This window comes from Triturus cristatus, chromosome 12 (genome assembly GCF_964204655.1).
Source record: "Triturus cristatus chromosome 12, aTriCri1.1, whole genome shotgun sequence".
Classification (NCBI taxonomy): Eukaryota; Metazoa; Chordata; class Amphibia; order Caudata; family Salamandridae; genus Triturus; species Triturus cristatus.
The window spans coordinates 39,604,561-40,181,276 of NC_140595.1; the positions used below are offsets into that span (position 1 = coordinate 39,604,561).

At 45.6% G+C, this 576,716-nt stretch overlaps 5 protein-coding genes and 1 long non-coding RNA gene across 13 annotated transcripts; 1 reads left to right on the forward strand and 5 right to left on the reverse strand.

Annotated features, from left to right (window-relative positions):
* Positions 1–1,897: 1,897 nt before the first annotated feature.
* ISYNA1 (inositol-3-phosphate synthase 1) lies at positions 1,898–44,032 on the reverse strand. 4 transcript variants are annotated; one of them, XM_085639502.1, is made up of 11 exons: positions 44,011–44,032; positions 31,093–31,231; positions 28,961–29,122; positions 27,952–28,081; positions 26,350–26,543; positions 15,568–15,717; positions 13,754–13,969; positions 10,761–10,925; positions 9,478–9,591; positions 4,623–4,840; positions 1,898–2,682 (listed from the first exon to the last, which is right to left on the reverse strand). In XM_085639502.1, the coding sequence occupies exons 2-11, from the start codon at positions 31,204–31,206 to the stop codon at positions 2,481–2,483; spliced, it is 1,665 nt and encodes a 554-aa protein (XP_085495628.1). In that variant the 5' UTR covers positions 31,207–31,231; positions 44,011–44,032; the 3' UTR covers positions 1,898–2,480. The 4 variants fall into 4 exon arrangements, with proteins under 4 accessions (XP_085495628.1, XP_085495626.1, XP_085495627.1 ...); XM_085639500.1 differs by lacking the exon at positions 44,011–44,032 and adding an exon at positions 33,325–33,598; XM_085639501.1 differs by lacking the exon at positions 44,011–44,032 and adding an exon at positions 33,404–33,574.
* A 1,919-nt stretch (positions 44,033–45,951) lies between these two features.
* On the reverse strand, positions 45,952–271,821 carry ELL (elongation factor for RNA polymerase II). Of its 2 annotated transcripts, XR_014972352.1 has the most exons (13): positions 271,545–271,821; positions 220,274–220,321; positions 199,140–199,261; positions 197,879–198,042; positions 180,637–180,890; positions 171,862–171,986; positions 156,888–156,981; positions 135,547–136,036; positions 124,182–124,248; positions 104,702–104,873; positions 97,285–97,329; positions 94,258–95,394; positions 45,952–48,006 (listed from the first exon to the last, which is right to left on the reverse strand). XR_014972352.1 is itself a non-coding variant. In XM_085639498.1 (12 exons), exons 1-12 carry the CDS (start codon positions 271,677–271,679, stop codon positions 95,278–95,280), a joined length of 1,833 nt encoding a protein of 610 aa, XP_085495624.1. In that variant the 5' UTR covers positions 271,680–271,821; the 3' UTR covers positions 89,846–95,277. The 2 variants fall into 2 exon arrangements, 1 of the variants encoding a protein (XP_085495624.1); XM_085639498.1 differs by lacking the exon at positions 45,952–48,006 and having other exon boundaries at positions 89,846–95,394.
* Positions 271,822–281,869: 10,048 nt separating this feature from the next.
* On the reverse strand, positions 281,870–292,305 carry LOC146772352 (uncharacterized). 3 transcript variants are annotated; one of them, XR_014972237.1, is made up of 4 exons: positions 292,225–292,305; positions 283,387–283,456; positions 282,870–282,957; positions 281,870–281,972 (listed from the first exon to the last, which is right to left on the reverse strand). It is a non-coding gene; the product is annotated as an uncharacterized LOC146772352 (long non-coding RNA). The 3 variants fall into 3 exon arrangements; XR_014972236.1 differs by having other exon boundaries at positions 292,208–292,305; XR_014972235.1 differs by lacking the exon at positions 292,225–292,305 and having other exon boundaries at positions 283,387–283,685.
* Positions 292,306–329,335: 37,030 nt separating this feature from the next.
* Positions 329,336–381,417, reverse strand: FKBP8 (FKBP prolyl isomerase 8). Of its 2 annotated transcripts, none has more exons than XM_085638958.1 (9): positions 381,154–381,417; positions 365,220–365,571; positions 364,441–364,610; positions 363,449–363,537; positions 361,575–361,795; positions 356,664–356,836; positions 355,557–355,634; positions 343,485–343,616; positions 329,336–331,486 (listed from the first exon to the last, which is right to left on the reverse strand). In XM_085638958.1, exons 2-9 carry the CDS (start codon positions 365,536–365,538, stop codon positions 331,400–331,402), a joined length of 1,269 nt encoding a protein of 422 aa, XP_085495084.1. In that variant the 5' UTR covers positions 365,539–365,571; positions 381,154–381,417; the 3' UTR covers positions 329,336–331,399. The 2 variants fall into 2 exon arrangements, with proteins under 2 accessions (XP_085495084.1, XP_085495086.1); XM_085638960.1 differs by having other exon boundaries at positions 361,575–361,792; positions 381,154–381,395.
* A 25,097-nt stretch (positions 381,418–406,514) lies between these two features.
* KXD1 (KxDL motif containing 1) lies at positions 406,515–430,252 on the reverse strand. Its single transcript, XM_085639391.1, has 5 exons — positions 430,037–430,252; positions 421,737–421,849; positions 419,192–419,344; positions 417,847–417,893; positions 406,515–408,037 (listed from the first exon to the last, which is right to left on the reverse strand). Exons 2-5 carry the CDS (start codon positions 421,829–421,831, stop codon positions 407,811–407,813), a joined length of 522 nt encoding a protein of 173 aa, XP_085495517.1. The 5' UTR covers positions 421,832–421,849; positions 430,037–430,252; the 3' UTR covers positions 406,515–407,810.
* A 419-nt stretch (positions 430,253–430,671) lies between these two features.
* Positions 430,672–482,101, forward strand: REX1BD (required for excision 1-B domain containing). Its single transcript, XM_085639947.1, has 6 exons — positions 430,672–430,887; positions 439,936–439,980; positions 440,649–440,731; positions 474,449–474,653; positions 480,100–480,188; positions 481,664–482,101. Exons 2-6 carry the CDS (start codon positions 439,978–439,980, stop codon positions 481,734–481,736), a joined length of 453 nt encoding a protein of 150 aa, XP_085496073.1. The 5' UTR covers positions 430,672–430,887; positions 439,936–439,977; the 3' UTR covers positions 481,737–482,101.
* Positions 482,102–576,716: the final 94,615 nt, after the last annotated feature.

Consider the following 576,716-nt stretch of genomic DNA (forward strand, 5'->3'; position numbering starts at 1 on the left):
AGGAGGAGTGTGAGGAGGAGGAGGGGTATGAAGAGGAGTGTGAGGAGCAGTGTGAGAAGAGGAGTGGGAGGAGGAGGAGTGGGAGGAGGAGTGTGAGGAGGAGGATTAGGAGGAGTAGTGGGAGGAGGAGTGTGAGGAGGCGGAGGAGGAAGAGTGCGAGGAAGAGGAGGAGGAAGAGTGTGAGGAGGAGTGAGTGTGAGGATGAGGAGTGTGAGGATGAGGAGTGTGAGGATGAGGAGTGTGAGGATTGAGGAGTGTGAGGAGGAGTGTGGATGAGAAGAGTGTGAGGAGGAGGAATGTGAGGAGGAGGAGTGTGAGGAGGAGGAGGAGAGTAAGGAGGAGGAGGAGTGTGAGGAGGAGTGTGAGGAGGAGGAGGAGTGTGAGGAGAAGGAGTGTGAGGAGTGATGATGATGAGGAGTGATGATGAGTAGGAGTGTGAGGAGGAGGAGGAGTGTGAGGAGGATGAGGAGTGATGATGAGGAGAGATGATGAGTGATGATGAGGAGTGGGTAGTAGTGAGGAGGAGTAGTGAGTAGGAGGAGTAGTGGGAGGAGGAGTGTGAGGAGGAGGACCAGTGTGAGGAGGAGTGGGAGGAGGAGGGGGAGGAGGGGGAGTGTGAGGAGGAGGAGTGAGGGGGAGGAGGAGGAGTGTGAGGAGGAGTAGGAGGAGGAGTAGTGGGAGGAGTGTGAGGAGGCAGAGGAGGAGGAAGAGTGTGAGGAGGAAGAGTGTGAGGAGGAGGAGTGTGAGGAGGAGTGAGTGTGAGGAGGAGGAGGAGTGTGAGGGGAGTGTGGATGAGGAGTGTGAGGAATGTATGTGTCCCTAGTAGTTCCTGATGCGTGGGGTGTGCAGGCCCGAGTTTGGTATGTGCGGACTCGTGTGATTGAATGCTGCGCGATGATGTGTGCGGCGTGCATGTACCTAGTATGGAAGTGCCACTTCTAGAAGTGGGCACTTCGGTGTGCAGTGTAAAATGTGTGCCTTGTCGCATGATTGGCTGGTTGAGGTCATGTGACGGGCTAGGGATTCCCCAGAGTCAGGATGAGTCACCCAGTGGTGAATGGGGAGATCAGCAGCTAGATGGGTGGGAGGAGTACACCTGGGTCCTGAATAGGGCAGGGTTTTCCCCACACAATGCTGGCTCCGCCCCCTGTGGTGCGACTGACGACCCTAGCCCTGCCAGTGAATAGAGTGAGGGGCTGAGCACATCAAGGGTGCTCCCCAACCAGCTGCGACTGGTTTTCCCCCTCACCCTGAACCAAGAACAAAGGGATTTGGTGTATAAAAAGGGGCTGTGTCCCCTTACAAAATGTTCTTGCGCGGACTCGAATCTACCAGGGGTGTGCTGCTGCTGGGGCCCAGGGGAAGGCTTGCTGCCAAGGGATTCCCGACGTAGGGATTCCCCCGTAATGCTGGTCTCGCGGGTGCCCACCCCGCTGCCTTTGCGTTCATTTTATGCAGGTGCCCACCCTGCGTCTTCGTTTCCGTATTATAACTAAGCGGGTGCCCACCCCGCGTCATGGTCGCCTATTTTGATATTTGAATAGGCGGGTGCCCACCCCGCTGTACGATGTCCTAACCGAGGGAGCCTACCCCTCTGTGCTGCCAAAGTTTGCCGCGGGACGGAAGCGGAAGTGCCGCCATTTTCCCCGGAGCCTCGCAGGCTCCACCAGTGAAGTCCCGGTCCCGAGATGGGGGGAGCTGGCTTGAGAAGTAGTTAAAAAGTGTGTTAGGATAAAGTGGTCATGGTTCAGGTGTGCTAAAAAACAAAGTCAGTTAAAGAGGTCTATGACGTGCAACAGGATGGTCCAGCAACTTCAGAAAAAATAGATGTGCATAATGAAAATTCAAACTGCTGATAAGTCTGTCACAACTAACTGTATAAAACCACAAAGAAAAAAATATTTGAAGATTCTTTATTAAGATATATAACAGGTAACCATTTCACACTAATACAAAATATCAGTAATTAAAGGGATCAAACAATCAGCATTTTCTAAACATAAGAAGAAAATCTGTAAACAAAAGTCTTGTTAACATCCTTTTCCAAGTCTTTAGTCTGAAAAATGGTGTGAGGTCTGCCCATAAATAGGTGCACGGCAACTACTCACTGCCGATGTAGTAGTGGCAAGGTTCGGTAGTAGCTTAAAGTCATTTTAATTACTTGTATTTCAAGATCTATCAATTATAGCAAAATTCAGAGCTTTCAAAGTTTTTCCCCCAAAAAAAGAGCATTTTAGTTTCCAGCAACATCTCTCGACGTAGTTGTTTAAATCATATGGAAGACAAGTTTCCTCAAGCTCCATGTGTAGCAATTTTAGAACAAAAGAAGGTTTTTTGATATTGGTTCTTTAGAAACTCTTTATTGAAATTAGAATGCCTTTGTTGCTTCTTTCTGAACAGTGCAATATTTGCAAAGGGTACTGAAGACTGAGGTATTATAACATTGTGTTTTGCAGAGTTCGTTCCTTAAAACCATCTGCTTAAATATCAATTTCCAAGTGTCCATTGGTGCAGCCGTTTACAATAGCCTTGGAATGGTATCCATTGGAAACAGCAGTGGCCCTCTTTTTAGCTATTGGCGCATGCAAGTAGACGGCATTTGGCCTTTTCAGACTGACAAAGCTTCTCTGCATCTTGTGCTCCAGTAACATGTGGTTCTGAGGTGCAAGTCCAATGCAAGCCCTGTTAAGTAGAAGAAAGGATTTTATAAATTACATGGGTCATGTAGGACTGGCATAGAATCATCAAACTATTGGCTCTACGAAGTACATAAAGGTAGACAAGTGCCATATGGTCATCAGCAGGAAAAGTATTTTTTTTAAAGCAGAATTGCAGCTACTAACAAATGCTTTAAAAAGGAGCATGCATTTAACATAGTTGATTTCTTGTATTCCTATTTTGAATTTAACACTAAAGAGGACTTCAATGCCCATAGATTTCCCAATGGTCTGTGCCAAAGTAGAACTAATACATTTCTTTTCCTCAAAATGTTTAACAGGTTAATTTAACGCACAGTAGCATGAACAAAATTCCTACACCATTTTGTTAAATCAACATGTATAGAAATAGCAAGCCTTTAATTCAGCAACCCACACAAATGTCTTATAATTTCAATAGCAATAGAGGAACTTTTATCAATTGGTTTTAAATGTAAGGAAAACTGCACGTTTATGATTTGAGTGAGAGTAAGCTATACATCCCACTTTTTCCTAACATGACCTGATAAACAGAGACAAAATAATTCTAGATGTAATGGTTTTAAAAATTCCTATTAATTGAATTCTGACAGAAGAAGAGTGCCAGGTGGAGACTTAACTACTCAGATTTAGGCTGCCCAGGATCACCAATACAAATTAAGCAGTGTTCTATCCATCCCAAGGGGTAGATCTTGGGCAAAGAAATGGTGCACAAGTGAGAAAACCTGAGGTACAAGTTGGGCGCAGCCACAAGCCTAGTAGGGTCTTCAAACAAATGTATGAAGCCCATGGACTGCAGAGCTTCAATGAGCATAGCATATTTAGTGTGAGAATTGGCTTTAGCATGGAAATTGAAGTCACCCAGCCTCGTTAACTTTAAGGAGAGAGTAACTAGCTCTCACACCAAGTCAATAAGTTTATCCAGCTAGTCTGGGTCAGCATCAGACAAGCACCAGGTCAGAGTAAAGGTCCAGGTGGCATAGATATAGCATAACACTGTAGCACAGTATAAGACAGAGCGTGTTTAAAAATAATGGCTATCCTGCCTCCTGTTTGCCTATTCGGAACTCTCTAATTGTCCCAAATCCTGAGGAAATAGCTACCTTGATACCCTGCCTCAGCAATAAAGAGTAGGTCTAATTGTTAGTCATTTTCACACACAATACAAGGCTCATAGACGGCCTAAAAGCACTTGCAGTTAGAGCTAAAGTTGGTTGTGCAATACTAATTCAGACTCCTTGCTGAAGTCTGTAGTTGGCATGGAATGGACTAGGGTAAATCTATTTTTAGCGTTGACAAGTAAACTTCATGGGTGAGGCAGGGATTCTCCACAGGGGAAAAAAAATGTTCTCTGTGGAGAAGACAAATGTGCTATGGCACAGCATGGATACCTTTGTGGAATTGTGTTGTACTGTGTGTAGAATTCTGCAATAGGCAAGTAAAGCCAGAACTATACCAGAGTTTACCTGTGACTGGCACAGCTTTCCATATGTACCCTGGTTAATTTTTTTGTGGATTAAAAAAAAAACTGAAATAAGTTCAGCTAAGCGAAGAAATCTTAAAACGTACGTTGACATTTTTTTTTGCTACTTGGGCACACTGCATTTAAAAATTAGATTTTGAATTATTAGTATCCAAGAATAATTACTTTAACCACCCACAGAGTTGCCTCATTACTAAAGTCAGGGGGTGTCAATGACAGTGCACAGCTTCCGTTCCAACTTAAGGACTAATATGCTAGAAAATATTAATTGACTATCCAGACTGCAGTTACCCATTCTGTGCTAATTTTTAATCTACATTTAAAGTTGTATTTGCTCCCAAGGAAATTAATGTTTGCATTTTGAGAATATTTTCAACTTGCAAACATCTGAAGTCATTCCACCATCACAGCATTCAAATCGAAGGTCAGCCCTACAAACGTACCTTAGTATGTTCTCAATGCAACTTCTTTGCCTGAAGAGGGCGTTCACTACTGGGGTCCCTTCAGGAACCAGGGGCGCCTTGCAGAGGAAGCTAAGTATCGAGAGAGCGCTGTGGAATGTCTGAAACTCTGGATCCTCTTCTGTGCGGAATGTTATCCTCTGGCAGAGTTCCGTGAGGATCACCAAGTCCAAGATGAGAGGGCTTGCAAGCAAGGAATCCTACAGAAGCAAAAGAAAATAGGTCAGTGTGTGAGAGAATGTGGTGGCTTGAATTGTGTAACAAGTGATAGTATTATAGAGTTCCCTGATTGAAAGACCTGGTCCTGTAGTTTACTCTCACAACTGTTGCAGCACAAAAGCGCACCAATGTTCCCCTAACCTACCTTTGGAGAGCTCACCACAGAAAAAGTTTAAATTCCAGGACCACTCATTGCCTGACCTTTGCCATGACTATTACTCAAGATTTGCTTTTTTGACAGTTTTAAATTGTGTTGACATCTAAGGTTGGTAGTTACCTGATAAGTGTGACTAGATGAAAAATGTACGTTTATGACAGACTCTGGAAAAATTATTTTAAGACATGTTCAGCCTACTCTATAGATAAACAGGTTACCCCAGAGGTAACAGAATCAAACTAAGCTCACTATACCAAAAATAAATAAACCTCTTTACCCTCTCTAAAGATAAATGCACCATTTTTGTTAACTGTTGCATCATCTGTTCCTGTGGATACATTATCCCCCAAACATGGAAATGACTTCCTAAGTCCGGTATTACAGAGCATGGTGCAGCCGATACTTGCCATGTGAGTGTACATATACATACCCACTCCTCAGTTCCCTATTTTATAGGTGGTGTGTGTCTTAGATGTAAGCTATTGCTGAGGGATAGGCAGAGGAGTAACTTTTTCCTGCACATACTTTATGGCTCTAACCTGCAAATGAAGTGAACTGGAGAAAGGCAGCACTGGCTGGTCAGTCATACAGAAAAACGTGTTTCACTTCACGAGGAAGCACTGAGATTCGTTGCTGTGCCTGAGTAATAGAATAACACTAACATTTGGTTGAATGTGCAAGGATGTTCCTTGTACGTAAAAAGAAGGCTTTCCATCTGTCAATAGTTCATCTAAAGCTAGACCCAAGAACGAAGATGCTTGCCCAGACAAACAAGAATGAGCACCCCCTTCGTTTATGTCTGTCCAGCTGGAGTTTTAGTGAATCAAGCCCTTACTGATCACATTTCTCGTGGAAAGCCTCAAGTAAGGTACTAACCACCCTTATTCATGATAGTGTCTCAACAGCAGAATGTGGAGCTCTAGCTGTCTTTTAAAGCATTGACACTGCTAGGAGGAGTAGTCGTTCCTAGGCCTCCTGGCTAAAACTCGCAACTGGCCCCTTTTCTCCTCACATGGCTGTCTCCACTATGTCTAAAGCACGATGAAATCTTGGTGATCAGCGATTTGAACTTGCACTTTGAAAATACAAAGAATTCTCTCTGCACAAGCTTAAAAAAAAATGAAATGCTAACTCTTAACCTAAAACAATGGATTTTAGGACTACACCGGCGCAGGTAATCTGTTAGATTTGCTATTCTCAAACATTGAAATTACCACAATCCCACTAATATGGTCAGATCTCTCACACACACTACCATTGGTTAGGAGCCTATCCTCCAACCATTCCTCTATCCAAGGAAAGACCGGAGTAAAATCAACACTGCTTCCTTTTCAAACCATTTTCCTGCACCAAAAACTAGCTCAGACATGTCCCTTGAGTGCTTCTTAGATAATTTAATTTATGCCATTGCCAACTCTCTGGACAAGTGCAGCCCCTGCAAAGCAAATAAACCATCTAGATGCTTACCATTGGCAAAATGGCACTCTGCGGAGTTAAGAATAGAGAAAAGAAAATGCAAAATACTAGAGTACATATGGAGGAATTAGAAGAGTATAGATGACTGATTGGCCAACAAATTTGAATTTAATAAATATCACGGCGCACACAAAAAAATATGTCATGAAAAGATTAGAACAAAACCGTGACTCCCAAAGAACTTTTACTATTTTAAAAAAAAATTGTACCAGTCAGTCTACTATTTCAATCCATCAACTCCTCTGTCAGCCTTTGAGAAAAAGGGACTAACTTATTCACAGGCAAACTAGATCAGATCTATTCTCCCTCTGCTTTACAACCATCTCTAGATGAGGTCCCTGAGGGGAGCTAGGCACACATACCAAAGCAAGCACACAATTTCGCTAGTTTATCTGTGCATCAGGTAGAAGGAAATAAAGTGATGCTAAAGGTCAAATCAGATTCCCCACATGATCCCGTTCCACAATTTATTTTCTCATGCCTTCTCATACTCAGTCCTTATCTAACACATATCTTTAATCTCTCCCTATTTAATGCAGACTATCCTGATATCTGGAAACAAGCCCCAATACTTCCTTTGGCCAAGAGGACAGGGACACATCCATCCTATCAAACTATCACCCCATTTCCTTGCTCCCCTACATGGCAAAAGTCTTGTAAATACTAGTCAATAACCAACTAATCTCTTCCCTTGAGAACAACTTACTTGATCCATCACAAGCTGGTTTCTGAGCGAAGAATAGCACTGAATCCACCCATCTAGTCTGATGTTATCCAAGGCAGCAAGTAGTAGATTAGGGCAAGGTCATGATTCTAATTCCACTTTACATTTCCGTGACAATTGATACCATCTTTCACAGCCTACGGATTAAGAAACTTCAGGAGACAGGGCTTCTCTCAAATGCCCTTTTTTTAAGCAAAATACCTTCAGATCATCCCCCTCCCCAATGCATTTAAATGTGGTGTCCCTTAGGAGTCATCACTAAGCCGGACATTTTTTTAACATCTATGTCTCCTCCATGGCAAACGTTGTCAGAAAATTGAGTTTGAAGATATGTTTATATGCTGATGACACCAAACTGATTATTTCCATCGGGGATAGACATCATGAGACTAGGACTAACCTCAATGGCTGTAGCAAATTTGATGACAGAACACTGCCTAAATCTATACGCCCAAAAAAAACAGAGGTGCTACTCTTCAGCAGGGCACCCGAGATCTGAGACTCCATCTGGTGGTCGTCTGCACTAGGATCAGCCCCTGAGCATAAGAAAGTGGCAAAAAACCTTAGTGTCTTAATTGATGACTACCTTTCCATGCAGGAGTAGGTCAACACCACATGTGGCTAAAGATTGGCCTACTCAAGCTCCAATGGATCTCCATTGAATGGCATAGAACCGTAATCCAACCACTAATTACAAGTCAATTGGACTATGGCAATTCCCTCTATGTGGGCATGGCAGATCACCTGTTTACAAGTCTTCAGGTAATGCAGCTGCCTAACTCCTCTGAAATGAAGATAGGTTTAGCTTGACCTCGGTATTTCGTGTGACTCTGCATTGGCTCCCATTATTCAAAAGGGCTCAATTTAAACTTTTGAACCATGTCTATAAAGCACTTTATGAAAGTGGACCTGCAATCCTACGCTGAAAGGTGGAATTCTATAAACCTATACAAAATATGAGATGCACCAATTTTGCTCTAGTCAAGGCCAAACGTTTCAACAAAGACAGAACGGGCGGTTGCTCCTCACCCATCTGGCAGCCACCCACTGGAACCTTCTACTCTGGGACATTCGTCTCACCTATGACCATGCCAGGTTCAGAAAGAACCTAAAAACCTGGTTCTTCCCAGATGAAAAGAGTAGTCTAGCACTGTGATATCCTTATGGGGGATGAGTGTTGCACTCTACAAGTAACATAAATAAAAACAAACGCCATAAGTTCTGGGGTCTCACTTGCCTCAAACCGCTCTACAGCCTCAACCACAGGTCTGCAGAAGTCAGTCTATCCCGTTTAGTTCTCAATCTCATTTCTTTACCACTCATACAGACAAAATGTAGTGCTTTGATTTCTCTGTATGCATTTCAGGGATGGCAATCAATAATCTAATCCTAACCTGCCTAAGGCTTTGCTTTTATGGGAGCCACCATGAGCCACATTGGTCGACTACCCGCAGCATTCCCTCTACTGCAATGGCAGGTGTCTTGACTACCCAACACTCAGGGTATATCCCTCACAAATGTAATGCCTGGCATCTCATACCCTATGCCCGTTTCTTCCACATGTCACACACGAAGCAACACATAGTAATTAGACCATAGCGGAGGCTCTACCTGTCACCCAAGGTTGATCAGGCAAGAAAGTTTGAGTTTTTCAGGAAGATCTACCTGTACGGTACAGACTACTTCAGCTCTTGGATACACAGCCTCAAAACTGACATGAACATTCATAATACCATCCACACCAAGTTTGCATCCCTCTGGTCTTTGAAAGCAAGGCGTTCCAATAAGCACCCTAGTGGCCACAAAAAAGATAGCCTACTAACAGTATGTCCATTCACAAACTTGCCGGCATCCCCAGCCAAAAGTTTTTTTTTTTTGTAAGTCTACCATACAGATTGCAACAAAGTCCAGATTCAATAGGTAGCTCAAAATTTCCCAAGGTCTGCAAATGGAAGTTACCCTAATGTAAGATGAATTGTATCTCCGCACAAACGGTTGCAATCACAAAACTCTTTACAATGTACACTTTGCCCTGTCACTCTGCATGGAATGTTGCGTGTTACTGTATACATTTATCCTTATACAATATAAAACAGATCTAGGTTATGTTACTTGTAATGTAAAGAGCATTAAGACTACTAGCTGCACTCTAGAAAATGTTAACTAAAACAAGATAATTGAGATATTAACATAAAGTGTTACTTCAAGCTATGTCCTAACATTAACCTTAGACACAACAGACAGGAGAACAGGTGACCTACCTCACAGGTGTTGTGAAGGACTATGGTGTTGGTGCCGCCCATCATGATTTCTGAAGTATATTCATCCATAGCTCGTTTACTGTCGCCCACATATGGGACATACTTTATAACCACCTGCAAAGCAAGAGTATATTACCAGAAGACCTTTCCAACAACAAGTGCTTGCAAATTATTGTAGCTCATGGGACTTTTGGTGCGCATATACCGCTGGGTAAGCAAGCTAATAGGACTGGGTCTGTTGAAGACATTTGGTTACACCAGTCATTGACTTATACTAGCACGTCTGCATGAGCAGCAACACTAAAATAGATAATACACGCCATGACCCTTCATTTATTAGGATACAAAAAGAACGAAGAAGGGGATCTGTTAAACAGTCTTGCAAAACTTTGTAAAAACAGAAACACTTCAGGGTCCTACCACTAGAAGACAGACTAATACACTGCATGTGAGTGAGAAAGATTCACGTTGCAAAACCTGACCTTTGTTGAATTAATATTAGAACTGCTACTTTCTTCAGAATAATCAGGTGTTTCTTATCCATGCAATATTACAGTGAATAGCAAGAAGCCAGTTTAAGGTTGAGGGCAGAGAAACGTAAACCCATTTTCCAGTACGAACAAAAATTAATCTTACAATTTTCTGGGTGCTTTCAGATTCCCAGGGAAACTCGTAGCTGAATCCAAAACCACTGCCAACCAATCCAAGAATCTTTCTGCTCACCCCTAAAATCATCCCAACTTTATTTTTTATTAACTAAGTGTAATCATACAACCTGCTGCACAAGAACTTAAGGTAAACGCAACTGGCAGCTATTTGCAAATGAATCAGTTGTATGGTTCTAAGGACCATCTGAGTAAGACTGTTGGTCTATTTAAAAATCAACAGGGTGCTAACTTTATAGGATCTCACCGTAATCATTGTGAGAGTAAATATCTTGCCCCCCAATGATATCCATGGCATGAGTATAGGTTCCTACAAATTAGCCTCTGCTCATTGAACTGACTAGTATCTACACAGTGAAGGCACAAATTAATGCATACTCACAAGACACTTCACTAAACATCTGCCCACGTTTGTGGCAGCGTCAAGAGAAAACTTGCCGACCCACCTAGCCTAATTCCCCAAAGTGGAGCTAAACAGTCATATCACTAACCCATGCAGGAGTCAAGCATATGTCTAAGCAGACTTTCTTCATGCACAAGTAGATGCTAATGGTCTGCCCATCCTGGCACATGCACAACACTAATATTTTAAGGAACAATTTCATCAAGCTTGCTTACACAGTGGTCAGGTTTCTCCTCCGGACCATACAGGATCGGATTGGACTGAACCATGTCATCCACCACATTGCTCTTGGATATCTCCTTGGACCGGAACTGCTGAGGTGCGGAGAGGTTCTTCCCATCATTATTTCCCAGATGATTGTAGCTCACAATGGACACAGTCTGTGGAACATCGGACAACGAGCGTTAGTGCAGTTCTAAAGAGAAGCCAAGCACCATACACACCAGCACAGTAGTTAAGGACCCAGAGCAATTTGTTTACATTCTGTAACATTCTTTAGGAGGTTATGGGTCTTTTTTAGAGTTTGGTGTACGGGATACATCGTCAGCAGCATGGTGGATGTCCAGTCCGTGCATTATAGCCTTTTGCACTTGTAATATCCTTGAGTCTGAGCCCTTCTTAGACTATATTATTTTGCCAGACAATTGTATCTTAAAATGTGCAATGGCAAGCTTTCTCTTTTATCCTTATGCTCCAAATGGAAATCTATGCGCGATTTGTGCACTGTCTGCCCAGCATTCCCATAGGCAGAAGAAACGTTGCCACACATTTTATTTTCTTCTGCCATGCCCAAGAAAAAGCTGGATCATTCCGGTCTGCAGACAGTTTCATGTAGCACTTAAGCACCAGTGCACTGGGACACTAGAACCGATTGTTGCGCTGTCACCAAATAGCTCCACTAGAGCATCAGAACCAAAGTGCAGCGGTAATTTTGATTGTCTGGCACCTCAGGGGCTGCCTTTCGATATCTCTTGTTTTTATGGGGAGCCACACACAACCTTTGTATACTCCTATTACACCATGCCAGTTACATTTTCTGCCATAATCTCATGCCGATACATGCTACCTGCTTGTCGTACTGGCATCTTGTGTGGCCAACTGCCTACAGACCTTTTAGGGTATGCCTATTACCCGATCTCAGCCGTGAGAGCTGCTATGATATTTTTTGAAAAATTGTATGAAATGTCTTATATGGTAGGGGCTATCATGACCCTACTTTTTTTTTTTAACCAGTGACTTATTTTCAACTGAATTATTTTGCTGTCTGTTCTGTGTACTTTTATGGTCTTAAAAACTGATTAAAGTATTGTGATAAGAGTCTAGTAAACCAGTCACATCTTGATGGAATATCCTATCCGCCAAACTCTAAATAAGGCAAGATGTTTGAAAAGTCATAGTTCTATCTGATCAAAGGGGACGAACAGGTGCGTCTAAAGTGCTAGAATGTAGAGATCTATGTCATTACCGAGAAGACAATTTCTTGAAATCCCTAACAAACGTCTCCTCAGTCCAGCACAAAACCATATTTTAATCCCTTTCTTAACCGGAAACCCAACTCTGATCTCCAACTCTTTACTTTCTACCATCTCAAAATTAATATTTTCCTCAATATTTATGCGTCGCAACTAGACTGTTAGTTTCATTGTGAAATAATTGACATGGCATAATCTAAGTCTGCACAAGTCACGGGTTGGTGGAAAGGCCATGAACCGATTGGAGTGGTCAGGAGACAAGGTGTATTAGAACATTGGAATGTTGGGAGCTCCATTGAAAACAATGGAGTGCTCCGGGCTTATAATGGCTGGTAGAAGCCCGGAGCGCCAACATTCCAATGTGTCTTTGTTCACAGCTCTGGCTGTGAACAAAGGCTTCAGGGAGCCTGAGGGGATTTCAATCCCCTCGCACTCCTTGAAGGCGTCCATTCTGCCCTCTAGTGGCAGAATGTTCTAATAGCCTTATAGCCCTTAGTAGCAGGGCTATACCGGCTTTTAAAGTCCCTTTGCTTTGTTAAAGTCCCTCGCCTTCGGCTCGGGCCTTTAACGATGCAGCGGGCCTTTAATAGCCGGTATAGCCCACTACGGCGGGCTATAAGGCTATATTAACATGTAGAGACAATTTATTAAAGGATAGATTTGTTCCAAATGAAGCAATCTCCTGCATTAAAGACTGTGCTTCCCTGGTTTGACATTTACATGAATAGAGTGCTGTAATTTAAGGTTTGCATCGTGTGAAAACTTCTCCATCTATTTTGCTTAATGTAGATCTTCTTGTGTTCCCTTTGTTATGAAACAGCCTTGAGCAAAGAAAATCTGCACATAGCAGTCACTGATTAGAACATCACTGCCAAATAGTAAAGGATATAAGAGTATTAAAATGCATGCCTTTTTCTCAGGCACGAACAAATACAATATTTTGCATTTTATCAGACTTTTGCCTAGTAATGTTTTTTTAAATCCTAGTATCTGTGATGTTTGACTATTTCGCAAAAATAAAAATGGAATGGCTGCACTGTCAACGTTTTTGTAGAGTACATTAATGGGGACAAATTTCTCTAGCAATGACTACCTAAAGACATACTTTATTCATATTTTCCAATTAACTGGTCTTTATAGATACACTTATTGGGGGGTGGTGATAATCCTTAAAGTGGGATTAGCCTCTACGAGATGTATAGTTTTACAAGAGTGAAAAGCCAAGGAATTAAGCTGAAATAATCTTAAAATAAAAGTACTTTATCAGCAGTTCACACCTTTTAGGAATAGTACTACTACCACCACCACCTAGTATATCAGAGAACAGAGCTTGAAGCCGAGTATTTCTAACTCAAACAGAAAGTTATGTTGTACAACTAGCAGATACACGGAAAGGCTGGCCAGTGAAAAGAACCCAAATGAATGACCATAGGAAAAATATTGCTTTATGTAGTCAATGGAGGACCAAGAGAATAAATAAGACAAGTTTTGCTCAAGAGACATATGGAAAATTTAAATGATAGCTGTAAATTGTTGGTGAATAAGACAAACGAAACGAATTATTACAATAGTGCAATAACACCACATAATAAGCCTTAAAAATCTTGATGGATGTGCACTTCAAAGATAATTATTTTTAAATGTATTTCCCTCTAGCCTAAATGTTCTGTACATCGGCATACATAAGTGAATCACTGGGAACTACAAGTCTAATGATGAGATAAGCATTGTGTTACCTTGAGGCCGGAGCTGATGAGGAAGTCAACCAGAACGGATTTTATCTTGGTCTGCCCAGACTTAAAATCATCTCCTCCAATGAAAACGTTGTTCTTAATGGCAAGTTCTACAGCTCCAGGGACAAATGTATTTTGCGGCGATCCGTTGATGTATGCACAACCCTCCAGGATGCTGGCCACAGCAAACAGAGTTGAAGGCGACACCTCCCGATCACACTGTAACAGATTATTGTAATAAAACAAATGAATTTACAAGTTGTACTGGAGTCTTTCGAAGAGAAAACTACTGGAATAGGAATATTATTAACTGAATATTTAATAAAAATGTCTGAGTTTTCTGTAATACCTAATTGCTTTTGCTGTCTGTAACTTGAGACTCTGTAATGGTCATTTACATCCTACAATATTAAAGGTTTATTCCTACACTGACATTTCTAATTCACATAGGTAACTCAAAACAAGACTTGTCCTCACTTTCCTGGAACCGTTTCTCCCATCTGTCCCTTGCAAGTGCTCCTTTCAATTTGTCTCTTCTGTTACTTACCTGCTAATCCAAAGTTTTAAAGGCAATGAGCTGGGATTCCCTGCACATGAACTAAGTCTATACCTTGGGACTCTGTCTACAGTTTCTAAATATCAGATTCATAAACTGCAAGTAGATACACTGCCTGTTACCTTCTAAGGAAGGAGAACACCTTAACGGGGAAAAGCCAAATGTGGAATTCAAAATCGGTTTTCAAAGAAAATGTATTTGGATTTAAAAAACGATGTTCTGAAGTGCAGAACATCTCCCTCCCCCTCTTTACATGTGTATAATGTCGTGCAAGGAGTCTTGGACAACACTGCTTCTATTTGGTGTTACACACCATTCACATGTAATTTTGAAAAATATCGATTTACACATTTTCAGAAGTAGCAGCTGCTTGTTGCAAACACCATCCGTGAACTAGGTTTCTGCACTTATATGCTTCATGTTTTGACATAAAGAGAAAATTCTCCCTTGACATTTCTCATAAACTTTTCCATTTACTGGAAAAACATGAAAAGGGGAGAATGGGGCTAACTCAAAAGTATGCATTAGTTATAGTCAGAAAGGAACAAAAGTACGTAAAAAAAGGTATAACGTGGTTTTAAACATATTACACTTTTGAGGGCTTCGATAACTCGCATGTTTATTTGTAGAAATCTCAACATGTTTGGATGCGTAAAAATTCCCAAATATAATCAAACACATACCTATTAAATAAAAGACCATGATTAAGACATGAATATATACCATCTGATGGCAGTTTCATTCCAAAGTCACGTCTAGTTGTCTCTCAAAATGGAGGGAGCCAGATCCTCCTTTCCCCTGATGAAGGCCCATCAACAAACTAAGAGTGTGGGCCAAAAAGTAAACACCTGCAAGGCAGTGGCTAGAATTTTTACATGTGCCTGACTATTTAAAAACATAGGACTAACACTACATTGAAATTCTGTGTTAACTTTATTAGCGCTTACTGTTTCACACTAACGAAGACTACCCTTTTGCCTGCCACAACGCCATTTAAAATTTCCCATTATTATATATTATGGCACATGTCTTGTATTTAGAAAAACATGAGCATTTAACATCCACAATGTAATCATCAATTTATTCGGGGATTAAATTACAATGGGAGTGTTTTATTGTCTACTATTGAAGATATGCAATTAGCTATTTTGTTTACCTGTACCAATAAAAAAAAACTTTGAAAATCTTTCTCTAAAAAGTATATTCTTTTAATAAAACTGTTGTTAATGTGTCTTGCATGACATGGTAAAAGGTTCCTCACCTCAATGGCTTTCAGAAGATTGTATGCAGTGTCATTTACACCTGGAATCAGCTCACAAAAGCGCTCTGTATTGGCTGTCCACAACACAATGACTTTGTCCACCCCAGTCTTCATCTTAAAGTCCTGAATATCTTGGCGTATTCGCTGAACCTGAAAAACAAAACAAAATTGCAGTAAATCATGCCACAGTTATAAAGGATGAATTTTGGGAAAATAGTGATCAAACTATAAAGATATACCTGGCGGGTTATCGACTAAGGGTTCCATAGGCGTTTGTGCGCTACGACAACAGGCTTTCATAATGGTTATAAAAGATTTGGGTCACACGAGGGGCTTATGGTAAACCTTTGTAAAAAACAACTTTTATTTTTGGTCTGACTCAGACAAAGGAAAATAAGAACAAATGTATTTTCATTCTGCTCTTTTGATCTTCGATTTTTACTGTATGTCCTGACATAATTATGAATGCAGTAGTTTTGTATTTTGCCTCCATTCATTGGAACTCATTCAAGATTACCATTTTAATCACAAAGATTACTAGTAAAGTGTTGCCATTTGTAAGGTGCCTTTTTGCAGTTGCGCATCCCAAGGGTAGCGAGATTCTCTTATAATGTTACATCACTAAATTGAAATGTTGTAAATTATCAATCATAAAATCAAAAGTCCCTTTAAAAGATCATCAGATTAAGCAATTGTATTGCACTGTTGAACCCATAGCTTAACACACATCAAGACAATCCAACTGTTGCAAATAGAGCAGCGCCACTCTGCCCCTCCGAAAATTGTGCTTGCGAAAAAAAGGCAATAAAGAACGATGTGCACAGGAAAAGGAAAATGCTACTTACCAGTATGCATCTGTTCTTGGCATGTAGAGCTGCAGATCTACACACTTTTGCATAGATCGCCATCTGGTGTTGGGCCCGGATGTTTGCACTTTGTTTTTCCTCTTGGAAAGTCTTTGGAAGTCACGAGGTCGGTGACTCCTCCCTTGGATCGTATTGCGCATGGGCTTCGGCTCCATCCTCAGATTGTTTTTCACCAACAGGGAAAGATGGAGCGTAGTAATAACAGTAAAGAAACCCATGTGTGTTGTATCTAAATAGGATAGACTGGAACAGATACAGGTAGCCGGGGAGGCGGGTGGGCGTGTGTAGATCTGCAGATCTACATGCCAAGAACAGATGCATACTGGTAAGTAGCATATTCCGTTCGAGGCATATGAGCTGCAGATTACACACTTTTGCATAGACTATATAGCAGTTCCCAACCTTAGCGGCGACCACCGGTATCTGTTGCAGTGGTTTGAAATAGTGTTTTTAGTACAGCCTGGCCCACACTAGCTTGTTGCTTGGTTTGCACATCTACACAGTAATGTTTAGTGAAAGTGTGCGGTGTTGACCATGTAGCTGCTTTGCAGATATCATCTAATGGGATGTTCCCTAGAAAAGCCATAGAAGCCCCTATCTTCCGTGTAGAATGGGCTTTAGGGGGAACGGATAGCGTTCGTTTTGCTTTGTGGTAGCAAATCTGTATGCATTTTACAATCCACCTGGCTATCCCTGATTTTGAGATGGGGTTGCCCTTGTGTGGTGGAGAGAAAGAGACAAACAGTTGTTTGGTCTTTCTGAAAGGTTGTGTTCTTTGGATATAGTTAAGTAAGGCTCGTTTGACATCTAGCGTGTGTAGAGCCCTTTCTGCAACAGATTGAGGTTGCGAGAAAAATACTGGTTATTCTACAGATTGGTTTAGGTGAAAAGGGGAAATGACTTTAGTTAGGAATTTTGGGTTGGTACGGAGAACAACCTTGTTCTGGTGCATTTGAAGAAAAGGTTCATGTATGGTAAGTGCTTGTATCTCACTGACCCTTTTAAGGGAAGTGATGGCTACAAGAAAAGCTGTTTTCCATGTGAGAAATTGCAGTTCGCATTTATGCAAAGGTTCGAAGGGCGGCCCCATTAGCCTTGTGAGAACGATATTTAAGTTGAACACAGGTGAGGGTGGTACTCTGGGGGGAATTATTCTTTTTAGGCCTTCCATGAAGGCTTTAATGGCAGGTACCCTGAAAAGTGATAGGTGCTGCCTGTTTTGTAGGTAAGCTGCAATTGCTGCAAGGTGTAGCCGAATGGAGGTATGCTAGATTACACCTTTGTAGATGGAGTAAGTAGCATATGATGTGTTGAATAGACACGTCTAGAGGATTGATTGTGTTGTTATGGCAATAAACAACAAATCTTTTCCACTTGGCAGCGTAGCAGGCTCTAGTGGTAGGGCGTCTAACTTCTCTGATGACGTTCATACAGTCAGGGGGAAGGTTTAGGTATCCGAATTCTAGGATTTCAGGAGCCAGATCGCAAGGTTGAGCTGAGCTGGGTCCGGGTGTCTGATCTCTCCATGGCTCTGGGTTAGGAGGCATGGTGAGAGGTGTAGCTTTTGGTGAGGTACTACAGAGAGTTCCAGCAACGTGGTGTACCACGGTTGTCTGGCCCATGTTGGAGCTACTAGGATCAGTGTGAGGGAACGCAAATTTGTCTGACCAGCTCATCCATATCGCATTGCCTTTGTACAATGGGTGTGGATATCTGGCGGCGAAGCTTGGGCATTTTTTGTTTTTGTGGGTGGCGAAGATATCTATCTACGGATGCCCCCACATTTGAAAGACCGGGTGAAGAACCTGCGGGTGAAGTTCCCACTCGTGGATCTGTTGCGTCTGTCTGCTGAGCAGGTCTGCCATGGTGTTTTGGACTCCTGGGACATGTTGGGCTAGGAGAAAAATTATGTGTGGAATTGCCCATCTCCATATGCTCTGTGCTAGTTGAGGGAGCTGTGGAGAGTGTGTACCGCCTTGTTTTTTAATGTAATACATGGCCGTCATGTTGTCTGTGCGAATGAGGACTGCCTTGCCTAAAATCTGTCTCTGAAAGGATTTTAGGGCTAGAGAGATTGCTAGTAACTCCAGATGGTTGATATGGAGTAACTTTTGTTGCGGCGTCCATGTGCCCTGCACTGTGAGGTGTAATAGATGAGCTCCCCAGCCGGAGATCGATGCGTCTGTCGTTAGTATTATTTGCGGAACCGGGTCCAGGAACGGTCGACCTTTGGAAAGGTTTGTGGTGTTCCACCACTGCAGAGAGCGATGGGTGCGACCGTCTACCAACACCAGATCTGTCAGTTGCCCCTGGGCCTGGTTCCATTGGCGCGCTAAGCACTCTTGGAGTGGACGCATCTGGAGTCTTGCGTGGGGCACTATGAAAATGTAAGAGGCCATCATCCCTATCAGTTTCATAAACACTCTTGCTGGAAGGGAGTGTTGAAGTATGAATCTTTGAGGCAAAGCCTGAATGCTTGCAATCCTGGCTGGATTGGGGTACGCTATGGCTTTTGAGGTGTCTATTGTGGCACCGAGGTATTGCTTTATGTGGGATGGTGTTAGCTGGGACTTTTGGTGGTTCACTGTGAAGCCTAGTTGGTGAAGTAGTTGGATTGTAGTGGCGGTGTGGTGTACACATTGGTTGTAGGACGTGGCTTTTATGAGCCAGTCGTCCAAATATGGGAAGACGTGAATGTGCTGTCTTCTGAGATGTGCCGCCACTACCGCTAGGCACTTGGTGAATACCCTTGGTGCTGTTGTGACTCCGAATGGGAGCACCTTGAACTGGTAGTGTTGCCCGTCCACTACAAATCTGAGGTACTTTCTGTGAGCATGGTGTACCGGTATGTGAAAGTATGCGTCTTTCAAGTCCAGTGTGGTGAGGAAGTCGTTCTGGGAGAGGAGCGGAAGCACCTGCTGAAGCGTTACCATGTGAAAATGGTCTGAATGTATGTATGTGTTTAGGGGCCGGAGATCTAGAATAGGTCGTAGAGGCTCGTCTCTTTTTGGTATTAGAAAATACAGGGAGTAGACCCCTAAATTTTGCTGATTGGCGGGAACTTGTTCTATTGCCTGTTTTTGTAGGAGGGAGATTACCTCCTGTTTTAGTAATGTGGAATGTTCTTGTGACATTGGGAGTTGCCTGGGTGGAATGTTTGGGGGGGGTAGATGTTAATTCCAGGCAGTATCCTGACCGAATAATTTGGGTCACCCATTTGTCTGAGGTGATGGTCTCCCAGACCTGAAGGAAATTTTGTAGTCTGCCCCCCGACCGGAGTGGTATGGTCTGGAGGGAGTGGGAGAAAGTCATTGGGTAGGCGGTGTGGCAGCGGGCGGTATTTGTTTTGCCTCTGCCTTTATTGTTATTGCCCCTATAGCCGCCTCTTTGATAACCCCTTGTGAAGGTGGACTGAGTGGGGGATTTGTAGGAAGTGGACGCGCTATCTGAGGAGTAGCCTCTAGATGTACTCCGAAAGGAAGAGCGGCGAAAGGAGCGCCTAGGACGGTGTGACTGCAGGGCTCCCATAGATTTCGCCGTATCAGTGTCCTTCTTCATTTTTTCGAGGGCCTCGTCTACCTTTGGGCCGAATAGGTGTTCTTGGTCAAAGGGATGATTTAGGATGGAGGCCTGTACCTCTGGTTTGAAACCAGATATTCTCAGCCAAACATGGCGACGGAGGAGGACGCTAGTATTAATGGCCCTGGAGGCTGTGTCTGCTGCATCTAGGGCACAGCGTATGGAGGTGTTAGTTATTGTCTTACCCTCTTGAATTAATTCATTGGCCCTATTTTTGTATCTTTCCGGGAGGTGGTGCATTATGGTTTCTAATTCATCATAATGCGCCCTATCGTATCTGGCCAATAGCGCTTGGGTGTTGGCGATACGCCATATATTGGCTGCCTGTGACGCAGTGCGCTTTCCTGACGTGTCCAGTAGCTTCGACTCTTTGTCAGGTGGTGGTGCTTCGCCTGACGCCTGGGAATTTGACCTCTTTCGTGCAGTGGAAACCACTAGGGAATCTAGTGGCGCTGGCCCTTTGATATAGGCAGGATCTGTGGGGGCAGCTTTGTACTTTTTCTCTATGCGTGGGTTAATGACCCTGGCCCTGACTGGCTCCTTAAAAACCTCTGGCGCATGTTTTACCACCCCCTTGAGCATAGGTAGTATGGAGGTAGACCTATGTGCGGTATCAAATGTGTTGAGGAGGAAATCCTCCTCTACTGGGTCAGTGTGTAACTCTACCCTGGGATAATGTGCCGCCCTCTGAAGTAGGTGGTGGAAACCTAATGAGTCTTCCGGTGGAGATGGTCTGGAAGGGAAATGTCATCTTGTGGGACGTCTGGAATATCTGGGTTATTGTAGTTGTCCAATGGGTCTGGGGATCCTGTAGGTGTGGGGTCTTGGGGCACATCCCCTGAATCCCGATATGGGTCCCCCTGATCATCATCGTCTGGAGACGGGGTCGGAGAGCGATGAGGTGGGGGTGGAGAAGGTGGAGGGGGTGGAGAGGGTGGAGGAGGTGGGGAAGGTATTCTGAAAGGGGAGGTAGCAGAGTCCTTCCTCTTTGGGGGTGGAGGCGGAGCCGGTTTGTCCAAATGTCTCTTTTTAGAAGAGAGTGCCAAATGTTCAGTTTTTGGATCCTTGGTAAGAGTTTTTTGCAAAGGATCCGGTGTAAACAGTTCCTGTGACAATGTTTGTTCCGTCGGCGGCAAAGTTTTCGGGGCCGATGACTTTTTAGGCTTGTCCGTGCCGTGTTTAGCACTGGGCTTGGGAACCTCCGATTTCTTTGTCGGCGCCAAGGTGGGCTTCGGCGTGGAAGTGTCGGTGCCGAGGGCCTTATGGGGTTTGGTCGGTACCGAAGATGGCGTTGGTACAGAAGCGCTGGGTTTCGACACCGAGGACTTCGGTGCGGAGCTCGGTGTCGAGGTAGAGGCCGGTTTCTTTTTCGGTGCCAAAGTGTGTTTCTCGGCACCGCTGGAAGGCTGGCTCAAGCCCGAGCCACCGGAAGGCTTATTTGGCTTCTTCACCAGGCCCGAAGGTGGGGTGTGTGAAGCAGTGTCTCTGGTCTTGCCTAGGCCCGGAGGCGAAGGCGTGACCGAAGCCTTTTTGGGTGTCAGCGCGGGTGTGGGACGGGGTATACTACTCACGACCCTCTGCGCCGGGGTGATGTCCTCCACTTCTGAGTCGTCGGCTTCGGAAGCACTGACAAGGTCCTCTTCGTTGTGCTGCTGTCCCAGATCTTCGACGTCGTCTCCGAAGAAGTCGACTGGAACGGAGGTCGAGGAGTGCGCCATGTTTCATCTGGCTCTTCGATCCCGAATAGTCTTTTTCGATCTGAAAGACTTACAGGCCAGACAGTCTCGAGCCTCGTGTTCAGGGGAGAGGCAGAGGTTGCACACCTCATGAAGAGATCGGTGTGGGGGAATTTGGACCCACATCGAGGGCACTTCTTGAATGAAGTTCTTTCCATCAGCCGGGACCGGAGCCTGGATAGGCCCGAAGGCCGTCGTCGACGACTGGAACCGAAGATTTGTCGATGAGAAGGTGATTGAGGAGATCGCGATCTGAACAATACTGCGGTGAGTGAGGATTTCGCTTCGATCGTCGAACTGGAAATGTTCGGAACCGGAGCGCGAAGATTACATCCGAGCCCGATGGCGGAAAAAAACAATCTGAGGATGGAGCCGAAGCCCATGCGCAATTCGATCCAAGGGAGGAGTCACCGACCTCGTGACTTCCAAAGACTTTCCAAGAGGAAAAACAAACTGCAAACATCCGGGCCCAACACCAGATGGCGATCTATGCAAAAGTGTGTAATCTGCAGCTCATATGCCTCAAACATATAATTTACAAAAAAAGAGAGAGTGCAACATACTCTGAGTGGACACCTCGTTGCATGGGCAGAAGAATGTACCTTGTGGGAAACATAATAACCATCTGATAGAGCCCAATCTATACCGGGACAACATACGCTCCCAAGATCCTAGTACCAGGTCCAAATTGGGCGCTGCCCGCAGCGTGGTTTATACTAGACAGTATTCCTTTAGCGGGAGGCTTCAGTAATTCACTGCCCTTCCATCAGAAAAGAAACAATCCCAAATCCACCTGTTGTCCTCCTTGCAAATGTCAATAGAATTTTTGAAAATAAACGAGCAACCAAGAGCAATAGTTGTACCGCTAATATATTTGAGCCAGGAGATTCTAACCCCATACGGCACAGGAGAAGCAGTTTAAGATTATCTCTCTGTTTAGACTAGGCTGCTCGTCACACCAAATTGAGCAACGTATCAGCAGGGGGAGCAGGTTTGATTGAATTCTCAATATAGTCCATGCCCAATTTTTGGTGGGTGACAAAGTGGGAAGTTGTCAAGGGAACCCCCCAGTACACCCCGGTAAACTATTTTCTTCACTTTGCATACAACCCACATCCCTATAACGCCATACCCCGCCCCAAAGACCGGGATACATTTCTTAGATCTCAATTATGGGGTGTATGGGCTTTTACCCTATGGAGCAAGTGGGGGAATCATGCAGACTGCTTGTACAAAAAGAAAAAAGTAACTTTTCCTTTGGTAACACATGGTGCCCAGATACAAAAACTATAAAACATTAAACCACGATATGGGGACTGGCTCACTTTCTCAAAAGTCCCATCATTACCGCAACAGATTTTTACATTTTTCGGACCACAGACCATACTAAATGTTTTTGACAAATTTGTTTCCCGGTCTAATTGTTTCATAAAAGAGACAAAGGTAAGTAGCAATGAGTGAAAACTGTTGGCTGTACTGGCAAGCAACACAGCATCATCTAATGCAGAAGCGCTGGAATGTTTTTTTTTTTGTTTTATTTACCGCCGGGACATCTGACCCAAGGTTCACAAGGGCGGATTCTAGTCTATTTATATAGAGCAAGAACAAGTTAGGTGCCAGCACACAACTCTGACAACCCCCACCTTACAGAGAAGGAAGCAGTGCATTCCACTCCCTTCCCAGATCTCACAGAGGCAGCTAAGTCCAGGTGTAAAGATCTCAAGAAGGCCACTACGACCCCATGACAGTCAGAATATCCCACAGCTTTGATCTATTTACACAATCAAAAGCACTGGCTAGGTCCATAAATGCTAGGGGGAGAGAGTTACGTCTGGCAAACTTATATATTGCACACTAAAATGTGCGGATTTAAGCACTGTTCTATTGTTCCAAGCCTTTTCCTGAACCCATACTGGACCTGGGGGGAAAATGTATTCACCGTGGCCCAAACAATAAATCTATCCAGAACAATTCTCCCACTGATCTTGACCGTATTTGGATCCTGCACATCTCCCTTTTTTAAAACAGGCACAATTATAGATGACCGCCTGGAGGTTGGCATGCCAACCTTACACGATGAGTTAACAACATTTGTGAGCAGGGGGGCCCAAAACCCAGGGTTTTCATTACATAGATCCACAGGGATCCCATTGGGCCCAGGGAGATTTCTGGAAGGACTATTAAGAATGGCTTCAAATACCTACTCGGAAGAAAATGAAGTATCAAGGAGCAGGACAAGCCCACATGATATCCTTACATACTCCAAGATCGATTATGCTAACGTAATTCTAGGTCGACCCCCAATAGGATAGACACTCATGGGACACAGAGGTGCCTTACCCCTACGACGCTACATACCCTCGCTGATGTCATTGGTTGTGCCTGTTCATGCCTCCCCCCCCCCATAGTTTAGGCCTTCGTTTTACCCTAGTTTCTGTGCCATATCTGGAACCTGAGACACCGGGGTATACACCTCATATCAAGTTTGCACGTGGGTCATGCTCTCCGATGACGTATCACGGATATATGCAGATGATGTGTACCACTATGGAATGTACAATCTGTTATAACTATTTGAATGATCTATACGATGTACAATGTGTCTAATGTAAAAATGGCAATAAAAAAAAAGTTTAAAAAAAAAATCAAGGAGCAGGACAAAGCCATCACCATTCTCTCTCACCTGGTTACAGTTGTTGGGGCCACTCCTCGAGGCCAATGTGCACGTGGACTTTATTAGAAGCACTACATGAGGGAAGGCCAACAAATACTGCCTCCCAGAAGGCTCGGGAATATTTTGCTTGGCAAGCATACATTAATTTTTTTTCCAATGTTCAGTCTTCAGATCCACCTTTCTCTTTTTTAGTGACAGCGCGTACTCCTTCCTACCAGGTCTTATTTTTTCCCTAGCTCTGGGGGTACGCTTTAATTCCCTACTGAGGCTATTATTTGCTTCTATGCATGCCTTGTCGAACCATGAATTATTGTGATCAGAACTGTTACCTACAGGCCTGATAAGCAGGGAACTGATCTTTGAGTTTAGCTACCCAAGACTACAGCCGGGCCATTTTCCTCCGAGAGTTCACAGGAGACTCCATGCAGGTAAAGATCCCTAGGACATTTTTCAAGTCTCAGATCACCAATCTGACATTTGCTGCAGCATGCACCAGTTATGTGAATCTCTTACTGCAACTGTTGCTATGCTAAGTACATACAAAGAGTTGGAATGTGGAAAGAAGGTCGGAGTCTCTTCAGTTTTACAGTGTTCGGAATGAGGGCGATCATTACTATTTGGTGCCAGCATACTAATCAAGATGGTGGGCCAAAGACACTGCTTACCATCGCTCTTCAAAAATTGATGAGAATATCCTACAACACTCCACAGATGACTTGTTCAACCATGCATCAGAGTTTACAGATAATGCAATAAATGCTTATGGAAAAGAAAGAACAAAAGTGTGCCTGGATCTAGAAAACTAACCTATCACATTATGGTCATGTGTCAACAGAAAGTATGGCAAGTACTGCTGAATACCATAATAGAAGGGAAACAGCTGATTAGCATTTTCCAACATATTTAAACACCCTTTTGCAAAGCCTGTCTAACTGGTATTTAACACACCGGATGATGTATAAGGCGTTATTGCTTCTGCAAATCGTAAAATTCACAAAATCACTGGTTTTAGGTTTGCAAAAATACATGTCGCAAAGTACAAAATGAGTCAGAAATATCTTTCATACTTGCTACCTGGACTTTAAGACCCATAATAAATTGCAAAGGAAAATGGCTTGTGATGGGAGCCCTCCCCACCAAAATGCCTTGCCTTTCATTATATGAATTAATACTTTGCAACAACAACTGGAATTGAGAACCACTGATCTGTTACAAACTCCGAAATAATGGGGCTAAAGTATTTGTAAAGTGGAAACGGTTCCACAGGGAGAGCTTTCACCTTGTGAATGCTGTCTGTTGGTATTGTGGGGTGCTCCCATCAAGGGATAGCCTGCCCTAACAAAAAACAGAAAATGCTGGCATTTCATTTTGTGAATGCTCAAGCAGGTATAAAGGCCTGCTGTCCCTTGCAGTTGCAAGAGGGCTCCGTACATAAATATTAATGAGGTAGGAGTGTTTGTGTCTCCGTGCATATTTAAACATGAGGCTGCAAAGCAAACACTGCACAACAAACACAAACTGCTTATCAAACCAGTCTTACTACGTACGGCCGTCAGTTTTAGGTCTAGGGTTTGTGGAGGTATTTCAGCAAACAGCAACCTTTGCCACTGAACTTTAATCAAAAAAGAGACAAACTGCTACCTCAAGAGGTCTTTTTTGTTGTTTGCATTTTGACAGTGTTATATACTTTACTTTACAAGCGTAAATACAGCAATCAATATTTACACTGCACCGTAACAGTTTCAGCTTACATCAAGACTGAAAGGTACGTTAAAGGTATAGTTGACAGAACTGGCTGTAGGCGCAACTGCCGATTGGAATGGTCCGATGCCTGCTAGTTCAAGAGGTCTTTTTGAAATTGTAAAGCAGCAATGACCAAACTAGCACATTAAACTGTTTTTAATGCAGTTCTTGTTCTATGAATTACCTGTTCCGCTTTAGTCCCATGGATTACATGGTCGGCGCGATCTTCTTGGTTGGCTGCAATGAACTCTGGGATGTAAATAGAAGGCCTTGGCTTCATTTTCTCCATGTGAGGTTTCAGCTGCTCCTGCAGCTGCCAGTCCAGGACTTCTGCCCTCTTCATGGCATCTGCCAAGTTCATACTAGAGATGTCCCAGCCTAGAAAACAGAGCACTTGGGTAAGAAAAAACAACAGTAATACAAGAGCAGGGTTTTAGAAATTACGGTATGCGATGGCGCCCACAGTGTCTACGTCAAAGTTTGGAGCTAAAGATTAGAACGGTGCAAATAGGACGAGGGGAAAACAAACCCTGAACCCCTCCAGTAGACCGGAGTCTAAAATAGGAAATAACATAGAATGCCTATGCACACGTTAAGAATAAGTACTGTATCCATACAGAAAGTAATGGTAAGAGCAGCAGTGAAAACACAAAGTACAGACATCCAGAACGTTTCTTATTTTTTCTCTTGGTTTAATGTGATTCCGTTGCCCAGCCAACACGTGTTTCGTCCGGGTGTAAGACCCACGACTTCTTCAGGGCATCAGGCACAAAATGACTGGTTATTGGATCTCTCCGCCGGTTATACTTCCGTCCCGGCTGCGCGGGAAAGTACAGTACAAGGATTCACTGATTTGTAAGATTCCGGTTTGTAAGCTTACAAACCGGAAACCCACTATACTCTTTGACGCACTCGTCTTGCAAGTCCAGATTCACTTGGGTTACTCACCCTTGTGTAACTAATTTTAATCAGTGAATCCTTGTACTGTACTTTCCCGCGCAGCCGGGACGGAAGTATAACCGGCGGAGAGATCCAATAACCAGTCATTTTGTGCCTGATGCCCTGAAGAAGTCGTGGGTCTTACACCCGGACGAAACACGTGTTGGCTGGGCAACGGAATCACATTAAACCAAGAGAAAAAATAAGAAACGTTCTGGATGTCTGTACTTTGTGTTTTCACTGCTGCTCTTACCATTACTTTCTGTATGGATACAGTACTTATTCTTAACGTGTGCATAGGCATTCTATGTTATAAGAAAAAACAACATATGACACTTTTCCAAAGCAATGCGTGGTAACAAAGGGAACTTAGATGTTTGGTAAGTTGTGGGGTGTAGGTCGCACTTACTACCCCGATGAGGCGCTGAATGGCTTTGCTGATGGTTGGCGTGCAACCCAGCGTACTTCTAAGCTTCACTGTTCATTTCATTTTTTTTAAAAAATTTTATATCAGTTGTTTGCACTGGTTGTATCCAATGCAAGCTTAAGAGAGAGGGAGGGGGAGTAACCATATTGTAGAGAAAAAAAATCTTCTGTAAACTTACATCGATCAAGGCTGTTACCCCTTTACGCCCACGACTGTCTTCCTTTACCCCCAAATATGGATTTGAGGAACTTACCATAGTAGAAAGTGGCACATTTTTAAGCCCTACCCCTCAAATGGCTTCAAAAACACAACTGAAACACGAAATGTTTATTTTAGATAACATTTTCCACGAGAAGTCTAGTCTATTAAAATCAGACCAACACACTTGTGGAGCAAATATAAGATCAAGTGTCCACCTACCATCAAAGACTATGTCGTTTGGATTGACCATGGGAAGAAGGTTACAGAACGGCATATACACGTCCCCACTGGCATTGGTGCCCAGACACACGGTAGACGACTGCAGCATTGATCCATAGTAATTTGCGAACTGGAAAGATAAAGGAGCTGGTTACTGGCAGCTGGAACACTTGGCACTGATACAAAGCCTAACTGCGGCTGGCTCAATAATGCCCAGACCTTGGCACAGTCACTGGTCACACATTAAACTTACTGTGGAGTTGGGTTCACAGACTTTACAGGAGGCCTACTTCCTCCCCAGTGACCTTTTACCCAGTTTTAGGGTTATGCAATAGAAATGGACAGGAGTGTGTGGAAAAAGTATCTACACAGTAAGGGGAACTACATACTTTCTTTAATGAGTTAATCACGTTTCTTTACTGAGTTAATCACGTATTTACTTTTTTTCCACATTTCTTGAGCAAAACTGTGCTGCCTAATTGGCGATTGCTACTGCGGCATGAAAATAAAAATTCTTGGAAATATAGCTATTTTGTATTTAAGTGGTGAAACGATTGTACCAGCCATATCAGAAGCAGTCTCAACGAATGTCTTCACTTCGACTGGAAACAGATTTGTTAAATCCATAGGTTACTTGGACCCTCAACAATTGTCGTTAAGGTAGAAATGATTTCTGTGCAAACTACTACAGTGAATCTGTTTATTAAACAGTGAATGTATTAACATTTTCAAGCACCGATATTAAATGTACAGGGGTAGTGGGAGAGTGCAAGGTTGCGTGGGAAGGTAAAGACTTATTGCATTATATGCTAGTATAAACCCTTTAATTACCCTCACCTCTAATTGTGAACCTTTGTCTTAACATTTAACCCTTAGGTGCAGGGCAGGCAATTAAAAGTAGTGAATGCCCTCAGGGGAGGGCTAGATCAAACACAGTTGCATAACAGCATCACTTTGGTTTAATATCTGCCTCTTGGCTCGGTGTATGTAAACCAGGAAGCAGGCTTACCTTTGGCCCACTTTTTGTCATCCAGGAAAGGCCAAGTTTGTTTGCCAGGACAGCTGCCGTCACTGTGGTGCCGTTGTTGCCTCCCCATCCTACTAACATCACTCCAAGTTTTGGGACTCGCCGCTCCGTGCGGAAAGTAAACTTGGTGGAACACGGTTTGACCTTAAAAAAAGACAAGGCATCAAAATAAATGTTTACAATTTATAAAGGTGCATCAGTAAAAAACAAACGAGTCACAAACCACAGTTCTACCACTCTTCCTTAAACATATTATTAAAGAAATATTTTGTAGGACAGATTACACTTTATAAAATAAACAAATCAAGGACAACCAGATGAAAATGTGCAATTCAACTGCCGGAAAATAAAACTGATACATAAAAACACACATGCTTTTATTGAAAATATATCAAGACATTTCATCAGACTACTACAAATCGTGTAATAAGTATTTCAATAACATCTGAAGGTAAAAGTAAGAGAATATATAGTAAGTCATACATAGGTTAAAATCTTTTAGTGAAATACGTTAGTCATAGAAAGACAAGATAGATTTGTTTTTTAGTTAAAAATACAAGTAATACTTATGGACGATATCCCTTCAAATCTCTAATGGGCAACCAAGCGTGAGGTTAGCTAAATCCTCCCTACCCAGCTCTCAGATTTTTTTCAGCGTACTGCATCTGTGATCCTTTTGTAAATCTGCCAGTTCCAACCTACAAAGAAAAATAATTGCTGCCATCAGGACAGAGAATCCTGGACCTTGTTCGGAGGCCAGAGCATGTGAGCTGTGGCACATGGACCCAGAGTGGGTTAGACTGATCAGTGAGCTTTCAGAAGCAGCACGGCTCTGTCCTGCGAGGGTGTCCCGTGCAGTGCGCGTGCTTACCCAAGGGTTTCCCCTAGCAGAGAACCAGTAGTAATGTTTCAAGGTGCACAGCTTTTTGTATGCAGAGGGTGGGCTGGACTAATCACAGCTTTATAATATTATATAGAGTTATATTAATGCAGAAACTTTGTAACAAGTCAGACTTTATTAGTACACGTCCAGTATGTACACATTATAATTCATGCCCTTATAATGTGTACTCACTTTACATGCACACATAAAGTAGATATTCTGCTACAAAGCTTGAGGGTAAAAAAGACTGTTTAATAGATTGTGATTACTACAGCCGGCCATTGACATCTAAAATACCTAGAGACAAACTTCACTTCCAGCTGTGTGCGATTTATGTGGATCTTTGACCCTATAGCTCGAAGGGATCGCTCTGCAGCATGCCTGAGAAAGTAAGAAACACGTACACTCATTGGTAAGAGAATCTGAGGGGGCATCATGATCTATAAAGCATGGTATACTGTTTCTAGAGGCGGGTCTTGAGGACACCTTGGCACTACCTACTGAACTGGTCTGGAAAGCAAGAGCTATGATTTAACTAGACTTAATTAAGTCAATACTTCGGCCCCTGGCCTCTATTTGGTACTAGCACTAGCAATGCTGGACGTCAAAGGGCACCGGGGAGCTTGCCACACTAAACGTGATGTGGCACACCTTGGATGCACTTTATACCACTGCTTGGCAACAGGACACACCATGCAGGTTCTCCTGGGAAGATTTTAGCGGCTGAAATTTTGTTCAGAAAACAGTTCACTGGTGGCTGGGAGGGACCATCCCCCCAAAAATATTATATATCTGTTTTGGAGATCTGAAGAATTGATAACACGTCTGAGACTGTTGACCTCTTACTGCAACAAATCCCTTGTGGATCCATGGGGTGTCAAAGTCTAATATGGTCAGTCGCCGTAGGAGCAGGTTGGTTAACTGCATACATGCCATGAGGGGTTCTTGTGCTCATGGCACATACTGTGAAGGCCACTCTTAGTGAATTAACCAGGCAGGCTTAGGCTGCTGCCAGGTGAGCAGGACATTTCCTCACGCTCCGGTAGGAAGCATGCCAAAATCATTAAAGAGCACAAAGTAGCAAACTCTTTCTCAAATGTATTATAAATGCACAGTTAATAAAAACCATTACATAATTTATCATACTAAAAATAATCCTGAAAAACTACAATTTCTATAAAATCCAGGGACCATTACATAAACGCTAACTCTTACTCAAGAGCATTCTTACCTTGGTGATTCCATTGTCGGTGAAGACTCGTGTGGTTTGGTAGGGATAGTCTGCTTCGATGTACTCCTTGGAGTACTTCACAGCTGGGCTGTCCACAATGAACCTTTCTGCCATCTTCGGAGGTCTTGGAGCTGTAGTCCTGCTTACAGGAAACAACACAGGGTTAAAAGTGCACAGGACCGGTCACCTCTGGCAGGAAAAATATGTAACATACTTGGCTCGCAAAAGAAGTCCGCGTCGGTAACCTGCCTCCTCGTGGCTCGTCATCATTGCCTCACCTCTTTGCCTCGTCATGGCCGTGCACCAACCCCCTCCCCGGCCCTGTGCAACCAGCCATCCGCTCCTGTAGTCATCTGTGCCACGCCTCCTCCCTCATTCATGCCCAAGTCTCTGCCACGCCCCGCTCCCACCCACCTCGTGTTCCACGAAGCTTCGAAGGGGATCCCTACCATTGGGGACAGGGACATCCCATCATCCGAAATGTTTCACTATGCCCGACATCAACAAAAAGGCATCCGCTTGCACACTCCCTGTGCAGTTTTTGTATCTAAAAATAGAACTTTTTATACTGCAACGGCTGAAAGATGTGCATGTTCAGAAACTTTGAAATGACTGCCCTCCCATCTGTGTATGTGGGCGGAGCCGCGCTGTCAGGGCAGACCATACAAAGTGCTAATTAGCAATAACATTCAGCCTACGGGTAGAAGATGCTATGTTTTCTCTCTCAAGTATTTTTACCCATATTAAAAGATAATCCACATCTGTTAAAATGCCATTTATCAAGGCCCACACTCTTTACTCTTGAGGCGGTCTTCCTTTACCCATATATGCATCTGAAGCACATTCCTGAACTTGGATGCATTTCACCCACGCCCCTTTTCACCTTTAAGATGCCACTTTCACTGGAGTGTGCACACTCTGGTTCAATCACGGGCACGGCCAGGGTGGTGCACACGCCTGCCACGCTGTGTCTGCAGCATGGAGCACAGACAACTGGGGGTGCACATGGTCAGGCTGTGCACAGCACATGGCCATCTTCCACGCACCTGTATCCTGACACCCAAATGACCTCTCTACCCAGGGTAAAGGTAATATCACCAAGAGGCGCCACCATGCAAGGGTTTTCAGAGCTCCAAGCAAAATGACGTTTTGCCTTTTGGGCACTCCCTTTCCTCCAGCAAAAGACCATTGCAGGCCATTCTTTTTTTGCAGTATCTTGTCTTCCTGTTGCAATGTGCTGTGTCAGCTTACGGGCCCTGTCGAGGCTGGCCTCAACACGACATCACAACTGGCCCTCAATTTGTATCTGAAATGTGTTAACAAAGCTGCCAAGTGCATTGGTGTCCAGTGATAAGATTAGTAAGATACAAGATATTAAACAGGTGCTAACAGCCTACCAGACGGTATCCCAGTACCACGTTGATATTTGATTTCAGCATAATAATGGCTTAGAAATGTGCATTTGGCTGGAAAGTCTGGACAGACATACCTATCAGCTCACCCTCTTTGGGAGCAGTCAACATCTTTTGGATAACACTTACCCTTTCTTAAAAGGCAAATGTCTCAGAAAACTTTATTAGAGAACCACCCAAAACCTGTAACACCCTCCAAAATGAGTATTTTCTCCTTTCAACCTAAATCAGAGTAAGCACTGAATCATCTGACTTCACCCTCTTCGAGGGGGGGGGGGGGGGGGGTGGTTCACCGATTGGCAGGTCATCTGCCACTGTCCACACGGGCTCCTACAGCCAACGCTGCATTTATGGGAGCTGCGGTTTTCCCTCTGTGGGGGTCCTAAAGATGAAAAGCTACTGCTGGCTAACAGAGGCATCACACTTCCTATCAGCAACATAGAACATACTTATTAAGTAGATAAACTGTTAAGGATACCCTTTCTTTGCCAATTGAATTCATTTGCATTAACACTCACACATCATACTGTGGGCACAAAATCGCGCTATTACTGAAGTAGGAGCGGTTTTCTCGTGTGGGCGGCTCCAAGTATGCTAACCCTGACGAGTAAGAAGGCTGCACCCATACATGCTGACAGGAAGCCTGCCCGGCATGAGAGAAACACCGCCTAACCGTCACCGAATGAATGAACCGGCCTGCGCAAAGACACATGACACAGTACAAAATAGTCCCCTCTATCAAGAGCAAATACACAGCCTGACGACCGTCGTCGCTACGTCAATCTATGTAGGTCTACACTGCTGGTGTTCCTGAACTTACCCTGGCAACTATTTATGAAATACAAGGGTTCACTTGACTTGACCGGGAGGTCCGGGCACAGCCGCGGAAGGATACGCACTTTAGTGGTCAGACGTTATTTCCGTGTCGTGCAGTCGCGGGGCTTCTCGAAGCTTCGGGGCTGCTGACGCACTTGGTCGCGAGGAAACTGCGGCGGTTAAGACTGACACCCGGGCTTGGTTCGCGGCTCGGTACCGGGAGGAGCTCGCGCCGCTCGCTCTTTATAGAATCCGCGGCGGCTCCTCCCCGCCCGGGCAGGGCCACGCCTGACCCGCACCCTCCCCGCCGCCGCCGGCCGCCTGATAGGGAGACTGCGGCTGGTGAATTTCCACAGCCGCGCTGCGCAGCACCCGCCCTCGTTTGGGGGTACACATTGTTCCCGGAGTCTGCCAGCACCGTTCTGTAAATATCCCGGCCGTGGATGCAAACACACCCCCTTTCTGTAACAAAGCAACCACAATATTACCGAGACAGTCGAAACTGGAGCATCGTATTCTAGTGTTACCTTAATGCAATATTTATTTTAGCGTTTGAGTTTCTCAAACGTGAACAGGCAACACCTACCAGAGAAGCTAGCGCCCCTTCCAAACAGGGGCAGATTTACAAGCCCCTTGCGCCACTTTAGCGTCTCTTTTCCTATGTTAAAAGTGACGCGCAAGGGGCTTGTAAATCTGCCCAATAGTGTGTAGAAGTGGCACTGTGCACAGTCACGGAAAGATCCGAAGCTGGATTGCCCCTAAGAAGGCACAAACTACCCAATTTAAAAAGCTGGCATGTAATTTACACGTCACGGAAAAATATAAAGGATTTTTTAAATTAAGAAAGTCATAAGTCATTAAGAGGTCATATTTACGAGCCCCTTAGCGTTGCTTTCAAGAGCGACGCCAATTAAAAATGTGATTTATTAAGACACAGGAGGCCACTTTGCGTGGCTAATTTTGGCTTCATAGATCTCAAGTAATGCAATCCGGCGCAAATCACTGCGTTGCATAACTGCGCTAGGGAGGCATTTCCATGGGCGTTGCATGGGAGTTCCCACACAACATCCATGAATTTTGACACATTCCCACATTTATCAGAAATGGTAGACCTGAGAATGCACCAAAAACTCGCGCTTCCTAGGTGAGGCATAAAAGAAGGAGAAATTGGTTCATTTCTCCTCCTCCTCTCCCCCCCCCCCCCCCCCCCTTTCTATGTTTGCTGCATTCTTGCAGCACACACAAACGAAAAAGCCTCGGGATTGTTTTTGTGCAGGAAGAGGCTCCTTCCTGCACAAAAACAATCCTTACAACGCCTGCACCATGGTGCAAGGGTGCCTGCACTGGCGCTAAGCAGCCAAAACGCTGCCAACGAAGGGGAACTGGCATGAATGCACTTTATTGCATTGAACACTCCTGCCCTGGCTGCGCGACTTGGCTATAAATATGGCCCTATGTATTTTGCTGAAATCTCTCCTGTTCTGCACACACCAGGCGTGGGGTACATGCTGGGCAAAAAAACAAACACAGATTTGTTAATACAAGGGGAAGCAGTGTCACGTTAAGGATTTTGGGGGCCACAAGCAAGACATACTTTGGGGATCCCCGTTTGGAACAACTTTAAATTGTACAATTTATTTACTGCTAGTTCAAGCCCCATGATGCCAAGCAATATTGAACTGTGTGTTAAAGGTTGTGATGGGGAAACAGACAAAAGTGACAGAGAATATCCCTTTACAGGGGGCCCTAGGAATATGGGAGCCCTTGGCAATGGCCAATTATCCCAGGACTTGTAAAACATATCTATTCAGAAGCCTGCACAAACTACAGCTACTCCATGCCTTTAACTAACACTGACGTAATCATTCGGCCAACCCAAGTAACAAGAACTAAATTGTGTGCTCACCAGAACATCCCCATTACAGGGTAAACCGATGGGCAGGTAATGGGTACAAAGGTCCACCAAAAACTGGGGACAAAAGAAAGTCTACTAACCAAAGAGTATCCCCTCTGGAGTTCAAGCATCTCCACAGGAAGAGATGGGGAGGGCGGATCTTTAATGTGCCACATCTGTGCACCACTCTTACTGAAGTGGGAAAGGGGAACACCCCTCTTTTATTTAACCCTCACCCACTCATGATAGAGGCATGTTTCATCACCAGGTTCACGCTGACTCCTAAAGGTCAGGCTGGGCTCGACCATATTCCAGGAAGCACTTATGAAGATGGTTGTATAGGGGCCGTAACTTTAAAGAAAAAAATCTTCACCCACTCCCAAGGTTACCCTTTATTAGTGGGGTTGGTAGGAAGGTTAAAAATAAACACCATGTAGGGCTATTGGGATGCAATGGTCCGATGACCATAAAATAGCAATATGTTTCAGCCCTATACTCGCGGCCTGAAAAGGTCCTGGGCTTTGGTCAGGGATGGTTCATAAATATGTCCCTCCCCCAATGACGTGTCTTACGTTTTTTTTTGTGTGCATGGCATGAAAAATACTCAGAACATGCACATAGCGAGTAATACTTGCCACTCGGTTATTTTATACCTTCAAATAAACAAACCATCTTCATAAGTGATTCCTGGAATATGGCAGAGCCCACCCTGACCTTTAGGAGTCAGTGTGAACCCGATGATGAAGCATGTCTCGATTAGAGAGGGTGAGGGTTGTTTTTAAACAAAACAAAAAAAGGGGGGGGTTCCCTTCCCTTTCCAGTAAGAGTGTGGCACACTACAGATCCCCAACCCAACCCCTTTTCTCTTCCTTGTGGAGACACTTGAACTCCAGAAGGGATACTCTTTGGTTGGTAGTATTTACACAGTGAGGGTATATAACTTCATCTTCAATCAAGAGGACCTCTCTACCCTTCAGGGGTCTTGAAGTTTTCTGAACCTCTAGGCCCCCTATGTTTTAAGAAGACTAAAGAAAGTCAACAATGAGAGCTCGAACAAGCAATCGGGAAAAGTTTACCAAGAGTTAAAATATACACAATCAGGTGGTATTGTCTCTGGGAAGGTGGTATGGAGGGAGGTGGGTAGGCCATAATATGTACCTGGACTGAGTATTTCGACAACTGTTGAGTTGTTCGGAGGAAACATTGGGTGCATGAATCTGTAAATGAGGATTAGTCCCAATTTCAGGTCTAGCCATAGAGGTCAAGAACCTTATGGGGCTGACCAAGAGTGTGGATTTCGACGATGTGTCCTATACAGAGACATCCATGTCACCAGGTTTTAGTCCAATGCTAGGAGCGGCAAGTATACAAAACGCACATAGCTTGAGATACATGCCCATCTTTATAACTAGCGGAGACTAGTGTGCCTTTGCACTCTGTCAAGTTCCTAACTGGGTGTTCGCAACCAGTGGAGCCACCCCTTCGCCCTCTTGTTCTCTTGAAAAGGCCGTCGCCGCTCATTGAGATCAATCACAGAGGCGAAACACCTGGCGGGATTTCTTGATGACACGTACAACTGTAATGATCCCCCAACCTGAGACCCATCCCGAAAAGATCTGACCGGTGTGGACCACGGTCAAACCGCAACACCCCGACAGACGACAGGCAGAGGCATCCACGCAGGAAACCAAACGGAATATGATCCATCATCTCCGTAGCCTGGGGGGGTGAGGGGGAGACCCCTCCCACAGGCTCCCTTTGAACACAAACACTCCTCTCCTTGGCCATCATGCCTATACTGACGCTGTCCCGTGAACTCACTTGCATTGCTTGGCTGCGGGGCCCAGGAAACACCCGGAAGTCACTGTTGGGCCCTGTTGGTCCATTGTTAATTTGTTTTTCTTTCCAAGTCGACTCATACTACGGGCAGGCTCTGCCATGATTGGCAAGGGTCCTGCCCAATATCAGGAGAGGCAGGAGGCACTCGTTCACGCGATACTGTCTACGCCCCACACTGCCATTTCCAATGGTTTCCCAATGCTGGGGGCTAAGTATGGGTTCTCTTTGGGCTGCTCTCCTCTAGGGAAGAGTTGGGTGGCAACGCCTTCCATTTACTTATAGGTGCAGCGCGCCCCTTAGAGCTACTCATCTTCCTGCTGTAGTGTGCCCCACACACATCATTTGCAATTATGTCAATGGCGGGAGGCAATAAGCTGATATCTCTGAATGCGCGGGGCCTAAACTCCCCAAACAAGCGCAAGCAAATCTAGCGATACACACTGCAATATGACCCTGATGTCAACCTCCTGCAGGAGATCCACCTGCTGATGGCTGCTTGTCCCTGCATGGAGCACCCAAGATACCCCAGGCGTCATTGGGTGTACATGAATACGAAGACCGTCGGGGTGGGCATCCTTTGTAAGGCAGGCTCATACACTTCAGTCAGTAGGGAGGTCCCGGATGGGGAGGGACGCTACCTCACATTTCATCTCCTTAGGGGTCAGCGGAAACTTGCATTGCTTAATATTTATGCATCAAACACCTAACAAGACACCTACCTCAGACGAATTTTGCAAGAATAACTAGAGGGGGTGGAAGGTGACATTTTAGTATGTGGGGATTTTAATCTGGTGTGGCACCCCATCCTTGACCGCAGCAAAGCCACATAACAGCATGCGGCGGCTATGTCATTGCATCTCAAGGGTGATATTGAAAATCTGGGCTTAGTCGACACGTGGCGCTACAAACACCCAAACATGCAGGATTACTTCTTTTACTCATATGTACACGCCTCCTACTCCCGCATTGGCTATGCCGTTATTAGCCACTCTCTCCTTCACCGCCTAGACACCATAGAGCTGTCGGACATCCCTATTTTTGACCATGCACACTTAGAGCGGACACGGAAAGGTGGTAGCTACTCCACAAGGGACCCAGGCACCTTCCCCCACACCTCTTGCGAGACTCAGTAGATGTGGCTGAAATCGGAAAAGGCAGCACTACATACTTCTCCCTTAACATCCTCCTTGAAACCTCACTGCATACTCTCTGGGATTGCTTTAAAGCTACCATCTAGGGCACAATCACATCCGTCGCAATTGCTTGAGGGCGGGAGTCCAGGCTAGTGGAATGCAACTTCAAGACTGAAATCAAACAATTGGAGCAACTGAAAAAAGCTAAACCCTGACGCTGCACTAAACGACAGCTTGCAGTGCTGCGGGGCCAACTTCGCACACATTGGATGTGAAGGGCTGAGCGAGCACTCCTGGCATCCAAACGGCGTTACTACAAGGGGGGTGACAAGGTAGGCAGACTCTTAGCCCGTAGGCTCCACCAAGCGCGTGCTAAGACCCATATTGCCAAACTGCAATCAGATGACGGGGTTGGGCGACAACAGAACGAGACAAACTTCAGACTTCCCACGATTGCTATCAAATGCTATACTCTCGGGAAGAGTCACCAGCTGGGGATGATCAAATCCTACCTTGATGCCTGTGACTGGGAGCCTTTGCATCCACGTCAAGCAGATCTCCTTGATGAGCTGATTGCACTGGAAGAGCTTCAGGCGGCAGTTAGAGCTCTTCCCCCCCCTGGGTAAAAATCCGGGACCTGATGGCCTCCCAGTTTCCTTTTCTCAGCTTTTTTTTGCCCGATCTGCAAGATCACCTAGCACGGCTATTTAATTCCTTCTCTCATAAAACAGGACTCACGCCTATGATGGCTTCTGCCAAAATCTCCCTCATCCACAAGGCAGATAAAGACCCGGCCTTGTGCTCCTCCTACAGTCCTATCGCCCTGCTCAACATAGACTCAAAACTGTTTACTAAAATACTGGCCCTACCTTCTGGGCCTCATTGACGCAGATCAAGTTGGCTTTATACACCACAGACAGGGTGCAGACAACGTTCGCCACATTGCTCGCCTAGTGGAAAAGACACACCGCCACAACATACCTCCTTTCATTGGACGTGGAGAAGGCCTTTGATGGGTAAATTGGTCCTTCCTACGCGCTGTGCTGATAAGGATTGGGCTGGGACCATGTTTGCTCTCCAAGATAATGGCCTTGTATGTAGCACTGGTGGCCAAGGTGCGGGTCAATGGGCAGCTCACAAGACCGGTTACCATCCTGCGTGGTACGCAGCAGGGGGGGCCGCTATTGCCCCTATCGCTTGCCTTGGCAGTCAAACCTCTCGCCATTACGATTCGCAACACGGGCGCGGTGAAAGATATCTCCTTTGGGGGCCAACACCACAAGATTAGCCTCTTTGCCAACGATCTACTCCTTACACTCTCTCAGCCCGAGATCTCCCTCCCAGGAGTTGTGAATTACCTTCAGACTTATGAGGTAGTATTGGGCTTTCAGATCAATATGACCAAGTCATCCGGGATCAACTTGAACATCCCTGGTCAGGACCTCCCGGCCCTGCAACGCCTAGCACCATTTCAGTGGTCCCAGGCTGCTATTAAATACTGGGGTCTCAATATCACCCTTACACTCTCCTGGTCTCAAGCCAACTGGCCCCCACCTATGACACTCCATCTTGGTCACCTTTCAGAGACAGAAACCCATACACATCTCCTGGATGGGGTGTGTTAATGTGAAAATGAACGTAATTCTGCGGGTCCTATATCCTTTTCAGACTCTGCCTAGACCAATCCCGCAGGACGACATCCTGTGCTTACAACGAGATATCCGAACCTTAATCTGGAACAGAAAGCTCCCCCGGATAGCAAACACGCTCTTGGTGCTCCCGCGGGATAGGGGAGTTCTGGCGTGCTCCAATCTTCTAAAGTATTACTGGGCTGACCACTTGCGTTATATCTCCAAGTGGGTGGTCAGAGAGAGTGAGAAGCACTGGTTCTACATGGACCGAGCGTTAGTGTGTCGACACCTGTGGGACCTGGCATGGCTGCCCAAACACACCCGCCCGCCTAGTGCGTACATCGCCACCCGGACGGTACTCGATATCTGGGACAAAGTGGCTCTTAAAAAAACTAAGGGTCTGACTACCTTCCCCTCTCCAAAGACACTGATCACACGCAACTCTGACTCCCCCTCCTCCCCCCCAGTGCTCTCTCCTCTTTCATTCTGCCACTGGAGCGATAGGGAATGTTGGACACTCCATGACTTTTTCACGGGGGACGGCATGAAATCCTTCAATCAATGCAGAGTGGACTATCAGCTCACGGATGCAGTATTGCCAACTGCAGCATTGGGCCTTACACCCATAGGTATATCCAGCGGCTATTCGGCCCTTCACCCTCTTCGAGAAGCATGTCTGCACTTATACTGGCTCGAAAGGCCTCATATCCAACACTGACCAGGTGCTTCAACACTCTATACCAGTGCTTACCCATACCTACCAGTCAGTCAACATGGCAGGTCAGGACACAGGTAGACATATCACCCAAACAATGGGAGACTGTCGCAAGATATATCCAAAACTTACCCCAGTCTCTCCATCAGTGAAACAGCCTACAAATTGATGTTTCAATGGCACCACACATCAACCTGAGTCTCCGTAATTTACTCGGGAACATCCTCTCTTTGCTGGCGCTGTGGGGAGGGAGAGGGAGAATTCCAACATATTTAGTGGTCATGTAAAGTCATAACGTATTGGAAAGAGATACTGGGCCACATTAAGGATGCCATAGGCTACCCGCTCCTGTCTTCATACCTCATGGTCATTTTGGGTATTAGGCCCCCGGATCTACAGGCATGACTGATGCAGACTGGAAGCTTATCAGCTACTAGCTCCTGGTGGTGTGGCAGCTTATAGCGCTCATGTGGAAACAGACAGGCCCCCCCGCTTCCTTAGCGTAATGGTTCGCCCGAGTTTGGCATATTTTAGCCATGGAATGGCTATCACACAATTTGGAGAAAACAGTTGTGGAGGCCTTTAATTTAATACCCTACGCACATAGAGTTCACCTGCTTTAGTCCAGTAACGCTCCGGATGCTACAGGTTTTTGATTAAGATTACCACTCATACCCCACTTCACTGCGATGGCCGAGAACAGGTAGAGGGGGGGGGGGTGGGGGGGGGGTGGGTGGGTGGGTGACCAATCCCATGCCTCGTGGGTGAAATCATCTCCCCCTCCCTACCGGGAACCTCGACCTCTTACTCTAATGTTTGTTATGGTTTTTTCAAAGTTACAAGAGAATGCTTAATCTTGTCTTTTTCGTTTTTATTTGTGTACACAGCCATGCGATGCTGCTCACAAATTATTATGCATTCATCAGATGCTATATCATTACAGCCTGCTATGTTTCATGCATGATGTAACATTACTCCAAAGCAAATGCCAGAGCGGAAATTTTCGATGTTATTCTGAAATCCAGTCAGGCCTGACAATTGCTCATCCGCACTATAGTTGGCATTGCTCATCCGCACTATAGTTGGCAATGTGCTATGTATGTACTGATGTCTGGATATACAATAAACAGAAGAGGAGTTAAAAAAAGAAAAGCCAAACTCCTTAAATGAGTCCTGCAGGTACAATAAATACTGCAGCGACAACTCAGAGTGCATAATAAAGTGTGAACTGGATAGTGGAACTGAAAGGAGTTGTCTACAAGCAAGGCATTCCTCGTGCTTGAGCGATGAGTTAGAATAACCCCAGACACCTGCCTCATACAATGCAAACGGAAAGCACAGGGATTAGTAGATTGTAAGTAATGGCAGCATTGTTGTGCAACTTTGAGACTGCAGTAGATTGCATATGGCAACAGCAGATTTGGACAATCAAAGGCAAGCATTTCTGATCTAGATATGCCAAGTACCTGAGGAGGCAAACTCCTATGTAAGGAAAGCTGTTGATGCGGATTAAGATGTTACTTCCGATATGTAGATTTGGAATGTTGTTTTTACCAGGGCCACAGGCCATAATATGTGACTTGCTAAAATTGATTACTACATCCAATTTGCTTATAAAAGATACGAAGGAACTCACTTGCGGAGAGCATTAGGCGTATGAGCCACAAGTACGGTGTCATAAGCATCTAACAGCTGAGGCACGGTTTGTCTCCATCTCCGAGGTATCACCAGAGGCGTTGGCTAGACAGGGGATAAGATTGTTAATATAGAGAATGAATAATACCAGGGAATGGATGAATCCTTGGCGGACTGCATGGGAAAAAGCAAACGGTTCCGTCAGTTCTCCCGAAGGACCACAGCGGACTCTGGCAGCCAAATTAACACTAAGGGTGTGTAAAAATTGAACAATGATACCTCTATGCTCAGATCCAACAAAAGCAACCACAGCCTGCTATGATTGGCACAATCAAAAGCTGTGGACAGGTCCATTAAGGCTAGGTACAGAGACCAGCACCCAGCATTGTACTTGCCCATGATGAGATACAGGTTCAAACACTGCTCCACTGTACCCAGCCCTGACCTGAAACGTTACTGACAGGGTTTTTTGATGTTATTTTGTATGGAAAAAAAATTAAGACGCGAGAACACGACCTTGCCTATGATCATCACGGTGCTCTCAATTAAATAAATGGGTATATATCACCTAGGGGTGTTTGGGTCTCCCTTTTTAAAAATCAGGTTGATCACCCATAAGGCCCAAGAGCTGGGTAACCTGTACACAGGAAGATGTTGAACACATTGGTAAGCAAGGGACCCCAGATCTCAGGTTTACACTTGATCAAATCAATAGGCATACCATCCGGCCCTGGAGCCATACCCCCGGGCTTTGTTTAATAGCCGTTGTGACTTCAACTAATGTGAGAGACGTACACGAGGCCCCCTTCAGCCTACTCTTTGTTAGATGAGTTGGGTACCCTTCCTCGAAAGATTGCTAGATGGACTGGAAATAAGTAACCCACTCACTACCGGTAATACTACAGCACAGTGTGTTTAGCGGGACATCCCTCTGCCCAAGTCTATTGACTGGATCCCAGAACATTTTACTATTCTTATTAGCCGCTGCATTCTTCAACTCTTCCCAGTATGCCTTGGACAATTCATTTCTCCTTTTGTTTGTGTGTTTTTATGACAGCAGCCTGGATCCAAGGCTTGGCCATCAGACCTTCCGACGGTAACAATTAGCAAGAGAACATTCGGTGTTGAACCATCTAGGACAATCAAGTAATCTTCAAAAGCATCATTAGGCTCTCTTTAAGGCAATTACTAAGATTCCCTAAATGAACGGGCATGGCTTCCCACCCAGTGATGTCTGAAATGCAGACGAGGAAAATCTCACAATATTTAACAAGGAGGGAAGCAAGAAAGGACTCTGGTGCACGCAGAAACCAACATTGCCTGAGTCCAGAAGGAGACGGAAGGTGTAACTGCCCTTTGGGGGCACGGGGGGAGGAGAGTATCACTTTTTGTACTGGGAACAGTCCTACGGTCACCAGGGCATTGTGGGCACCACAATTGGTTTCTAACATGTAGCCCTCAGTAAAAATTGAGGACTAATTACACGTTGAAAATATTTAGTCTGGAGTGGAGAGACAATCTCCTGGATTCAAAGCATGGATAATATTTAGTCCAGGCTGCATTATAATCCGGTGCTACATTATATTCTTCTTTGGGGCCAATGTTTGGAAGGGTCAGAATAATTTGGGACGGATATGCCAAAGAAGACTGAGCTCTTAACTTCTGCAGGGACAAATGGCTGTCCTCAAATTTTGTTACCCACATGATCCAACGTGGAACAATGGATGATGATGCTGAGAAAAAGCTGCAGCGGTAACATTGGAATGGACATTAATAGAGTGCTAATAACTACCAAGCTCCTAGATGCTGGTTGCGCTGAATTTGAAGATCTTGTTCAGCTTACCGGTTGATGCACAGCACCTTCTATGCCGTCGCCTTCCCGCTCTGCCATCTGTTCTTGCCGCATGCGTAGAGGCCCGGTACACTAATCTCTTCAAGGTTTTCCCAGTAGAAATCCCATCACCCATCACTGATGTTCTCTTCTGTGCTCAGCGAGTACTTGGACATGTACCGGGTATGTGCTGCAAAATAAAGACAGAAAGATCGATAGTGCAGTATGGGAGGCTTTTACACTGCACCCGCTTGACTCTGTCAAACTCTATAAGGGGCATGTAGGGTTTGCTAATCAGAACACCCCTCCTCCGGGCAAACCAAAGGGCGCGTCATGGATAGCAACAGCTTAAATGTTTCAGTTTAGTACTTTAGATGATGTTGCTACATTGAGTGACATTTGTTAGACTGTATACTTTCTTAGCTTGAAATTAGATTCAAGGAAGTAAAAAAAAATAAAAGAAAATCCCTGGCGACCTAGCCTTGAAAGGGCACAATAGCATTACAGTTTGTGAGATGCTCTATATATGGGAAATATTGTTGCTATTCATGACATATCATCAAAGTCCCAAACCATTATGAATGATTTATTTTGAACAGCGCTCACATTGGACTGTATGACATAGGTGCAGCCCCATTTGGCAAAAAACGGAGCTGCAAATAAGCAGCTCCATTTGCTCAAAAACATATTGTTGGACCTAACGTCCTAGGGTAGCCTGGCTCAGGCAGGAAGGCCACTCTTTGGCTACGGGGGCCCAGTCACTGGTTTTCCAGAGTCTCAGGTAACAACAGGGATTCTGACTAACAGGAGCCCTTAAGTCAGAGATGAGTCCCCCAATCAGTGGCTGGAGTCAGGGTCCGGTCAAGAGGTCAAGGGTGGTATCAGCAGACGGGGAAGCCACGCAGATCCTAAGACCTGTCAATTCCCTCTCCAGTGCAACCACCTCCCCACTCAGGTGCCTTACTCCTGTCTACCTCACAGCTCTCTCCGTCCTAAAATGGCCGCCCTGCCCTCACCTCTATTTATCACCTGGGGCCTGACTGGCCAGAGTGGCCCAGAAGGTTCCGAAACCTCTCATGGCAATCTATGGCCCAGGTGCTGAGGTGACAGTTGGAACCACCATTTTGTGAGTCTAACCTCCCTCTTCCTATTTCCTCATTGAAGCACCTTGCGCCTCTCCCTCAGGTAGTAAGGATGAGGCGCCCAGAGCCTCTACATCAACACCCAAAAGGTAGTTAGTGGACGGGAAAAATAAAAATGAGAAGGGAAGGGAAAAAAAATAAAATGAGGATGGAACTGCCAAAGGGCTGACAGGTCTAACACATATAATTTGATAAGTTGAGATTTGCACAAATGGAGATCTCTCCGGTTTAACTCGGAATAGCAATGCATTGGTGTATAATTGTCTTTCAAATATTTATATTTGTTCTATACAGCTGACTTGCAAATTATACACAGTATTTGGTAAATCATTTGATTATATGAACGAGAACTTCCTGGGACAGAAGCTGGACAAACTAAATATCAGGGGCATACCTTGGTTAGTAAGATTGGGGTGCTCTGCGCTTCACATTTTTTAACAATCATGCTGGCATATAATGTTAAAACATTATACGACAAGCAGGTCGGGTGAAGGCAGTGGAAATGGAAAGGAATGCACATTAGTAGGAGTACTGAGTGAGAGAGAGAAAACACAATATTTTGCAAAATAACCAACATTTTTTAGCACTTTCAAAATGGAGGGAGAGTATGTGTGAGCTTTTTTATCTGTGTATGTAAAAATTCCTGGTGAAATGCAACACATAGCTCACCATACCCGACTGAAAGCACCTGTACCCAACTATTTATCAGAAAATGAATTTATTAGGATGCAACACCTAAAATACCCCCCCCCCCCGCACTTCCCCCAAGCTACGCGCCTGCTAGGTATGATAAATTCTCAAAAGGGCACAATTGGGCATATACAAGGCAATCCTGCAAACTACATGGATTAAAATGTCCACATGGCATTCTCCATGGTTCACAGTTAAATCTAAGCTTTCCTAGATAACTTCGTTGGACCACATCTGCTTGAGCTGGCAACTTGGGCTCTTTTGCAGGAGGCCACTGAGGTCCACGTTTTAAGAGCCAAGATCAATCCCCACCTTCAGAAATGATACATGAATACTGCTACTCCTGCATGATGGAGAAAAGGTAGAATGCTGAACCCCCACACTGGGTCACAACTAACTCAACCAGCCCCCTTCCCCCCCTTGTAAAAATAAATAAGCCTTCTTAAACAACAATGGGCATTATTCAGGGGCGCTACAGGACGCTTACTTTCACGTACAGCAAATACCCCTGGCTTCATTGTGGGAAATCAACAGTATGCATACAGGATTCTGCCTTGCTTGACATGTTCCCCAAGTCTTCTTAAAGATCTTAGCACCTTGTAATGTTTGTTTGTGGTTTCAAGTGAGACAGCAGAAATGCAAAAAACACTTAGGTCTGTACACAAAGGACATCATATGATCTTGGGTTCTGGAACTACCCAACATGCGGTCTGATGTCCTTAGAAAGGAATCCGTCAATCTGGGCTACTCAGGACTTGCATTTGATCCCCTGGAGAGCAGCCAGACCATGTTTTCTTTATTAGTTCTAGAAGAACCGTGCAATGTCACCATGGGGTCACGCAAGCTTTTGGCATTGTCAGACTGGAACTCGCCCACGTCAAGCTACATATGTGTGTTCTGCCTCTGGACCCGCTGAGCATTGGCATCAAATGCTGGAGACTCAGTCCAACCCTATCCAGTCTACCAGTCTCTTATAGCTGGGACATGCCCCCCAACCTCATTATTGCACCTTGCAGCCAAATGTGGCCAGCGTGTGTGGTCATGTACGACTAATCTTACTCCAGTTCAGGAGTGTGGCTCACTTGGATTTGGGAACAGATTGTTATGTCCATATTAACCTGCTAGATCTTAAAGAAATGTATCTGTTTTTTAAAGTTTTTTTATACCAGTGACCATATCTGAGGTAACAGAAGTTTAAGTTGGCAACACCACAGGCTTCTTCCAGCTAAAGCAGCAAGGGGAAAGTCACTTCTCACAAATGTCCCACCTCACTGTAGAATAGAGATAAAGGTCACGTGCTCAAAACATATTTCTTCTGATTTCCCGTACTGCATCGCAAGAAACAGCTTGAGCGGGCATCTTCACTCTCTCATCCCTGGACACTTCCATCTTTGAGGATAGCGTGCCCATTCATCAGTGACAAGGCTCGAAAAATCCACTTGCCACGGCGAGCCCGATTTAATCAGGAGGATCTTTTTGAGCTGACGACAGGTGTTCTGCTTGCTCACATAGAGTGAATGAGCAATAAATATGCCTTTAAAGCTTGTTACATTTGCTTCTTTCAGGGGCAGAGGTCAAAAGTCAGTTTGTCTTCCTACATTTACTTGTCTTTCTGTTACTGAAGTTAGAGAACTGTTTGACAACGGCGCTGTGCAAAGCATGTGAAATAAAAGGCTGTAAGATTTCAGGCTTTTTTTCTAACACATCACTGAAATAGCTAATAAGTGAAGTGTTAAATATATTTAACTAGTTATTAAGATATTTTTGTTATTTAATGGTAAAAAAGATTATTCTGGGATCATATTTGCCTAGGATCAGACAATTTGAGACCAGTTCACAGGTCAAGTGCATTACAGTTAAGTCGAGTAGATTATTCAAGTTACTAGACCTGCAGGTTTAGTAACATTTTTATGAATTTGAGCCGAGTGACTTTGTGACCCACCAGAACTCCAGATTAGAACACTTTTCCTCTTGGATGGGCCATGGGCCCAACTCCGTGGGAAACAACCTGATAATAAATTGGCTAGAGATATTCTGTATAATATCAAATACATCATTTGATGCACTGTTTTCATGGCATCTCCAGTTTGGCTTTCGTAAATTTGTTCCTCAGACAAATCTCTCCTATCATGTGAGAGAAAGGGAGTAGGGCATCTTCTCTTTCAGACTCCAACACCTGCAAGAATAAATATCAAGCATTAACAATGTGCTTATAAAATCCAGCAAATTCAGCCTTTTATTTTCCTACTTTATCTTATTTCACAAGTTTCTATGGCGTAGGAGCAAATTGTAATCTCAGTGGTTCCTATAATGTACCTGACCTGCAAGATCAGTTTTCTTGTACATTTCTTTACCTACCATTAACCAAACTATATCCTTTGGAGAGCTTTGGGGGCTAACAAGCTCTCAAACACTGAGGTTTTACTCAATGAAATTTGGGGCCATTTTTAAATGCTTTAGGCATAACTTGGACTCTTAAACTAGTCAAATCTACCAGCAGTTTCTGCAGTTTTGAATTGCCTTTTCATCCGTTTTTTGCAAACTAGCATGTTTCTGTTTTCATCTCTGCAGCCCTCCCTCTGTAAAACAGTAAATAATTCTCTCAAACTGCTCAAATAAATAGCCTACAAAGCATTAAACGGTATTCCCAGTTCAGATTCACCCTATAACTCAGTATTCTGCATTGTTAGAAAATGTAATCCAATGAATAGCAGCAACCTGCTTCCTACTGCTTTCTGCAAATGACTTAAATATTCCTGAACAGTCTGCAAGTGGGTCTCTAGACATCAAACAGGGGTAACGTTCAACTGAAAGACTGGACATGCACCTTCTGGAAGAGTAAAAAGTTCCACTTACCTTAGGGTGGTCCTATCTGAGAATCTTTGGTGCCAGCTAACCTGAAACATCTATTAGGAAACGCCATATTTCATTGTGCAGGGTGAGATCCTGTTATTTTGATACATGGAAGAAACACTTCGATGCAACCTTTAAAGTGCAACGCACTAAAATACCCCCTGGCCATTTAAATGGAATCAGAGGCTTGACAGTTCATAGACTGGTGTTTTTAAATAGACTACAAGGGAAGATGTTTAGACTAAGAAGCATTAAGATTAGAATTTTTCATGATGAGGTCCAATGCTCTAGTTTTTAGCGCCTTCATATATGTGAGTGTCCAAATAAATTAGACAGCCACAAGTACCAGCAGACATCTGGCAAAATTCAAACTCTGCATTACTCAGCTAATTCTACTATTCAACATAATTTGGAATTTGCTTTGAGAAGCTTAAACTTGGATCATGTTATTTTTTTTTTAAGTGGCCTAATACTAATCAGATAAAAATAGTTATTGAGTGTTTGAGCTAAGTTTTCCTACTGGATATGAACTACTGTTCATTGATGAGACACATTCAATTAGCTATTAACATGGTCGTTTGGAAGTTTTCTTAATGAAATGCACCCTTACCGTACAATTTTAATCAAGCATTCAGCAAGCAAAGTTTACTCAATAGCCACAGCAGTGGTTTACCCTTACTATTCAATATGTCGAAACTAAGAAGAACCTTATTGCTCAAACTGTGCCTCTTATGTGCATGATCTTAGTCACCAACAATGTTTAAAGGGTATGTTTCTATGGAATGGCATATGTAGTGCACAGGAACATTTAGTTTTTCTATTATCTCCTACACAATAACGGTTTGCTAAAGAGCATTTACATATTTCAACCAATTTTTAGATTATTATAGTGAATTTTAAACATTTTGATGAAATGGATATAAATGTGACTTGTGTTTATACTCTGAAGCCAGCACCTATTAAGGCACCAAGCCTCAAAAAACAGGTCCACCCCTGAGTGGCCCAGAGGGTGACGGAGCGCTCCTAAAAATGTCCATCTTGGCACCGCAGAAGGCCCCAACCTTTTTGGTATTGGAAGAGGGGATGGTAATTTCAAATGAGTCATCTGCTGCTTCAGAATCGGCTCAGAGGATGAGGAATACAGAGCCCAGCATTTGGGAATGGTGCTCTGACTCTGAAAGGAGGATTATTCCTCATGGCAGGAATTGGGCTTGTCCTTCCTATGTCGCATTTTAGCAGTGGGCTCTTGGGTTCAGTGTTCTTTCGCTGAATGTTAAGAGACTGAACTCCCCAACCGTCTAAAATTCAATCTTTACTTAAGAAGGATACTGATATATTGGCTCTGCAAGAGATCAATCGAAGAATTATATGAGCTGATTAGCCATATGAAAGTGGCAAATCCATGCCTCAGTTAGGGCAAAGTTTGTGGGGTAGCCTTACTGGACCACAGGCAGGAGCTGGCCCCCATCGGATTACCTGGGTGAAAAGGAACACCTCTACATCCTGGTCAAAGAGAAGAGCGGGGAAGGAAATTCTGATGTGGGTTGTGGCTTATGCCCCCAAACAAGTATACTTGGAAAAGCTACGACGCACCATAGTGGGCTTTGCTGTGGCAAGCGATCTCAAAGTCATTGACTCCAAGTTAGACACCGCTGAGTAGGGCGGGAGAGGGAGCTCCTTGATGGTGGTATCTTGGAATTTTCAGGAGAGACTTCTCAATCTGGGAAGGACTGATGAGAAAGTGGATTATAAGATTCTTCTCCCATGCACACCACCCCTTCTCTAGGACAAATCACATATTTCCCACAAGGCTGGGTAGAGAGGTCAGGAAAGCCGGTAGAAGAACAAACAGAACAATATCTGACAACTCTCCATTTCAAACGCAGTGCGCCTCGGGCCAATGGCACCTAGAAATAGGAGAATGAAAGATACATTTAACAGGGTGGAGATTAGGAAATACGATCAAGGAATATATGGACAGAAATTTGACTCTTGAATTCAGGGTGGTCACAGTGTTTCATGCCATAAAGGAGGGGTTAATGGGAAACTCTGTTTCATGGCCTTGGCCTCCAGGTGGGAAAGATCTCAGGTAAAAGTTCTATTTGAATTTTAAAGCCACAGGAACTTGTAAAGCCTTTAGGACTATGACAACATTTGGGAACAACTAAATGTATTACTAGTGGAAGATCTGAGAAATTACAGTTTTTATTTGTTTTACTTTTTATTGATTTGATTTCAAATATTAGAACAGAAAGGTGGCATGATATTGCAAGTGGTGTAGATTGTGTACAGCTCAGCTAGATTTGTCATGGTACTTCCTACACATTCCAGACCCTCAGATTATTGCCCTCTCTTATACAGGGGTTTTATTTTATGACACGTGAAATAAGGCCAGAGCATCCTCACTTGGATTTATTAAGACATGCATGGGAAGCCTTTGTCGGCACAACGGCAGCCCAGTCACGGGTGAGAGGGAAAAGGCCTGCTTGTTAGATCCTTCCACCTGGAGCTACACAACTCTGCGAGGAAGTGGCTAGAGATATCTAGACGCTACAAGGATCCCAAAGTTATTGCCAGAAAAGTAGGCGGTTTGGTTGTTCATGGTTTCCTATGGTGACACGCGAAGAGTATTTGGTTAGATGCAAGTAAATAAGGGCTTCAACCCTAATGGTTTCTCAGTTGTCTTTTAATGGATGTTTGCATTCGAGATGAAGCCCTTGATGATGGATTTAATTCTTAGTGTTCTGCTGGCAGGGTTACCCCAAAAACGTCTGAGGCAATATTACAGTAATTCACAAGCAATTTAAAGACAATGCAACATCTACATCACTCTCTTCAACGCTAACATGAAGTTCTATGAAGTATCTGGCCAAAAGGCTAGAATAACTGCTACGGACATCACGTCACCCACACTAACCAGGATGTTAAGGGTCGAAAGATCTAATCGTTTAAGGAATATTGTCTAGAAAGGTCTCTTGATTCGGGGAGACCGGCGATTGTCTCCTTAGCTGCGAAGAAGGCCTTCAACAGAGTGAACAGGATCTTATTGTGATGCGTCCTGGAAAGATTGGACATGGTGATTAATTTACTAATAGTGTTTTGATATTCCTACCATTAACCTATCAGCCAGGGTTGTGGTAAGTTTATGTTTTTGACCCCAGTTGAATTTTAGAGATTACGGTATGACTGTCCAAGAATTTGTGTGACAGTAGGGTCAAGTTCTTATGGATATGCTTGCCAGTGCTCTAATATAGTACAAGAGAGAACAGGGAACTGACATACCCACCGACTGTTGCACACTTTTTGACTGGTCATCATCATGTTGGTTAGTATGAAAGTTGGGGGGGTGGGGGGGTGGGGGGTGGGCAGGTATAGTGTACCATCCGGATATGTTGCAATGGGAAAAGGATTGAACAGCACCCGAGGGCACTAGGGTGGATGGTTGATCCATGCTACAATGTACTTTTATCAACCATTGTTTCTTCCTCTTTTCAGTGGTGTGTGTGTCCTTGATTCGTCTTGGTTTCTCTGCTGCTGTAGACAAGTGCTGGGATGTTTTAGAGAGGTTTCTGTGTGACACTGTTGAATCAGGGTTCTTAAACTCAATCCATCACTAACAGGTTTTGTTTACAACAAGTTTCTTCTTTGTCGCTCCATATTTAATACGGCTTCAGCGTACTTTTTTTTTTTTAATATTCCAGTAAATACCCTACTTCTACTTTTCTTCTGAGTGTTAATTCCAGTTGTTCCTTTTTACCTTACTTATGGTACTCAATGTCCTAGTCTTTGAAAGGCTGATACTGCCTTGCAGGTATGTGAACTCATGACTACCGGCGTCCAGTATGCTGCAATGTCGATCGTTCAGTTCACTGAGTCATCTTCCAGGTGAGCTATGCTACACTGAACCGACACGTGAATGCAGAAACCCTGCACGGAAGAAAGCTCGTGAGCGGTAGAAGCCAACGTAAGCTTTTACTAGCGAGCACCTTGCTGAAACTGCTCTGTGGCCTTTGAATTATGCAAAATGTTTTTGACCCATGTGCTCCTTTCCCTGATGCTGCATTAAATAACATAGAACAAATCCTTCGAAAGGTAGTAAAGGTTCATCGAGTTTAGTTGTACAACCAGCCTTATCAGCAGACTAAAGCGGTGATGCAAGGCAGGCCCATTGTTCCATAACTCGTGGCCTTTGAACTTTCAAGGCAAAGCGTGTGCCACAGATGCAAAAAGCATGGCATTTAGAGGACATGTCCTACCTCACCACAGAGAGTATAGTTCTTACAAACCCTGCATTCAAAATGAATACCAATCGCCGTTTATTTTTTTTTGTGTCTCAGATAATGCATTTGGTCCCTGCCTGCCTTTCTAACAATAACCTGTGGTTTTATACAGTTTCCAGCGAAAGATTGCTGCTATTGAAAATCACTGAACAGATCAGGTTTTTATGGTCTGGCTTGAAAGTGTATCTGTCGCCAGACAATTATGTGAGCATCACCACAGAGGGGCTTTGGCTCCACCCACATTTGGAGAGCCTAGGGTACATGTTTTGATCGGCCAGAAGTTGTGCGCTGCCACAATAAAAGGGCTTGCCCTCCAGGCAGCTGTGAACATTTTATTTATCCAGGTGCCCGAGCTTGGACTTTCAGGGGCACACAACATTGTAATGCTATTAAAGTGTCTTAGATAATTTACAGTGCTCTCAGGCAGTAGCACAGATAAGAGGTGGGCAGTCATTCACCCACATGGATGTTTAGGTCTGGCTTGATGGTGTTACCGTCACCTCACCTTTTGACCTTAACCAACCTTATTCTACAATTCTTTGTTTCAACACAAATACATGTCCACTTCATGCTATTTGTTTGTAATGCTTCACATTACCATCCAACACTCCCTTAAAGCCAGACCTACAGTGGCAACAAGTGGAATAAACACGCTTTTTTTGAAGCAGAAAACAGTTATTGGAGGAATGGGCAGAGCTGTGGTACGCAATTATAGACAACTCCTACTGTGAGCACGCTCTACTTATGTCACACTTATGTCACAACCTCAGGGTGTCGGGCACAAATTTGCCCTATTGGACTGCAAAAGCTGCGGAGTCATAAATCATTCACACATGGAGTAAAAAAAAAAAAAACGTCTACTCTATGTCTGCAACTGCACAGAGTTAAATATTAGCAGATTAAGTAACGTATATACACATTTAAAAGTCAAAATTTAAAATAGAATTTTTTTTATGCTGTGTAAACGTGAAGGAGTTCAAAATGAGAGGCTAAAAGTTGGGGTCCATAGCTTGACTGGCGGAAGTAGCATCATTTCAGCAAACAGTAGTGCTGGAGACTGGTGGCCTCAGTTGGCAAAAATAGACACTGCTTTCGGCACACAAAAAAAGAGTGATAGACCAAACTCTAGAATATCGCTTTGTCTTTTAGGAATAAATGTAAAAGCTTCAACTTCCTCATTAAAATTAAAATAATATTTTTTTTAGGTTTTGTTGTTGGGAATTTAAGAAATCTTATAAGTAGTGTATTTCTTTAATTTATGAGTTTTTAATGTTATATTTTTTTTTTTGTAGGTTCACATGGGGGATTTGCTTGGACCTGGGTCCCCGGCTTCCAATATTGATTGATGGTGGGTGGGTGGGTGGGTGGGGGGGTCCTGTAAAGCGCTTAATTCAGCACCGTGGTCTCATCATCGCAGTTGGGGGGAGGTAGCAAGGTAAAGGGACTGGAGGCGTGGGACCCTTGTGCATGGAAGGGTCATCCCAAAAAGTTCCCACCACACTAGGTGGCCGGGCAGCGGTGTTCATTGGTAGCCAGCCTTGGATGCCTGCTTTGACTGGACAGGAAAGTGAGAGCAGAAGGGGGGGGGGGGTGGAACCGGAGCCACCTCGAAAGGGCTGGGAAGGGTACAGACTGTCCCCATCATCGGAATGACCCAATTCTTTACGAATAAAGGACAGAAGGGGGCGTGGCTGGGGTTTCCAACCTATTTTTTAATTGCACAATTCGGTGCAATGCAGCACCTAGAGGATGAATTTCCAGCCCAGCCCAGGCAGGAGTTTAAGCTGTCGTTTCCTGTGGCAGGTACTTCAGTGCGCTGCGACATTAACATTTCATCATCCCCCCCCACGGCCCCCCCCGAGGCCCCGACAATGGCTCACAGCTCGGATGACGAGGCCGCTCTGCACCAAGCAGGCAGCGGTAAATTTCCACCGGCGGAGGCGGAGGCATCGGCTTAGTCCGGGGGTGCTGTCTTGAGAACACGCTGTACATTTCCACAGGCAAATCTGGCCAGTCGCAGCGCTTCGAAAGATGCTGGCAGCCTCACTGTGTCACGAGAGGCAGAAAAAAAACACAAAAGCAAAAAATGGCACAAAACTCAGCCTCTCCCCCCTCCTCCCCCTCCAGGATGTGACTTGTCTAGGATGCTGCGATGGGAAAAAAACAAAGTCTCCGAACGGTTTTGAAATTCAACGAGAACGTTCTAGCAGAAAATGCACTGTCATAATAATAATTTAAAAACAAAAGTGTGGGTGTGTTCAGGGTGGGGAAGGCAGGACAGCTCGTGGTAACTGGGAACCATCCGCTGTGGAAACGGCCAACTATCACACAGCTTAGAACATCAGACACAGCAAAACATGACAAATAACAATGTCCACGAACGAGGGCTGCCTGCTCAAACAAGCACAGGAAAGAAATAACACAGCAGCTATAATTAGAACACAGAAAGGGACCTGGAAGGTGCAGGCACCTTCTGGTGCCAAGTTAAAAACCTCCAGCATTTATTTTTGTATTATTTACATGCAGAATCTCGCATAACAATGGCCATAGGGTCAGTACCATCTTTTGTGATTACAGTGCAGGTGAATTTGGTAATTGCCCGTTAACAGCCAACAGAACAGAGGTGGCAGATAAAGGAATACAACGCACTAAGTTTGCTATGGTCATCCTGGCCCCGTTTCAATGGTCTTCTCGCTTGATTCAACCCTGGACAACGCAGTGGTCATGCGCAAAGTTCAGACAATAGCTGGTCGTGGTAAAGATTTCAAGAAAAATGCATCGCTTGCAGGGGGCGCTCCCTGGCTTCTCTGTTCTAACTGGGATCTGCACCTCCAAAGTAGGAACCAACCTGGAAATGCAACCAGATTAAAGCGTAGGAAGGTTGTTTTACAGGTCAAGAAATGACAACAAAAGTGCTGGTTTTGCGAAGGTCCAAGACCGCTAGGTCCCTATGGATCTGGGAAAGGGCAGCCATGGACATCTTCAGCCACGTAGGCGCCGCAGTGACGCCACGAGCATAGGACCGCTGCATTGTCTATGGTCTACTGTCGTTGCCTTGATTCCAAGGTCAGGGGCATGCAGCAAACACCCAGCTCCTAGCTCTGAATTCTGGAGGAGTCCTTTGAGAAGGTCCATGAGGCGGCCAAGACCTCTGCAGAAAATTAAAACGTTCAGAGGTCAGCTCTCCTCGAAGGCTGTTGTCCCGCTCTACTCTAACACTCAGACCGAGGCACCAACAAGGTCTGAGAACCCAGGCGTGGCGGCAGCCTGTGGGAGGACAGTGTCTAGCAACGATTTTGACCCCAAGCAATGCATGTGTGTGGGGAATCTCTCCAAACACCCATATGATGAACTGGCTACTAGACAAGGGTGTTTTTATACTTATTGAGTGTCCAATAAGGAAAGCCTCTTCCACCAAATTCAATATTACTGCACCTTTTGAATGCCTTCTTCTATTTGTTTTTTTAATGGTGGGATGAGTGCATTTTTCTTCTTTGTCAGTAGACTGCACCGGGTCCTGAGTAAGTTAGGTCCACGCCTGGCGAGCAGGTCAAGGTGTGTGTGAGTACTGGTTCCAAGCTGAGCCAAGCCCAAGATCACCGCTGCCAGGTGACAGCGAGTAAGACAGGAAATTGGGAGGAAAACCTATGAGAAGTGATGGGGAAACCTCTCCTCTGGCCCCACCGGCAGGCCAGGCATCTGTGAGAATGTTTTGTGGCCTGAGAAGTGCAGGATGTCGCACCCACCATGGATAGTGAGCAGCCTGCAGAGAGATCAGCGCCTTATTTAGGGTCCCAAGTGACAGCCGCCTCCAGTCATTCTTAAGGTGAACCCCCCCCCCCCCCCCCACAAAACACACACAATAAGTAAGGAACGCCGATCTTGGGGAACCCAAGGGAGGGCAGGTGGAAAGTTCTCCTACCAGGGATGCATACCAGAGTGTGTACCCAAGAGCTGTAAATGGGGCCACCGCCTAGTTACCTCATACAGGGTAAGACTCCACAAGCCTCGAAATAGGCTGGGAGTGCACCACCTCCCTTGAGGACAGTTTATAAAAGGAAATCCCTGCAGCGATTCTGAAGATCTTTGACTTGACTGGACATAAAGCACAGGGCAGGCCATAAAAAATGTGAGTTGTACCTTGTTGGCAGGAGCTGCTAAAATCGGATTGTGTTTTTAACATGGCGGAGTAGGAGGGTTAATGAATCTTTAAATCTTATCTGCATACATAAATATGTTATCTTCTTTCTAACACTGACAACCAACCAGAACTTCACTTCCTCTTTTCAAAAAATGTCCCATTTCATGATCACTGCCCCAAAATAAACATGCGATGTAAAAATGGATAACATATAATAAGCTAGTATTTTTTTTCCGCAACTTCCGTGGTGACACACTACTCAGGGGTGTCTGCACACGGTACAGAAAAACAAAACCAATGGGACAAGTCTTGAAGTACCATGGAACAGAGAGGTAAAGTGAGAGCCATTGTGGCAAGTGGATGGGAGCGAGAAAGAGTTGAGTAAGAGGATGAAGCGAGGGGAAGGAGGTGGTACCGAAAGCAGGAGGTCCCTGGAGGTGGTCTACATAGAGATGAGGCGGTTGGGAAGGGAGAAGGAGTAAAGAGGAGTGAGGTAGATGGACAGGTTGAGTAGGTCTTGGAGGAAAGGCAGAATTGTGGGGGTGACAAACGGTGGTTAGATGTAGGATAGGAATGAATGATATCTATAAACGCATGACGTTACACCAACATGGGGGTGTCCTGGCGCTAAGCTCATCAAAAAGGGCGCATTACAACGGTTGAAACAACCACGTTTGCAGAGACTTTCTGAACGGAGAACAGTCAGATGTCAGCCTCAAGGAGGCAGGCAGGCAGGAGAGTTCCACATCTTATCGCTGTGGTAGAACAAAAAAAAACACCCACCCCTTGCGACAATGTTGAAATTTGGTGACCTGCAAAAGCCTGGCTCTTAAAGAACAAAGGATCCAGACAGCCAAATACTGACAGATCTTTCTGAACAGATATGTGGGGCTAGTGCCCACTATGCTTTAAAAGCCAGGTAGCAATCTTTGAAGTCACATCAGTGCCGGGTAGGTAGCCAGTGAAGCGTGGGAAGAAGAGAATTGACCGAAGACAGGGTGAGAAGGCAGGGTAGAGTTCATCTTGGAGCTGCGATAGAGTTGCAAAGTAGAAGTTCAGTTCGTTGCAAGATTCAATTTGGGTGAAAATCCAATAGAAAAGAGGTTTACTTTCTTGTAGAAGTTTACAGGTCTTCTTGCCAAAGCATTTCATCAAGGAGGAAGTTCTATAAGATTGTAAATATTCCAGAGGAGGATTGCGACTGGGCTGATTGGTTTTCAGAATTTTGGATTCAAGTCTTGGGGTGGCTTTGCATTTTGATGGTGGAGCATAGGTAAAAAAAAAAAACATTTTGGGGGGGGGGGCAGGGGAGAGAATGGCTTTGAAAGTCATACATGCTAGTTTCAATGTAACCATGGCCTTGACGGAGAGCACCGAGCAGGTCTTTCAGTACCGGTGTGATGAGTTCATATTTGAGTGCCAGACAGCAAGCAAGTAGCGGAGTGGAAAACTGACTCGATAGGTCAGTGTAGGGCCATATTACATGTTTACCAGTTATGTTTCTTCTATATAACTATGCATGCATGTACACACACATATATTTTTTTATTTTTCTTCAAACCAACTAAGTCCTCGCGACTAGTCCTACCGATGCCGGTGAGCAGGTAGGCCGTGAGGAGTCCTAGTACGAACAAAAGAAAACCAGAATTCAATCCAATGGAAAGCACACTGCACCCCAGAGCTCCTCAGTCTGAGTATTTTATAGTAAATTAGCAACACTGAGTAAGGCTGTGTTTTGGGCGACACGCGGAGGATCTTTCTATCACTGACTCAACGTTCAGTGTTTTCATTTAGTGTCTCTAAAGTGCGTCTGCCTTGCATTAGATCCTGCTGAAGAGCTGTAAGGAAGAGTACTGCCCCTTTGATGTGTGTTGCTTTGCTGGGTTGCCCTGCAGTTGCTGCTTCTGCCAAGGAGAGGACAAAGACTGGACTTTGCTGTGAAACCTGTCTGAGAAGAATCTCCAAGGGCTTGTGTGTGCTTGCCTCCTGTTCTGAAGTGTCAGTGACACAAAGACTTCACCGACAACCTTCTTGAACTCCACTGCTGGGAGATTTGACCTGCCTGGGGGTGCTTATTTTAGTTCTGGAGGTTGTTCCTGCTACAGAAAGCTGTTAAGAACTGAAGTAGTCTACAAAACTGACGCTACGCTCTTCTCTCGGCTAAATCTTACGACGCAGCACCGTCTCCACAAAACTTCACCGATAAAGGTGCAGTTTATTCATACAAAAAAAAACCACCATGCAAGTGTTTCACATCTACGAGTTTCAGCTGGATAACAGCCTTGGTCACGCTGGTCAAGTTCTGTGGACCAATAGGCATTGGAGCAGTGATGCCAGATTACGGAACCGCCGGTGATCAGGTTGCGCTTCTTATTTGGTACACACATCAAACATTTATCAAAGGAAACCATTTTTAGAAAGATGGATACAAAATTCAGGGTAATATGTGTTCTTTGCAACAGCAAACACTACAGGACAGATTTAACCAGGCTTGGCTTGGAGACAGAGGTGGCCGATTTGCTGCATAGCCCTTCAGCACCTTTTCCCAGATATATGGGGTTATAAATTAACTGTACAGCCCTGACAGTGTTAATCTTTTGTGCATCTGTATGGTTCGACTCGTCAACTCATTTGCAAGCTTTGCTTTGGAAGGGAAAAAAAGTTAATATTTGATAGGCGGAGAGGACTACTGCTTCACAAACCACGTGGCCCATGAATATGGATCTGCGGTTCACACACCGCAAACATTTAAGAGTCCATGTAGGGGAAGGTGGTTACAGAACAACACCGGGGGTGAACGCGTGACCCGAAACAATGACATCCATCAAAAGCAACCTTCCAAACAGGTAAAGGACTAGAATATGATGGTTAACAAACGAAATTATGATTCCATAAGGTTCAAGCTCTGGATGACTAACTAGCAACATACGGGCTGTAGTTATCAGTTGCAAAGCCGGTACAAGGGGCCCACAGGCTGGTAGAGGCTAATCTGCCCTACACTGTCCTCAGTTATTTTAGAGTCCGCCTTCTCAGATAGTGCCTGGTGTCTGGCCCCACGTTTACTCTTTGGGAAAGTTGGGTTGTGTATGAAATTGTAAAGGATAAGAAAAAATAAGGAGAGTGAGGAATGGAGAAGGTGAAAGATAAAAAGGAGATGAGAAGTTGTCATAATGGAGAAGAGAATACTTAGGCGAAGAAAGCAAGGGAAAGGAAAAAAAAGGGGTCACAATTAGGGATTTCAGGGAGAGAAGGACTAAGATATGGACATGCGAGACTGAAGAGGAAAAGAGCGAGAAACAAGAGTAGAGAACTGAGCAGAAAGAGGGAAGGAAAGAGAGAAGAGAAATAAAAACAGTAGGGGTAAAGCAATCTATATTGCAGCAGGTGCAGCTACACTAAAGTCCCTGGTGTGGTCAGCCCACTGCATCCCAATTATGTCTGCACTGTAATTCTATTCCAGGTGGTGGATGTACTAAAAGGCCTAATGTCCTTGCTTGCATTAGGGCCCATGACATCCAGTTTATGTTACAAGCACCATAGCAATGTGTTTCATGAACTAAAAACATAATTAATCACTTGGAGTTGACGCACCGCTAGACTCTGCTAGGTAACTGTAAAAGTAATTTTAGTTAACATTTACCAAAAACAATATTTATCGACACCATCAGGGCCACCACACACCCGCTCCTCAGCTATAATGAAAAGTCAAACAACTCTGTGCTTTGGGTGGAGGTAGTAACCACAGCACGTCAATTTCATAACTAGCGTCTGTGTATTTTACCTCTTTATGTTAGTTAACAAACATCACTGAACGTGTTTTATGTTGGCTTCCCAAGCACCAGAGCCAGTAGCCGACAGGTTAAATCTACAATCGATCTCCAACATACCACTTACCTACCCTCACTATTTGTAACACAGAATGTGCGCTCCACCAATCAGAATCTACTCAACCCCCCCCTCCCCATATATGTGCATGTGTTGCACTTGTTGCAGACCCATCACCCCAGCCTCTGCATGTTTGACAGAGCCAGCACTCAACCTCTGCAGGACATCCCACCGTTCGGCCACAGGCTGCAGACTCCATCTATGTATCATGGATGTTTTTCACATTTGCCAACCCTTGACCTATGGACATGACCCGTAGCACTAAAACCACTGATGTATGTACATGCTGCAGGCACACCCTGAGATCTGAACATGAGGTACACAACCAGCACTCTGATCTTTGCACGTAGGCCAGACTCAACCATTGGACAGGCGCAGCAGACCCAACGACTAACCTGTGTACAAGCTGTATGATGCACAGGCAAAACCCCTCCGGTCTGTAGACATGTAGCGGAATTCTAACTCCCGCCCCAATATTTCAGGTAGTGCAACAACTGCAGAACCAGACCAGCCCCCCCACGCACATTTTATCTTGGATAACGGCCAAATTAGCAGCAAATAAAACAGCAAGCAGGATCTGCAGTGCCGGAAGCTGGCCTTTGATTTCACAACATGCCTCTGAGAAAGCTGCTTTATATTGTCACTTGCTATTTGCCTAAATGCAAATTGTTTGTAGCCCTCTATCTTCTTTGATACCCCGCTTACATTTTCGTTGCTTTTTGAGTAACTTCATTTATACTGTAGGTTTTTACTGTACTGCAAGGAAGCATGCCTGAGGAAACCCTGCACTGCTGCCTGAGCTGTAATGGTATGTGCATGCAAGGGAAGATGCACGAGGGAAGCCTGTACTGCTGCCCGAGCTTTAATTGTCTGTGCATGCAAGGAAGCTTGTGTAAGGGAAGCTTACACGGCTGCCTGAGCTGTAACCGACTGTGCATGCAAGGAAGCATGCGTGAGGGAAGCCTGCACTTCTGCAGGAGCTTTAACCAACTGTGCATGCAAGGAAGCATGCGTGAGGAAAGCCTGCACTGCTGCAGGAGCTGTAACCAACTGTGCATGCAAGGAAGCATGCGTGAGGGAAGCCTGCACTGCCGCCAGAGCTGTAATAGTCCTATGCATGCAAGGAAGCATGCTGGGGGAAGCTTACACTGCTGCCTGAGCTGTAACCATCGGTACATGCAAGGAAGCATGCTGAGGGAAGCCTGCAATGCTGCGGGAGGTGTAACTGTCTGTGCATGCAAAAAAGCATACTGAGGGAAGCTTGCACTGCTGCCTGAGCTGCAACCGTATATGCATGGAAAGAAGCATGCATGAGGGAAGACTGCACTACTGCCTGAGCCGTAACCATCTGTACATACCAGTAAGCATGCGTGAGGGAAGCTTACACTGCTGCCTCAGCTGTAACCATTTGTACATTCACGAAAGCATGCTGAGGGAAGCCTGCACTGCCGCGGGAACTGTAAATGTCTGTGAGTGCAAGGAAGCATGCTGAGGGACGCCTGCACTGCTACGGGAGCTGTAACTGTCTGTGCATGGAAGGAAGCATGCATGAGGAAAGCCTGCACTGCTGCCTGAGCTGTAAATGTCTGTGAGTGCAACGAAGCATGTTGAGGGAAGACTGCAATGCTGCGGGAGTTGTAACTGTCTGTGTATGCAAGGAAGCATGCATGAGGAAAGATTGCACAGCTGCCTGAGCTGTAACAGACTGTGCATGCAAGGAAGCATGCTGAGGGAAGCTTACACTGCTGCCTGTGCCGCAACTGTCCTGTGCATGCAAGGAAGCATGCTGAGGGAAGCCTGCACTGCTGCAGAAGCTGTAACCATCTGTACATGCAAGGAAGCATGCGTGAGGGAAGCCTGCACTGCTGCCTGAGCTGTACCATCTGCAAATGCAAGAAGCATGCGTATGGGAAGCCTGCACTGCTGCCTGAGCGCTGTCTGTGCATGCAAGTAAGCATGCTGAGGGAGCCCTGCACTGCTGCTGTAACTGTGGATGAAAGGAAGCATACAGGAGGGAAGCCTGCATTGCTGCCTGAGCTGTAACCGTCTGTGCAAGGAAGCATGCATGAGGGAAGCTTGCACTGCTGCCTGTGTATGCGAAGGAAGCATGCTTGTGATAAACCGCTTGTTTGCTTGAGGGATGCTTGAACTGTTTGTGATGTATCACTTGTTACTAAATAAGTCTTCCCATGTCGCCTCCTCTAGCATTGACCGGCCAAATATCTGGTTAGCTTACACTACCATGACCAATGTTATGTACCCGTCCTGCAACAACGATGCATGTACTTACTATTCAAATTAAACCTTTGATCAAAAAGCAGCACCCTTCGAAACCATGCAACATTAAACTCAAACACTACAGCAATAAAGAAACAATTTGCCATTCAACGACAAGCATGGCAAGCTGGACTCGCATCTCCAGAATGAGATGCACAATTGTTATACAGATTTCATTCACAAGCAAGCACGCTACGCCATTCTCATTCTTTTCAGATCCTCTTCTTCAGTCCTGATATGGTGTGAAACACAGCGAGCAATTGAATGAGAATACAGTCACTAGAGGAAGAAAGTAGGACAAGAAAACAAGCCATCATTCATCCTACGGGTGACGCATCATAGATTAGAAGGATTTGAATTCTAACTCCTAAGTGGGTTAATCTGGCAGCCCGTACTAGTGCATAGTGAGGCACAGTGATGACATGCAGTGTCCTTGAAACATTATAAGTACGCGGTCACCAAGAAATCAAAGTCAACTCCAGGTTAGTTTGTGAGAGATTCACCTTTTCAAACCTTGATCTTATCTACTTCTGACCAATGTTTTTTATGACCGTACGCAGTATTAAGAAACAAAGCTGTAACACATATCTATATCTTGCATTAACGTTTTCAGTCGTTCTGCATCATATCTAGAAACAACGGAATTTGGTTAATCGTCTATTAACTGCTTTCAGAAGGTGCAAAGCTCAACCGAATAGAGGGGCGCTAGCGAAAAATCAAGAACTTGTAACAAATAAACGTGCACGGCAGAAAAGTATTTCACATACTTATTGTTTCAAATACTATAGTACTTGTAACATTATATATAACAAGCTCCAGGGGGACGATTAATGCAAGACCAGAGCGTCCGCAATGAAGCATGTATTTGTTAAAGTTTTTGAAGCAATATCTCCAGAGATCAACCACTGGATTAGTATTCCAGGAAGTACAATACAGCACAGGATAACCTAAAGCACAGGCGGATCAGACTAGGTTTTACCTCTAGAATATTGATGCAGGCCCCAAGAAAAAGGTCATCATATCATCTAAAAAATAAAAACCAACATTCTTCTGAGAGAAGGTGCAAGACCCATCGAATTACACTACTGGATCTCAAAGTTGCTCAATAGGCCAAAGATTGAAACATCTCAACTTTACGTGAGACTCAAAGGCATCTTTGAACTACGGACAAGAAGTCTTCCGCATCAGCACATTCCTTTCAACTTAAAAAAAAAAAACAAAAAAAAACCAATCCATTAGAGAGCACTTTTTTTAACCGCATGCTCTCTCGCTTCGCATTAAATCAGGGCCACACAACCTCCTAGCCCAAGAGATCATTCTCCACCTCCCCCACAGCAGTCTCTACTCTTGGTGAGGCAGATGTGTTTCTTCTAAAGTAAATGGAGCAGGACGAAAAACCAAACTTAGTGACGGCCAGCAGGAGCGACTACTAGGATTACAGATCTCCCTGGGTGGTTCCTTACCCTTGTGATCAGAGGAGTTTAAGCATATATAAAAGCATCACTCACATATCAGGGTGTGCCACAGTGTCCAGGTCCTCTGCACTTCCAAGAGGCAAACTATTTACATCAGATATTCGGGTGGCTTGCAACGGCTTGCGTGCCTAAACACCCCCAGGAAGCGAACATAGGAGTGTAAAGGACTTTAACGGCAAAGTTGATCCCCGCGATGTTAGAGACCAGACGGAACATGTCACGTTTTATGGCCGATTCCAACAACAAAAAAACGGAACTGGAGTTGATGCACATAACCACGCGGAGGCGTACCGCATAGCATCTATGCGTGCACGTGCAGCGCAGGTAGGATAAAGTCCAGCGTTAACAGCTTTAAAAGACGCCTCCAATCCAGAAACATGAAGTAAGCTCGCCACAGAGTTGAGAATTGGCAAGAATCATGACATGAAAGTAATAGGTCACCCTGTACAATTTATTGATTATAAGATGGCTGCAGAAAGAGATCCAACATTTGCCTTGATTGAAGTGTGAAAAGGTTCCATAAGTTTAAATAACACCTTTGATGGCTTGTATGGCAAAGTTGATTTTGAGGCAGAACCTGATTACAGATGCAAACGTTTTTAGCAGACTCCATTCTTCTTGGCTCTGTAATTAGAGGTAGATGTACTGACTGCTTAAAAGGATAATTATCAAATGTGGGAGTTTATTTGCAGTAGATATGGGGAGGCACTTACATAGACACTGTTATACCCAAGTTCCTCAATTCACCCCTTTTCTTGTTCTTGCTTATATCTGGAAGGCTCCCAGGAGCCAAAAAAGTTCCTTAAATGTGATTACTTCACTTCATTGTACACTGTTCCCTCAACAATATAGATAGCAGAAGAGGCATATTGCAGACAATGTGGGGTACCTCAGTGCAGACTTTAGGCACTATCGACTTCACCTTCTTCAGCCAAGGTCATCTTTGGTCGAAAAGCTTGTTTGTGAGGCACTCCAGGAAACAATTGGAACTAGATGGTCCTTAATTTCAAGTAGAAAATGGGCACGGACTTCTCCTTCCATCCTCCAGATAGGTGATCTGGTTGCCAATGTGAACACATAAAAAGGCTACTTGGAGATGATCCAAAGCTGGATGGCAGGACATTGGCGCCAGCTCAACATTTTCTATGGTCCTTTAAAATCCGGAGACAATCTCTCCCTTTGTCAGCAGCAGGTGTCGGGCTGTATGGAATGTGAACGCAATTATGATACAGCGATCTGCAGCAGTGCACCCGCCTCTGGGCAGGCGGGAGGGTGCATGCGAATCTACAGCACTACACTTAGATGCTTAATAGGGTTAAGAAGCATTTTCTGAACATAGCATGTGCGGATGCAGATACACATGCTTGGCGTAGACTGCAAAGCAGTACCATTCAAGCCATGGTGGCTAGCGTGTGTATGATGCAGATGTGTCCAATAATGTTCTTAGTACTGTTTGGGAAGGGCTTGTTGCCAGCCAAGATGTCTGCACAATGTTTTATAAAAATGTATATGGAGTTGGCCATGGGACTGCTTTGCAAGTATGAGATGTTGCCAAGGAAGGCAAAAGTGCCCCCTTTTTAAAATTTTATTTTTACAAGCAGAGGGTGCGCTAGGGCTAATGTCAAATACCCTTCTGGTCTTGAGATACGTTTTAATACATTTGACCATCCACCTGGCTTTGCCAGTTCTGGAAATTGCCTGCCCCGTATGAGAGGCAGGCCATTTGTAATGAGACAAATAGTTGGTTTAATCTGCTGAATGGTTTGGTCTTGTCTATATAGTACACTAGGGACCTTTCGATATCCAAGGTATGTAATGCTCTTTCTGCTACAGAGTCTTACTGTTTTAAGACCACTGGGAGCTCTATGATTTGATTAAGATGGAAAGGTGATAATACCTTGAAAATTAACTTAGCATTAGTCCTGAGAACCACCCTATCCTTGTGTACTTGTACTAAAGGTTCTTGGATAAAGGTTTACAGGTCACTATTGCACACGAGGGAGGTTACGGTGACTATGAAGGTTACTTTCCACAAACCAATCTAAGGAGGCATAAGTGCATAGATTCAAATAGTGCAAATGGTGGCCCCCGTAAGTCTAGCAAGGACTATGTTGAAGTTCTAGACCGGGGCTGGAGTTGTTTGGAAGGGGATTATGACCCTCTCGAGTCCTTCCATAAATGCGTAGACCACTGGTATCCAGAAAAAAGACGTACTCTGTCTGTTTTGCAAATAAGCTGCCATTGCAGTGAGCTGGAGGCAGATGGATGTGTAGGCTAAAGGATCAGATTTAGTGGCAATGCAGTAATGGGCAAATCTCTTCTACATTTCTTCTTAGCTGATAATTGGCAAGGGTTGTAGGCCATCAGGCCGCTTTAAGGATGGACAGACGTTCTTGGGCCAGGAGGAGGAATGCAGGTGCTAAATTGCAAGATTGAGTTGTGCTGGGTCCGGTGCCTCACCTGGCCGCGTAAATGCATGAGCAGGTCTGGTCTGGAAGCCTCTTTTGGAGGTTGACTGGTAGCTCAGAAGAGTGGAGAACAAGGGCTGCCTGGTCCAGGCTGGAGCGATGAGCATAAGGGTGAGAGATGTTTACTTGAGTTTCCTGATCATGAAGGTAAGCAGAGGGTGAGGTGAAAAAACATAGGCAAATATCCCTGACCAGCTCATCCATGGTGCATTTCCAATGGACTGTATCTTGCAGCAAAGCTTGGGCACTTTGCGTTTTCAGCAGTGGTGAAAAGGTCCATCTGCTGAATACCCCACCTACGGAAATATGGATGAAGGACATGAAGGTGGAGTTCCCATTCATGGACTTGTCGATGCGTCCTGCTGAGTGGGTCTGCAAAATTGTTGGCTGCCCTGCTACATGCTCCGCAAGCAGATGAACGTTGTGACCGATTGCCCAATGCCATATGCCCTGAGCTAGATCAGAATGCTGAGGTGAACATGTGCCGCCCTTTCTGTATGAAATAAATAGCTGTGATGTTGTATTTTCTGATTCAGATTACTGTCACTTGAATGGCTAGGAGAAAGGCTTTTATGGCTATTTGTATTGCTAAGAGGTCTAAGAAGTTGAAGCGGTGATCCTGGTATTGAGAAGACCAGTGTAGCTGAAATGCAAGGTGAGAAATGGGCACCCCAGTCCATATGAGCGGCGTTCATGGTGATGCTCTCAGGCAGAACTTGGTCTGTGAAAGGACTGCCTTGTAGCTCGTTGGCGGGTGACCTCCACTGAAGAGAGTGGCTCACCTTTGCTTGAATCAACACTAGATCGTCCCACTGGCCCATGGCTTGAGACCATTAGACTGCCGACCCTCCTGCAAGGCCGCATGTATAGCTTGCATATGGGACTTTTGCGATGCAAGATGCCATCATTCGAAAAAGGCACATGATTTTGTGCATTAGTATATGATGGATCGGATGAGGAGGGTGCGGACCCTTTTTTAGTATACTTTTTGGCAAAGAGGGTGTTGAGTATGGTGCAGAGGAATAGCAACATCTTGGGAGTCCAGGAGATGGGATTTTTACAGTAAATCCCAATGCATGAAGCAAGGACACAGTCATTTGTGTGTCTGTTAGGCACTGCAGCTCGCTACTGCTCTTGAACAGTCAATTGCCCAATAATGGGAATCTGAGAATGCCCTCGCAGTGAAGATGCACAACCACCACTGCCAGTTTATGAATACTCTTGGTACTGTGGCATTCCCAAAAGGGAGTACTTTGGATTGGTAGAGACGACCACTTATCACAAAACGAAGGTACTTCTGGTGGACAGAAATATGAAAGCAGACACCGGAGGTTGAAAAATGACCACCTGGACTGTAGTCAGATGACATTTTCTGAAGATGTAACAGCTGACGGGCCTGGGAGGAAGGGCCTGAGGGAGCTATCCTTCTAGGTAATGAAGCAGAGGGGGTATACTCCTGTCTACAGAATTTGTGGGGGTACAACCAGCATGGTCCCCTTTTGCAGAAGTGCACACATCTCTTCTTTGAGATGTGTCCCGTACAGAGTTTGTGTGTGCGTTGTGGGATTTTTGGAGGGGTGGACTATAATTGGAGGCAGTAGCTGTGCTGTATGGTAGCCAGCACCCATTTATCTGAGGTGATCTTGCCAATCGGCGGTGTTGGATGTCACAACACTGTTTGGTAGGTCCAGGTCCCTTGGTGGAGCCTCTCTTACATCTACCTCTATGATTGTCCTGGTAGGCTCCCGTACCATATCACCTGCTGGAATGATGGTGATAAGTATGCTGCTGTCTGACAGGAATTGGATTGCTCACCGGAAGTGTTTTTTACCCCTGCTCTGGGTTGCTTGCTGTGAAAATAGCCCCTGAATGTTGTGTCTTGGAGAGCACCCTTGGCTTTGTTTCTCTCCCTATCCTTTATGTACAACAGCATCTCATCAACCTATGGCCCAAATAGGTGCTCCCCATCAAACGAGAGGTTGATGAGATGCTATAGAACATCAGATTTAAACTCAAAGATAAGGAACCAGGCATGGCGTTACAGTAGGACGCTGGTGTTTACTCCCCCTAGAGGCTGTGTCAGCGACCTCCAACTATCCCCCATCTTGTTCAATTGTACCCTCTCAAAATGGGATTGGAAAGTAACCAAATTGACTATTCACCAGTGGGTAGATGCGCCTCCCGCCACCCTCATGTCTGCCTATCTATTTTCTTTCTCTACTTATCTACAGGAGCACTGCGAGAGGATTGTGCAGAGGCACGCTTGCAGACAGTGTGTACCACTAGAGAGTCTGATAGTACCTGCCCTAATGAACATAGGATCAGTGGGGAGGGTGTACATTTCTTTTCCACCCTGGGGGTAACTCTGGCCTTAATGGGCCCTTGAATTTTTTTCTAGGGCAGATTTTAACAACCCCTTCAGCATGAGGAGTAATAGCTCCGATTTGGAGGGTGTCTCCATTCCGCCTGAATAAGGTGCATATCAACCTTGTGGAGGTGACTGTACACTGAAGTGTCGTCTGGAGTGGAAGTCTTGACAAAATAGTGGTCCTGGTTAGGGTCCTCTTGGGGGTACGGCAGGGATGTGGAGGGTGTATATTGTAGTCATCCAATGGATTGACAGTAAGTTTCACTTCCATTGGTTGCCCATAAGGATCAAAGGGCCTGTAGAATCTGCCCAGTTAAGAGGATGACCATGGCGACCCCTATGGCGAGTTTGACAGAGGAATGGGAGAAGGGGTGGATGGTGAAGGCGTTGTGCATGGGAGGGTGGGGGGGAGTGCGTGAGTGAGGACCAGGGGTAATGGCCACATCTGTGTCTTTTTGGTGAAAGCTCTTGTGAGGAAGACTTAGGACTGGTCTTCTACTCAAATGCGAGTTTCCTCTTGTGAGGGATGGAGTTTTAATTCACGAGATCTTCCTGGTGAGCGGCTCAATAAAGAAGCACCATTGCCTATCAATCTGTTTCTGTTGAAGCTGCTTTGGTATTGGTGACTCAATGTGCTATTCTGAGGGAGGAGTTATTGGAGATGTGTGTGCTTCTTTTGCCCTTTTGAGTTTTTAAGTTAGCTTTGGTGCCGAATCAGGTTTCAGCATGGAGCGTGGCTTCAATTAAGAGGGCCGCTTGGGTGTCGATGAAGGCCTTGGGTCAGCATAGCCTTTAGAGCTGAAGGGTCAGCGGATGGCCCAGAACATTTATGAGCCGATGGAGGTATCGGTGCACAACTTAAAGCGTAGGACTCGTGACCACTAAAGGAACTTTTAGAGCAATAAAAGTAATCCAACATTAAGTGCCTTGCATCTATAAAAAAAAAATCCCACACACCCTGCCAGAGCTAATAAAAGTCCTCCTCCCTTTTTAAGTTACACTAAAGTGTTAACTAGCTGGCACTGCTTTGTCAAATTTAGAAATTAAAATGGAGGTAAACATATGCATATGGGAAAGAAAATGGGGGACCGTGCAAAAACCACGTCCACTCTACCTGCAGCACCTACTTCATAAATGTTGATCTCATCTCTATACCTTCTGAAGAAACACCAAGAATCAAGCAGAAGTAATGCCAGAGACATGAGTGGTCTTCATATTGGGCTCCGTATTTAACCCAAGGACCACTCCTTCATATATGGAATCAAAAATGATTCTACTAGCTACTCAGGTTCATCAAAAACACTTTCCACTACAGAAGGAATATGCTACTTACCAGTGTGCATCTGTTCTTGGCATGTAGAGCTGCAGATCTACACAATGTGCATAGATCGCCATCTGGTGTTGGGCCCGGATGTTGCAGTTCTTTTTCTCTTGGAAAGTCTTTGGAAGTCACGAGGTATGGGACTCCTCCTTTGGATCATATTGCGCATGGGCTTCGGCTCCATCCTCAGATTGTTTTTCGCCAGCAGGGAAATGATGGAGCTTTGTAAGAAACAGGAAAGATGCCCATGTGTGCTGTGTCTAAATAAGATAAAACTGGAACAGATAAAGGTAGCCGGGGAGGCGGGTGGGCGTGTGTAGATCTGCAGCTCTACATGCCAAGAACAGATGCATACTGGTAAATAGCATATTCCGTTCAAGGCATATGAGCTGCAGATTACACACTGTGCATAGATTGTGTAGCAGTACCCCCTCTTAGCGGCGACCACCGGTATCTGTTGCAGTTGTTTGAAACAGTGTTTGAGGACAGCCTGGCCCACACTAGCTTGTTGTTTAGTTTGCGCATCTACACAATAGTGTTTAGTGAAAGTGTGCGGTGTAGACCATGTAGCTGCTTTGCAAATATCATCTAAGGGGATGTTCCCTAAAAATGCCATGGAAGCCCCTATCTTAAGTTTACAGTGGGCTTTAGGCGGTACAGTTTGCGTTCGTTTTGCTTTGAAGTAGCAAATCTGTATGCATTTAACAATCCACCTAGCTATCCCAGATTTGGAGATGGGGGTTGCCTTTGTGTGGTGGTGAGAAAGACACAAATAATTGTTTGGTCTTGCGAAAAGGTTGTGTTCTCTCAATGTAGTAGAGTAAAGCTCTTTTGACGTCTAGGGTGTGCAGAGCTCGTTCTACAATGGTTTGTGGCTGCAAGAAGAATACGGGCAGTTCCACAGATTGATTGAGGTGAAAGGGAGAAATGACTTTAGGAAGGAATTTTGGATTAGTGCGGAGAACAACCTTATTATGATGCATTTGCAGAAAAGGTTCTTGAATGGCGAGTGCTTGTATCTCACTGACCCTTCTGAGGGAAGTAATGGATACAAGGAAAGCTGTTTTCCATGTTAAAAATTGAAGCTCGCATTTATGTAGAGGTTCGAATGGAGGTCCCATTAGTCTTGTGAGAACGATGTTTAGGTTCCACACTGGTGAGGGTGGCACTCTAGGGGGAATTATTCTTTTGAGGCCTTCCATGAAGGCTTTTATGGCAGGTACTCTAATGAGGGATAGATGCTGTCTATTTTGTAGATACGCTGCTATGGCAGCAAGGTGTAGTCTAATAGACGTGTAGGCTAGGTTGCAGCTTTGTAGGTGTAGTAAGTAGCCTATGATGTGTTGGATAGACACATCCAAGGGATTGATATTATTGTTGTGACAAGACATCACAAATCGTTTCCACTTGGCTGCATAGCAAGCTCTAGTGGTGGGATGTCTAGCTTCTTTAATGACGTTCATACAGTCAGGGGGAAGATTAAGGTAGCCAAATTCTAGGATTTCAGGAGCCAGATCACAAGCTGAGCTGGGTCCGGGTGTCTGATCTCTCCATGGTTCTGGGTTGAGGCTTGGAGAGAGGTGTAATTTTGGTGCGTCACTACGGAGAGTTCCAGCAATGTGGTGTACCACGGTTGTCTGGCCCAAGTTGGAGCAACTAGGATAAGAGTTAGGGAGTGTTGCTGTACTTTGCGCACCACTAATGGAAAGAGTGGGAGAGGCGGAAAAGCGTACACAAATTTGCTTGACCAGTTCATCCATATCGCATTGCCTATGGACAATGAGTGTGGATATCTGGTGGCGAAGATTGGGCATTTGGCGTTTGTGGGTGGCGAAGAGGTCTATTTGTGGTTGCCCCCACGTTTGAAGGAATGGTTGAAGAACTTGTGGATGAAGTTCCCACTCGTGGATTTGTTGAGTTTGACGGCTCAACAGATCTGCAATAGTGTTTTGGACTCCTGGGACATGTTGAGCTAGGAGAAAAATGTTTTGAGGTATGGCCCACCTCTATATGTTCTGTGCTAGCTGAGAGAGCTGCAGAGAGTGTGTGCCGCCCTGTTTTTGGACGTAGTACATTGCTGTCATGTTGTCTGTGCGGACTAAGACAGCCTTGCCTGAGACGTGTGTTTGAAAGGCTTTCAGGGCTGGAAATATGGCCAGTAACTCCAGATGGTTGATGTGGAGTAACTTTTGTTGAGGTGTCCACCTGCCCTGCATGGTGTGATGTAGTAGATGAGCTCCCCAGCCGGAGAGCAATGCGTCCGCTGTTAGAACTATTTGAGGAACCAGCTCTAGGAACGGTCGCCCTTTGGAAAGAATTTTGGTGGTCCACCACTGCAGAGAGCGATGGGCACGACCGTCTACCAACACCAGATCTGTTAGCTGACCTTGAGCCTGGTTCCATTGGCATGCTAGGCACTCTTGGAGAGGACGCATCTGGAGTCTTGCATGAGGTACTATGAATATGCAAGAGGCCATCATCCCTATAAGTTGCATAAACACTCAGGCTGGAAGTGAGTGTTGAGGTTGAAATTTGGCGCGAAGAGCTTGTATGCTTTCTATCCGAGCAGGGCTGGGGTAGGCTAATGTTTATGTTAATGTGGCACTGAGGTATTGTTGTACGTGGGAGGGTTGCAGATGGGACTTGGCGTAGTTTACTGTGAAGCCCAGGTTGTGAAGTAGTTGGATCGTGGCGCGAGTGTGTTGTACACACTGGCTGTATGAGCCGGCTTTTATAAGCCAGTCGTCTAGATATGGGAAGACGTGGATGTGTTGTCTTCTCAGGTGTGCTGCCACTACTGCTAGGCACTTGGTAAACCCTCTTGGGGCTGTGGTGACTCCGAAGGGGAGTACTTTGAATTTGTAGTGGTGACCGTCCACTACGAATTTGAGAAACTTCCTGTGAGCGGTGTGAACGGGAATGTGGAAATCGGCGTCCTTGAGGTCTATGGTGGTTAGGAAGTCATTTTGGGAGAGCAGAGGAAGCACCTGCTGGAAGGTGACCATGTGAAAATGGTCTGAGTGTATGTATTGGTTTAGGGGTCAGAGGTCCAGAATGGGCCTGAGAGAGCCGTCCTTTTTTGGTATGAGAAAATATAGGGAGTAAACTCACTTGTCTTGTTGGTGGGCAGGAACTAGTTCTATTGCATCTTTTTGTAGGAGGGAGATTACCTCCTGCTTTAGAAGTGACAAATGTTGGTGTGACATTGGGCGCTGTTTGGGTGGAATGGTTGGGGGGGTAGATGTTAGCTCTAGACACTAGCCTGATTGGATTATTTGTTGTACCCATCTGTCTGAGGTGATGGTAGCCCAGACAGGAAGGAAATTGTGGAGTCTGCCCCCGACTGGAGTGGAATAGTCTGGGGGAAGTGGAGGGAAGTCACTGGGTGGGGGTGGAGCCAGAGCGGGAGGTGTTAGTTTTGCCTCTGCCTTTGTTATTGTTACCTCTGTAACTGCCTTTGATAACCCCTAGTGAAGGTGGATTGGGTAGGGGTTTTGAAGGAAGTGGAGGCGCTGTCGGAGGAGTAGCCTCTGGTGTTGCTTCTAAAGGAGGAATGGCGAAAGGAGCGCCTGGGAGCTTGCGACTGCAAGGCTCCCATAGATTTTGCTGTGTCTGTGTCCTTCTTCATTTTTTCCAGGGCTATATCAACATTAGGACCAAACAGATGTTTCTCATCAAAGGGGTAGTTGAGGATGGTACTTTGAACCTCAGGTTTGAAACCGGAGATGCGTAGCCAAGCATGCCTACGCAGAAGGGTGCTGGTATTAATTGCCCTGGAGGCGGTGTCAGCTGCATCGAGGGCACAACGAATGGAAGTATTGTAATGTTTTTGCCCTCTTGAATCAATTTGTTGGCCTTCTGTTTATATTTTTCAGGGAGGTGTTGCATGAGTGTCTCCAGCTCATCATAATGTACCCTGTCATATCTGGCTAGGAGCGCTAGTGGCCGCCTGGGTTGCCATTCGTTTGCCTGAGGCGTCTAGGAGTTTAGATTCCTTATCTGGCGGTGGTGCTTCACCTGATGCCTGGGAAGGAGTAGTTTCTTTTCTGTAACTCCAGTTCTGTAGTAGGGGTATCTCTGTTATAGTCATAATCTAGTGAATAGTCCCGCCCATGTGCGTGGACCCCGGAGCAATAAAAATAATCTCTTAAGTTGTCAACCCATGCAGACCTGCATCTACACTTAAGAGAGGATTCAAAGACAGATAATGCAGCCTATATCCACAGGCTACACTGTCCAGTACTTCAACTAGAACATTCCACCAACATCCACCAACAGCACTGCCTGCCCAGCTTTTTCCACAGAGAAAAACCTGCCTCTACCAGCAAAAGCCTCTGAAATGATAGAGAGGGAGGAATGGACAGACAAGCCCCATAGGCTGCCATTATGTGGCTCAGAACAGGATACTGTGCCTTTAAGAAAACTTTCCAGAACTTTTCCAGTATCCCAGAATGCACAGCAGGTCCCTTTTACTTTCAGTTCTTTTTGAAGGCGTAACACGCCAGACCTGTAGCATTCCTGACATTAACATTTATCTCTCCACCGGGGAGGAGGGCGGGCGCTTATGACTATAACAGAGATACCCCTACTACAGAACTGGAGTTACAGAAAAGAAACCACTCCTTCTGTAGTAGGGGATCTCTGTGTATAGTCATAATCTAGTGAATAGAATGGCAAGCCCATCCCCACACCAAAACGGCGGTGGAGAAGACTACAAAATAATACCACTACTGTGCGAACAAATTTCGCAGCGAAGCCTGCCCAACCTGAGCATCTGCCCTGGCATCCGTGTCCAGACAGTAATGCGCAGCAAAGGTATGGACCGACCTCCAAGTGTCCGCCTTGCAGATTTCTGCAATCGGAAATTTACGCAGCAAAGCAGTCGTGGCAGCTTTGCCCCTGGTGGAATGAGCCTTAGGTTTACCCCCTAAGCAGACCCTCCAGCATTTCGCGATTCGCCAAAAAATCGCGAAATCGGCTGATGAGCGCGATGACCGCGATATTGACCTTTATGGCCGCGAAAAAGGACTCCAACAGGCTGCAAAAATTATGGTAACATCTTATTGGCTGTACGCGCACACGTCACTACGTGGTGCCGTACAGCCTTAATAGCTGCTGTTTACTCTTGCTGCGGCATTGAGGGATGTGTCCGTGCGCTTTGGAAGAAGAAGCGAGTCTCTTAAAAAGCTAGGCAGTGTGAGTGCACGGCTCGGTACAAATATTCCTCCTCCAGGAAGCTGAAATACTTCAAAGTTTTGCGGAGGTGCGGGGCTTCACCCACCCACCCGCCATTGAGCTCCCTGACACACTTACCTCTCCCCTCGTCCAAGCTTGCTGAAAGAAAACAGTTACTTCAGCAAGCGGTTCTTACCTTCTCTTTCCTCTCCTTCATTCGTACCCACATTAAATGGATTCGAAATAGGAAAGGAACATTTTGTTGGAGCGGTCATCTTTCTCGGGCATTTTCTGTTCCAACAGCAGCCTCGTGACGGAAGGGAGGGGGGGGGGGGGGGATTGGGAGAGGGTCAGCCCCGTGTGTTTCCTCGCCCAAGCGTGCTGAAGGAAAACCGTGACTTCAGCAAGCAGTGCTTGCCTCTCTTTCCTTTCTTTCATTCGTTCTCATGTGAAATGGATCCAAAAAAGAAAGAAACATTTTGTTGGAAATGTTGTCTTTCTGTGGCATTTTATGTTCGAGCTGCAGCCTCAGGACGAAAGGGGTAAATACATAAAAAAAACATTATATGTAAAGTAACTACATGCAACTAGACATAGTGGTTGCAAAGTGAGCAGAGTGTTTTCTGTCACACGCAAACACATTAGTGCCACTTTACAGAGTGGGCCAGTTAATAGTGCTTTCAACTCTTTCTTTGAACAGCATTGTTGTTGGAAGAGAGGGTGAGGAGATGACGTCTCCATGACCAGGGGTGTCTCCGACATCACCAATGTCTGGGGTGTTGACATCTTCATGGTCAGTGAGGTCTCCGACGTCTCCAGGGTCAGGGGTGTCTCTGGGGTCTCCCTGTACTACTTTGCTTGACTGAGCCTATGCTCCAGAATGTTACCACAAAGGAGGATATAGCAAAAAAACTCCCTTGGACAGTTTATAATGCCTATTTCAAAGTTAAATACTCTACTAAGTCACTTTACAATGATTTAAGGCTGAAAAGGAATGATTACGAGTAAAATAAAGTGCCGCAAAAATGCCGCTAAATTTCCATATTTGTGCCGCTAAATTTCCATATTTGTGCCGCTAAATTTGCTTATCCATGCCGCTATATCCTGGGGGGTCTGCTAAGGCAGTGGTTCCCAAACATTTTCGACCTGCGGCTCCCTTGATCTAATTGCCCATTGGCAGTGGCTCCCCATCATATCACTTTTTTTTTTACAGGTGCGGGGATGTAAGCCCTACCTTGGGAGTACTTCTAGTTCTCTCCCTGACATTAATTGTGATGAAGCTGATCAAGGTATTATAATCATATTTATAACAAAATAAAAATATAACTGTAATTTAATAAAAAACTTTAATTGGTTGAGTATGTATATGTGCGTGTCTGTGTGTGCGCGCACACATATATGCATTTGTGTGTGTGTGTGTGCATGAACATTTGATGTCATTTCTCTTTCATTCTCTTCTGGGGATGACATAACCTCAGTGTCTCAAAGGTTGAACTAATATGGCAGAACCCCTGCAAATTTGTGATTTAGTTTAGAAACTGAAGGGCCCCACATTGAAAGAGGAGAGCCAGTGCCAAGCAAATTAGTGACTCATCATCATTGTTAATGGCATACTATTTTACACAGTCGGAGGGTCACTGCATGGGTCAAATGGACATCATAAGTCAAGATAACTTTCGCCTTTTTTTCCGTGCCACGTGCAAGGCAGAGACTGCTTACATTTACCACTGCAAGAAAAGCTAATATTGAATATCACTTTCTCCAGTATTGCTAAATGCAATGTTATCATAAATCTGTCCAAAACCTGTAATTAACAGTTGGTCCTTTAAATAAAAAAAAAAGTTGCTTTACTACCACAATTAGACGTGGGGCCTACAAATCTTTACAGAACTAGCACAATTATTTTATTTATTATATTGACGTCATTGGTTCCAGCAAAATAAAGTAACGTAACCAATTTCTTTTTAAAAGTTGGTGTGTAAACGTTAGACCAGTGCAAAGAACTAAAGTTTCCAGCACAAACAGCGAACAATTCTTAAAGTCTGAGGGCGAGCAGCGGGGCCGGGCCTGTGCAACGATGCCAGTAAGTGCCAAAGAAAGGCAAGCCATGTGCTGCACCCTGCATTTTAATTTACATGTCATTGAGGAAGCAGCAGTGATTAGGACCGGCTGCTCGACTCTGACAGATGACAGCTCTAAGAAGAGGGGGTTAGGGTCTAACCCTCTTCTTAGAGCTGTCATCTGTCAGAACCGAGCAGCCGGCCCTAATCACTACCTACCGCAGTCTTCCTCAAACACATGTAAATTAAAATGCGGGCTGCAACACTTGACTTTCCTGGCTTTGGCACTTACTGGTCTTGCTGCACAGGTCAGGCCCGCTGCTCGCACTAACACAGTTATGCAACAAGGCCAGCAAGTGCCAAAGCCAGAAAAGTCAAGTGTTGCAGCCCGCATTTTAATTACACGTCATTCATTTATTATTATATTTTTCATTTCTACCGCCGATGAAGCGCATGGGTGAACCTACTTGTAGGTAAAGCAGAGGGTCTCTAGAGTTGCGGAGGAACCCAGGCAGCAATAACGCTCGGCATCTCTGAATGCGAGTCGTATGCCTGGCCCGCCTAAACTACGTGAAGCACGTACGTGGGTATGGCGGTTGTACGCTTTGGGCAAAACCATGATTCCTGATTTTATAGGTGGCACTTTCAACTCCCCCATGTGTTGCACTGCAGCTGGGCCAAACCACGATTACCGATGCCGACTGACAGATACCATTTTTACGTCCCCGGTATTTATGCGCTGCGGCTGGGCCAAATCAAACTGCCTGCCGCTATCGGTAGAGCTTTTAATTCCCCCGTAAACATTACATACTCGGGGCGAAAAAAGACTTGTGATTTTTTTAATTGTTCACATTACAACACTAGATATTTTCCCTACATTTCAAAGACGTGCGCGGCGCCCCTCGCAAGTCCTAATGGCTCACAGGGGTGCCGCGGCGCACAGTTTGGGAACCACCGCCCTAAGGTCTTATTAGCCTTTTGGTAACACAATTGTATACAGGACACAATCCACCGAGAGATGGACTGTTTGGAGGTAGCAAGACCGGTCCTGACTGATCCATAATGGATAAACAATTGGTCTGACCTACGAATATCTTTGGTCTTATCAAGATAAAACTTCAACACCCTCCTAACGTCCAGGGAATGTAGAGACCTTTCCGCTGGAGAAGAAGGATTCTGAAAAAACGTAGGTAAAGTTATGGTCTGGTTGACATGAAAATCAGATATAACCTTAGGAAGAAATTTAGGGCGAGTACGCATAACAACCTTAGCAGCATGAAATACCGTATAAGGTTCTAGGCAACACAACGCCTGAAGTTCACTCACCCTGCGGGCCGACGTAATGGCCACTAGGAACGCTGCCTTCCGAGACAGGTGCTGCAACGAAGCCTTGTGAATAGGTTTAAAAGGCTCCTTCATCAATCCGGACAGCACCACATTCAATTCCCATGAAGGCGAGGGAAGTCTGACAGGAGGGAGCACTTTCTTCAAGCCTTCCAAAAAATCCTTGATCACAGGGATCTGAAAGAAGGAAGTCTGTGAAGGGCATTTCCTGTAAGCAGTCAAAGCAGCGAGATGGACCTTAATGGAATGGAAATTAAGGCCAGACTGCGCCAAATGCAAAAGGTACGGAAGGATGACATCCTCCTTACATGTCGTCGGGTCAAAGTGCTTGGACTTGCACCAGATGCAGAACCTCTTCCACTTGTAAGCATAGGACGTTCTAGTGGAAGGTCGCTTAGCCTCCTTCAGTATATCCATACAATCTGCTGGTAGATTCAAATGGCCATATTGCACTATCTCAGGAGCCATGCCGCCAATCTCAAAGACGAGAGGTTGGGGTGCACCAACTGCGCCCCGAACTTCGTGAGAAGGTCCGGCCTGCACGGCAGCCGTATGTGAGGAAGGAGAGACCGGTGAAGCAGGTCCGTGAACCACCACTGTCTGGGCCATTCCGGGGCAATCAGGATCATCCGCGCCCCGGACTGGGACAGCTTGATGAGCACCGCCGGAATCAGGGGAATGGGTGGAAAAGCGTACAGAAAGCTGTTCGACCAGTCGATCCATAGCGCATTCCCCAGCGTCCCCCGCTGGTAGTACCTGGATGCGAAGTCTCGGCATTTGCTGTTTTCGGTGGTGGCAAACAGATCTACGTCTGGAGTCCCCCACCTTGCGAAGACGTCTCCTAGTACTTTGTCGTTTATGACCCATTCGTGGTTTTCCTGAATCAGTCTGCTCAGTGCGTCCGCCTGAACATTCTGCACACCTGGCAGATGCGTGGCCGTAATCGTCAGTCCTCGGGCCAGAAGCCAGTGCCAGATCGACTGCGCCTCCTGCGACAAAGTGCGTGATCTCGATCCCCCCTGCTTGTTGAGGTAATACATCGTGGTTGTATTGTCCGTCTGTACAAGCTGCGAGTTGGTCTGGAAGGACGGATGGAAGGCCTTCAATGCCAAGTAAACGGCTCTGAGTTCCAGAAAATTGATGTGGTACGTCGACTCCAACGGGGACCACTTTCCTTGTATCTGTAAGTCTCCGGAATGCGCTCCCCAGCCGTGGAGAGACGCATCCGTCACGATACTCTGCGTGGGAATGTCCTTGTGGAAGGGAACCCCCCCTGAGGAGATTTTCCGCCGAACACCACCACCTCAGCGACTAAAGAGCATGCAGAGATAGCCGTATCTTGTCGTCCCAAGAACCTGTCCTCTGATCCCACTGATCCTCCAAGCACTCCTGCAGTGGTCTCATGTGCAGCCGTGTGTGAGGAAGATACATGAGGCCATCGATCCCAGCAGCGAAGACACCTTCCTCACTGTCGTTGATGGAGCGGTCAGAAGAGCCTGAGCCTTTCGAAGGAGTGATAACCGTCTCTCCTCCGAAGGAGACACGCTTGCTGACAGCGTATTGATGGAGGCCCCCAAGTACTGTATGCACTGGACCGGCGTCGGGACAGACTTGGACATGTTGACGTGCAACCCCAGCTTGTTCAAGAGAACGCACGTCTTCTGGAAGTGCGCTTGTGCTTCCGAGAAGGAGAAGGCCTTGATCAACCAATCGTCCAGGTACGGGTAGACAAACACCTTGTTCCTCCGCAGGTGTGCAGCTACCACTGCCATGCACTTCGAGAAGGTCCTGGGCGCAGACTTTAGCCCAAATGGCAGTAGTGTGTATTGATAATGATTGGCGCCGACTTGGAATCGCAGGAACTTCCTGTGCTTCTGTGCAATGGGCACATGCAAGTACACATCCTGTAGGTCTATGGCACAGAGCCAGTCTTCTCGTTGCAGCTGAGTGTAAATCTGGTGCAACGATAGCATGCGGAATTTCTCTCTGCGAATCCATTTGTTTGCTTGCCGCAAATCCAGAATGGGCCTGAACTCGTTCTTGTCCTTCTTGTGAACCAGGAAGAACCGAGAGTACAGGCCTCTTCCCCTTTGAGAGAGAGGTACGTCTTCCACCGCCTTTTTCCTCAACAGGATGTCTGCCTCCGCCTGGAGCTCTCGCAGTTGACACTGTGAGCTTACCAGCGGAATCGCTGGAGGCGGGCTGATGAACCGAAGACTGTATCCATTGCAAACAATATTCAGCACCCACTTGTCCTGAGAAATTTTTCTCCACTCTGCCAGAAAAGATTGAACGCTTCCCCCCACTGGAGTGGGTAACGGTTGCAGGGGAAGTAACCGCTCAGGGCCGAGACCCAGCCGGGCCCTTGGTCGCTGTAGCAGACTGCTGGCCTCCTCTACCCTTCTGGTGCTTCTGGAAGGGTTTCCGGAACTGCTGTTGCTGTTGTTGCTGCTGTCCCGAGGCCTGCCCACGCCCTCTGCCTGCAGCCCCGAACCGTCTCTGGAACGGGCGCTTTTTCTTCTCAAGCTTCTCTAACCCGACAGCCGTCAGGGTCTCTGCCTCAGTCTTCATGCGGGCCATTTCGTCGTCCGCATGCTGGTCGATCAGGGTTTCCCCCGAGAAAGGCAGGTTGGCCCCTGTTTGTTGTGCCTCCGGTTTGAGTGAGGTAAGGCGAAGCCAAGCGTGACGCCGTTGGTTGATGCCATGACAATATCCATGTGCCGCTAACAGAGACACATCCGCCGCCGTGCTGATAATCTGATTTGACACCAGCATCCCCTCACGCAAAGTCTCTAGAAAGTCCTCCTTGTCGCGAGGCAGCAGCTCCGCGTACTGCAGGAGAGACTCCCATAGGGCACGGTCGTAGCGCCCCAACAGAGCCCCGGCACTTGCCGCCTTCATGGTGGTAGAAGCCGTCCCAGAGACCTTTCTGCCCGCCGAGTCTAGCCAACGGCTATCCTTATCAGGCGGCAGTGTCGAGGAAGGAGTGGTAGCATGCTGCTTCCTTGCCGCCGTCACAATGACCGAGTCCGGTTTCGGGTCAATCCTCAGAAAGGTCGGGTCTGATTCCGGCGCACGATACTTCTTCAGGAGCCTTGAGGGGGCTGGCTTCGTCACCGCCGGAGTGAGGAACAACTCCGTAGCGGGCTCCACCAATCCCGGCACTAGTGGCAGCAGGGGGCGAGGCAGGTGCTTCTTGTGCAGCGTCTCGAAGATCACGGACGTCGTAGGTGTTGGCACCGTCACCGTGATCCCTAGCTTGGCCGCACCCCTCAGTAGCACCTCCTGGAAGGAGACTACATCGTCGACATGCGATACTCCCGTCCCTGGCGAGTCCGACAGCGTCGGCGAGTAGTCCCTGGCAGACGATTGGGTGCGGGATCTGGCTCCGCGCCTCCTGCGGCGTCGCCCAGATGTCGATGACGACCGTCCACGGCTCCGTGATCTTCCTCTCCGTCCGGAGCGGGAGCGCGATCTGGTTGGCTTCGGTCGCTCAGCCGACCTTGCAGGCGCAGGCGACGGTGGCGTAACCTGGTGCCGCGGCCTCGGAGTTCTCTTCGGCGGCGTCGAATACCTAGGCAACCACACAGACCGTGGCGGGGCCACAGGTGGGCCCGACGGTGTGTGAGGCGGAATGGGAGGAGGAGAAGGAGGCATAGGAGGTGTATACATCACTGAGTACACCGAGCCCGGTGACTCCGTTCTCTTCCTTTGTGACCCAGAGGGACTCCCGGCGTCAGGACTCCTCCTGCACTGCCTCGGTGTCGATGAACGCCTCCTCGACGGCGAAGGCCTCCTCGACGGTGAAGGCCTCCTCGACGTCGGGGATCCCCTCGACGGTGACCTCCTCTTTGCCGACGGCGACCACGCCTCAACGGCGAGCGCCTACGCCGGGACTAGTTTAGACGCCGATGACTCGACGGAGAAGTCGGCGGCGTCGACGACGATGATGATGATGATGATGATGTCGTCGACGGCGGACTGCTCAGCTCCCTCGACGGCGAGCGTCGACGCCGTTTCTCCCCAGAGCCCTGGGGAGACGGTGAACAGACTGCAGCCATCCCCCTCGACGCCGTAGTCGACGCAGACGGAGAATGGGGACGTTTGCTGGGCTTCCTGCCCCTGGGGAGCCCCCCAGGGGCCTCAGCATGGGCAGAACCAGCCCGTCCTGACCCACCTTGTTCCCTCAGCCTTCTGTCCTCCAGGCCTTGGAGCCTGATCTTCATCCTTTCTCTCAGGGTACTGGCTGAGAAAGATTGGCAAATGTCACACTCCGCTGGAACATGGGACTGGGGAAGGCAGACGATGCACACCCTGTGTGGGTCCAACTTGGCCTTCTTTCTCTCGCACTCTGGGCACTTGTCAAACAAGCCAGGCATGCGGACAACACAGAGCACACACAAGAAGGAAGGCAACAAGGTACGTAATAAGCACTTGAAAAGTTAACAAATCCAAATAAACCCTTGAAAAGGGAGAGCTCAATGCTCCAGGGTCCTGCTAGCAGGAGCCGGAAAAAAGAACTGAAAGTAAAAGGGACCTGCTGTGCATTCTGGGATACTGGAAAAGTTCTGGAAAGTTTTCTTAAAGGCACAGTATCCTGTTCTGAGCCACATAATGGCAGCCTATGGGGCTTGTCTGTCCATTCCTCCCTCTCTATCATTTCAGAGGCTTTTGATGGTAGAGGCAGGTTTTTCTCTGTGGAAAAAGCTGGGCAGGGAGTGCTGTTGGTGGAATTTTCTAGTTGAAGTACTGGACAGTGTAGCCTGTGGATATAGGCTGCATTATCTGTCTCTGAATCCTCTCTTAAGTGTAGATGCAGGTCTGCATGGCTTGACAATTTAAGAGATTATTTTTATTGCTCCGGGGTCCACGCACATGGGCGGGACTATTCACTAGATTATGACTGTAGGAGAGGGTCTGCTTTCTATGTTCACCCCCACTTTTTGCTTTTGCTTTACTGGTTTTCGACTTAGATGTGGCTGTGGGCCTGCTAATCAGACCCACAGCCCTGCTGTTCTCTCTCTAAATTAATACTATGTACTTTAGGTGCATAAAAAAATTGGATAGGATCACCGTATTGGCCCCTGTACAGTGTACCTTAGGTACCCAGGGCATAGGTGTACCCTAGGCCTACCAGGGGCTGCAGCATGTATTATGCCACCCCTAGCCTGGCCTTCCATTATGACACAACTGGCTGATCACTCAGCTGGGAAAAGGTTGTGTAATCACGCCTTGCTTAGGTGTAGTATTCCTATACCTACCTTATATATAGACACATGTGTACCTATCAGCCACTCCTATGGCAGGCCTTAACAATCCTGGATGCAGAGTGCTTGGTAACATGTGAGATAGTGCTCTAGCATGAGCTGAGCCTGTCTGCAGCTTTCGGAACCATGTCCTTATAGCTGTTCTATGATATAGCCTTCCATATACTCTTAAAGTGCCTTATAATCTTAAACGGTTATGGTAACTATGGTTTGGCTTTATCAAAACAAGTCGTTTAAGGTGTCTAACACTTTGGAATAATACCCCCATCCCATTTCTGGTGATGAGGATATTATCCCTCCCTTCTAGAGGGAGAAGACATGTTGAGACCTACTTACCCGGTTAAAGTTAACCAGAGCCCCAGCATCACAAAATGGATGCTGCTGCCACGACACAAGTCTGACCTCCTGCTGCTGGGAGTGATCCCGGCACGGGAGGCTTGGACAATAGGTTTTCTGCCTTGGGAGGTGCGAGCACCACCCCAGACAGGCCTTAGTGTATTGGGGCAGGGAGGGATGAAAGAAACTAGACACTGCCTGGGGCACACAAGGTGTCCCATGCATAGTCCAGTTCAAACCGGTGCTGGGGCCCTCCAGCCCCAGTCCTGGCGCGAAACTGGACAAAGGGAAGGGGGTGTAACCACCCCCCTCCCAGGACCCACCCATAAGGCGTGACCTAGCAGGCAACCCAGCCCCCCAGATTAGTTTAAGTGTGGTAGCTGGGCCCCAGCAGATTAGATTATCCTGAACCTGCAACTTGAACAGAAACTCTGGACCTTCGACATTCGACGAAAGAAGAAGACTGAAGAATCTCCGTTGTGGCCAAGGAGTGGTCACCCTGTGCGAACAGGCACCATCAAGAGACTTACCCTTTGCTTTGCTGAAGTTCTACGAGGGACCGACTGCAGAGCCTGACCAGAGAATGACTTCCAGACTTCTCCGACCCTGATCCACATCCTCAGCCGAGCTGAGATCCGTGGAGGCGACGAGAGACGTGGGACCGGCTACCTGGGAAAAGTGGCGAGTATCTTCCAGCGCAGCTTCTGAGGCACCCTCGAAGATGTGCACCGGGGATTGAGAAGCCCCAACTCCAAGCACCATCTGCGCCGAAGATCAGCCCCCCACACTCCACGAGTCCTGCGTGGGGCCCTTCTGCATTTTCCTGCTTGCCGCGTCTGTCCGGTTGCTTGCCTGTTGGCTAGCAACCTTTGCGACGACACACCTTTGATTTTCCACTGCTGGTTTGGCTCCTCCAGACTGGCTCCTGCTCCTCTGCAAAAGAGAAGCACCCCAGACCTTCCTGGTCTGCACCAGAAGCAAGTCCTCCATTCTTCGTGGGTTCCGCTTGCCAAGGCTTGGTGAGTCCTAGTTCGACGCCGCCAACAGCACGAGCCTTCGTGGGACAGCTCGCCTCCTGGTCCTGGTCGTCCTCGACGTCTCCTGGTACCCGTGGCTGCTGCGACAAGCTTCACCTCTTCACCTGCAATCTCCCGACATCGCCTGGTTCCTTCCTGGTTCCACGTGGTCACTGGCTAGTGACCCAGACTCTGTCCCCTCTGCTTGCAGGTATCCTTCCTTCTTGATCCCGGCCTTGGGATCCACCGGACACTCTTCACTGACTGCCTGTCAGCAACTTTCCTTCAGGCATCCATAGAAGTCCACGACGAAACCCGACGCAAGTTCACACCTATGCACCCGCAGCCCGTGGGCTAGGTAACTTGGGTACTCCGGTGCTCACAAGGGTATTGACTATCCTAGGGTCTAGTTTCCGAGTCTCGACTTTCTAGCTATACCAGAAGTGTCCTAAAACTGCTTAATTCTGAACTGTACTATTTCTATTGATTATACGCATTACGCGTGAGTGTTTCCACTCTGCACCTGAATCCCGTGGGCCTCCCACTTCCTAACCTTGGGTAGTATAGTGTAGCCCCAGCGATTCCCTAGGCCTAGGCCTATCCTATTTCCGTGACAGTGGTCCTTATACCACTTACTTAGTATATGGTTTGCGTGTACTTACCTCGAATCTCATAAAGAGTGCTGAGGGTTTGACTAGAATTAATACACTTTATTTTATATATATATCTGTTGTGGTGTCCTTTCATTTGGTATTCAAGGGGTTACAAATGGTATAACAGCTGGCTTCACATGCCATTCAGAGTTTAGCCTAAGACTGCTCTTGTCCATGCTACCACTAGGATAGCTGGTCTATAAGGTTGACTTTACAACCAATCACCATAAGGGTTGTTTGGACTGATACAAGGTGTACACTAGAATTAGTGACATAATATATCAGGCCAACTTCTCACAATGACTATACACAGAGATCCCCTACTACAGAAATGGCACGTTTCCTCGCATTGGAGACTACCAGGGAGTCCAGTGGTGCGGGGCCTTTAATGTAGGGTGGGTCTGTTGGGGCGGCTTTATATTTTTTTCTCAATGCGTGGGTTAATGACCCTGGCCCTAACTGGGTCTTTAAAAACCTCTGGTGCGTGCTTAACAACTCCCTTAAGCATCGGCAGGATTGAGGTAGACCTGTGTGCAGTGTCGAATGTATCTAAGAGGAAGTCCTCCTCTGCGGGGTCTGTGTGGAGATCAACCCCGTGGTAGCAGGCAGCCCTATGGAGTAGTTGGTTAAAGCCCATGGTGTTCTCTGGGAGGGGGGGGGGGGTGTCTAGAAGGGTAAAGCTCGTCCTGCGGGACGTTTGAGATGTTGTAGTCGACCCATGGGTCTGGGGAGCCTGTAGGAGTAGGGTCCCCTGTTGGTTGGTTGTCCGCCCCAACCCCTGTGTCGTAGGTAATGTCATCATCATCATCCTCCTCATCTGGAGATGGTGTAGGAGAATGGTGAGGTGGGGGAGGAGGAGAAGGAGGAGGAGGAGGTGGAGGAGGAGGAGGAGGAGGTGGAGGAGGAGGTGAAGGAATCCTCAAAGGGGAGGTGGCAAAGTCTCTCCTTTTTGGTGGTGCAGCTGGTGCAGGCTTGTCCAGTGGTCTTTTTCTGGTGCTAAGCTACAAATGACCAGTCTTTGGATCTTTAACAAGGGTTTTTTGGTAAGGATCGGGTCGAAACAGTCTGTAAGCGGCAGATCCTTCGGTGCCGATGGTGTCAGAGCCTTGGGTTTTTTCGGCGTCGATTCGGCACTGGTTCTTGGTTTTGAGCCGTGAAGTTTAGCAGTGTCTTTTGACTTCCTCGGTGGCTTTCGGCTTCGAGGTTTGGGAGTCGAGGCTTTTCGGCTTCTTGCTCGACTTCGAGGGTGGTATCGGTGCCGAGGAACCGGTGCCAGTCTTTGGCGCCGAGAGCTTCGGTGACGAGCCTGGCGCGGAAGAGGAAACGGGCGTTTTCTATTTCGGTGACGAGGAGGGTTTTTCGGCGCCGAGGATAGGCTAGCTCGAGCCCAAGCTGCCTGAAGGCTTGATGGGCTTCTTAACCGGGCCCGAAAGCGAGGTATGGGAAGCAGTCTTTTGGTGCATACATAGGCCCGAAGGCGTGACCGAAGCCTTTTTCAATGGTGTGAAGGGGGGTTTAGGGTCGGGGTCGACGTCTGTACTCACGCCCCTCTGTGCCGGAGTAATGTCCTCGACGTCGGAGTCGTCAGTTTCGGAGGTGCTGAAGAGGCCCTCTTCGGTGTGCTGTTGTTCCGGGACATCGACGCCTTCTTCGAAGATGTCGTCGGGGATCGAAGTCGACGAGTGTGCCATTGTTCTCCTTGCTCGTCAGTCCCGGATCGTCTTCGATCGGAAGGAGGCACAAGCTGGACAGTCCCGTGGCTCGTGTTCTGGGGGAGAGGCAGAGGTTGCACACCTCGTGGAGATCGGTGTGGGGAAACTTCGACCCACATCGAGGACACTTCTTAAATGGAGTCCTTTCCATCAGCCAGGACCGGAGCCCAGGTAGGCCCGAAGGCCTTCGTCGACGACCGGAATCGAAGACTTAGATTGTTGAGAGTTGCGTCGAGTGTGGAGAACGCGATCGAGACAATACCGTCGAAGGGGGAGGATTGCGCGCCGAACTGGAAAACTGGAACGGTTCCGAACTGGAGCACGAAGAACACATCCGAGCCCGATGGCGGAAAAAAAAAATCTGAGGATGGAGCCGAAGCCCATGCGCAATATGATCCAAAGGAGGAGTCACATAGCTTGTGACTTCCAAAGACTTTCCAAGAGAAAAACAACTGCAACATCCGGGCCCAACACCAGATGGCGATCTATGCACAGTGTGAAATCTGCAGCTCATATGCCTCGAACATGATAATTTAGTGGACTCCTTAATGAGGAAAAGGGTGACACCTAAAATAAGCGGTCTGCTTTTGGAGGGCAAGAATGATCAAAGACTTAGGCAACGCTGACAGAGCTTTGGTTCCTAGTTTCGAGGTAGAAGCATTTGTTTACCAACAGTGGGAGATTGGTGAAAGAACCCAGCTTTAAAACGAGGTCAGCAAACACATTGTGTGCAAGGTCGTTTTAGTAGAGGCACCAAAACACTGATTAATATCCAGAGATGGTGCAAATCAAGATCAAGGGCAGAAAAATCTCAATTGGGCCAGTAGGTATTATTTAAGGCATGCCCCATAATCTGGATCAGCTAACGGCATGGAATAGCCAAGGTTCGTACCAATATATACTTTGGATTTAATGGAACGTGGCAGAGGTAAAGTGCAAGAATAATTATGTAATCAATCACATAAAGGGAGAATGACAGACCTCACTTCCGTAAAAGCTAGGTGGAAATAAGTAAGAGACTGATTTTTGTTCATTTTCCAATACAATGAACTTTATTATATGTTGCAAAATCAACAGTCTGCTTTTCAGTGTACAAACGACACTTGCTCTTTAAGAAAACGTTAGGAAACTTGAAGACTATTATGCCCTGAAATTGTAACATTTTGGCAAAGTTAAAAGCTCTTGTAAACTCCAACTCCATGGCTCAACAGAAGTTCATCCACAGTACAATACCAAAGTAAAACACAGTATCACATAAATGATTCACCTAGAACTGATAATCTAATAATCAATAAGCAAACCATTTGGTTGTTTGCTTAATCCCCCCCAAAAAGAATAATACATTACTAAATTCTTTCAACTTAATTTAAACAACAGAAGCAGATTTACTTTCCATTTTTTAATTTTTTGAATTGCTTTGGGAGTCTCAGAACATGGATATTCATTAAATATCTTTATTTTCAGGTTTTGTATCTCAAGTCTACAAGTTCCAGAAAATACATGTAAATGTATACAATACTTCTTTCTGTACAACTCTGTTTTTCAAAAATAGGATATACTGATAGCAGATGTAGAAAGTTGGCAACATATATTGTTTTTCATCAGCGCAGACAGAACTTATTCTGAAAGGTTAACAAAAATGTTTTCATGGAGGTGATAACAATAATCATTTTCCACCTGTTGCTTCCAGTGTCAAGTAAAAGCACAGTCACTGCCCCATAGATAAAGCTTCAATGTACTATCATTTAGCAAACAGCCAACAAATTAAGACGCAGGCGTTTAATCACAATCTGATTGAAAACAAGGATACAGTTGAGACAGTAGACTTAAGGATTTGGAACCAACAAGACAAGTTTGAATGAAAATCCCCTCTAAACATTTCGCATGGAATGCATGCTTGGCCATAATGTCTAGCACCTTAAATAACATCACTATTAAGGGTTAACTTTGCAATAAATAAAAATAAAAAAGGAACAATGCATCATTAGATTATTTCTCAACGTACACAACGGTTTTTCATTTCTATCACTTTTTGTCCTGGGTCAGTTTTTAGTGTATATCATTTTAGCTTATTTTACAGACAAATGACTAAGTAAATATATTTAAATATATGCCTCTGAACATTGTTTATTTTGTCCAAGATCACACTATTTTACCTAAGCAATACTGGCTCTTAGCTAAGGTTTCAGATCAAAGTCTATTTCTTTCTAAGTGGTATAAGTTTGGGGTCTGCAACACTAATGGGCCACCGAACAGCAAATAACACAATAATTACTTTAATTCTAGAATAAGTTTGATTTTGTCAGCCACCTGCATTACTGGATTCAAGCTCATCAACACTGTAAAACCTAATGTTGAATACATTTGATCTTTTCGGTTTGGTATGCATGCAATGTCACCTCTCCCGAATGGTGGAAATTCCATAAATCATATGGCCTTATATCAGTTAACGTTTGTAAAGAGAATGTGACTAGTCATGTGAACCACAGAGCAATTTCCATGACAAATACTTTAGAACTGAAAATGAGACAGAAGCCAAAACAAGGTATTGATATTTTGCTTACTCCTGTTAAATCACACTTGCCCCTATGTGTACAGAAGCTTTAAGCAGAAACCAACTGATTGTGTTTAACCTACTCACAGCCTGGGTTAATGTTCCACAACACAAGCCTCTAGAGTGTGCTAGAAATGGCCTCTGATAATTTGGTGACTAGCAATGTCCCTTAAGACAAATCATGCTCTTCTGCACATCTCGCACTTAGCCAGAATTCACTTTGGTTCACTTGTATTTGTACTGACATACCTACACTCTCCTTTTCAACTGACAAATCAAAAAAAAAAACAATCCCTAACAAACCAAAAAAATACAATCCTTGCAAGTGAGAATACTCATTCATACAGAGGACGGTGTATTAATTCAACAAAATCATCTATGGAGAACACAAACATGTGACTGGCACACTGATAGCGTGAGCTGCATTAGACCATACAGATAATCTTCCAACTTTAGATTTATAGGGTAAAGTGAGAACTATATAGTAGTCTTTAGTAATGTCACACATGATTTTACCAACGTAGGTAAAATAGATTTTCTGTGCATACACACATTGGAGGGTTGATGCAGGTGCGTTATTTTAATAAGCAACATCGTAGGAATATGAAGGATCAGAAAACAGGAAGACCCAATAACCCACAGGTAACCGTGTATGAATACATGAAAAGAAACAATATTCCGTGTGGGAGAAATTCTAATGATGACTGAAGTTACTTGTACAGTAGTCAATAAATTGTGGATGAGCCCCGTGTTATTCCCTAACTCTATTTATTCAATTGTTCCTATCAATAATGTATAGAAATGTCAACATGAATAGTGGCAAATCAGGAGTAACCATGCACATGGCACCATGCACATGGCACAATGTACAGGTGCTGAATACATAAGCAATTAAAAAAAACTGAGCAATGTATATGTAGAACTGAACCAAATGCTCTTACTGCATACACAGATTTTTCTTTCGCATGGTCAGAAGAGTTAGTCAAGTTAATGAGGTTGTTGATGTTTCAATCTCAATTGTCTAGAACTGGACAAGATCATCTTAAGGACAGTATATTAAAACAGTAGCAACCATTTGTAATGCTGCAGTAGTAGTGTGCACGAGCCATCAAGCAGCAGCCACATTGTAAAAGGACATGTTCAATATGATTGATACACGCAGAAAAGAGTGGCTGTCGATATACTACCCCGATAACCTCGTCCAATTTCAGACAGCTGAGGAAGAAACGTCAATTACCTTATTAACCAGTTTGATACTTCTGAGTATGTGAAAGAACCATGAACCCTTGGATGTACTAAGAGCAGCCAGTTGCTTGTACATATATCATTGTACTAAAAAAGAAATGGATTTTGTATTCCACATCTATTCACTGTTCATCAGGCAGAATGCACTGTGTGTAAATCATGATGTTCACCTTTCATGTTGGAATTTCTACACAGTTTTGATACGAAAAATTGAATAAACAATTTAAGAATAATACAGATCTAACTCACCATTTATTGATTACTATACAGAGGTACTTTAACAGTAAGTATCAGAAACCTTCCTCTAGAAAGCATGGTTTCCTTTGGACGTAGTTTGCAAAAACATCAACATCTTAATTTTCCAAACACATATTACATTGTATAGAGTCTTTAAATAATACATTTGGTATGAAGATAAGCTGAATTTGGTGTAGAGAATAAACAGTTCTTTCTCCTTTTGCCAGAACTTTTCTAACGAGGGCATTAACCATACAGCACCCTTAAATCCTGATCAACATTTTGAGTCTGACTCACTTTTGCTTGCACTGATCATAAGCATGGTAAAGCGCAAGTTAATATTCTGTAAGCTCATAAGTGGAAATTATCCTTGGACAAGTCTTGGTATTTATACAATAGTACGAGAGGCCATCCTAAACACTGGGAAAAATGAATTTGAATTATTTTAAGCAAAATACTTTCCTCAAAGATAAAACAGTTTACTTCTGTACATCTCAGGAGATCCTATACACAGTAAATAATAAAATACTACACTTCCTACATATCCATGGAAATAAGGAGGGTATGGACATGTGCTCTAAATATCAGCAAATTGCTTCGGGCAAACACAAAAGCATTAACGTGGGAAGATTTGAAAAAGCAAAGTTAAAAAAAGGACACTAGAAAAATTGAACTTGCAACCCACACTGAGCGAGCAGGTCTGACCTCTTGGTGACTATCCATACACAAGATATTTGCTCAAATACATGTCCAAAGGACACATGGTTCTCTGCATGTACTATTTCATTGAGAAGGAGGGAGCCGTTGGACAGCAACTGTTTGACTGTATTGAAAAGACAACCTTACAGCCAATTGTAGTTTCCAGTACACCAATTAGAATCCTATTTTATGCCTACAAAGTAAGCAAATCATTCAACAGCAGCTATAAGGCAAGGCAAAATATAGGAGATTCACTGCAGCCCATCCTTTCAAACTGCAAAGGAGACTTGGCCTCCAATCCCCAACAGTGTCAATGAGGAATATCCAGTGATCAGGATGTAGAAATACCTCCATTTGTGCTATGGTCACATATGATGCTCTTTTATGCATGCACCTTTTCACATTGGGAGCAGGAGGTGGCCATATCTTGGTTTGCAAGCAGATGAGCACTCTAGAAAAGCTGGAGACAAAACTCCCACAAGAGCATGGAGTCACCAGAGAGGGGGCCGGCATGGCTATGTTAAAGTCACCCAAAACTAAAACAAAAGGAGAAATGCATTGCTAATAAATAAGTATTTTAACTAGACGGGCCACTTCAATTGAAGCTTCCAAAATATATCTATAGCATTGACTGGAACATCCTCCATTTAAGCATCCCCATAAGAATGCGGCTGGAAGCCACTGCACTGCAAACCAAGGTCTGAGCGCAACCAAGAACAAGTCTTTGACCCAGAGTGATTTCAAAATACTAAAATGCTTCCCCCCCCCCACGGCCCCCCCCCCCCCACCTTTCACTTTTCCAATGCACAGCAACAAACAAGAAAAAGATGTCAGCCTGGTAAATAAAATAGGGCTACAACATTATCTAAGAATATTTCTGGCTTAAGGAATTTTTTGGTTAAATCTATCAAAAGCAAACAAAGGTTATGAAACAGAACTGCAGAGCGAGCACATAGGAAAACATTTCAGTTCTGCTGCAACTTTCTTACATGTCTGCAAATGGCTAAAATGTCACTATTAATACTACTGTTAAAAGATGACTCCCATTAGAATAAACCCACCTTTATGTGGTGCTGATGTCAATGCTTCATTTTTGTTAACTTCACATTCCAGAATTATTTGCTGGTCACGCCGACTTGACGGTATTAACATCGCCTTTTTACAAAGCACGCCCTTTTTAGGTCGTATTAAATGTCTCTAGATAATAACTTTTTTTAATACTGAGCATTTCATGAGAAAAATGCAGAAACTCTGGTCTGGAGGCACGCATATAGAAAGATGCTTTTCTATTTATATTAATATAAAAATAGACCACAGTCTCATCAATGAATAAAATTGGCCATCATAGTATAAAATTATAAAAGTCAAAAGATAGGAGAGAGTCTTGGAAATGCTCACACTGTTTGATGGAAAGGGTAATCTAATACAGGACGACACAACGCGCACATCCGACACTCAGCTGATGTCAAAGGTTCCTGTGACTGCTCAAAAGTATAAAGATGACAAAACGGAGCTTGGATGTATTTCCCCAGAAAGGAATCCATATTAATGAACAAAGCCCTTCCAGGGAGGCTTTCATGCTTAATCAACTCTTCCAATTGAAAAGGGTAGACACTACAGAGACCGTTTTCTGTAGCACAGTTGAAAGAACAAACCTCTGTAATATCGTCGATCCCGAAAGAATAGTTAAGGTAGGAGCATTCCAGGTCATAAAGTTGTGCGGTAACAAAACAAAAGCCATCCGAGTCAAGAAGCCAGTGTCCATCAAAACAATTGACTCCATTTTTGAGAGTTTCTTCCGCCTTTTACGTTTCCCCTTGCATTTGGCTTTAACTACCAAATGAAGGTTTTGTTTTTATAATCTTCCAACACCTAGAAAGGTGAAACAGCTGCAGAAATTGAACCAAGTGCTGATTTCACTACATGGTTCAACCATCTGCAAAAATAAGATGGCATCCTTTTGAAGTAGTAACTCCACATTCTAATGTCAAGTACTTAGTGCTGATCTGTGAATGGGGATTACACTTGCCGTAAAACGATGAACTACCACCAGATTCTTTCCCCATCTTTTGGTCCCAGGGCTAGTGCCAGGACTGAAAGTGCTGTTGATCATACTCTGCTATTAGTTTCTTTATATGGGCTAATTTGTTGTGAAGGTACTCACAGCGATTCTTCTCATGGCTGTAGAGTGGATTTGTCTGAAAAGCAATAACAATGAAAGTTATGTTTCCCTTCTGGAGTAAGACGTAAAAAACACAGCTTCTTTGAGATACCGGTCAACAGTTTGTAAGCTCGAATCACATGATATTCACCTTAAATATGCCAAATAAGAACCTTTCCAGCTTTGCATGAAAGGCTGGCAACAACATGGTTGTCTTATGACCAATAAACATATCGAATATATTTGTTTGATGGAACAACCCAATATACATGAAGAGTGGAACATGCTAAATATGGAAATGATTTTCCTTATAATCCTTAGAGCTGTGCGTCTGCTGAAGTAGGCTTACGCACAATCATCTGGAAGAGCGAAACAAGTAAGTGGCTATGGCAAAGCAGCAAGCTGCAGCAGTCCCATGCTACGCATTGCAAAAGATGGGGACGGAAACCGGCTGTTACAGAGTGAGTCAAAATGCTGCTCTCAGCGCGGAGTTCATAAACTAAGACTAACTCATCTGTACAGAAATCAAATGGAAGACTAGGAAGAGGAATAAGGTGCTGTTCAAGTGGTAAGCAAGAAAGTGGCTGAGCCAGTGAATTATAGATACAAGTGATCTATATTTAAACTAAACTGGTGTGTAACTAATTACGTACTACAATTATTATCCGGTTCATTCAAAAAAAGGACCTTCACCTAGTGGAACCCCCAACAGTTCATGTAAAGTGCTACAATTTCAGCAATTCAGTTTCATGATTCAGCCCAGAAAGACTGGCAGCACAATTTCTAACACTATTTTTCAGCTCTAACCTATGCTGAATTCCTTCTTTCACTTTCCCAGGCTCTCCTCCATCCAGTTTCCATTAACATGGACAATCAGACAATATTTGTTGTAGATCATATGGGGGAGGAAGCTCAGTTTTCATGGTGTGAATTAATAGTATTTTGAACTGACATGACATTTTGCGTACAAGTAGTAAGAGGTTTCACATTTGTCTGCATCTTTTCAGTTTTATAAAATGCAGCAGCAGAAACAAACTATTTAATAAATAATTCCAGGAATTAATGAAAACGTTCAAGTTTCAATCTTAATGCCAATGATAAAGTGAACTGGCACAGGCACGAAACAAAAGCCTTCAGGGTGAAGCAACATAAAATCTGTGCTGGAGTCTTGTGATCAATAATAAAAATAAAAACAATACCAGCTTGGCTATGAATAACAACTTGCTGCAGAAAAAAAGATACTAACTTAAACACTAGTGGTACTGCCCATCATTTTACAGAAACGACTAGATTGGAATTGAAGCTGAATCAATTTTTTTACATGGTGATATAGTTAAACTTAGCACAAGTGACCAAGGTTTGTATTTGGGGACATTGTTACACTGATACGGTGTGAAATAGGAAAATGAGCTACCACACAAGAAAACTGTGATGTTTTCATATTAAATCAAGTGTGTCTGTATAAGATCATATGAAGAACTGTTTTCCCATTGAATGATTAAGTTATATAGGGATGCTTGGACAAAAGCCTTTCAGGTTACTTTCAAACAGGATCAATAAGTTGGAAAACTAATTTACTAGGTATACTCGAATATCAAAATTGCACAGGGCTAGTTCCTCACGCATCTCTAGAGCAGACGTGTGCTATTCCGTTGTAGTGAAGGGTTTCCTTAGACAAGTGGGGGTGAGGGGCTGAAGTGAATACTGGAAGTAACCACATCCAAGGACTCTGTATTAAGCAGACATGTACGTCAGCCTCAACACACACTTGATACTTTACTTAGGCTCAACTAAAATGAACACACTATTAAGTAAACAATCTTGGCTGTTTGCTACCCTTCCCTACAGAGACTACATCATTCACAAAGTAATTTCATAAAAATGTGTGGAAAACTATAAAATGCCTTTGTAAATCTTTACTACTCACCTTTTTAATTTTGCGATATTCTTGTAAAATTTGATCATGGATAGTCTGTGGAAAAAAATGTGAAAGCTTTTTTCAGCATAAACATGATGGGCCACATTCTTTGATATTTATGCTAATGCAAAATGTGCCGCGTTGGTGGAAAATATGGAACAAATATGGTTAAAAAAACATGCTTCCTGAATAGATCTATAGGCATTAAAAAGTTGGTGGAATATAGATTATAATAAAGGCAGTTCAATCACAAACATCACTGCTCTTGGTGGAGAAGTAGAGACCTTTTTAGAAGCTGAGGAATGCAAGAAGAATCCAGGGTCTAATAGCCATTAGAAGTAGTGCTAGTGAGGATTGATATCAGAAGCAACGAGTGAAGGTTGAGAGCTTCCACATCACATCTAATGATGGTGTTTCACTGTCAAGTCAAATGGCCACTGGGACTAGAATCCCAAAGATGATGCAAACACCATATTGGGCATGCAGTCAAGTTTTTGTTTTTTGTTTTTAGTCCTCTCTGCCATCCCACATCTGCTCTACACATCTATAGGCTGCTGCCACTGCTTCAGTTTCCTGCATAACAGCCACCAAGACCACTCCAGTGCATGGTACTCACACTTAATAAAAACTGCGCATCAGGATGTGAAAACATCACTGCTCTGGTATAAAGGATACTTGCTTGCAATTGGAAGCTAGAGCTTCATTTAGTCCGACAAACCAGTAGAAAGCCTCACTGAAGATGAAACGGTTTCACTTTTCTAGACATAAAAATGATGGATACAAATACACTGTCATTTATGGTATTTGTCCGTAATGCATATTTATACATTCATTGGTGTGCTTTTAAGTCTTGCAAAGTAAAGTTGTCTCCACTTTTGTGTGGGATTGTTTCCACTACAAGCACAAGACTACTTTTTTTTTTTTTTTTTAACGTGATGCTGCTGTGGCTCTGTGTTATGTTGGGAAAGTTTAACTCCTGAATCCCCCATCTGTGTACTGGTCTTATTTATATACAGAAACAAGGAATATGCTACTTAGCAGTATGCATCTGTTCTTGGCATGTAGAGCTGCAGAGCCACACACTTAAGATAGTAGATCGCCATCTGGTTTTGGGCTCGGATGCTTGCAGGTTGTTGTCGTCTTCGGAAGAAGTCTTTGGTCACGAGATAGGTGACTCCTCCCTTGGACGACAGTGCGCATGGGCATCAACTCCATCGTTAGATTGTTTTTCGCCATGATGGGAAATGATGGAGTTTGTAGAAAAGAGAGAGATGTCCATGTGTGATGTCTAAGTAAGACAATGCTGGAACAGATACAGGTCCCGGGGAGGCGGGTGGGCGTGTGTGGCTCTGCAGCTCTACATGCCAAGAACAGATGCATACTGGTAAGTAGCATATTCCGTTTGAGGCATATGAGCTTCAGATCACACACTTAGGATAGACTATATAGCAGTATCTCCCCTAGCGGTGGTCACCTGTATTGGTTGCAGCAGTTTAAAATAAAGTCTTAAGGACAGCCTGACGCACAGAAGTTTGTTGCTTTGCTTGCACGTCAACACAATAGTGTTTAGTGAAGGTGTGTGTTGTAGACCATGTGGCTGCCTTAAAAATATCTTCCAAGGGAATGTTTCCTAAGAATGCCATGGAAGCCCCTATTTTGCGTGTGGAATGCGCTCGAGGGGGAACCGTTAGTGTGCGTTTAGCCGTGTGGTAGAATATTTGGATACACATTTAATTATCCACCTAGCTATCCCAGATTTGGAAATGGGGTTGCCTTTATGTGGTGGAGAGAAAGCAACAAACAATTGTTTTGCGGAATGATTTGGTTCTGTCAATGTAGTAGAGATGGGCTCTTTTAACGTCTACGGTATGAAGAGCTCTTTCAGCTACCGAGTCTGGATTTGGGAAGAACACTGGTAACTCTACTGATTGGTTAAGATGGAACGGAGATATGACTTTTGGAAGGAATTTCAGATTTGTTCTAAGAACCACTTTGTTACGGTGTAATTGTAAGAATGATTCTTGTATGGTTAAAGCCTGGATCTCACTTACCCTTCTGAGGGATGTGATGGCGATAAGGAAAGCCACTTTCCATGTAAGGAACTGTAGTTCGCATTTATGCAGAGGTTCAAATGGGGGTCCCATGAGCCTTGTAAGAACAATGTTTAGATTCCACACTGGAGAGGGTGGTAATGTGGGAGGAATAATCCTTGTTAGTCCTTCCATGAAGGCTTTGATCGCAGGTACTCTAAAGAGTGACAAGTGTTGTCTATTTTGTAAGTAGGCTGCTAATGCTGCTAGGTGGAGACGTATGGATGAGTATGCCAAATTACATCTTTGCAAGTGCAGTAAGTAGCAAATGATGTCCTGGATGGATGCATCCAGTGGGTTTATATGATTGTTAGTGCAGTAAATGGCAAATCTTTTCCATTTTGCAGCGTAGCAGGCTCTTGTGGTAGGTCTTCTGGCCTGTCTTATAATATTTATGCAGTCTGGTGGCAGGTTGAGGTAACCGAACTCTAGGACTTCAGGAGCCAGATCGCCAGGTTCAGTTGAGCTGGATCTGGGTGTCTGATTTCTCCATGGTTCTGGGTTAATAAGGACGGGGAGAGATGCAGTTTTTGGTGTGGAACTAGCGAGAATTCCAGTAGTGTTGGGAGCCATGGCTGGCGTGCCCATGTGGGAGCTACTAGGATCAGTTTGAGAGACTGTTGCCTGAGCTTGCGTACCACTAATGGAATGAGTGGGAGAGGCGGAACAGCGTACGCAAATCTGCCTGACCAGTTCATCCATATCGCATTGCCCTTTGACTCCGGATGGGGAAACCTTGCGGCAAAGGTTGGGCATTTTGCATTTTCGTGTGTGGCGAACAGATCTATGTCTGGTTGGCCCCATTGTTGGAAAAAGGGCAGTAGGACTTGGGAATGTAGTTCCCATTCGTGGATCTGTTGATCGGCAATTTGATTGTGAACCCCTGGAAGGTGTTCTGCAAGTAGGTATATTTTCTGAGGGATGGCCCATCATCAAATGTTCTGTGCGAGCTGGGACAGCTGGAGAGAATGTGTGCCTCCTCGTTTCTGTATGTAATACATGGCTGTCATGTTGTCTGTCCGGATGAGGACAGTTTTGTTCTGGAGATGTAGTTGGAATGATTTTAGTGCTAGGAACACTGCTAGCAGTTCTAGGTAATTGATATGGAGCACTTTCTGTTGAGTGGTCCATTTGCCCTGAGTGGTGTGGCCGAGGAGATGGGCTCCCCATCCTGTGAGCGATGCATCCGTTGTCAGCACTATGTGTGGAAGAGGCTCTAGGAACGGCCGCCCTTTCGAGAGGTTCGTTATGTTCCACCATTTCAGAGAGCGATGTGTGCGGCTGTCCACCAACACCAGATCTGTAAGTTGTCAGTGAGCCTGGTTCCACTGACTTGCTAGACATTCTTGCAAGGGACGCATTTGAAGTCTTGCATAAGGCACAATGAAGATGCATGACGCCATCATGCCTATGAGTTGCATGAACACTCTTGCTGGAAGAGTGTGTTGGATTTGGAATTTTGTGATAAGAGCTTGTATATTGGCTATCCTGGCGGGGCTGGGATATGCTAGTGCTGTGGAGGTGTTTATGGTGGCTCCTAGATACTGATGTATGTGAGAGGGTTGGAGATGAGATTTGGGATAGTTTATTGTGAATCCCAAGTTGTGTAAGATTTGGATGGATTGGTGAGTGTGTAGAACACATTTGTTGAATGGATACGGGAAGACATGAATTTGTTGCCTTCTGAGATGTGCTGCTACTACTGCCAGGCATTTTGTGAATACTCTGGGTGCGGTTGTTACCCCGAATGGAAGGACTGTAAACTGGTAGTGTTGTCCGTCCACCACAAACCTTAAATACTTCCTGTGGGCAGAATGTATGGGAATGTGGCAGTAGGCGTCCTTGAGATCTAGTGTGGCAAGGAAATCGCCTTGTTGCAGTAGTGGGAGCACTTGTTGAAGAGTGATCATATGGAAATGATCTGAGTTGATATACAGATTTAGGGGTCTGAGGTCGAGTATTGGCCTTAGAGTCCAGTCCTTTTTGGAGATTAGGAAGCAGAGTGAGTATACCCCTGTACCCTGATGTTCTAAGGGAACTGGTTCCATTGTGTGTTTTTGAAGCAATGAGAGAATCTCTTGTTTGAGGAGCGTAAGATGGTCTGGTGACATGGAAGGCTGTTTGGGTGGTATGTGAGGGGGGGGGGAGGGGGGGGGGGATATGTTGTGAGTTCCAGGCAGTAACCATACTGGATAATTTATCTTACCCACTTGTCTGTTGTGATGGAGTTCCAGACAGGTAGGAACTGTTTTAGTCTTCCCCCGACCGGAGTGGAATGGTCTGGGGGGAGTGGAGTAAAGTCACTGTTTTGTGGCAGGGGAGGTACGAGTGTTGTTATTACCTCGACCTCGCCCCTTGTTGTTGTTTCCTCTGTATCCGCCTCTAAAATATCCTCTACTGGGGGATGTTTGTGTAGCGGGTTTGAATGTAGAGGAGGTGTCCGCTCCCATATTTTTGGAGGCTCCTCTATAGAAAGAGTGCCGAAAGGAGCCACGTGGTTGGGGAGACTGTAATGCTCCCATGGACTTAGCCGTCTCTGTGTCCTTCATTTTTTCAAGGGCAGTGTCTACTGCTGGCCCAAAGAGCTGTTCCTGATTGAATGGCTGACTAAGTATGGTAGGTTGTACCTCTGGCTTAAAGCCTGAAATGCGTAGCCACGCATGTCGTCGAAGGAGCACACTTGTGTTAATTGCTCTAGAGGCGGTGTCTGCGGCGTCAAGCGCACATTTAATTGCTGCATTTGAAGTAAGTTTTCCCTCCTGGATAAGGTCATTTGCCTGGGTCTTATATTGGTCTGGCAGATGTTGTAAGAGTCTCTAATTGATCGTAGTGGGCCCTGTCATAGCGTGCTAGTAGGACTTGGGTGTTGGCAATACGCCAATGATTAGCGGCTTGTGCTGCTACTCTTTTGCCAGAGGCTTCTAACAGTTTGGATTCTTTGTCTGGGGGTGGTGTATCTCCTGTGGTTTGGGAGTTGGCGCGTTTCCTAGCATTGGAAATGACCAAAGAATCCTTTGATGTAATTAGGATCTTCAGGGGCAGGCCTATATTTCTTTTCTATCCTTGGGTTGAGAACCCTGGCACGAACGGGGTCTTTAAACACTTTAATCATGGGTAGAATTTGTACAGACTTTTGAGATTGTTCGAAAGTGTCTAATAGGAAGTCTTCCTCGGGTGCGTCTGAGTGCATTGTGACGCCGTGGTAAAGTGCCGCTCTATTTAATAATTGGCCAAACCCCAGGTGATCGTCAGGAGGCGATGGTTTTGAGGGATATGGCTGAGGGTCAGGCATGTCTGGTAGAGTGAATCATCCAGTGGTGAGCTGTCTGGATCCGTGAACGGATCATTAGGGTCACCCCCACCCCCTAGGTCATCATCATCATCCTGTGGAAGTGGTGTATGTGATGGACAGGGTATAGGTAAGGGTGGTGTAGGCAGAGGGGGTGGGATAGGAGGCAGGATAGGAGAGGAAGGAGGCATAGGGGATGTTGCAGAGTCCTTCCCGTTTACAGGAACTGGGGCAGGTGGTGTGTCCAGTTTCCGTTTTTTACAGGGCACCGCGGTGACATGTCCAGTCTTGGGGTTGATATAAATCTTTTTCTGCCTTGGGTCGATGGGATCTGGATGAAAAAGTTCTTGTTCTTCAGGAACAGTCTTTGGTACCGATTTTTTCGGTTTCGATCGAGGTTTTGGTTGATCGGTGGATTTTGGCTTTAGGAGGCGTATGAGAGTCCTTAGCCGTTGGTTTCGGTACCGATGATGGTTTCGGTGCCGATGTCGGTTTCGGAGCCGAAGGTGTATCTGTGGGCTTGGGAACCTTCGGTGCCGGTTTATCTATTGGCCTTGGTGTTTTCGGGGCCGAAGGCGCTGGAGCCGATTTCGGTGCCGAGTGGTCTTTTGTCTGCGGTGCAGAGGGTGCCGGTTGGACAATGACATGCGGTTTGCTCGGTCCCGAGCTACCAGAAGGCTTATGTTTCTTCGGAGCTGAGCCCGGAGGTGGGGCTTCTGAAGGGTGTTTTCGGTCTCGACTGGAGCCAGCAGGCGAAGTCTTGACCAATGCCTTTGGTTTTGGTGGGGTTGGGGCAGGGGCAGTAGTAATCACACGTTGCCCAGGAGTGATGGGGTCGTCTGAGTCATCTACTTCGGAAATTATTTGTAAATCTTCGGAATCTTCTTCCGGGACATCGGGGCCTTCATCAAAGATGTCCTCTGGTTCCGGAGCTGTTCTCTGTGCCATGATGTGTCGTCGAGCCCTTCGATCTCGGATGGTCTTTTTGGATCGAAAGGATGCGCAGATTGGACAGCTGGACTTGTCGTGTTCAGGTGATAGGAACAGGTTGCAGACTTTGTGGTGGTCATGTGCGGAAATTTTGCTCCACACTGGGGGCATTTTTTGAAAGGCGTCCTTTCCATGAGCCGTAGGCCTCACGCCGTGGATAGGCCCAGCGGCCCGCGTTGACGTCCGGAATCGAGCCGATTAAATCGATGTCAAGAATGAAGGTGCTTCGATGTTTTGTGTGAAGTTTTGCGCTTGGAATTGATATTTACAACCGGAGCGGAAAAGTTGCATCCGAACCCAATGGCGGAAAAAAACAATCTAACGATGGAGTTGATGCCCATGCGCACTGTCGTCCAAGGGAGGAGTCACCTATCTCGTGACCAAAGACTTCTTCCGAAGACAACAACAACCTGCAAGCATCCGAGCCCAACACCAGATGGCGATCTACTATCCTAAGTGTGTGATCTGCAGCTCATATGCCTCAAACATATTGTTTTTTCTTATGTATCAGTGCATCTTTTACAGATTTGGATGTATTCATAATATTTTTGTTACATTTCTTTCAAGGTTATGTTCTATCTTGTATTATCCAAATCAAATTTAAATTGCTCACTCTGCCAGGGTCAAACAATAATGGCCATAATTTAATCCGATTACCAGTTTATACATCTCAAGAACTTTTAATTAGGCTATTTTAATGAGACTACCAACACAGATTGGCTTAGAGGTATTTCCCATTAGTAAATGAAGGGTTAATGCAACACATTAATAAGACACTACATCTGTGAAAGTTGCAAATGACAAAAAGCCACATTTTAAATAAATCCTAAAGGGTTACACATTTTTCTGTTCTACTTTTAATAGTTTTATTGCGACATCCACACCAGACAGCGAATTCGAGTTTTGAAAATTTACATTTGTTCTCTTACAAAAACAGCATTCCTTGGAATGCACAATGTTCAAGTGAGAACGGATTTAGAACAGAAACCTGAATCTACGCAGCAAGCACTCTGAGAATTGCTTGCTAATCACATCCATCATAATCCTAGGGTCATACCTTGTATTGTTCTGTGCCCTGGGAAAGCTGTTTCAGCTGAGAGTCTAACTGTGTAAACCGATGGGTTATCCGTTCTATTCTGGAGTGCAAATCTCTGTATTCGTTATATTCAGCATTGAAGTCATTTTTATAGCCCTGCCGCTGCTCTTGGGATGCAATAGCTTTGTATTTCCTAAATGAAAAGAAAGATTAATACAGTCACTGTAAAAAAACACAAAAAACATATGCTTTATGTTAAAATTTGTTTAATGCATCCTTCCTACCCTTCTCGCCCCAGGACTTATTCACCCTCCCTTCCTCAACACCACACCCCCCTCCCCAGGCAATCCCTCACCGGCCGTTAAATGTAGGTGAGATCTGATATTCCTGATGAATTTCTTATGCATCATAAAATTAGGCTGTGATATCATTAATTCCCTGTTGCTCAACACAGATCTCATGCGATTTTTGGTGACCACCTCTATAACCAACACTCTGCCACCAGAATACACTATTTAGACTCAGTCACATTACAAAATCTGAAGCAGCGTGTAAAGTATACATACAATATTCATGTGGTTAAAGATTTTTTCTAGTGAGAGTACGTTACACAGGGAATAGATGCTTAGAGTGACTTCACTGTACACAGAAACACTACCGTTACATTCCAAGGGTGGACATGGCACAGTGCAGCAGACAGAATAAAACTATATTGTAATAAAAAGGATTAGCGTGGCATGACTCGTCACTAGAAGCACCGTCACATGGAATATGCAATGATAAACCAAGAATTGAAAGAAAATGCAACCCTTCGGTACCATCTGCATCTGTATATATATTTTTCAGTGAGTACGTAAAAGTGGGATTACAACTGCTGCATCTTTTAATAAAAAAAGACAATAGCAATCCTCGATTGCATCTACTGAAACGACAGTGCAAACATTTATCACATTATTCACAGCACTAAACCACAAGCCAAACTAGTAGTAGGACGCTCAGTATTTTGGCGTTGCCTATAATAAAAATACTTACCTGTAAATGCTGTTTTCAAGGGTTGATATCTGTACTGCGGCACAAACTGTTAGCAAAGCCAAAAGGTAGTATTGCTATTGAAAGGCTAGGATGAACGGCTGTGCCAATGCTTGTTTTTTCATATTGTCAGGGAAGCAGAAAGGAGTTTAGAAGAGATTACTCAACTGTATTCAGTTTTTGAATCAGACACAGCAGAAACATAGCTGTGACCCGAGGCTCAGGCTCGGGCTCACACCTAGAGTCACTTTCTTTGCAGGGTGAAATGAAAATGGAGGTAATGATGGTTCCAACAGGTTTATCATTGGGGAAAAATGTTTATATTAAAATAGGGTTAGAAAAAATACTGGCGGGGAGATGCCTTAAAAAGTAACGTATAGAGAGCGCTAGGTGGCGCTAGCCAAGATGGCCGCAACGGTGTGAGGCTCCTGGCTGCCGGACCCCTCGTAGTCGGCCCACATCCGCAGATGCTGTCCTAGGTCGGACCCAATGCCTGGCGAGTGCGGAGACACCGATGCCCGACCCTCAGAGCGAGTTTGGCCTGCTTTGGCACCTTCGAGGCTGAGGTAGGCGGCCCGTAGCCCGCGCCTGCGCTGAATCCCTCCGGTTCTCTGTGCGGCTCCATCCGCTAAGGGAGGCCCCGGCGCACCACGAGGGGCGAAGGCCGCGCGCTCCCCATCGGCTGCCGCGGGAACAGAGGGCGGACGATCTGCCCGTGCTGCTACCTACTGGCGCCTGCCTGGCGGCAGAGAGACTCCGTTCGGCGGGTAGATCGACCCGCTTTAGCCTCGACGGCCCGGGGCCGCCTGGGGGCCTGTGTCGCTGCCTGTCCCCACTCTACCCGGACGCTTGGCCCGGCGCTGTCTCCCGGGGGATGGGTCGCCCTGGCCGCCCCGTCGTGCTCTCCTGGTGAGTCCCTGGCTGGCTGAATCTGGAGGTGGTGTAGGCGAGGAACTCCTGACGGCTGCCCCGTGACCGGAGGAGCTGTGGTCCGGGCCCTCGTTGGACCTGCTTCCGAGGTGAGCTGGGGGAGGCGAAGCTTGAAGGGCGCTGCCCGGGGGTGGTGAAGCCCTCGTCGGCGGGCAGATCGGCCCGGAGCGGGAGCCGCCACTTCGCCGCTGCCTGCGTGATACGACTCCTCCTGGCCCCCCCCCGCTGCTCACCCCTGGTGAGGAGGCCTGGGGAGGGTGCGGGCGGTTGCTGCGCTTGGGACAGTACCGTGCCCTTGGCGTAGACCTGTGCGGACTGCTGTGGTGGCTGTCGGCCCTGGACCTTCCTGCTGCCTTGATCGCACCGGCGTCCCGGTGGCCCCCCCACAGTTCACCGTTGGGCACCAGTGCGGGTGGACATTCTGGCTTGAGGCTCCCGCTGTGGCGACGACTACCTGGTCCGGATCCAGCGGAGTGGCCGGGCGGCGCCCTTGCCCTCTCTTTCCCATCGTTCTCTCTCCCCCCTCTTCGGCCTGGTGCGGGGGGCTGCCCCGTTTGTTGAGCGGGAGCCGTCTGCTGGCCCTCCGGGCCTACCCTCGGGCCCGGCCTGTGCTCCATCGGTCCGCCATGGGCAAGGAGAGGGGCCCCAAGCTGCCGGGCACGTCTCATCAGACAAGGATTGATCAGTTCGCCAGCTCGGACCCTCCGGGCGGGGGGGGGGGGCTCCGGCCCCGAACAAGGACCTGGCCGTCATCCTCCAGGCCATTGATGCCTCCCGCACCTCCCTGGAGGGGATGGTTGGGGAGGTGAAGGTTGATGTTGCGCTTTTACGGCAGGATCTCCGCAATGCCACAGCTCGCATTACGGAGGCGGAATCCCGGATCTCCACGGCGGAGGACGATATTCACTTGCTGCAGGATCAGGTCAGGGAGCTCACAACCCACTCCAAGGAACTGCACAGGCGGGCAGAGGATGCCGAAAATCGCGCCCGTCGCAACAACCTTCGCCTGGTGGGTTTTCCGGAGGGAGTGGAGTCTGGCCGTGCCGATGATTTCCTTGAGCAGTGGTTCAAGTCCTGGATGCCGGAGACCGGGCTGTCGACCTGGTTCGTGGTGGAGAGGGCGCATCGGTCGCTGGCGGCCAAACCTCCCGTGGGGGCTCCCCCGCGCCAGTTTATCCTGCGGATCCTCAACTTTAGGGACAGAGACGCTATCCTGCGGGAGGCGCGAGTGCGTGGTCCTTTGACTTTCAACAACCACAACATTATGGTCTTTCCGGACTACACCCGGGAGGTCCAGGAGCAGCGCCGCTCCTACACGGAGGTGAAGCAAAAGCTGCGCTCCCTGGGTCTTCAGTACCAGCTCCAATTCCCGGCCCGCCTTCGTGTTGTATTCCAGGACAAGACGCTGTTCTTTGATACCCCTCGGGCAGCCTGGACTTGGCTCACTGAGGAACGGCCTCTGCGCCCACCCGCGGGGGTGTCATCCACTGCGGGGCCCCGAGGCCGAGAAGTGCCTGTAACCCGGCGACCACGGCGCAGGAAACGCACGCAGTCCCGGCTGCGCCAAGGAGTGGTGACGGCCCGGACCCGGTCTGCCAACGCTTCTGAGAAACGTGTGAGGGACTCATCGGCCTCCTCTGGCGCATCGTCTCAGGCGGCTGGGGGACCCCGGCGCTGCTTGTCACCCAGGCCGGGGGGATCCCCTGCCCATCTCACCGTACAGTCTGACTTGTCTGACCTCTCCCGTAGTCCTGCCCTGTAATGTGTGGTCTGCCCCGGGTATCCACGGGGGGGGGGGGGGGAGATGGCCCTGTTCGAGGGCGGGGAGAAGGTGACTCTGCACTCTTGCTACTACCTAGGACGTATCACTGAAATCCGTACTTCCGGAAGGGTCCACTACGCTCTTTACACCCGAGCATCTAAGCTTGGGGTCTTGTAACTGTTGGGTTTGTTCGGGCGACAGATGTTTCCGTTTTTGAAGTGTAGGGTGGGGGGTGGGGGCCTGGGGTTGGGGGTCTGATGGTTGTTTCTTTTTGGGGGACTGTTTTGTTTGGGTTGGATTTGTTTTTCTTTGAGCGTCTTCTACTACATAACACTCAGTGCATCGCCGTGCCTCTCCACACACTCACCCGCGCGGGCCCCACTGCCGCTCGCCCTCATGCGCGGTCCAATGCTCCTCCCTGGTGTGGGACCCGTGGTCCTGGCTTCTTATGGCCACCCCATCATTAGCGTGCTCTGCTCTTACCATTCCCATTGGTGATCTCACCTCCAAGGCTCATGTGCGCATTCTGTCATGGAATGTGAATGGCTTATTGGACAGACTCAAGCGCACTGCAGTTCTTAAATATGCCCAGCGCACCGAGGTCGACGTCCTCCTTCTCCAGGAGACCCACCTGCTGGGTGAGAGGTGTCCCTTCTTGGCCAGGTACGGGTACGACTGGGTGTGGCACTCGGGATTCTCTCGCGGATCTCGGGGAGTCGCCATCCTGCTGCGCCGTTCCGTCCCCTTTGTCTTTACCCGGGTGATCCGAGACCCCCAGGGGATGGGGATCGCTGTCAGCGGTACGCTGGAGGGTCGGCCGCTCAATTTCCTGTCACTCTACGCGCCGCCCATCGGGTTGTCCCAGGCACTATCCCATGCCACGTCTATGTTGGCTGCTCTCCCACCGGGTGCAGTTGTTTTGGGTGGGGATTTTAACGCTGTCTCTGCCCCGCAATTGGACTCCTCAGGTCTGGTATCGACGCCCCGCGCTGCGCGGGCTAGGCAGCTGGTGGGGTGGGCAGAAGCTCAGGGCTTATGCGACGCTTGGCGTATCTGGCACCCGCACGCACGGCAATACACCCACACCTCAGCCGTCCATCACACTCACACACGGATCGACGCAATCTTTGTCCCTTCCACCGAATGTGCGGGCATCCAAGATGTCCAAATCTTTCCCAGAGGGATATCCGATCACTCCCCTGTCCTCCTGGGTCTGGGTCTCCCGCCCCAAGGGGCCCGTCAGATGTGGCGCTTCAACGCCTGGTTTCTCCGGGATAAACCAGGGTGGTGGGATCCGCGTTGGCGCAGTACTTTGGCGACAACGATGGGTCAGTCTCATCGGCGGGGACCCTCTGGGAGGCGGGTAAGGCCACCATCAGGGGGGCCGCCAAGGCGCTGGTGGTGCGGCACCGTCAGACGCAGCTCCAGCAACTCACTGCCTGCGAGGCCCGGGCGTTACGTCTGGAACAATCGCTACCCTGCGGAGGGAGATCCGGCTGTAGATAAACAGCTGCGGCTTTTGCAGGAGGAGATTCGCCAGCGGTCGCTGGATGCGGCTAAGCTCCTCTGGCAGTCCTCGGTGGCACGGGTCTACGGGTGGGGTGATAAGAATGGTGCTCTGCTACACCGGCTGGTTACATACTCGGGGGCGTCGTGCATTATCCCGGCGGTCACCGATTCGGAGGGCCAGCTTCAGTCCTCCTCCGTGGCCATGGCAAACGCCTTTGCTCAATACTACGCACAGTTGTACCGAGCCCGGGCGCCGGAATTATCCCTAGCTTCGTTACTTGCAGCTCATAATTTAAAGCTTCCTTGTCTTCGGTCCAGTGACTGGCAGAGTCTGGAGGTACCCATCTCTCTAGAGGAGATTGGGGAGGCGATAGGGCGGGGAAGACCCCGGGACCGGATGGATTCCCTCAGGAATTTTATGCCACCTACAAAGACCTTCTGACCCCTCGGTTGAGTGCCCTGTATGCTGAGGCGGTAAAACGTGGCTCCTTCCGTCCAGAGGCCGACATGGCCACGATTGTGGTTTTGCCCAAGTCCACGCCACCCTCTTGTGATAGGTCGGCCTACGGGCCGATCTCCCTCATTAATACGGATATCAAAATCTACGCGGCGGTCCTGGCACAGAGGCTTCGGCCCTTCTTGTCACGCCTGGCGCATCCAGACCAATGTGGCTTCATGCCGGATCGGGGTACTCGCCACTGCCTCCGTCGACTTCACGTGGCTCTGGCTCACCGCCACCGCATATCCCCATATCTCACGCTCCTACTCGCCGACTTCGAGAAGGCTTTTGACTCGGTTGGGTGGCCCTATCTATTTGAAGTCCTGACTCATATGGGTTTCGGCCCCAAGTTTGTCGGAATGGTGCGGGTCCTTTACGCGCGCCCTCGTGCTAGAGTGCTAGTTAATGGGGCGTTGTCGCGGCCGTTTCGGATCGGCCGGGGGACACGGCAGGGGTGCCCACTGTCGCCCCTCCTCTTTGCCCTTGCTATGGAACCCCTTGCCGCCCTGGTCCGCGTGGATCCTCTTCTTCGGGGCTGGGAGTGGCCGGATCTTGCGCCCGACAAAATAGCCCTTTATGCGGACGACGTTTTTTTGTACCTTAGCGATCCGGCACAATCTGGTCCCCGTGCGCTCCATCTCCTGGGCCTTTTTGGCCGTGCGTCTGGCCTCTATTTGAACCCGCACAAGTCGGTCCTAGTGCCTCTGCACCCCTCCCGGGAATGCTTTGACTGGCAGGACAGGATTCCCCTCCGCCGGCTGTCTTTAAAATACCTGGGTATTTGGGTCTCCCTTCTCCCAGAGCTGAGTTGGGCCCTTAACGTGGCCCCCCTGGCCAAGAAGGCCAAGGCGGATCTGGCGCGCTGGCACTCGCTCCCGCTCAACCCGCTGGGGAGGGTGGCACTCTACAAAATGATGATTCTCCCCCGGTTCCTTTATGTACTACAAAACACCCCCGCGTCCTTTCAGAGGCCTTGGTTCCGCGAGATGGACGGGCTGGCGACTCGATTTCTCTGGGGTGGTGGGAGACCACGGCTGGCCCTGTCTACGTGTCGCCTGCCCACCTTCGATGGAGGGCTCGGCATGGAGGGCTCGGCATGACCAATCTCTACCTCTACTATTTGGCCACTCGCCTCCTCGTCATTCATGATTGGTTCGGAGGGGGATGGTCCGACCCGGCCTACAGGGTGGAACTAACTGCCTTGGGTTTCCCCTGCATTTTGGATCGCCTGTATGGTGCTCCCATCCCCGCTTCCTGCCCCGGCATCACTAGAGCGATCTTTTTGGCCTGGCGAGCGGCGCTTCGTCACACCCGGTGGACCGGGCGGCTGACTCGCGCCACTCCCCTTTGGCATGGGACGTGGTTACGGGACGTTGCTGCCCTGGAGGGTTTTCGATCATGGGACCTGCTCGGCATCTCCCAGATGGGGGACGTCTGGCGGGGGGGGGCGCATGTGCTCCTACGCGGAGCTGCAGGCGCGCTTCTCCCTTCACTCATCGCAATTTTACAAGTACCTCCAGCTGCGCCACACCATACGCACCTATACTCCTCTGGATGTTCGGTTGCTGGACCATAGTCCCCCGGAAGCTCAGGTCCTGCTGGGTAACCTAGGGAGGGGGGGTATTTCCCGTATACACCGTTCTCTTATTAACAATACCCCCGCGGTTCAGGACGGCTTGAGGGGCAGATGGGAGGGGTGGGTGGGACCCCTGGACGAGGTGGACTGGCGGGACGCCCTTATGGCACCCCGGCTGGTGACGGCCTCAGCCAAGCTACGGCTGGATTCAAATATACTATCTCCACACGGCATACCTCACACCGGCGCGTCTACGCCGTGCGGGCCTCTCAGCTGACGCATCTTGCCCCCGCTGTGGTTTTGACCCGGCCGACTTCATCCATATGGTGTGGTCCTGTCCGGATCTTGGGGATTACTGGAGGGACATAGAGGCTGATCTCACGGAGGTCTTGGGTTGGGAAGTGCCACATAATCCTAGACACGCCCTGCTGGGCATCACTGACGGTCTACAGGGTACCCGCGCAGAGAAGCTGTTCCTTATGACAGCGTTAATGGTGGCAAAACGGGATATTGCAGCGGCATGGAAACACCCACAACCGCCTACCTTGGCCAAATGGAGTGCTGGTGTGGACTGGTGCGCGGCCCAGGAACGGACTCTCTACCAGGCGAGGGGCTGCCCCAAGAAATATCGTAGAGTATGGGGGAAATGGTTGGGCAATGTATTCTGATTGGGTGTTTTGGGGGGTAGGGGCGGGGGGTGGGGCTTTGGGTGGGGACGGGTGGGGAGTGATCTCAATCCGTGCGTTTGTACAGTGGTGGCTTGTCAGGCTCAACGTTTCTTATTGTGTTTTTACAAAACCTAATAAAACTTGTTTATCAAAAAAAAGTAACGTATAGTTTCTTACCTGTCGTTGTAGTTTTGCAGCTTGAAGACTTTCTGGATTCACTATGCTGTGCATTATTCCGCCATCTTGTGATTGGGTCTGGAATCGTAGTATTTTCGCTCTCTCTTTTTTTTTCATGGCCCAGGTGGGCAGCGACGTCCCACCATTTGCTGTCCTTCGTGACGTCGGCGTACTTCCTGCGGAAGCTCCCACCTTTGCTGCAAAACTACACCGACAGGGAAGAAACTATACGTTTTGCAGCGTGAATCTTTCTGGATTCACTATGCTGTGCATAGACTTAGTAGCGGTTTGTCCTTATTGCGGTGGCTGGGTCGAAGATGAGCATTGGTTACTGAAAATGTGTCGTAAGACCTTCTGTCCCACTTGCGCCTCCTTGTTCATTTTTATATCTACACAGTAGTGCTTAGTGAACGTATGCACTGAAGACCATGTTGCTGCTTGGCAAATATCTTGGATAGGTGGGTTCGCTAGAAACGCAATTGTTGCTCCTTTCTTCCTTGTTGAGTGAGCTTGAGCTGCTCCTTGCAACTGTTGTCCTGCCTGCTTGTGGCAGAGTTTAATTGTCTGCGCAATCCATCGTGCAATGGTATTCTTGGTGACTGGTCGTCCCAGAAAACTGCTGCTAAAGAAGACAAAGAACGGTTTTGTTTTCCTGCACTCCTTTGTCCTCTCTATATAGTGCATTACAGTCCTTCTGGCGTCTAGTGTGTGTAGAGCCCTTTCTGTTCTTGTGATCGGTTATGGGAAAAAACTTGGTATTTGGATTGTTTGGTTAATATGGAACCAGGACACCACCTTTGGCATGAAGTGTGGGTCCGTCCTCATTACAATCCTGTCCTTGTGTATTTGTAAGTAGGGCTCTTGGAGTGTCAGCGCTTGCAACTCACTTACTCTTCGTAGTGACGTGATAGCCACTAAGAATGCTTGCTGTCTTTAGCGTGAGCATGTGCAGTGTAGCCTTGTGAATAGGTTTAAAGGGTGCCTTCATCAATTAAGTTAGCACTATGTTGAGGTTCCATGCTGGTGCTTGCATTCTCTTTGGGGGTGCGATACTCTTCGCCACTTCCAAGAATCTCTTCACCACTTGAGGTGAAGAAACCTTTCCCCATTTCTCCTCTTGTGTAGGCCACTACTGCAGCCAAGTGAACCCTCAGAGATGTGTAGCTTAATCCGCTTTGTAGAAGGTGCGTCAAGTACTTTAGTAAGGTGGATTCCCTTGTGACCTTCCATTGTAGTTTCTCCTTGATGCACCATTGGGAGAACCTTTTCCATTTTGCTATGTAGCACTTTCTTGTGGTAGGTCTCCTTGCCTCCCTGACTACTTCCATAGTACTTGCTGGTAGTTTTAGGTGCGCACAAATTCTAGGTCTTCAGGAGCCATGCTGCTAGGCTGAGACCCTCTGGTTCTGGGTGAAGCACCCTTCCGTTCTGCATTGTTAACAGGTCCCTTCTTCTTGGGAACCTGTGTGCTGGTTCTTATGCCATTTCCACTAACTGTGAGAACAAGGATTGCCTGGCCCACTGCGGTGCTATCAGTATTAATATCATGTTGCTGATTCTGCATTTGCGGAGTACCCTGTGTATCAGTGATATCGGGGGGAAAAGCGTATGCAAATTTCTTTGACCAACTTATCCATAGCGCGTGCCCTTGGGACCTGTGGTCTGGTTGTCTGGATGCGAAGTGTTGGCATTTTGCATGCTGGTGTTGCAAATAGGTCTATTTGTGGAGTACCCCATTTCTGAAAAAGCTTCTTTATTTCCTGCTGGTTGAGCTCCCATCCATGGTCTACTTCCACATTGTCCTTCCCCAGGAGATGTATTGCTAGTAGGTCTATTTTTAGTGGGATGGCCCATCTCCATATTTCTTGTGCTAGCCCTGATAGTGCCACTGATTGTGTTCCTCCTTGTTTGTTGATGTAGAACATGGTGGTTGTGTTGTCTGTTTGGACCAACACCCGGTTTCAGTACAGCTCTTTCTGAAAGGCATTTAAAGCTTGGAACACAGGTAGATGATGTGTCTGACCGCATCTTGCTGCGACCATAGACCCCTCACCTTGAGCTTGTTCATGTGTGCGCCCCACCCCAGCTGGGAGGCGTCCGTTGTGATGGTCACTGTTGGAGTTAGTTGTGTGAATGGTTTCCCCTGTGATCTGTTTTACTTGTTCCACCACGCTATTTCCTGCTGCACTGCGTGTGTGACAACCACAAGATCTTCCCAACTCCCTGTAGCCTGTGGCCATTGCTGCTAGATCCATTCCTGAAATGGTCTCATGTGTAGTCGGATATTTGGGACTAGGTGCATGCATGAAGCCATCATCCCCATTAGCTTGCTCACCTTCCTCACTGTCAGAACTTGCCCCTTGTGGTAAGGACGTGTTTCCTTCAGTATTGCCAATGTTCTCTTCCTGCTGGGGAACACTTTGGCCTGTATGGTGTTGATCTCGGCCCCTAAAAATATCTTGATCTGCTCCGGTTGACTATTTTTCCCAATGAATTGAGTGTTTATACGACCTGCTGGATGTGCTCTTTGCAGAGGTTGTACGAGCTTGCCTTTACGAGCCAGTCGTCGAGGTAGGGGTATACCTGTATTCCTCGCCTTCGTAGGTGTGCTGCGATAGCTGCTAGGCATTTTGTAAACACTCTTGGTGCGGATTTCAGGCCGAATGCTAGTACTGTGAGTGGATTTGGTTGATCACAAACCTTAGCAGGTGCTTGTGTCTGTGGTTGATGGGGATGTGTAAGTATGCGCCCATTAAATCTATAGTAGCCATGAAGTCCCCTTGCTGTATTTGTGGTATTACCTCTTGTAGGGAAGTCTTCTTGAACCTTTGAGTTCTTATGAATTTGTTCAGGAACTTTAGATCTAGGATAGGTCTTAGTGTTCCGTCCACCTTTGTCACCAGGAAGTAAGTTGAGTAAACCCCTTTGTTCCTTTGGTTTTGCGGTACCACCTCTATTGCCTCCTTGCTGATCAGTTCTTGCACCTCTAGGTGCGAGAGCTCCTTTGCTGAGTGTGCCTTGCTTCTTGGTTTTCTAACTCTATACAGTATCCGTATTGGATGATGTTTAGTATCCATTTGTCCAATGTGACCTTCCTCCATTCCTGGATAAAGTCTCTTTTTCTTCTCCCTACCGGTGTTGAGTGTTCGAGGTACTGCTTGTCGTTGAATGTTCGGCTGCAGTTCTTTATGTCTTTCCGCCCATCCCGAGGTGTTGCTAGGGTGGGGGCCTGTTCCATGGTGGAGTCACTTGGTTGAGGGCTGCTGGCCTCCTCTTTGTGTTTGTCTTCTTCCGTTTCCGCGCCCTCGAAAGGACTGTACCCGGGGCTGGTACTGCCAGTTCTGCTGCTGCTGTCCCTGCTGCTGCTGGCCTTGGTTGTTACCTTGGTAGCCTTGCTGGAACGTTTGGTGCGACGTGGTAGGCACGTTGCCTCCTCTACCACCCGGCCTTCTCGTAGGTGAGCCTCTTCTCATTCCTCTGAACTGCAACGCTCCCATGGACGTTGCTGTTTCGTTGTCCTTCTTGAGCTGCGTCAACTTGTCATCAACTGGCGTGCCGAACAGTTGCTCTCCATTATTTAGAATGTTGCTTTGCACCTCTGGCTTGAATCCTGAAATTCTGAGCCATGCGTGCCTTCTCTCGGTCACTCCTATCATCATTAGCCTGCTCGATATTTCTGCAGCATCCAATGCCGATTTTAGGCATGTGTTCGCCATGTTCTTCCCTTCTTCTACCATGTGTGCTGCTCTTTGTTGTTACTGGTCTGGTAGATGCTTTAGGAGCTGCCCCACTTCTTCCCACTGTTATGCATGCCTGTTGATCAGGGCGTTGGAGTTTGCGATGGCCCTCTTCCTAGCTGTACCTGCAATTATGAAGTCGGCTGGCACTGACCCTTGGATGTATGCAGGGTCCTTTCAAGAATGTTTGTACTTCTTCTCAGTGTCACAGCTTTGCATACTGCTGGCTCCTTAAAGGCCTCTCTTTCTTGATCCAGCACACTAGGGAGCATGGGCAGGAATTGGCTCCTAGTTTGAGGCAGTAGAGTCTCCAAGAGGAAACATGCCTTGGGCTTCTCCTCCTCCATTTTCACTCCATAAGTCTGTGCAGCCTTCTGTACGACCATGTTGTAGACCCCTATTTCGTCTGGCGGCGTGGGCCTTGAAGTGTAAGTGTCTACCCCTTCTTCCGGCAATTCGGTGGCGAGATCTTGCCATTCCATGTCTTGTGCCTCCGAGGATGTCGCGTCCCGGTAGGATTGCAGATCTTAGCCGCCTTCTCCCTCGAAATAGTAGTCTTCGTCTCCCATTTCCTCGACTGGTTGGGGCGTTTTCAGCGGTTCTGCGTCCTCGTCGTCCCTTTCGGCTTCGAGCGCGAGTTTCGGCGGGATGGTGTATTGGCTCATCTACTCGAAGTCCTTTTTCCTCTGCAGGATGCTCGCCATTTCGGCCTCAAGCCTCCTCTTCTTCTTCCCCCTCTCCATCTCGGCGGAATGTTCGGCGTCGAGAGTTGGAGCGCTTCTTTTCGGGGCTGTCGACGATGCGGGCTTTTCTTTCTTTGGCGCCGAGGTGTCCTTTTCGAGAGCAACCTTCGACAATCTTTGCTTTTCGAGGACTTTCTCCGATTGGGAGTCCTTTTCGAAGGATCCGCTCCCTGGTAGCTATTGCTTTCGCCGAGTGTTTCGGCGGCAGAGCTCCCTTCGAGGACTTCGCTTCACTTCTACGAGTGTCGCTCGGGGCTTTAGCTTCACCCTTTCGAGGGTCGCTCGAGTGTTTAGGGGTCGACGACTCCCTTACCTCCTTCGACGTCTTCTTTTGGACCCAGACGACCGTGCAGTCCTCCGGTCCTTCGGCGATGTTGTCCTCCTTTCCACTGGAGAGGCCCAAGTCTCGGAGCGATGGTGGTGGCCCCTGCCCCTGCATACTGTGGTTCGCACTTCTCTGCTTCTCCTTTACTCTGAGGGTCTTGGGTGTTAACGCCGAGCACGCGTTGCAGTCTTCGCTGCTGTGGTCGAGCGGCAGGCAGAGGTTGCAGACTGGATGTTGATCCTTCTGGGCGTGCTTGTGGTGGCAATTGGTGCAAAATTTGAACTGTGTCTTGTCCATCCCTGCGCTCAGGAAGCCCCCTGCGAGCGCATTGTCTGTCGAACGTCGAGGTTTTGGTCTTAAGCCTTCTTCCTCGTCGCTCCGGTTACCTGACCTGTAATCCGGTGTAACTGAAAAGTTGATTTTCTGTGATTTTCCTTTATTCCTCTTCCAAAACTCTGGAACTCTTCAGCAACGATCCAGACCCAACGACAGAAAAAAGAATCTGAAGATGGCAACCAAAGGTGGGAGCTTCTGCAGGAAGCTCGCCGACGTCACAAAGGACACCAAATGGTGGTACGTCACCGGCCACCTGGGCCACGAAAAAAATAAAATAAAAGAGAAAATACTATGGTTCCGGACCCAACCACAAGATGGCCGAATAATGCGCAGCATAGTGAATCCAGAAAGATTCACGCTGAAAAACTATTAAGCCCAAAAGGTTATTCTTCTGCTAACCCTGAAAGCTGAAGCAGGTTTCCAAGTGACCATAAACCCCAAATTAAGAAAAAGGTCATGACGATTTTTGTTGGCTGTCTAGTGTAGATCTGCATCACTTGCCATAGTCTAAATCAATTTGACTCATCTTTTCTATGTGCAACTGGTTGCTCTGCCCCAATAGCCTTTAATCTACTTCATGTTGCCACTACACAAAATAAAAGGCAACACTTTTGAGGTTAGGTTAACAAAAGCACAATTGCTAATTTAAAATATATATACAAGTCAGCAATTTCAGCAGACTTTGTTTTATCATTCATAGATTCACTTGCGACAACCTCCTGTTGAGGCGGTTTCAACCGTGATTTACACACTCTTAAAAGGCAACAGTTGACAGAGCCCTCGTCGACAAGAAACTTGTGTGGACTATGTGGTCATGGAGGGTGCATATCACAAACCTGAACATTTCATACGCATGACACTAGACATTGGAGTGTCTTCTCTATACCACTGTTAACAAGGGTGTCAAAGAGGATTCTACATGACAAACCAAAGAGCTTAGAAAGGCTCAACGCTTATTTGTAAACTATGGGCCCATTCGAACAGTTTTTCCACATTAAAGCAATATGGATAAGCATCCTGCGTTAACCTTTATTAAAAGAAATCTCAAACTACTGCTTTGCTATGAAACTTCCCAAAGGAAGGGAAGCAACCGCCTACAAATCTATCTACACATTTTCAATATATTCTATCTTGACTGAGACCCCAGGGTTGAACCCCTGGAAGTGAGAACATGATGAGGGATGTCTTTGGGTAATGTTTAATCTCTGTTCTTTCGTCGAGCAGGCCCTCTCAATGGATGGGTCTACTACTCTACTTACAGTGTATTAGCTGAGATCCCCTGAAAAAGAAAGGAAAATGCTACTTACCAGTATGTATCTGTTCTTGGCATGTAGAACTGTAGAGTCATATGCTTGTGCATAGATCGCCATCTAGTGTTGGGTCCGGATGTTTACACTTTGTTTTTCTTCGAATAAATCTTTCCAGTCACGAGGTCCTCATTTAGGTAACAGTGCGCATGGACATCGACTCCATTATTAGATTGTTTTCCCACAGAAGGTGATAATGGAGCCAGTAAGAATAGTTAGAAGGAGATGTCCATGAATGTATGTACCTAAGTAAGATGTAGCTGCAACAGGTATAGGTACCCGGGTGGGCGCGTACGACTACAGCTCTACATGCCAAGAACGGATGCATACTGGTAAGTAGCATTTTCCGTTCAAGGCATCTGAACTGTAGATCATATGCTTGTACATAGACTATACAGCAGTTATCTCCCAAAGCGATGGTTAACCTGTAGCTGTTGCAGTAGTCTGAAATAGTGTACGTAAAACTGTCTGGCCTACTCTAGCTTGTTGTGCTGCTAACACACCCACTGAATAGTGTGTTGTGAATGTGTGAGGAGTAGACCATGTTGCAGCATTGCATATGTCTATGGGTATATGCCCTAGGAATGCCATATAAGCCCCCAGTTTACGTGTAGAGTGCGCTCTAGGGGAAACTGGTAATGTTCGTTTAGCCTTTGCATAACATATCTGAATATACTTAACAATCCATCGTGCAATACCTGATTTTGATATGGCATTGCCCTTGTGTGATGGAGCAAAGGCTACAAAACGTTGATTGGTGTTACGGAAAGATTTTGTCATTTGAATGTAATACAGCAATGCTCGTTTGACATCTAGTGTGTGCAGAGCACCTTCTGTCACTGAATCTGGCTGAGGGAAGAAAGCCGGTAACTCAACTGATTGACGTGAAAGGCAGAAATTACTTTAGGAAGGAATTTAGGGTTGGTTCGAAGAACTACTTTGTTTTGGTGCATCTGCAAAAAAGGTTCTTCTATGGTTAATGCTTGTATCTCACTGACTCTTCTGAGTGATGTGATACAACTAGAAAAGCCACTTTCCAAGTAAGAAATTGAAGTTCACATCTGTGCAATGGTTGAAAGGGTGGACCCATCAGTCTGGTGAGAACAATATTGAGATTCCACACTGGGGCAGGTAGACGTCTTGGAGGAATGACTCTTTTGAGTCCCTCCATAAATGCTTTAATGACAGGTACTCGAAAAAGAGACAGATGCTGTCTATTCTGGAGTCATGCCAGCATTGCAGCAAGATGTAAGCGGATAGATGTGTATGCTAAATTGGAACATTGTAGATGTAACAAATAGCATACAATGTTTAGCAGCGAAGCATGAAGTGGGCCAAACTGCTTCCACTTGGCTGCATAGCGGGCTCTTGTGGTACGACGCCTAGCTTCCTTGATGATATTGATACAGTTTGGCGGTAGATTTAGATAGCCAAACTCTAGGACTCCATGTGCCAGATCGCTAGATTGAGTTGACTGGGATCTGGGTGTCTTATCTCGCCATGGCTCTGGGTGAGGAGACAGGGAGAGGAGACAGGGTGAAAGACGTAGTTTTTTATGAGGAACTACTGAGAGTTCCAATAGCGTTGTGAACCATGGTTGACGTGCCCATGTGGGAGCAACTAGGATTAGCGTCAGGGACGTTTGAGTTTCCGAACCACTAATGGAATGAGTGGGAGAGGCGGAAAAGCGTAAGCAAATATCCCTTACCAATTCATCCATAGTGCATTGCCTTTGGACAATGGGTGTGGATACCTGGACGCGAAGTTTGGGCATTTTGCATTTAGATGCATGGCGGACAGGTCTATGTTTGGGAAGCCCCACATCTGGAAGAATGGGAGGAGGACTTGAGGATGTAGTTCCCATTCGTGGATCTGTTGTGTCTGGCGACTTAATAGATCTGCCATCTGACTGTCCACTCCTAGGAGGTGTTCTGCCAGGAGATAGATTTTGTGATGAATGGTCCACCACAGATTTCCTGTGCTAGCTGGGACAGTTGGAGGGAGTGTGACCCCCAGTTTTTGAATGTAGTATATGGCTGTCTTGTTGCGGTACAAATTAGTACGGCTTTGTGTACTAACTGAACTTGAAATGCTTTGAGAGCCAAAAAAATCGCTAGGAGCTCTAGGTGACTGATGTGAAGCTGTTTCTGTTGGGGGCTCCATATGACTTGAATTGTGTGGTTTTGGAGATGTGCTCCCCAACCTGTTAGTGATGCATCTGTTGTCAGTACTATCTGTGGAACCAGGTCGCTGAAGGGTCGCCCTTTTAACAGGTTTTGTGTGTTCCACCACTGCAGAGAGCGATGGGTGCGGACATCTACCAACACTAGATCTGATAACTGACCCGGAGCCTGGTTCCACTGACGTGCTAAGCATTCCTGCAGGGGACGCATCTGAAGTCTTGCGTAGGGATCTATGGAAATGCAAGACGCCATCATTCCTAGTGATTGCATGAACACTCGAGCTGGTAAGGAGATTTGAGGCTTAAACTTAGTCAGTACGTTCTGAAACGTCCTGAGTCTGGCTGGAGTTGGATATGCTACAGCTTTGCGTGTGTCTATGGTAGCCCCTAGATAGTCTTGAGACATGGAGGGTTGGAGATGGGATTTGGCCTGGTTTATTGTGAACCCTAGTTGGTGAAGGAGGTGCACAGTTTTCTCTGTGTGTCGTAGGCAACTGTTGTGTGAACTGGTCTTCATAAGCCAGTCGTCTAAGTAGGAGAAGACGTGAACATGTCTCCTCAGGTGGGCTGCGACTAGTGCCAAGCATTTTGTGAAAACCCTGTTAGCAGTTGTCACTCCGAAGGGTAGGACTTTGAATTGATAATGTTGGCCTGCTACCAAAAACCAGAGGTATTTGCGGTGGGCAGGGTGTATTGGTATATGAAAATAAGAGTCCTTTAGATCCAGAGTGGATAGAAAGTCGTCGTGTTGAAGGAGAGGAAGCACTTGTTGTAGTGTCACCATGTGAAAATGGTCTGATTGAATGTAGAGATTAAGTTCACTGAGGTCCATTATGGGCCAGAGTGAGCTGTCCATTTTGGGAATTAGAGAGTAGAGGGAGTACACTTCTGTTCCTTGACATTGGAAAGGGACTGGTTCTATCACACCCTTTTGCGATAACGAAAGAACTTCTTGGTTTAGAAGCGTAAGATGTTCTTGTGACAGGAGGTGTGACCTTAGAGGAACATTGGGTGGAGTGCTTGTAAGTTACAGGCAATAACCAGATTGGATAATTTGTACAACCATTTGTCGGATGTAATGGTATTCCAAATTGGTAGAAATTGTGAGAGATGTCCACCGACAGAAGTGGAATGGTCGGGGGTATGGAAAATAAGTCATTGTTTGTTGTTGTTGGTGGGGGAGGTGCGTGTTGAATAACCTCGACCTCTTCCCCTGCCGTTATTTCCCCTATATCCTCCTCGAAAATAACCTCTTTAAGAGGCCGACGGATTGTTGCCCTTGTAAGAGGAGGAGGCATTGTCTGTAGAGATGTTTATGGAGCCACCCCTGTGGAATGAGAGGCGAAATGAATGGAGAACTCTTGTCATATTAAATGAACTTGTAGCGTGCCAGCTCACTCCCAAAGGAGTAGCCAGGCGCAATTATATAAATGGTGTTCAGATGGCACCCTGAAAGAGACCGCAGGCAGGGCATGCTGCAAACTAATCTAAACCGACCAGGTTTTCAGCATCATCTTAAAATTCCCAAATTAGAATTGATTCACATATTAACAGGAAGTTTATTCCAGGCCAGGCTGCTAAGCAGGTAAAGACTGATATCCTGTTCTGGCTTGAAGTATGTCGGGGTCTAAGATATAAGCAAGAGTAGCAAGGTGGGTGGGTGGGGAGGTAGTGGAATGGGTCTTCCATGTTAGGGTGGTGCTCTAGGGAACCATGAATTCAAGTCCTTATATGGCTCATGCCTTGATGCTCCATTCACATTGGGAATGCCTGTGATGTCAAGGATGTTTGGAACAAAACTGGTACAAGTGACACAGCCTCTAGGTTTAACCTGATAGGCAGCTTGCCCTCTGTAGTTTGTCAGGGCAAGAGGGCATTTTTATGTTGAATGAGTTTGTAGTAAGATGAAGTACTTTGAGGTTTTCCTTCAAAACCACAGCACTTTTTGCACCAAAATGTTTAAAAGAGCAAACATTTGTTGTTTCACTTTGTATATTTAATTTTCTTCACCTAATCTCTTTTTAAAGGATTATATATGAAAGGCACCTGGAGGAACTGGGTTGTTCTAATGACCATTCAATGCACTTCAAATTAGCTAGTCAAACACAGCAACAAAAAGCACCATAAATTACAGCGAGTGGAGCAGAAAACGATCAGCCAATAGACCAGTATTGAAGTCGAAGAGCACTAACACTGGAACCTTTAAAAAGATACCTAGTAGAGGTCGTTATTTCTTTCATGGAGCACGATGCAGCAGACAATGCTAATCTAACATAAAGGGAACAGAGCCAGACTTCTACTTGGAACGATCATCACTCCCATTGGTACTCCAATTTCAGAGCTGGAGTCAACAAGCCACTTGCTATCATAGAAAAGGACATATGGCCATGTATGGGCCAAGGAACTCGTGCTGAAGAACTTCTATAATGCTGGTTTTACATTTGACATACGTACAATAGATCTCTGGTGTGCCTAGATAAGCCGCGCAATCTCATGATTGTTCTCCAAAGGCATGTACTGAAGAGAAACTGTTTAGAACTGGCAACATCATGTTCCATCACGATACCTGAACAAACAGCATGCATAACTGCAAACATGTTTTATACGCACAATGTTTCAGAGGAAATCAAACAGAAAATATAAAAAAGGGTCTATGCGTTATAAACGTTAATCACCTTATGTTTGTTCAATGCACAAATAAAATATTCTACATATACTCACAACAAATAATCCGGCAATTCCGAAGTTGAAGTGGGTACACTGGAGCTATTACACAATCCATTTACGCCTGGAAAAAAAACATCAAGTAAACAAACGGTTATCACTGAATGCTGCTCTATGCACTTTATGCAATACTTGTTAGCAGAATGTAGCAGTGTTGTATGACATGATATATATCTGCTTGATGTGCACAGTTTCTGTAGATAAAGTGCTATTATTTACTTTGCAGCAGCTAAACATTTCAACTTCAGACACCTCCATATGACAAAACACACCAGCAGTCAACAAGAACCACTGTCTTGAAGCAGAAGACTGCAAAATCCTTTAGATAATTGTTTATTGTGGGAGGCAAATCAATGTCCTACCTTCACGGAACCACCAGCTCGACTCAATGGTTATCATTAAATAGACATATACCTTCTAGATCAAAAAATACAAATATTGTGCCAAGATTCATAACTAACCTTAATGCTTGGTTTTCAAGCCCTGGCGATTCGTATCTTAGGAGGGATACTAGATTTACCACCTGGCAACAGACTATGATGCTCTATTTATTGATACGCTATTTTACCTAATTCAGTTAAATAAACCAAGTCAGACTGAATCCTTGACCTTGTTCTTAACTTATGTAAAAGGAGTATATTCAAGGAAACAGAGTAAAAATGCACTCCTGTTTCTATCGTGCCTGCCTTCACATGGTCTCCACCTGACTTTAGGAATCTCACCCAGAGTGCAAAAATAACCTTATTCCTTTAAGCAGGATTTTCAACTTGCAATGTCCTACAAATGATTAATTCAAGTTGCTGCTTTTTCTAAACTGAAGGGAAAGCATTTAAACAAAGTTTTTATAGTTGCTTGTAATTCACTATATGGCATAAGATGTTTTTAGGAGTTTGCAACTATATTTTCTAGCATAAAACACTATGTGACATACTTCATGTATAAGAGAAATCTGCGTTGTGGTCCTCTATATTGTTGGGCATTTTAAACATAACTACTGATAAAACTGACCCAAAATGCTCGATATACATCTTTTTGGTAGTTACTCTATCTACCTGCAGATTCTTCCCCTCCCAACTCTCCCGGGGCACCAGACTGGATCCCAAATCTTGAAAGAGCTTTCCATCACCAACAGGTGGCAACTTGTCCTTTTTTTCCATACCATCAGAGGAGAAGAGGCTGAGGTATATTAGACTAACTCTGGACATTGTTAAGGAATCTTCGATAGAAAGATCGGTAGATAGAGCAGTTAACCTGTTCTTCTGAAGGCTGCTTCTACCTGCTTACTTCTCTCTTCTTGAATAAACATCCAAGCTGTACCCCTTCCCCGCAACCCCCGATCCCATAAAGACATTGGGTCAGAGGAGTCCAGCAACAGAAGACCGACCATCCCTGCAGAAGTTAGACTCTAGGCAGTGAGGCCTGGCGAAGTTGTAGACTGAAGCCCACATAGGAACTCAGCAGATTTCCTTGAACACTCCTGGACGGTGCCGAATAAGAGCCTACGCTCTGGTAGAAAGGGCTCCGATTCCCCCAGGGTGCACCTTCTTGGCAAAAGCATAGCAAATGGAGAAAAAAATGTGTTTAAACCCCTTTAAAAAACATCCCTAGAATCAGGGTCACTGGAATTAAGCACCAAGATTGGGCAAAATTATGTGGCAGGGTTGAGAAAATTACGTGGCAGGAAAAGGCAAATTATGCAACCTAATGTGGCACATTTTGTAATAGTATTAGTTTAGTTCTGCATTTTAAAACTTGGTACCACTGTCAGGGCATTGGTTGCACCTCATTAGTACCAGTTTAACACCCAAATATAGAAATAGGCAATAAAAAGGTGACCAGTCCAGCTTCACATAGGGCCTTCCACTGCACATCAAGACGTGTTGCTGCATCTTCAATAACTTTTTAACCATTTGAGCTAGAAACAAAACTGTGTTTTGTTAAAATCTGCAAATGATGGACGAAGTGGCAAATGCGTCAAAAACTAGACTTACTAAGAGAAGGAAAGAACAACGCACAACACATCAGAATAAGTCGCTTTGTGACGGTCAACTTCCATCTCAGCACACCAAAAGAAACAATGGGACCAACACCCAAAATAAACTCATTTTCGTAGAAGGGCGACTAGCAGACAAAAATCACATCCACTAGCTAAAGGAGTAGATCAAAAGAGTTCAGTCTACCCCACTGAATCTGCAGGCATGAAGGCGTAGACTTTGGAGGCCCGCAAGCAGGACCAGCTCCAGCCACAGAGAGCAGTCTGTTTTGTTGGGAGGAGGTGGGCAAGGGGACAAATGGATGTGATCAGAGTACCACAGTTTCTGTAGCAAGTCAGGCACATTTAATATCAATGCATGGTTCCGATGCAGCATTCCCAGAACTCAAGGACTCAGAGGGATGGGAGGATATGCGTAGTGGAGATGCAAGCCCTACCTCATTCACATCTCCTAGGGCTCCCTGCAGCACAAACTCAGCATAAACTGCACGCATTCAGGAAGAGCCTCAAGACCTGGCTTTTCGGATGACTCGGAGCTGCCCGATATGCTCTCCCCCATCGCGAGACCCTCACATGCGAGTAGTGCGCTTCACAAATCCCTGATTGACAACTACTGTCAGTGTCTAATGAGTGGCAAAGGGAGGCACCAGAGAACTGCATCAAAGGATTTAATCACCCCTGGGTAAACAAGCAATTTGTGACTGGAAGATGGTTCAACCTGAGCTAGCCAGCCAGATGGTTAATGACCAGTCAGACAATCAGCCTGGGCCCAAGACCACAGCTTGAATTTCCAGGTACAGGAGACATGAATCCACACCCCTCTGCTTGTTGGGGTACCACATTGTAGACAAATGTATGAGGACTCAAAACTATGGACCGTAGCCAATATTGCTTCCAGGCGAACATTCAACAGGTGAGGAATCAGTACGCAGAAGTATCTATCAAAATTGTATATATGTTCATATCTACATGCGCCCCTCCTGCTCATCGTCCTTTGTTGTTTTTTGTGTTAGTCTTTCTGCTGCAGTTTAAGCAAGTCATGCCTCAGATTCTCAACCTTCATTATGTGCCCTTCACAGCTTAATAATTCAGAGATTTAACAGCTTTGTAATGAGTTGAATCTATGGGCCACCTGTTTTCAAAAGTGCTACTCTGCTACTAGTGAAAGGTTCCAGCCATGCGCGGTAGTTTGTACAGAGCTACGACATCTTTTGATGAGTAGCACTCTATACCAAGCATTGAAAATGCAATAGGTCTCGCCTTTGATTAAGTTAAAGCCATTTGCTATGCTAATGGTATTGTATAGCAAAGCAAATGGTTTTTAACTTAATGTAAGGCGTGACCTATTGCTTTTTTAATGCTTGTTTCGTATGGTAACACTGTCTGGGCAAAGTCCTCACCTCATTAATACAAGTTTAACAACAAAATACATCAATAAACAACAGAAAGATGACCAGCCAACCTTAAAGAAGGGCCTTTCACTGTGCTGAAAGCCACGTACTAGCCGCGTGTATAGAAACTTTTGATCAAACTGAGCTAGAATCAACATTTGTTTTTATTAAAATCTAAAGATTATGCAGCAGATTATTATATGAATAGGCGCCAATGTGGCAAATCCATAATTATGCGGAAAATGTACCATCCGCAGAATAGCATATTTACAGTGGCCCCTGGCTATTTTCACTGACTAACCTTCAACTGCACATCGTTTTGTAAGTTAACCGCTCTGTGACAGTTTGTCACCCCCTCCAGAAGGTGGAGGAAGTTCACACAAATTAACTAAATGTGTCTACCTCATCCAAGGACAAAAAAACACTTGAAAATGCGCCAGCTCAGGGGTGTAAATTACCCGTCATCTGGTAGAGTGCAACGAACACGGCATTAAATAGGCGATTAAACCTCTCCCTGACAACGGAGCCACAGATAGCTGGCGATAAACCCGCATCGCCAGAGGGAGACACGGCAGAAGCACGGAATATGTGCAGATCCCGCCTAATCCGAGAGTATCTGAATGCAATTCAATAATTTCAACTATCGAGACTGATAAAGCAGGCCTTTAACAGCACAATAAAGAGCTGGCAGTGGTACAATACATAATTAGAAACAAGCTAAGCAACGCCAATGTCACGCGCTCCGCAGCCCGCCCTTATCTGAGAATGAATGAGCGCGGCAATGGGGTGTCTGCGCACCTTTGTCTCGTGCTGCGATGTGCTGCTCCTTCCTCCGTCACGCGCGCAACCTCCTTTGTTAACAAAAAAAAAAAAAGGCTTCATCTGTTCCTCTGAAAGAAGCACATGTACTGCCTCTCTGTGAGATCACAAAAGTATAGCCGCTAGGCTCCTGCTGCCAGACATGCCCCTCCAATGTTCACTCTCCCACGGTATTTAAAGTGTCCATCTTGTACCGTCAGTCTTCCTCCCAGCAAGATGTGTTTATTTTTTTCTGTTTAGTATAGCGCAAACTTGGCTAAGGGCACTGTAGCGCTGTAAATGAGAATATAATACGCAAAGTTAGATTCATCTCTTGTGTGTTAAGGCTGGGGGAGATTGAATTGAGCAGAATCACAGTATGTTTGATGAGCCGGCGCCGTGACGCTAGCATGGTTCACTAGTTCCAAAGATAGCAGTTCTGGCCGTTAGACCACAGCTCCTCTCCATTACCAAATGGATACTGCAATGTGTGCTTTTCCACATATGAAAAAATATAGCAATAGGCAAGTGATGTAGCATTGTGAATGTTGTTGATGTGGGGCCGAGGAAGGTGGAGGACAAAGCAGTTACTTCCAATGCGCACTCGTGAGGCGACAATTCAGTAACAACCCGACTGCCAATCACGTCGCTTTTACGAAGCTATTAAAGCCCAAATGAACAATAGAAGCAATCTGCAGTAAAATTAACCAAGTAACTGCTGGCTGCCCACTCTGCAAGTCACCCTATCCCTGGGGATGCACAAGCGCCCCTGAAACCCAACCCTCCTCTTTTCCTCGCATCCTGATGCTCTACTGATAACATTCTTTTTGTGCTGCCATCAAGCGCTTAAAAAATAAGCGCTCGCCATTCCCGCTGTTTATTTTTGCATTGCGCTTTCACTTTAAAGTGAAAGCGAGATGCATAAATAAACACGCAGCGCCATGTCTCCTTTTTTGTCCGGCCCATTTGGACTGGATCGCACAGCTTGTTTACATAACACGCCTCCTTGCGATAAGAAAATGCTTCACGACAGCCGTGAAGCGGGCGATCCAGTCCGGATGATCCGGAAAAAAAAGCCAAAAGGAGGCACCCCAGAAAACTTATTTCCAATGGCAGGCCACCGTTTAGCATAAACGGAGACACCAGCAAATGGAAATAAGGGGCGGGGCTTCAAGCCCTTTTCTAAAACTCCTCATTAGCAATAAATCTCGCCGAGCGAGCTACGCATGTGCGCAGCAACTCTAGGTGAGACCTAAAAATGAAGAACAACATTTCCGACCACCCACAACTATTCTTTAAATCGTACCAAAGTGTGGTTGTGGCTCAACTGCGCAATATGGTGGACACCACTACCTGAGGCTCCTGAACCAATCACCTGGCACGTTCCTCAATGTCCCGCCATTCAAATGCAAAAAGTGCAAACAGACTTGAGGAGGCAAGCACCCAAGCTCTGATTGATTAAATTCAACAAGAATTTTTGATTTGGGGAATCCAATACAGCAATTATCCAAGTCCTGGCCTAGTGAGCAGCGGAGTAGCAATACCTGGTGGTGTGGTAGCAGTGTTTCCGGAGCGCAGAACAAGACCAGCACATTAGTTATCTCTGTTTTTCTACGAATCCCTTCAAAAAGTAGCAGAGCTGCAGCACTAGGTGGCCCTGTGGCAGCCATAAGGGATCCGACATGCTTGGTGTGGTGCCGCAGGGCTGTGCTGCGTCCTGGCCCAGCCTAGCCCAGCTGACGATCAGCAGGCTGCGGCCATTAGAACATGGGTTCATCGCCCCCCCTGTCACAACAGACTACCGGGGAGTAGGATATCAGTCCTCACCCTAGATGCATCTCTGATCTTTTCTTGCGACCGGGCCCCTATACACCGAGCCTGCCTCAAGAAAGAGGCGCTTTACCAAATCCAGTCACAGCCACCTGAAAATGAGGAATTGTTCGGGAGGCCCATATCCATGGTGTGTGCAGACTAAATAAGCACCTAGTGACTGTTTGCCCTCAGGCCAGTGGGGTTTCACAGGGGCACTGCACCTCTGATAGTTAGCGTGCATCTACTAGGTCTAAGTCACTGAGGACATGACCCATGCATGATGTATGTTGGAGACGCACATCAGATTGCACCACATCAGCTGATAGTAAACAATCTCTCTTACTGAATTTGTAAATGAGGCAGATCTGAGCCCGTGGTGGTATTGCATGTGCCTGTGTCTCCTCTTCTGCTACAGTTCTGTGACTGCTTGTGCCTCCCCAGAGACCCTAGGGCTGGCCAGTTGGCAAAGAATGCCTCTGGTCTCCTGGTACATGCTACTGCCAAGAGGTCTAATTGACACATTGGGTGTGAACCTTTCCCCAGCTCTGAATTTCAATCACAGTCTCTACTTTGCCTGTTTTATGATGAAGCACTGAACGGAATTATGATAAAGTAACAGAACCAAGTGGCCCTCAGGCAAGGAAAATTAGATAAATCCTTGAAGCCCCGAACTGCTCACCTGGACTCTACAGGCCTAGCTACGGAACAAGAAGTAAACCTAACTGGCTTTTTTCTAGACCCCTAAAAAGGGGCTGTCATTATCTTGTAGGCAATTAATGAGAATAGGCAGGATCTTAAATCTAAGATAGGAACAGTGGCCAAAGATGTTGCAATCCGTAGGCAGGACATGTGCAATGTTGAGAGTAACTGAGGCAGAGGGGGCGAAAATCCCAACTGGAAAATACAATCAGAGGGCTTAGAGACACTGTTTGAAAGAAAAAAAAAAATGAAGGCTACAGATCATGAGTTATGCAATCATGAGTTATGAACCTGTGTCAAAGATGCCGAAGGGAAGATTGAGGGGCAGTAATGTCACATCTGAGGGCTTCCCGAAAACAGAGGAAGGAGATAACCCAGCAACAATTCTTGAAGAGAAGCTGAAAACACAAATGCGAGAAACCCGGTTCGTTAATGAAGTGCGTGCATCATGTGCTGGGACCATGGCTCCGTTTATTACCATAATTGCATTGTTCCATAATTATAGAGACTTGGTCCTGTGAGCCACTGGAGCTTTCATAAAACATTCATAATCTGGGACTAAACAAAAATAATTCAAAAACAGAGCAGGGCGTTTGAACAGGTTTTACTGAAAATGCAAGCTATAGCCTTACGTTATATTTGATGTCCCCAACCAAATTAAAGGTCCTTTTCTACAACTAAACACCATTTTTGAGTCTCCAGAGCAAGATTGATCCTGGTCTGCAGAATACTATGGTCAGCCGAGACAACCAAGGAAGAAGACTGTTGGCTAGGGTACTCCCCAGAAGTCATCACCCTCAAATAGCCCGATCAGAAAGACTGCAGAAAGAGGTTAAAACAGAGTGAAGACAATCAGCACTCCAGAAGGGATTTCTCAGACAGAGAGAAGCAGACACAGAGGTTGAACATAGATCCTCACAGAACCATTCTACTGAACTTTTATTCCCACATTGCTGCTCAGCAACAAAACTGAAATGAGCCCCATCCAGTTAACAACGTGGCAATACTGGAGAGATCCCTTGCAGACCGTACTGGGGAAACTGAAACACACTTACAGTACTGGAGATGCTTGAGTTAGCTGCTCTAAAAAGAACTACATTTATTTGGCTATCTGATAGCACTTTCAGAGAGTACACAAGTACATAGGAGGGGAGGGAACCTTAGTAACCCACCCAAGTGCCCTCCCTACAATCCTTTAGATGAACCGACAAACTAAACGCTACAACTTCAACTTGTAGGGAGGGCACTTGGGTGGGTTACTAAGGTTCCCTCCCCTCCTATGTACTTGTGTACTCTCTGAAAGTGCTATCAGATAGCCAAATAAATGTAGTTCTTTTTATGGGCTGGGACACTGACAATTGTCTCATGACTAGCCATTGACTGTTTTTCCTCCCCCTTTTCTTTTTTCACGGTCCCACTCCCCCATCTCCTTTACTAAATGGTTATACTTGTTCCGGGCGAAGCATGCTTCTGGGTTAGAAGTGCAGGGTGAGGAGTGGCTGGGGGTATAGGTATTGTTTTTCTATTTTAACTACGGGTCACAGAAAATAAAACACCTTCAATATGACTATATTCACAATGGAGACAATGACGGACAATTCACAGAGAGAATAGATCATTACTGAGTGATGTCGTGGAATGCCAATGGGGTCAATAAATCAATTGAAAGAGAAGAGGTCATGTTATATGTTAAGCTGCATAGGCCTGCAGTCCTGACCAAGCAACATCTGCTGGCCACAAACTGTAACATACTTGGCAGACACAGTTGCAACAGGGTCCCCCCTCTCAGGTTTTACCCAGGGTGCCAGAAGAGTGATTATCTTCCTGCTTTCCAGTGGTGGTTAACTTTGTAGACAAAAATGTATTAGGTAGATATGAGTTTACATGGGTGCCTGCCTAGCGTGACAAAGTATGTATGTCCCTCCAATCCTGCAGCAGCGAACAATCCAACTATTGATGCAACAGCTGGCAGACTCACTGATCGGGACGACGGTCAATTGAGGGGCTACTTTAATCCAGCTATGGATGTCATAAATTGGACCAGAATCCACTGGCCACAAGCCTTCCGGAATTGGCAAATGCCAAGTCTCACTGATGCATGGAGTAGCAATGTCCAGCAGACACATTATTTACCAACTATTTACTCTGTCCCCCTAGTCCCACCTCACCCCCATGGCTTATCCTCTACAACAGATTTTTTGTTGTTGTCCTTGCAGAGTCTCCACCAACGTTGAAAAGTACCTGTATCCCACCCAGTGGATTGTCTGAGCTCTCTTCTATAGAGCTAATACTACATCATACATGGAGAGGGATGAAAGGAATATGGCGGCTAAATGTCTGATGGCTCAGACAAATCCTTCACATTTCGCCTCAGGGAAAAGATTGCTGAAGGACAAGTAACTTACTTCAGTAACGCCTTATCTGGTAGAGACATGATCTAGCCGCAGGCTGGATCCTGAAGATTTTTGCTAGCAGTACCCCTGCATGCCAACAGGTGGCGTTGGTCGACTCTGCATTACGTCGTAGGCGTCAGGTACGTCGTGCTGTCCACGTCGTCTATATAGGCACCACCCCGGCTCGCTGAAGTCAGTACTTTACATGCCAGAAGTGCGGAACTATGAAGTGACTGACCGTGGTGTGCCAAAAACAACTAGGACCCTTAAGGGGAAACAGCCCTGACACGATCATGTCTCTACCAGATAAGGCATTACTGAAGGTAAGTAACTTGTGTATCTGACAGACATATAGCCGTAGATTCTTTACTTTAGAACAGATGCCCAAGCAATACCATACCCGGAGGGGCTGCGGAAATGTTTCAGACCAAGAGGTCCTGCAAGACAGAGCGGCCAAAGAGGCGCTCCCTGCGGACCTCCAGGCAGTAGTGTCTGGCAAACGTGTGCCGAGATGCCCACGTGCCAGACTTCAGAAGCCGGAACACCAAGCTGGAGAGCCGTGGTGGTTGCTTTTTGCCTGGTATAATGGGGTCTAAGTCCTTCAGGAAGTTGTTTCTACGCCACGGCTTCGAATATTTTTATGCAGAAGATGACCCAGCGTGTATGGTCCTCTTCTGAAGCGCTTGCCCCTTCTTTGCTCCAACTTACCCTTTGAAGAGTTGGTCGTCCACCCGGACCCTTTTTGTACGATCACGGTAGAATGACAACGCTCTTTTTGGGTCCAGACGGTGGAGATGCTCTTCTTTCTTAGAATGATGCAGAGGAGCATAGAAAGTGGGCAGAGTAACAGATTGGGCCAGATGGAAAGGTGTTACTACTTTTGGCAGAAAAGATGTCCTAGTGTGCAGCACTACTATGTCCAGAAAGGTGGTCAGGTAAGGAGGCTGAGATGACAGTGCTTGTAGTTTACTCACCCTCCTGGCAGAAGTTACTACTATTAAAAAGGCTTATTTTAATAGTGAGCAGCCAGAGGGGACAATTGTGCAGAGGTTCGAATGGTGCACACATAAAAAAGTAAGGACCAAATTGAGGTCTCATTGGAGCATAATAAAAGGCAAAGGAGGAAACATATAGGTAACCTCACAGACTTCGGCAGGAAGGTCAAAAGCTGTCAACTGTCGCCGCTCAATCTCCACGCAAGGAGGCGGCGAGTGGGCAGGTTCGGGTGGAGGACCCTCCTCTGCTGCTGCAACAGGAAATCCTCCGGGTCAGTAGGAAGACTATCATGGTCAGTTAATCCCCAGAAGCCCCCACGAGTTGGTCACCTTTGGTGTATCAAAGCAGTCTTCAAATCCAGGATAGAAATCACAACAAGAGAAAGGAGCTCAGCAGATACGTTTACCCAGTGTTTAAATACACACTGCATCAACACCATCTGCTGCCCTCACAATGGTAGCAGATGCTCCTGTGTGACAACTGGTCTCTGTAATTTAAAAGATGAGGCCAGAAGAGCCACATCTCACCCTTTCAGCACATCTGCAGCCTGACCAGCTCTGCCATCTGTCATTTTTTAATCCTTTAGCTTTTCTTCTTATGACTAGCGGCAGTTTCTATTTTAACCACATTGGTGTCATGCCTATTTTTCTTACATTTTCTATGCTCGTGGGAACAAAGTGCTTCTTGCAGTAGCTCTCTCAAAATTATTTTACAGTCGATTAGAAACACAAAAGCTTAGCATTCAAATTTCGAGTGGGTAATGAGAAGCTACCGGAGCACATGTTGTCTCAGACCATTTACAAACCTTTGTTCACTGGCTGCCAGTGATGCGAAGACCGTGTCCTTCTCACATAGTTAGCAACTTCCTGATGAACTGAGCTCTGAAAATAAGATCGTTTTAAAAGTGTACCACAGTGACTCCAGCCTTTGCTTAAAACAGCTGGAAATCAGCTGATGGTTCTGCACCTAAACACAGGACAGACTTCTGTGAAGTCCAGCGGAGAAGGTCAGAATATGTTATAGATTTCTGACTATGCCATGGATACTTACAGAAGAACCCCAATCCTCGTTAAAGACTTGAATCCACTCCTTCGACACCTGGAGACTTCACCCAGATACTCTTCCAAGTTCACCAAATTGGGTTGGAAAATTAGTATTTGTAGGATATGTTACTTACAAGAAACCACTATCCAAAAAAAGTGTGGTTTTGGCATAATTGATCATATACTGTTTACCAATTAAAAGAAAACAATGATAATTCTTAAAATGTACATGCATACCTAAGGTATCCTCTGGTCCACTACCAATTTTTAAGACAGAATTTTTTGTTAATTCACAGTTCTGTTTTTCTTTATGCTTCTCGTCACTTTTCTTGTCTTTGTGTTTCTCCTTTTCTTTGTGCTTTTTAGATTTTCTCTTGGTCTTCCCGTGTGTTGAGCTACAGTTCAGGTCGCTTGCTGGAGGGCAGGTTGCTGTCACAGGATGGCTTAGCCGTTCCGTGACTTCCTGACTTTCACAGTCTCTGCCATTGTGGTTGGAGTCATTGCTAACATCGGACAATGGGTCCTGCGACCGCAGCATCTCTAATACTGGCAAGTGAGAGCTGGAGCTGACGGAATCAGAAGGCAGCGCCGTCGATGAGGGGACCTCCTTCACATTTGAAGAGTTCAGTTTCCCATTAAGAGCAGGTTGAGCTCTTGGAGTGAAGTGAGATATCCTTGGCTTTTTGTGGATAACGGGGTCTGTGGGTTCTAAAGGCTGGTTTCGTTTCTGATTGGAAAAAATAAAGATACAATTACCAGAAGCCAATAAAAATCCTGAATACACTTTGTCATAATGCAAGACTTGAATTTCATCCAAGAAATGTACCAATTTCTAACAGATGAAGAACTAGAATCTCATTAACTTTGTAAGAGAAAAACAAGTGGTCTCTCCAACATTCACCGAAATACTACATGTCTCTATGGTTTTTATTTTATGAACTTCTAGAACAGTCTTTTCTTCAAAAGTCCTAAATGGAATGGGCACACATACTGCCACATGTCGTAACCCAACCCCCATATCCCCAAAAAAGAAATGAGAAAAAAACCCACTTATAGTCTGCACTATTAGATTTGTCTGATTCCGCAACAAAAGGTATCACATTTAATACATCTGCCTTCTGTGATCACCCCGCACCCTCCTTTTAAGTGTATACGCAGAGGACACTGTGGCCACTCTGACTAGGATGGCGCATTATAGCTGCATATATGTTTCAGTTCATTCAGCGCCCCACAGGCCAGCACAACACCAACACCTCCTCCCAGCCCGCCCCCAGTCCAAAGTAGAAAACGTACGCCCTGGTTGCTTCACAATGCCAAAGTGGGTGTCTGTTTCTGGATGGGTACCATATGATGTACATACTTTGGGTGTGCCAAAAGTACCTCCAGAGTATGAGTCCATGTTTAAATTGTGCACATTCTCTCTCTTACACAAGGTGAGAGCATCTCTCTGGTTATTCGCGCACACCACCAGAAAACGTCCAACACTATCATCACTCGTCCTAGCACACGCTTGTACTCCTATGGTATAGCTTGTTGTCCTGTGTGGACAAGCGCTTCAGCACCCCACATGGGGCACTGAGCGCTAGCTATATAAATGCCACAAAACAAGATTATTACCACGCAGTTTTCCTCTACACCAACACTCACTGAAATATCTCCGTTGAACACAAGTTAATATGTTCTCCTTTTATATATACAGCTGTAAACGATAGCAATTATTGAATATTTTACTTGACAACGGCATCAGAGGGAACAAGGAGCTGAGAAACACCAATAAGACCTTAACTGCTCATTACATCATCACGGAGTAAACTGAGCAGTATAGCAAAGATTGGACAAATGACACGGAAAGACAACTCATTTCATCCAGGTTGGTCGCAGTATAATAAACACTTCAAGCTGAAACATACACCATCTGCCTACCAAACACCGGAAGTAAGCACAGAAACACGACTATTAAAGTTGAATACACTTATATGCCACGAGATGGCGCTACACTCCAACACATGAGCAAAAAGCAAGTCACTTGCACAATACAAGAAAACAAGTACTGATAAAAAAAAAAACAGGTTTTTAGGTCTGGCATATAGTGCAACTTTCTTCCCTATCTATCTATTGTTACTAATTCTTTAACAAATATAGACAGTGAGCTGTGAGTCAGTCCCAGCAGTATTACTACCCTCAACTCATGCTCTTGGCTCTACCTCCTATGGAGAACCTAAATTGCAAAGCAGGGGGATCATTTTGCAACTCAAAAGCAGAATGAACCATCACAGATTAAATCATTAACTCAGATCCGTTGCATGCAGATGGCAATCGTTCCGTTTATTTTTTTTACTGCAGCAACCGTTTCTCAATTATTTAAGTCAGGGCTCAGAATGTGAGTCAGATGTGTTGCCTCTGGAAATGCTTGTATTTTTGTAAAGACACAACATGCAGTGGGGGCAAAGGAAGCTTAACAGCTGTAGAGGAAGTTTCGTCAGCACACAAAGCGATGCATACATTCTTTTAAATCTCACCCATTGGTATCCTGTCAGAATTGTATAACCTATGCAAGTACCTTAAGAGCTTGATAGAAGGCGAGTGAAAAAACAACGATCGGAAAGAGTTGTGCTAGGAGTGACATTCGGAAAGGCAGATGGGTTCATTCAATCCAGAGGGTAATTGGAAGGTTCTTCCACCTCTGGGCCGTAATGACCGAGAAGCATCAGCCCCCCCCAATGCTTTTTCTGCAAAACCTAGGACATTAGCAGCAAGGCACGAGAGGACTGAAGTTGCCTGGATGGGAACTACTTCAAAAATAAGTCGGTCATGTAATATGTTGGGGCTGCTTTGTGAATCAATGCTGGCCAGTGAGGATATTCTGGCTGATCCGTGGAGTCCTAGTACTAGCCTTGCTGGTGCGTATTGCAAACGTTGCATCTGGTATGCTGAAATGCCAGTGTGACAATAGTCCAGACGACTAGTGATCGTTGGCTTTCACACAGACACAAAAAGGAGCATATTACTTAACCTTGTTAGCACCTATTTGTAGCGTGTAGTGCTGCATATTCAAATGCTATGCATACTCCTGCCATCTAGTGTTGGAGCCGGACTCTGCAAGTTGTTTTGACTTGAGTAAGTTTTATTATTGGCTTGTTGCGTCATTTCTCCTCCTTGTGGACAAGAACAAGTTCTATTACACAAGTCTTCCCAAAATAGCAGAATTTACACTAGGCCACTGGGTGATACGAGAGGTGGAGCCAATGCTGATGTGCTTCTAGTTGGTCTTTGTCTGGGAAGGTGTAGGCGAGGTTGAATAAACGGATCAGTTAACCTCTCCATTATCGTTCAATCTCCCTTCTGCTAGCTATGGCTAATGAAAGCCATGTGAATTCGCATCTGTCGCGCTGTAGAGCGATGGGTCATACTTAACAAATCCCAATGAAGATTTCGTTGAGCTGGTTCGATTAATTCTTGTGAGCAAGATTGAGGTGTTCATCTGATGCCTTTTCAGGCTCGCAGTCGCACATTGTGCTATGAGGTCACCCAGGGCTCCTCGTGAAGTCTTGCCTTGTTTAAAATACATCTGGCCCCCTGGAGGATCTTGTTGCCTCCTTTGGACTTCAATTCTGTTCTTATGGCGATGACACCCAGCTTATTCTTCAGTCAGAGGATGCGCGTATATCGAGTCAAAATCAGTTCAAACCTTGCCTTACTACGGTGTCCCACTACATGAATACCAATTCTGGGAGGCTTAATACGGCTAAGACAGATGTCTGAGTCTTTGAGAACACTTCCATGTTGTAGTCCGCTTGGTGGTCGCTTTGTTTAGACGCTGGTACTACGCCCAAAGACAATGTATGTAATATGGGTGTGATCTTGGACTCGAAGCTGTGTTCGAGACCAATACTAATAAACTGGCCTCCTCAAAAAACTCAGAAAGATGTATTCGTATCATGTGCTGGCTGCAGATACACATGCTAGGCATACTCTTGTCATCTAGTGTTGGTCTTGGACTCTGCAAGCTGTTTTTCCTTGAAGTCTTATGATTGGCGTCGTTTCTATTTCCCCTTGAGGTATTGTGCATGTTCAACAGCTCCTTTGTTAGAAAGTTTTGTTTCTGTCATCATGCTCGGACGGACGGCATCTGAACTCAGCAGCATTTAAAACCCACGCTGCCTACGGTCAAGAAAGAACGCAACCATAGATCCAGTGGCCAACAACCACGGATTCTAGGAGCCGGGGACTGATTACCTGGCGCCCAGTACACACACCCCCCGTCGAGAATGACCTTCAACGGGTGATGGAGAGACCAAAAAAAGGACCTCTTTCAACGATGCCCATGGTGCGGGGTCAAATACGCACACTCTGACACACACGAGGTGTGTAATTTATTCCTCTCTCCAGAGCATAAAGAGGCCAGCGCGCAGCTTGTGCATTTTTCAAAAACATGCTCTTCTGTTGCGTAGTAATCGAAAATACACCGCGTAACTGGCGGCTGAGGCAGAGTTCTTGTACGACAGCGATATGGAAATCAAAGTAGGTGCTCCAGTAGGAGGTGGAAATGTCATCGTCAGTCCCCTATACGTCAATTCCGATTCCTGAATCTGGGCAGAGGACCAAGACACCACTGACTGCGAGTACAGTCTACCCCCATGTAAACAAATCTTACACTCACCTCCACTACCCCTGCCACGCCATAGTGCGCCACAGCTCAGGCTGACACTGTGAACATGCTTCAGAGCCGAGAACCTTCTCGATTCGAATTGGGCTTACAGGCAACAGCATGGGGACGGTTCCGGCACTTCACAGGTACCGAAGCATACGTTTATGTCGAGTGAGCCCCCAGCACCGAAGCATAAGTAGGCATCAACTGAGACACTGGCACCAAAGCATAAGTCGGCAACGGCACACACATAGGCACCAAAGCAACCCCAAGAAAATCACTTGATCCGAAGAAATGCTCGAGCGCATCAGAATCAAAACAGACCTCTGTTCCGAGGAATAAAAAGCAACACAGACACTCTTCTGGCCAAAAGAAAAGTCTCATATACGGGATTCCCAAGCCACAGAAAGTTTCTGAGGACACACCACCGGCTCCAAATAAACAAACGACTGGTACGCAGAAAGTGAGTGTCGAACACAGCATTGTCTTTGAGGGATTGCAGCAATTTAAGCAGGAACAGCGTAAAGAAAATACCAAGAGGCAGGCTCAGGAACAATCCATGCCACAGCCTCTACCACAAAAAGTGTCACAAAGCCACAAGTCCAATGTCTTTCAGTCTCCCAGTCACCACAAACACAAGTACCCTCTTCACACGAGGAGGAGAGCAGGACACAGATTCCCAAGGATCACAGGATACCTAACATACCCCTGACCCATGGGATGAATTTGATGTAGTCCTGCCTGACCCAGATATGGAGCCGCCAATACCTACTAAAGCGTCACCTCCGGATGACACATCCTCCAACCTCAATGTCCTCCTGAGAGGGGCAGAGTACCACAAGGTCCCCATGCACACTATAGAGGATCCAACTGACTTCCTAATGGAAACACTTTCACATGAAGAGTGCACAATTCAATATCTCCCAATGATTGGCTCAGTGCTCAACTTATCCAAAGACATCTTCAAGGACCCAGTCAAATCCAGGGTCCTAACTCCTTGCATAGAAAAGAAATACAGGCCATCTTCAACTGGCCCCATTTACATACGATGACATGCTCCAGCCAGAAAAACAGCTGCAACACAAGATACTGGATAGGTGCCTCCTCCAGACAAAGAAAGAAGAATAATTGATGCAGCAGGTAAAAGAGTAACAGCAGGACATGCAAACCACTAGAAGATTGCCAGTTCAGTTGGCCTACTCTCCAGATACAATAGGGCAACCTGCGATGAGATATAAGATGCAATACATCTATCTCCCAGAAGAATACAAAAAATGAGGAGAAGACCTAGTAAATGAGGGGAGACATATCAAATGTGCATTAGACGTAGTTGACACTGCTGCACGGGCCATCAATACATCAATCATGCTCCATAGACATACGTGGCTACACATATGCGGGCTCAAACCCGAGGTGTAGCTGCATATTCTTAATGTCCCATTCCAAGGAGAAGGAAAACCTCTTTGGGACTGCTGTAGACACACATTTAGAGAAATTAAAAAACAATAATGAAATGAGACCGATACAGCCAAATCCATGGATGCCTTACAAAAAACACCTCAAAAGCGACAGCCCTTTCGGCGTTACAGTGGGGGGAAAGGTAGGATGCAAAAGCCTCTACCCCAGAAAATACCACATATCAGCACCAGCAATATCACCAGCAAGGGAGTGGATACTATCCTGGAGGATATAAAAAACCATGGCCAAGGTAGAGGTACCTCAAACAGGGGCACCTCTTCACCACCAGCTGAATGACTTGCCCACACTACCCAAGACCACAAAACACCAGTCAGGAGAAGGCTACCAATTCCACCAGCTACGGCCTAACATCACATCAGATCAATGGGTACTACAAACAGGCAGGGATATTGCCTAGAATTAACTCAACCACCACCAAATATCCCGCCAAAATGGCAGACGTTAAATCCATAACTTGTACTAAAAGACGAAGTAAAGCAGTTACTACAAAAAGAGGCCATAGAACCAGTCCCACTCAGACATCGAAACAAAGGAGTCTACTCTTTATTTCCTTATACCTAAGAAAGACAGATCACTATGGACCTGCGACCCCTCAGTCGCTACAAACTATCCGAACACTTCCATATAAGTCACATTGCAAGATGTAATACCAGTTCTTCATGACTGCATTAGACCTCAAGGACGCTTACTTCTACTTTCCAATCCACCAGCACACCACAAATACCTACGGTTTGTGATGAGTGAACTTCATTATCAATTCAAAGATGCTAACTTTTGGGGTGACATCAGCCCCAAGGTTGTTCATAAGATGCTTATCGGTAGTAGCAGCAAAATTCCAAAGAGAAAACATATTACATATCTCGACGAATGGCTGATCAAGAGTCCAACCAAAGCCAAATGTCTAATAGACACTCAGAACACAATAGACCTACTTCACCAATTGGGTTTCACTATCAATGCAACAAAATTGCATGTCCAACCACTTTAGCTACAACCATACCTAGGGACAATACTCAATTCAGTATCAGGAAAAGCTTACCCCAATCCTCAAATGGTTCTCCATTGCCAGAACTAACTGGGTATTTTGCAGCTACATCTTCACCTGCCAATCAAAACAGTGATGTGCCTACTGGGAATGATGGAATCAAGCATAGCAAAAATCAGTACAGTTTCAAAACTGTATTTGGTATGTCTGAAACAACCATAACAAGCAATAATCAATAAATCAAGGGTTTAATGTGCATCCTTGAACTACTCACACTTGAGGGTCACAGATGCCACATGCAAGACTACACTTGAGACCTCTCCAGGCGTGTTTAGCATCGCAATGGTCACAATTGGGGGGGGGGGGGGGGGGGGGGGGGGGAAGGCATGGAAGATCTAGTGTTGGTTTCACCCAAGGTCCATGGTGGAACACCTCAAGGATACTGAAGGGAAACGCCTTCAAGGAACCAATCCCGCAAGTGACAATCACAACCGATGCATCACACATGGTGTGGGGTGCCCATATGAAGAACATTGTGGTTCAGACACACTGGACCTCACAACAGATAATGCACATCAGCAAGCTGGAGCCTCTAGCCGTCTACATGGCTCTCAAATCATTCCTAACAAACATTACAGGGAAAACTGTCCTTCTGTGAACAGACAATATGACTGCAATGTATTAAATCCAGAAACAAGGGAGGAGGGGGGGGCATTCCATACAAATGTCACAACTAGCTCATACTATATGGAAATGGGCAAACAAACACTGAATGTTCCTCCTGGCACAATACATATCAGGGCAGGAAAACTCCTCACTCACAGCAGGGGCAGGGTGAGACATCCCAATGCACAATAAGCTCAATCTTGCGATCTGGCTCCTGAGGTCATGGAATTTGGATACTTAAGTCTTCCTCCAGAATGTATGTCTATTTTAAAGGAGGCCAGAAGACCATTCACAAGGGTGTGTACGAAGCAAAATGGAAACTTTTTTTCACTAATGTGCATCCTTATACATCAACCCTTCTCCACCAACAGAACAACAACTAGTACAAAATGTACATTTGGTATAAACCTCAATATACTTATACCTACAAAAGAGGAAGCACCAATTGCTTTTTCGTATTCCTGTCATCAAAGCCCTCATGAAAGGATTAAAAAGAGTCATTCCACCACATACACCTCCTGTGCCGGCGTGGAACCTAAACATTGTCCTAACACGCCTTATGGGGCCAACATTTGAACCACTTCATAATGGTCAAAGGCAATTTGCAGGATAACCCATTGAACATAGCAGTAAAAAAACATGGTCAACACTGCTCCTACAAGCAAACCTTTCGGGATAGAATACACAGTATACAGATCTACGTAAGAAATGAGTGATTCAGTCAAAAAACACCTTTTAAATAAAGTTCCTACCAACAGGCTACCACCACCTAAAAAGAGTCAAAAGTAACAGCCCTGACACCTGTAGTAGAAACTCTCATGCCTCTACCAGCACCCTGTCTCATGGTGGATGCCAGGGCAGATGTCAGCTTTCCCAGTCCTCGTTGGCATGCGAAGTTTGGCGGCCAGATGAGGCTGAACAGGTGACAGTTGACAACTACACCACCACACACCCTCATCCTTCAACACACAGGAGGATGAAGAAGGCCAGGGACAAGTGACTTCTACTTGCTTACAACTCTGTGGACATTAGATAACAGGACACTGGGAGATCATGTCATCTGCCCAGTTTCTCCGTGGCTTGCATCAAACTGCAGCCTAAAGAGGCCTGAGTGCCAGATTTTTACAATAACAGGGTATAGTCCCTATTAATCTCACTCGCATTCAAATGGTAATTAATAATGATAGCCTGTAAAACATCTAACACAATACAAAAATAAATATGAATATATACATATATGCTAATGCTCATGTTTATTAAATGGTAGTAGAGCCCACTGCCATGATACAAGAACCTCCCTCACCGGATAAGAATTGTGAACCTGGTGTACTCAGCATAATGATGTCAGCACAAACTCGTTCTGAATGTTTTAGGCTCTTGTTCATTTGCAATCTTAATTTTCTTAATTTACAAGACTTCATTTTTAAAGCATAAACCATGCCACAGTGGAATGACCTCCTCCATGCCTCCCAGTTCCCTTCTTCTCTTTGGTGAGAGCAAGAACTGAGGCTCTAGCTGACCTCCTGTGACCTTGTGTAATATAACTGGTGCTCATGTAAAGCGCTCAAATACCTTCGGTCAAGTTCAACAAATAACACTGCAAACAAAACCAAGCATTAGCATCGTCAATAGGTCTTGCCTGTGGGATCCTATAAGTATTTAGCCATGCAGCACATTATCCTGGGTGCTTAACATTTACTGTTCTTTAACGTGGAAACATTGGCACTAATAGGCACATTATAGCAACTAATTAAAGGACCCTCCTGCTCACCGTTACACTCAGCAGCAGCCTCCGAAGTGCGACACCTGCTTTTTTGTTGCCTCCTAACCCTCAATTCATAAACATTTTCAAAAACATTTTTTGTTACATTTTTAGGGGGACCAGCAGCTGCCATTTGCTGCAGGACTGCTCTGTTTTCTTTAAAAAAAATAAAGGGCTCTTGCGCAAATTATTTTTAAAGAAATTGCTGCTACAAGTGGCTCACAATTGAAAATAAAAAAATAAATAAAATGCCTGTGTTAATCTATGAGTGCACATTCATCATCAGGAATGCACGTGCATAAGGAATGGCAGCCTTCAGCAGCACCATGATGTGTGTGTGCATAGGCTCAAGTTTGCATCATCACACCTTTTTCTTTTCTTTTTTTGCAGATCCTGCACAGCATCGGCAAAAAGCATTGGCAAAGTCAATTAGCTTATTGGCTTTGTCAATGTGTGTTTTGATTTACAGTGGGGTTTGGAGGAGAAGCAGTCTTTTAAAGTTGATGGTTCTGTAGCTGATGTCACCCCAATCAAAGGTCTACTTCGTACCGAGAGTTTTCAAAGGACCTTTGTTACACAACATCTTTCAATCCCCTGCTCCTCTCACTATAAAGTTTGTGGGTTGCGAGTGACGATACGATTGAAGCGGACACTTGAGGTGGAATCAGTAACGTGTCATAATTGTCCACCCGTACTCTTCACAAAATCTGGCAATCAATGTGTTCTTCTGAAGCTCCCAGACAGAAAGGGCCTTCAGTAGGGCCTGATAGTGCCGATATGTAGCCAATGGTCCCTTCTCCTCCCCAAGATCAAAGAAATTATTATTAAAGAAAGGTGCCCCCCGGGAGGTCAGACAGAGAACTGATTGATTAAAAAAATATAACATGAGATTACCCCAGCTTTTGCAGTTAACACCCAGTTTTAACAGCTGTGGTAGATGAGAGCTGGGACCTTGGCAAATATGAGAAGCTTCTCAGGTGAATGAATTTATTGAAGTGCCTTTTTTCAAACCATGCAAATTTTAAAGAGGCTGTATGTACACTGAACTGTTGTTCCTTCGTTGTCAGATAACACCATTCCCACATTCGGCAATACCTGTCAACAGAGATATATATTTTGGAGAATATTATTTTTTTTATAGAAATTACCAGACGATAATTCCCTGGAGGAGAATGGAAATGTACTTTGTGTTATGTCCTGGGCGTGCCGATAACCTTCAAGTGAGGCATCTTGCGATGGGTTATTAATAATGTACGGTCGCTGATGGCGAGAAAGGGCAGCTTAATGTTTTCCAGCATGCAAACACTGTTGATCTGTAAAATAGAGTTTCCACTTTGGTGTGCTATCAAATAGAACTGATTTTGTCCGTCTATTTCGAATCAGACAACTGCGTTAAGAAATCCAGTGTATTCATTGATTTAATAAAAAAGTAAGCAATCGGGGAAAAATGGAGGGTGTTCATAAGGCTTGAAAAAATGATTTATTCCTAAATGTCGTTCTGCTTTGCAATACTAGGACAATACACTATGTATGCCACATTTCTCAAACACCACTGGCTGTCCCTTCTCCCAGCCGCTTGCATCCAACCCCCCCCCCCCCCCCTTGGCATCTGATTGCACGCCCATCGCACCCCTGCTCGCCCCCCGCCCCTTACCCAGCAGCTTGGCCTCCGGCGGCGCCTTCTCACAGAGGGGAGATCCGCTGAGCCAGACCTTTTCCAGAGTGTGCGACGCAGACGTCCTAATGCACAAGAATGTACGTACGTCTCACATACGTCTTATCAAGTATGTACGTCTGTCTTAAAGATTTAAGACAGACTTACATGCTTGATTAGAGAGCACCATCACGCGACACACCCACACATGTCCGCGACACATCCTTTGGAAAGCTCTGCTTTAAGGTGACTATCAGGGGAGTGTGTATCAGTACCAGTTGGGTTTCATACCTGACCGCTCTACCTCGCACAATTTGCGAACTATTTTTTCCATGCAACATGTACTGGAGCCGAGCTAGCACGCTGCGGCGGTCCTACTAGACGCAGCCAAGGCCTTCGACTCCATAGAGTGCAAATATATGTTTTTTGTGTTACGGCGCATGGGCTCTGAATTTTAATTATCGCCCGGTAGCCATTTCATTATATGCGGATGACATGGTACTGTTTGTACGAGAGCCGTCGCGATATCTAGCACAGTTACTACGAGAATATGTTCGATTCGGCCGGATGTAGGGGCTGGCGGTGAATTGGGAAAAGTCCATTGTCATACCTCTGACAGAGATTACACATCCACCCGACATGGACTACCCACTTGAATGGTCTGTCGATCCGGTTAAATATCTTGGGGTCTGGGTTCATCATGATCCGAACGTAGTCATAAGTGAAAACTATGGTCGGGCATCCGCTAGATTGGATCAGCAGGTGGATACCTGGGTGGCCTTGCCATTATCGCTAGCGGATCGTGTTGCCTTAATAAAGATGGTGGTACTTCCGCGTTTTCTATATCTATTTTTGAACATCCTGATTGTTCTAACAAAGGTATTCTTCCATAATCTTCGCAAGGCCCTTCTTCGACTGGTCTGGGAGGGAAGCACGCCAGGGTGAGCTGGTCAGTCCTTACTAGCGAGTATTAGCGGGGAGGATTTGGGGCCCCAGAATTGTATGTGTACTATTTAAGCGCACTGGCTCAATAGCTATACTATTGGGTGAGACCGCATGCCCACACGCCACATGTTGCAGTGGAGGAGGGAGACGTCAGTCCGATACCGCTGCATAGTATTGCTACACACGCGAGTCGTGGAACTCCGAAAAATGAAATTAATGCGATAGACGCGACGATTGCGGCATGGCAAGAGATTGGACGGTTAGCACGTAAATTGCCCCTCTATGCACCGGCTCTGCATATAGAATACCATGCTGCGCTATCAGTAACACATGAGGCGCCTTCAATGAGGCTTCTTAAAGAAGCAGGTCTTCAGCTCATGCAGGACTTGTATCCGGAGGGATCGTTCCACACACCAGATACTTTGCAGTATATAAGCAATCCCACCTTGCTGTTTCGATTCGCGATACATAGACTTAAGCATGCAATTAGAGCGCATTATGTAACTTACCCCCTTGAGCCTCCTACATTGCTATCGTTACAGTTTGCACTAACGGTTCCCACCAACAAGAAATTAGTCTCCAGATTATATAGAATGATAAAGTCAGAATGTGGGGATATACCTATTGGGAGCTGGGAGAGATAGAATGCCTGCTTACCCGCCCCGATATTAGAAAAAGACTGGAGGTACATATGCGGACTGACGGGCACTTTGGTCATGAATGGGAACCTGCGGATCATTCACTTTAAATTTGAACACCAAACTTATTATACACCATCGAGGTTGCATAGATATGGCTTGCATGACTCAGATTGCTGAGAGAGATGTGGGCAATGTGGCGCAGACTTTATCCATCACGCTTGGGGATGTCGCAAAGTGGCTGAATATTGGGTACTAGTATTACGAGATCTTGGGGAAATGACTGGGTTAGAACTGCAGTATATCCCGACTGTCTGTTTGCTGTGTTGTGTTCCGCAGTTAAAAGGGGTGTGTGGCCGATTTGTGAGGCTGGCACGGCTTCTGGCGAAACGTAGGGTGGCTATCACGTGGGGTAGCAGACGACCGTCGAAGGTTGATCACTGGCTCAAAGATCTTATATATTGCAAAGATAATATTGAAACTTATGCAGAGGAACTGCTGGCAGTTTCACGTCCAAGAGATATATGGAAGCCTCTGCGACAGTTCCTCCAGGAGAGCTGCTGAGGCTGAGAGGTGTGACTCGGACTGGACGGTGGATTGAGCACAAGCTGGCCTGCGAGTACGGTACAGGTGTAACGATATGTGTCAATACTTGAGATTTGATTAGACTCCATACTATCGATTAGGCACTTTAGGGATATGTTCTTTTTTGGTTATTCATTGCTAAATTTGTTTTCTATTATTGTCACTTATGTAATCGCTGCACTATGGACTCCTATATCCGTTTATATGCGATGGAATTGTATAAAAGTATGAAGGCTGCAACCAAATGCAATCCTTGATTTAAGCAGCCGTAATAACAATCAGATATCAATCAATTTAGCATGTGGAATTCATTCATGGTCCCCCAAATTTATCTTAGGAAGGGCCATGCTGCATGGGCACTGTGCTTTCAAGGGTTTAGCAGCCAAGACAAAGAGGTCCGAATGGTATGGTGGCACAATAGGGGAGGTGGGTGGAGGCAAATTAACCCTCGTAGTGGATATAAAGCACAGCTTTGCTGGTAATCTCACAGAACAGGCAGAGGCAAATTAGCCCTCCGCAGGCCAGTGACTAGGACTATTACTTGAGTAGAGTCCCTCTAATGACCGATACAGCTCACAACAAACCGAACCAACTAGTGGGGAAAAAAGTATTAAGAGGCTTACACACCTGGGTATTGTAGGATTACAGTCTACATCACAGGGCCTCATACTGATTTACCCCCAAAGTTAAATTCTGCTTATTTCAAGCCTGGAAACGCCCAGATAGAGGACCAATGAGCATTTTAAATCCAGGATCGGTTCATGGTGTGAAAATGTAGCTTCCCTACTTCATCTGCCGTCACCTTATTTTTTACCTCACTTTTCTCCCAAACCCCATAACTTCCTCTAATACAGCCAGACATCTAGGTATACCTTGATTCCTTTATAGCAGTGTTTCATAAACATTTTACAACAGCGACCAACTTTTTAGTACTACAAACTTTCACGATCCACACACCATTAATGGATATATGGCGGGCGATTTTTAATATAACTATAGCATTGTGTGGTAGCACAATCATTTATTTACAGACAACACATTTTCCTTTCAAATGATCACTTAATTTGCACAGGCCTACAGTTTTACTTATCAAACTATACCGCACACAAATGTGTGAAAACCATTGTTCAGAGAATATTTATGTGTGTATATCACCAAGTAAAGAATCTTGATTTATTCTGATCCTATTAAAAACTTTGTTTCCTTCACACTTCAGAGTTACAAAAGGTGCTTCATTTGTGTTTTCCTAATAATGTTTAAGGTTGACATTACATTTTGTTGACTTGTGAAAAACATGACAGCCTTTCCTTTCACAACTGCAGAGTGAGGAGTTTGTAAACACCAGTTCCCAAGTTAAGAAGAAAAAAAAAAACAACCAGCAAAAGACATTTGACCTATCTTTAAAGCGCAGCAAACGTGACAAGATTAATACAAAATTTAAAGGCATCTCTATTTATTACTTTGGTTTTTGTGACCCACCAAAAATCGTCTAGCGACCCATAGTTCAGGATACACTGCTTTATAGGAAGTACTACTTCTGCAGCCCTGTATCGGGAGGAAAGATCCAACATCTCATTTCAAAAGGCCAAGATCCTTATCAATTCATTGCAATGAGAGAATTGCGCTACTAAACCGCTTACTTGTGGGACTCCTACTCAATGCCTTTTTACACTAAAACAAAACCATTAACCGCTACCTGCTCACTAGGTAGCCTATCCAGCACCATATTTACTACCATCCTTCAGTGAGCCGCTCCCGCCCTCCCCATAAAAACACAGATTGGACATAAACGCACAAGTTATTACTTGTGTAACGATATATCTGTAAGAGACATTAGTTAGTGATAGATTCCTTACCTTAGAATAATCCCCAGGCGTCAGTCTGGATCCGGAAAGTTTTCTGCTTAGCAATACCCCTGCGCGCCAGTAGGTGGTGACGTGCGGCTCCGCGCCCGTCACTGGCGTCGTGCGCGCCGGGATGACGTAACGGAGGCTACTAAGGCGCCACCCATGCGCGCCGACGTCAGTTCTGTACACAACATTCCGTGCCGAAGCGCAGAGTCATGCGAGAAACTGACCTTTGGTGCATACATCTAGGGCCCTAAAAGGGGATGACCTCAACCCTAGTAATCAGTTCGCAGATCGGGGAGGATGGGTGCGGCGGTAAGGAATCTATCACTAACTAATGTCTCTTACAGATATATAGTTCCACAAGTAGTAACTTGTGCATCTGAAAGAGACACGTTAGTGATAGATTCCTTACCTTAGAATAGATACCTCAGCAATTCCAACCCCGGTGGTGGGTCTGCGAACAAGATTACACCAGAAAGTCACGGAAGCACAGAACAGCCAAAGAAGCAGTCTCTCCAGACCGGACTGTCAAGGCAGTAGTGCTTGATAAACGTGTGCAGCGAGGCCCACGTAGCTGCCTGACAAATATCCTGCAAGGGGACACGGCGTCCCAAGGCAGTAGTGGCTGCAGTTGCCCTGGTCAAGTGGGCACGCAGTCCCACAGGAGGGTCCTTCTTGGCCAAGGAGCAACAGGCTTTGATGCACAGAACGACGCACCGGGAGATGGTCCGTTTGTGCACCGCCCGACCTCTTTTGGCGCCCACGTAGCCAACAAAGAGCTGATCATCCCCCCGGAACTGCTGTGTACGCTGCAGATAAAATGCGAGTGCACGTTTTGGGTCCAGACGGTGGAGCCGCTCCTCTTCCCTTGAAGGAGGCGGAAAAAAGGTGGGCAAAGTGATGGTCTGTCCGATGTGGAAGGGCGTGACAACCTTTGGCAAGAAAGAAGGACGTGTCCACAGAACCACCTTGTCCGGATGAACAGAAAGGAAAGGAGGTTTGGAAGAAAGAGCCTGGAGCTCACTCACTCTCCTGGCAGAGGTGATAGCTACCAGGAAAGCAGTCTTGAGAGTAAGAAGACGTAAGGGACAGTTATGAAGGGGCTAAATGTAAAATGTAAATTGATACTTGTATAGCGCACTACTCACCCGCAAGGGTCTCAAGGCGCTTGTACGAATACCGCTGTGGAACCCATCCTGGCTTTCCCTGTGAGGTGTCCACTCCTGGGAACCCCCAAGGTGGAGGCCAGGCATCCTTAGCGTTGTGGGGGCCGTTGTGGAGATTAAGCAAGCTATTGCCCAGAGTTGCAGAGTGGGACTCCATGATTGGAATAGGCACCGAGGCGAGAATTGTCAGGTCCGTGGAATTTTAAGCCCAAGACCCGCCAAGGCGGGGAATTGAACCCTGGTCCCGGGCCAGACCTCTGCATCAGGGTCTGCCGCTCCAACCATTGAGCCACACTTCTCTACAAGGGAGCGCACATGAGAAAAGTCAAAACAAGATTCCAGTCCCACTGAGGCATTGTGAAGGGCACAGGTGGGAACGTATGCGTAATGCCCTTAAAAAGAGAAGACTGATCTGGAAGCCGTAGAAAGGTAGAGATGGCCGAAAGCTAACCTTTAACAGTGCCCAGAGCAGAGCCCTGCTGGGCCAAAGAGAGAAGGAACAGAAGAACCTCAGAAAGAGGGGCAGAAAGGGAATCCACAGTCTTAGCTGTGCACCATGCCACAAATCTGTTCCACCTAAAGGCGTACACCGTTTTAGTGGAGGGACGCCTGGCTGCCAGGATGACATCACAGACTTCGGGAGGAAGATCGAAAGATGTCGACTGTCGCCGCTCAATCTCCAAGCATGGAGGTAGAGGTTCGGGTGGAGGACCGTCCCCTGCTGCTGCAACAGAAGATCCTCCCGAAGAGGCAGATGGGTCGGGTATCGATGCTCATACTGAGTAGCTCGGGATACCATACTCTTCGTGTCCAGTCCGGAGCCACAAGAATAACTTGGGCCCGGTCGCGCCTGATCTTCTTCAGCACTCTGGGCAGAAGTAGTATAGGCGGAAAGGCGTACAACAGACCGTAGCTCCATTCGAGGCGAAAAGCAGGTGCCGCCTTGGAAATTCCGACGCGCAGAACTGATAACATTGCACGTTCTCTTCGGTGGTAAATAGATCTAACCAAGGCTCTCCCCATCGCTGAAAGATCTTGCCCCACGTCCAAGTTCAGACGCCACTCGTGATCCACCATGCACCGGCGGCTGAGTTTGTCTGCCCTGTCGTTTAGAGAACCTGCCAGGTGTTGAACCACCAAGGTAATGCCTTGATGTCCCAGCCACGTCCAGAGGACGCAGAACCTCCTGACATGGGTCCAGTACCCCACCCCGCCCTGTTTGTTGCAATACCACATGGCGGTGATGTTGTCCATGAACACCTGCACTACACTTCTCCGGACAGAGGGAAGGAATGCCTTCAGTGCAAGCCGGATCGCCCGCAGCTCCAAAAGGTTGATATGGAGCAGGGACTCCGCCGGAAACCAGAGGCCGCTGATCTCCGCCTCTCCCATGCGGCCTCCCCAACCCAGGAGGGACGCATCCGTCACTACTGTGTGCTCCGGTAGGGGAAGGGAGAGGATCTGCCATTGACCCAATCGTGATTCGCCAGCCACCACTGCAATTGCCGTGCAGTGCCCTCCAAGAGTTGGACATGATCGGACAGGTTGCCCTGATGCTGCGCCCACTGGAACTTCAGGTCCCACTGCAGAGTCCGCATATGCCATCTGGCATGCGGCACCAGCAGGATGCAGGAGGCCATGAGGCCCAGGAGCCGGAGGGTCATCTTGACTGAAACCCGGGATAGAGGCTGAAAGATCAGAATCATAGCCTGAATATCCCGGACTCGCTGTTCGGGAGGATAAACCCGAAACAGCATCGAATCCAGAACCACTCCGATGAAAGGGAGCTTCTGAGAAGGACTCAGGTGCAACTTCGGCACACTGATGGAGAACCCCAGCAGATGCAGGAGGTCGGCCGTAGCCTGGAGGTGGGAGACAACTGACTGGGGCGAACCCGCCTTCAACAGCCAGTCGTCGAGGTAGGGGAAGACTGACACCCCGGACCTGCGCAGATGAGCTGCGACCACCGCCATCACTTTCGTGAACACCCGAGGGGCGCTGGTAATGCCGAAGGGGAGCACGGCAAACTGAAAATGCCCACCATGAACTGCAGGTAACACTGGTGGGCCGGCAGGACAGGGAAGTGAAAATAAGCGTCCTGCAAGTCCAACGCTACCATCCAGTCTCCCTAGGGTCCAGGGCAGTCAGGACCTGAGCCAGAGTGAGCATCTTGAACCTCTCCTTCCGGAGGAAGCGATTGAGGTCCCGGAGGTATTCTTTGTCCTTCTTGGGGACCAGAAAGTAGTGGGAATAACAACCACGTCCTACTTCTGGCCCAGGAACGCGCTCGATGGCCCCCTTGGCCAGGAGGACCGAGACTTCCTAACGGAGAAGAGCCAAATGATCCCGACATGCTGCGGTACCGAGGTGGCATGGCTGGAGGGGGGCGGGGGTGGGGGGGACAGAAAGGGAAGCGAGTAACCTTGGCAGATTATCTGCAGCACCCACTTATCCGACGTGATCTTGCGCCAGTGGTGGAGGTGAAAGTGAAGCCTGCCACCCACTGGTGTGGAGTGTCCCCTGAAGCCCGGATTAGGAAGGTTTCGAGGCAGAAGCAGCAGGGGTGGAAGTGGACTGACCCCACGCGGGTTACCAGACCCGCCCCTGCGGAACCCACGTCCGCGGCCTCGCTGAGGCTGGTTCTGCACAGGTTTGCTGGAAGAGCAGGCCTGGGTACCCCTGCCCTGGCCACGAATGGAACGAAACCCCATTATCGCAGGGTTTTTCGAGGAAAGACCCAAAGAATTGGCCGTGGCACAAGAGTCTTTAACGCGCTCCAGCGCATTGTCAGCCTTATCACCAAACATGCGGGAGCCATCGAAGGGCATGTCCATGAGCAAGCTCTGGACATAGTCGTGGAAATTGCCCTGCCCAACGAATCAGCAGTGTCCAAACCACACCAAATGGCAAACTTCGTCGCATCCTTGCCCTCCGCAATCGCTTGGGAAAGGACAGCCTGGACCTCCTCAGAGCACTGAGGCAGAACCTCCGCCACGGAATCCCACACTGCGTGGGAGTTAACGGCCCAATAAGCAGGCGGTATTAACCCACCTCAACCCCAAACTGGCTGAGAACAACCTCTTGCCATATTGTTCCAGCCTCTTAGAGTCCTTATCCGGCGGAGCCGAGGGAAAGGCACTCTGCGATGTCGAGGCCTGAATAACCAGGCTCTCAGGCGTGGGGTGAGTGGTCAAGAAGGCGCTATTAACAGGCGCCGGGCGATGACGCTTAGCGACGTTCTTATCCACCGGCACACCCGAGGCCGGCCGCAACCAAGTACCCAAGAGGACTTTGGTAAGGGCCTCATTGAAAGGGAGCAGCGGCTGACGACATAGACGCCGTCTGGAGCACCTCCGTAAGGAGGTTGGTCTCAAGGGCCACCTTAGGTAGGTCGAGATGGAGAGTCTCCGCGGCTCGACGCAGCACCATAGTGTAGGAAGCGCCCTCCTCCATCGTAGGCGGAGGCGAGGCAAACCCCGGGTCAGAAGACCCATCAAGTTCACCCGCATCTTGAAGGTCATCCACCCAATCCTGCTCGGAGTCACACTGCCGCGCAAGGGGGTCCTCGGAGCCGTCCTAGTCCTCATCCGGCTCCGGGGTAGAAGGAGCCAGCCGCGGCATAGGACCGGAGCCGGAGAGGGGGCCAGCAGTGACGAGATCCCAATGAGGATCCCAGGTCGGAACGAAATGGTCCGAGAACCGGGGCAGGGGCGGGATAAGCGGTGCCTGTGGCGGCGCTGGCGCCGGAGCCAAGGGCAGCGCCGGAGCTAGCGGCGTCGCACCTTGTGGCGCCGGGGCCAGAGCCGCGGGCGTTGGTTCCAGTGGCTCCAGGGCTGGCGCCGGAGGTGTGCCACTGGGTCAACAGGATCTGGACGCGGGGCCCGCAGGCGCACCGGCGGGAGACCGAGGCCTAAACAGGCGGTCCAAGGCACCAAGAAACTCTTGCCTTTGTTCGGGAGTCGCCGACAGACCTGGGTATAGCGGGTAGGCCGCGGGTCTCCCGCGGGTCTCCCAGGCTCCAGAGGAGCCACAGGGGCGGAGCCCCTGTACCCCTCATCCGCCTCCGGGGAGCGACGGAGGGACGTCGGAGAGCGAACACGGTTCTTCGACTTCTTCTTATGGCGTCACTTACCGGAATCTGAAGGTGAAGACCTAGAGTCCGAGGAGCGACGGCTACAGTTGCGCGAACGGCCCCTAGACCCGGAGCGGCGGTGAGAGGAGTGCTGGACCTCCAGCAACTTCCGGCGCCGCTCCCGTAATGCCTTCGGGGCCATGGCATGGCAGTCCCGCAAAGCCCGGGAATCATGGTTGTTGTCCAGGCAGTAGAGGCAGACAACATGGGGGTCCGCCACCGACATATTAGGGTGGCACGACCCACAAGACTTAAAGCCGGGCATCCCTACGTGTACCAGGAGACAAGAGAAGGAGACAAAAAGTCTAAAAATAAAAAAGTGGTCAAAAAATGACAGAGGAACGTGCTCAATCCATATCTGCCCTTTCGGCGCGGAAAAAGAAAGAACTGACGTCCGTGCGCATGGGTGGCGTGCAGGGGGTACTGCTAAGCAGAAAACTTTCCGGATCCAGACTGACGCCTGGGGATTATTTTAAGGTAAGGAATCTATCACTAACGTGTCTCTTTCGGATATAACAGCAAAATACATTTACCTCAGGTCATATTCCATCATGCTCACATCACTCTACCAATCTTCCTTTCTGGAAGTAGTAAATCCCACTGACGCCCTCACAGGTCAGATCAATCAAACCTAATTTCCTTCAGTCCAAACTTTGCATCATATCTTTTCACAGAACGAAAGCTTGAATAAAACTATCCCAGTAAGTCCAGTTCTCCTACTATAGTACTCCATGCAGTCTGACTGTAAATAATGTGAGCTTATGCATACTAGCTTATCAAATTCTCAAATGCATTGCATATTAGCTCATATTTTCTGGGGATGTCTTCCAAAACCAGATTTTTGAAGCCCATAGTGTGCTGAAAATTACAGCACTTGTTGGAAGGGCTGGAAATCCTCAAATAAAAATACATAAGACAATTTGCTTTAGTTGAATATACTTTACAAAACTTCTGTTCCCTGACAGGAAGTGTTTTTATATCCAACACCTGTATTTTGTTAAAACTTATACATATCTTGTTTGGAATACTAGAGTATGATCTAAATTTAAAAAACGATTATCCACATACCTGCTGCGGAGACGAGTTCACATTCTCCTTCGGTGGACTAGCTGGAGGAACATCTCCAAGGAAACCGCCCGAGATGTGTGGCTGACACAGTTTTCTGCAAAACAAAATGAGAAGTGACTAAACGACTGAATACTTATATAAATGAAAAAATAAATACAGTAGAATAAAATGTCATACTACTAAATTGAAGAAACGTAAGGATGCTAAAAAATATGTTAATTCTATTAAGAATGGAAAACAGAACCAGACTTGGCACAATACTCTATGAAATCCGTTTTACACAGCATCAAAAACAAACTTGGCAGAAATCTTATGCCACTGTTTTCATGGTAGCCCAAATAGATGTCAAATTCAGATTAGTAAATCCAATTCCCCATGTTACAATTTCTAGACTCAACAATTTTGAGAAACATGTTTTAAATCAGTGAGTCCAGGCTTTTGAAAGATTAGTCCTGGTTTACCCACAGATTCATGACGTCTGGCAAAACATCATCTTTGGGGAATGAAATAGCTGCGTGAGGATCTTTTGTCTCACCAGCTTAAAATGAAGGCTACGCCTAGTTTTGAATACAATATAAACAAAAAAAGACGGCAAAGTCGTGTTCCGTTCATCTTCCCGATACAAATGTAGAACGGATCAGCCACCTATCAAACTTATGGTTGCTCCAGTCTTCTTCCTTACGTCCCTTTAGAGGTTTCTAGGGACCCAGGGACCCGCAGCATGTTTTAAAAGAACCCTTACTCACCTACCTAGTAGGTGACATGCTTCATCATGGGGTTCCCACCCTGGTTGCGGAATGCTTCCAGGGTGGGCTGCGACATCAGCATTACTGCAGAGCTGGTTTGTTTTTGTGCCAGTGACTTTGTGAATGTTAAAACTGGCTCTGGAACCTATTGACGTCTATTGAAACAGAGGCAAATTCAGGTAGGGGACAACTATAATAGTCGGTTCTGGTGGTATGTATGCGCGTATGCATCTCATGTTTAAGGGCATTCTGGAGTGGTGCGAATAGAGTTTACAACGCATACATTTCATATTGCAAAGAAACTTTTTTGTAACTCTGAAAAAATAAAAAGCCTCCAAGTGTTCTTAATATTGACCGGGAACCCTCTAACTTTCATTAAAATACATTAATTTCAGGTAGATGAGTGAGGGTTCTTTTAAAACACCCAGAGGGTTCCAGGGTTCCTAGAAACATCTAAAGGGACGTAAGGAAGATATCAGGAGCAACCATAATTTTGATATACGACTAGTATTGGCCATTTCTTCATACATCTCGTACATGCTATAAATGGATATGTAAACCTACATTCCTCTCTTAGTCTATGCAATTTTTTTCTTCTTTTAAAAAAACTTCTTTGATTAATTGCTGCTACAACAGTACATTTAACAACTTAAGTTTTTGTCAATAGTTTCTGGCTCTATTATTCAGTTCACTGACATAAGGCAAACCAGAGGCTTGGCAGTATTCAGTGGAAGTGTGCTGCACATCACTGCGGCCTCAGGTCCTCTCATGCTTTTTAGGGTATCCCTCAACATTATCAACAGCTCCTTCTTCTTTAACACAATGATTCATACCTCTGAGCTATTTATGGAGGCGTAGATGGAAGGGGGGACTTGTCTGCTCTCCGGTATCGAGCAAATTCTACTTTAGCAGGAAGTATACCTATTGCCATCAGTGCGCAGGCATTCCTCACCCCTCAGCTCATCCATGATTTAGGACCAAAAATGGTCACTCGACTGACCCGATGGTTACAGTGTGAAGAAGTGAATATGTAAGTAACCGTGTCCAAGGTTGCTGTGCTTAAGTTAGCATTTGTGTTTGCAGGTGCTGGTCCTACAGGTATGATGATTTAACTGCTTCCCCTCAGGTTTTCTAATGTGGTCTGGCAACCCTTAGTCTGTAGGCTGCATCTCAATCATCCATAGAGAGCTACATCCATTTTAGCAACAAGCTTAGTCCAGGCAAAGCCTAAAAGTTACAAAAAACCTATAATTAGTTTGAAGCAGGAAACACTGATCGCCTCAGCAGCCTCTAATCAAGACCGAGCTTACAGTGGAGGTAGATACATGCAGGTACATGCTATCCAAATGTGTTCTTTCAGACCTTAATCGTAGCAGGATAACCACACAAACACCCTACCTCCCACCAAGAAAGATCCTGAAATAAAACATTTAACAGTTTCCAGGTTTAGAAAGCTTGCATTGGTGAGGATGCCTTAGCAGTACAGACTCTGTAACGGTGTACCAGCAAGAATAAGAAACATTTACAAATGTCAGGAGTTTCAAAAGATGTAAAAAAATTGGCTGTACCCAAACACTCAAGAAACCTTCCAACCTACAGTGTTAACAACACAGGCTGATCCCATAAAATGACAGCAAGGGACCAACTGTCCGGACACAAGGAGATGGTATGCAACATCAAGTGCTGTTTGAACCCAACTCATGCTTTTGCATGACTGGCCTGTGTGTGTTATCCAACTCTACAGCAACACCACTGAAGTTTTCCTCCAAACCTCACATGCCTCAAAACATCACCAAAGTCCCAATATAAATACATCACACAGAAGAAGTTGGGTGGCCTCTTACATGAACGCACTCACTTTTAGGTAACCCCACAAGTATTAAGCACAATACAAGTGCTACAATATAATTACATTTATTGTCTACTTTTCCCTTCATGTTCATCACACTTGTATGAAGGAGCCCTGTCCTGGTTGTAGGAAATAGTGCACAGTTATCCAATCTGACATGGAGAAGGTCTGCAAGTCAGCTGTTAAAAATGTCCAGGGGTACCATTTGCATGACTTGAAAGCAGCGTGTGGAAATATAATCCACCTGCGGGTTAGAAAAGCAGTATAAACTAAAACAAAAAAAAAGGGTTGTGGACCCACACAGAAACTTGCTTGGGGAAGAAGCACGTTTCATTGCAGGACAATAGTTTGCAAATGTAATTGAAGGAAAGCAACCATGTAGGAAAACCGAGCTTGCCTATATATCAAACGATCGTGGGAAATTAAGCATGCAAGAATAATCATCCAATTTCAGCACTAGGTGTTACTCAACCGTCAAAATAGAGGGAAAAAAACGGATTTAGAAAGACAGAAAGCATTCCCCTATTGTCCAAATTAAATTTCCGTAATACAGAGGGACGGAGTCATGGCGATAGGAAGAGAAAGTCGTGTAAATGGCTTTTAAAATCAACAAGGCCTGTGCACCAGAGCAGAATTCAAATTCAACTTGCACCAGGAGGACTTGCTGTTGGGCTAACAATGCTGACAGGCCCAAAAGACTGTGCACACACTTAAGTAGATGATTAAAAAATAATTAATAATAAAAAACGAGGGCAGACAGAGCAGACTGGAATCAAGTCCAGTCAGTGTTTCCGGTCTGAAGACTCATTACCTACGCTCAATTGTAAGCTTTGATTCGCACAGCATCAGGCACCCTTCTCATCTGCTATTTTTAGAGCATGAATCACGCATGGCGAAACAAAACACCATGAGTGGCTTTTATCAAGAGGAAAATAACATTTTAATGTTGACCCCTGCAGGCTAATACAGTGGTCGGTTTTCCATTCAGGTCAGAAGGTACTGTGAGGAATATGCTTCCTGGGCATAAGCAGGTGGTGCACTGGACCATTCACAAGGGGCACCGAGTAAATTTTTATTTTACTACATGTTGGTGTGTTGAGTGAGGCCAATTTATTTAACCAACCGATTTTTGCCTTGATAATCATATGCACATTGGTTTTTAACCAATCCTTGGTTTGCAATGCAATGTCAACTGGAGCCCGACCATGGCAATGGGTATTTTATCTTGCAGGAATCGGATTACTTTCTTGTTAACTATATATTCAACCCCACCATTAAAGGCAGATTCTACACACCGCTGCTGAGCTAGTACTATTGACAGCACCACAGTAACATCAGATTGAAATACTCGATGTGCAGACACATGCTTTACATGACTGGGGAATTACTGTAGATGTGAACCTCGTGCAGAGAAAGTTCAGTCTAATGCCATCTAATGCATACATTCAAATGGTCAAAAACTAATGTTTTCTGGGGGAGACAGAGGTTACTCAACTTTGCATTATGCGCTCACCTCCCTTAGCCAACATTTTTTAAGCTCTGTTTAAATATTTTAAGCTTCCACAACAATATTTCCTTGATGCATTGCACATGTCAACTGCTGTTTTCAGTTTGACATTGTTAGATCTGAGTTTTTCCGGCCTACCTGCAGCTAGAAATATTCCATTTTTTTCAATTTATTGTATTATATTTGGTTTTGAACTTTTTTCATGGAGCCAAAGAACAAAGTTTGGAACCCTAGAGAAATTGGTGCACGATGAACTCAACGGTTGCCCTTATGCAGCCACTCAAATGTCAAAAGTGAAAATATTAATGCAAAAAAAAAAGAAAAACAACGAGCACAAGTGGATGCACAAGCAAGGCTGGATATTAATGTATAACACTATACAGGTCTCCGTAAGAGGAAGCGAAGGCCTTTAACAATGGTGCATTACTCAGTTAATAACCGGGGCTCATAGTGCCAGGAAGATAGAACTTGATTGCATATAGTTAAGTTTTGCGACCATCTTCACCCAAGAAACAGAGTGGTTAGGCAGTCGTTTATGCTTTCATATGTGATGCAGGTGGCCTCTATAATCATGGAAGGAGACTTAAGTTGGGATCACCAATGAGAAGCATCGACTCATGGAGAGAACATTCTAAGTCATTTCTATTCAGGTAAACTTGCACTGGCAACGACAGTCTTACTGGATCAATCAGTGCACTTTGATTTGCAGTATTACTACTGATTTTTTATGCAATTTGGTGCATGGAAAAGCATCACAGCTTTAGGCACATGCATACAGCTTTTACTCGTCCACTCACTGTTAGCAAAGAATGCATGTGCACCAGTGTAGGCAATTCCTACCAGAGGCACCATATGAGAAATCATCATGGAGCCCAAGACATGACAGCAGAGTAAGAGCAAATACAGCACAAGACACATGTTCAAACACAAAGAGCGAACTAACCACACACATTCTTGTCAAAATCTCTTACACATTTACAAAACGCTTCAACCTCCAAATATTATTGCCTGATAAATGTCATTGCATGTAGGAAAATGAAGAAAACCATAAATGACATAAAATCTGGAGTCAGGCATTATTAAACTTAACTCTAGGTGGCTTGGTTTGCATTTTGGATAAAAATTCTATAAAGCCAGAAGAGCATTCAGGCTTGTAACAGATGATAATGAATATAAACATATTACATGGGAGCTAAAGCATCTCAAGCTATTCAAGTGCTGAGTATATGCTATCCTGATGATCCTCACCTGCAAATACATCACATGAAGCAAACTTTAATTTGAAACATGACTTCAGACTAAAACAATGTGCAGTCATTTAGCTTTCTGTGAGTCCTGCTGTCCATAATCATGTCTTTTGGAACTGGGGTCCACTGGGGACTACCACAAGGGACCTGTGAGAATCTCAAGGAAACAGCTAATTTCTTTAGACAACATGGGGCAAAGAAGGCCTTTTTCTGCATTCAAGACCAGCGACAGAGCAGGGAAAGTGGTGTTCAGAAGTAAGAGTATGATGTGGAAAGTCTACTGGAGAGAGAAAACAAAGTCAGCAGTGGTTGAGTGAGACAGACTGTGGTGGAAGAGGACACACTAGTATTGGCACTGCCAGTGGGTGTAACTTAGACCTATTTGTTTTCTCTGTGTTTTTTCTATTTGTCGTGGTACTGGAGATTAGTACATTTATAGACAGATCAATTCCATTAAAAGGCTAGGTAACAATTCCCTTTGTAGGAAGCCTGGTGCCAGTATAACAAGGAAATCTCTGCCACCACAGCAGTAATAAGAAAGTTCCCAATCTCTGCAAGGTGGCAACCCAGAAACCTTTTCATTAGACATTATTAGCTGCAATTGGAATCCAATGTAGATAATGAAATGGGTCAAATCTTGTGACAACATTTTTGGGCAATTTGTCCTACCATCTATGATTGCTACAATTCTGAGTCTTAATAACACATCCGTTGCATTGTCTTCGTTTGTGTCCTGGCACACCATTATCTAAGTGCTGGGTTCACCATGCAAAATAGGATAGTTAGAGCCTGCACACCAAGGAGGGTGCATTAGAGAACGCTGGGAGCTATTGTTAAAACCATAGCTCCCATTTTCATTGGCAGGAAACTGGCCTCACTTTGGTGAAGAGCAGGGAACTACCCGCAGGCAGATGCTGTATGCAACTGTACCCCTCATCCACAGCAGTCTCCTTAGACCACCCTTCTACTATCCACCCATGGTGGGGGTGCAGCACTGTAAACGCTACCTTTACATGGACACTCATTACACCTCACAAAGGCTTCTTTGCCAAAGCACCAACATCTTTAAGACAGCATGTTTTTAATGGCGAAGGATTCCCATATTTGAATGGGCTATGCCTCAATGCAAATGAGGGACAGCCCCTTATGATAGCACAATCCACAGGGCAGAAGGGTCTGCATAAAAATCTGCACACGCTTTTCTAATACCAACGTGCAAGAACCAGGTGCAAACACAAATTGCTTCCCGGTGGCACTTTCAGTAATATAGCCCCCGGTGTTTTATCTGTTGTCCTTTCATGGGGACAGGCTTGCTACTTTAGTCAACTAATTTGCTACCAAGGAGCATTTCCCTAATTTTGTTCCCTATTAAAAAAGCTCTTGAAAGGGGCACCCTACAACATATATATATATATATATATATATATATATATATCTATATATATTATCTACTGGCGGTCGCCAGTAGATAGTTATAGTTAGGACCGTGTTTCCATAGGAAATCCGCAACATTCTATTTGGAATAACTTTTGCGTCGATTGACGAATCCTCGCAAAATTTTCAAAATAGGTGGGGCGCTCCGCTCCTTCCCTGAAAGTCTCGGGGGGATTCGTCAAGCGGGGGCTGAGAAAAAGGGGAGGTCCCAAAACACGTTTTCCCCATGCATTTTCCCATAGGACCTTTAGTCCGCGCTACAGCCCGAACGGCTGAACAGAAAACCTTGAAATTTGGCAGAGAGGTAGTCCTCAGGTCAGGGATGTGCCTTTTGCAGGTCTGGTGTAAATCTGTTCAGTATTTTCTGAGAAAATAGCATTTAAAAGCATATATATATCTATAGGCGCGCACCGTGCGCGTACGGTAAGTGCACCCTGCCGTGCACAAGCGCAATTCTGATTGGTTGTTAGATCTTAGTAAACAATCGAATCGATCGAAACCAGGAAGTGTCGGCCGCCATTTTGTCTCTCGCAGTCCGAGGGGGGTGAAAAATAAAGGTGGAGAACATGAAAAGGGGGCAGGGTGGACAGTTCCTGACCCCCTAGCCATTGTCAGGGGGTCCCCAAAGGACCCCCAAGGGCCATAAATGTTTTTAATATTTTTACGAAAAATCGCGGAGTGCGCTTACCGTGCGCGCACGGTAGAACCGTGAAAATTACGCGAACGGCGTAACGTGGGCGCGCAGTGCATGAAGCGCACCGCGCGCCCACAGAGCGCGCACGGTGCGCGCACGGTGAAAAACCTTTAAAAAAATTAATAAAAATTAAATAATAAATACATAACTTAGCATTTAAAAAATCGTACAAATTCACTGAAAAAACCATAGGTTTCACACACGTTATAGTTAGGAATTAGCATTTAAAAAACCTTGCAAATCCACTTAAAAAACCATAGGTTTCACACATGTTATAGTTAGCTGGACATTTCCCTCGTAAAAAACCAATGAAATTCCCCCGTTATAGTTAGTAAAGGGAACTATAACTCACGCGACCGCAATCCACTGCTGATGACGTCAGATATTACATCACTGATGACATATGTGTCTTTCTGTAAAATAAATATTTATTAAATATGTATAGCTAAAGGTTAAAGGAAAGAAAAATGGGTAAATAAGTGAATAAATACAGTGATGTAATATCTGACGTCATCAGCAGTGGATTGCGGTCGCTTGAGTTATAGTTCCCTTTACTAACTATAACGGGGGAATTTCATTGGTTTTTTACGAGGGAAATGTCCAGCTAACTATAACATGTATGAAACCTATGGTTTTTTAAGTGAATATATATATATATATATATATATATATATATATATATATATATATATATATATAACATACACACACACACACATATATATATATACATCAAAATTCCATTAAAGTAGTCTGCAAGTAGGTACATATATATAAGGGCGTCGGCCCGAAACGCGTCAGGATTGCTGAGACGTGCTTCATCACAGTGGCCTCTCTGCTCGCTACGGTTCCTCTGCATGTGCGTCCTATCTGGTGGGCAAACCCTTTCTTCTCATTAATGGCGGCCGTGCCCGGTCGCGGGATGCACTACCGCTTCTAAGCGGGTCTGTTACAGCTGAATGGCAGGCTGTGTTGTGCAGAGCAGAGGTGAGGGTGTCAGCACTGGGGAGAACTACTGTTGGTGAGTGACACATTGAACACTTGGAGAACTTTTGTTTTGGAAATGACTGCAGCCCACATGGGCTTGATGTATAAGGACTTCCAATCCCATAATGCTGTGCGTGAATGCTCACCTGAGCTGAATCTGCAAAATAAAAAGAGGAAAAATATTGGAGGTCCCTTGCTATCATTTCCCAGCAGCTTACCTTTGACAAAGGGCGTCGGCCCGAAACGCGTCAGGATTGCTGAGACGTGCTTCATCACAGTGGCCTCTCTGCTCGCTACGGTTCCTCTGCATGTGCGTCCTATCTGGTGGGCAAACCCTTTCTTCTCATTAATGGCGGCCGTGCCCGGTCGCGGGATGCACTACCGCTTCTAAGCGGGTCTGTTACAGCTGAATGGCAGGCTGTGTTGTGCAGAGCAGAGGTGAGGGTGTCAGCACTGGGGAGAACTACTGTTGGTGAGTGACACATTGAACACTTGGAGAACTTTTGTTTTGGAAATGACTGCAGCCCACATGGGCTTGATGTATAAGGACTTCCAATCCCATAATGCTGTGCGTGAATGCTCACCTGAGCTGAATCTGCAAAATAAAAAGAGGAAAAATATTGGAGGTCCCTTGCTATCATTTCCCAGCAGCTTACCTTTGACAAAGGGCGTCGGCCCGAAACGCGTCAGGATTGCTGAGACGTGCTTCATCACAGTGGCCTCTCTGCTCGCTACGGTTCCTCTGCATGTGCGTCCTATCTGGTGGGCAAACCCTTTCTTCTCATATATATATATATGTTTTTTCCTAACATAACTACAGACTATTGTTTGTGAAAGTGCTTCGGGATCCTGCACCTGAGCAGGACTCTTCAACCTTCATTGCTTAGTGTTACTAACTCACTATACTGGAAACACCACTGTCTAGCTTTAAGAGGATCTCTGGTATTATAGTGATGTTGGAAAAGGAAGATTGCTGTATTGGGAAATTAGCAGTATTTCACTAACAAAAACTCATCTCCAGGGAGCGTGGCCACGATGGTGCTGTGAGTGGACGTGCTTCGCCAGAACTCCGTCCCCGCCTGGCTTACAGAATCTTTCGTAGCACTCCCAGGCCGGTGAAAGCCACTCGTTCTGAGGCCCACGGGCGGAGCGCTCGGTGGGATGTGAGATGCACGCGGACCCAAGGCCTACCCCCTACATGGGCCACATCATCCCTGGGAACCAGAAACGGTGTGCCAAGAAGAGTACATGACCGGGGGTTCATCGGCCCCCACTAAAGAAGATCCGACATCCCGCCTGGGCTGCTCCAGCCTGATATACCCCTCAGACCTTGCACCACTAGAGCGGCTGCGGATTGGGCCCGGATGTACCTCCTTAAGCGTTTGAAGTAACCTCAAGGCCCGGCGACCGGCCTGAGAGTGGTGCCTGACAGTAAAGCACTACTACCCCAGCTCGGTGACAGGCAGAAGAATCCTAATACAGAGCCGTCTGGGATGCCTGGAAAGCACAGGAGCAGTGCCCGCCGGAGGGGACCACGGATCGGTCCTCGCTCTCGCTGCAACCGGAGTCTACTGCCCCTCAACTCTTGCCTAGTGGCTCCCTGATCCCACACTAACAGAGTGATGGCCACATCAAAAGCGAAGAAAGACAGCACAGTTTGCGACTTGCTGCTAAAAGGCAAGGGGATGCCCAACAAGAGAGGATGGCGGCAAACGAATCGAAGCACCCCTGCGGAGGAGATTGTGCTGCGGGCTCAGTTACCCATGAGTTTCTGTAATCAAGTGCGCTACGCTGCGGAAGGACCTGCAGACAGTAAAAAAGGACCTGGCACTGGTGCTAAGAGAAGCGCGCAGAGACATCGACGAAGTAGGGGAGAGAGTAGTGGCCCTTGAGGAGGGAGCTACAATAAATGCCCTCCAGCAGGAAATCATCCGCCTCCGGGGTCAACAACTTGATCTGTAGGCCCATGCAGAGGACCTAAAAAATAGGTCCAGACGAAACAACGTCCGCATTCGGGGCAGCCCTTCTGAGCACGGAGGGCAAGGACCTCGAGGGCTATGTTCAGGCCCTCTTCAGTACTATCTTGAGCGACGACGCGCCAGACAACATCAAGATAGACGGGTGCCACCGGGTGGGTCCATCCCTGGCACCTCCCTGTCCACCAGCTGACATCCTGGTCTGTGTCCACAACTTCAGAGAGAAAGAAGCAATACTCAGGGCCGCTAAAACGAAGCAGAAACCACAATTCCGCGGTCATTCGCCGCAGCTGTTCCAGTATCTCGCAGCCTCCATGCTGCAGAAACTAAAGGAGTTTCAACTCTTCACTAACCACCTACGGTCTAAAGGAACTGCTTACTCTTGGGACCATCCCTTTTGTCTTATTTTTAAAGTAGATGGCAAGACATATCAGCTACACTCCCTGATGGAGGTGTGCAAGATTCTCGGCTTGGACCCTGAGGTCCAGGACTCCAGATGGCCCCCAACGGAAAACAACCCCCCCCCTCCTGCCACTCCCCCCCAGCAAAGAGCGCCACAGAGCTGTCCGTGGTCTACAGCTAGATAGACACCTGGCCGCCATGGCCAAAGAAAGATCTAAGGTACTGTGCTCCCTCACTGGCGACAGCAAGGCGCCCCCCCCCCCCAATCCGGTGAGCTACTGTGCCAATCCGGTGAGCTACTGTGCCAATTCTTGAAAAAAATGGTCACGTTTAGCGGGGCGTGGGCGGAGTTGCAGTGCATTGCCTGTCTCTGATATCCTGTTCAGCCTTGGCTAGTTTCTTCCTCTTATGATGGACTCTACTGTCTCTATATTTGTTGTTGTTATTTGTTTGGGTTGATGTGGGGGGTTTGCCCCTTTCGAAAGGCCGCACCAGGGTATCGCAGAACACATATATATATATGTAACTGTTGCGCCAGGCTGGCCACTGTCTCTCTCCAAGTCTGCCAAATGAATCACTAACCCATCCCCCCACCTCGACCAGCTGGAGTTTAAATTAATGAGCCTCACTGTTTGAGGCCTTAACAAACCAGTTAAGAGAGCTGCGTTCCTCTCTTTATTAGAACACTTGCAAGGGGGACATATGCCTGATCCAGGGGAGACACTTACTTCCCAAAGACACACACAGAATGCAAACCAAGAGGTTTCCTGCAGCACTTTTGGTCATCAGGGAAAGGGAAAAAAAAGGTGGGGTATCTATTCTTCTCTCTAAGCGCTTCTCTTGTGAGGTCCTAGGCCCATTCTGTGAGGTCAGGGGTTGCTTACTAGCCCTCCGACTGCAACTTGGAGCACTCCATCTCACTATCACCTTGCTCTACTCCCCAAATAAGCGACAAGAAGACTTTATAATTGATGCCATAGCAAAGGTGCTCCATTCCCCAGACCCAGCGATAATGGTGCGTGGGGACTTTCGCATTCATCACAATGTTGAATAGGACCGCTTGGGTCAGAGAACAGGGAACACTGTGTCCCCATCTCCGGCCGGGTTGACTTGGCTCATCGAATGCAGGCTACACAATGTTTGACGCTCGCTACACCCCGAACGCGACTACACTTTTTATTCTGCAGCCCACAAGACTTACGCACGTCTGGACCACTTCCTGGCCTCCCCCTCAGTATGGGAACGAGTAACGGCCTCCAACATTGAGCCCCGCTCCTTATCTGACCACGCCCCTCTCACTCTCACCTTGCACACCCCCACACTCAGACCCCACCTTGGCGATTGTGCGAGACCCTACTACATTCACCAGACACAGTAGCAGAACTCAAGAAGACAATAGTGGACTATCTAGCCCACAATGACACGGATACGGTTGTCCTCGTCTCAGTGTGGGCGGCCCTAAAACTGGTCGCACACAGGGCTCTTAAAGCAAAGGTTGGGTGTAGGAAGCTGGCTCTGTATATACTATACCAAAATTAGGTCTAGTGTGCACAGTCCAGTGGCACCCCAAAGAAAGGCAGAGGTAAAAGTAGATAGCACCTTTTTAAAAAAATATATATTTTGAATGGCATTTTTTGTATTCACGTACATCACAGTAGTATTAATGGCATTGATAGACACGAAAAATTTCACATTCATTATACATTTTGTCATGAGAGTAGGTAACATCGTGGTCTATAATCCTCCCATAGCCTCAGCGTCAATGATGGGTCTAAAGGACGAGCGGTGGAGTGGTGTCAGCATCAAAGCGAGGCAGCCTTCGGTGTATGCTGGGGTGTAAGGCGTGCTCTCTGTGTTAGCACTATATCGTGGGGATGGTGATATGCCATTCTTAATATAAACTTAAACTCGGGGTGTAGAACTGGGGTACACTGTGTCGCACACTGCTGCAGATGGGGGGTGATCGCCTGATCGGTACATTGTGGCAGGCAGCTAGGCAGGCTTGCGCAGGGGAAAAGGAGGGGAAGGGATAGTGCCGGAGGCATCTCCATGGAGACATAGTTATGACTCGCTAGCGGCCGCCAACCACAACCCGTCGGGCGACCCATCCCTCCGCGAGTCGCCCCAGGCAGCTGCAGGAACCACGAGCGCTCCCGGAGAGCCAGTAGACTGAGATCCAGGTGTCGGTAGTGTTTCTTGTGTGAAGGAGTTGAGTAGTATGGCCCAAGGCATAGAAATGGGATGTTTACAAATATTTTTAACCTCTTCCGTGCGGAGTTGTCCCTCTTCGGCTGCGCCCCATTTCTTAACAGCACCCACCCATGCCGCAAGGGGAGGGCCTCCCGGGGCTTTTCAATGCATAGTGATGCACTGTTTTGCCAGGAGGAGCACCAAGGACGCAAAGCGCGTTTCTACTTTCATGTTTTTGCGGCGTTTGCAGATTCCAAGGGCACTAGCCTCCCATGTGTATAGGTCTGGGAGTCCCGTGACTGTCCTAAGTGTGGTATGGACTTTGTCCCAGTAGCTGTGGAGTGTCGGGCAATCCCATAGCATGTGCTGAAAGGAGGCATTAGGCTCCGGGCACCTGGGACAGGTGAAGGAATTGCCAGGGAAGTACTTCTGTAATTTCCCGATGTAAGGTACGCTTGGTGCAGTATATGCAGTTGTATGTTTTTAAAGCGATAATTACGGGACACTTTTTTAGTGAATTCCAATGCAGGTGTCCATTCCCTATCGTGTAATGGCCTACGAAAATCCATCTCCCACTGCTCCCGAAGGGGTATTAGGGCAGCTTGCTGAAGGGTCCGTATGGCTATATATATCCATGTAACTAAGTGGCGCCCGGGGCCCATCTGCAGTACTGCATGAATCACAGGGTGCGTAGGGGGTTCAGTATCTATCGTTTGCCATAGTTTATGGCAGTCTTCCATGAGCTGCCTGTGTAGGAGAAACTGCCCCCCAGGGAGGCCGAAGGCTTCCTTGAACGCCTCAAAGGTTTACAGTTGCTCGTCAAGATATAGGGAACCTACATCCATAAGTGAACATTCAGACCAGACGTGCATCATCCGCTCCGTGTAGTACGCTCGACCCATGGGAAACCCCACCAGCGGCAGGAGGGGGGGAGGGGAAGGGGGGGGGGGGGGGAGTATGGGGTAGTCGCGCTGTCCATTCTGTGGACGCGCGACAGAGGCATGCGCTGTCATCGCCTGGAGTGGCTTGATCTGAGGCGGCACCGCCCGCGGTAATAGCATGCGGTAAATGGTTGGAGTTTGAATGCGCCCGGCGTGTGGCGCGCCACCGGCTGGTGGCAATACTTCTGTTACTAGCAAAGCGCAAAGTAGCAATGCATTGGGGCCGGCGCCCAGCAGCTGCCCACGCTGCATGTATACAGATCGCCACGTATTGTCAGGAACAGCTTAATACATACTGGGAACTCATGCCTGAGCACGCTAGACCAGTGGACATATAGGAACCTTTCACCGCACGCCTTAGAACTGAAGCTGTGGGCACGCAGGAAGCCCTGGAGTAAAGTATGTTTGAAAGTACGTATTTGAGGGCTGGAGGCAGGGGATTCGTGTTAATTGATGTATCACAGTGATGCTTGGACTCTCTTGACTATTCTGGTGTTTGCAAAGTGGGGCAGGGGGAGAAGTAATATCATTCTTTAATTCTGTATAAATGTCTCTGGTAATGTGTATCCAACGCTACAGGAACAATCCTATGCCTAACAGCAAGCCTTGTTGTAATACTGCAAAGACGTTAATAAATGAAAAAGTTAGTACCAAAGGAATATGAACTTAAAAGGGCCAAGCCCTGTTGCCTGTCAAGTGAACTCCATTCACTAGATCAGGACTCCATCTAAAAAGTAGTAGAGTTACAAATTGTCAACCTATCACCATGCTTGTTAACTAGGGGGTCCAGTGACCTCCTGACCACATTGTTATCCTGAGGAACTCAGTGAGGGAGCCTCCAGATAAAGATCTCTTCAAATGTGAGGGATGTAATGCAGAGAGAAGAATCATCAGAAATTGTTTTGTAGAAACTGATCTCAGCAAAGCTTTCTGCACTGGTTCTGCACACAGGAGGAAAGGGGTCAGTGGTGAAAATCAGCGAAGCACAACAATATAATTACCTTACGAGTATCCGTTTAAGTAACTGTTGGTCCCCTTCGGAGTATCCAGGCCAGTCCTTCTGCACATCTTTATAAAAGCAATCTTTCAAAGTATAGGTGCTGTCTTTGGCACTGAGGTTGGCCACCTGTGACGAAATAAAAACCATGCTGAACATTAAAATAATGGAGGTAGATTTAACATTCAGGTAAATCTCAGGACAACATAGGTGGCAAAATATGAAGCGGCCATGCAACTGTACATAAACAAGTACTAAATCCATGTCAGACAGGTTTGATTATTCACTGAATAGGATTTGAAAATCATTGTAAGACAGAAATTTGCCTGATCTGATGCACTATAAACTAAGCAGATGTTTTGCGTTAACTTTTGTGACTGGTGCATGCTCTAAACACCTTCAGAGCAATTCAAGCAAATTGTACTACACAGAAAAAGATAATTACCCATCAAAACAATATGAATGGTCAAACTAGAACCAACTTTAATTTTGTCACCTGTGTAGTGAAAACTGAAAAAAAAATCTTACCCAAGCTCAGGAGCAAACTAGTGACACCATGATGCTGACAAATGCACTTTTACAGTGTCCAATGCTAGGCCTTGCTGGGCTAAAGAAAGATCAAATAAAAGAATGTCTGAAGCTTAGCTTGTAAGGGGGGGCAGTGATTCAAGCATTGCACCACACCACAAAACAAATTTGGCCCAGTGCACAGATTTGATGGATTTCGTGAAATGGCACCTCAAGTGCAACCAACTGCTGCCACTCAATCTTCAAGCATGTAGGTGCAAGCTGTGAATTTCGGATGAAGGACCCTACCAAGGTGCCGGGACAGGAGATATTCTAACTGGCAGTTTGATGAAAGCACCGCTGCTCATGCTCAGGAGTTCTGAGTACCACAATCTCCTGAGAGATGAGATATTTTGGGTTCATTAGGATGTCTTGGGCCCACCATTCATGATCTTCAGAGAAGGTAAAGTAGGGGCGGAATGGCATACAGAAGTCCCTTGTTCCATTCCTGCACAAGTGAGTCTCCTAAAGAGTGCCTCACAGACAATTCAATCCGCAAAATTGTGGACACACTGGTGGCAAATATATCTAGCCTGGGGTCTCTACACTGATCGAACACGCCCATGCCACCTAGGGCTGCAGTCACCACTTGTGATCTGCCAGATGTCTGCTCTTGTATTCAGGAGCTCTAAGAGGTCGGGCTCTAGAAAGTTGTTCGGCTGCTCCGGTCCCCTCCAAAAACTGATGGTGGTTGGCACATGGCCTAGGACCAAACCTCATCCTGCTTGTGCAGTACCACATGGCTGCAGAATTATTAATGAGACCTACAACAGCCTCCACATAGTCAGCAGGAAAGCCTTCAGAGCAAAAAGAATGGCCAGAAACTTCTCAAGCTTGATGGAGCCAACTTCCGAGGAGGTTGAGGATTGGCTTGACAGGTATGCTCCATCAGGTACTATGCCCCTGCCCGGTCCAGCAAGCAACAAGACAGCTGGTGAAGGGTCGCGTCGTCGCCGGCCCAGGGGGAAGAAACTGACGCGCCTTCCACTCTCTCTGCAGATAAGCCCCGATCAGGACCAAGTACTACAGGGGCAGCAGGGAGCTCTTCAAGCAGTGGCAAGCATCAGTGGAACACAGATGGAGGACAATGCATCCGTCTCCAGTCAGTAAGATCAGGCTAGCGATGCTGATACTTGAGACCTGTCGGATGACTCTCTTGTCACGCAAGACGCATATGAACTATCGGACGTTACTCTCCAGACGGCCGATATTGTCTGATGCATACTGCTGTCTCAAGCTATTTGAATTTCTCCAACTCTCATGCCCGTACACGCAAGTATCTAGTTGTCTGTTGTGCATTGCTGCGCATCATTGGATGTGTGAGGAACGTATTATGGTACAATTTATTTCACTATCGTTCATTATGATGTTGATTCCCCCACTGTCTAGCGTAGTGGCATTCCTCATATAGCATGCAGCGCCCAGGAGCCTTTTTTTGCTGTTCTGTCTTATTGGGTGTCATATTTCAATTGTAGCGCACAGCGCACCCCCCCCCCCCCCCCCCCCTGATTTAGACTGTTAGATGCTTTTGCATAGTTTTTGGACGATTGCCTGTTGCACACTTGCTCTTTTTTAATTTGGGCATTTGCATACTATACACTAGTTTGTGTGGGAAGTTCACTGTATCTTTTATTTGTTACTTTATGACCTGTAATGTCATATTCCACGGAAGGAGTTGGGACAGTTGTGATGATATTGTATGCTGGGGGATGTACTTTAGGGTTGCATGCGGCTACACAGTTCTTCCCCCTCTCACGACTGGGGTAGACCAGGTCGCACTTATGACTAGATCACAAACGATATGGCACCTATCAAGATAATGACCTGGAATGGGAGGGGCATCCATAGTCTGTCACGCCGATACCTTATTTATTCCTCTTTGAAGCGTCATCATGTCCAAATATTACAGGAGACCCACTTGCATAAGTCAGAAATATAACGTCTATAAGGGCCATGGAGGGGGTCAATTGTACGCAACGTGCTACCTCTGCGTATGCATGTGGGGTGCTCATATGGGTCAGGCCAGGGACCCCCTTCCGGGTGGAAGATTTCCACGTAGACACAGAGGGTAGGTATGTTATAGTTAAGGGTATTTTGGACGGAAGATTCTGCTAGCTTCACTGTATGCGCCTAACACAGAACAGGCAGCTTTCCTGGACCGGATCTCCCTTAAACTGGCCGGATGGCAAGATGTACCTTCAGTATTGGGGGCGACTACAACTGGGTATTGGATGTGTCACTGGACCGGTCTTTCCCCCCCTCTACAAGGCACGACTACACACACTGCTGCGAAGGCGCTAAACCGATGGGCCGGGCATTGGAACTTGTCCGACGCTTGGCGTCACCACAACCCCCATGACAAGGTTTATTCCTACTATTCGGGGCGCACGGACTCCATGTACGCTTAGACCGCTTTATGGTATCCACTGATCTTATCTCGAGCGTTTTAGGGTCCTCCTAAATGAGACGGACGCACTCTGATCATAATCCGCATATAATAGAGTTGGGTTGGGAGGACGTGACACCGCCAATCCCTATGTGGCATCTTCAGCCAGTTGCCCTCCTGGATGCACCATTTCGGGACTCCCTGGCTACCAGCGTGGCTCAGTACTTTGACAATAATGCGGGCACCGCATCGTCACTACTGGTGGAGTGGGATGCTCTAAAGGTGGTAGTTAGGGGCCATTGCTTGGGTACGCAAGCGAGCATCAGAGTGCAGTTAGGGAAAGACCTTCCCGCCTTGGAGAAGCAATTGGCAGCTCGGGAGAAAGAAGCGATAGAAGGGTCCCTGAGGCAGTTAGATCACTGTAGAGAAGAGCATGCGCGATTGCTGGAGAGACTGCGATGCCTTAACTATGCTGCACACTCGGCGCGGACGCACCACCTGGGGGACAAAGCTGGAAAGCTGTTAACATGGCTCATCCGACAGGAAGAGACATCGACCCCTTTCACGTCCGTGCGGACGGCGTCAGGTAACATAGCATACACACAGCGCGAGATTCATACTGCGTTCGTGACTCACTATCAGGGTCTATACAACTCTAAGGCGCAGGCCACGCCATTGGAGTTACATCTTTACCTGGAGCAGATGGAATTACCACAGCCTACGCGTGCACAGACGGAAGATTTGAATGCTTCACTCTCTGGGGAGGAAAAACGAGATGCCATATTCTCATAATCTAATGGGAAGTCGCCAGGGCCGGACGGTCCGCCGACCGAATTCTATAAAGCCTATGCGTACATATTAGTACCGCAACTGCTGAAGGTGTTTGAGACTGCTCTAGATATGTCCCCATTCACTGACACGCAAAATGAGGCTCTGTTGGTATCTCTCCTGAAGCCGGACAAAAGTCCGGAATCCCTAGGGTCCTATCGTCCGCTGGCGCTTCTCAATACGGATTACAAAATCTTTGCATCACTGCTTGCAAGGAGGCTATATCCTCTAGTGAAAACGTTGGCACATCCAGACCAAAACGGGTATGTTCCCACCAGGAATACCTCCCTAAATCTCCACCGGTTTATTCGGGTACAACAATACGCACTACATAGGTGGCCTCGCTCTGGTTGCCTGGTACTGGATCTGGAAAAAGGCTTTGATTCTTTGGAATGGCCCTACCTGGCAGCAGTGCTTTACAAATATGAACTCTGAGATCATTACCTGAGTATGGTCCAGTTGCTATATCAACGCCCTTCTGTCCGGGTTCGTATTGGTAGGTTCATATCAGAGTGAGGCGGGGGATGCGCCAGGGTTGCCCGCTGTCCCCGCTGCTCTTCTCTCTGGCCATGGAACCACTAGCGATGCTACTCCGCGGTGGTGGAGAGGAATGGGGCATACCGCTGGGAGATGGACTCACACTGTGTCCCTGTATGCTGATGATTTATTGTTGTATGTTTGAGATATCGCTGACATCCCCGCATCCATAGCGGACGTGTTGAAGTCCTTTGAGGTGATGTCGGGTCTCCATGTTAACTGGACCAAGTCCGGAGTGTACACCTTTGATGCGCACTTGGAGGAAACTGATGTGCTCATCAACGGCTCACGACTCCCGTGGTACTCCAACACCTTCTGCTATCTAGGGTTATTTATTTATCGGACGCCTGAAGATTTACTAGAAGGCAACTTAATGAGGGCAATAATCGGCGGTGCGGGCCCAGGTGCAGTTTTGGAAAACACTCCCATTGAATGTTATGAGACGTATCGCCCTGCTGAAGAGGATAGTCCTTCCCAAGCTGCTATATTACTTACTTCTCGAACCCCCCGGTCTATGTCCCAACCAAAATCTTCCGCGACCTGGAGAGCATGTCCCGAGACCTCATATGGAATAAAGGCAGGCCCCGTGTCGCGTTGTGGAAGCTGCATGCACCTACCAGCCAGGGGGGTTAGCTGTTCCCAACATGGAATTGTATTATATAGCTGCCCAGCTGCAATGGGTAACGAAATGGCTAGGTGGCAACAAACTAGAGGGCACAGCGACCTTGCAGCAGCCGTGGACTCATACCCAAGTCGGTCACCTGTTTCATCCTACGGCCAAGACCCCGCGCCCAGCTACATTTAGGGTTAGCGTACAGATGTTATAGGAGAAGCTTGTATCTCACCCGTGCGACTATTCCATATGCCCCAGCGTTACCACTTTTGGGGAAACCAAGAGGGAGGGCTGGCACTTCTGAGGAGGCCCTTACACACTGGTGCGCGGCAGGCGTAGACACCCTGGGCGATCTCTATAGAGACGGTGTGCTATTACCATTCTAGGATCTGGCAGATGACACTAACTTACCAGTAGGGCAGTTCTTGCTACACGCCTCTCACAAGAGCTCTATCTGCTCTTTGGGGAGATCTAGCGACTTAACCCCCAATACATTTATGATAGAGTATCTACATGTTATGGGGGTGGGGTCGCATATAGTACATTGGCTGGTGACGGCCTTGCTTGCAGCGGATCACGGCCAACCCTGGGCTGATAAGGAATGGGACAATGTTTTGGCCAGCCCCACTTACATACCAAGAAGCTCCAAATTTAAATTAATACAAACCTACATCTTACACAGAGCGTATCTATCTCCCGATAAAATTAACAGGTATTTCAAAATTACTACTTCCGAGTGCCCGCGCTGTAAGCATCTTGATGCGACCTTCTGCACATGCTATGGTTCTGTGTTTCCCTCCAAAGCTACTGGCGCGGAGTCACTGAGTCCCTAGCGCTCTGCACTAACATATCCCGGCCGGAAACATGGAAGGTTTGCATATTGGGGGTTTATGTGAGGACCAAGAAAAACAAAGTCACCTCACGGTTTAGGGACTTGGGTTGATAGTTGTGAAACGTTTAATTACGAAGAGGTGGAAACATGCAGACCCCCCCTGAATTGATTAGCTGGAAAAGATCACTTGCAATCTGGGCTCAGGCGGAAAGTACAGCACTGCACAGGGAGGAAACCGCGGGGCTTCGCAAGTTCCCCATTGTGCAAAACTGGGACACTATACTCTCGGCCTTCAACAGCGTGGGCAATGGGGATGAAGGCGATACCCATCCGGTTGACGCATGAGAAATGCAGTGGTAGCCTCAGGTCACGGGGGACACGTTATCGTGAAATTGTGATCATCAGCTGCTAGAAACTGCTACGCAGGTGTAGCCCGAAATAGAAGGCCCCTCATCCCTCTGTACTGGACTGTTCAGTGGCGCACAGCTGCCTCTCAGTCTTCTTGTAAATTCAAGCTTCACCCTGGAGAGCCCCCCTTTACTACAAGGGTAGAGATAATCCGCTCATCACACAGTCCAGCAAAGACCTTCGTGTTTATTCATCAATGGCAGCCCCTTCTATACATTTTTATTTTTAGTAGTTTGTTAGTAAATGTTTAATAATTAGTATATGTTTTATTGGTATATTTCCGTTTCCCCTTTTCTTTTTCCTCTGCGAAGCCCCTCTGCTAGGGTATTGAAGCGATAACAGTCCGATCTCAACTACATCTGTAGGTGACGTATATACTGTGTCCCATCGTAATGTCTAGAATATCTTTTATTACTATACAGTACCAGCGTTTTTCCTTGCAAGTGGGCAACAATGATCCGGAAATGTGGGCAGGCAATCATAACGTGACATAGTTAACTGCTTGCTAATGGTATCTGTGTACACAATGACTTAACCAGATTGCCCTTCAGTACCTTATAGTGCGGACTTGTATAATGATCTATTGGAGTTGTACTATGCAGACTAATGTGTTACTTTTGAAAATTATGTATTGTCATGCAAAGTGTAAGTAAAAGCAAAAGGTGGAAATTCAAGAAAAAAACAAAGATATTTAAAAAAAAAAAAAAAAAAAAAATCAGAAGACTTTGATCCCCTACACTCTAGATGGACCCCTCCCCCCCCACCAAGAAAAACCAGTAGCAATTAATCAGTCTGCCTCAGGACAAATTGGGATTGGCCAATCCATTCGGCGGATTTCAAATTCTTAACATGGAAAGTGGCCCCTTCTCCTTGCACTGACTTCCTCCCACAGAGTAAGTGACATTCACGCCTTTACAATACAACCTCAGTTTCTTCAATTTAGATCGGACTGTGTAATTCTCCGCACTAATCCTGCTTTCATGCCTAAAGTGCCATCCGATTTCCATCTCAATGAACCAGTAATCTTGAAGACCTTTTTCCCGCATCCGCAGTCTCCAGCGGAACAGAGTCTAAACTCTTTGGACTTAAAGAGGTGCCTTTAATTCTACATCAGCAGAACACAATCCTTTCGCAAGTCGGATCAGCTGTTTGTGGCCTACGGACGCACTTGTAAAGGACAGTTGCACGTTGGGTTTCTTCAGCAATCTCCTTTTGCCATCAAAAGGCTGGCAAGCCTCTTTCTTCTGGAGTAAGGGCTCATTCTACGAGAGCAATGTCATCTTCCACTGCCCTGTTCGCTGGTGTACCCATCCATCAGATTTGCCGGGCAGCTACGTGGTCCAGCAGGCACACGTTCACGAAGCACTACTGCCTGGAGTCGATTAATGAAGCGGACACGGCTGTGGGACAAGCAGTTCTGCGGAATCTGTTTAAATAAGGTGAGCCTCTGCTACTTCCCTCCTCCTTGGGTATTGTCAATTGCATATTAAATACATTGTCACTGTATTTCATGCAATATTAATACGGCCTTGTCAGCCGGTTGCTGCTTACTGCTCACTATTCTATTCAAGCATGTGAATCTATGAAAGACACCCCAATACTGGAGAAGAACAAATGTTACTTACCTGTAAACTGTGGTTCTCCAGTGTTGGTGTCTTTCATAGATTCACATGCGACCCACCCTCCTCCCCTCAGAGGCTCTCTTCTCCTCATCAGACTCTTGGTCACTCTTGTGCTACGAAAATCTGAGGGCCTGAGCCTCTGAGGAGAAGATTCTAGAGGGTGCTTGCGCCTGATTGGCTAGAGTTTGGACTATAAAACGACAGGGATATGTCAGTAAAGTGATTCTTTTTTCTCAATGCTTTCCTATGTGTCAATGCTATCCTATGGTATTTTCACTTGATATGTTATTTTGAAATATATATAAAGTTTATTTGGATATGTATATGCTCTTATGTGGTTTATGTATGTATATATATACACATGACACTTATTGCTTTTTATATACCGTGGGACTCCCACTTCGACGACGGGGAATATTCAAGCATGTGAATCTATGAAAGACACCCCAATACTGGAGAATGCCAGTTGCTGAGATTACTTCAAGCATTCTTTCCACAACCTTGCTTTTTGCAGTACACACAGTATCATTCACTCTATAATCAGGTCTATTTAGAGGTAGGTAATGTTCAGATGGGAAGACTTATGTCAGAGTTCCAATGTTGCCACAAGCAATGCATTGTCATGCTATTAAAACAGTAATTTGAGTTAGCTGGTGGACACACTAGAAAACCAACGTTGGACATCGAATTGTTAGATAAAGCAAACACAATACTTTATTTAGGAACCATGCCTCTGGCAATAGGCAACAAGATCTTTCACATGGAGAACCTTTTAGAGCATAAAGCTTTTTCTTTTGATGGAACTTTTACTTTTTTGCCTTTAATTTAATGGGATATCAGTCTGCACAAACAATAGGAAAACAAGGACAGCAAAAGAATGTCTCAGGGGGTGGTAGGCCAGGGAGGATTCTACCCTTAAACGCAATATTTTTTTCACTACGTCGAAATTGCCCATGAACAGGTGAAACATCTTCACAAGCACTAACCTGTTGCAGGAGGCTGTCCAACATATCTTTGTCTTGAGGAGGAAGCTGATCTTTTTGTAATCGCAATATCAGCTCCGCTTTCTTGTAGGGCTTTAGTGCCAACAAATGCATTACTCGGTCTTTGATGGGTCGCAGAGAAATGGCACTACCACTTTTTCTTACGGCACAGGCAGGATTGACTGGCGCTGCCCGCTTCCGAGAAGGTACTGGGTCAGGATTTACTGGCGCTGGCTTTCGCACCTGAACCTTTTTACCTGGAAACAGATTAACAGTATACCATTTGAAAAGCCATGCCAATTTTCTGTTGTTGAGAGTAAAAACTAAATATGTAATAGGGGATAAGAAATTACACCACAAATGGTATACGAAGCTGAAGCACAAAAATGTTTAATAGTTTAAATGAAAAAGCTTCCGCTATAATGACAGACATTTGAATGCTCCAATCCAAAGATTATACCAAGTAAACTATGTACAATACGTTACACCACATACATATCATAACTGAAATCTATGGAATGTTGACATTTAGCTATAATCTTGAATACACAATCTCAGCTCGTCAGTTTAAAACATCTTTGCACGCTTGTCTAACACCTGTTTTTGCACTGGATTTCCAGTTCCTTATATTGACGCAGCATTCTGACGATGGGGGAGAAGCTCACATGACTGATGAGCAAATTCTGTGTGTAGGACTTGGCCCTTTTTCCCTCAGTTGTTTTCATTATTCATATTGATGCAGATTCAGGGAGCCATTTTAATTACCCCTGAAAACTTCTGTCTGAGGGCCTGAAGCACAAAATGGTGGCCACCTGTGACATCACCAGCATCCACTGGAACCTACCAGCACCTTCCAGAACATTCCAGGAGCTTCCAGAACTCTGTGACAGTTGGAGACCGTTTAGAATGTTGGGAGGATAAGAGAGGCAGTTGGCAGTTGGAGCTGGCAGTTGGCACCTGACTGGTGAAGAGAGAGGAGCACAACAGTGAAGGAGGAAGGAGTGAAGCAGCAGGGGTGGAAACTTGTGCCTGGAGTGGGGTCCATAAACCCACCCTTGATACTTGTCCCTACTGATGGATCCCAGCCTATAGCCCTGTGTGGGAAGAAGACAGAAGAACACCATCCTAAGGACCTGGACAGCAGGAACAGGCCTTAGAACCAAGAAAGCAGCAAGATTCTGACCTGAGAACTGGTTTCCCTGGAGCCTGGCGTCGAGTAGCCGAAGACCTGGAGCCCGAGGTGGAGAAGCGGCGCTGACTGAGGTAGCAGACGTCGTACCCGGAGCCGCCTGAGGTCGTAAGAGGGCGCCGGCGGAGGTCGAGAGGAATACCAAGGGTCGAGAAGGAGGTGAACCGAGGTCGAGTGAGCGGCGTCATCGGAAGGGTGAAGTCCGCCCTCCGGAGTCGTCGGAGACCGAGGTAGAGGAGCACCGGAGGTCGGGAGTGAGGATCGCACTCCGGAGTCGCCCGGAGCCTGTGAGGAGGAGCACCGGAGGTCGGGGGTGAGGATCGCACCCCGGAGTCGCCGGAAGTCGACATCGAGGCCAGGCCGGCCGACGTCATCGGAGCCGAGAGCGCCATCGGACCGGAGCCGCCCGAAGTCGACATCGTGAAGAGACTGCCCGACGCCGTCGAATCGGAGGTCGAGATCGAACCGAGGCCACCGACATCGGACCGGAACCGCCTGCCGGCGTCGTCAAAGAACTGACATTGTGCCGAGGCCGCCGAGACCGAACCGGAACCGCCTCACGGCGTCGACACGACTCCAGCGGCGTCGGAACATCAGAAAAGGGCAGTAAGTGGAGTAGAGGGCGCCTAAGGCCCTGTGGAGACCTGAGAGACTACTCTAAGGGGCTAGGGAGGTGCTGAAACCCATCTGACTGTGCCTGGGGTGAACTGGGACTAACCTAGAGAGGTTGTGTGGAGAGGAAAGCCAGGGTATTGGAATTCCCCCCTTTGATCTACCTCAGTTTAGGCCTCAGCCTTTGCCTCAGCCAGGGAGTAGGACCCCCCAAGCCTTCAACACCCTACAAGCTGTGCCTGGGCCAAATCAGCCCTTAAGTATTGGAGTGTCATCTGATTCATGAGTGTTATTGTATACTTCTAATTATTTATTGGGGAAACTGTATTTATTAAATTCTTATCTATTTAATGCTGCACTGTATTTATAGGTCCACAGGACTTGTTGGTGTACAGTATTTATTGGTACAGTATTTATTGGTACAGTATTTATTACCTCAAAGTATTTAATTGTCTGTATATATTGCACTTGTATTTATGCCCTGTTATTTATGATCACCCCTATTTATTTCAGCAAACAGCAAATATTTATTTGACCTGCTCTATTTAAGAATTTGTATATTGTGATTGTTATTTATTTTCCCAATCAGCAACTAAGAGAAAAAGATAAAGAAGAATATTTTCATAATTTTTACGGTGTAGAGTCGTTTTTGGAACGGATGCACGCATGGTTATTGTATGGGTATATTGTATGCTTAGCACTGCGCCTGTTTCCTGACCACTCGAGCCAAGCTACCCCATTGTGTCGGGAAGGCCCTCCACCACCCTGCGGAGTGGGAGTGGGGCTGTTTCCAACATAAATTGGCGTTCAGCGGTGGGATAGAGCTGTGCCTACATATACTCAACAATAACTGTGGGTAGTCCATAGGCCTACACCGGGAGTTTTCTCACAGCGGCCTTCCTAATTGTGGGTTTTTGTTTTTTCCAAATTTACTCTGGGGGTGGGAGGAGGTATTATTAAAGGTACCCCCCTGCATTGTTACTGCACAAAACCTGTCCTCTAACCTGAGTGGGCAAGATGGAGTTTGTACTGGAAGATTTAGAAACGTACACTGTGGCCCAAGTCAGGAAGTTAACAGACCGGAGGGAGAAAAGACAGCTCGCATGGGACTTAGCAAGGCTGGAGAAAGAGATGGAGGAGAAAAGGATGGCGCACCAGCTTTGGATGAAGGAGATGAAGCTGCGTGCCCTCCAGATGAGTGTGTCCAGCGAGGACACTGGTGGCAGCATACCAGAAGCTTCACAGGAGCTAGAAGTTTATTTACCCCAGGAAGACATCACCAGGGTGTCTGAGGAGGCATTGGGGTGTGAACCTGAAGGGGGTAGTGCAGGGATCTTCCAACCCAGCGAGGTGAGAGAAGTGGCAGATAGCCCAGCTAGGTCCCAGGGAGAGAGGGTTGTAGGGCCTCACGACCTATCTGTAGGAAGGCGTGAGACGGGGAGGTGTCCCGAGGTGCCCCAACCGAAGTCTCAGGGCCTGGAGAGTTCCGCAAGGGAGCCCCAGGTTGGGAGCCTAGGCTGTCCCGAAGTGCCATCCAGTGCAGGGGAGCCCCTAGTGTCAGGAGGACCCAGGGCGACTGTAACCAGCGCGCCTGAGGTTCTGGGGTTGGCTCAGTTTCAGGGTTTAGGTCCTGGGCTGGGATGCCAGGCTCAGGGGTTGCCTGACCTGGCGGGTGGGGCCTCGGTTAACCGGGTCCCCCCGAAATTGACTTCCAGGGGTACTTTTCCCGTTAGGAGGGTGCTGAAATCTGGAAGGGGGTGCAGAGGGAGGAAGGTCTCGCCTCGGGCACCGACTCAGCCTAAGGGTTTAGACCCTAGGTTGAAGGATCAGTTGAGGGGTCAAGGCCCTAGACTGAGGAGGAAGTGTTGGTCTGAGGGTGCCTCGCAGGGTAGGATGAGGAACCCCAGAAGGAGAGTTAGGGGGAGGAGAGCCTCGCCCCGGAAGGCTGGTCAGCCTAAGGGTGTGAACCCCAGGAGGAAGGACCAGAGGCAGTTTAGGACTGCAAGGAGGAGGACCGGAGTGGTCAACGGGCACTACAGGCCTGGGGCTACTGCCCCCCACTCCGCGAGATCACCCGGGCCAGAGACATCTGGATGGCCCAGGGGCCGGTCCTGGCCACAACTAGCTAGGGAGCCCCCGTGGGGTGGTTTTGTTGGTCCAGGGAGGTTTGTTAGGGAACCATTGGGTTCCAGAGCGGAGGAGAACTTGCGGGTGCTCCTGCCGTTGCGGGCCTGCGTCCACCTTTTCTCGCCCCAAGCAGGGAAGACCATCAAGGCATTGATCGGTCTACCCTGGCTTTTGGCTGGAAGGGGGTTGTGTAGGACTTGGCCCTTTTTCCCTCAGTTGTTTTCATTATTCATATTGATGCAGATTCAGGGAGCCATTTTAATTACCCCTGAAAACTTCTGTCTGAGGGCCTGAAGCACAAAATGGTGGCCACCTGTGACATCACCAGCATCCACTGGAACCTACCAGCACCTTCCAGAACATTCCAGGAGCTTCCAGAACTCTGTGACAGTTGGAGACCGTTTAGAATGTTGGGAGGATAAGAGAGGCAGTTGGCAGTTGGAGCTGGCAGTTGGCACCTGACTGGTGAAGAGAGAGGAGCACAACAGTGAAGGAGGAAGGAGTGAAGCAGCAGGGGTGGAAACTTGTGCCTGGAGTGGGGTCCATAAACCCACCCTTGATACTTGTCCCTACTGATGGATCCCAGCCTATAGCCCTGTGTGGGAAGAAGACAGAAGAACACCATCCTAAGGACCTGGACAGCAGGAACAGGCCTTAGAACCAAGAAAGCAGCAAGATTCTGACCTGAGAACTGGTTTCCCTGGAGCCTGGCGTCGAGTAGCCGAAGACCTGGAGCCCGAGGTGGAGAAGCGGCGCTGACTGAGGTAGCAGACGTCGTACCCGGAGCCGCCTGAGGTCGTAAGAGGGCGCCGGCGGAGGTCGAGAGGAATACCAAGGGTCGAGAAGGAGGTGAACCGAGGTCGAGTGAGCGGCGTCATCGGAAGGGTGAAGTCCGCCCTCCGGAGTCGTCGGAGACCGAGGTAGAGGAGCACCGGAGGTCGGGAGTGAGGATCGCACTCCGGAGTCGCCCGGAGCCTGTGAGGAGGAGCACCGGAGGTCGGGGGTGAGGATCGCACCCCGGAGTCGCCGGAAGTCGACATCGAGGCCAGGCCGGCCGACGTCATCGGAGCCGAGAGCGCCATCGGACCGGAGCCGCCCGAAGTCGACATCGTGAAGAGACTGCCCGACGCCGTCGAATCGGAGGTCGAGATCGAACCGAGGCCACCGACATCGGACCGGAACCGCCTGCCGGCGTCGTCAAAGAACTGACATTGTGCCGAGGCCGCCGAGACCGAACCGGAACCGCCTCACGGCGTCGACACGACTCCAGCGGCGTCGGAACATCAGAAAAGGGCAGTAAGTGGAGTAGAGGGCGCCTAAGGCCCTGTGGAGACCTGAGAGACTACTCTAAGGGGCTAGGGAGGTGCTGAAACCCATCTGACTGTGCCTGGGGTGAACTGGGACTAACCTAGAGAGGTTGTGTGGAGAGGAAAGCCAGGGTATTGGAATTCCCCCCTTTGATCTACCTCAGTTTAGGCCTCAGCCTTTGCCTCAGCCAGGGAGTAGGACCCCCCAAGCCTTCAACACCCTACAAGCTGTGCCTGGGCCAAATCAGCCCTTAAGTATTGGAGTGTCATCTGATTCATGAGTGTTATTGTATACTTCTAATTATTTATTGGGGAAACTGTATTTATTAAATTCTTATCTATTTAATGCTGCACTGTATTTATAGGTCCACAGGACTTGTTGGTGTACAGTATTTATTGGTACAGTATTTATTGGTACAGTATTTATTACCTCAAAGTATTTAATTGTCTGTATATATTGCACTTGTATTTATGCCCTGTTATTTATGATCACCCCTATTTATTTCAGCAAACAGCAAATATTTATTTGACCTGCTCTATTTAAGAATTTGTATATTGTGATTGTTATTTATTTTCCCAATCAGCAACTAAGAGAAAAAGATAAAGAAGAATATTTTCATAATTTTTACGGTGTAGAGTCGTTTTTGGAACGGATGCACGCATGGTTATTGTATGGGTATATTGTATGCTTAGCACTGCGCCTGTTTCCTGACCACTCGAGCCAAGCTACCCCATTGTGTCGGGAAGGCCCTCCACCACCCTGCGGAGTGGGAGTGGGGCTGTTTCCAACACTGTGGCAGTGATTGAAATCTAAGGAAAAACACTGATGGAAGGCTCTGAAACCTGGATTCAGGAAAAGGCCACATTTCATTAAGAGTGCAAAATAGAATTTATGTTTGCAATAATGTATTTAGATACCTGCAAGATGTTTTTGAATTTGAAGGGAATGAAAACACTTTACGTGATATGTGGAAAAAGGTGGTAGTGTAGGCTGACAAATAAGGAATGCTTCATTGTACACCAAACTAATAAATGTTTAGCGAGCCTAACACGCTCCAACCTAAAGAGCACAATTAAGTTATTCCATCATTTCCCTTTACCCACATTTTTCTACTTTGGACAGCTATCGAAAAAAAATGCATTTTATATTAATAAAAACAAGATAAGTCTGACAATATAACGCAGCGGAGGAGTCCGAAAGCTTTTACCTTTCAAAGCCCAGCTTACCATCACAATAAAACATACTCTGCCAAAAGACCAGTACAAAGAGAATGCCATAAACTATATTTGCATTCATAGAAATCCTTGCAATAGCTCATCTCATGACGGTATTGGAAGTCAGTGTAAAAACAGACAGCTTCACACTACAAAAATGTTCCATTTTGATTGGCTCCAAGCCAGTCTATAGCTATCCAGGAGTTTCATATATATAAGACAAAAAAAAAAGACACCATGACTGTGTTAACCCACATATGACTATGCCTTCTACTCTTCAGAGTACATTTATTGGCTCAAAACGTACCTACACTACAAAGACATGGTGCTGGAGAGGAACACCTTAATCAACTCGCATTCATGTGAAGGTTGAATGCGTACAAGAAAATGGTTCACGTCTCTTCTGATGCACGTTCCTGGAAAAAAATGAGTTCCTGAAAATAATCCTTTCAATGCAGTTGTTTTGATAGTCTCTGAATGCAAGAACTGTTTTGTATGATAAAAACATTAGTCTTGTTACATTCTTTTCCTGCAACATCTCAATGCGTAATGCTATTTCTCACCCACCTTTAAAGTTCTTCGTAGAAAGGCTTCACAAGCTTTACAGTCATTGGACTCATGAGCCTTAGAAAAGCACATCAAATACAAACGTAATGTGCATCTTCCTGTGCCAATTTATGAAGGCAAAAATTGGGAATAATCTAGAGGGGTTATTTCCTTAACACTAGACCGAGAAATTCTGGGGAGCCCAAGGGACAGTGGATCTCCCCATCCCATCCTAGGTAAACATCTCCAGACTGTCAGAATGCAAACGAGAACTGGTGAGGAAACAACTTTTTTACACCATTTACCTTTGCATACAAAACCACCTTTTGGTTTCTATGTGATACTGGCAGGCCGCTCAGCTCTCACTTTGTTTCCGTCTGACACAAAATATGGGTTTTAAATCATACAAGGGAGCGAGCAGCAGTGCGCCACAAGCATGAGTGCAGTGCTTGAAAGTGAAGACTGCTCTCCCAAGCACGCGCGCACCACTCGCGTGCTCACCTCCTCCTCCCCCTCTCTCTCACAAGCGTGGTTTTGAATTAGCGTGGTCGCTTTCACCACCCTAATTTGAAACAGATGTTAATTAGCGCGTTTGCCGCACTCGGCGTGCTGGAAGCGGCGTGTGACCAGCGCTTGTTTTACCAGCCACCGCTCTCCCTTGCCTTTGATCTTCCTCTTTATATTCCTTCCATTCTCTTCTTTCTTCCCTGTCGATCTTTCCCCTCTATTCCTTCTACCCTCCATTCTTGGCTCTACTGCTTCCTTCATTTTTGCTCGCTTTCATGCTTTATTTCCTTAGTGCTTATTCTGTCACTACTTTTCTATTCTCACTCTAAACCCTTTCCTCCTTTTATCCCTCTCTTCTCTCGTCGCCCCTCCTTTCTTCTCATCTTTTCTTCCTCCTCTCCTTTCTTCCCTCGTCTTCCCCTCTATTCCTTGCTTCCTTGGTTCCCCAGTTCCTCTCCGTGTCCAGCCCCCTCTCCCTGGCACCTCCGACCTTTCCTGCTGTCTCCCGACTGCCCTGACAGTTGGGAGCCGGCGCCTGCAGGCGCAGAGTCAGGCTCGCCGTGAGTTATGCCGTCGGATATCTGACGTGCAGCATTAAAGTATTCGGACTGCAAAACTTTAAAGGGGTGAATGTGACACTTTTCTGTTGCCCACGTTGTTAACACATTTGAGCGATTAATATTGCTGTAGATGGTGGACTCCTAATTGGCGTGCCAGCAATTAGTGCTAATTTAGCCAAATTGTACTTCTCAGGGAGGCGGAGATTTTTAATAGCCAAGCAGGCAGGCTTTGAGTACACAAATTAATCCCTTAATTTGAACGTGGGCTTGCTTGCTTCAACCGCTTAGGCAGTCTCTGGAAAGCCCTGCTGAGCGCGGCCTGTTCCAGTGCTTCACTCGCTGTGCTATATAAATGAAGCGCAGGAGCCGAGCTCACTACTTGGAACTCGTTTATCTGTGGCTCCGATCATCCTTTCTTTGTTCACAGATATTTAAAAGCATTGGCATAGCCAATAGGTCTCACCTTTGGGACCTTATAAGTGTTTAGTTATCCAGCACAAATAAGGTCCCAAAGGAGAGACCTATTGGCTATTGGCTATGCCAATGCTTGTTGTACCGGTGCCTACAAAGGCCATGAGGGTGACTAAGACAACACCCAGAATCTCCAAGAAAGCACTACTATATTTAATTTGTTTATGTGCTAATACTGAAGACGATTCCATGTTTAAATTGAGATGTAAGGTATTTAAATGCATCATTTTAGCAGCAAGGCCATATTGCATTAAACTGTCCCACAAACACAAGTTAGCATTCTGTGATTTTTCACTGAAGGACCTGGAGGTAGTGTGACTAGTTGTTGCTTTTGTGGGGCTCATAGTCTTCTATAAATGCATAGTAACAAAAATTGTGATTCTTCAACCCTGTTCCTTATTACAACAATGTGGTCTGCAGATTTCTAGTGACAGACCCATTAAATGAAGTTTTAAATCACAACATTCCAGACCTGCTGGATACTAAGACTATACTCCTGCAGAATGGGAAAGCTAATCTTGAAGCAGGGGTTATTGCCATGTGACATTTTAGACAGGCTATAGGAGATGTCTCAATTACTTAGCGGACTAGTATGCAAAACTCCTCAGTACACCCATCCTTCATCACTGACAAGAATACAAACTCAGGATAAAAAGGAACAAGTACTACCTTACTGCTTCAGCCGCTTCGCCCCACATTCTAACTAAGGGTTAATTTAGGCCATTGATAATATTAGGAGGACTACAAATTCGAGCGATGAAGCAGTGTACTGGACCATCTCCCAACGACTGCAATCATTTGCTAGCAGTCCACTGTACTATTTCTTAATTTCAATATTTTACAATTCTAGCAGTTCAGTTTAACAACAAAATACATTTAATTCTTTACATGAAAATTTATCCATGGATCAGACAGGCCCTACTCATTGGAAAAGTGCATTTTTCAGAAGCATAAACACCACACACGAAAAACAACTGCACCAAGATTAGATTTGCAAAGAGAAATAGTATCTATAGAAATGGGATCTGAACAGCTCTGAACCTGAAACAAGTGACATTAAGGAAAGAATATATCCCAGTAGTCACCGGACAGGAGTCTAAATTGGTTAGGATGGCCCCACAGTAGAAAGTTTAGGAAGACAAGTTAAGGGAAACATCTGTACTTGCTCCCAATTCCACATAGAAGTAAATGCTGAAATTTTTTAGACACAGGTGGGGGTTAAAGTTAAGGATATGCAGGTGGTAGTGAAAGTGTTCCACTACTGTTACAGGCAACTTTGTATTTCTCATACTACAGAGCAGGGTGAAGACCTAGAAGAATTCATCTGAAGCATTCATACATTACATTTATAACCAATTCAAAGAGAGGAAATGGGAGCTTTACGGCCAGCGAAGACAGGGGAAATACAAGAAGGTTTCATCACACTTGACAAACATAGCCAACAGGAGGCCACCATATGGTACACCCATTTCAGGAAAGAATGAAACAAGCCAGGTTAACCCGGGATTTTTTGTGTGTGGGGAGTAGAGTTCTGCCCTACTGGGAGGTGTATTGTCATTAACAACATGTTCCATATGTCCTGTGCTTGTTTCGATAGTAGGAATGACTTTGTTCCTCTCAGTTTTAGGTAGAACAAGGTCGTTGTGTTGTGTGGTTGGGTCAGCACTGTATGTCGATTAACGTGTGCTTGGAAGGCCTTCAGACAGCGGCGGCTCCTCAGCAAAGGTTGAGGAACACCACCCCACTGCATTTTGAGCAGTGGAAAAAGGAAAAAAATGTTTTTATTAACACTACGTTATTTCATTTTTCCGTTGTCTGGCAGGTTTGCGGGCAGGGCTTGGCTGTGTCACAGACAGCAAGTGGAGGAGTGGTGGGCACTTAAGTGCTCATGACGGTTTGGCCAGCTGTCTTGAGTCGGCCAAACAGTCATGCACACTTTGCATGTTCCCCATCAGGCTGCAATAGACAGCCTGGTGAGGAACATGCACAGGCTCCCACTGTCTGTCTGAGCGCCGAACCACGGTGCTCAGACCAATCATAACATTGCATTACATCGTTATGTTTGGCTTAGGGGAGCCTGAGTGTGCTTCCTACTTCAGGCAGGAACAGAAGAGGACAGTGTGAAGCAGTGGCAGACGCAACTTCCTTCAGGGCTAGGAAGACAGTCTTGAGTTCCATTAGGTTTCCAGTAGGTTTATGTATTTCACTGCAACTGATAGACTCTAGAGGACCCTGATCTTTGGGCTGTCCATGTGCGCTCCCCAATCCTTGTGGGATGCGTCAGTCGTTATGGTCAGAGTAGAGTTGGTTGTTTGAAAGGCCACCTCATGGTCACATTCGTTGCTTTTCGAATCCTTGCAGTGTCAACCACTAGATCTTTCCAGCTCCCCGTGGCTTGTGACTATCTGTTGCAAAGCCATTGCTGTATGGGTCGCATGTGCTCTTTGCAATGCAGAATGACCAGAATGCACAATGCTATCATGGCCATCAATTTCATTATTGTCCTCACGGTCAGACACTGACCCTTCTGGTAGAGGCAAGTTTGTTCTGTTATTGCCTTCGATCTTTTGGGCACTGGGTATCTGAGTGCTATCCTTGAGTTCAGTGTCGGCCCCAGAATACCATCTCCTGCTCTGAGTGCAGAAATGATTTCTCGTGGCTTAAAGTGAACGCCCAGATGTTGCAGTGTGAAAATGACTGTTTGTATGTCTTGTTGGCACCTTTGTCTTGAGCTTGATTTCACCAGCCAGACGTCCAAGTAAGGGTAGACATGTATACCATGTCTTCGCAGGTGTGCCGCTACTGTCGCTCTGCATTTTGATAACGTAGGTGCAACACTCTGAACTGGTAGTGTACTTTGTCTAATTAGAATCTGAGGTATCATCTGTCTTTGTTTTATTGGAAAGTGCTGGTAGAAATCTTTTAGCTCTATAGTGACCATGAAGTCTCCCCTCATTCGGGGTAGGATTACTTCCTGTAGTGCGTCATCTTGAAGTGTTGTGTTCATATGAACTTTTTAGATATCTGAGGTCTAGTATTGGTCTCAGCGTTAGGTCTAGTTTGGGTACTAGGAAATTCATCAAGTAGATACCTCTTACTGTCTCCTTTGGGGAGATTCTTTCTATGGCTTGTTTTTGATGAGCTCTTTGATGTCCTGCCACAGCTGTACGAATTCTTTTTCCCTTAATGGTCTTCTCTTTGGAAGAACTGGCAACGGTGTCTTGATGAATTCTATGCAATAGCCTTGATTTATTATATTTAGTAACTGGCTGTCTGATGTGATTGACATCCACTCCTGGAGGGATCCTCCTATTCTTCTCCCTGGTGTTATGTGGTGGGGTTGCGAGTACGGAGAGTCACTTGTTTAGCTATTGCCACAATTATGGAATCCACGTTCACATTTCCCTTGATGAACTGCGGATCTTGTGTGGAGTGTTTGCACTTCTCCACTCAAGGGGTTATGGCTCTTGTTGTGGCTAGCTCTCGAAACACATTCTTGCCTTGGTGCAAGCTGCAGGGGAGCATAAGAAGATAAAGTTTTGTCTTCTGCGATGGCATGACTGTCAAGTGGAAGCACGGATCTTCCCTCTCATACTCGAGCTCAACCCTATATGTGTGTGCCGTCCCATTGGTGAATCCATTCTACATGGACAGATCATCCGTTGGTGGGGACCTTGAGGGGTTGTTGTCGACATCCACTTTGAGGGGATTCTGCATCAAGATCCTGCCACGTCGTCGAGCTGCCCCAGGATGACCTTCAAGCGTGGCGGATTCCTCCTCCTCGTTGTGGAAGAATTCCTACTGCTCTGCCTCATGAAGCTCCGGCTTCGAGGATGTCTTGTTGTCCGGTTGGTGTCTCCCTTCTCTTTCAAGGAATGCAGAATCCCTTTAAGGAGTCAAACTCCTTCTGTTGCAGGAGAGTTGCCATTTCCATTTCGAGCCATCCTTTCTTCTGCTCGGTCATGAGCAGTCGACCTCGGCAGCCGAAGAAGCCTTACTCTTCAAGGTTGGTGGTTCTCTTGACTTCAACTACTTGTCCTTATCCTTCGCCGCCTTCTCTTGCGCCTGTTGGCCGCAAGGGTTGGCCCAGACGTTTGTTCCCATCTGTGTTTTTCGATCAGGACACATGAAGCTGTTTATGCTATTGCCAACCTTCGGTCGTGGAGTGCTTAGATGTCAACTAGGCCTTTAAGAATCTAGAGTCTTTGCCCTACAGCACCTTGTTTATCATTTGCAGCTAGCTCTTCTCTGTATCTCTTGCAGCTCTCTTCGCAGCCTCAACCCTTCTGATGCTGATGTTCTCTTTGGCTTCCAACTCTTTGCCCTCTGGTGGCTCAGCCTACTTTACGTTCCCTTCCTAATCGTCAGGGGAGAGGCTTAAGTATTTTAGGGACTTGTGTCATCTGGGCGTCAGTCATGGTGTGGTATGCCAGTCACTGAGTCTTGCCTTCAACGTTTTTGGAAGAACTATTCTGCATAGGCCTCGCAGTCCTTGGTACCGTGGTACTGGCTGTAGGGCCCTAACTAGGGCAAAGCCGGTCCTAGATAGCTTGTGTTCCGGTCCAAGGAGTACCTGGACTGGCAGTTCGGGATGGACTGTTCCCATAAAGAGAAGGGTTAATACTGAACTGCGTAGGGTACAAACTGAGGTGGCATGGAGGGCAAAAACGAAGGACTGGGATGCAGCTTCTAGTGATTGCCAGTGTGCGAGATTAATTCTAGCATTCCATCCATCACTTTGATCTTTTGCATTTGTTCATCAGGAGGAATAAGTTGCACACCTTGTGGGGCGGTCTCTATGTGTGAACTTGTGATGGCAGTTAAGGCAAAATGTAAAGAAGGGGGGTTAGGGGTCCATGTGTCTGCCTTTTCCTGACCACATGGTGTTCACCAGACTTATTATTTTGGGCGGACAAAGCAAAGAAGAGCCAGATTTTATATGTGAAATAAGAGATACAACTTGAGATGATGAAAGAGGAGAGTAGGAAGATCGTGTCCAAGAATCATTGCCTTAATTTAACAGTAACCCGTTGGGAGTGGGTGCAGGGGAGTTCAATTGATCAGCTGAGGCTGCTGCATCTATGAAACAAACACAATGATATGATGGACGGGGCGCTGGGCACCCCAAGAGTACGAGGAGGGAGCCTGATTAGCGGAGAAGAGATTGAAAAATCCATTAACTTTTTTCAGAGAAGAAAATCACAAAGGTTCTGACTGATATGATTGTTCTTATCAGGAGGTTTGGTTTGCTTTTTAAATGTGGCGAAGAGCTCTTTGGATGAGTTCTTTGCGGAATCTATCATTCGTATAGTATTTTGATTTCTCCTTAATTATCAGATCTTTGTAGAGGGCTAGGGAGGAATTATAACATTCCCTATCTAAGGGGTCATATTTGACCCTCCATTTCCTTTCAAGCCTGAGACATAATTGTTTCTGAAGTCACAGAATTTCAGAGAACCAGGCTTTCGATGCAGAAGATCTGCTGCTATTTATAGTCTTAAGTGGGGCAATAAAGTCTATGGTGAGATGAGGCTGCATCAGGAGGCTGCGAAGTCGCTAAAGTCAGATTTAGTTGTTAGGTGTCAATGCTGTGCCAAGTGCAAGAAGGCCTAGGTGGCCGTTGCTTGGTGAGGTCAGGGGTGTTGGCAGTAAGAATAAGATTAAACTTAACTGCCTAGTGGTCTGACCAGACCAAAGGAAGGGAAGAAAGAATCTGTAAAAAAGGATTGTCTGGAAAAAAAACTTCAAGTTGGTGGCTGACAATGCGTGTCGGACCCTGTACCAGTGGAATAGGTTGGGCCGCTATTAGGAAGGTCATCAAAGTGAAGGGTGAGATCCCCGAGCAAGGTCAAATCAGCAGAATCAGTTTGTGTGTCCACTAACTGGAAAAGACAAGAAATGGAAGCTACCTTGGAGCCTGGGCGATGATAGGCCAAGATGCCGTTAGAGGATTAGGTCTTAGAGAGCTCAATTTAAAAAAAACAGGAGGTTCAGGTTGCGAAGAGTCATCGAGTTCAACGAATAAGGAACTGCAATAGATAATATCTAATCCCCCTCCTCTTTTTCCTCCACATGATCCCTTCTGAAAGAGGAGTAGCCAGTTGGAACTGCTGTAGCAAACAGGCCCTGAGCCTGCATCGGCCTAGGTCTCAGTTATAAAAACCACATCTATCGATTGTGACTCCAGGAAGTCTGAGCATTCTAATGCATGTTTGATTAAGGAACGAGCGTTAATGAGAGTGCAGCGGTACGCAAGGTTAGGACTGAGGGAGCAAGATTGAGCATTTTTAGAAGGCCTGCAGTCTTCTATGGGCAGGCCAGATAATGACAGACATTTAGGACAAGCGGAGACTTCGGATGACTTCAGGGGGGAGAGAATCGGACCTGTGCAGTGCTTACCCATTGTACCGAACTTCAAAAGCTGATTTCTAGTGTAGAGCCAGGAAACTATTTGGTGAGAGGCTGAACCGGCATAGTGGCTGGCGCGATCCGAGCGCAGACCGGTTTGCCTTTGGCGCGTCCGCTGTGCGTGGCCGTGACCAAATTTAAGTAGCCCTTCATCCAAGAGAGCGATTCCAAATGCCAACGCGGTGCTTGAGTGGGGAAATTAAAAGGGGCTTACGAACTGAGGTCCAACAAACGCACCAGGTTCCACATGCTCCCCTGTGAGTAACTGCTTACTGGTAATGGAAATCAAACCAACAAAATCATGAAAATTTTCAAATGCATAAAATTATTAAAACAGGAGGAAAGACTTCCTCCAATATGGCGCCCATGCGTTAAGAAAGGAGCCAGGCACCTCCACCAGCACAAAGTGCTTACAAGGAAAGAAAACTGCGGGGCTGTGTGCCCACAGGTTGAACCAGTGGGCACTGCAGATAGCCCTTATTAATGATTAGCTCAAGCACAATAGGAAAGATGACAAGCAATGGAGAGAATCTTTGAGTCACATCGATTATGGGGAGAGAAACTCAAATCAGTGGCTTCTATGGCAAGTGACATATGGCAACATGGACCAATATAGACATTTACACAGCTGCAGTAAGAATATGACACATGATATCCAATTTATTATTTTGTAAAGCTAACGCATACTTGGAGGGAAGACAGAAAGAGACATGCATGGCTCCGAGTTCCCCAGAAATCAGAGTACTGAGGGGGGCTATGTTAAATAAGCAAATCTCTTTCATTTACAAGAAGATGGTCGTACTTAATCTTCAAATGTTACACAAATGATGGGTGGCAGATATGGGATCCATCAGGGTAAGAATTCGGAAAAGGATGCCAAGGTGCCCAGATAAGGCCCTTATAAGCACAAACTTTAAATTAATGCAGCTTACATATAGTCAGAGTATTTCACCTAGGAAAGTCTAGACAATGGGATAGTGTGATTAGCTGGAGTGTGAAAGATGGAGAGCAGGAAAGGATGACTTAATGCACACAAACTGGCACTGCCCAAAAGTGGCTCAGTTCAGAAGAGCAATTGTGTAAACGTGGTTCCTGATGTTGGCTGGTCTTCGCGTTGGGGAGAGGGTGGGGCAAAATAAGCTTTATTCTGTGCACATATGAAGAACGGGAATAAAACCTATACCACACATTTTGCATCACCATTGTGTTAGGTACAGCCAAGAGAGAATCCTCAAAATGGAAAGCTCATATCTTAACTGCATTTGCACTTTGGCATCAAGGAGTGGACAGAAATATGATGATGATTAAAAAATTAAAATAGCTATAGAGTTCTCGGGAATGTGAACAATGATGGAAACGTATCACTGTTTAAATGGATAAGCATGTTTGTGCCTAGATTTAGCCAAGGAGTGATGATATATCTAATGAATGTGGCTTTTGGTATGTGTGTTTTTGCCTATTTCACAGAGAATACATAAATATATTTTGACCCCATTTGATTATGCATCAGCTAGGTGTGCAATCAGTTCCATAAAACATTTATTTAAAAAAACATAAAAATATTCACAACTTTTAATTGTCCGCCAATTCAACCGACCCATAATTAAGTCACAGTTAAGCACGTGCTTGGTAACCATCGCACTTTGAGCCGGTCTCAGACATCATAAAATCATGCGATAGGAGATAAATGTGCTTGGAGAATATCGGATTTGTCTGGGATAAATTCCCAGGAAAAAGGGATGGTAAGGGGGTCTCAAGTACATTATTACATAAGCAAATTCACAGGAGTCTTTGAAAAATAATTTTAAAAGGCATGATAAACATATAATACCCAAAGGAAAGCGTACCAGACCTAAGGGGATTTTATTAGCAGGTACAGCAAGCATTTACAAATGAAGAAAGAAATATTAGGTTATGCCCTAATTTACTGCTGCAAGAATTACTTGAATGATCTCCAAAGACTATGCCTCCATCAGATACACTAATGCCACTGGAAGTATAAGATGAGAATTCAAAGGGTGTCTTTGCCAGGTCTAGAGATTCTATGGTGTTAGGGGCCTTGTGTAGTGCAGTTTCACTAACTGCAAGCCTTGGAAATGCTTACAACATAGTTGGATACAAAAACTACAATGTGTGAGTATTCCACACATTTTTGGTATAACACAACATTGTTCCTTCATGGTAGTTAACTTAACCAGGGTATGCAATGTTAATCATAATAAAAGGAAATGTGCTCTATTGCATGCAACAAAGAATTTACATGACAGATCAACTTGCATTGTGTAGATCGGACCGATTCTTACCCAAATATCTACCTCCTGGTTTGATTACTATTGCACTGCGACTTCGTGTCTCCTCCTCAGCTTGTGCCATGCTTTGCCTCGCTTTCTGGTAGGAATCATCAGTCGCACATATCGTGATTTTATCTTGTATGCTTCCAAGACAATCCAACAGAACAGTTCCATTGCTGGGGAAAATGATAAGAACGTTAACCTAAAACCTACATCGCTGCTAAAATATTAAAAACTCAGAATGTGAAAAAGTCACATTTGTGTTCTGCTACATTCGGCAATGGTTTCACGTTCATTTGACCTCTTCATACTTTAACTCGAGGTGTGGTATTCGATCACTACATATCCTGATTGTAAGATATTTTTATAACAAGTCATCCCATCCTTGAAGACAAAAAATTATTAACGTACTGCCCTAAGATCTGGTTGGGGCAAAAATTCTTCCAGGTATTATTTGAAAAAGAACTATTATCATGATGGACATTGACCAGAGAGTATCTGCTATGAGACTACTGTAAGAGGCACAGCTCTAACATGCCTAATATATTAAAAAAATAAACAAACACGTAGTAACTCACAAGTGGCAATATGGAATAAAGGTCTTTTAGTCATTGACTTGAATAATAAAAATAAAAAAATATGCACATAATCAAACCAACCCATGAGTAAGGAAATAATGGCTAGCCCAAAGAACAATAGCGTAATAAAATTAAAAGCACCCATTGTGTGGAAACAGTCCTTGTGATTTGTCACACTTAAGTTCCTCCTTTGTAGGCCAACAACAGTGGATCAATTAAAAACATTGATGCAGGTTTCAATTAACTTTGTCAGGTATGGATTCTCTGAAAACTAGAATAATGCGACGTTTTTAACCCGTCCACTGTTGCCAGCATACGAAGGAAGTGTTAGTTCACCAAACATGGCATACGTACTGTGGAAATTAGAATGTTCTTTCTGCAGAATCTTCAGTCAAGGATGACTTATGTCGAGCGCGCAGCTTGCAGATTTACATTAGGCATACAGTGAGGTGACTACACATTTTCAAAGTAGAAAAAAAAAGCTTACTCCTAAAGTAAATGAAAAAACCCACTTGTCATTTATGACAGAGCATTTCAAAGCTTTACGAGCTGCACATCCAACACTAAAAGGGAGCCTGAAGGCTAGGACTGCACCCATACACATTAACCTGAAAAACTCACTCGCCTGAGATAAAAAACACTTCCTTCAAAACTGACATTATTGGTAAACTAGACATAGAATATGCAACACTCACCTAGAAATGTATTGCTGAATACAGTCAAAGCTCCCTTGGGGACCCTCTCTGCCAACATTTGAAAGATAAAAAGTGAACGTTCGCAATTCTGTTGGATTTTCACACCGGGGTATTGTGATTTGCTGTTTGAGAAAATGTAAAGGGAAACACATTGGTCAATTTGGCATTTAAATTTCAAATAAACTCTTTGAACAGGAGCACCAGATCCACAATCAATACAAATACAGCTCAGAACTACAATTGTGCGCTTATAATGATCTCACTAGTAATGCTGCCAGGACTAATTATATCAATCTAAAACTGTCCTATTTACCTACAGCTTTTGGCTCTCATTTCCCCGGATTTACCAAATACTTTACATGAACACAGTTTGCTTCTGTGTGAATGTTTTAACGTTGGTATCCTTGATGCTCCAGCAGACAAAGTGAAGAAATAGTTTGCCATTTAAAGGAAATATTGAAGCAACATAAAAAATGTTTCCTCACATGTTGGTGCTAGAAAGCATGCACAAATAAGTCGAAAGGCACTGCTCTTTAAGAGCACTGAGGGTTCCTCAAGATTGAAGTGGGTGCTAAACAAATGCCCCATTTACTTAATCTCTTCAAGAAATACCTTTATGTGCCATCCCAAATTTGGTTAACTCCTGATGATAACTCTGAAGGATTCCTTTAATCGCAAACTTTTTTAGACCTGGTAGAGACATAATCCAGCCACAGATGACTTACCTTTGAAATTCCCATGCGTCAGACTGGATCCAGAAGATGTTTCTGTTGCACGTCGGTAGGTGGCGTCTGTCGGCTCCGCGTGACGTCATTGCCGTCGTCCGTGTTGGAAGTGACGTCCACGTCACCTGTAAAGGCAGTTACTTTTCACGAATTTCCATGCCAGAAAAGCAGAGCCATTTAGAGTACTGACATTGGTGTGCTTATAAGAAAATAGGGCCCTGAAAGGGAACAACCCTGACCCTAGAAACTTGTCCGCAGAGGGGGGGGGGGAGGGGGGAGGATGGGTGGGGTAGTAAGAAATGTGCGGCTAGATCATGTCTCTACCAGATAAGGCGATACCGAAGGTAAGTAACTTGTCCATCTGATAAGAGATATCTAGCCGCAGATTCCTTACCTTTGAATAGCTAGCCAAGCGATGCCCTGCCCGTAGGAGGAACTGCGGAGAAATCTACACTAGGAAATCTTGCAGGACTGAGCGGACAAAATGTCCGTCCCTGTGGACTTGACTATAAAAGCAGTAATGCCTGGTGAATTTGTGCAGGGATTGCCACGCTGCTCTCTGACAGATGTCAAGTACTGATGCTCTGCTTTGCAAAGTAGTGGTAGACGTCTTATCTGTGGTGGCATGAGCCCATATGCCTTCAGGAGGCTGATTCTTGGCAAGACCATAGCAAATTTTGATGCAGAAGACAACCCATGGGAAATGGTCCTCTTCTGCACCGCACAACCTTTCTTCACCCCAACATACCCCACAAAGAGTTGGTCATCTAATCAAACTCTTTTGTGTGATTAAGGTAGACCGACAACGCTCTTTTTGGATCTAAGTGGTGCAGTCGCTCCTCTTCGTTAGAGGGGTGCATTAGAGTGTAGAAAGTGGGCAAGGTGACCGACATGAAATGGAGTTACCACTTTCGGAAGGAAAGGAGCCCTAGTGCAAAACACCAATTTGTCAAGGAATATCGCTAGAAAGGGGGGCTTTCAAGATAAAGCCTGCAGCTCGCTCACCCTCCTGGAAGATGTAATTGCCACTAAGAAGGATGATTCGATGGCGACCAGCCGGAGGGTGGCAATAATGCAGGGAACAAAAGGAGCGTACAGTGAGAACCAAGTTAAGGTCCCACAGAGGCATAAGGAAAGGGGCAGAAGCGAAAATATGTACATGGCTTTTCAAAAATCTATGTACAAATGGTGATTTAAACAGGGAGAGTCTGGCAGCCTCAGGAAGGAGGGCAAATCCAAAATATACCCTTTTTCAAGGTGACGAGAGCAGAGCCCTGCTGGGCAAGGACAAAAAAAGCTAAATATCAGAAAGGGAAGCAAAAAGAGGGTCAATAGACTTTTGTTCCACCAGCAGGTGTACACCGTCTTAGTGAAGGGATGCCTGGATACCAGACTAACATTGAAGACTTGGGGAGAAAGGTCAAAAGCTGTCGCTGCTCGATCTCCATGCAAGAAGGCGCAGAGTTGACAAGTTTGGGTGGAGGACTCTCCTCTTCCGCTGCAACAGAAGATCCTCTCAAAGGGGCAGGAAATCGGAGGATCAATACTCATCTGTAGAAACTCGGGATACCAGACCCTCCATGCCCAGTTCAGAGCGACAAGGATAACTTGACCCCAGTCATTCCTAATCCCATTGAGAACTCTGGACAGGACGGGTATGGGCAGAAGGGGTACAGAAGGCCTGAGCTCCACTCAAGACCAAAAGAGTCTCCGAGCAAGAGCCCCCTTGAAAATTCAAGCTTGCAAAACTGCTGACATTGAACGCTCTCTGCGGAGGTGAACAGATCTAACCAAGGCTCTCCCCACTGCTGAAAGACCTTACATCACCTCTGGATGGAGACGCCACTCGTGATCCGCTGGGCATCGACAGCTGAGTTTGTCTGCCTTGGTGTTCAGGGAACACGCAGATTTTGAACCACCAGGAATATGCCCTTCTGTTCCAGCCATGTCCAGAAGGACAGAGCCTCTTGATAAAGGGTCCACAACCCCACTCCGTTCAATCCGTTGCAGTACCAGATGGCGGTGGGGTGGTCTGTGAACACCTGAACGAGCCTTTCTTTGATGAAGGGTAGAAAGGCTTTCAATGCCAATCGGATCACAATGAGCTCCAGCACGTTGATGTGGAGTCCAGATTCCGCCGCAGGCTAGAGTCCTCTGCTCTACACCTCTGTCCCAGATGGCTGCGCCATTCCATGAGTGAAGCATCTGTCTCTACCGTGAGATCTGGTTGAGGAAGGGAGAGGGGTCTGACACTAACCCAATTGTGGTTTGTTAGCCACCACTTCAGGTCTCATGCAGTTCCCTCTGAGATCTGGGCTAAGTCGGGGAGATTTCTCTGATGCTGCGCCCACTGGAACTTCAGGTCCCACTGCAGAGCATGCATATGCCATCTGGCATGTGTCGCTAGCAGGAGGCCATGCGGCCCAGCAGCTGAAATATCTCAATCTAAGCCTGAATACCCAGAACTCGCAGTTTGGGAGGATACACCAGAAACTATACAGTATCCAGAACAGCTGCAATGAAACGGAGCGTCTGAGAGGAAGTCATGTATGACTTCGGCACATCAATAATGAATCCTAGCGAAAGCAGACGGTTCACCGAGGTCTGGAGGTGGGAGACGACAGCCTGGGGCGAGCTCGCCTTTAACAGCCAGTTGTCAAGAGGGGGAAGCCTGTACCCCTGAGCTGCGACCACTGCCATCACCTTGGGGGACACACGAGGGGCGCTGCCGAGGCCAAAAGGGTCCACAGTGAACTGAAAATCCTTGTGGCCTACCGTAAACCGCAGGTAGCGCTGATGGACAGTCAGGGTGGGAATATGGAAATAGGCATCCTACAAGTCCAGCTCTACCATCCAGTCTTCTGGGTCCAGGGAAGGCAGGACCTGAGCTCGCGTGAGCATGTTGAATTGTTCTTTTTTTGAGGAAGTAGTTTAGGGCTCATAGGTGTAGGCTAGGTTGACGGGCCTTGGCTTTTATCGGGACCAGAAAGTAGGGGGAATAGCAACCACAGTCTACTTCTAGCTGCGGAACCCTCTCTATGACTCTCATGGCCAAGTGAATCATGACTTCATCCCGGAGGAAAAATCAAATGATCCTCTATCAGCCGGTCGTAGGGTGAAAGCATGGAAGTAGGGGTGGACTCTAAAGGTGAGTAGGGGGTAGCCCTGGAGGCACCCTGGAGGAGTCAGGCCGCCCAATAAGGAGTTGCATAGCCTCATTCAATTCTCAGTTGGGCGGGGTTCACTCTGGCACCCGGAAAATCGGGGAGGAGCGGAGGTGACCCAGGCGCAGTTTCTGTAGAATGAGGCCCTAAATGCTGAGGCTCCTCAGTAACATCAGCCGATGGATGGAGATAAGTTGAAGCACGCTTCAATTTCTTTTGCCTCTTACTCAAATGTCCTGATGATTTCGAATGTGACGAAGAGGACTAGGGACTCCTGGAGCTGCGCCCGGATCATGACCTCCGAGGATTCGAGCGACAGGGTTTCGCCTTCCAGGCCACAAGGAGCTTTAGGGACCACGCCTTAAAGCCTTCGGAGTCATGGGCTGGCAGTCGGAGCACGAATTAGTCATGGTCGCATTCCAGACACCATAGGCAAAGCAAATGCGAGTCCGCCACAGACAGACGCCACACGGTTTGAACCCTTAAGTCTTCCTCGACATGACTTCCAATACACCAACAAGCATTTGCATAGCCAATAGGTCTCAACTTTGGGGCGTTACAAGTGTTTAGACAGAGCTATTGGCTTTGTTAACGTTTTTCATAAGTGTTGTAGAGCATTGTGAATGTTGTGCAGCATGTTGAAAATGTATAATTTATAGTGTTTAACTATTTCTGTCACCTTATATCTAACCGAAAAAACATTATATATAACTGAAATATTGTACTGAAAAACAAAATTAATACAAAAAATGTGTTCTAGTTTATTTGTTTATGCAATGCTGTCAATTTTCCCTTGCTTGTTGTAATTAATTTTTGTTATAGTTTTTATTGTTAGGTGTGGGATATAAACAACGGGAGGGTGGATGTTGTTAAATAGTATTTTATTTAGATAGGAGTAGTGGATAGTTATTTGTGGAGAACTAAAAGATGTCACATTTTTATGCCAAACTGAAGTGGTGTGGAGTGATGCTGAGGTGGTTGTGAGTAGTGGCGGAGGTGATCCAGAATGATATTGAGGTGATGCTGAAGTGGTGGTGCACTGATTCCGAGCTGATGCTTATGTGATGCTGAATGATACATAGGTGGTACTGAGTGATGCTGAGGTGGTGCTGAGTGATGTTGTGGTGATGAGTTATGCTGATGTTGTGTAGCTGAACTGGTGCTTATGTGGTGCCAAGTGATGTTGTTTTTGTTCTGTGTGGAGGTGTTGCTGTATTGATGCTAAAGTGGTGCTTTGGTTGGTTCTGAATTACTGCTGGTGTGGGGCTGTGCAGGTGCTGAGCTGGTGTTGCACTGGTTGTGCCGCACTGATGTGGAGGTGGTGCTGTGCTAATGCTGAGATGGTGCTGTGTTGATAATGAGGTATTGCTGCAGTGCATCTGAGGTAGTACTGGGCTGATGGTGACATGTTGCTGCACTGGTGGTGCACTGATGAGGAGGTGTTACTGTGTTGATGCTAATATTGTTATGTGGGGGTGGGTAACGAGAAAGTGAAGGGAGATAAATTGCAGCAATAAGAAACAATACACAGACTGTTTACTGTAGCGCCGTCTGTTTGAAGTGTGGGAGGGGTGGTGGGTATGCCTCCTGTTACAGTGGCAGTACTGGTGTGCTTCCTGTCTGGGCAGCACAGGGGCACAAATCTTGCTGCTGATGACGATTTTAAAACTAACAAATAGTGTAATAAAGGGAAATAATGTCAATGCCCAAGTTGCAAGGAATAATAAAAATTAATAACATCATACTATCACAGCAGCTTGTGGCGGAGGAGTTTGTCCCTCGGCCAGGGTGGAGAGGACGCACCTTGTAAGGAAAGCTGCAAGGTCCAGCGCCTTGGTGCTTCTGTCAGGGCACTTTATAATCCAGCTTATGACGGTGGGGTCTGTACCTCGACCGGAGTGGAGGGGACGCACCTTGTAAGAAAAGCTGCGAGGTCCAGTGAGTTCATAAATGCTAACATCGGAAACCTGGGCATCTGTGTGTGAAATTTGTTTATTAAACCGAAAACGAGAGAACCACGCGGGTGTGATGGAGGGGGCATGTGCAGTGGGGTGAAGAAAACACGCACCTCAGCTGTGCACTGTGCAATAAGGTGAAAGGAAGCACGCACCACAGCTGTGCGCTGGGGTGAAAGGAGGCACACACCACATATCTGCACTGTGCAGTGTTGTGAAAGGAAGCACGCGCCACTACTGTGCAGTGGGGTGAAAGGAAGCACGCACCACAGCTGCGCAGAGATGTGAAAGGAAGCACATACCACGGTGATGAAAAAACACGAATGTTAAAAGGTGCGGTCCATTTTGAAGCTGTGTACTGTGCAATGGGGGGAAAGGAAGCACACACCACAGCTGTGCACTGTGCAGAGATATATAATGTAGCACGCACCACAGCTGCGCAGAGGCATTATTTAGCAGCCGGTGCCAGCAAGCACGCACAAAAAGCAAGTGCTAATAATTAAGTGCCCATGTGCGCACCGGCAGACACTGGCTCAAATTAAGCCCCCAGCAAGGGCCTGCGTTACATCCCTGGATCGAGCGAGCACCAAAAGCATTGTGGGGAAAGGAAACACGCACCACAGCTGTGCACTGTGCAGAAAAGTCAAAGGTAGTGCACAACACAGCTGCGCAGATGTGTAAAAGGAAGCACGCACCACGGCGATGAAAAAACGCTAATGTTAAAAGGTGTGGTTAATTTTTAAGATGGTACCGACTATAGAGGCTAACTACAGAGTACAGCAAATGTCTTGACAATAACCTACTAATACAAAGATAACGGTGCAGGAAGAGAGTGCTGACACAGCTGAAATGTGAGTGCTGGAAAAAGAAGCGCGCACTCTTGTGGCGGTGGGGTCTGTCCCTTGGGCGGGGTGGAGGGGACATTCCTTGTTAGTATCTTATTGTCATGAATGCGAGTGCTGGAAAAGAAGCGCGCACTTCTGTGGCGGTGGGGTCTGTCCCTTGGCCGGAGTGGAGGGGACGCGCCTTGTAGGTAAAGCTGCATAGTCTTGAAATTAAACATGATCCACAACAGATGGCACGCTGCGCGCCGCTGCTCGCTCCCGACAGCTAAACGCAGTGGGAGTAAACATTCTCAGAAAAGGTGGGACATGCACCCACCTTTGGCCAATTGAGTGCTTTCATTTTTGAAAGCCACACGCAAAGGCCAATAGCATGTGTGGAATATCGAACACCACACGCACGAGTTTGTAGAAAGTCGGAAGTGATTCCAAGAGGCCTTCTCCTAGAGCAGCACATGTGCGCTGCGTTATGCTCTACCTAAAAATTGGTCGGCAAAAAATCCTATCAAAAAGTGACACAGGTTAGCTCTCTTCATGGATCAGCGCTTGACTGATGCGGACAGAAAAAAACTGAGGTCAGAGTGCCATAGTGGCACCTACATAGGTGGCGCGGACGTCACTTCCAGCGCGGATGACGCCAACTATGTCACACGGAGCCAAGTAACACCACCTTCTGGTGCACAGGGTTATTGTTCTCGGAAAAATCTTCTGGATCCAGTCTGACGCCAGGGATATTCAAGGGTAAGTAATCTGTGGCCAGATGTCTCTATCATATAAAAACCTCTTGTCCACCACTCCCCCTTATTACCCACACATCCACTTTACTTCTCTTTTAGCCCTATGCCCATCCCATCACATTACAAAGCACATGAAAGGTAACCCCTATACCTAGTAGTCCACTGCTTTAGAGTTAGCGTATGCTATATAAATCCACTCTGAAATGGATCTGTTCAGTAGGCTTTCCATTCGGTAAAATGAACTATGTAACAAATAATGGACTGTTGTTCAATGCAAGGCTCTCCAAACAGTTGGTCTAGTTTTCAGTTCACCACTGGCCTTCAATAAGGAAATTGTACTGCATAAACTGTCTTAAACCACAATACTTTTTCTGCAATGGAAAATAACCACCTAGGAGAGCACATCTTTAGCCCATGACAAGACAACCACAGAGTGGGTTATTCGGTCATTATGGTCTCATGGCAAAAAGTCATCTTACGGCTAACTAACCTCAATACCCTAAACTTATTGCAACTCCGAAAGCAATAATGTCTTTCCCAGGTAACTACATAAGATAGGAGGGGGGCGTGGGTTCGCCGTGCAGCGAAATGGCCACTTACTAGCGCAGCTCCGCCGGCCGAGATAAGCAAATTCATTAAATATCCGACATAGCTGCCTGGAGTTGGTGTCCCACCAAGCTCAATCGCAACCGGAGTTGCTCGCCAAAGCGGAGGAGCGCTGACGGCTGCTGGCTTGCCCGCAGGGGAGAGATACAGCTGCGGGAAGCGCGGGCCTGCTTGCGCGAGAGCCTAGCTAGAGCCGGGGTCTCGGGTGACTGCCTGGCCCGCTGACGAGGCCGGGGCCGATGGGCTGTGTGGGGCGGACCTGCCCTTGATGCTTGAGGCTTCCGGCTGAAAGATACGTCGGTGAGTGCTGGCGTGTGCGGGCTGGGTCTGCCCTCTGTCGGATCCCTGAGGACGACATGCGCTGAAGTCTGACGATTGCTCCTCCCTTTTTAAACAAAACCTACAAAAAAATGGTAGCTACCTTTGAGCTGCCTGGAAATCGCGCACACCTGTGTGCGTGCTGGGATGGGCCGCTGCGGAGACGGTAACCCAAGCGCTGGATTGGCGACGGGGGACTGTGGACGGGTCTCGCGCGACGCTAAGTCCCACGCCGGAGACCGCTTCTGATTCATTATCGCTGGCTCCCATTCCGTTTACCTGAAGACAGGGAGGACGGAGGCAGGCGAGGGGAACGTGATTGGCGGCCGGAGTCTTCCGCGTTGGTTTGGCGCCGCGTGGGCCTATTTCATAGCAGCGGGGGGGGGGGGGGTCGATCCTCGGTGGTGGCTGCAGCGGACGCAGGCTCATGCTCTACACAGGGGCTGATGTGGTCGTATGCCAGAAGAACCCATCCTGCGAGTCTCCATGGTGTGTCCTTGTGCTGCTTTCCCCTATGAAGCCAACAGGGGTGAACTGAAAGTGAGAGGTGCAGCTTTCGGCTGACGGAGGTGGCCCCCGTACATCTGCAATACTGGTGGTGTGTGGATTGCTGCTGCGATCTCTGGCCTCAGGGGTGGCATGGCTGTCGGGAGTCCCTGGCTGTGGGTGTGCGGTGGTGGCGGCCGGTGGCACTGCTGTGGGCCTGCTTGTTGGGGCCGGCCCTGGACGTCGCCGGGCGAGGGTTCCTGGCGGCTCCGACGCTCACACTCCCAAAGCGGAGAGCACGCAGGCGGTGGAGTCGGTGCCGGTGGGGGGCCCTTGGCCTGCGGCAGAACACTGGGGGGCGCCCGAGGGGGGACGACGCTTGCGTATGCGCAGTGTGCCGCGGGCCGTGATCTGCTGCTCCCTCGCTGGTGGAGACTCTGTGGTCAGCGACGGACACACGCCAAACCCGGATAACGTTTGACAAACAGACCGCTAAAACAGCGGATACCGACGCTGGACAGCAGGAGTCTGCTGGGAACAGGGCGGCTGCCCATCCGCCTGCAGAGGATATCCGGGAGATGTTTCAAGACCTAAAAACGAGCCTCCAAGGGTTAGACTCTAAAATGGATTCGTTTGCGGAGAGAATGGACAGGATCACACAACGTATATACAAACAGGAAGGTCGAACTAGTGTCCTGGAAACAAGAGTGACTGAGACGGAGGAGGGTCATACGGAGTTGGACAAGAAAATGCGGGAAATGGATGGTGTACTCCGTGTGATATGACAAAAGAACGAGGATTTGGTGGCCCGGTCGCGGAGGAACAATATCAGAATCACGGGGGTTGCGGAATGCACAGACATTCAGAACATGGAGAAATACATAGAGACGATGATGTCTGAGCTTTTTGGTTCTGACCTATCCGCGATGTTCTTAATCGAACGAGCGCACCAGACACTGGGGCCCAGGCCGCGACCGGGAGTACCGGCAAGACCTATAGTGTTAAGGGGCTTAAATAAAAGAGATCGGGACACAATATTACGGCTGGCGAGAGAAAAAGGAGCTATCCAATACAAAGGGAATGACATCGCACTATATCCAGGTACAGGCGGCAAGACGAGAATTTTTACCTGCAAAGAAAATCTTCCAGCAAATAGGCACCAAATACGCCCTGATCTATCCTGCCAAGCTGCGCATCCAGGGCAATGGCAGACCTACATTTTTCACGGACGCCAAAGCAGCCCTATCATACGCTAAGCAGTTGGCTAAGGAGCATAAACAGCGCCCACTGCCTGGAGATGCCTCAGCCGAAGGTAACCTGAGCGACAATGACTGACGGCCCGAAACCAGAGCTCTAACTACTCAGCTAAGTGTCCTAGATAGGCTCCCGTACTTCCATTGCTAAATCATAGCACGGGAACATTAATGTTGAATGTTTAGAGATTTGATGCCATATCTTCATGCAATATAATTACAATGTCATGCTGGTGGGGGATCCACAGCTCCAGGTTGGTGGGCTATTATCTCGGCCACCCTGCCAAGAGTGCAGGGGTGTCTTGCTGGCGGACCCACGGGCCTCCTTGGGATGGATCCCTCATGTTTGCAACTGTGGGCAGTTGGTTTACAGTTAGTTAGGGAGGGGGGGGTAATGTCACAACCTAATTGGCGGGGTTGGTGTGGGAGGGGGGATGAGGGAGTTAATGTTTTCTTGTTTACACCTGTCAGGACCTACACTGCTTCATACAACCACACTGGCCGACATGACCTCTTGGAGTGAGGTGTTTGCTTTTGTGCTTAGGTCGGCTCAAGACCCTGCGTTTGACATTGTATTGTGTCATTGCATAATGCTGATGCACCACATGTACGTAACACAGCTCAGCTTTGGTCCCAAGACATGCACTTATCGCTATGCCAACCCACAGTCATGACTGCCCTTACATGCATTTCATGGAATGTTAGAGGCCTAAATGATCGCAGAAAGACCAGATTAATTCACTCCTACCTGTCCAGGCATGAGGTTGACATTTGTTTGCTTCAAGAAACACACTTAACATGTGCAGCGGCGGGTTTTCTCCGTCATAACAGATGGGGTGAGGTGGTGGAAGCGGGATACTCAAACTATTCCAGGGGTGTTGCTGTCCTTATACGCAAAGGCCTACATTGGAAAACGCATCGTACCATAGCAGATAAGGAGGGGCGGTTCCTTATATTGCAGGGCACCTTATACAATACCCCGACGGTGCTAGTTAACACGTATGGCCCCAATACAGACTGTCCTGAATTCTTCCACCTACTGTGGCAGAAACTACAGACAATGGGCGGGGGGGGGGGGGGGGGCAGTGCTCTGGTGGGTGTTTTCAACGTTGTGCTTTCAACGGCATTGGACAGGCAGGGGACGTCCCGAGACCATCACCCAAAAGCTGCGGGAATGTTGTCCGATACTATAACGGACCTTCAATTAGTGGATACATGGAGGGTGCTATATCCAACGGCTAGAGTCGGTACATGCGTGGGCTCGTGTCCAAAGACATACATACAAGGGTATTGGATACCGGGCACCACCCGCGCACATTCTCTGATCACGCACCCACCTATATAAAGCTGCACATACCAGAGCCATATAAACAACCGTTCACATGGAGATTCCCTTCCGGCGCCCTCTTAAATCAGGTTTTTCGGGAGGAGCTGCGGGGCAAGCTAGTGGATTACTTTACACTAAATGAGGGCACTGTGGACTCCCAAGGAGTACTATGGGAAGCATTCAAAGTGGTCACAAGGGGGAATTGTATAGCACTAAAAACAGGGGTTCTCAAAGACATTCGGAATACCCTCCGCAGAGTGGAGTGTGAACTTAGAGAACTAGAAAGTGCGCTGTTGATAAATCCTGCCCCAGACGTTGTGGCGTGGCCCAGTTCCGCTCTAAATTAACGGAATTCCAGCAAGAGGCGGAAAGGGAAACGAAATGTTTGCATAAATACACTCAGGCTAGGCGTTATGGTGAGGGCGAGCGTGCGGGGAAAACACTGGTGGGCCTCCTCGGATCCCCTAGGGGTACTGAATATCTTATTGAACTCCACACAGACGGGGGGGGGGGGGGCGGTGGCTAGATCACCGGACATATTGCAAACAATGACTGATTTTTACCGACGCCTCTATACTTCTAAATTTAACCCCTCACAGACGGACATCTCAGATTACTTGAATACTGTTGCAATGGCATGGTTCAATGATGGGCCAGAGAAAATATGGAATTGCCAATATCGGTGGAGGACATACGACAAGTGATCAATAGCATGCCGGCTGATAAGGCACCTGGTGCAGATGGCTTGACAGCAGCCTTCTATAAAGAATACGTTGATATTATAGCACCCCGGCTACTACAGGTATACTTGGAGGCCATGGAAACAGGTACGCTACCTCCCACATTGCGTGAGGCAATTATCATCACTATACTTAAACCTGATAAAGACCCTACCCGGCCAGAGTCATATCGTCCCTTGTCGCTAATTAATTTAGATGCCAAAATTTATGCCAAATTGATAGCGAATAGGCTGCAGCCGATGCTCCCGCAAATAGCCTTGCCAGATCAATCTGGGTTTATACCCGGGCGCTCAACGGCTCACAATTTAAGAACTCTCTTCGGGCTCTTGCACTACCTGGCCCACCATGTCAAGGCAGTTGCTGCACTGCTGGATGCGACTAAAGCTTTTGACTCCCTAGAGTGGAAATTCCTTTTTTACGCTATTGCCCAAAATGGGCCAAAGCCCCTTGTTCATCAAACAGATGCAGATAATATACACACAGCCAATGGCGAGGATCAGGATGAACGGGCAGGTGTCAGACTCTTTTGAAATCATGAGAGGGACAAGGCAGGGTTGCCCTCTGTTGCCCCTGTTATTTGCTATAGCCACTGGCGGCTCGATTACGCCAACATCACACGCATTGGAGTATAGGATTCACCTCTAGGGGCCTCTTGATTTCTATGTATGCCGATGACATGGCTATCTATTTGGTCAATCCCAGCGATAATTTTGATACAGTCATGAGAGAGCTGGTTAGATATGGGGGATTGACTGGTATTCAAATAAACTGGACTAAATCCGTGCTGTTCCCACTAACTGATTCCACTGGCCCATTTGACATGGAATTTCCGATACATTGGGCTGAGGAGCCAATGAGATATTTGGGGATCAAGGTGAGCAGATCCCTGCAAGAAATTTGGTTGGCCAATTACGGTGGTGTAATAGATTGGATGGAAAGCAAAATTCAATGATGGAAATCACTACCGCTCTCCCTGACAGGGCGCATTGCGATAACTAAGATGGTTCTCTTACCCAAATTATTATATTTGTTTGCAAATATCCCCATGCCATTGAACTCTCACTTTTTTAAACGACTTCGCTCCCTTATTCTAGAATTGGTATGGGCGGGCAAACAACCTAGGGTTTCATGGAAACTATTGACACTGCCGTTGGCACAGGGAGGTTTGGGCGCCCCAGATTTTGAGCTCTATGCCTATAGTGCACAGGCACAGTATCTGCACTTCTGGCATCATCCGACCCAGTTTCAGCCCTATGTGGCGATAGAAATAGATCGGGTTGCTCCTATACCTCTGAACGCGGCTGTTTATCAGCCATATAAACAACCTCATCTAGAAATAGACACAGTGGAGGCGACACGCTGGGCATGGAGAGGTATTGCAAGGAGGGTGGGATTGCAGGAACTGTACGCACCATCAATGCCACTGGGGGGCAATCCACTACTAACACCGCTGATGGATAGAGCCGCGACCAAGAGGGCTATGGCACATGACTTGGTGAAAGGGGGTGACCTCTATCCTGAATCTACGTTCCTATCGCTTCAGCAGATGTGCGGGGCCCAGGAGCCAACAGCGATGGACAGATTGTTGTATTATCAAATGAGAGCTGCCTGTAGGGCCAGGTATGCGGATTTCCCAAGGGAACCACCTGCTTTGCAGGCATTGGACAACCTGTTGTCAAACCCGTCACCCGCAAATTGATCACACAAATCTACAGTATAACACAAAAGCACTCTCCCATTATTGTCCCAGCTGCCAAGGCAGATTGGGAAACAGAGGCTGGTATAACTATCACGGATTGACAATGGCAGTTCTGCTGCTCCCAGCTGGAGCAATTGTCGCCTAATTATAGATTGAGGCTGGTACATTTTAATTTCATATATAGGGTTTATCGCACACCACCGCAGCTATTCCGTATGGGCTTACATCCTGACACGAACTGCTGGAGATGCGGTACACCCACAGCCACATTTCCACACCTGGCATGGCAATGCGGGGTAATAGCACAATATTGGGAATTGATCTTTTTACATGTAGGGCAAATTACCGGATTTCACATTCCAGTCACACCATTGACAGCGTTGCTGGGCTTCGTAATGGAGGTCCCAAAGTGCTCTTGGAAACTCACCGCCATGCTGCTGATATTGGCCAAACGCCAGGTGGCCATGCATTGGAAAAAGCAACATCCTCCTACAATTGCAGAGTGGCTGAAGGCTGCCATTTACTGTAAAGACCAACTAACATGCTACTGGGAATTGATGCCAAGCAGATCTAGGCCTAAAGATATATGGACTCCATTTGTGAACTGGTAAGCGATGGGCGGGGCAGACCTTTTGAGAACTAATGCTGCCTGAAGGTCGCTGCGGCTAACGGGATTATTAGACCGCACTGTGCTACTGGACTGGGGGGACAGGCCCAACGCTATGGGACGTTATCCTGTGAAGTGGGTCGCAGGGCATATCTAACAGTGGTGCACTTAAAGACACTGGGGGAGTCGACAGATGGGCGGGGTCTTGGTTGGTGGGTTGAGGTTCTGACAGGTGGGGGGGAGGGGTGTTTGTTCTAATTGTCAAGAATGGGTTAGTATATTTTGTATCCTTTGGTAGTCTTTTGTGCAACCTATGCCATTGTATCGCGTGCTGTTTAAATCGCTGCCGGACCTCTGGGTTGTCGGTGTAACAGCTGTGTCAGCTCACCTCTATTCCTTCTCTATGGTTTTAAATTCATCCTTGGTTGCCGGCCTCTGGGATGTAGGGATATGGTTGTGCATGTTAATTGTTGCTTTAATGTTTATAAAATTAAAATAATAAAAAAAAAAAACTACATAAGATAGGAAACTGTACGTTTTAAAATCATGGGTTCGGAAAATATAGTTTGGCATTCATATGAAGCTGTAAGTAGGACAAGGGGAAATACACTGCAACATTTACGAGGTATTACATAAAGAGGCAGGTTGGAGGGCATTTTTTTTTTACGTTGACATTCACTGGCTGCAAATCTTCAAGTGGCTAACAAAGTCATACATGTGAGTAGATGCTACAGACAAACTGCTGACAAACATTAGTTTAAAGTGTGCAATGCTTTACAGGAATCAAACTGTTAAACAATGTGGATAAGGTACTTTATTATGAATGGAATTTGTACAAAGTACAAAATAGGAAATAAGTTCACAATACATTATTGTATGTCAGGTTTAGAATGGGTACCTTTAGGTGGCTTTTCTTGTTAGCAGAAAATACTATTATTAACTATTCATTTCTATATTTGAGCACCTCAGCAAGAGACTTTAAAGAACACTGATCAAAAGCAAACATATGTAATGTCATTAACTAAGTCTGGAAATCTAGATACCACTGCCAAACAACCTAAAACATGACATGTTCTACTGCATGATGCTCGGACACCTTGAGTTTTGGCTCTGACACTGCCCATGAAACATTGTTTAAACCCAGTTAACACGAAGGCTGAGGGTGCATGGCCTGGAGAATGGCCGCAGGGGCGTTGCTTCTTGAGCTCCGCCCTGTGAGAACTCTCCATTATTCGTGCTTCCTGCTGCCCGATGAGGGGGCCTATTGACTGGATCGCCTTTGCACTGGGGGCCATGGAGGAGTATACGTTTACCGTGGATGACGGGAGGGGTGCCCAGAATTAGCATTGGAGTCCCGGGTGCGGCCCACTGGAGATTGGTGGCGGGGATGACATGCAATGCCCTAGAAACTGAGGGCACTCTTTTCAAGCAACTGAGGGCAACGAGGAACCTGCTCCCGTGGGCTTTGGAGGGCTCGATTCGCTGTGGAGGTGAGCATGCAGGGAGACGCAATACCAATATAGTGCCTCGGGCGGGGTTGGTTGCATGGTCCCTGGTCAGGTAACGTAGCTGCCTTGTGCTGTGGAGGAGTGAGAACGTAGTGTGCACCAGTAGGTGGTGCCCGTCATTTCCCACATATTCGCTGGCCTGGGGCTTGGTGGAGAGGAGGTCAGGGTTTGGACCTGTACTGCCGCACTGATGATGCAGTACCCCTCAGGCCTAGTGAGGAGGGAGAGAACTGCGACAAGACTGCCATGCACACAGCAGCCGGAGGTGAGCCAGAAAGCCCTCGGGGCTGGCGCGGCCCATTTCTGGAGCAGAGCTTCGGACTGGGATAAGCTGGGGTAGTAATTCCATGACGTGAGAGTCTGCCGAGGAGTTTGGACGTCGGTACCATAGGCGAGGTTGGTTGTGCAGTCCCCAGGCTGGGGAGCGTGGCAGCCTTGCACAGAGGAGGTGGGCATGGAAAGTGGCAGGAGGCCGCTTGCCATTATTGACAAGCCTGTGGCAAGACTATCTCTGAGAGACCGGGAGCGGACAGTTGGTGTCGGAGACGCCGGAGGCAATTGCGCAGTCTACATTTCGGGAGCGGCAACTCGTCCGTACTTGAGGCAGTGTGGTGCAACGATGGGTGCTCGAGCGGATCCTAGGCCATGTGATTGGTGCTGAGGTGCGACTGTGGCCCGATGATTTGGATGACGGTTGCTGGCACCAATGGACATGGCAGTCGGAAGGTCGGTGGTGTAGTGCCTTGATCTGCTGTTGCCTGGGAGGTTGAAGGTCTCTCACCATCCAGCAGGGAACACAGAGGAGTTGTGCTGGCTGGGGTGCATAGCGCTGCTAAGAAAGCCACCATGGTTAGGACTGCGGCTGCTCTGCCATGTGGCTGCACAGTCTCTGTATCAAAAGTCGCAGCCGGCTATTACCCAGAGGCGGGGCTGGGGAGGCCACAGCGACAAGAATGAGCCGGACCTGTGTTCTAAGCGGCGGCCAGTAACAGCTGCAGCAGGTGAGCACTATGGTCAGCCATTGTTCCGCTGGGGGTGCAGCTGGTTGCTTATGGTGGTTGGGGAGCCTATGTCGCTTATTTGGGGTTCTCTGCATTACAGCCTCTAGCGGGTGGGACGATGTGCCCCTCCCACCCCTCGAGTACTGGCAGCCTACTGAATACTGCAGGACGTACCTGCAGTTGTGGTGCTAGGGTGAGACAGCACAATCTTCATACTGGGAGACGCTGCTGCCCTTGGACACTGTATTGGCTGCGATGCGCCCCTCGGTGCACTGAGGACTTGGGCCCTATGGGTCAGTAGGCTGAAGCTAGGGAAGGAGGCTGCCTAGGGGAAATAAACAAGATGCTTGGGATCAGCTGGCGGCCCAAAGGCTATCAACCTGTACAACTGAGGTGTTGGGGTGACGTGGGTGTAGCAACTGTTCTGCAGATTCTTGCACCCTGCATTCATTTGGGCAATTATTCTGGCCTCTATAACTTGCCGCTCCCTGACACGAGGAGGATCACACTCAGAGGTTGAAAGGCCTTTGGAGCCTAACACGAGAAAAGATCGACCACAAAGAGGTGCCCAGAAAACTAAGATGGACCAATTCACAGCCCCATGGTCCAGTGCAATGGCAAAACCGCCCTCCCCCTTTCAGTTGCGGGACATAGTGAAATCCCCATGGGACCCCTCAACAGGAGCCTAAATACTTGCCACCATCGAGTCCTCAAGTGCGGCAGTCCAAGCAAAGATAGAGACGGTCTTCCAAGCCATTAGCTAGCTGAGGGCGGATCTCCACAAGGTGGAGGAGCGATCCTTAACCACGGAGGGTGACTTCTCCCAACTTAAGGAGGAGATGACCTCCCTTCGTGCTGAATTGAGAGCTCCGTCAACCAAAACAGACACACTGGAACTTAGGGCGAAGGATGCAGAGGGACATTCTTGCCACTGTATTCTGTGCTCTGTGAGTTTCCCCGAAGACGCTGAGGGTCGGATCCCAGAACATTTCCTTGAAGAATGGAGAAACAAAATGTTTTTAACAAGACTATTCCTTTGGCCCAGTTATCTCAATACTTTGTGGTGGAAAGGGCTCATCACACCCTGCTGCCGAGACCGCCTGCTGGGGTACCCCCGCAATGCGATAGCGAAAATACTTAATTACAGGGAATCTATACTACAGGCGGTCAGACAGACAGGAGATCCACAGTTCGAGAACCATGTGATCCAGACTTTCCCAGATTATGCAAGACAGGTTCAGCAGCTATGACTTAAGCACACATTGAGAGGCATGGGACTGCAATATATGCTTATATACTCAGAAAAATTCAAGGTGATTCATGCATTCCGGTCACACTTCTTTACCACCCCTGAATTGGTGTGGGATTGGCTGGAGGTCTGTGGTGATCGTTGGATTCCAGCGCATACCCCGCCCTGTGGTTCCGGACAACAGGCGGGGAGCTCCCACCACTCGCGTCCGGCAACTGGGAGACGGTGACAAGATGGTGGATCTTCTAGATCCTCTTCTCTGGTTGTAGTCCGGCATGGAGCAATGTAGGTCAGCGAGGGAGGCGGCAAAGGCATTGGTAGAGGCAGTGACGGTCTCCAAATCAGACAACAGTACCGGGAATTAGGTTGAAGAGACCTCGGAGCTGGGAAAGAACTGATTTGATGCCTGGCTTTCCTGACTACTGGATATATGTATTGTTCGCTAGAGGCACGCTCTCCCCCCTGTGGGCGACTGTCGGAGACCTTCATGGCGACATGTGAGATGAGGTGAGGTCTGCTTGGGCCTCATTGTCGTAGAAGGCACTCTCTGGCTCCAGAGACTGGTAGCCAAGTATATGACTGAATGACCAAGTGGCCTGTGCTGCGTATCACAGATGGGGCCATGTCCCACCCTATTTGTTTTCCTCTTGTTGCTGGTATTGAGAGTTTTTTTCTGTTAGTCTGGTTAGTGGAGAATATGCTTGATTAGAAGCGTCTGGTGGCACGCGGAGTTATGTATGATTTGTGAGAGCGCGTGAGGAAAAGTAAAGTGGCGAAAGTGGGTGCATGGGGCTGGGTTGTGTCCAGCGTCAACGACTGTGGTTGAGGCACTGGGTTCAGCTTCTCCCCATGATATTGCTGATTTTGAGAGTTGACAGCAGATTGCGAGGGTTGTAGGTGATCGAGCGTATAGGGGGATTGAGAGGTATTATCGGGTGGGGTTCAATGAGACTATGTTATTTGAGGAGACGTATGTTGTTAGACTGTTTACCCAGTGGGAAGGTTATGATGTTTGGGATTAGTTTTGCTGCAGCAGCGGTGTGGTGGGTGGGTAACGAATGGGGGCGAGGGGAGGTTGAGCATATGTGATTATGGCTGCCCGCTTTAAGGTGGTGAAATGGAACATGAGGGGGCTCAACTCCTATGTTAAGAGGTATAGGGTCCAGACCTATCTCTGGCGGCAGGGAACATAGATACGACTGCTGCAGGAGACACATCTGATGGACGGAACGTTATCAATCTAAAAGTCTTTGAGGATATTGCACATGGATATAGATATACTGATGTCTAAGAATTTTAATACAATACCAATTAAGGAGTCTCTGACAAATGAGAGTTGGAAAATTGGCATGCTTAGTCTTGTACACATGACAAGATATGGGACTGTCCTACAAATCAAGGTGTTTATTCCTTTAGACTTGGATACACTTTTCATTAAAAATGTGTTCCTGGCTGATATCCACATAGGGATTCACCGAAAGACCATTTATTAAGGATTGAAAAAAACATAAGAGATTTTCAGTGTGGGAGAGTAAGCATATTTTGTTACTTTTCAGAGTGTTTAGAATCATCACAACTGTAACATTCTTGTCACAACCCTCTGTAGTGACTACTGGCAGTTACCCAACATCTAACCAGCCTTCTGCCGTACAACAGAAGCACAGAAAGGTAAAGTTCATGATCAACTTTAATGCCTAGTTTTAGATTGAGTAGAGACATTACTCTCCAAGGCTCAACGTGCTGTTCCAGAGATTTTATCAGACCTCTTCAGTATGCAAATGTTTCCCTAAACTTATTAGCAGTCCTTAAAAAATCAACTAAAGGGAAAATCAGATTCCCATTAGGTTAAATAAAAGACTCACAAACAAAGTTATGAAACAGATATGTGCACTCTCCAATTTCCCATCCAGGATAGAATATTTAAAAATAGCAACCTGGTAGGCTGCTATCATTTTACATGTCTTCGGACCATTACTATAGCAACCAGCTTGTTGATGCATATCAAAGAAAGAACACCAGCCATGCACAAAGTGAAAGTCCACAAACTAAAAACCTGACAAAATAATCCACTTAAACCTGTAAGGTGTCCGACTTTCATTATAGTGCTTTATTAATTCCAAGTTGAGGTAATTCTGTAGAAGCACAATTCACATTAGTGTTCCACTGCAAACTTAGCTTATAAACAACACTTACAAAGAGTCACTGCATTGAAGAAAGCTCAATTGTGTGTTGTTTCAGAGTGGAATATTTCATTTTGTGCTTTAGCAGCAATGTTTGCACTGCCAACTACAAACATACTCTCACACGGCTTCCTTCAACTAATACATGGTCGAGAATATCTCAGATACAAGTATTCAATAAAGAGGACCTCTAATTAGCAGTATAATAAATTATTAGAGCCTGTGGTCATGAAGTATTGTGGAGAGATTTCTTTCACAGAGGTTCCATATAGCTCAAGTTGTGGCTTTCAGGTCAGTTTCTCAACCAAGCTAAAACATTTTTTAACATAAAAATGAAACAATCAATATTTACAGAAGCCATATTACCCAGGAGAGGCCACTCACTGCTGCACCTCCAATAATTCTAAAGGGGTCTCTCCATTCAAATCCTATTGTGCTAACATCCACTAACTTCCAGCATTATTGGCAGATGACTAACTTTTAATTGCACACAAACCTGCTGCAGAAGCAGAATTACTCACACAGAAAATGTCCCATATTCCACATTGTTGCAGTGAAGAGTTTCACGACTGCAGTGCACATCTATCTAGGACTTAAAAGTGATGAGAGAAAAAACCTGCCAATTTCAGAATCTTCTAAATGTTAACAGCACCAGCCTACAGATGTTCAATCTCAATGACTGAAAGGCAGACAACATGCATTTGTACCCTTTATGGCTAAAAAGAAAAAAACCTTACCCCTTGTGTTCCTTGAAAACGGATCGCTGGCTTTGGAACCAGGGGAGCCTAAAAAACAGAAAAAAGCAGACGGACATATTTACAGTTGATTTCACAAACCAAGATTCAATTAGACATTTAAAAAAGCATTTTTTGTAAGACAGTGTGGGAGCATAAAGCCACTGCCTCTGTCGGGAGCAAAGTTATAGTAAAGCAAGAAAGAATACAAGTCACTTTTCTGTTAGGATCTTCAAGCCGGTTTAAACAATGCCCATTTTTCTCCTTTTTGACCTAAGCAATTTTTATGAATTAAATCTCAAAACATTGCACAAAAATACATAAGTAGATATACAAATTATGAAATATTTCATTTGCAAACAAAAAATCAAAATCTGAAAATTTAATGCAAAGGTTGAAGCTTTTAAAAATTTATTTTTATCTGTAAAAGTTGCAGAAAGGTCACATTGTTTTTTTTTGTTCCTATTGCTTGCTCTTTGTCCGTGCAGCTAATGCTTCAATTAAGGCACTCGGTCATCTATCTAACTAGATTTAGTTTCCTTTATTTAAACTACTTCCTGAAATTAAATTTGCAGGGTATTTAAAAAAATTACTTTTTTAAAGTAATTTATTTTTATTATTAATCACCTAATACTGTTTAAGTATTTATAAGTAACAAACGTTTGGTTTGAAGTGGAAGGATTGGAGAATCTTACCTTTAACTCGATTCCTTTGTTTATTACTAGTACGAAGAAGGATTAGGCACTGCTGCCAGGATATTTGAGAGTATGGAAGAGGGGAAGGAAGGAAGGAAAAGGAAATGGGTGAAACAACGAGACTACAAAGGGGAAGACTTTGCGTAGACTTGATCAGAAATGCAGAAGAGAAGGTAGGTATGAGAGGTTAAGTTAGATGGTGTCTAATGACTGGCATGAAGAGGCTATTTTCCCTACTTGCTAGGGCCATGACAATATTGTTGCACAAATAAACATTTCACTGAGCAGTGTGGCCGAGTAAAGACAGAGCTGCACACACTACAAATAGTATGCTTTTGCGTTTCAATGAACTCCAAAATCAGGACAACACAAGAGGAGCACGCCGAGAGACAGCCACACAGAGGATGGCAGAGAGGGAATGGGGGGGAGCAGTTCACGAGCTAGACAGATGGGAAACAAATGCACTCTCATGGCGTGCTTAACCAAAAGGGGGACAAATCAGTGCTTCAAAAGTGAGCAGTGAAAGACATAGTACTTTGTCCATGCTACGGAGGGAGAGAAACACAAGAAGAGGACGCAAAGCCCACATTTAAGCTGACAAAAAGCAAGCTAATAGTGACAATTAAATCAAACATTAGGCAGACTTCAAGAGCATTGTAAATGGACAATAGATCTTTTCACAACATACAGCTTTTGCTGTCTGGTGAGGAGACCTAAAAATGGCTCCTCAAAAAAACACATTTACAGAGTGCCATATCCCGACTAGCCAGATTTACGTACACCCACTATCCAATGGTGGTTTGAAACTGCATCACATGAACACCTTACCACACGCATGAGAAAGAAAACAGTTTCTGGCCTGCCAGGGCAATAAAGGCGGCCCTTCTACATTAATGTTACTACACTTCTGATCTTGGTGCACCATGCATCTGATGAGGTTACACTCGGTATATAAATAGCACTGAGACAGCAGTAGGAATGTGTATTTGCAAAGAACGCATTCTTTCTTGAACAATCAGAAAACTGTACAATTTCCCAGAATTTCCTTGGAACGATTTCAAGACGAGCACCAGGTCTTTCAGAATAATTTCCACTACATATCAGGCCAGAAGAACGGTTTTGTTCTTGAGCATATGTACACAAACAAGGTATGAACTCTACAAGATTTCACCATTCGGCCTTAATTCGAAGTAGCAGACTCGAACTAAAGCCTATCAAAGGAAAAAAAAAACATTGTCTAACTACTTAGATTAAATTAATGTGGCAATGAATCCTCTGATTGATCAAAGCAGTCATTGCCACTTCACAGATCTGTGAAGAATTTTGACTATAGAGTCTCAAATACCAAAAATACAAATCGTTCTTCAATTTTTTTTTTTTTCAATGAAAATACATTTTACTTGCCTTAGGACAGGTCCACACACATTAATGAACTTGATCAACGGCAAAGCCTTCATCCGAATAACTATTTAGATCACACAAATTGTCTAGTGCTAAGCTCAAAAAGAAACCGGAGACATCCATGAGACCAAATGCTGAACAGTAAATACCGAATTCAATCAACTGTAAATTAGAGAACAGTTAATGTGAAAATAGCAAATGCCCCATTGCCTACACTTTTCAGTTTATTTCGTCTTGAGCAACGACAGATCACAGCAGCTGAGCAAGAGAACCAATAAGGAACTGAATGTGGAATGCATACACTAAACGGAAGCATTGAGAAGGAATGAGTTACAGAAAATAGGCAGTGATTTTCTTCCGTTTCAAAAGGTTCCACACAACCACCATAGAAATGCCACCTTGCAATCCTTGCAGAAAGATTTCATGCTCTTGAGGTGGTATGGGACTATTATTAACCCCAAATACTCAACCAGGAAAGAGGGGGCTTAATTCAACACCACAAAATTAGGAAAACCCACATCAATGTCCAAAGAAATGACCACAGCAGTAGTAGTGGGTGCACTTGTAATTTTGTTACCAGACTTTGTACTTCCTGCAAATAGCCAAAAAAGGAAACAGTAAGGCCAAGAGCAGATTGAATAAGAAATATCCAAGTCTGTAAACTACTCCCTTGCATTAGCTGCCCTTTAAGGCATAGATCAGATACGAACTCTGATGTTCTAGCTAGAGAATACACTTCTGGGACTTGTGAGCTTACTTTATCTTTAAAGTCCAGAGCTATATCCTCAAAAACGTAAGGTTCAGCAGTATACATGATATTGCATACCTTTGGAAATAAAAGCCCCTATTGCAGGAATGATTTTCCCATTAATTAGGGAGTCACAGTTAGTGGTGTGGAATTCCTATAGCCAGGCGCACCACAAAGAACATATTGTTTGAGTTAAAGGGGAAATAAGCTTTCATCTTTATTTTGTCATTTGTATAAAAGGTCCAATAACGTAAGTCAGTCAAATGCGCTAAAGAAATCTTGGGAGCTGTAAGCTTGGCTTGCATTACAGATAGTGGTTATAAATCAAAATATGTAATAAGGTTTGGAAAATTTACCTATTTGGGGCTAGTTTCAGTGCTCCCAGAATGTTCTCGATTATATGCAGTTGTGGTTAGATTGTTCCCAGTGGAGCAGGGTCAAGACTAATTTGCAGATGGCTGGGTCCAAACAGAGTTCGCATAGTGAGCACAATAATGATGACTCGGTTGCGGCCCCACTTACTTACCAGAAGCCAAGATTAATTCAAGAATCCCATCCATCACTTTTTTGTATGCTTCAGTGAGATGCCCTAAGTGGGATGGATATGCCCAGATGTAGGTCCCATGCACACTATGCCACAGGAACCAAGTTATAGATGGATGATGAGCCATAATAAAGAGCAAAACCGGGCCTGGGTTGCTTCTCTTCCAGTTCGGGGAGGACCTGGCCTGGCAGTTCGCGCTGGACAATTCCCATTGGAGCATGGTCAAGACTGATATGCGTCTGGCTGGGTCCAAACAGAGGTGGCATGGTGTGCAACATAATGCTGGCCTGGGTTGGCTGAGAGCTTGAAGCATTCGATCGATCACTTTTTTGGTGTGATTGTGTTCAATAACAAGATTTCATGTGTATTTTGACATTTGGACGAGTATTTTGTAAATAAGGTCCAATAGCATAAAGCCTTTATTTAGTGGGTCAAGATCGCACTAAAGAAAAATATTGTGAGCTACATGCTCAGCCTCCAATAGTGGTTATAAATAAAAAGCTGTATATAAGTTTGAAAAATGTAACAATTTGAGGCTAGTTGCAGTGCCCCCAAATGTTCTTTGTTTATATGCAAATGCATGCATAAGAATGAAAGTAAGAGTGGTGTTTATTTTTTAAATAAAATGCACCCAAATAATTGCAGTTTGAAAAACGGCTAGGGTTATGAGCGTTTAAGGACATTTATCTAAGGCATCACTTGATAAATAATAAGTGTTTGATGCATGGAACGAATGTGACCATGAATTAGTGCAGATTTAGGACGTTCAAGATCATACAAAGTTACAGAGCTAGTCCTTAAAAAACACTCCTAATAAACTCTTTTCAATTCCACTTTTGCAACGGCAACTACACAGATGTATAAGCTCATGCAAAAATATACATATCCGGTGCAAATATTTTCCCACATGGAAAAAACTCCTTTTCCTACTCTAGCCTTCTTATATTTATTTCTTAAAAGAGAGGGGCAGAAGGCACTTCACAATGAGAAAAACCTATTAAATCTGCCTTTGTCGTTAGTAAAATTTCAACTTTTGTCAGAGCAGGGTGGGGCTGTAGTGAAGTCGGTGAATACACTTGAACATGTACATTTATATGTGGCCACAAACTGATATGACATTCCAGCCATGAAACTATCATTTTCCACCTGCTACCAGTACCTGTAAGATTTGATCTCAGAAAAATCTACATGTGCTAAACCTTTCATGAGTGTAAACCCAAATTGTACACGGGTAAGCCATACTTTTGGCATTAAGAGTTTGCCAATCAAGCTTATAGCATTTTGACTTTGACAAGATCTCGTTTAACTATGAAGTGTAAAGCCATTGATCTAGGGCTTGGTACATGCTCACAATGATGGCAAAATCTATAAGTTAAGCACCGTGAGGCAGCACAATGGTCCCAAGAATTATATGATGTGGGCAATGGAGAAACGAAAGAGCGGCCTAGGCATGGAGTACAAATATACTACTCATTTATGTGCAGTAACAATTTGTAAAATCGGCCCACGTGATAAAGAGTTCATAGATTTTCAAAGAGCTGAAAAAAACAAAGCTATGGTATGTCCGGTAGAAATGTTGGATAAACAGAGTCTGGCTATAATCCACACCCTGACATATGACCCCTGACATAACAAGTGAATGGATCATCAGTACTGTGATAAGACGATGTTGAAATAATTTGTTACCAACTGTGAAGTACCAAACGGGACAAACTTATTAATATGTAGGACCAGAAGACTTCTGAATCAAGCAGTCCCTTTTACAAGTAGATGTTTTATAATATTTCAAAGACCTGTACAACACTTGACACACAATCCAATGCAGCACAAATTACAGATTTCAACAAAAACTATTTTCGTTCCTAGCTCAAAAAGGATCAGAAGAGCAGTGAGCTGTCGGGGCCTTTGCGACGGTTATCTGTGCACCTTTAGTTATTGGTAGGTGTATTCATGTATTAAACTAGTACAAATGATGGCAACATTTACTAAGATAGTAGGTGGGTTAAAAAAAAAACAGAACAAGTCACACAAAACTGCCACAGCATGAGCCACAATAAACTGAATAATTTCTTGCTGCATAAAGTAGTCGACCCTGTCTCAATCTAGTACCTAGCCTCTGCTTAAACCCTTTAGCCTCGAAAGCCCAATAAACCACGGGCGTCAAAGCAAAAGTTAAATAGAGTAGAAAACCCAACTTCTCGAGAAAGCCTAGCAAAAGATCTTAAGACTAAGGAATACACAGAATAGCAAGGACAGGATTCCAGATGTATTAAGGTACTTTCAATAGGGCAAAATTACACATTTCAACCACTTGCCATACTGGTATGTCGTGTCAGCAGCCACAAGGTGTTCATTGGTAGAATTTAGTTCTTGCATTCTACAGGTGGACTTCAAGATGTGACGCAGTGGTTGAGGGGTGCTTTCGGGGGGTTAGTTGATGTCACGATTTGAATTCAAACTACAGCTTACTACATTAGAATTTGGATTTCCTGCTTTTTAAAGATTTTGCTTTTGGCATAGAAATAGTCAGGCATCTTTTGGGTGCAGTCTTCACGTCTCTCCTAAACAACCCTTCTTTGGTGCGATCATGGCAGCTATCGAGAAAAGCGCACACACCAAGAGGGGATCTCTGCATTAGCTCGAAGTCCGACTTGGCTATTGTTCACGTCATTTCCCTCTGCCCATTAGAATCCTAGATAACTGCTCGACAGTACCATTAAAAAAAAACAGCTCCGTCTAATGAGGTCAATTATGTGCCTAGATTTTGGTAAGAAAATATCTGCCTAATTGGCTAGACAGATAAGATAGCCAGCATAAGGTCCTGCTACGAGGAAGATCTTGGGGAAAAAATACTCGCTTTAAACACCAGTATACAAATCACTTTCATGTTTGAATCACACTGAACCGTTAATTTCACCAATTAACAGTTTTATTTTGCAAATGAAATGCCTGCTCTCAATACACAGCTGTCTAATTTTCCAATTATAAATTCATGATGCTTGGAAAACCGTTTTCAATTCAAAACTGTTGGATTGTGACATATGGAGTTGATTATGTGTTTTAGGATCCAATGCTCCTAACTTGTTTCAGCTGCAGTCACAGATATCTGGTGTGCAGTTTGTGGGTCAATGGCTAGGGAAATAGGGATAAATTAAAGTTCCTGATCCAAAAAATTTAGTTAAAACGTCTTAGTCAAACGAGAATGACCAGAAAAACCAGCACAGACATAGCAAACAACTCAGGCACCCAGATACAACTACCAAGCAACAAATGCATTTATTTAGGGTGTCACAACCCCACTGAATCGCTAAAAGCACCAGCAGGCATTCTGTATCACAGTGGCAGGTAGACAGACGACATTTGGCACCGTGATGCACATTTTCTCTGGACACAGTATTTATTTATTTATTTTTTATTTTGTGTATTTTATATAGCGCGCAGCTACCCCAACGGGGTGTCCCGGCGCTTCTGAGTGAAAGCAGAGTAATAGTCCTGGGGGGGTTAGCAAAAGAGAAAAGTTTTTAGTGCCTTACGGAAGGGTAATTCTTCCTGGATCATCCTAATTGCGATCGGGAGTTCGTTCCAGAGAGTTGTGGCACAGACCTGGAAGGTTTTACCTCCAGAACGTGCTTTCCTGAATCTTGGTATGGAAAGCAGATGTTGGGAGTTGGAACGAATGTTCCGAGAGTTACAGTAAGGACGGATACTAACAGAGAGGTAGGCCGATCCCCTACCCCTAGTTGCTCGATGGGCTAAGGTCATGGCTTTGAATGCAACTCTTTGATGGATTGGTAGCCAATGTAATGCTCTGCGATGAGGCGAAATATGGGTGCGTAGGGAAACCCCGCAGACCGGCCGAACAGCCGCATTCTGGACTGTCTGGAGCCGATGTAGGAGGCCCGCGGGCAACCCTAAATACAGGCCGTTCGCATAGTCCAGGTGAGATGTAAGCAATGCCTGGACTATGGTTTTCCTGGTGTCACTAGGGAGATAGGTGATGAATTTCCTAATCATCCTGATCTTGGAAAAACAAGCGGCTGAAACGGTCTGTATTTGGTTGCTAAAAGAAAGATTTGAGTCCCACTTGACCCCGAGATTTTTTACAGAGTCCTTAGGGACAGGGGGAAGGCTAAGTTCCTGTGGCCACCAGAGAGTTGCATCAAGAGGGGAGGGTTGATGGTAAAAGAGAACCTCCGTTTTCGCCGCATTCATGCGGAGGCAGTTATGGTCCATCCATTTTGAAATGTCCCGCAGACAATCCTTCAGAAGATCAAAAGTAGTCTGCGTGGCACTCTCATAGGAGAAAAGCAGCTGAATATCATCTGCATAGGAAGTAGCTATGATGCCCGACCTAGCAATGAGTTCAGCCAGAGGAGAAAAATAGACATTGAACAATAGTGGGCTCAAAGCTGAGCCTTGAGGGACACCCCGTTTCAGGGTACGGCTAACAGAGGTAAAAGGGTGAGTATAGACTGCCTGGGTGCGATTAGACAAAAAAGAGGTCAGCCACTCCAGGGCCTTCCCCTGAATGCCCTTCGACCGAAGACGGTCAATCAGGATGGGTTGAGAGACGGTGTCGAATGCTGCCGACAAGTCGAGCAGCACCAGCACCACTCTGGAACCCCCATCCAGTTTCCACCGCACAGAGTCGGCCATTTCTATAAGGGCAGACTCAGTGCTATGGCACTTTCTAAAACCATGTTGGGATTCATGAAGCAGGCCGTGGGATTCAAGAAAACCTGCCAGTTGTTGCTGCGCTAGCTTTTCTAGGACCTTGGCAGGGGCTGGGAGCAGAGAAATGGGTCGATAGCTCACCGGCTCATTAGGATCTGTATTAGCTTTCTTTAAAATCGGGACCAGTTGGGCATGTTTCCAAGACTCCGGGAAAATTCAGGTTTTGAGCGAGTCATTCCAGATGTAGTAAAGGAAGGGATTAAGAAAAGAGGCCAATAATTTATATTGCTTGGCTGGCCAAGGGTCAAGTGGTGAGCCGGAGCGGCATCTAGACAGTTCCATCAGTGAGTGTTCCAGTGAGATTGCCTCAAAGTCTGAAAAGGTGGAAGAAGACTCGATGCGGTCAGGTAAAGGCGTATCACTCCCTAGATCATTATTCTTGGGGAAGGTGTCATAGATCTTCGCGATCTTGTCTTCAAAGAAGTCAGAGAGGCGGGATCAAAGGGCCTGAGAGACTGGAAGACACTGTTTAAGAGCCAAGGGATCTGTGAAAGTCTTCACTGTGTTAAAAATTTCCCTGGCCGAGCCATGCGCTCTATTAATTTTCTCCTTCAGGTAACGTTTTTTATGCTCAATTATTTTCCTACGGTATTCTTTGAGGGCCAGTTTATATTTAAGTTTTCTGTCAATAGAATAGGATGACCTCCACCGGCGCTCCAACAGCTTACAAGAAGATTTATATTTCCGAAGCTCGTCTGAGTACCATGGGGCGGAGGGAGCTGCTCGAAAGGTTTTAATCGGTCGCATAGGAGCGAGCGAGTCAATAGCAGAGGTGACCCAGCAGTTGAGGTTGGTCAGACGTGAATCTAAATCAGGGGCGTCTTTAAAGGGCAGTAAAAAGGGCTGAATCCTACTTTTATCATTATCCCATATTCCTCATCATGCCACCTCTGTTTTCTTAGGACGGTGACAGTAATGGATAGGTTGGTCGCATTCTATGGAATTGACAGTCTGATGAATGGCAGTGACAAATCTAGTGGGCATGCACATATTACCCACAACAGAATCTAAAAGTGGATGCCATTTCATCTGGCATATGAACTAGTCAGGCCAACGTTTGCAGTGTGGCTACTTAACATGGAATAGTGAAGGGGTTCTGCTATTCCTTGAACTGCATGTGACATTTCATAAAGGAATAGGCTAAACTAAATCAGCTGTTTATAGGGAGTAAAAACTCAAGAAGCATATTGTCTTTGACAATAGGGCAGATTATATGTTAAGGCATTTCTCAATGGGGTTACTCTCGACTCAAACCCCAATCCACTACAAAGCAGCCTATACGCCCACTCTGACACTCTGCCTGCTTTGACAAAGTGAGACAAGAAAACTGTCTCACAATATCAGACTTATGACACCGCAATTTTGTTTACGGATGCTAAACGTATGCTCCACCTACACTTGTGGCCCAACATGAATGCCCTCCAAAGGGCATGGTTAGACATGAAAGCATTTGGTGCAGTTTTGCCCCAAACGTGCTTCCATTCTCCTCTCCTGTTTGTTGAAATTCGTTTTTGTTGTCCTTAGAACTGCTTCAGCTCACTCTTTAAAACGTGATAAAATTTGCTTACACACAATTAACAATTTTAGTTTACTTGTAAGTCCCTAGTAAAGTAATACTTCATGTACCCAGGTCTTGAAAATTAAACTGTACTAGTGGGACTGAAGCACTTAATTAATTAACCCTTTAAAACTTCGCAGGCCTGCTATTGCAACTTATATACAGTTCTAAACTGCCAATTCGACCTGACAATTTTTTTTTGCCTGGGCTAAACCTCTCTTTTTAATACATATAAATCACTCCTAAAATAGGCCCTAAACATCCCACAGAGCAGGGTGTATTGTACTTCAAAGGTAGGACATGTGTTTATGTTTTACATGTCCTAGAGATGAAAAACAACCACATTCATTTTTCACTACTGGGAGGCTTACCTCTCTCAAAGGATAACATTGGGTTAACTTATTACATTTATTAAATCATAACTTTCGGCAGGGGCGTGGCCAAGATGGCTGCCGAGTGATTTGGGTCTCTCCGGCGCCATTGCCTTTTTGCTACGTAATTGCTGCCCGGTGCCTGACCATGGGGAAGGCGCTGCAACAGACCGGTGATCTGCCCCTGCCCACAGTGTTGGATCGATAAGACCGTGAGGGCTAATCTGGAGGCAGATGAGAACAGATCGAGGTTGGGCCGGCCACACGAAGCTGGGGCCTACGGCCCCTGTCAGAGAGGCAGTGAGCCGCTGTTGAGGGAGGCCAGGTTGGACCCGCTGGCCTCACTGACTGTTTACAAGGGTGCGCCCCGAGGCCTGGGCTAAAGTATTAAGTGAGCCTGGCCTCGGCGATGTCCGAGGCCTGCGGAAGCTGAAACCACCCAGCACGGCAGCAAGCGGAGAGGGGCCTGTAGGGGGGACCTGCACACGAGGGACGGAGCACCCGAGGATTCACGGAACGCTTCGGAGGCTCGCACATGTCGGAAACCACAGGTGCCAGCTTCTGGAGGCAGCAGCTGACGACATGTTCCTCAGATGTGTATGCAGACCAGTGGGTCCAGCAGCTGAGTGTGGGGCACAGTGGAGACAAGCAAAGGTACGTAGGCGCCGGGCCTCCCACTATAGCCCCAGTGCGAGAAGTGCTACTGCCGGGGGCCCCCGCGAATAGTACACGAGTCCAAGGAGGGCACACAGGGATGTGGAATTCCTATAGCTCGACGCCCGGGACATAATGTTTGGGGTCAAGGACAACAAGTTTTCATGTGTATTTTGTCCTTGGGACAAGTTGGCACAACCCCCTGCAGCACTTGCCTGCCAGTTTACAGTACCTCATTATGGATCAGGGAAAGGTACTGCCTGCAGTTAAGACAATATTTGTGTCCATGTGTTAATGCTGTTCAAACTTGCATTCATGGTTCATTAATGCAAGGGGAGGGGAGAGGAGTTGACATAACGGCTAGGGTGGTCGACCTCGAATCTGGGGAACCAGGTTCGAGTATCAGCAATGACGCTGAACATTCTGTGATTCTGGGCAAATCACTAAAGCTCCCTATGCCTAACAAAAATGAATGTGTCCTCATGTAACGCAACTGGTGCTATGTAAAGCGCTCTGATACCCGATACCTTTGGGTTAAGTTTGCGCTATATAAAATTCAGTATAAATGCAAAGCCTTTATTAATTAGGGTGAGCACTCTAAGTATATGTTGTAAGCTCAGACTGCACTATTGACAGTAGTTCCAGTATAAAAATGTGTACACACGTTTTCAGTGTTTAGCAATATGAGGATATGTATGATGCTCCCAGAATGCTCTCTGATTAGATGCAAATATTTGCAGAAGCTTCAAAGCAAGATTGATGATTCTTTGCTTTCAAAATAAAATGTCTGCAAAAACATTTAGCTAAACTACTGTAGAATTTAAGGTACCATTTTTTTGCAGCATCATTTAGTTCAATGTATGATAGTATTTCCCAAAAATATTCATAATGGGAAGTCAGTGTAACCAGTTTTAATAGGATTACGGGAAACATAATAATAAATAGGCTTTGTTAAAGCCAGTAGGTCTGAAATTGTTGGTCAGCCTTTTGGTTTTGTCAATGCTTGACTTGTTTTGGCAAAACCTTATTGGTGTGGGAGCTGCTGGGCCCACACCGTTGTAACAAACTTTGTCAAAATCAAAAATTGTTTTGGTCTCAAAAAGCACACATTGCCACAGGAGTTCCTGGCACCAAACAAAACAACAGCATGTCGATATGCTTCTTGTGAAAAAACAGAATGCTGCCACTCACAGTGAAGCTAGCCCATCGACAGAGAGAGAGAGACAGAATTTTAATAAACACAAAAGGTCATGGTTAACGCTAGACCTAATTAGGGTCCCAATTATTAAATACAATCTCAAAAGTGCACCCATGTCCTTACATTAAATGCAAATATACAGCTTTCGTGAATTCACAAGACTTTACAGAAGTAGGCCAAGAAATGGTAATCCTAAGAAAATATTTGTGAGCTGTTTTTTTAGCATGAGCAAATATGCAGGTATAGATTTGCTCATGTGACAATCTGAGTGTTTGCAAGTTCATTTTCCCTCTAACAACTTTTTCCAAACCTGGAATATGTTTTATGTCTGCCATTCTCAGGTGTAAATGCCCAACCTTTCTCAGTATGGGAAAAGATTAGAGAAGAGTTGGTGAAACCCCTTAAAAACATGCAAGTTAGTAGGTTTGCACAAACTCAAAAGGCTATTTCAACCCTGGAACTGTTGCTTACCATTACCTTGAGCCCCAGTATGTAGATCTGTGGAAAAGTGTCAACGTAAGGGAATTGCTAGTATTAAAACCCCACTTTGGAAGGAGCCCTGGCATAATCAGAGAGGCTATTTCAGAGCTTCTATATATAATGAGATTGCTGCCATAATTTGTCACTGCATTACATGGCACAAAAGGGACAAGTGGATTTTGTTACAGAACAAGTAGATTTATGAAGCAACCTGCCCCACGGACAAGTAGATATTTTATTAAATTCCACAACCCTGGCACAGACCTAGGGCTCCACTTCGGGAGGGAGCTGAGAAAACGAGACAGACTCGGTGGCCATGGGGCACTGTATAAAGCATGCACTGACGGCGGAGTTGAGAGCGCTGGAGTGAGGCCTACACGGACCGCGGAGCACATAGAGGCGCGAGAGCGTTCAACCCAGCGGTGGGGACTACACACGTGCGCGCTTGGTCTGCTCCGGACCGTTATTGAGACACAGTCCAGTGAGGCCAGGGTACTACTTGCGAGAGGGGGACCATTATGCTGCCTCCTTCGGGTAGAGAATGGGGAGACCCAGCTTATAGCGTGCAGCTGCAGGACTTCCTATCGTGCTCCCTGTGCGCCGTAACGCTATTTCCTACAGGCCAACGGCCTACTGCTATAAACATTTGTACTAAGCTAGTCTGGAATAGGCCGTTTGGAGGCGGCCTCTCAAAAGCGGACCTTCGGGATCAGGAGGAGTCCCCCTACAGACCACAAAACGTAGCACCAATGGCTGTCACCAGGGTTAAAAAGGATAGGTCAGTAAAGGACATGCTGGTGAAGCAGACACTGATGAGCGCTGAGGCGACCGCGCCTGCGGGGGATGAAGATCTAAAAGAAGAGCTGGCGGCTTCGAAAGCCCCAGCGATCAAGGCCTCCATGACCACGCTCTTTAACTCCGTGATGACCTGCTCTCAATGCGAACACAACTCTGCAGATCTGAAAGATGTGAGAAAAGACCTGGACGAGGTGGGGAGAGGGCCGTGTCGCTTCTCTAGAGGAGCGAGAGACTAGCAGATATGAAGAACTGGAAATGATGCAGCAGGAACTTTTGCGACTACGTGAGCAACATTGTGAATTCCAAGAAATCATGGAGGATCTAGAAAACCGCTCACGAAGGAATAATGTGCACATCAGAGGAGAGTCATCCTGGGCGGAAGGCGAAGACATCCGCGAATATGTTCTTGCTCTCTTCAGGCAGATACTTGGGGACGACTACACTGCAGACATCCAGATTGATAGGGTGCACAGCGTGGGTCTGCCTAAAGGTAACAAAGCTCCTCCTCCGGAACATCCAGGTGTGCGTACATGACTTCCAGGTTAAAGAAAACATTATTTGCCTAGCCAGGAATGCCCATTCGGTACAGTTTAGGGGCCATACATTGTCGTTCTTCCAAGATCTCTCCCTAACTACGCTCTTCAAGAGGAAGGGGTTCCGGCCCTTACATCGCATGTTCGAAAGGGATCTCCTACTCCTCGGGTCACCCTCTTCGCATCATCTTCCGATACGAGAGCAAGCTATGACAGATTAAATCCTTAAAGGAAGCGCAAGAGGCCCTTGGGCTTTCAGCTGAGTCACCCTAGGATGGCAGCGACACATACATGAACATTTCGAACCCGAAAGGCTCCCACTGGCATCAAATTGGAGGGCCTTCGCCAGCCACAAGCCTGACCTAGAGACTATAGCTACTGAGAAATAAGTAGCGATCAACGAATTGGCCAACACATCAGAGCGTAAAGCCTCTCCCTGATGTGCTGGCTTTGGGCACCGGACTTCGCAGAGGCAGATGGCACCGGGGGACTCCTATCCGTCGAATAGCCCCTTCTAGAGTCAACAGAAAGACCCACGAGTGTTCTCCATTCCGGAGGCGGCAGAAGGCAGCCCCCCCCCCGCCCCCCGAGCCCTCAAACTTTGTCAAACTGATGTCACCAACTGAGATAATGTTGATTAGTTTCTTTTTTCCTTTGGGGAAATCCTTGGGACTTGCTTTGGAATTGTTGTTGCCTCTATGTTTTTTCTTTCTATCCTCTCCTCCACACCACTGTAGGGCGGGGCTCCTAACGGGCCACGCATAGAGATTACCGGCTTGCTGGGGTACCATGCCAATCCAAGACATAGCTCTCTCCCACTTGAATGCACACATGTTGGGTAAAACCTTAAAAATTGTAAGCCTCAGTGTTTGAGGCCCTAATAACCCACTGAAGTGCTCTGCGATCCTGTCACAAGGAGATGTTCATTGCATGCGCCCCCGGCGATTTCCCCTTCAATTGTGGTCCTCCAGCACATCCCAGAAGATCAATGGGGTAGCAATCCTCTTTAGTGCGAAATTCAGCGGAAAATCTATTTCTACAATAGCAGAAATTAAAGGGTGTCTACTAGCTGTCAGGATTCAGTGGGAGGCGTAACACTTCACGTTCGCTAATATATACACCCCAAACACACACCAGGAGCACTTAATTCTCAAACCCCTTGGAGAAATTATGGCAGTCGGAGAGATTTTGGTGGGTGGGGATCTTAACCTGGTTATGGACACACACACGCACAGTCTAAGAGATAGCATCTTGCAATCCAAAATTGTGGAAGAGAAGATACGCGCCCGAATCTTAGATTATCTGAAAATAAATGACACAGGGGCTGCGTCCCTAGCGGGAGTATGGGAAGCCCTAACGTTAGTAATTAGAGGAGAATTCACAGTAATCTCGGCGGCAGAAAACAAACTACTAAAAGGGAGTGTGTGGAGCAGGCGGTGAGGGAGCCAGAAACGATTCACAAGCTCACCGGAGCACCTAGAATATAGAGAGAACTTGAGAGGAAGCAGCTTCTGCTGAGGCGTCTGGACATAAAGCCGAATACGCACTTCTAAGGCTTTGTCACAAATTCTTTCTAAGCGGCGACAAATGTGGGAAAACACTGGCACCAAGGCTCCGAGCTAAGACGATAGCGGCATCAATTCAGTCCGTTAAAACTCCCTCAGGGGACATGGTGCATGTAGACTGAGAGATAGCGGGCGTATTTCAACACTTTTACCAGACCTTATACTCTGAGGGAGACGCAACTCAAGCATCCTCCGGCTACTTTCTGAGGCACATACCAGTCACCAGACTGCCGGAAACCATAGCAGAACAGCTGGACTGACCAATTCGCGTTGCGAAGGTGATCGCTGTAATCGCACGCCTTCAAACGCACAAAGCCCCGGTTTGCGACGCAATTTTACAAGATGTTCTGCCCGGAATTGGCACTCTTATTGACGCGAGTATTCAATTCCTGCCAAGAGACAGGCTCAATCACGGATTTGATGTTGGAAGCCTGGATATCAGTTATTTTAAAACCAACAAAAGACCCGACAGAATGCGGTTCTTACCGTCCCATCTCCCTGTTAAATACTGAAGCCAAAGTATTTGCCGGAACATTGGCAGCGCGGTTGAGCCCAATGATGGCGGGTCTGATAGACCCTGACGAGTCGGGCTTTATTCCCACCCGGCAAAGGGGAGACAACACAAAAAGGTTTCTACGCCTCATGGATGTCATACACAGATCGCATAAAGAAGTGGTGTTTAGCTTCATCAACGCCGAGAAGACATTTGATCGGGTGAGATGGTCTTATCCTTTTGATACGCTGGGGCATTTCGGCTTTGGGGAAGGTTCTATCAAATGAGTTAGCTGTATATATCGTGCCCCGAGAGCCCTTGTCCGAGTTAATGGAGCGTCCTCGAACCCCTTCCCAATAGCACGGGGTACACAACAGGGTGGCCCCCTGTCTTTGCTCCTGTTTGCAATGTATATGGAGCCGTTCGCACAGAAGATCCGTGACAACCCTTGGATCAAGTTTGGAGCGGACACCCATACTATTAGTTTATATGCTGATGATGTGATCCTCTCTCTTGCTATTCCGGCACTTCGGGGAAGTGTCGGGATTCAAAGTGAATCTAAATAAATCCCAGATTTTAAATCTCTCTGTGGCCCCGACCAGAAAGACCAACTGAAAAGAACGTTCCCACTGACATGGGCTGAGCAATCTATAACATGTCCGGGCATTTTGCTGGCCCTAACCATTCCCCAGAGCCTGACTATGAACTACTCGAACCTTGTGGTGCAGACGACGCAGGCTCTCAGCAGCTGGAGCTGGCTGGAGCTGACTAGGGCTGGCATGGTTTGGACAGGTGGCGGTGGTCAAAATGACGGTCTTGCCACGCATCTTATATATTTTTCAAACCCTCCTTTTGGCTTGGGGGGGGGGGGGGGGGTTATTTGATCCCTGTAGCTGGCCATTAACAAATTTGTCTGGGGAGGTAAGAAGGTACGAATAGCGCTCGCCCCAAGCGGGAGTAGGATTCCCGCGGATACATAGATATCTCCAGGCAGCCCCCCATCGCTACATAATTGAATGGAAGTGACCTCTATCAGATAAATATTGGTCCTTTATGGATCAGACAGTTGCGGGGGTCAACATATGGAGGGAGGTTTGGCTCTCGCGTAAACACAGGGCGTGGGGCTTGTACTCCTCTCCTGTAACGTCGCACACGATGAAAACGTGGGATAGGGTGGCTAGCGCCAAGGCCCTGACTTCTTTTCCCTCCCCAATGACCCCGATTTATAAACTACCCCAGTTTGATATGTCCATTACCTTCAGTTGCGCCACTGGGTCCACCGACCCACATATCAAGCAGATGCTTCAAGAAACCTGATGGTCTTTGAAAGGTGGCTGGTGCGCAAGCAAGATGATAAACACCTTATATCAGAGCTCTATGTGATGCTGACAAAACACACAGGAAGTGGCCGCACCATAGGACAGCAGCGGTGGGAGGAGGAACTGGGGCGGGTGCTCTCAGAGAAGGAATGGGAAGGCATATTTTAGAGCCCACCATACAGCACATAATACAGCAGGAGCAGAATCAACATATAAAGTACTTTCCTATTGGTATCTTATCCCGGAGCGTATTCACTGCTGGGACAAAAAACGCTGAGAAATGTTGGAGGGGGTGCGGTCAGACAGGTTTGCTAGTCCACTTGCTCTGGCACTGCCCCAAATTTGAATGCTTCTGGGGACATTTCTGGATGACAAAGATGGGGCATTTGTGTGCCAAAGTGGCTCTGTATATACTGTTCCTTAATAGGAACAGGGTGTATGGACAGAGTCCACAGTCCCCAAGGGTTTGACAGAGGCTAAAGTTAGATATAACCTTGCTCTCTAAAGTGGTAGCTTGGTTGAGCAGTAAGGCAGTATCAGAGGACAGTGTAAAGCATTTGTTGTACACACTCAGTCAGCAAATGGGCTCACACACTCAATAACTGAACTCTAGGCCAATGGTTTATTTATAAAAAATATATGCTTGTTTTATTTTAGAACCAACAATTGGATCTAAAATATACTTTCTCAGAATGAGATGCTTTATATAAATAGTTTTGCAATATGCAATTGACTTTTGTAAACAGTTACAAGTGGTTGCAATAGGCAACTCTATTTTAAATACAACAATGCATTGAGCTCAATGGAAATTTCAAGTTATTTGCAACAGATTACTTTTAGGATTACTTTTGGAATTCCAGGACTAGATCCTATATTCAGTCCTGGGTCAGTACTTAGAATCAAGTGATTAAAGTCAACTTAATTACTGTGATCATTTTTAAACAATATTTAGCTATTTTAAAAGTTGACACTTTGAAATATTTTCTAAGAAAACAGTCAATGATTCCCTATGGAAGAAAATTCCAGTTGCAGGTACAGTATGTTCTCGTTACTTTTGTAATCCAGTACTGGGTGCCTAGACTGAACTGGCACCTTTATCCAAAGCAGGTAAGTAATTACGTTTTCAGATATTATACGATTTTTAAAGAATATTTAAAGATTGCAGAAATTGACACTTAGGAAATCATTGACTGTTTTTCTGTGAAATTTTTTCTATGGGAGAAAATTGGGTTACTGGTAAGTACAGTTGTAATTATTTTTCAGAGTCAGTGCTGGGCACCAAGATCCAGCACTGGGAGCTCACCTAAGAGCAGGTGAGTATTTTCGTTACTCGGCTGATTTTTGGTGAATATTTTAAGATTTGAAAAGTCCACAGAAGAAATTTCAGGAAAAAGCCAGTCAATGTTACCCTATGAAGAAAATAGAGTTATCGGTTTAAAGGTAAGTACTCGACTGGCAGAGTTGAGGTTCTGGGCATAGACTCAGGGGTCCCCTAGGGTCAGGTAGGTACAGTTGGTTCACCCTCAGCGACTCTAGGGCGGCCGGGTGCAGAGAGAGTTAGGCCCAATGTTATCCTATGAGGGATAGGGGGGCCTTGGTTGGTGGCTGCTGACTAGCAAGCCACGCAGCTGTGGGAGCTGGGCTCCTGGTCACTTACTCAGGGCAAGTGGGGAAGTAGGTAGGTGTAGAGGTTGCACTGCCAGGGCCACTCGGGCAGCTGGGTGCAGGGTGCTTTTGAGCCTTCGGGCGCTCAATTGATTTCAATGGGAAATCTCCGGTTTAGTAAAAGACTGCAAGCTCGGGGACGAGGATTCTTCAGGTGCCACCACCACTTCGAGAGGTAAGTTGGGTAGTTGGAGGATAGGTAGGTACCCCGGGATTGGGCACGGGGGCCGCGTGCAGGGGTGCCTTTTGGTGTCGGGAAATCTTAACCTCTGTTGATCGCGGTAAGGGGGCACCTTGTTCTGAGGCTGCAGGCTTCTTCAGGAGGGCCGAGAGAGGTCCTTGGGTGCCGGACTCGGGGTCACAGTCGCCGTAGGGTCGTCCTCGTGGTCTTTATTCACTCCCGCACTGGCCAGGCTTGGCTGGTGCAGAGTGTGCTCGGTTCGCGGTTCCGGGCTGCTGCCAGGGATTAGAGGTAGGTTTTGAGAAGAGCCTCTACTCATGGGAGTCCCAGGGGCTTAGAGCCAAAAGGTAGCCAGGTCCTCCGGGGTTTGTGAGGTTGCTGGCCACAAGAGATGCCGGGTTGGAGCAGGAGCAGGTTCGAGGGTCGACAGGCCGGTAGGGCTGGGGCCAAAGCAGTTGGTGTCTTCCTCTTCTTAGCAGCTGCAGGGCAGGTCTTCTTTCTTCTTGCTCTTCTTTGTATTTCGGAATCTGGGGAAGGAAGGTTCAGGGTGCCCCTAAATACTAGATTTAGGGGCGTTACAGATAGGTGAAGGGCAGGGACCAATGGGTCCCTGTCCTGGAGTGGGTACACCCCCTATCCTGCCTCTCTCCTGTGGGAGGGGGGCAGTAGCCTAGTCCTGATAGGGTAGGGCTTCCCATCTTCAAGATGGCGAGAGCCCGGAGAGGTGCTTCACCTCACCTCGCCTCCCCCACCTGAGGGGTGGGGCTGGCAGGCTGGCACATTCGCTGTCCTTATTTGGGGTTTCCAGCCAAGCTTCCTGCCAGAGTGGGGGGTTGCAGTGGCCTGGGGAAGCTCACAGAGGCGGCATGCCTTTGAAGCTTCCCCCTGCTCATCCTGGGGGAGGAGATTTAGCACCTCGCCCAGGATGTGCATTTTTGCAGGCCCAGGAGAACAGGGGCTCTCCCACCCGGGGGTCCAGCAACATGGCTGCTGTGTGGCAGCCTAGGCAGCCTCAGAGGTAAGTTGGGTAGTTGTAGGTTAGGTGGGTACCCCGGGATTGGGCACAGGGGGCCGCAGGGCGCCGCGTGCAGGGGTGCCTTTTGGTGTCGGGAAATCTTACCCTCGGATGATCGCGGTTGGGGGGGGGGGGGCACCTTGTTCCGAGGCTGCAGGCTTCTTCCGGAATGTCGAGGGGGGTCCTTGGGTGCCGGACTCTGGGTCACAGTCGCCGTGGGGTTGTCCTCAGGGTCTTTGTCCACTCCGGCACTGGCCAGGCTTGGCTGGTGCAGAGTGTGCTGGGTTCGCGGTTCCGGGCTGCTGCCAGGGGTAGAAATAGGTTTCTGAGTAGAGCCTCTACTCATGGGAGTCCCAGGGGCTTAGAGCCAAAAGGTAGCCAGGTCCTCCGGGGTTGGTGAGGTTGCTAGCCACGAGAGATGCCGCGCTGGTGCAGGTTCGGGAGTCGACAGGCCGTTAGGGCTGGGGCCAAAGCAGTTGGTGTCTTCTTCCCTTTTTAGCAGCTGCAGGGCAGGTCTTTGTTCTTCTTGCTCTTCTTGTAGTCTTTTGAATCTGGAATCTCGGGAGGGAAGGTTCAGGGTGCCCCTAAATACTAGATTTAGGGGCGTTACAGGTAGGTGAAGGTCAGGGACCAATGGGTCCTTGTCCTGGGGTGGGTACACCCCCTATCCTGCCCGTCTCCTGTGGGAGGGGAGCAGTAGCCTAATCCTGATAGGGTAGGGCCTCCCATCTTCAAGATGGCGAGAGCCCGGAGATGTGCTTCACCTCGCCTCCCCCACCTGAGGGGTGGGGTGGGCAGGCTGGCACATCCCCTGTCCTTGTATGGGGTTTCCGGCCAAGCTTCCCGCCAGAGTGGGGGGTTGCAGTGGCCTGGGGAAACTCCTAGAGGAGGCAGGCCTTTGAAGCTTCCCTTGCTCATCTGGGGGAGGAGATTTATCACCTCACCCAGGATGTGCATTGTTGCAGGCCCGGGAGAGCAGGGGCTCTCCCACCCAGGGGTCCAGCAACGTGTCTGCTGTGTGGCAGCCTGGGCAGCCTCAGAGCAGACGTGGATTGTAGGTTAGTTGTAAGGGGGCATCTCTAAGATGCCCTCTGGGGTGCTTGGTACATTAAATCTCACACTGGCATCAGTGTGGGTTTAATGTGCTGAGAAGTTTGATACCAAACTTCCCAGTCTTTAGTGTTGCCATTATGGTGCTGTGGAGCTCGTGTTTCACGAGCTCTCAGCACCATGTACTCTTAAATGGCAGCACTGCACTTACACTGCCCGGGAATGGACCTGGGTACTGTAGGGGCACAGGGCTCCTGCTCCTGTGCCCACACCATGGGCATAAGGCACCCAGCCAGAGGGGTGACTGACATATGCCTTGGCAGTGTGGGTGTTGGGCATGGCACACAGAGATGTGTGCCATGTCGACTCTTCATTTTGTCCTGCACCCAGACACTCAGCCTGCAAAGGCAGTGTGTGTGTGTAAGGGTATAGGGCCTCTAAGGGTGGCACAATGAGTGCTGCAGCCCTTAGAGGCCTTCCCTGGTCACAAGGCCCTGGGTACCTAGGGTACCATTTACCAGGGGCTGACATGTGGCCAGGGTTTGCCAATTTGGGTTTTGTGTGTTTTCGGGAAGGAACATAGGCCCTGGGCACCTGATTGGCAGGAGTCCAGGGCACACTCAGTCAAAGTACATTCAGCAAAAAGTGGGGGCATACCATGCAAGAATGATGGCATTTTCTCACAATTTGACACTGCAATTCCACGCTTTCCAGCATACATGCTCTTGAGTCTCCCGAATCCACAGACGTTTCCCGCACATTCCTTAAGGGGTCGACAAATAGCTCTTGTGATGCTGGCAGGAAGACAAGTAATCCTGGCTAGGTGGGGCACACCGACCATCCCGGACCATGTTACGTGGTTGCATAAGCTGTGGCTAACCTTGGCAATAGAGCGCATGTCACTGGTGGATCATAAAGACGACAATTATAGGGACCTTTGGTCTCCATTCATTCAGCTGCTCTCCACCGAACTCCAGGAGGTCACTTGCCCCCAGTATTTACATATCCTGCGACTCCTCCCTTGTGGAGAAGGTAACATAGAAAACTCTACGGGAGGCTCCTAAGCACACACCGTTCACAGGCTGAATAGGAAGGACTTATTTACCCATTAACTTGAGTTGTTATGGCTAGGCTGGGGAGGGTATCATCTTTTCGTTCCTTGTTAATATTTATTTCTTGTTATTTCTATGTTATTATTCGTTATACGAGATCCATGTACGCTGTCTGCCCTCTGAGTGGATGGCATTTAGCAGTTTAATCCACTTATTGTTGATACGCTGCCGGCCCCAGGGTTGTATGCAAATAGCTGTGTTTTGAATTGAGGATCTTTCAATAAACAGAGCGGCGGGGGTCACCCGACAGAGAACACATTAGGAGTGGCGGCGAGTCTGGTTGTGCCTGCGCAGGGGCTCCTGTGTTGCCGTGTGGTCACTCCCACCGGCCCGCTGCGGGGCTTAAGCTGGACATCGAGTGGGCCAGAGTCCAACCCGAAGAGACCTGGCGTGTACTGGGGGGGCTCCCCAGTAGTGGTGCAGCTGAAGGTGGGCTGGCTGCCTGAGCTTAGGGCCCCTATCATCCTACACAAAGCGGTGAGGCTTAATGAAGTGCCCTACTTGGCGCAGGAGAGTGCTTCTCACGGATCCTCTGTAGACCGGCACTGGAGTGTGCGCCTGCAGATACTGTCCTCGCATCTCTTCCTGTGCACATTACCCTCGGACCCATCTGTGGCCCGGGGGTCTTGCTCCTCCCACGATCCATGTTACAGAGGGGGTCACATGCTTTTGAAGGTCGTGGAGGCCTCTCCCACTTCCTGGTGTCCCTGGGACCCTATCTGAACTAACTACAAACTGTGTTTGAACCCCATCCCTGCTGGTGCCCATTGGATCTGTGGGCTGGCGGCTGCCGAACAATTGGCAGGGGTCAGCCGGAGGGCTGATTGCTGGGGACGCCAGGGTGGCCCTGGGAGCTGGGCTTGGACTGCTGTCGCATCTCCCCTCTACCCATTGTTACCGTGCTGTTAGCCTCCCTGGCTCCTAGACCATCGGCTTTGGGAAGTTGACTGCGAAGGCGCCCGCCCAAACTGAAATGAATCAATACACAGTCCCCATGCATGATCCTCTGGATAATGCCGAGGCTACAGCGGCTGCCCTCACACAGCAGGCCGCCAATGATCAAGGAACGATTCTCTGGGCCATTCGGGACACCAGGGAGGCAAAGGTCGATGGCCTCGGGAAGGGGGGATATTCTCTCTTTGCTGCTTCAAGATCGGCACAATGTTGTAGACAAGAAGGTGGAGAGGCGGGTCTCCTCAGCCGAAGTCAAAATTACTTTCCTCAAACGCCAGGTGTCCAAGCTCACAAATTCTGTACAGACTATGACTGAGAGGGCAGAAGATGGCAAAAATAAAATCAAGGAGTAACAACCTCCAGCGTATCAGCCTGCCTGAATCCTTGGAGCCTCAGAGCCTGGCAGGGGCACTGGAAGACTGGTTTAAATCTTGTGTCTCGAAGGTAAGCTATCTGCTTTGTCATTGAAGAGGTCCACCACTCTCTGGCACCGAAGCCCCCTTCCCCCAGAGTCCGTCCCCCAGCCTGTGATCCTGCGCTATTAAATTTCAAAGACCGAGACACGATTCTGCATGAGGTACACGCTCAACCTGGCCTAGACTTTTCCAACTTGAATGTCCTCATTTTCCCTGACTATACGAGAGCGGTGCAGCAACGCCACTCCTTTAATGAGGTAAACTAAAACCTCTGCGCTTTAATTCTTCATTATATGCTCAACCTTTTTCTTCAGAAGTCCTGAGCGGACATGGGCTTGCGCAACGAATGTTGAGGCGGCCATCATCTGTACTGCATCGATCTGGGGACACGTAGGGGAACTCCCAGATGCCTTTACGTCAAATGCAAAGTGGCAGCCGGTCCAGGAGGTGGCTGGGGGGCCGAACAAAGCTTGAGACAATGATTTAGCTTCTATAACACGGTCTCCAGATCAGACCAGGCTGAACACTTCCTTGATTTTCCACTCGCTTACCACTGACCTGGGCCCCTCCTCGTGGCGGTCTACACCTCCTCGACTGTGATGCTGTCCTCTTTCTTGCTTGCAGTGCTCCCTGACGTGGTCCAGGGTCGGAGGTTGCTGTACTATTGACAAGTGTCTTCAAATCCATTCCAATGGGCCATATTGATGCTCGTCACTGGCTGTTCTACCTAAAGGCTGCACCTCATACTGGAATAGTTACTAATCAGGGGAACCCTTCTCCTCTCCCCATTCTCTCTCTTCTCCCCCATGTCCTACACTTTGCAGGTCTAACCTCCTTTTTGTAATGGTGTCAGGAACATTTTCCATGCTCATCAGGTGCCTACCTGCCACTGATGTTCACCCTCATGTTCCTTGTTGAGGGTAGTTTGGTGACAGATGCTTCCTGGAATAAAGTGTGGGGTTGATGTGTTGGGGGGGGGGGGGGGGGGGTTCGGGAGATTTGGTTGGCCCCTTGTGCCTGGTTTTTTTTCCCCCAACGTATTTTTATTGGCATTTAAGGGGAAAAAATAATACAGGTGTAAAAGGTATCACAGGAGTTAGCTTGAATGGAAGCCATTTCCAATCATCTGTCTCATAAGCATTATTACATTAACATGGTATCGGTACTTCGTCAAACAATTATCTAAGTGTTGCTATAATTGGATAGGCATTTCCGACAAGCTAGCTGCAGTGATGCGTGTAGCTTTAAGATGTACCAAGTTATTCTCCAGTATATCCAGTACCCCTACACCTTCTCTTATTTATGCGACCAACTATGCAACATGGTTTGATGCTCTAGAAGTTATGGTCGTGGAGACCGACATGGTTACCATCATTCTATGTAACAGAAGATAACTATTCCAGTTCTAGTGCCATTAGAAGAAGTGATCATAGGAAAAAACCAAGAAATAGAACAATAAAATAATCATAATGTCACCCAATAAGGGTGTGTGCAGGCCGGCCTCCAGGGGAGCCCTCTACGTATTTGAGCAATGATGTGTGAGTGTCGAGCTTGGGGCGGAGTGGTCCATACACAGGCAGGGCCTAGTGTGTCGCTTTGAGTCACTACCACTATCATAAACTAGTTATTTATAGGGAGTATTCCTCAGGAATCCTTGTTGGCAGTGCATCTATCTGGGTTTTATCGGCCCCGGAAGTATGGGGTGTACTCCATGATAGGAGCACTTCTGTCCATTGCTCCGCTATTGGGCAGCGTCTGAGTCCTCGGACGTCCTCCCTTTTTAATGCCCTCTTCTCCGCCCTAGCCCATGTTTCTACGTCTCGCTCCCAGGTTGTTGCAGAAGAACAAGGCCTCGACTTTGGGGCTATGCGACGTCTCGCTAGTATCAGCACTAAATCTATAAATCTAGTGTCGTCCTTACGGGCTTTGGACCTGGGGAAGAGTCCAAGCAGACAGACTTCTGCCGTGCATATGAGGGTGCGTTCCAAAACCCCACTTCCCAATATCTCCTCCCTTGCTGAATTGCGTCGACATGACTCAGACGATACCCTAGCAATGGCTAGAACTGAACTGCAGCAGATATCTCTGGACGAGGCAAAGCAGTGTTGAATGGCCTCCACAGAGAGAGTATACTTGTCAGACACTAAGTAGGGCAACATTTTATTTTGGCTGGCAATTCCTGGCATTTCAGACAAAGTGGTACTGTCAGTCAGGGATTCCTCTTGGCTTCTTTGGGAGGGGCGGACTGATTTAGCCCAAGTTTTTGCGGAATTCTACAAGAAGCTGTATTCATGGCGCCCCGCGCCCATTGGAGATTGCCAATCCTATTCTAGATACCATACAAATGCCGTCCACCCTGGTTTCCTTGACTAGGGAGCTTGACCAACCACTCACTGTGCCACCATTGTGGCCCTCCGAGGCAGATCTCCCTGTCGCATCACCTTATTTCTTGTATCAACACTGATATTAAGGTATATGCAAAGGTATTGGCAATCTGACTGTGGATTTTTACAAGGTCACAGTCCACGCCACTGCATCCGGAGGGTTCACTCGCCTTGATCATGGATGCAGACCTGGAAGGCACACAGTTTCTCCTGCTTGTCGATTTCACCAACAATTTTGATATGGTCTCCTAGGACGTCCTGGACAGGGCCAGAGCCGGGTTGGGAGGTACTTTCTGCGTATGGTCAGTCTTCTTTACCGTGCTTCTACTGCTCAGGCCCGGGGGGAATGGGGACCTCTCCCCTCCCTATCAGACGAGGCATGTGCCAGGGCTGCCCACTCTCCCCCACTATTTGCTATACCGATAGAGCCCCTAGCGTGGCTTCTGAGGTGTGATGCTCAGATTTGGGGCTGGTGATGGGGTAATGGCTTTGAGGATCTAATGGCCTCATATACAGATGATATTCTTCTGTTCTTGAGGGACCCACCACCTTCGTGGCCTAAGCGTCTGACACTCCTTCGCATGTACGGTGACGCATCGGTCTGCAGGTTAAAGCAGCTGAGTCCTGCCTGGTGGAGGTAAGGGGAGAGCAAAGGAGACTCTTGTGTCCTGATATTACCGTCCGTCTGACTCTTTCAAGTACCTGGGTATTCATTCCCCCCACCCCTCTTGGGCCTTTAATTTTCAGGGACTTATGCGGACCCGTGACCTAGGTCGTTGGTCCATCCTCCCACTGAACCCCCTGGGACATATTGACCGGTTCAAAATGATGTGCCTACCGTGCTATTTATATGTCTTAGGGAATAACGCCCATCTAATTCCCCGCAAATGGTTTTGTTACCCGACTGCTTTTATATGAGCGGGAAGTAGGCACATGGTAGCTTTATTGTGCAGCACAGATCCCCTTTTGATTGTGACGTAGGTTCTCCGGATATTTATCTTTATTATCTAGCAAACCACCTGGTTCCCATTATTGACTGGTTCCCCTAGTGTTGGGATTACCCTGCTTATCGGGGCCGGATCAGGATCTCCTACCTGGGGGATGTATACAAGGGATGTACCTTGATTTTCTTTTTAAGACCTGAAGGACTGCTATGCCCTGTTCAATACACAGTGCTTCTTTCAGTCTAGTCATGCTCTGCAGGCTCTCTCAGATGACACTTCCTAAAAACAATCCCCTCAAACCAAGATTTTCCTTGGATGCCTGGGGAAAGGCACCATCTCCTTAATCAACCGCTCGTTGGTTATTCACGTTCCAGGCGGCATCAAACGCACTAGACAAAGGTGGAGCTCCTGTCAATGAGGACTGTGCATGGTCCAAATCAACTATCTCCACGCAACCTACCTTACCCCTCGGTGACTGCAGCACTTGCCGCTCACTGCTCACGCCGCCTTTGTTGTTTGCTCCCAGCTGCAGATTTCTTTCATGTGGCATGGGAATGCCTAGCGCTGCACCCCTTCTGGGAGTGAGCGGCTTGGGTACTCTCCAACGCCCTCTAGAGCTGACCCATCGTAATGTATTGTTGGGCTGGTGGAGGTCTGAGGGCAGACCATTTCTAGGGGTAGCCTGCCTCGTGGCCAAAAGAGATGTGGCGCGCAACTGGAGGCAACATGCACCACCCACAATTCAGTGCTGGCGTCTGAGTTGGACACACCAAGAGAAACCTATCTTTATGGCCCATGGCTGTCATGAGCGGGCGTGGGGGATATGGTGTCGCTATTATGGTTTGTCAATATGATGCATTCTCACTATTTCAGAATGCTACCATGTCTCAATGAATTGCTGTACGCAGGACTTCCATGTTTTGTAACGCTGTGTCTTGCTGTAAAACTTTTAATGAAGTTAGTTATGAAAAAAAAAACGTCTTCGATAGTATAGTCAAAATTTAAGTCACAATTCTGAAAATGCCACTTGTAAAAATACAACTCATGGACGGAGTGCTGATCAATGTCAAACACTCTGGAGCTAAAGCCACTGTTTTTTTAGGCTTGCCACTCCATTACAGTTTGGACCCAGCCATATGCAAAGCAATCTTGGCCCTGCTCCACTTGGGAACAGTCCAGCCTGAAGTGCCAGGTCGGGTCCTCCCTGAACCGGAAACAAGCATTCTAGGACCAATTTCGGGGTATCACCCCTCAGCAGCCAGGTCAGCTTGAATTCAGTGGTAAGGCAAGCACGGGACCCACGTCTGGGCATACCCGTTCTACCGGGGGTGACACATTCAAAAAGAGAAACTGATGTACAGAACGCTGAACAATGTCAAGCACTCAGCCCAGTCATGAGAGAAAAAGTAACAGAGTGCAGCGCATATGAGAGCTAGAGCATGCGGTGGGGGTGCGGGCTAATGTTTTTGGGATGAAGCAGCAGACAAAGGAGAGAACTAGAAACCATATGCACTCATACAGTGATGCAAGAAAAATGCACTTCCAAAAACGTGAGCAATGGAACTATACCTCAAAATGTGTGTCAGTGAGGTCACTGATTGTTAACTTACAGTGGGGTCTCAAGCCCACCATAGGTTTTTGTTAAGAATACAATACGCCTTTCACAACTAGACAGCTTCTGTTGTCAGGTAGGCACGACCTAAAATAAGAAATGAAAGACAGATCTATCAGAATAAAAAACCTAACCAACTTGTCAGAAAACATGAAGGGAAGGCATGGATAAGTGTGCTTTCCAAAAGATAAACTACACTCATGTCAGGCTCTGCATTCCTTTCCTAGCTAATGAGGACTTAGTCATAGAGGTACAGCTCCTTTAACAGGCTGGCCCAGACTTTCAACAGGATATGCACATTATCTTCTTCAGGCTGTACTCCAGAGTTAAATGCCTGAAAAAGCAGAGTGGGTCGGTGTGGTGTGCCAATTGCCTGGAAAAATCATTTGCAGTGCGCAGAAGCCTCTAATGCACCCCAACCCCACGGTATTCAGTCAACAGTGCATTATGGTTGTATTGGATACTTTATAATAATAAAAAAAAAAGTTGTATTAATCATATCAAAAATACAGAAATGCAGTTGTCCAAGTAAACCCACAATCAAATGCAAAGTTTGCATATGGTATTGAGTGTGCATCATCCCTCCCTAATACATCAGTCAGGTGCTTCAATAGCATTAAATAAATCATGCAATCCAGATTAGCTATGGCGCAATTCTACCGTAGGAGATAAGAAAATGTCAACCCGGTAAGCATTCCAAGCTGTCCACTTGCGGTGTCACTTCTGGGGGCATCCTCTGTTTAAAAACATCTTCCTCTGCAATCATGGCTCTGATCATATCAGGGGCCCAGTTTCCAACATGCAGCACATCCCCCAACCCAAATTTTTCTGCAACGTTTCTTTTTGCAATGGCCCATCCCAGCGACACCCATGATTTCTCGGCCTGAGTGAGGTCAGTAGCATCCCAAATATTCATTAAACAGAGCTTCGGGGACATTGTCAGGTTTTTACCCACAGCGATCTGTAATTGTGTGGTAATAGCTTTCCAGTATATTTGGGCGGCTGGACATTCCCAAATTATGTGAAAGGTGGTCCCCTCCTGGAGGCACTGCCTGCAACAAGGATCTGTCCTCCTTCCCATCCTCACAAACACCCTCACAGCAAGATAGGCGCAGTCTCATGGGAATGTGCAACTTCTCTAGGTGAAACCAAGGCATCTCGCAATCATCCTCTTCCAACTCCCCCAGATCCGCCTCCCAATACTGACGCAAGCGCTAGGGATTCAGGGCAGTTGTTAATCAGTTTTTTGTAGGTGATGGAGATAGCCTTCCTGTCCAAGGGGATTGAGTATTAACCTATCTTCTAGAGGGGAGGCCTCAGGAGGTAAATCGCCCCCAGGCATTGCTGCTTTGACTGCATGGCTGATCTGTAGATATTTAAATGTTTCGGCCAGTGTCAGGTCATATTCTTTCTGCAATGTGGCAAAAGTGATCAATCCCCTAGAGTTCCACATGTCACCCATTTATTTATTTATAAAGTTTTAAAAAGCGCTAACTTGATCCCGAGGGATATCAGAGCGCTCAGTGCAGGTCGTAAGTTTGTAAAATCAGAGCCTTAGAACAGAAGATCCAGAGCTAATTACGGTAAGAACTTGTTCATAAAGAATCTTTTAGCTTCCAATTTAAAAGCAACCGTGGAGGGGATTCTGCGTACTTCCGGTGGAAGACAGTTCCAGATTTAGGGCAGCCCCGTAGAATGCTCGGTGGCATGTTCTCGTTTTGCGAAATATCTGTGGTTTCAGGAGGAAAGAGTTAGCACTTCTTGAGGGTCTACCCCCTCCGGATAGTTCTAGCTTTTGCGCTATCCGTGAGATACCTATAAGATCCCACTTGTCTAACCTTGGGCAGGTAACCAAGTGTCTCAGTTGTTCAGGTTCCCAAAGAGGCGTTGCGCGTGTGATTTTATTGTGCCAGCCTAGTATTTTTTTTACCCTATGCCAGGTTTCAACTGTGCTTGCTGTCGCCCGGTGAAGCACAGTTTAGCGGGATTCGTGTAGAGTAGTTTGTTAAAACCGCCCGACCCATGAACCACCAGTCAGTACGGAAACTCGGGTCCCCCTCTGTTCCCGTGAGCCCAGCAATTAATCACCACCAATTGAGACGCCTGGTAATATAACCGGAGGTCAGGTAACACAAATACCCCGTCATACCATCCCGCCGACAGATTGTGCATCGCTATTTGTGGGGCCCGTCCATCTCCTAACAGGGTGCGCAGAGCACCATCAATACTGGATAAGTAAGAGTCTGGGATCCTGTCAGGGGCATTTTGCAGCACATAGAGAAAATGGGGCAGCGCGTCCCAGTAGGGTAAGAGGAAGGGAACGCCAGTGTTTGACGCAGCACGGAAACGTGTCAGGGGGCCTTGCAGACTTGTATCATAGAAACGGGAGGAGACAGTCTTAATATAAATGCCCAAGTAGCGAAAGCCCTCCAGTGTTATAGGGATAGTGGTAGTCTCTCCGTATGCACGGCGACGGACCATATAGTGCGTATAATTGTGATTTGGACCAATTTGTGATGTAACCCAAATGGTTGCCAAATATGAGGAAAATATGGAGGACGCGATGTAGGGTGGATGTAGGAGAAGCCATGTATAGCAGTATATCATCCGCATATAATGATACTCTATCTTCGTGTCCATTGGTTCATTTGAGCCCACGAATCAGAGGGTCACCCGTACCCAAACCGCCAGGGGCCCAAGTACCAAGGCAAATATAAGAGGCGACAGGGGGCATCCCTGCCGGGTTCCCCTTCCCAATTGAAACTTTCTAGAGGTGTGCTGGTTCACCGCAACTGGAGTGGCTGGGCAAATAAACAACAACATCTTAACCCATTTCATGAAATTGGGTCCAAATCCCATTCTTTCTAGGAACACAAACAGATAGTTCCATTCAATGGTGTCAACGGAGATTTGGGCATGTAGGGAAAGCAAGGCCACGTCTTCTCTGATCGTTTGCTGTCTGCCCAACAAGCCGTGCAGGCGACGTAAGTTCAGGGCTGTATTTTGGCCTGGCATAAAGTCTGATTGATCCAGGTGGATCAACCCAGCAAATAGGTGGATGAGTCTATTAGCAAGTATTTTGGCTAGTATCTTAGCTTCCGCGTTAAGTAGAGAAACAGACCTATATGCCTTGCAGTCAGTAGATGGTTTGTCCTGTTTGTGGATGACCACAATCGTGGCTTATCGGATCTCCTCTGACAGAGCTCCTTTCTCATAGCTCTCCATATACATTTGACAGAGATGGGGAGATAGTTTTAAAGCCGTTGATTTAAAAAACTCAATTGGAAGTCCACTGGGTCCCATAGCCCTACCTGAGCAGATGTCCCGAATGGCCAGTTGGATCTCTTCTTCAGTGGGATCTCCCTCAAGAGAATCCCTGTCTTCCCAAGACAAACTGGGAACTCTGATGGTCGAGCGAAACTCCCGAGCCTCAGACGTGGAGACTGTTACAGTTGAGGTGTAAACTGAGTCGAAATAAGTGGGGAATGTTTCTGCAATCAGTTGAGGATTTGTGATTTCCTCCCCCTTGGGCCCCTGTATTTGATGCACTCATCTCGATAATATCCCTCTTTTTTTTCTAACCATTCTCTCTCTGTGTTTATTAATCTTGTGACAGATTGATTTTTGTTTTGCCGTTGCCGCTTCTGTAAGGGGCTGTTTATAGTCCAGTACTTTGGCCGCCAACAGCTGTTGTGCGGCTATATCGTGGGACTGTGCCAGTGCCGTTTCGCTCAGAAGGATCTCTCTCTCTCCAGTTGGACTATACGCTTCGTCAATTTCCTCTTGTGGCCTACCATCCCCGCGAGGGCTCTCTCCTTAATGACAACCCCGAAGGCACCCCACAAGAACTGGGCCGAGGCAACCAGACATTTTCTTTGAAATACAATTTGGTATTTGTCATCAGTGCTGCTTTGACAGATGATATCTTAAGCGCCTATGGATTTATGGTCAAGGTTGTACATCGAGCCTGCAGGCCTATGATTATCTTAATGAGTATAGGGGAATGGTCCTAAATTTCCTGTGCCAAGCAGCGTGCCTCGCCAAATTAGTGGAGGTCCTGTGCATGTGTTAGTATATAGTCTATTCGTGACTGACTATTGTGGGCCCCGGAGAGGAAAGTGAACTGCGACTTCGTGGGGTTAAGGTGCCGCCAGACATCAACAAGGCCGAGGGCCAATAGAAATTCAGGTCGTTTAGACCCAAAGACCGGGTCTCTGAGGGGGGGGGCAAACGGTCCAGCGAACCATCTACTACCAAGTTGAAGTCTCCCCCAATCACTAGCGTGCCAATTGGGAGATTGAGAATACATTTACTGAGACCTCGCAGAGTGGATTGGTGCAACACAGGGGGGACATAGACTGAGAGTACATTGAGTGTCTTACCCTCCCAAGAACCGGACACCGCTACATCTGGCCATCAGTCCACGTTGTCGTCACCATGTAGGGGCAGTTTTTATGTAAAAGAACTCCAGCCTCACGGGAACCCGAGGTGAACCCCGAATGTGCGATCAGTTGATACCCCCCATCTACTGAGGGCCTTACACGTATTACCAATCAAGTGGGTTTCCTGCAAGAGGGCTAGATCAGGAGCCTGCCTCTTTAGATACTGGAGAACAATGCCCTGTTTCAGTTTATCCCCCCCCAACCTGTTTATGTTCCACGTCAGGAACTTAAGTTCTACCACTGGTCTCATTGATAGAGGGACGATAGCAAACCACGATACTGTGATAGTGATGTGGGTTGCGAGTGTTCATGTAGCACGTTAGCCAATGTTATCCACGACAGACCGTTAATTGAAATCAGAAAGGAGAAACAGTCCCAAGACCACATTGCATGACCATAAATTTCAGTGTGCCTCATTCAAGCAGCCATCGTAGCGCTATCTGAATGTTGTCTTGCTGTGTTAAACTAAGACAACCAACTAATGTACAACCCCACCCACCCAGAACTCCCCCCCTCTCTGCATGAGGAAATCAAGTGACCCGCTTCCCCAACAGTGCAGAGTGCCAGTCGCCCTCTTACCGCTGCAACAAGTGAGCCGTGAGCTCAACCCATCCTTCCTATCCCTACAAAACAGGTGTAAAGATATAAGGCACAGGAGCTCCTACAGTGAGCTATACTCATCACAGCCCCATACAATGTCTCATCAGGACCATAGATCAGTTCTGTCCCTTCTCAACCGGCGGCGAGGCCATATCAAACGTTGATACATGCACTGGGTGTAGGAAGCTGGCTCTGTATATACTACACCAAAGTGAGGTATAGTGTGCAGAGTCCAGTAGAACCCCAAAGAGAGGCAGAGGTAAAGTTCGATAGCACCTCACTCTCTATTTGTGGTAGTGTGGTCGAGCAGTAAGGCAGGATCGGAGGACAGTGTTAAGCATTTGTTGTACACACTCAGTCAGCAAATGAATTCACACACAAGACTGAACTTCAGACCAATTGCTTTTGTATAAAAATATTCTGTAAGTTATTTTATTTCCTAGAACCAAGCAAATTGGACTATACGCTTCGTCAATTTCCTCTTGGGCCTACCATCCCGGCGAGGGATTTCTCCTTAATGCCAAACCCGAAGGCACCCCACAAGAACTGGGCCGAGGCAACCGGACATTTTCTTTGAAATACAATTTGGTATTTGTCATCCGTGCCGCATTGACATATAATATCTTATGCGCCTATGGATTTATGGTCAAGGTTGAACATCAAGCCTGCAGGCCTATGATTATCTTAATGAGTATAGGGGAATGGGCCTAAATTCCCTGAGCCAAGCAGCGTGCCTCGCCAAATTAGTGGAGGTCCTGTGCATGTGTTAGTATATAGTCTATTTGTGACTGACTATTGTGGGCCCCGGAGTGGAAAGTGAACTGCGACTTCGTGGTGTTAAGGTGTCGCCAGACATCAACAAGGCAGAGGGCCAATAGAAATTCAGGTCGTTTAGACCCACGACCGGGTGTCTGAGGGCGGGGGGGGGGGGGGGGGGGGCAAATGGTCCAGCAAATCATCTACTACCAAGTTGAAGTCTCCCTCAATCACTAGCGTGCCAATTGGGAGATTGAGAAAACGTTTACTGAGACCTCGCAGAGTGGATTGGTGCAACACAGGGGAGGCATAGACAGAGTACATTGAGTGTCTTACTCTCCCAAGAACCGGACACCGCTACATCTGGTCATCAACCCACGTTTTCGTCACCATGTAGGGGCAGTTTTTACGTAAAAGCACTCCAGCCCCACGGGAACCAGAGGTCAGCAAATGAATTCACACACAAGACTGAACTTCAGACCAATTGCTTTTGTATAAAAATATTCTTTAAGTTATTTTATTTCCTAGAACCAAGCAAGCCTGGCACAGGTAAGTGATAAATATTTTGCAGTAAATATACAGTTGTAATACAGTTTGGATTGGTAATTGTATATGCACTTTGTTTTGATTTACAGTATTGTTTCAGAGAAATGCAATGCTTTGTAAATACAGTACATAGACTTGAGTGGGCTTTTCAGTAAAATACCAGGTAAGTTTCTTTTTTAGATTAATTTTCTTACTCAGAGAAGTATACCTGGACACTACTCTGGGACATTTCCTGCAAACGGGTAAGTAAAATCGTTTTTGTTAAATTGAACAATTTTAAAGAATTTCTTTAGGTTTTCAAACTCCACACTGAAACATAGTCAATGTTATCCTATGGAGGAAAATAGTGTTATCTGTTTAAAGGTAAGTATGTGGGAGTTGAGGTTCTGGGGGTAGAGTCAGGGGTCCACCAGGGTCAGTGATGTACTCTTGCTACACCCTCAGCAGCATTAGGGTGGCCGGGTGCAGAGTGTTGAGGCCCAATGTTATCCAAAGGGGGATAGGAGGCCTCTGGTTGGTGGCTGCTGATGAGCAGGCCACTTGGTTGTGGGAGCCAAGCTCCTGGTGTTAGGCTCAGGGCAAAGGGGGGGTCCGGTTTAGCACACAAAGTGCACACGCAGCGGCGGCTGGGTGCAGGTTGCTGTTTTGGCATTGAGTGCCCTGTGGTTTTCAATGGGGATTTTCGATTTTTGTTTTTAGCTGCAGGCTCGGTCTAGGAAGACTTCCGGGACGAACTAACAGCTGGGCAGGTAAGATGGAGGGCTCAGGGATGTAGGTGCACTTCGGGTTCTTTACTCTAGGGCGCAGGACGGCTGGATTCAGGGGTGTCTTTTAAGGTCCGATTTAATCTTACCGGGCCACTCGCGGTTGGAGGGGGGGGGGTCTCCGTGCAGAGGCTGCAGGCGACGTCGGGGAGTCCTGGAGGGATCAACCCATGGTGGACTCAGACTCTGGAGCACTGGAGGACCTTGCTGGGTCCGGTAGGCCACTCGAACTCTGGCCGAAGGCGATGGGTGCAGCGGTAGTTCCAGGCGTCGGGATTCTTTGTACTCAGCAGGCTCGGAGTCTGTTTTCGGAGTTTCTTTTGAACAGGGCTGCTGTTCACAGAAGATCCGGTCTTCGTTGAAGGCAGTAAGTGCCCCTAGTCCTCCATCCTCTGGAGGTCACTGGCTGCAGGACAAGACGATTCTTGGCATAGGATCTCCAGAAACTGCAGACAGGCCGGTAGAGCTGGGGCCAAGTCAGTTGGTCTCTGAAGTCTCCTCTGCTAGGCGTCTTCTTTCATCCTTTTTCTTCTTAGGTTGTAGAAATCTGCTTTCTTGGTTCAGGGCTGCCCCCTAAATACTGTATTTATAGGGCGTTTTAGGGTCTCGAGATCAGTAGCCAATGGGCTACTGACCTTAGGGTGACTACACCCTTGATATGCTCACCCCACGTGAGGAAGGGAGCACCATCCCTAATCCTGATTGAGAAGTGCCTGCATCTGCACGATGGTGGGCACTGAAGAGTGGGCTTCACCTCACCTCCCCCACCTGATTGGTGGAGTTGGCAGAGGTAGGCACACCTTCTGGGCTGGCTAGTTTTTCCCACCTGTCTTCCCGCAGAAAAGGAGGGGAGACAGGAAGGGGACCTGCTCCTGATAGAGGCTGGGGGGGGGGGGGGGGTCGCATTACAAAGGCTGCCAGGCCTTTGAAGCTCCCCTGCCACAGATGGCTCTTCTTGGCCTGGAGGAGGTGTGAACACATCCGTCCAGGTGTCGTGTTTCACGGCGCTTGCCGTTCCCCCCGCTAACGCACACACAGAAACGGTCGGGAAACTCACTTCCGGGTGGAGGTTGAGTCCCGGTCTAGTCTTCTGCCTGTCGACGGAAGCACTTCCGGGGGAAACGCTTAAACATCGCGTTTCCCGCCGGCTCCGTGCTTCGTATTCTATTGGATTTCCCCCGAGACGCGAGGTGTTGTTCCTGGAGCCGAGAAACGTCAGAAGCGAGCTGGTGCATTCTATGCTGGAGCGCTGCTGGTTGGCCGTCTTCCTCACGCTGGAGAACACGTCTAGGTACTACCCCTTCACAAACCTTTGAGCCCTGGGGTTCTTCCGCGCAGGAGCGCCTAAGGGTTATTTTGGTTTTTCCGCGCAGGAGCACCTAAGGGTTATTTTGCTTTTTCCGCGCAGGAGCGCTTAAGGGTTATTTTGGTTCTACCGCGCAGGAGCGCTTGGGGGTTCACTCGAGTTTCATAGAGCTTGAGCGCTTGTTCATTCTCCTTGGTTTCTCAGCGCTGGAGCGCGATCCAGGGCAGTTGTGACTTCCGTTTACGGTAACCTGTGCCACGTAGGCACGCCTAAAAAGGGGGGTACCGGGTTTCTAGCACAGGAGTGCTTTACTTTGGGTTTGCCGCCTAGTATTTCTACTTCCCATCGCACTGGTGCGCTGAATTGGGAAAGAGCTCCACAGAGTTGGAGCAGTGCTCAACATTACATTTGTTTTCCAGGGATGCCACTGTTTAATTGTGTCTTATTGGTTCTACAATACGCGCAGGAGCGCTTTCCTTTGGTTTGCTGAGGAGCTTGCACAGGCGCACCTCACCTGGATTAAACTTCGTTGGAGCTGCACTCATTTCGGTATCCCGTGGTCTGCCGAGCACTGGTGAGTCTCCAGAATTGGGGACAGGGATATTTTGTGTGTTTTGCGGATCTTGTATAAAGTGGGAGTTGGGGTCCTTCACTGATCTGGGTCTTTCCTGTTTTCCAGTTAGCTCCGAGATACCCTGCACACCAACCCACTACCTTATTTCTGGCTCCCTTCCCTGCGTCCATCTCATCCCTGCTGGGTCCTACTGTCCACAAGGGTCAGGTGGGTACAGGGGCGGGCGCTCTTGTCTCTGCGGAATTGCTTCACAAGCAGAGGTAAGTCTTGTGGGGCACTTGACACCAGGAAAGGCTTAGTTTCTGGGCTCCAGAAACATGTCTTGTGGTGGCAGGCTGGTGTGTACCAGTCAGGGAACCCACCAGAGGCTGGTCGTTTTTCAGGGGGCATCTCTAAGATGCCCTCTGTGTGCATTTTTCATTAAATCCCACACTGGCATCAGTGTGGGTTTAATGTGCTGAGAAGTTTGATACCAAACTTCTCAGTTTTCAGTGTAGCTATTATGGTGCTGTGGAGGAGTTCGTAATGACAAGCTCCCAGCACCACATACTCTCAATGGCAGCACTGCACTTACAATGTCTAAGAATGGACTTAGACACTGTAAGGGTATAGGGCTCATGCACCTGTACCCTGACCACTGGCATAGGGCACCCAGCTAGAGGGGTGACTGATCTATGACAGGGCAGTGAGTTGTAGGCATGGTAAACAGGGATGTGTGCCATGTCGACTCTTCACTTTGTTCTGCACCAAAACACGCAGCCTGCAAAGGCAGTGTGTGTAAAGGTACAGTGCCTCTAAGGGTGGCACAATAAGTGCTGCAGCCCTTAGAGGTCTTCCCTGGTCACAGTACCCTGGGTACCTGTTGTACCATTTACCAGGTGCTGACCTGTGGCCAGATATGCCAATTGGGTTGGTTTTGGGGAAAGAACACAGGCCCTGGGAACCTGATTGGCAGGGACCCAGGGCACAGCAAGTGAAAGTGGATCAGTAGTCTGGCAAAAAGTGTGGGGGGGGGGGTTACTGCAAGAGAAACCCACTTTCCTACACTGGGCCGTTTTAAATTCCCATTTCGGCAACCCCATTACAATTAATACTGTCCTGTGTGAGTTTCTAGTCGATCGTCATCAGGGCAGGCCTGGGTGCAGGCCTCCTGGATATGTTCCAAGTTCTCCCACCCTCACCTCAGTATATGGGCTACTACTGCTAATGCAACATTAATACTCATCGGCCTTTTATGTCAGAACGTCATTTCTCTCTGACCCTTTGCCAGCCATTGAGCCACTCCATGGCCTTCTCGGGGTCTGTAAAGAACCAGCTTTTACCCTCTGCTTCGACTCGCAGCTTCGCGGGAAACAGCATGGCGTACTTGATTTCTCTCTCCTTGAGAGCTTTTTTAACTTCCAAAAAGGAACGTCTTTGTTTCTGGACTTTAGTGGTGAATTCTGGGGAAAAGGTAATAGTTCTGTTTTCAAATTTAAGAGGAGGGGCACTTTGAGCCGTATGGAGGATATGGTCTCAGTCCCGAAAGTGAAACACTCTCACAAGGATAGGCTGCGGGGGCGCCCCCGGCTTGGGTCTACCGCCAGGGATGCGGTGAGCCCTCCCGATGGAGAAGTAATTAGAAAGACACTTAGGCTGCAGATGTTTAGTCATGTGGTCTTCCACAAAGAGGTTGACTGCTGGCCCCTCTGCCCTCTCCGGGACCCCTAGAATGCAGACCTTCCTTCATAATCGTCGAGTTCAATCACCAATGACTTGGTTTTTTGTTGTAGAACAGAGACTTTCTTTTTCGGTGTGGACACCTCCACTACCATTTCTTGTGTGACATCCTCCACCTCTTTCATCCGAGAGTCCATTCTGCGGAGCTCTGAGGAAGGAAATGTCAGTGGAAACCGAGTCAATGCGACCTTCAAGTGATGTGCAGACACTGTTGATAGCTGCCAATACGTCCTGAAGCGTGGGTGGTTCGTGTTCAGTCACCTTCTGCTGGGCATCATGCTCCGAGCCAAGGGCCGCTGCCCCGTGTGTGACTTCTGTAGGGCAAACGTGTCTATTTTCTGCTGATGCATCGTTCGACTACACTTGTTTGTTGCCATTTCTGGAGTAAGACCGTAGAGCCCACGACCGGGGGTACTCGCTGCCGCCAACCGATGTAACTACCACGTGGCCTGTCGGGTCCCCCCCCCCCCCCGTCTTAGGGCCACAGCCTTTCACAGGGCGAACTGGCTGAGGCACAGGCTCGGGTTGCCAATACCCCTCTGCAACACAGCAGCAAAGGTACAATGCCACCGGTCAGCCAGGGACGCCAGCTCTAGTTAACAGGCTCCACAGGTACTGTCTCCCCTGGAGAGCACGAATGCGTTGCCGGTCCGTTTCAGGTCTAATAACAGATCGCCAGGTTAAGGCCTAATGATGTCCTCGCTCTCGGACAGCGCTGCAAAGGGCTTAGTGTCACCAGTCCAGCGTCTGTTCACTACTCCAGGCAATCATGAGACGATCCGCCAACCCAGCGTAGCAGGCAGAGCAGGAAAGGCTCCAAACGGGGCGCCAGTCCACAGAATACAGCAGGGGGGGTGGCCCCCAGTGCGACTTTGTTATACATGGGCCGTGTGCTCAGGGCCTCTCGTTCCCGTACAAGGTGGGGGTGCAGTACGCACAGCAAGGCAGCAGCCCCCAAGGGTGTTGACCAGTCGATTTATGCCTTACGCGGGTGGCCCGGCACGCTCCGAGGTGCCCGAGTTCAATAACTCGGCCCAAAGAGAAGAAAGTTTATCAAGAGACACCGGTCTCACCGAGTCAGTCACTCATCAAAGGCCACGAGAAAGAAAGCATACTTCAATGCGACGACGCCAGACCTCCTCCGTTTCACCAGCTGTGCACTTTAGTCACTATCTCCCCACCCCGCATCTTCAGATCCAGGCACTGGATCGACACAAGCCCGTGGAGGACTCGCAGCGCCAGGCCGCAGCATTGGTGGTCGTTCTCACCGCTGTCAGATCCGTTCGGGAGGGGCAATACGCTTTACGGCTGCCTCCAGGAACAAGTTTACAGGAATGGAGCTCCAGTAGCCGAATAAATGTCAGGATTGATGCGGGGCGAAAGTCATCGGAGCCGCACTAGCAAGCGGCCATCATCTCTGTATTGGATACTTTTGAAGAAAAGACAAGTGCAAACTTCTCCCTCTTAAAACCGTACTGAGCCTCCAATGATAAATATCTAAGTGGGCCTTTTCCTACAAGGAACCTTTTTTCAATAGAGTTGTTTTTTATAGTTGGCTGTTGGGGATTTTTGTTACGTGGTTTTGTTTTTGAGCGGAGGTGCAGTTACGGATCCAGTGGGAGAATATTGGTCTCCTCGTTTGTACATTTATAAAATATTAAGGAAACCGTCTTAAAAGCAGACACCCTCAAACAAATGTTTCCTTCTTTAAATAACTGTGTGAGGAGAAAAAAAAAGTCTGCAAACACACTATACAGGCAAAGACATTTGGGCACAGTGGCAGATCCATGGCGGTGAATGCGTGGCACTACAATTGCACAGCTATGGGTAAACTGATGTGCTGTGGAAAAATGCCCACTAGAATTATACATGATTGGAGCACTAAGCAAACTAAAACATTACAAAGCCACTATGAATGATAGAGAACATGAAGAATTGTTATGCTTTACTGCCTGCCCAAGATTACGTCAGCAAAACCAAAAGCATAGAGGTGAGCTTGGGACAGTCCCCTGAAGAAACTTATTTCTTACTGTCCCCTGAAGAAAATTATTACTTATGGTCAGCGCTGTACAGCCATTCCTTTGAAACTCATATTCCAGGGAGCTGAAAAGGTTCCATCCATTGCCCCATATTCAACAAGCATTGGCATAGCCAATAGGTCTCGCTTTTGGGACCTTATAAGTATTTAGTTATGCAGCACAATATCCTTGGTGCAACAACATCAACAACTGTTGCATGGCTAAACACTTTTAAGGTCCCAAAAGCGAGACCTATTGGCTATGCCAATGCCTGTTATTATACCAATAGCCGAACAAACCTGGAGCATCAGAAGCTGGGACGGGACATTGGTTGGCAGCGGAGGGAGGTAAAATACAGCGAATATTGTGCACACACTGGTGGGTGGGAGAGCACCTGAATGCGTGAACAGGACTTCATGTGCGAGCATTTGTGTATGAGAGAATGAACAAGCAAGGAGTGAGACTGAGGGAGACTAAGTGTTCGTGAGCTTGATTTAATGAAAGAGCAGCTGCAAGTGTGAGAAGGCATTTGAAGGAGTGCGAGGGAGTGTTCCGCAGTGCAGGTGGTGTGGCTGAGACGGAGTGCGTGACAGTGAGCGTAATGGAATGAGATCGAGTGGATCAGTGAGTAGGAATAAGTGAGAACGAGTGAGTTTAACATCGAATGCAAGTCACTGTGCGAGAAAGTATAGGAGAGTGAGGCTAGGTAAATATAAGTGAGTGCGAATAAAGGAGTGGCAATGAGAGAGTCAGATTGAGACGGTGACCGTGAGAGGGAGTGGACGCGAGTGAGAAAGTATGACGAGTCAGAGTGTCAATAAGTGAGTGCACAAAAAAAGTGAAAGTGAATCACAAATAATACATGAGTTCAAGTAAATACGAATGAGTGAGTTCACGTAAGGGAGTGAGAAAGTAGTAATCCTTGCAGGTCGGTCACTGGACCCGGAACACACTGGCGCACTAGAGGTAGTAAGTACTTGGCAAAGAGGCATCTGTGGGAAATGCTCGTGTTCACATACTGGGGCAAGTTCTTCGTATGGGGCACCCGTGGCATAATGCTGGATGAAATTCGTGGCATACGGGATGACAGCCATGAGTAACTGGTGGCCCTCCAAGACTAGGGGTATGTTATAACATAAGGGTCACCTATAGTATCGAGAAGATGCCGGTGAGTCCGGAGGCACCCCACGGCTGAGCCATGGTCGCAGGGAGCACAGGTGTGGGGGTGGGGGGGCGTGGACACAGATCCTGAAGAAAGTGCCCTGGATGAACAGGACAGAGAGGAGGGAGGGGGGAGGTGATGGGGAGCCACACCAAAGGGAATAGGAGATTAGATGACGGAGCCGACAGCCGTACCGTATACCATACACCATAAAAGCGCACAACTGGGGTGACATGGGACACACACGTCACCTCCCCCACAGACGGATGTAATAGGTGCCAAAACTGCACACAATGCATTGTCGACAGCCAGGGGAGACGAGTGGGACTAAGGGCTAGGGCGGTCATCCTCAAAACTGGGGAACCGGGTTCGAGTCTCGGCAGGGACGCACCATCCTGTGATTCTGGGCAAATCACGTAATCTCCCCGTGGCTAAAAAAAAAAATGAATGTTCCTTCATGTAACGCAACTGGTGCTCGTGTAAAGCGCTCTGATACCCTATACCATCCGGTCAAGTTTACGCTATATCAAACTCAGTAACAAACAAACAAAAACAAAAAAACACAAGAGCCACACTTGTGGTACTCAGGTTTTTCTTTTATACACCTCTTTTATTTACTCGCTGTTTCCCTACTCCCTTGGCATTGACTAGGAGTCCTAAGGGGCTAGTGATACGAGACAAGCTCAGAGAGAGCCCAGAGTTCCGACTGTCCCAGCCCGAATGAAGTTGGGAATCTTTGATAGGCAGAGACACCAAACGGAAAGTCATCATATGATGCGCTGTGACTGGAGAATGATATTACACGAACGCATGACAACATACTCGACACCTTACGTCAAATGTTTGCATGAAAGCCTTACACCCACAGCGACTCGAGATGGGGCAGACGAGCTGGCCTGAGATGGAACCTGTTTGAATGAATATATTTGAAAAACAAGACTGAAGCGCAAAAGTGAAAGCAGGCTGGCTGGCGAGTGGTGTGCGATGTGCGCGCACCATGACGAGAGAGGAAAGCCATACGGCGCCTCTGCTCATCATTGTGTGTGTAACCGCATGCCCGTCGCCAGTGGGCTGAAGCGCTTCCCCAAAAGTGGATTGCATGGCGGCACGATGCACGCGATTGTGCGCGTGCTCGCCATGCAATCCACTTTTGGGAGCACTTTTGGGAACCCCTTACTAGAGTCTCGCATAGCGATTGCTACGCAATAGCGATTGCTACGCAATAGCTAGGCGAGACCTAAAAACGGAGATCGGTTGCTAGCCGCAAATTACAGATTGGTTGCCTTATTGGATATTGGGGCAAAAGCTTATCATCGAATCCTTCTAGAACATCTTGATGGTTGGGTAGCGGAGAAGGACATTCTGCCTTTTTACCCAGTCAAGCTTTGGGGTCGGATCATCTACCAAGACAATATTCAAGCATTATCGATCCTTAAGCATCATGTGCTACAAAAGAACAGTTCACCCCTACTGTGCTGTTTTATAGATTACGGCGCAGCCTTCAACGGGTGGACAGAGCCACCCCTTTGAAGGCATCTGGATGCATGGAGTATGCCTTCTGAGCGCAATAATTTCCTTACATACAGAAAAGTGGGTTCAGGTGAAAACAGGTCCTTATACGGTCACACGGAAAGCTGAAACCAACCAGGGGCTAAAACAAGGCTGCGTACTTACTCTTCAATCTGTACACAGCAGATTTGGGGAAGACCCTAGATGGCAGTTGCTTGAATCCCCCAACTTGCGTTCAGCCACTTTGCAAATTATCCAATATGCCGATGACATAGCAGTCACGGACCATACCAAAAACTTGCTTACAAAGGGCTTTGGATGCACTGAGCAGATTCAATAAGGAAAATTCCCTATCGGTGAATCAGGCCAAAACCAAAGTGTTAATATTCAGCAGCTACAGGCGTAAGAAGACGGTGGCGTGGCATCTGGGTGGAAAGGTCATCTCTACTGCTAGGCCTTACAAGTACTTAGGGTATAGTTCGGCTTAGTCAACTAAACCAAGCACTACGCATTGCTTCTTGCAGCTCCAGTTTTGAGAGTAATGAAGGCAACTCTATCTCTAGCCTTACAATACGGCCACCTTGCCTATCCAGGGTCACTTGACGCCTCTCTGGAACTAGGTTGCAGTAGAGCATACAAGAAAATGTTACAGCAACCATGACACACCAGTCGTTCCAGATTGAGTTGGGTCTAGCAGTTCACTCCCTTGATTGTGTGGGATCGTTGCTTAAATACTAGATCAAGTGCAGAATGGCACCCAAGATCTCAATAAAAAGACTTTTACAAACATTTGTTAAAGTCCTCTGAAGCCATAGTCCTGGCAACTAATCGAGGTGATCGTAGCACTTAACACTGAGGAAGCTGATGTAGGTAAGGATGATAGTACATTCTCTACCTGGAAGACCGCAATCAACAGACAAGTGAGACTCACACCATGGGAGCATAATGCACAAGCGGTTGAAAGTTGTGTGGTGGAGCATCCTCTACAGGTCACTTATCAAGTGGGCAAACCACAACTCTACCTTTTGGACTCAATTAACGCAGTGACCCGGGCTCAGATACTTCACATGAGACTACCTGAGCTCCCCATTCTGGACTTTAACCCAAGGTGGTCTGGACTGGGTACCATCAGTGTCTCCAGTTTATGCCAAGAAACATGGGCTCATTTATTGTGCTGTTGCCCCGTTCTAGATTTGCAATGGAGACGTTTAATTAAACTGTTTTTTGGCTGAGGGAGCACGGATTTGCACACAGGCTTCCTTTATTTGCTTTAATAGCAGGTCAGGTAGGGTTCTGGGGAGATGTACCAAATACGCGAGTGTATTAAAGTACCAGCTTTATCAAGCAAAAGCGACAGACCTTAATTACATCTTTTGGCCTGCCCAAATGTAAGAACTACTTGGGCCCAAGGTCTAGTACTGTTAATTCTTTGCTGCCTGATTAGCCCAAGTGTCTTGAAAATGTTCAACTGAGTAAATAGGGCTTGATTACTGACTGAGTATTTTAAAAGGTTTTGTAAGGGCTAGAAAGTACTCATCCAAGAACATTGGAACAGCAAGATGAGTTATTTAACCCACATATGCACTTTAGCATGTCAGATTTCAATTGCATCCCAAGCCTTGCTCCTATGCAATATTAACATTGTCGAAATGTCTCGTATTGCAAATAATTTTGAGTCCTGCGCAGAAGAAAGCTTCATATTGTTTTCAGGTTTGATAGGTCCTACAATAGATTGTGAAGTGTTATTAGGTGTTGCTAAGGATTAGCAACTAACTATTTATATAATGTACAATGGCACTTCAGTTATGTAGGAATGCAAAGTCAAGAACAGACGGTCTTATTATATTGTCTTGTGGCCAGTCAGGATTATGCACCTTACAATTACTGCATCCTTTCATACAACTCAATTTTATCTTTTGTATACTGATTACAAGTCTGATATGGAAGATGCTATAGGTACAAACAAGGATCGAAGTTTGCAATTTTAGCTTTGTTAGCTTCATGAGAGCATTTTACCAATATAATGTGTATTGGTCTAATTTGCTCTGAAGGGATTACTGCATAATGTGAATTCAAAGTAATATGTTCTATCTGATAAATTTTAGTTGCTATCGGTTTTATCTTTGCCAAAATTGTTACGGTTTTAATTAACTAGACAGTAAACTTAAACTTCAAAATTATAGTCAGCCAATCTCAACCAAGTGCCAGAAGAAAGTGCCTTTTGGATGAGGCCCACAGAGCATTTACGGCTCATATTAGACACTCGCTATTATGTTTTTTTAATCCATCTACCTTGAGATTGCCTCACACACTGAAGTGCATGTACAGTGAAGCGAAGCATCTATTTGCTGCGATGGTTGAGTGTTTGTAGTCTTTAACAAATTCCTGTTAATGTACCACGGGTGATTTTGCACTAACAACTCACTATCGCTCTCTCATTACTTACACCCCATGACAGTGCATTGAGGTTTATTCATCATGAAGCTGCTTCTTAACCTCTTCAATGCCCGTGACGAGCTGGTCTCGTCATGGGCCGCGGTTGCGCTGTGCCCATGACGAGACCAGCTCGTCACAAACCCCGCCCGCTAATGAAACGGCCGGCACAGGGCAGGGAAAGGGGCGGGCACTGAAGGGGTTAAGATTAACAGCCTACACGTTTGTTGTGGGATCTTTTTACCACAAAACCTAAAACAAGCAGACTAGATTACATTCCAAGATGAATGTAACCCCACTATTAACACCAGCCTACTCAAAACAACCTTTATACATTTTTTTTTACAAAAAACACCAGGACCATGCTGCCAACCCCAAACCCTTGTTTAATTACAAGTATGACTGGGCTCTAGTAAAGCTGGCCTATTTTCATACACAGACCATACCCTCCAAAGCGGAAAAACTGTGCTTTTCCTTTAACACATATTTGGAAATCAAGAAGGTCAAGATGACTGGGAAGAGTCAACTAACTCCTACGCCTATTGCAGCTATACCACAGGTACTCACAAACGTTTTCTGCATGAGCTAAAAAGTATGGTTTGCCCGAAGGCACATTTATGTCAGCAGAGTGGGGCGCTGGAGGGAGGGCATGTACAGTGGGCATAGAGGACGAGACATGTGTATATGGTGTGGCCGTCTAAACTAAGCCTATATTCTCTAAAAGAAACACAGATTTGACAATATTGTGTTGTGATGTATCTGAATCTCTAACCCTTTACCACACTTTAGAGTAAGCATTCTCTGCTGGCTATTGGCACATTAGAAAAGTCAAGTGTACAAATGAGGCAACTTGGTTATTGAATTGGAATGAAATACAATTGCACTATGTAAATCCAGAAAATCTGGGATCAAAACCAGTTTCCCCCACGTATTCAGATCGTGTAATCCTAAGCAAATGTTTTATTTCTCTTTCCATCTTTCTTATCACGTATACGAGCACCTTTCAATGCATGAGTTCAGGGAGTGTGCTCTAGAATACATTGTCATGTTTTATTTAATTAACTGTAATATAGTCAATGTATAACAAAAGTCCAGGGTACTCAGAGGTGTTCCTTACCACAAGTAATTTACCTCTTATTTTGCTATTGGCAATGTTGTCAGGGTGAGAAGAGGTATGAACATTTCTACATTTATTTTTTAATCCTACCACTTAAATAAATACTACTCAATGCACTAATTTAATCTGATCTAGTAAGGTAAAACGCTCAGCGTGTTAATTCAAAACTTTTTTTTTAATTTTCAAAAGACTATCCTATTTTTACACATTTATTGCAAGAGGTCTTTAAAAATGAAGCTGTTCCTAAAGTTAAGTAGTGCAGGACACATTTGTTTCTCTTACTTTAGTGAGCCTGTAAATAAGCAATTTCCCGTTTTATTTAAAATCTTTCTCAAAGTTGGTGCTCTGTCAAGTAAACAGAAGCCCAGGGCTGCTCTTCACCGGAAGGCTACATGTGAAGGTCAAAACATTAAGTGCTTAACATTAAACTGAAGACAAATCATCTGCATGATATTTAGTCTGCAAACATGCACTCTCCATCTCGAACAAACATTCTCTTGCATGGAATGTACCCAGCTCTCTCCCTCTATTACTCTCACTCGGAACGTCTACTCCCGAAGAGCCTAAGAAAGGGTCACACCGACCTCCAATACTCCACCCCTTAATTGCCAATGCACTAAACACATTGGTCAGTGTTAATGGGATGTGTTCGCCATTTGTTACAAGCCGTAAACAATGTCAGACGTGCCACCACTAGCAACCTCATAAGAACCAACGTCTCAACCCAGTGACCATGCTCCTATACATTACATTGAAGATGCCTTCCAGGAGTGTAGGCCTTGGGTCGTTAATGCACCATAAGCACTACTACCATGGTGCAACTTCTCTACCCACAAACCTCTGCAAAGAACCCGATTTTCAAAAAGACTCAAATACAAATTGGTAACACTTAAATTGGATTTAGCAGGCCAGGCACCCCTTACTAAAACAGATATGGAAATAACATCAAAAATACAGGCATGAAGCACTGGCAAAGCAAACAGATATGGTTTTAATGTGTTAAAGCATGGAGACATGCATGTACAGATGCACTGCCTATTTGTGGCTGTGTGCTTGAGCAATCTGTCTTTTTCAGAAAACGCTGGAATAAAAAGTAAGGCACAGATGTAGAACCTGTTAGAAAGAAGGTTTGGTCCATCCAGTGGGCAGAATCATCAGGGCACGGTGTGCCCCTACTTTCTCAATTTAATGGAATCCGTTCCCCCTACTTTTTTTTTAACTTTAAAAATGTATTGCAGGATGGCAGAAATAGCCACGGCCTATCGATAAGACTTGCCCATTCTGGGGCAGGCGGTGTAGGCAGAGGAGGAAAATGACTCTTTCCCTTCTTGCCCAGAGAAGGCAATAACAGCATCCACTTCTCCCACTTTCCGGTTGTCAGCTGCCCCCTCGCTCTATCCTCATCACTTGCTGAATGAAAATTGTGAAATCAAGAAAAGGCTCTTACCCTCTCTTTCCTCTCATTTAATACCCTGTGATATGGATACAAGAAAGAAAAACACGTTTGCTCTAAATGGTATCTTATTGTGACATTTTTCTCTTCTAAAGTGCAGCCTTGGGAAGGAGAGAAAAAAGGATCAAAATACGAAAAATAACTAAATAAAGCAATTTCTATTGGCCGTAGCATATTTTCCTGCATTTACCAATGCTGGCTCCTTGTCTGCTTCTCTTATCAGTTTCCCGAGACCAAAATACTGTTTACACCAGCTTAGGTGGAACTATATTTTGGTAAAGTTTTGCCATTAACTCTTGCAGCATATTTATATAACAAGGTAATCACCCGGAGAGATTACGTGATTTGTATAGAAACACAGGATGTTGCACACGCCACAGAGACTCAAACCAGTACCCCCAGCTCTTGAGTCAGCAGCTCTGGTCGCTGCGCCACATCCTTTCCACTCCAATGTTATCAGTCCAGGGGCTCTTTCCTTCTGATGATCGATGAGAACAACTCTTTATTCACTACATGAGCTAAACCGATGCATTACGGTGACTTAAATTCATACAGTAGTTCCTGAGAATTTTACAGGCTAAATTGATTAACAGGGGGGGGGGGGGGGCATTCAAGATAATCTGTGCAGTTAGGTTTAAGTATAAATTTGAGGGTGGCATTTTCAATTATTAGTTACAATTAGACAGATCGAGAGATTTGGTTTATTTTCCAAACCCACACTGCTAATGTGAGAAGCGCAAATTATCTTAAAAACTGAACAATAAAGTTGCTCTGGTGCAGCAATTATGTTGTAAACGATCTCCAAGACAGCTTTAAGAAAATAATCCCGCAAAAATATATGTGTATATTTCATGATTAATATATCCACAAGCTAACTGCACTACACGGAGAGATAAGAACATGTCCCAATAAAACAGTAAAATAATGCCAGGGCAGAAAATGTATCTGACAGAAAAAGATGGATAGAAACATCAATGTTTACAAATATAAAAAGTAAATACGGAGAAAATCACACTAAAAAGCAGACAGCCAACTCTTCTACAAAGAAATATTACACGTATAAAGTGTAATAAGCGTTTCTATCTCTTCAACGAACAAGATTTCTAAAAAAACAGTGCAGCACATTGCGATTTAGATCTATGACAACTTGTGGGGAAACAACACTGTAATTGCTGGGAAAAACAAGCCTTCCAGTAAACCAGACAGCTTGTGAGTCAACTAACCAACCACGTCTGAAAACAGGTCTCTCCTTGTGAAGTGAATGAGCTTCCTTTCCGGAGTTACGGTATGTTTTTTGTCGCCAGCATTTCCCTGCGATATTTATCGAACATTCTGAAAGCATAGCTCTGTCTTATTCACAATAATTTCTAACAAAATGATTTACTACTTTAACTGATCCATTATAAGTATCGTTAATATATCGCTAACTTGATGTGGACTGTACTGTCATGCACGATCCTTTCATTTTAATTTTCTGCCATGATTAACGTGTACGTATTGATTGGGAATACATGACCGCAACTAAGTGATCTATGTTATCGAAACATAAAACCGTACATTTTCAAGCAATCCGACCCGGGTTTAAATCACGTACTCATCGGGTTTGTTACTTAACAAAAAGATTCACCTTAAGACACAGTGTGCTGGTCGAGTATTGTACTTTTATATAGTCTAGCAAACAATTCTTAATCTAGATTCGTCCATGGTAAATTCGACGCTTAGAGACTAAAAGGCATTCTACGATTGGTTTAAAATTGCAGATGCTCAACAAGTACCAGGAGGTGGTAAACAAGTTTAGAGACAAAAATGTTTATCTTAAATCAAGACAAGGGATCGGGTTCGGTATGTAGTCACAACTAAATCATATTATTTAATAAGTTATTTTATGAGATAAGCGATCAACACAGAAGACCACTAGGAAATACGTATTTGCAAGATGGCGCAGGAGTATCCCAATCAGCACCCGTAACAAATGGTAGCGAATCGAACACCATAGTACTATCCTGATGGTACTGAGACACAACACTCCTTTCCAAAATGGATCCTGCGTTTCCGACAATCAAAGCATCACGTCTGACTGGCGGCCATCTTGGAAAGGAGTAGACGGTCAACCGGTTCAACAGAGTCAAACAAGAAACAGCAAAGTCTGCATGTAAATATGTGAAAAATAACAACCACATTCAAAGCACATACTAATCTGGGCCACCGATTAACTATTTCGAAGAAATAATATAAGCTTCGGTTTCTCTCCCAAAAATATTACTTCACTCTCACATTGTCCCAACAAGTAAATATTTAATAGTAACAGATTCCACAGACAATTTCAGATTCAAAATTATTGTCAAGAAGAGAAGTCCAATTTTCATGCCCATACAGTCGTTCTGAGTTGGTATTGCGTTCCCGAATAACAACCCACTGGTCCCTGAGGGGCACAAACCCAGCCCACCTTACCTTGGTGGTCTGGTAGCTCTCGAAGGCCCTCAGGGCGCTGTCGGTTAGTTTAACGTGGAAGACGGACACCTTACTGCCGTCGCTCACCCTCCCGCAGGACAGTCCATAGCTCTGCTCTTCTTTCAACGTCGCCATCTTGCAACCATTTCCCTCACCGCAGCCGCCGCCGCGGCGCTACCACCCGCTCCCCGTCTGATTAACTATTCATGAGACGCGGTGACGCAGACGGAACGAGCGGTCGGTACGGCGGTGGGAAGCTAGCGGAAAACGCATTGGTGGCAAAGTCCCTCTTCGGATGGGAATAGTCCGGGCTGCTTGATTGGTGCGCGAGGAGGTGGTTCGTTTGCATAACCGGGCCCCCTTTTGGCCAATAGGGGCGTATGTAAACGAGCTTGGCGTGTGACGCGCGCGGTGACAGTAAACGGTCAGTCAGCTGTGAGGTGAAGGTCCGGCGCCGCTGACAGACCGTGCCCATCCCCCTCGAGCCTGCCTGCTTCAGGGGTTCCCAGACAGCTAGGAGGGGTACAACAATATACAAAGGAGCGACGTGAACGCTCGCACTAGCTATCTGCAATAGTTGAGTTTTTTACGCATTTCTTTAATTGTGCAACCCAGAACATGCGACGTCGTTTAGCTACAAACTCTCTATATATAATTAAAAAAAAATCAATTTCACTGCTGTGCCCTTCCAAAAATGTTTTTTAAACAAAACTTAAAGACAGACCAGTATCTGCCTGTCAGAGGACTCACTTTTACAACTTACGAGTGCGGATTTTAACTGAAAAGGACTCTATTTTTGTAGATTGTATGTTTCTCCCCTCCCAAAAAAAAAAATATTGTTTTTTTTGTTCAAGACATTTTTTTTTAACTTAATTTCCAGTGGATGAAACAATGTATTAGTACCTCCCTCTGATTTTTTTTTCATTGGATGCACGTGAAACTGAAAACAAATGTACCTTTTACTTGGCTTGTGCGCAGGACTCGTGCTGCTTGAGACAAATTACTGTTGACATTTTGAGTTTTTTGGGTGGAGTCTGTAAAATAAGATAGGCGAGATTGGAGATGACGTGTCATATAGGTAGAACACAAAAACATTGTGTATATTCTTTAAAAATATCCTTTCCTTGTGATGCCATGCTGCTTTTAAGAATGCATCTGGCCTAGTGCTTTTCAGTGAACAGCTGGCCTGTTACTCATGTCGATAAACAAGGTCACACGTTTGCTGTCCCTGAACTAAAGAACTTGGCAGCTGAGAGGGGGCTCATGTGAACCAGTTATGTATGTGTGACACTGCATTGCGCGGGGGAAGTCACACAACCCTAGTTGTCATGTTTTTTTACTCCTTGGTTGTCGAACTGGTATTCTGTAAACAGGGCCATTTTAAGGATTTTTTTAGCCCTGAGCGAGACATATTTTAGGGGCCCCTGTTGGACCAACTCAGAACTTATTACCCATTTCACCCAAGGCATTAGGATTCCAATCAATATTGAATTATATGTTACACTTTCAAAGACGGGATGAAGCAAATCCATCCAAAAGCTACAATACAAAAATTGCTCAAACATTGATAAAGGCGCCATCTCTTTTTGCACCTGGAAGTTGAATTTTTGTTTTGCATCAACAATAGTTTATGTAAAATTCAGTAACTAGCTAGCCTGGAACTAGCTAGAGGGGATGGCCTGATTCTCAGTGCTACACCACCATTAGAGCAGCAGGTGGAGTTCATTGGGTCCCACTACATTTAGTGTGGATGAGCTACAGAAAAGCACCCCAAAATTGATCTCATGATCCTACCCCCTATTTTCATCCCAGAACCACTCCCCAAATCCTTGCCATATAGTTTTGGAGTGGTGCCCAACTTAAAAACATATGCCGGCTGCTGCTCAGAGCAAATAAGCTTGAGGGCCTCTGTACTTTAGATAGCATATACACCTGTAAACATTACACTGCACAAATTACAGTACAAGCATAAAAGATTGAAAGTTTATTTATAAATATGTATATTGTTAATTAAGCACCCACCACTCGTCTCATACTACTCTACAGACTAAACAGCACATTTACGCACAACTTAAGTTCCTGTTTATGTCTTGAAGCAAGGGAAAGATAGTGTCCAGGCTATGTGCTATTTTATGTGCCTGCAAGAATGATGTTCATAAAGTGTGTATTTACCTTCGTTGATGCCAGTTTCCCTGTTCTTTTCAATTTGTAGTTCTGCATTGGATAGGCGGAGATTGTTTATGACTGTGGGGACACCAATTCCTACTACTAGACGCAAATCTTCACCCGGAGTTTCTGTATTATATTTAGGTGGAGATTTACTCAGCATAAATCTGTGCATGTGGAAATTTTCGTCTGTAAACTTACCTTTGTGAATTGGCACTGTGATTTTGATTGTGTTAAGAAACCACTGAAGTTTCTGGTCATCATGGGGCACAAGAGATCATCTTTATAAAAGATGCTGCTGGAGTAAAAACTATGAAAGCTGAGGTATATGGTGAAGTTGGATTATCGTAAGAACGACATCAACGGGACTTGACGGCTAGAAACCCCTCAAGTCAGAAAAAATAGGCATGGAAGATCACCAAAGATGTCTTATCCAGATAGTCTGCATACACAGAAGAAACTAAATCTTGCAGCAGCAAAATTTAATCCATATGAGTAGAGTCAAAGAAAGGTAACACCACAAGCTATTTCTCAACCTTTTTGCAGAGCGCATGGAGGAGCCCTCCATCATCAATGCCACAACCGGTGTTGAACTTTAAAACATTCAACATCTACCAACAAGTGACAGAGGAGATCACAGTGTACTAAAAATTAAGACATTATAGATTCTTGGATGGTACCTGCACCCTGGCTATACTCAATCACCCACTTTGTCAAATGTGTGGACGTGCACCAACCACAATCTGGCTATTCAGAAAGAGCGTCCTTTAAAATCTTAATACTGGTCGAATTGTCTAGGTACTGACCCCCCGCCTCCCTTTTGCCATACTTCCAGACTTGTTCTATCAAATGTTTTGTGTGGTCATCGAGACAGTCTTTCAAAATGAAATAGAGATCAATCACGTATTTGGCAAGACCAAGAAAGAACTTGACAAAACCATCAGTTGGCATTGAAGATCTATGGATATATCTTTCCTCAGGAAGACAAAAGCCCGATCTCAAGAAGGTTGGCGCTTTCGTGTCATCGTCTCCTCCTCCTGCAAATATCTCAGGTCTTAAATCTTTCTTGGGCATGGCAAGCTACTGTGCCAGATACAAAGAATTTCACCTCTTACGCCTCCTTTGAGAGAACTTGGTGCCATCAAAGGACGCTAGACAGCCTTCTGACCACTTATTCTTGCCCCTTTCTTCATATTGTAGAGGCAGATTACACGGCCTACTCAGTGCTTTAAATTTTGAGGCTGTTAATAGCAGCATTGCAGGCCTAGGTGCTTTCCAAACAGAGCATGAATCTATTCCAATGCCATCACATTGCATCACTGTATATGCCAGTCCAAGTCTACCCACAAATGAAAGGGTTTACCCACAAGCTACAAAAGAAAGTCTTACCACTGGGTGAGCGGTTAGCATTTTCAAACATGCCTGCATTTTAAAGCATTCACAATAGGGATAATTACTAGACTCCCGAGACCATATTCTTCAATCTCTAGTCCACAATGTCGCTGCAAATAAAAATATGGGGCTTTCAACTTTGAGACTATTGTTTTCAGTTAGTACATTGGTCTGGTAAAGGCCATAACCTAGGTGACGTATTCCTGATTTCCCCCCCCCCCCTGCAGTCTGAATCCTTAACTGCTGACCAATGTCTGAAACATGCCATTCCTCTGAAGAATGGCAATTTGTGTCTCTGAGGAACATCACACCTTGAAGTCTGTTTCAGCTCTCATTTGTAATTACCTTCGGAGAGACTTGGAAAGAGTGAGGAAAACTCACCCAAAAAGTGACATCTGAAGCCAAGGGCATTCTGCCATCTAAAATATTTACTAGCACACCACAGAAAATGACTTAAGTGGAGGATGTTTTGTCATTATGCAGACTCTCCAAAGAAACACCATCGACCTTGCACAAAGAGGTAAATATGGCATAATTCCCGAAAAAAACATTGTTGCAACCCAGTCCTTAGTTCAGTTTGTGGAGGAGGTGCTCAGTTCTTGTCATGTGCCAGAGCTTGAGAAAAATGACTTGAGGTCTCTTGCTGCAAAACCTTTGGAATGGAGAAGCTATGGACTTCTTTGGACCCATAAATCCAGTACAAGTGTCACGTGATTATCTGCTGAGGTGTACATTAGATAATGGCATTAAACATGAATAAGTTACATTATGGGGTAGAGTTACTAAGATAATGGGCTGTGTTTGGGTCACAGAAATGACACAAAATTCCCCCCTTGTACTGGAAGAGTATCCTTCTAGTGCAAGACCTAGACTCACACAGAAACCTTTGCAGTAGGGGGCAAAGGTGTGTGCATGGCGCTGGGCAGCCTAATTGTGCACCAGCACTAGGGAGGAGAGTGCCATATCTCTCTCCTCCCAATATTGCAGAACATTTTTGGCCACGGCATTTCATGAGAATTTGGGAAATTGACTCCACCAAGTTTTGTGTGAACACATTAGGTCACTAGGCTGTCTGGTTAGCAAAAGACATCTTGGGGACATTCAGAAATTTGACCAATGAATGCATTCCACCTGTTGCTTACCATAGGTTTTGTGGTTTGTAACTGACATTTTCTTGATTTCCATTAGCTGGCTTTATTTGCTTTAGGCTGTCCAGCTAGAGTTAGTCCCTTCCATTGCCCAAACCTTGTTTACTGTAGTCTTCCACAAACTTTCTGTAAGCAGGCCTTTAGTGTTCTTATCTTGTCACATTTGCTGTGCAGTCAAAGATAGGTCCAATGTCAGGCGTTGTCTTCCAGGGAGCTTGGGGTTGATTTTTCTCCCTCGCTTTAAAGTGAGATGATTTATGCGACAATCACACTGGATTCTACAGGTCTGTTTGAGGAAGGCTGTAAGAGGTTATATTTCTAGCACAGTTTAAGTGTCTGTAATTGAACTGTACTAATGATCAAATCAATACATCGAGTGAGGACATTCACACATTGTTGTGCGTTGTATACATTTATCAGTAAAACTGCACGCAAGGGCAAATATAATGGTAATTTCAAGTGAAGTTAAATTGGTAATGGCAGTACACTACCATACGATAGATACTCCACACCACTGTATTTTATGCCACTCTGCAACACGGATGCTCTGCTCCACAGTACCAAAAAACTACAAAACACTGCTAATCTAGGAGTCTCTTCTCCATTTTACTTCACTCTCCTGTACCCCACTAACGTTTAGCCATGCTGAACAGCAGCCACGCTGGTGTACAAAATTGCTAAACATAATGGCAAGTCCAACAGCTCTTACATAGGGAAGACCTATTAGATTTGTCAATGCAAAGGTTTCACCTCATTAGTTTAAGTCCAACACCCAAATACAGCAATACGTAACAAAGAGGAGCTTTCCACTGTGCAGCAACACATTGCAGGATTTAGTAACCCCATCACTGAGTGCTGAGTTTCTGCTGGGAGCTGCGAGGGCTGAGTTTCTGCTGGGAGCTGCGAGGGCTGAGTTTCTGCTGGGGGCTGCGAGTGGTGAGCGCTTACGCACATTTCTAAGGGTTGCAACTGATTTCTCATCGTCAGACTTTGACCTAGAGCATAAAGAAAAGGAAGGGTGGAGGAGAAAAGGAATGGTATGAAAAAGTGAACACTGAAAGCAAATAGACAGGACGTGTAAGAATTGAAGAAAGAGGCACGAGGTAGAATCAATATTAAGCTGCCAGGGGATTCAGCAAAGCCTGCATTCTGTAGCCGGCTCCTGATGAGAAACTTTGTGCCCCGTTTTTTTTTTTTAACACAAAGTACTGAATTAAACAGTAAGTTTGGGCCAAACCATGCCAAAATCCCAGCATTGGCTCAGTCGGACAGGGCAGTGTGGAGAGCAGTTTGTGTGGACGCCCTGTGGTCACAGCCCCAGAGCAATCGCCCGGCTCCTGGTGAGGGAAAACCGGTATCACATGGAAGACTCTGCAGGATGACCCCCAGCGCCGGCTAAAGTATCTATATCGCCAATCAACAGGAAGAGAACTCTTGGTGTTTAGATAAGACTCAGGGATCGTCCTGGAGTGACTGCCACTTTTTGCTGTATTTAACCAAAGAAACTCTACAAACGCGTATTTACAAAGAAAATATGGTGCGGTGACAATACAAATGTGTCCTTGCTGCAGCCTTTCAGGCTTCTTTAAATTGCCTGCTCGTTCTGGAGCGGCTGAGAAGTCTCATATGAGGGAGCGAAGGTAAATATCGTGTTGGTCCATGACGTACACAGACGGTAAATGCAGCAGAAAAAAAGAAAAGCAGCCCTTTTCATATTCTCTGCTCTTTTTTATGCGTTACCTGGAGGAGTTTTAAAAATTGTCTTTTTCTGGGGTGTGGCACGGCCGCGCAAGAGCAGGCAAATGCGCTTGTGCTGGCATCCGCCTTGCGGGAGCAAGAAGCCGTGGCACGAGAGCCATATGTTTACAATTACCACACGCACTGCTGCTCGCTCCCGCAAGGTGGATGCCAGCACAAGCGTGCTTGAAAAGGAGCAGACAGATGGTGCTCGCTCCCGCAAGGTGGATGCCAGTACAAGCGTGCTTGAAAAGGAGCAGACAGATGGCTAAAAGCCCTCCTAGAGCAGTGCATGCGCGCTGCCTAGGCGAGACCTAAAAACCGCATAAGCTGACAGTCCTTACAAGAACTACAGAGGTAATGCTCAATCAAATCCCCCAAAAAGGAGAACCTATGCCTGGGAACCAGCACCCTGTGAGGTGTGACCCTCCACCCCATCCAATTCCAGCATTCCCAGAACACATTAGGAGTATATTCCAAGCAGAGGTAGATTAAATACCTACTGTATCACCTACATATATAGAAGTAACGAGAGTCCTCGCCTGGTCTACAGATCAGGCTGTCAGTACAGGAACTGGAATTCTACACTTCGAGGAACAACTAAAAGTATGGGTAACAAACTCTCCCACCAAGCCTCTGCAAGTACTGAGTGATGGGAATTAAGTCATAGTTTGTAAAGATAGTTGAGAAGTTGGCCTGGTATATGGTGTCCACTAATTAAAGGGAGCACCTTGCACTAGTCCAAACCACCCTTATGGGGATTTAAGAGGTCAAACAACCTGAGAAAGCCAGCCAAGGGGTAGCTGTGGGGAGCAGCCTTCAGGCCTAGTCTTGAAGGAATGTGAATCGGCTTGTTTTTACCCAAATGTAACCTTATTGTATACGTTAAATGAAAGGAGAACCACACAGTAGTTAATGTCTTTTGACACCTTAAAAACCTCACAGTATCTGCTACCCACAGATAAGCACACAATACTGTAACAAACAATCGTAAGTAGCACTAATACACAGTGGGCTCTCGAGGAGACCAAACCATATACTCAAATAGTGGTATAAGAACCACAACGCTAGTCAAGACAGTGTCTAGAGGTTGTAGAATCGCTGGGACCCCAAGGAACCACCCAAGGTGAGTAAGGAGGAACCCCACGGAGGACAGGCGCAGTGTGAGAACACGACTACGTGCAATTCAATGGGAGTCGCAGAGTTTAAGAACCCTTCCCAGTGGGTTACGAGGAAACCCTTTGGAACCTAAAAGGTTGGAGAGCCAGCCAACCCGTGGATACCGAAGTACCAGAGTTACCCAACCCAGGGAAGTCGCGTGCATAGGGCTGAGGTGGCGTCAGAAACAGTTGACGTTCACAATGGGAGTCTTGAAAGAAATGCCACTGAAGAAACCTGAAAGCAGGAGGGGGACAGAGTCTGGGTCACTCAGGAGTGACCAGGGGCTCAGTAGACGAATGCCCACTGATATTGGGTGCTTCAGGTGTGAAGATTGTTACCGACTACAGCCACGGAGACCAGGAGATGTCAAAGATGACCAGGACCTGGATACGAGCTATCCCACTAAGGATGTTGAGTGCTGAGGGGCCGGTGTCCAGCAGGAGAACCAACAAGCCTTGGCAGCGGCAACCCACGAAGTAGAATAAGGTTATGGTCTGGCCCAGCAAGGACCAGGAGACTCACCACAGCAAGAGGAGTCAGGGTGGGCTTGGAGCAACCAGGAGAGCCCAAGCAAAGCAGTGTTGTCCCTCAAATGGACCCACAGGCCTGAGGGGACCTGTAGCAGTTCAAAAAGTCATAGCTTGCAGGGCACAGGGTGCGAGGCGGCCAGAGTCCTTTGTACGAAATGTGCGCAGAGGTTGGGGCTATCAATATGCCAATACACTTAGTTGGGGGAACACCAACAAGCATATGCATTTGCAAAAGTACGCAGTGCACAGGGGTTTGGGTTAGGCGGTCCAAACGAGGGATACTGGCCTCAAACTTGGTGAGAGGGCAGATCAACTTCAAGAAATGTCAGAACCCACCTCCTGTGTTGCAGGAGCCTTCAGAGTACACAGGAGCTCAGGATCAGCAGACCTGTCAGTTGCATTTCAGTGCTTGCGAATGCAGGGGAATGACTCCTTCACCCCAAAGGAGATAATTCAGTTGTCCTTGATGCTCCACAGAGCCTGTATGGTGCACAGGTACAGGCAATGCTTTGGACAGACCAGGTCAGGCTCTGTCGAAGTCCAGAGTGTCCAGATGGTTGAAGAAAAGTGTTATGTCCAGGTCAAATCTAGGGTCCTATAGCCAGGCAAGCCCTTTTGTACCCACAGGAGAGTGTTGGACAGATACAGGGGATCCACCCAGGGGAGGGTCTGGACAATGGGAGAATTTTTCCCCTGTCCTTTGTCCAGTTTCGCACCAAAGCGAGAGCCAACAGCTCCCATAACTGGTTTGAACTGGACTATGCACAGGGACACCAAGTGTGCTCCAGATACAGACTTCCAGGCACTTTGGAAGTGCACCCAGCCAGCCCCAATACACTAAATCCTGTCAGGTGGTAAACCTTCCTGTGACAGGATGTCTATTGTCCTGCCTTCCCCCTGCTCAAGCTTAGCTCAGCAGCTGGAGGGCAGAAATGTGTCTCTGGTTGGCAGCAACCATTTTGTCCGGTCTGGGTCGAGAAGGCTGGTACCAGGGACCCCAGGCAGCTAGCTTCAGAAAGGTGGAATCGTACCTCTCACCTTTACACAAGCCATATAATGCACCTCTACCTATGTCTGGCTGCGTCACAGACAACCCAGTAGAATGGTCTCCGAAGGCGGCAGGGGTGCTCTGCTCATGCAGGGGCACCCTCTCACATAAAACCCAGCACCCTGCCTTCAAGATTGTAAAGGCCTGCTATAGGGGTGACCAATAGGTTTTAAGTGTAGTGACCTATAGGTAACCCTCTATCTATTGCAAGTGGTGCAAGCACCAGCTTACACAGGCTGCAATGGCAGACCTGTAGTTCCATTTTGCATGGCCTCATGGGTGGTATAATATAGGCTTCAGCCTATGGGAGGTCCCTGTAACGATGCCCTGGGTACATGTGTACCATATATTAGGGACTGTCAGGGTACCCCAGTATCCAATCTGGAGTGTACCTAGTGTATACCAGTTTAGGGAGAAAACAGACTGGGGTCCTGATTAGCAGGATCCCAGTCAGACTAGTCAAAAAACAGCACCAAGCAAAAAGTGGGGGTACACATGCAGAAAGATCCTACCTTCCTACAATAGTGCTCTGTAGGCTCCTACCAGTGACACTGCTGGACACGAGCTTGGGGGCTTAATAGCAGCATCACACATCACCTAGAGCATAAGGTCTCTTTGAAGAGGTTCAGACCTCCAACATGCCTTGTGAAATACTGCCTGGCCAGGTGTTGAAGGAACTAAAGCCAGAATAGTTCAGAAAGCTGGGTTCAATGCAGTTGGCCAAGCCCCATAGCACTCATTCCATCCCTTGTCACCAACCCATAAAAGCCACTTCCTAGCAGCCTTCTCCAAGTTTCCAAGTGCTGCGGGGAATGCAGTCTTGATATAGCAGGTGAAACTAGTGAACAAGGAACAATTCAGAGGGGGAACACCAGGGCACTGTACACCTACTAAAATTGAATATACAGAGCACTAACTCGCTCCCCTTCTCCCACAAAAACCCCTTTAATTGCCAGCTTGCATTGGAAGAAACTTATGGGAGAAGCAATTTTACAAAATTAGGTAGCTACCCATCACAAGAAAGTGCTTTATTCCATCTAATGATGAGCCTGAATACCATTTGCAATCAACCCACAGGAGAGCCCCTCTGAGGAAACTTTGATCACTCTATACCATTCTCAAAATTAGCACAGGACACAAGAATTCAGTTCAACACTTTATTTTTTCAATAATGAGAAGCTGTGAAGCGAGACAGTCTGGCCACCAAAGAATTCTTCCAAGAGGCTTCCTGTGGGAGGAGAGTCACCTACAAGAAAACAAGAGGAAGAACATGAGTGAGGACAGTTACGGTCACCAGAGATGAAGCATCCAAAGTCAACTAGGACTAAAAATTGTACAGGTTAATTCCACTCACTGCTATAAGCCAAACCCGTAAGATTGCTCCACTTAGTGGCAAAGGCTCTCCCAAGCACACCAGTACATTTGAGTAAGCACAGATAACGGTTGCAGACCTAATTTTAAATTGGTGTTCTTGAAAGAATGTACACACCACCCTCCCCTTGGTCATATTCACTCCTTTAAGTTGCGGGCCCACACTTTGCAGAGATTACAGCATTTAGGAGCAGCATCATTCTTATGAATCCTACAACTCAGTATGCAGACAGATACACCAATTAAGATTCATGGGAGTCTTCTGTTATGGAAGACATTTATCTGCATGGGACCAGGTTTAAAGTTTCCTTTCCCTCCTCTAAATTGAGGTTGCAAGATGCTTTATATGCACCCTCTGATCTTTACATATTACCAGTTCTCATTTTCCTGCAGACCCCAGTTAAACAGTTAAATATCCCAACCCCTCCAGGGTGATTTCCAACAAGGTGAACCTTCAGTCTTGAACAGCTTCATAACCCCCCTAGATTTACCTTCCAAACCACACCCTACTGCAAAACAGTAGGATCTGCCAGTCACAGACCTGATGCAGCACATCCATTCTCAGATGTGCTCATGGCACAGTAAGCTACTCATGTCCCTTGATGCACCTTTGATTCTCCAAGTCACCTCCACTCCTCACCGCAATCTTAACTTACACATGCCATTCTGCCACCACCTTGAAGGCAGTGATCCAAATTACTAGAACTAAGTTTGATCACATGCATAACACTTATTTAGTGCAGGTTGCACACTTTATAAACCCATAACTCACCTTTCATTGTGCAGGCAAAGTCGGATTCAAAAAAAGGCTTCACAAAGTGGACAACTGAGCAGGTCAGATGCAGAAGGCTGCTCCAAGGCTGTGGAAAACATCAACATTAGGATTGGAAACAACTATGTACCTCAGTTCAGTTTGCAATAATTTTCTGCCCAAGTCAAGAGCGTGATTGTATCACAAGAAAACAGCAAGAGCCAAAGACTGTTCTATCTTGAAGGCTCCTGCATTTGCCCCACTCTAAGGGTGTTACTTTGAGTTATATGGAGCAAATTTCACTGGTCAGTCTCAAGATTGGCACTCTGGGGTGCTCTTGGATGCCAGAACTCAAGGTGAGACGAGACCAACCTCACTTCTCAGTTGATCATGTGCTACAGCCAATTCACCCCTTGAGACATCCCAATCAAAACAGGTGGTCATGTGTGGCCCCAGAAGTCAGGCTCAAACAATTACTTTTAATTTAGTCATTAAAACAAATGACAGTAAGAAAGCAGAATCTAATAAGAGGACTTACCCTTAATATTGAGTTTGATATGTTTCAAGCAGCACTGACACAGAAGACTGCTTCTAAAGCTGCTGGAAATCTGTGATGGATAACAAGGACAAATTAGAACAAAGCTCAAGTAGAGAATACAATAGTGTACCAGCAATAGGGCCTTCCAATGTCAAAGGTGGTAGCATCTTTCTCAACCATAAGGGTTTCTCCTCCAGTGACTGGAGTAGATTTCACTGCGAGATGCCTGAATAGAGGCATTCTATGCAGCCCTTGGGTGCCAGAATTCAGGCTATCTCGAGAGAGGTGACAGACCAGAGCCAATCTCTGCCTCCTCTCAGTTGACGTCAGCACTGCAGCCGGGTTACCCACATGGACACCGCCCCAAAACAAAACTGGTGCCCACATGGGGCCCGGCTGCAGTGCTGAGGTCTGGCTTAAAAAAAAGCCACTTTTTTTAAATTTAGTCATCACATAATAGAAGTAAGAAATAAGAAAGTAGAGAAAGTGGGAATACGAAGGACAATAAAAAAAAAAAAAATTTAAAATAAAGACAAGAGGCTGGATAATTGCTGAAACTAAATGTGAACTTTTTTGGGGGTACTCAGAGGATATCACTGCTACCCATTTTAGTGGTACTCAACCACATTGTGTCTACAGACTGATGCAGACTAGACCTCCACTCGCCATCCATCAGGGGAGGCTAGCAGCTCAAAGACACCATGCACCCTTAATTGGCATGTGCAAGTAATAGTCACGATGTTGCTGCAAGAATTAATAACCACTGCAATTATAAGCACTAGACATGTCTAAGCTCCATATATGAAGACAAACTGACTCCTGACCTTGTCCTTTTTAGAGCGCCGCCCCTGAAGGGCTAAAATAGCCCGAAATGCATTGGGCAGTTGGATTAATGATTTTTGAATAAGAATGAAAATAATTCTACCACATTACTTTGAACAAATGGTTCAATAAATTGAATTGACTTTTGGATTCAACTTTAGTTTACTTTGCTTCATTTACCCAGGGAACTCGTCTCTCAAACTGAGTGCAACACGAATGACACTTTCCTACTCAGGAGCGTGCTGACTTTTTAAGCTCCATATATGGTCATTCACAGGGAGCCCAGGCAACTGCCATTTCCAACAAATGTGGACATAGCCACCACATTGGAATCATAATTTATAAAGCACACAAATGCCCTTGGGCATCTTGGTGCCAACATTTACTAACTTCTTGAAATGAAACCGCAGGGGGAAATGAAGACTAGAGTACAGGCAGGATTTCAGATGCTTACGAGAGCGTGTCAAATTTAATTGACATTTAAGGTGCTTAAGCAGTCAATTCCTAAGTTGACAGGTGGAATGACCAAAGTTTGTCACCCCAAAAGACAGATTGGAACAAGAACCGTTTTTGAAGTTGCAGATTGCAACAGTCTATTATGGAGCATACAATACCTTTTTTCCCCCAGGTACTACGATCGAGTCAAAGTGCTTTATGCACCAAACAGAGCACCTTAAAGGCCACTAACTGCAAACCACAAGGTACGATAAAGCAACCGAAACAGATTTGAACTTCAATAATTTGTTAAAGCTGCGATTGGCTGCAGGGCCTGAAGTTTTAGAGAGTGTTTTATACCCATATAAAGGGCATTGTAGTAATCTAATCTTGATAACGCAATGACAACTAATTTCCGGAAAACAGAATAAAATGTAGAACTTCTTAAAATACTTAGCAGGAAAAACAGGACACGATCAATTTATAAATCTAATCCCCGAATGATAGATGAGAATTAAAAAGTAACCCCAAGTTCCTAACTTTGGGTACTGGCACAGGGAGGATCCAGGGTCACCAAGATTGATTCCAAGAGAGCAGTGTCCTTCCGAAACAGGAGAACCTTTGTGTCTTTTTACAGAATTCAACTTGAGGCAATTGCAGTTCATCCAGATAATTGCACACAAGTGTCACCTAAAAGAGTCAGCGATCTAGTCAACATTGCTGGAGATCTACACTACAATGAGTGTCGTCAGCATAAGACACTGTATCAAAGCTGAAGGATTGGATCAACCTAGCTAAGGGGGCCACATTCATGTTAAAAAGCGTAGGGCTCAGGGATGACCTCCTATGGATACCACAAGACAAACCGAAAAACTGAAACTCTCCAAGGGACACACTGCTCTCTTATTAAAAATGAATAGAAAAGATCAAGGGCCAAGCAAATGATCCCAATTCTGCTAGGCACTCCAGCAGGACTGCATGGCTCTGTGTTGAAGGCTGTAGAAAGGTCCAAAAAGACCATGCAAGAAATTGCCTCTTTTACACAATTAGCCCCCACTTCCAGCCTGGTTTTGATGTGGCTTCAAATGTAGTACACAGGGTCTATGTCATCCATGTCCCCTATACCAGAGCTTGTTCCCTCAAAACATATCGCCCAATTGGAACTCCTGCCCCTTCCCGGTGAGAAGAAAGAAATTCAACATAGCACCCTGCCTGGGTGCCATGCCAGCTTGCACTTTCTGTAGTTCTAAGTAAGTGACCCCTCAAACAAGCCTCAGCACTCTAAGGCAGGGTACAATATACCACCGGTGAGGGCATATCTGCAGGGTAAGATATGTCCCTACAATAGTGGGGTCCATTCGTTAGTGCAAGAGCCAATGAAGCCATAGAGTACTTGGGCTGGAAACTAGACAACCCTAGTTCCACAGCACCATGATGGCTTCACTGAACAAAAGAGTATTTGGTACCAAACTACTCAAATCCACACCGATGCCAGTGTGAGATTTATTGTACCATATACTCAGGGCATCTCAAATGTGCCCCCTGAAAACCTACCAACCCTGGTGTGGTCTGACCAGCTGTAGGCAGCCAGCCACCAGATGTGTTTCTGGATGCCTGGGTGGAGCGCCCCTGTTCTCTGGGACCAGAAATAATGCACATCCTTGGCAGAGGTGTCACACCTCCTACCCCAGGATGGGCCAGTGCTTGAAGAGGAAGCCTCAAAGGCCTGCCGCCTTTGAAATGTGAAAAATCAGGCTCTGCTGCTAGCAGCAGATGGCAGCTCCTGGTTTACACCCCCACTTTGGGTGGGAAAACTTAGAACAAGGTGTTTCCACCTCTGCCAACTGGACCCCTAAGGTGGGGCAAGTGAGGTAAAGCACATCTTTCAGTCCTTGCCTTGAAGATGAGGGGACCCTCCGATCAGGGCTAGGTCTATGCCCCCCCCCCCCCCACAGGAAGGTGGCATAAGAGGGTGTTGTCACCAGGTAAGGTACCCATAGACCCTACCTGCTACTCCCCTAAATCTAGTAGTTGGGTGGCTCCCCCAGACCTAGGAACAAGATCCGAGACAACCAAAAGAAAAAAAGACAACATTCCCGGTGGGTGAGAAGACTGCCTTGGGTCCAGCCAGTCTCCAGCTTCTGCGAAACTGCAACCAGTTTTTCAGCCAGCAACCTCTGAAACCCTGGGAGGACTGCTGCCTTTGAAATACTCATCTCCCGTGGACAGCGGAGCAGTCCTGAAGAAACCAACTCCTAGGACTCTGGATCCAGACGGATATGCAATTCCTGCCCACTCTGCACAGGTGAGCAGCTCTGGGCTTCTGGTGCAGTGATGTCTCCCCAGCGATTCAGACCTAAAGTCCAGCGTTGACTGGTCTCCACAGTGGCACCTGCAATGTGAATCCAGAGGCTCCCCTGACCGACCGTCTCTGGTAAGATGATCGAAAGACACCTGCACCAGAAACCCCTGGGCCTTGGTGAGCTGAACCAGTGGTGCCCGACACCTTACATCTTTAATTACCTCTGCTGCTGTTGGTCTCCCTTCTGCAACCTCCAGTGACATGCCTGCAGCCCGTTTGTCAAAAGAAGAATCTCCATTGAAAAGCATTGGGCACCCATTACGGAATTCGCCGCCTGCACCCAGCTGTCCTTGTGCTGCTGGCGTTTTATGCTTTGTCCTAGTTAGTGGCCCCTCTGTGCTCTCCCTAACCCACCCCCAAAGCCTGCCCCCCTGCAACCAATTTACCTACCTGCAAACTGTGTGGCTCTAGGGACCCCAGTCTACATTGAAAAGCATTAGGCTGAACTCAGATTTTAACCTCTTCACCAGGCGGTCTAGTTTTGGTACTTACCTGAGCCTTGCGAACCTTTGGTCCAGAAGACTGGAATTGTAAGTGTGTTACCCTTTTAACTGACATATTTTTCCCTGTAGTTTTACATTGTCCTTAAAAATATTTTCCAAACTGAAAATTGACACTTTTATTTAGAAATGTACCTACCCGATTGCGTAGATCTTGGTCTCATAATACTAAGTATTTATCTAAGATTGGTCTGGATCTCCTTCTTGAGTCATGCGTTCATTGGTAAATGTGCAATAAATGTCTTACACTGCTATTAGACCTAATGCTGCTTGCCCACACTACCACTAAGAGCACTTTGTGTTTTACATTGGAGCCCTGTACACTTTTGGGGAACCCCAGGACTGTGCACGGTATTTCCACCTAGTGGAACAATACCATATACAAAGCAAAATTACTACAGACCAGATCATAGTTAATATCCAGAAACATCCACCGCTTGGTTAGTCTCTCCATCCACAACTCGAGCATCTTACTACCCAGGATGAAATTAAAAAGTGCAATAGTTCCCTTCTAACGTAGCTTGCCAACTGGCTTCTCAAAGGCAGGGCAGTATTTCATAGAAACAAATGTAGTAAAAAGGCACCAACCTACCTTAAGTGTACTAGGAAAAAACTATTTTTAATATCATCCTAAAACATCCAAGTCAGCCTTTCAGCACTTCCATCTCCCTTATACAATCACTGAAAAATTTGCTGCATGTTGAAGTTTACTCCATTCACACTCATTGAAAGAATGAAAACTACTCACCTAGCGTATAAAGGCTTATTGGAAAGGCCTAGCATGAATATGCCACTTACAGGTCCCATTACAAACAAGTTGAAACAATACCTGCACCCTCCCCGAAATCCCCCTACCACCAAGTGTCTCACCCCGACACCACATGCTTAGATCAGGAGAAGTAGGTGAAAAGTGAAAGACCATGGTTTCAGATTGTTGAATGCCCTTTAACAGTTCTCACTGGGCACGGAGACTACCAGGGAACTGCATTGTACAGTCCAGAATAAAGATTAAAGAATGATGGGCACGTTTGTCAGAGCAGACTCCATACAATATTACACATTGAGTGGGTCTGGCAGGGTCATCAGAAGTATCGCGTTGCTAATAATTACGTAGAAGCTATTGCTAGAAGCCCTAAAAGAGCATGGTACGGCAGGATGCTGGGGTCATGCACCCCTATAAAATGTATCACCAAAACAACTGCAGCCACATTTGTTCAAGCTCACTAGACCAGACTGGTAGGATGCCTGCTTTTGGTACTTTCACAGCCTGCATTCCTAATCAACCCCACTCTGAAAGCAGAATGCACAGGGGCGTAGCTTAGGGAAAATGCATTTATTTTTGGGTAATTAGTTGGATACAGGTGCTTCTATGATGATATGGAGAGGTGTTGCATTTCACCAGGACCCTTAGCAGACATAAATGCACACCCACTTGTTTTGAAAGTCTTTAAAAACTGGCTTAGATTTTTTATACGTTTCAAATGTATGCAAGGGTTTTAATTAATAAAGCATAATAAATAAGTTACTTATCTACCAACGTACATTACTCTACATTGCCACTGCCTCTAATGGCCCTCTTGCACCCTACCCTTGTATAGTGTACTTCACTGAAAAAAAATCCTTTCCATGGTTTGTTCGTTCCAAAACCCGCTAGAGAACGGCGGCAGACAAATATTCATTCTACAACTGGCTGTGGCTTTCACAGAGAAAAGCACAGGACCAACTCCAGCCTTAAAACCAGCGGACAGCCTGCTAAGAGATTATAGTAGTTCCTCACAAACTGTAGGTGAGCACTACAAACAAGCGGGCAACTGTTATAGCAGGACCTAAACCAGAACCAAAAAAAGTATGGTCTACAAAGTGTAATCTTGGCAGTAGCATTCCTTCACTTGAAGAAAAAAAAAAAATCCAAGTCAGAGCAGCCATCTGCTCACCCAGTGACACTGCCCATCACCAAGATTATTAAATCAAGCTATAACGTGTGGATTTAAGCCACACAGCAATTTAGGGATTAGATAATAGAATCCATACTACGAACTGTGACACATAGGAGCAGTGAGAAGTATTTGAGGAGGGGACTGACTTGCTCACATGGGTGGTATTTTAGCTTGGATCAGATTCTCTGGTGAAAGCAGGAGCACGATGAAAGGTAGATCGAATGGTTTCCTTTTTGTGTGGGCAAATTCATCCTTAAGCCAGTAGTAGAATGAATCATCCCCCCCCCCCCCCACAAAATCTGTTCATTCAAGGGTCTGCTTTTCCATCCTCAAGAAAAGTAGGGCTAAAAGTGCTTTTTTGTTGGCCAAAACAGCTTTGAAGTCTGTGGGATACAGAGACTTACAATGTTAGAGTAAGATTTGGCTTAAGCACCCTTAACGCACAGTAAGTTCGGAGATAGCCAGGTTCTTCTGGGAAGGGCAAGAACAGACTAGAAGAGCCAAGGTTACATGACTCAGGGCACTAACATACAGATCACGAGATGACGGCAGAAACACCTTTCCTGGAAATTTAGAGGAGTTTAAGACTTCACACTACTCTGGTAAATTTCACTAAGGACCAGGCAGTGTTTCTGCGTATAAGGATTTTGTTCGGTTTTAAGGCCTCCAACTCCCCTTGCCTCCCTGGGTGTGCAGTTGCTGTAGTAGATTCTCTGCATGGGTCCTCCCCATCAACGTTCATGGAGTCTGGTTACAAAGCCACATTGTAGTCTGTAGCAGAAGCCTTCTTGAGCATCACAGTAAGGTTTTGAACACATGCATCAGTACCAGTTTTGCGAGATTGCTCACTACACTATGTAGTAATGCAGTCACCTTGTGCTGTCATCAAAAATTTCTGCAAAGACTGCCAACTAGAGAAATTCAACAAGGCTGGCTTAAACCCTGAGAATACAAATACCAAGACTGGAGAAATTCTCAGTGGCACCAGGTTTTGAATGAACACACCAATTGTGTTCAGTCCAAAAAGGAAAAAAAAAAAAAAAAAAACTTGCAAAAAGGAAGCAGCTTTCCGATTTATCAGTAGCTGCCGAGGAGAGATCATGCGAAGAGTAATGTTGGCAGATGAGACCTGCTAAAGAACCAGCTAAGTACTCCATGGCCAGGACTTCCATCAAAACGCTGGCAGCCATTGAAACTGAAAGTGTGGGAATTGCCAAGGCAAGCAATACCACGGTGTACCAACAGGTTACTCTGCAAAAACCTGAAAACAGGAAAAAAAGTTAACGTAATAGCCATAAAAACAGCACTTGAAAGAAAAACATTCAAGGGGGGGGGGGGGGGAGAGAAAGAAGAGAGGGCACAAGCAAATCAAGAAAGTAATTTCATGTCTGGTTAGGTCTGAAAACCTTCAACTGTCCCACCAGACGGTTAAAGCCACAGCTGCGCCCACCGCACTGAAGACCACCTTCCAGCGTCACATAGGCTAGCGGGCAAAATACCATCTGATACATCCCCACCGCTTGCAAAGTGATGAGTTCTGAAAAGTTATAGGAAACAAAGAACTAGCTACAAACCTGTATGGAAAGAAAAAACAAATTACAATGCACGCCATGTTTAAAGGAAATCAGAAACATTCACAGCACTCCCAGGAAAACCCAAAACCACCCTCTCAGAGAGAAGTGTGCCACCTACACAAACAACCTACCAACTCTGGTCCCTTGTACTGGTACAAAGAACAGAACCCAGAAACAAGGAATGTTTCTTATCAACAGCTCCTAAAATACAAGAGAAATAAGGAACAGCACTGATCTTGCAGCGGCTTCCCCAGGAGACAGAGGTAATATCAACAGCGACCGAAAACTGTTCTGAGTCACCTGCTTTCCAAATTCATAATAAGCGGTGCTGATCCTTTAAGCGCCTCACCCACAAACAAAAACACGTGCTCTGACTGAACACCTAGAGCTCCAAGCAGTCAGGACCCTCTGGTAAATAACCTTGCAAGAAACATTGGAGCCTCACCTTGGAGCCAGGCTCCTGGGCTTCAAGAATCACCTGCGAACAGACAGCGTTAATGTGGATTAATCATGAAACTGATTTAAGCGGTCAGCAACCCACACTAAATGCCCCCTTCCCCCACCTTAAAGCCAAAGGTGTACAGAAAGGTTACCTTTAAAAGTTCCAACAGCAAACATTACAAATACAAAGAAAGCATTTCTAACTGCCTCAGAGTTGGACTTCTCCCTGCGAGACGCTGCACTATAGTCATAAATCAATAGTTTAACTTACTAAAGTGCTTACTTGAAGAGAACTCCAGTTCTCTCAGATGGGTGCGTTCCTTGCAGAGAGCTTTTTTTATGGGAATGATAAAGGAAATAAAGTTGCCATGACTAGTCAGCTTACAGTAACCACACTAAAAGTATATTTTTCGTGTGGGGGAGGAAGCAAGCATCTACCTATAGAGAAATACGCTTAAATAATAAATGCCACAATACAAAGTTTAACATTTTACCTCAAAACGACCAAGATTGGAAAGCAGAACTAAACAGCATTTTAAACGATTTGTTCAGAAGTTAACGTTCACTTCAACTACTAATAAAAGAAGAAAAACAAAATCATTTTAAAACATCAAATTGAATAATGACAACCTCTCAAAAACAAATATTACCTGGTCAAAAAAAATCTATATTCAAAGTACGTTATATGAAATTAATCAACAAAAACGACTAAATAAATGAAAGTGTACCAAGGACATAAAATAAATTTACCACCAACGCTCACCCACCGGCCTCCGAAAAACCGTTCCATCTTCTGCCTTCATCAACGTTTTTCTGCGCTAGCAAAATGAACATCGAAGTCCTAAAACTACAAAACCAGAAAATTACAGACACAAAACCAACTGTGAAAGTTCAATAAACAATAGAACTAAAAAATACTGCTAAAAACGTAAACTACACCATCACATAAATAATACTTACACAGGAGAAACACAACCACTAACGACAAGCTAAACAAGAGAGTAAAACAAAGTTCCCTATACTAACACACTTACCCGAATGAAACTAAAGCAATACAGGCATCTTCTGCCCATTTTTAAATCAATAGTGCAGGTGCGGCATTTGGTCACGTGGTCACCTTTGGACAAATCAGAGGCTTTCCCATAATTAAAAGCCACGCCTATTGCGGGCACGTGACGGTCTTATGGCCAATTCAAGACTTCCCTGAGATCTTAGCGGGAGCGAGGATGAGGCAGGTAGCTCGAGGGGATGAAGCCAGGTGGACAATCCAGGTGTCATTCATTGGCTCCTCAGTGAGAGCGGGGACTGTGATTGGCCACGTGGTATTCGGGTGATCGAGCAGCTGTGTCTTTTTCTCCCTGAGGCTTCTGGGTACCTGAGGGTGGGCAGGGAACAGCCCCGGAAGTGGAATCCTCGCTGCGTGGAGTAGGCCCAGATAGTTCATTTAAAAGGGGGGCCTGTCTCGTGCACAGTTTATTGACCGGGGCTCTAGGGAAAGTAGCCCTGGTCCTGGGGTGGGGCGAGAATAAAGGAAAGTGGGGGAACGGGTTAGGGTTGTCACCTGCCGCTATTTCACCAGGCCATGCTCGCTCACCCTGGACTTTTCTTTGACAATCTAATGCATTCTGGGAGTTGTAGTCTTGGTTCACCTGCATTGCACAGCACTGAACATGTTGGATTAACCAGCTTTGAAAAAGGAAAGCTAGGCGTGCATTATTGGTTGGCTGACACGGAAGGAGATGTCAGGTTTATAAATCTCTGTTATTGGCTGGGGGTTTTCGTTTGTAACGGGCGCTCCAATCCCCAGACCTGAAGTGTTCACTTCCCAAAACAAGTTTCAAGGTTGACACAATACAGACACTTGCAACAATGTGCTCTCGGTGATGCAGTCCCATCACAAAGCAGGAACACCACTAAGTAAGGGGCAGCACTTTTATTGCGGCTAGTCCATGTCCCAGACAGTGCTTTAAATGGGTAGGTACTGAGTACCTGCACTTTATTTATGTGAAAGGGAGAGTACCAGCACTGGCGCATTACTTGTAATCGGAGAGTACCAGCTCTGGTTCATTACTTGTAATGGGAGAGCACCAGCACTAGTGCATTACTTGTAAGGGGAGAGTACCAGCTCTGGTTCATTACTTATAATGGGAGAGTACCAGCTCTGGCCATTACTTGTAATGGGAGAGTACCAGCTCTGGTTCATTACTTATAATGGGAGAGTACCAGCTCTGGTCATTACTTGTAATGGGAGAGCACCAGCACTGGTGCATTACTTGTTATGGGAGAGTACCAGCACTGGTGCTTTACTTGTAATGGGAGAGTACCAGCACTGGTGCATTACTTGTAATGGGAGAGTACCAGCTCTGGTTCATTACTTATAATGGGAGAGTACCAGCACTGGTGCATTACTTGTAATGGGAGAGTACCAGCACTGGTGCATTACTTGTAATGGGAGAGTACCAGCACTGGTGCTTTACTTGTAATGGGAGAGTACCAGCACTGGTGCATTACTTGTAATGGGAGAGTACCAGCTCTGGTTCATTACTTGTAATGGGAGAGTACCAGCACTGGTGCATTACTTGTAATGGGGGAGTACAGGCCTTTTTAGTAGTGAGTACATGAATTTCTACTTGTTTTTCTATATTTCCATTTTCAGCCCTGGTCCTAGAGCACCCTAATTCCAGTACTGTGATTCCCCAGCTGATCTGCTAGTGATTGTTCTACAGCACCTCACACCCTTTCAATATTCACTCTGGTCTCACACACAGCTCTACTAAACTTCCCCAGTCCCGAGGTGGTATCCCTAACCCATCAGCTGTACCTGTACGGGGACCGACATACCTGTAAGTCCAGTGCTAGAACCCCACCCTCATTCATCATCACTACTACCCATGCACCTCGACGCTAGTCTGCGTTACCCTCATCTGCGCCAGTATTGAAACCAGTCAACGGGATGCTGCCGACACCCACTGCAGTACTGACCTGCAGTACCTGGTGCTATTCTGCAATTGGCACCATCAACACAGAGATCCGTACTTAAGAGGACATCAACTAAGGTGAATGTATGCCTGAAAAAACTAAATAGGAAACTAACTCCCCCCGATGCCCCCTCCCAAATGGAACTCGATACAACACTTTATTTTCTTGACATATATAGTGCTAAGAATCACTGGACGAATCATCTTTCTGCCTAGGTCCAAGGCTTGTTGAATTCAAGGTGGGCTCAGTATGTGACCGCAGGCCCAAGATTTGTTTCATGATGCAAAATGAATATTTTTAAAAATTGACATTGCATTTCACGTAACCATACCACCATCCCCTTCAAACGATTCCTTCATCCAGACTTCTTTGTTGATTCTGTCCCTGCACCTTTTGGTGCACACCCACCGCTGCCAGGTTCTCCTGTAAATATAACTCACCAGATGATGAGGACAGTTCTTTCACCACAGTGGAAATGTTGCTTTGTTATTTGTGCTGTAGTCCTTCCTCTTCGTGTGTTTGTCCCTCCCCCGAAACATGGGTGCATTACTTATGGCCTTCCACTGTTCACTTTTTCAGGCTCCATGTTTTTTTCTGTGTGTTTAAGCACTCTACTAGAGTGTGTCTTTTTCAGCATTCTCCCTTGTGTACTTCTACCTCCTCTGTGTTCCTCCTGCCCACAGACCCTATACTGTCCCCAACCGCAATTCCTCCGTTGTTCCTGTTGCCCCTTCCTGCCATTGATCGTGTCGTCACCTCCCTCACAGCTTTGTCTCCCTCTCACATCCACCCTCTTGCCGTTCTCCTTGTTCCCAGTGCTGACTTCATAATACCCATGTGAAGAAATTACTATTTTTTTGCATGTTCACCCCCATATTTTTGGACCGATGCTGCTGGTTTTTCCACTCTAAGAGTGCACTGAGGCCTGCTAACCAGACCTCAGTGCCACTGTCCAAACCCTGTACCAAAGTTATGTTAAATTGGATACACCTAATTGGCAAGTACTCACCTACTTATAAGTCCCTTGTATATGGTACCCCAGGTACCCAGAGCATGTAAGGCAGAGTGTTCACCCAGGGCTGCAGCATTGTTTGTGGCACCCTGCATGTGACAGAGACAAAATGGACCGCAGACTGAAAGGGCAGTGTTTCACACTGCTAGTTCAACTCTGCCATTACACCTAATGGCAAAGCCACCACTTCCCTTAAGGATATATGAAAGTCTCCACTATGGAAGGTCTATGGAGCCCTATGGTAGGCAGCTATATATTCTTAAGTAGGACATATGATTTTTAATATGTTTTATCAGCAACACTTCCAAATTGTTGTTTTGCTGTGGAAAGATTAGGAGCCCCATTGGCTAACACATGGTTACCGACTGGCATTCCAGCCCAGTTAATCTCTGATAAGGACTACCTGACAAGGTTGAGTAAGGTATCAAATTAATTGTGACATTAAAATCCAAACTAATGCCCATGCCACATTTAAAGTCACTATTAAAGTGTGCAACTTTTAGAAAGTTGCTCCTCTGCAATCCAGCTAGTACAGTGGCCTTACAAAGGCTCTTACAAATTTCTGACCGCCTGGGGAGATATGCAAATGGCAGTCAGGAAAAAAAGCAGTTGCCACAGAGCAAGGTGTTTCCTCCTCTCCCAGGAAGGCCACTCAGGGTATTAGCCAAAAGGCAACCTTCAGAGGTGAAGCCACCTTGTAAGGGGTGTTTGTGACAATATTCCTGAGCAGGATGCCTTTTGTGCCTGTAGACAATTAGGAGACAGAGCCAAGGATGGGAAACCTGTGCCCAAACTGGTTTTCTCGGGGTGTGTAAGTCACTAGTAGACCTCTAGCGTAGGCTACCCTGATCCTGACGATCGAGAAAGAGTCGTGCCATCTTGAAAGGGGCAAGCATGGGGCACTCTGGGATAGCTAGATGCTTGTTGGCATTAGACGCACATCACAGAAAATCATTTGCCCAGCTATTGCTATAAGAGTTCTTAATATTAGAGAACAGTGATGCTGCAGAGAATTTCTCTGTGGTGCCTTGAAAGGAACATCTTCATGCTCAGTTCCAGGAATCTTGATTAGTAACAACCACAATGTGCTTTTAACTGTATTGTCTAACCTCAAAGATCTTCTAAATATTCTAGCATCTCAGAAGGACAACAATGAGAATAAAAAAAATTAAAAAAAGAAGAAAACACACAGCCAATAGTTCTCATTGTCATGAGTGTGCTGCTACGGCAAGGAAGTTGTATCTGCATGAAGTAATAGTGAAGACTTGCAAAAACATTAAAAGAAGGTCACAAACTTTCGCATTTTGTGTCAATAAGTCTTTGACTCTGAACTTGGAACATGATCAAAAAGTGTACAATAGTTACTGACAAAGAGGCATTCATTGTCATTTTAAAATGCATTTTCTGTCATTTTTCAGATATGATTCATGATTTGACCTGATGAGAACTACAGGGAATTCATTATTATGTGTTTTGTCCCCTTGGGAATACAGGCAGGTCCACGAAACACAATCAAGTGGTCTGCAAGCAAGATGGCCACTAAACAAAATGTCCTCTCAACAATATGATTTCCACTACCCAGTGGAGGCACATACGTCTTGAGAAGTAATTCAGGCAGCTCCATATTCAATGGGTTGGTGTCAACGCTGAGAACAGGAATAAAGGTTGAAACCTTGAAAAAGAATGGACTCTGAAAAAATAAAATACGCTCAAACTGGAGACATGCTAAACACACTTTGGTTAATAGATTTGTAATTAGCCATTTTAAACTTTTTATTGAAGTTTTTTTTAGTTATTACCCTATTACAACACAATGTCTCAATAAAAAAAAAACAGTGCACCAAGTCCCCTCTCCCCTCCCAATCAGAACAATCCCAGTAGTTATGTGGTGTGCTCATCACACTTTGTCCTGTAGCTTACTGCTTTCAGGGGTTACATTCTCCAGGTCTGTGGCATTTTGGCCTCCACCAGGTAGCACTTAAATGGTGCCGAAAGGTCCTTGGGGCGTGTGGCCCAGAGTAACAGTTCCTCACAGAGTTCAAGTTGCTCAATTCAATATGTGAGGTCATTCACCCATTCTCTGAGCGCAGGGACGTGGTCCCTCCCCCATCACTAGGTAACCGGCCTCTTGGCTATCAGCAGAGCCAAGGCAGTGGACCTACTAACGTTGATTTAGTGCCACTACTGAGGACATCTGAGTGGGGGTCTCCACTATGGTTTGTAAGGTGTTCCATTTCTGCTACCAATATGTTTGTATTCCCGCACATTCCCATGCCACATGGAGAAACCCTGCTTTCTTCTGTGTTACATCGCTCACATTGGGAATCTGACCTTAATTTCCATTTGTGCAGAGCATCTGGGTGATAATATATTCTGTGTAGGATTCGATAATGTATAAGCCTGTCCACTGTTAGGCAGTGGCTCTCCAGTTTGGCGGCAACACTATTCCTAAATTTCATTAGTGACTAGTACCTCCAAGTCCATGTCCCAACCAGAGAGCCCAGGAAGGTTGCGCACAGAACTGTTGTTTTGTGTTTTGCGGTGGAAGGCATAGTTATCACTATTTTGGGGATTTTAGCCTCCAGGACCCTTGTCAAAGGTCTTTGGTTCCAGTGGGAACTTGGTGATATCTTTCTGCTTGCAGCTCTAAGTCTGTGATACAGAAGACTGTCTAATGAGTTAACGGCTACTCTAGAGTTCACACTTTCCAGAGCTATGAATTCCCTTTTTTGATATATGTCTGCCCATGGAAGAAGTTTTAATTTTTGTAGCTGGGGATTAGTTCCCTTTGCAGCTTTTGGTAACAATAGATGTAAGTCACTTGAATTCCAGGGGGCATAGATTGCGTTCTTTCTTCTAACCAAGTTGTGATATTACAGTGACCTGAATCTATTTAATCTCTTTTTTTCATATGCCTGGACTGAAGTGCAGTGTCTAACAGTATGGGGGATGCAATATCCCATTCTACCGCCAGTTGCGCCATTTAACATCAGGGGTGGAATCAATAGTGTGCAAATTACGCTTGTGCGCAGGTATACTATAGTTCCAAGTCAGGAACTGTAAATCCTCCTAACTTATATGATAGTGTCAGTGTTTCTCAGGCTATTCTGGATTTTGTTTCAGCTCATGCTACTTTAATCAGCAGGGAGTGCAGTGTGTGGAGAAAGCTGGTGCTTCGCAGGGCAGGTATGTTAATAAATAAATATAGACATTGAGGGAAGACATCAATTTTGATTCATCATAGCCTGCCCGTCATTGAAAGCGGGTGCTTAATCCACCTGCTCACTTCTTCCACCAGGGCGCTAATCGCTTGGTCATAATTTCATTTTATGATCTCATCTTTATTGTGTGTTAACCATACATATAGGTATTTAACAGGCTCTGTGCGCCACACCAGCGAGAGATCCACATCTGCTCTTCTCATGGATTCAGTTAGTAGAGATGGCCGATTGCTCATAATTTACTTCGAGTCCTGACAGGTTTCTGAACCTAATAAATTCCCTCAATATTGGGTTAAAGTTTCCTTTGGGATGCGGAAAGGTGGCAAAGTAAGGCAATAGCTAGAATTCAAACCCTGCTATATTATGAGCCCTGGCATAACCAGAAAGGCTAATATCAGAGCTTTTATATAATGAGATTGCTGCCTTAATTTGTTACTGCACTACGTGGCACCAAAGGGACAATTTTTTTTTTTTTTTTTACAGAACAAGAAGATTTATGAAGCAACCTGTCCCATGGACAAGTAGATATTGTATTATATTTCACACCCCTGAACAGATGACTATAATTACACCTTTCATTTTGACTGGCACAGCAATATATTACCTACTGGCGGTCGCCAGTAGGTAGTTATAGTTAGGACCCGGTTTCCATAGGAAAACCGCAACATTCTATTTGGAATAACTTTGGCGCCGGTCGACGAATCCTCGCGAAATTTTCAAAACTAATGGGGCGCTACGCTCCGCTCCTACCCTGAAAGTCTCGGGGGGATTCGTCAAGCGGGGGCTGAGATAAAAGGGGGGTCCCAAAACGCGTTTTTCCCATGCATTTTTCCATAGGACCTTTAGACACAGCTACAGCCCGAACGGCTGAACAGAGTTCCTTGAAATTTGGCAGAGAGGTCAAGGAAGTGCCTTTTGTAGGTTTGGTGTAAATCTGTTCAGTAGATTCTGAGAAAATAGCCTTTAAATCAATATATATATCTGAGCCAGCTTACGGTGCGCTTACCGTACGCGCACGCCGCCGTGCGCGAGCGCGATTCTGATTGGCTGTTAGATCTTAGTAAACATTCGAATCTGTCGAAACCAGGAAGCGGCGGCCGCCATTTTCTCTCTCGCAGTCTGAGAGGGGGTTAAAAAACAAAGGCCAAAAACATGTAAAGGGGCTGTTTAGACAGCTCCTAAGCACCCAGCCATGTTCAGGGAGTCCTCAAAGACCCCCCAAGGCCAAAAACGGAATTTAAATTTTTTCGATAATTTTCGCCGATTACGCTTACCGTACGCGTACGATAAAAATTAATAAAAAATTATCCATACCATCCCCACCCCATGTGCAAAAGGTCCCCGAAGGGCACCATTTGTGCATGGCATGTAACATCAATGTGAAAAATTAAAATATTACCTTTCACAACGAAGCGCATCATATGTCCTTCATGTGCGCATGGTGCGCGAAGCGCATCGTGCATACATGGCCCATCTACCGTAATGTGGGCACGCGGTGCGCGTAGCGCACCGCGTGCCCACCGTGCGTGCACGGCACTAACTGCGTAAAGTGGGCGCGCGGTACCGCGTGCTCACTGTGCGCGCACGGAACGAACTGCGTTAAGTGGGCGCGCACGCCACGAATGGCGTAAAGTAACTTAGCATTTAAAAAAACGTACAAATTCACTGAAAAAACCATAGGTTTCACACACGTTATAGTTAGGAATTAGCATTTAAAAAACCTTGCAAATTCAGTGAAAAAACCATAGGTTTCACACATGTTATAGTTAGCTGGAAATTTTACTGATAAAAAACCAATGAAATTCCCCCGTTATAGTTAGTGCAGGCAACTATAACTCACGCGACTGCAATCTTCTGCTGATGCTAATACTGTATTTAGACACTTATTTGCCCATGTCTTCTTCCATTAAATTTTAGCTATACATATATTACAAATATTTTTTTTTCATAAAGACACATATGTCATGAGCAGAGGATTGCGGTCGCGTGAGTTATAGTTGCCTGCACTAACTATAACGGGGGAATTTCATTGGTTTTTTATCAGTAAAATTTCCAGCTAACTATAACATGTGTGAAACCTATGGTTTTTTCACTGAATTTGCAAGGTTTTTTAAATGCTAATTCCTAACTATAACGTGTGTGAAACCTATGGTTTTTTCAGTGAATATATATATATATATATATATATATATATATATATATAGTTATCCAACAGAAATATAGAAATCAAAGGTAGGTAACTTTCTTCTGATGGATATCTCTTCCCAAAGATTTCTCCGTGTATGAATGAATACCAAGGCAAAACTCTGTGGGAGGTAGGATTGAGTAGTGCCAGTTAACCAAGAAAGTAATTCAACACAGCCCTGGCCTGGCACAGCACTCAGGGTGTGATGAGCAGTGAGACTGTGATGATTTTCAAAAGTACGCAATGAAGACCAAGTGGCTACCTGGGAAATACAGCCACCAGGATGAACCAAGTAAGGGCAGTAGAAGCTAAGATGACCCTCGCAAAATGAGCATGAATGACAGATCTTAATACACATGGTAACCCAACTAATGTGGTGACCTCTTGCCTTTTTTGTGTAAAGCAAAGCGCACAAATTGTTAATTGCCACTTCAAGTGGTATCTCATGCACTTAATGTAATAATATATAGTGCCTGTGGTCTCGTCTACATCATCTTTTGACTTCATTGCTGAGGGGGAAGAATGAAAGAACAGTGACGTACTGGCCAATGTGAAGTCATACACAACCTTCAGCAAGAAGGAAGGACAAGGGCAAAGTATTAGCTTACCTGGATAGAAAACAATCAAGGGTGGCTGGAGTGAAAATACAAGCAATTCACAGTTCCTATGGGCCGAAGTTATTGCCACCAAGAATACAGTCTTCAGAGTTAAGTAAATGGCATGAACAACTGTGCTTCTGTTCGAATGACAAAGACATTTGGAAAGTTAACACTACATTTTAAGTCCCATGGGGGAAATGTATTAGGCGAGGGAGGAAACAAGTATTTCCGATTTTTCAGAAAACATACTACTAGCGGCGACTTAAACACAGAGAGGGTTGATCCGAAAAACACATTAAGGCCAATAAGGCAATTAGCTATTCCTTCTTATAGTGGCTAGTGCCAAGCCCTCCTGGGCAAGCGCGAAGGACAGACCATCTCAAAGGCACGACTGGTAGGGATTCAAATCTTCCAACTCGCACTAGACCATAATATTAGTCTAGTGGCCTGTATAAAACAATTTTGTAGGAGGTTTCCCAGCAGCCAAGATGTTGTCTGCAATATCCATTGATAAAGAGATTGCTAGTTGTCATTGCTAAATCACTATGCATGCACCCGCAGTATAAAGACTGTAGGATCCCCCCCCCATCCCTATGCAAAAGCTGGTGCAGTCTAAGAGAAAGGGAGGGCCAAAAGCGGAGTTACATCATATTGGCATACCAAATCCTCCCCACCCAAACTGGGTTGATCTGGATCAGTTGTACTCAGCGCTCCCATACCTTCTGCAGGACTCTCCACAGAAGTGGGCTCGGCCGGCATGCATAAGACAGGGCCATGAGCAGCTGAGCCTGAAGGCATGCCAAGGGAATCATTCTGAATAAAGAGAAAGGCCCAAAACTAAGGAAACTTCCTGTTCAGGGCAGTGGTCCATGGATATGCACAAATGGCATCCCATTCTGCATAATATTGGTCACCATCGCTGCCCTGGTCAGAGAATGGCTTCTTAATGTGGTAGGCAAAACTGACACAGCAATTCTATCCTATTTCTAACAGGCTTGGATGTACTGACGCCATGTAGCGTTTGTAGTATGAATAGCTAGGCTGCCAGAAAAAAAGATAATTCTAATATTTGAGTTATGTTTTTTTAACTCCGATACCTAGGACCAATAAGGAATGCGTTGGGAGTAGACTTTGTAGAAGAGGGTTGTATTATCAAACTTCCCAGCAAAGGGCGTGTGGATAAAAACGTTGGACCGAATAGCACATCGATGGCATCATATGGTTTGTCCCTGGTCTGCCAGAGACATGGGCTTCTCATAGGCAGCCAAAAAGGCACCTAGAGCACTTAATAAATGGTAGAGAATGGATACAGGATTACAGTCAAGAGTTTTATGATGTTTTCCGTACCTTAGAGGTAAATGAACAGATTTCATTTGAAGGAGGGCCTGGATGTTAAGGAGTACCCCTTGCCAGTAACCTATGAACGCTACTTGCAGTTTGTAGGACTAAGTAAAAGGCTAGCCTCTGTATTTTAAGGCGAGAATTGCCTGCCAGCTTACGAGTCACCTTCCTCTGTTCCTCCCATAATTCCTATTAGGCATATACAAGACATTGTAATCCGATTACAATGCTTCCTTGATTTGAGCTAAATTTTTGGGCCCTTGTGGGCTGTTGCGACAGGTTCATCATCAAAACCAGCACAAACATTTTCTTCTGCCACTAAGGAAATGTCAGCCAACTTTGAGGGAGGAAGTGGCGTTGAAATCTGCTCAGATGGAGGCATTGGCGTTAAAGGTGACAGTGAAGGTATAAAGGCTGATACCATAGTAGACTTCTTTAGAAGTATCAAGGTGGTCAGGGTCTATGGAATCGCCAACCCTGCGGCATTGGCCCCACCCTTGGGGGAGAGGGTTGGCAGATGGACTCCTGCTTCATCTGCTCCAGGATCAGAATCAGCTCAGAAAATGAAAAAGAGACAGGAACTGGGGAATTTCGCATCTGGGTCGCTAAACGTTCCTGTGAGCAGGACTAGTTTCTTGAGAAAGAAATTTCTTCTGCCTCTGGTGTTTTTTCTGCTTTTCATGGGAAGATATCTTGGGGTAAACTGTTCCCTGTCTAGGGACTTGCCTTAAGGAGAGGATAGAGACCACTTGGGAGTATGCTTGTGTGGCCTAACCAAAAACAGGGTGCCTTCCCTTTCCCTCGTGGCCTTCGAGTGCATCAAAACACAACAGTCACAGGATGGTGGGTCATGTCTGATCCTAGACACTACATATAGATGTCATGTGGACCCATTAAGCACATCTTATTGAGACATAGTTCAATAGAGCCTTTAGAGGAGACATTTGACCAAGCTACTGTCATAATCACCGAGGACATTTGTTATAAACCACCACCAAGGAAAGCTCTAGGCCTAGGTTGGAGCGGCATTGAAAATAGGAGCTGATGCAAGTGCACCAGTTAGTGCCATATAGAGATGGGTGCGGTCACAGCGAGGGGGCATGGAGCTGCAATCACGGTCATGTGGATCCACCTGGTGGCACTGGAGAGCTGTTGCAAAGGAAACACTTTCTGGATTCAGTCTGGTGCCCAGATGATAGTCATAAGGGGAGGAATCTGTAGGAAGTATCCATCAGAAACCCTTATCACTGTGAGTACTCACATTTATTTATTACAGTATCTCTCTTTTTATAGCTCACTTGCCAGTACTAAAGCGCAAAATTTGACTCTCTTAGTATCTCCCCTAAAACTCATACATATTGTAAACGCCAAAGCTTCTGTGGGTTCTCACGTATAGCTGTCATTTTGGATTGGCCATCCTGCCTTTCATTTCTATCACCTCGGATGCTGCCATTCTATGTGTTATAGCCTGCCAGTCCAATAGTGCACCCAGGGCTTTCCAAATTCAGATCCTTTACAACACTCCAACTCAAACTCGGTTAATCAGCTTCAGGATAACAGATTCAAATATCTATAATTCTGAGAGCGAGAACTTCCACTTTTCCCAGCACCATAAAGGAAAATGCTACTTACCACAGTATGCATCTGTTCTTGGCATATAGAGCTGTAGATTCATATGCTTTAGCATAGATTGCCATCTGGTGTTGGGTCAGGATGTTTACACTTTGTTTTTCTTCAAAGAAGTCTTTCCAATCACAAGGTAGGTGACTCCTCCTTTTGGTGATAGTGTACATGGGCATTGACCCCATCCCCAGATTGTTTTGCCATAAGGGTGATGATGGAGTTAGTAAGAGTAGTAAAGAGGTGTCCATGTATAACGTATATAAGTAAGATCATACTGCAACAGATAAAGGTTCCCGGGGAGGCGGGTGGGCGCATATGAATCTACAGCTCTATATGCCAGAACAGATGCATACTGTGGTAAGTAGCATTTTCCGTTCAAGGCATATACGCTGTAGATCATATGCTTTAGCATAGACTATACAGCAGTTATCTACCAAGTGGTGGCTAACCTGTAGCTGTTGCAGTGGTTTGGAATAGTGTTAGTAAAACTGCCTGGCCCACACTAGCTTGTTGTCTTGCTAACACATTTACACAATAGTGCTTTGTGAATGCGTGTGGTGTAGACCATGCTGCAGCCCTGCAGATGTCATCTAACGGTATATTCTCTAAGAATGCCATAGAACCCCCCAGCTTGCATGTAGAATGTGCTCTGGGGGGATTGTTAATGTGCGTTTAGCTTTAATGTAGCATATTTGAATGCACTTAACTATTCACTGTGCAATACCTGCTTATGATATGGGATTGCCTTTATGCGGTGGTGCAAAAACAACAAAAAATTGTTTTGTTTTTCTAAAGGGTTTAGTTCTTTCAATGTAATATAGTATGGCTCTTTTGACATCTAATGTGTGAAGAGCATGTTCTGCCACTGAGTCTGGTTGAGGGAAGAACACGGGTAACTCAATGGACTGATTGATATGAAAGGCAGAGACCACCTTTGGTAGAAATTTTGGATTAGTCCTAAGAACCACTTTGTTTTGGTGTATTTGCAAAAATGGTTCTTGTATGGTTAATGCCTTAAGCTCACCAACTCTTCTAAGAGATGTGAAGGCTATAAGGAAGGCTACCTTTCAGGTGAGAAATTGTAGGTCACATTTGTGTATAAATTCAAATGGCAGACCCATTAGTCTTGTAAGAGTCCTTCCATAAAAGCTTTGATAGCAGGTACTCGAAACAAAGACGAGTGCTGTCTGTTTTGTAGGTAAGCAGCTATTGCAGCCAGATGTAAGCATATGGATGTATACGCTGAATTAGAATGCTGTAGGTGTATTAGATAGCAAATAATATTTTGGATAGAACCATCTAGTGGATTGATTTGGTTGTTTGTACAGTACATTACAAACCGTTTCCACTTAGCTGCATAGCATGCCCTTGTGGTAGGACATCTAGCCTCTTTAATGACGTTCATACAGTCAGTTGGAAGATTGAGGTAACCAAACTCTGGGATTTCAGGTGCCAGAACGCAAGGTTGAGATGACTGGGATCTTGATGTCTTATCTCTCCATGGTTCTGAGTGAGAAGCTTGGGGGAGAGGTGTAATTTTTGGTGAGGAACTACTGATAGTTCCAGAAGGGTTGTGAACCAGGGTTGTCGAGCCCATGTGAGAGCAACTAGGATCATTGTCACGGAATGTTGTTTGAGTTTCCGAACCCCTAATGGAATTAGCGGGAGAGGCGGAAAAGCGTAAGCAAATTTTCCTGACCACTTCATCCATAGCGCATTGCCTTTGGACAATGGGTGAGGATACCTGGACGCGAAATTTGGGCATTTTGTGTTGAGGTGTGTGGCGAAGAGATCTATTTCGGGGTAGCCCCACATTTGGAAGAATGGGAGAACCTCCGGATGTAGTTCCCATTCGTGGGTCTGTTGTCTTTGACGACTGAGCAGATCTGCAATCTGGTTGTTTACTCCAGGGAGGTGTTCTGCAAGGAGATATATCTTTTGAGGAATGGCGCACCTCCATATGCTTTGAGCTAGTTGTGAAAGCTGTAGAGAGTGGGTCCCCCCCCTGTTTTTGTATGTAGTACATTGCTGTCATGTTGTCTGTACGAACTAGGACAGCTTTGCCTACTAGAAAGGCTTTATAGCTAGAAAAATTGCTAGAAGCTCCAAATGGTTTATGTGGAGCTGTTTTTGTTTTAGGGTCCACATGCCCTGAATGGTATGTTTTTGAAGATGAGCCCCCCCAACCAGTGAGTGATGCGTCTGCTGTTAGCACTGTTTGTGGAACTGGGTCGACGAATGTCCGCCCCTTTGAAAGGTTTTGTGTATTCCACCACTGCAGAGAGCGATGTGTGCAGCCGTCTACCAACACCAGATCGGTTAGCTTACCTTGTGCCTGGTTCCACTGACGTGCTAAGCATTCCTATAGGGGACGCATTTGGAGTCTTGCATATGGAACAATTAGAATACAAGAAACCATCATTCCGATCAATTGCATGAACACTCGGGCTGGTAATGAGTGTTGGGGCTGAAATTGTGATATCAGGGTTTGCATGTTGCGTATCCTGATTGGTTTGGGGTATGCTAGAGCTTTGCAAGTGTCTATTGTGGCTCCCAGGTACTCTTGCACATTGGAGGGTTGGAGATGAGACTTGGTGAGGTTCACAGTGAATTCTAAGGCGTGACGCAGCTGAACTGTTTTGTGAGTGTGGTGTATGAAGCTGTGTTGTGACTTGGCTTTTATTAGCCAGTCATCCAAATAAGGGAAGACATGAATGTGTTGTCTTCGTAATTGAGCTGCGACTACTGCCAGACACTTGGTGAAGACTCTGGGTGCTGTAGTTACCCCGAACAGGAGAACCTTGAATTGGTAATGTTGCCCGTCCACCACAAACCTGAGAGATTTCCTGTGAGCTGGGTGAATGGGAATATGGAAGTATGCGTCCTTTAAATCCAGAGTGGAAAAAAAGTCGCATTGCTAAAGCAATGGGAGCACCTGTTGTAATGTGACCATGTGGAAGTGGTCTGATTGAACTTAGAGGTTTAGCTGTCTGAGATCTAGTATTGGTCTGAGAGATCCGTCCTTTTTTGAAATCAAAAAGTATAGGGAGTATACTCCTGTCCCTTGATGATGTAATGGGACAGAGAGAGAACCTCTTGTTTTAAGAGGGTGAGATGTTCTGGTGACATTGCACGTTCCCTTGAAAGGATTGGTGGGGGAGTGCAGGTAAGTTCCAGGCAATAACCATACTGGTTAATTTGTAATACTCAGTTGTCTGAGGTGATTGAATTCCAGACTGGTAGGAACTGTGAGAGACGACCCCCGACAGGTGTGGGATGATCGAGGGTAGCGGAGGGAAGTTACTGTTTATTAGCATGGGAAGAGCGGGTGGAGTTACCTCTGCCTCTTCCTATTTCCTCTGTAGATTCCTCAAAAATATACTCTGGAGGAGGTAGAGTGGTAATTTTTTATAACAGGAGGAGGGATTTTCTGATGACACTGTTTTCAAGCCACCCCTGTAAAAGGAGCGGCAAAAGGAACCCCTGTTACAAGGCAATTGTAAGGCCCCCATGGACTTAGCGGTTTCGGTGTCTTTCTTCATTTTTCCAAGTGACGTATCGACTGTTGGTCCGAAAAGATGCTCCTTATCAAAGGGCTGATTAAGTATGGAGGATTGGACCTCCTGCTTGAATCCAGAGATTCGAAGCTAAGTGTGCCTGCACAGCAGTATGCTAGTGTTGATGGCACGAGATGCTGTGTCTGCTGCGTCTAGTGCACATTTTATGGAAGTGTTGGTGAGAAGCTTACCTTCCTGAATGAGGTCGTTAGCTTTTGTTTTATACTCCTCAGGCAAGTGTTGCATGAGTTTTTCCAAATCATCATAGTGAGCCCTATCGTAGCGTGCTAACAGGGCCTGAGCGTTGGCAATACGCCAATGGTTAGCAGCCTGCGAAGCAACTCATTTGCCTGAGGCATTGATGAGTTTAGACTCCTTGTCAGGAGGAGGAGCATCGCCTGTAGTTTGAGAGTTAGCTCTCTTGCGGGCGTTAGACACAACAAGAGAGTCTAAGAGCAATTGACCTTTTATATATACAGGGTCCGTAGGAGCGGGTTTGTATTTTTCATCCACTGTAGGTGCGATTATTCTGGCTCTAACCGGGTCTTTGAATACCTCGTCTTTGAATACCTTGTCTGTGTGTTTTAACAGGCCCTTGAGCATTGTCAAAGTATTAATAGATCTTTGCGAGTGCGTAAATGTTTCCACAAGGAAATACTCTTCTAGAGGGTCTGTATGGAGCTCCACCCCATGGTATTGAGCAGCTCTGTTGATAAGCTGTACAAAGCCAATGTTGTCATCAGGTGGGGAGGGTCTGGAGGGATACAGGTCAGGATCATTATTTTGATCTGGATCATTATTATAATCTTCCCAGGGATCAGTGTCTTGTGGTATGTTTTGGTCGTCTGGGATATTTTGATCTTCATCCCCATAATCTTCATCCTGTGGGTCAGGTGAAAGTGGAGCTGGTGGTGAATTTGATAGTGTAATCAGTAGATTGGGATTAACAGGAGGAGAGGGAGGTATGTAAGGGGGAGAAGGGTTAGTACCCATGTCCTTCTTCTTCAGAGGTGTAGGAGAATCCTCCGAGAGATCTAGTTTCTGTCTTTTAGAAGAGTGACCCGAAGGCATCCAGTTTCAGGGTCAATAGTAAGTCTCTTTTGTTTTGGATCCAAAACTGTGTCTTCAGATGAAAGCTCCTTGGAAGGAGTATCTTTCTCTTTAGGAGTGGATTTCAGCATGGAAGATTTGTGCTGAGAGTCTTTGTGCGTCGAATGTTTAGAATCGGAGTGTTTCGTTTTAGCCTGTTTAGGGTCAGAAGGTTTCACAGGGGCATGTTTCGACTCCGAACTTTTCGGCGCAGAGGGTATCGGCTTCGAGCTTTTAGGTTTGGAGGATTTTGGTTTGGACGATTTCGGTTCCGGAACTTTTGCTTTGGAGGATTTGAGATCTGAGGCCTTCAGTGTGGAAGGTGTTTTCGGTGCCGACGTTGTAGGGAGTGGCACATGTTTTGTCTTATGTTTCGGTGCCGAAGGTGTTGGGTCGAGCCCGAGCCGGAAGGCTTGTCTTTATATTTCATAGCCGGGCTGGAGGGCGGGGCATCTGAAACGTTTTTTCGGTGTCGACCCGAGCCTGAGGGCGGGGGTGATACAGGAGCCTTAGATTTTGATTGCATGGGCACATGGGGAGTTGTACTCACGGTACGTTGACCCAGATTGACGTTCAGGTCTTCCTCCATGTCGGAGTCGGCTTCGGACACAAGACTAGTTCATCTTCCTCGGATTCTGCGGCTGGACGGTGGATTTCTAAATCTTCGCCGAAGATTTCTGGTACAGAGCCGCTGCTGCGTTGCATCTCGTGGCATCGAGCCAGACGATTACGAATTGTCTTTTTCGATCAGAATGATTGACATGCTTCACAGTCCTCCTTGTTGTGCTCCGGGGAAAAGCAGAGGTTGCAGACCTCATGCAAGTCTGTGTGTGGAAACTTAGCACGACACCTGGGACATAGCTTGAATGGAGTCCGTTCCATAGACTGCTGGCATGTTCGGTACAGGTTAGCCAGATGGCCCGCCTCGAAGTTCCCGATCGAAGGTTTCTCAATTTACACGATGCGCATTGAATGGGAAATCGCAATCGATAGACAATACCATCGAGGGTAGAGGATTGCGCGTCGAAGGGGTTCGAAAACTATACCGAACTGTAGTGCAGCAATACACATCCGAACCCGATGGCGGAAAAAAACAATCTGAGGATGGAGTCGATGCCCATGCGCACTATCCCCGAAAGAAGGAGTCACCTACCTCGTGACTGGAATGACTTCTTCGAAGAAAAACAAAGTGCAAACATCCGGACCCAACACCAGATGGCGATCTATGCGAAAGCATATGATCTACAGCTCATATGCCTCGAACAGTTATTTTTTTAATCTCCATTTGACCCGATGGTGGGCCTCTCGTGCAGTTGTCTGTGAAGGAGTGAATGCTGGTTTGCTTAGTACATATTCACTATAGCAGCCTCTTTTGAGGAGTACAAAACTTCTAATCTGCTTCAGCCATGTTTGTTAGCCACTACACTACTACTTCCTCTTTTTTGTTACTCGCATCTCAGCATGTGGGTATCATGGTCCTCAAACCTCTCTAATTGTCAGTTTCTCCAACTTATCTAAATAAACCCCCTCCGCCTTCTTTGCCATCCTTGTTCCATCAGTGGTTGTTGAGCTGTTGGTGCCGGCAGACGGCAGCATTCTTGCGCTATCCAGATTCCTCCTTTCAGTTACACTTTTGCACTCGTAGTACCAGCAGACTAGCTTGCATGTTGAAGCCATCCTTCTCCACCTTCTGAAGCAATGCAGCTGACATCTTAGGAATACACCTTATGGGTCAGGTGAGACAGTCCCAAGGGTCTCGGTCTCTTCGAGCTCTACTATAATAGATGAGTCAAGAGTCAACAGCAAACAATTCTTTCCGTGCTGCAGTCAACTGATCAAGATTAAAAGTAGTATGCATGGCCACCTAACCAGTTGCTGGGAACATGTTGATATACTGAATATTTCAGGAATAGGAAAACTCCAGACACCTTCACTCAACGGATTAGGCCAGGCTACGTGGTTGAGTTAAATGTTTGCTGCTTTTTAAACCACTGCTGTGTGGGTCTCAGAGAGGTTGCAAGCTTTCAGGTTTCAGAGTTTGTTGTAAGTGCACAGATGGCTGGCTGTGTGATCATTTTTCTTCATTATTTTTAAAACACAAAAGAGGTTTGGGAGTTACAACTGGAAAGAACGGAATATCCTCCAGACATTTGGGGGAAAAGGTTTGCCTTCAACGTGTGAAAGCACAGAGTTAGGACATCAGTTAGTTTATATAGACAGGCAACTATATTGTGGAGAACATAAATCTGATGCTAATCTAACTCCTATGTGGTTAAGTAATTTCAATCAGGTTGAGGGAAAAGGGTGGTCTTTATCTCTCTCTCACACAATAATATTAATCAAATCAAATGATAAATTCAGGAAAATGAAAAATGGCAGACCAGAAATCAGGGTTCTTTAAGACAATGCTAACAAACATTCAAAAAGGGGTTGACGCATTGTGAAAGATTCGGTCTGGATTATCGGAAAAGGTTTTACCAATAGAGGTGACTGGTGTATACAGAGAAAGGGATCCTGGAAAATAGCCGATTGATGGAAACTTGAGGGAGACCCTGTACAACATCAGTGTTTCTTGTGTTTGCTGCTCTAATACAGGGGCTATCCTCCAGAGCCTGGCGGCTTCTCCATTGGCAATTAAAATTTCTGAGACACTACTTCCATACCTACTTGCTTCTCCGGTAAGCCACCTTCCTCCATTACAAGGGTCTTGGAATCTTTCCTCTGCAATTGGGCTCAACTCTGGACTAGTCACAGTCTTTCCTTGCCTAGAGAGAGTTAAGTCTCATGAGGCCACCAGAGTTGCATATACTAGCGATTGATTTAAATTGCTTCACCTACAGTGTATTTTGTGTGTCTTCTATTTAAGATATCGAAGCAGTTGTTCTGAGACTACTTTTGTGGTTGTGGGAGCAATTTGGACTAGTGTTTTTCCCTTTCTCCCTCTTTACCAGATTCCTGACTTACAAATTACCATCGAGAAAATTAGATGAAACAGGTGAAGATTTGGGAATGTTGGCTACTCTTGAGAATGACATAATACTTCTAACTCCTGAAAGGTCTTCCAGCTATAGCTTCCCTTCTAAAGCTCACACGAAATCTAAATTTCTGATCTCCATGTTTATATAATACCCAACTCACAGTATCAATGATAATTATTATTAGTCTGTGTGCACTTACCACAATCATTGGCTATGAGTATTATGACGGAGGATTGTCATTTACGAATTAGACTCTTCCTCTTCCATAAATACCTATTGAAACTTATTGATGGGGGGGGGGTTGCAAAACTTAATATACACCTGTTGACACATTTTAAACTCAAATCTGTCCAAAGACTGATTTTATCCATCAGGTCTTGATAAGGATCTAGCTGTTAGCTCTAGATATAGATAGAATATAGAAATTAAACATTGAAACATTACATTGTATTCATTTATTGCAAGTGGGAAAGCAAGGGAAGGCGGGAGTTAAAGGGAGCAATAGATCAACTTACATACAAAACTAGCAAATAGGTACTGTCATTAGGTCTCGCGACCTGCGTTGCACTGCGTAGCAGTGCTCCTGCAGGTGAGAGTCCTTTTGTCCGGAGTTCAGAAATGGACCCTGGAATCGCACACGCTCGTGCGTGTGCGATTCCTTTTGTGCTACCCCATTGGCCTTTGCGTGTGTCTTTTTATAAAAGGCTGTACGCAATTAGCCAAAGGCTGGCGCGTTGCTCCGCCCACGGCCTATTGGTGTCTATTACGCGCTTGGTGCGCATAATAGACACCAATAGGCCATGTGGTTTCAATTATCGTGCCCAGACACGGGCGGGATAATTGAAAGCACGTCTCGCTGTGGCTCGCGCACACCACTCGCGGGATTGTTCATTTTTAATTCTTGAAAGAATTTTATTTTGGAAAAAGGAGCAAGGCCAGAACTAAAAATATTGAAGATAACCGTGAGTAATCAGGACAATGTTTTTATACCAATAACCAGCACCATGCTAGCTGGGCCACATTCAGTAAATGAACAAACCATATTCGCTTCCAGGAACTGCAGAAATCTGCTTTGATGGTGAACGCGTGGAAGTGCAGAGGCTTAACGCCATCTTAGTCTTGTTCTGCTATTGTCACAGCCTTGCATCCAAATATGTGCCCTATACGTTCAAGTCTCTTTCATTTATAAACCGACCCGCTCAGGAAGGGGATTATGCAATGCCATCAGTGTAAACAAAAAAATAACATTAAAACCGATAATTTAAACAGATCACGCGCTTCTCTCTTTGATGGTTCAAGGGTTTTATTTGTCGCAGCCTGAATTCTATTTATTTATTGCCCACATTCTATAGCTCGAACATGGACCGAAGTCATAAACAAATAAAGCTAATAGTAGCACGTCACGTGACATTTTCAATTGTTTTTATCATGTCTGACTCCTAGCCTGCTCACACACCAAGTAGATCTGGCATGGCCGCGTCCTTTCTTTGTTTTACTGGTTGCGTAGTGTTGTAGCTGGTGCCGTTGTGCCTGCCTCATAGAATTCCGCATTGCCGACGGCCACACTTCCTGTTCACGTGTGTCAGCGTAGCAAGGCACACACAGGGAAGCATGTGTCATGTGTATCGTACTGCCGTGTTTATGCGTACCTCCTGCTTAAAGACATTCATAATGTGGATCTGTGTCTGTCACTAAGTGGTTATTTCTTAATTGTGGTTTACCTCAGGTGCTCGACTCGAGGCACAAACTTCTCCTTTCGTTACGTGTATCATTTACGAGATATCGCCTTCGAAGTTGCAGCCTGGAAGTGGAAAGATTATGGGGAGTCATTTCACTGTATTTTGCCCTACGCTTTTAACTGTCTCAGGTTTCCTATATCCATTCATGAGCAGCTCTTCCAGGCCAGGTTTTTTGGCGTTCTGAGACTTGGAGGCCTGTCTTTTGATGTTATAAACCGGATTACAAAACCTGTTTTAAAAAAAAAAAGCTGGAATTGATAAGATTGCTCGCAAATTGAACTTGAAAACTGAAGGGCTCCATAGAAGAGATTTTAAGGTAATGAAATCTGAAACAACCCTTTGCAATGCAATAGGTCTCAAGAACCCGAAGGACCTGCCCTGCCTTCCAAACACAAGACTATGTCAATTATGAGCACCGGATTTGCTCACCAGCAGACTCTGGCCCCAGCCAAAACCCTCGAGTCTGCACCCGATTCCTATGGCCCGAGTTCGCGTGGCCCAACACCACGAGGAGGTCTCCCCGGCGATCCTGACCCGAGATCTGGTGATCTCTGGCCTGCCTCGACTTTCCAAACAATGTCTGCAGTGTCTTCTTGGAGTACCCCCACGTCTGCGACTGGAGCTGTTATGAAAACCGGACGCCTAAAGACACCCATGCACCCGACGTCCCACGGCCTTGGGTGGCCGAACCGATGGTGTCCCAGCATCCCCAAGCATTCCAACTTACCTCTCCAACCGGTGGTCACCTACAGAAGATCTTCGTCCCGAGCCTGCAGTCTTTGTTGCAACCGGAGAATCCCCATTGAAAACAGGGCACCCAATGCCAAAACAGCACCCTGCTCCCAGCCGCCTCTGCGCCGCAGTGGGTGTACTTTGAGTGCAAACTCTGATTCTCCTTTGCCCTGGGCCTAACACCAGAAGCTTTGCTCCCACAACCATGTGGCCTGCTTGTGAGCAGCCACCAACCGGAGGTCCCCTACCCCCCTTGGATAACATTGGTCCAGCACTCTGCACCTGGCCATCCTAGTGCCGATGAGGGCGTTTCAAGACTGCATCCTTGACCATGGGGGAACCGTGGTTCTAACCCCAGAATACCAACTCCCACAAACGTGTACATACCTTCAAACCGTTTACTTCATTTTTCTCCATAGGAATACATTGGCTGTTTTTCCTTGAAAATTGTTTGAAATGTGGAGTTGGTTTGTATGAAACACTGAAAAACTGCCAATGTACAAAAACTGATTTACTTACCTTTTCTCTAGGAAATGTTCCAGTGTGATATCTAGGTATATCACAATGAGTAGAGAAAATAACTTAAAAAGTAATCTGAAAAGCAAAGTAATCTGTAAAGTAACTGAAACGGAATTTGAAACATTGACTTACCTGCAATTCAATCAACTGCATTTGAACCTGCATTCAACAGTAAAGCAAGATTTTGCAAAGCATTTATTTTACTTACCTGCACCAGGCTTGTCTTGGTTCTAGAAATAAAAGATCTAAATAATATTTTTTATACAAACAAATTGGTCTGAGTTCAGTCTTTGAAAGTGTGACATTATTTGCTGCTGAGTAACACTAACCTCTAATAAAGCCTTACTACTCGCCCACACTACCACAAATAGAGAGTAAGGTGTTGTCTAATTGTACCTCTGCCTACCTTTGGGGTTCAACTGGACTCTGTGCACACTATACCTCATTTTGGTATAGTATATACAGAGCCAGCTTCCTACACTTGTTTTATCGTATTACTAGTGTGGCATCTATGCCCTGGACTTGTAACAGGTAGTTTGTAGATATCCTGTTATTACACTTGTCTTTGAATCATGTTACATACATTTATTGTATTTCAGGGAGTCTCCGGAGGGTGCTAATGTGCATGCTCAGTGGGCATGCCCAGACGTAGGTCCCTTGCTCACTTTGCTACTGGATTCAAGCTAGCTTGGCTGATGAGGGCGGTTAGCCCAAAACCGGTCCCAGGATGCTTGTTTCCGGTCCAGGGAAGACATGGCTTGGCAGTTCGGTCTGGACTGTTCCCATGAGGCACAGGGTCAAGACCGATTTGCATATAGCTGTGTCTTAAGTGGGATGGCAGAGTGAGTTAAGGAATGATGATGGATTAAACCCAGATCTGTGACTGGGTGTGAGTGTTTGAAAAGTTTCAGCACTCCGTCCTTCATCTCCTTGTGTTCGCTAAGTTACCTTAACAACAAAAAATATACAAAACTTCACAGTTGTGTTCACGAAGGTTAACAATAAGAATGTAATATAGATTTTAAACTAGATCTGCAATGTTGAAAAGTTAACAAATTTGATAATGTCATTCTTTTGAGGAGGTTTCTTGTTAGAAATAAATGTCAACAAGTGAATTGTTGAGTTAACTATAAGTTCTCCAGTATTTGGGGTGTCTTTCATAGATTCACATGCTTGAATATTCCCCGTCGTCGAAGTGGGAGTCCCACGGTATATATAAAAAGCAATAAGTATCATGTATATATACATATACACATACCTAACCACATAAGAGTATATACATACCCAAATAAACATATATATATAGTTCAAATAACATATCAAGTTAAAAATACCATAGGATAGCATTGAGACATAGGAAAGCATTGAGAAAAAGAATCACTTTGCTAACATATCACTGTCACTTTATAGTCCAAACTCCAGCCAATCAGGCGCTAGCACCCTCTAGAACCTTCTCCTCAGAGGCTCAGGCCCTCAGATTTTCTACCGCACGTCGTGTGAAGGGAGTCTCCCTGAGCTCTGCTCAGTTCTTCATCTGGTTTGAGGTTTTTTATCTCTCATCATGTCTGCAAGTAAGAAATCTCTTTTCCGTCCTTGTTCATCTTGCGGAAAGTCAAGACTTTTCTCTGAGGATCCCCATGAGAAATGTATTTATTGTCTGTATCCTGATCATAAGGTGGCCAACTGTAAGATCTGCAGAACTTTCTCTCAAAAAACATTGAAAGATAGAGAAGGTCGCCTTTTGATATGGCTTCAAAAACTAAAGGACACAGACAACCCCCTTTCTGAGGTGGAAAGTGTAGCCTCTGTCAAAACAGGAGTCTCCTCAAAGCGTGGAAGTGTCCAGGACTTGCCATCCCCTTTTCTGAAAAAGAAGAGACTTCACCTTGAGGAAGTGTCTACAGGCAAAGTCTCTGTCTCCACGTCTGCGCCCCCGAGACGTAGCTCTCAGGCGTCTTTGACTCCGTCAGCACATGTTTCCAGTCAGAAACTTTCAAAACCGTCGACGGGCCCGTCGACGGCCCCTCCGTCGACGAGATCGGCTACTTCATCAGCCTCGTCGACGACGGTGACGACGGTATCGAGCAGATATCCTTCGTCGACGACAATGACTTCGTCGACGTCTTCTCCGTCGACGGTGGTATGTGTGTCTCTTAGAACCGTCTCGTCGACGATACCACTCACTTCTTCGTCGACGACTGGGAAGCTGGCGCTTCCGTCGACGTCTACAACTCCGTCGACGACGGATAAGAAGAAGAAGAGGAAATCTTCCTCGTCGACGACAGCCCCGTCGACGACAGCCCCGTCGACGACAGCCCCGTCGACGACAGCCTCGTCGACGAAATCCTAGTCGACGAAATCCTCGTCGACGACAGCCACACCGTCGACGAAAGTCACCCCGTCGACGGCAGTCACCCCGGCGACGACAGTCCCGTCGACGGTAGTTCCGTCGACGATTGCTTCGTCGACGGTCGCCTCGACGACGGTAGAGTCAAATTTTGTGACAATGCCATTGGTGCCAATGTCAACCCCAGCAACGGGGTCTGAGGACAGCTGCTTGATGGTACGTCGTAAGGCCATGATAGACCCAGTTATGTTACCACCTGGACCACGGCCACCTCGTCAACTATTTCCCTCAGGGGATGAGGACGATTCGGATGAGGGCGATCAGTCTCTTTTTCGGGATGCTCATAGTCCTTCGGAGCTCCATATAAAGTGCCAAGAGTCTGAGGAGGATGATTATTATGAACAGGAAGAAGAACAAGATCCCTCTGCTCCGGTTCCTATGATGCAGCTTCCTGTGCAGCTTGTTTCCAACCTTCAATATATGTTGGAAGACTATAATCGTCGTTTTCCAGCGTCCCCTCAAAATACTCCACGTGATGCGCCATCTGAGGTTCCACCTCATCCTATCTTGCCAACAATACCCATGCCCACAACACCTGCACTGCCTTCCAATGCAGAAGATGATAATATGGACAATCCGGATACGGAAGAGGGCGAACTCCCAGAGGACGATTCTATGGCGGACTGGGATGATTACCAAATCAATTCGCCCGCATCACCGCCAAGGTCACCAGTCAACTCGCCACCTGTCGACATAACAGGGTTCCATCAGCTGATGGAGAGAGCAGCACAACGCTTTCACCTTCCCATGGTGGTTAGGGAAGAGGACTGTTTCTTATATGACTTCAAATCCCAGCCTCAGAAACAAGTACGAGCGGTGCCAATCATAGACTTCATATGGAATGAAGGCTTAAAATTAATGAAGACACCTAATTCTATCCCGGCGGTGCTCCCACGCCTGGAGAAAAAATATAAAGCTCCGGATTCTTCCCCAGCCTGCTTGGTGTCTCAACCTAAGCCGGACTCAGTGATCACACAAGCGGCACAGCGCCGCTCCAAGAACCCATCATCTCCAATGTCGGCGCCTCCGGACCGCGACGGCCGCCGCCTGGATGCCATAGGCAAGAAGTTTTCAACCATGGCGTCAACAACGGTACGAGCTGCAAATTCCTTGGCTATCCTCGGCCGTTATGATAGACAGATGTGGTCGGACATGGCTGCATTGGTCAAGCTTATACCGGAGGATTCAAGAGCGGAAGCTCAGAAGATCCTACAAGAGGGAGAGAGGGCGTCATCCGAGATCATTGACTGCTCTGTTGACATCGCATCCACCGGTTTTCGCCAATTGGCGGGAGCAGCCGTCCTAAGAAGACAGGGCTGGCTTCGATCAACCTCTTTTCGGCAAGAGGTCCAGGCTAAGATTTTGGACATGCCATATGACGGGGAGTCATTATTCGGCCAGCATGTAGAAGATGCCTTGCAGACCATTAAAAAGGATACGGATACGGCTCGTTCCCTCGGCACTCTACAGTTTAAGAAGCAGCCCTTTCGAGGTGCGCGCGGCCGCGGCACCTCCTCATCATCATCCTTTCGTGGCTCCTCGTCCCAATACCGCTCGTACAATCAAGGGCAACAGCGGTACTATTCACAACCGCAGCAGTCCTACAGACAGCAAACTAACAAGTCATACAGAGGAAAGTCGAATTATAGAGGAAATTCAACCAAGAAGCAGTGACTCTGTACGGAAAGAACTTCCTTTTCCCAGTTGTCCTCAAGTTCTTGTTGGAGGAAAAATCTCCCAGTTCTTTTCAACCTGGTCATTAATCACTTCGGACCGCTGGGTCCTGGATATTATTTCAAGGGGCCACGCCCTAGAGTTTGTGAAGGTTCCTCCACGCACACCTCCATCCGGGCCACCACCCGCCCATCTAAGAGAGCTTTTCAAACAAATCCAAATAATGTTGAACAAGGGTGCCATCGAAGTGGTTGCGAAATATCAGAGAGGGTTGGGATTCTATTCCCGTTTTTTCCTCATACTAAAGAAATCAGGGGAATGGCGTCCCATCCTCGATCTCAGATTGCTCAACAAATTTCTCAAGACTCAGTCCTTTCGGATGCTCACATTGAAGGACATCCTCCAATTCTTTGCTCAACAGGACTACATGACAACGATCGATCTGCAGGACGCATATTTCCATGTGCCCATTCTGCCACGTCACAGGAAATACCTGCGGTTTCGAGTGGGCCACAGGGACTACCAATTCAAAGTCCTACCCTTCGGACTCTGCTCAGCCCCGCGGGTCTTTACAAAATTCCTGGCCCCGGTGGTGGCTCACTTACGACAAGAGGGTATTCAGATATACCCCTACCTGGACGATTGCCTCATCAAAGCTCAATCCTCCCACCAGGCGGCCCTCGATACCCAGCGCTGTCTCGATCTGTTCCAGTCCCTGGGGTTGTCGGTCAATGTACAGAAATCTCAACTCGCACCGACTACGTGCAAGACTTTTCTCGGCGCTTGTATCAATACGAGCACAGCCATGGCCTTCGCTTCAGCAGAGCGTCAAGAACGGATTCTACAGCTTGCGAGCTCCATCGCAGCAAAGCAGTCAGTTTCAGTCCGCATATTAAAATCCTTTCTGGGAATGGCGTCCTCATGCATCGCTTTGATCCCTCTCTGCAGACTAAAAAGTCGCATCATCCAAGAGGAGTTAGACAACCAGTGGCGCCAGGTTTCAGGCTCCTTCAACGATCAGGTCGTGGTGTCGCCCCGCATGGCTCAAGCGCTGCATTGGTGGACTCGTCCTGCCAACATCGCAGCAGGAACATCCTTTCTGTCGTCAACCCCAGATCTCGTCCTTACCACGGACGCATCCATGGAGGGTTGGGGCGCACACTTTCAAGATCTATCCGTCAAGGGCCTATGGACAGCGGCTCAACGTTGCTGGCACATCAACAGACTGGAACTGATGGCCATTTTCTTGGCGTTGAAATCCTTCCGCCTACAATTCCAAGGGAGGTCAGTCCTCATTCAGACGGACAACACCACGTGCATGCACTACCTGAACAAACAGGGCGGGACAAGATCTCCCCTGCTCTCCCGTCTGGCGCAGAGGATTTGGAGTTGGGCCATACTCCATCAGATGACGTTACAAGCAATTCATCTGCCCGGCATTTCCAATACTCTGGCGGATGCACTCAGTCGGTCAGCATCATCAACCCACGAGTGGGAGTTACATCAACCGACGCTGGAATTTGTCTTCAACCTTTGGGGTCACCCGACAATCGACCTCTTCGCAACCCCGCAGAATGCAAAATGCCAGACCTACGCAAGCTGGTTTCCCCACCAAGGGTCGTGCGGAAATGCCCTTTCGATCAATTGGTACGGGATATTTGCGTACGCTTTTCCGCCGATTCCGTTGATCCCGCGAGTGCTGCGGAAGATGAGACAACAACCGTGCCATGTTCTTCTAATAGCTCCACGCTGGCCTCGGCAAGCATGGTTTTCGGAGTTGCTTCTCCTATCCCAAAGCGAGCCCATCCTTCTCCACCTGAAGCCGGATCTCTTGACAATGAACGATGGTCGGATATGCCATCCGAATCCCAGATCTCTCAGCTTGTCGGCTTGGAACCTGAGCACCTTGAATTTGCTCATTTGAACATTCCTCCAGCCTGCAGGGAGGTGTTAGCGAAGGCAAGAGCTCCATCCACAGTGAAAACGTATAAACTCAAATGGAAGCGATTTTGTCTTTGGTGTGCTTCCGCCCACATTCATCCTGTGCACGCTCCCCCAGAACACATTCTGCCGTTCTTCCTACAACTAGCGCAGTCTGGATTATCGCACTCTACCTTAAAGGTTTTTCTAGCGGCAATATCTCGCTTCCGACAAGACGGATCGTCCTCTCTCTATTCATCCAGAGTCATGCAACAATTTTTCAAGGGTCTCTTCCGCATGTTCCCGCCCATTCGGCGTCCTCCACCCACGTGGCGCCTGAACATCGTGCTGGCTCAACTCATGAAGGCGCCCTTCGAACCCATCCACTCTGCGGATGTCAAATTTCTAACTTGGAAGGTGGCCCTCCTCCTTGCTCTGACCTCTTCCCGCAGAGTCAGTGACATTCACGCCTTTACTATAAAGCCACCGTTCCTTCAATTCAGATCGGATTGTGTCATCCTCCGCACTAATCCGGTTTTTATACCTAAAGTGCCATCCGATTTCCATCTTAACGAACCAGTGCTCTTAAAGACTTTTTTCCCGCATCCACAAACCCCGGCGGAGCAAAGCTTACACTCTCTGGACTTGAAGAGATGTCTAAAATTCTACATTAGCAGGACTCAGTCCTTTCGCAAATCTGACCAGCTGTTTGTGGCCTACGGGCATGCTTGCAAAGGACAATCTGTCACCAAACCTACTATTGCCCGTTGGGTTTCATCAGCAATCTCTTTTTGCCATCAAAAGGCTGGTAAGCCTCTGTCTTCGGGAGTGAGAGCCCATTCAACGAGGGCTATGTCATCTTCCACTGCCCTGTTCGCTGGTGTGCCCATCCATCAAATATGCCGGGCAGCTACATGGTCCAGCAGGCACACGTTTACGAAGCACTACTGTCTGGAATCCATTAACGAAGCAGACACGGCTGTGGGACAGGCAGTTCTACGAAATCTGTTTAAATAAGGTGAGCCTCTGCTACTTCCCTCCTCCTGGGGTATTATTATTATTATTGCGCTTTAAATACATTGTTTGTATTACATGCAATATCAATACGGCTTGGTCAGCCGAATACTGTTTACTGCTTACTATTCTATTCAAGCATGTGAATCTATGAAAGACACCCCAAATACTGGAGAAGAACAAATGTTACTTACCTGTAAACTGTGGTTCTCCAGTATTGGTGTCTTTCATAGATTCACATGCGACCCACCCTCCTCCCCTCAGAGGCTCTCTTCTCCTCTTTCGGCTCTATGGTCACTCTCGTGCTCGAAAATCTGAGGGCCTGAGCCTCTGAGGAGAAGGTTCTAGAGGGTGCTAGCGCCTGATTGGCTGGAGTTTGGACTATAAAGTGACAGTGATATGTTAGCAAAGTGATTCTTTTTCTCAATGCTTTCCTATGTCTCAATGCTATCCTATGGTATTTTTAACTTGATATGTTATTTGAACTATATATATATGTTTATTTGGGTATGTATATACTCTTATGTGGTTAGGTATGTGTATATGTATATATACATGATACTTATTGCTTTTTATATATACCGTGGGACTCCCACTTCGACGACGGGGAATATTCAAGCATGTGAATCTATGAAAGACACCAATACTGGAGAACCACAGTTTACAGGTAAGTAACATTTGTTCTTCTGATACACAAAAAGTACAATTCATGCTTGTGGAACCATTAGTTATTCTTGTTCATACCAAAGTTGGATAACCGTAAATATATGTAGTTGAAATGAAAAATTGGTAGTCGTGTTTATTTTTTATAAATATCTTTAATAGAAGAATTACTTTAGATTTGTGAATAGAGAAATGCAAAAGAAACAAAAATATCATTGGACTCAAACATACTCTCCATATCTGTTCTGGGAATAAGCCATTAGTGTCCCCGTATAACATATTTGAAGAAAAACAAAATTATAACAAGAATCCATTTACATGCTTCAACATGTTTACATAGGAATGTAAGACATTTTGCTTTTATGAATCAAACATGAAAACCCAGGAGCAGAATCCAGTTATTAGGTACTCTAGAAAAGAATGGCTTATCTTGAAGTTGCATAAAATAAATATATTTAAATGTATACAACAGAGACCATGGGCAGCTATGATGCCCAAGATTGGTTTCAAAGAACCTTTGGCAAACTTATACCAATTGACAGTAAATGAGTCTTGGAGAGGCTGGTGCGGAAGAAGCAGATAGGCTAAGTGTATCAGTGTCTTAACCATCTCCCTCTTTAGCTTGCCAATGGGGCTCTTCTGCAACATTTGAGACATGACTCCTATGTAGTATGAACCAAAATTGAACGTAAGAAATCTCAAGTGCATATATTGGGACCACCAATGTAAGTATCCCTACAGCATTTCTAATCAATACTGCTATACACCTTAAAATCTAATGTAGCTGTGAAAGAGTATAATCCCCCCAAATTAAGAGTGTTAATACATATATGCATGTGAAATGACAAATGTTATGGACCAACTATAGCGCCGTCCTTCCAATTCATACGTTCTCTTATACTTCACCACTGCTTTACAGATTCATTGCTGCTACCCAATAATTCACATATTGCAGACATACAGCAGTGTTGCCAATTTTAAGACCGAACGCTTAATAGTGCTGAATCATGCTTTCAAAGTTGTTCACATTTCAACGCAACTGCAATGATGTTGGGAACATCCCGGTAATCAATTTATCGGCCAAATGTGAAAATGCCCTGCACTAAATGGTTAAAAGATACAACATCTTCAATAATGCGTTCAGAATTCTAATCCTCTCTGTTGAACTGGAACACTTCCAAGTAACAAAGTAGTCCTGTTTTTTTTTTTTTTTTTTAAATATGAACAAAAATACAGGCTATAGTTAAATGTCTTTAGAATTTTTTCATAACAAATCCACTCCTAAAGCTCTGAAAAAAACACTGGTTAAACAGAACATGTGAAGATTTAATCCAAGTTCACTTTCCAATTTCGAACTAAACTGGACACTTTTACTACAATGGTTAATAATCCTAATTAGTCCAGGTTCTGTAAAAAAAATCCTCATCAGCATGAATACTCCAGGTGATCAGAAGGACATAGGTAGGAAAATTCTCACCTCGACTTGTAGCAGGCTGTGTCAAAATGTTCCTCATACTGTTTTAATGTTATTTCAAAGTTAAGACCAATTTCAGAAAATGAGTTAATATTGAAACTTCACTTAGTTGATGCTTAAGGGTTTTTTTTGTAAAGAAAGCTTAATATGATTCAGCTTCATTTTCTCATTGGAATATTTTGTAGTTCTAGTGGTTTAAGGAAGCAGGTTAAAGGGATTCCAAGACACTAAACATGGATTAAACTATAGTAGAAAATAAGATTTTCTCTGGGGCGTAACAATCAAAACTTTTGAAAGCAGATCCTGCCATTGGGACATATGTGTAGACATTTAGCATGGCTTTGATTTTTTCTAAACACTATGAAAAGCAGTGTTTCAACAATAGAACATAAACAAAGCCCTTCAGTAAATTCACAAAATAACATTTTCAAGCAACAGACTTCGAAAATTGATTTCAAATATTGTGCTACAAGGAAAGACATTTATATAAATTTACAAACTGAAATTCCTGCACACATTTCCAAATTAGAGTCTTGCTTCCTTGTTTTGGGAGCCAACACACAATTCTTATTAGATTACATGTTTCTCCTTTGTTTTCCCTACATGTTTTGGTTGGGGCATTTTTGTTTGCAATTGTGAATAGTTTCTAGAAATTGTGAATATATACTTTGGCATGCTGTTGGTTGGCCATTTTAAAAGTACTTTAATCAGAACATGGTACTGAACCTAAACACGCATTTGTGCACACATTGCATTATAAATACATGTCATTTTATTTTTCTCAAACAGAGTGGTTTGGGAGACATTTCATTCTAACACTAATGTTTTTGGCAAGTGTTAATCACAGCACAGGATTTCTCACAGACTAATTAAATAACTATATACCTGGAAACTTTGAGATGCCGGAATTCCAAACTCTGACTTGAAACCATCACACAAATTCATCCTGGCCAGGAGTTTAAATATAGAACAAGGAAGTCAATTACTGGTTTAAGGTGTGGTTCAACTGCAAGAAGTAAGACTTTTAAAAATGTGGTGCAATTATTGGTTGGAGAGTGTCAGGCTTCTTACTGATAACATGAACAGCATACTGCTGGAAATGTCTAGGTACAGTCTTAAACGCCTTCCTGTCTTGTGTCAGCAGCCTAATCTGTGCCACTGAGAGTTAAAAAATTATTTTGTTTACTTTTATAAATGACCGAACAATCACAAATAAGTACGCAAAATAAACACTCCAACAATTAAGTTGCTGGACTGGTATGCTTTGAACATAAAAACCGGTTTTGAAGATCATAAAGAGTTATAGGCCTCCATGTAATACGGCGCCTGATACCATGAAGATGGCTGCCGCCAATGCTCCTGGGGAAGGGACCACTGACACACCAGTTGCTCAGGCAGGAGCTGGGCTTCTTCCTGAAACTGGCGGCGACATAAAAGAATGGCCATCTGAGCCCTGTGCGGTCGGCTGGAGCATGGTAAATGCGGACCTGGCGAGAAAAGGAAGCAGGACGACTGAGGCAGCGGAGAACCGAGTGGCGTTGGCTAAAAAAAAATAAGATGGGGGGGGAGGGAGTGTTGATCAAGCGGGAGAGCAAAAGAGGAGTGATGGTGCTGAACCCCAGGGAGGAGACAACCACTCCAAGAGCACTGCCCTCCAGTCTAGTGACCCCTGAGGAATGGCGGATGCTCTGACCTCCGAGACAATTACCCAGGACGGCCGTAGTACCAGGTAAGTCTCAACGCCACATATTTCAGAGATGGTGGGCTTGTGTGCAAGCACAACAGAGAGGCTATTGGGGAAAAGAAAAGTGCACAGGCACCTGGGAGCACGGTGGAAGGCACAGCCGAAAGATCACATTCAGGATCTATTATTCTATTTATAGATGACTCATTACTGTATACTTTTGGTCAAGGGTCACCCTATGCCAGGCCCAGGAACAGAAAGACAGAAGGAGGGGAGAGAACCGGGGACTATTTACTGAAAAGAAAAGAAGAAGAAGACCGCTACACTATTATCTTAAAACTGATATCTATATATACACAATAAAGAGCAAACGCCCCAAAATACCTGCCTAAGCGTATCCTTCCGACTAGTAAGCCTCAGAAACCACACTCACACAAACAGTAATGGGCACCTCTGGGAAACAGCATGAAAAGAAGGTGAGATGGGTTACAAGATAAAAACAATACTTGGAGTTATTGGAATATTTCTTGCTTCAGATATTAAACCATAAACGTCTACATCTAAATGTTCTCTGCTGACGTGGCTCCAAACATTACGTGCCAGGAAAATCAAACACAACAACTGTGAGAAGAAACATTTAAAGAACCAACAAAATTCAGATTAGGGGTGCATGAGTTCCTAAGTGCTCTATGGTAATCACGGTTTACACACTCCTAACAGCATTTACCAAAGCACTCTAAAGGACACATCTTTTAACGGACTGTTAATCTTGTGGCAACTACTAGCTTTCTTTGTGAGGACTTGAATTACTGTCACAAATACTTCACCCCTTAGTCAAGAGTCCTGAGCATTAAGCATCTACATCTAAAAAATAAAAGAGACAGGCGGGAAACCACTGTTATGATTACTGAAAACCAATCTTGATCCATGATTTATATTCAGGATTTTCAAATATGATATCATTGATTATTCAAGATCAGTCATATGCATATAAGAGTAGTTTATATTAAAATGTTAACCCACCATGTTGCCATTCCAATGTTATAATAAAATGTTTTTTTAACCTGTGAATGATTCTCTTATACGACAAAGATACCTTCATAATGATGGCCGAGTTGTGAACGTACAGGGCACAGATGCATTTTTATACTTGCTGTAAAAACACCTCGAGGAAATATTTTTGTGATGTTTCTGAGGATTTACTAAGATCTTGTGGAATTATTATAATGAGAAGGAATGAAAGAGACATAGGACCTATCCCAGAGTTATGTAAATTTATTTACATTATCAGTTGCAGCTCTGCATTTTCCTTTCAAAACATTAGTAAAGGAGATTCAGACTCTCTTCCAATTGACTTCGGTAAAAAATATATATATATATATATTTCTTGACTTCAGAGGGATACACAGCTAAACATATTTTTTAAATGGATATGACGAAACATTTACTATAATTATGAGAAGCTCCGCATCTGTAGAATTGTCTTGCTTATATTAAGTCTTCATTGAGTCAGATCAAGCAGTGTTCTATTTGAACATGATTATTATTGCATACAGGTATGTAGCTCCTCTATTACATGCAATTTGGGTCATATCTATCGTAATGTTTGGGGAACAGCAAAGATATCACTTTCTGGAAATAGGATTCAAGTATGTATGAACAGTGGAAAGTATCCAGGTTACGCTGCTCTATTCACATTTTCTAGAACTCCATTAAGCACCATTTTCTCATTGATTTCTTAATAGAATTCTGCACAGCTGAAACTTTAAGCCTTTCTCTGATGCCACAAATATATAGACATAATTCTGTATTATCTTAGTCTAAGTGTTGATTTTGAGCAACAGAAGTGACTGAAAAAAAGGGGGCTTTTCTTTTGGGAAATCATACCTTTGGCAAGAAAGAGGTCACTCATTTGGTCGGTTTTAGTTTTTTATTCCTACACTAATGCAAAAGCAGGGATGACTGGAATTAATTGAACAAATGGAAACACAGGATAAGTTAAGTTATACAAGAGGAAAATGCCCACCCATTGGCTCCAGTTCTCACTATGAACAATAGGAATTAGTTAAGAACTTGCTTCATAAGGGTATTTTAAGAGAACATTGAAAGAAATAGCAATTGTAATAATGTTAAGACCCTTTGTTTTTTCTCTGGAATTGCTTTGATTGCAATGATTTGCAAACAACCAAGTAACCAGGAAAAACAATGAACTTAAAAAAACAGAAAGCACACTGCCACGTAAAGGTTGATATACCTTTTATCCATCTCTTTGGACAAAGCATTGAATTCAACGTTGTATTTAATTTAGCAAACAGAAAATCTATATGTTTGTTTTGGAGAAGAGGCTTATTGCAGAACTTTCGCTTTTTTGGTCTAATAAATGTCAAAAGTAAATCCAAAAACAGGTTATATAAATAAGTTAGTGACCGAAGTCATGTAATTAAACCAAAATTCAATTTGACCCAAGAGGTGCAGGCAAAGCGGACAGCAAACTGAAAGTTGGCTATGAACTTGTTTCCAGAAATAAATCTTCTGAAATTGTTGTGGAGTGCAGGAGCCTTATTTCATAGAAACATGTTTTAAAAGAAAGAAAACCTGCTACAAGTCTATATCACTGAAAAGAAACACTGAAGGTACAGGCCCGATAACCTGTCCCATTTTCAGTGTTGGGCAAACTAGTATGGAAGTAGGCCTCTCTACAAGCATTTAGGCCAGAAATACTCAATTAGTGTAGGAAGAACGGGGGAGATGAAGGAAGAAGAGAGGATAGTTCTACAAAAAAAGCAGTCATATAACCGTCACAAGCACCCCCAAAGAATTCACTCTCTACAACTACACTACTCTTTCAGTCATTTGTATGAGATTGTAAAACTTTCCAGACAGAGCAAGCAGGTATATTTCACATACCATAGCATACTTTCAGGGATAAAGTGTACGTATGAATGAACAGTATTATTCATTACCATGTGAAATTTGCTCTTTCAATGTAATGTGCTTTATTAAGCTTTCAGCACTCTGCTCACTAGATTTGTGGCATCTCTTTTTTATTGTAAAATATTTGCCAACTATTAAAGAAGGCAAAGGTTCAATTTACGCACAAGGCTTCCAAGGAGAGGTGTATAAATATACCAAGGATTACAACTCACCATTGACTAGCATTCCACTAATGACATGGCAGACATAATGAGGGCAAATGCAGCGGAAAGAATATTTGAAGAATTAGAAGGGAGTCTACAGTCTTGTTAAATGTGTGCTAGTATAGGCAAGTACCATTAGAAATCAAGTTTGAAAAGAACACCTACTATATGGTCAGGATAGTGAATATTACAGCATAGGGTATTTCGAAGATATATATCAGCAAACATGAATGCACGTAGATAACCTGTTGTACAAATCACAAGATGCAACTACACAAACAAAAAGAAATGCTCTTTCCGAGATCACATAAGTAGACCTTTAGTTCAAGACTATAAGTACATAAGTATTTATTTCAGATTGACAAGAATATAAATTCAACTAAATTGCAGAAAAGTTTTAATACCATTTTTACAATTTGGTCGAATTTATGAGATAATTGGGGTTATTTCAATGATAAATTAGCAACTGAGTAAGAGAATGGACTACTCAACTTACTTGCAATTACACCACACACCAGACATTACGCTTACCTCACTGTATAACAAAATACAAGTGAAATTAACAATCTAATGGTGCCTTTATTGTACTAGTGTTATATTGGTGAGAATACTTGTTGTTATTGTGATATGGATTTAGAATCAATACCCCCTCTACTGCCAAGAAATTTTTGCCATTTGGAACAATCTGTAATTGGTAATATTTGACCATGTAGCAGAAGGTGCAACCATGTGTACCTATCAAAGATCCAAGGTGGAGGATAATAACAGGAAAATTAATATCAAAATATATTTCACCAAGTAGTTTGCTGAACATAAACTGCAATATTCTATTTGCTGAATGTTATAGAGTCAAAATAACTATAAATTAAAATATATTACATCTAATTATAAAGTACGCACTACATGGTTGACTGGGAAATTTTTTAAAGGTTTCCTGCAATATGTTCTTTTTCCATCTCTTCCTTTTAACTATGATAATTATTTTAGATTATGCGATTTTTAGAACACTCTTATACCTAAGGCTTCTTATTTTGTGGCCACCTCTAGAGGTTATTAGCAGAGCCGATTATTTTTTAACTTCTTTCTAAAGAATATAGGCCTAATGGGAAGAGGTAAAGCATTCTAGAACGGCTGACCAAGTATGGAGATGGACCATGGCCTCAGCCCATGCACAAAGGCAACTACAATGTATAGATTAACATTTATTTATTACTAAAGGTGTACTATGGTTACTGACGAAAGCCTTGCTTTATTTTTTACGGATATATATATATATATAATAAGTGGGAAAAACAGCAGCAAAACATACTGAAGAATGCGGCAGCTTGAGTAGGGAGAATAATTAGTGACACAGCCACATACTACTTTGAAATAACCAACAATGTTTAGGTCACCTTTCCGCAAAAATAAAATTAAGCTCAATGCTTGTCAACTTAGGATGCTTTGCACTCGACAATGCAATCCCTGGGCAGACAAAGTACGTTGCAGAAGAATACTGCACTGTCCTTGGGTTTACATATAAAGATCATTTATGAGTCGAAATAGGTCTTGGACATAAAAAGTTTGTTTTGGTCCTCAAAATTATTTGTTGTGGTCACATTGCCTAAGGCATCACTGTCCGCAACAAATGTATGTCCAGACAAAAAGAGGCAGGAAATAGGTTTGCTGCATACAATTATGTGGGTGGAAAGACCAAGAAACAGCACATAACTGTACCACAAGAGACACCTTCAAAGAGCGAAACATACATCAATTAGAATAATCCATCTTTTTATACACTTGGTATTTCCCATTGCCTGTAGACATAATTAGCAGATAACATTACATCCAGTCATTATATACGGGCTGGTCCTCGAGAAAAACAGAATCATTTTGAAAAATCAGAATACCCAACTGTCTTGGGGGCGCACTTTAAAGTTTGTTTTATTGCAGTAAATTCTTGTCTTCCTATACATGTGACTAAACTGCAAGAAACTCACGGTGCTCATTTGGCCAGATAGGCTTAACATTTTACAGTTAACCAAATAAATACAAATTTAAAACACATTCTACCATCCATTGGTTACCAACTCTCCTCTTTACAAGCCCCACCTAAAGGCATTTACCTTCAGATGAAACAATGTGTTTACTATAGATTACACTTAAAGTACCAATTAATTCACAGTTGTGTTCATTGAGACTTATTCTTCTACAGATTGTTTCAAAAGGAGGCAACTTTGGAAATGTTTCCCCAACTCAATCAGTGTTCTCACCTATTTGCACACCTAGCCAAACAAGAGTCTCAACACCAAGAGCATACGCTGAAGAATCTACTATGGACTGCAAGCTTTGCTGAGTTGGTCACGCTGTAGTCCCAAACAATGGCTTTGGTCCGTTCGGCAACCCTCCTAAGGAGCTAATTTCTTGCAGCGATAATTACGGACAAAGCCACACCTCCAATTGCCACAGCAGTTGCTCCAAACAGCCACTTCCAGGAAATACTCTGTTACAAGAAAGCAGAAGTAATTAAAGTACACTGAAACACAAACATGTAAGAATGCAAAACAAGGTTTGCAAACGTTGCATGAAAATCAAGACCACCAGATATTAAATGAGAATTGGAGCTACAATATAGGAGTAGTATGCAAGTGGATATTACCAGGTCTATCCAACAGAGCCTGTCTAAGCCTACAAATAATACAACTAGGATTGTAGATAGACTTTAGCAACATCTTGAAAACATCAAGAAAACTATGATCATTAATTTATATACCTAGAAAAAGTCAAGTAATATTCCGTGAATGAACAGCAAGTAAGTACACGTAGAAGAGGTCTAGATATTTTGTAGAGTCTCAAAGATATTTTTAACTGTCCTATAAAATAAGGAGCAAGTCACATAACGCGAATATATCAGTAAGTGGATCTAAGCTTAAGGAATAAAAGACTGCTGTCCCCACTGAGTGTAAATTGTAAAAAATATCGGTTCTTTCCCTCTTCATGAATCTACCAATGCTATGATGCATTCATTTCCCCCCTTCTCCTGTGTAGCCTTTTGCTCTCAATAGGTTTACCCCTATCACCAAAGGTAAGATTTAGAAATGCTATTGAAATCTTGAAACACATTCTCACAAAGAACTCCCATCGTCCTAGAAAGTGACCCTATAAAGAAGTCAGAAAAAATTCCTAAGAGCTCAAGGTACACTTCAGTGCAATATGAATACAGTTCCTGTTATTGATTCTTTCTCTCCAGGCTGGTACCTGGCTCTGTGTCAACTGGCTTAATCTTTATTTAAGCAAAATGCTTATTATTTTATTCTTGCGCTATAAAAAAATATATATATATGGGTTTCAGACCCTGAAAAGGCCCTACTAACTATTTTAGACATGCTTTATGTCAATTGAACAAAATTTACATTAGAATAACAATAATGAGCCATTGAAATATTGCAGAAACAAGGATTACTTCCTTATTTCCGATGCTACACACACACACACACACACACACCTTTCTTGAGGGCAGGAACTCATCATAGTCTTCTCACATGTTTAACAGCTTTGGTGTCACACAAAATGTATGACTCGCTTCAAGCACAATTTACGCCCAGTTTTACACATGGTCTCTACTATAGGTTTTGTGCCAAGTGAGTTTAGACTAGGGTTTTTGAACGGGCTATTTCCTCCTGGTCCAAAGAAAAATAAATAACATGTAAAACAAAATAAAACAGTATGGCGCAGGGAAGTATTGTGCACAATAAACAATGTTTCCTGTTATTTTCCACTCCAAAGGGACAAACCTGTAATTGAAGGCAAAATACCAGGTACTATGTACTCAGGGTATTTCTCCTGGTGCTTTTTGCACCAGATTTTTGTATGGGATATAGTATGTGCTACTAGTGCCATCGCCATGCAGTGCAAAGCTAAAACATAACAAATGAACCTACTGCAGCGAACGCACACAGAGACAATAAATAAAACAAAGAGGGAGGAGTTATACGTGCTACATATTTTGACGATTCTGGGAAAGAAAGAAATCATGTTATGAAGGTCCACATATATGAAGGTGGTCCTTAACGTATAACACACAAATGCATATTCCCTTCACATTCTCTGGCCATAATACTATACTCATTCTCAAGTCATTATTGGTTCAATTTCATACTCAAACACCCCCTCGAGTGATCCCATGTTAGATTTCAAGCATCTTCTGGGATCTGAGATTTATGATTCCTGTGACTTTAATAGAAACAAATCAAGATTCTAAAGAGAGTGGTCAGCCTTACATTATCTTGATGGAAGTTTGTGTCTTCTGCAGAGGCTAAGCATATCAAAGCTATATTTTTGTTTAAAATATCCCCTCAGCATCATCACAGAGGATGACTAAAGTGTTAGACCAATTTCAAACACAAATAGGCAGTGTCGTTTTTCCTCACATATCCCAGAGAAAGTCCCTCATTGAACACAGCTGGAATAAATTTGTGGACAAAAGCTGCGACAATGGCGGCAGAAACAAACCACCAAATGTTGCCGTCGTAACCCGGGTGCCTGTCTATCTTTAAAATATGAAAGCAGCAAAAAAACCAAAAATCACGATTTGGCTACTTAAAACACCTTCAACAGCATATCTGAACTGAAGGAAAATATATCATCCCTGCAGTAACTGCTGAGAAATAAGAGGTTTAAGGGAAATGGTGGTACTAACCTCGATTAGCTGTCTAAAAGAAAATATTTAAGAAATAATACCCTTACCCATGGTCAGACATAACTCCCTAGACACTAATACGTTCACCGCTGTAGGCATGCATCTATCTACAGGTATGTGTACAGTGTCAACTTAGCTTTAGAGCACTAACGAGTTGGAGCTCTCAAATATCAACGACAATGAATAGGGATGTTCGAGGGTGCAAAGTCCTAACAAATCTGATGTTAGTAATAGGTACATACATTTAATATCCATGCCCTGCGCTTTACCTCCTGGCTTAAAAACAAAGCCAGGCACTTATTTTAGAGTTTGACTTCGCTTGTGCTTTTTTTTTTTTAACACATTGCCTGAAACTTGCAAACCAAAAGTGAAAGGAGACAGGCACAAAATGACAGTCAAGTCCTGTGAATGCCATATGCCATTTATGGCGGTTTTTAGGTCTCGCAGACCTAGCGCTGGAGCGTGCATGCGCTCCTCGCTCTGCTAGGCTTATTGTTATCGATACAGTTTTTCAGAAGGGGACTTGAAGCCACACCCCTTCTTCCCATTGGCTTGCGTCATTGCTCAGGCTAAATGCTGGCTTTCTATTGTAAAGGAGGCTTCTTAGTCCCTCCTTGTTACCGCCCTGTCCACTTTTGGCCCCGCCCACCCGGACTGGATTCTTTACTTGCGGCGTGATACTGTCTCCTTTAAATAAAGGGTGAGCACTATATTTTTGTCATTACGGATGCGAAGTGCGATCATACTCCATTGTCCATGCATTTTCGCACCCCCCTCCACTCGCCCGCACTCCGTTGTTTTTCCTCACTCTCTGCATCCGCTGGCAGGTGATCTCTTGATGCTCGAAGCCCTTTTTCAAAAATCAGCAAGGCGTGTTTGGTATTGGTTAAACATTCACTAGGGTATTCTGTTAAGCATTCAACCTCGGTTGAACTGAAATGCCTTACTAAAACCCCACAGTAAGACCGTGTAAGATGCGGGTCGTTCTGAAACATGTGCACCCTTTACCACAGACACACAATGGGAGTTTAATTCAAAAGTAGTCACAATAACGACTTTTTCCCCCTCCTTCAGCCTTCGTTTATTTGACAGCAAAAAATTCCAATTTGTGAATAATGCGTTGTGAACGTGTGTGAACCTGCACCAGCCGTGGCTTGATTGTGGTTCAGTCTAGCAGAGTGCCTGTGTATGTCCAGTGAAGGGAGGGGGGGCTATAGGGGTGTTTTAGGAGTCAAGTGGCACGTTGGTGAGTCAAGTGGCCTGTCTGGTGCTCTGTTGAAGACACAGCCCAACACCCAACAACCATCTACACAACCCTGGATGTGCAGTCCGGTCTCAGGCGGGCCCCACGCCCTTCTTCTGCAGCGCTGTGTGTTTGAGACGTCCTTGCTACAACAAAAATGTTTTAGTTGCTCGTTAGAGCCTGGACTAACTGTCCGGCGGGCTTTACGTGTCCGGGAATGACCGACGTACAGGCTTGCACATTGATTAAAGAACTGTCATCTTATTACAGACATAAACATACTTTAAAACGCATCCCATTGTTTTAACAACAGTGAGATAGCTCAGTGTGTTGAGCGTCTGCGGTAGGAATTTTCTGCGTTACCTACGGATTTCCTACAAGGCCGGCCTTCATTCGCTCTAAATGAGCCCCACTGAGTTGTCCAACTGTCTGTAACACCCATGATTTCTATTTGCGGGCGCCCGTGTTTGTGGCCTGTATCATTATAAAACCTGGGGTTCCCCTTGTGTATTCTCTGATGTACTAGTGACTCGACAGAGACTGGCCGGCTAATCCGAACACAGCTTGAAACAAAATAATTTTAAATAATGCATGGCCCGTCGTGGAGGTAGCAACCGTCGTGCACGGGCCGGGGGATGTGTGTGTGCGCATGTTACCAGGGACTGAACTGTTCCATGTTTGAAGTTCTTCCCTGGTTTAAAATGGCTAAAATGGACAGCTAATATAAACAAGCATTTGCAATGAAATAGGTCTCGTATTTGCGAGATTTTGAGCTATTGGCATTGTGAATGACAGTGCCTTTTATTTATGTGTTTAAAAAATCTGCAATAATAAAAGGCATTGTCATGTACAATATCAATAGGTCAAAGTTTCGAAAATGCAAAACCTATTGCATTGCAAATGCTTGTTGCTCTGTGTTTGTTTTATTTGTTTATTTTTCAACATGTCTGGATACTCCAGAACGCTGGGGTTGGTCACCTTTGAGGTAGCCCACCTGCCCCCAATAGCTTTTTATTTTCACAGCATGAAACGTGTCAGTTGGTGTAGACTTTCGACTTTTAAGATGGGAGAAAATAATTTTTAAGCCCTATCCAGCCAATCACATTTTGTAAAAAATAATTCAAAGTGGGGATCACAGGATTCTCAAGTCAGTGCTCGCAGGTTGAAATAGCAGACATATACAAGAGTGTTAATCCTTTAAAGCCCGCTTTGGAACTTTTTAAAATGCCTATCTGAAAAACAAATAAACAAATTTACATCGGACAGGCATTCTAAGGTATCAACGAAGTTCTCGTTTACGTCCAGTGTCCCCACCACTCCAAATGTATAATCTTCAAGCCCTCAGGGCAACTTTATGTGGAGGTGAACTTTGAGGATACAAGGATCTAAGAAGTTTTTTGCAACTCCTCACTAATCTTCCTGTTGACACCGGCTTAGGCCAATTTTGCACTGGCGTAGGATCTGGGCGACCCCAAAACTATTTACATACCTGCAAGGCCTGGAGGATGTCATGAGAATTCCCCTGGCTTAGGTCTGTCCAATGCCGACTGACATCTCTGGTCCACCCCTGCGGAAGCCACTGGGATTTCAAAAGAATTACTTAAGAGGTTCACATTGGTGATACATAGACAATATGACTTTAGGTCATGCTAGGGTGGACACCCTCACTGCTGCCTTCCTTGAGTTTAAAGATGATTATGTTACAGAAGGATATTTAGACGAGATTGAGCCTCACTTAGCCAAAACTCTACATATAAAATTTCAGTTTAGGATCCTGCCTCTTTGCTCAATCACGGCCAAGTGGCAGTGTGTAACCAAAAAGACAGATGGGAATTGCCGCGTTTGTCCTCAGGTGCTTACGATCATTGATCATGTTGTAATTTTTTGTCTGACCTATGCTGGGTTCAGAAGGAACTGGATCCTACCACTATGCCCCAATTAGGGGATCACAGACTGTAGACCAGCAATTAGAATCCGTATAAGTGATGTCAGACAATTTACTGTATTTGCCGTCTCACGTTTTCTGCTGAATACGTGGAGGTTCAGGCAAAAAAGGCTAGCCTCTCAATGGTTGTTGCGGTTGATTACCTTTGTTTTTAGGACTAAGACAGATGTGACGGGGTAGTAATCATTTTAAAGGGGTCTCAACGTTTTATCCAGGAATATGGCTGGATTGTGCTTATTGCATTATTACTGATAGTATTTTATTTATCATACCACTTGGTTTTTATTGTTTTATACTATTCTAATATCTTTTTTATGTGCTTTAATGGCGGTTATGCAGAATAAAGCTTTATGATAATGATTTACATCAAACAAAGAAAAGAATCGTCTTCTGAGTGACGTTCTACTTTCATGACAAGTTTGGTGTTAATCTGTTCAGCTATTAGGGCTGCAGATGCAAGCAAAATTGCCTATTGGAGCTAAATGTGACATAATTCGCCTTTTCACCCGGCCCTCTTTAATTTTTTTACCAGGCGGATGGATTTTCACCAAACTTGGCAGGACAAAACACTGCTTAGTGAGTAAGAAAACTGCAAACGTTTGTGCAACACCACCACCCATAGAGATCAAACATAAACAAATAAAAAATGTATTTTCAATGCAAACACCATCTGAACAATAACCATGTAGTTATATTACTTCAATGGATAAAGTGACTAGTATAAAGTATTTGAAGAGTATACAGTATTCAAAAAAATTCACAATCTCTGTTGATGCACTGGAAAATGATATGCCAAGCCAGTTTTACTGTGTTTTTTTTAACGCTTTACCTCTTACCCCTTTGCCTCAAATAAATGACAGTCACTAAATTCTGCTTTGTGCTTTCTTTCTCAGGAAATCTCTGACCCTCCGCAGCCCACGCCCTCTCTGTCACCAAGATAAACTGATATCTGCCTTCTGTTATGGGATTGAGGCGTTCCCGGGTAAATTTCCGATAGGAATGAACTTTGCTCAATGCAGCTTGTTCAGACTGCTGTTTGGGCTAGCCAGTTCAATAGCTCAAGCATACATTTCACATGAATTTGGTCTTACAGTGCAAGCCCTTGCCCTTGAAGCTAGCTAGATTAGTGAGTGTTTTAGTACACCCAATTCAACTGTTCAGGCACAAGTCAGGCCGGAATGTGGTCTTATTATGCAAGCCCAGATTGTAAGAAAACCGAACAAGATTTACAATAAAAGTTAACAATCTGTTCAAGTTAAAAACAATCCAGGATGATCTTTTTTTTTTAATTCACAGGCAAACGTGTGTAACGAGTACATACCTTTCTATCAAGCTTAGGCTTTCTTTTATAGGTTCTTTTCCTGGGTCATAAAACGCAAAATGTATAAGCCCGAAATTCAGAGTGATCCGCATTTGTCAATTCAATTTAGGCTGGAAACAAGCTACTGTCAGGCTGTGATCAGCACTGTATCTATAAAACTAAATATATGGCAGACGTTCATAGCCTTTGATAATGGCCTGTGTTTAAGAAGTCTGGCATAGGCACATGTGCCAAGGTTGTTCAATAAGTAAGAAGGATAAGTGCCCCAAATGGTTTGTTAAATTAATGAATGCAGCTTCAAAACTGCTTATATGACCAATCCGCAGCTTAAGTAAATAGGCAATAACTGATTTCATTGCTTGTTATTTTACATGTTTCTTCTGCTATTAATTGATTTTATGTAATCAAGCTTAAGCCACTTTCCCAGCCATTTAGTTCCCCTTTTTGTTTTTTTCCTTTTTTAACTTTCTATTTCTAGGGGCAGATTGATGTCACATTTGTGAAACATCTGATTATTTGCCTTGTAATGTTCTGTAACAATTTTATAAACAAATGCTATTGACATATAAATGAAATTTTTACAATATTTGACCTTATTGGTTGCACAATTAAGGTCGAAGCCAATGAGTCTCAGAAAAGGTGGGACTCCAGCTCCTCTCTCAATTGCAGACAGATTCAGGTAGTTCTGTTGTTGTGGGGGACTTTGTTGCAGACCATTGAACTGAACATACACAGGGTCTGTCTTTTAGATTTCTCTACTTTTTCAGTTTTTTGTTTCTAGTCTAGTGATGTTCCGGCTTCTGGTGTGTTGCGGTCTGCATGTGATGGTTCATTTCTCAGCCGGTTTTGGAGGGGTGCTGGTTCTGGTTGCCTTGTAAATAATGCACCTGTCTTGAAGAGATGATGCAGTCTTGGAGGGGGATCCAAATTAGTTAAACCAGGTTTGGGATTATTTGGTTTAACTTCTTTAGGCCTTCAATTACAACTGCAGCAGCATGTTTAATGCCGTTTAGGCTTCCAACATGCTGCTAAGCTGAACAATTTTTGCTTCAAAATTTATGAATTATTCCATACAACACAGGAAAATCAAAATGCTGCATAACAGTACTGTAGCCATTCCTTTTAATGCCTTTTAAGGCTTTTCCTTTTAACTTTCAACATCTCCAACTACCATCTCACTCACTCACCCACATATCAAAATATCTGTCTCAATATCGCACATTGCAAATTTATTGGTATAAGCTCCATTAAAACAAAAATAGTTCAAAAGCATACTTTCTCCTTTTCGTTCAATAGTTCTCTAGGCAAAGGTGTCCACTTTCCAATTTTATCATGTGGTCTGCCTATAGGTAGCATGGCAACCTGCCTTGAAGGTCCATGAAAGCCCAAATATTTCCAAACAATATCCTCCAGACTTGTAATCCTTTGTATCCTTGAAAATATGTTGTCGTGCTCCTTTACAAGTGTGTTGACACGTTTCAACCTACGTTTCAAAGGCCTTCTGAGGACACAACAAGGTCAAGTGCCCACAGACTCCCTGACAGCGGTTTTCCTGGACCTCCAAATAGAGAGCCCAGTGCTTAACCGTGTGTGGGACTATACAGCCTAGACACAGGACAATTCACATGTCAATGGAGCGCTTCCAGCAGGTCACTCATGGGAATCCTCGCGGTGTCATGGCCAGGCGCCGAACACCATAGCCAGACAAGGAGAAATTGTGCTTGCACGGTTTTTGTTTTTACGAAACTTTGACCAATAAATGTGTTATATATGCCACATTGAGACAGACATTTTGATATATGGGTGAGTGAGTATGTGTGCAAAGCATTGTGAAATAACTGCTTTTGACGAATATTATGGCCTGTCCAATAAGAGAAGATATTATTGCTGATGAAGCAGTATTTGAATATATCCCTGCGGCGATACCATATTGTAATATTACTAGAGAAGGAGCTGGCATATTGTGCACGGTTGTGTAACAGCAGAGCTCTAAAGTAGTTGTTCTGCTGTTGCAAGAGAGAGACTGGTATAGTTGCACTGCAGCGATAAGGGCAGGTCTAGACTGGTTGCATGGCTGCTGCAAAAGCAGGACTAGTACTGGATGAACTACTGCTGTCAGATCAGGACAGCTGTTCTGGTTGCATTGCTGATGACAGAGCATGAGTGGTACTGATGGTGCTGCTGCTGTGAAAGCAAGAGTGGTGCTGGGTGCTCAACTGCTGTAAAAGCAAAAACTGGTATGAAAACTGAAAGGACAACTGCTACAGCCCATCACACCGCATGGTGTAAGCAAGGTTCCCTGGTCCAGTAGGGTGATGCTGAGGCGCATGTGTGTAGGGAAGCAGTTTCAATATTTTGGCATGAAGGCTTAATAGGTAGTCGCATTTTCATATTGAAACAGTGTAGTAGGGATATGAGCTGCTACTTGGTACTGAATAACAAACAATAGGATGACTATAGTGCAGACAATCTTTTTTCAAATCTTTATTACTTTAAAGTAGCCCTAATGACAGCCATTTCCTGCATTACAGATAATGTGCAGCAGCTGGTCCTCAATGCAGAACTCAAAGTTCACATTCAAGAGCAAATCACTCACCTCCAATAGAGAGAACAGCCAATGAAAATAATGGAGCAATTCAGAGCATTATTTTCTGGGGCCCCATCGGAGCTGTTCAACAGTACTATTACAAAGTCGGAGGTCCTCAAGTTATTACACCGTGTTGGATGATTTACGGGAACCAACAGGCTAAAACTACCAATCTCTCATTTTTTTCTTTCGCTGCTTTCTTTTTAGTGACCTATATCTTCCTTCACATTTGTTCATAAAGAGTCAGCTAGATACCAGTGAGAGTGCATCTATGCCATTTTCCTCTGTACCGAACCGTCAACTTTTTTTATTCCGTTAACGGTTCTCAGTCATTTTGGTCCAATGATTAAGCTAAACCTAATATAAAGAGTATAATTGTGGTGTAGTAGTCGTTGCATTTTTACTATGCATAATAAGGGCTTGAAAGAAAAACAAAACTATTTGACTAACCTTATCAATTTTAAGTTATTTCATCATGGGTGATATGGATGGACATTGCGAAGGAAGACTTCAGAAAATTTGAAGATACTGACATACTGCTTTCAATTGAATTAGCATGATTTGTGGGTGTACTTTTGATAGCTAGAACAACTGGAGGCGTAATTCTATGTAAAGGATGTAATGTCGGCATGGTGAAAAGTTGTAATAAAAAACTGATTCACATTTTCTGTAACAGCCTAGACACAAAATGAGGGCTTGTGAGCCCGGATAAAATATTGTTAGGCTCTGACCTCCCTTTGCACACCTGCAGTAGCAGAACAGATGTCAAACACCAAGAAAACTATGAACCTCAAATGACAATGTGAATACATTTATCTATTCTTTAGTATATTTGTATCTTTTCTACATTGCAAATAATAGGATTAACATGTACAGCTTGCATAGAATCTTTTAACATCCAAACGTTCAACCTGGACAGAACAATCAAGGCTAAAACCTGAAAGGCCTCCGTTTTGGTAGGTATTACTCCTGTGCATGTCACACACTGTCAAAACCAGTGGCGGCTAGCTTAAAATAAAATGGTGAGCCTCGAAGGCACACAACTCGCCATAAATTCGGGAACAGGACCGGTGCAACACTTCTCTTTCCTGTCCACGAGCAGGAAAGGAAAGTACTTCATTCCTGCTTGTGGAATGCAATTCCAACCAATACTGAAGCTACTCTCATGATGTGAAAGCAGGTCCAGGATTGGTGGGAGCAGGCTCATCCAGCGTTCATTTTGAGGCAAAGGGCATGGGCCAGCAATCCCTAGGCTGTTTTACAGCCTTTGGATTGCTGGGTCTACAGTGCTCGACAGGCTGGTCGTTGCAAGATGGCCGGCCAATCCTACATGCGCACTGTAGACCAGTGCTGTCATCCTGCATTTGCAGGATTCAGCCCCGCCCCACCCTCGCGCTGTACACAGCGCGAGCCAGTGCGATGACATGCCATTTTATTTATTTGTGTTTGCCGGCTGCGCTCGCAGCAGGCAGGGCGACACGCCTTCGCTCCGGAGGAGGAGCCGCAACCTGGTCAAGACATAGTCTATCACTCCTCACTGATGTTTAATATGTGGTAATCCTCAACTGTTAGTCAGCTGGTGACTTCTGAATAGGATGGCTCATGACTGCAGCTGTACTAGCAACTTTGCGGTCTAACCAGGCTAAACACGCAGGCCAGTATCTCCAAAGCATCTCCAGTATGCAGATGCATGGCCATTGAAGCTTAGTGTGCGTTTCTGAAAGTAAGATTATTTTGCAAGGCAGACCAAAAATAAAGTATTCCTTAGAAGTATATGATGATCCGCTTGCCTAGGCAAAGTGTTTCACATCTGCAGATTCTTTTTTTCGGATAGGTGTTCCTGCTAATGGTTATCTAGCCCCTCTTTGTTCTGGAGCTGGTCCTACACCCTATCCTATGGAACTCTCAAAATTGTTTACGTAGACGCAACCCCTCTCAAGTATCGATGCCCATCTCATCTTCAATCTGGTCCTCCTCTACCGTTCTCAATCATACAGGTTGAGGTCATGCACGGCAATCGAATATACAGTGTCTAGTATTTCAGAGTGGTAATGGTTAATGGCCTGGAGTAGACTCTGGTCTGTGCCCAAACTGACCTGTTGTCCAGAGTGCCTTAATTTGCTTTGTTCGGAAGCACAAAGAGGTGCAGTGACCAACAAGCACCAGCAACATGAACTTCCCCATGTTGGTACCTAAAAAGCCTAATACACAACTTTATGGGGAAGAGGTTTCATTCTCTTCATCCACAAGTAGACCATAGTGCGAGGGGTAATTCACAAATATATACATGTTTTGCATCGTAGTTCAGTTTTGTCAAAACATGAATACCATTTCAAGGAATTAGACTTCCATTTCAGGGGCTGAGCAAACTGGGGCCATATTTCACAGTCTGCTTGATCTTTGAATAAGTAGATGCAGCTTTGTGAAATGTAGATTGTCACAAGTATTTGCAGTTTTTATTCTTCTTCCATTGGGTGGCTTAGAGGCTTTAACTACTTTCGCCCAAACTGGACCTAAACCGGCTTCTATATAGAGTATAACACAAGATATCCGTAACTACAAAGGCAAACCAAAGGTGAAGGATACCAGAGCGTGAACATTTTCATCTAATTGGACTTGGAAAAAACTTTCAAATACTTCTAAGATGGCTATCAACAATACTAGTGGTGGCACACAAAACAAGATATGTAAATAAGTGCTCCGTACCCATGACTTGGCTTTGGAACTTGAAGGAGGGTCGTTACCGGTGTTACCAAGCATCTTCTTGTACATGGCCGACTCCACATTCTTCTGTTCAGTGTGTTTCTTCACCAGTTTAGAGAGCTCTGCGTGTATAGTCTTAAAACATAAAAAACAAAGAGGTCAACTATGAAAATCATACAAAAAGCAATCAAATGTGAAAGTAATACATCAGTTACTTGGTGAACGGCATCCTAACGCAAGAAAAAAATCAAACAAGTGTGACTTGCACAAAATAGGGTATTGAGTTGCAGGGTCTGGCACCTTACTGACGTTGGTTTAAGAATTGGTCCTTGTTAGAAAGGGAAGACACCCTTGTGTCACAGTATTTGCCCTCTTTTACCAAAAGTGTAATTCTACTTCTAAAAGTTTGCAGAGGATGACTGGTACTGAAATGTATTTCCTGTGAGCAGGGTGAAGCATGCGTGGTGCTGGAGTGGAAAAAGGGTGGTATTTATGCAAGGTAGGTGAAAGGCACAAGCTCTTTGATTGCCCTGCTGCATAACTGCCCCAAGCAAAATAGTGGCTTTGGTTTCATCACCAGTATGCTGACACAAAGCATAGTCAGGCCATATATTGCACATGCAGCACACTGTGATGCAAACATGCCTCCCACTCATCAGTGGGATGCAAGTGCCCTGGTCTTTGGAGGGCATACTAGGACCCACTGACCACCTTTGAGGCTCACAAAGCTTAACTACACAACTAGGAGAGTCATTGGTGCCAGTCTGTCACCCGGATGCACGAGTGGACATTGGGAGGGAGCCAGTTTCTGTTGACGCCTGCAGGCTAAGCTGGAGGCCTCATGTTCAGCGGGGAGGAGGGGGAACATCTCATATAGAAATAGTTGGGTTCTCTTCAATAGGTGGAGTGGGCTTTAACTAGCACTAATACAAGTGATACAATCTACAGACGGTTCAGTTCATATGGGAAGGACGCACTTCTCTTGGGACAGGATGTGGCGTTACAGCCAGATCTGCTGACTTTGAAATAGGAGAAACCAGGTTTGAGTCTTAGCGTTGGCTCATCATCCTGTGATTCTGGGCAAATCACTTAATCTCCCAGTTCATTAAAAAACAAATTATGGGAAAGTTTGTAATATAACTAGTGTTTGTGTAAAGCACTTCAATACCTTCAGGTCGGGTTCACCCTATATAATAATAATAATAATAAAATAAAAAACTAAAAATAATTTGACAATTATCAGCAGTGTCTTTTGGCTCCATAGTCCTACATTCTAAAGCATTTTTTAAAATAAAACAATGGTTGCAGCCTTTAACAATCAGTATATTAGTGGTGTGGTCAGGCAGCAAAGGTGCCGGTGGAAGCCCAGGTATCGCTAGTTCATTTAATCCCATCTCAAGCACAATATTACTGGCGAATATCAAATCTGTCGTCCTCTCCAAGCAACGGAGCGACTATTCTCTGGCAGAGGCTTTACTTTTCTTGGGACATATAAGCAATATGTTGTGCAATGCCATGCTAAAAGACAATGCAAAAGACACAATTGATGGACGGAATGCTGGACAGTGCAAACATTCACCCTCAGTCACAAGGATCTGGATTAAATCCATCATTCTTTTGCTCACCACACCACCCCAGTTTGGACCCAGCCATATGCAAATCAGTCTTGACCCTGTTCCTTGTGGGAACAGTCCAGCCCGAACTGCCAAGCCAAGTGCTCCCTGGACCGGAAACAAGCATCCTGGGACTGGTTTCAGGGCATCACCCTTCATCAGCCAGGCTAGCTTGAATCCAGTGTTGTAGGAGGCACAGGACCCACGTCTGGGCATACCCTTCCCACTTAGGGCGACATATGCAAAAGAAACAATTGATGGACAGAATGCTGGACAATGCAAACATTCACCCCCAGTCACAAGGACCTGGGTTAAATCTGCAAACATTCACCCCCAGTCACAAGGATCTGGGTTTATTCGGTTCAATCCATCCATCATTTGTTTGCTTATGCTAAAAGACAATGGCAGATGCTTGTGGTGGTTTGTTATTGCATAAAGATGTGGCTGTCTTTGGCATAATTCTAGTGCCCAGTAGATACTGCAGACCTTTTAATGATATGTTCTTAATTTTCATATAAATTACATAACAACCGCTCTCCCTGACTGTGAGGACCATAACCTTTTTGTGTTTTAAATTGGCATTTGCTTTATACACGCTAAAATCATATTAGTACAAAAATATTAAATGATAGTAAAATGTAAGATCAGAATGGGCTCCTAGGTCCTGATTCCCAAAGTTAAGTGGCACTTAGGTGCTCATATGCCAATATTTAGTATTGTAAATACACTTTGAGTCACAGAATGTGAATTTGCTCCCCTAAACAGAGTTGCTCAAACAATTCTGCCTACACTGTGAACTTTCCTAATCACAGGACAGGTTTGTGGGCGTTTCATGGTGTAGACATCAGCAAACCACACATATGCATGATTGTAGATATTGACAACCCCTTTGCAGGGAGTTTCCAACCTGAACGATTTTGATGAGTTACTCATTTTCCGGGTGACATTAAGGAGGAAACACCCCCAAAATTGTGAAAAGGGAAAAGCTTTCCTCGTTGGAAAAAAAAAAAAAGAGTGAAAGCAAGAAACTAGTTAAAAGTATAAATGATGTTTAATGTGACATTTCTGCAAGCGCATCTGTACAAATGTATATTTCCTACATGAAAATATTAGATTAGGTTTCCTCATACAAAAATAGATAACTCGGCGCATGCTTCTCAGATTCAGAGTCCCAGTGCTAGCCCTGAAATGCATATACAAATTTTCCTTCTTATGTGCAGAAATTGTACGGGTTTTGGTGTACACACGACGCACCACAAAATAAACTCAACATTATCAATTTGCTGGGTAAAACTGCACAAATGGAAGGATAATAAAACCAATTCTCATAATTATCATTACTATCCTTCGTAGTTAATAATAGAAAATCATATTTTAAAATCTTTTTTGGGGGGGGGGGGGGGGGGGGGGAAGTATTAAAGTCAGCCAGGACTGGCAATCAAAACATATTGTTAACATGACCTTTAGGCATTTTGATATTTACCCACCGACGATCTATTAACAGAGCCACACCGCATTAAAACATTTCCCCTACATAAATATCACAGACGTTTTACAATGCATGTCAAAGACAATGCAAAAACAAGGCATGCCTACAGCTAATCTAGTATCTGGCATTGAAAGCACTTATCAAACATCACAGCACTTTGTGCATTTACGTGTTGTTTGAAATGCAATGCTCAAGGCAAAGCCATAGTGTTAGGGCTACAAATGGTAGTCATCCATACATTCCGAGACCAGCCATAGTACAGGTGGTAGTACGACAAGCTCCTTGCATTAGCCTATTCATAATGTACCTCACAGAAGCCTCTTTGAGGATGTGACAAGTAGCCATGAATCCACATGTGCAAGGTTCCGTACACTAGAATTTTACTCATGGCTTCACCAATCAATTTTATGGTGCAGCCGTAGTTTCTCAGTGCATACATCTGCTACAATAGGGGGAGTGGTTAGAAACCGCATAAACATTTTTTTGCTATATGAACAACTGAATATTTAACTATTATAAAGGAACTAGATAGTGTTAGACCTATCTGAACCCATGTTTGTATGAAGTGTATTTACCTCTCAAAGCTTAAATTAAGATGCCAACATTGCATTCTTAGATAGTTAGTTCAGGCAACATTGTATGTCCTGTTCTCAGCAGACAGACACAGGGTAACTCAGGCTTTTTTCAGCTCTGGACATATTCAAGGAGACGACAAATGGTACACGCCTATTCACTGAGCAATGTAAACATATCATGGATACCGTTTGCACCAGGAAGACTAAGGATTCCGTTTTCATATGAAGATTGTACAACAGAAAATACCACCCTTCGTGTTTTGGAAACCACCAATTAGGAGAACTGGAAAAAGTAATGACAGACCCATGACATGCAATCTGAGACAGCTCAATGTTGAAAAAGCCTGATTTGTTTAAAAAAAAAAAAAAAAAAAAAAAAAAAAAAAAAAAACTACAATCCCACTACACCAGCATTACAAATTACACAATGGATAAATTAGGAATAAGGTTAAAACACAAATATTTTTTCAAGATCGCAATAGCAATAAAACGAGGCTTATTAAAAAACGGAGGTAGAACAGAGGTATAATTTCCCGTCCCTACAAAACCTAAAAATAGAACTGAGGGACTATTCGTAGGCAAAAGACACTGATGCAAAGAATACTGGAGGAAGTGGTTAACCACTGCTAGCACTTACTGAAACAATGAAATGAGATGATGTGGCGCGATTAACCGAGGTCGCTCCTCGTTCAGCAGCTTGATCTAAATTTGAAAAAACTCCCGTAAAAAGCACCTATTTTTAATAGAGTCAAAAGGAAATCTAATCTTTTTCTGAACGGTCTCATTTTTACGAGAACTCTGAGAACTTATGATGTTGTACAACATGCTATGATCGTCCTTAAAGACGTTCCTAGGATAATCCTAGATCGTTTGCCCCAATCTTGGAATTGTAGGTCGTTTCTAAATCAACTATTTCTGCTAGAGCCCAAACGAACTCTCACCTTGGCCAGTCCAATGTTTTCTAAGAATACGCTGCTATAATTGTGGTTGCATCCTTAAAATTTCTCTACAAATTCAAGCTCTGGTACAGTTTGCTAATACGCACATTAACCATACTAATGCAAGATAAAAACCTATTGCAAAATTTGGATATTGGTTTTCAATTAAAGCAATACTGGGTGATGCCACCCTCAATCTTTTCTTTTGGTATAACCAAAGTAGTTATAGATTTCTTCCATGACTCCAGTATTCGTATTCCATCCATCTTGGCCTGAAAGGGATGAGCCATTATTGGAGCTAAGTGTTTAAGAATGTATAGATCTCAGTTTCCACGCCACATACCGAGATACTACTAGCGGAACTTTAGTATGTATATAACATCTCCTTACTTCCTGCTACAGCTTTTGGATTACTCCATTGTGCTGCAAATTCCAAGTGTACCCTTGCCCTTTTGATTTCCGAATCATACTTTGTAAGGTCCTTTCCCACGTGCTGCAATTAATATTTGTATAGGAATAAAGAGGTGCTGTTTAATGTCTAGTATTGTCGCTTGCAGAAAAGCTCTGAATTGGAGGAGGTTTGCCGACCTTGCAACTGACGCCTGCTAATACCACACTCTGATGTAATGAGCAGACTGGTGTTACTCCATGGAGGTGAGCGGACTCCCATCTGTTTGATCGCCAGGAACTTCATGATAATCTCTCCTCCTCAACTCGTCCTAAAGTTTCCATCAAATATTAGTTTCTATATTGCCTTATTCCTTTCAAATCTTCTTCTGTACGTAGATGAAAACGTGATTGCCTTATAGGGAAAAAACAATATTCTTCAGGGAGTAGCACCTAGTCTATAACCTCTCCTTAAAGGCCTGTCAGTCTCAATTGTGAAATGAAACTACTCAAATGCAGTAGCCACATCCACCATGATGAAGCTCTAACGCATGCCAACTGGAGGAACACATAAGAGCTCTGCAGAGCCTTTGTATCAAGCATGCTTGGAAGAGAACCCTGATCTAAGCTGCAGAGGTGGCGTCTCCATAGATCTAGGCAAGCGACCTTGGGGAGCAAGAAAAGAATCCTTGAATGCAAAAACAAAGGGACAATTTCCAAAGCATTCAATGTCACTGCTATTTTGAGTTCTGAAAAGGTTTGAGGGCTTTTTGAAAGAAGAAACTATTTACTCAATTATTTTCACACAGGACTATTTATTGAGGGAGGACGCCAGAAACATGCAGATCTTCTGAAGAGCTGGTCTCTCCCACTGGATTATTTGTTGGTAGGGTGCCCCACAAATGTACAAATCTAATTGCCTAGATATGTGCACATGGCTTAGGTGGCCAGGTAAAGATTATTCTGCCTGCATTGAAGGTGGAATCCTGCTTCCTTTCTGGCCATGCTGAGGTACTGATGGGCTTTTGGCAATGTAAGGAACAGCAGAAAAAATCAAAAGGCTTTAATGATTCAGGTCTCCAACCTTGTCTGTATTAAGAGCTACTTATGTTCAATGAAAATCATCCCGAGCTACTAATATGATTAAAGTTTTAATAATAACCACGTCAAGTTTACATTAGTAGCTGCCATATGCAAGATTACCTGCAGTGTGAGTGCATCAATCACAGTTCAATCTAGAAATGTAAAAAGGCTTTGTAAATGTGGAATGCCCCAACATGGGTAAAACATAACAGCCATAGCATTGGCACAAGGGTCTAGCCAGTCCATCAATCAATCAGGGGTTTTTAAAGCGCGCCACTCACCCTTGAGGGTTCCAAGGTGCGGGGGGGGGAGTGCAGCTCCAGACCAGCCTGGTGAGATGGATTCAAGGAAGATAAGTAGATAGGGAGGCTATAATAAAATACAAAGTTTTGCTTTCTCTGTGGGTGGATGTTTTGATCTTATGAGATTACGCACAGGAGGAAGGTTCCCTTCACCAACTTGGTAAAAGGGAATTCCTAATGTTTGTTGCCTTTTTTCTGTACACCAAAAATAACTATAGCTGGTGGTTGCAATTAATACTCTGATTAATACTCTGATGCCCCAGGTGACATGAGTGAATGGAATTTTATTAAACTCTTTTCACCCTTGAAGTGACTGAAAAGATTTGGTGCCCCCACCCGCCCTAAAAGGCCATATTTTTGGCCATTTGTGAAAAGTGGAATCTTGTCTGAAAATGTACACTCTGAGTCACTGAATTGGTAAACCCACCATCTCATTAATCTTTACCTTAACACATCCTCTAAATCTACAAGAGAATGTGTTCAGAGCAGTTGCTAGTGTGGAATAGACATAAATCGGTTTGGAAGCATGCTGGAACTTAAGGCGCCAATGAAATTGAGATTATTCAGTCAATACTAAATGGACATAGCTGCAGCAAACAAATGCACTTTTTCCAAATCTAGACGAATCCATAGGCATAAGAATCCTGGCCTTTGATTCAATGACAAAGTCTCAAATAGCAAAACCGTAGTGCACCAAGAAGGCACCAGTGACCGCAGTCACATGACTAGTCTCCATGGAGGCTTTAAAAAAGGCGAAAGAGGTTATAAATTAGTGATCAAATCACAAAAGCTATTTTTTTTATTATCAGATTACTTCTGCTATTACTCAAAATGGCACTTCGGAACATATAAGAATGTACTTATTTCTCAGTCAATTCCTCTGAAGTTGTTCTCAAACTTCTCCAACTAGCATTTTGTGTAGGAAATAAAGTCTAAACTGCTGGATATTGAGTCTGGTAATTACCACCGTGCATCAAGTAGTCAAACACCACGGACGCAAAGTATATTCATTTGCTATGTACACTCTGAAAGACTTTCACTCTGCTTGGTCTTACGTCTGGGTTCCCCCCCTCGGAACCCTGGCCAGCTACCATCCTTAAACAACTGTAGGCTAGAATTCTGATCCGATCTGGCAAATATTGAACAATTTGGTGGAAATCACTGAGGTTCTGGGGCTATATATGCCCGCTGTAGTCACTCCAATTTTTAAAGAAATCAGACATGGACCCTAGAATTTTGATTTTGTTTTTCCAGCCCATTTCCCTTCGTCCTGCAGCATCTAAACTCCTTGAGGACTAAGATGCCACTCACCAGACGGCAACAGTTCTAACATACTGATCCTTTTAGATCTCTCATAGGCGTTTGACAGTGTAGACCATGGCATTCTATTTTATCTCCTGAAGGCCGTGGAGTTACTGAGGTTTCCCAGGAATGGTGTACATCTTCCCTGATGAAAGATGTCCAATCTGTCAGAGTACAGTCTTTCTCACCATTAGAGGCTCCATCATGACTCTGCACTCTTCCACACCTCTTGAATCGCTACGTTGTACCACTCATGAGATTCATCCCATCCAGAGCGGTCAACTGTATATGTACACCGACGACAATACAGAGTCATTGATACGGCTTAGGGGAGACAGCTTGCCTGGCGTTAAATTCCATTAATGTATGCACACTATCTGGGAGTAACTGGTCTACTCGTTGAGAAGACACAGGTTAAGAGAGAAAGGCCCTGTACTTTAAATGACACCAGCTGCTCTAAATTCATCTTGTATTATCCAGCTTAAGTTTATTTTAGAACATCTTTCTGTTTTTAAATGACAAGGTGGGCAATGCCAGGAGGCTCGGCTGCTGGTGACAGGAGCCCTTAGATTTAGGCCTGCACACCCACATTCCATTGGTTCACAAATTAAGAACAAATCACATTAAAAGTCCAGTGTGGTCTAGAATGTGGTCTATGGTCCCTCATCCAGATTTATTTGGAAATCTTTTACACATTACCCGATTTCAAGGGTATTGAATTTTCCTACTTCTAATCTCCAGGTTTAACCTAAACTCACCTAGTCTAGGATGTGAAGTCGTACGTAGCCTTAGAGTAATTGCTGTTTGAACATGGAACTGGCTTCTGGTTTAAGATACTTTTAAAGAAAATTCAGGTGATCTTTTTTATATTTCTTTTCCTAAGTCCCATCATTGTTCTATGGTAGCGCCAGGTAATCATTGGTATATGCTGCCTATAGAAATGTTATGAACATAACATACATATTACAAATTATTTACCCATACTGTGCTTACCTTTTAAAAGACTGAGACCCTTATCCAAAATTTTAAACAATGTGTGTAGTAAATCATTGCTGCTTATGGTATGGTTTAAGAAAAGACACTAAAGTGGCTGTCAGACACAACAGAGGCTCTATGGTCTGATATTTTTAAATGAAATGGCGCACTCTGCTGTTGACTGCAGGGAACACACCGTACTATCTACAAATTACATTCAACTTTTGATACTTAAATAAAACAAGAATTAACTAATCTAAGGCAAGTAATAAGAAACCTTGCTCAACATTTACTGGTCTGTCTCTTCACTTTCCCAAACACAAAATCCAAGGAGATTGAGATAGTTTGGGTAACTTGAAAGCAGTTCTGGGTCCACATAGAACACATTTCCCTGTAATACTTCTACAGCCAGATTGCGACTGGTACCCTTACACTAAGTATACTGTTGTACTTGCAAGTTAATTTGAATAAGGCGCCCCAATATGGATCACAAATATTAAGAATTACCTAGAGGCATGCTGTAAGAAGTGTATTTCAAATCCCTTCTAAGCTTGTCCCAGAATAGCACAACAGCAAACCCAACGTTCAACGGGCTAAGCCACTTGCACCAACTATTTAACCAAAGCACATAAGGTCCTTTTCTTTCCTTCGTACAATGTAAGACAAAGTGGCTCTGTGTAGGAAGGAGTATCGAAACCAGCATGAAGGCCAGTTTTGATGCTGCGCCATGGCTATTAAATCTACTACTGTGTTCTAGATGCGATGCACTGAGGATGAACTTATGAGCCTAACAGGCGATGGCTATGCCAGCCCGTAACACACCATCCATGTGTTGTTTGGAAAGTTAAGTTACGTGCTTGGGGCTCCATTTGTACACCTTAAGTCCATCCTGAGGCATTCATTAGATGCCTCAAAGTGTTCAGGATTCACCACTGCAGGTACTCCTCAACAATTCATGAAATGCAGCTTTAAGTATCAGGCAGGTGCATGCACAGATATCATGCTCGAACACAGTATTCAGACAATCTTTGCAGGGTTAAAAAGACCTACAGATATCCTTTTCAAGAAGTGTAATATCGAGCAATGAGACAGAGATACAACGATGTCTATGAGCTAGAAATGGAGATCAATTTATTTTATCAACAATATTTACAAACCATAGAAGTAGGACATTATGTTAACAGAAAAAAGAGGAAGTCATGAGACTTCCAGAACTCAGGCATTATACAACATGTGGCTGAAATATAAACAATGAATGAGACACAATTAGAGTACCTTTGCTAGTGTCTCTTGCCTGCGCTGCTGGCCTTCCCCTTGGTGGTTGGCTGGAGTAGGCTGCAACTGATGGTCTCCTATATGGTTGGTATTGCTGGTAAACTGGCCTAAAGGGCTGCTGAGAGGGCTGATAAGACTGATACCTCTGGTACTCTCCTCATTACGGGTAAGGGCCTCCACGGGCCGCTCTAAACTGTTTTCTTAGAAATTGTAATATGCCCAAAGATTCTGTGGTGTCAGTGTCTGTCCTGACTCTTTGCAAGGCGTCACCAACGTGCTTTTCCAAACAGTGTCACCATGGTATGGCACAACTAATATTTTAAATTGCACCTCAGGTCTAAATATTATGGCTTGCAACCAACGACCGTCGTAGGCGAAGTGTTCGTAGACGACAGTCGTAGACTAGGTGATTGTAGACGACCGTCGTAGATGAGGTGATCGTACACAACCGTCGTAGGCAAGGTGATCGTAGACTACCGTCGTAGGCGAGGTGATCGTAGACTACTGTCGTAGGCGAGAGGATCGTAGACAACCGTCGTAAGCGAGAGGATCGTAGACAACCGTCGTAAGCGAGAGGATCGTAGACAACCGTCGTAAGCGAGAGGATCGTAGACAACCGTCGTAAGCGAGAGGATCGTAGACGACCGTTGTAAGCGAGAGGATCGTAGGCGACCGCCGTAAGCGAGAGGATCGTAGGCGAACGTCGTAGGCGAGGGGATCGTAGGCGACCGTCGTAGGCGAGGGGATCGTAGGCGACCGTCGTAGGCGAGGGGATCGTAGGCGACCATCGTAGGCGAGGGGATCGTAGGCGACCGTCGTAGGCGAGGGGATCATAGACGACCGTCGTAGGCGAGGGGATCGTAGACGACAGATGTAGACGAGGCCATCATAGATGACCGCCGTAGACGAGGCAGTCAAAGAAAACTGTCATAGACTAGGCCAGCGTAGACTAGATAGTTGAAGCCATCGTTGACTAGTTAAAGGAGGCTGGGGTAGATGAGGCCTAGTCGACACGGTCATTGTAATTGCGGTCAACAATAATTTTCACTGTAGTTTTGCTGTAGGTGCCTCATTGTCAGGTTATGAGGATTTCAGGGCTGAAGAGGGAGTTGTAGGGTCTGATATTGTCTCTGAGAAAGTTGTTTTCCCATTTTCTCTACCTCAGAGAAGTGCCTTATGAAGACTCATGGTAAGTCTTTTTTATGGTTTTCCTGCGCATCTTTGGAGATGCATTCATGACCTCTCCCTATGACCTCTCCTGTGAGGTAAAGGAATCCTAACTGTTCTTCTCATCAGAAGTGACAGAGTTAAGTTTGTGTAGCCACAATAATAACCTCATCTCTCCACATGTGAGAGTTTTTGAGGAAAACGTTAGACCTATTTTGTAGTCATTTGCCTTGTTTGCTGCTACTCTGACATATGCGTGCCAGGGTCAAAGAATGAAACAGAAAATATAATCTTGGAAGATTAAAAAAGAAGTAATAGCTGAAGAAACAGTAGAGCTCAGAGAGACTCTCTTCACACGACGTGCAGCAGAAAATTTAGGGACTCTGCCTCTCTTGGGAGTGTTCTACAGGGTGCATCGCCTGATTGGCTAAAGTTTGTTCCTTTTTTTTTTTTTTAAAGGATATAGATAGGCTATTAAAATGATTGTTCACTGCCATTATAGCCTATGATAATGATACATACTGCTTTACTATGGTACTGTGGGACTTCCACTTAGACGACGGGGAATGATTCAAGCTTGTGAATCTATGAAAGATCCAAAACTGGAGAAAACAAGCCACTGACCACAACAGAGAAGGAGGAGAAACACAAGAGGAAAAAAAAGAAGGAAAACCTCTCCCTTCTCATGACAAAAAGCAGAACAAATCCATGTATAGAGCAATTCTAACTTCAAAATTTAGAGTAAAGTTATGAGCAAGTGATTTTTCTCACAGTTACATACATTTGATTTTTAAATGAAAGTAGAGAGGAAAGGATCAAAGTGGTACAAAATGATATGCACCATAGCCATGAAAGAACAACACGCAAATAAAAGAGCAGTAGCTGCCACTCAGTGCTTACACTTGGTCTGGTCTTAAGGCAGCAAAAAGCTGCATAAATGGGAGCATCATAGCACAGTGCACAGCATACCTTGTTTGTAGGCTCCATCTTCAAAGCACTCTTTAAAATTGGGATAGCATCACTGTAATCGCCTTGTTGCGCCAAAACCTGTGAAACCAAATAATGAAACAGTAAAAAAAAAATGTTTTATACAAAAATGGGATGAAGAGTCTATCTGGAGACCGCTAGGTAGACAGCATGGCCATCGCCAATTTAATTCAGACATCTTTTACTGTGTTAACAGTGCCCGACATTAGCTTGCTGTGAAGTTCTATTTCAGATACTGTTGTATCAGGTTTAAATTTGTTCACGTTCTACCAACTATCAGGTTCTGCACTTGTTCCTCTATTCCCGCCATTCCATTTAATCTATTCTGGCCTTCTACACTCTTCCTTTCCACCCTTAATTTATTTTGACAGATTCAGACCAATTTCCCCAAGACTAAGAACATTTTTCTGCCACGTTCCCTTACCTCGCTATCCAAATATTAAAAAGTCATTCCAGTCCTTTTCTATACTTTTAAACCAAAACAAACAAGCTAAATATGGTCATTTGTATTCCGGGTGTTATTTTTAACAGAGTTAGTTATGGACGTGGAGAGGTGTGGCTCACTGGTTAGAGGAAGCAGACCCAGAAGCAGAGGACGGCCCAGGACCAGGGTTCAATCCCCGACGCGGCAGGGTCGTGGACCAGGGCCAGCGGACTCGATAATTCTCGCTTCGGTGCCTACTCTAACCAGGGATCACACTCGGCGACTCTGGGCATTAGCTTGCCTCATCTCCACAACGGCCCCCCACATTCGCCGGGGATGCCTGGTTTCACCTTGGAGATACCCTGGAGGGACCATCTCACAGGGATAGCCAGGACGGGTTCCCCAGCGGTCTACAGCACCAGGACGCCTCAGGGCAGCAGTGCGCTTTACAAGACACATACATTTACATTAAATTGGTTGTGTTTTCGAATTATAAATATAGCACAAATAGAATTCTCTAGACCTCGAAGCATTAAGTTATGAAGTACCATTGATGGTTTTGCACAGATTTTTAAATAGAGGGCTTGTGTGGACAAGAGATTTCTTAAACAAACTGCAGCTGTGAAGCGCACTACTAGTGCCAAGACTTTGAAGCATGAACATACCTTTCCTTTCCTGAAGAGAGCTTTGACATTGTCGGGCTGCTGCTCCAGCACCAAGTTACACGACTTCAAGGCTGCCTCAAAGTGGTCCAGTTTCAGCTGGGATGCTGCCAGATTATTCAGACATTTCACCTTCACATCCAACAACTCTGCTTCTTCCTCAGGGGTGAAATCAACTGCGAATAACAGAGAACACAGTGATCATTTTACTAAATCACTTCTTCTACAGGGCATACTGGTGAAGCACAGACATCTCTCTATCCTGCCTTTTCTTTCACTCAAGTGAATTCTGAAGATCTGACATCTAAGGCAGTGTATGCAAAATCTTCACATTTTATCCATAAGCAAATCATGGATCTGAAGAATAGGCTTGTGCATTAGCCGGATGTGAACAACAGGCTTCAGTATTTGGAGGATGCACGGACACTGACCGGGCACTACACATCAGTGCTTTAATGCTGCTCCAAAAGGTCTCATTTTTTTGCATCTACATCTCCTGTATGTCTTTCTCTCCATGATGGATTTTTAAGTATGGGAATTTTTATCAGCTGTTGCCATATTTCACCAACGATTAAAACCTAAATATGATATTGGCCAAAAAAGGCATAACCCTGTCCGAGGTTTATGATTTCATTTCTGTTTTACTCACTGAAGTCGTTCCTCCTCCCACTTCGCTGAAATATAGATACCGTTGAGCTACAATAATGGGTACAATATTTAAATACATGTGAAAGAATGGGATTCTGTTGCAGTACTCCGCCACCTTTTGCCTGGCTTTTGATGCAACTTTGACTGTAGAGTCCTGGGTCCCTGCTGTCCAGGTTCCCAGTGCAAGTGTTTTTTCCCTAAAAACATCTCTACAATTGGTACTTCTACCCCCGTAAGTTTCCAGTAAGTGGTACACTGGAAACATGCCACTGCCCCTGCAGCTGGAATGCCACTGTGAGGTGATAGAATGAACAAGTCTACATGGCACACCATCTGTGTGCCATGCCAGCTAGTAATGCCTAAGATATAGGTCACCCGTCTAGCAGGCCTTACCAGTCATGAGGCAAGGTGCACTGTATACCAGGTGTGGGCATATCTGCATGAGCACGTATGGCCCTACAGTAGTAGGGTCTATTCCTTAATATTGTAAGTGCCAGGGAGAGTACATGGGCTGGGAACTTGAGTTCCCTAGCACCATGATGGTTTCACTGACCCCAGTAGTGTTTGGTACCAAACAGCTCCTTGTAATAACTCCGCACTGATGCCAGTGTGAGATTAAAACATGTACTCAGAGGGCACCTCAGAGGTGCCCCCTGAATCCCTATTGACCCTGGTGTGGTCACTGACTGGCTTTAGGCAGCCTGCCACACAAAGACATGTTTCAGGACTCCTGGGTGGAGAGCCTCTGCTCTCTGGCTCAGAAACAATGCACACCCTGGGTAGAGGTGTCAAATCTCCTCACGCAGGGTAGGCCAGTGTTCCAGAGGTTAGCCTCAAAGGCCTACCGCCTTTGTAAGGCTACAACCAGCCTCTGCTGCCAGCAGCAGATGGCACCCCTTGGTTTACACCCCAAGTTTGGACAGGAAAACAGATGGGAAAACTCAAAAGAATAGGAGGTGTGCCCACCTCTGCCAACCCTAACCTTAAGGTTGGGGAGGCGAGGTGAAGCACAACTTTCAGTCCCCGCCTTCTTGAAGATGGGGAGACCCCTCCAATCAGGGATAGGTCTATCCCCCTCCCACAGGAGGGTGGCATAATAGAGGGTGTTGTCACCCTTGGTAAGGTGCCCATTGGCTCTACCTGCTCCTACCCTAAAACACAGCCTAAATTTAATATTTAGGTGACGCCCCAGACCTAGAAAGCAGATCTGCGACCACATAAGAAAGAAGACACCCTGCAGCAGAAGCCATAAGACGACAACTGCCTTGGCCCAGCCCTACAAGCCTGTCTCCAGCTTCAACGATCCTGCGACCTATCTTGCAACAACGACCTTCAAAACCCCTGGGAGGACTGTTGCCTTCAATAAAGCCTCCAATCTCCCAAGGACAGCAGACCAGTCCAGAAGATCAGACTCAAAGGACTCTGGATCCCGGCGGATCTGCATCTCTTGTCCACTCTGCACCCGACGAACACAAGCCGAGTCTGAGTGGCTCGCCTTGGCACTGAAGTCTCCCTCGCGATCTTGACCTACTGTCCAGCGTTGGCTGACCTTTCCTGCCCTCCACGATGGCACCTGCAGTGTGAATCTAGAGGCTCCCCCAACCGGCTCCGGTAAGAAGATTGACGTCCAAAGCCACCCCTGCACCGAAGCCCCTGGGCCTTGGTAAGCTCAACAGACTGGTGCCTCTGCAACCCTCTACATCCCAACTTACCTCTGCCATCATTGGTCTTCCTCCCGCAACCTCCGGTGCCACACCTGCAGCCCCTTTGCCGACCAAAGAATCCTCATTGAAAAGCATTGGGTGCCCAATGTCGAATTTGCACCCTGCTCCAGGCTGCCCCTCTGCCGCTGGTGGTGTATGCTTGGTGCTGCTTTGTGGCCCCCACTGTGCTTAACCTAACCTCCAAAGCTTGGTCCCTGCAACCGCTTTACTTACATGCTAGCAGTGTGACTCCAGGCACCCCCAGCCTCCATTGGAAAGCATTGGGTCGAACTCTGATTTTGACCTCTGCACCCGGCCGCCCCTGTGCCGCAGTTTTGGTGCTCACCTGACCCTTGCTGACTTTTGGCTCTGTAGACTGAAATTGTAAGTTCGATTCTCACCTGTTTACACGTGATATTGTTTTCTCCATAGAGTAATATTTGACAGTGTGAAAACGTTTTCAAGTGTCGATTTTGTAAGTGAAAACTGGGTCTTAAAATAAAAAACGAACAAAGTATCATTTTATAAAATTGGTGTGAATCTCTTTGAGTCGTGTGTCCATTATTGATCACGGTTGTGCTATTAATGTCTTACATTCCTCAGTGCCAGGCCTAAAGCTGCTCGTCTACACTACAATTAATAGAGCACTTTAGGTTTCACATTAAGCCCCATACACTTTTGGGGAACCTCTGGACTCGGTATTACCACCTAGTGATAATATCATATACAGAGCCAGCTTCCTACAATAAATATTCATTGACTCTCTAACATCCATGACCCATTAGGTAAACATATGTTGATACAATGTACTGATACAATCACTTATGTCAATTAATATAGCCCTTCAAATGCCTGATTCAGATCCTATCATTCCAAGCTCATTATAGGGAACAGCCCTGTACTTCTTGGGAGCCTATATAGATTTCAGATATCAAAAAAATTGTTCCCACTGGAAAAGTCTTATACTACAAACACAAATGCTTAATTCCTGCAAGAAGGGTAATTGCAATCGGATAATCTGTATAGAATGAATTTATAGTTTGAGCCTGTATTATGTTATATGACGCTCATTTAGTCACTCACTAACTCTTAACTATTCGCACATTGAAATGTTCCTGTGCCCCTCCTACAGGGATGCCTACAATCCTACCCCCACCTTCTCCCTTCCATGGACACACTACACTGTACAGCACTCACTTTGTCAACCACTGTAACACAACATAACATCCTTCTCCCCAAGCAGCCAAAGAACCTGAACTCACAGTGCCAAGTTAGCAGGGGTTTGTGTCTTGAATCTTCCCCACCACAGTGTCAATGCAGTGAACTGCACACATTCCCTTCCCCAATATAACATAATTTTCCCATGGCAGCACAAGAATCTGAAACCCCAGCGCCACATGGGCAGGGGTCTTGGTGCTACACCATTTCTTCCTCACAGACGGCACACTGCACTACCCTGCTCCCACTCTGCATTATTCGCCTCCACAGCTAAATACCATAAAATCTTAGTGCCAGACAGACATGGACGTTTACCCAAGTCACCGTCCATATGTCTCATAAACTTACACAGTTCCTGGTCAGGCCTAGAACACAGGCCACAGGAAATCATTATAGACAGCCCTTACTACACACAATCAGCACTCCCCGTAACCCAAATGTAGTCCTTCTTCACACACCAAACAGCAATCTGTAACAAACAGAACAACCCATGTTTATCCTAGTCACACATATCACTACTTAAATGACAAGCAAGACAGAACCCCTTCTCCATTTGTTGCTCTCCTCCGTTCCAGATGACATGGATTGATGTACCTGCACTTCTTATCATAACTTGCGTAGACTGTCCAACATGTTGGCCACACTGAATCACCTTTTGTCTTTCAACTTCTTCCCAATAGTGACTGTAGAACTGGACACAATCCTCCAGCCCTTCCTTAATCAATTATTAATAAACTCCTAATGGAACCTAATTTTATCTAATTGGGAATCCTCTCCCAGCAATTCCATGTCCTCTGCTCCTTCTAAACGATTCCATTTCCTTTCTGGGGATCAAAGGTTTGTCTCCCTAAAATTGCCGAGCGCAAACAAATTATATAGGCACAGTGATTAGTTCCCATGAGATGCTTCATGTTTCTGTTCATCGGTTCCAAAAGAGGCTACTTTCTGCAGATGAGGACAGTTGAAAAAAGGTTGAGGATGAAACATTTGCAGTGGGCTGCCACAACCACGGTCTCATGCTCTTTGAAACAATTTCAGTATTTATCTCAACTAAGAACAGGGAAGAGTTGGGTCAATAACTAGTTCACAGTACACTCTAACCTGGGCACTGGATCCATAACCAACTGCTTAGGTCAGCGGAAGCCACATTCAACAGAGTGAGAGGATGAAAGGACAAATGAACGGACAAACCACTAGTTTGCCTTGTTTGTTTTGAGAACAGTATCAATGGTGCACACATTTGGGATCTTTCAAATTCATCTGCTGAGCGCCTCAAACTGAGTAGTAGTCACTAAGCATCGATCAAATCAACATATGCAAATTAACCTTAATGAGCTTTGCTGACCTTTCGAGCTTGAGCGAATAATCCGTAGCGCTATATCGTACGAGTTGATTGCAAGAACATAATCTCCTTGTTGGTAGTAGAAGTTTCCCCGCTCTCGTTTCCGATTGGCCAATTCGATCTTGTCTTTTCCAACCAGAGTCTCCAGATCAGGGCCCTCCTTTACATCCATTAACTTGACTTCAAGGTGCAGGCTTGCATCTGGAGGAATGAGAGGGCTACTGCTAAAAAACACACACAAAAGCAACACATACGGTTAAGAAGGCAAAAATGAATAGCAGCTGAACAGAGCAGAACGCGTCACCGTCCATTAACAGGGCCCACCCGGACCATGACAAGAAGAAATAAGCATACAATCCGGACTCCGTCGCGCCTAAAGGATTTCTACATCACAATCAACACAGAAGTAGGAAGAATGCTCTTGAACTTTTTCATTTATTGAAAAAAAAAAAACTTTTTCCAACAATAATTCCTTGCAGATTAAACTTAATATTACACACCATGTTTCAGTACTTGAAACTTCCACAACATGTACATATGGTTAAGTACCTCAAAATGTACTAAAGGGTCCAAAAGGTAAAATGGAAAGAACCAATAAAAACACCACAAATAAATAAATAGGTCACTCCTCTAAGGCAGCACCACTTTAAAAGCTCCTTAGTCATTCTAAGGCAGACATCTCTCAATGACATTCTAGAATTCCATTAAAAGAGTGATATTGCCATGTTTAAATACTGATTTACATTGACAAAACATGTTTTACCTTAGGACCTTGTTCAAAACATTTCTCACTGAACACGGCCATACCGTACTGCTTTTGCCTTGGTTCTGGAGTAAAGCACCTTGATGAATAACTCCAAAAAGTAGGGCGGTATAAATGATTACCAAGAATAGTGTTTCTATTGTCCACAAAACAGAAGTTTTAATCATTTATTTTTCTTGACATAGCATTGAAATGGATGCACAAAACTAGAGCAGAGAGAGCAAGTGTGAAAGCAGGAAAAGAGGGAGAAAGAAAGAGGGAGAATGAAGGGTAGTAAAAGAAAAACCGTGCAAGGAATGCCGATTAGGGGTAGATAATTTAAGATATCAAGGAACAGATGGAGAAACTGATCTTGTGTCACAGTGACTAATGCATTCACTCTCTGGATCTGTGTTTGACCTCAAGGTCGCAGTTTTCAATCCTGGTAGGTCCACTCAGCCTTTCATCCTTCCAAAGAAAACAAAATGAGTACCACTGATTAAGGCAAGAAAAATATCTTACACCTGCCAAGAGACACCTCAGTGGTGAACGCACTCTCTACAAATACGCCTGCTACATTATGTTTACCCAAAAATGTATTTTGAAAAAGCCTGTTGCATTCATGTTATATATGTCTAACCAAATAAAAATGGTGCCCAAACGCATAGATATAAACCCAGTAACCATTCTTTCCGCATTTTCTCCACCTCAGTGAAAATGCATTTTTAAAATGGTTGGAAAAAGAACTGAAAACGTTTTCTTCCCTGTTTGAACACTCAAATGACCCAGCACTAATCCAGACTTTAACGCGTGTGAACAGGAGCGAGAGGACCAGCAAGGCACAAGGCTTGGGGCCTGCATCTGTCAACTCCAATATATTTAAAAACCACAGTCAAATGCATTGGGAAAATAGAGAACTACATTAAAAACAAAAATCACCTTATTTTCCTACAGGAATTACAAGGCTAAGAAATAAAATTTGTTGAGGTATTAATCCAAGAAACATACAGAACTGACTGCTTGTATAAAGCAGACCCGATCATTTGTCGCGGTTTGGATTGCTTATTGCCGGAAACAAAACGGATACATTTGTACAATTAAAACACAAACGTATGCAATGTAAAACTGCCATTACCTTCCGTGTTTCCCATATGCATATTTTGCATCAGTCACAATTAAGGATTTTTCATCCAACTGCATAAGCTGCACGCTGAGGTCAAGGGCCTGTAGAGGATAAAACGAGGACATTCATCAGACGTGACAACATAATGTGTTAAGAGTCAAAACTGTCCAAATATCAATTCCCCCACATCCCACTTCATGCCCACTCAGATATGCATGGACAGTACTGGTGAGGTGCGAATACTCTTGCTGAGGTCTGAATACTCCTGGTGAGACCAGGACACTCTTGGTAAGACCCGGACACTCTAGAAGGTAGTGACCATATAGAAGTAAGATCATTAGGCTATGGGTGCGATTTCACTTAATAAATTGAGTCTTTTATGATGCTGAAGAGACTGATGCCTCCATAAGAGTGTGACAACAAAGTGTGCAAGGATGGACAAAAACCGAGGCTCACCCAAGGCAAGCAGGATGAAGAGGCAGCTGGCCCAACTGTTCATGTTGGTGCATCCCCTACTAGGTCTCATGGACTAAATGCAATCCTTGGAGGGCTGCCTCAGAAACAGTCTGCGCAAAGAAGATGCCTTTCACATCGCCTTCTATGGACTCCTTGCTGGACAAGGCACGTGCTCTGCGCATAACCTAAAGAATTGTAATTGGTGCTGGATACAGAAGTCTGTAACCTGCGCTGGATAGGTGGGTATAGGACAAATCTTGAATGGAGAATCATTCTGTTTTCTTCAGCCAGAGATTAAAATCATAAGAGGAGCAAGAACTCTTTAAAAACGTATGTGAAGGAAATTTCGATTTATAAAAGCATTATCAGGGAGTGCATTTAAGGAACCATGTGTGTATTAAACACAAATTTGCAGAAAAGAGAAGGTAAATTCTGAAAAAAAAGAGCTATGTTATTGGCAATTAAAATGAATGACGCACAGTGTGTTTGGTGGACAATAAACATTTACAAGGTGACAGGTGCTATCAATCACAATCTGATGTACCGACCTGCATGACATCACCATCGCCCAAAGTGAACGTGAGGCTTGGCCGCTCCTCCACCAACGTCCCATCTTCAAGCTGTGTCTTGAGCTGTATTGTGACATCCTGGCCGCTCCTGGGCCTGCTGTCCACCCCTTTTCCGACCTCCAAGACCTTCTTCTTAAGCAAGCCACTTCCTGAGGATAGACACAAAAACTATCTTTAGAGCTGAAAGGCCACGCTTTGACAAAACGATAGACCGTGGATGTCCACAGACTACACAAACGTGGGAGTTCTGCGATGACTGTGCCTATGCCACCGTCGGGAGACTCCTACCAAGGTAAAAACAGCATTTACTGTTGAATGACATTAAACTGTAGTAGTAGACCACCGACCATTTTTACCCAATATGTGTCATTAAAATATAAGTTGATAATTAAAATCCAGCAGGTATTCCTCGTGGCAGACTTTCATACGTTCTTGATTTTGCATTAGGAGTATAAAATTAATTTACATACTTTAGGAGATATTTCATTTCTGCTACACATTAACTTTAAATATAGACAAAAACAACCAATAAATTGATCTAATGGAGGCAGAATGGCTTAAAAGAAAACCCACATTTCCCAGAAGACCTGTAGGAAATAGGCCGAACACGGTAAACATATGAAATTACATGAGATGATGTGGTCCCTGCTCCAGTCCTAATAGTCACATGAATGAGGTGGCCAGTTATCAATAAACATATTTTCCAAAAGGCTAGCCCCATTAACTTTCTCAGAATAAATATTTTGAAGCTAACCTACCCAAGATATCCAACCACTCCTCAGGGGCAGGTTTAACCTCTGGGGCCTCTTCCTCAACATTCTCAGAGTTCAGCGATTGTGGCTCCTCGTCAGAAGCAACTGGCTTCTTTGTGGTCCCTATGTCTTCCAGCAGAGGCAGATCACTCAAATCGTCATCTTCGCTGTCAATGATCTCAAAGTCCTCAGCGCTGTTGTCCAGCAGCGATGATCTCCTTGGCTGTTTGTTTTGGCTGTCTGAAGACTCCGGAGGGCTGCCGCCACTCCCTTCCGAGTCGCATGCATCAGAGACATCTGGCTGGTTCTCCTCAAGGGAAGCCATTGACTGAATTTGGGAAAATAATCCAATTGGATTCTGAAAATACCAACAAGAGAAAGAGAGTCAGAACTTATGTTTGAGGTGAGCTGAAAATAAGTCTTGTTTGAAGCAAAAGGAATTGAATGGCAAAGGTGCAAGTTCTGATCAAAATAATAGCAACTTGAATGGATGTTGGTGGTTTTGGACTTCGCGGACAATAAGATTTTAACAGGTTTTCAGTCTTTTGTTTTTCACATATACTTGATTGGCCAGCTTGTTTAGAGCACTGGCTACTGTTATTTGTTTAGGTGCCTCAATAAAAGTGCCTTTCAGCTCTTTTGACAGTTTTGTGCTACTGTTGTTAAAGTGTTTTTCACACCATGCTTATACTTCTCTTTGTTAGGTACATGAAAAGTACTTAAATGTACAAAACATATTTTGTTAAACTTGCTCAACAACATAAAACCTTTAAGATTCAAAAATTTAGAAGTGAGTGACTTTCAATCAATTGTGCTGTAGGTGAAGTTCATGGACAACTTTACAGCTTTATCTAGCAAACGTTCTCAGATTTCTGTTACTGTACAATTGATTTAAGATGCTACTTAAAACATCTAGATCTTGTTACATGTCATAGTTAAACAACACCAAAGTGGGAAGAATCAGGAAGCAGAGCTAATCAGTGAATAATACAGAGTGCCTAATTTGAGCTGATGGATGCTGGTGGAGCCCAATGATATTCATGTTTTGAGCACAGGCACCTATCTTTCCTCATCAAACATTGAAACAGAGCAAGAAAGTGAAAACACACACAGAAGAGGGATGGATGGAGGAAGAGAAAGACAGGAAAACCGTGACAAAAGGAGAAAAGTGGGGTTGAAAATTAACCTGCAAAAGTGAGCTAAAGGGAAGAGAGTGTCAGGCTGTCGATTAGAGGCTTGAGGTGTAATCAGCTCTACGCAGCCTCAGTTTTTGACACACCAACACAAAATCATAACAACTGCAGACTTCTGATTCAAACTGTGCGCCACGGACTTTATTCTATTACAAATTAAGCACTAACTATACCAAGGGTGTCTGTTCTGTAGCATTCTAATCTCCCAAATGGCACAAAGTCTGCTTTTACACCTATAGATGAAAGTGACGGCAGAGGTGTCTTCAATTTAACAGAAATGTAACCTTTGTTGATCTAAGACCATGTTATACTTGGTGTGAAGCTCTAAATAACCACACCAGAGCTGGGACAGAGCTCACGAGGGATTAATTCAGACTCTCAAACATAATATCAGAAGACAGAAAAAAAGGACACAAAAAATAAATTTGCGTAAACACTACTCGTAGAGCGTGAATGGGCTAGGTGTGTAATGGAGGTTACATTTTGGGCGTGGATGTGGAAACTAGTTTACGCTATGACCAGACAAAATATTCAAAAGCTAGTTGTAACTTGTGCTCAAATACACTACTTAAAGCTTAAATATCTTAAGTACTTAGTTAACATGAGGCTCTCAACATAAACCACCACCTCGACAAACACACCCAAAAGAAGATGCCAGGCAAACAAGTCATATACACCCAGGAGATGTCCTACATGGCTTATTAAAAATGACAGATCTGTAGATTGCAGATACTTTTTTACAGGTGAATCCATTGATTAACCTCTGTCCATGCAAGTCATATCACTAAGCATACACCAGAACAGTCAAACATATCATATGAGGAGATTTCAGACTCCTAAGATTAAAACATGGAATGGCACGGAGAGCACACCACACACCCAGCAGTGCTACACAGCTCTAATGACAGCTGGTAACCTAAATAAATGACAATAATATAATGCTGACATCAACGTATGTGATTTTTATTTAAGATACGTGTATAGAGTGGACCTCGCAACAGGGGCAACATAGCACTTCGTATAAAACTGTATTAGTAAAACAAGGCAAGCAGCTTGAAAGGGGCAAGGGAAGGATAGAATGAAGACAGGTTACATTATAAGTTACAATCTGAACATGTGTGTGTTTAGTCTTCTATGGTAGCAAGGTGGTGCAGAGTCGTAGATTCTCAGAAGGAGTGCTGAAGAGGTAAAACATCAAGGTACATTTTGAACAAGAGTATCTCAGGTCTTCTGAGCGATGACACTGGTGTGCTACCGTCCGATTTACTAGGACCACTAACCAGAAAGGCAGCTGTGTGAAGTACGTTCTTGAGAGGGGGTGTTTCTGACATGGGAAGGGCAGAAAGTACTGCATCACTGCCATCTAAGTGGGAAAGATCCACTGCCTGAACCGAAGCAAGTTGATAGGCGAGATATGGTGACCTGTTTTGTGAGTTATATAACCAGAGGATTTAGAGAATGGGATTGCGGCTAAAGGGATATCACGTTCTGCAGGTGCAGAATGTTTGAAAAGCTACTGAGCAAGTTCAAGTAACCAAGGTATTAAGGACAGGTTTTCCGCCAGCTGCCATGTCCAGAGCACAGCGGCATTACTAACATGCATTGAATAATGCTATTTGCCAATTGTATAAAAAGCTCCATGATGAATTTTCTTTGATGCTTATTAAGATGCTATTATTAAACCAACTGACGGGCACTCCTTTCAATGAACTCTGGTTTATAAAGGGCATTTGTGAATTACAACTTGTGACCTGTAGGTTATGCTCAGATTTCTGCAATAAAGAATACAAAAAAAATGATGGATGGAAAACTTGAATTACTCTCAGCCACCGGTAATTAATCGGGCCAGATCCCAGTCCATTGTTATTGCACCCACCATGCCACCTCAAACTGGATCCAGCCATATGCAAATCAGTCTTAACCCTGTTCCAATGGGAACAGTCCAGCCCTGACTGCCAGGTCAGGGCAATAGAAGCTCAAACCATGGAGCGAGCTTACTGGCTTATATAGATTCGAGGATTATATGCATCAGAACTCAATTGGCAACGTTTTAAAGCATAAACCTAATCACTAGGCCACACTGACTGAACTGAATTAACTGTTAATAGCTTTACAAATAATTAGAAAAAAAAAAACACCTTGTGTTTTACGTGAAGAGAAGTAAATAAGTAACATGGTGGTCCAGTTCTGAATACTTTTAGGATGTGGTATATTCCTTAACAACTTAAAAACAGATCAATTTTCGTAGACTTATTTTATCATCCATGATTTGCACCGTGACAAGTGTTTTTGATAGCAAAAAGATTAGCCACATGGTCTCTGAAATAGACATAACCCTTTTCACTGCCCCACAGGTTTATTAATCCACCCCAACAAAGAGGGACATTTGCCACAAAACATACAAATGTGGCCCTCATACAGGATTAAATCGACTTGCTGGGTGAAGCTCAAGTCTGGATCAGCACAGAGTACATTTATAAGGGCGAGGGTGTGTGCAGACATCTCAATTCTAAACGCCATAAATATTTTCAAAATCCGTTGAAACTGTGGACACTACATCTGTCTGAAATACACATATATAAGGAACGACTGATGCAATCTAGAATGAATACGTTTGCACAAATAATTATTTTTGTTGTAGTGAAGCAAAAGCGTTCAAGTGAGTACGAACCAGACCGGGAAGAATAATTCAACAGGCCCCCCCCACAGGGTAAAAATGGTGAGCAGTTTCAATTCCCAAACAGGAATGGATTGAAAACATTACCAATGATCTGGATAATATGGTCTTCTTATCCGCCCACCCGACTGCTAAGGCAAGCCACTATCGCCAGGTACACCATTCACTTGAGTGTACCTTGCAGGTAAATGTAAAGACACTTCCAACAGCTCAAACATGCTTTGGCAGCCATAAAAGTTAAAGTATTCCAAAACAAGAAAAGTAAAAAAGATTTATGAATCAACAAGGTCAACACAACTTCTGCTGCGTAGCAGTTGGCAATAAAGGTTGACGAGGATAATGAGCAAATTGGTAAAACTGTATCGCATCCAACATCTGACATCCAAGGAGAACTTATGATGCACTCAATGTTTTTTTTTTTTTTTAAAGACAGACACTGCAGCTTGTCAAAACAATTTTTAACATTAAACCAAATGTGGCTTTTTCCTCCCCAGCAGCTCCAAACCTATAGTCAAAACAAAGGTCAATCCAGTGCTCCACAAAGAACTTCAGGATGTTAGTTTCTGATCACTTTTGATTGACGGCTTGGGGAATCCATGTTCCTCAGATACAACTTTACGTGAGACAAAAACAGAATGCCTTTTCTGTGATTATGCTGGAAAATGCTGTGGGGTATTTTCTAGACAGACTTCTGACCCAGTCAGCCTCAAGCAGTCAAATTAACACCATTTTGGATTTGTTATGTTAAAGTTTTCTAAAGCGCTCGTACACCAGTTGGCTTCATGGCGCTGGTTCTAGGAGGGGCTGTTGCTGAGTCGGTCACAGTTTATTCGTAGGCCTGGGTGTACAGCCAAGTTTTAAGGGATTTCCTGAATTTCAGTAGGTTGGGACTGGACCGGATTTCCAAGAAGATGGAGTTCCATAATCTAGGAGCCAAAGTAGCAAACCTACTCCCCCCTTGTCGCTTCAGTTTAAAGGTGGGGATTGCCAGAAGTTGAAGATGGGCTAAGCGGAGGTTGCGTGGTGGGGAGTAGCGAGATTTAAACAGCAGACAACCAACTTTAAAAGCACAGCGTTGAGAGATGGGGAGCCAGTGCAACTTCCTTAGGAGAGGGGAGGCCGGATGCCACCTAGGTTGATGGTGAATCAGGCTAGCTGCCTGGTTCTGAACCATCTGCAGCCGCTTTGTGAGACCGAGAGGAAGGCCAAGGTAGATTGCGTTGGAATAATCTAGGTGGGATAGGACCATGGCTATCACAACTTGAATTAGCGCTGCTTGGGTAAGTAGCCTACTTATCTTTCTAATCCTGCGCAGCTGGAAAAAGCAGGAGGAAATCACTGAGCCTACCTGTGTCTTCAAAGATAGGTCATTGGATATAGTGACACCAAGGCTCTTGGCAGAGGGAGAGGGGATTGGAGGGGAACCTAATTTGTTTGGCCAATAAAGTGGGCCCCATAAATTCTGGCTGCCACCCGTCAAAACCAGTTCGGTCTTTCCTGGGTTTAATTTCAACTGATTACAGTCCATCCAATGGCAGATATGCCGCATGGTGGACTGAAAGTCGGAAACTGATTGGGGCGAGTTATCGATCGTGAAAAGCCGTTGTAGGTCATCAGCGTAATTAAAGGGGACCACCTTCCTTTCCTTTAAAGACTTAATCAATGGAAGGAGGTAGATGTTGAACAAGTGGGGGGAGAGCGAAGAGCCCTGTGGCACCCCACACGTAGTTTTCACCTTGGAAGCCATGAACTGGCCCACACGGACTGCCTGGGAGCGGTTTTCTAAGAGAGAACAAATCCAGCTGAGGGCTGCGCCCTGTATGCCAGCATCCTTGACACGGTTCACCAAGATCCCATGGTCGACCGTGTCAAAGGCGGCCGATAGATCCAATAGCACCAGGGCCCGAGGAATGCCCTTATCAGCCTTCTCCCGTAGGGAATCCAGTACAGCTGTGATTACTGTTTCCGTGGAGTGGGCGGGACGGAAACCCGCTTGGTGTGGATCAAGGAAGCTGGTTTGTTCCATAAAGTTGGACAGACATTTAGCCACATGGGCCTCTAGGTACAGGAGCAATGAGATTGGGCGGTAGTTTGACAATGTCTGGGGTCAGCCCCAGGTTTCTTTAAAAGGGTGACACAAATAACGATGGGTGGAGGGCAGGGGTGGCAGCAGCAGAATAATACAGGCAGGCTTTTGGGAGGCAAGTCAGAAGCAACGACAGCCAAAGCCTAGAAGATCATGGAATGCCTCAGATGTCAGATTTCCATCAAAACATACTTTTCTTAAGTTCAGGAGGGCGGGGGATGCTCAACACCTTCAGTCATGGTCTCCAGACACAACAAGATAAAGTAAAGACTTAACAAAGATGATAGTGGAGTCTGATACATGCTCGCCACTGAGGTATGCTTTGCCTGGGGGTCACATGTCTGAATCTCAGCAAAGCTGATTCTATCTACCATCCTTCAGAATTTGGTAAACTGAGCCACCCTAAATTGGCAAATTGGCAACCCTGTTATTTATAGCCTTTTAAAATGGTTAAGTTTAGCATAAAGCACAACATATGTATTAATAGAATTATTATTGTCATCAGTATACTGAAGAATAAAGCAAATCTCGCTATTCTGGAGATCTTGTCTTACATCACTCACGCAGTGTTTTAACTTACACCTGCAACATTACAACCTTGTTCCTTCAGACAAGCACAGTGACACCCAGCGCCATCCTCTCTTCAGGATCATAGACGTGGACGTAGACATCCCTAGTCACCATCATCTTCCATTCAGAAAAAACATCATCTCAGCATACTCTGCAGGCTCACTAATAACTCTCACAAACGGGATCTAAGATGTATACATCTCCCTCAGATCACGGAGGAAACATGACCCACCTCAAATCTGTCACATTTGTCTCTGAAAACAAGGATACGTCTTTGTAGAAAGTCCTGGCTCATCGTTGTGCCTACACAATAACTTCGCCAGCCCTAAGTGGCACTGCAAAATAGGACTCACAAGTACTTCCTTCTCAGAGGACATTTTCCAGTTCCTAGGGTATGAGAATGAGGGCTTCAATGCCTTCATTCTATTGCATAATACTCAGTTCAGCATTCTATTTTCAGTCTTTGACTGAACTCCTGTGAATAATGAAGTGTTAAAGGCAGCCAGTATGGAAGACATATTTTAATTTGACAGCGAGGTTCTGGATCTGTTACTGGGCCTTGTCCGAAACAGCTTTTTTATTTAATTTATTTTGATATGTATATAGTAATGACCTCACCTCATTAATAGCAGAATGCATCACATCAAACAGGTCACACAGAACTAGCAGCAATATAGAGCGGTACAATCTATATGTATGGCAATGAGTACCCCAACTAAGATAAAAATTAAGTAAACCAATGATGTAGTGGACGCAAAAGTAAAGAAGAGGCCATGAATTCTCTAGTCTCAGGTAGTGTTTGAAAAGGTAAGGTTGCTAAGCTTTATGGAAGGTTAGGACGTTTCGATTGCATGGAGATGTTCAGGGAGGCTGATCAAAGTTCTGGGAGCTTGCAAGGGGAAAGCTTGGTTGACAGCTTTAGATTTTTTGTCATAGGGATTAACAGCAGCAAGATGAATTTGCCTCTGGTGTTTCTCTGACCTCCTTAAAAGTTACGTTTATTTCTCTGTTACCATGGCAGACCGAGATAATTGACCTTGTGTGTGTGGAGGGGGCTATTCTGAAGTTTATTCTGGATTCAAGTGGCAGCCAGTGGACGTCTCTTTAAATCAGAGTAATGTTTTTTGCTCCTCAGCAAGAGGTGCCACCAAGGATTTGAACAAATTAACAGCGGATCAATCCCATCAGTCTTTGCTTCAACCATGCTCGATCCGTTTCTCTACTACGGATTGCTACAACTATTAAAGTTTAGGTCCCGATTTCAATAAATAATCTCTCGGCCTAACACTCGGACCTGAAGTCCCAGTCCAAGACCCATTTAGTATTGACTGAGCGATGGTCACAACTCCAATGAAGCCTTAAGTTCCAGAATCTTTTCAAACATATTTATGTCCATTCCACGCCAGCTACAGCGTGACAACATTCTCTTTTTGATTTAGAGCATGCGTTCAACTAAAAATAAATAAGATGGCAGGATGACCAAATTACAAGCTAAGTGTGTAGATTTTCAATACAACATTCCAGTGTTCACAGAGGGGCCTAAGTATGGACTTTAGGGCGGGTGGGTACCTTAATTATTTTCTGTCACTGCAAAGACAAAAAGGGTTTGATACAATTCCATGCACTCTTGCCATTCGGGGCATCATCCCATTAATTGAAATCACCAACCATAATTATTTTAGCTGTGGAGCAAAAAACGGAACAACCATTAGGCATTCCCTTTACCAAGTTGTTGAAGGGGACCATACTCCTGTCCTTCATCTAATTATATCGTAACATCCACCAAACTATCCCATCCACACAAAAAGCACAACCTTATATTATAGTGTCACTATCTACTAGACTGCTGTGAATCCACCTCACCAGGCTGGGTAGTCCCTCATGCCAAACCAATCTACATCAGTCAGTCAAGACGTTACACTCCCCACTGGACATGAGAAACCCACAAAAGTACTACCCAGAGGAGAGGTTCACAGGTCAATTCCTGGGTCTAGGACCCTCGTTTTTTAGATCCCACGTTACCATGTTGTTCGCCAGTATTCAAGCCTATCTGCCATGCAGCTGCAGAAGGAAAACCTCTAGGTCCACCAGGATCACTTTCAATTCCAATATGTTAATAAGAATTGTACTCTCCGGTAGAGACAATAACACATTGGATGTCAGGTCTGGAAATCGATTGCCACGCTTGAGATGAGAAAAAGTGGGCTGATTGGCGATGCTGTACATTGCGAGGCGCTGCTTGATTAACCGCGAGAGGATCTTGAATGAAGGATATTCGGTTTAGACTGCTTTCTGCCGACCCAGCATGCAACATGGAGGTTTACATTTATGCAGTTTATCTAGACGTTCTTGGTCAGTTCATCTAAATTCTTAATATTCATGGCTGCTTAGAGCAAGGGCACACGTTTAAGTAAACACTTATTGAAAAGAAACAAAGTGTAACAAAAGTAAGATGTAAAACTTAGTGAGCAAGCATTGTTTGCACTCCATTCCACCAACCATGTGTCCTCTTTGACAGTTTGTGTGCTAATATTGTACATTTGTCCAGAGGATCAGAAAAGGAAAACACCACCAACACAGGATTCAAAGGCATTTCAAGTTAAGGGTACATTAAACAGGTGAAAGTTGCTGCAATAACAAGTTTCAGACAAAAAGAAAACAAATAACATGAGATCGAAAATAAAATTTAGTAAACAAAGATAAATCAAGAAAAATGCAATATGCACGGTATCATCTCCCACTTCTCTCCATTATTGTTCCGTGTTCAGTTACCCTCCAGCAGTGTTTGCGTATTATAATTACTAATGAACATATATGTACCTCATATGACCTTCACAATTATACTACTGTTCTGAGGCGGTAAAGAGGTACAATCATAAAAACAATATAAAAAACAGGCATTTGCAAAGTCAGCTGGTCTCGGTTTAACATACCAATGCGTGCAATGTTAGCACATTACAGAGAAACACATTGAAAGGAGGCAGCGGGAGGGGAGAGAGGGTAATAGCTGTAAAGTAGTCCCTCATCCAGTTCATTACATGCAATCAAGTGATGGTGGAACGATACAACTAAAGAGGGTATAGCTTTAGGTAACAGATGAATACACAAATGGGTTGAGCCCCGATGTTAGTGACAATGTAGCAAGCCAAAGCTGGTTAAAAAATTAAAATGGTTAAAAAGGGCAGGTCCAAAGCCCACTCGAAATATTGTTAGCACCAGGTCTGTTTGACAGCTGGTCTATCAAAACCCAAGACTAATTTTTCAAAATTTCCATCAAAATTTGATCACCAGAGGACATGCATCTGGAACCCTTCCTCAAACGACTTAGAATATTATGTAAATGTGTGTGTTACAAGTATCAAATCAATCAATCGTTTCACCCCAAAAAACACAAAAATTATAACCCATAATTCCAGGTTCCTGCGAAGCACTAAAAAACCTTTCCTTGGTCCAGAGATCCCCAAGTCTGTGTTAGCAATGTATTGATGAATCATACAGGTTTATGTTGTGTCGACATGTAGAACTCTCCCCCTCGCCCTTGGGAGAGTCAAAGAGGGCAGGGGCATATTCATCCAACCCTCATGCTCAAAGAATGAATGCTTAAGGCACTAATGGCTCCTACTGGTAGGAAAGACGGAGGGGAGGTGGGCAAGATCTGCGTATTTTTTCATTAGACAAGGAAAACTATGTATACACACACATATACAAAAGTTGTGTCAAAGTCCATTCAGGAACAAAACACACCACGGCACAAATGCGATCGCATTTGTGCGGCGGTGTGGTTTGTTCCCGAATGGACTTTGACACGACTTTTGGATGTATTGGTGGGAGGGGGGGGGGGGGGAGGTTGCCCGCCGCGGAGCAGCGTAGTTAAGAGGCATGGAACAGTGACACCTTTGATCGGTGGATATATATATACACACACACACACACACATATATATATATATATACACACACACATTATATATATATATATATATATTCACTGAAAAAACCATAGGTTTCACACATGTTATAGTTAGCTGTACATTTCACTCGTAAAAAACCAATGAAATTCCACGTTATAGTTAGTGCAGGCAACTATAACTCACGCGACCGCAATCCTCTGCTGATGATGTCAGATATTACATCACTGATGACATATGTGTCTTTATGAAAAATAAATATTTGTAATATATGTATAGCTAAAGATACAGTATTAGCATCAACAGAGGATTGCGGCCGCGTGAGTTATAGTTGCCTGCACTAACTATAACGTGGAATTTCATTGGTTTTTTACGAGTGAAATGTACAGCTAACTATAACATGTGTGAAACCTATGGTTTTTTCAGTGAATTTGCAAGGTTTTTTAAATGCTAATTCCTAACTATAACGTGTGTGAAACCTATGGTTTTTTCAGTGAATTTGTACGGTTTTTTAAATGCTAAGTTATGTATTTATTTTTAATTTTTGCGCACACGGTGCGCTTCGCGCACCGTGCGCGCGCTGTGGGCGCACGGTGCGCTTCGCGCACCGAGCACCCACATTGCGCATTTCGTACCGTGCACGCCTCGCCTTTTTTTTCAAAATATCAATTGTTTTTTTCTCCCTTGGGGGTCCTTAGATTTATATATTAAATGTGATTGTTAATTTTTTTTATTTATTTTTTATTTTTTTTTACCGTACGCGTACGGTAAGCTTACCGTATGCGCACCCCGCGATTTTTTAAAAAAATTATTAAATTCATTTTTCATACTTTTTGGCCCTTTGTGAACCCCCTGACGAACGCTAGGGGGTCTGCAACTCTCTTCGTTGCCCCCTTTTCATGTTTTCTACCTTTTTTTTCAGTGCGACAGACAGAAAATGGCGGCCGATACTTCCTGGTTTCGACCGATTCGAATGTTTACTTTGATCTAACAACCAATCAGAAACGAGCTCGCGCACGGCACCGTACGCGTACGGTAAGCTTACCGTAAGCGCACGGTAAGCGCACGGAGCGCTGCCACAGATATATATATTGATTTAAATGCTATTTTCTCAGGAACTACTGAACAGATTTACACCAGACCTACAAAAGGCACTTCCTTGACCTTATGGCTACCTCTCTGCCAAATTACAAGTAATTCTGTTCAGCCGTTCGGGCTGTAGCTGTGTCTAAAGGTCCTATGGAAAAATGCATGGGGAAAACGCGTTTTGGGACCCCCCTTTTTTCTCAGCCCCCGCAATGACGAATCACCCCGAGACTTTCAGGGTAGGAGCGGAGCGTAGCGCCCCATTAGTTTTGAAAATTTCGCGAGGATTCGTCAACCGGTGCCAAAGTTATTCAAAATAGAATTTTCAGATTTCCTATGGAAACATGGTCCTAACTATAACTATCTACTGGCGACCGCCAGTAGATTATATATATATATATATATATATATATATATATATATATACACACACACATTTCTTTCGGAGCGGAGCTGGGCAAAAGTTTGGAATATTTCGCGAGGATTCATCAGCCGGCGCCAGACTTATTGGGAATCGAATGTTGCGGATTTCCTATGGAAAATAGGTCCTAGCTATAACTATCTACTGGCGACCGCCAGTAGATAACATATAATATATATATATATATATATATATATATATATATATATATATATATATACACACACACACATACACACATACACACACGCGCACAAAAATGGCTGCTATTTCCATTGGAAAAGGTGGATAGCAAAGGGCAAGCACCAGCCTTGAGCAAAGGGAGAGGATTTCTGTTTTTAAAAAATTGCAATTATAACAAAAACTGCATCTTTTCATGCTGATATTGCAATTTCTGTATAACTTGAGCATTGCCGGATTAAGGCGAGCCACAACAGCTTGCATGATAAGGTTTGAATTTGAGACACCCTAAGGATTTACTAGGGAGGGTGTGCCAATACAGAAGTTGGGGGTGTGGCATCGCAGCCTGCCAATGGTAACATATTGTATGTCATCAACAATTTAGAGAGTAACCCCTTTTTTAAAGGCACAGGGGATAGGGTTCAGCCAACCAATACAAAAGATTTACCTCTGGACTTGCTGTTAAAACCAAATCTTTCGCTATGTGGATGATTAATTATCAATACAATTATGGTCCAATCGCAATATTAAAAATCTCAGATATTTAATAAAAAATACACATAAAATCCTACTAATATTTGTTGATATAATATATCATCCATTGGACCAGATGCATCATCAAAAACATTTGGACCAACAATAACACAAAAAACAATTGTATGAATTCAAAGTACAAAAAAAAGTTTGTGTGTCGATGCAGCGTTTCGGTGGCATCTTGACCTTTATCCCACATTCTTCAGGACCATTAACTGAATTAAAACAATTGATTCTCTTCAGGGTCTTATATAATGTATACTGAAGGTGCCGTGCATGTATTGTCCTTTACCCATAATAGCATGCACAGTCTGTTTCTGTCCCAATGAGATAAGAAACTAAATTTAAAACATGGAGCTCAAATTTCACGTGCGTAAACCAACTTTAGCAAGTCTATTGTTCCTTTAATGCCCCGGCAAGAACGCCGCTGTGATAATGCTAATCTCAGCAGTCAATAAATTGCTCCTTAAAGCAGCATTTTCCATTACCTGTCTGTTCTATGCGGTTCACACAGTTTATCGTGTCTGCTAGTTTACGAACCGACAAAGATCTTGCAGGCTGCCAATATGGTGCCCTGTGTTTCTCGTGGCGATCAGGGTACAACAGCAACACAAGTCATTGTTCCTTTTTTCAGGAGCATTAATTGCTTGTCTAGATATTTTTTTAATTATCATGTACTTATTTTGTTTTGTATTGCTATTGAAACATGGAAGATCCTCAAAGTGTTGGGTTCTCCTCTTCAGACGGAACTTCACCTTTCATTAACAGATCCACACATTTACCGGAGGTTCAGAAAAGACCTAAAACCCCCACCTTTTTAAAAAGCATTTAACAAACAAGAGACTAAGCGTGACCACCACTCCTTTGCACAAGGACCAGGCTGCACCATTCAGCAGAATGCTTCAAAACACAAAATCTCTGAGTTGATTACTAAGAAGCTAGTCAGAGCTATGTTATTCGTCTTGATTTCATGAATTAAACTGATGCTCACTGAGCATCCGCCCACTACCGCTCTACAGTGGCTTTCGAGCAACATGTTTTAGCGATATACAAAACATATTCATTTATTAAATAAATAAAAATGTTTTAATGACTATGTCCTGTAGTTGCTTTTCCTGAACAATTGCCAAGAATCTGAGGAATGTTACTTGTCCACTAAACACACTAGTGTTTCTTCTCAACTCAAAGCATTTAAATATGTTGGCTACGAAAGTAAGAGGGTGCAACCTAATAACTGGTGTAACTGGCAAAAAGGCTGGTCATGTGTGACACTTTCAGTATGCCCTGATTTTTAGTCAACAGCACTATGCATACTGCGATTTCTGAGCACACACTTTCAATGTTAGAAACATAAGTATTTTAAAACAACGTGAAAAAGGTTAATACTACTTGAGTAGCTGAGAGTGGCACACAAAAGAGGGAGCACTATCTTTCTAAGAATCACAGTGGTGAGTTTAAAAAGATCAATGATTTAACTAAAAAGATAAAGAACACACTTTTGTGACTGGAAAGATGGTCTTTGAAATGCACCAGTAACACAAAGCGACTCATATGATTTCCCAGAAAAAAAAAAGTGAAAACCTTAAACAAAAACTGGCCACATATAATTGAGAAACTCCAGCTATCCCTTCTTGTAAGAGCATCATCAAGTCTTGTTTTAACTTTAAAACTTGGAATAGGTAGGTCTTCATTTCTAAAAAGAAAAGTAAAAACATCTGAATGTAAAGGGAAAAACAAGACTGGACAAGCCACTCACAACTGGAATGGAGAAAATTGAGATCTACGGTTTATTTAGGAATTATAAAAAAGTACCATGAGGCTAGAAACCCACATTTCACTGTTGCAAAGGAGTGACAAATACTCCAGAAAAATACTTATGAAAAAACTGTAAACTTTGACCTGTTGTGGGACGACTTTATATACCTCACCTTGAAATGTCCTCTTGGCCCATGTCAGGTTTTAGAACTGTATCCAACCATTACTTTATCATTGCATTTTATAACTTACAGTTTTCAAATATTCATCATAAACATACAACTGTATATGCTGGAATGCAAACAATAAAAACAAACAAAAGGGGAGCTCTTAATGAAAGCAATCTCCCTTGAGAGGCACAACGCAGACATGTAAACATCAAATATCTACAGACAAAAAAGTAGGAAGTAAAGAGAAGGCCAATTCGTCTATCTAAAATAAAATTTTGACTTTTTTTTTTTTTTTTAAATGGTTACATTTTCCCGAGTAGTTATTATAAAATGTTTTAGAACATTCTTAAACTAGAATTCAAGGCAAAACTGGATCATACTGTGATGTGGTATGAAGAAATGCAGTAAGCCCTAACAAAATAACAAGTTCTTGATTCTCAGTAATATTCAGGGCTAAAGCCAGCTGAGTTCTCAGGCGTGCACAGCATCCTAGTTGAGGTTCTGAGCCAAATTCCTGAGGAGGCCAGCTGGACATCACCTTTTGATTGCCCTTCTAATCAGGGTTAAAATGTAGCGCTTAAGTTATCCAAAGCATGTGTGACATCTCAAACCAGGTTTGGCTTTTTAGTCAAGATCGATATGTATACTGGGATTTTGAAGCCAGGCCAATAATGTTAAAGTGAAGCTAGTAATACCAAAAGGCAAAGTGCTAATAATACCACAATGCAAAGTGCTTCGCGCGCAAATAAGTTACTCTGTAAGTTTTCAATCATGACAGAGGGCCAATTGACAGCTTTGTAGCCAATGACTAGTGCAGTCCCACCAATCAAAACCCAAAGAAACAACCTATGATAATTATTACTTGCATGCTTAATCTTACAGTTGGCAATCAGACCGTCCATCTCACTGAAGCTCCACCTTGAATAAAGCATTTTACTAAGTCTTACTTTACTAGCTCTGGGTTAGTCGAGCTTGGAAATTGAGACAAGTACAAAACCAGGTTAACAGATAAACTAATGCCACAGGGATGTCAAATCCTGGCTCTTCGTTTAATGACAGATGCATCCTGGGGGTTGTAGTCGTGGCTCGCTCTTCTTTAGCCAGTTCAACTATTAATCCAGAAAACTACAATTTTTAACTCTAAAAGCCCACGATTAGAGCACTGAGTCTTTGGTGACAAGGTGTCACCTTAAGTAGAACCCTCAGCCGAACATGTAAATGGAGCAAAATGTGTTTGTTGTTGTTGTTATTTATGACGTAGGGCTACACGCGACACACAGACACATTTAGACATAAGCGACGGCTGAAATGCAAATATCAAAAACACACAGACAAGAAATTCAGCTAAATAGAAGACTCACCTAAGATTAACCGTTATTTTTCAGAAATGCAAAGATGGAATGGAAATAAAATAGCAAAAACAAACAGCATGAACATCAATCGTCACTGACGGCAGGGTCTCTCAGAAAGACGAAAGTTGTTAAAACGAGCTTAAGTAAAGAAGCCCACACAGGCTCCCTGCCCCTCGCCTGCACCCAGAGCTGCAGCCCAGGAGCCTCAAAACCTCCCACCGCTGCTGAGCCTGAGCTCCCAGCCACTTCCTGGATCCTTGCTGAAAGCCGCGCTCTGATTGGCTCCTCGGCGCGCCCTTACTATAGGCTGCGGTTTGGTCTGCCTCTTGTTTACCTTCTTTCCCTGCCTCTGAGACAGGAAGTTGCTCAGTGACTGCAACAAGGATGGTAATGAGCATGGTGACTACAGGTGCCTGCCTTCAATGGGGTTTTTTTTTGTGGACTAGGACTTTGTGTTTTGTTAATTAATGCTGGTTTAAAAACTATATTTCTTAAATTAAAAAGTGTGCAAAATAGTGGAACTTTGGATGTTGCTTGAGACCCCACAAATTTAAGAGGTCAATTAATTTTTTTATGCAATTTTATATAGCGTAGACATGGCCCAAAGCATCAGAGCTCTTTACAACAGTAGCATGATACAAGGGTACAGCTAAAACATATCATTGCCCCTTTCTGGACCACCATCACTAACTCCTCCCTGGCTACAGGGTGTGTTCCTGCCTCCCTCCAACTGGGTCAAATCAAACCCATTCCCAAAATTTCTAACACAGATCCCAACGACCCAAATAACCTCCGACCCATCTCTAACATCCCTCTTCTCTCCAAAGCCCTTGAAAAATGTGCCCTACTCCAACTTGCATCAGTAGCTGTGCTGGAGCAAGGTTTTGTATAAAAAGGAACTTGCTCGTATGCAATCCTCTCGAATAACCTGTAATACTATAACCAAGATGTTTGTGAGTACTAACGTTGCACCACAGTTTACATATTGTATCTAGGGGAAGCTTTTCTATGTATTTTACTAACCAGTAACCCGAATGTCCTAAAAATGGCCGCCAAAAACGCGGGAACTCTTCTGCGCATGCGTCTACTGCATCTACGTAGTAATGACGCCTCCGTCGCTTGGTGGGAAATCTTTGCAGCTGCGCATTAGCTTTTAATATGGTTGCTCGAAATCCTTGCATTAACGCACATACTCTGCTGAAACTAACCCAAATTTTACTAAGCTATTAATGCAAAAGATATATTAAGTAAATGGGGTTAGAGTAGAAGTAAGTGGTATACAGTGAATTCATTTAATTTTGTATTCTAACATGTTTTTCTCCGACTTTATTATTAGCTCGTATTTGGGCCTTGGAGGGTGACCGACGTCCCTATCCCTTTGCGACAACTACGCATGCGTATTGCATCCTTGTCCTGAGACCAATGATGCCATTGGACCGCTGCCAAAAACATGTGCCCAGCAAGGACATGGGAAGCTAATCTCTTGAACCTGCGAAAGGAAGAAGCCGAAACATTGTATTACAGATTTATCGATCCACATAAGAAATGCTTGTGGAAATAAAGCTTGTGGGTATTAAAATTAAGGGGTGGGGAATCAGACAATAGAACTAAAGAAAGTTATTGCACTTAGTATGGTGTGATGTCCTCACCCCACTGCCTGGCCCAATCAAATTGAGGGGTGTACATAGAATTGAAATATTTGGGGGTGGATCATACATTTGAATTGATATAACCGAGGTAAGATTTAGTTAGTTAGACACACTTGACCCACTTGATGCTGATGCTATGCTGAGATGCTGCCCGAATTTCTGCAAGCTGATTGAAGAATCCAACACTAGGGAAGAATCGCGGAAGAACGGAGGAAGCACATTTAGGAAGGGGTCCGGATGAGCCCGAGCCGGAGAGAGTAGCACCAGAGAGGGGTGCAACGCTGGCATTGCACTAGAAGATGTCACCTTCCCGGTCCTGAACCTGTCCTGAGTCCTTGATACTCAGATGTCCAGGTCCTCACACCATTCTAGGTAAATATAGTTCTGTGGGGTAATGCTCCGTATTTGCTCTCTGTTCTTTCTCTCCTCAGGTACTGTCATCACAAAAATTTAATTAATGTGAATCGATTATAAGCTAACTGTACTATTTTTCCTGAGGGAGAATTTGGTGTATCTATGTGTATTCTGATTTGACTCACAAAATTATTAATTCAGATAAATCTTTAAAACTCCTACAGTGTCTGTGGTTCTTAAAATTACAATTTAAATGTATTATTATTTCCTCCCTATTCTAATCTACAACTAGATCTATCGATAAAGTACATTTACATAAGGAGACAGGGAATGGTAATGATACTGGTGTAACAGGTCTCTAAGGTAAATCAAAATTGATGACCATTGGATATTTGCTAGCTCATTGAATGTATGAATGTATATGGGCCCAAAACTGAGAGTTATGTGTATGTGTGTGTATAGAGTTGGTAAACTCCGCTGCATCAGCTGTGAGCAGGACAAATGCTGTCGTTGGACAGGGAGGTACACGGTTCAAGCTTTGATTAAGATGCTGGGGACACACAATGAAGGTAGTTCGTCTCCTGGATAGAGTACTTGGGTATGATCAAGGTTGAGGAACCCAGGTGTCAGTCAAATAGGAGGAGCTTGAGGTCCCTTTTGAAGGTGACTATGCAGGTTGTTAAACGAAGGAAAGGCGGTAAGGAGATCCATATTCTTGTGACGATATTAGAGAATGACTGGCTCACGTACCGTTCTCGACTGAAGGTGGGGGGTTCCAGGAGCAGGATTGGGCATTTCCGGAACCTCTATTCGCTCCAGAGATTTTCAGTTTATCACTTAGGAGTGTAGAGAGGAGTGCCGTGCTATGTGGGTAATGCAGGTGATATTGAATGGGGCCAAGCTTCAATTGGAAGCCATTGGAGTTTCATATTTCTTGAGACCTAGCATGAAGAACACTGCTGTATGTAGAGATGTAGAGTTGCTCTGTGGGCCTAGATTAACTTTGGGAATGCCTGAGAGAAGGGCAATTCGGTACTCTAGTCTTGAGAGGACAAGAGACTGCACCACTGTCTTGAGGTCTTGTTCTGGGATCAGTTGTCTGACACCCCACAGCTGCCTAAGTTAGTGTTGTGGGCTTTTGGCCATGGCTGTAATGTGGCTGTAGAGATTTAGATGATTGTCAAGGGTGATACCAAGGGATCTAGCACTGTAGACAATGGCAACGTAGCCATCCATTCCTGTACTGAGGGTTTTGCTTTCAGAGTTGAGATCAAAAGATATTCTGTTTTAGTTGGGGTGAGTTTTAGATGATGGTTAGACATCCAGTTTTGAATCTTTAGGAGCGTGATTGAAAGGCGGGCAAGGTCTTCAGAGGAAGAGATTTTCATGTATATTTGAGTGTCGGTAGTTTAGAGGTGGAAGAGAATCCCATTTCTGAGATTCACACATTGGTAGGGGTTAAAAAGGGTTGGAGAGAGGAATGAGTCTTGAGTGACCCCTTGATGTACATTGACCGTTCTCGAGAACGCGTAGCCCATTTTCACAATTCGGGAGCGGTTGGTTAGGTAAGAGGAGAAACAATTGAGGACTGTGCTCCACATTTCCTGCTTTGTTCAAGATTGCTAAGGAGGTCCAGATGGTTAACAGTATAGAATGCAGCAAACAAGGCCAGGAGAACCAAGAGGCAGGAGTTCCCGGAGTCGAAGATTTTAAGGGAGTCGCCAACTATTGGTAGGATCTCAGTTTCTGTACTGTGGCCCTGGCGGGGACCTGATGGGAGAGAATCTAGGAGGTTATTTTTATGTGTGAAGTGAGATGGGAAGCAACACAACTTTCAATGACTTTGCATAAAAATGGAAGTGTGGGGACTGGGCCATAGTAGTTCATGTTCTCTGGGTCGAGAGGTTGTTTTTTCAAGAAAGGAGAGACTTGACCCACTTTTAGTCGTTCTGGAAGTAGGCCCTGTTGAAGAGAGGAGTTGACCATGTTGGTCCATAGTGAGAGTAGGTGTGTGGCAAGAGATTTGCTGATAGACCCTGGAATGGTGTCCTGAAGGTGGTTCGAGGGTTTAACTTTGGAGATTGTTCACTGTTGGTCTTGTTCGGAAATGGGGGAGAAAGAGAACCACGAATGAAGTGACTTGCACTGTAGAATCTCAGTTTCTGGAGGTTCACTGGTGTGTAGTGAGATATGGATGTCTCTGACTTTTCTATCAAAGAAGTCCACAAAGTTCTTGCAGCGGGCGACTGATGGCTCAAGAGTCGAAGTTGTGGAGGGATATTTAGTTTGTGCTTGAACCTCGAACAGGCGCTTTGGTATGTTCCTTGCAGAATTCACAAGTGCTGTGATGTGAGAGGATTTGACTCTAAGGATTCGGTCTTTGTACTGTTTTCGCGCTATGCGATGCTTATTAATACTCTGGTGAGAGGGTTCTCATCTCCATTCTTTCAAACACTTTCTGATAAGCTTTCGTTCTTTGTAAAGTTCTTTTGAGAACCAAGGATTGGAAGGTTTTGGTCTAGATTCTTTGCACTTCAGGGGTGCAAATTTGTTGATAAGGGATTCCATGCAGGAGTTGTATTTGTCGGTGGCCTCATTAATATCAAGGTGGGGTGTAATCAAGATTAGGGAAGGGAGGGCCATGGTGGCCATGGCTTCTGTGTCAAGTTTGGATGGGTCCCTGAACCATATTTTCTCTTTCTTGGGTTGCCAGTCAGTTTTGATATAAGAACCGGGAAGGGAGAATGGGATCTGTATGTGGTCAGACCAGTCAACTGGAATGGGGTCATATGACTGCAGATTGGGGGAATTGGAGATTATCAGGTCAAGGATGGTGCCTTTGTGTCGTGTGGGTTTAAGTCAGTGTTGTTGGAGATCACTGTCTTTGAGAAAGGCTGTAAAGATGTCCACCAGGCTGTTAGCCTCGAGTCCCCAGTGGATGTTGAAGTCTCCAAGGAAGATCGTGGTGTCTGAGCTGATCAGTTGAGAGGTGAAGAGATCCATGCATTCCTCGATGAAGGAATTGTTATGACCCGATGGGTAGTAAATAGTGGATGTGGGCATTTCCACCAACATGCATTTGAAAGACTGAAAGCAAGTTATTTAGAGGATCCTGCATCTCAGTGAGTTTCTGTGAATGAGTGCGAAACCTCCGCCTCGTCTATCTTCCCAGTCTCTATGTAAGATGTAGTCATTGGGAGCAGGTAGAAGGTCTAGAGCGTGGTTAGATGAGTCATTGAGCCATGTTTCGGTGAGGATCAGGATATCAAGATTATGGTCCAGGATCGGAGCTGATATCAATAGACAGTGTTTGACTGCAGACCGACAATTGTGTACCATGCAGTTCCGGGAGAAGCTGATGACTTTCTGGCTAGGCTGTTCAGGGAGGGAGGTTGGGATTTGTATCAAGTTAAGAGGAGGAGAACGTACACCAGGATGGCGTGTGTTAGATAGCCTGCGGTCTGAGTTAATGGTGGGGATCGGGAAGCCCACTGCTGGAATTCCTATTTGTATTTGTAAAGCACGAACATATCAACCCCTTAAGGATTTCAAGATGCTGGGGGACGTCGGGGAGATTAAGTGAGCTATTGGCCAGAGTTACATGATGTTGAGCTGAGCTGCCACCGGTGCTGGGGATCGAACCGTGAACTCTGTGCTCCGGAGTCAGCTGCTCTGGCCACTGGACCACATCTCTCCTCATAGAGGAATAAAGGGTGGGGGCGGAACTTGAAGCTGCATAACTCTCTAGGAGACAGGAAAGTTCTGAGATGTCTATAGGGTCTGGGTAGATGGTTGTCTCTCAGTATGTAGAAGGATGTGGGGTTGGTGGGGGCGAAGGAAGGAGCAGCAAGAGGAGGATAGAGAGACATTGAGTTGGGAAAGAGACGATGAGAGGATGTCGATTCTTCAAGAAGGTGCGAGAACGAGGAAAGGAGCTTGTTGAGCAGAGGCCAGTTATGTTCATCCGTTATGATTGGGGGAGATGTGGGCTGTTGGTATCTGGTGTTAGGAGATGTTATGGCAGTGGGCGATGAAGGAGGGAGGGGAGGGGCAGGGAGGCATATGGGTTGACTGTGGGGCGGAGAAGAGGGTAGGGATGGTGACCAGAGGGGGGAGATTCTGGTGTATGGGAGGTTGAAGATGGGCGGTGCGGAGATGGTTTGTGGGGAGGGGTGGTCACGGTCTGGTATTGGCTGTGAGCAATGGGTTGAGGGGGCATATCGGACTGCAGGGAAGTCCACGGAGAGAGGGGTTGTCTGGGTGGACCATAAGGGGTGGGGAGTGGGTGAAGGGTGTCAGAGATTAATTGAGAGGGGGAGCGTAAAGGATAATTGGAGAACTTGAGGGTGGGATAAATAAGGTAGTCTGTGGCCAGGATTGTGTTGTTGGCTTGGAACATGATTTTCTTGTTGTTGTAGATGGAGACAGCAAGGTTGCCCAAGGGGCCAAAGGGAGAAAAGCATTTGAGCTTGCGACCAAAGTGTATGTTAGAAAGATAGGGGGATGGGAGAAAATTGCATAGGGTCCTAATCCATAGGTCAGTGTTGTGTGTGTAGAGCAGGTCGGTTTTGAGGGTGCCTTTGCGTTGGCAATGATATTGGTCTGCAAAGAGGTTTTCCGGATTGTCTCTCAGAGTCCTATGTTTCAGGTTTTTCTTTGCTTATTTGGAAAGAATCGAGGGTATTTGATCTCAAAAGCATTGATGCCAGACATTGTCAGGCGCAATGGAGGGGAGCTGGGGCCAAGAATGTCTCCGTCATGTTAGGTGGCGGTACGATATGGAAGTTAAAAGGAATGATTTAAATAACCACTGCTAGGGTTTGGCTGCCCTCACTGAGTCTGCACCATGATTACACCTCCTGCAAGTCCAAGATGGGACAGTCAATCGGTAGGGCAAGTGGAGGGTAGGCGTCCCTCCCAGCCTCCCCAGGAAGGATCCCACAATGTCCCAGTTATAACTTTGGTCCTGCATATTTGCCAAAGGCCAGCAGAGCCAGGCAGGGAGAGATTGCATTTGGGTGTTGGGCACCCCTTAGTAGGTTTAGTAGTATTTGGGCTGTCTCCAAGGTAACTGAAGCCCCCCACCCATTTCCCATGGGGGGGGGGGAGGCAAAAAGAGGATAGGCACACCTCCAGGCCTCCCGAGCAAGACTCATGCACTGTTTTTTGTCCAAAAGACAGTAGAAGCAGGCAGCGAGAGATTGCAGTCGAGTGTTGGGCGCACCCTAGTAGGTTCAGTAAGATTTGGGCGGGCTCGGTGGTAAATGAAGCCACTGCGCCCGCTTGTCCATCTGTACTCCCCGTTGTGGTGTCAGGCCTTAGGCCCACATGATGAGAATAACAGGCACAGACACCAGGTGGTAAGGTACCGTAACTGGCCACGAGTACGTGCACCCGGGCCCTTTTATTGGCAGGGCCACGTCACTCGTGACACCCGTTATGGATGGGTGGGGGTGCAAGTGTGTCCATCCCTCAAGGGAGAGGCTGGGAATACAGATGCCTGCTAAACACTTGAACGTGTCCTGCAGGACACTACATTCCTCCCAAACTTTATTGAAGAACAAAACATTACTCCAACCTGTGGGGACAATTAACAGTCAACTAAACACCACAGGGTCCATCAGCCTTACGAGTCAGGTGGGGGAAGACGTCAGACATGGGCTGGTGACTCTGCCTGCAGCAGGACCATCTCGGCGGGCACTCGTAGTTAACCTGCGGAGTTCATGATACGACCGTTGGCTTGGAGACATCCGCTGCATACTGTTAGCTCACTGATGAGGACATGTCCTACAGTCCTGCGTGGCTCCACTCTGCTGACGTCGAGGATGGTCAGTGGTGAGTTCTAACAGTTCATACAATGTAAATGTAAATGTTGTAGACTTGTAAAGCGCACAGCTGCCCCAGCAATGGGGCGTCCCGGCACTGTAAACCGCTGGGGAACCCATCCTGGCTTTCCCTGTGAGATGGTCCCTACTGGGCATCTCCAAGGTGAAGACAAGCATCCCCGGCGCTGATGGGGCCATAAGTGGAGATTAAGCAAGCTGTTGTCCAGAGTTGCTGAGTGGGATCCATGGTTAGAGTAGGCACCCAGGCGAGAATTGTCGTCTCCGCTGACCTTGGCCCAAGACCCATACAATTCATACAATGAGATGCGTCATGAGCATGGATGGAGTCTAGGGTGAGAGTTCACAGAGGTGTTGCCTGATCGACTGTCTCTGTTGAACTGCTTGGCTGTAACCGATAACCTGTCGGTGGGGCAATGTGTCTTCTCACTATCCCGCCTGGGGAGGCCCGTTGTCGGGGTTGCTACGGGACTGCAGGAGGGCTGCGCTGGGGCCGCTCGTGTGCCGACTGGGGGCAGCTGCAAGACCACCGAGGAGCCGTTACTTAGTCGCACGCACAACCCTCAAGGGTGGATGAGTCTTGGCCAAGACATGCTCTCGCTGCCATGGTTCAGGTGAAGGCCAGGTTCGCAGGTAGCCTTTGGTTTCTTTTGTCGGCTGGTGTGGCAACGGTGTAGGACTCCAGTCCATCAGTACTCTGGGAATGGTGTTGCTTGACGCCTGTGATGAGGGCTGGCGTGATGGCAGTTGCCAGCCATATGGTGAGTCGGAATAACAGGTGGTGTGACTTGCTGGGAGAGTTGGATGTCTGGAGGGACTTAGTAGCCATGTGTCTTTGCCTTGCTGAGGTTGATCTTCGGTAGCGGCACGCCAAGTGGAGTGTGCGACTCTCCTCTTGCCTGTCTTGGGGCCACTGGCGACTCCATCTTGAGACGGTGTGAGGAAGGACACTCGATGCTGATCGTGGCATCTGCTGTCAGGTGCAGGGATTCCATTTGACTTAGACTGCCGATGCTCGGGGACAGACGGTTGCACTGGGAAGAGTTGGGGAGAGACGCGGTTTGCGCTTGCTGCGGCTGATGTTTGGTTCTCCCGTGAAGCGGTGTCCAGGGACATTGGTCCGCCTTGGTGGCTGTCTGGTGTCTCTGTGTGTGCTCTTGACTTGCTGTACGAGTCCTCGGTCTTCTCCTCTTGTTGATCTTTTTCAGCGCACCTGTGTTCATCCGGTTCTTCGGTGTGACAGGGCTGTCACTCTTCTTCCTTTGAGGGCATTGAGCTTGGACCTCGAGGCGGCGCCGTCGTGGCACCTGCTTCTGCCTTCTTTCCGGCCTGCTTGGTGGGATCGGCCACTTCATGTGACGTGCTCCTTGCTTGCTATGCAACGTGATGTCCGGCCACGTGTCGCCGGTTGTTGGATCACATGTTGCTGTGGCGGCCTGCCACGTGGAGTGTGTGACTCCTCTCTTGCCTGCCTTGGGTCACCGGCGACTCCGTCTTGAGGCTTTGCGAGGGAGGACACTCGGTGTTGTCTTCGGCCCACTACGGTGTTTTGCTGGTGAAGTAGAGATGTATTTGCTGTGCTTCTCTATGGAGATGTCTCTATCTCCTGGGGATCCTGCCCGTGGTGTCGGGTTCACCTGCGTGGCCTTCTGCGCACCTACGTCCTAGTGCGCTCCGTCTTCTTCTTGGGCGCTTTCTTCTGGCAGTTGATGTGCCTGTGTTGTAGCTTGTGGTTGTGTTTGTACACCTGTAGGAGTGAGTAGTGCAATCTCCTCTCTGGTGGTGCAGTTGGGCAGCCACTGCACCAGTTTTTCTTGTGCTGTTGGTGGGGATAGCTACCTTGAGACGTTGCTGTCTGGTTGGCCTTCCACCCTTGCTGGAGGTGGCCGTCTTTGACGTTATGGCTTGTGTTTGTTCAGCACTAGTCTGGGCTGGAGACGCTTCTGGCTTCTAGGGGGCCTTTGGTGACGTGCAAAAGTCTTTCTCCTTTGAAAGTCTAGGTAGCCCATTGGGGCATGTGGTTCACTCATCATCCGTCCTGGCTGTGTCAGGTCTGCTACTAGTGCGTGTCGCAGCAGTGTTGTGTCCACAGTTGTGCTACTGCTGCGGTGAGTGTCGCCATCTGGCTCAAACGGTTAGTCTGTGTCCTGGGGTGCTTTGGACTTCTTGGGGTCTTTAGCTGTGCCATGTGGGTTATGTTAAGTAATTTTATAGAGCGCTCAACTCACCCTGGGGCATCTAGGCGCTAACTAGGAGGATGTACTGAGGATAGAAAGATCCAGGAAAGCAAAAGGGGATATCAAATTAGAACAGAAAAGCTTTCAGCTGTTTCCTAAAAATGCTAAGTGTTGGAATTGTACGCAAAATTGGAGGGAGCTTATTCCAATATCTTGTTGTGTGCCTGGATTCCTGGTAGCTCTGCAGTTGTGGCAGCTGTGACTTTCCTGTGGCCATCTGAAGGGTTCCTTGCGGCCACCCCCGACTTTATCGCCTTGTCTGGACCTTGCGTGGAGCTTCTCCTGTGTTTGGTGGGGATGCGGACACTTTCTGTGGAGCAGAATGTAGGGGTACAGTTCACTCTCTGCAGAACCGCTCATTGTCACTAGGTGGTAATGCAGGTACTTTCAGGAGGCTGTTGCAGTTGATGCTGCCGGCTTGCATACGTTGGAGAGGCCAGGGTGTAGTTGGAAGGCATTCCTTCATGGTAATGGTCACTTGGGTTTCAGTGAACCTGTGTTCCCTCACCAAGCTCCTCAGAGGAACATCGGTGCTGCATGCTTTCGGGTGCTGGGGCTCCTTCACTCTGGCCTGTGGCATTTGTTGCTTAAGTGTCCAGGTGCGGTGCAGGCATGCGACCGCTAGGTGGCGCGGTGCTCTCGTCTGTTCTCCGCGGGACACTGCAGTCTCTGAAAGGTCGCCGTGGCTTGCCCTGATTGCTTCAGGTCTTGGGTGCTGAAGGAGCTGGTGCAGGGCTCTGCAGTGCTGGCACGTGGCGCTGCTTATGTGTGGACAGAGGCTGATTCGGTGTGCAATGTGCAGGTCTCGGGTGCTGGAGGAGCTGGTGCAGGGCTCTGTGCAGTGCTGGCACGTGGCGCTGCTTATGTGCAGGCAGAGGCGGATTTGGTGTGTAATGTTGACCACCAGGAGGCGCTGACATTGATGCTGGTGGCAGCGGCAGCTTTACCTCTGTGGCATGCATCCGGGGATGTGGGCGCATGGGGGGCCCAACCCAACCATTGCTGGTGCTCATCATTCCTTCGGGAGCAGATGAGCTGTTGCTCTTGACGGCCAGGTGGCGCTGCAAGCACTTTGGCCGTTTCCAGGAAGTTGACGGGGCATAATGTGGAGACCGGATCACGCTCGGGCGGTGCGGCTGGGCGCAGGCTCCTCTCTTCCTTCAGGCTACAACGCTGCAGATTTCTGCCCGGGGCGCCACACCTACTTCACGTGTGCAGCAGCAGGGAGGCCGTGAATCGGAGCACTTCTGCCCCACCAGGCTGCGGCGCTGTGTTGTCTGTGACCCGCTACTAGGGAGGGTTCAGATGTAAGTGCCTGTTGGTGCTCCGTTATTCTTTTGATCCCGGCAGCCAGGATGCAGGGGGTGATCCTTGCTACGATACTGCTGCGGCCCCTTATTATGAACGGGCTGAGAACGGGGCAGTGGAGCGTTCAGGCTGTGCAGATTCTCCACGTCCTCCGGTGACACTAACGGCTCGGGCCTCAGGCTGCTGCTGTCGGTGCTATTAGCAGTCATGTCACGTCGTGTCCCTTCTTCCTTTGTTTTTGGTGCAGAAATGGTGGGCGGGACAGCCTATGGACGCCTCAGGGCATGGGCGGGGTACTCCAAGGGTCAGAGGCCCAGGTGCTTCTCGCGCACCGCTAACTGCGGCAGTTCTCTTCATGTCTGTCTGCTTTGTGGTCCACTGACCTTCCGCTGTCGGGCTGGCCGGCATCAGGGCTGCAGCGGCGGCAGTATGTGGGAATCTGCCGGGACCTCCCCTGTGATGCCGGTTTTTGCACTGGGTGGCATCCTTCCTCCTCAGCACGGCCTCGGCCGTCGTGCTGGCAATGGGCATGAGTGAGCCTCCAGGCAGGCTACCTTGATCCTCTAAGGTCTAGGAGGCAATGACCGGGTGACAGGAGGGGCTCAATCCTCTCCGCAGTCACGGGTGGCCGTAAACAGTACGACGGGGTGAGGGGGCCGTCACAGTTCTGGCTCATTTCCTCCCCATGATGGATGATGAAGCGCCGAGCCACAGCCATTCGCCGAGCCGCAGCCATGCGGGATTAGCTACCCGCCTCATCGTCAATGTGGTGTCGGGCCTTAGGCCCACATGACAAGAATAACAGGCACAGACACCAGGTGGCAAGGTACAGTAACTGGCCATGAGCACGTGCACCCGGGCCCTTTTATTGGCAGGGCCAAGTCACTCATGACACCCTTGATGGATTGGTGGGGGTGTAAGTGTGTCCAGCCCTCAAGGGAGTGGCTGGGAATACAGATTCCTGCTAAATACTAGAACGTGTCCTGCAGGCCACTACACCCCTTACATCTCGTTTGAGAGAAAACGCTGTATTCCAGATTATTTTTGCTCAAAATGCCTCAAACAACGACCATGATGAAGCCAGGCAGGCTGGTGTTGTAAGCAGTGCACCAAACCCAGTTGCTCACAGGCAAAAAAGGGTCACTCACCGGAGTCTGAGTAAAGGGGCCACAGCATGAGAAAGGTCCCAAGCAGACCTGTTGGTTGGTAAGTTTTGTTGTGGCTCTTTTCCTGAAAATGACTCAACCAGTGTAAATGTAAATGTCAAGGTACTTATAGAGCGCACTGTCACCAGACGGCCACCTTGCAGTGTCGCCTTTTTTGCGGTTTCCTGGCGCTGATACTCATGCCGCTGTGGAACCCCTCCTGGCTTTTCCTGTGAAGTGTCCACTCCTGGGCACCCCCAGGGTGAAGCCAGGCATCCTTAGCGCTGTTGGGGCCGGTGTGGAGGCTAAGCAAGCTATTGCCCAGAGTTGCAGCGTGGGGCCCGTGATTAGAATAGGCGGCGAGAATAGACAGGTCCGAGGAATTTGAGCCCGAGCCCCGCCGAGGCGGGAATCGAACCCTGGTCCCTGACCAGAACTTTGCTTCAGGGTCTGCCGTTCTAACCATTGAGCCACACTCCTCCAGTGGCCATATTAGAGCCAGGCAGGCCAGTGTTGCAGGCAGTGTGCTTCCAGGAACTCAGCCTGAAAACTAAACTCTTCTTGCGGTCGGAGTCCACCTCCCAACCAGGGTAACAATGTGCCCCTGAGCCTCTGCTCACCAGGGGTACCACCCGACGTGGTGGGCAAGCGGTGTCCCAGCCAGTGCAGGCCCTGCATAATCACCTGACCAATGTTTGACTGGAACAACTGGTTATTTTAATGTCCAGGCTGGTTAAAAAATAAGTAAAATCACCTAAAGCCTGTATTTTTGGTCCTCATCTCTACATTCTTCAAACAACAAAGCTGCATTAATAATCCCTGACAAATAAAGTAAATACAGACATAAATGTCATGTTACAAATTAGTATAATCAATTTTATTTATAGTCCTATTTAGTATCATGTCCAGGCCTTTGCACACTCTTAGAACTACAACAAATGGCCAGTAATTTTCTTTTGGACAGGTGGCAACCCTAGTAGTTTATCCAGACCAGGTTTTTGCTTTGCATTCTGGGACTTGTATTCATGTTCTTATAATGGGGTAAACAGGGTTACACATCCCCTAATTCACACGTGTCAAATTCTTGGCTCTAAAATGCTGTGAAGTCAGGCATTAAAGAGTGTGATGCCATAAAAGTGGATGGAAAATGAAAAACATTTTGGAGGGTGATATAGGTTTGAAAAGTGTGTGACCCCATTAAAGTCTTTGGTGCCATTTTGTTTGTTCGGCGGGTGACTATAAGTAAGAACCAAATACGGGAGAGTTCACAGGTTTGTGAAGGGATGGCAAAAATCTAGACTGGATGAGCCAAACTGAGTATTCTAGAGAAATCAGTTTCTTCAGGGAATGCAGAGCTCTCACACTTGTTGGGTCCATGAATGAGTAGCTTATCCAGTTCTTGTATTCATGGACATGTAGTCCTGTTTATCCAGTTATAACATTGGAATCACAAGTCTCAGAATGCAAAAAAACTTTGACTGGATGAGCTCTGCAGACATATACCTCGGACTGTTGAGAGTTCAAGAGATGATGCTTGGTTGATTGAAAATGGATTATTTTAGAACGGTTTGCTTTTCGTTTGATTTTGTATGTGATTGCTGTCATTCTCAGAGAAAATATAACACTTGCCCGTTGCTAATTATTTAAGATTTGCACTGGGACATGAGGCGGTATGTAAATATTATTTGTGTTAAATCTTCTGTATTCGTTTTTGAACATGGCAATTTTGCTTCTGTTTGTTTTATGAAGCAGTTCTCAATAAGCTACTAAGCTATAAATTACTCATGAAGTGATTTCATCTTGTATTTGTTGTTTTAAATGTATACTTCTAAGTGGAACAATATTGGCTTTTGCAGATTTGCCCAAAAATTCACACCAACTTTTTTCTTTGCATTCTGGTAGTTACTGTGCTCAACGTGTACTGGTGTTAGGAGTAACAAGGGAACCCGAGTGTCGTCATAGACCTTGGGTAAGCTTATGTATCAGGAACAGTGGTCCCTAGACCAAAAATATGTCACCAATGTCTCTATGTACTAAAAGGTTACTTTAAATCCATTATATATACAAACAATTAGTATTCATTACAGCGCAGTGGGTGTATAGTGAGAAACATCCTAGGTGCTCTAATAAATGTGATACACATATGTGACAATATGTGATAAAGAGGGTGTATAGACTACCTTTAAGGACCCATTAGGATTGTATAAGGAAAGGTAATGGGGCGTTTTGTTCTTGTTCTTCGATACACACTCGATGAATCAGTGGAAAATGTAGAGGAAAGGTAGCGAAGGACTGAATGGAGTTCAGGGATAAGCCTGAAGGGCAAGCTTTACACAATACAGGTCATGGTGCTGGAAAGTTACTTTCCGAGAGAGCCTGGAGGTCAGAAAAGTGGCCGCTTGTATTGGGAAGCGGTTAGAATGGGATCCCTTCGAGACTTTGACAACTGGGATTTTACGCTGATACAGGCTGCTACTTGAAGGGGTGAGTTTTTAACTCCTTGCGTATGTGGAGAAGGAATGTGACCCAACGATCAGGGCTGGGTTGGCATTGCAGATCCTTTGATCAGAGATCGTGAATGCCTGGCATTGAATCTTCCTGTTCCTGCTCTTAAAGTCTGATGACGCACAGGTCAAGCTTGCTAAGCAGTCTTTTTATTTATCAGAAGATATATCTGGTGGTTTGCCACATTTGACCATCTTGTAGACAATGCAGTAGGCTTTGAAAGTGGTACAGTGGGTAGTGGGTGAGTGTGGCCTTCTCAGTTGGTCAGCGTTTTGCTGTCATATTTGCAATGAACTCTTCTGAGGAGGGCTCCTACAAGGACAACACATTTCAGTGGAGTTATGTGGATCACAGAGGTGCTGTCACCAAAGTATTGGTGCCAAAGAGATGGGCCACAGACATGAGCATGGATTACAATTCTGACAAATGGTATGTGTTGGAAATGCTCAGGATATTTGCATGGCTGTCCTGGGAAGAAATAAATCAGAGATGGTAGTGCTAAAAGTATGGTCCACCAGGTCAAGAGATTCTAGCAGTGATGGCATTTGAGGTCCTACTCTCAGAAACCAAGTGGTTTTCCCTCCTCTTAGAAGATGGTGGGACTTCCGCTTGGTCAAACTCTGAAGGACTCCCAGTATCTGTCGGTTTGTAGCCATTCTTTTACTGCAAATGCAATCCAACCGGACTCAATCCCTCCTTCCCATGTCTCTTTTTACCATCATAGCACTGGTTTTTCCTCAAACAAACCTTTTCTCCATATCCCACCAGAAGGTGCCATTATTCTTACTATGGACATTTTTTGATTTTGTAATTTCCCCTTTAGTTCTTCACTGTTTCACTGCATCTAAGAATCAATAATGGCTACTGCATTTTTCCAGTTCTCATGTGCGATACCAAAAAACTTAATTTGCATAAGCAAGAATCTTCCTGTTTTTTAGTAATACAGTGTAAAGTAAAAGTTTTCCCTTTGGACTATTCATCCATCAATGGTGGAGGCACTACTTAGGTGTCGTGTCAAAGAAAGGCTAAGGTCAGAAAAGGTTTCTACCACATCAAAGCTACTAGACATAAAGAAATGTAAAGCTACTTAACAGTGTGCACAGAGGAAGTCGATATAAATGAAAAACAATCTTTCCAAAGAAAGTGTCACAAGAGTGATCCGAGACACAGCAATGTAAATAGACAAAAAGAATTCATCAAGGAAATTAAGTGATTTAATCCATGTTTTATTAAAACAAATTTAAAATTAAAATTAAAGTGCACATTATAGACACATACAGAATAAATCTATACAATAAAAAATCCTAATAAAAAAACCAAATGTCTTAATGTGTATATGAACACAATTTTCATTAAAAATCAGCTATATGTCTCACAATTACAAAACACACAAATTAATCGGAAGGACACAAAGTATGGTAAAGGCACCTCACTTGTGCTTCAATCTTGTTGGTTTGTGTTCCCTTGGGACCAGTACCTCTAAGCTTACTAAATCCTAATTTTCGGTAATTGGTCCCAGGACAAATACAACTTAGGTAACAGGCGTCGACGCGTTTCGGTGGGACAAATAATAAAGCCACCTTCTTCAGGACAAGAAATTGGGGTCCTTCCTTCCGTGAATCAAGCTTCTAAAAATGCCTAACAGACAAAAGTGCATACAATCCATGATCAAATTAATGTCATAGTCAGTAATAAACAACATCGATTCATAAAGATTATAAATGAACATAATGAAGACTCCAAGTTGACAAGTTAAAACATTTTTCATTAAATCCAAAAAAATCCTTTTTTTTAATTAAAACTTGATTACAAATTCATTTATAATATTGCTCATTGCTGTAGCTGGATCAGACAAAGAAAGACATATTTCTAGTTAATCGGAAACAGAAAGAATAGAAAAGATTAGAAAAAGTTAGAAAAAGACGAGACATAGAGATTATTATGTATGGAGGTGGCTATCAATGAGCCTAATGTGGCCTCTGAATGTCAAGTCTGGTTAAGTATTATAAACGGGCAGCCAGCATGATCGAGGTTTAAACAGATGAATAGAACTGCGGTTTAGACAACTGAATAAATCTGCCCTGGATAATAATCTAGTCACACAACCTGAACAAACCAACATTTAATAAATGTACCTCATATTTAGAAGTTTTCGGGAGAGATCTGTAAGCCGTGAGGGTTCATACACCACACGTCTCCAATTTATAATTCTACTTGTTCACAAAGGTGAAAGGGAATGGTGTAGATGTGTCTGTAGAGGATAGAAAAATGAGCCACATTGACCATCATCCAATTAATTGAATAATGTTAAATGTTGAATAGGAAAGTCAGTGGAAACCTAAGAGGGGGTAATATTGAAAAGAAACGGAAAAACAGGGAACAATGGTACATATCCATTTTGGACAGTGTAAGCAGGGGTCTTAACACAAAGGAGGATTGGATGAGATTGGTAACATAGAACTCTATCCAATCTCAATTATCCGTTTCCCCTGGTGTTTGTGTTGGCTCCAATAACCACATTTTGCAGATGTACTAATAGTGGTTCGCACAGTGAGATTAAGAACCATATTAGTTACTAAATTTAGGACCCTGTAACCTATATAAATGTATATTTTAATCTTCAATTCTCGATTGTTTAAACGAACCGAGGGGCTGGATAGGTTTGACTATACTGACCAACTCTGTGTCCTTCATAATTTTTATAGTAACAGGAAAGTACAAAGATAAAGACGATATAGAGATCGCCACCACATACACCTATGAATCGATTGGCCCCTTTGGTTTAGGTGTCCACTGACGCCTTTTTGACACCCTACAAACTGATCAAGTGATATATGGGCTTTTAGTCATAAAGTTTAAGTTTGATTAATCCGTCGGACCTCCGCTTCAACTAGTTATTTATAGGGTACGGTGTACCGATTATAATATGGCGCTATTTAAAGACAGATATCCTATACGTATCCCTTTTATGGTTAAGTTTTTCTCCTGGTACCAATACAATAATGGGCAATACTATGGAAGCCATTATTTAATTAGTTCTTTATTTGGCTCCTACACATCATAGATACCTTTACTAGGACCAGATCTGACATTAAACAAAGCGTGAGAACACGCTGAATCTAACTATAATACGGTGAGCGAAAGAATCTTTACAACATTCCCACATGGCGGCCAAACAGACCTAACAGAGTCCATCTACCCTGACGGGAAGAGTCCCATATGGATGACGTAGCCGGGGCCGGAACTGTGTATTTAAGACATACACACTACGGCTATCGCGTTTACCCGTAAAAGACGAGGGAGCAAAACGAGGACCGATGCGAGTGGAGCTACACAGGCAAGTCTCGGGCAGTGTAATACAAATTAACATTTCTTTGACCCTTGAACACAGTTGACAAGGATATTGACTGTTGGGTGTGCACCGTTTGGTGCAACATGGGGGTTATTCGCACGTTATGTGGCACTACCCTTTGTTTTTATTCTTGTTTCTTTGGAAGACTAAAAAACTTTTTGGATAATATAGATTAGTCTTTAAAACTTTGACAATCTCACGCACAGGGGTACTATCTCCATTTAGAACTTATTGGTTTAAAAGGCTCGTTTTCGTCAATAATAGGATACCCAACACAGTAATGGGAATAACGAACATTCATGTGATGTTTTTATTTGGTGTGGCGCCTATAACGAGGGCCATCTTCTTTCTTTGTAGCCTACCAGCATCAAACAGATGAAAGGGCGAGACTGGCGAATTGTTTCAATAAGCGGAATTTAAGCATTAATTACCATCGCCGATACTTTGGCACCACCGGGTAGCTAAATACGGGGTGTCGAGAGGTAAGCCAAGGCTATCTTTCCAATATATGTGAGACTAACTCAACAGCATCTCAGCCGAATCCATCCTAATTTAGATGCTCTTCCATCCTAGGGTGTCACGCCTACAGTGTCTTTGCCTCAGTTTTATTATAAGGGAGTAGAACATCACAATCGGTCTACGGTGTGCAGAAAATATAAATTAATCTGAGTGAGTATTTATTTCATGCATCGGCCCATTGGACACTTTAACATTATTCAATTAATTGGATGATGGTCAATGTGGCTCATTTTTCTATCCTCTACAGACACATCTACACCATTCCCTTTCACCTTTGTGAACAAGTAGAATTATAAATTGGAGACGACGTGTGGTGTATGAACCCTCACGGCTTACAGATCTCTCCCGAAAACTTCTAAATATGAGGTACATTTATTAAATGTTGGTTTGTTCAGGTTGTGTGACTAGATTATTATCCAGGGCAGATTTATTCAGTTGTCTAAACCGCAGTTCTATTCATCTGTTTAAACCTCGATCATGCTGGCTGCCCGTTTATAATACTTAACCAGACTTGACATTCAGAGGCCACATTAGGCTCATTGATAGCCACCTCCATACATAATAATCTCTATGTCTCGTCTTTTTCTAACTTTTTCTAATCTTTTCTATTCTTTCTGTTTCCGATTAACTAGAAATATGTCTTTCTTTGTCTGATCCAGCTACAGCAATGAGCAATATTATAAATGAATTTGTAATCAAGTTTTAATTAAAAAAAAGGATTTTTTTGGATTTAATGAAAAATGTTTTAACTTGTCAACTTGGAGTCTTCATTATGTTCATTTATAATCTTTATGAATCGATGTTGTTTATTACTGACTATGACATTAATTTGATCATGGATTGTATGCACTTTTGTCTGTTAGGCATTTTTAGAAGCTTGATTCACGGAAGGAAGGACCCCAATTTCTTGTCCTGAAGAAGGTGGCTTTATTATTTGTCCCACCGAAACGCGTCGACGCCTGTTACCTAAGTTGTATTTGTCCTGGGACCAATTACCGAAAATTAGGATTTAGTAAGCTTAGAGGTACTGGTCCCAAGGGAACACAAACCAACAAGATTGAAGCACAAGTGAGGTGCCTTTACCATACTTTGTGTCCTTCCGATTAATTTGTGTGTTTTGTAATTGTGAGACATATAGCTGATTTTTAATGAAAATTGTGTTCATATACACATTAAGACATTTGGTTTTTTTAATTAGGATTTTTTATTGTATAGATTTATTCTGTATGTGTCTATAATGTGCACTTTAATTTTAAATTTGTTTTAATAAAACATGGATTAAATCACTTAATTTCCTTGATGAATTCTTTTTGTCTATTTACATTGCTGTGTCTCGGATCACTCTTGTGACACTTTCTTTGGAAAGATTGTTTTTCATTTATATCGACTTCCTCTGTGCACACTGTTAAGTAGCTTTACATTTCTTTATGTCTAGTAGCTTTGATGTGGTAGAAACCTTTTCTGACCTTAGCCTTTCTTTGACACGACACCTAAGTAGTGCCTCCACCATTGATGGATGAATAGTCCAAAGGGAAAACTTTTACTTTACAGTATATTTTGGTGCTCTGTTCCTTTGGACGTTATTGAGCCCCTCTCCTTGTGTTTACGAGGTTTTTAGTAATACAGTACATGTTGGTAATTGCTATAGATTTTATGTATGTTTTAGCACAGGGAATCTCTGGTTCGCAATCAGCTCTTGTTTTACCTGTCCACTCCCTCTTTTTTCAAAATGCCCGTCATGAAAGACTTCCTAGAGGTTTTGAAAAAGGTCTTTCCTCCCATTAGGCGTCCTTCCCCTCCATGGGAGCTTAATGTAGTCCTTTCCCGCCTTATGCAGGACCCATTCGAGACCATACACAAGGCATCTCTCCAACACATCCCTTGGAAAAGGCATCTCTCCAACACATCCCTTGGAAAACAGTTTTTCTTATAGCAATCACATCAGCACGCAGGGTTAGCAAACTCCAAGCTTTGTGTTCTCATGAACCATACACCATTTCCATTCTACTAAGGTGGTTATGAGAACTTACCCAAAATTCCTCCCTAAGACAGATTCAGATGTCCATGTTAATCAAACTATTTCATTACCTACATTCTTTCAGAATCCATCCACACCAGCAGAGAGAACACTTAATTCTCTAGATGTACAGAGGATGTTAAAGTTTTATCTTGAGAAAACTTGTGAAATCTGCAGATCAGACAAATTATTTGTTATTTGTGTTCCGGTCCGCACCTGTCTAGCCATTTCTAAGCAATCCATTTCAAAACTGATTGTTTCTTGCATCCTGTTATTTTATCAGAAAGCTAATAAAAACAGTTGATGCCAGATCTAAAGCACATTCCACTAGGGGTAAAGCAGCCACTGCTGTCCTAATGCAGAATATTCCCATTACAGAGATTTTCCAGGCAGCTACATGGAGGTCTATTCACACTTTCACCAAACATTATAGCCTTTATTCTGATGCTAGGGCAGGCCTCCCTCAAAAGTCTATTTGCTTAAAGAGCTTTTGGAATTCACACTCGGTCTTCTCCACCACTATAAAATAGGGACGGGCTTGCTATTCTATTCAGTGTTTATGACTATACATGGAAATCCCCTATGAGAGAAGGAATAGTTTCTTACCTGTAACTCAAGTTCTCTCATAGGGGTATTTCCATGATAATCATAAGCAGAGATACTCATTGGTTGTATAAATATCATCATTCTTCGCCTCAAAAAGAACTGAGGTAAATGCCTGTAGCCAAGCATGATGCAAAACTGGAGGTCCCTGGGCCCTAAAAGGCACCACGTCTGTTTTCAGCTCTTATAATGGCAGCCTATGAGGCTACACGGTCATGTGCTTCTTCATTTCTATGCTCTTCTAAAGTAGGGTTCGTGAAAGACATTGGAATTGTTTTACAAAAGCATTATGCATTTACATGCATAGACACCTCCCCTGGCAACCTTTTTTATTTACAAAATGAAGAGCTTGCCCATGGTAGCCTCCTCCTACAGGCTGCATAATATTTTCTTCTTGAAGTAACTCTGCAGGCCTTCCCGAAAAAAGAGAAAAGCGACACTTAAGAAGATATAATGGATGAAGTTATCCGGGGTCCCCGCACGTGGGCGGGACTATTCAGTACTTATGACTGAACATGGAAATCCCCTTTGAGAAAATAAACAGTTCTCTTTAACCAGTCCTTCACTACTAACAATCACCAACAAGCAGGCATTCTAGAATATTACTGTTTTTGATGTCACCTCTGGCTTTCAGACCTATGGTGACATCATTGCCAAGATGGCCTAAAATTCAACCAATCGTTTAGGGATCCCTCTCCTTCATGTTTAAATTAGAATTGCATACTAGATTTACAGCTGTACTTCACATTTACTTCCAGTGTGCACAGTCATCTTATATTTGTTTTAGAGCACTGCTCATTTAAGGAATAATAATAGCAGCTTTCAGCCCCTATAACATTGCACAATATTAGGGTGCTCTTATCTGTAGTTCAGTTTAGACTGTGTGCTAAGTTGCGTCCTATTACTTGCAAATTCTGCTTGTCCAATTCATCAGTTAAAGCTGATTAGTACTCTTTAAAAGTTTGCATTAAAACACATATCGAGGTACAGTGAAAGAAGTATAAACATTGTGACAGAATGAGTTATCAGTTAAGTTCTTCCACTCGTTTAGAAGTCCATCCTTTCCCAGTTTATGCTTCCATTTTATCATACTGTCCCTATTCCGTGAAATGTGGCTTCCCAAGTAGCTAAGCAACAAAGTTAGTAAAGTTTTCTTAATTCCAGGCAAATGATTTAATCTTTCAAAATTTATTTTTAACCCCAGTTAGTTTATATTACTTCTTAAATACTTGCAGCTGTAATTAACTTTCAGATAATCACATTGTATGCAAAAAGTGATGGGTTTATTCTCCAGTAGTGAGTTTTCAACCTCTCATATTGTTGCATTTAAAACTTCATTATATAATGACATAAAGAAAGTAAATAACTGGTATCACAGTATTGCTGCTCTAAAAATGTTGAAACCTTTTCGACAGAATGCCATTAGGCACTTCCCGATCTTTGTCTAGTGCTTGAATTATAGCTACAAATTTCAGTTGATCCCAAATGACATAAGTATTAAGTGGCCGATTTACAAAAGAATTTATGAGCACAGGAAATCATACTTTAGAAAGTACTTCATCACGTACTCTTACCAATTTTGCCTGAAACGTTCAATTCCCTATTAGTAATATCACAAATATAGCACAGTCCTGTCTATTTGGACAATTTGTAAATGAATATTCCCTGAATAGTCTTGTTTTAGATATTTAGGGACCAATTCACAAATGCATAGAAAAGTTCATAAAACAGTACTACAGGTGTACTACTACTCTGAAAGGCACCCATGACTCAGCTGCTAAGTGAAGATATTCCCTGGGCACTGTTAAGAAATTTTCAATTGTAGCTGGTTACATTTCGATTCACTCAAGACTGATATTGATGGTCTTAATCCACGGCTCGGTCACCCATTAAAAGATACTCATCTTCCAAATATAAAAGAACGTTGCGAGGTTCTCACTACTTGGCTTTACCAAAGTCGACCTATCTTACCAAATTTTAACATACATCTTCAAGTGATACTTTGGCAAAGATATTGTACATAATGAAGCACTTTTGAACAATTCCTTTCTTTAAGGTCACAGCAATATATTTTTTTTCTATGAAACTTTGGAGTATGAAGAACTATGCAAACCTATAATACTTTTATTAAGGAACACTGTGGTAAAAAGATCTAGAAAGGTTAAAACATTTGAGAATAAGTCTAACTGCTCATAGGTATAACTAACCATTTAGTTAATGGCTGGATTTCCTTTTAGTAATTTCAACAGTTAAGTGGATTCTGCAGAAGGTAGACTATCTTTGATCTTTCCTTTGTATCGCCCTCATCGCCAAGTGTCTTTTTTAACACAGCACCGGTTGCTGGTTCTTTAACTAGTTGCTTCTCTATTCATTTTTGACCCTCATGCAATTGCCTCGTGTAGCAACTATCTGGCCTTGAGGGTTACAGACTGTAAAAGAAATTTACACGAAAGAGCATAGAATTCTGCATCCACAACAAGACAAATCTGTTAATACTCCAGGAGGAAGGTCAACATGTCGACTGTCCCTTTTTTCCCACTACTTACCTTTACTATTGGTTTCAGATTTCTTTGCCCATTCGTTCAGTGTCTTCAGGGTCCTTCATTGCTCTCAGACCACCATGGGTGGTTATTACTGAATTCATCTATGATTGGTCCTTTATGTATCCTGAAGTGCAACCCATCCATTCATTGGGCTTCTGTTCGTCATGTTCTCAAACATCACCCCATCCCTCCCCTTTGGAAACTCTTAGGGTAAACTCCTGGTGATTCCAATTTTTGATGGTCAGGTACATTTCAGTACTGGTCATCAAACTGTGGAATTTACATCTCTGTTCTATCAGGATGGCTACGTTTGGAAGCATTTGAAGTCCCACTGGAAAATCTGGACCCCCAGCATTTTGAGAGATACCATATCCTTACATAGATGGTAATGGGTTTGCACACTGCTGGCAAGTCGTAATAGCGAGGTATTGCGATAATCAATTGGACTCATTTGCATGGCCCCACTAGACATCCTAATATTACACCCACAGCCATGCTCTTCTTCCAAGTGACCTCAACCACTTTCCCTGGGGAGCATTATACAGTTATGTCAAATTAAACTTACCCATCTTTAATGTCCTTTCTTTTTAATGTTGTCCTTGTGCGATACTACTCTCCGTTATGTGGCTTCAATATGGTGCTTTCTTCTTACCTTGTACTGTTGTGTCGATTTCAAGGGTAAAATTAGCGGAAAGACTATTGTCCTAACTTGGTTGGCGATTTTTCAAAAGCATTCACTATTCTCAATTTCTCCCTCAATTTTGTGTTTTAACTTCAATTCATGTATGTCTGGAAACTGACTGAAGATCTTTGGGTTTGCAAAATAAATTCGAGCAGAGATATTATGTCATTTGCTGAGTATGTGAAGAATACATTAAATACCTGTGTGATTCACGAGAATGCTGCAATACTTTTGCTTCCTCTGGTAGATATTCGTTATGTTTGGCTCTGAGGTGGAAATGCTAGTAAACAAGTCTTCGAGTAGCATTGTATGTAATGTCATAAATGTGTACTTTTATTCTTCTTGGTGGTTCCCTTTTCTATGCATGTCTTCTCTGGGACACCCATTCTCATGAGCTGAATAAATTACTATAAGTGACCAGGTTTTCACTCTTAAAGGAGTTATCCTAGGCTCCACAAATTTAATTTACGCGCTGTGAGTTGGACATTCAGGGAACAGAGGTTTTTCTTGCACACAATGGGACCAAAAGAGCTCATGCTTCATGTTGGTGCTGGCATGGAATCCATACAAATACAAGCTAAAGCACTCATACCTTTACATTAAATAAAGCAGCTGATTTATCACATCACTTTAATAAAAAAAAAAGCGTCTGGTACCTTGAACAAGCCAGCAATTACAGTGGTAGCAACTGTGTCATGCCATCTGTTTTTCCAAGGCATGTTTTTTTCCTGGCATCCTCTTCTCACACAAATTTAGGTCTCAAAGATGTTACAGTAGTCAATATTCGGAATAAAGTTTTGCAGAATCAGCAAAAAAATTCTTAACAGTGTCCACTTCAGTGAAACTCCAGACTAACAGAGTTCTCCCAATTTCCCATCCTTACAAGATGGACAAGTATTCCCTTTCATATGAATAATTTAAATTTCATTTAAATATTCTAGCAGAGCCCACACGCACTCATCAATCAAAGCCGGTAATAATTGTAAATGGCACACTGTAGAGGGCTGACATTGGTTGTGGTTGGAGCAATACATATAAAATTGGTAATTACTTGGGTATTATTGAAGCCAGATGACAATTCAGGTGCATGCAGTTTAAACAGAAACTGGAAGTTCTTTTTTTACGGCTAACAGATCAGAAAACGCCTGCTCTACCCAGGGTTAGAGCCGCTTCTTGGGCTGAGTTTATACATGCAAGCAGCACCAAGCAAGTATGTTTGCATGCATGAGGGTTTGTGGTAATCAAAGCATCTGCCATGATGGTGGGTTGGCCCACTGCTTTGAGACGGTACTACCCAAACATCTACAGCGATCTGAACTATACAGAAAAGATGAAGTATACAGTTTTTACTTCTTATACAAACTGATTGAAATTAATGGACCCCCAAACCAAACGAGCCACCTTTGCAGATTCAGGCGCAAGCATAGCAAAGAATAAGTGCGTAAACTTTGAAATTCCAAAGCTGGCTACGTTGTGCACCAAATCTCTTTAGGAAACGTTAGTTTTGAAGCTGAACTGCGGCCGCAAATATTTCTGTAAAATAACTGATCCCACCCTCCCTGGTCGGAACACTCTCAGGCCATCTACAGGATACATAGATGTGACATTCTCCAGAGAATTCCTGTTCCAAAACTCTTACAGGAAATCCCCTCTCTCTGAATTTAGTGCCGAAAAGTACTGGTTATAAAGCTTTTTTGAGAAGGAGAGTGTCCCTATCCCTATCCAAGTGAAAAAAGAACTTGGAGAGGCCAACTCTCTCCCTTTTCACGAGAATAAGTGACTGGGAGTGATGGTGGAGAAGGGGCAAAGGGATACACAGAGAGAGATATGCAGGCCAGTGAATTTCTCATGGACAGTTTAAAAATAGAGTGGTGTGCGCTCTAACAAACAAGGAAATATTGTGTAATTTCTAGTCCTGCGTCTCTTCATCTGTTAGATTCTGTCCATTCACAGAGGGAGTATCTGACTGTCCCAGTGACAAATCCTCAAAATCCTGACTCATTGTGGGTGAAATTATGTCCGGACTGGTGTCACAAGATTCCGTGGCTTGCTCAGAAGTGGCAATGGTGGTGGCTACGCTTCTGGGAATAGGATCAAAATCGTCATCGTCTTCCAAGATTGGAGATTCATGAACATCTGAAAAGTAAGAAACAGAAATGTTTGTTAACTTTACACACAAGGGGCCAGATGCACAAACCTTAGGAATACTGATTTCCTAATAGAAATTCTCTCTGAATCGCAATTAGGAAATTTGTATTTCTAATGTATGAAACAAATTGAGTTTTATTTAAGGCCACAAATCAGCCAATTAGGAATCACAGTGGTGGTGGCTAGCTGAGGTCAGCAGACTACCATGCACCACTGGGAGCCAGATCCAACAAGGCTGCTCCGAGCCTCCGCTCCGTTGAAGCCCCGAATTTAACAACCACGCAGGGTGCTTAAACTCCTCTTAACCAGTCGATTGAGCCTTCTCCTGACATTGGAAGTCTGGGTGTGTCTGCCGTACTGGCAGCTGTTCCACCCTGACGCTGCATCGCTGGGATATCAGCAAAAGTCTCGCCCGGCGATATTGCCTCAAGATGGCATCTGTGATGGAACAGACCCGTGTTTAGTAGTATCGGAGTGGAGACTGCATCATGGGGAGACGATCCATGGAGCCCGTCTGCTTTGTGTGAAAAGCAACCCTCGGCCACAGCGGACAGGCTTGCTCGGAGCCCAGAGGCACTTGCAGCCGAAGATCGAGGTGAGCGGCCCCACCCTCCCCCCCTGCGCGAGGCAAAATGGCAGCTCCAACCGCGCTGTCCACCGTAATGAGATTGGTGTCCCAGCGCACTTACAGGGTCGGCGCTACGCCTCGAGTGCCTTTGGATGCTGGGGAGATCTAGTGTCCTTTTTAATTAACTAATGGGAGTCTGGCCCATCCCTCCTAGTAAAGTTCTGTCATTCTCAGCACACTCGCGGTGTGGATTAGGGTCCCAGGATGCCTGAACCCAACATGGCCGACAATGGTGACTCTTTTTCCCCCTTGCTGAACTTTAACTTACTCAACCCTTCCAGGACTGGGACTGACCTCAAGAGGACGTCTGAAATTCTTTCGGACCATGCCCCCCCGCACTATTCTGACAATCCCGAGTACACATCACCTATATCCTGTCAGCAGAGTCCGAGCATTATGTCTGACGCCTGGTGGAGCTGCTCTGTTCAGCTAATGAGGAGATTGGCCTTGGTTCACCCCCTGACTGTCACCTGCCCAGCCGGACCTTGGGCACAGTTTCTCCCTTTCTCGCCCACCACTCCCCTCATTGTCTCACAATCTGGCCCATCCTCCTTGTAGAGTTTTGTCGTTCTCGGCACATTCACGGTGTGGATAAGGGTCCCAGGATGCCTGACCCCAACATGGCCAACAATGGTGACTCTTTTTCCCCCTTGCTGAACTTTAACTTACTCAACCCTTCCAGGAATGGGACTGACCTCAAGAGGACGTCTGAAATTCTGTCAGACCATGCCCCCCCGCACTATTCTGACAATCCCGAGTACACATGACCTATATCCTGTCAGCAGAGCCCGAGCATTATGTCTGACGCCCGGTGGAGCTGCTCTGTTCAGCTAATGAGGAGATTGGCCTTGGTTCACCCACTGACCGTCACCTGCCCAGCCGGACCTTGGGCACAGGTTCTCCCCGTCTCGCCCACCCCTCCCCTCATCGTATTTCTGCCGTTCTGCTTTTTCCTTGTCTCCTTTCTATCCAACTTCCTGACCGATGCCTGTTGGAAACTCCGAGAGCTATTGGGGAGACTGGCTTTGGATTATCTCCGTGGCCGTCACCTAACCAAGCGGTCTTTGGCATGACTTTCCCTCTGTCTCTTATCCCGTCTCCCCCCCCCCCGTCCTCTCCCTTCTAACAACCCCTCTGCCCCTTCCCTCTCTACTTGTCTCTCCTTCTTTCCCATTAATGTGTCTCATACATTTGATGTAACTTGTAATTGTTATTATTGTTGACCTTATGTAAAGCGCTCTGATACCTACGGGTCTAGCTAGCGCTATATAAAACTTTTAAAATTAAAAAAAATTAAAAATAAAGGTCTGTGATTGCTTTTTAATAAAGCAATCTTTGTTTATTTAAATGAAACCTGTTTTCCTTATAGGAAAATGAGATGCGTTTAAAAAGGAAAAAAATGAAACCTTGAAGTTTCATTTTTTTTTAAAGAGTAGGCAGTGGTCCTTGGGGCCATTGTCTGCTCTTAAAGAACAAATTACTTACCATTGATAACGCATTTCTGGCAAGGACAATAACTAGCTGCAGATTCTTAAACCTTTTAAGTTCCCAATGAGTCAGACTGGATCCGGAAGATTTTTTTGTAAGCAGCATCCCGGCGCTCTGGTAGGTGGCATCAGTGGGCTCTGTGTGGCATCATAAGCGACATCCACGTCACCTATATAGGCACCACCTCAGCGCGTAGACGTCAGATATTTTCCACGACAGAAGCGTGGAGCCATGAAGTGCACTGACGCTGGGGTGTCCAAACTAGGGCCCTGCAAAGGATCAGCCCTGACCCTATAAATCTGTCTACAGACTGAGGAAGATGGGTGGGTGGGTTGGTAAGGAATCTGTGCCTCTGTGGTTAGTAACTTGTTCATATGATAGAGACATCTAGCCACGCATTCCTTTCCCTTGTACCATCCCCGGAGGTGGGTCCGTGGACAAATTTAGACTAAGTGCACATCCCAGCGGACCTGACTGTCAAGGTAGTAATGCTTGATAAACGTGTGCAGGGATGCCCACATTGCTGCCTGACAGATGTCCAGGACTGGAACTCCACGGGCTAACGCAGTGGTCGCAGTCTTAGCTCTGGTAGACTGATCTGTTAAGCCTTCAGGAGGCTGCTTCTTTGCCAGTGCGTAGCAGATCTTGATGCGGAGAATGACCCATCAAGAAAAGGTCCGTTTCTACATTGCCTGACCTTTCTTCACACCAACACACCCCACGAAGAGTTGGTCCTCAACTCAGAACTCTTTTGTGCGGTCAAGGTAGAACGACAACGCTCTTTTTGGGTCTAGACGGTGGAGTCGCTTCTCTTCTTTAGAGGGGTGTACAGAAGCGTAGTAAGTGGGCAAGGTGACAGATTGGCCCACGTGAAATGGACCACTTTTGGCAGGAAAGAGGCCCTAGTGGTGAAGCACCAAGTTGTCAGGGAAAAACTGATAGAAAGGGTAGGATGATAAAGTCTGCAACTCACTCACCCTCCTGGCCAATGTAATGGCCAAAAGAAAAACTGTTTTGGTGTTGGGGAGCAGCCGGAGGGGACAATTCTGTAAGGACTGAAAGGGAGCACACATCACAAATGTCACAACCAAATTAAGGTCCCACTGAGGCATGATGAAAGGGGAAAGTGGGAACATATGTAAAGAAAACCTTTGAGAAATCTATTTACAATCGGAGAGTTAAATAAGAAGGGTTGGTCAGGCAGCCTCAAGAAGGCAGACAAGAAAGAAAGATACACTTTTCAGAGTGCCCAGAGCAGAGCCCTACTGGGCAAGGACCAAAATAAAAAGTAAAATATCAGAAAGGGAGGCAGAAAGAGAGTCAATAGACTTTTCTGAATAGGATACAAACTTTTTCCATCAGCAGGTGTATACCATCTTCCTCGAGAAATGCCTGGCAGCCAGAATAACATTGCAGCCTGCGGGAGGAAGGTCGAAAGCTATCAAATGCTGCCGCTCAATCTCCATGCAAGAAGGCGAAGAGTTGACCGGTTCGGGTGGAGGACCCTCCCCTGCAGCTGCAACAGATGATCCTCCCGAAGGGGCAGCCTGATCAGGGGATCGATACTCATGTTCAAAAGCTCGGGATACCAACTCTCCGTGCCCAATCCGAGCCACAAGGATGACATGGGGCCTGGGCGTTCCGGATTATCTTCAGAATTCTGGGCAGGAGTGGTATGGGCGGAACGGCGTACAGGAGGCCTGAGCTAAGCATCTCTGAGCGAGACCCACCTTGGAAACGTCTGCGCGCAAATCTGTTAACACTGATTGTTCTTTACAGAGGTAAACAGATCTAACCAAGGCTCTCCCCACAATTGAAACATGCACCACCTCCGGGTGGAGAGACAATTCGTGATCTGCTAGGCATCGAGGGGCTGAGTTTGTCCGCCCTCGGGCCTGGCAGGTGTTGAACCACCAGGGAAATGCCATGCAATTCCAGCCATGTCCAGGGCCTCTTGACAAAGGGTCCACAACCCCTCCTAGCCCTGTTTGTTGCAGTACCACTTGGCTGTGGTGTTGTCCATGAACACTTGTACGAGCCTTCACTTGATGGAGGGTAGAAAGGCTTTTAATGCCAGTAGACAGGTTGATGTGGAGTCCGAATTCCGCCAAGACCAGAGTCCTCTGATCTCCACCTCTCCCAGGTGGCCGTCCATCCCAGGAGGACGCATCTGTCACTACTGTAAGATCTGGATGGGGAGAGGGGTCTGTCCCTGACCCAATTGCAATTTGTTAGCCACCACTGCAGGTCCTTTGCAGTTCCCTATGAGATCTGAACCATGTCAGAGAGATTCCCCCGATGCTGGTCCCACTGCAGAGCCTGCACATGCCATCTCGCACCTGTCACTAGCAGGATGCAGGAGGCCCAACAGCCTCAGAGCCAGTCTCACCGAAATCCAGGATAGAGGAAGAAACACCGGTATCATAGACTAAATCTCCTGGACTCACCGCTCGGGAGGATTAGCCCGAAACTGCACTGTGTCCAGACCAGCTCTAATGAAAGGTGATGTCAGAGAGGGAGTCGGGTGCGATTTCGGCATGTTAATAGTGAACCCCAGCGAATGCAGGAGGTCCGCCGTAGCCTGGAGGTGGCAGTCACGGGTGAGCCCGCCTTCAACAGCCAGTCGTCGCAATAGAGAAAGACTGGCACCTCTGATCTCCACAGATGAACTGCGACCACCGCTATCCCCTTGGTGAACACCCCAGGGTTGCTAGTAAGGCCAAAAGTGAGCACAGTGAACTGAAAATGCTCATGGCCTACTATAAACTGGAGGTAAAGCAGGTGGGCAGAGATGAAGGGGATGTGAAAATAGGTGTCCTCCAAGTCCAACACTACCATCTACTCTCCTGGGTCTAGGGTAGGCAAGACTGAGCCAATGTGAGCATCTTGAATGTTTCCTTTTTGAGAAAGTAGTTGAGGGATCGGAGATCTAGGATAGGTCCAAGGCCCATGTCCTTTTTCTAAGTAGCGGGAATAGCAACCACAGCCTACTTCAGATACCGGAACCCTTTCTATGGCTCCATTGGCCAATAGAGCCATGAATTCCTCCCAGAGCTGGAACCGATGATCCTCCATCAGCCGGCCATAAAATGGTGGCATGGAGTGAGGGGTAGTCTCGAAGAGGCAGGATGTCCTTAAATCGCTCCAGTGCCGAGTCTGTCTTGTCTCTTAAGAGACGGGTGCCATCACAGGGCATGTCCATGAGGGAGACCTAGACACCCCCCCCCCCCCCAAAAAAAAGCCAGATGTTCTCTGCCAAGCATGGGAATGAGGGCCACTGTTGACGAAACTGATCTGCCCATTGAGTCGTCGTGTCCAAGCCACAGCGTATAGTGAACTTCGCTGCGTCTCTTCCATCTGCAACTGCTTGAGAGAGAATTGCCCAGGCCTCCTCCGGGACCTATGGCATCACTCGCACAACCGTTTCCCACAGCATGTGGGAATAACGGCCCAATAAGCATGCGGTGTTCACGGACCACATTGCAAGGCTGGCTGAAGAAAACATTTTCTTTTCCAAGCTGTCCAGCCTCTTGGATTCCCTGTCCAAGGGAGCGGCAGGGAACGCGCCATGTGAAGTAGAGGCTTGGACCACCAGGCTCTTTAGGGTGGGGTGTTGGGTGAGGAAATTTGGCCCCCCTGGGGTGTGCCGGTGACGATGGGCAATTGTTTTATTCACAGGAGCCCCTGTGCTGGGTTTGGACCAGGTCCCTAGAAGGACGTTGGTGAGGGCTATGTTGAGCCGGAGTAGGGGTTCAGAAGAGGAGTCTTCGGTTGCAAAACCTCAGTCAAGATGTTAGTCTTGACTGCCACAGAGGGCAACTGAAGTTCAATGACCTCAGTCGCCCTCCGCACCGCCAATGCATATGTAGCTCCCTCCTCTGTAGTGTCAGGAAAAGTCAGACTTATGGGGTCTTCAAGGTCACAAATTTCACGTTAGAGCAAATACATAGAATTCAAATGAATAGACGAGGACTATTTTGTTACAAAGACTAGACTCCCAAGATGCTGTGCAAACAGCCGAGCAGACCTTACCTAGAAGGGTTATTTAAGAGGGGCTCACACTACGGGCCGTCGTGCCTTATTAGCAAAGCTTTATTTCTGATTCTCTGGAGAGGCCGGGATGCACCGTGTTGGGCGTGGTCTCCTTCGTTTGCTGGCGAGGGCAGTAGTGGCAGCAGTATCAGCGTAAACGCTGAAATTGTGAATCCGATTTTGAGGAAAAACTGAGGATTTAAAGAACTTCTGGTGGAGTTCCACACTTGAATATTCCAGACGCCAGAAGACACCCAACTGACGATGTACAGGCACCCCCCAAGATCCCAACTTACCTCTCCAGCCGGTGGTCGCCTTAAAAAAATCTCCATTGTCCGAGCCTGCATTATCTTTCCAAAACCAAAGATCTCCATTGGAAAGCACAGGGTCCCAGATGTCCGTTTTGCACCACACAGCCGAGTGCCTCTGGTGGTGCAGCGCCTGTGCTGACCCTAACACCAGGAGCTTGGCTCCCACAACCGAGTGGCCTGCTCATCAGCAGTCCCTAACCGAAGGCCCCCTTAGCCCCATTGGCTAACATTGGGCCCCTGCACTCTGAACCCAGCCGCCCCAGTGCCGCTGGCAGTGTGACTTGAGTGTCCATCTAGATCTTAGGGGACCTTGGTCCCAACCCCCAACGCTCACCCTTGTGAGTCGAGTACTTGCCTCCCAACTGATTAACCATTTTTCTCATGGGAACCCATGTTAGAACAATTTTAGGCCCAAAATCTTATAAGTATGGAACTGTTAATGTATGGAGAACAGTGAACTCAATTGCAAAGTATAAAAAGTAGTACTTACCTTGTATGCAGAGATACTAAGGTGTGGTATCTAGGCATACCACCCCAGCACTCAAAGTAATCCAAAGTAACTCAAAAGTAATCTGAAAGTATTTACTGTATGATACAAGTTGCATTTAAAAGTGATACAAACCTGTAACAATTGTTATTTCAAGAACAACTGCATTGCCTTGAACAGTTTTGCATTTTTAAAGTATATATTACTCACCTACGCCAAGTCCTGCTTGGTTTTAAAATTAAAACATAAGTATACCTTTTTTATACTTGCCCAATTGGTCTGTATTCTGTGTCTGAGTCTGTGCATCAGTCCTTGATTGAGTGAATATAATAAATGTTTAACACATCCTCTGGATACGCCTAACTGCTCGCCCACACTACCACAAAGAGAGCTGTTAGTACTTCCCTAATTTAGCCTCTGCTATAACACTGGGGACTCCCTGGACTCTGCACACTAAACCTCATTTTGGTATAGTATATACAGAGCCAGCTTCCTACACCATATTTTCTGCATTTGTTTTTTTTTTCTGTTTGGAACTTCGTAAAGCTTTTTAAGTACCTGGAAGGTGGCGAACATTGTGTGGTAAAATCAACCATTCCAAATAAATGACATTTTCTTATTTTTTACATTATTAATTTTTTTATTGAGCACAATCTGAAGCAACTATTGTTTTTTGGTGCATCTTGCATTTATTCCTGGGTCCTGTATAAGGAAATACATGCAAGGGATTCCTCGCTTTGTTTTCATAAGGAAAGTGGAGATTATGTGACGTACCCATTATAATTTAATGTTTCCTTCGAGACTTGATGCAGTTGTAGTCATTCCTTTCTTTTGATGGGAGTATCATTTGGTCGAAAGGGTCTGATTTCGGGATAACGGTGTTTTTGTGGTATGTAGGTTTGTTTTTTCCCATGATATATATACATGTCACGTATGGAAGGGTGTGGCTCAGAGCATAGTCATAGTAGACTATGTTTGTTCTTATCGTTTGTTTTTGATTGCAGTGCACCTTCGTATCTAAGATATTCATTAGACGAATGGTTGCGCTACTGCGCTGTGCGAACATTTTTTCACTTAAAAGATTGGGAAAAAATACACATAGACAGGTATACTATTAAAGAGATGTCACAAAGTAATTTAAACATTTCAGAGACAATAATTTCTTATGTTTTTTCTAATCGTTCTCCTTCCCTACTGTTCCTTTTCTTACTTCCTTATGCCACTTAAATCGCTTCAAACTTCTGTAACCCTCATGGTATTCAGAATTGGTGATATTGAGGGGCAGACCATGGTACTGATCCCGAGGAGCTGGGTCTTATTAGACCATACCTGACATGTAGCCATGGTGGGGTTGGGGGGTGGCGGGGAGAGCATGCCGTTATATAGAGACGTGTCCAGTCCACTGGCATCACCCAGTTCCTCACATCAGTCCATATCTTGTTCATACTGGTATTCTAAAGGGTCCAGTGACCCTCCCATTCCTCCCCAAGAACTAGCCCTTCAGAATAAGCCCCAGGCTCTGACAAAGGAAGTGAGGGTCCTATTGGCGCTGGATTTGACTTTGGTCGACATAGCTCTGACTGTGTCGTTGGGGATCAGAATGGAGCTGGCGGGACAGGGCCAGCATCGGGGAAGGTCGTAATGGCACGAGCGGCACAAGTCCGGATCCATGACCGGACCCATGGGGGCCCGCCGGGGCTGCCAGCGTGGAACCAGATGGGGCCCCCTCCAATCCTTCAGGTCCCAAAGGCACGCTGGAGGGGTTGGGCCAGTCAGAAATGGGGGATGTGGCCTCATAGAACTTTTAGATTTGAGCTGAAGTCACTTGGCTCCCAGAAAACTGGGGAGGCGCGGAGTCGGCCCATACGCTGGTTCCGAGCAACCAGGCCACGAACACCGTTGTTCCTTCATCGTGTCAGCCAATGGACGAGGAGAAGTCAAAGCATGCTTTGACTTTTTGTGCCTCTTACCGGAGTACCCCAACAATTTGTAGTGGGACGAAGAGGACTTAGGACTCCTGGAACGGTGCTGAGACCTTTCTCTCAAAAGGGACTGTGACTTCCGTAGAGTCGCGTACCGGGCCACTAGCAGCTTCAGAAACTGCTCCCTCAAAGCCTTTGGTGCCATGAACCGGCAGTCGGAACACGACTTGGAGTCATGGTGGCGCTCCAAGCACCACAAACGGCGCGGGTTCGTCACCGACATGTCACGGTGACAGGTGCCACAGGGTTTAAACCAGTCTCCTTCGATAACATCCTTGACACACCAAGAGGAAACCTCAATAAAGAATGACAAAACATCACAAAAATCCTGTCAAAAACTGAAATAGGGGAAGCTTTTCTCTCGGATCAGGGCTGGCTGGTGCAGAAAGAGAAGAACTGACAGCGCGCTGAGGTGGGGCCTATATAGGTGATTTGAATGTCACTTCTGAGGCAGATGCTGTCAACCGAAGCCATGGGGAGCCAACCGATGCCACCAACTGGCACGCAGGGGTACTGCTCACGGAAAGTCTTCCGTATCCAGTCTGACGCCTCGCGGAAATGTAAAGCTAAGGAATCCACGGCTAGACGTCTCCATCAGATAAATATTATTATATACATTCTCAAAGGGGAAGTGGTCCCCTAGGGACTCCTTCCCCTTTGAGAATGGGTTAAAACTGGTGGTAAAGTATTACAAATAAGTACATTTCTACGTTCAGATAGGGCTACTGATGTTTGCGGTAGACATGTTAAAGCCAGTCTTATGGTAAGTGTTCTTAGGGGTGGGGGTGGAGTGCAATAAAAATAAATTCAACTAAGTACAAAAACATATAGCTGTTACCAACAAATTTTTAAGAATAAAGAGCACTTACTGCTAAAAGCTTCCGGGTATTGTTTTGCCAATTTCCCTTTAAGAGTTCTAGAACAGGTAAAAAAAAAACATGTTAACAAATATTCAGTAAAAAGATCGGATGTTATGGAGCAAGCACACAGCATTACATTAAAATTCAGTTTTAAATAAAAAAAAATTAACAAGAAACCTTTAAGGCATACATATGAATATAGATTTGCAAGGTGTTATATTGATCATGCTTGTGCACAGACTGGTGTTTCGACTAGACACCTATGGGAGATTAGCGATACTACTATTTGAACTTGTAGTTAGCACAAATGTTGGAGCCCTTCCTCATAAAACATGGGAGGTTGGTGTGAAGTTAAATATGCAGGCAGAAAGTTGGGAACCATGTTGGATGCTATTGAAGTATAAAGTTGCATATCTTCTTTGCAATTGCCTTCCTTTTGTAACATTAATTACCCTTTTACTTTAAGGACTATATTGTTGTTGTGTGCGTGAGTAGAGATCTTGATTTCTGTATGTTACTTGAGTTGAAATATTCAAGCCGAAGGATGTGTCGGAGCACTATGGCGGAGAGGAGGGAGGCAAGGTGTGTACTTGTGCTTCACAGTAAACTTCTTTGATAAAATTTGTGTTTGATGCAGTTATTTTGTGAAATGAGGGTGGTGGGACACCTCTGAGTATCCTTTGGAACAGCCTCAGCTGGCAGCCCTAGCAGAAATCTTGAAACTGGTAATCCATCCAACACTGGACAGCCAAGTCAGTGGCAGTTATCCCGTCCTGCAGACAGGGTGACCCTGTAAGACATGGTGGGCCTGAAAAAGTACATTTGAATTGCCCCAAATGCGCATGGAGAAAACGCTGTGTGCATTTGGCACGTTTGTCTTTTGTTTCGCTTCAACAATCCCATACTTTGGGGATTTGATATTAGAAAAGCAAAAGTAAATGCTGAGAGGACAACTTCAATATGGCCGCCTACTTGAGAATGAACAGAAATGGAAATTCAATCACAGTAACAGATGCACTACATTACAGAGATCCATATCAAGCAGACAGAGATCTCTAAATATGGTAGGCAATCCTTACCCATGGAGGCGAAAGCCAAGGCTTCAACCAACCTGGCAGGAGACCTACATAGGTCTAAATGTTCTACAAAGTATGATCTTGGGCTAGACACTTGCTCTCTGTGCCCCTGTCTGCCAGAGTTGAAAACTCTTACAAGTTGGTTAAATGCTGGTACGGATATCAGAATAAATAAGTTCACAGTTACATCACAAGGACAGACACACACCCTGAACATGCATATTATAAAGACTGTGGCAGTACATATCGCACACAGTTTTTAGTCACGCCCATCTCACCGGATTCTTCTAAACACCATATCGAGCTCCTTTTTCATGTCCACCAAGGTCCGAGTATGATTCAAGAATCTCTCATTCATTTGCTGCATTCTTCCATTGGAAAGGTTGTTGAAATTCAGTAGCATCTCATTAGTCTTTTCAAACCTATCCAGCCTATAGAAAAATGAGTGGAAGAAGATTCAGGTGATGTTATCCGGTGATTGTGAACATAGATTTACAAGTGTAAGATTTCCTGAATACAGACTGCCATTTAAGTATTTTGCTAAGATCAATAAACTGGTTCTACTACCTTTAATTTGAAAGAATTTTGGTGTCCTTCTATAATGATTTGGCGGGATTTCTTTCATGTTTAAAATAACCACCTAATGAAAATAAATCTAGTTCTGCCTATCCACTACTGCATTATCAACAATAAACGTTCCAGAAAATTAATTTGTTTGATGTCTGGTTTCATTAAAATACTTTAAAACAGAAGAGGCACTTGTTAGATACAGGTTATGCTCATTCATGCCCGTTTCCAATTTATCAATACATTTTACAGCTGCCTTGACACCAGTCAGCTACAGAACTTTCAACTAACTGAAGCAAAGCGGTTACAACTGTATGCAGGTGACATCCAGTTGCATACCTCACTGGGCAACAACAACAAAAATCTATGTCGAAAATAACACTTCATGTTTGAAACATGTTTACAGCTGGATGAAGGACCACTACAGGCGATTTAGTGGATTAATTATAGACATCCTGAAAGGTGAGTAGCTTTTATGCAACAGTCTGTTTTTTGATTAGCCTAAGGTGCTAATTCATTCAGTTCTAACAATAAAATATTCTCAGAGTATGATTCCAGGCTAAAACTCAATATTCAATATTGTGCTACTAGAATGCTGCTTTAGTTACCACGCCACATTAAACCCATCAGAGCTTTGGTTTCATGGAGACTGGAATCCTGCAACACTTTTCACACTGGGGCCTTAAAGAAAAATCTTGAAACTTCAAAGACTGGAAAAAAATCAAGTTGCAAGACTCTTCCACCCTGGCCCTCATGGAGTTGCTCTGGATCCCACTGGAGCAAAAAATTGAAGCTCAAACTTTTCTGCACCATTTTAAAAGTAGAGGTTTGATACGGCACAAAACATTTGCAGTCTCGAGCCATAAACTACATACCCAACTGCAAACTGAGATTATCAAAGCCAACTTGCGCAGGCCAGATTTAATATTAAGATCTTTGCAGACACCAATGCTCATATACCACAGATTAAGGTCAATCGAAGTGGTCAGCGGTGAGAAACAAAAAACTGAAGAAAAGCCAGTTCGGAACCGTGACTGCCTACACCCAGCCACCCACTTCTAACAAGCATTGGCATAGCCAATAGGTCTCGCCTTTGGGACCTTATAAGTGTTTAGCCATGCAACAGTTAATGTTGTTGCAGTAAGGATATTGTGCTGCATAACTAAATACTTTTAAGGTCCCAAAGGCGAGACCTATTGGCTATGCCAATGCTTGTTAACTTAGCTAAGAAGGATGGTAGTTCCACAATTTCCCCATTTATTACAGTGTATAAAATGCAGTGTGTCCCCACTGCTACATTTGGAGCTGGGGTTTGGGGATATCATAATGCTGTTGCCACACAAACAGAAGAAAATAGAATTTGTAGGAGATCGTTAAACCTTCCGCCCTCAAGTGCTAACTTCATTCTCCACACCAAACTGAATTTAGAGTATATTTTAGATAGTATTAAACTGGCACACCTCCTGCTCTGGGTGAGTATGTGGAAGAATAGTCAATCAAATTTCAATAGGGCAGTAATAGAGGACTGTTTTGAGTCTGGTTAAGGGGCTCTCCGTTCCCTGGCTGAGCTATGTCTGGAAATCTTTGGTTGATATTGGTCTCCCTGAACTGGTTAGTACTCCTGGTTTAATTACTAATACTGAAAAAAGTGGTCAAGCAGAGGTTTGTAGAACGCACTCCCTCGCAGAGGATTCAGGATGCTATTAGTAAATACACTATTTGCCATTATTACTCTACTTTGGCGACAGACGATACTGCTATATATCTTATACTAGAGTTAACTCATTGAGGGAGGTCTCTCCTTTTTAGATTCAGGTCGGGGATGGTTTGGCGTATAGCATGTTTTTATGATGCGGCTAAAGCGTGGGGTAGCGTCAGCAGCGGTTCGTCCACTAGGGCTTACTTATTCAGCGAGACCTAAAAAGGGACAGAGCTCCGGAGAGAGTAGTTTTACCCCACTGTTATTTGGATTTGATAACAATATTAGACCTTTGACCCAGTTATCACTTCTATCAGTCCCCTAGGAAGAGATTGATATACTTAAACTGCATTCATTAATAACATTAGTACCTCGAAGTGACCCCCCGCCGTAAGCCAGTACTTTTGAAAACAATCAAAATAACAAGAAAGGTGGCCAAAGAAAAGCATTTGCCATTAGAATTCAGTAATTCAGAATCGTTCTCAGCACATCCACATCAACAAAATGGAAAACAGAGTTTGTTTTTAGTAAAGAGAAGGATTTTTAGCATAACTAACATGTGTCTCTGAGCCAATATTATGGCATTGACATCTTCAGAGTTCACCATGCTTAGCATTCTCCCGCAAAATACACCGGAAGCTGTCGGGTCCATATTCCTCTCCCGCGTGACCTACAAGAAAAAAAAAGTAAATACTATAGGCAGAAATGGGAGGAGGAGGAAGTCAACAGGCCATTAGTTATAGGTTTTAACATAATGTTAAATATGGTTTTTGGCAATATATAGTTTAATAAATAGTAAGTTTAAATTGTGTTAACTACAAGTCTCATATAATTCTGCAAGTTGGTGTTGAAGCATTCACTGTGGGCAATTGCAAATACATGTCTGAAAAGCCCTCTCTCCATACGTACCAACACAATTAGAAAAAAATAAGAGCTAGTGGGACCACACAGCTTCTCTGTATCAAGAACTGTGATGTCTGACAGTTATTTACTTATCGTATTCTGTCAGATTCTATTACAGGACCGGAGGCTTCAGATTATGCTTTCTCTCTCATTTACTGCAAACAAACAGCAGCCAATAAGATCATTTATAACACTTGTAAACACAACATTCCCAGAATGCTTAGTGTGAAAGAACAATAACCATAGAGACTAGCCCTATATATCAGTCTTTAAACCGGAACACTACCTCTTTCTTTGCTGCTCCTCTCAGAGATAAGTGCTCGATTTTTTTGTCTTGCCCTTCTCTGGATATTTAGTGATTTATTGTGCTTATATTTGCTGTTGTTATCAATTACTTCTTGTATTTGCAGCCTATTGTGGTGTGTGCAGCGTTTTACTCTGCTGCCTTGTTATCGATCCGGTGGTGCATTCAGCGCGCGCAGCGCCGCGCGGTCCTTCACGCTCTCAGAAGGTGAGCGATCTGCTCTACGAGTGCGCCTCACCTTCCGACTGCAGTTTCCTCTATATTTGCTCTCCCAGCAATTTCGCCGCATCTGCAGCGGTGCCTTCCCTCGTACGGGCCCGCGCTTCCCGGAGCCTCAGGTCGCGTAGCCCAATTGGACTCGTTTTGGGCTTCTTTTGGGCTACGCGACGCCCAATCTGTGTTTCCTCCTTGCTCCGCACGCTTTTCTTTGCGTGTCGGAGCTGCTGGTTGTTCTTCTTGTGCCCTTGAGTGACGCCTCACTTTGGCTGCATAAAAGTTTCTGGCCCAAGCTGTGTGCAGGCTTATATATATTTTTTTGCAGAGGCTCTTGATGCCTTCGGGCTGCTTATGACTACAGCTTTGCTGAGGAGCACTTTTTTGTTCTTATTGTAACTAATATTTTGCACCAGGGTTTGCTCCCCCTGGATTCATCCCTTTGGGATTCTGGATATTTAGTCTTTGGTTTCACCTATTACTCGGTGGACATGGAAGACTGGGCCTACTTCGAAGAAGACAAATATGGGTACTATGAGGAGGAGCATGCTCCCCTCCTAAAAGACAACCTTATGCAGGCTTTAGATGCCTCTGTTCAAGACTCCGTTAATAAGGCAGTGGAGGTGGCGGTGCCTAAGACCGTGAATAAGGCTTTAGCGGCGGCTTTGAAGCCTATTACGGTGCAATTAGAGAGTTTTGCGAAACGCCATGCTTATTACAACAAGATAATGCGACTGCTTCTACGTCTGGGGGTAATTCTGCATCTTCCAAGACATCCAATTGGCCGCATGCACAGACCATCACCAAGTTGCCTCCCCCGACAAATAGGGATCATCCATACACAGGGTCTTCGAGCCCTATGCCCGCAGCTCCCAAGGTGGTTACTGATACAGATACTGACACGGACTCCTCCAGCCACACCATGTCCTCTAAGAAGAAGAAAACCAAGAAGTCGGTGGTACGCCCTCAATCCCCCCCTGTTTATCAGCCCTCTACCCCCTTTGATTTCAACCCCGAAGATATAGTGCACCCCAGGTCTTCTGATTGGACCCCTCCTTCTGAGGTGGCAGATTATATCCATCAAAACCTGCGGCGCAGTTTCAACAGGGATGTTAGGAATCGTCTGAGGGCGGAATGTCCCCGTCCCGATGTGCCGGATAAGGTCACTGAGACCCCGGATATTGATCCTATATGTTGGCCTTCCTAAAAAATAAACACAGTAGGATCCCAAGAAAGGCATTGATAGGGCCTGGCGCGGGTGTCAGGATAAGTTGTTAGACACCATTGGCCCCTTGTCAAAAATCCTTGAAATGTGCCTGGTGGCCCAACGCGCCATTTGCTTTTTGGGCAAAGCAAACTGCGCCATCTCCGCAGAGCGCAGGAAGTCTCTCTTGATGCGCATGGATACTGATTTGACTGAATTGGCTACAGCTGAGCCGGGTCCCTTGGCAGATGGATTGCTGTTTGGTGACCGCTTTGTGAAGGACGTCTCCAAATACGTGGGGACCTTCACCAGTCTAGACAAAGCTCAGTCTAATATCAAAAGAGTGTTCCACGCGGGCCTTTTTGGACAGGCCGTGCGAGGCAGGGGGCGCTCGCCAGGCCACCAGTACCATCAGGGTCCCGCGAGAGGCTGTTACGGCCGAGGCCGCGGAGACTTTCAGGACTCTGCCAGAGGTGGGACCTTCTACCCAACCAGACGTTCCAACAGTCGTGGTTTCCACCGTGGTGGCCAAAGAGGAAATTCCTGTCCTCAGATCACATCAGGTAAGCCCACTGTCTCTTTCCGTTTTTCCACTGGGGGGTCGGATTCGCCATTTCCTTCACAATTGGCAGGCCATTACTCAGGACACTTGGGTTCTTCAAACGGTGCAGGGCTTCCACATAGATCTTTATCAAACTCCTTTTCAGAGGTCCCCTCCTCCCCCTCTATATTTTTCCCAACAAAACGAGCGTTTTATAGATCAAGAATTAGACGAGTTGCTGCAGAAGCACACGGTTGCCTATTGCGAGGACGACGGACCAGCAAGCTTCTGCAGCACCGTCTTCCTCGTGCAAAAGAGGGGTGGAGCTTTTCGGCTGGTTCTCAACCTGAAGGGGTTCAATTGCTTTGCTCTTTCCCGTCACTTCAAGATGGAGGGTAGCCATCTTCTGGCGGATCTCGAGGCAGGCAGACTGGCTAGTCCGCCTCGACCTCAAGGGCGCATACCTTACAGTTCCCATTTTTCCTCCCTATCGCAGATTTCTACAATTTCTGTGGCGCGGCAGGCACCTGGAATATTTGGTCCCACCTTTTGGTCTTTCCTCGGCTCCGTGGTGCTTCACCAAACTCCTGAAGCCGGTGGTAGCGCATCTCCTGGAGCAGGGTATACGTCTCATAATCTATCTCGATGATATCCTGATTATGGCTCCCTCGGCGCATCTAGCATCCCTTCATCTTCAGATAACGATGTCGCTACTGGAGAATTTAGGCTTTGTAGTGAACAAGGAGAAATCGGTACTCACTCCGACGCAATCCCTGGAGTTCTTGGGGTTTGTGATCAATACACAGTCAGCACAGTTGCTTCTGCCCAAGCAGAAACTCAGGGACCTGAAGAAGGAACTGAGAAAGACTCTGGACACGCAAGTGATGTCACTGAGGGCGATCGCTCATCTGGTGGGCCTACTGGCCTCATCCATACAAGCGATATTCCCGGGTCCTTAACACTATCGAGCCCTACAGCATCTGAAAATCAGACACCTCCAGAAGGGCCTCTCTTATTCAGACCTAGTCCCACTCACGGAGGAAGCCTGACTGGAAATTCAATGGTGGTTCACCCACGTGGATGCATGGAACGGTCGGGCGATCTTCGGCTCTCACCCCGAGTTGATCATAGAGTCGGATGCCAGCAGGTCGGGCTGGGGAGCCCGCTGCGGAGAGGTGACTACGGGGGGCAGATGGTCTCTCCAGGAGATGGAACTTCATATCAATTGTCTCGAGCTCCTGGCGGGCTCATTTGCGATTCACACTCTGTCCCCCAGGAAGGTTTCATGTTGTATTCTGTTGCGAATGGACAACATATCAGCTGTATGCTATATCAACAAACTGGGGGGTACCAGATCCCCGATGTTGGTGGAGATCGCCAAAGACTTTTGGCATTATTGCCTAGCGCATCAGATATCTGTGATTGCGGAATACCTTCCAGGGGGCGAGACAATGCTGTGGCAGATTGGCACTCACGCCATTTGAAGGATTACAGCGATTGGAAGCTTCATCCACCCCTGTTTCACCAGATCCAATCTCTGTGGGGTCTGTTCCACACAGATCTTTTTGCCTCCAGACTGAACATTCATTTGGAGGCGTTCTTCAGCTGGAGGCCGGACCCCTTAGCGAAGGCAACGGATGCATTCACTCAGGATTGGTCCCGGAGTCTTCATTACATATTTCCCCCATTTGTTCTGATACCCAGGGTGGCGAATCAGGTTTCTCGGCAAGAAGTGGAGATCGTGCTGATTACTCCGATTTGGAAATCGCAGCCGTGGTTCCCAGTTCTCCTGGAAATGGCTTACGATTGCCCTCTTCGCCTCCCATGCTTCCCTCGGATGCTCCAGGACCCTCAGGGAGAGCTCCACCCGCTAGTTCTGGCGGGTCAGCTATCCCTGATGGCCTGGAGGCTTTCTGGCAACAGTGGTCGTTGCCAGGAATTTCAGAGCAAGCTTTCAGTTTTATACAACAAGCCTGGGCTCCGTCAACCCGAAAGCGATAGGGGTCTGCTTGGAAGGCTTGGTTGGGTTGGTGCTTGGAGAAACACCTGGATCCCGTGGAAGCAGATCCCTCTCACATATTGAATTTTCTCTCTCAGAAGGCCGCTGAGGGTTTATCATATCGATCAGTGAACAATTTTCGGTCAGCCATTTCAGCTGGTCACTCAACTGGATGGCAAGCCTGTGGGCATGCATCCGGTGGTGTGCAAGCTTTTAAAAGGAATTCGGGTAACCAATCCACCTAAGGCTAAGTATTATTCCTTATGGGATGTTTCAAAAGTTTTGAATCTGTTTGATGCATGGCCTAATAATGAGTTACTGTCTCGTAAGCAATTGTCGGCTAAATTAGCTATGTTATTATTTTTATCCTCCTGCCGCAGGGTCTCAGATGTTAAAGTACTCAATTTAGAGGGTAGGATTTTTCACCTGAAGGTGTGTCTTTTGTTGTTACTGCTCGTACGAAGACCTTTTCCAGATCTATTGATTATAATGCGTTTCCTTTAAATTATAAACATTGTGTAGTCAGATGTCTCAAGACATATGAGGATTGTACTCGACCACTTCGCCCTGCTGGTTGTTCCAGGTTACTTATTGCTTTACAGAAACCGTTTAAATCTGTTATTTCTGCTACTATTGCCAGGTGGCTGAGATTTGTCATGTCAGAGGCTGGTGTTGACATTAACTTGTTTGGGGCACATTCACTTAGAGGTGCTATGGCCTCCAAATCATTCATGCTTGGAACCAGTTTACACTAGATCATGAAAGCTGCAGACTGGTCGACCAGTTCTACTTTCAAACAATTTTATTATAAACCTGTGGGCGATGTAGCTTCAGTTGTGTTGGATAAGCGTTAAGCAAGCATAATCTGAAGCCTCCGGTCCTGTAATAGAATAAAAAATTAGCTAGCATTCGCGCCAAGAATTTTCAATTCTATTAAGGACACTGAGGCGAAGATTATCCAGCCCAGGTTAAAACAAAACTGCTATTATGTATCATAATGTCTTGTTTACCCACCCTGCTTTACCAGTTGAAGACAATTATTACGGGTATGTAATTTTCTTTCAGGCGCTGACCAGAATGGGGAATAGACCATGGTCCTAGGAGATGTTGGCTCTGCAATTTCAAGTTCTACAGTTCCTGTTGGTTCAACATTCTACATGGTGATGAATACATTATCGTTTTTTCCTTGGACTGTTAATTATAGACTTGGACTCTGCTCATTGGGCAAAGAAGGAGGAGGTGTTCCGGTTTAAAGACTGTTATATAGGGCTAGTCTCTATGGTTATTGTTCTTTCACACTAAGCATTCTGGGAATGTTGTGTTTACAAGTGTTAGAAATGATCTTATTGGCTGCTGTTTGTTTGCAGTAAATGAAAGAGAAAGCATAATCTTCGCCTCCGTGTCCTTAATAGAATTGAAACTTCTTGGTGCGAATGCTAGCTAATTTTTTATTCCTGCTGCTAAAGATGATCAAGTCCAGTCCGTGCCTGCAGGCGAGTGTTCAGGTCTGCTTGTTGCCATCTTAGCATGTCTCAAATGTATCCAATGGCAAATGTATTGACGAGCGCCTGCTAGAGTTTAGGTTATGTGGCCAATTACAATCTATGAGTGAAAACAGAAGGTATGCAGTTCCTAACGTGAATGCAAGGTGTGACAGAATAGCAAGGGGGTAACACGGTGGTAGCAGGGAACTGTGGTGAATAGCAGGAGTAAAAGTTACTCCTTGTTTGGAAAAGAAGACCCTCACACACCCCACAAGCGGGTGTCTTGCTTCATCACCGGGTCTTTGCTCCTTATCGGGCCGGCGGGTGCAATGCCCGATCAGGCACCTAATAGGGCCTTCCTAGCGGAGATCTTTTATTCCAACGCCGGTGAGTGATGTGTGTGTGGGGTGGGAAAAAAACCAATATTAAGACATAAGTGAGTGTAGGTGCATATGAGGTTGAAGTGAAGAGATTAAAACAGGGGTAGGTGATCCACTAAATAATTTTAATACAGTGTGGTCACCATCCTGGTTAAAAAATGTATAGTCCGCACATGTGACACCAGTAGTTAAGTGAGTGTATGTGCTGACGTGGTCAATAGGTCAACATGTTTCTTGCCTTTGTATATAATAAATGGCAATTCATCAGGACCGGGGAATTATTGCGGCTACCTACACCTCTTTGGTGGTGCCCAGTGTCTATAAGAGAGTAAGTGGTGAGCACGCATACAGCACCCTAAAAAAGCGTGGCACCGTAGCTAAAAAGCACACCCTCCTGGGCGGTGCTGCATACAGGGCCGGGGGGAGTACACACTAAATTCTAGTGTCGGTTCCGTGACTCCGAAGACGCCGTCCACCTAGTAACGCGCCAGCCGCTGTAGACTACAGCGGCTCACTTAACTACTGGTGTCACATGTGCGGACTATACATTTTTTAACCAGGATGGTGACCACACTGTATTAAAATTATTTAGTGGATCACCTACCCCGGTTTTAATCTCTTCACTTCAACCTCATATGCACCTACACTCACTTATGTCTTAATATTGTGTTTTTTTTCCCACCCCACACACACATCACTCACCGGCGTTGGAATAAAAGATCTCCGCTAGGAAGGCCCTATTAGGTGCCTGATCGGGCATTGCACCCGCCGGCCCGATAAGGAGCAAAGACCCGGTGATGAAGCAAGACACCCGCTTGTTGGGTGTGTGAGGGTCTTCTTTTCCAAACAAGGAGTAACTTTTACTCCTGCTATTCACCACAGTTCCCTGCTACCACCGTGTTACCCCCTTGCTATTCTGTCACACCTTGCATTCACGTTAGGAACTGCATACCTTCTGTTTTCACTTATTCATGGGCATGTATGCTGGACCTTGATAACAATAAAATTCATTGTTATTACTTTAAGCCCTCTCTTCCCTCGATTTGTTTGATACAATAACAATCTATGGTCAGAGATTTTTTCATCCAATGACTGCCACTTTGTATGCTAGCTCTTGACATATCCCTGCCCTCAACATCAACACTGTGTTTTTTCAGAGTGCAGCACCTCACGCTCCAATCCCACCCACAAATTCTCGTCCTTACCCAATGTGCACATTCTGAGGCCACTGCTGATCTCCAGGCCATCACTGCGCACCTTCTAGCAAGGGCTACGACCATCTCTACAAACCTGCCGTAGTAATATGTACGATATACTCAGTCGCAGCGCTGACAAAAGCAGAACAGTATTTTATAAATTTACTTAATTTGCTCATTGACTGAAATGTCTAATTAGTCCACTTAATTTGGTCTAATTTTTATTTAATCCGGCCCCTGTTTCCACTACATAATCAAACAAAGAAGTGTGCGGAGTTTATGGAGGTGGGCAAAGGCTAACTTCTGGATATTAGCAATATATGTGTGTTTACATACGGTGTAGCATTCTGTTTTTTTTAAATTTATTTTTAAAACAGTTAACTTAAAGAAGCATGCAGTCCAGGGTAAATGTAGGGATGTCGATAACAGCGAATACTATTACCAACCTGAAACCATCAACTTAAAAGGACAGAAGGCTAAATTGACCTTATGTTACAGGCATATCTCTGCTGCCGACACAGTAGCTACAGGACTTAACTCAACAAGGGAAACATAAACAAACTGCAATGAAAAACAAAAGACACGATACAAAAAATAAGACAGGAAGCAAACAGGGGAAAACTGATAACTCACTTAAAATTCACCGTTTCCCCTCAAAAAAGAAGCTGCATTGGCGTCAAACGTCACTGGGTGGCCGGGTTTTCCAAAAGAAGCGAGAGGTGTTAAAACGTGCACAAAAACGAGCCCAGACAGGTTCACTTCCCTGTCCCTCGCCTGCACCCAGAGCTGCAGCCCAGGAGCCTCAAAATCCTCCCACTGCTGCTGAGCCTGAGCTCCCAGACACTTCCTGGATCCCGGCTGAAAGCCGCGCTCTCATTGGCTCCTCAGCGCGCTTTTCCTATTGGCTGCAGTTTAGCCTGCCGCTGGTTTACCTGCCTTTTTTGTCACTGTAGCAGGGCACTGAAAACCAGCCTGCAAATGAAAAATGCAACTTTTGATGAATGTGATGTACAATTATTTTATTTTCACAATTTGTATGATGCACGTGGTTGCTGCATTCCCAGTTTGTAGGAGCCATATTGATTCTGCATTCACGATGGGCACTATGATGCACGTCTATTCACCCTTCACAGAAATATGCACGTGTTTTAGGAACTCCATAAACAGATTAAAACAGGTGCACTAAGAACACCCAGCAATGAATGGGATCGGCTCTAGCCAATAGGAAGAGGCTATGCTTGACCTATCAGCATTCAGGAATCATCTGCATCCAGGAAGTTGCGTGCAGCGCAGTGAGCTGCTAGTAATGTGCATTTTCTGTGTTTAGATCACTTTATGGTTCCTTTCACTTCTTAGCTTTGCCCGTCCCCCCGTTACGTTTAGTTTATAACCTCTGAATTTCGTGCTCCTTATAACCTTCATCTTTGTGGATCGTATTGGGACAAATATTACTTACTGGGGACAAAATATTAACTGCATCTCGGGTGAGTTCCTTGATTTTTACATTTTACTTTATGCAATGACATCATTTTTCCGTTGCCTGACTAAAAAGGTTTTAACACAGCTGCTATAACCGCGATTCCCTTACTGCAGGGAGCTAGGGCGTTTGCACAGAGTGTGTTGTATTTTATTTATACTTATAACACACCCACATATATTTTAATGGTCACTGGTCTTTATCTACCACCCTCTCTATCCCGGTCGCATCTCTCTATCACCCACTTTATTTCTTGTCTCTCCCCCCTTGCTTAAACCATCACTCTTCTCTCTTTAGCTTCGCTTTCTACATCCCTACTTCATAGCAAGCTATTTGTGACTGTCTACCTATGCTTTCTTTCAGTACATCTTCTCCTGCCCCACCTCATCGGAGACCACTCACTGGTCTTATCATGGGATCTCAATTGTTCCTCTTTTTTCGGACAGTAGCATAAAGGGGCTTGCAAGTCTACACCTACAATAGAAAAAATGAAACTACAAGTTGCAGCATTCTTTGTGCTGTTGTCCAGTCAGTGGTTGAAGTGGGCGGGATCTGAGGGACATGACGTACCCATATTTTTCAATTTAAGAAAAACAGTTCCCCAACTTTTTGTGAAAAGACAACCATCGCGAGACGGTTTATTCCAAATTAAAATCAGAATCGGCTCCTCTGCTATGGCGGTGGAGGTACCCTCCCTCCCTCCACCAGCAGCCTCAAAAGGTGACAGGTTTATTATCGTTTTATTTTTCCTCTGAGGGCCGAGTCTCAATGGCGGTCACAGAGGGGGAGTGGTGGGCACTGCTTTAGTATGCATGTCAGTTTGGCTGGCGGTCTTAGAACGGCCAACCCGAGCTGCATACTGAGCTGTCTTCAACCCGAGCTGTGTTGCTGTGTTGGAGACAGCAGCAACAGGCTTCCAGTCTCTCTGGGAGTGCAAATCGAGGGCGCTCAGGCCAACCCTGATGCTGCTTTCATGCTGTGAGCAGCATGAGAGCAGCATCTGGATTGGGCACAGGGGAGTCTGTGACTGCAGCCAGAGAGGAGTAGAAGAGCATCAAAGCGGTATGTAAGTTCTTTGATTTTTGTGTTTTGCTGTGTGTTATGTCATCCCCCTGCCCTACTACTTAGGTTTGACACTGGCCACTACTGGTTCAAATGCTTCATCCAAAATATAAGGCAGGGAGTTTCCTGTGCTGTGAAACCGAGGGAGGCGTAGACAGCTAAACAAGCCTTCCTGCCAGGGTGCCTGCTACCTGAAAGAAATGTAAATGAGCACAGCTGGATAATCTGCAAATGTGAAAGGTGCTCGGAAGCCGATATTGGCATTAATTGATGGAACCACCTGAAGCTTCCTGATGCCACAGACTTATTCTTTTTGAGTGGTGTTGCAAGGGAGTAACACGCTGAACTGTGAAGTCTGTGCTTTTAAAGGACAGTTAAAAAAAAATGGCACTATGTACAAACCTATGTATTACTAAAATTCATACTTTGTAAGCGCTTTTTTATTGTAAACCTTTTTGCACATTTTGTACAGGCTATCTTATATTGTGTGTAAGTCAATTTTAAAATAATAAATTACTTATGCACAGTGCTTTCTGTCGTCGCAGACTGGGACCGCATAGCACTAAACATAAACACGCCACTATTCCCCACTGCACCAACCAGGATTTAATTCTGTGGCTCTCTTGTTACAGACAGAAACCTATGCAGTTACTTAACTAATAGAGCTTTCATAATGCACAATATTGCATTTCCCACTGATTAACTGAACTTGCATTTCTTTTTCATTCAAGCAGTGCTTTATTTTATATGTAGTTACTTGAAGGTGGAAAAAGGTTAAAGAATATTTTTCTATCCACAGCTTTGACCCCCATTATTTTGTTAATGCACTTTGACCACTGGTGTTGTCTAAAAAAGAGAGAACACACACAAAATCACTTCTCTTGACATGGTTCCTGTTGAAGGAGATGATCTCTGTGTAGAAAAAGAACTGGAAAAGGGGCTCCAGAATTAAAACACTATTGACAGTGATATACTTAAAGTAAGTTAGCTAGTCTGAAAGGCTGGACTAGAAATGCACAAAGGTTTTTGGGGGCCACTTTTGTAGCACCTCTATTTTTATCACTCTTTTCCCGCTAATTCAAGCCAAACAATAGTGAATTATATGTTAAGCTTTTAGAAAGGGTGACAGGCAAAAACAGCTTTAAGCGGAACATGCCTGGTGTCTATCAGCATAGATCTAGCTTTTTTTCCTGGTAGCAACCGTAATTTATTTCAACTTTAGCGTTTAATCAGGTGTAGGAAAGACAAAGTAAGGGTGACTTGGTAGGTAAGTGCATAATTGAAGTGGAGGGCGGTGGAGACAAAGAGAGGTAGTGGTAGATACAGACAGTGCTGAGGTGAGAGATGGATAAGGAAATGCAAGGAAGAGGGGGAGAAAGTGTTTGTCAAGTGAGGAGCAAAATGAGAAGTGAAGTGATGTATTGAAAACTGTTCTGGTAAAGATAGTCAGGCAGAGAGAAGGTGGGAGGAGAGGGATGAAGAGTAGTAATAGAGAATGTAGAATAAATAATTGAAATAGATAAAGAAGTGAGGTAGAGAGAGAAGCGAGGTAATACAGTGATTGGAAAAGAGAGTGCGGTCGAGAGAGTTGCGAGGTAGAGAGATGGGTCAGGTAGACAGAGTGAGCTGGAATACAGAAGGAGGTACAACGAGCGATGAGGGAGACGAGATAATAATGAAGAAAAAGAGGATGGTAAATGAGGAGGTAGTAGAGGGAACTGGTAGGAGAAAGAGGAGAGGCTAGGTAAGAGACAGGAGAGTTAAATGAAGAGGTTAGATAGTGAGAGTGGGGTGGGGTACAAAAAATGAAGTAGTGAGAGAGTTTTGATGTAAATAGAGTGGTGGGGAAGAGGAGTGAGAGGTGGAGGTGAGGTACAGAGGTAGATGTGGGTTAAAGAGAGGTTGGGATGAAAAATGAAGTAGATACCGGACAGATAAGAATGGTCAGCTGTAAACAGAGCAGTGAGGTGCATAGGTGGTGAGAGAGGTGGGGTAGAAGAAATTGTATTAAAAGAAAACTGAAGCAAACAGGTAGAAAGAGTAAAGAGAGCTAGCTAGGAGGTAGGGATGGCGATATGGGTAGAGAGAGTAAGCTAAAGAGGGAGGAGTGAAGGTGAAGAGGTATGGTCACGTAAGGCGGGAGAGGTAAGAAAGAAAGGGGGTGATAGAGAGAAGTGACCAAGATAATCAGCGAGAGGTTTAGAGAAATGAGGTAAGGATTTAGGAATAGCTGAGGTAGGGAGAGAGCTGAAATACAGCAAAAAGAGAGAGGGGAGAGGATGTGACGCTATGGCCAGATCAGCGAAATTGGGAAGCAGGCTCGAGTCCCGACATTGGCTCAGCATCCTGTAATTCTGGGCAAATCATGTACTCTCCCCGTGACCACCAACAGTTAATGTGTCCTTGTGTAATGCAACTTTGTGCTCATGTACAGCGCTCCAATACCTTTGGATCGAGTTTGAGCTATATAAAAAAACTGCGAGAAAAAAAAGTTGTAGGTGAAACTGCATGCTCAGTATACTTGCAGCTCTCAGCTGGAGACGCAGGACTGGTCAAAAGTGACATGCAGCGAATGCACGTGGTTAACGTCATTTGTCTTGAGTACTAGGTTTAAGGGTTTGTAAAAGGGAAGTGCAAGACAGATACAATTGTGGCTCCAGTGCCACACACTTACATACCTCCCTTTATTGAAGAGGCAGGCAGCCATACCCCCTAAAACGCGATGCGTGAGGGAACAATGTTTGTAGCAGCCCAGATCGGGGAGCTAGTGAGGTGAAGGTTGGAGGGAGGCCTACAGCCACGAACAGGAAGCCACGGTGCACATGGTACAAGTGCCAACCCCAGTATGGAGCACAGGGTGCGGTGGAAGGTGCTCAACGGTCCTCCAGTGAACAGGGCACAGTGTTGCACCCATACTAAAGTTGGGATTCATTTGCAGTGAAAGTGGCCAAAGCATGGTTGAGGAGAGCGACACCCAGCACCAACACGAGGCTCAGCAGGAAGCCAGCAAAGGGCAAGTCAAACATCAGAGCAGCACCCCTCGGCCTCCACAGGTCCTGCAGGAAGGGTCAAGGCAACGAGATATGGACACAGGGCAATTTTGCACAAGTCTCGGGTCCAGCAGGGTGCTAAAGAAAGAGCTCAAGCTCAGACCATTCCCCATGAAAAAAAGAGGGGCTGGCATGTCGTCCTGTGGAGAAGCCTCATGTGATGCACACAGCGTAGGTACACCACAGCGGGGATCACATGGGCACTCCACCACAGCCAGGTCCCCATCGGCTTGGTAGGTAGGGTGCGCATCCATCAGATGAGGTGCATAAGGATATCATAGAGAACAACCACAACCCAAGCTCAGCGTGGAGCCAGGGAAGGGATCTGGGATCAGCAGCAGAGAGCCACAGACAAGCCCAGTGGTGGGACATGTGTGGACATAGAGGAAGTGAAGCCTGGCATAGAACCCAGCAGCCCATCTTGTCACCACGTTGATTTGTGCAACTCTCCAATAAAACGAAGGCAGCTTCAAGTACATGTAGGTTTTATTCTGTACCAGCAACATTCTCAAAATGCAGTTCACCCTTCCACAACTAACAACAACTTCTGCTCACCTTCATGTTGCATAAAGGAAAAACAACCCCCAACACCTTCTGATGTAAGGACTAAGATAAGCAAGGCATGAGACATACTTGTCACTGAAAGGTGCCACACTCTGTCACATAGCTGTCAGGTGGCCTCAAGCTTCCTGCCAGGCCTCTCCCTACTTCCTCTTCAAATTTGAACTACACAAGCTTCTGTCCGATCAGGGGAGCTGGACAGCAGTTTTGACTAATTTATGGAACCACCTGCAAAGGCCTGCCTTCTCCCTGAATAAGCTCTGGCATACCAACGCTGGACTGACTGGATGACAGTCATGGCCTGCCTTATCCTGGTGGACTTCTGTGAGAGCTGTGAGTGAAGGTTACCCCAGCACCTGGTGAGGAGGGCTACTCTTCTAGGTGTTTATGGGATCTGTAGTTTCTTGTAGTCTTAGTATCTTCTCTTACTGAACGCAAGACCTTCATCCTTGGTACCAGCAGAAGAGACCTCACCGGTTGCACATACTAAGTGAGCTGGAAACCTTTGTTTAAGATGTTATTTTCTTTATTGAGTACTTGTAGTTACAGGTACGCCCATAACCCGTGAAGAAGCATGACCAGCATCTTTCCTTATCCCCTCCTTCCAGCGTTCCTGTCACCACCTAGTTCCACCTGCACATTCTGCAGCATCATAACATGCAGAGCGTCAATAGCAGCAGGTCGGTTATGAGACTTTGTACCAGGGACTCCCGAACCCGCTGTGTTGTGTGGTGGTGCACGTTCCATGAAGCACAGATATGTTACTGTTGAGCACTTCTAGAACTATCGAATGTCATTTCTCGTTTCCCATCTTTCCTTCTACGAGGAAGGGCCATGCCATCCTCAAGAATGCAAAAAGAACAATTGATGGACAAAATGCAGAACAATGTCATACATTCACCCCAGTACAGAGATCTGGGCCTAAATCCATCGTTTTTTTGCTCACCATGCCATTCCAGTTTGGATCCAGCCATATGCAAATCAGTCTTGACCCTGTGCCCAATGGGAACTGTCCATCTCGAAATGCCAGGCCAGGTCTTAACTGGACTGGAAACAAGCATCCTAGGACAGGTTTCGGGCTTTCAGCCAGGATAGCTTGACTTCACTCACTGTGCCACACTATTCAAGCTAGCCTGGCTGATGAAGGGTAATACCCAGAACCGATCCCAGAATGCTTGTTTCCGGACCAGGGAGGACCTGGCCTGGCAGTTTCGGTCTGGACCGTTCCCATGAGGCACAGTATCAAGACTGATTTGCATATGGCTGGGTCTAAACTGGGGTGGCATGGTGAGCAAACAAACAATGGATTTAACCCAGATCTCTTGACTGGGGGTGAATGTATGATTTATTCAGCATTTCGCCGATCATTTGTTTGCGAAGCACTTTTCACCCTAAGTGGGATGGGTATGCCCAGACGTGGGTCCCTTGCTCACTGTGCCACTGCATTCAAGCTAGCCTGGCTGATGAAGGCTAATACCCAGAAACAAGTCCCAGGATGCTTGTTTCCGGTCCAAGGAGGACCTGTCTTGGCAGTTCGGTCTGGACTGTTCCCATGAGGCACAGGGTCAAGACTGATTTGCATATGGCTGGGTCTAAACTGGGGTGGCACGGTGAGCAAAATCAATCACTCAATCTTAGCATTTGTAAAGTGCACTACTCACCCGTGAGGGTCTCAAGGCGCTGGGGGGGGAAGCTGCTACAGCTCGAAAAGCCATGTCTTGAGGAGTCTTCTGAAGGTCAGCAGGTCTTGGGTCTGCTGTAGGTGGATGGGGGGAGGGTGTTGGTGGCAAGGTGGGAGAACGATCTGCCTCCGGAGCTCGCTCTTCGGATGCGAGGGACTGTGGCAAGGGCGAGGTCGGCGGAGCGGAGCTGGCGGGTGGGGGTGTAGAAGCTGAGTCGTCTGTTGAGGTATGCTGGTCCGGTGTTGTGGAGAGCCTTGTGTGCGTGGGTAAGGAGCTTGAAGGTTATCCTCTTGTTGATGGGGAGCCAGTGCAGGTCTCTCAGGTGGGATGTGATGTGGCTGCGGCAAGGGATGTCGAGGATCAGGTGTGCAGAGGCGTTCTGGATGCGTGGAAGCCGTTTCAGGAGTCTGGCCGAGGCTCCTGCGTAGAGGGCGTTTCCTTAGTCCAATCTGCTGCTGACGAGGGCCTGGGTGACCGTTCTTCTCGTTTCGGTGGGGATCCACTTGTAGATGTTGCGGAGCATGCGGTGGGTGTTGAAGCAAGAGGAAGAGACGGCGTTGACCTGCTTAATCATGGAGAGGGTGGAGTCGAGGAGGACCCCTAGGTTGCGTGCGTGGTCGGTGGGTGTTGGAGCTGTTCCCAGTGCGGTCAGCCACCAGGAGTCGTTCCACGCCCAAGGGGTGGATCCGAGGATGAGGACCTCAGTCTTGTCCGAGTTCAGCTTCAGTCAGCTGTTCCTCATCCATTTGGCGACGGTCTTTATTCCTTCGTGGAGGTTGGTTTTGGAGGTGTGGGGGTCCTTGGTGAGGGAGAGGATTAGCTGGGTGTCATCGGCATAGGAGATGATGTTGAAGTCGGGCGACGTGGGCGAGCGGTGCCATGTAGATGTTGAACAGCGTTGGGATGAGCCCTGGGGGACACCGCAGATGATCTTGGTGGCTTCGGAGCAGAAGGGGGGGAGGCGGACGCTCTGTGTTCTGCCGGAGAGGAAGGAGGTGGTCCAGTCCAGGGCCTTCTCTTGGATCCTGGCATCGTGGAGGCGTGTACGTAGTGTGTGGTGGCAGACCGTGTCGAAGGTGGCTGACCGGTCCAGGAGGATGAGGGCCGCGGTTTCTATGTTGTCTAGCAGGGTCCTGATGTCATCGGTGGCAGTGATGAGGGCAGTTTCGGTGCTGTGGTTGCTGCGGAACCCGGACTGGGACGGTTCCAGGATGCTGTTCTCCTCGAGGTAGTGGGTCAGTTGTTTGTTGACGGTCTTCTCGATGACCTTCGCCGGGAACAGGAGCAGGGAGATGGGCCGAAAGTTCTTGAGGTCCTTGGGGTCCGTCTTGGGTTTCTTGAGTAAGGCGTTGATCTCGGCGTGCTTCCAGCTCTCCGAGAAGGTTGCTGTCTCGAAGGAGATGTTGATGGCTTTCCGGAGATGGGGTGCGATGGCGATGCTGGCTTTGTTGAAGATGTGGTGTGGGCAAGGGTCTGACGGAGAGCCGGAGTGGATGGTGTTCATGATCTTGATGGTGTCGGCGTCGTTGATGTTGGTCCAGGAGAGCAGGCGGTTGGTGCGGATGGTGGTCGTGGGGGCGGAGGTCTCCGTGGTTGTCGGGGCGGTCGTGGTGTTAAAGCTGTTGTGGATGTCTGCGATCTTGCGATGGAAGAAGGTGGCCAGTGAGTCGCACAGGTCCTGCGAAGGTGGGATGTCGTTGGTGTTGGTGAGTTCCTTCACAATGTTGAAGAGCTCTTTGCTGTTGAGTGCGTTGTTGTCTAGGCGGTATTTGAAGGAGGCTCTTTTGGCTTATCTGATGAGGTGATGGTGTCAGCGGGTGGCGTTCTTGTGGGCTGCGTAGCTGTCCGGTGTTCGTTCACGGAGCCAGTTCTTCTCCAGCTTTCGGGATGTTTGCTTGGAGGCCTGGAGGTCGTCAGTGAACCAGCTGGCTCTCTTGCTGGTGTGACTGTTGGAGGGTGTCTTGAGCTGGGCGAGGGTGTTGGCGCAGTCGTTGATCCACTGTCTGAGGTTGCGGGTGGTGGTGTTGGGGTCGGCGGGTGGGCTCTGGGCGAGGGCGGTGGTTAGCTGGTCTTCGGTGACTTTGCTCCAGCAGCGGCGAGGCATCTGTTGGGTGAGGTGGTGCGTGGTAGCTTTCTGGATGATGAAGTGGATGCAGCGATGGTCGGTCCAGTGGAGTTCGGTGGTGTGGTAGAAGGAGACGTGGGGGCTTGCGGAGAAGATGGGGGTCGAGCTTGTGGCCGGCGGAGTGGGTGGGTGTTGTGACGAGTTGTCGGAGTCCGAGGTTGGCTAGGTTGTCGATCATGGTGGTGGAGTTGGTGTCGTCGTTGTTCTCGAGGTGGAAGTTCATGTGACCTGCGCATTACACATGGGGATACCACTTTGATCCTTGCCGGCACTAATCTGTGGTTGGGGTAGTGAGAACACTGCTTGCTCTGTGTTTTGGGGAATTGAACTAATACTGATTACGTGCAACGCATTTATGCTAGTAGATATAACTAGCAGTTTGGACTGGCTCACAACTCACAGTGCTGTGACTGGTGACCCCCTAAGCTTGATTGGCCAGTCATTGTGCTTTCTTCATTCATAAATGGCTCATCAGTGTCTTGAGAATATTGTGGTTGATTACATTGACTGATTTGTGTACCAGTAATTAATTGTTCCATTTCTAAGAACCTCTTTTCCTTTCTCTCCTCTTGTAGCTGTCTCTTAAAACCGTACTCTGGTCATTGACATCTCTTGGGATGGTAAGTATTTCCATGTTTTGTTATCATGTAAGCGGTGCCTGTATTGCCAACACTGATACACAGGTCACAAGCTTGCCAGAATTGTAGGATATCCATTTAGGAAATATTCCATACAGTAAAACTAAATGGGAATCATTCACATTGTCACTGGCTATCTTGAAACTCTGGGTTTAATTGTGTCCTTGTTGAGCAATGTTGTCTGACGCAGTTGAATTTATGTTCCCATTGCCGTCAGAACCCCTGGTACAACGGCGTTCTCATGACCTCCTCTCTTTTTAATATTTATTCAGTACCAGCCGTGGATGAGGTGATTAATGGAGAAGTTCACTTTTTATCAGTTTCTAATTCACCATTTAAAAAAAAAAAACTCTCTAGAATATTTTTTTACATGCCCCTGTATATTAGAAAAAAATAACTTTAGATATTCTGAAACTGAGAACTGAGTGCTATTATGTTTCCTAACTGGTTTCAGAGAGCTTCATTGCACATTGGGCGTAGAACCATCTTTCATTAGAGCAATGGAAGCAACAAATATGGCACAGTCTTATAGGATTTAAACTCCAGAAGATTCAAACCTTTGGCTAGCAGTGTGGGCACAAACATTTCTGCAGTGAGCCTCTATGGTAGTCTGTGGTATCACCCTAACATATGCGCCTTTTTCCCTTCAGAGTGATGGTGAGTTCAAGGACTTGGTGCAGCGATTCTACACCTTGCAGAATGAGCGTGTGGAGGCCTACCGGCTTTTCGAGGAGTAAGACACTTTTTTCATACTTCCATTTTTTTTTTACTCAACAAACTCCTTTAGCAAGCAATAGTCATGTGTTTGCTTCAGACAGCTCTGCACAGGCTTTTGCTTAAATGAACTATGTACCGCTTTGGGGATTCTACAGGATGATGTCCATGTGACTTCTGGGTCGCTGTAGTTGGGAGTGGATCCTCTGGAAATTGCATTGTCTGTTATGTTGTGTTACAGAGTACTTTATATAGTGACCTTGAGCTTTTCGGATGCCCCCCCCCAGGACTCCATCACCAAACTTAAAGGCTTTCATTTCCAAATCTTTGTTCTTTTATTTTTATCTTCTTTCCTTTACTCTTTTCTTTGCAAAAATAATCTTGCATTCATAGATAATGTGCTTTCAAATCCTAGGGATACCATGTAAAACAAGTTACTTACCTGTTACTTACCTGTGTACTGTGGTTCTCCAGTATTGATATATTTTATAGATTCACATGCTTGAATCTTTCCCATCATCATGGTGGGAGTCCCACGGTACCATAAGCAATAGCAGTAATACAACATTACCATAGACCTCCATAGAACAGAAAGCTCACTGAAGTAACTTTTTAGCCTCATTTTAGAACATCCAAACTTCAGCCAATCATTGCTGAGACCTCAGAGTTCCCTTTCCCCACCGAGCCACTATACCTCCGATTTCGAGCACAAGTGTAAAGGTATACAAACTCTGAGGTAATTGGTGACTCTAATCGGGGAGAAGGGAGGGTCTCATGTGAATCTATAAAATATATCAACACTGGAGAACCACAGTGTACAGGTAAGCAACTTGTTTTTTCTCCAGTATTAAATCTTTTATAGATTCACATGCTTGAATCTGACTAGTATGCTGTAAAAACACAATAAGAGAAAAGAAATGGTGGCGGGAGGTGAACCAACCCACCATGACGTAAACTTGTAGCATCAGAAAACCAGGAAGAGAATAATAAGCATACAAATTTACACACCGTTTATAGAGAACATTGCAGGCTAAAAGCTACCTACCTTAAGCAAAGAGTCGTCGGAGTGTAGCTTTTCCAACAGCGATATCTGCCTTTTTCCAACCATCAAGGCAGTAATGCTTCGTGAATGTGTTAGCGTTCGCCCATGTTGCCGCCCTGCAAGTGTCCGAGAGAGATGTTCCCACAAACAGGGCTGAGGTAGTAGCCACTTTCCTGGTAGAGTGAGCTTGTGCTTTCGCAAGAAGCGGACAACCAGCTTTTTCATGACAGAAGGAAATCGTGGAGGTGACCCAATGAGCAATGCTGGCCCTTGTCAAGGCCTGTACGTTCCTGGGTGCCAACAAAGAGATCATCAGCTGAGAAGATTTACGGAATGACTCCGTTCTTTTCAGATAAAACTTTAAGCATAGTTTGATGTCCAGAGAATGCAAAGCCCTTTCCGCTGCTGAGGATGGATTAGAAAAGAACATTGGTAAAACAATTGGCTCATTGAGGTGGTAAGTTGAAGGCACCTTAGGTATAGAAGAAGGGTTAGTTGGTAGGATAACTCTGTCCGGCAAAAACTGCAGATATGGTTCCTTTATGGTGAGAGCTTGGATTTCACTGATACGCCTGGCTGACGTAATGGCCAAGAGAAACGCCACTTTCCAGGAGAGGAACTATTCGCATTTGTGGATTAGCTCAAAGGGAGGACACATCAGTTGAGACAGGGCAGTGTTTAATTGCCACAAAACTGTAGGAGGCATAACAGGCGGGAAAACTCTAAAAAGCCTCTTCATAAATTCTTTGACGAGTCGGTTAGACCACAGAGAAGTTTAATTTTAACGTCTTCTATACCTAGAAATTGCAGCAAGATGAACTCTTATGGAAGGGTGAGAAAGTCCTGATTTGGCAAAGTGCATGAGATAAGGCAGCACCTGCTCCAGGGATGAATAGATGTGAGATACACTAAGTACAAAATCTCTTCCATTTAGCTGTATAACATTTCAACGTAGATGAAGCTCGATATTTCTGAAGTATCTTAGTACATTCCTCGAAAAGCCTCAAATCCCCAAATTCAGCGTAGCGAGGAGCCAAGCTGACAAATGAAGATAGGTAATTTGTGGATGAACCACTTGTCCCTGGTTCATGTAGATAAGATCCACCTTAGGAGGGAAGAGAATCGGGGCACATTCTGATAGGCGATGCAGCTCGGTGTACCAGAACTGTCTTGCCTGCCCTGGAGCGATGAGAATGATCTGACAAGGCTCTTGCTTCATTTTTTGAAGTACTCGAGTAATGAGTGGAAACAGGGGAAATGCATAGGCGAACATCCCCGTCCAAGGAAACTGGAAGGCGTCTCCCCATGAATTTTGATGAGGATGTCTGCTTGCGAAAAGAGGACACTTTTTGTTGAGGAACGTAGCAAACAGATCTAATGTTGGGTAACCCCAGGATTGAAACACCTCCTTTAAATGTTGGTCGTTGAGTTCCCATTCATGGCACTGTTTGGAGGCCTTGGTGAGAGAGTCGGCCTTCTCGTTGTGACTCCCTGGCACATGCTTCACTCGCAAGGAGATATGGTAATGACTCCTTGCCAACCACATTTGTTAAGAAGGGGAAAGCACCCGAGATCTCGTTCCACCTTGCTTTCAGAGGTAAAATATTGTTGTAGTGTTGTCCATCCTGACGAGCGCTGACGCACCTTTGATGCGAGGCAGGAAGGCCATCAGACCTAAAAACACTGCTTTAAGATCCAGAATGTTTATATGAGACTCCGGTTCCTGTTTGGACAACTTGCAGTGAACTCGTAATTCTTGAAGGTAAAACCAACCCCCCACCCCCCATCCATCTTTCAACGCATCCGAGGTCATCACCAGCTGTGGTACAGAATGAATAAAAGAGAGACCTTGCGACAGGTTGTCCCTGACCATCCACCAGGCCATGGCGGCCATCATTGATGCTGAAATACGAACCTTGTCGTTGAATGAGCCATGAGACTGAACCCACTGCGCATCAAACTGTGCCTGCAGCGGTCGCATGCAAAGTCGGCAATTGGGAATGAGCGGGATGCAAGAGGACATCATCCCCAGCATGGACTTGTACTGCCTCACAGAAGCGAACCTTCTTAATGAAAGAAGCTTTGTGGTATCCATAATGTGCATTATTCTTTCCTGAGTGGGAAAGGCTTTGCTCAGTTCTGTGTTGAGATGTGCACCCAGAGAAACCAACGATTTGGCCGGGATAATGGACGATTTTTCCAGATTGATGCAAAGACCTAGAGACTGGAAGAGAATCCGACAGGCTCTTGTTAAAATTTCTGCCGCTTGGAATGACAGAGCCATTATGAGCCAATCGTCCAGGTATGGGAACACCCTGGTGGCCTGAACATCTTAAGAAGGCTGCTATCGATGCCATGCACTTTGTGAACACTCTCGGAGCAGACTTTAAACCAAAAGGGAGCACTTTGAATTGATGATGCTGCCCTGCCACCTTGAATCTGAGACATTTTCGATGTTGAGGGTGAATGGGAATATGAAAATAGGCATTGAGGAGATCAAGAGACATCAGAAAATCCCCGTTCTCCATTAGAAGAACAATCTCCTGAAGAGAGAGCATCCTCAAAGATGGACTCTTTATGAACTTGTTCAGCATTCTGAGGTACATGACCTGCCTCCACTTCCCATTTTTCTTTTTGATGACAAACAAGTGGGAATAAACCCCTCGTTTTTCATGGTTGTGGGGTACTTCCTCTCTGGCCTGCTTGAGAAGAAGCACATTTATTTCCTTCTTAAGATCTGGAAGGTGACGGAGCAGAACTTTGCGCTGTGGAATATTTGGAGGATGCTGAATGAATTCTAGCGTGTGGCCATGTTGGGAAATGCCAAGAACTCCACTGTCTGAAGAAATGGAATTCCATTTCTGAAAGGATGCGGAAAAGACGTGATCATGGTGTGGGACTATGGTAGCAGGGGCCTGATGATCTTCATTCTTGGGACTTTCCAGCAGATTGCTGCCTCTTGAGTCCTGCTGGTCTCAAAAAAGTCTGAGCAGTGTTGGAATGAAAAGGCCGGTTGTATGGCTGGTAGGTAGTCTGCGGATATGGTTGGTAACGCTGCTGAAATTGCGGACGAGATAAGAATTGCCCCAGACAATAAGCTCTCCCCATCAAAAGGCATATCCAAAACCTTGGCCTGGACCTCGGGATGAAAGGTGGTTGACTTTAACCATCCCTGGCGAAGCAGGACCACCTCTTCTGCCATCTGTCGAAATGCAGTTGATGAAACGTCCATAGCTATCTCAATGAGCTCTGAAGATGCTCTTTCTCCCGCCAAAAGAATATCTTTTGCCTCTTTCTTTTTATCATCTAGTAGATACTCCAACAGAGGAGAGATGTCCGACCACATCTGCCGGCCACATCTCCCCAAAATGACCATTGCATTAGAGGCTCTAATGGAGGTAGCCGCCAAAGCCGAGAACCTCTTCCCAATATTGTCGAGGTGACGACCCTCCTTGTCCGGTGAGGCAGTGCAGGGAGATGCTGGATTCTTGGCTCTTCTCTGTGCTGTCTGCATGATCACAGAGTCCGGTCTCGAGTGACCAATGAAGCACACAGGCGAGTCATCAAGAGCCTTGTATTTTTTGTCCAGTTTTGGAATGACCGCTGGAACGGAGGCAGGTGTCTTCATAACCTTTAGCTCTTCTTGCCATTGAAGGAATATGCTAATTACCAGTATGCATCTGTTCTTGGCATGTAGAGCTGCAGAGCCACACACTAAGGATAAGATCGCCATCTGGTGTTGGGCTCGGATGATTGCAGGTTGTTGTTGTCTTCGGAAGAAGTCTTTGGTCACGAGATAGGTGACTCCTCCTTTGGACAACAGTGCGCATGGGCATCCACTCCATCCTCAGATTGTTTTTCGCCATGATGGGAAATGATGGAGTGTATAAGAAGTAAAGAGAAAGGATGTCCATGTGTAGTGTCTAATTAAGACAATGCTGGAACAGATACAGGTCCCGGGGAGGCGGGTGTGGCTCTGCAGCTCTACATGCCAAGAACAGATGCATACTGGTAAGTAGCATATTCCGTTCGAGGCATATGAGCTGCAGATCACACACTAAGGATAGACTATATAGCAGTGTCTCCCCTAGCGGTGGTCACCTGTATCCGTTGCAGCAGTTTGGAATAGAGTTTTTAGGACAGCTTGGCCTACTGAAGCTTGTTGTTTGGATTGCACATCGACACAGTAGTGCTTAGTGAAGGTGTGTGTAGTAGACCATGTGGCAGCTTTGCAAATGTCTTCTAAGGGGATGTTCCCTAAGAATGCCATAGAAGCCCCTATTTTACGCGTGGAGTGCGCCCTAGGGGGAACTGTAAGAGTACGTTTAGCTTTCTGGTAACATATTTGGATACATTTAACTATCCACCTGGCGATACCCGATTTGGAAATAGGGTTGCCTTTATGTGGTGGAGCGAAAGCAACAAACAGTTGTTTGGTTTTTCGAAAAGGTTTGGTTCTGTCGATGTAATAAAGCAAGGCTCTTTTAACATCTAAGGTATGAAGTGCCCTCTCAGCTACTGAGTCTGGATTAGGGAAGAAGACTGGCAGTTCGACTGACTGGTTTAGATGGAAAGGGGAGAAGACTTTAGGGAGGAATTTAGGATTTGTCCTAAGAACCACTTTGTTACGATGTAGTTGTAGGAAGGGTTCTTCAAGAGTTAAGGCTTGTATTTCAGTTACTCTTCGCAGGGATGTGATTGCGACAAGGAAAGCCACTTTCCATGTTAGGAACTGCAGTTCGCATTTGTGCATTTGTTCAAATGGGGGACCCATGAGCCTTGTTAGGACAATATTAAGGTTCCACACTGGGGAAGGTGGTAACCTTGGAGGAATAATTCTTTTAAGACTCTCCATAAATGCTTTAATGGCTGGTACTTTAAAGAGGGACAGGTGTTGTCTATTTTGCAAGTAGGCTGCTAATGCCGCTAGGTGTAGACGTATAGAGGAATACGCTAAATTGCATCTTTGCAAGTGTAGTAAATAGCAAATGATGTTTTGGATGGAAGCATCCAGTGGTTGTATGTCATTGTTAGTGCAGTAAATGGCAAATCTTTTCCATTTTGCGGCATAGCATGCCCTAGTAGTAGGTCTTCAGGCTTCTTTTATGATATTCATACAGTCTGGAGGAAGGTTGAGGTACCCGAACTCTAAGACTTCAGGAGCCAGATTGCCAAGTTCAGTGTTTGAGGATCTGGGTGTCTGATTTCTCCATGATTCTGGGTTAATAGATCCGGGGAGAGACGCAGTTTTTGATGTGGAACTAGCGATAGTTTCAGAAGTGTGGTGAACCAGGGTTGATGTGCTTAAGTGGGAGCTACTAGGATGAGTGTTAGCGACTGTTGTTTCAGTTTGCGTACCACAAATGGAATGAGTGGGAGAGGCGGAAAAGCGTACGCAAATCTGCCTGACCAGTTCATCCATATTGCATTGTCCTTTGACCGTGGGTGTGGGAACCTGGCGGCGAAGGTTGGGCATTTTGCGTTTTCTTGTGTGGCGAACAGGTCTATGTCTGGTTGTCCCCACTTTTGGAAGAATGGGGGTAGGACTTTGGGGTGTAATTCCCATTCGTGTATTTGCTGTGTGTGGCGACTTAGGAGGTCGGCCACCTGGTTCTGAACCCCTGGGAGGTGTTCTGCTAGCAGGTAGATGTTTTGGGGAATTGCCCATCTCCAGATTTGTTGTGCAAGTTGGGACAGTTGTAGAGAATGTGTCCCCCCCTGCTTCTGTATGTAATACATTGTGGTCATGTTGTCCGTGCGGGTGAGGACAGTCCTGTTTTTTAGATACACTTGGAAGGATTTCAGTGCTAGGAACACCGCCAGAAGTTCTAGGTGATTGATGTGGAGCTGTTTTTGTTGAGTGGTCCACCTGCCCTGAGTGGTGTGTTGAAGGAGGTGGGCTCCCCACCCTGTGAGAGATACGTCGGTGGTCAGCACAACTTGTGGAAGAGGCTCTAAGAACGGCCGCCCTTTGGACAGGTTGATGGTGTTCCACCACTTCAGTGAACGAAGTGAGCGGCTGTCCACCAACACCAGATCGGTAAGTTGTCCGTGGGCCTGGTTCCACTGTTGTGATAGACATTCCTGTAAGGGACGCATTTGAAGGCGTGCGTAGGGTACTATGGAGATGCATGACGCCATCATGCCTAAGAGTTGCATGAACACTCTTGCTGGAAGAGAGTGTTGTGTTTGAAATTTTTTGATGAGATTTTGTATGTTGGCTATCCTGGCTGTGCTGGGATAAACTATGGCCTTGGATGTATCTATGGTGGCTCCCAGGTATTGATGTACGTGGGAGGGCTGTAGTTGAGATTTTGGATAGTTGATGGTAATTCCCAAGTTGTGTAGGGTTTGAATAGTGCGGTGAGTATGGAGAACGCATTTTTCTAGAGTATTGGCTTTTATGAGCCAATCGTCCAGATAGGGGAAGACATGGATTTGTTGTCTCCTGAGATATGCTGCCACAACTGCTAAGCATTTGGTGAATACCCTGGGTGCGGTTGTTACTCCGAATGGGAGAACTGTAAACTGATAGTGCTGACCGTCTACCACGAATCGTAGATACTTCCTGTGAGCGGGATGCATAGGGATGTGAAAATATGCGTCCTTGAGGTCTAATGTGGCAAGGAAGTCGCCTTGTTGAAGTAATGGAAGGACCTGTTGGAGAGTGATCATGTGGAAATGATCCGATTGTATGTACTGGTTTAGTAGTCTGAGGTCCAGTATGGGTCTTAAGGTCTTGTCCTTTTTGGGAATGAGGAAGTATAGAGAATATACTCCTGTGCCCTGATGTTGTAGTGGAACAGGTTCTATTGCGAGTTTTTGATTTCCTGTTTGAGGAGCGTGAGGTGGTGAGGCGTCATGGGACGGTGCTTGGGTGGTATGGTTGGGGCGGTGTTTATGAGTTCGAGGCAGTAGCCAGACTGGATAATTTGTCTTACCCACCTGTCTGTTGTAATGGAATTCCATTTAATCACAATGGATGGTTTCAGTTCCTATAGGTGGTGGGGGATACAGCCACTAATTATGTGCTGTAACAAGAAGAGGGGTAGTCTCCTGGGATAGGTGAGTGTGCAAAGAAAGAGGAAGGTACTCCTTAGTTTGGTACATAGTGCCCTCACACACCCTTACGAGTGTATAGCATCATCATCGGGCAAGGTTGCTCCTCGTGGGGGTGGCGCTGCAGTCCCTCACGGGCCCCTAGGGGCTCTCTAGCGGAGATCTTTTAGGAGTTGCCACAGTGGTGAGTGCGGGTATGTGGGAGGAGGTGTTAGTGAATGTGAGTTAAAATGGGTCAGGAGGCCCTGAAAATTTTATTCGTAGGACCCCTGATCAAAAATAAAAGTCCACGGGGATGGAGATGCACGTTTGTGCCGTTACGAGAGGGGAAAACTAGACCAAATAAGTTCCCACTTCTCTCAACCCGTGTAGTGTGTGATAAAGTGCAGTTTTTAGAAGGGGGTCGACATGTTTCGCGCTACAGATTGGTCCCTAAAGGATCCTAAAGCGCTTCATCAGGACCAGTTGGAGAAAAGAAACCGGGAATCAGGAAAAAACACCCTGTATTCCTTTGATAAACCTACTTAAGGTATATGACAGTAATAGTCTAAGGACCCGTTTTTATACTAATGTCCTTGTTCACAGCCTAAAAGGAGACAAAAGGAGGGGGGGGGGGGGGGGGGAAAGGAAGATAAAGCACAGATATTTAGAGCCCAGTGACATATTAATTACATATGTTCCTGTAGAAAGCAAGCTCAAAGTCACAAGTGCACAGACTGTGCCCAAGTGCCAAGTGCATGAAACTAGTGAAGCGTCAGTGCGTCTTCGATGTAACATGCATTGTAAAAAAGAAAATACTGTGAGTGACTTCTACCTAGGTAACGGAAGGTGGTATAATCCTAAGTGTACAACTGTGGCGGAGGTACACAGGGTGAACTACGCTGCATCAGAGTCAAGGACTGGTGCCGAAGGGTGATGGTGTGATGCATGGGTGATAAACATCTCGCACCTGGTGTCATATCATGATAAGCGGTGGCCACCGGTCTGATATAAAGTGAGGGAAGGGAGTGGCGCTAGTCACAATTTGAGCCCCCAGAAGGAGTCGGTATGGACGAGGCATGCCTGGAAACCAAGAAACTAACTCAGGTACAATTTAAAATCAAAGGTACTTGTGTGGAGTCGATATTACACAATACCTAGAGTGAAGTGTGACGATTATACAAATACAGTGGTAAAAACATAATCAGAAACACAAAAACACAAAAACACGCCTACCCTCCCAAGGTTGAAGAAGGGCTCCGTCGGATGTACCACGGCGTGAGGCTAAGAACAACAAGCATATACCTTAAGTAGGTTTATCAAAGGAATAGAGGGTGTTTTTTCCTGATTCCCGGTTTCTTTTCTCCAACTGGTCCTGATGAAGCGCTTTAGGATCCTTTAGGGACCAATCTGTAGCGCGAAACATGTCGACCCCCTTCTAAAAACTGCACTTTATCACACACTACACGGGTTGAGAGAAGTGGGAACTTATTTGGTCTAGTTTTCCCCTCTCGTAACGGCACAAACGTGCATCTCCATCCCCGTGGACTTTTATTTTTGATCAGGGGTCCTACGAATAAAATTTTCAGGGCCTCCTGACCCATTTTAACTCACATTCACTAACACCTCCTCCCACATACCCGCACTCACCACTGTGGCAACTCCTAAAAGATCTCCGCTAGAGAGCCCCTAGGGGCCCGTGAGGGACTGCAGCGCCACCCCCACGAGGAGCAACCTTGCCCGATGATGATGCTATACACTCGTAAGGGTGTGTGAGGGCACTACGTACCAAACTAAGGAGTACCTTCCTCTTTCTTTGCACACTCACCTATCCCAGGAGACTACCCCTCTTCTTGTTACAGCACATAATTAGTGGCTGTATCCCCCACCACCTATAGGAACTGAAACCATCCATTGTGATTAAATGTACTGATTTTGGGAGCATTGGTTCAGGACCTTTCTCTAAATAGCTCCTAGTCCCCCCCTCTCCATTTTGATTTACAATTAGTACGGCTATCGGCCGTGGGACAACCCCCTATTTTCTTCCTTTTGCACACTTATTCCCTCCCCTTCTACCTGAGGTCTCTTTTGACGGTCGAGACTGACATCTTACATTTTTGGGACACGATGGATAACCCAGGCCTTAGCTTCGATGACGAGATGGTAGCTGAGATCCTAAGAGCACCATCACTCCTAGCAGAAGATGGTAGTGCACCTTCGGGCAGTGGCAATGATGACTGGAGGTCGCTTCAAAATCTACGCAAACTCCAGATTAAAACAGCCTTACATGGAACGATCATGACTGAATATCTCAGAGCAAACATCGCCCCCAATGGTCTTTTGATAACTTTGGCCCCGAGGATATTCCTGGAAGATCTGACATTCCGGCGTGAATGGTCAAGAATATCCTGGAAGTGTACACGTGACTGGCTGATATTGATCATCAATACAGCAAAGCGCTTGTCTGACGAATTACTTGTCCAGATCAACCTGTCTGAGAATAGACTGAAAACAGGCATTTCTATTACTGCATTCAAATCAAAACTCTCCGAGATAAATCTTGAAATGAATGAACATAAAGAATATCTCACAAAACAAAAAATCAATCAGTTACAAAAGGATGTCAAGAGGTTTGATAAAGAAAAGATCTACCCATATACAAAAGACGACTATGTCTTTCCAAGTATGGACACCTCAACAGAAGACATGAGCAGCAATTATTCAGGCAGCTCTGGCTCCTCGAGCAATGAATCCAACTATGACAATAGAAATCAGAAACCTAGAGGAGGATACAGACACCAGCCTCCCCCACCACCATTGTTTCATGGCTTCCCTGCACATCCGTTCTCTACACCAATGTATCAAGGACCATGGATGGGTCCCCAATAGGGGTGGGCGGAATTTGCGTAATCGCGTTACGCAAATCTCCGCGAAACGGTAAAAAATCTCCGCGAACACGCAGAAATTCCGCGAACACGCGGAATTGCTCGTTCGCGATACTTTTTTCCTGTTCGCGATCGCTGTTTGCGTGCTCGAGGTGAAATATCTCGCGAACACGCATATTGAGAACGCGAACAAGCAAAAAATTTCGCGAAGTCGCGGAACGCAGATTTTTGGGCAATTTCGCGTTCTCCGTGGAACGCGAAATTACCCAAATTCCGCAAATTCCGCGAACGGAACGGAATTTACCACCCAGGCCTAGTCCCCAACCCGCATGGAACGGCCCCATGGGACCAAACCCGATACATAGCTACCAGCAATACCAGAACCCTCCCCCCCCCCCTTTTTTCAACAGAGGGAGGGGCAGAGGAAGAGGCAAAAGAAGAGGAGGCAACAAGTCCGTCCATTGGCAGGATCCGGAACCAATGGTCTTACGAAGCAAGACAACAAGACCCTAGTGGTGAACTTATCCTCGAGACCCATCACTGACGGGGAAAGTAGCCTTCTGGAAAAAGGCTTAGGATTTGTACCAACACCTAAGGAAGACGACTTTATCTTACATCAAGAACTCCACCAATTCTTTCGGAAGGTGCGCCTAAAAGCATTTTTTCAAGACAAACCAGAGACTACACCTGTCGGCTCAGGTCTCAAGAATAAATCCAGATTCACCCCCACCGCAGCTATGACCTTGCATGAGGTACTGACTTTTGAACAGGCTGTTTTGAAAGAGGTAGAGAATATAACCACTACCCGCCCCTTCAACAATCTTTACAAAGAAGAAAGGCTTCTTCTAAAAAATCTGACAGAGGACAAGACCATCGTTCTGAAGCCAGCGGACAAAGGAGGTGCCATAGTCATTCAGGATAAGGTCACCTATGATGAAGAATGCCTACGACAACTTTCCAACACTAGGTACTACGAACCAATTGAAGAAGACCCGACCACACGTCTCTCCACCAAGATACAGCACTTGACTGCGGAAGCGGAAGCAGAAGGCTGGATAACAAAGGATGAGGCTTCATTCCTTATGAACAAGTACCCCCGCACACCGTACTTCTATTGCCTACCAAAAATTCACAAGGGGACCACCCCCCCACCTGGAAGGCCCATTGTGTCTGGGATCGATTCACTGCTAGAACCACTTAGCAAATTCTGCGATGTATTCTTACGCCCTCTGGTAACTAAGACCTCTACCTACTTGAGAGACACAACAGAAGTTCTGAACCTTATTGAACAATTTGAAACACCAGAATCGATTACCCTCCTAGTCACCTTAGACGTTGAGGCTTTATATACGAACATTCCCCAAGATGCGACACTCACAGTCTTGGACAAGGTGCTCCGCAACGTGAACCCATGGCCATCCGAAACACCTGTCACTTTCATCTGTGACTGCGCGACCATAGCATTGAAAGAGAATTACTTCGCTTTTGAAGAACAACTTTACCATCAGGTCCAGGGGACCAGCATGGGGAGCACCTTTGCGCCGAGTCTGGCCTGTTTGTACATGGCGGACTTTGAAGAAGAACACATCCTCACAGACGCCAATCCTTACAACAACAACATTCTATTATGGCGAAGGTACATCGACGACATCATCATCTTCTGGAAAGGGGACGAAGAGTTGTGTCGCACTTTTTTCATATGGATTAACACTCTCAACCCATTCCTAAATTTTGTTGGCACTATGTCATCGGAGTCCATTCCTTTCTTAGACCTTCTCATATCTTTGAAAGACGGGTCTCTTATGACCACTAACTACAAAAAACCGACTGACAGAAACAGTCTCCTCCTGTTCCAAAGCCACCATCCTAAATCTTTAAGAAACAACTTACCGGTGGGCCAGTTCCTACGGTTACGACGCAACTGTAATACCATCACAGAATATGAAAAAGAGGCGGACACCCTAACTAAGAACCTGATTCAAAGGGAGTATCCTAAGAAAATCGTGAAACAAGCCCGAAAACGAGCTAGGAACAATCATAGAGGAGCACTACTTGAAATAAAAGATAAACCCACCACAGATGTTCTTACGTGTGTCACATCTTACACACCTAACTCCAACAAGATTCAGAAAATCATCAAGAAGAATTGGAAGATCCTGGAAACCGGACAGTTCCAACCAGGTCCAAAACCACTCTTCTCTTTCAAAAGAACCCAGAATCTCAGGGACATGCTCGTGCACACACGTCCTAAGAAAACCACTCAGACACAACCCACACTATGGAACTTACCTCCAGTGGTTGGACATTATCCATGTGGCTCATGTGCAGCATGCCCCCAGACAAGCACCACCAAGGAACTAGACTTGGGACTCCCAAGGCTCTGGAAACAGATACGGCACACGAACTGCAACACTAAGAACTGCGTGTACTTAATCACCTGTCCCTGTGGCTTTCAGTACATTGGCATGACCACCAGACCAGTGAAGGTCCGAATAGGGGAACATAAGAGTACCATCCGTCGCAAACGCACAGCCACAAGATTACAAAGTCACTTTCTGGAAAAGAACCATCCCCCAGAAAGTTTACATTGGACTATAATCGAATCCAACTCCCAGTGGTCAGCCACCACATTATTCAGACAAGAACAACGATGGGTGTTCAAACTCAGGAGCAACAAAAATGGACTGAACGAAGATATACCCTGGGTAGACCTATCATACTAAACCCTGACACTCTGGATAGATGTATTAAGAAGCTTACAAAAACACACACATCTTATTGTAATATTCTCTTGAGATTAGGAATCAGACTATCAATCACAGTCATTTGGAAAAATATGCCCATCACCTAGCCTTTAGACAATATCTGGCAGTACACCATCACACCTCCTGATGGATCCCGATCGTTTTTTAACATATGGACCATCCGGTTGTCACACTTAGCCTATCTTAGGTGTCTTACGTCCTATCATTTAACTTAATGAACAGGGTCCAGCAATATCACGTAATATCAGTCTGCACTGATAACTACCTCCATAGTCAGACGATTCCGTGCCCAGGCACGTTACTTGAACAACTTCCCCCTTTCCCCCCCCCCCAACCCCCCTTGGTCCCGACCCTATTGCCATCTCTGACCGGTCCCTGACAGTGGGTAATACTCTCACTTGGGTCTAGGTATCATTTGCATCGGCACTTTACCTGATGCAGTATACACAGGTGACCATCAGGCTAATATCTCCCCTTTACCGCCCCGATATGGCCGCCCCCTTTTTCTCCAATACACGGCCCAGCATCGCACTCAGATCCGGTACATGGGGTGTATTCTTAACCCCTACACAGATTCGCCCTTCACGCCACACTGATTCCCAATAAAACAGGGTACAGAGTTACTATGTGTTTGGGTCTCAGAAAACCAACTCGGGCTTTATCACCTTTTTTTAATTGGACCAGACTTAGTACAACTATCGGGTCTTAACGATATTACTAACACACTCGTTATTCCCATTCCAACATGGCCGCCCCCTTTCGGACGGAAACTGACGAGCTCCCCGCAAGCTACGCGATGACGCCGCCGCCACAGCCTTCCGCCGCGCTGATTTCCGTATTTAGGGAGACCCGCTTCCCGGCTAAGAATGCTACCGGCAGTACCGCTGGACGGGTAGGTTTCCGGTTCCGTGAGGCCGTAACGTGAGTAAGTAACTCTCCCTCTGTATTTAGGATGCTGTGATGGTTCCTGGCAATACCGCTGGGTTCTCCTGGTGTAATTTGGTCCCCCCCTCTTTCTTGCTTGTTGTTCTTAGCCTCACGCCGTGGTACATCCGACGGAGCCCTTCTTCAACCTTGGGAGGGTAGGCGTGTTTTTGTGTTTCTGATTATGTTTTTACCACTGTATTTGTATAATCGTCACACTTCACTCTAGGTATTGTGTAATATCGACTCCACACAAGTACCTTTGATTTTAAATTGTACCTGAGTTAGTTTCTTGGTTTCCAGGCATGCCTCGTCCATACCGACTCCTTCTGGGGGCTCAAATTGTGACTAGCGCCACTCCCTTCCCTCACTTTATATCAGACCGGTGGCCACCGCTTATCATGATATGACACCAGGTGCGAGATGTTTATCACCCATGCATCACACCATCACCCTTCGGCACCAGTCCTTGACTCTGATGCAGCGTAGTTCACCCTGTGTACCTCCGCCACAGTTGTACACTTAGGATTATACCACCTTCCGTTACCTAGGTAGAAGTCACTCACAGTATTTTCTTTTTTACAATGCATGTTACATCGAAGACGCACTGACGCTTCACTAGTTTCATGCACTTGGCACTTGGGCACAGTCTGTGCACTTGTGACTTTGAGCTTGCTTTCTACAGGAACATATGTAATTAATATGTCACTGGGCTCTAAATATCTGTGCTTTATCTTCCTTTCCCCCCCCCCCCCCCCTCCTGTCTCCTTTTAGGCTGTGAACAAGGACATTAGTATAAAAACGGGTCCTTAGACTATTACTGTCATATACCTTAAGTAGGTTTATCAAAGGAATACAGGGTGTTTTTTCCTGATTCCCGGTTTCTTTTCTCCAACTGGTCCTGATGAAGCGCTTTAGGATCCTTTAGGGACCAATCTGTAGCGCGAAACATGTCGACCCCCTTCTAAAAACTGCACTTTATCACACACTACACGGGTTGAGAGAAGTGGGAACTTATTTGGTCTAGTTTTCCCCTCTCGTAACGGCACAAACGTGCATCTCCATCCCCGTGGACTTTTATTTTTGATCAGGGGTCCTACGAATAAAATTTTCAGGGCCTCCTGACCCATTTTAACTCACATTCACTAACACCTCCTCCCACATACCCGCACTCACCACTGTGGCAACTCCTAAAAGATCTCCGCTAGAGAGCCCCTAGGGGCCCGTGAGGGACTGCAGCGCCACCCCCACGAGGAGCAACCTTGCCCGATGATGATGCTATACACTCGTAAGGGTGTGTGAGGGCACTACGTACCAAACTAAGGAGTACCATCCTCTTTCTTTGCACACTCACCTATCCCAGGAGACTACCCCTCTTCTTGTTACAGCACATAATTAGTGGCTGTATCCCCCACCACCTATAGGAACTGAAACCATCCATTGTGATTAAATGTACTGATTTTGGGAGCATTGGTTCAGGACCTTTCTCTAAATAGCTCCTAGTCCCCCCCTCTCCATTTTGATTTGTAATGGAATTCCAGACAGGTAGGAACTGTTGAAGTCTTCCCCCGACCGGAGTGGGGGAGTGGTGGCAAGTCACTGTTTAGTGGCTGGGGAGGTGCGGGTGTTGTTGTTGCCCCGTTCTCGGCCTTTTGTATTGTTTCCCCTGTAACCTCCTCTAAAATATCCTCTGTTAGGGGATGTTTGACCTGATGTTTTGAAGGTGGAAGAGGTGTCTGTTCCCACATTTTTGGAAGCTCCTCTATAAAAGGAGCGACGAAAGGAGCCTCTGGGTTGAGTAGACTGCAATGCTCCCATTGATTTGGCAGTCTCATTATCTTTCTTCATTTTTTCTAGTGCAGTGTCTACAGCGGGTCCGAATAGTTGCTCCTGATTAAAGGGTTGAGTAAGAATGGTGGTTTGTACTTCCGGCTTAAAGCCGGAAATGCGTAGCCATGCGTGGCGTCTAAGCAATACGCTTGTGTTGACTGCCCTAGAGGCGGTGTCCGCTGCGTCTAATGCACATTTGATGGAGGCATTTGATATTAGTTTACCCTCTTGGATGAGGTCATTGGCCTGTGATTTGTATTGATCAGGCAGGTGTTGCAAAAGGTCCTCTAGTTGATCATAATGAGCCCTATCATAGCGAGCCAATAGGGCTTGTGTATTGGCAATACGCCAGTGGTTAGCAGCTTGTGCGGCAACCCTTTTGCCGGCAGCCTCCAAGAGTTTAGACTCTTTGTCTGGGGGCGGCGTGTCTCCGGTTGTTTGGGAGTTCGCTCGTTTTCTGGCATTTGACACGACTAGTGAGTCTAAGGGGAGTTGCGCTTTGATGTACGCAGGATCTTGTGGCTCCGGTCTGTATTTGTTTTCGATCCGGGGGTTGAGAACCCTGGCCCTAACAGGGTCTTTAAAAACCTCAGTGGCGTTTTTTATTACTCCCTTAATCATGGGTAGAATGTGAACTGTCTTTTGCGACTGCTCAAATGTGTCGAGGAGAAAATCTTCCTCAGGTGTGTCGGTGTGCATGGTGACGCCATGAAACAGTGCCGCCCTGTTTATAAGCTGCCCAAACCCTAAATGGTCATCAGGAGGGGAGGGTTTTGAGGGGTATGGAGTGGGATCAGGCATATCCGGTACAGGGTAAGCCCAGTCATCTACTGGTGCTGTGTCCGGGAGTGTAAAGAGATCAGTAGGATCAGTGGGATCATTAAAGAAATCTGGGTCTCCCCCTAAATCATCATCATCCTGTGGAGGTGGTGTGCGAGAAGGAGATGGTAGAGGTGAAGGCGGTGGGGGTGGGGGGGATGGGATAGGAGGTAATGTAGGAGAGGAAGGACGTATAGGTGAAGTGGCACAGTCCTTCTTCTTTGGAGGAGCTGGAGGAGGTGTTGTGTCCAGCTTCCTTTTCTTGTACGGCACCGCTGTGACATGTCCGGTTTTAGGATTTATGTAAATCCTTTTTTGCGTTGGATCTGGCCGAAAAAGTTCCTCAGTGTCCGAAGGTGGCTTTGGCGCCGACTTTTTTGGTTCCGATCTGGATTTTGTGAGATCGGCAGGTTCTTTGTGGACTTTTTTTTGGCACCGAGGATGGTTTTGGTGCCGAAGAACTTTTCGGTTCCGGTGGATTTTTCGGTGCCGAAGAACCTGTAGGTGCCGAAGGACCTTTCGGTGCCGACGAGCCTTTCGGTGCCGGTGGAGACCTTGGCGCCGAAGAACATTTCGGTGCCGGTGGAGATGTCGGTGCCGAGTGACGTTTCGGAGCCGATGGAGATTTTGGCCTCGGAGCCTGCTTCTGTGCCGAAGGTATTATAGGCACAATAATATGAGGTTTGCTCGAGCCCGAGCCACCTGCAGGCTTAGTTTTCTTCAGAGCCGGGCCCGGGGGTGGGGCTTCTGAAGATGATTTTGGATCGCGACTGGGCCCAGCTGGCAGAGTCTTGACCAGTGTCTTTTTTGGTGGGATTGGGGTAGGGGAGCTGGTACTCACAGGCTGCCCCGGATCAGAATCGTCGGCCTCGGACACGATCTGGAGGTCTTCGGAGTCGTCGTCAGGGACATCCTGTGCAAAGATGTCTTCTGGTTCCGGAACCGGTTTGGCCATGATATGGCGTCGAGCTCTTCGTCCCGGATAGTTTTCTTCGAACAGAATGCGGCGCAGGCTGGACAGCTGGATTCGTTGTGGTCTGGTGAGAGGCACAAATTACAGACCTCGTGGTGATCACTATGAGGAAACTTTGCTCCACATTGGGGGCATTTTTTAAAGGGTGTCCTTTCCATCAGCCGCGTCCGGATCCGGTCCGATGGGATTTCGACGTCGAGTTATAACATTTTTTAGAGTTGTTGTGATTGCTAGAAGTTTTCTGCTGGAGCGGAAAAAAGTTCATCCGAACCCAATGGCGGAAAAAAACAATCTGAGGATGGAGTGGATGCCCATGCGCACTGTTGTCCAAAGGAGGAGTCACCTATCTCGTGACCAAAGACTTCTTCCGAAGACAACAACAACCTGCAATCATCCGAGCCCAACACCAGATGGCGATCTTATCCTTAGTGTGTGATCTGCAGCTCATATGCCTCGAACAGTCAATTATAGGAATTGCTCTCACTGAACGTTGAGTGCCTGGTTTAAAATCATATACAACACAGTCTGTTTGGTTGGCATTGGTAAATCAAAACGTTTGGAAGCCCTCTCCAGAAGATCATGAAAATCTCCCGATATCTGCCGGAGGGGAATTCGCAGCAGGAGGGTTAGGAGATGGTGGCATAGGGGCTATGTAGTCATCCCATTCATCATGGGCATTTATGTCTGTTTGTATCTTACCTTCTTCCGTCTGAGCATCTTGAGTGTCCTCCGTGATGACTATAGGAGGAGGAAGAGTCTTCTCCCTTGTGGATTTGGGAGTAGTTTGAGCCGGAAGAATAGTGGGTACCTCTTGAGGAGGTAAAGGCCTCTGAGGAGCATTTGCAGCTGAAAAACACTTGTAATAATCCTAAAGCATGTGACGGAGATCAGACACCAGAGACATTGGAACATTCATTGATGGTTCCCTGAACTGATGACGCTTCTCCTCTCTTTCATCTAGGGATAGCGTTCCTGGAAATAATCTTGCCTCTGCATGATGGATGTGCCTCTTTCCTCAAATGAAAATTCCACTGCCAGATAAGAAGATGGATCATTGCCTTCAATGTCCTCATCTTCAGAATCTTGGCCCTTGACCCTTATCTGCGATGGACTGTATGCTGGACCAAACATACCTTCATCCTCTGACTCTTGGAAGTCCAGGAGGCTAGAAGGAGGTAAATGAGATATCTTTAAGTAATCCTGAATTTGCCTGTGCTGAAGGAGACTGATTTTTCCCTCCGTCAACGGGCTCGTCAACGGTGCAACTGTCAATGTAATTGTCTGTGGTACTGTCAACGGTACGTGGACAGCTTTCGTCTGCGGGGACGGCGTTGCTGGAACTGTCGATGAACCGCTAGTCGGCAGTGAAATTCTTGTCAACGGTGAAGGCCTCGTCAACGGCGACGGTGTTATTACCGTCGTCAAAGATCCCGTCGCCGTTGCAGTCATCAACGTATTAACCGTCGTAGTTGTCGACGACGAAGCTGTCGACGGTGCAGGAACCTCTGTTTTTCTTGAGGAGAGTGAAATCTTTGAGGACGACGTCATTGATGGTTGAGAAGATTGGTCTCTGAGAGGAGTCGGAGAGGCAGATGTAGGAGCTGAAGAGGGTTTTGAAGCCTCTGACTGAGATTTCCTGTGGTGTTTAGGCTCAGATTGTCCTGTGATTTAGAAAAAACTAACTGAGCAGAGCTCAGTGAGACTCCCTATCACACGACGTGCGGTAAGAAATCTGAGGTATGGTAACTCTATGGGGAAAGGGTACTCTGAGGTCTCAGCTGTGATTGGCTGACGTTTGGACGTTTTAAATTGAGGCTGAAAAGTTACTCAAGTGAGTTTTCTGTTCTATGGAGGTCTATGGTAATGTTGTATTACTGCTATTTCTTATGTTACCATGGGACTTCCACCATGACGACAGGGAAGATTCAAGGATGTGAATCAATAAAAGATTAAATTCAGGAGAACCAATTTCTGTCTTAGCTTCACCTTCTCTGTGGTGGCCAAGGGTACGCTAATGTGCCTTGTTCAAGAACTTGTGCAAAAAGAACAATTGATGGACAGAATGCAGAACACTGTCATACATTCACCCAAGTACAGAGATCTGGGCCTAAATCCATAGTTTGGCAGTTCGGGCTGGACTGTTCCCATGAGGCACAGGGTCAAGACTGATTTGCATATGGCCAGGTCTAAACTGGGGTGGCATGGTGAGCAAAAGAATGATGGATTTAACCCAGATCGCTTGACTGGGGGAGAATGTTTTAATGTGTTCTGCATTCCATCCATCAATTGTGTGTCTTTTGTTCAAGAACTTGTTCTCAATAGTATTTTTCCATCATTGCAGGCTTAAGTTTATAATATAACTGATAACCATTACTACAATGCTGCACAATTCCCATAATATTGCACAAATTAGAAACATCATAACAAACTAGCATGAAAAGCAATGAATTGAATACATACTCTAAATTAGAAGAGTGGAATGTTGAAAGCCCATTGAAAACAATGAAGGGCTCATAATGTCCGGTATAAGCCTTGTGCCCCAGCATTTCAATGTTCATCTTCATGTTTCTTCCTTATTTAATTCAGAACATTACACCCTTAGTGTGTGGAGTATTCTAAGAGCCTTATAGCCCTTCTGCCTGGGGCTGTTCCAGTTGTTAAAGGCCCTCTCCCTCACTATAGCCCTTGCCTGCGACTTGGTCCTTTAGCTTGAGGCTTTAACAACCAGTATAGCCCTTTGTCGCAAGGTATAAAAACGAACACCTAATGAATAACATTCCTGTACAACAAGATGAGTATAGGCTGTGAGACGCTGTAATTTATGTATCCAAAAACGTAACAAATGCACATTAGGTGCAAAACCCACTGCTCCTAGGGCGTGTAGGATCATTGCAGGATTGAACTTTACTGTCTTGTCAGAACTTTCTTAAATATCTCGTTTGGTGGCCAGCGAAGCTGAAGTGGAATACAAGAAATGAGCTAAAGATTCCCTAGTGTAGAAATGTTTTCCACCCATCATTTGTCCCAAGATTCCTCATATCCACTCCAATTTTGGATCCTCAGTATTTTGGCCTGCCTGTCTTAGTTTTGTTATTGCCTCTGGGATTCCCTGATTCCCTGTGTGTACCAGCCCTGAAAGGCCTCCTATTTATTTTATTTATTTCAATAGCTTTCAGTAGGGTCGGATTACATGCTATGTCTAATCCTTCAGTTAAAAGCCTCCCTCCAGACCAGTGATACTCAAAGTAAGGCCCGGGGGGGCCACATGCGGACTCTTGACCTTTAGATGTGTTCCCCTGGTCAACAGTAGCACTGGGCTGCTGTTTGCTGGAATCAGCCCTGACATTAAAAAGATGTTAAATAAATGAGCAAGCATTTATTTACAGTTTAACTAAAGTTGAACAAAGGAAGTAACTAAGGTGCCCTGCACCAATTAACTTAAGGAACGCCTTCATTATTAAAGACCTCTTGCAACGAACGTGTAAAAATATTAAAATGTTTCTACAAAATTCAAAAAGTGTGTTAATTAGCATGCAGAAGTGTTTCAGCTTAGTAGAACTGATTATACCAGTGCATTGAGAAGTATTTTTCTTTTAAGCTGATAGTTTGCAAACATGGATTTAGAAACGTTCATGCATCCCTCCCACCCTGGCAACAAGGCAAATAGTGAACTAAGAGGCAGGTCAGTTGTTATGTTCACCCTCTGAGTGGCCTGGTTTGCTGTCATACATGGACAACATTATAGTTTATCAAATTGAACACAAGAGAAGGTTTTGTACAGCTCACATCCTGAAGACGTGTCTTTCGAGGTCTTCCTATATGTGATAATGAAGAAAAAGGAGGCAAAGTGAAATATAACAGTTGCCTAGTATCACACAATTTGGTCAAGTGGAGAAGCTGCGATTAATCCCAGGTTTTTGATTTCACTACGTGCAATTCTCCCTTTATGTTCATGCTTCGCTTCCTATGCTCACCTTACATCACCACTCCCACCCCCCACCTTGCTGGCATCAATGCAGCCCTCGGCCGTCGCACAACAGGCCAAGCTTTTTGGCCCCCTGGAAAATGTTTGCCAATCCCCATGCTCTAGAGCCACAAACCTCTGGGACAATGTGAATGAACAATAGCTAGCTTTTCCATGCACCGCGGTTTGTGTACATTTACCTTGTTTATTTACCCTCATCAGCAACAGAAGCTGAACTACATATGTATTCCTGTGTAAGCGCAGTGGCCTGTATTTCTTACCGTTAATGTCTCATACCTCGGTAATATTACCATTCAAATTAATATCTATCACCATGCTTCCTTTATGTAATCACCGCAGTACACGTATTCGTATGCATCTCTTTATTTGGCAAATTCAATATGTCTCTTGGGAAGATTTGCAAAGCCTCAGTACATAAATAAATCCATACATTAAGTTCTGCTTTGTGTATATCTCATAAGCTCGCTTCTTAACAATTACAAGTGAAATACTGTAAAGAATTTCCCGCTTGTGGCTCCGTGTGAGATGTCACTAAGCAGGCGTATGTAAGGCGCTGTGCACGTGCACGTGCACACACTGTCACCAGGTAGGTGTACGTTGCTGCTGCCAGATCCAGTAAAACCGAAGTCTCCTGCCTGGGAGGGGCGGTGGAATCTGAGCTCTGCCCAAGCGAGAAGAGGCAGCTGCGCTCCCTCTGATGGACAGCAGATGGCGGCATTTGTCTGTAGCATGTTCTACCTCGGTTTCTATTTTTGCCCCGTGCTCGCATTTGTGAAACTGAGAAGCAGCGCGCAGAAAGCCAGTCTCCCTCGACAGTCTTCGCAAGAGTCTATCGACCAGGGAGGGCTTCAAGTGAGGCGGGTCTATCGGCGTCTTGGACCTGGCAATAATTTAAAAAAACACTGAAACCGGCCCATTTCGGGCTCTTTATTAATGCACTTAAATTTAGAGGAAAACACTGCTCGCTTTCTGAACAATGGCTGTAAAAGCTCTTTAGCTTATCAAGGTCAGCGATAAATAGTGCCTGTTTACATTTCACGTTTTCCTTAATCTTGCGTTCGCAGGCAGTGGTTGCGTTTTGCCTGATGCTGTAGTTATTTTTCCGGCTTCATATTTCTCTCGTACAATGCCTACTGTGAAATGAGTCACCTTTAGGTGTCTGTGTGGGTTGAGGTGGTGGGTCGCTGTTTTTAATGGGCCACTGTTTTTAATGGGCCATGTTTGAGTGCTCTGAAGTTAATGCTGAAGGTAGTGCGAGTTCCCCAACGTGCCTGTCACTGGGTCATAAAGGTGTTCAGAAAACATGCTCATCCAATTCATGGCCTCTCTGCAGATTGCACAGAGCAATGATCACGTGTGCCCGTTTCAGTTGTGATTCTGTGCGGATGTGTGTGAAGGAGGTGCACGACTGTTGAAATAGAGACACAGTAATTAAGCACGCAGGGCTTACAATGGATATTTTTTGTTTGACCGGAGAATGGTGACGTGAAGGCAATGCAAAGAAGTTCATGCAGGTGAGAGATTGAACTGTGTGTGTTTAAGAGGAAAGACTAGGGGTATGCAGATGGAAGATATCAGAAAGATGTGGGGAGAAAAAAAGACATAAGTGTCTAACCAGAGACACTGCAGAGGAAAGTAGTATAAAGGGAAGAACGAGAATGATTCGGACATTGCAAAGCAGATCTGAATTGGTAAAAAACTAAGTGCCAGGTCCCTCATCAGGAGGCCACTGCAGCTTGCATCACCCATTGCCAGCACCGCCAATGACTGAACCAACACGTTTCCTAACCATCACGCACTATAAGTGTGACAATACAGACGATTCCAGACCCCAAAGCTTGGACGGCAGGCGTTAGTTTATGTAATTAATAAACAACTGTTATTGTGTTCATCTCGAATTTAGAGAAACAGCGCCATCATGTGGCAAACTGTCATTAGTGCCGGTGTTGACAATTAAGAGCCATTTTCAAACACCGGAAACCACCGGCTCAAATTAAGCACTGCTCCGAAGAGTACTATCATTCCATAACTTTTGGTAATGTTTATTTCACCTCTCATATTTTCAGAATTAAATTTTTTTTCAATTCTAATGATTTAGAACAAAATATCTTTGTTACTCATTTAATGCTTACAAGCACTGGCAAAGACAATAAGTGTGGCTTGCTTTAGAGTCATTTCCGTCACTGTGTGATATGTCTGGATACAATACCAGTAAACTCACAGAGAGGCATCGAAATACTGGTAGGGTGATATGCTAGGAGAAGCACAGGATTTTATTTTACATGTTTTAAGCCACAGCCTTAACTATATTGCCCATGCCTCTTGTAAAGAATTCCTAGGTACACTTCTTAGTCCACACACCTTTTAGAGACCTGCTGTATTTTTTCATCCTACTTAAAGCCTTGATAACGACGCTCTTCACTGATCTTGATATGTCCAGTTATTTTTTATAAAGTAATTTTAGTAACACAAACCACAGACTGAATTTTGTCTGGTCCCTAAATAATGGGTGTGAATACAAGCTTGTTTTATGAAGCTCAGAAGGATTAAAAACTGGGTTAGTCCGGCTGGAATGAGGATAATCCATATAACATGTTTTAAAATCCAGCCTTGCAACCAACGTCTTTGCTGTTTCATAGCTGTTGTATGTTATAGGCATTCCGATTAGGCATTTGGCATTGAGTTGATCAGTCTCAGAAGCATGGAGGACAGGACCAGCCCTGTCAGGATTTGATTCTGTGACTTGCAGAATGAACATAGATCTCAACAGTAAGCATTTACCTCACTGAGTCGTACTACTCAGCATTATTTTATTAATTTTGGGGGCCTCAAGCGAGACCAATATCAGGTCCCCTGTCCAGAACAACATTTTCATTTTATTACCCATTTTCTGCTAATTCAAAGCCCATGATGTCAACCAATATTGAATGTAAAAGGTTGTGGTGAAGAAATACGTGTGCGAGAGACAGAAAGATCTTTTGCCTTGGGGCAGGTGGGGGCCCTGGGCAATTGCCCACTTCCCTCATGCCTTAAAAAGTTTCTGCCGGATACAGATGTTTACATTCTTGTTTCAGCACCGGCTGTGCAGCTGTAACTCAACCTAATAAGCTATCGTATTGAATGTACATGAATAAACTCCCACCCGATCTTCCTGAAATCGATGGACATGATTTGTGTGCTATTGAGATCACGCACAGACAGCTCTGAGAAAAAAACACAACCCCTAACAAACACCAAATCAAATAATTACATTTCTAACTCCATACCATCCATTGCTAATGCTCTGTGTTCACATTGGAGCTAATTATTCTTGCCATACAGACTGATTTGTGGAGATTTATCAAGCGCGGACTTGTCGCCTTGTGGCCTAGTGATAGGTCAGAGCATCTTTTTGCCTTGGACACAGATCACACTTATTTATCGAGGGAATTAAATCTCTGACCGCTTGAAGATGAAGGCAGTAGTGTTTTTTGTGAGCCTTGTTACCCCAGGGGTGTGTGGTTTCGCTTGATAACGTGAAAACCAGTTTCACTTGTAGTAGTAATTCAAATATATTAGTACTATACTACTATTACTACTAGAATACTATACTATTTGTTATCAATATTTGATATTGCACACACCTAGCTCCAAGAAGATGCAGAGGGCTGAGCACATTTTATGTAGCGAGAGCATCTTGAACAGTGGTTTCTCATTGGCGCTGAGTTACCAAAAACAGAGCATGTGGGGGCAGGAGAAGGGCCATGTTATCTGGACAAGACAAGACTGAAAAGCAATCTGAGCTTTTTTTCAAACTTACTAACTCCACTCGTATTGACCATTTGAGCTACAGGACGGTGAAGTGATTAGTCAGAATTACAAGTCTTTGCTCAAGTGCCAAAGCCACATCAGGAACCAGTGGTCTGGATTTGAAGGCGAATAACTCGGCTACTAGGTTCATCTCCAGCCTTCATTGCCTCATCCCAGAATAAGAGGCTGGCAAGGGGAACCGAGCCAGAGTCGACAGGTGCCTGACTTGGCATATGAGCCGAACCGTTGGAATGTTTGGCATGTGAGGCAGACTACAAGTGCCATGTAAAATATAACAGTCAAGACAGAGGAGGCACAGTGAAGTGATTGACCAGGACTGCACAGTTTGGTCAAGTGGGGATGCCGAGATTTGAGGCCAGGTTACCTGGTTAGACTTTGTGCAGTTCAGCCTCGCTTGATCAACGCTGAAGGGCTCTGGTTTGTGTTCGATACTTTCAGGAGGTAAGCGAATGCACTCCTAAATAAATACAGATGTCACATGGGAAAACAGTTTGGCGCAAGGAGTCTTTTTTTAAAGAAGTGCAAAGTTAAGTGTGAGGTAAAACAGGACACTCTGTTACTATCACTTCCTTCCCTTGACTCCACGACGATTGCAGGAGGGGCTCGAGGCATCGATGAAAGTGATTGGATAGCAGAACAAAGAGTTCTGGGAGATTCCAGAGTTTGCTTCTTGTTTCGAGCCTTCAGTGGGACAGAGGCAGCCTTCAGCCCGGCCGCAGACAGACTTTCAGGCATTCGTTTTGTGTTTTACATTTTGGAAAACCTGCAGGTTGAAAAGCACCATTTCATATTGCTTGTACCCGCTCACCCTCCCTGCCTTTAGCAGTTGTTGTCTTTCATCAATTGGATTAGGGCGGGAGAATTGGAGTGTATCGCGTGTCTTCCTGGACCTGGCCCGGCCCCATGAGACACGGGCTGGGGAAGAAGCCAGCATGAAACCTGCGCCAGGCTGAGCCCCAGGCTTGGCTCGCCGACCTTAACCCAGAATAGGGTCACGCTAAACTGGAAATCGGAATTTAACCACAGAGTCTTAATATAGTGCAGAAGCGGGGTTCCAGCAGCCCCACTTTACTGTTTCTTCCCTCATTCCTGTTGCTCTCATTATTATCGCCCCTGCCTTCCAGTTCTTCTCTCTTCACTTGGTTTGTCCACTCTACCTTCCTTGTCTCTGATGTCCATGCCTCCACTATCCCGTCCCATGGTCCCTCGCAATTTATGTGCCTACTCTGTTCTCTCCGTACCATGTTCTTTCCCAGCTCTAGCTCCTTTACCTAATTCCTTCCCCGGTCTCACCAGCTCTCCCCATTCCTTGGTCTTCTATAAGCATTGTGTACCCCTTCTTCATATTGGTTCCTCACTCACCTACAATCTCTCTCCTTTGTTACTCTCATCTGTTCCCCTCTCATTGCTACTCTGACAGTACTCTTCTTCCTGCTTAGGAGACAGCGGTCCACGTATAGAACTATGTGTTACAGTTTATACACTTCAGTTATGAAAGCTTATGTAGTGAGGTGTAACAATGCGAAGTCTGTGGTAGGAGAATGTCTCCCTTCCACCTATTAGGGTCAGTATACAGTAGGTATGGGTCAGGACGACAATGACGCAGTGTTTCGGTGAATCGCCTAATTATGCCATCTTCATCAGGACAAGCTATAAGCCCTCAATAGAAAGATTGAAGAAGTACTGCCATCTTATAGGGAATAGTTGAATATGGTGATCAAGAGCAGAATGGTGTGTCCTTTAAAGCACGTCTTCCAGAGGTACTTGTTTTCAGTCATATTAAGATATTTAATGATCAATTGATCTTGGCCCTCAACCAGCTTCAAGAACAGTAGTAAAAAATCTAGGTGTTTACCTGGACGAAAACCTTATTGAGTTAATCAGATGCTGTCCACTTGTTTTTGTCACTGTAAAATGTTGAAAGAAATCTATCCTTTCATTCATTAGGAAGGGCGTAGACTAGTGGTGCAGACTTTAATTTTTTACAAGAATTGACTTCAGTAATAGTCTGTATTCGGGGGGTCTGAAGGCCACGAAGCTCCTTTCACTTCAGCAAATGGCGAGTGGCCTGATTTTCTACCTCGATACGCAGTCACACACTTCACCTTATAGATATGCGCTCCACTGGCTCCCTGTGAAAACAAGGATTTTCTTGAAATCCCTCTGCCTGGTGTGTCAAGCAATGTACAACACTGCCCAACCTGCTCTCTTCGGTCTGCTCAGGACTATAATTTAAGTCTTTGTCATGTTAAAAAACTTCACTGTGGAGGTCGAGGAATAGGTGACGTTACAACGCATGCCATTACATAGCATGCCGTTGCACTGCAAACATTTACTCTGATCTTCGGGGGGGGGGGGGGGGGCTGGAAGTTAGAATAGATACATTTTCTATTCCAACTCCAGTGTGTGCAACAGTAGGGAAGGTGTTGGAGTTAAATCCAACACCTTCTACCCACTGCTGCACACCTTTTGCGTTGCAACGACATGCTATGTAATGGCATGCGTTGTAATAGTTTCGTTGTAAAGGCTGTCTCCCGAGGTCGACCCGTTGGCTATTTAGCAGCCAAATTTTAAAATGCCTTCTCTCGCTCCCTAAAATCTGTTTGGCTTGTATCTTCCTGTCAGGAAATCTTTTTAAAAATGCACTGTTTGTGTTACATGTTTTGGGTATATGTGTGCATTAACTGGAGTTGGTTTTAGCGCCAAAACACCAGCTACGGCAATAGTTGACGCTTTAAAAACCCATTAACATAATTTAAAATCTTCCTAAATTTTCCCATGAGCCAGTAGGGATTTGCGGTTGTAAAATGCACTACGTACTTTTAAGTTTTGTGGCATTTCATCCACTAATTGATGTAGCCATTGGTGTGTGGAAGCACCTACATTTGCGTACTTAAATACTCTGATGCACAAACATTGAAACCACAGTTAATCATTATTTTAATGATGGTTTATAATATGAATTTATGTTGGAATTGATCTCACGTACGGTATGGGCTATATGTAATTTGTAAATGTTGACATTTATAATGTCTTTCCTTGAATGACTGATCGCAAACGTGAACTTTGAAGCTTGAAATCGGAGCCTTGTGTGGACTATTCGTTCTTGACCCAAGAATCGGTCTCTTGATCTGCCCTTTTGTACAAAAGAGAAGTGTAAGAAATTGACAATGCTGCAGTTTTGCATATTTTGTTTTTATCAAACTTAACAACGTTTGTGAAGTCAAAAGAAAAGCATTTCCTCTTCGTGGCCATGGTAAAGCTAGGGGCAATGCCCCCAAGGGGGCCTTAGGTGAACAGCCAAGTATCAGCTGGGCAGTGGTACCCCGTCCAAGCCTGCCCACTATCCAGAGCAGATTGCTGGCCTAGGCACTGTACCCTACTCAAGAGACCCCTCTGCCCTCCTCAGTGTCTCTTACTGTGAATCCTCCACAGGGCCCCTGCCAAGAGCTTCAGCCTTCCCTCCCAGTCCTGCCCAAAACACTACCCCCACCCACTTCTGGCCAACCTTCATGTGGCTGGAAGTCGCCATCGGTGGCAGAGCAGAATGGATAAACATGGCCACCTCTAGTAACAACACCTGGTGTACTGTGGCCACTTGTGAGGATCCTCCAACCTTGTAACGCTCTCAGAGAGTGGCGGGCCTAGTTCATGCTTAACAAAACCACAGAAATGGAGTGACACCCAGACACCACCACTTATGGTCATCTTGATTTAGATGCATAATTAGTCAGGACCACGAGCTGGGAAGATACCAGAGATCCACCATGTCTCTGTGTTTTACTTATCCAGTTTACGTCTGGCGCGAGAAGGCTGTAATCGCTACCACATGACCCGCGTACCTACTTCAGCCGTTGGTGGGGCACTTCCTGCTTGCATGTACGCTACCCTGATTAACAGAGCAATTTGCTTCGTTTTTCAAGGGACACTAATCCCTATTTTTGCTCCAAGAGGATTAGGGTGCCACACACACTGCAAACACTTCAAGAACGCAATCAGCGCTTCGCGTCAGAAGCGTGCGGCGGGCGGACCCTGTGATCCATCTGACTTTTGAAGACTCTTGGCCGGATCCCCACAGCAGGTCTGGAGTTTGTTTCGTTCATTTATTTTTATAAAAACATACTAAACATGTCCGTATGATGGCAGGAATACAAGGCCTTTCATGCCTGGTCGAGTTCTCAAAGCATGAAAGATAAACATGAGGCACTTAAACTCCATATGTTCACGGTTAGCCCGCTTCCCAAGACGCTAATTGTTGACAACTTTTGTTTGTGAACAGGAGCCTCTTCTCACGGTTGGAGCCATGGGCTGTGCGTCAAACCTGCGTCCTGACCTCTGTGCCTGCGTCCTGACCTCTGTGCCTGCGTCCTGACCTCTGTGCCTGTCTCCTGACCTCTACCGGTTTCCTGTCCTCTGTACCTGTGTCATGACCCAGACCTCTGTAGCTGTGGTCTGGGTTCTGAACCTACGTTCTGGGCTCTGTACCTGTGGTCTGTGATCTGTACCTGCGCCTGACCTCTGAAACTGAGGCCTGGGCTCTGTACCTGCAACCCGAGCTCTGTACCTGTGACCTGGGCTTTGTACAAATGTCCTGACCTCTGTACCTGCAGCCTAGGCCCTGCACCTGTGGGTTGGGCTCTGTACAGAACCAGCCTTGGGCGTGAGCGAGCTTGGCCCAGGCCTGGGGCACAGCAGGGGGCTGCCTGACTTAATGTCATGGAAACAGCAGCTCTTCCATCCAACTTGGTGTCAATCGAGTTCTGTTAAAGACTTTGTAATCGGCCCTTAAAGCGTAATTGCTAGCACCCCATCAACCCCCTGCCCTCCTCTCATCATTCTCACACCTCTTGCAGTCACACCGCAATGACCCCCCACCCCACAACAAATTTTCCCGGTAAATCCGATTTAGGGCCGACCCGGGCTCTGTGCCTGCAGTTTGGGCTCTGTGCCTGTGGTTTGGGCTCTGTGCCGTGGTTTGGGCTCTGTGCCTGTGGTTTGGGCTCTGTGCCTGTGGTTTTGGCTATGTGCCTGCGTTTGGGCTCTGTGCTTGCGGTTTGGCCTCTGTGCTTGCGGTTTGGTCTCTGTGCCTGCATTTTGGCCTCTGTGCCTGCATTTTGGCCTCTGTGCCTGCGGTTTGGGCTCTGTGCCTGTGGTTTGGGCTCTGTATTTTGGCCTCTGTGCATGTGGTTTGGGCTCTGTGCCTGTGGTTTGGGCTCTGTGCCTGTGGTATGGGATCTGTGCCTGCAGTTTGGGCTCTGTGCTTGCATTTTAACCTCTGTGCTTGCATTTTAACATCTGTGCCTGCAGTTTGGGCTCTGTGCCTGCGGTTTGGGCTCTGTGCCTGCGGTTTGGGCTCTGTGCCTGCGGTTTGGGCTCTGTGCTTGCATTCTGGCCTCTGTGCCTGCAGTCTGGGCTCTGTGCCTGCAGTCTGGGCTCTGTGCCTGTGGTATGGGCTCTGTATTTTGGCCTCTGTGCCTGGGGTTTTGGCTCTGTGCCTGGGGTTTTGGCTCTGTGCCTGTGGTTTGGGCTCTGTGCCTGCAGTTTGGGCTCTGTGCCTGCAGTTTGGGCTCTGTGCCTGCGGTTTGGGCTCTGTGTCTGTAGTCTGGGCTCTGTGTCTGTAGTCTGGGCTCTGTGTCTGTAGTCTGGGCTCTGTGTCTGTAGTCTGGGCACTGTGCCTGCGGTTTGGGCTCTGTGCTTGCATTTTGGCCTCTCTGCCTATGGTTTGGGCTCCGTGCCTGCTGTTTGGGCTTTGTGCCTGCTGTTTGGGCTCTGTGTCTGTAGTCTGGGCTCTGTGTCTGTAGTCTGGGCTCTGTGTCTGTAGTCTGGGCTCTGTGCCTGCGGTTTGGGCTCTGTGCCTGCGGGTTGGGCTCTGTGCCTGCAGTTTGGGCTCTGTGCCTGCAGTTTGGGCTCTGTGCCTGCAGTTTGGGCTCTGTGCCTGCAGTTTGGGCTCTGTGCCTGCAATTTGGGCTCTGTGCCTGCAGTCTTGGTCTGTAGTCTGGGCTCTGTGCCTGCGGTTTGGGCTCTGTGCTTGCATTTTGGCCTCTGTGCCTGCGGTTTGGGCTCTGTGCCTGCGGTTTGGGCTCTGTGCCTGCGGTTTGGGCTCTGGGCCTGCAGTTTGGTATCTGTGCCTGCGGTTTGGGCTCTGTGCTTGCGGTTTGGGCTTGGTGCCTGCGGTTTGGGATCTGTGCCTGCAGTTTGGGATCTGTGCCTGCAGTTTGGGATCTGTGCCTGCAGTTTGGGATCTGTGCCTGCAGTTTGGGATCTGTGCCTGCAGTTTGGGATCTGTGCCTGCAGTTTGGGCTCTGTGCCTGCAGTTTGAGCTCTGTGCCTGCAATTTGGGCTCTGTGCCTTCAGTCTGGGTCTGTAGTCTGGGCTCTGTGCCTGCGGTTTGGGCTCTGTGCTTGCATTTTGGCCTCTATGCCTGCGGTTTGGCCTCTGTGCCTGCGGTTTGGGCTCTGGGCCTGCGGTTTGGGCTCTGGGCCTGCGGTTTGGCCTCTATGCCTGCGGTTTGGGCTCTGGCCCTGCGGTTTGGGCTCTGGCCCTGCGGTTTGGGCTCTGGGCCTGCGGTTTGGGCTCTGGGCCTGCGGTTTGGGCTCTGGGCCTGCGGTTTGGGCTCTGGGCCTGCGGTTTGGGCTCTGTGTCTGCAGTCTGGGCTCTGTGACTGCAGTTTGGGCTCTGTGCCTACGGTTTGGGCTCTGTGCCTGCAGTTTGGGCTCTGTGCCTGCAGTTTGGGCTCTGTGCCTGCAGTTTGGGCTCTGTGCCTGCAGTTTTGGCTCTGTGCCTGCAGTTTGGGCTCTGTGCTTGCATTTTGGTCTCTCTGCCTGCGGTTTGGGCTCAGTGCTTGCATTTTGGCCGCTGTGTCTGCATTTTGGCCGCTGTGTCTGCATTTTGGCTGCTGTGTCTGCATTTTGGCCGCTGTGTCTGCAGTTTGGGCTCTGTGCCTGCAGTTTGGGCTCTGTGACTACATTTTGGCCTCTGTACCTGTGGTTTTGAGCACTGTGCCTGCGGTTTGGGCTCTGTGCCTGCAGCCTGGGCTGTGTGTGCCTGGACTCTGTACCTACGCCCTAGTAGCCAAGGTTGGTGTCACACTGACAGTCCACTCCCCACAGACGAGGGAACATCGCCTGGAGTCTGATCAGTCGGAGGAATGACTGGACTGACCTGGGTGCAAGGCATCTTGCCTGTGAGCAAGGGAAGGAAGCGGCAACACTGCAGGAGGAGATGCTGTGGAAGGGACCGTCGTGAAACGGTGTTGAGAGTTCATGGGAAGCTGTGTGGGAGAAAAGATTGAGAGAAAAGCTAGGGGGTGGGCAGGAACGGGGATACAATTATTTATTGTATTAATGTGTTTACCTTCAAGGTTCCTTGTAGTGGTTGTTCTGTCAGCAGGCCACTTCCGTGTTTTTATGCAGGGACGGAGGGAAGATGATGGATAACACTGACTTGCACACATGTGGACAACATTCCTGCTTCCACATTCATTTTATTTTCCTTCACACTTAAACGTTTTTTTGTGCAGATGTTGTGCTGGTGTTTGTGAGTGTCCCTGCCAGACAGCGTCCAGGAGAGCATGAGGCAGGGGCTAGCGGGCCACGAGGATGGGTATTTAACCTGGCTGTCAGAAGATTTTTTTTGCTCCTAACTATATGAAACCTTGTCTTCCAGGGGACATCAGGCCTACCTGAGGACCAGTCCTCACTATGGGTTTGTGCAGTACAGGCAGCTGGTCCATGAAATCACCCTGGCTTTTGGTGGCATTTCCAAGGAGATGATCCAGATTAAAGACCGCTTCCGAGAGGTGCACGGCCGCTCGGACCTGGCGCAGCACCTCGAGAGTATGCAAGAGCACGAGAAAGAGAAACTGGAACTGGTACGGTGCGGCATGGGTACCTCCCATGGGAGGGGTGCGGGCGCATTGACTATATAACTGGCTATGGGACCTTTCAGTTTCAGGCAATTGATATGCAATCTTGTGATTATTAAGCACCTAAGAAACAAACAATACATACAAGACAGAGCTGTCCTCTATTGTAAACCAACTACGGTACACAGACACACCTGGTCCAATTGTGCAATACTTATGCGCTTTTCCAAGGTAACGAAATATCTGATAAACAAGCAAGCTGCTTTCTAAGTTGAGATGTTGGCGCCAGCCATGCAGAAGGCATGCGGAGTACTTAATGATGTTGAAGCGCAGCGCCTCTCCACACATTCTCTATTGATATCTTGTGTGAGCAGCGTGTCTCCACTTCTGCATCTTCCATGATTCCTTACCTGGGTGATTCGGTTATAATTAGGCTACCTGTATTGTTCACTTCCAACTGCGTCCCTGGCAGGAGACGGTGGTCTATCCCTTGGGGAGCATAGGCGGCAGGATTCTGGGTGCATACCCTGCCTGGGTGAGCGGCTAGAGATTTTGTGCTTCTTGTGTATTGCGATTTTATACCTGGCTTAGGACTGTCCCTTGCAGGCATTGGTGTGCAGTGTTTGCCATGAAACGGACAACTACCTAAACACTGTGAGATCAAACATTGAATGTATTAAAAAAGATTGATCAGCGTATGCATAAATGACAGATCTGCACCTCTGTCATGAGAATATACTACTCTAGGGATCACGTTAACCCATCATGTGGCGTCATTATACCTTGAGTTTATTTGCATGCTCAGTAAAGGAAGGTGGACGTCATTGGCCCCTCTTGATATTCAAGGTTACATGTGCTACATTGAACCTAGTGATGGACTCCTCCCCCCACTCTCATCTCCTGCAGTCACCCAGTAAACCCCACCTGGTGATCTGCATTTCCTTGAATGTTAGTTTCTCCTCTGTTGCCCTGAGGGTCAGACAGCTTTGCATTAAGAGGCTCAGGTGACAGCAGATCAATATATTAACAAGATTGACATAAAAAGCTTTAGGTGTACAGATAATGACATGCCTTCTCAGAAGTCGTGAAACAGCTGCCATATCTGCGGAAATGGACCCTGTAGCGCTATTGAAATATTGTCCAGCATCATCAATGGGCCCTAAATCAGGTTAAGTTATCACCCAAATATCATTCTGAAATATTTGATAAGTTTCTCATTATGTCCCAGAGATCAACTTTCTATGAGAAAACACACATTTTCTCCAAATACAAGTGTGTCAGACTGATGCAGCAGCTGAAGATGACTGGAGGGAGGATGTAAATCCCAGTAGGACAGGCTGCATGCCAGAGCTTCATAGTACCACAGTTAGATGCAGGCGATGGAGCTCAGAAGAAGGGTATGACGCCACCTGACAGCCCAATGAAGACATGGAAAGTTCCCACCCTTTATCGCTTGATATAGCAAGAGCATTTTAATTCGGTCTTATGCCATCTTGGCTTATAGGATACATTGTGTGCCCATACCATCAAAGAATCCTCAGTTCTTTAGGGTTACCCTGACAAATGTATTTATTTATTTAATTAAAGGTTTCTGCATCTATAAACCCGCATTCTAGGATATTAATGAGTCTATGTAGTTAAAATACGATCTATCCAGTATTGTATTGTAATTGCGTTTATATAGCGCTTACTACTCCTGTCGCGGCTTTGAAGCACTTTTTTGGCGCGTAGCCTACTACTCTGGAACCCATAAAGGATTAGTGGTGAATTAGTATAGTGAAATATGAAATTAATTTGAGCAGTGGTTAGGTTAGTGTGTTATTTGGACCGAGAAGGATAGTGGAGGGATAGAAGAGGGAAAAGGTTTGCATTTTTATAGCACTTGCTACCCCTGATGAGGTATCGAAGTGCTTTTCGGCGAGTAGCACGCTACTTAGGAACCAAAAAAGGATTAGTGGTGAGTACATGGATCCATTTAAGAATGGGCAAGGTGGCGTAAACCCTGTTTTTCTACTGAATAACAGAGGAATAGAGAAAATCTACTGCAAAATGCAAGCAGCTTGGCATGACAAAGGCCTTGTTGTTTTCTCTGGCATCCTCTGTGTGCACAGTTCCAGAAATTGGCAGCTTCGAGGTATGTTTTACCCCAGTCAATTCTTCGCTGACATGTGTTGTGGCATGTTTGTCAGAAGAAAATGGCCCCCTTGGCGCTGGCTGCGCGTCCGCTGTCACGAACAAAGTAGGGCTTGTGGTAGCGCATAGCAGTGGTGCGGAGAGAGGGTGGAGGGCGTGTTGTTTGTTCCCTTGGCAGTGGTGCCTACTCACCACAATGGAATCCAAACAATGCCATTACAGGGACATGGAGAAGACGAGGATAAACATTTATTTTTCTAATTAAAATGTTTAAAAATGCAGGGAATCATGTTGGCCAGTTGAATCCCACTTGCTTGCGTTTTAAGAGTCAATGAATTAAAATTGGGAAGAAACACAGTCTATAATGATTAGCTCTCTAGCACACAATGAAAAGATAGTGTAACTAGCCTAAGCTCTCAAAAGTACATTTTCGTATTCTGTAATGTAAAGCCTTTTATTTTTAAAAATAGCTTTTATGCTGCAGACCGGTGTGTGCATGATGGAGGAGCATTATGTCCCTCTTTCTGAAATTTCTGAGCTTGGAAAAAGATATTACTCTCTGGCTCTTTAAGTGATTAGTTGGTGGTGGTTGGCAAACCTATTACGAGAACATTTGTGTCTTATCTGCACAGCGTTCCTGTCAACTGAAGCCTCCTTGTAAGGTCTCAGTCTAGATGCTAAAGGTCAGGTTTGCTCTTCCTTCAAAAACTATGAGAGGGAGGCATAAAGAAGTTTTAGTGTTCGTTGTTTCTCTGTGCCAAGCGTTGACATCTTGCAACCAGTGCTTAATTTGATCCGGTGGTTTCCAGTGCTCGGCAACAGCACTTAATTGTCCACACCGGTGCTTAACACTGTCTGGTTAATGAAGAGCTGACCACAGCAACAGTTCATTATTAATTCAATATACATTAAAAATGACTATTACCTGCCGCCCTAAGCCAATCTTCTAGCTTTGGGGTCCTGGAATAGTCTGAATTATCACACTTGTAGGAGTGTGATGGTTAGTAGTTGTGCTGATACTGTCATTGGCAGTGCGTGGTGCAGTCTGTGGTGGCAGAATGCAGAGCCCTGGCACTTATATATATGTGTTTTTTTTGCAACTTAAGCACTGCTTGCAACAAACATCTCTTTGTGAATCTCAGATGCAGCAACATAGGTGCCTGCCACATGACTGCACCAGCTCTGGATCACTATGCAGTATTTTTGTGTGTAATAAAACGCAAATTGTGTACATGCAACACCTTGAGTTCGTGAATCGACTCATGAGGATCTATTAGCACAAGTGATCTTGCATAAAATATCGTAATGAATCCACTGTGGCTTGTGGCACGCTTATTCAATGTGTGCTTTCAACCTCAGTGGGAAAATGTCTTTGTGGGATTAACAGTAAACCATAACCAGTTGGACAGAAGTTCTGAGACCTTGCTACTGTGAAGAGAAACAATGTGTTCACATCATTAGCTAGAATTGATTTGCAAGATTTAGCAAACTCAGCGAGGCGTACTTCACGAGGAACGAAGCAACTGAAGTACTGCAAGGTGTTTGTACTCAACGCGATTGTCTCTCAATGTCAAGTGATCTGTTTTTCCATCAGAAGGCTTGGGATTGGTCTATTGATAAACCAGCTCATTCAGTTTTGCAAAATTATTTTCGGTTTTAGTTTAATTCTTCCCAAAACCAGATAAACGCATTAGGAGCTTTGTGGAAGGGGAGCAAGGATAAAAATAGTGATCAGGTTCCCAGTCTTCAGGTTTAACGCCTTCCGAAGTAGTAGTAACGTTGAAATCGCGGATGTGGAGCATACACAGACACTTTGGTGCCTGCTAAGTCTGGGCCCGCCTGTAGGCATGCTGCAATACCTTCTCCTGCATCATGATCTGATAGGCTTGCCCGAAAGAGTGGAGCCACCATGCCTTACGATTTGGGACAACAAACATTACCGCTTTATGCTTCAAGCCCTCTGTTAGTAGTAACGCGATTGCCTGCTTGAGGAAGAAAAAACATTGACGGAAGTTCCGCCAGATAGTTTACTCCCATGCACTGACAAAGTCTTTGACACCTGTCTGCATTTTAAGCTAAAGCTAGTGCACCACTGCAAAAATAAAACTACAAGTCAGCATAACAAGATGTGCTCTCTTCTGGGTGTTTTTAGCTTTTATGTCCATTGTGTCCTGTGGGACACTATGTTGCTAGGTCTCTCACATGGAATTTAGAAATGTAGATAGACTCATTTTAGAAGTCTCTAATGTTTGATGTCATAGTATTAATGTACAAAGCCACAAAGGGTGCGGTCTACTGGAGCGCAGACCCAGCTACAAAGCAAGGCGCTTGGTTTGTGCACCTACTGATGCCTCAATCCAATCCACTAAACACCGACAAAAACCTTCCAACCAATAATAACATGCTTATCATAAGGCCAAAGTGAGACAAATATGAGGCTAGACCACAACCATTCTACAAGAGTGCCCCTCCTTCCTTTTAACAGTTTATATTTCAACTTTTAAAAAAAAGAATATGAAAACCCGACTCTTCCCTCAATCCTTGGCTTGAGGCATGAAAGCCTCTCACTTGGGGAGCACACTTTTACATATGTTGCCTCACTTTTCACATACCAGCTGCAGCTCTGGTGTGCTCTGCTGCATTTGTATGCCTAAACTTAGCTTCTAACCAGTGACCCATTGCTGTAGCCTGATCTCCAATCGTAGACCTAAAAATGATACAAAGAGAGTTCCTTCAACTTTTTGGTGCTGTTTAATCTTATAAATACTTTGGCATTGTTTAAGCACACTGTGCTTGTGTTATTGAAATCCATATCATCTATTTGGGAAGTGGATGCAACAATTGTTAGTTGATAAACGTGATTTTAATATTGTTTTTAGTATTTACATATTGATGACTCTGCCTCTAATATTTCTGCATATGTAAAACATTTCAAAAGAGAGACAGAAATTGAATATTTCCTGCTCATGTCAATGGTCATGATGGCACGGCTTGTCCTTCCCTTAACCAGCTGATGAGTGTAGCATTTCTTCTGTGGCCAATATCTTTGCTGTGATCCTCTTTTTCTTGACCATATTCCTTGTCTCTGCCCAAGACTGCTCATGGTTGGAACACCTACCACCCCCAGCAGTCTGCAATCACCATGGATCATAAAGCCACGTGCTCTGCTGTTGATTGTCAAAGCTTGGGGTGCTAATCTGTGGTCTAGGCAGGGCTCTGGTTAAAGTCTTGTTTTGTGCTTTTCCTGGGTACAGGCTGTCTTGCATAGTGGTAGTATTGGCTAACCCTTCATCAGGAGCTTGGATTTTTTGTCTTTCAGACTGCCAGACTGCAGCTTGCCAAACAAAATGTGCTGGACAACCCGGGGACTGAAACGCATCAGGAAGAAGTGCAGGAACTAAAACACAAGTAGGTTGGCTACCATCTGACATGTTGCGCTCTGTATGTTATGTTTATTTGTAAAGCCGACAGTCACCAGCGAGGGTATTCTGGCCTTGATGGAAGGATATATCACTTGAGGGTACTCACATCGAGTGGGTCAAATCTCCATCCAGAGTCATAGACGTGTTTAATCCGCTGGTTCTTGTTATCCACACATAATGAAACGGTCCTGTATCTTGCTCGCCACCACCCAATAAATGAAACTAGATGTTTGAAAATTAATGCAATTGAAGCATCTCTAGAATGGGTCCTACCCAGCAAAGTGTAAACAAAAACAATAAAGAGTACCCCTCAATAACAAGAAACTAATACTCCAGTCTGGTCTTGTCTTCAGCGGAAGAAGAGAGACTTGTTGTTACGGTTAAAGATTAAGGTACTCATTTCATTTTTTCCAGCACAGCTTCTCAAAAAGGTTTTCACTTTTTCAAACACAATGGAAGGAAGCTTTTAGGATGGCCGTCCAGGGTTACGGGTTTGATACCCTGGATTGCAGATGGTGGTTTTTTTTGGGTGGCCCGGTACTTTAATTGTAGATTGTGAGATGTTTGCAGGTGGCACTTGGGCAGGGAAGAGATTTTGCTGGACCCCCTAACAAGGCTTAAAGTAGTTTCCTTCCTTTATATCGAACCCTAAGAAAATACTAGACTTGCATTTCAGATTTTGAACTAGTTAGCACTTTGGGGTATTTCCCCATTTACATTGGGAGCTTTTCACCTGGGAAGGATTAGAGCAGAGAGCGGCTCTACGCAATGGGTTAGCGGACCTCTGTCTTACAACCGGGGTCTGACCATACCCATTGACCTGCTAAGTGGGTATGGTTCATAAGGCAATCACTAACCTTCAATTTTCCATTGCACAGTCATCCCTTTAAAGAACATGGATTATTATGGTATAAATATTCATGGGGAACAGGCCTACTGATCCATGCAGGACTCCGTACCTGAACAGACGACCATGGCCACCACAGTGCAAACTTCAAGCCCTACTTATGAGAATACAGAAAGCAGGCTGACTTCATCCTGTTGCAAAGAGGGATTTTGCCTGGCTGCCATTTTTACATCAGTGCTAGGAAGACCACGTGATAGAATTCAGCAAACACACTGCGTCGCGTTGCCCTGGGCCACCTACCTACATATGCCACTATATTTTACAATGTGCAGGGTATGTCAGTTAAAAATAGGACGGATAAATTGGTCAGACCCTCTGTCACTCCCTCCCTTCTGTCTGTCTTCCTGTTGGTAATGCAGACCAAACAAAGCCATCGCCTGGGGCACTTGGTAATTGCGTTTGTTTAGAGATGCCGACTATGCAGTGCTGATGAGATCTGTGGTGTAATGTGGCCTCTGACAGGGTGTTTCATAAACAGTACCTAAAGTTATACATTCCAGCTGATCCAACCCATGTGTCTTTTATTTATACTTTCCATTCATCCATTTTTCTAGGATAATTAAAACCATTGCAGCAATCAGCGAAGTGCTGCAGGACTTCAAGTACGATTCGGAGGAGGTGGAATGAAGATTACAGCGCGCAACTTGACGATGGTTGGAAATGAGCTAGAAGCGGACCTTAGTTTGGAGAAGCAGCTTTTCACAGAACCATTTCTTAGGTGGTCTTCTTGTGGCCCATGTACTGCCCCTTGACGTAGTAAAGACATTTTCTTGTAATGCCTTGTGCATTTTATGAATATGCACAACATCGTTCAGATGTCTGGAACATCCAATGACGACTATGTCGATGACAAGAACTGTCGACGAGAGGAACTTTCTACAACTTTGCTGCCCTTTGTGGAATAGAAGAATATCAGGATCAGACATGTTTCTAACAATTCAATTTCGAACATTCCGCCTTGGACAAAATAAAATGTTTTCTTTGTTAACAAATATGTCTGTTTCTCATGCAACAAACAAACCCGAGCTGTTATGCTTAGTGATGGGGTCCTTTGCATTAGCTGGTGGTACCTGAGAGATATCAAGACACATTAAGAGGTACAATGTAATACCAGCCTAGACAATGGTGACAACAGGCTTAATGATGGGCCACGCAGTAACTGAAGACGTTTTGTGAAACTGATGGTGGTACTGAGTCCGACATTTCACCCAGTTACTCATAAGCTCTCTTTTGCTCCACCCATCTCCATTCCCCTCTTTTGCCCTCTATTTCTTTTACTCCTCTTTCTCCCTCGCTCTGTCCCATCCCTACTCCCTCTTTCTGACATCTCCTGCACCGCTAATAATTTTTCTTTCTTCTCCCTCTCACATACATTAGCTGTTCTTTCTCTCATCTCACTAGTTTGTCTTCTTCCTCACTCTATCCCTCGTTCTCATCTGATTCCTTCCCTCTCTTTCCTCGGGCTATCCACTGCTATTCTCCCACTTATGTCTCTCTCATACTAATCTTGTTCTTTTACTCAACTCACAAGCCTGTTTTCTCCCTCTTAACTCTTGCTCTCTCTGTCTCTTTCTTTTCTCTCACTTCTTTTGTGCACACTCTTTCTTCATCAGCCTCTCTCTTTCTCCTGGTTACTCATAGGGTTGCACTAAAAGCTAGCCAAGTCTAGTTTGTAGTGTGAGGGGGGGGGGGGGGGGTTGTCTTTCATTATGGCCTGCCTAGTGGTGCCTGGAAGTTGTCCTACGTGCACCAGCAGACTTTACCTGAAGCAATCAGTTGATCCTCATGTACGCCCTGCAACGTCTTCTCCTCGCCCAGGAGTCCACCACAGGTCTCCTTTACAGCTTACCACGGACACTTAACAAAGTTTCACTTCTATCACTTTGTTAGCTTTTACTTTCCTTACATGCACATTGACTTTTGTAGTTTTCTCTAAAATTCTTCCTCTTTGGTCTTCTTTTTTTTTTTTTTTGCAATAATTTTCTCACAATACTTGGCTTTTTTTGTTTTTTTTCACTATGGTTCTTTCTCCACATCACCCATACGGTGTCTCTAAGTTCTGTCTACTTGTTGGGTTCCCGATGACCGAAGACAAATATTCTTTAAATATTCAGTTCTTCTTGCACTGTTGTGGTAGCCATGCACTCAATCAACGTTCTCTTACATTCTTGCTAAATTTCTAAGCTAGTATTCCTTTTTGTTTTAATTTCTTCTTTCAATTTGACAAAAAGTTGTTTATTGTATAAGCCATAATATATCATGAAGAGAAGGACAAACATATTTGCTAGTTTACACCTCCAACTCTGGTTTGCACCATTATAAGAGTAATTCTGATCAAACTTCCTCCTTTGCCTGGAGTTCTCACAACCCAAAAATAAGGTCTTAAAGAGAGGATGTTTACTTTGGAAGTAACTTTATGATGGCCCCCGAGGACTTGGAAAACCGCAAACTTTCTCGCATGATGTGGGACTTCCTTTCCTGGTGCAGTAGAGCGACAGTCACTCAGTTTTAGCCCCATCGGTGCTTAGTATGCCAGTGGTGAACACCAACCTTGCATCAGTAAGTCTTTCATAAGAGAGGAAGAGGACCATATAACAACGTTCCTTCAAAATGGCGGCCTAGGAGCAAATCAGTAGGAACCTGATGAGGCCACGTCACTACCGGTGACAGACGGGGACTGCACGGCTCCTGCCATGTCAGTGACACCTCGATTATAAGAGGCAGCCCCTTACATACCCAATCGTTTTCATTAACCTTGAAGTGCCTGGGGGTGTTCCGTTTGTGGTGTTTGGCTGCACATATCCCCTAACCCACCCAACTTTAATGCAAGTTAAACAAACATTCCCTGTCCATCATATATAATGACCTCCTGCTGTTCTCTGTTCTGTTGGATTCCGTTTAAGCAATGGAAAAAAACACATTAAAAGTTAAATAAAAAGGAAGAACATAGATTTTCAGAAGAGGAATTCCGTCACAGGTTCGTTAGGCAAGAATTTAAAAGTCTATATAATTCATGCCCCTTGCAGTCTGGGGAAGGAAACTCATACACTTCCTGTGCTTAGAAAAAAAGAAAAAAAACAGTACAGGGCGGGAGTTATGAGCTATTATTGCAATTTTTGAAGCACGCGTGGAAATATGAATGCTGCATGTTGACAAGCTCTCAGGCCTTTGTTTTATTCTGGAATTCGGCAGAACAACTCTCTCAATTGAGAACAGCTCTGGAGCCGACTCTCCCTGCGCACTGAGCAGAGGCGCTGAAAATGGATTTTTACACCAATTAAAGCAAAGGTTTAGTATGCCAGGCTCAACGCACACATTCGGCGTACATTTTAGGGGTGATTTAGTCGCAGACGGCAGTAGACCCCCCCCCCCTTACCCGACCATTTAACTTAATTAGAAAACCTGCCTGCTTTGTTATTAGTTTGCAAGGAGCTGGAAGAAATGCCTTTTGAGGCGCATACATGTACAAGAATGATTTGGAACAGTATAAACCTACAAGTGTTTTTTGAGCAAATGTAGTTTTAAATCTCTATACAGTCGTTTTGTTTAAACAGCGTCTTTGGTATAGATTTCTTTGGAAAACTGCAACAAAATTAATTGCATTGCAATGTAAATGTTTCTGTGCAAATGATACTTCATAAAAAATAATGTTTGATTAAAGACATTTTGGGTGTGTGGGGGGTATTAACTGAGTTTTCCACCCACCTTTTAACCAGAACTGACTGGCCTTTGCTCAGAGGGCGCCACGGTGAAACCAAATTTCACGCCCCCTCGCACCTGTCCTCTTTAATTGTCTATATATTCAATATTTGGGAGGAGTAGTGGAAGGTGAGGGGAAAGATTAGGGAGCGCCATGAAAAGAGAGAAAAAAAAAAAAAAGGATGCCAGCAGCCTGCTGAAAATGCGTTAAAACACACTTTCCTTTGGACCTACAGCCTGGCTGGCCTTGCTTTTAACATTTTCTCAAGTTCTTCATAAAGTTCTTTTGATCTCTCTTAATGCCCAGCGTGTCTCAGGAGTAGAGTTATTAAATGATGGATTCACAGCCAAACCACACCCTCTTGTATCTTTTCTCTGCCCTTCACTGCTTCTTAGGCCACGTATCTTCATAAACTAGTGGGAACCAGATGCTGCAGCCAGAAACCACTACCAGTATGCCTGCTTGGCTCCAGGTACCTTCCTTGCTAGCCACTGGGAGCCCACGAGGAAGGGGTGGGAGGAAGTGGCCATCGTTATCCAGGATGTTGTGTTCTAGGGCTTGGATTCAATCTCCTAGTACAGAGGAGGTGAACACTGACGTGGTGGGCCTGGTGTTCAAGCTCAAGCAACAAAGTAGGGTACTTGGGGAGCTCCCAGAAAAAAATATTTAATCAGACTTGCCCCAAAAAATATGTGTTGCACTGTTTTTTCCACGAAATGCTCCACGTAACTGTTTTAAATAATGTTTATTTTTTTTATTTTTATTTATTTGAAAGGTTTTATATAGCGCTAGCTACACCCGAGGGTATCCGAGCGCTTTACATCGACAATGAGAAATAAACCTGGACACAACAATAGCAATAGATGAAGCAAATTAAACACAAGGTTATACAAAAATAAAGGAAAAATTAAGATTACATATTTGGCAGATTGCGTAATTTGTAAACAGAAAACAAAATGAGAGGACCAGAATGAAGTTATAAGTAGTGATATAACAGTATGCCAGGGAGGATTTATTGCACATAGTGAGGTGGGAGGGTATGGAGATCATGGGAGTAATTACCCCAATAATTTATTGAGAAGGTGAATTTTAAGGTTTCTTTTGAAGCTGTCGTAGGAGGGGTTGCAGCGAAGGTCTTTGGGAAGGGCGTTCCAAATGGTTGGGGCCTTGCCGGAGAAGGAGCGGGATTTCGAGTTGTTTTTTTAGTAGAGGGGGTATGAGAAGAAGAGTGTTGGAGGTTCTCAGCGTACGGGCACTGCCAGCTTTTGAGTTTGGTTGAGAGAGGGCTTTGTGCGTAATACATTCAATTTTGTAGGAGGATCTGCCTTCGATGGGGAGCCATTTGAGGGTCTTGAGGGCAGGGGAAATGCGGTCGAGGCGGTTGCAGTTGGTTGTTAGTCTTGCTGCAAGGTTGAGGATGGATTTGATGGGGGCAAAGTGGATTTTGGGAGTACCAGAGAGAAGGGCATTCCCGTAATCAATTTTGGATAGGACCAGAGATTGGATAATTAGTTTGAAGTCGTCAGCTGGTATGAAGGATTTGATTTTTTTGAGATGTCGGAGTGTGAAGAGTGCACTTTTTGCTGAGTTCTTTATATGGGAGTTGAGTGTGAGTTTATTGGTGATGGTGATGCCGAGTGATTTGACAGATTCGGCAAGGGAGAGAGAACAGTTTAGGGCATTAAGGTCAGGGATCCATGTTTGGATGGGGAGAGGGTTGTTTTTGGGAGAGAAGAGGATGATCTCAGTTTTGTTAGGATTTAGTTTAAGATGGTTATTACGGAACCAGGATTGGATCTTGGTAAGTGTAGTGTTAAGGTGTAGGATATCGGCATGGGACTTTATTTTATAGTACAGTTGTGTGTCATCAGTGTATAGGTGATAGTTGATTTTTGCTTGTTTAAGTATGAGGGTCAGAGGTTCCATAAAGAGGTTGAAAAGGGCGGGGGAGAGGATGGATCCTTGAGGAACACCTAGGGAGACAGGGGTTGGTCTAGAGAGGCTGTTTTGAATTTTAATTTGTTCAGTTCTATGTTGGAAGTAGGATGTGAACCAGGTAAGGACCGTGCCATTAATGCCGAAACGTTCTTTGAGTGCTTTAAGTAGGGTTGGGTGGTAGACTGTGTCAAATGCAGCGGTGAGGTCAAGGAGGATGAGTAGGTAGCTCTCGCCCTTGTCCAGGGTTAAGTGAATATCATCGACTATGTTGAGCAGTGCGGTTTCAGTGCTGCAACCTTTGCGGAAGCCAGATTGAAGGGGGTCTAGAAGGTTAAATGTGTCAATGTGTTTGTCCAGTTGGCGGAGGGTGCATTTTTCAAGGGCTTTGGAGAGGAGGGGGAGGTTGGAGATAGGGCGGAGATTGGTAGGGTCATTGGGGTCGGCTTTGGGATTTTTGGGGATGGGGCTGCTTTGTCCGAGTTGGAGGGAGATGGGAACATTTCCTGTAGAGAAGGAGGTGTTAATGATGTTGGTCCAGTAGGGAACGATGATGTGTTTGAGATCTTGGACGAGTGCGGAGGGGAGAGGGTCTTTAGTGTGGGAGGAGGGTTTGATTTTAGTTAGGATGTTCAAGACTTCCTGTTCAGAGACGGGGTGGAAGTTATGCCATGTGGCGTTATTTTTGAGCGGTAGGATATTGGGCAGGCGTTCAGGAGGGATGTGCGATGGGATGAGGAGTGAGTGAGTCAATGGTGAGTTCAAAGGGAGAGGTGAATAGGGTGTAGTATCCAGGGGGTGTTGAGGGGTGGGAAAGGGTTGGGGGTGGAGGAAAGCGTGGTCAATTTTAGCGATTTTTTTTTTTTTTTTTTTTTTTTTTTTTTGCTGAAAAATTTGGCGTTTTCTTCACATTTGTTAGTGGAGGCCACCGAGTTAGGGAGTGGAGGTGAGGTTTGACTTCTAATAATGTTGAACAGTTCTCTAGGTCTGTTTTTGGCACGAGAGAGTTGATGACGAAAGAATGATGCTTTTTCCGAAAAGATGTGTTTTTTGTAGGAGGATCTTGCATTTCTGAGGAGAGCAAGATGGGATGGGGAAGGGTGTTGTCTCCATGTTCTTTCAGCTAGTCTCAGTGAGCGTCTTTCTATATTAAGGTCTAGGGTGAACCATGATTTAGAGGGGACATTTTTTAGCGTTTTCGTTTTCAGGAGGGCGAGTTGGTCTAGAACCTCAGTGACAGTTTTGTTAAAGTGCTCAGTGAGTTCGTTAGCATTAGAGGAGGGGGTAGTGAGACTGAGTTGGGATTGGAATTTATATTCTAGAGTGCCGGGGGGATTTGCCTAAGATTTCTGGTCACAGTTGTAGTCTTATTTTTTTGTATCGGGGCAGGAGGGGTTGGAGGGAAGATCGAGAACAAGATAAGATGGTGGTCAGACCAATCGATGGGGATGATGTTGGATAAGGATGTCAGATCAAGGTTGGAGATGATGGAGTCAAGCGTAGCTCCTTTGGCGTGGGTGGGGGAGTGGCAGAGCTGTTTGAGGTCGCTAATCTCAAGAAGGCTGTTGAGAAGGATAATTGCAGGGTCGTTGGGTTCATTCCAGTGGAGGTTAAGATCTCCAAGGAACAGATCATTGGAGTTGGAGAGTAGCGATTTAGTAAGAAGGTCGGATAGTTCTTCGGCAAATGGAAGGGATTCACCAGGAGGGTGGTATATGTTATGGAGTCGTATTGGGGGGGAGTTTTTTATTTTAAATTCGGCTCCTAGGTATTCAAAGGTTGCGTAGTCAGTGTTAGAAATTGGGGAGAGTTGAAGATCTTCTTTATAAATAATTGCTAAACCTCCCCTTATTTTTACAGTTCTGTCTTTTCTGAGAATAGAGTAGCCAGGGGGGGCAGAAGGTCAAGGATGGGTGTAGAGTGGTCTTTGAGCCAGGTTTCAGTAAGAAAGGCAATGTCAGCATCCTCGTTGAGGATGGTTTCAGAGATTTCGGTCGCATGTCGGACAGCCGAGCGGCAATTAACGAGCATGCAGGAAAGGGGTTTAGGATTTGTAGTAGGGGCGGGGAGAATTTGAATGCTGGTGAGTTGAGGGGGGGTCTAGGGGCGCTCGGAGCCTCAGGGATTCTGCTAGTCCCCAAGATAACTGGGATCTTGGAGTGAGTGAGGGAGGGGTCATTAGTAGGGGGATGGTAGGCGTTGCATAGGGCAGAGATGTCGTGGGCGGAGTAGGGATTCAAGGTTTGAAGGGGTCTGTCCGAGCGGGTGAGGAGAGGCGATGTTATCCAATATTTGGGATATGGGTGTTTTCTGTGGCTAGTACTTGGCGCAGAGGGCCAAGAGGGGCGGGCTATGGGTTTGTGGGAATTGATCCAATTGAAATCCTTTCTGAGTAGGGTAAGTTCAGTAGTTAGGATAGAGAGGTTGTGGTTTAAATTACGAAGTGTCTGACAGAGGATGGGTAGGAAGGAAGTGGAGGTGTCTGGGCTGGAGGAGGGGTTAGGGATGTAGTGGCCTGGGAGGGGATGTTGGCAGCTTGGAGTGGCCGTTTTGCTAGGGGGAGCTAAAACAGGGTGGTTCCGTGTTAGGAGGGGGTTGGGGAAGGGAGGGGTGTGTGTGCCGGTCTTGGGATGGAGGGCTGGGAGTGACATGTGATGGCCTGGTGGGGGGAGAGTATGCGGGGTGAGAGGGGATGCGGTAGCGGTAAAAAGGGTGGAAATGTAGTTTGTGAGGGAAGGGGTGATGATCTGAGGGGTTACGGTCGTCAAGGGACTGGAAAGAGGGGTAAAGGGGGTACAGGGGAGGTTGCAGGGTGTCAGAGTAGGTCGGTCATTAGGAGGCATGGGGGTTAGGAGGAGTGTATTGTGGGGGGGTTGGATCCAGAGAGGAGGGTAGGATAGGAGTTAGTGTGAGGGCTGTGTCATTAAGGGTGGGAGAGGCATGGGATTGAGGGGTTGGTCTCTGGGGGCGGAGGAGAGTTGAGGGGGTCTGGAAGGGGGTTGGTGAGGTGATGGGGGATCGGATTGTGACGGGGGATGGTTCAAGAGAGGGTGACAGAGTAGGAGTTGTTGCACGAGGACTGTCATTGGGGAGAGGGTTGGGAGTATGGGCGGTTGGGGGGGTAGATAGTAACAGCTGGTCGGAAAGAGTGTTAAAGAGGAGTTCAAAAATTGCGAGGTGCTGTTCAGAGGCTTGAATCAGTATGTTTCCAGTTATGTAGATGGAAATGGTTAATTCACCAGGAAAAGAGAGGTCGGGAAAGTGGCGAGTTTGTGACCATGGGGGATTTTAATCGAGCTAGATACTGGGAGGTGTTGTAAAAAGGTGCTCTTTCATTTGGAGGGGCGTTTGGTGTACAAAATATAGTTAGTTTTAATGGGGGAAGTGAGGCTGTGGTAGTTGACTTCAATAAGGGTTTCCGGAAGTCGGATTACGAGTTTATGTTTGAGGTTCTTTTTGGCATTTTTTGAAAGGTTGGTAGGTTATGGAATTGTCCAAGAGTTGGGGCCATGTTTGGTGAGTGCAGGGAGCTTGTCAGTTAGAGCCGGGCGTGGTGTATGGGTGGGATTGGGGAGGGGCATGGTGGAGAGGTTTGGCTGGGGGGAAAGTGGTGGTGGACAAAGAGAGGCGGGCAACGATAGGGGGGAAGAATGGGGGAAGGGGATTTGGGTAAGAGTGATGAGGGGGTGGGTGTGGGAGCGGTGGGCGGGGTTAGATTTTGGTGACCCGGGAGCAGATCCGGGGGGGAGAGAAGATGTGGGTAGGTGGGGTTGATGGGGGGCAATGAGGACATTTGTGCAAGTTAGCGGTGGCCAGGGGGGAGATTAAGATTGGGAAGGTTGCCAAAAAGAGGGCGGATAGAGGTCTAGGTTGGTGACCGAGCAGGGGTTCGGTGCTAATAAGATGGGGGGGGGGGTAGCGGGTTGGGGTAAGGGTTGGGATGAGGTGAGCAGGAGGGTAGGGGAGAGGTAAGAATCAGAGTTCGGGTGGGCAGTGGTGATTCTCATAGGGTGAGGGGTAGGGGAGACTTTGTATAGCAGAGAGGGGAATTGAATGGATAGGGAGGTGTGTGGCAATACAGTAGTGAGAAACAACAACAGTAATGATAAATATAGGTATGAAATATGCAGTAAATGGCTCAACAACACCAGAAATGATAAATATAGGTATGAAATATGCAGTAAATGGCTCAACAACAACAGTAATGATAAATATAGGTATGAAATGTGCAGTAAATGGCTCATACATACATCGTGAGGAGGATTGAAAGAGAGTGAGTGAGATGAGAGAGACTGTAGATTCTAGGTTATAGGATCAATACATTCAATTTAAGGTACATGTTGATATTGATATAAGAAGTGATGGGGAAGTATAAGGAAGAGGAGAACATGTAGGGGAAGAAGAGGAGAATAAGTTCAGAGCAGGTAGTCAGGGTGCGAGATAGATAGGAGGGGGGGAGATAGGAGGCTTAGAGTGAAAAAGAGAGATAATAAGAAGAGAAAGGAAGGGCAAGAGCGTAAAAACAGTGAGAAGTCGTCAAAGTGTTGACAGGCCTGTCTGGTGGGGATAGGTTCACAAAGTTCCGGATTCATGGGCGAAAGCGTAAGGTTGTGGACCCAGAGATCAGGTCCAAGGAATAGGGCACGGTCTTCTGTCGTTGCGGGGGTGAGGCAGGAGGGGCACTGGGAATGCCAACGCATGGAGTCGGTCTTCGGTAGTCGGGTGATCGACAGGACAGAGAAAGTAGGGGAGAATGCAGAATGTCAGCTCATGGGGAGCACCCCATGTGAGGAAGCAGTTAAGTGAGAGTTGATGGGAAGGTTTTCTAGGATGGACCAATGAAAAGGCAGCGTTGGACTTTCAAGTGCGGTTCAAAATGGGGGCGGCGAAACGCAATCACACTCTAAAATGGTAGCAGTAAACCACAGTTTCACCAGAGGTTGCTAAAAAAAGAAACGGGGATAAAGAGGCACCAGCCGACCCCACAAGTACCCTGTTCACTCAAAACAGACTCATGCGGCATCATCATAATCTTCATTACTGTCTACATGTCTCTGAAGCTTAGTCAAGCCTTACATACCTGAGATTCGTGTGCCCAAAGAACACTTACATCAGCTAGGTTGCGGCTGCACCCATGTCTACTTTACACCTATTACACAAAACAGCTGAAGTGGCGGTCTTCATGAGCTGCACCAGCACAAAGTTGAGAAACTCAGCAGATGTTGCCTTAACCCCCAAAACAAATTCCTACAACTATTTATTTTTCATAATTCTGTCTGCTAGAAGTACTGCAATTCCAAAATTGCTTTGGATGAATTGTATGGACTTTACAATTCTTACATAATGAACCTCTTCTGTAAATGTATGTTCTTCCTGTTTATTTAACTTTTAATGTGACTTTTCCATGGCTTAAATTGAATACTACAGACCAGAGAGCAGTAGGAGGTCATAATACATGATGGACAGGGAATATTTGATTAGCTTGCATTAAAGAATTAACTAAGTCCCCCAGCCCACCTTTTAACCACAACTGGTCTTTGCTAAGGACGACGACTGGTATGGAGAGGATCTCTGGTACCCTGTACTGCTACGGTGATGCCTCTGGGTGTGCTGAATCACTTTCAATCTTGGAGGACCACCTAAACTCCTGAATCTCTTGGCGGTTTGGTGAGATCGCCCACGAAATTGTTTGAGCTTCTTATTGGGTAGGGCTCAGTACTCCAGAGTCGCATCGAAAGCTTTGAACTTGGTTCGGAAACAGCTGCCAGATGGTAAAGACCACCTAAGGTGAACTCCAAACAATTACACACTGTACCCAGTGGCGGCTGGTTATAACGGGCGAAAGGGGCGTTGCCCTACCAAGCATCCGAGAGGAAAGAGAGAATGAACGTACAACACGAAGCAGCTTTAAATAAAGTGCTCTCTGCTTCGTGCTAACACAGATTCTTTCTGTTGCCTCTTAATGAAGAGCTGGGGAGCGAGACAAGTCGGAAGTCCTCGTGCGCATGTGCTAGGCTGCTAGCTGGGGCGACGGCTATCGCTCGCCCTTGAGGCACACACACGAGGAGAGTGATGTCAGCATGGTAGGAGTGGCCAGTAGAAGCGGTAATGGTTAACTTGTATATGGGGCGCTTATGCTGTGGCCCAGGCGTTTTCAGCAGAGCGCCATTGAAATAAATGGTAAGGGGCAGGGCTGGCCTACATCGAGGAAGCGAAGTGGGTGACAACAACTGAAGGACTCCCTTCATGTTTGTACTGCTGTTTAAGCCTCCTGATTGGATGTTGGAGGCTGAGGAAGTGGGCTGGCTGTGGAAGATTTTGTCTAGGCAGCTCCGATTTCATTTCGGGGTCAGGATAATAATCAGAATGCAGCAGGTGTGCGTGCGTCGTGTATTGTGTTGTTGGCGCCTTGGCGGTTTATTATTCAGGAGGGACACCGACCAGACGAGATGGGACTTAACCAGTCGGCACAAGCTTTTGAGGTAAGTGAACAAGTATAATTTAATGTGGAACATAATCTACTCTCTTCCGGTCGAGTCGAGTGATCATTGTGCTTTTTTTGTGTCAGCTTTATTCGGAACAAGATCACCAGTCAAATGCGAGCAAGGGTACAGTCAGTAGAAGACGAGGCCTGGGACTATTGCTTAAATTCGTAAGGATAACAGACTGAAGACTATTTAGAATAAGAAAAGCGGTAGGATTTTGTTGGGCAAGTGCACCAGTGTTAATTACGGCAGTGCCTTGTTAGCGTTTCACTTACTGTTTGCTAGCCACAATCGCAGCCGCAGAACAAGCTGCAAATGCAATCTGTCTGTGGGCACGTGTGCAACATATTGAAGAATTATTAATAGCCTGCGGGTATTAACAAGCAATGCAATCTGGCAGGGATACAGTTTATTCCCTTGCATGTGCAGTTACTACGCTGTGCCTTCAGATGAGAATGCAAGTTCTCGGAGATTGAGATGTATTTTACCGTGATTATTATAAGCACTGCACTCTGATTAATGGCGTCCAATATCTATCTGCAGTACAGGTCGAGACCACCCTCCACCCCTCTCCCTATCCGAGCGCTTGACTAATGTGGCAACAGAAGGCTCAGTGAAAGCCCACCCAGTGTTACATGGGTGGGTATAAATATTGTTAAACGAGGCCCGTTATGTTACAGGCTGACGGAAACTTAATGCTGAAGCCATCAGAAGTGCCCCTGAGAAACACGACCACACAACAGGTCTAGAATACACAAAAGCCAAAAAAGTACTTTTGCATTTAATGCGGAGAAGGTAGTGCAATGTTTTATAGGTGAATACGCGTGCGAATGTCGCACTACCAACACAGGAAAGGCAAGCCCTCATTCTAAGGTTTAGTGGTGCTTTCCTGCATAGCATCTGCCAAGTAACCTGTGGCTGATTGGTTGATCTAGTAGGGTTTCAGTGTAATGCTTTTTGGGTTCGCTTCAGCATTCAGTTCACATTGTTGGTGAAGGCGGTTCAGTAAGTACGCTAAGCTGTATATGCCCTCGCACAACATTTTTCGCCCCACCACTTTCAAAATCCACCAGCCGCCCCTGACTGTACCGTTTCTTGTCTGATTAGTTAACCCTGTCCTGTTTTTTTTTTTATTTTTACATTTGTGTAACTGTGGGCCTACACTTATAACGAATAAATCAAACTACAAGGAAGTGAGTAAAGTATCAAAAATAGACGAAATCCTCAATTCATTAAAATTGTTTTTGGTTCTGGCAGATTGTCATATGATGTCATAAAACAGTATATATATGCAGTTCATGAATCATCTTGTGAGTTAAAACAATAAGGCCATTAACCTCTACATTTTTCAAATTAGGTCCCTAATATTGTTCTTCCGTATGAGAAATAAAAGCCTGCTGAAGGAGATGATGGAGTTCAGGCGCCTGTCAGGCTGACCAAAAAGAGCTGCTTGAGTCACAAGGAGCCTGCTGGGATGAGCAAAAACGAATGACCTGGAGCTTGGTGGTGTAAGTAAAAACAAGAGTTACCAGAAGCCTGTGGGGTTGAGCAAAAGCAAGAGTGACATGAAGCCTGTTGGGATGACTAAAAGAAAGACTGACATGGAGCCTGCTGCTGTAAGTAAAAGGAAAAGTAACATCAAGTCTGCTTAGGTGACTAAAAGAAAGACTTACATGGAGCCTGCTGCGGTAAGTAAAACCAAGAGTGCCATCAAGCCTTCAGAGGTGAGTAAAAGCAAGAGTGATATCAAGCCTGTTGCTGTGACTAAAAGCAAGAGTGACATCAAGCCAGCCTGGTAGAGTAAACACAAAGTGACTTAAAGCCTATTGGGGTGAGTAAGAGTGACGTAAAGCCTGCTGGGGTGAGTAAGCGTAACATTAAGCTATCTGGGGTAAGTAAAGCAACAATGAAATGTAGGCTGTTGAGATAAGTAAAACCAAGAGTGACCTGGAGTCTGCTAGGGTGAGTGGAATCAAGAGTGCCATCAAGCATTCTGGGGTGAGAAAAAGCTAGAATAACCAGAAGCCTTCTTAAGTACTTAAAAGGAGCCTGCTGGGCAAGTAAAAGCAAGAGTTACCTGGAACCTGCTTGAGTGTATAAAACATATGCTGCTTCAGAGGTTAACAAACCTGCAGAGGGGTAACCGAATCCTGGTGGGGGTGTAAAGGCGGCTACTGGGGTGGTTACAAGCCAGCTGAGGGGGCAGAGTCCTGCAAGAATGGTTTTTCAAGACAGTGTACCATTTGTTGTACTTTAGGTGAGCACTTCAGAGGAGATCCTGGACATGAAGTCTTGTAACGAAGACCATTTCTTAGCATGCAGTTTGTTACTGTGAGTGGCTTTTAAAGGGGTGGGCAATGCAAGACTCAGGAGACTGCAGGTCTAGACATGGATGCATGTTTGGGAAACATACCCACTGCTTTGCATTCCCAGCTCCTGAAGGGGAGTGAAATTCAGCATGGAAGAGGGACTATGGGCTTGCATGATGCCTGAGTGTCTCCTCACTTAGCCTCAAACACTGTGCATCAGAGGAGGAAGGTAGATAGGCCACACTCCGCTTTGTGTCTCTCATGGCTCATTCTCTGGAACCCACTGTGGTGACGGTTGTATGCCAGAATTCTCGTCTTTGCTGGCCGTGTTCTCTCTTTGTAGACAAGTGTGTGACTGCTGCGATGGGAGTAATGACACAAGGATAGATCTTTTTGGGTGAACAAATGAGGAAGTCAATATAATAGACTTTTCAACAAAGTTTATTCATTTTGGTTATGAAATAATATGGACCAGCCCACAAAACTGTTTGACTTTGACACCGAGTGGGAGTGGAGTATGAAAGCGAGAATCTCCTGGTATCAGGGGCTGGAAACTAAATTGAATTAGCAGAAGAGTGATGCTGAACAATCACATTTTTTGATGAAGGTCCTAGCTAACCCTGCCATATTGGATGGAATGGTGCTTGCCTGGTAGAAATGCTGGCCCATTATGAGAATTTGCTATATTCAGTCGAGCCACTGGTCACAAGAGGGCCAAATAGAATGAAAATCTACACCTCAGAAACAGGCCTGGCAGGTTTGTTCGAAGACACCTGCAAGTGGAAAAAACAATATCTGAAGAACCTCGTTCTTCTAAGGGCAGACCAAGAGGATGAAAAAATAGGAGCTCCTATGAAAAAGGTGGAGCTCGTTAGAAGCAGTGGCTGAGGAGACGCACAAGCAAACATTCTGGAGAAAAATAGCAGAATGGTTTGGTAGTCCGAGGAACAATCAAGACGTGAACATAACGGAAGAGCCTTGGCTATCCTTCTGCACAGGAATTTTCAGTGCTGCACGACATGTAGAGAGGATGGATCCAACTCGGAAGATGCCATGGCAACAATTAGGTGGAATGGTCCCGATGAGAGATCCAAGCGTGCAGATATTTTCTCGAAAGATAAGGAGGTGATCGCAGGTCTTGCCAAGGGCAAGGTCCAGGCCACAACATGATGCTCACCAAAGTCTTCAAATTGCTACCTAGCAGGTCTGCACTGTTGTTCAGAGATTTCAGCCACCAAGACACGTCCTTCATTATAAATAGTATTATATGCAGGAAAAGATTCAGAAATTACCAAAAATCATACAGAATCATGTGCCTCATGGAAATACACTGGAAATTACACAGCAAGTTAATTTTGAAGGCGTTGGAAGAAAAGTTGTCCGCCCGAAATACTGAACCAAATTCAGAGTGGCTTCCGATAAGGACTATCCACTACTAACCCGGTCTTTGACTTCCTGCACACTGTGGCCACATATTGCAACAAATGCATTTATATGTATCGTTCTTGGATTCGTACTCCGCTTTCGATCTGGTTCTGAGGGCAAGACTTTGGGACAAATGGAAAAACCTGTGAATTGATGCGGCTGTATTGTCTATTGTCGTGATGTGTTACTCTGGAACCCCTGCTCAGAAAGACTGAGCCAAAAGGGAGGCTGAGCTGCCCATTCTCAAATCGAGGTGCTGTTAGGCAGGGGTGTTTGCTGGCCCCACGTTTAGCTTCGATATACACGAATGACATAGAGAAGACCTCTCGGCGACGCAAGGTGTTCCAGGTATTGAGGATCTCCTGATTCTACCTCTGCTATATGCTGATGATCCGGTCCCGATGGTCAGAACCCCAAAGAGGGCTACGAGCCCCGCTATGTGCCATTGAAAACTTGCCTCACAGATGGCCTGCAGATCAACACGAAGAAGTGAAAGATAGTAGTCTTCAGCAAACAAAGGAGGCGCATTAGAGGTTTTATCCAGGGAGACCCTATCTGCAAGGAGTGCTCTCTTTCCCATACCCACCTTTCCCACACCTGCAAGTAATCTCAGTTGGAAAGAGCACACCAACAAAGCAATAGAGAAATCCTGAGCTTCGCTCAGTGCGTTCCTCCAGTTTGTGCGCAGACATAGCAATAGGTTCTACTCGCAGATCAATAGGATGGTTAAAGCAAAAAATGGAAGCCAGATGACTTACGGGGCCGAACGCTGGGGTTTGGATAATTAAGCTGAAAAAATTCTCAAGCAAAAAAGAACCTTCTGGAAAAGGCAGCTCCATCTCCCAAGAGGTTTTCATATCTTAGCCCTAGAGACTGCTTAAAGTTACAACTCCATCCTAAAAGATGTCACCTGGCCCCAGAAACATACGATTTGACATGGCTTATGTCAAATAAAGATTGACTGGTTGATAAGGCATGTTAAGAACACTCATAAATCAATATCGAATCAGGATATGTGTAGCTATGGAGAGTGCGGAAGCCATTCCGTTCGGCTGAGAGCCTCGCAGTTTGAGGTCCTATTCAAGCCCCACACCTTTGAGAAGTTTGAACTCTTTGGTTATGAGAGCTTTTAAGGCGCAGCACCAGGAGACGAGATGGCAAGCCCTAGAAAGGTACTTTGGATAGGCTCAGATGTTTGTCTGATCACCATCCACAGCCTTACTTAACGAAGCTTGAAAACTGCAACACAGGCAACGACGTATGCTGTTTCATTACTGTCACACATAAATGCCAGACCTATGGGCTTTGCCAGGGCTTGTTGTATTTATTTTTGTTATTACTGCCTGCGATAATCACGTTGTTATACTGGCATGTTTCAGAGAGCTCACCTGTTAACTGAACAAAAGTCCTCTCGGAACACAAGAAAACCAGGTTTTTGTAACGGAATTATAATGCGTTTCCCAGCAAAAAGTGGAAAGTAAAATAATGTATAACTACCTGCCTGGCCTTTCTGAGCCCTGCTTGAAGCTCCTTTAGAAACCGCTGCATTATTTATTCTCCATCTGGGACTGCAAAATAAGGCGTCCAATCCCCACTAATTTGCACAGTACGTTTATCAAACTAATTGGATGACAGCTTGCTGTGTTTCAGAAGGTAGGTGTGAGGGAGCAGCCAGGCCCAGCTGAACCGTGTGTCTGGAAGCCAGCCACAGGCAATACTGAGGGCCACGTGAGACCGTGACCCCTGGCACACGAGCTCCACTAGGGTAGGCTCCGCCGAGCCCCTGGCACACTAGCTCCACCGGGGCAGGCTCCGCCAAGCCCCTGGCACACGAGTTCCACTGCCGGGGCAGGCTCTGCCGAGCCCCTGGCACACGAGCTCAACCGGGGCAAGCTCCGCCGAGCCACTGGCACACGAGTTCCACCGGGGCAGGCTCCGCCGAGCCCCTGGCACACGAGCTCCACCGGGGCAGGCTCTGCCGAGCCCCTGGCACACGAGCTCCATTGGGGCAGGCCCTTGGCACACGAGCTCCACCGGGGCAGCCTTCGCCGAGCCCCTGGCACACGAGCTCCACCGGGGCAAGGTCCGCCGAGCACCTGGCACACGAGCTCCACCGGGGCAGGCTCCACCGAGCCCCTGGCACATAAGCTCCACCGGGGCAGGCTCTGCCAAAACCCTGGCACATGAGCTCCACCAGGGCAGGCTCCGCCGAGCCCTTGGCACACGAGCTCCACCCCGGGGCAGGCTCCGCCGAGCCCCTGGCACACGCGCTTCACCGGGGCAAGCTCCGCTGAGCCACTGGCACACGAGCTCCACCGGGGCAGGCTCCGCTGAGCCCCTGGCACACGAGCTCCACCCAGCAGGCTCTGCCGAGCCCCTGGCACACAAGCTCCACCGGGGCAGGCTCCGCCGAGCCCCTGGCACGCGAGCTCCACCCGAGCAGGCTCTGCCGAGCCCCTGGCACACGAGCTCCACTGGGGCAGGCCCATGGCACAGGAGCTCCACCGGGGCAGGCTTCGCCGAGCCCCTGGCACACGAGCTCCACCGGGGCAAGGTCCGTCGAGCACCTGGCACACGAGCTCCACCGGGGCAGGCTCTGCCGAGCCCCTGGGACACGAGTACCACCGGGACAGGCTCCGCCGAGCCCCTGGCACACGAGCTCCACCGGGGCAGGCTCGGCCGAGTCCCTGGCACACAATCTCCACCGGGGCAAGCTTCGCCGAGCCCCTGGCACACAAGCTCCGCTGAGGCAGGCTCGGCCGAGCCCTTGGCACACAATCTCCACCGGGGCAGGCTCTGTCAAGCCCCTGGTACACAAGCTCCGCCAGGGCAGGCTCCACCGAGCCCCTGGCTCACAATCTCCACCGGGGCAGGCCCATGGCACACTAGCTCCACCGGGGCAGGCTCGGCCGAGCCCCTGGCACACGAGCTCTGCCGGGGCAGGCTCGGCCGAGCCCCTGGCACACAATCTCCACTGGGGCAGGGTCCGCCGAGCCCCTGGCACACAAGCTCCACTGGGGCAGGCTCCGCTGAGCCTCTGGCACACAATCTCCACAGGGGCAGGCTCCTTAGAAGGAGGGACGTTTACGAGGTCCAGCAGCACCGCTCGTGATTATTAAGTGACAGCTGTGATTACCGCCAGTTTTTACATGTTTTCCCTATGGAGACCGTATTTAACAATTTTCCTCAACGGTGCCTCCATGATGAACCTAAAGTTTCCCAAAAAACAGTTTTTGTACAATTCATGGTTAGTCGTCTTTGTGTGTGCGTGTTATTTGCTACCTTTCCAAACATGCATTGATTAGTAAAGCATGGTAGTCCACTGCTAAGCTATAACGGTTGTTGCAGACCCCTCTCATTATAATTACATAGAAACAGAACCACAAGTATTATAATGTTGCAGCAGAAGGTCTAAAGCAGCCATTAAGGCCTCGAGCCCCTCCATTTTCCTCAGTGGAGCACCCAACATGATAAAGTTTTAGTATAGCTTTATAGCCCGATGCCCTGGGCTTAAGCAGTTACCGTAGACCTGGTACCCACGTTTTAAGGCCTAGCCATAGGCAAAGGCCAGTACGGATGGAGAGCGCCTTAAACCACTGGTATGGCCTGTGGCGAGGCACAATGGCTGTGCTGGTGTTAGAACACTGCATCTGTATGGAGCGGTCGGTGTGCACCCTTACTGGCCCGCTGACACTCCATGTGTTCATTGTCTTCAGTGAAGCTCCTAATATTCCAATGTTCTAAAAACAGAGCGGGCACGTTACCCAAAAGCTGGCGGAGTTTGCGGAGTATGGTTGATTTTAGTGCCTTCTCTTGGGAACAGTGAGACCAATATACAAGCATTCCCGGGGTGTGTCTGGGTTGTTTGAAGAACCTCACCAGCAACAAGCTACCTCCAAGGTTAAGAACTTATGTCCGCCTCAGAAACCTAGAGTTAGCAGCGCTTCATGCCTTCATAGTCGTAGATGACTCCGTTCTTTTTATTTTTGATGCAATTTACTAGAAAAGAAAATAATGCAAGCAACCAGGTCCAAATTGGATAACACGCACAGTGGGTGGTAGCCTATCATACACGTTTATTGTAAAAACAAATTAACCACACTTTTCTAAATTCTAAATGCCAGTCTGTTACTAACTTGATAAGAGCTGCGGCAGCACGCGGCTAAAGAGCCCCTCATTCTCGGAACTTGTGCAGCATCCCATGTGTTCTATTTTTCTTCATTTCCCATACCAAAATGGCCTCCCACCCTCTTGAAATCGTAGATCAATAATAATGTATAACAGAAAGAAATCGTTACAACATAGATGCCATTGTGAGTGTGCATGCGCACAGGACAGCAGCCATCTTTGAGTGATTTGTTTTATAGTTTGGATAAAAAACATTCCAAGATGGCAGCTCCTATGTATCGGTGCGAATACACAGGCAGAGACTTGTTTTTTCCCCCAAACTATAAAAGGGCATGCGTGCATCTTTATTCCTAGTGTCCATCTGAGGAAAACAAATAGCATTGGCAAAGCTACTACCTCTGCACCCACATTGTATAGGCATGGCATATTGGCTTTGTAAATGCTTGTTATTTCCTGCTGTTATGGGTGCATTTTCTCAGCACCAACAGTGACTCGAAGGTCTTACATATCCTATTTTTAATGCAGTCGTTGTTCGAGTCAACAAAACAATTTCCAACCTCTGCAGTATTCTTTGTCCGCATTCCTGAGGCTGTTGAAAATGTTTAAAGTATGTTTTTGATTCAATGCCTCATTGAAACGTAAGATTCAGAGCTGGGAGTCTGCGAGACAAAAAAAGTTCCACACCCTGCTCTGCGCTAAAGAAATAAGCCAAAAGGGAGACACTGACATAAAATGAATAATTAATAAGTAATGTATTAGTTAACCAGTGACTGCTGTGTGTTTTACATAGAGTAACGTTTCTAAAACAGTTGACATATAAGATTTATTTTCCTTCTGCTGTGCACGAACCAGCATTTGAAGGCATGCTTGGATTTATTTTATTTTTTTAAAGTTCCAAAATGTTGGGGTGGAAAGATGGATGAGCCACCTGTATTTAATCCCGGAATGAAGAAAGTTTGTGGTTTCAAATCTAGAGATTTGGTGTGTTATGTTTAATTCTCCTTTGCAGGCTCCCATTTGAGGTTTTTTTTTTTTTTTTTTTTTTACTTTGCCCTCTTGGCTAGATTGTGGGTATGAAATGGGTCTAGAAATTTTTGTAAGTGGATGCAGGGGCTGTGTGGAATTCTGTGATACTGAGGTGGTGTCGTTTTCTGCACAATTCCAGATTTGCTGCATTTGTCACATAATTCGCCATCTGCTGCGTAACCTGTTTTAAATTTAGACGGATCACAATTTGCAGTAAAAACATCTCATGCGGTGCCCCACAGTGGCAGACCAATTGCAAAGGTGAAAGGCTCACCTGTCAGTTGCCGATTGCTGTATACAGGCGCCAAACTAGTGCTAAAGGGGCGAAACTTTTGCACAGAAAGTATTAACGTGTGTCAAAATGACAAAGTAGTGAAAAAGATACTGCCACAATAGGCCACATAACTTGTTTTTCCCTGCTGTGTAAATTAGTCAAACCCGCCGCATAATGTGGTCCTTCATATCCGCATTATTACAGTCGACACTTGGTATATTTCAGTCAGGCCCTTTGCAAGGTGTCAGAGAAGGATCTGTCTGTGATCTAGAACAGGTTAGGAGGGCTGCAGCCAAGTTCAAAAGTTAGTGATGTCTTAAAAGTAGGGAATTTAATGATACGACAATTAGAACAAAGTTGTCTGCACTCTCTTTTAAAGCAGAATGTAGGTAGAGATTCCTTACCAAACCGCGGAACACAACTTTTTCCACTTGCAGGGGCCATCTTGTCAGGCACGATAATCTTTCAGACAAAAAAATGATGTGATTTGTAAGTTGCAGGGGGGTCTGCGCCAACTTCAGTAGCGGCGTGCCAACAATTCCAAGTTCACTGATGGTTCACTCAAAGAGGAGAGGCTTGGTGGCAGGAAGTTCAAATGAGGGTCCTGCACTCCAAGTGCAGACTCTTCAGACTTGAGAAAGCCCTTCTGTCATTCCTTAATCTGTGCTCCACTTCAGCGCAGTGGACTCCTGCCACGAATGAATACTTCACGGGCAGATCTGTTTGTCCGTTGCAGTGTTCTGCTGAAATTTGTGCAGACTGAAGGCAGACCATTCAGCAGAAGTTTTACAAACCTCTCTGGCATAAGATGGATGCACATGTAGAATTTAGAGGGAATTGGTTATTCCATAATGTGTTGCACTTTTGTCTATTTCAAGGAGGTTTAATTCGGGGATGTAGAACCTAGCTTCAGGAGTGCCCGATGCAGGCCTAATGCTCAGGATAATCTCCGGCTGTCCAGATAACTACCATTTAAGCACCGTATGTGAATGTATCTGAAGTGAACACCATGAAAATATGGCATGGCTCAGGCCCTCCAGGACTTATGACGGACACCCTAGATTTAATGTAATGGGGGGTTACTCATGCAGAAAAATGTAAAAGTACTGGATTAGAAGTCCGGCTGAACGTACTTCTACTTTTTTACAGTACTCACCAGGAGTACCAGTACTACGCCTGGAAAGTTGTACCAGGTGCAGCTTTCCAAGGTGCTCCTTAATATGTCATGTGACTGTTCCCAGGAGCGCCTTATCCTGATGTGCAGAGTTCTACTTAGCATAGAAATCTGCACTGGGGAATTGCACCTTCTATGCAAATGCAAATTTCCTTGGATACAGTATTTTTCTCTTTGAAGCAATCTCTTCACCAACACCTACCACAGATGCTGGAGTGAACTGTTTCCCTCCCCATCCTCGAATTGGTGTTAAACCAGGTCACGACTGGATTAAATCTCCCACTATTTCCATAGTTGAAAGAGGTCAGAGAGGAGATTGGGAATGGCTACAAATGTATATGATTGTGGGCGTTCCACTTGTGGGCGTTCCCATACGTCCAGGGCAAACCTTGAGATTAAAATCCAGGTCTCCTTGTCACAGCAGTTTACACCGCAGACCAATTGTAGTCTTACCAGAAAATGGTGAGTTTGGCCTGAAAAAGGTTTTCTTGGGGGATTCAGCAACAGCGCCTCATTTTCATTTCAACATCCTTTAATATTTAAATAATAGCTTGAAAGGGCATCAACGTTCGGAGAGAGGTAGTCGGAAATTCAGATACGGACCATAAAAGAAGTTTGTATTTATCACCTTGTTCAACGTTAGAAGGTACGTGACCACTGGGACTTAAATTTAAATCTAATTTCAGCTAAACAATGTTTCAACTATGGAAATGCTAAAACGTTTAAACATTAACAAACTGATACAATTTTACTATGTCTATAATTTTTTTTATTTGTCTTCATAAGCTTAACGACAAACCGTTTATTAGTGCACCAGATCAAATTTAACACTGTGAGCATCCATTTGGATACATTTGTTGAGTTCCCAGACAGCAAGACATCTGCAGTTTAGCGTGAAGTTCACACTAAAATTCACAAGAAAATCCACACCAATGGTTCACATGATTATTAGTACAACACTTTAGGGGCCTCATGTAGGTAAATAAATTTTACCGGTTCTTAAATACCGAGCCGTACCGAATCGGTAAATTAGAATCGGTAAGTTATATGTAGGTAAAAATTCGGTAACAGTTACCGATTCGGTAACATTCGGTAAATACGAATCGGAATTCACCGATTCGGTAAATACCGAGGTGATAATTACCGATTCGGAAAATACCGAGGTGGTATCTACCGAATCGGAAAATACCGAGGTGGTATCTACCGATTCGGAAAATACCGAATCGGTACGTACGGATTCGGTAAATAACATCACATGACTTGACGAAACAGCTAATCCTGTGCAACGACAGCCCACCCAACCAGGAACTGCCCACACCCAGGCAGGTGTACACAATTAGCCGAAGTGGCCACACCCAGGCAGGTGTACATAATTAGCCAACCCTGGAGAGGCCTGGAGTGCAGAGGAGAGGCAGGGAGCAGTTGCATGTGCGAGCGGGAAACGAACAGCATGTCCAGCCAGAGAACACAGAAAGACGGAGGGGAAAGGAGGAGGAAGCTCAAATTCAGCCCCAAGGAACTCCAGGTGCTGGTGGAGGAGGTGGTGAAGCAGCACCAGAAGCTGTTTGGGAGGCAATCCCTGCAAGTGCCTGAGGCCGAAAAGCGCAACATATGGCTGGCCATCCAGGCGCAGGTCAATGCTGTGGGAGTGACCCACAGGGACATTGAGGTCCTCAAAAAGCGCTGGTATGACCTGAGGATTGTGACCAAGAGGAAGATGGGCGACATCCAGAAGGAGGCCAGCCAGACCGGAGGTGGAACCAACAGGGCACCTGCCCTCACCGAACTGGAGGAACTGGTGGCGGCCACACTCGAGCAAGAGAGCGTTGTGGGTCTTGGGGACGCCGACAGCTCTGCCAGAGCCGCAACACACCAAGGTAAGACGAAAGCACAGCAATGTAGCCTCCCCTACCTCTATCCCACATCCCCCATTGTGAAACGAGAATCACACTGCAGTCCACACGTGTCAGTGCAGACAGGCAATGCATTCCGGGAGATGTAGTCAGGGCAACACTAACCATGACGTAAATGTCACAGGGCAACAAGGCATGTCACGCACTCGAGGCACAAGGAGACAGAGGACAGATTGGAATGTGAAATGATTTATTGTGACGCTTGCAATGCAGCCCTTCGGGGACACTGAGCCAATGTTGTTCTTCTGTCCACAGATGTGACATCATGCAGTACAGGGCATGCTGCAGGGGAGACGGCACACCGGCCACAAAAATCACCTCTAGCCAGCACGAGTTCAGACCAGGGAGCAGGCCCACTTGCAGCCGCACCACCTACGCAGCCAGCCTCGCCGCACACAGAGCCAGCATCACCTCACCGAGAGCCAGCATCACCACCACCAGAGCCAGCATCGCCACTCATGTTCGATTCACCGGCCACATCTCCGCTTGCAGGTGTGAGAATGAGGAGGCGTCCAGCAGCCAGGCTACGAGCCTTAGACACCTCGTCAGACGACAGCATGGGCCCAGAAGACCGCACCGGGCCCCAGGAAGGGAGCCATCCCACTGTGCCCCACACCTCACAGGCAGCACAGACGGGAGCAAGAGGGCGCCGCAGGTCGCGTGTCCAGAGTCCACCAGCACCCACTGACGGCCATGGTGTCTTCTTGGGGCTCGAGGGCCAAATGTTGAAGCAACAGCGCCTGCAATCAAAGGCAGTTATGTCAGTCCAGAGGCACATGCGGGTGATGAAGACAAGCTTAGTCAACATGGACACAAACATTGGCGGCATGGCTGCGGGCATTCGGGACATGTCCCAGTCAATCCAGCAGTTGTGCAGCAAATTAGATGCTGACATCGAAGCACGGCGCCGGGAACGCCAGCGAAGGGACACTACCAGCAGGGCACTCAACCGTCTGGCAACTGCGACTTCCCTACTTTGCCGGCGCTCTGTGACGATGCAGGAGGGCCTAACACAGTGCTGCAGCGACCTGTCTCGGGGGATGGTGCAGGTGACAAGTGCACTAGGGGTGCTATTGAGTAGTCAGGCGTCGACAACTGCTGCAGGGGATGCTGCGGAGAGCATCGACACCAGCAGCAGCATCACACCCCCCGTCCCCGAAGCACGCAGGAGCAGCAGGCGGCTTGGGGTTGGCTCTAGTGAGGATGCACAGGCCGTGCAATCTACCACTGCAGCGCGTATGCGCAAACATTGATGTGGCCCTGCTTATCCACTTGCCATTGGGTGACGTAACCCTGGACATACTCATTGTATAGATGGCATATTGCCAGATTGGCCTGTTCATGTGTTCATGGCGTGGTGCCACATTAAACTACGTCATGACTTCTCACAACTCGCTGTGTCCCCTCACTTACTCAGAAATAGTTGCATGTGATCTCTGCCCGTCTCTCTCTCCCATCGACTGCAGTTGGCACTCTAGCTGCGCTGCCCTCTGGCTGGCCTGACTCATCCTCGTTGTCCTCAAAATATGTTAGTTCCACATCTGTACCTTTTTTCGTGGCAAGGTTGTGCAGCATTGCACAAGTGGCAATTATCTTGCAGCAGGTGATGGGTTTGTACTGGCGTGCGCCTCCGCTCTTGTGGAGGCAGCGGAACCTGCTCTTCAGTAGTCCAAACGTGCGCTCCACCACATTGCGTGTAGATTTGTGGGCCACGTTGTATCGTCTCTCACTCTGGGTTGCTGGGTGTAGGTAGGGAGTGAGGATGAATGACCGGCATGCATATGCACTGTCGCCTGGATGAGTAAAAGGGAACCATCAGTTACATGCCTCTATACACTCTGATTTGCAGGTTTCAAGGGGCGTCACTGTTACTTACCCAGCAGGTATCCCTCTCCGAATTCGCCGGCACTCAGTCGTGTGTAGATCCCACTATTCTGGAAGATGTAAGAGTCGTGGGTGCTCCCAGGAAACTTTGCAACAATATCTGTGATGATGTTCCCTGCATCACAGATCACCTGCACATTGATGGAGTGGGTGGACTTCCTGTTCCTGTAGATGTGCTCTGTATCAGCTGGTGGACAGATTGGGATGTGTGTACCATCAATACAGCCGATGACATGGGGGAACTGTGCCATGTGATAAAAGTCTGTTTTTGTTTTCTGCAGTGCAGCCTGTGTGTTTGGGAAGCTTATGTAGTGGTGCATTCTCTGCATCATGGCATCCAGGAACTTCCTGAAGAAACGGGACAGGCAACTCTGGGATACACCACCCACCGCAGCTGTCACCACCTGATAACTGCCGGATGCCAGTAGATGTAGGCTGCAGAGCACCTGCACATGTGGTGGTATGGCGTGCGCCCTTCTTGTTGGCTGGTCCAGGAGTGGGTGCAGGTCCCTTATCAGGTCCATGATGGTTTCGGGGTGTAGCCTGTACCTCTCATGTATCTCTGCATCAGTCAGCTGGAATAGTGTGATGCGCTGTCTGTAGATTTGTTCCTCCCGTCGCCACACCCTCAGTCCTGCTGCCTGTAGACGTAGGCGCCTTGCAATGACGTACATGGCGGCCATGTTGTCCACGCTGTTGCATTTTGGGATTGCTTATGTGCATTGTTGATGGTTACCACCTGCTTTCCATCCGTGTTAATTACCGACTCTTATTTACCGATTTTCCTGGATTTCTTAATTACCGACTGCTCCTACATGTCATTTTCGATTTTTACCACTTCATATTTACCACTTCATATTTACCGATTCGTTAATTATGTATTCGGTAAATATGAATCGGTATTTTAGAATTCGGTAACTATGAATCGGTATTTACCGCCTCATATTTACCGAAAAGTGGTTTTTGGACTCCTACATCTCACTTGTCTGAATACCGGTCGGTAACGGCATATTTACCGAAAATCGGCCGTTACCGACCGGTATTTCGCTACCTACATGAGGCCCTAAATGTTTACTGTTTTGAATCCCACTCTGTACTGCACTGAACGGACCGGCAGCCATCTTTTGGGATAGTTTGCCTATTGCACATATTTTCGTTTATCTTGGGAAATTTAGTCGATCTATTGGAATATGTACGATCACAGGACGATGGGCTTGTCTGATGGTGTAAGCCTATTTCTACAGGAAATAGGAGTTCAGCCATGGTCTTAAGTGTCATAGTAAGAAGTTTTGTTAGAATCCAAGGAAACTGGCCAAAATAGCAACTTCTTATCTGACATCTTTTATCTCCGTCTCACTTTCAACTTTTGATATATTTTACACCTTATTCTTTACATGTTCTATTGAAAAGCTGCCCGCGTATTCGAGCTCCATTCTGTAATCGGAGAGATCCAAGATTGAAAACCAAGTGTGGAGACCACAAGGTCAGAAGAACACCTCTATTGGCCCGCTGGCCGCTTCTCTGGCTCCATTTCTTATTCTGAATAAATAGTATCTTCTACACATATTTTTAAACCCACCTAAAGGCTCACTGTTCTCAAGGGCACCATTAGTCCTCTGACATCTTTCTCATTTTCCAAGGTTTCAGCGCTCTCACCTCATTGTGATCACACCCACATATTACATTTATTAGGTTGAATTCGAACCTGGATTCGTGTGAGGGTCAGTTCAGCGACAAAGCCGGTATGGTATGAATTTGTGTGGCATTTGCGAAATCAGAATCAGCTGTGGAAAAAGGTGAGTATGGCTCTCTGGAGCCTTAAAGGGGGCGCCGGGCTATTTGACCAGATCTACCTGTTTTTCTGCACAGACTGTATAAAGCTGTCGGGTCCAATGGGACTTCACATTTTAAAACAAGCGAGAGAGTGTATTTCTCTGTCACACATTACAAATTTAATATATTCAAGGCTTTAGAGGAAAACTAAATAGTGACGTACTTGACACTTTCTTTTGCACCTAACCAAATCTGTTGCTTAAAACCTTATTTTTTACGATTTATCGCTTTTTTTAAAACCCAAAGGAAAATAAGTTGTGTACTGCTCGAGATGGGACTTTCTAGTAAGGCTCATGCAAACACTCAGTGATTAGGTTTTTGCTTGTGTCACGCCAAGAAGCCTTGCCGTGGTTGCAGTCAATAAATACATTACATATATATATTTAAGAATTCAGGTAGAAGTGTTGTCTAATGTTGTTCGGGAGAAACATAAGAAGGAAGCAGAGGGGTCAATCAACTGTGGGACTTAGAACAGATAACACATTCTAATAACTGAATGACAAATGAGTATTATGCTCTCTGCATACGAGTATATAAATAGGAGGACAAGGTGCTTGATCTTTATTTAAATTCGGAGATTTCCTAGAAAACAAGTACCTCTAATGGGCATAAAAGGTGAGGCTGATTCATTTACATGTTTGGTGACATGTTAATGCTGGGGAGGAGGGAAGAGCTGACCTGTGTCTGACTGCTGGAACCCTTAAGTTAGGCTAATATGCTACAGAAAGTTCTGAATCAGAGCAGCGAGGGGCGTTAAAAAATGATCAGCCTTAAAGATGACTCCAAATTTTGCTTCGAAGTGGTGCAACGTGAACAGTCTCAGCATAACAAGGGGCAAACCTTCCTGCAAAAAAAAAAAGTTTTTGGGCGAGACTCAGAATTCTCCTCTGAAATAGTAGGTCTTGTGTGATTTTTCCCCTTCAAAACCAACTTTTTACAGGATCTTTAATCACTGGTCTCCCAAGCTTTGCCAGTTTTTGGAGTTGGCCTACTTTTTAAAAGCGTTCAGGAGATAAGACTGACATACTTGTGGGATGTTTTCAAAAGTCAACAGAGCTCCACGGTAGCCACAAGGTGATGTCCATGGTGTTTCGAAGTTTGGGAGATAGGCTGGTATGCTGGGATCGTCCGCAGAAGATATGGTTTGTTACTCTTATTGTAGCTTCTGAATTGTTAGAATTTTCAGCATATGTGTACCACACAAGCTCCAAAAACAGAATTGTTTCTTGGCCCTTAAATAATAAATATTGTCACCACCCAAGCAAGGAAATCATTGATCTCTGAAGGATGAATGGCTGTGACAGGGGCGGTGTGATTCATACCTGCACCCTGCAGGTTACCAAGAGACCTCTTGTAACCCACTAAACTATTTGCAAACATAGGTGAATTTTGGAAACCTTTAGGGTGCAAGACTTTTCAGAGCCAGGAGTAAAATGATATTCCTCCCTTCGCCCTATGAAGAAGGTAATTTCTTGAGGTCACACCTTCTTCCACTGGTGCGGCCTCTTCACGAAGGACCAGGGCTTGAGTGGGGCAGTGCTTCCTTTTTATCTTTTAGCTTTTGCAGAGTAGGCAAATGTTGTTTCTGTATTATCTACAGCCTGGCAGTTGTTTGCATGTTTGTTTGTAAATAAAATGTGATGCTGCTACTGCAGGAGCAAACTCACAGCTGCAGCAAAGCAATGAGAGGTAGACCAGCTTTTTGAAAGTGTGGGTCTACCTTTGAAGGCAAGAGGAATGGCCTACCTTTGCACAGGGGACAGGAATACCTCCTCAGGTGGGTGCAGTGTGTTCCTGCAGGGGTTATGGGTGCAGTGTGTTCCTGCAGGGGTTATGGGGTGGTCCCCAAAGCCTCCTGTGCCAGTTTCCCAAGGGCCGTCATGGGGGAATGCAGTAACTGTGCATCACTTCCGTATGATCCTTGCCAACTTTGGGAGAGCTTAACAAAGTTTGCACAACACCTTTTTATAAGGTGTATAAAAACCCTGCCAAACGGGTTCTGTAAGAGTAAATACTTGCAAAATCTACGTTCTTTTTTCGAGCAAATTCTCTAGCAGGAAATTCTTTGCCGGAAAAATCTCGCGCAGAAACTTTTTGGGCGGAACTTCAGCCCCGAGGTACAGCAGACAAACTGCTCAACTCTCAAAGTTGTAAAATTGTGAACTTTGCACAGGCTGCATCAGCTGAGTGTTGATTTTACAGACCACTCATTTTGTGGCTCCTTCCTGTATGAAATCCCAGTCTTGTGATTCTGTGTGTACTTGTTTGCTCATCTCTCATGAAAGCAGTCTGTTTTTTCCAGGGTTTTTACTTCTTTTTGAGTTTGTTATTACTATTTGTAACTTGTATGTCGTTCATTCGCTTGTTTATGTCCTTTTATACCGTAATTTATTCTGCCCCATACCCTGAACTCTTCATGGCTCAACCCTTATGTGGCAAATACAGTATGTAAGTTTTATTGCAGTTCATAAGAAAGTGTTAATAAAAATTAAAGGAAAAACAACAAAAAATCAATCAGCAAAACACTATCCAAACTCCAGCAAGCTATCTTACTCTTCATCATCTCCTCCAAGTTTGCTTTTCACATTCCATAAAAAAAAAAAACTTATTTTCATTTCGACTTTGTCTCCCCACCCTCATCCATTTGACTTTCCATTGCCACGTTTGCTTTTTCGACTTATGACCTGTTACTAGTTAAAACAGACAATGTTTTCCCCTTGTTGTAAAACTGTCACCATAAAAGTCACAGAGACACTGTTAATGTTACCAAAATGCACACACTCTGGGGTCGCCCTGAAAGAATACAGAATGTGTCATAGCAAAGAAGGAAGAAGAGAGGACTCTGAGGCTTGGCCGGGGCCACAGAGACCTTCGCATCTGGTAACATATTTCATTTCGGGTGAGCTCCCGTTGGGGTGTAAGCTTCTGGTTAAAGGTCTGAATCCATGCAGACTTATCCTACTCACCATTTCATCATTCAGAGGTGGATAAAGATGAGTGCTAAATTTGAAACCAGTTCTTCAAACACCCCCGGCCTGATTCAGAAAGGAGCTCTGCACTCGTGGTGGAGGCCTGCAGTCGTGGGGGAGTCTCTGCACTCGGGGTAGAGGCCCCGCAGTCGTGGGGGAGAGTCCGTACTCGGGGTGGAGTCTCCGCAATCATGGGGGAGTCTCCGCACTTGTGGTGGAGGCCACACAGTCGTGCGGAAGTCCCCGCACTCAGGGCGAAGGCCCCACACTCGTGGCAGAGACCTCACACTCGTCGCGGAAGCCCCGCAGTTGTGGAGGACTCTCCGCACTCATGGTGGATGCCACGCAGTCGTGGGGGAGTCTCCGCACTTGTGGCGGAAGCCCACAGTCATGGGGAAGTCTCTGCACTCGGGGTGGAGGCCAGGTATCGTCCATTGGGAGTATCCGCACTCGGGGTGGAGTCTCCACACTCATGGCAGAGACCTCGCATTCATGGCAGAGACCTCACATTTGTTGTGGAAGCCCTGCAGTCATGGGAGAGTTTCCGCACTCGGGGTTTAGTCCCCTCAGTCATGGGGAGTCTCCGCAATCGTAGTGGAGGCCCCGCAGTCGTGGGGGTGTTTCTGCACTTGTGGTGGAGGCCCTGCAGTAGTGGAGGAGTCTCTGCACTCGGGGTGGAGTCCCCGCAGTCATAGGGGAGTCTCTGCACTCGTGGTAGAGGCTCCGCAGTTGCGGGGGGAGTCTCCGCACTCGTGGGGAAAGCCCCGCAGTCGTGGGGGATTTTCTGCACTCGTGGTGGAGGCCCTGCAGTCATGGGGGAGTCTCCGCACTCATGGTGGAGTCCCCGCAGTCATGGGGGAGTCCCCGCAGTCGGGGTGGAGTCCCCGCAGTCATGGTGGAGGCCCCGCAGACGTGGGGGAGTCTCCGCACTCATGGTGGAGGCCTGCAGTTGTGGGGGAGACTGCACTCGGGTTGGAGTCCCCGCAATCGTGGGGAGTCTACGCACTCGGGCGGAATGTCTGCAAGGAGAATTCTCCCCCACGAGTGCGGAGGCCCTTTACGAATCAGGCCCCAAGTCACTGCTTCACACATCAGACATAAATGCCAGCAGGAGCAGGCACCTCTCACCTCCTGCTTCAGTTTCTGAGTGATTGCCCAGATTCATAAGAGGCACGTGCCTCAGATCTGGGAAGCTATAAATTCTTATATTCTCAGGAATATGCTAGGTAACCCTAAATCTGCACTGTATGCGTAAGTCCCACCAGTTTTGTTTTAGGGTGAAAGTGTATTTTGCACTTTTTAATGTGCTTTTTCTACAGCCAGAAAGTATTTTTTACTCTGTGGAGAGCACTATTACTTACATCCTCCCACCCCCATTTAACATTTCGGTCAGACCTTAGAAATACACTTACTCCTGCTTTTTATGGGAGTAAGTTTCCACGTGTTTTCAGATTAACAAAACACAAGGCAAATGTGTGATAATACCCACAGAGCTGGCTTCATTGTGCTAGGCCAGCCCCGTCCTGCATACACTTAACCTCCCCTCTTGGCATACCTAACCTTGAGTAAGGGCTGCTGTTGGCGACTGCATAAGAATGAGTGCCTTTCACAACCGAAAAACACTTTTTGTCAATTATGTTTTTCACTTGGAAATCTTGTGTTTTAGTATCAGTTGGTGACACTTGTGGAAATAAAAAACACGTGATCTGATCTGCTATGGTTTTTGTAGTTGCAAAGCCTGCAATTCCCCCAAATCCAAGCAATTGCAAAAACCCTTTTCTTCTAATGCACTAGCCCTATTTTTGGATTTGTAAAAGTTTTTGTCGATTGCAAAATGTGGTGTCCGCCCCATACCAAGTTGGGATTTGCAAGGGCTTGTTCTGGGCATTCCTTCCAATGTGCAAGTCTGTAAGGTCTGTATCAATGGCTTGTGACTATAATTCCGGTCCTGATCCACTGAACGGTCACCAACTCCAAAAAAATTGGGGTGGTAAATGATTTACACAGGGGTATGAGTCCCTTTGGGGATCAGGGTAGTAACTTCGGGGGTGAGGGGTGGTCAGTGATCCAGAGGGCCAATGCCAACCCTCATTGAAGTTTTTCAAAATGACATTTTTTTTTGTTAAAGCTGACCCATTTGCTTTAAGGCACTCATCCTGCTTTTTTTTTTTTAATAAAGGATTTTAATTTTGACATACAATCACAACGATGGTGTTCTGCTGTCACTTGAAGGCACACTCCCTGGATTGTAGCCAATTGCCAGGGGTCGCAAGTTTTGACCTGCCTAACAAGACTACTATTTCTTCCACAGACCTTAGTAATGTTTAATTCACAGTCTCCTACTTTCAGGATTGAAATATTTTCAATTCTAATTATACACAACAAAATCATTATTGTTACCAATTTATCAGATACTGCTAACAGGCAATGCCAAAGCCAATAGGATTGGCTTCTTTTAGGTGCATGTGCGTTACTGTGTGATATGTTTGGATGCAATAACAGAAACCTCACATAGGTGACACTTTGTGTGAAACAGTTTTAAGTTTACTTGTTTTAAGCCACACCCTTAATTACATTGGCCATGGCTCTTGGAAAGGCTTCCCAGTTGAGCTTCTTTGGCTTCTCCCATGTTAGAGACCCAGCACACAGTTTTTTTCATCCCACTTAAAGTCCTGGGTGCATGTACACTTGTGATGAATGCATCTGCCCCAATACACCTGCATTTTTCATATTTGTTGTACTGCTTTCTTGAGCTCCGAAGGCCAACTTCTTTATTGTCTTACAGGAGCCACGGTCAAGTATGTGCATTCGGGGGCTATTTCTCCCTATTACACTGCGCTTTTTGTCAATCGTGCTGCATTTGCCTTGTCTTGTGAGTTATTCTGTTACATTTCCACCGAAGGTCTTATGCTTTGATTATAGCATTTTAAACAAGACTCTGCTCTCCTGAGAGCCAGTGAAGCTCTTCAGAGCTGGTGAAATGTGGTCTAATTTCCTTAGGTACCGCCTGCCCGTCGCTGATACTCAGGTGTGATGTGACAGTGATCTGGACTCTTCGGAATGAGAAATAGACTGTCTGCCTCTTGCAGAGATACTCGATATGATGTGATTTAGTCTCTTCCAATTGAGGAGTAAGCTGGCTGTCTGTTGCTGATACTCAGAAGTGATATGATCTGGACTCTTCGGACTGAGGAATGAACTGGCTGCAGGAGAGATGCGATGTGGCCTCTTTGGATTGAGGCATAGATTCGCTGTCTCTTCAGATTAAGGCATAGTTTAGCGGGATGCTTTTGGATACTCTGGGGGGATGTGATCTGGTCTCCAGATTCAGACACAGGCTGCCAGTCTAGTGCTGGACCCTCTGGAGCGATGTGAATCGATCTCAGAATAAGGCACAGCTCAGCAGGCTGCTTCTGGATACTCTGGGGGGATGTGATTCAGTCTTCAGGCTGAGGCATATAGCTTGGCTGCCTGGTTCTAGATCTTCTGGAGTGATATGATGCGGTCTCTTTGGGAATGCAGCATAGCCTGGCTGCCTGTTTCTGGGTCCTCTGGGTCCTCTACAATGATGTGATTCAGTTTCTTCGGACTACGGGATAGGCTGACTATCTGGTGCATCTCCTCTGGTGTGATTGTATTTGAAATTGCATTTATATAGTGCTTACTGCCCCTGACCATGCTATGGTGGTGTTTGTGGTGGCGAGCACTGTTGAGTATTGTCATAGCCTACTGGGTGCATTCAACCTATTTTGGAAGGATGTTAGTATTTTGTTTCAGTGTATCATTTGTTGGAGATTAGTGTGTAGAGTGTATTTGAGCACAGCGACAGCTGGCTAGATGGCATATCTGGCCATTGTTGGATGTGTGCAAGCTGGTCTGTCTAATGTGTCAAGCTGGGAGCTTGGGTGTGTTGATTCTTTGTGCTAAAATGAATACTCCAGTCTGTTTTAAGAGAAGGCTAGGTATCTGCTCCATGCACTACAAAGAGAAGACAAGTCTTTTGTTGACTGAAAGGGTGCACTGTTTATGCAGGATTGTTCATGAGTGCCCTCTTTCTTCAGATGGTAGCTCAAGAAGAATGGAGTCTGAGTTGAGTAACTTCCGACGTCTGCCTGAGATTACTAGTTTTTAGGTGGAGCCTAAGGGCAGCCTACATGCGCATGCGCTGCTCGCTCTGCAAGGCATGCTGTATTGGAGTATGCTCTTGAAGCCCCTCCCAATCTCCGCCCATATTTGTCTTTGGCTTATGTCATTGCCCTTCATAAATTCCGGCTTCTGATTCGTACATAGGCATGTTAGTCCCTCCTTAGTACCGCCTTGTCTTCACTTGTAACCTCCCACGAGGACTGTCCCTTTTACTTCGGTTGTTACACGGTACGCTTTATAAGTTGGTGAGCACTATTTTCTTTAATGATCTTCTCCTATTCCACCCATGGCATTGGAGCACCCGCCCGCTTTGTTTTAAATTGTAATATATTTTATTCAAATTACAAGGCGGTCCGCTTTATAGCGGCCGCGCTTATTTAATTATTTAATATAAGGCGCAGTCCTCATTCACTTTAGCGGTCGCAACTAATTTAAGTATTTAATTACCAGCGTGGGCCGCTTTCACTTTAGCAGCCGCGCTACAAAGCTTTTGAAATGACTTTTTTTTTTATAAACTTTGAGTGAAAGCACCATATGCGCTTTCACTATAATGGTGGCCACGCTCCTTTGTTTAGACGCTGTCCACTGTAACCTGAATACAGGAGCAGCATCTAAAAAAAGGGGGCGATGCCACCATTATAGTGGTCTCGCATTTGCGAGACTTTGAGCTCTTGGCATTAAAAACAAGGCCTTTTATATATGTGTTCCTTTTAAAAACACATAAATAAAAGGCCTTGTCATTTTCAATGCCAATAGCTTAAACACTCGCAAAATGCGAGACCTATTGCATTGAAAATGCTTGTTTGGATAGGTATTCAGGGGACTGGGGGAAGGGATCTGTTGATGGTGAAAGCAGATGTACGGGTGCTTCTTTCTTGAATTTGGAAGCCAATTCTGCTGATGAGTTCACGATGTTGTCACTACGGGTGGTAGGTGGGGGCACGGGGGCGCCTGGGTGTGTGGATAATCACTTGTGACTTGCCAGCTGTGTTTGTGTTGGTTAAAAATGCAAATAATTTTTTTTTTCTTTAAATCTGCTGATGAGTATTGGAAAGATATAGTCTTATTTCTTGGTTCAAGATACCAAACTGGCTGTGATACGGAGTGCTGCTTTGATATGGGTGAGATGGGTTTGGTGCTGGAGTTTCTTATCCAGTGGCAGGTTTGCCAATGTAATGCCTAATTTGTAAAAACAATACAAATATTCAGTGCCAGTGCCGAGGGTTTTCTTAGGAAGTTGCCACCGGCATCAGCTATTCTAATGCTTCCCATTGCAGGTGCTACTGCCAGTCCTATTGTTTGGTCTCTTTCTCTGATATGTGGTGTGTAAGAGACTACCTCAAGGTCCACTGTCGCCACCTTCATTTATACTAGAACCGACTACATTGACTGCAAACACAACAAAATGTACATTTTAACTGAAATTTACCAATGCTTCGACCTTGCTACACCTACCCTACATCTCCATCCATCCTAACACAAAAACGTAACCTCATGCTACATTAAAGTTAATTTAAATAGATTATGTTTCATTAAATTATTTAATTAATCCTAATGTAACCCTAATTGTAAACGTAGACCGCTTATGAAATGCAATTAATACCCTTAACAAAGCTCTCCTGCTAATCCTATTTGTATTTTATTTTTGTTTCTAACCAGTTCAATACAAAATAATCTTAGCCTACCCTAATGCCAACCCTGTGCCTAACAATTAGTTAAAATCAATGTATTTACATTTAAAAATGAACCTTAATCTAACGATGATGAAAACACAAGCCCTTTTCTTAAATTATTTGTTACTTAAATTAAATAAAAACTAAACTTAACATAATGCCAACCCTTAGTCGTATTTGATTCGAATTAAATTACCTCAAAATAAATCAAATGCTGGTAAATGTAACCTTGTTAAATGTAGTGTTACCACCACCAGCAGTAGTTGTTAACCAGTGCGCATCCAGTGTTGTGGTACCACACCCGTGGTATCTCCTCTCTCGGTTCTACTGCAGTGTACAGTGCTCCATTGAACCACAGCTAGATGTGCACAGCAACACTAACATGTCAATACATACATTGAATATCGTCTTCGAAATTAACACTGTTCCATATTTATTTAGATATGGATTGATTCTGAGTTGCTCCGCTCCAGGTACATATCATGTCAATATTCATTTTTACTCCCAAACTTGCATTTATAATGGTAAGCAAATTTTAAAATATATTATTTAATAGTTAACATATGATTGCATCAATTACTGCCTATAGGGAGCAACTTTAAAGCTCCATATTAATTTGGGTGGTGTTATAAATATAAATCTAGAGTGTGTCTAATAAACGCAAGACCAGGGGCAGGCACAAATCGCTGGATGGTTCAGCTGGAGGCATGTAGTAAGTACAAACATCAGGATGTGGCGAGGCCTAAGAACTGATTTGTGTGCGATTCATTCATTGCCCCTTTGACATGAGTCATTTTTTAAATACACGAGGGTGGGTCTCTCACAAGTACCAATGATGCTGTGACACCAGTTTTTGTGCAAAATGGTCTGCTCTCTGACCACTGAAAAGTTAGACCAGGCACGAATCCAAGCAACACTGAGGAGTCCCTGTGTCTAAAATAAGTTCAGGTGCTGAACCGTCGCAAACACGCGCTTAAATTAAGCAAGAAGTCTGGAGACTGTATGACAGGCAGCACCTCTGATGGTCAAGGTGGGCCAGAGGCGAGTCGGCATTGCAACTGACTCTTCCTCAGCCCTAACCACCTTTCACACTCACTAGTTTGTTTTTCAGTATTTCAAACTCCCAGTGGCCCACTATGTCCTTGGATTTTTTAAGGGGAGGATTTAAGAAAATATTCTTAGCGGGCACTGATGAGTGGTGCTTCTGCGCAGAAGTGATTAAACAGTATCTTCTGGGCATAAAGTGATTGAAATCTCAGTCTTACAAAGTGCCTGGTGGCATGTTAAAATTGGGCCGGGCACTGTGGAGCAGCCCAAGCGTCTTGGAAGGAGAAAAGTCACAAACACGTGCTTACTCACAGACACGCGTGGGTGGCCTTATCAAAGAGCGCGTTCTCCTTTCACAGCTCAGCGGCCTTGACTCACTCGCCTGCACCCCCTTGTGCCAGTCTGGGCACTGGCTGAATCAGCCCAGGCTCTGCAAAGGTCAGGCGGCTCTTCACAGGGACATGGGTCCTGCCTTGACCCGGTATTACAAGGCCACGGTGCTTCATTTCCGGATCTGACGCGGCCTGGCTCGTGCAGCGTGGGAGCGTCACGAGCCAGAACAGTGGCTCTTGTGTGGCGGGAAAGATTCCGGGAAGGGGTCGCAGCTCACTGCCCGGCCGTGTCCTCGCGCTGCCCAGGCGCGCACACAATTAATTGTCAACAGAGGAACAAATAACTGATTTGTGCCCGTCCCGCTCGCCTGCCTTTACATCACAGGGCCGACTGTTGATTCACAGCATTTTTTCAAGATGACCACTGACTATGTACGTGATTTCCATGTCGATTCATTATACCCAATTCTCAGAAGCATTTGTGCCAGTAAGTTTAACTCGCAACTCATTATAACGGACATTCTACTGACCACGCACATCCGAAAAAAGAACTCGGTCAGACTCCTATGTTGGTAACGGTAGCCAGTGGTGTCCATGGCCACTGAACGCGCTGCAGTGCTCGATTACTGGCAAGCTGGATGCTATTTAACTTATAATTAACAGTAATAACATTGTGTGCAGGAAGGCTTTGTTTTTTACGAGGGCGAAACCAACGTTGCCATACTCAAAAGTTGTCTTTTCACTTACACTATTTTTGCAAAAACTAAACCGACACACAGGAGTGGGTGAGCAGGGATCGCGTTTTACCGGTCGAGAATACCTTGTACGTTTCTGAACATCCACACCCTTGCATGTTTGGGGTTTTTCACTTGTCTCCCACCCCTATTAATTGCATCCCTTCGAAACTGCAGTGTGTCCCACTTAAATCATATGTACAATTTTACTTTGAAAAGCAGTGCTTCATCATTTATTTCAAAGATAGATTACAATGAAGTGTAACATCAATCAACACACCCTGAACCCATTTCCAAAGTTGAAACTAAACAAATGTCATCATAGAGGTGGATCCTTTTTTTGCATATTTATATAGCACGAACTCGACCCGAAGGTATTGGAGCGCTTTACATAGCACCGTATTTACATTACACATTCAGGCACGGGGAGAATAAGTGATTTGCCCAGAATCACAGGATGTGGACGCGACCTCGAGGCTCGAACCCTGGTTTCCAGCGCCAAAGTCGGCAGCATAGCCGATGGACCACATCCTCTCCCCTTTACCTCCACCCTTTATTCTCATATCCCCAAACCACACATGTAAACCTATATTCTTAACCCTTTAACCTTAACCCTATAACAAAACCACTACACCTATAATTATACACTCTTAACCCTGTATCTGTATCCCTACACCAAATACTTTCAACCCTATACTCCAAACCCTTAACCCTCAACTCTTCTCTCTATACCCGATCTCTGCACACACCACCCATGCTTTGCCCAGTCATAGTTTCGAAACATCACCCATGCCCTACACGCTCTAAACCATCCTCTGCGTGCCATCACCATTCTCTGAACACACTGGATCATGCTATTTATTCTTTCGGTCCCTCTGTGGACCTCTTTAGCCACTGTTTGTACCCTCATCATCTGTTCTCACCAAGTAACGTTGTGCTAAAATGTACGATGCCAACAGGGGCAATGAAAGACAACACATGATTCATTCATTTCATCTAACTTATTTTGATTTAACATACAGCATCCTATTGGAGGAGACCCTGCAGCCCAGGACCTCCGCGGTCTTGTTTGCCACTTCCCCGGTCTTGTTTGCCACTTCCCCGCTGCTGCTGTCCTGCTGGCTGGCTCCCCTGGTCGGGTGATCGCGCCGCAGTTCCCGAGCCCTCTGGCTATGATTCTACTGTAGGGACGTTGCCTAGCCTGTAAATTTTATTTATCTTATTTTTACTGTTACTTTCAGGATTTTACTTTGTGTTTTTTTACTTTTAGGAAGTTAGTGGTCTTTCCTGTTGTTCAGGAGTTTTCCCTAGTGTTTATATTTGCTGCCGATTCTCCCGCCAGTTTTCCCACTTTCTGCTCCCCAACTTCCCACCTCCGTGCTGGCCCCTCCCACCTTCCAGGACTACTTATGGAGGCCACTACATGGTCGTACCACAGGCGCGCCAAAGGCAAGCCCGTCTGCGCCCGGACCACGCCCAGCTCCAGGACCCCTGACCCTTCCACCCCATGTAGCTACACCACCAGAGACCTCCAAGCCCTAGTCCCCAGACTCACCAACCCAACTGCTGCCGCACATCCCCACGCATCACCAGAAGACCGTTACCGGCCGTCACTGCCGCTTCACTTTCAGCACCGAAACAACAAATGACACCAGAGACACCGCAAACACAATCGCGTCCAACATGTCGATCGAGACCACCGCAGCATAATTCCATTGCATTCTACTCAACACTCAATCAACTGGCAAACACGCCACATAGATCTGGAACACTATCTGATTCCTCACCCGTTACTCCATCTTCCTCACAGAGACCTGGCTGAACCCAGCCTCCGCACCAGACATCGTCATCGCCGAAGGCAACAAAATAACTCACTAGGACCGAACCCCAGCAACGCCAACACCATTGACCTCCTGGAGAGCATGAGCAACATCAGCATGAATCAGTTGGTCACTGACTGTGAGAAGTTGGCCTGGTATATGCTGTCCACTAATTAAAGTGGGCACCTTGCACCAGTCCAAACGACCCTTATGATGTATGAGGTCAAAGATAACCTTTAGAAAGCTATACTAGTGGTACTTGTGAGAGCAGCCTTCAGGCGTAATCTTGAAGGAATGTAAAGCAGCTTGTTTTACCAGAATATCACCCCTATATTGACTAAATGAAAGGAAAACCACACAGTAGTTATATAAAAATATGCATTTATTAATAGAAAACTCTCTAGTATCCTCTACGCGAGGACAGAACACAAAGCACAAAATACAAGACCAACAGAACAGTTGTAAGTAGCACAATACACAGTGGGCTCCAGGAGGAGACCAAACCATATTCTAAAATAATGGTATAACAGTCACGACTTGAGTAAAGACACAGTCTAGAGCACGGAGAATCGCTGAGACCCCAAGGAACCACCCAAGGTGAGTAGATAGGAACCCCACGGAGGACAGGTGCAGTGTGCTAACACGACCGTGGGCTCCATACAATTTTATGAGGAAGTCGCGGTTACAGTTTTAAAGTTTAAGGACCCTTCTGGGAGGACTTCGAACAAACCCTTTGGAATTTAAGAGATTGGATAGCCACCCCACCCATGGATACCATAGTACCCGAGTTACCTATCCAAGAGGAGCCGGGTGCATAAGTCTGGATTGGTGCCAGGAACCGCCGTCGTTCTCAATGGAGTGATGTGAAGAAGTACTGCTGCCGTGAAGGTGAAGAGGGTCCGCAGGAATCTATGCCTGAATTCTAGAAGGAAGGAACCTGAAAGCAGAGGGGACAGTCTGGGTCACTTCAGAGTGACCAGAGGCTCGGTAGACGAATTCCCACTGATGTCGGGTGCGAAGAAGGGATGCTTGACTCTGCAGCCACGAGGACCAGGAGATGTCGAGGACAACCAGGAGCCGGAAGTGAGCTGTCCCACAAACGATGTCGAGTGCTGAGGGGTCGGTGTCCGGCTGGAGCACTAGCAAGCCTTGGCAAAAGCAACCCATGCAGGAAGGTCAAGCAGGTGACGATGTGGACCAGCAAGGTCAAGGGGACTCACCAAATAATGGGGAGTCAGGGCATGTCTGGAGCAACCAGGAAAGCCCAACAGAAATCAAGATGACCCTCAGGAGGACCCACAGGTGGAAGGACCAGGAGTCGTGAGGGGACCTTGAGCAAGATTGCAAAGTACCAGCCCACGGAGCACTCGATGCGAGGAGGCCAGAGTTCTTTGGTGCAAATACTGCTCTGGGGCAGGCCTACACAGAGTCCAATGCACAAGCTCAGGAATCGCCAACAAGGTTATGCAATTGCAAATGGACGCGGTGCACAGGGGTTTGGGTTATGCAGCCCCCACGAAGGATACTGGCCTCAGACTTGCTGAAAGGGCAGATCGACCTCAGTGACCTTCGAAAACTCACCTCCTGTGTTGCTGAAATCTTCGGAGACCGCAGGAGCTCTGGAGCAGCAGACCGGTCAGTTGCGTTAAGGTGCCTGCAGTTGCAGGGGAGTGACTCCTTCACTCCAAGGGAGATTCTTCAGTTGTCCTTAGTGCACCACAGGTCCTGCACGGAGCCTGTATGGAGCAAGGGCACAGACAAAGCTTAGGATGGAAAGGGAGACCAAGTCGGCCCAGTCGAAGTCCAGCGAAGTCCAGAGTATCCAGACGGTTGAAGGTCAGTGGTTTCTTCTTGTAGAATCTTGTCCACATAAAATCTAAAGTCTTACAGCCAGGTAAGCCCTTTTGTACCCACGGGAGAGGGTTGGACAGATTCGGGGGACCCTCCTAGGGGAGGATCAGGACAGAAGGGTGGTTACACCCATGTCCTTTGTCCAGTTACGCGCCAGAGCAGGAGCCAATGGCTCCCAGAACTGGTTTGAGCTGGAATTTGCACAGGGACACCAAATTTGCCCCCAGTGCAGAATTTCAGGCACTCTCAGAGTGCACCCACCCAGTCCCAATACACTAAATCCTGTCTAGGAGGTGGTCACACCTCCCTGTGACAGGATGCCTATTGTGCTGCCTTCCTCTGCTCGAGTTTGGCTCAGCAGCAGGAGGGCAGAAAATGTGTCTCTGGTCGGCAGCATCCATTTTGTGCTGTTTGGGTCAAGAAGGCTGGCACCGGATAGACCAGTGACCCCACGAAGCTCGCTTCTGAAGGGTGGAATCATACCCCCCACACCGTTACCGGTGTAGAAGTATGATTCCAAGGTGTAGAAGTATGATTCCAAGGTGTTTGATACCAAACACAATATGTTTCTATGCAGCCGTTTTCGAGATAGCATTTATAGTGAGGTTATAATTCACCTCTACCTATATGTCCGGCTGAGTCACAGACAACCCGGGAGAATGGTCTCCGAAGGCTGCAGAGGGGCTCTGCTCATGCAGGGGCACCCTCTCACTGAAAACCCAGCACCCTTCCTTCAGGATTGATAAGGCCTGCTATAGGGTTGACTTATAAGTTTTAAGTGTAGTGACCTATAGATAAAGTGAACCAATATCTAACGTAAATGGTGCAACCACCATCTTACACAGGTTGCAGTAGCAGACCTGTAGTTCCATTTTGCATGGTCTCTCTTGGGTGGCATAATACATGCTTCAGCCCATGGGAGGCCTCTGGGGTACCTATGCCCTGGGTACATGGGTACCATAAGGGTACCCCAGTATCCAATCTGGATTGTACCAAAGTACATGTGTAACAATTTAGGGAGAAAGCAGATAGACTGGAGTCCTGATAGCATGATCCCAGTCAGACTAGTCAAAAACCAGCAAAACACCAGGCAAAAAGTGGGGGTAACCATGCAGTCAGATCCTATCTTCCTACACTGACTCTACCCACATTGCAGGGCACACACTCAACCCCATCTTCATCTCCAGAATCAGGTTTAACCATGCCACACAACTCACCTGGTCTGACCACTACATCATCCACTTTTCCATCTCAGGACCCACCAACTCGGGTTCCATGCCCCCCAGATCCATGTGCAGAGAGTGGAAAAAGATATCAGACGACCAATGAAAAAACGCTCTCTGATCCCACCTCACAGACTCTACACCCAACCCAGAGCAAGCAGCAAAAAATGTCTCCCAGTGGATCATAGAATGCGCCAGCACTATTGCTCCCGCCAAGACAGCCAACTCCAAAGGACCAACCAAAAGAGCCAGCTGCTTCACAGAGGAACTGCTATCTACTAAGTGCGACTGCCGGCAACTAGAAAGGAAATGGCGCATCAGCAAAATGACAGAAGACTGCACGCCCTCAGGACAGCACTCAACAACTACCATCACCTCCTGAAATAAACTAAGAAGAAAGCTCTAGCAGACAGCATTAAAACCAGCAAGGAACTCTTCGCTATTGTGAAGGAGTTCTCCAATCCTGCCACCACGGAGAACGACATTATACCCTCCCAGGAACTGTGCGACAATCCTGCTGACTTCTTCCATACCATGATCTCATCCATCTACGAAAACTTTGAATACCAACCCTCTGCCGCCAACAGTATCAACCTGCTTTCACCCACGAACACTAACCCCAAACACCTGCTCATCCACTGGGACCTCCTCACCATGCAAGACTCTATCTCCATCATGAACTCCATGCACTCGAGAGCACCCACGGTTCCTTGCCCCCACCACGTCTTCAACCTTGGAAGTAAGACAATCGGCGACTAGCTCATGAAAGTCCTGAAGACCTCCATCAACTTGGCCTCCTTCCTTGAGGACTGAAAATACGCTGAAGTAAAACCTCTCCTGAAAAACTATTCGCTGACCCAGCCGAACTGAAGAACTACCGGGCCCTCTCTCTTCTCCCATATCCAGCAAAAGTCCTTGAGAAAGTGATAAACCAGCAACTCATCCAACACCTGGAATACCACAACCTCCTGGACCCCTCCCAATCCAGATTTTGAGCCAACCACAGCACCGAGACAGCCCTGATCGGAGCCACCAATTACATCAGGGCTCTCCTGGACCGCAGAGAAATGGCATGCCTCATCTTCATGGACCAGTCAGTTGTGCTTGACACCATTTCCCATCAAATCCTGATAAACAGACTCCACCACATCGGGAGCCAGGAAGATGCCCTCAAATGGATCGCCTCATACCTCATCAGTGGAATCCCAGAGGATCCATCTACCACAGTTCACCTTGAAGCCGAAGAAGATCATCTGCGGTGCCCACCAAGGATCATCCCCCAGCCCCACCCTCTTGAACACCTACATGACCCAACTGGCTGACAACGTCAGATTGCACAGACTCAAAATCATCTCCTACGCCGACGAGTCCCCCAGCTCATCCTCTCACTGTCCGAAGTACCATTCACCACCAAAGCCAACTTCCACAGATGCATGATGAACGTGGCTGACTGGATGAAGGGTAACTGTCTCAACATCAGCCACCATGGAACAACGCATAGTGACCCACAGAACTCGCCCCGCCCAGACAGACTTCACCTGCAACCTCAGTATCATCTTTGACAGAAAGCTACCTATGAAGAAACAAGTTAAGGCGGTCTCATCCGCCTGCTTCCACAACCTTCGCATGCTCTGCAAGCTCTTCCGGTGGCTCCAAGTCAAGATCAGAAAGACCATCATGCAGGCCCTCATCACCAGCAGACTGGATTACAAAAACAGTCTCTACATAGGAATCACTGCACGCCTCCTGAAGAGAATCCAGACAATACAAAGCTCCTCAGCAAGACTCATCCTTGACCTCCCCAGAACAACCCCCATCACACTCCACCTCAAGAAATGACATTGACTCACGATTCAGAAGAGATGCCAGTTCAAAATGCAGACCCACATTTACAAGACCCTGCACAAGGAGGGACTAGCACACATCAACAAATGCTTTACCTCCCACCAACAGATCAAACACTTCCCTCACCATCACAGACACTCCACAAATCCGCCGAACCATCAGCCGAGGACGCTCCTTCTCGCACCTGGCGGCCAAGGCATGGTACAACCATCCCCTGCACCTCAGGACCGCACTGTCGCTCCAACAGTTAAGAAGAGAACTCTGACTGGAGCTCAGTTCAAGGACTCTGGAGGGCAGTGTGACTGCCCAGACACCACCACGGTTTAAGAGGGAAAGGCTTGCACTGAGGGGGGCTCAGTACAAGGACTCTGACGCTGGAGGCCAGTGTGACTGCTCACATACCATCAGTCACAGAGGGAAAGGCCTGCACTGAGGTGGGCTCAACACAAGGACTCTGACGCTGGAGGCCAGTGTGTCTGCCCACATACCATCAGTTACAGAAGGAAAGGCCTGCACTGAGGTGGGCTCGATACAAGGACTCTAGAGGGCAGTGTGACTGCCCAGACAGCACCATGGTTAAAGAGGGAAAGGCCTGCACTGACGGGGGGGGGGCTCAATACAAGGACTCTGACGCTGGAGGGAAGTGTGACTGCCCACATGCCATCAGTTACAGAAGGAAAGGCCTGCACTGAGGAGGGCTCAGTACAAGGACTCTGGAGGGCAGTGTGTCTGCCCACATGCCATCAGTTACAGAAGGAAAGGCCTGCACTGAGGAGGGCTCAGTACAAGGACTCTGGAGGGCAGTGTGTCTGCCCACATGCCATCAGTTACAGAGGGAAAGGCCTGCACTGAGGTGGGCTCAATACAAGGACTCTGGAGGGAAGTGCTACTGCCCACATGCCATCAGTTACGTAGGAAAAGGCCTGCACTGAGGGGTACTCAGCACAAGGACTCTGACGCTGGAGGGCAGTGTGACTCCCCAGATACTACCATGGTTGCAGCTGAAAAGGCCTGCACTGAGTGGGGCTCAGTACAAGGACTCTGGAGGGCAGTGTGAATGCCCACATAGCACCACGGTTGCAGTGGGAAAGGCGTGCACGGAGGGAGGCTCAGCACAAGGACTCTGCCCATGGACGCGCACACACCTACCTGTGCAGGTCTCCTAATCCTGACAGAGACAGGGGATTGTTAGTGACTGAGCTGGAAGTCATCCCGGTACTGCTGTTCTGGCGAGAAGTGCCGGGACCGTCCTGCCAAATGTAGCTCAGCGCTGCTGAGAAGAGCCGGTCCCGTGCTAACCCATTTATAGTGCCCCTTCTGAAAAGTGCCTCTGCTGTGCTATAGTAGAAAGTGGTGCTGCTGTGGTGAAGCAGCCCTGCTGAGAAATGCTAGTAAAGTGCTAAACACATATAGCAGCCATTCTGAAACGTGCCTCTGCTGTGCTACAGTAGAAAGTGTTTTTGCTGTGGTGAAGCAGCCCTGCTGAGAAATGCTAGTAAAGTGCCTAACCCATTTACAGCGGCCCTTCTGAAAAGTGCCTCTGATATGCTACAAAAGAAGGTGCTTGTTCTGTGGTGAAGCAGCCCTGCTGAGAAATGCTAGTAAAGTGCCTAACCCATTTACAGCGGCCCTTCTGAAAAGTGCCTCTGATATGCTACAAAATATAGTGCCTGTTCTGTGGTAAAGCAGTCCTGCTGAGAAGTGCCGGGGTTGTGCTAATAATTACATAGCAGCCCTTCTCACAATTGCGGGCACTGTGCCACAGCAGTCCTGCATAGAATTGCCAGTACTATGTATATGCTGCCTGTCTCCGAGGAGGCGGTACTGCCCTACCAATCGTACATGAGCCCTCCTGAAAAGTACTGGCACTGTGCTATGAAACGCATGGCAGCACTCCTGGGAAGTGTCAATACTATTCAATAAAAAACTCTGAAGACCTGCGGAAATATACATCTGCTCATGTTTATGGTAAAGGCAAGTGCAAGTACTCAGAGGCTGAGAGTGAGGGGCCCATTTAAAGGGGCCATTCAGTGAATGATGTCACAACAGATCTCACAACCCCAACAGGCATCAAACAGAGCGACTCTTAGAACTCTTACTGTGTGACTGTTGGAGATGCAGAACAGGGTACAGAGAAATGTGCTTTTCTCTCTGCTCGATGTACCATTTAAAGAACTGGATAGGGAGTAAATGGACAATCGGGGTGCCAGGTGTCAGTGGGTGACGTCTGGCCGCTTGTCTATTTACTGGTTGGCAAGAACAGGGCTTTCACCGTCAGTGAGGGCCTAATTGAAAGGGAACAAGGGTTCAGATTTGGCTGGCCCAGGCTGTAAGATTTCCATAATGACAACTGTCTTAACCTGCGTAGAGGGAAGTTGACCTCAGCTGCTCATTGGATTATCAGTGTAAATGATGCCCTCTGTTCCATTAGGTCCAAATGGCGATTTCAACCCTGTATCACGTCAAGTATCAAACTCACTGTCCTCTTGTAAGTTATCTAAAAGTTGTCATCTTCATAACGAGGGTTTAATCATTTCTGTTTACACCATCATCATCTCTTGGTAGTGACAAGCTTTGGTCACAATTGGAGATAATAAAATGACGCCTCTAATGGTGCATCCACCCTAGTAGAGGCATACCATCAGAGTCAGGCAGGGCGGCGACTGGTTACGCTTTAGTAATTTCATAGCATGACTTCAGTCGGGCTAAGGCTGAAGCTGGTTCGCTGCCAGACATCAGAACCAGCACCAGATCCTCCCCTGGCACAGGTGGCGTCGGTACCAGCGTCGATGAAGTAAGGATTGGCATCAGGTCATGGACTGGGGTGGAAGTCTGTACTTGATTCAGTGCAGAGCCTGTAACGGATCAAAGGGGTTCCCATGGTGCTGAGGATGGACCTGCCAGCAGTAACCTGACTGATGGCTCATGTGGAGCCTTAGGGCCCAATGGCTAGCCAGAAGGAGGCGGAAGAATGCCAAATATATGCAACTTGCCCGCAATAAAGGTGCCAATTGGGAGCAACTGTTGAATCAGCTCTGCAACCAGCAATCTGGGAGGAGACCGACTAACATCGTGACACATTCATGCCTTCTCTTTGTATAGAGAGTGCCAGGAAGAGGTTAAGCCCCGCTCCTCTTGCTTGTGCTAGCGTTTGGACTTTGATTTACTGGAGGAGTTCCACCACAAAAGTGATCTCTCGCAGGAGCAACCTTGTAAGTGAGTACACGCCCTTGACTTGGAGCTGGCCTTTGGTGAGGCCTCATCTTTTAATTGTGTTTGGCAACATATATCCTCACTTCTTGGTCCCGGATTACCTTCAGGTGTATGAGGGCACACTTGTTGGACAACTTCGAGTCTTGTCCTGAGTCCAAACACCAGAGAATGACCAACATCTCTTTTGCATAGTTGCAGTATATTTTGAAACCTGCAATCTTGGAGGCCATCGTTAAATTGGACACTGCATTCTATTCCATTTTAGAAGTTTTCCGAAGGCCAATGAAACTGGCAGTGGAGCTCCGGATTTGCATCAGAAAAGAAACTGATGGCCGCGTGCATGGGTGGCGCTTATATGCGGCTCCACTCCACTTCAAGGGCGGTATGGAGTCCATGTGAAGCTGCGCGGCGCCACATAGCAGTGCACAGGAGCATTGCGGTGAAAGCTTTCCAGATCTAGTCTGGTACCTCTGGAGTATTCTAAGGTGAAGAATTTGCGGTTAGAAGTATCCATCGGAATGTTACAGCTGAATACACTTAGCTTAGGTAGGTACATTCAAGGTTTAGGGGGAACTGCAACTGCTTGGTTACTAGTGGCAAAGACAGTACATATTAGAATACATACATATTGTATGTACATTTTAGGTCAGAATACCAAGACTGGCACAACGCAAAACAGAGCAAAAATTGTGCAGCGTCTCATTTCCAACACATCCCATGCCGTTGATGTCATCAACCATGCAACACACTAACAAAGCGGTTTGTGGGACACTAAATATGGTACTCTGCAGCGCCATGGTGCAAAGTAGCATCATGGCGAGACTTGTACTCAAGTTACACACTTCAGTACAAATTTCGTACCACAGACACCTGCACCAGGCTCAATTGGGTAATATGTGTCATTCTGGAAAAATGACACGTATTATTACGCTTGCACATATCACGTGATAGCAGATGCGTTTGCAACGAACAATGCTGTGGATAGACGAATCGCTCTTCCGTGGGTGGGAGAGGAGTTGACAAGAAGCAGGGCTGCATGGGATCACTGGGGACATCTCGCGATCCTTCACACACATCAGCGCGCGGGGCCTGCTAATCCCCCATCTTCCCTGCCCATGTCATTTACTGCACGGCCTAAATCCTCCGGCCTTTACGCCAGTGATGCTCGGGGGCCCTAATCGCTTCCATAATCGTGTAATGAAACCATCCATCCCTCAAGAGCCAAAAATTGGCCTCCATTTCTTCCTGTCAAACCGCCCTCCCCACCATCGTCCAATCTGTTTTATACTTCTTGGCAATTTCGTGTTTTTGAAGATTTTTTTACACATCCTCAGAGCTTTCCCCATTTTTATTGCAAACAAAGCCGTAAAGTTTCCCATCTCGCCCCCATAATCAGTCACACATCGTGTGCTATCTTCTGCTAAGCACATGGCTGCCGCAGCGGACAGTTTACTGCGCTCTTGGGAAAAGGCTCTTTTGGCAAAAAACTATGAAAGGGAGTGGTCTATTTAGAATTTCGGATGCTTTACAAGGTGATCGGTATTTGTCATCTAGGATGTATGCGCTGCCCCCCGCTGAGTCCGGCACCCACAGCAGCATGACTCCTCGGATGGGACATGTATGAAATGTTTCTAAGTAAAACGGGCTTGGCCCTAATTGAGAGGAGCATGGCTGCTTTCGTTGTGTTTAAAAATATTCAAACTTAAGGCACCATTCAAAAAAAGTTTTGCAGTCGTGAGAGCAACTTACAACTGCAAAAAATAAGATTTACATTCAGGGGGCCTGATGAACTATTGCATTTTGCAGTCACAAGCATGTGATTCATAAAATCACAGGCTCTGCCACAACAGAGATGCAATGTATCATAAGCATTTGTGAGGCTGAAAAGAATTTATGATCTGCAAAATACTTTAGCAATTCATTTCGAATCACAATCAGGAGAGGGCATGAAAGGGTAGCCCACTCCTAATTTTATTCTCAATTGAATATATCTAGGTTTTGTGGCAGCAGTGCAGTCACAGCCCATTGGCCAGATACAGACAACTGAGTTTGAGTGGCAGCTGATTCGCAAAGAATACCACTAAGAGCAACGAAACAGGACAAAAGAAAACAAGCGCCTTGGATGAATGAAGAACTAAAAAAGTTAAAACAACAAATTCCAAAGCTGCAACGCACATGGCTCAAAACAGCCATCAAACCAAACTTCACCTATGAAAACTTAACAGAATATACAAATCAACAATCAAAAAAGCTGTTAAAAAGGTACTATTCAGACATAATTCAAAATGCTAAATGTGCAAATAATTTTTTTAATAAATTTCTCACAGAATTTCGCAAACCTAAATGCACAGAAGGAACTCATCCCATTGCTCAGGAATTCACGGACAAACTCGTAAAATCATCACACAACCAAAGTAGACACGTTGGACTCCTATTTAAAACAAACGACAACCATCAGCACAAACCCATTTCCAAAAATCCTCCCCATGAGTAGGTTAAGCTAGCCTCTGCATTCACAAAGTGAATTTATGGCTCTGGTCAAAGCGAGCAGGGCAGCCGGCTGCCAACAATATTCAAGCACATTCTTTATCTACCTCTGCTGCCACACCAGTAAGAAGATTCATCGATAATTCCTTAACTACAGGAATCTATCCAAAGACCTAAAAAATGCATACATACACCCATTATTAAAGAAAACAAACCTGGACTTGCATGATCCCGACAACTATAGACCAATTACTAATGGACCTTTCCGGGGTAAACTGATAGAAAGAACAGCATTCGCCCAGATGTCACAATTCAGTGAAGATAACCCCATACTTTCAGACTACCAAACTGGATTCCGCCCTGGGAAGAGGCACAGAATCTGGCCTCCTCACCACCTGGGAGGACCGTAAAAACACAGTAGACCGGTACTGGGTTGCTGCTCTACTTTTCTTGGACTTCTCAGCTACCTTCGACACAGCTGACCATGACGTCCTAATACAAAGTCTCTACGAAGCTGGCATAGAAGGGACTGCTCTCGACGGGGTTACATCCTATCTTCAAAACAGAACAATTATCATCCATAATTTCCCTTACTCAACCAAACCATACTTTACATTAGCAGGGGTCCCTCAAGGCTCTATGATCTCACCCATGCTTTTCAACAGCTACATAAGTTCTTTACCAGCAATGATCAATGAATTTCAGCTCAGATGCTATAACTATGCAGATGACATGCAAATACTCCTCAAACTGGAAAGCCCAACAACATTGGAAACTCAAATTCAAATGATCTTTATTTGGCTGGTTCTGCCATAAAAGGCAAAGAGAAGCAAAATACCACTCATAATAGTCCATCATTATTAAAATTCCACAATTGGATCATAAATAAGTAAAAATCATAAAACAGCAGAAGTGCAGATAATGAAAATGAGATCTCTAAGATTCTATTTTACACAATAATAGGAGATTAAAACCACATAAAGCTAATATATTGACAGTAAAGAAAAACTCCCTCCTGGTCCAGGGAGAAATATTAACCCTCCATGGTTCTCCTAACTCTAATAGCAGCTTTTAAAAAAACAACATATGCTGAAGCAGATATTCGAGGTATTCAGCATTTGCAGTTGATAGAGAGCTTCTTTACACCTGCGATGGTCAAGGGTTTTTAATAATGGTTTAAGAAAGTGCTTTCGTGCATAATTAAAATAGGTACAAAAAACATGTAATGCAACTGAGACTGTTCCAAGATGCCATCACGGGGAGGGGATGGAGCAGAGTGTCCCGTGGTGGCATGAGATCCAGCAGGGGAAGGGGGGCCGCCATGCAGTGCTCGATCTGAGTCGGGGGAGTGGAGGTCTCTCCCAGTGCGTTGGTTCGGGCGAGAGATGTGGGCTTGCTCGGGGGAGGCAGGTGGCTATAGTGGAATAACAATGTACATCAGCGTGGCTGAGTTACATATCAAGTTCACTAAAGGCCCTGGGGCTATCCTCTCTATTCCTCTCCTACTGATATAAAGAGAGAAAATACATTGAGGGTTGAGAAATTATAGTTGCAGTCCTGCGAAAACACCAGACTCGCAGATGAGACCACAAAAATGCATGGTGTTGATTTGCTGTGGGTCACTTGCCTCTCCTGAGACAGCCTTTTGTCTCTTGCTTGAGTTGGCACACTGGGAAAGATCTCTGCTCTTCCGATTTGGATCTAGTGCTGTGTGGCAGCTTTTGTCCTCTGCTGACTCGTGTGCCACAGTGAGGAGTTCTGCTCCATCCTGTCCCTGTGGTGGCATCTCAGAACAGTCAATAGAAACTCAAAAATCTTCAGTTGCCTCAGAGCCGTTGATCAGTGGATGACATGGAGCCAGCTCAAATTGAATGCTTACAAAACTGAAATGCTCACATGAGGCGATTGGAAAGATTATGGCCCACGCTGTGCCTGACGATCTGGGCCCACCTCCAAAAGTATTTAAGGAAGTTAGAAACCTTGGTATGACCATGGACTCCAAGTTATCAATGAATGCCCAAGTGGACAAATTAGCAAGATCAAGCTTCATTACTATGAACACTCTGCGATACATCTTCCCCACCTGGGATTTCCACACAAGGTCCAGGCTACTATCTCTCTTGTTCTGTCTAAACTTGATTACGCCAATGGCCTCTACCACTGATCATCTTTATCACTTATGAAAAGACTACAATGGATTCAGAACTCTGCTGCCAGACTACTCCAACACGTAAAACAACAAATACACATCTACCCTGCCTTGAGGGCCCTACAATGGTTGCAGGTTACCAGAAGATCCACCTTCAAGCTGCTTGGTATCACCCACAAAGCAATGTATGGAACAGGACCGCTTTTCCTCAGGAATTAAATCACCAAATACATTCAACAAAGGAACCGCCACTCAAGATTGGTACCTTGCCTCATAAGAAAAAGACCATAGGCGGTGCATCTTTTTCTGTTCAAGCAGCCAACCTTTGGAATTCATTACCCCCTAACATAAGATCCACTGATAACTGTCTTACCTTAAGAAGACTACTGAAGAATTGGCTCTACCCTACATAACCACCATACTCATACACTAATGTACAGCATATTCCCGTGTATGTAAACATTTATATTTTGATTATATTTATGTATTTAGATATGTGTATTTCTTTAAACAAATATGTATAATAACTATGTTTTAAAACAAAAATATAGAGGTATTCTTTAGGTCTGCTTAATAAATGTATATATTACTAATGGTTAAATATAAATATATATATATATATATATATATATATATATATATATATATATATATATATATATATATGATCCTAGTTCCGGTTTGCCGAAGCTGTCAGAAGTGCGGTCTGGCACGGGTTACCGGATAACCCAGATAAATTCAAAACACTCCCTCCTTATTAGCAGGAATACCAGACACTCCAAAGTACTGCAAAATATAGATTTAATGCGAATAATGACACATTTCGACTTCCGCCTTCTTCACGGTCTAACATCCATCAACACACTTTAATTTAAATACATAGAAGCAGAAAGCGGACTTCACCACATTGTGTTACAACGAAAGTGAGTAAAACCATGGCAGTCATCTTATAACATTATTTAAAGCTTAAATGAAATACATGGTTGCTTAAGAAGCCGCATATTTACAATGAATATACATAAATATTTGCAAATCATTGCACCAAAGCTCTGTCAATACAATTTATATATACCAATAATTGTCGTGAGCTCAATTGCAGAGTTTCAATACTTCAGTGTTTTAACACAATTAATATGAAGGACAAATAACGAGTACATTTAGGTAACGCCCCAGTGGGCAAATCCTTAAATCATTTAACATATAAGACTGCTATGCAGTTGACTGCTGCCTGATTGAGCCCTCGTGGGCACACAAATGTCCGAAACAAGAAGTCTAGCCCAAGTGGGCCTTAATCAAATGTAGATTTCTTGATAGAGGTTAATTCATCAATACTCACTATACAAAAAAGTGATGTACCCCGCACCTGTAAGAATAAAAAACAATATAAAAACATATTGACATGGAGATGTCCAGCGCAAAGAAGCGATTACAACAGTTTTAGTTCATGTATGCAGATGGATTGCTAATTCTTCACTTGAATTAAGACCTTGTGGCATAAGAGTTTCAGAATCAATTATGTATTTTGATTCGAGTTTCCGCAGCGCAAATTCACGGTTACCACCCCTAACATTGGTGGTGACTGAATTAATCACTATCATGCGCATACGTTTTTAACTTTGAAAATGACAATCATGAAAGTGGCGAGCCGGGGAGGAGCCAAGATGGCGACCGGGACGGCAGCGTAGATTCCCGGCTCCGTGAACCTCCGCATCCCGCACGGATATCCTGCATGAGATCCTTATTCTGCGCTACGAGATCGTGTTCGTAAACGAGAGTGGCAACCGATCGTGTGACCCTGAGGTTTCTGACTGCAGTACCGCCGGAGAACTCAGCGATTGAACTTTGCGGCCCGTGCGGTCCCGAAGCCGGGACCTCGAGTGGACGCCTTGGCCGGGCGGCAGTTTAACAACAGCGGCCTGTGGTGACTGGGTGGAGTCGGTCCGCCGGAGTGGTGCTCCCCTCGGCCTGCATTTTGCTGTGGTCGCTCCCCCCCTGCTGAGCGCTGCGGACCGAGGACATGCCCGGGTGTGCAATTCTCGGATTCTGTGGTGTTTGCCCCTGCCTTGGACGGTGAGCTGCCCGGACGCCGTCCCTGGTTCGGCCTGATCCTTGCGGGCTGCTCCCGGCTTTTTGCGGGAGCTGGTCCGTGGCGGAGACAACTATTGCCCGTGACCGCGCAACGGTTGAATCTGTTCCTCCCCCAGGATCCCTGTCTTCAGCGACGTGGACCTTGAGGCGTTGGTCCCGGGGTCCTGGCCCCAATACGAGTCGGGCCTTCCCAGCGGCCATTTTGTCACTATGCAGCCTACCATCCTGTCCGCTGGGACGCAGCGGGACTGGGGGTGTGTGACGGTCGGGAGTGTGGCAAAGCGATCGGAGAGAGCTGCTCTGGGGTACGGCGACCTCCTGGAGGCCCTTGGTGCCCTTCATTACTCCTTGGCTCATGGCGCCGGGGTCCTGGGGAGGAAGCTAGATGGTGTGGTATCAGCGTTGGGACAGTGGCGGCATGCTGGTCCACAAGTACACAGTGGCTTTCCACACTGCACACAGGAGGAAGATGTTGCGGCCCCCCCCGCGATTAGTGTACAGCCGGACACTCCGGACAGTATGCTACCGTGTGGTCGGCTAACTGTGGGCTTGATCTGCTCCGGAGGTATTGGCCCTGAGCGGAAGATGGTGGCCTTGTCCCGTGCGCAGTCTCCGGCGGCCCAGGGACGATTCCAGCAACGTGTGTCTCATTTGACTGCTTCAGCCTGTCTGGACCTTGTGTGCAGTGCAGATCCTGGGGCGGCACTGGAAAAGACGCCCCCCCATGAAGCGGTCCGTGCTGATGCTCAGAGACTTCCACCCCACCTGTGTGCGTCGCTTCCCGACTGTTTTTGGACACTCCTGTACCTTGGGACATCGGACATGGTGCTGGGTCGAGGGGCAGGCATGGGCAGAATCGCAAAGAGCGGTCAAGGCTGAGGCTGATCCTTCGGGAGTGGTCACCTAGTAGACAGGCGGACTCATGGTTGCGTGCTCTCATGGTTATTCGCATAGTTGGTGCATAATGCTCCCCACTCCCCCCCTCCTTTTTTGATATGATCAACTTGGTGTTGCTAATTGTTTGCTGTGGGGAGACTTCACCGTGCGGGAGGGAGAAGCCGGGGGTATGTTTTGAAGGCCCTCCTCCAGTTTATTACATTCCCTCCGCCCCCCCGTCTGGGGGGGCTCTTTCTTACTCCTTTTTTCCCTGTCTCTTCTATATTTCGGGTCTAGTTCCAGGGCGACAGGCACACTGCTGGGGGGTGGGGCCATACTCATTCGCAGAGGTGCAGGGTGGGGGGATGGGGGAGGGGACTCTTTAGTCTTTATCTCTTTTTCCATGGCCTCTTTTTTCTTCTCTGTTTCTTTTTGCTTGTTTTTTCTGGGATCAGCGCGGTACACCTCTCTTATTGTGAATCGCTTGCTCTTAATGTGTGCCACAGTTTCCGGGGGGTTCGCTGGGCTTTAGGTACGGAGACCTGTAGGCGCAACTATCTTTGATATTTCTCCCCACCCGTACTTTCCCGTGTCTGCGCCATTGATTCAATGTATTGCTGCTTGCGTCTCTTATCCTTGCCCCATATCGCTGTTGGGAAACTGTTTGGCACCTGATCCTACTGTTTTGTTTTATTATAAAATGAAAAACCCTTTCTCTCCTGGTGTCCTACCTGAGCGGCTCATTGGCCGGACTATACTGTATTGTAGACTTTGCTCTCCGAGGTGCCGCCTGTGTTTACATGTGCTTTTATTGTTCTGATTGCTTAGCGGCCGGCCCCGGGGGGTTGTAGGCCCATACGTGTAAATGATTGAAACGTCAATAAAGGTTTTTAAAAAAAAAAAAAAAAAAAAAAAAAAAAATGAAAGTGGCGAGCCACTGGATAATGCTTATCATGATGTCTGATCGCATGTACGTGCTGCAGAACTCGTTTTTTTGCCCGATGTATCGTGCTCCCTATATACATTTTTTCGCAGGGACAAATCAAGACATAAACACAATAAGTCGTATTGCAATTGAAATGTTTTTTGATCTCAAGCGTTCTTCTAGAGTTCGGTATCTGAAATGTACCACAATCAGTACTATTACTACATGCTTTACAGCTTCTGCAACAATAAAATCCTGTGCACCCTGTTCCTTGCGGTTTTCGTTGTAACACAATGTGGTGAAGTACGCTTTCTGCTTCTATGTATTTCAATTAGAAAGTGTGTTGATGGATGTTAGACCGTGAAGAAGGCGGAAGCCGAAACGCGTTGTTATTGCCATTAAATCTATATTTTGCAGTACTTTGGAGTGTCTGGTATTCCTGCTAATAAGGAAGGAGTATTTTGAATATATATGAAACGTTATGGCGACATACTGCACTAAATAAATTAGTTGCACTAATTATTTGGTCCATGTCCATGAGTGCTTCGATGCCTGATTACGGAAACTGGTGATATATATATATATATATATATATATATATATACATACACATGTATATATATATACACACACATATATATATAAACAGATATAATATATATATATATATACACACAGACACAAATATATATGTATATATATTCTATGCTTAACATGTTTATATGTCACTGCAAAGTTCTTATAGAAGTTACTTGATTAGATGTGTATGTGTCTTTTATTTATCTATCACAATATGTCAATATTAGCATAACTATTTTATTTACAAGTGCTTCGCTATTGAAATATTGAGGACAAAATCAAATGAAAAACAAGAAAAATTGAGTTTTAAAATAAATACACAAATAAATTAGCTTCAAGGCAGCAACACTTGAAAGTCTGGGTTTATACAATACAACTTGAAATCTCAATATATTATCTTCCTTATACATGTATACCCCTTCTATGTAGTCATGTATCTATATATTTATCACTTTACTACTCCTACTGTAGAAGAAAGAAAACAACAAAAAAAACTTTCACTCTTTCCAATGCAATGCACTACTCTCTCACCCTAAACCCTTCTCAATATATCCTCTACCCCACTCTAAAAAAAATGATTTTGGAAATGCAAATGCAGTAACAAACAGCTTTGGTCCTACTCTACCAGAACAGTCCAGCTCAAACTGTTGGCCCCATCTTCTGTGACACCTAGGCCGGACCCTGACAATGGCACCAAAGCACCCCAAAACCAGCTCCTTTAACACTAGATCTGGCACCTAACCTTGAACCATAAACCCAGACCCAAAAGACCTACCCTCCACTCATTGTATGATGTACCTACCTCCCTTCCATCAACTTTATCAGCTTGATGGGCCTGGGGCTAAGCACAAGGTCCCATTGTTGTTCTTTTCTCAGATTTATTTATGCCACCAACTTCGAATATACAATTAAGAACAAAAACACTGAAAGGCAAGACCTTTGAACATCAGCACAAGTGGCACGACTTCATATCAGCACCCTGAAACCGACTGATAAGTCAAGCACCTACTTCCATCAGAGACACTGCACCCACCGCAGGCAGCTACTGGTGAAACAAAGAAGCTCTGTCTGCTATTTCTGTTGAAATAGTAGGTGTTGTTCTAAAGCAAATAGAAATAGCCAGCCTTTAACAGAAACTTATACTTAAAGTATCATGATTCAGAATTCCTGAAATAGTGGATGTTGTTCTACAGCAAATAGAAGTAACCAGCCTTTAACTGAAACTATTACTTTAAGTGGCATGATTCAGGATTCATGTTGTTCTGGCGGCAGGGTTTGAAGAGGTGAAACTTAAATACTATGCACTGATGAGATTTTGTTGAGAACAACTGCTTGCGTCAGGACTCATAGAACGTCTTATTATATAATCATACGATGCTGCCCTTGATTATAATGGTGCAGGAGGTGTATAGCGAGCGAGTGGGCATTTAACAAGGAAATAGCGCATTGCTGAAGAACTTTAATGCAATGATAATCTTTCATCCACTTTGGCAGACTGTTCTAAGTGTAACAGCGAAAGGCAGAAAGACAGACACGAATTTTGGAGCTAAAGGTCTATAGCCTCCATTATTGGTCTTCTATTACTCAATAGTCTTCAAAATAACTCCTAATGCTCCAGTGTTCTAATATAGCCTTATAGCCCACTGCCAAGGGTGACACTGGTTGTTAAAGGCCCTGAAACCCAAGTTATAGGCTTGAGCTGTAGGTGAGGAACTATAACAAAGGAGAGGGCTTTTAACAATCGGTATTGCCCAAGGCAGAAGAGCTATAAGGCTATTAGAACATTCCACCCACTGAGGGTAGAATGTTCGATATTCAAAAGGGAGAAATTGGAACACTGGAGCAGAAAGCTAATACCAGCCAGTCCAGGAGCCACTTCACTGTCTTCAATGGAGCGCCCAACATTCTAATGTTCTTATTCAGATTCCACATTAGAAACGCAAAGAGACTACCCTGCAATAATGCATTATTGGAAAAGGCAGAACTTGGTCTTATTATTAGCTGTCTGGTGATCCCGCGTTAGTGTCTCCAAGTTGGGTTAGGTTTATAGTATCTCTTTTTGCTCAAGATCATGATGACCTAGGCTTATGTTATGGAGAGTAGGTGACAGAACATGAGTTCCCTTCCTCTTTCTTCTGTGTAGATCATGGTTTGTCGCCTTATAAGCGCCTTGATTCTATGAGAATGACTACACGCACCATTTCAAATTCCAAAATTGAATGATATCTCCCCAGCCCACCTCTTTCCTTTCCTGCTTTATGTAGAGTGGAGGGAGTTGTGGTTTTTCAGATGGCAGAGCCACCACTGGATCCAGCACTGGACGAGCTCCCTCAACAAACACATCCCCTAATGTCAACGTTGGTGAGACAAGCACACAAGACTAGTGCACATGCACTCTGATAGGAGGAGAGTCGAATGTGCGTGCAAAGGCGGCTTGCTATTGCTGGAGCAGAGTTTTCTGTTGAAAATCTATTGGGTTTTAAGCTCTGGTTTGTCTATTTGTCAAGAATTAAAAATATTAATTTGTAATTACTAATTATTTGTTTTGTGTAAATGTTCTGATTAACCAATACGAACTAACAAGAGAAAACTACGTGGGGATGCATTAATGTTGCTTAATAATAATGTGCGGGTTTAATTAAATAAAGTTTGCTGAGTGCTGTTTATTTTAAAGCACAAAACGCTTTTGAATTGTCATGTACTAATGCTTTTCTTGTGTTGCAAAGGCTAAATAATTACATACACATAAGGGTATTAGTGGGGTTAACACTGTTTAATCACTATGCTGTGGTAACGTTGTTTTTGTCTCTTTTAATTAAGATGGTACGTTTTGGCCTAGTAGTAAATGGCTGCCGTTTAAAGCCTGCATTTGAGTAATCGAATTGTGATGAGAAGGCCTTGCTGAACATGGTCGAGAGTCATCTGACCACAGTCTTCGCCTGGTTTAAAATTTTCCGTGAGGACAGCAGCTCTGGGCGAATATCCAAGTGTCCTTGGAGGACAAGGGAGCCACAATGAACTTTGTGATTGTAGCGCTGGTTCCGAGGAAATGTGAATGCAAAAGAAACATTTGTAAAACACGAGTTTCCTTCTTCCGTCTTTTTATTTTTGTGATTTTTCTGAGCGGAGATTTTCCAAATGTAGCGATGCTACATCCTTTCCTTCTCGCTCTGCTCAGCGGTTCAGCGGACGTTTAGAACATTTTATGTTTCATTATTTTGTGAAATTCATTATAAATATTGTTAGCCTAGAGAGGGTCTAAGGCCACTTCTTCCCAAACCTGCGTTGGTGAGGATCGATGCTGTGAGGACGGCGACTTGGGAGACTTCTACTGAGAGACCTGTCCTGACCCATTCTGACATTTAGCTAGAATAGGTAATTATGAGTAAAATGATTTACTTTGATTGATTTTCTTTGACTAATTTTAGATAAAGTATCATAATTTTAAATACAGTGTTGGTGGTTATTTCTTGTCAATTATTGAGTACTCTATTTTGATTATTGGTGTTTAGATTACTGTTTAGATCATGACTCAGGATAACATCAGATTGATCCGATTGGCCTCAGTGTAGATATAGGGTGTTTAGGAGTTTTCTCTCCACAGGTTCAGCGCTGATAGAGTAATCGAGTATATGTTAGTGAGATGGGCCCAAGTGTATGATGAGTGCATGTGCGTGTATCTGTGAAATTACTCTATCCGTGGAAGTGGGGAGAATTTGTACACCCTAATCTGCACCAATTTCCTGGTAGCAGAGGATGGTTTTTGATGGTTATCTTGATCTGATTAGATTGCTTGTATATTGGCTTTTGATTATTGATTATTGATTGATGTTGGTATATGTACTAATACTATATGACCCTAATCTGCACCACTATCAGCAAAAGGCAGTGGGGGGAGTGGGCTCTAGCAAGGGTACTGGAGATCCAGGCCTCCTCATTGGGGACTGCTCTCACCACTTTTGCATGCAGATTGAAGATCTCTATGAGGACTGTTTTCCAGGCTCTCCTGATGATGTAAAACTGGCCAGATATTACAGCTCGAGCTTACTTGTTACTCAGGTAGGGGAAATGACCTTAGATGTCTTGCTTCTCTGCTTCTTACATTTCAGTCTGTCTTGTACTGTGAGATGGCCACTCTCACATTGCAGGATCTGGCCTGGAATGGCTTAATTTGAGCCTGTGGTTTTCGGTGCTTGGCACCGGCACTTAATTGTCAACACCGGGGCTTGCCACATGATTTTGCTGTCTGTCTAATTTAAAGATGAGAACAACAGTTGTTTATAAATTCAAAATACATTAAACATGACTATTGACTGCCGCCCAAGCCATTCTTACAGCTTTGGGGGCCTGGAATAGACTGAATTGTCACACTTGTAGGAGTGTGATGATTAGTAATTGTGTTGGTACTGCCTTTGCAGTGCTGGTAGAGGCAATGTGTGGTGCAAGCTCCAGTGGCCTCTTGATGAGGGTGCTGGCACATATTTTCCAACAAATTAAGCACTGGGAATGAGGGACCTCTTTCCGCAACTATGGCTGGCCTGGGCTCCTATAGCATTTATAGATGAGCTGCCACACCTGAAACTCAAATCTTTCTTCTATCAAGAGGCAATGGACTTCTTTCAGGGCCTTTCATAGATAGAAGGTGTATGCATTATCACCAAAGTCCAAACTGAAGGGCTCATGTGATTTTTAGTGGCGTGATGAGTGACAAAGTCCTCTGATTCGCAATTACACATTTTTTTTTTTTTTTTTGGAAACCTCGCAACATCACTTAGTGCCTAGCGTGCTGCATTTTTATTCAAACACCGACATTCACATATACCAGTATTTACCAGGCATTTCCCCTTCAATAAACTTTGGTCATTTTGATCTGCCATAATTCTCCTAGGGAAACTTGAGAAAGATGCAGTGGTTACTGCTAAAGTTGTGAGTCCGATGCCTATACAAAAATGTGTTTGCACAAGGATTTATATATATATTAAAAAAATCAGACCCTGGCTCTATACTCAAATGAGAAGTAGTATTTTTTCCTAATCTAAATGTTCTAAAATGTAGTAGACAGTTTTACATTTAAAACGTGTATTTCACATATACATAGGAAGTGCGTGTTCAATACAAATGCTGCATCGCAATTAGAATTTCTATTAAAACACTCATACCTACATAATGGTCATGATGGAGGAATCACTGTACTCCCTTTCCTACAAAACCACAATTTTCCCGTATCCATGGTCCCTATGAACAAATCACAAATAGCACAATCATTTTTAGGTCTCGCCTAGCGTTGCAGCGCATGCGCTGCACGCTCGGCGAGACCTAAAGTGAGAGAGGAGATTTCAGAAGGGGACTTGAAGCCCCGCCAATCATTTTCATTGGGTCGCGTCAGCATTTATGCTAAATGCTGGCTTTCCATTGAAAATGATGCTTTTGGCCACTGCCCTTTCTCCCTTTCGTCCAGCCCATCCGGTCTGGCTCGTCTGCTTCACGGCTGTCTCTTTAGGGGGGGCCATCTGTTTCTAATTAGCACGGCCTTAGCGCGGCCATGCTAATTAGAAAAAGATGGCCCCCTAAAGATAAGAAAGTCTGCAGGCACTACCCTGCACACTGAGGTCTCCTCGCTTCAGCATCCCCCCCCTCGGAGCACACGTCCGCTCAGGGAGCCTCTCCTCGCTTTAGCCCCCCCGCCTCAGAGCACACGTAACTTGTTTTCTCTGCCTTCCTTCCCCCTTGCACTTAACTTTTTTCCACGCCTCCTTTGTTCACCTGCACACTCGAGGGAGCTCCGACCTCATCAATAAATAGCTAAAGTGACACTTTACCCCGCTTCCCACTAACACCAGGTAGCAGGGCATCAGAGCGGGACCTCTGCACCCCCCACCCCCTCTCAGACTCCCTCCCTCATGCGACCCCCCTCACCCCTACACGCTCGCAGCCTTCCGCTGTCTGGGTCTCATCTGCCGCGCGGCTGGGACGCCGCCGCTGAATGGAGAAGGTGTCTCAGGGTGAGGGGCTGCAGTGTGTGCAAATCAAAGGGGAAGCATCCGGGTACCCTCAGCCGCCTGCGGCTTGCGCTGCCCTGCATGGTGTGGGTGCAGTGCTGCATGCACGCGATTGCTATTCCAGGCACACTCACACACAGTAGAGTGGTGGTAGATAACATGGAAGGTGGATTTCGTGACACGAACCAGGTGGGTGATGGAGGTGTTGTACAAAGGTGCTGTTGTGTGTCACATAAACTGTGAAGACCAGCAGCGACAAGATACATCACAGAGTTTACAGTCAGAAAACGTATCCTTTGGTGTAACGAGCGGGGTTCACCACTACTGAGGTGTCACTTCAAAAAAGTTTAGAAGTTTCAGTGTGCCTGTGACTTAGTGTGCCTGCATGTGTGATTACGTGCTTCGGTGCACCCGTGCTCCCATGTGCCTCTTTGTGTTAGTGTGTCTGTCTCACAGTGTGCGTGTGCTTCTGTGCATGCATGTCTGCCCGTTTGTAGTGCGCTTTCTATGTATGTCTGTATGCGGGGGTCAACAGGGGGTAAAAGACATTGTCATTTATAACGCCATTATTTGATTAATGCTTCACGAAGGGAAACAAAACCAATAACATTTTCAATGCCAATAGCTCAAAACAATGTCATTGCGAGACCAATTGCATTGTAAATGCTTGTTTAAAGTTGTATTCATCAGGAAAACAATCAAAATTATACAATTAATGACCAGAAAAGAGGAAAAGAGTAACTCATTAAATTACATTATTACTAATAAACCCATCCTATTAAAACAAAGTTTATTTTGTTTAGACATACAAACAAAAAAGTAGGGCGCAAACCCACACCCGGAACAATTTTGAAACCGCAGAGGGAAGCAAGACATCACAGCACTCAATACAGGGCATCAAGCAGCAGATGAGGTACAGGAAAAGCTTTGTGGAAAACATAGTGATATTACGGTACAAACTTGGAGCTATGCCATAATCGTAATACTTTAACCAGGTCCCCCAGACCTTGAGGAATTTACATGGGCACCCCCTACTCTTATACGTGATTCGCTCTGCCGCCATAAACATGTCCATTCCACTCTCCATTTCCATAAGGTCGGGACCTCCAGCACCCCCCAGAGTCTTGCTACATCTCTGTTGGCCACCACCAGTCCCAGGTTGCACAAGAGGAATTTGGCCCGTGGGCCATTCACATCAGTTAGGATACCGAGTAGAGTGTACTTTGGCTTGAGAGGAATGTTGACTCCCAGTATGTTGTGGAGTTCCATCACCACCTTTGCTCAACATGCCTAGACCACTGGGCAGCCTCAAAGCGTGTGCACAAAGGTTCCTCTAGCTCCATTGCATTTCACACAGCCCAGAGACTCTGCTTCCCTCATTTTGTGTATTAGTTTGCAGTCATAGTAGACCCGCTGCAGTATCTTGACCTGCATCAGCCACAGCCTGGAATTGATGGCCACCTTCCGTGGGTGCATCAGGGATGCCTCCCAATCCACATTGTCCATCTCTCCCACATTCCTCACACACCTTTTTCTCAGCTTGTCCAGTGTGTCGGGAGTGTTCTATATGTGAGGGAGAACACCTCTTTCTCGTGCTCTCCCATGAGTAAACTACCTCAAGGGGAGCTTAGTCAGGTATGTTAAAGCTCCCTGCCCCTCTGCCTGCCAAGCATGTCGCAACTGCTCGTATTTTAGGTATTGGTTCAGGTACATTTGGTAGTCCCTCTGAAGGGAGGAAAAGGGCATCAGGTCTCTCCTTCTTCCGGGAGATCACCGATCTGAGAAATCTCAAGCACGTCGAAGGCCCAGAATCCCTGAAGCTCCCGCATCATTGCCCCCTCCCACACACGCATTACTCGGGCCACCTTATTCACCCATCCTTTACGTCTAGAGGCTTTCGCCCAAGCCTCAAGTGCCACCTCCATTGCTGGCAGCAACTGTTGGATGCCCTTCCCTCCGTACATATAGTGCAGATGCGAACTCGTGAGGGCCTGAGCTCGTTCCAACCTATGTGTCGAGTGCTCCTGAGGTGCGAATGTCCCAATAGTTTATAGCTACTAGCTAGGCCTTGATGCAAGAAACATTCGAGACACATTGGGCAAGAGAGTAACTATTATTAATTTCAGTACAAGAGACCGTAACCCCCAGATACCTACTCCATTTATCCGCTCTAAGCTGGAAGATATCTACATTCCCCATAAAGTCGCCCAAGAAGATAATTTTATGAGCAGTACTAATATGGCCCTTGCTAGTTGCCTTCATTAGATGATCAAGAATACCATTCTGAAAGCAATTAAAATCTTCAGCCGTCAGATTTAGTAAGATATTAGGTAATTGGAGGGATGTGTTAAAACCCTGTTGTGGAAGAGAGAACCGAATCTGCAATGCCTCATAGGATACTAATGTAGTGCCCTCCAGTAATTGGCCTAACATGTTTTAGGCCCATCGCTACCCACAACCCCCGAAAACTATTATGGATACACAATGGTAAATTCAGGTTATAACCTATCAAGGTATTATAAAGAGTGATACTGAGAAACAATTTCTGTAAAGAGGACCAAACTTGGTGATAGACCCGTAGGGGCTTCTACCTAGTCCTCTTAAAATACATTGTGTTAATAAGAACTATATTTGGCTTTATCACATTCCAGAGAGGCAGATAATCCACAAAGTCAGAACCCAGTGGCCAGAAATCCTTGCCCATAACTCTAGTGAAACGAGATATAAACACAGCAAAAAAATAGAAACGCAATACTGCTAAGGACATACCACCGCTATCGCGTGGAAGTTGTAGAAACTGAATATTACACCAGGGTTTCTTATAAGACTTGAGAAACGTCTGCCAACTGGATTCAATCTTTTTAAATAAAGTCTTGTGGAGATAAAACGGTATACACCTAAATAAGTACATATAAAGGGGCAAGATAATCATCTTTATAAAGTTACATCTCTCAATCAACCCGAGATGCAGTCTATTCAATCTATTAAAAATGTCTGAGTGCTTATAAACTTAATTATATAATCTTTCTACCTTCACGAGTGGACACCAATTCACCGCGGCATGCCACACTTGTTTCGATGTACGACTGGATTTACCAAGGTCCAGAGGTACCCAATGTTTTTTGTGGACCACTTGGACACTTACTACTTTGGTTGTATTCTCCCTTTCTATTTTGGGAGAGATCCTTGAGAAAATTTGACTCCAGGAAAGACAAGCAAATTTAAGAGTATTGCCAGTGGGACCATAATTAATAAGGCTTCTCATGACGCTTAGCGTTTTCTTCTCTCCCAACTCTGGAGGTTCATGGTGCTAACAGGTTTATCCATTCCAACTGCAATAGGCCTACTGTCTAGAAGAACCTAGACTGTCCAGTTTTTACTATTTTACTTCAGAGATGTCAATACCCTCTAAGAGATAGCCATGAAAAAGTCCAAAGGACTGGACGAAACACGTGTTTGCTGAATCATCTGTTGTCAAGACTGGGCTATATAATCTGCTACTTGTCATTACTGGAACGACTGTATTGACAGTGTGACTGTATCAGGAAGAAGTAAAAAAAAAGAAACATCTACTATGATAAACTAAGTCTGGACTTTTTTTTTAAGGAATGTACAAGGTTTGAAATCTGTTCTGTGTAGTTGCTATATTCACATCCACTAGGGTGTCAGTTTGATTAAGTGATTTGCTCATTTGTAGACTGAGTGCTCCACTATTAATTTTTTATATAGTTTGGTTTAGGATCATCGGATGTTTATGGGATCATGCTGTAACACGTCTTGGCAACGGATCTGACAATAGTGTGTGAGCACCAAAAATATTGTGATCACTGAACTTTAAAGGTGGGGATGTGCGACACTCACACCTAAGTTGCCTTTTATTGTTCACAACTACCAAACTCTGCTGCGAAAGCTTCCAACAAGGTAGCATCTGACAAATAGAACAATCAAATGTTGCCTAAAACATATGCAGTTCACATATTAGTCACACCTCGCAACCAAACCCACCGACCATTTGTACAGTTCTTAATGCATACAGTAAAATAACATTTCATATGTACAATCAATGATCGAATTTGCATTTGTAGAAAAAAAATGTTATGGAGGCTGATTATTTTTTAACAATTCATTTAGAACCAAAAATAGAACAGTTAAATTGAAATAATAAATGTAATGCCGAGATATTAGTTAGATAGGATAGATAAAAACTATATCAGTACTTCATCAAATCGACAGTAACAAGAAAGTAGAATTTTGGTTTTGTACCTCGTCCTTATGTGTCTTATGGACGTCGCCACTGAAGCGGGTAAGATAAAAACTGTACCACAGCATTTGTTTCCACTCTTCTTTTCCTTTATTCTATGCTGGCTATCTTTAATCTAGATCAATTGTCTCTTCCTCACTGTGTAATCCTCTGCACAATGTGGTCATTCAATTCCTTCAAAACAAACGTGACCAAATAATTCTATGTTACTTGAATACCAGGTGTCCTGGGTTTTCAGTTAAGAAGGCCATTCGAAACCTATTCTTAGAGTTGTAATCTTAGTTTTAAACCAATTGGAAAGCCAAACCGAAGGAAAAAGATTTGGTGATGGAAACCCATGGGATGGAAAAGGAGCGTCCTGTCTACGGAAGACTGTCTGATCCCGATAATTGAAATCCATTTTATGTAGCATGACATCTATGTCTTATCCAGTATTAATGGTTGCTTGCATTTGAAGAATTTTAAAACAATATCTCTCTGTATCCATTGCAGTAGCTGCAAACATTGTATTAAGAGAACTGATTATGTGAAACGATGGCCACATTCCAATATTGGGCGTTCACAATTGCAATTCAAGGTTGACTATACCAGTGTATTCGAGTAGCAGAGAAAGAGCATTGAACTCTTCCCAGCCCATATCTTAAACCCGCTGAACAAATATGCAAATTTATGGCTTCTGCCATCCTATATTCGGAAACGGTCTGGATACTCCTCGGATCTGGAAGTCTTTTGCTTTCTGACTGGTCGCTTCCTGTGATCATGTGAAAACCAGATTTCCTCTCGAATAGTCTTGGAGTCAAGGAGCCCGTTTCCTTCTTTTTCATCTTTGTACCAACTTCCATCACTGCCCTGAAGCCGTCCTTGGAGGTTTTGTGATATTTATTTAGGATCTAATCACATTATGTAGCCTTTGAGCCAGATGTACCATGAGATTTCTCTAGCTACTTGTAGGAGCCCATGGCATTGAAGAACAATACAGAAAGGCTTTGACATTGTGTCTTTGGACCGAAGGATGGGTGGTAGGTGTGGAAGGGGTTCTGAATATTCTCTCTATATTCTTTACAAAAATGCTCTATAGACTAACTTGGTGGGTGTGAAGATTTTGGACCAATGGATTTAGTTGTAGGCTGTCCAGGACATTCTTTTCAAATATCCGTATTGAATATTATGCATTTATCTTGTTCTTATCTACAACAGCAGGGATATGACTTCACATAGTGTGGTAAGGCGGGGGGAGGGGCAGGACAGAGGTTCACACTGATGAATTACTGAAATGTGTGGACATTGTCCTAGAGCTGGGGCGAACCCCTCATTAGTGCAGCAGGTGAAGTGACACCGGGCCCACTGCTTCTAATGACAAGGCGCTAGACGCTGCTCGGGTGTGGGGAGCTTTAGTAGAGGAGCTTTGTAGTCCGGGGGAACTAGATGAGGAGGACAGGGCTCCGGTAAACATGGACCAGAATATGGGGATTGTGGTGGGGCCCCCTGAGACCGCTGGGGAGACTGCTCAGGATGAGGCCGCTTAAGTACTCTCAGCGAGGAATCAGTGTTTGTACACTATATTGAGAAGTGTCCAGTGGTCAGGATGGAGCCATGGAGCGCATATGGGTGGCAGCGTGAAGCCTCCGGCCTTTCTGGGAACAATGACAGGGTCCTTCCCATAGTTTTGACCTCGGTTCTCTCGATACATGGGGCACTGTGGGCCTCAATAGGAGGGGGGCCGACACGGGCACACTGACAAGGGGGGGTGGGGGTAGAGAGGGGGCGGGGTGGGGGTGTTAGGGCGACAATGTTGAAGCACCGTTTTTCCTGACATGTCCTATGATGATTAGGTCTTTTGCCAGAGACTAATGTATCTAACATTGATTTTTGGTTGCACTGGCTGGGGAAAATTCAATAAAATTCTTTAAAAAAAAAACAAAAAGTGACACCGGGCCCAGGGGTGTGAGGAGCCCACTGCATGACCACCAGCTGCTTTGACTACTCACCTGTTGTGGTGGGAGGGTTGCTCATTTCGTTGTTACATATTACTCAAATGGTCCCCTCGCTATGAACTTGGGGTGATGGGGCGCTGTAGCACCCACAGACGCACATGTCTAGAGGGCCTTCGGCTGCTGATTTACGTTGCTCAATTTGAAAGCATGTTTTCAGCCCCACACAATCTCTGAATGGCTCTGCACCCCCTTGGGTATGTCTTCCTTCAAGCACACCGGCTTGCAGCTTCCAGCAGGGCGGTGAGGGAGATGTTTGAAAACATGATGGATTTCTTAGGAAAACTCTGGCGCTGCTGTTATGCTACTATCAACTCTGAAACCAATAAAAGCGAGAGAAACATTGCCGGGCTGCGCTGTTGTGTAGACACTTCAAACAATCTATCAGCGCTGGAATAATATCCATTCATCACCGACCTTTACAGGCCACACATGGAGGAGACTCTTGGGGCGCAGCACGTCACGTGACCCCGTGTGTCAGGAGGTCCCATCTGTCACTCTGCTCTGAGGAGATTTTATGAAAAAAGCCTATTTCGAAGTAGGCCATTCCTCTCGGACGTCATTGAAACAGTTGTACAGCTTGCACAGAAAGCTGATAGGGCACAGATTCTTCTATATGTTTTATAAGTTTCAGATTTCTGTACAGCATTAAAATTGGGCCCAAGGCTGAATCAGAGTGCTAAGGTCTGTAGATCTTGTACGACGACCTAAGTTTATAGGAATTGTCAAGTGACTCATTCCATCACATTTGGAGTCACTGCATTTCACCTGGATTTGGGGGGCACTGCTGGATTTCGGAGCATCAGCCAGTGCTGCCACTAAACCCTGTCTGATGCAGGCCCACTTGCTTAACATTGTTTATTGTAGGTCTCTCCTCTGTCGAAGACAGACTGTGTACAATATCAATACTTACTGAGGTTTACTTTGGGAAGTGGCGGACGGTACTGTCCAGCAGTGGTCGGGCAGGCACACACGCAAACTCTATTTCACATACGTACTCACACCCAGGATACACAGACGCACATATGCATTCAAAGCATTCATAAATACACACATGCAAACACCCACAATTCCAAACAAACAAAACTTGCTGGGTGCATCTTGGCTGGCAGGAAGGAAGCCCCAGTGGTTCCTGGAGAACTGGGATTGCAGCATCCACTAACTGGCTGCCCTTCAGCGAATGAGAGGACAAAGTTGGATGGGGACAGGGAAACTGCTCACCCCACTCTGTGAAAAGCGTCACTGATGGACACTTGGCCCTGGGCACCTCAGGGGTTAAAGCTGAAGCGCCCGGGTCAGAGTCTATCAGGGATGCTCCCCCTCGTCATGAGGTACAGCCTCACAAAACACACTGCCGGGCTGAGGAGGTCACTCATACTGGGCTGTGAAATCTTCAGTCCACCATATTTCGGCCCAGGCCACCTGGATGCCTGACCCGAACATAAACAGCATCTGCTAAACAGATCTTTGCTCAGCCTGACAAACATTCTTCATGTCTCAGAAAAAAAGGTAGAGGGGTGGGGCACCCCTGCCCTTAACAAGTGGTCGCTGCTGACTTTGCAACAGTCCAATGCTTATTATTAATTAGATTTCTTGTCACTCACCTGCTTGATTTTTAGGTCTCGCCTGGCGTTGCAGCGCACATGCGGTGCTCGCTCTGCGAGGGCTTCTTGGAATCAATACGGTTTCAGAAGTCGTGTCTCTGCTCCGCCTGTAATTTTCATTGGCGTGCATTGTTTGTCGTCGGTGATTATGCTGAACATAGTTTGTTGGTTGTACCGGAGGGTTTTTAGTCCCTCCTGGTTGCCACCCTATCCTTTTTGGCCCTGCTCACCCGGACTGGATATTTTACTGGCGGCGTGAGACGGTGGGTTTTAGATTTACTTTCGGCACTTTTTTTTACTATTGCATGCGTCTTGTATGTGGGATGCATTTACTACTACAAATACAGGGCGCACCGTGCCTTTGCTTGTTGATTCTATTTTCATGTACGATTTTATTATGGTGGCTCTGCTCCCGTCACTGCTTCCGCCCTCCCACACAAATACTGGGCGTGCCATGCTTTTGCTTGTTGATTCTATTTTCATTTATGGCCGTGCTTAACGGGCAATGTTCCCCGATCACAGTGTACACTGCCTGCATTCCGCGCTCTCCAGGAAGCTAAATTATTGGCTTGTGTGAGCTCTGCAGAAACTTGTGAGAGGTGAGATGTTGTGAGCTGCGTGGGTTTATCTTAACATGAGCAGCGGGTGGCTGGACTATGGGGGGTGGGTCTGGTAACTTATTTTAAAATAGTGGCTCTGCGCCCATCACTGCTTCTGCCCTCCCATACAAATACAGGGCGCGCCGTGCTTTTGCTTGCTAATTCTATTTTCCTGTACGGCCAAGCTTCACGGGCAATGTAGCCCGATCACAGTGTACACTGCCCGCATTCCGCGCTCTCCAGAAAGCAAAATTATCAGCTTCTATCAGCTTCTGTGAACTCTGCAGAAACTTGTGAGGTGAGATGTTGTGAGCTGCATGGATTTATCTTTACACAAGCAGCGGGTGGCTGGACTACGGGGGGGTGTGGGACTGGTAACTTTATTTTAAAATGGTGGCTCTGCGCCCGTTACTGCTTCCACCCTCCCACACAAATACAGGGCGCGCCTTACTTTTGCTTGTTGATTCTATTTTCGAGTATGGCCGTGCTTTACGGTCAATGTTCCCCGATCACAGTGTACACTGCCCACATTCCGCGCTTCCAGAAAACAAAATTATCGGCTTATGTGAGCTCTGCAGAAACTTGTAAGAGGTGAGATATTGTAAGCTGCATGAATTTATCTTTACATGAGCAGCGGGTGGCTAGACTACGGGAGGTGGGTCTGGTAACTTTATTTTAAAATGGTGGCTCTACGCCTCTTACTGCTTCCGCCCTCCCACACAAATACAGGGTTTCCCTTAAACAGAAGCTGTGCCTGTCGCTGCTTCTGCCCACCCTTCAACACAAATACAGCAACTGAAAATGTCAAAGTACGCCTGGATTTAGCAAAGGCATACTGCATATCCCATCTGCTTTAGCCTTTTATTCACTCTCCGTTCTATTTCTATAAATTATTTCTAATTAAATTTGCGTGCATGTGCGGCCACAATACTTCAGTGTTATTAGCGGCACACACTTCACAAACACGCAATGTTCACATAACACAGTGTCGTACATGTGCTTGCATGTTTTAAAAACATCACCTGAGGTCTACTTTCATATAAAATAAACTTGCGTCCTGTCTCTCCGCCTTAGCAGTCTTTGGTTTACTTCAACACAAAGATTCCAACACTTGCACTATAGCTAAACTTGCATAGAAGCATGAACTCTTCAAGCTAGCCATTTGTATGAACTAACAAAGATTTTTTTTTGTTTCACTCTGCTGTTATGGCTGCTATATATCTATGTTGGATTGCACTGTTGATGTGGAAATACCTTAAACCATTTGGTGGAACAAGGACACAAGACACTATTAATGATGGCTGTTTTATTATACTACCCATTGCAATTTTCGTGAATAATACACTTAAAGTTAGAGTGCAACATTTGCACAGCGTTTTGTACTTTTTAAAATATATAATCTGAACACTAAAGCAAGTGACTTATTCATTTTTAAAGTCCATGGTTTGTCTTGCATCGCTGCACACGTTCTCCTTGCGGATGATTTTTCAGGAATCCAGGGGCTTTCAGTGCACCATTAAAGTATTTCTTCCCCTTTAGGTTCTATTTCACACAAGCATGGATCTTAAGGTAGCACGCATCTACAGAATGCCACCACTTGCATGGACGTGTCCATGGGACGGCAGGAATATATGGCCTTTGTCAACTACGCAATGCGCTATTCTGCCCTACGCTTATGGATACAAGCATCACTGTGAAGGTGCTGCATACGGGACTGGTGGTTTAGGGCTGGCGTACTTTAGTCTGAGGCTTCCAGCAGTGCAGGCCACGGTGCTCAGAACCAGTGGTGTCGTGCCCTGCTCTACACGTGCTCTACCTCCATCAGTTCCTTCATTCTGCATATTAGTTATATTTTTGCTATACAACACATTACTTTTATTTTTGCAGGTTTTTATTTGCTTTCAGCGTTACTATTTTCAATAAATAAACACTATATTATTTCTCTTAAGTGAAATGAGAAGTACTTACTACTTTAACAGGACGCTCAATTTAAAGTGTATAGCACCTACTCCACAAACTTGTTGCTATTTTATAGCATGTATTTCTGAATCAGACTGCATGACCCAGTGTGAAATAATTGTATAGCTCTTCAATTTCTGGCGGCACAACTCCCATGAAAATATGCTGCGTAGCTAAACACTTATAAAGACCCAAAGGCGAGACCTATTGGCTATGCCAATTCTTGTTAATTGGTGTTGTTCCATCATCTTCTTGCATTTCTCCTAACACGCTGTACTGCAACACTCTACAACAGAAAATAATAGCGGTAGGGACTTATCATAACACCCTACAAAGAAATAAAGTTAAGTTATTCAAAATAATTAAAAATATTAATAAATAAAAATAAGTGTTAAAGCAGTATATGAAAATAGCACATATTTATTATTTAACTATAAAAAACATTTATTAACCTATTTTGAATGGAAAAAATAATGTAACAATAAATATTATCAGCACAATATTTATAACATTTATTACATTCTTTTTTCATTCAAAATAGGTTATTAAATATTTTATAATTGAATAATGAATATGCACTATTTTTAAACTGTGTTAAGCATTATTTTATATTAATTTATATTTTTTAACTATTTTAAATAATGTAATTTGATATAATTTCCTATGGGTTTTTATTTATAGTCCCTACCTCCATTATTTTCTGTGGGAGGGTGTTGTGGTAACAGTGATTGGTCATGTGTAGAGCTGGACTTAGTACTAAAGCGCTAACTATCACCAGCAACAAGCGTTCTAGAATGTTCATTTGCTTGATGATGTCAGCTTGGGTTTTGAGATCTATTGTGACATTATTGAGCAGATTGTACTTTTAAAAACTATTTATTGCCTGGTACTTTTCACTAATGACTGTAACCAAGTAGGACCAAACGGATTCCTACAGAGCAGATTGTATACTTTTTTTTTTAAGATGAATAATTATCCTATATCTTTGTACTCCACCGGCCCAGTTATTTGGTCATATGTTTGATATTATTTTTCATTATGCTGTGCCCTGGTGCTCCTGCTATGTTTATTACATTCTTGAATTCTTCTTTCTTGTTGACGCCAAATAAAAAACGAAACAAATCCAGCAGGCCTTCCCCACAGTACTGTTTGCTATATTTATCCCTGAAAAAAACCCAATCTAATAAAAAATGGAATGGTATCTTTAAAAAAACATATGACATATTCTTTTAAAGACAAGATCCAGGATCACAAACCCTTCCCCCTCCACACTGCGCATCTTGTACTACCCCTATGCCAAAAAACATTTTGCAATCACACACATAAGCAGGAGCGCTCCCATAAAAGAGATCAGACACAGCACTTCATGTTAGAGGGAAAAAAAGATGCTACCATATGTGTAGCTATCGACGAGGGACTAATCAATTGTGTGTGCATCTGGCATTTGAAGAAATATCAAAATGTTTTTTTTTAAAACCTGATTGTTTCTGGACTCTATAAATCCCTCTTCTGATATTAATCTGGGTTCGATGCACGATTTTTGCAGAATCCTGTTCTGTCGTGGGCATCTGTAAAACATCTTGTGGATAAACGTTTTACCTTTTATTATGATAAACAAGACTGCATATTTTCTAGGTAGGTTTCTCCTGTGTTAGATAGTCGAGTCTTGGAAGAGTACATGTTTCTTACAAGAGAGGGCACATCTCTGCGGCGGTGTCTCTGTGAAGGGGTCTAGTGTTATCTTTGCTGAGGGATTTTTACAAAATGTAACATACCTTTCTTCTCCTTACATTAAAGAAACGTGGAAAACATGTGCAGTACTTTGATTCGTAACTACCTTGTTTAATCTGATGTTTTCATTTTACTATTGAACATCTTTACTCTCTCAACAAAGGAATGACATAACAAGGCACCGCTGATGACACGCAAGGAAGTGAACTCATGTGACCTGTGAGCCCCAACAGTAGCACCAGAGGTGTATGGCCAGGTACTACCTACACCCCCTCCTCCCTTAACCAGACCCAGAAAGTGACATGAGAGGAGTTTGGATGTGGGGGGCGTAAAAAACCCCAGCCGTATTTATTAAACAAAATTAATACACATTATTAAAATATACAATATTTACAAAATTTACGCAGAAAATTTGCATTATATTGATTACAAATGATAAGTACAGATGTCAGATGGCTAACCTTAACATAACTCTAATACAAAGGTTTCCTATCCAAATCTAACATATCTTTAATAATCATTACAGCATTTACTTTTCTGCGTATCCTTTTTGGGCCTACGACAAGGTCACTAACTGGTGTCAGAGCCTTATCAACTTAACCACGCCCTCCTACCGGAGTGTGCATGCACAGAGGGCCCATTTACCGTGAGAGTACTCCCCCCCCCCGGTTACCCCCGTATGCTCTGTATATTATCGCCATAAAAGGGGCCCTTGCAGTTCTGCGCCATTTACTGGCGCCGTTGTGCACGTGCGGGGTGGCCAACCAGCCTAGAGAAAGCGTGACTCCCTCCTCCCCTGCACCCAACTGCCCCTGGAGTTCTAGGAGAGACCACTTGTCCCTCCCACTTGGGCGACCACATTCAAGAATGGCGCCGCCCTCTAAGGACCTTAAATTTACTGCTCACCAATCATGACCTTACCGCCTGACCAAGGAATAGCACTAAATACGACGACTGATGACCTGTAAACGTAACAAGTTGGTATGAACACAATCATGATATACATCCTATGACCAATACATGACCTGTGAACCCCAACAGTAGCACCAGAGGTGAGATCGCACAACCTCTGGCCCGATGCAATTAAACGAAGTGTAGGAATTTTAAATTATTTTAAAGATCTACAGAATTAGGTGAAGGCAGTTGTAGGAACCTTAAGTAGTGTGAATAGGGGTTGCAATTGTTGCCGCTGTAACAATGATGTCCTGTCACAGTTTGGGTGCCTATCTGTGATTTGCCCAAGAATCCTCTATTGAAGCTCCTCAGAGTATACTGACTGGTTTATTCATTATTTCAGTATTTATACTCATATTTTGGACACTCAAAACTCTACTGTCTCATTTGAAATCTGTGTGCTGATGTCACAAAACATGAGTACATCTGCACAAGAGGTTTACAGATCACCACCTCCTATATATATAGATTTACTCATTTTGGAATACATAATAGTTTTCCAAGGTATGCCTAAAAACCTAACCCAGATGCCGGTATCCAGACGTATGGCCAGGTATTGCTGAGTCCCCGACCCAAAATGGACGTCCCTTCTCACCATGAACCCATGGGTACCACAATCCCCTCCAGTCTCCTCTGGGGCATAGATGGACATCAACACAATTATCTCGGGTTAGGGTTCGGAAGAACCCCAGCCGTATTTTATTAAAAGATAAAACATTTAAGATTTCATAATTTACATTACGTAGAAAAACCCCTCCATCAGTCCAGCATTATTCATACACCAATTTTCTTATACAATGTATTTACATTATTTCGGATGGCTAACCTTAACAATTATCTAATACAAAGCCATTACTAACCTAAAATGAAATTATGTACATTATTGTTTTCTGCATATCCTGAATTGAGCCTACGGGCAAGGTCATGACTGGTCCAACTACGTGCTGGGTCCAACCTCCTACCTGAAGTGACCTTGCGCAGGAGGCCCGGTTGCCCAGGTTACCTCCCTTGGGCACCTCCTATGCCCTCAATACTACCTCCAAGGGGCTGTGCTGTTCTGCCAACTTGGCGCCCATGTGCCTGCGGGGGGATTGGCCCAAAGGCCTATCGAAAGTGGAACTACTCCACTCCGCACCCTCCAGCCTACCGGCTGTAACACCCCCTAGAATTTTATGAGAGCCCTTACAGCAGACCAAGGATACCATCACATAAAATACGACAATGACCTTGCCCTACAAGAGAAAATTCTTTGTTATGCATACAGTTGAATGCCTGAAAACAGATTACCTGAAAGAGAGAAATTCAGACAAAAGATTATCACCTGAAAGAGAAAATTCAGACAACCTGTAATCGAAATGCACTCATTTAATCTGCTACCTCAGGGGTTCGTGGGTGGGCAAAAAAGGAGATTTCCATCATGCAGACTGCTTCAGTTGCGGCGATGTGGAGCGGCGAGGGAAAAGACTGTCCCGCCGCTCCATCACCTCTTTTATTGAGGCCTCCAGGAACCGGTAGGATCCAGATTGAACCCGCCTCCTCACGCCCCAGAAGCACTTGAGTGCTTCCGGGGCATGCTTCAACTCTGCCAATCAGTGGCGAAGGTCGGGCTGGTCTCGGCCTTGTCACCATGCGTATGGGACTGGCACAGCCACCACAGGTGCGGTGTGCTCGAGTTCCGAGTCTCGTTGGCGTCTTGACATATGCCCAGGTATTGCAGAGTCCCCGCCCCAAAATGGATGTCCCTTCCCACCATGAGCCCATGGGTACCACAACCCTCTCCAGTCTCCCAAGAGGCATAGATGGACATCAACACAATTGTCTTGGGTTAGGGGTCGGAAGAACCCCGGCCGTATTTTATTAAAAGATAAAACATATTTAAGATTTAATAATTTACAATACGCAGAAAACCCGTCGATCAGTCCAGCATTATTCCTCTAGGGAAAAAATAACTTTCCAGAAAGAAACCGCTTTCTTCTACATCCCTCTAAATTTAGTGATGCTCTTCTTCCCTTCAGAATAAATCTGCAGATTCTTGCAGGGTGGGAAAGGTGGGAGAGGGGTTTTTGAATGTTTACAAATGTGTTGTTTGTGCAGGGCTTGAAATGGGATGAAAAAGGCAGTGGGTCTATTGGTGGGGCATGACCAAAAAAGCATAACTAGATATCCTTTCCAACAGCGTGGCCTATGTAATTAAGGGTGTGACTTAGAACACGTAAACTAAAACCTGTGCTTCACATAGCCTTCAACCTGATCAATATTTGTGTGCCTATGTGGGTTTTTAGTTATTGTATCAAGACATGTCACACAACAACAAACACACAAACCTAAAACAAGCTGCACCTATTGGCTTTGGCAATTTTTGTTAAACAAAATTATTAACTAAAATGATTTTGTTGTGAATAATTATAATTGGAAATGTTTTAATTCTGAACAATTTAGACTGAATTACACATTCCTAAGGTCTCTAGAAGGGGAGCCATCTTTGGAATGACTCAGTCATTTCTGTTCATCCTTTCACACCACTTTCGTCTGTGGTCTCTCACTCTGTTAGACATTTATGCCTTTTTGTCCCCACATCATTCTGTAACCCATCATCAGCACATCTTACACTTTCACACAATTACAATTGGCACAAATGTGACTCTCTCTAAGCGCTCCGAAAACGAATATATGACGTTACAACCCATGCGATACATCGCATGCCATTACAACGCGGCCGTTACAACGACCGCGTTGTTACACCGCATACCATTACAACGCAAGTCGTTACAACAAATTGCTGTAGGGGGGCTGGATGTTGGAATAGTATAATTTACTATTCCAACTCCAGTCTGTGCAGCAGTAGGGAAGGTGTTGGATTTTAAATCCAACACCTTCTGCCCCCTACAGCAAGTCGTTGTCACGACTTGCGTTGTAATGGTTTGCGATGTAGCAACGCGGTCATTGTAACGACCGTGTTGTAATGGCATGCGATGTAAACAATGTTTCCCTCTGAAAACAGGTCAAGGATTTGATGTGCATGTAATCTGCAAACATTTATGATCCACTGACAGGCACTGTGAGAAACATCACTACTTTCTGTGTCACATTCAAATTTTTGGATTGTGTGTGGTCATAAAAACGGGTGCACAGCTTGTACTCACCCAGACACTGTGTGAACTCAGTTCAAAATGTGCTCTATACAAGAATCACATATTGAATGAAAAAACTGCAGAAACACATCTTGGAAAAAAGGCAATTACTCCAAAGGAATGCAAGATGGAGTAAAATGTGTGTAAACAGGGATTGCATTATTCACTTTGACTATCTTATGTTTTCAAATTGATCTGTGTTTTTGCCAATAAAGTTAAAGATATGAATATAAAGCCAGACAGGGACTCTCGTTAAAGTCAGCTTTTAATTATTGCCAGATCTGAGACCCAGCAGGACGTGCCATACTTAAAGCCCAGAGTTTGTTTGTTCTCAAACTCAGAGGCATTCATGCACAGAAACACCCATTTCCCTCCTCAGTCCCCATTCATGTGAGTAAATTTCCTCACAAGAAAATCTTTGCGTAAGCAATTCCATTTAGGAGAGCAGAACCAACTTTTCAGAATTTGAAAAGTGTTTGTACACTGTTAGACTGACTTACACATACAAATAGCTGTGAGAATACGGCCCTGTAAGCCTCAAGGAAGTAGCGACTGGGATGAAGAATTCACAGTTTAACCAATAATGACGTTCATACTCTTCTCAAAGACTGATGATGTCATTTAGCTATTTTAATACCAGAAGTGTGTTGAACAGCATCTCATTCAGAATTAAGTGCTCAACATAGATGAAGATGCAGTATAATCATGGTTATCAGCAGAGCGGCTGGTACCCTCTGAAAGTGGTGGGGCGAGTGAAGTGCCCCACCACTTTGCAAAAAAACAAATTAAAACAGCCCTTCCTTCCAAAAGACCAAAATAAAATACCCCTCCTTTCAAAAGTAAAAAAAATCACTAGAATAACAAATAAATAAAAGAAATAGTTTTTACTGCGGCACGTTCTCCGGCCTCGTTGGTGTTCTACTTCTGAAAATGAAGTTGAGTTCCTCTAACCAAACCGGATGCTGCTCTCATGCTGTTAACCAGCATGAGAGAAGTGCCTGGATTGGATGGAGTGGTCAGGCTTCACGCTCCTTTAGGCCCTGTAGGCCTATGCTTGGTCTCCACCCTGCTGTCTAAGACAGCTGAGTGGAGACCTTCAAACTGAGCAAGACAGCTAGGCAAAGTTGCATGCGCACTTTGAAGCATCCAGCCAACCACTGCTCCTGTCTTCTGCTGCCAATCAGCAGAGGAGGACATGCCCCATATGTCTCTGAGCTCGGGGTCTGCTGGTTGCTGCATTGCGCATGCCATAACAATAAAATGGCAATGAAATCTTTTCATTGGCATTTTATCTTTCCTGTACGTCTGGCAGCAGGCGGGGGCGATGCTACCCCGCCCTTGTGCCGAAACCGCCGCTGGCTATCAGATGTGACATTATGGCCCCTTGTCCCCTGATGGGGTAGGGAGTGAGAACTACCGAAAGTAAACAGGGATTTTATGGAGGGTTAATTCAGTTTAAGTTTCCGTTGTTGCCTTTGTGACCCTGGATACCAAGGTAGCAAGAAAAGTGCAGGGGGTACCCAAGGACAAACCAGGGGTACCAACTGCTAATCCAGCTACCCTTAATGATGTGTATGTTTCCCACATTTGGAAGAGTGTGGACTGTGACAAAAATTGGTGGTTTAACATAAGACAAACAGCAGAATGCATGGTGAATGAAGAAGTGCAACAGATAACTGCTCCTTCATCCTTGAAGCCTTTTATCAGGGGCTTCCTACGCAGAGTTATCTCATTTGCATACATTTTTGGAGCTTTATTAAAACAAATATTTTCCCATTTAGGCACTGTTGTAGCCTCTGGCAAAAAAAAAAAAAAGTCCTGTTATACCATTGGCAGTTCTGTTGGGTGCCCTCTTCTGGTCATTCATAGCACAGCATTAAGGCAGCTGCTAAAAGTGGCATTAATATAGGAGTGCCCCTTCCCAAAGTCAAGGCCTACGCAGAAGGAGTGGTTAAAGAATAGAGATAATCCTCCCCTTGCCCCTCACATTAATGCTCACTAATGATTACAAGGGACACACAGATGAGGGACGGAATGCAGAGAGAATCAAACATTCACCCCCAATCAATAGATCTGGGTTAAATCCATTGTTCTTTTGCTCACCATGCCACCCCAGTTTAGACCCAGCCATATGCAAATCAGTCTTGACACTGCGCCTCATGGGAACAGTCCAGACCTAACTGACAAGCCAGGTCCTTCCTGGACCGGAACCAAGCCTCCTGGGACCGGTTTCGGGGCATCACCCCTCATCAGCCAGGCTAACTTGAATCCAGTGGCTTGGAAATCACTGGACCCACGTCTGGGCATACCTGGAGCACTTATCAATGATTACAAGGAGCAGCTCAAGCTAATGCCGCAATCAAAAGTCAGTGTCTCTGCTAAAGAAGAACAACTCTCAGAAGGACAGATGTCCTGTTGCTTTGTGGGCCCTCTACTTCTCAGATCCGGACATAAACATCATGAGTAAAAGCTGTAGGTTCTTTTTTTTAAATATATGGTCCTTTCATTGCGTTATTTGAATTGACACACATGATTTGTAAACGCAAAGACCAGGTCTTGTAAAATAAGGTCCTGCCAGCACAGGATAAAGTGGCATCCTGAACGTAGAGAGGGCAAATTGTGAAGGTTCGTATCCACAAAGCCTATAAAAAAAATCTGAAATGTTGCAAGTTTACTATTCAAAGGTTAAGAAGCAAAAAAAAAGCCTTGCTAAAGACATTTTTTATGGGGACATTTTCAAGAAAAAACTTCACAGCCTTTGCAAAGTGCTGAGTTTGTAAATATCGGTAAAATTTCAATTTCTTCCACCCATATTTTAAATGCTATTGCGATGCACTGGCGTTAAAAGTTAAAGCGAGTGGCCAGAATTACACCATTTGAACAAACATCGGAGAGCAGATTAGGGCTTTGGCTAAAGTGTACTATGCTTTAGTGCGGGTATTTGCAAGATATAAAGCAACACAAACAGCTGTGCTGATCAACTTTTGAGAGCACAATGTTTTCTGTACCGAAAGTTGATCCAAGTGCTAATTCATAACAGCGCCAAAACTCCAAGGATCCCAGGCAAAGCTACATCAGCAAAAATCATGCAAAGGGATATGACATGGGTTTGCTCAGAATTCCAAAGGCAAGCAAAGGCAGATGCAAACAACGAGCAAAAGGAAATCTAATGATTTTAAACGACACAATGTGTGGAATTTATTAGAAGTATACATTTAAGCTAGTAACACTTGGGTAATTTTCTGTGCTTAGAGATATTGTACTGCAGAGTGAGTACAAATCTCATGCAAGACACTGCTTGCTTGCCTTTGTCCAGTAGTGTAATGCACTACTTCACCAGCTAACTGGACCTATTCACCCTTACTGCCCTCCAATCTGATGAGACAAACACCCCAGAAACTACGATGATCTGCTGGTCCACCATCACCTCGGCAGGGACCGCCACCACCATGTGCTTCATCTGCCCAGGAGCTACTTCGGATCCATGCCTTCACTTCAACTTCACTAAAGGACTTGAACTCCATCTGCACTGCACTCACCCCAATATTCAATAACTCCCTCACAACACCCACCTTCCCGGACACCTGGAAACATGCCACCATACTACGCTTTCTGAAGAAACCCTTAGGAGACACAAAGACCCTGGCTAACTACCGAACAATCTCCTTACTTCCCTACCGTAGCAAGATACTGAAAAAACTAGTAAACAAACGACTGGCCAACTACATCAACAATGGCCACCTCCTGAACCTCCCTCAATCCGGATTCAGACCCAATCACATCACTGATACCGTCCTCATCGCCACCAACAGCAACATCTGCATGATCATGGATGGAAGAAACACAGCAGCACTCATTCTGCTCCATCTCCCAGTCGCTTTCGACACAGTCTCCCATCCTCATCCATTGCCTCCATGAATTTGGCATACAAGGACCCACTTTTCAATGGACCAAACCAGTTCCTTCCTTACCAGATGTACTGAGTGTGCCTGCCGTACACCTCTGCTGCTGCCAAACTAATCTGCCCAGTTGACCAAGGATTCGCTCAGCCCTACAATGTTCAACATCTACATGTCACCACTCGCCAACAGTATCTGTGCTCAGGGAATCAGAATCTTCTCAGATGCCGATGACACTAAGCTCATCCTCTCCCTGTCTGATGATCCCCCCAACCGCAGGATAAAATTCATTACTCGTATTTCTGAAGTCACCATTCAAATGAATACCAATTGTCTAAAGCTCAACTCCATCAAGATGGAAGTGGTCCTCTTTGGTAAGGACACTTCGTTGTGGACCCCAGCCGAACTGAGGCTGTCACCCAACAATTCGAACCAGGCCAGGAACCTCAAAATAGTGGTGGACAACCAACTCTAAGTGAACAGACAGATCAACATGGTCGCCTCCTCCTGCTTCCTCACCCTCAAGCTCCTCTGAAAAATCTTCAGATGCTTCCACTCAACACCCATTGTACTGTCACACAGGCCCTGGATTCCAGCATGATGGACAACTGGAACACTCTCTATGTTGGTATCCCACCCTCACCAAAAGACTCCGGGCAGCTGCATGACTCGCGCTCAAACTCCCAGCTTGCACTCATTTCTCCACACTCCTCAAAGACCGTCACTGGCTCGTGGCTCACTAACGTACACCCTTGAAGATACTCCTGCACACATACACAGCCCATGCAATCTAGGCCACACTTGCCTGGACAGCCACAGATTCTATGCCCCGACCAGAAACCTCAACTAGGCCAGCCTCCTGCTCGCCCATGTCTCATGCATCTAACAGTGGCATAATTAAACTTGAGGGGGTCCCCCTGTAAAGTACATCGAGGGGTCCCCCTCCGGACTTACTCAGGAGCTCTCAGGCCAAGGAACTGTGCTGAGGGGGCCCCCTGGAGCTCGCCCCCCCAGCAGTGTGGGGGATGCGAGGGCCTTTGTTACCCCAGTGGCATCCGAAGAGCTAGAACCGGCGGTCATGCTTTCTCGCTCCTGGTCCTCAAAGCCTGGACCAACCACCCCTTTCACATCAGAGCAGCCAACTCAGTCTCTGAATGTCACTAGAACCTGAAAACCTGGCTCTTCCAAACAAACGGCCTCAGCCAGGGCTGCACCTCCCTTCTTTGGCGCCAGGATGCCCTCCCAGATGAGATGTGCACATTACAAATACTTATAACATAACGTTTAGCGCACACTAAGGTGGCATTTTGTACTCGTGCACAGGAAATCACATTATATATGGGGTCAGGCTATTTTTTGTCGTTTATGTAAACACCACTGCAAATTTCCACTCAGCATTCTATTACCATTAGAAAATCTTGGCCATCCATCAATCCATTAGCCTCTGATAAGGGAATCCTGACAACAGGAGACAAACGAATTTGCTCAGGATCACACCCTTTCAACAATTATCAGGAGGCAAGATTAGAAGAGCTCGTCGCCCAGGCTCCCAGCCAGACACGTCAAGAGCCTCTGGGCCGCGTCTCTTCTGTCTACAGCCCCAGGCAGCCAAGCCCTGTCCCTGCCACAAGCACTTTAGATCCCCTCGACTCTTAAAACCCCAGCCCGGGCGCCGGGTGAAGCGCTGTCAGGACGCTGCACACGGCTCGAATGATGAGGGCGCTGCGGGGATCGAGTTACCGGCAGATAATCTCTCCCCCCCGGGGGCCTCATTAAACGCAGCGGGGGCAGGATTATTCGGCTGTAATTTAACCCCGGCCCTGTCTTCCTATATAATCATTTGAGTCGCTCCTAGAAGCGGTTTCATGTGGGACTGAATGCTGCTGACGGGTTCCGGCAGAGTTCAAGCGCTGCTGTTGGTCCTGAGAAGACGATGGGGCTCGCCAGTATACCCCTTTTAAGGGGGACAAAAGGAAAAGTTATTCAGCGATATAACGGGGTATTAACTTCCCAAGCTCCTCATTTTTGTAGACGTAAATTCCCCATAGTACTCTACACATCACACACGCATGCCCCTCTTTATTTGGGGTGTTGAGTCCAGAAACAAGGCTTGAACTGCGAAACGCCCACTTTGCAGCTTCGGTAGTTCAAAACCTGAAAATAGTACCACAAGCCTGAATCACTTTAGAAGTGAGCTTGTCCGCCAAAGAGAGATGCTCAAAGATGTTCACCAATCGTGGCCACGTTTTGACCTGTGCATTGTGAGAGCCTCGCTGTGACTCTAATCAGGTTCAAAGCACCGCTCGGACCACAGCCGCAGAGACAGCACCTGGAGCCGGCGTGGGACTACACTATGCAGCAGCGCTGTGCCTGGGGAAGGAAGGGCCTGCCCCATGTGATGCAATGCGCGCTGCACCCCCCAGTGGCGTAACGAAAGTTTAAGCCCCCCCCCCCCCCTGCAATGTACACAGAGGGGCCCCTGCTCCGGATTTTATCCGGAGCGTTCAGACCCGAGCGCTGTGCGGAGGGGGGAGGGGGGGGGCTGTGTTACGCCCCTGGCACCCCCTCCTCAAACGCTGTTTATTGTAAGTCATATTATGGGACCGCTTTATGGCATGCTGGGTTATATGCTCTTATTTATGTAATCAGTGATTTATTTTTATTTGTGGAGTAATATCTGGTCGGGGCGCTGCACAAAGAAAGGAGCAAGGCAAGCAGACTCGGTGCCAGGAACTCACGGCACTGCAAGTAGCTCTCAAGGGGGAGTACAATATTATACAACAAGCATTTGCAATGAAATAGGTCTTGCAATTGCGAAATTTTGAGCTATTGGCATTGTTAATGACAATACCTTTTGTGTTTAAAAAACCTGCAATAATAAAAGGCATTATCATTTACAATACCAATAGGGCAAAGTTTCTAAAATGCGAGGCCTATTTGATTGCAAACGCTTGCTGTTTACAAGCGCCCCATGCTGCGCTTTCAAATAGAGGCCACGTCCTTGTCTTTAGAAGAGCTGAATCTAAAGAAAGGTCAGTGGCTGCTATTAAGTTGAAAGCGCGGTATGGGGCGCTTTTACCCCAAAAAATGTGTTTGTCAAGTTGAAAAACAAATGCTTTTTTTTGTAAAAGCACCCAGTGAAAGCGAGCATAGCATGCTGAATGTTGCAGGAAAGCATGTAGTGCCTGCAGTAGGAGAAACAATTAAAACAAGCATTGGCATAGCCAATAGGTCTCGCCTTTGGGACCTTATAAGTGTTTAGCCATGCAACACTTGATGTTGTTTACCAAGGATATTGTGCTGGATAACTAAACACTTATAAGGTCCCAAAGGCGAGACCTATTGGCTATGCCAATGCTTGTTAAGACATGGAGGGATTACGTGATTTGCCCGGAATCACAGGATGTTGAGCCAACCAAAACTGGAAACAGATTCCCCAGTTCCTAAATCGGCAGCTCTGGCCATAGTGCCACATCCTCTCACACTAATGGATGAAATAAAAACAAAGTTTAGACATATAGAAGACAACAGTGCTGCTTCTTATAGCAGCAGCTGAAGAGCAACCCGATACTATCTCATTCCCGTCACAATTCACTTACTAGCTTGTCATGTATCTGTCCAAACAGGCGGCTTGACCAGAGAAACTAGATGCGCTCTTTGCACCTGTGATCTGCGCGGGATAGGAGTGTGTGTGAGGGACTGGCGACTCAACAAGGATCACTCCTAACCCCAGCGAAACTAGTAACCTCCAAACGATACCTAGTATCATAATTTTGGCAGGGATCAAATAAGTGATGGCGGAACACCATAGCTGCACCCCGCCCCCCTTCCACATCACTGCATTCACTGTACTTACCTAGCAGATACTGCTCTTTAAAACGTTTTCTAGTTTCCTCCAGCATAAGCCCCTTGTCCTATGAGAAGGACAAAACAAAAGAGAGGACTTTAAATACGCTGACAATACGGCATCTAACCATGTTTCAGCTCACGTCCCCAATAATGCCATCGCCGAATTACTGGCACTCACATCTGCCATATCGTCTTTATCTGTGGACATCTCCGAAGCCGGAGCGTGACTACTTGTAACAGGACAAGCGGCGAAAATGAGACAAGAAAATAGACAGCGAAGAAGGACTAGGCAGATACATCCTTTTCAAGGAAAGACTGGCACAAACAAGGTTGAGTGGGAGATAAAACGGCTACTCCCACAAACAGATACAATAGCCGTCCTTCTTGAAAAGGCATCAGAAATATTAAAGGTGGCGCAAACATTCAGACGGATAAGCATTATGAACTTTAACTTCTGAGTTAAAAAAACGCACACATTTTCGAAAGATTTACATGCGTTTGAACAAAATTGCTGAAGCGAAATGTTAATAGATTGAAAATGAAACTGTCAAAGTTTTGGGTCAGCTGCATAAATATTCAAGCATCTATTGAAAGTGTAGGGTTGGTACAACAAGTTTGCCGGTCAGTTTGTACAGCTAGTTGTGCTGTGCTACCAACTTTAAAGAATATTTTTCTGATTGTTAAAATGATTTTGGTCAAAATGAGTCGTTCGCTAAAAAAAGAGGCACAATGTTGCAGCCTGCGTGAAAGATGGCCCCTGCCCGAGCCGACTACACAGTGAAAGTGACCGCGAAAGTAAACAAGCACGCGCGTTGGCCCGCGCTGTGTTTAATGACTGTGAATGCTGTTTTCAAGCACACTCGTGCTTGTGGCACCATCCGTTTTGCGGGAGCGAGCAGCGGCCAATTAGTATGCGCGCCGCTGCTCGTTCCCGCAAGGTGTATGCCGCCACAAGCACGAGTATGTGCTTATAAAAACAGCAGAGCGACGAATAAAGGTCCTCCTATGCAGCGCATGCGCGCTGTGTAGGCGAGACCTAAAAAATAGTGCTTACAGAGTAAATAAGACTACTATGTAACAACCGAAGTAAAAGGGCCAGTCTTTCTGGGAGGTTACAAATGAAGACAAGGCGGTACTAAAGAGGGACTGACAAGCCTATTAGCGAATCAGAAGCCAGCACTTACAAAGGGCAATGATAAGCCAATGACAAATATGGGAGGAGAGTGGGTGGGACTTATAGTTCATACGCCAATACAGTATGGCCTGCAGAGCAGTGCATGCACTGCCCAGGTTTGACCTAAAAATAATTTAAAACCTTTCTAATAAGGCCTAGCTCAAACAGTTCTTCTACTGGTACATCAGTCTGTCTTGCAGATAGCGCCAAGACGCTTCTTATGAAACAGCTGTGTGCTGTATAAATGCTACCTGATTAAACGATTGAAGGGCCGGATACTTAATCAATATGACTATGAGTAGATGAACTGGCAAACTTAAGCAGGCTGTGGAAGGTCACCTAAGGGGTATCTTCCTAGGTGCTCCGCAACAACTAGAGGTGTGGTAATCACAAGGAGAACATCATCACATCTACAGCCCAGACATTGCTCCTCTCAGAGGCGTGGCTGGAAGCTGCAGGCTTCGAGGGTCCCTTGCAGCAGTAAGCTGGTAAAAGTATGTAACAAGCATTTGCAAAGCAATAGGTCTCGCATTTGCTAGAGTTTAAGCTATTGGCATTGCAAATGAAAATGCCTTTTATTCATCTGTTTTGAAAACCAACACATAAATAAAAGGCATTGTCATTTACAATGCCAATAGCTCAAACGCACGCAAATGCGAGACCTATTGCATTGCAAATGCTTGTTAGTTGATGTCAGTGGGCTCTTGAGAGCGCCATGCACAGGGCTTTCTTTTGGGAATCAGGTTTTGTTTGGAGGTATTGGCTTAAAGTCCTTTTTATATGATTTTACTCTGAATATTGAGAAGTGTGTTGATGACAACAACACAATGGGAGTTGCGAGTACGGGGTAGATTTGGGTTTGTCAGAGTGGTGCACGTTGGGGGGAAATAGGAACGGTGAGATGGGCTTTCTCCACATTCTCAAGTACTTTTGCTCTGGGAGCATTCATGTTCCTCACCTGTACAAGATGTATTATAGAAATAAAGTCTACCAAACTAGAAGATTTTCTGTACTTGTAAGTGGACTTCACAATCTGAAGCCTCAGCAAAGCCTGACGTGAATCCAGAAATGGGATTTTGAACTATAAACGTTCACGTTTCGGGGATGTGACTGCAAATGTTTTGTGAATCAACCCCTAATTTGAATCTTTTGGAACGAATCAATACTCCCATTGCAGCTACCTTATGTAATCAACAAAATCTAGAGAAGTATAATAAATACAGATAAACCCACCAATAAGCAACTCCAGATACAGGCATCCTCTATAACATAAACAAACTAGGATAGCATATAGGAGGTTCCTTGAGGAAAAGATTTCAAATGCTTCCTTCCAAACACATAACCACAGCAGAAAGGCGCAAAGTATAGACATGGCAATAAAAGCACCTCAGAAGACAGTCGTCCACTAAAACACAGACCACACCAGGACACCACATGAGTGCCAGGCAAGAGCCCCACATGTAACACAGGAGGCAGACCTCCAAGGTAACATAGCCCGAAGTGGAAAGCACAAGAAGTGGGTTGATGGTCGCAGTCGCACAAAATATATTATATGGGACCTACAGAGTAACTCCAACCAACTAAACTAAAACTGCAAGAGTTTTCACTCTCTCTCATCTTCCCTTCATCCCTCTAAGCACTGCAAGACAGGATAAGAGCACCTCTATGATCACACATGCCAACAAAACGATTGACACACAGATCTGAACAACATTGTTCACACCAAGCACTCCCATACAATGTAGCATACAACTCATTCGATAATGTCCTTTGGCACACTGCAAGCAGCATACAGCACTATACAAATTTATGTACAATTACAAGTGAACAACAGAAGGTAGTACTGGTGAAGGAAGACCTCCGATATAAAACAGATGACAAAGTAAAGGGGATAGGAGGCATGAAATGAATAATCAAGAAGGCCAACTCAAAATTATTTCTGCTTAACTCAAATCACATGAAATGCAAGGGGCTTGGTAGGCAAACCCCACACCATAGCTGTCCTGCCAGGAAACCATGCAGAGGGGAAACCGCACAAGACAACAAGGGTGCAAAGGCCAAATATCCCCAGGTGGTCCTCGCTCGCCCGTAAGTTGACCCACCATGTTGGCATATTTCTGTATGCTAATAAACCTGCAGCAATTTTCTCCACGAAAAAGGTGTCTTGTGTGTTTATTTCATCGGCAGATTGCAGTATGTGTGATGGGGAGTGTGTTGCTTATATTGGCACTATGGCACCTTACCCCAAAAACCCACTGAACCAAGATTGCTGCATTATTTCACAGTTCAAGCAGGAGCCCATTTGCTTCCTTGCACTAGTCCAGTCACAAACTGGCTACCTCACTGAGTACTTCCATATATTTTATAGTTGTCCCCGCTGCCAACTACAAACCATTTTGTTTCATAGCTGTGGACTTCAGTAACAGCACCACCACCTATCATGCTTCTTTGCCACTCCCTCACCCCCAACAACCCCAGCACGCTTCTACGTATTCCTCGGGTTACACAGTTTCCTTTATAAACAGTTTTGCTAAATAAAGCATTACATTTCTAAGTATTTGTAAACATTACAATCAGAATACAGTTTTCAAGTGCCATAAAGTACGTTCCTGCTTGTTAAACATTTTTGGGTTATTTTACTTTTTTTAAACAAAACTTTACAAACAACCTTTACCAAAGCCGATAGCTCGCCACTCGCATTATAAAGGCAAGACCTATTGCCCTTGCAAGTGCTTGTTAGCCTTTTACAACCAGCGTTTCAGATACCTGGCAATAAATAGTAGCAATAATATAGGAAGGAAAGCTTGCTCGAGGAAACACAGATGATTCACTCTTTCCTAGTCAGCATTTATTAGTTACAGGAAGGAGCGAAACGGTAACTTTATGCAGCATGCACGCTTCACACCTGAGAAAGAAATATTCAGTAATTTTCAGCAGGCACACGTGAATTCAGAAGTCCGCTTTTGAAAACAGATATTGCACAACGTAGCATGGTATTGAAGCAACGTAGCATGGTATTGAAGCGTAGCATTCTGGGAGTGGTGGTGCTAGCGTCTGACTAGGCGAAGGGCCGAAGAGTACAAAAAAACTAAATTTCCCAGGTATATTACGTTTGCACTTTCCCAACACTAGGAGCTGTGTCTTCTTCCTGTTTTCTTCTTGCACAGTAGAAGGGAGAATGCGAGGATCCTGCAAGGGTATGCCAGCAGCTTGCAGCAGGTATGCATTTTTGCAAGGGCTTAATTTAATTTCCTTATAAGCAGTTGATGATGACGTTTTGTTCTTTATTCGAAGTTTGTCATAGAACAGCAGTTGGGTAATTTGGGGGCAAACGGTAACATTTTGGAGGCGAGATAAAGTGCTGTTGAACTGGGTTTGGGCTGAGATGCAAAAACTCAAGACAGAAATGACCGAGTGGTCAGTTTGTGTCAGACAGGGTTTCCTTTCAACAATATTAGGACAGGTAGAGTGACAAGTGTTTGGTGTGCACATCACCTGGAACGGCGGAGTGTGTGCGCGCGCGTGTGTCTGTGCGTGTGCGTCTGCGCAAGCGCATCTCAGAAGCGCGTCCACAGACCCCGCTCGCTGCGCGTGCCCTGGTCTGTCTCCCTTGGGATCAAACACGGCAACAATAAGTCTCGTTGGCGGCAGCGCTTCGCGCTGCAACGCCAGCGAGACCTAATAAAGCCATTTTTATTTCAAAAACGAGAGTCTCCCGTCTGAATGGGGTTAATTGGCATGTGTGCATTTTTTCGCTGCTGTCAAATATCCCAGCATGCAAAGTGCTATTAGCTAATAAAAAGACAGAACTGGCTGAAGGTGCCATACTAGGCCTGATCCCACTTGTCAGTTTGGAAGCACCCATCACCAATTCCAAAGTACAAAACATGCTGGCTACGCCTCAATGTCTCTAAAGCTTTTCGACAGCCATACCTTAGGTCTTTATTCATCCTCCAGTATCTTAAGTCATTTAAAACTTTACTAACGTTCTCCTTGGTCTCACCGCGGCCGCTGCTTATAACTCTCGGATCTCACTGCCCCCTCTACTCCTGAACTCTTACTACGTATAATGCCTGATATCTCAAAACACCATTTTACCCATATCCCCGGCCCTCGGTCACCTCAATATCTTACCCGCGGTCTTCGGGCCTCCGCCGCTTGTACCCTGCTCCTTACGGCTCTAAGCGCCGCTGCTGCCTCTTCAGACATGACGGTTCTCAACATCCCCCAAACAGCCAAATCCACACCGGCAGCAGGGTGGCCGAATCTCCTGCTCCACCAATAGCAGCGGCAGACTTGACGACTTAACCAATCAATATAGAGGAAGGAAGAAGAGGGGTGGACGCTGGAGGAAGCCATCTTTGGAAGGTCGGTGGCCAGAGCTTGTCACATGTAGACCTGTTGCACGGTAACATTATTTGGTGGGCTGTTGGTCACATGCTTCTAGAAGGGCGTGGGCTGACAGTTATAGGGGGACTGTGCGTGACATGTTTGTAACATCTGAAGCAGTGACGATAGGGTTTCAATCGGAGTGCTACTAACATGTAAGCATCTATACTTCTTAGGTGTTCAGTGACAATGTTTACGGGGGTGGGGTGATACTGGACGTTGTAATCAGTTGTGAAATCTATGGATGGTGACGTGGACTGTGTAAAGGTAGTGGGTGGGTAAATGGGTCCTTAGTGAGTATGTATGGATTCACTGCCATGGCTGTGGTGACAGTCGTAATTAGTAGTAACTGCTTCACTTTGAATACACTTGGCTAAAACCATACTCTCCCAATGAGGGTGGTTATGGGAAGGGCGGGATTTGGGACGAAGTGGGTGATGGAGAAAGTAGTGACTAAGCATTGTAAAGTCGGTATGTCAGAACATGGGTGTTAATTGACCAAAATGCCAGTTTAAGCGAATGCCAAAATGACATCACCAGGAACTGTAAACGAGGTGTGTGCGCGCGTTAGGCAGCCGGGGATGCGGTGAGGGGGGTCGGCAGTGGCGGAGTGTGTGCACGCGCGTGTGTCTGTGCGTGTGCATCTGCGCAAGCGCGTCTCAGAAGCGCGTCCACAGACCCCGATCGCTGCGCGTGCCCTGGTCTGTCTCCCTTGGGAGCAAACACGGCAACAATGAGTCTCGTTGGCGGCAGCGCTTCGCACTGCAACGCCAGCGAGACCTCAAAAGGGATACTAGTGGGACCTACAGGAACCGTAACCCTTTAGTCTCCGAAGATCTCTCGCATAGGGGGTGCCCAACATTTGTCCACAAGGGCAAAGTCATGCCAAATATTCAGGCTATTCAAACAAGATACATGTATGCACAGTTAATTTAAATGCGAAATATATACGCACCACCAGGGTGTCGTGAAAAGATGGCAGGTCTGCAGCCTTGTGCACCAAGACTAGAGACCCCTAGTCTGCAGCATAGGAGTCTGTGGAACATCTAGCACCAGGAGCATCTGGGTCAAGTACCACAGAGAAGCTCTATTGTAAGACGACGTTACACATAGGGCACGGGCTGTGAGGGAGCGTCCTGAGGGTTTACACATTCACAGAGCCCTGGCGCTGATAGTGCACAGTGATAGCGCTTCCTTCTTGTTGACGCATTCACCAGGCACACAAAGAGACATGAGGAGGAGGAAGGAAGGAATCTGCAGGCATCAAGGACGGTTTCACATCGAGGGGAAGTTACATAGCTGATAACAGATGGTGTTTTCGAGGAGCCATGTTTGAGTAACTGACGCCAGGCACAGACACACACACAATATGAGGGAATCGTAAAACACCAACATCACACCCAGAAGGATTAAGAGACATTGACAATGAACAAGAGCTCACAAAAGCATTTGGAGATATCGGATGCATGAACCCCCCCCTGTGCACGCACACACATACAAGACTAGAGACACTAGCAAATGCAGACTGATGGCGAGACAAGTAAGTACGCCACATTAGGAGGAATGTAATAATCACTCAAGAAAAGGCTGGACCCCAAGTTAGACGGATCCATGGGGTAGCGGGGGGGAGTGCAGGTTGTCATTTTCTGACTGCTCTTTTCTCGCAGGTCTGGCTCTGCCTCCTGCCGTAGGCTCGCTTACCCGGCAAGCATGTACCCCGAAAGAGGAGCGCTGACCCCGCGCCACCCCTCTGCTCTTTCCATTGCGGTCTCCAGCCTTACTGCTGCTGGCTCATTACTTTAAAAACACACCCACTGACACTGCGGTCCCAGAGTCCATCTTAGCTTTGTAAACTTAGTAGGGAGTGAGTGGTTCTAAAGTCACGGAGCGCCACTGTGCTTATGGTCTCTGGTATTACACGGCTCCGAAAAAAACACTGCAGAATATACAGACACTAAGTATTTTATTACACGCGTGAGAGCTCAGGGACTACATGTCCCAGAATGCAGTTTCCTCGCTTGCTT

What these genes read in the sequence shown, in the direction of transcription:
- FKBP8 (XM_085638958.1), bottom strand. Translation starts at nt 365,538, where the DNA reads ATGGCTTCCCTTGAGGAGAACCAGCCAGATGTCTCTGATGCATGCGAC. An exon ending in GGAGTGGTTGGATATCTTGG is followed by an intron (nt 364,611 to 365,219) that starts GTAGGTTAGCTT and finishes GTCTATCCTCAG; the next exon opens with GAAGTGGCTTGCTTAAGAAG. An exon ending in GCGATGGTGATGTCATGCAG is followed by an intron (nt 363,538 to 364,440) that starts GTCGGTACATCA and finishes TATCCTCTACAG; the next exon opens with GCCCTTGACCTCAGCGTGCA.
- ELL (XM_085639498.1), bottom strand. Translation starts at nt 271,679, where the DNA reads ATGGCGACGTTGAAAGAAGAGCAGAGCTATGGACTGTCCTGCGGGAGG. An exon ending in GTTTTCAAGGAACACAAGGG is followed by an intron (nt 199,262 to 220,273) that starts GTAAGGTTTTTT and finishes TTTCTCAAACAG; the next exon opens with CAAATCACAATACCCCGGTG. An exon ending in ACCAGGAGGTAGATATTTGG is followed by an intron (nt 180,891 to 197,878) that starts GTAAGAATCGGT and finishes ATCTGTTTCCAG; the next exon opens with GTAAAAAGGTTCAGGTGCGA.
- REX1BD (XM_085639947.1), top strand. An exon ending in AGAAAGAGAAACTGGAACTG is followed by an intron (nt 474,654 to 480,099) that starts GTACGGTGCGGC and finishes TTTGTCTTTCAG; the next exon opens with ACTGCCAGACTGCAGCTTGC. An exon ending in GTGCAGGAACTAAAACACAA is followed by an intron (nt 480,189 to 481,663) that starts GTAGGTTGGCTA and finishes CCATTTTTCTAG; the next exon opens with GATAATTAAAACCATTGCAG.
- ISYNA1 (XM_085639499.1), bottom strand. Translation starts at nt 31,362, where the DNA reads ATGATGACGAGCCACGAGGAGGCAGGTTACCGACGCGGACTTCTTTTG. An exon ending in CCGACAATGGAATCACCAAG is followed by an intron (nt 29,123 to 31,092) that starts GTAAGAATGCTC and finishes TCTTTTTTTAAG; the next exon opens with GTCAAACCGTGTTCCACCAA. An exon ending in TGCATTGAGAACATACTAAG is followed by an intron (nt 2,683 to 4,622) that starts GTACGTTTGTAG and finishes TCTACTTAACAG; the next exon opens with GGCTTGCATTGGACTTGCAC.
- KXD1 (XM_085639391.1), bottom strand. Translation starts at nt 421,831, where the DNA reads ATGGACCCGACAGCTTCCGGTGTATTTTGCGGGAGAATGCTAAGCATG. An exon ending in ATGGTGTTTAGAAGAATCCG is followed by an intron (nt 417,894 to 419,191) that starts GTGAGATGGGCG and finishes TACCTGTTCTAG; the next exon opens with AACTCTTAAAGGGAAATTGG. An exon ending in ATACCCGGAAGCTTTTAGCA is followed by an intron (nt 408,038 to 417,846) that starts GTAAGTGCTCTT and finishes CTTACTTTTCAG; the next exon opens with ATGTTCATGAATCTCCAATC.